The following is a 550731-nucleotide window of genomic DNA, read 5'->3' on the forward strand; positions in this document are numbered from 1 at the left end:
TGTGTCCACTGAAATCTTTGCATGGTTATAAAAATGTTTCTTTTGGTTTAGAAAATGTGAGCTGAATACTACATCATATTGAATATGACCAAAGATGAAAGGAAGCTCCCGTGGAAAATGTAACAGTTAGCTCTTCCTAAAGCTTTCTTATAAATGTCTGTTGATTGAATATGGAAGTTTCTCAGTTTTGAGGCTCTGAAAGATTCAAGTAGATGTGGTAGGAATGGTAGGAAGAGAAGGAGCACACATGATTTACTTAAAGCTTATGATTTTGAGATGCCAGTGTTGGACTGGGGTGTACAAAGTTAAAAATCACACAACACTAGGTTATAGCCCAACAGGTTTAATTGGAAGCACACTAGCTTTCAGAGCGACGCTCCTTCATCAGGTGGCTGTGACAATCACCTGATGAAGGAGCGTCGCTCCGAAAGCTAGTGTGCTTCCAATTAAACCTGTTGGACGATAACCTGGTGTGTGATTTTTCTACTTAAAGCTTAGCATAGTCAGAAATTCAAGGGGAGGAAATAAGCAAGAGAAAATACAATAGGGAGAGTCGAAAGCTGTAAGCAAAAGCAGGCTACAAGTTTATTTTGGATATTGTCCAGGAATATGATAGAGTTACTAGAAAAGATTTCCAGTTATGGGAGATTCTAGTCCTGGATGTACTTGTTGAAAAGTTGTTGTATTTGCTCGGTGACACTTTTGAGTTGGTGCTGAAATAAAGAGCAGTAAACTTACCACCAGCTATCCTCTCTATGAATAACATTCCATTGAAAATACTTTCCTCCATTACTGGTTCAAATCCATGTTTTACAGCAATTGCAAAACTGACTCACTTAAAACGCCTACAAAGGACAATAGACTTTTTAAACGTGAATGATCTTAGGTATGTTGCTGATGGCTGCATAACATCTGTCACTAATGGAGCACTAAACTCCTTATCCTCAAGATAATTCACTTTGCAATTTTATTTTCATCTTTTGATGCCAGAAATTGGTGACGTGTACACATTACAGTACATGAGCAAAGACAAGAGAGGCTGTTTAGTGAAAGGTTTGAGATAAGTTGTATTGCATGGATCAGCAGGTGCACAATCACTTTATCTTGTCCTGTCGGGGTACACAATGAATGATTGTACTAACTAAGAGGATCTGCAGAGCATTTAATCAATGAACTGGACAGCTCTTCACAAATGGCTGAGCAGGCCAACCACTGAGGAATATAAGGTGCACATGCTACTTCTGTGTAGTTTGAGAGCCCCAATCATACACTTGGAATTTACAGATGCTTCATAATGCATGCTTGAACTGAACTAGTTATGAGTGCAAAGGAAATAGAAAACTACATGAATAAAATACACCAACAGGATAATATTCATCTGGATATAAACATGAATATTTTAGTGCTAAACACTTTGCACACAGATGGGACCTGTATGAAATAAAACATGTCAAAGATATCCAATGGGATGACAACTACCTTATTTAGATCATTTCCTGCCATTGACACTTAAACTCATGACCTATTTGTGGCCATTCATCATGCTTGGTTCTGAAACAGACCCAGTGTACCTCTGATTACCCTGAAAGGGTATGGAATCTCAAAGCTTTCAATCATGGGTGATGTTAGCTGTATCAAGTTGTACTATGTAGTAACAACACTAACAGTGCTTACCTCTAACACAAAGCTGCCATCAAGCCAAAAAAGTGCCGTGCCTATTACATAAATGTTAAATGGAGTGTATGAATTTCAGTATCGATGTAATACCATGTGTATCGAGGATATGTCCGAATAACCGAGGAATAGGATGAAACACTATATCCCTTCAGCAGTTCTTAAAAGGAAAGATATTTACCTTATCTAACCAGCCCCATGCTTACAATCCAGGGAGTTACGGCTCTCCAGACCGAGAATACCTCACCTGCTGTACAAGTTCACACCTGCCATCCTAACAACAGTCTACATTCCACCCCATGCAGAAGTAAAGAGTGCTCTGGATTAAATTTATACTCCGACAAAGGCACTTGAAACTGATTACCCTGAGGCCTTACTCGTCATAGCCAATGCCTTCAACCAGGCCAACCTCAAGAAGGTGCTACCAAAATACCACCAACATGTCTCCAATCCCACCACAGGGGCCGAACACCCTTGACCATTGCTCCATAACCATCAAAGATGCCTACCATTCCATACCCCATCTGCACTTCAGAAAATCAGATCACAACGCTGTGTACTTTTTCCTGGCTTACAAGCAGAAGTTGAAACGTGAGGATCCAGTACAGAACGTAGACCAGTGATGGCGTGAGACAGCAGAAAAGCTTCTGTGGGATTGCCTGGAATCAGTGGACTGGTCCACATTCAAATATTTAGGAGGCAAACTGGATGAGTATGCCACCACCATCACTAACTTCATTAGCAAGTGCGTAGTGAACTGCACGCCAAAGAAGTCAATCTATTTGTTCCCCAACTGGATGCCGTGGATGAACCAGGAAATCCATTGCTTGCTGAAGACCAAAAGTACAGACTACTACCCAGTGGCTCTGACCTCCAAAATTATGAAGTGCTTCAGGAGGTTAATCATGGCTCACATCAACTCTAGCCATCCTGCCTGCCTCGATCCCTTGCAATTTGCCAGTGCAATAGACTCATGGTAGATGCCATTTCCCTCATTCTTCACTCATCTCTGGAACATCTGGACAAGTCAGACAACTCAACCCTTTACAAAAAATCCAGATATGCCTCCACAAGGCCACTAGAGAAGCGAAGAGGCAAGACTGGACCAAGTTAGAGACTCAAATAAAGCACACGGACACCCACCACCTTTGGCAAGGCCCACACAACATAACAGGCTACAAAATGGAGAAGGGCAGAGCAGCAGACAAAAGTACATCCCTCACTGATGCAATCAATGTTTTTTACACTCAGTTCAAAGGTCAGTAAAGCAATGTCACCTGCCCCGATAGCTCCTGTACCCACAGTCACTGCTGCAGATATCAGATTGGCCTTCTTGCGAGTGATCCCACGGAATGTGACTGGCCCAGATGGAGACCCCAGCTGTGCATTCCGATCCTGTGCAGACCAGCTGGCGGGAGTATTCACTGACATCATTCTCTTCTCCTTGCTTCAATGTGAAGTCCTTACCTGCTTCAAATGACCTCCATCGTTCCAGTACTAAAGAAAACAGATGCAATGTGCCTCAATGCCCAGTGGCTCTGACCTCCATAACTACAAAGTGCTTCAGGAGGTTAATCATAGCTCACATCAACTCTAGCCACCCAGTCTACCTCAATCCCTTGCAATTTGCCGGTGCAATAGATCCCATGATAGATGCCACTTCCCTCATTCTACACTCATCCCTAGAACATCTGGACAATAAGGATACCTACACCAGGCTTCTGCTTATTGACTGCAGCTCTGCCTTCAACACTATAATTCCAACCAAATTCTGAGACCTGGGCCCCAGCGCTGCCCTCTGCAACTGGATCCTCAACTTCCTGATCCACAGAGTTCAATCAATTAAGATAGGCAATGGCATCTCCTCCATGACAATCCCCAACAATGATACCCTGCAAGGATATGTACTCAGCCCCCTGCTGCACACCCTGTACAATCAAGACCATGTGGTCCAATTTCATCCAAACTCCATCTAAAAGTTTGCTGAAGACACCACCACAATGGTGAGAGAGAATACCAGTAAGGGATAGAATGCTTGGTGACATAGTGGAAAGATAATCTCTCCTTCAGTGTCAGCAAAACTAAAGAAGTGCTTGTTGACTTGAGGAAGCAAGGAGAAGGACACACATCTATCTAAATCAACGAAGCGGAGGTGGAGATGGTCGAGAGCATCACTAAATTCTATAACAGTCTGTTTTACTCCCATTATCAAACGCCTCTGTTTCTCATCCACGTGTCAACAATGCGTCGGCAATCACATTTTCTTGCCCTGCTACATGCACAGTTTTCAAATTGAATGGCTGTAACAACAAGCTACATCTAAACAGTCTGGAATTATTGTCCTTAAATTCCTCCACAAACTTCAATGGGTTATGATCAACGAATATGATTGTCTCAGATACATGACAGGTAACATAAACATTGAAATGTTGTAATGCCAACACCAAGCTCAAAGTCTTCTTCTCAACCATTGAATATTTCTGCTGATGAATGTTCAATTTCCTGGAGAAATACCCCACAGATCTTTTTATCTAGTTATCATCCTTCTGTAACAGCATTGGAACCCACATCACTCGCATCAATAGCCACATTGAATGGCTTTGTGGAATTAGCTGTGGCTCACACAGGGGCAGTGGTTAATACAGCTGTCAGGCTGTCAAATGACTTCTGACAGTCTGTTGACCACTGAATCTTCTTGCCTTTCTTTAGTAATTCCGTGATGAAACAGCCACACTGCCAACATTTGGTGTGAATTTCCAATAAAATCCATTCAATCCCAAATATTGTAGTACTGCTCTTTTTGTTAATGGCATGGGAAATTCCCCAATTTCTTTTGTTTTTCCAATCTGTGGGGCCATTTGTCCGCATCCAATAACTTGGCCCAGGAATGTGACTTGGGTTTTGGCAAATACACATTTAGCCCAGTTTAGCGCCAACCTGCCTCCCGAAGTCGATTGAAGAAGTCTGATAAATATTGCACATGTTCCTTCCATGGATGACTAAAAGATCATCTACATATATATGACACAATTGGGTAAACCGATTGGTCTTTGAAATGTGGCTGGCACATTTTTCATACCAAACTGCATGACTTTAAACTGATACAGTCCATTCGACGTTACAAGAGCTGAAATTGTCTTCATGCTTTCTGATAAATATCTTTCTGCCAGTATCCTTTGAGCAAGTCCAACTGAGAAATGTAAGTTGCTTGTCCCACTTTTCAACACAGTCTTCCAAATGTGAAATCAGATATGCAGCAGTCTTTGTAACTGCATTGACTTTGTGATAGTCCACACATAACCATTGGGTAACATCTGCTTTTGGCACCATTACAATGGGTGAGCTCCAGTCACTGTAATTTACATTGATTAGCCCATCTTGGAGCATGTGTTCAATCTCCTTTGAGCCTGTGCCAACTTTAGACAATGTCCTTATGCTTATAAGGACATTGTTTAATCCAAACTGCATCTCCAATCTCTACATCATGTATAATACAGAGGGTGATGGCGGAGGGTTGTTTTTCAGACTGGAGGCCTGTGACTAGTGGAGTACCACAAGGATCGGTGCTGGGTCCTCTACTTTTTGTCATTTACAAAAATGATTTGGATGCGAGCATAAGAGGTCTAGTTAGTAAGTTTGCAGATGACACCAAAATTGGAGGTGTAGTGGACAATGAACAGGGTTACTCAGATTACAACAGGATCTTGACCAGATGGGTCAATGGGCTTAGAAGTGGCAGAGACAGTTTAATTCAGATAAATGTGAGGTGCTGCATTTTGGGAAAGCAAATCTTAGCAGGACTTATACACTTAATGATAAGGTCCTAGGGAGTGTTGCTGAACAAAGACACCCTGGAGTGCAAGTTCATAGCTCTTTAAAAGTGGAGTCGCAGGTAGATAGGATAGTGAAGAAGGCGTTTGGTATGCTTTCCTTTATTGGCCAGAGTTTTGAGTACAGGAGTTGGGAGGTCATGCTGTGGCTGTACAGAGCATTGGTTAGGTCACTGTTGGAATATTGCATGCAATTCTGATCTCCTTCCTATCGGAAAGATCTTGTGAAACTTGAAAGAGTTCAGAAAAGATTTACCAGGGTGTTGCCAGGGTTGGAGGATTTGAGTTATAGGGAGAGGCTGAACAGGGTGTGGCTGTTTTCCCTGGAGCGACTGAGGGCTGAGGGGTGACCTTATAGAGATCTTCAAAATTATGAGGGGCATGGATCGGGTAAATAGGCAAAGTCCTTTCCCTGGGGTCGGGGAGTCCAGAACTAGAGGACATAGGTTTAGGGTGAGAGGGGAAAGATATAAAAGAGACCTAAGGAGCAATTGTTTCACACAGAGGGTGGTACATGTAAGGAATGAGCTGCCAGAGGATGTGGTGGAGGCTGGTACAATTGCAACATTTAAGAGGCATTTGGATGGGTGTATGAATAGGAAGGGTTTGGAGGGATATGGGCCGGGTGCTGGCAGGTGGGACTAGATTGGGTTGGGATATCTGGTTGGCATGGACGGGTTGGACCGAAGGGTTTGTTTCTACACTGTACATCTCTATGACTCTCTGACTCTAATTAGGTTAGTACTTCTCATCTTAGTTCCACATAACTCCCCATGCGATAGCAATAACTATTTCAGGTTAGTTTGATTTTCTTCTGGAAAGTAACTCAATATTTTATTCCAATTTCTGACAATTCCTCATTGTCCAATTTAATTTGAAAAATGCCTAATTCAGAATCCTCTAAACTTGGTTCTTCACTCCATGTTGTAATCAGTAATACAGTCTCCTTTTATTTTCCTTCCCTGGCAAAATACCTTTTGAGCATATTCACATGACACTCTCTGTGAGTTTTCTTTCTGTCTGGAATCCTTATCAAATTGTTCACCTCACTCAATCTCCTTTCAACTTGATAAGGTCCACTAAACCTTGCTTTTGAAGGTTCACCTATCATTGAAAATAACACTAATATTTTGACTCCGATAGCAAAATTGATGGCTTTGATTTCTTGTCTTCTTCCTGTTTCATTGAATACTATGATACTTTGAAATCCTGTCCAGTCAACTCCCCTGCTCTAGTTAATCATTCCCTAAAATTTGCCACGTAGTCCAAATAAGTTGTCTCTGAATTCTGGGTTACCAATTTCTCCTTAATCAATTTTAGCAGTCCTTTCACTTCATGCCTAAAAACTAATGCAAATCGATTGCATTTGGTCAATTAATTTGGTGCATCTCTGATCGCAAAAAACACAAATGGAATTCCCTTATACCAAATATCTGGATAGTCTTGACTGTAAGCCCTCAACATGGCCTTGAACATCAGATGCCACCTTTTGAGTTCTCCCCACAACTCTGGATTATACTCTGTAGATTTGAATTGATTTATTCCTGAACTATCCATAACTTCCTTGAACAATTTTGATGTGAAGTCTGACTCTTGATCTGATTGTATCTCTGCCAGTTGTCTGTCTCTCGTGAAAGGTTTGACTAACACCTCTCCAACCCTTTCAGCTGTGATATTGCGTAATGGGAAGGCCTCTGGAAATCTAATGGACACATCCATTATTGTTACCAAATCCTGATTCCCACTTCTTGTTTTAGGTAGGCAATCAATGAAGACTCCTGTAAAAGGTTCCTCGAATCTAGGAATAGGTGTTAAATTTGCAGGTTTTATTACTGCCTGTGGTTTTCCAATTACTTGACATGTAGACATGTCTGGCAAAATTCAACTACATCCTTGTGCAGTCCAGGCCAATAAAAATGTTTTTGTATTTTAGCTTCAGTTTTTCTTATCTTTAAATGACTCCTACTGGTAATTCATGCACCACTCACAATATCTCCTTTCTATAACCCACCAGTAATATGACTTGATGAATTTCTCATTTGCTTGAATATGTGATGGTCTCCATTTCCTCATTAAGACATCATTTTTAAGTTAGCAGTATTCTGGGACATATCTAGATTCTTCAACCATGTACGATTTTTGATATAATTGGTTTAACTTCTCATTTTTCTGCTGTAATTCAGTTCATTTATCTGAGCGAAAGATGCCAACTTTGTTGTCCATTGTTCCTGTTTTGTGTCAACCATTTGATCAAACAGTCTCTCTGCTAATTCCACTTCAATTTTCTTATCTGAGCTTTTTGATCTCTCCTGTTTCAACTGATGAGTTTGTGACCTCATTACCATGCAGTCTGGAAAAATCTCAGGATGTGTGGCCTGCAGTAGTTCAGTTTCCTCAGTTTCCACTGGCTTTTCAATCACAATAGGCAGCACTCCTACCTGTGAGTTGAAAATGTGTTGCTGGTTAAAGCGCAGCAGGTCAGGCAGCATCCAAGGAACAGGAAATTCCATGTTTCGGGCATAAGCCCTTCATCAGGAATAATTTTTTTCCTGTTCCTTGGATGCTGCCTGACCTGCCGCGCTTTAACCAGCAACACATTTTCAGCTCTGATCTCCAGCATCTGCAGACCTCACTTTTTACTCCTACCTGTGAACCAACAATATTGCTTGCAAGGACAAATTGTATTCCTGGAGCTGAGAGTTTGTCCAGTACTCCCACCCACCACCACTCCTCCATTATTCACTAGACACTCTAACCTCATTCGACATAATTGAGCACTTCTTGTCGCACTGTGAATTCCCGTTACTAGTACTTTTTCTGGCAATAATCCTTCAGAGGTACATATCTCCTCACCTTTCAACAGCAAAGATTGAGAGGAGTCTGTATCTCTTAACATTGTAACCTCTTTACCTGTTGTTCCTGGTTTATGTGAGTAAACCTTACGTTCATAGGTATATGGTTTAAGAAGATCTGGCACTTTCTCCTTTACCAACCTCTGACCAGCTTGTACATTCTGGTGCAGCTTTCTAGCCTCCATTGTGCTTTCTGTTACCACTCCAACTAAATTCACTGAATTATCCTGTTTTCCTACACAAGGCTTCCCGGTGCTTTTCCTGACCCACCAACACTGTGATTTCATGTGGCCTATTTTATTGCAATGAAAACACCAGGGCTTATTCACTTCTCTTTCTCCTTCAAGAGTTTCCCTTTCACTCTGTGGTAAGTTATCCTTATGATCTTCATTGATTTCTACCTTTCCCGTTCCATCTGAGGATTTCTCTTTTCCCCAATTTCTATCCCTCATGGATTAAAATTGAGTTTGGAAGCCAAACTTTGATTTATGGACCAACTCGTACTCATCAGCCATTTCAGCTGCGAATCTTGCCATTTGAACTCTCTGCTCTTCCACATGAGTTTTCACTACTTCAGGAAATGAATTGTTGAACTCCTCCAAAATAATTACCTCTCAAAGAGTGTCATAGATTTGCTCTATTTTGAATGCCCTTACCCACCTCTCAAAATTACTGTTTGATCCTTTCAAACTCAATGTAGGTTTGACCAGGGTCCGTTGTCTGTAGGCTTCTGGCAGAAGCTCATATGCACTTAAGATGGCTTTCTTCAGCTCATCATATGCCCCAGATACCTCCTCCAGATACCTCCTCACTAGCTCTAGCCACAAGTTTTATTTGGATAAACAAAACCCACATGGTTACTGGCCATTGCATTTATTTAGCCACCTTCTCAAATGAGACGAAAAAGGCTTCTACATCCTTCTCATCAAATGTAGGTGATGCTTGAATATATTTAAGCAGTTTCTCATCAGGCCTTTGGCAACCATTGGTTTGTTCACCCTCACTCTCTTCCTCAGGAAGCTTACCTTCAGCCTTCATCTCCATCGTTTTACACCAGCTATTCTGTCTAAGTGCCAATTTCTGAAGCTCAAACTCCTTCTCTTTCTTCCTTTCCTCTCTTCCCCTCTCTTCTTTCTCTCTTTCTTTCTCTTTTTTTTGCCTGCTAAAACGATTCATTCTTTTTCTCTTTCCTCTGCTTTTAATTGTAATTTAAACAGTTTCATTTCTTTTGGTCTTTCCTTATCTTTTGCCTTTAACTCAAGCTGCTTCATTTTCACTTGTATTTTAGCCATCTAGAAAGATTCTGAAGGCATTTCCACCAAATGTAAATGCTGAGCTTTTGCTGAAATTATCTCTCCCTTTCTCATGGACAAAGGTAACTCCAACTCCAGCTTGATTGCCAATTCAAGCAGCTTTGCCTTATTCACCTTTTGGAAAACCCCCAACGTCACTTCTTCCACCCCCAGAATAAACTCATAGTGACTGAAAAAGCCATTATTGCAACAAGCACTATTTAAACCAACTGAATTCAACACCCAGAACAAAAAGCACGAACACTGCCACTTGCAGCCTTTGAGTCTGACAACCCTAGTCCCAAATCTGAACTAAAGAACACGTCCCACAAAGAGCTCCCAATCTGTTATGGGAGGCCAGACCTTTCAAAACATTTCAAGGAGGTAGCCGAGACCCTAGCTTTTCTTGTTGTTTTGAGCAGTGGATATGCCAGGAGTAATGCAGCTGGTCATAACTCCTTGGTTTTAAACAAAACAGCATTTATTGACAGAGTACCGAATGAAACACAAACAAAAGAGAACAGAATACAGAATAACCTTAACATATCCAAAAATCCAAGAGGCTACCTAAACTTAATGGTGCTGTACCAAATTCCTACATCAATCCCCATAAACACCCCATGGCAAATAAAAGCAAAATCAAACACGGGATCCTACAGGAGAGAGAGATGGCAAAGAGATTCAGCATGGAAAGCCTACTTCCATGTAGCTGCTGCTCTGACCAGCTTAAACTGACAAGCAGCTATCAACAGCCAGGCTGTTAAAACTAAATCAAACCAAACCAGAGTAAAGCTGAGCTGGGAGAACTGGCCACTCCCCTTTTGTTGAACAAGTGTTTGTTTAAAAACTTAAAAGCTTCATCAAGTAGATAAACCCAGACATATTGGAACCTATGCATTTACAACCCCTCTGTAAAAAAAGACCAAAGACCAAACCTTGTTAAAGGAGCGACATCTTACACATAAGTAGCATTCTATCGGGATGCTTCGTGGCTTGGTTTGGCAACTACTCTGCCCAGGACCATAAGAAACTGCAGAAAGTTGTGGACACAGCCCAGAACATCACCCAAGCCATCCATTGACTCCATCCACACTTATTATTGCCACAGAAAGGCAGCCAGCTCATCAAAGACCCATCCCACCTTGGTTATAATCTCTTTCAACCTCTTCCATTAGGCAGAAGATACAAAAACTGGAAACAAAGGATCAGGAACAGCTTTTTCCCAGTTGTTATTAGACTTGTAAATAGACCTCTCAAATTTCAAATCTAATGTTGATCTTGCTTTTTGTGTCCCTTCTTTGCAGCTGGTACTTTGTATTCCTCGCATGATTCAATCATGCTATGATCTTTGTATGGCATGATCTGCCTGTGTGGCACGCAAAACAAAACTTTTCATTGTGCTTAGGTATATATGGCAACAATAAATCAAATCAAATCAAAACATGCCTTCCGATATTAGGTGGGATTCCACAGTTAAACAACACTTGCTAAGTTCTCCTGAATATGAGAAGGGTTTTGCTGACAACAAATGTAAGATGGCCAGTAAGCTTGCAGTATAATGCACTTGCATGGATTGGAAGTTACATATATTAATTAGAATCACCTTGTTCTTTGCAGACAGATGGTGCGTGTACACAGATTTTTATATTTGACACTAACAAAGCAGGAATCAACCAATCTCGAGTTCATTCCTAATGGCAATGCCTCAACCAATCAGAGTAAACCTGCCTACTTTAACATTTAAAGATAGGCAGGAGGCTGGACGAGCACAGCAAACCAGGCAGCATCAGGAGGTGGAGAAGTTGATGTTTCGGGTGTAACCCTTTTTCAGGACTGGGAGTGGGTGTAGGGGGAGCTGCAGTTAAAGGGGGTGAAGGGAGCAGGGTTGGAAGAGAGGCAGGTGAACCTCTGTCTCACCTGAAAAGACTGATTGGGACATTGGATGGAGGTGAGGAGGTTGATGTACCAGCAGGTTTTGCATCTTTTCCGGTTGCAAAGGATGGTCCCTGGGGGTTCAGGGGTTTGGTGGGGAGAGTGGCTCAAACCAAGGACTCTTCCAACCTAGTTTACTGCATCAGGTGCTCCCAATGTGGTCTTCTCTACATCGGGGAGACCAAATGTAAACTTAGGGAACAGTTCACCAAGCATTGCAGCAGGGCCCGCAGGGGCCGACCGAACGTCCATTTTAATTCCCTTTCCCATTTTCTTTCCGACATGACCATCCTTGGCCTCCTCCATTTCCTCAATGAACCAAACCGCAAATTGGAGGAATAACACCTCATCTTCTGCCTGGGTAGCCTACAGCCCTGAGGACTCAACATTAAGTTATCCAATTTCAAATAATCTCCCTTCCCATCCCCCGATATCCTTCCCAGCTCCTCCCCCACCCCACCCTGTCCAATCAACTCCTCCCAGCCACCTACCGGATTCATTTCTGCCACTGACCAACCAGATTGCACCCTCTGCCTATCTCCACCTCTCCCCACTTCACCACCCTGCTTCCACCACCCCCTTTATCTGCAGCTCCTCCACACACCCACCCCGAGTCCTGAAGAAGAGTTGCCTCTGAAACGTCGACTTCTCCACCTCTTGAAGTTGCCTGGCTTGCTGTGTTCTTCCCCCTTCCTGACTGTCTACTTTGGATTCCAGTATCTGTAGTTTTTTTTTGTGTCTAACCAAGTTTAAAATATAAACAACGTTTAGCAGTTAACTATCAGTCACCATTTTATAGATATATTCTTCCAACAATGGGTGGCATGGTGGCACAGTGGTTAGCACTGCTGTCTCACAGCGCCTGAGACCCGGGTTCAATTCCCGACTCAGGCGACTGACTGTGTGGAGTTTGCACGTTCTCCCCGTGTCTGCGTGGGTTTCCTCCGGGTGCTCCGGTTTCCTCCCACAGTCCAAAGATGTGCGGGTCAGGTGAATTGGCCATGCTAAATTGCCCGTAGTGTTAGGTAAGATGTAAATATAGGGGTATGGGTGGGTTGCGCTTCGGCGGGTCGGTGTGGACTTGTTGGGCCGAAGGGCCTGTTTCCACACTGTAAGTAATCTAATCTAAACAATGCTTCTACCAATCATAGTCCTCTTGTCAACCAATCAGTACTCCATTCTCATACAGTATAAAATATTGTTTTTCTTACATTGATATTTCTTGTGAATAGATCTGATGAGTTTTACCAAAATATGTACTTTTTCAGCAATACTACATTATTCTAAGTAATTTGTATGCTACTAGCCACAGAAGAGAAAAAGTGCAGAGAAAAATATAATTTTATAATAAATACATTCAGAGCAGAGGGTGTCAAATACGAAAATGCCTTGAAGATGATTACTGACCATTTGTTAAATATGATTACTTAATACAAACTTGTATCAAGAAGAAGACTAATTTACTTCTGGAATACATGATTAGGTTTAAAAAGCTTGTTTAAATTAAGTATAATTTATTAGCAAGTATACATGTGTAATGTGGTTGTACTTTTTCCCACCACACCTTTCGAAGCATACTGATGTGTTGGGGAAGGCTCAGGGAAGAGGTGCATGGATGAATTTAGATTTTAAAATCCTAAAGGGCTAGCATTACTTTCAGCACTCAGGGAATCAATTAATTCAGATCTTTTTTTTATGCATCAAAGAACTCGTTGCAACTAATGCTCAACTGAAGAGCCAGTCAGAATGTTTAATGGTGCTGGGGCACAGAATAACTAGATGAATAACCACTTAACCAATATAAAGGCATACAGTGAGTCAATCCTAATGTGAGTATGCTATTTGTGTTGGAATTGACTTATTCTGTTTTATGAAAATAAGTCAGATAGCATATGCTTTTCAATAGAAAGGAACAACAAATGTGGGGGATAATTGAATGAATAATGAGGGCAGACAAAGGTTATCCAGAATAAACTGCCTCAACTAAAACAAAATTTATAAAACAAGAGATTAAGAATTACTGAATAGCCTCTTTTTAACATTTGTTCAAAGGATGTGGGTATCAGTGGCTAGGCCAACGTTTCTTGCTCATCTCCAATTGCTCTTGAGAAAGTGGGACTGAACTGCTGACTTGAACTGTTACCGAGTCCATGGGGGTGAGCTACACTCACATAATGTGAGGGAAGACGTTACAGTATTTTGACCAAGAGGCAGTGAAGGAACAGTGATATGGTTCCAAGTCAGGATGGTGAGTGGCTTGGAGGAGACCTTGGAGGCGATGGTGTTTCCATGTATCTGCTGCCCTAGTCCTTCTAAATAATAGAGATCATGGGTTTGGAAATGATGGTGTGTCATTGTGCTTCCGTGGTGAAGGAATCAATTTTCAAGATGAAGGATTGCTGATCATGCAGGTTGTCCAGAATGGTGTTTTGAGTGTTGTTGGAGTGAGGAGTCGAGTCAAGTGAGGAATATTCCACTACACTCCTGACCTGGGCATTGTGGATGGTGGACAGGCATTAGGAAGCCATGAGGTGAGTTACTTTTTGCAGAATTTCTGGTCTCTGACTTGTTTTTGTAGCCATAATATTTATATGGCTGGTCCAATTCAGTTTATGGTCAATGGTTACCTCCCAGGATGTTGATAATGGAAGATTCAGTGACAGTTCTGCCCTTGAACATCAAAGGACAATGATTAGATTCTATCTTGTTGGAGATGGTTATTGCCTGGAACGTCTGTGATGCAAATGTTACTGCCACTTTTCAGCCAAATCTTCCACATCTGACAATCACAAAGGATCCATCCACATCTGACAGAAATTTACCTGTACCTCCACCAATGTCATGTACTGTGTCTGCTGCACCCAATGTGGTCTCCTCTACATCAGGGAGGCAGGATGCCAATGTGCAGACCGTTTCAGAGAACATCTCTGGGACACCTGGTCCAACCAACCCCACTGCCCCATGGCTCCTCCCACTCCGTCAAGGACATGCATCATCAAACCCTTACCACCTGATGCCCAGAGGAAGAACGCCTCATATTTCGCCTTGGGACCCTGCAACGACATGGGATTGACAAAGATTTCAACCGTTTCCTCATTTCCCCTCCCCTGACATTATCCCAGTCCCAAGCCTCTGACCCGTCACTGCCCTCATGACCTGTCCATCGTCTTTCCCACCCATCTGCACCACCCACCTCTTTGACCTATCACCTTCTCCCCCACTTTCATCTACCTATTGCATTCTCAGCTACCTTCCTCCCCATTCCAACCCCCTCCAGCTTATCTCTCAGCCCCTCCAGCCCAAAAGCCTAATTCCTGATGAACGGCTTATGCCCCAAACGTCGATTCTCCTGCTCCTTGGATACTACCTGACCTGCTGTGCATTTCCAGCACCACACTCTCGACCCTGATCTCCAGAATCTGCAGTCCTCACTTTCTCCTGTAAGAAAGAACCATATGATAGTATAATTCAACCACATTTATTTTTAGCTGCATTACCATAAGTTGCCATACTTGATAATGAAAGTTGAGTGTCAGCCATAGTTGATAGAATGCTTGTTTCTGAATTACAAGGTTCCACATTCAAGTCCCACTCCAGGGCTTGAGCACAAAACTCGAGACTGAAAATCCAGCCCACGCTGAGGGAGCTCTGTACTGATGGATGTGCCATCACTAGACTGAGATGTTAAACTGAGTCCTTGTCTGGGTGGTTCAGTGGATGTAAAGTATCCAATTGCACTATTTCAAAGAAGAGCAATCGAGTGGCCAGGGTTAATCTGTAAATTGTAAACAAATTCAATGATTACTGCATTACTGTCATATTGCTGTTTGTCAGAGTCTGTTAGTTTCTTATATCACAACAGTAACTCCACTTCCAAAAGTATTTAATTGCCAATAAAATCCTTTGAGACTTTCAGTGATCGTGAAAAGTTCCACATAATAAATACAAGCCTTCCTTTTTATATTGTTACCACTAAAATCATTATACCACATTTTACTAAAAGCTTAAATTCTTCCACTCATCAAAGCATAAGATGCGATTGCCAGGAATAGAATTTTATTTTTTTTTCACCCAGTATCAAACCAATCTAAGTCAGGGATAGTACAGATCTCTTTTTCTTCTGCTTTAACACTTGGATAAAGCCTCCCAGGATCTCCTACTCTGTCAATGCAGTGTTTTCATTTCTGACACAACAAGCAGCATTGTAACTTCTCAAAGTAAGGCTGTTATTTACATGCTGAACTATAGGCAGCATTGTGCCATGTACTAAAGCCCATCAAAACGATTAGAAATTCCGAAAAGAATTTAGTTTGAAATCCCTGCAGCAGAGAAAACAGAAAAATGAAATTTATCTGCTTAGTTCGTCAGGAAAGGATAAGTTTATCAGGTTTTGTATCTACCGAGAGGAGGATTGTGTGATATGTAGGATTGTGGTGATGGTGGGATAACAATTTTCACTGGCATCCTTGCATTCATCCAGAATGTTTTTCAACTCTACGTAGAACTAATAGCAAATAGGGACAACAATTGCATTGGCCCAGAGCAGCAAGCAAAGAAATAAGGTTAAATTGCACTAGACTTTAATAAACTTGAAGCTTTTGATCTTTAATTGGTCTTCGCGAAGGGAGCATGCTTACAGTGTGACAGTCTTTCAAAAACCATGATCTGCTGAGGAGCTTGAATTAATTACCTTTGTCACAATGGTACTCTTTATCCAGTACTGCCAATACTGCCTCCAAAACTATTTTATCTTTCCTCATTGAGAGTTATAAGGTAGCCAGGAAAGATCTAAAGAGAGAGCTACGAGCAGCAAGAAGGGGACATGCAAAGTCCTTGGTTGGTAGGATTAGGGAAAACCCAAAGGCTTTCTATAGGTATGTCAGGAATAAAAGAATGACTAGGGTAGGAATAGGTCCAGTCAAGGATAGTAGTGGGAAGTTGCGTGTGGAGGCTGAAGAGATTGGGGAGACACTGAATGAATACTTTTCGTCAGTATTCACTCAGGAACAGGACATTGTTGCCGATGTGAATATTGAGTCACAATTAATTAGAATGGATGGCTTTGAGGTATGTAGGGAAGAGGTGTTGGAAATTCTGGAAAGGGTGAAAATAGATAAGTCTCCTGGGCCTGATGGCATTTATCCTAGGATTCTCTGGGAAGCAAGGGAGGAGATTGAAGAGCCATTGGCCTTGATTTTTATGTCCTCGTTGTCTACAGGAATAGTTCCAGAAGACTGGAGGATAGCAAATGTGGTTCCCTTGTTCAAGAAGGGGAGTAGGGATAACCCTAGTAACTATAGGCCCGTGAGTCTCATTTCTGTTGTGGGCAAAGTCTTAGAGAGAATTGTAAAGAATAGGATTTATGAACATCTGGATAGGAATAATGTGATCAAGGATAGTCAGCATGGTTTGTGAAGGGCAGGTCGTGCCTCACAAACCTTATTGAATTCTTTGAGAAGGTGACGAAGGAGGTGGATGAGGTTAAAGCTGTAGATGTGGTGTATATGGATTTTATTAAGGCGTTTGATAAGGTTCCCCATGGTAGGCTACTGCAAAAAATACGGAGGTATGGCATTGAGGGTGAGTTGGAGGTTTGGATTAGGAATTGGCTGGCTGGAAGAAGACAGAGGGTAGTAGTTGATGGTAAAGGTTCATCTTGGAGTGCAGTTACTAGCGGTGTTCCTCAAGGATCTGTTTTGGGACCATTGCTGTTTGTCATTTTTATAAATGACCTGGAGGAGGGGCTAGAAGGTTGGGTGAGCAAGTTTGCGGATGATACGAAAGTCGGTGGAGTTGTTGACAGTGAGGAAGGATGTGGCAGGTTACAGCGGGATATGGATAAGCTGCAGAGCTGGGCAGAAAGGTGGCAAATGGAGTTCAATGTAGGTAAGTGTGAGGTGATTCATTTTGGTAAGAGTAACAAGAAGATGGGGTACTGGGCTAATGGTCAGATACTTGGATGAGCAGAGGGATCTTGGTGTCCATGTACACAGATCTCTGAAAGTTGTCACCCAGGTAAAGAAGGCGTATGGCGTACTGGCTTTTATTGGTAGAGGAATGGAGTTCCGGAGTCTTGAGGTCATTTTGCAGTTGTATAAGACTCTGGTGCAGCTGCATCTGGAGTATTTTGTGCAGTTTTGGTCGCCATACTATAGGAAGGATGTGGAGGCACTGGAACGGGTGCAGAAGAGGTTTACCAGGATGTTGCCTGGTATGGTAGGAAGATCGTATGAGGAAAAGCTGAGGCACTTGGGGCTGTTTTCATTGGAGAAAAGAAGGTTTAGGGGTGAGTTGATAGAGGTGTACAAGATGATTAGGGGTTGAGATAGGGTTGACCATGAGAACCTTTTACCACGTATGGAGTCAGCTATTACGAGGGGGCATAGCTTTAAATTAAGGGGTGGTAGGTATAGGACAGATGTTAGAGGTAGATTCTTTACTCAGCGAGTCGTGAGTTCATGGAATGCCCTGCCAGTAGCAGTGGTGGACTCTCCCTCTTTATGGGCATTTAAACGGGCATTGGATAGACATATGGATGATAGTGGGCTAGTGTAGGTTAGGTGGGCTTGAATCGGCAGGGTGTCCTGAGACCCATGTTTACTGCCATCCAGATTCAGACTGCTGCCATCATAACTCAAGAACTCAGTGCTGAAAGGGAGATGTAGACATTCAGAGCAGTCCAGCAGTCAATTCTCATTGAGGTGCTACCCTCAGAGGATGGTGTTGGCACCATGGAGCACAAAGCTTCTGTCCTCTCTCAGAAATTGTGCAACTATCGCTGCCACCCAGCAGAGGCCTTGCCCTTGTCTGTAACCTAGCCAGGCCACACTGGAAGGTGCAGTCAGAAGCTGTGCCCTCAAGGCCAGGCCTGAAAAACCATCTGCAGTCTCCCTCAGTGAATGTCAAGAGCATTTGACCAGCCAAACTGCAATTGTGGGCTAGCACTGTATGAGAGCACTAGGCCAGGCAAGGCCACCTTTAAAGCAGTAACTTAGGGAATGTACAAGGATGAACAATTTCTTTTTGTTTGGACAATTGATGTGCTTTTGGGTAAAGATGTTTCTTTCCAGCAAAGCTACTGATCCAAATTCCTAACCTCATGAATAATTGAACAGAACTTAAATGTTCAGCAGTCAAGAAGTACTTTCAAAAGGGAAGTAGATAGTTGCTTGAAATAGAATAGCAACTCACATTTCTGCAGTACATTAATTCAGTAAAACATTGCAAAGCGAATTCGGAGATCATTGAAGGATATCCAGAGAGAGTGCAAGGATGAAACTTATACAATTAGGTCCATGCACAGCAACCTCCCCCCTGCCACAGGATACTTTTGATATCCATTGTTATATTCTATAGTAATCTCAGAATAGAAATAGGTCCCATCAAGCTGTTCCACCATTTCTATTGATCATAATACCTTCCTTATATTCTCTCCCTATACATAAGCTACTTACTGGGAAAGTGACTTATTATCTTTCTTTACACCTAGGTCCCAAACACACAAAACAACTTTTTTCTAACAAAAGCATGATCTAAAGGTCAATTGCTACCAAATATCGATTAAATCCTAAAGGAGCAGTGAAAATGTTTGTCAAACTGGTTTTGTTTTCATTTGTTTATATATAAAACAAAGCACAAAAATGCATCACTGTTTCATTTGCTTTAGCATTTATTGTGAAAAGGTGACTCATTGTCTGGCTATTTTCTCTTGTTCCCCAAACTACCACCATCAAATAAAAAGTTATGATGCTCATTTTCATGAACAAAATCCTGAAACTTTAAACAGTTTCAGTATGATAAAGACATGGTGGTGTAGAGAATTTAATCAAGAATAACTAAAACTTGAAATGGAAGAGCACTATAAATATTGGGGTCAACTACAAAAGGAATTTAAATAAATATTATACCTGAGTATATGTGTGAACTGTGAAATATCAGGTTATCAATGAGAAACTATGATATTACAGGAAATCAATAAATCTATGCCTGAGATCAATTGAACATTTATATTAATCCAAGCTTGACAATATGTCCTCAGAATTTATTTGAAAGGTCAGGAATACTATTTCTCTGGTATAGCTGTGCTTGTTCAAATCCTTGGCGTTTTACTGTTAGATTTTCATTTTTCCTGACAGGGAGCATAGTTCGGTTGTGATTACGGAGGTTAAAATTACAATGGGCAAGATTAAGGGTCACTGAATGGATTGTACTATTTCTGGCTCCATATAAGGTCTGCATCAATGATGTACAGTAGTTTTCAGCCAAGCATATGGGAAGCGGCAACTGTAACAGAAATTTATCTTTGTATTTCAGACACTGTGATAAAAAGAAATTAGGAGATTCAGGTGAATAAAAATTCTGAGTCATTTCATTTGCTGAGGTCAATTTAACAGACAGTAATTGTCATATAAATTTGCCTTATTGTTGCATTTCTGCATCTGATATTTGATTACATTGTACAAACTGCTGACGTAGCTTTACACACTACATGTACATTCCCTGTCTTTTGCCTCAGGCAATATTATTGTATAGAGGTTTGATAGAGTCTGAAAGAGTTCATACCTGATAGAGCGCAATAAGTATAAAGCACGATGGTGATGCCAGGAGACCTTGTTTGGACAGCACAGCAGGATTTTGTGAAAGACCAACGCAACACTGGGTCCTTACAGCAATTGTTATAATAATCTAGAGCCTATTATAGCCTGTGAATAGTTCAGAAAAGCAATAAAGTTAACATTGTTTCCTCTACAAAACTCTTCTCATGAGTCTAGATGGTGGCTACCCTTGCACACATTACACCATGTAAAAAACTTAGGGACTCACATATTTAGTGAATACACATTAACACCTACAATTTGACAATTAGCATGGCACTGAAGACTTAATTTATTGGGATTAGTCTTAATGAGGCAAAGATGTTGGTAACCCAGACAACTTCCATGAAAACAACTATTGTTGATTGCTGAGGACAGCACACCCTAAAAAAATCTGAGTGGTCAAAGAATACTTCAAAGAATGACAGAAAATATGTCCGACCCGTTAAGAGATGCTTTCGAACAGAAGAAATCTCCAGTTTAAGGTATTTATCGTAGCTTCAAAAGCACAGGAATCCTCCAGTATATGTGGGAAACCAGTCAACACTCCAAAATAAGAGCCTTTAAAGACAAAAAACTGAATCACATTTGGGAGCCATGACATCAGGAGATCTACTGTTAGGATGATTCGTGATCCATACAGAACATGAAATTGGACAGCCTGGAGAAAACATTCCTAGTGGCATAATAAACTCCAGACTAGATACTAAATCAGAAGCTGAATAAGTCAATGCAATACTGCAAAAATTAACAATATTGCTCACCAAAGAGTATAAAAAAGCAATTGTTACATTTCCAGCTATTTTATTACTGGGCAAATCAGATTCCAGACTGAAATCTGTCTTTATAAACTATAATTTGGGTTAATTTTGTTTTAACAAGATAGCCTCTTGCTGAAACATAAACATGCAATATTGGCACATTTGGTATTAACAATAAAATGAAAGCTTATTAAGTAAAAGAAATTATGAGAAAAATAGAGTAGACCAAACAATTTACACACAACATGCCTTTAAAGATTTTGAAATACATGCCAGAAGTATAATCACATTAATCCCAAAGCAATCCATTGACAGTGTCCAAAAACTGCAGAATACTGGGTCAATGGAAAGATTCTTAGTGGTGTGGATGTGCAGAGGGATCTTGGTGTCAATGTCCATAGATTCCTGAAAGTTGCCACCCAGGTTGATAGTGCTGTTAAGAAGGCATATAGTGTGTTAGGTTTTATTGGTAGAAGGTTTGAGTTCTGGAGCCGTGATGTCATGCTGCAACTGTACAAAACAATAGTGCAGCCTCACTTGGAGTATTTTGTACAGTTCTGGTCGCCCCATTACAGGAAGGATGTGAATGTAAAGGAGAGTTACCAGGATGTTGCCTGGTCTGGAGCGAAATTCTTATGAGGAAAGGCTGAGGGACTTGGGTCTGTTCTAATTGGAGAGAAGAAGTCTAAGAGGAGATTTAATAGAGGCATGCAAGATGATCAGAGGATTAGATAAGGTGGACAGTGAGAGTCTTTTTCCTAGGCTGATGACCTCTGCTTGTATGGGGTTGGGGGTGGGGCATAGCTGCAAATTGAGGGGTGACAGATTTAAGACAGATGTCGGGTGTTTCCTTTCTCCCTGGTGGTGGAAATTGAATAAAGGTTAGTACACCTTGTGTCTCTCACTGTGTCTCACAAAGAAAAAGAAAAAAAAAATTAAGCCAGATGTCAGAGGCAGGATCTTTACATAGAGAGTGGTAAGGGCGTGGAATGCCAATGTAGTTAACTCAGCCACATTTAGGAGCATTTACACAGTCCTTGGATAGGCATATGAATGAAAATGAGATAGTGTAGGATGATGGGCTTAGATTAGTTCACAGGTTGGTGCAACATTGAGGGCTGAAGAGCTTGTTCTGCACTGTATTGTTCTATGTTCTATGTTCCAACACTCTTTGTGCAGGACTTATGACATAGAAATGGGTAGGATTGCAAGTACTGAAGATAACAAAGAATCTTTGTCTCAACAGAATGAACAAGTGGGGGAAAAATGGCAGATAGAAGTTAATGTGTGGAAATGTGGAATCATGCACATTTGGCAGGAAGAAAAAAAGAATTAGAGTCATAGAGAGGTACGGCACGGAAACAGACCTTTCGGTCCAAATTGTCCATGCCGACCAGATATTCCAACCCAATCAAGTTCCACCTGCCAGCACCTGGCCCATATCCCCTTAAACGCTTCCTATTCATGTACCCATCCAGATGCCTTTTAAATGTTGCAATTGCACCAGCCTCCACCACTTCCTCTGGCAGCTCATTCCATACACGTACCATCCTTTGCATGAAAGCCTTGCCCCTTAGGTCTCTTTTATAATTTCCCCCGCTCACCTTAAATCTATGCCCCCTAGTTCTGGACTCCCTCACCCCAGGGAAAAGACTTTATCTATTTATCCTATCTATGCCCCACATGATTTTGTTAACCTCTATAAGGTCACCCCTCAGCCTTCTACACTCTCGGGAAAACAGCCCCAGCCTGTTCAATCTCTGTCTATAGCTCAGATCCTCCAATCCTGGCAACATCCTTGTAAATCTTTTCTGAACCCTTCCAAGTTTCACAATATCCTTCCGATAAGAAGGAGGCCAGAATTGCACGCAATATTCCAACTGTGCCCTAGCCAATGTGAATTTTATTGAAATGGGGAAAAACTTGTGAAATCTGCAGCACAGAGAGACTTTGGGGTACCTGGTGCCTGAATCACAAGTAAATTAGCATTCATGTTCAAAGGGGACTAGAAAAGGCAAATGGAATGTTCACATTTATTTCAAAGGGAATGGAATATACAACTTGGGAGGTCTTGTTCAAACTATATAAGGTACTAGACAGACCACACCTAGAATACTGTGAACAGTTTTGGTGCCTTTATCTAAGGAAAGATGAACTGGCATTGAAGACTTTCCAGTGAAGGCTCACTAGGTTGATGCTGGGTATGGAGGGATTGTCTTATGAGGAGATCTTGAATAGGTGGAGCTTGTACTTGTTAATTTAAAACAGTGAAAGAAACCTAATGAAACATATAAGATTCTTAGAGGTTGTGACGGCCTTAGGTGGGGAGAAGCTGTTTCCCCATGAGGCAAAAGCCCATAGTCTTTGAGTTTTAATCTTGTTACTAGGGTTTTTTTCTCGAAATGATATATGACTACAAAAGTGATTATCTGAGTCTTATGTGGGATATTTACAATGGATGGGTTTCCTAATGTAGTTGTTCAGACAACAGTCCATAATGCAATGATTAGATTACAAACAGTGTGGAAATAGGCCCTTCAGCCCAACAAGCCCACACCGACCCGCAACCCACCCAGATCCATTCACCTAACACTAGGGGCAATTTTAGCACGTCTAATTCACCTAACCTGCACATTTTGGACTGTGGGAAGAAACCGGAGCACCTGAAGAAACCCACACAGACACCGGGAGAATGTGCAAACTCCACACAGTCAGTTGCCTGAGGCGGGAATTGAACCCAAGTCTCTAGCCCTGTGAGGCAGCAGTGCTAATCACTGTGCCACCATGCCATGCAAAAAGTTGTGAATGAATGCTCCAACCACTTCACAGCCAAATTGGACTTGCGTATGATACTTGCAATCAATTGGGTAGGCTGTTTATGGACTTTCTATTGAAGGATTTTGATTTCTATGCAACCCTATTGAATTATAGGTTCACCCCACTCCAATATAGCCTAGCACTATCTTAGTTACTGACGGGCAGAAACTGAAAGAGTCAGATCCCTACCATACCTAACCAACTGGCTTCACTGTAGTATCTTCCTGATTATCAAGCAGTACATTATAAGGAGTAAACCTATTGTGCTCAATATGACTCACATTACAATAAATATGATTGTGTGAGGAATTTGCCAGAGCCAAGAATGGGCAACTAATGTGGATTAGGGATTTAAGCAGAAAAGGTACTATACCTGCAGTGTTATGAACCTCTTTTTGTAGACCAGTGAAGAGGTTGTCTGAAGGAACTGCCAGAACCTCATCCCATTAGGATTGAGCCATCCACAGATTAATGATTAGGGTGAACCAAATGGTATACTTGTCAGCAGAGGAGAAAATTAAGGCTCAGACCATCAAGAAGACATATCAACAGAACTTACTTCTACTCAACAAGTTACAACGATTCTAAGTCCAAATAGATCATGTTCTGAAATAATAGTGAAGTCTTTGATTCCTGAATTTGTAATGTCAAAGATTGAGTGTGAGATTATGGTCACTCTCATGTACACTTGGTCAGGTAAGGGCTTAAATAATGCCCTCACTTGGAAGATATGATTGAGAACACTGTTATGGACTAGGCCAGACCAGTCAAAATATCCTTAAGCAGGCGGCCCAGACCATAACTTTGTAATTTGTTTCAGTAAGTGTACAGTGAAAATTACCCAGATTAAGTTAGTGAGGTTGACTACTAGGTTTAAAACAGATAAAAAATGTATTCACAAAATTACACTCCCTTTTCATTATACAGGTCACTTCTAAAACATGACCACTTTGGCCTGAAGTCTCATCTGTTAACATATAAACAAAAAGGCCTCTCAACACCCTTAAATCTCTGTACCAAACCAGACTAATTGGCACTGAGAGCAGTTTATTATCCCTCTGATAAAACCAAGGACATAGTATCCTTGAGGAAAGGAACAGCTTTTAGAAAAAAGAAACCAGCTTTGTGACAACACATACAGAAAATGTAAGCATCAGAATTATTTTCTGTTTTGCCTGATAGTCTGTAATAAATTACAAATAAAGACACCTCAAGCTTAAATCTCTGTATTAAGAAGTAATGTATCAAATATATTGATTCTGTGTTAGGATTAGGATTAGGGTTTACATGCAGATGTACATCAAACCACTTGGCATGTTAAATATTGTTCTACATGATTATTAATATGGATGAATTTGGCCAAGTATGCATTTCATCTTTTACGGAGAGCGCAAAAGTCCATAGTTTGTGCACAAAGATTTTCTGCTGTATCTTATAAGAAATGATTGATAGCTTTTGTCCTGTTCAAAATGTTCTCTTAGCAGATCTCTGGAGTGAATGGACATCAGAAGCTCTATTAGGTGAACAAAGTTAAAAATCACACAACACCAGGTTATAGGAGAAAGTGAGGACTGCAGATGCTGGAGATCAGAGTCGAGAGTGTGGTGCTGGAAAAGCACAGCAGTTCAGGCAGCATCCGAGGAGCAGGCGAATCGATATTTCGGGCATAATGTTGAGAGTATGGTGCTGAAAAAGCACAGCAGGTTGTGCCGAGAGTGTAGTGCTGGAAAAGCACAGCAGGTCAACTTTCCCCAACCCTCACATTATCCCAGTCCCAAGCCTCCAACTCGGCATCGCCCTCTTGGCGTGTCCAGCACTCTCCCCCCACCATATCACTTTAGATTTAGATTTAGATTACTTACAGTGTGAAAACAGGCCCTTCGGCCCAACAAGTCCACACTGACCCTCCCAAGAGCAACCCACCCAGACCCATTCATTTACCCTTTCACCTAACACAATGGGCAATTTAGCATAGCAAATTCACCTGACCTGCACATCTTTGGACTGTGGGAGGAAACCGGAGCAGCCAAAGGAAACCCATATAGATGCAGGGAGAATGTGTAAACTCCACACAGACAGTTGCCTTCGGTGGGAATTGAACCCTGGTCTCTGGAGCTGTGAGGCAGCAGTGCCACCCACTTTCTCCCTCACCTATCACTTTCCCAGCTCTCTTTCCCCTAACCCCACTCCCTCCCATTTATCTCTCAGCCTCATTCCTAATGAAGGACTTACGCCCAAAACATTAATTCACCTGCTCTGTGGATGCTGCCTGACCTGCTGTGCTTTTCCAGCACTGCACTCTGAACATAAGGTTATAGTTCAACAGGTTTATTTGGAAGTACTAACTTTTGGGACGCTGCTCCTTCACCGGGTGATTATTAATGATATAACCTAGTGTTGTGTGTGATTTTTAACTTTGTATAACCCAGTCTAACACTGGCACCTCCAAATCTATTAGGTGATACTTTAGAAGTTTCTTTAAAGATAAACAGATGAATCTGTGTATCAAAACTTCTCCAAAAGAGCTTTTTGCTCTCAATTTGACTGCAATGCTATACACTGATCCAAATTTAGAATCACAAATTAACAATTGCACAGAAGGATCATTTTGGCCCATTGTACCTTTGCAGTCTTTTTGACAGAATAATCCAGTTGGATCCATTCTCTTGACTCTTCCCCACAGCCCTGCAAACATTTCACCCTCAAGTATTCATCTAAGTTTCTTTAGAAATTCATGATAAATCTATTTCCATATCCATCTTAGCTCGTGCTTCCAAATCACAACTCACTGCACAACGAAATTCGCCAAAGCATCTTCTCCTTTACACCAGCAGACGTTTTACTCATTAATTTATAACAGTGTCCTCTGCTTATGGATCCTTCTATCAGTGGAAACCCTTAATATTTCAATCAAAGTTCTTCACAATTTTGAACACCTTGATTGAATCTTGCTTTAAACCCACTCTGCTAAAGAGAAGCAAATACAGCACTTCTCAAGCCCCCCCTCCCCCCCAAAATTAGATTAGATTCCCTACAGTGTGGAAACAGGCCCTTTGGCTCAATCAGTCCACATTGACCCTCCAAAGAGTAACCCACCCAGGCCCATTTCCTTCTGACTATGCACCCAGTACTATGGGTAATTTAGCATGGCCAATTCACCTGACCTGCACATCTTTGAATTGTGAGAGGAAACTCACACAGACACGGGGAGAATGTGAAAACTTCACACAATCACCCAAGGCTGGAATTGAACCTAGGACACTGGTGCTGTGAGGCTGCAGTGCTAGCCACCGTGTCACCCCATAGTACACTTTAAGTAAACTACCTTTGTGCTCTTTTTGAGGCCTTAAAGCTCTTCCCAAATTGTGCAGAATGGCTAATAATACTGCAGCTAGAGGATAAGTTTTAACGTCTAAAGGTTCAACCCAAATTCCTTGCTTTTATAATCCATGACACTATTTATAAAACATTTAAATAGCTTTATCAAGCTGTGCTGCTATCTTCAAAGAATTCTGTGGAGCGACCCACAGATCTCTCTGTGCCATACCCATTTGAAAACTGTAGCATTTTATCGACATTTTGCTATTTCATTCTTTCTACAAAAATGTGTCACTGCACACTTTATGGCATGCAATGCCACCTGTCATTTATCTTTCTACTTCAACAATATGTTTGCTTCCTTCTTCTGGAAAGTGAGTTTCAGTTCAATTAATTTTTAGAGCAGCGTGTCCTTGAACTTCCTAGATTCAGGAATATGTGTGCTCCAGCTTCTTCTTACAGACACATAAAGATTGACTGCTGCAGACAAATGATGTTTTAAAAATTTTCCACAAACATCATATGAACTCTTTAACAAACTTGAATATTCCATGATTCTTCATCAGAACTGAAGTATGGAGGGGAACAATATTTCTGCTTCAGTTTGGGGTGGAGGGGGTGGGAGTCGTGGGTGTAGGGTGTTGCTGGAGAAAAGATGTCGACAGTTCAGATTAAGTGATCGGAATGTGAGAATGGCAGATCAACAGTGTGTCTCCTGCCAGACTTGAAAGGACAGACAGTCCACCTTGGGTTGGGGGAAGGGGAGAGGACATAACAACAGAATTCAACAAGCTAAAAGATAAGGGAGAAATGGTTCACAATTTGAAGGTATTGAACTCGATATTAAGTGCAGAAGGCTGGAAAGTGCCTCGTCTGAAGATGAGATGTTGTTCCTCTACCAACACTCTGCACTCACCACCTCAACATACCCCCCACACACCAAACTATTGCATATACACTGTCTCCTCCACAATTCACTTCAGCTCTGATGAGGAGTCATCAAAACTCTAAATGTTAGCTTGCTCTATCTCAGTAGATGCTGTCTGACCCATTGTGATCTCTAGCATTGGCTGTTTTCAGTATAGATTCCAGCATCTGCAGTAATTTGCCTCAGCAATTTAGATACTCCATGGTTGAAAAATGACATTCTAAGAATAGGAAGGAAGTTCAAGGCATATTTGAATCATATGCAGCCAATGGAGCATTGTGGGTGTATTTATACCACATAGACTTCACCAGTTCAGAAAGGCAGCTCACCACCACTTTCTCAAGCACAATTTGGGATTGGTAATAAATGCTAGTCCAACCAGCCACACTTACATCCCATTAAAGAAAAAAAGTAAAAAGAATGTTGGTTGCTGGCTGTGTCAAAGACCAGAGGGAGTTAAGGAGATTGAGCAGAAGGGCATCACATTTGCATTCACAGAGGATTCCAATCGCGAATTTGATTAGTACAATTTCAGTATTGGAGCTAGAGTGGAAAGACAACTGAGAGTTATTGGTATGGAGTTATGAGAATTACAGTCACAAATGTGGGGGCACCAACATAATTATGGATAAGCCACAACGTTCTTTTAAAAGCAGAAGAGTCAAAATTATGTGCAGGATTCCAGATGACAATTCACCAAGAATATGTGGAAGTTAAATAATTAGACTCCATTCATTCTGAGATGCTGTTTGGATGAACCTCAGTACCTGATTAGTTTCATTCACAACCACTACACATAGAATATCTTTCAGTGAAGACATGAAACGTCCAAAACCACCTTGTCCTTTACTGACAGCCATATTCTAAAATTTAAAAAAAACTATTTGAATTTAATCTTCCAAATCCACACACAGCCGCACGTTTCTGTGTACACCTGTAATAGCACCCAATTGTCACCCTTCAGTTCATTTCTGAGATCGTTTCAGATCCTTTGGGCTTCTGGCTGTCATCTGTACGCTGCCTATTTATGATATCTCTGGGTAGGAGTAAACATCCCCACTCCCTCCCCAATGTCATTTACGCTACAGGCGAATACTTTCTGGTGATGTGAATAGCCGGTCCGGAAAAGCTTAGCCGCATTTCTGGTCTCCCATTAAAACGGCCCCTCCTCTTCTGCATTTTTGCCAAGCGGCATCTCACTTCCAAAGACGTGAATCTTAACACAGAGAGAGAGAGAGAGAGTGGTGGGTGTGGGGGGGGGGGGGGGGGGGGGGGGGAGAATGGCAGATTGCAAGTGGGGTTGGTTGTATGCGGTTTGTGATGCTGAGTCGCTGTCTGTGTGTGTGTGTGTGTGTGTGATCACTGCAAGTGAATGGCCCTGTCAATTTCTGTCTCTCTGAATGGCCCTGTCAATTTCCCCCTAAACCAGAGGAGAGCGCAGGCGCCTGGACCTGCCCCAAACATCTCAAGGTGTACTCATCGCGTTGAAGATGGCGACAATTTGAGGTTGGAAAGCTGAGGGGGAGTGGTGGTGCTGGTGGTGGTGGGGAGGGAAAAAGAGAGAGAGAGAGAGAGAGGGGTGGGGAAAAGGGAAGAGGCAACAAGGGTCAAGGAACGAAGATGAGACCCAGGAAACGGACAAGGACACCGGCGGAGGAGAGCAGGGGAAAAAAAACACCGATGAACGCTATTTATTCCTAAAGGAGCCGTGCACCTTCTGTCACCAATAGTGGGTGCGCGCTGGTTTTTATTTTAATTTTAATCAGGTAGCCTACAACAGCAGGAAGGTTGGAGGAGGAGGGGGGGATTGTGTATTGGGGGGAGGGGGTGAAGGGAGGGATGCTAGCTGGGCTTGTTTGTTTATTTATTTTTTTTTAAAAATTCAACCAAAATAAAAACAAATCTCCCCTTTTCTGTTTTGTCCAGACGGAGGATGCAAGCTCCTGCAAAATGCCATGGATTATATTTTGACCAGCCGGTGATGGGGGGGCACTTACACCCCTCGTTAGCAACTCTGCACACAGTCAGGCTGCTAAAGTGACATTGGGAACTAGGGGAAATTGGAAAGCCGCCCTTTTCTCCCCCCACCCTTGCCCTCCCCTCCAAAATATGATCAGGGGTGCTTGGATGTGTAATGCCGTCCTGAAAATCTGTTTTGCACCCACAGCAAACGAGAAACCCTGCGTCGACTCACAGAGGGCAGAGAAATGGCAAATGTCTTTAGCGTCTATGTTTCTTTTCGCTGTCCTGTTGTCTGATTATTTTTGCTCTTGCGCTGGAACGAAATTGAGGAGCGGGGAAACAGCGGGCAGGATCTGGAGTGACCCCGCATCGAGGCAGAACTTGGCAACACCACACGACCAGAGCCATCGGCGGGCTCAGTGTGATCTGTCTCTGACCAATTTGACTGACCCCGGTGAGGAGTTGGAAAGAGCCTGTCGGTTAATTCCCAAGGGTCTGGATTCCGCCTGCCTGTGGTCTTACTTCAGTCATCTTCGGCTGTCCTTCTGCAATTCTTATACCATTGCTGATCTTTTGCGGGATTATGTCAACCCGAATGGGTTAAACTGCAGTTTGGATATGCGGATCAGTGATGATGGAGGGGCTATGGCTGTCTGCAGTGAATGCATCAAAGCTTACCAGATGGAAGACCAACATGCTCAGGAAAAATACGAGGAGTTCGAAGCAATGCTACACAAGTACTTGGAATCGGGGTATTCAGTCAAATCTTGTCCGAGCGACTGTATGGTAAGATTAATCTAAATTCCCACTTGGCCATTCGAAAATCCATGCTCAAAGCTCCGGGTTAGAACAGCAGACGCTGAACACCATGTAGTTCAAGGTGATAAGTCTGGGCTTCGTTCTCTTGCAGTGTTGATCTGTGCACAGTCTGTCAGCAGCAAAAAAAGAAATAGAGATGAAGGAACCCTTTCAGTGGAAAAAGTGCCCACAAGGTCGGAAAAAGTCATGGGGATAATGGGTGGGTGGCAGGTGTTTTTTTTTAAAAAGAGAATGGGGGTGGGGCGAGGGGAGAGTTTGAAGACTACTTGGAAACAACAGTCCTCAGTTCCATGGAACCCCGCAGATTGTGGGATCATTCATTATCTCAACACAGGGATGTGGAGCTGGGTGAGGGGACGGAATACTATGTTTAGGACTCAGGAGAAAAGAGAGGGAAATACAAGAGAGCAACGTCTTGGTCTGCAGGCATTGGGTTGCAGGGGAAGGTGAAAAGCTAGACAGGAAAAGTTGGAACTGATTAAAGGATCATTTATCAGATGCCAAGTGAACTATGTGGAAGGTCCTTATTGAAGGATATTCTTGGCAGATGTTTTATGATACTCATCATCATGCCACAACAGGTACTGAACAGTTAGGCTAGCAAATTTGGCACATTTTCTCACAGTCCTTTGGGAAATATGTTTTTAAAAAAGTGTGCATGATGAGAGGATAGGATTTGCATGCCATCACTGTGCCCATCTGATTATTCACAGGTCACAAAGTTGTCAGCATCATGAATTTGGGTTCAAATTAAAGCCAGTAATTAGGCAACAAAAAGTTTATGTTTCTGATTTATTGAAATGCACAGATTATGAGCTGGTTAGATCATGTTACTTTAAAACTTTTTGATTCACTGTGCCAACTACTCTGCCTTGTGATGTTATCTGTGTGAAATATGGATATAATATGCATGGAAATGTTATAATAGAGAACGGTTCTAGAATTCAGTAGAATACCCTTTCCACTTGAGATCAAAGAATATTTTATTTCAAGGCTAAGAACACTGGGAATACATGATTTCCAGATGTCTTTCTGTTTGATAATGATTTCTTTATTAAATAAGCTCCAATAAAATGGTATGTGATAAAAGAGACATATGCCATAAGGTGTAAAGACATGGAGCAAGACTAAGTAGCATAAGGACACCTGGAAGTTAAGGGTAGTATTGCTCCTGGCAAATCAACATACGAAGCTTTCCCCAAAACTTGAAGAGGAAACTTGAATTTCTTATAGTAAATAAGGTTAAAAAATTGCAGACATGTAGATAGCCTTGTTACACTTCTCAGGTTTGTATGAGGTTGACAAACAGTTGGGGTATCGCTCTGGTATGCTTCGCTCTTGTATGCTCACAAACATCACTGAGTCCTTGATGCAACAGCCTCACAGTGCACTCTTAGCCATCTGCTAGTCTGAAGATGAAGTGTGCAAAATAGTACTCGATTTGGATCATAGCACTTCCCATGTGTTTGTTTATTGCTTTGTTATCATATTATTGTGCATTATGTTGGGTTATAAAATTAAGCCTACATTGGAAGGATTTGGGGCTCAGTAATGTTGAATATATCTCTACTAACTTCTCCAATCAGCAAGTTGTGCTTTTGGACTTCTTGACTATAAAAATAAGATAGCATTAAATACATTATCTTCAACTTGTTTTGACATCCTACAGGGAAAGCAGGTGTTAATTCTATATTCTGTAAAGTACAGGATTACACAATGGGAAGTCAGATTTGTAGGCCAAATGGCAATATGTTATGTAAATAAACAGTTGGGAATTGACCTTGATGAGCAAAATCTCATGCAAATATCCTGTCTGTCAGTAGCACTATTTGATAATATGACCCAATATCAGGAGGATTGGTACTTTACTCATTATGAGTTTCAGTCATGCTGTGTGATTAGATTTAGATTATTGATGGGTACTTGTCCTAACTTCTGTTTGAAGATTCATTTGGTGACAAAATGGTGGCCAAAAAGTAAGAAGAAACTTTGGAAAATTTGAAATAAGGTTACTGTGTCAATAAATCTGGGAGGTGTGGGTGGGTGGCATTATAATGCAATGTGTTGGAATACTAGCACATAGTCTCATGAGGTTCAGTTCTCCAGTTTTGAACATTTTTCTGTCTGAGCAGCGCAACTTACAGTCAGGAAAAGTAAGATGCAAATTCTCCCATGAGAGAAGAAGGTTGGACTGGGATGTGCTGTCTGAATGTTACCTGTTGTATCTTCAAGAAGATATTAATGTATGACCCTAAGCAGGCCATTTTCACAATAAGTAGATTTAAAGATTCAAATGTATTAAGCAAATACTAAAAATTGCTTTCAAAAACAAGAAAGAACGTTATAATTTCTACGCATGTGTACACTAAGTTGCTGATGGTCATCATATCTCCTGCTGCAGATTTTGAGCAGAGGCCTTCCCACAGGCACAGCAACAAAATGAGGAAAATCAGTGAGTCCTCCTGGTTCTTTTCATTTCCAAATAATTAGCTACAGTCCATATTGCCATCACGGTTCTAGCAATTGGTTCTGGAATTAGAAGATGTGTGGAAAAGAGAAAAGAAAGGGGGAGATATTTAAATCCGTTGAAATGCCAAAATGTGGCAGCATCCATTGTATGATTGAACATGATTTCCTGCACAACACTGAATTCATAATGTGAGCTACATTGCTTTATGGAGGTGTGAAAGAAGGTCAAGGGAATTTCAGCTGGAGACTCATATTTGTGTCATTGATTCACATTCTCAATAGCCAATTCTGAATTGTACTGACAAAGACTTGGACGAAGATGCTTGCATATTTCTGTGTGTAGCCTGGGGAGATGAGCTAAAAAGAAGTTTACAGTAACTTCCAAGAGGCAAAGTCTTGAGTGATCAAGAATGTTCCAGTTATCAGGATTCATAACTGATGGCGTAAAGTTTAAACGTATTGGCCTTGTCCGCCTCAGGAAAGAAAGGCTGGTTAGATTTCATAATTTTCAATTTTATGAAGGAGATAGGTAAAATTGATCTTGAAACATTTTTCAGCATGGCTGAGAATAGATTTCAGGAATTAAAGTTAAAAGTAGGGAGTTAGAGGGATAAAGGAACCAAGATGAACAGGGAGAATTGGTTCAGGAGTCAATCAGATGGCTTTTAGATTGAACGTATTGGTAAGTATGATACGAAAGGAGATATTGGACATTTAAGGAAGCTTTCAGATTACTCTCTTCATCCCACTGCCTCAAAAGACAGCACCCCTATGAAATAACAACATTTTGAACATATATTTACTGGTAGCTTATCTTATAGATCAACTGTTAGATGCACAAGAAATCTTGCCTCAATAAGTAATTGTGAAGCAATGACGACAGTGCACATGCCTTTTTTTCCTGGATTGTCTTGCTCTACTCCCATCATTGTCTTGAAAGCTTCATTCAGTGCACTGAATGAAGTTGTATTTCATATCTCGTTGAGAACCACTTGTAAGGATCTAGCTATATTGTGTTCTGAGTTTTGCACATAACTCATTACATTCTAGACTTTGCTCCAACTCCCTGACTGAATTTACTCCAACTGCATTTAAGTCGACAGAATGGTCACAGAAGTGGTTAGAGTAAGATTTGGAGCTGAAGAGTAAAAAGTCTGCGTAGGCATTGATATCAATAATCCGTTAAACAGCAGTATGGTCTGGGGTCTATTGCAGGATTTAGAGCCATGGAGAATGCCAGGGAGCAAGTCTGGAACTGAAGGTGGTAGCAACAGGATCTGAAGTCATTGGGTCGTTGAAGAGAATAAGAACAAGACATGCTGGAGAAACCCAGCAGGTCTGTCAGCATCTGTGGAGAGAGAAACAGAGTTAACGTTCTGATTTGTTCTGAAGTGGAATCATACTGGACTCAAAATGTTAACTGTTTCTCTCTTCACAGATGCTGAGTTTCACGAGCATTTTCTGTTTTTTTTTCGGACTTGCAACCTTTGCAGTATTTTGCCTTCAGTTGTAGAGGAGGTGAGAATGGGGAAACTTTTGTAGTGATTATCTGCACAATTTTAAAATTACAGAAAATTTTAATTTTGATATACTATCATCGATTTGGTCACAGAAATGAGAAATTACACCAGATATGTGCTTCTGGAATCAAATTGATGACTGGCAATGGGAGATTATTGGCTGAAAGAATAATTAAAAGGGCAATGGTCTCTGGGATCTGGACTGGGTTTGATTGAAGAGATACTGCAATTATGCATTATTAAAGACACAAACCTATAATCATACAGATAACAAGTCAGTGGATAGATCCCGGAAATCATTTACAGCCTGGAACATAATGACGGGATTTAGATAGGGTTTATAAATAGGCAAATGGCTTCTTGGGAATGACTGGAAACACTAATTTAGTTAAGAGGTTCATACGACGTCTTAGCCTGATTGGCTGATAATTGCCTGATTGATGTGAAAGGCTTGAAGTTTTAATTTTGTGTGTTTTTGCAGTAATTGTTGTTAATTTCTTAAGTGTTTTTATTCAGTTTCAAATCCAGACTTCCCTGTCAGGTTGAATTACCAATCAGTACGTTTAGGTAGCAACAACAGCTATTGAGAGTTTAGTGAGAAATAGTTTTCCATAAATTGACAGGAAATTACATTGTCAATTATCGCTTCATTATTGAAATATATTACAATTAAGGGTCATCTTGGGTTTCACTGGCTGCTGTTATTTTGGAACTGTACTGGAAAATTACATTAATAATCAGATCTGCATCGATTATTAGAAATGATGAATAATATTTTGTACATTGCAACATTTAAATGGCTGAATGCCACACTTGCACACTCCTGGCCCCCTGGAGTAAGACCGACTTACAGAGTGAAAGAATGTAACATCAGATTTTTTTCCAACTGCACCCTTGAAACAATGGTAAAAATAATTTAGTTTATATTTATCCTTAAAACAGACATCTAATAAAATTCTGTTGAGGATAAAAGTGGATATTAACCTCTCACTGTCATGCAAACATGGTCCACCCCCACTTACTGAAACAATGTGCATGTCAGTATCTTTCCAATGCCCTGGTTTCAAGCACATTTAATTTTATCCAAAATTATTCTGCTTGTTTCCCAACTGTCACCAAAGTACTGTTCATTCTCACCTTTATGTTCACGAAACACATTGGTTCCCTGAGGGCAGTTTGCATCCTTGTTTTCAATTCCATTTGTGAACTCACCTCTTTCCTTCCCCTCTTATCTCATGCAATACTCTGGAATATTCCCACCCAAACCTCTCTGCCTTTTTTGCCACAAGTTTCATTCCAACATTTTCAGTATGTTAAAGGCACTACCGAAATGCAAATTGTTGAAGTTATTGATGAATGCATTAAGATTTTACTTTCTTAATGTAATAATCTAAGTAGTTAATAATGGAATAAGATATGAATAGCTTGAACAGTTGTGTACATCACACTTTCGACATTTGTATTACCCATATACCCAACCAAATTTTTATCTCTAATCAGCACTTCAAGTCATTCTGAAAATGTGAAAGGTAGTATGTACTTACAAGTTATTTCATTTTTCTATGTGTATTGTTATACTTTATTCAGTATTATTCAACACAGTGCATATCTAAAATTAGTTGTGGGTAATGCTATTAAATCCCTAATAGTTATGGTGAGCAAGACTGCTTTGACCTATAATGGCTGTGTACAGCACAGTACTATATGTTGCATTCTGAAAAGGTAAATTGTAGTGATTTGATGGCTTGTTAATTAAAATTAAAATTCAATTACATTCAAATTAGTTGAACATTATTGTGATTTAAAAAGGAATAAGATTAGTCAAACATTTTTGTGTTTGTGCATCAGCGTCCTCATATCTAACCCCAAAATTGATTCTTTTCTGATTGAAAAGCGGGATTTCTTTATGTCATGGTTAGAGGGACAGAGAATCATACAGTGACGAAGCAAACCCTTCAGTCCAAACAGTCCATGCTGACCATGTTCCCAAACTAAACTAGTCCCAACAGGCTGCACTTATCCCTCCCACCTTTTCCTATTCGTGAACTTATCCAAATGTTTTTAAACATTGTAACTGTACCTGCATCCACCACTTTCTCTGGCAGTTCATTTCACACATGAACCACTCTCTGTGTAAAAACGTTGCCTCTCATGCCCTTTGCAAATCTTTCCCCTCTCACCTCAAAAATATGCCCTCAAGTTTTGAACACTCCCCACCTGAGGGAAGATAACCTTGTCATTCACTTTACCTATGCCCCTGATGGTTTTATAAACCTTAATAAAGTGACCCCTCAACCTCCCATGCTCCAGTGAAAAACATTCCCAGTTTTTTCAGTCTATTTTTATATATCAAACTCTCCATTCCTGGCAACATCTTGGTAAATCTTTTCTGAATCCTCTCCAAATTAATTATACTCTTCCGTTAACAGGACAACCAGAACTGCACACAGTATTCCATGAGAGGCCTCGTTCAATACAACCTCAATATGTCATCCCAAATCTTATACTTAAAAGTCTGAGCAATGAAGGCAAGCATACTAAATGAATTATATACATGAAACCCTAGGTCTCTCTGTTCTCTAACACTACCCAATGCCCTTCCATTAATTGTATAAGGTTTGTTTTACCAAAACACAATACCTCACATTTATCCAAATTAAATTCCATTTGCCATTCCTTAGCCCATTGACCCAATTGGTCAAGATTTCATTGTGATCTTAGATAGCCTTCTTTGTTGTCCACTACACCACCTATTTTGATGTCATCTGCAAATTTAATAACCGTGCCTCCTATATTCTCATCCAAATCATTTATGTAAGTGACAAATAAAAGTGGACCCAGTACTGATCCCTGTGGAACTGGACCCAGGCATCCAGTCCAAAAAACAACCTTCACCACAACCCTCTGTCTCCTACAATAAAGCCAATTTTGTATCCAATTGGCAAGCTCACCCTGAATCCCTTGTAATCTAACTTTATGAATTAGTGTACCAAGCAAAACCTTGACAAATGCTTTGCTAAAGTCCAAGTAAACAGTGTCTACTCTTCTGCCCTTATCAATCTTTTCTCATTAAAAAAACTCAGTGTAATTTGTGAGATTTTCCTTGCACAAAACTATGCTGACTTTCCCTAATTGTTCTTTGCCTCTCCAAATGCATGTAAATCCTATCTTTCAAAATCACGTCCAACAACTTACCCACTACCGATGTCAGAGTCACAGGTTTCCAGGCTTCTCCTTACAGCCTTTCTTAAACAATGGCACAACATTAGTCACCCTCTAATCCTTTGGAACTTCACCCATGTTAATAGATGATGCAACTATTTCTGCTAGGGGCCCCGCAATTTCCTCCTTAACTTCCCACAGCTTTCTGGGATACAGTTGAGATTTATCTACATTTATGTGTTCTAAGACTTCCATCGCTTTTATAATGCGAACTGTTTTCAAAACATCAATGTTTATTTTCCTGAGGTCTCTAGCCTCCATTTATTTCTCAACAGTAAAAACTGATGCATAGTACTCTTTAACAGGCCTAACTTTCTCTTTAGTTGCTCTCTTCCTCTTAATGTATTTGTAGAATCTTTTTTGATTAACTTTAACCTTATCTGTCAAAGCTGTCTTATATCCTGTCTTTGCCTTCCTGATTCCTTTCTTAAGAATGCCCCTATACTCTTCAAGAGATTCAGTTGATCCCACTGTTCCAGATCCAATATATGATTTTTTTTTTATTCTTGACTAGATCTTCAATCTCTTTATTCATCCATTGTCCCCTAATCGTATCAGCCTTGCCTTTCACTCTAACAGGAACATAATGATTCTGAAATCTCATTATCACACTTCTGAAAACCTCCCACTTGTCGGTCGGTTCCTTTACCTGTGAACAGACTACTCCAATTGACTTTTGAAAGTTCTTGTTTCATAACCTTAAAATTTGCCTGGTTCTAATTATGAACTTTAACTTTCATGGAAGACTTATATTTTTCCACAGCTATTTTAATAATAATTGTATTATGATCACGAGTTCCAAAGGTTTCCCCTACCAACACTTCAGCCCTGCCTTGTTTCCCAAGAGAAGGTCAAGTGTTGCTTCATTTCTAGTAGGAACATTTACATATTGATCAAGAAAACTTTCTTGAACACATCTAACAAATTCTTCACCATCCAAACCTTTAACACTGGCAGTCCCAGTCAATGCTTGGAAAATTAAAATCCCCTACTATTACAACGTTATTATTATTGCATATGTGTGAGATCTCTCTACATAGTTGTTTCTCAATTTCCCTGTGACTACTTGGGTGGGGTGGGGTGGGGAATCTATTGCACAATCCCATCAAGGTGAACATCCCTTTCTTATTTCTAATTTCAACATATGTATTTTCACGACGTGATCCCTCAGAAATATCTTCTCTAATTGCAGTAGTAAAGATTTTCTTAATCAAAAATGCCACTCCCCCTCCTCTCTTGCCTTTCTTCCTGATCTTCCCATAACATCGAAAACCCAGAACATTGAACCGCCATGCCTGTCCTTTCCTCAGCCGAGTTTCTGTAACAGCTAAGACATCCCAGTCCCACGTTCCTGTACATGCCCTGAATTTATCAGCCTTACCTGTAAGACTTCTTGCATTGAAATAAATGCAGTTTAATTCTTCAGAGTTACTTTGTTATCTGACTCGCTCTTGTCTGTCTTTCCTAATTAATTTGCTCTTTTCTGATTGAGGACCATCCTCACGTTTCTTTCTATTTTCCCTGTTACTTCGGAAGCATGCACCATCTCTCCAAAGGTTTACAGGCCCTCAAAATAAAACTAGCAAATCTTTCTGCCAGATTATTGATAATTCTCTAGTTGAGGTGAAATCTATCCTTTTTGAATATGTCTTTTCTGTCCCAGAAGAGATCCCAATGATGCAAGAAACTGAATCCCTGCACATTGCATCTCCTCTCTTCAGCCTTTGATTGATCTCCCCTATCCTTTCATTCCTTCCCTCATTAGAACTTGGCACTGGAAGTAAACTAAAATTGTTCTGTTTCTTCAAGGAGTTTATCTGAGTATTGCTAACTCTGAAGTGCTCTAATTTTAATTGAGGAAAATTCACTCAAGCTAGAAAGGAAGATCTTTCATCCCATTTCTCATTATTTCCCAATCCATCAGTGGGGTAGGCAGATGACTTGGTAGTGGGTTTCTGACAGCATTCTTTATTTTGCCACAAAGAAGTGAACTCGAGTCCATTAAGGAGTGATTTTACTCATCTCTTACTGTGAAAAACTGTGAGTCTTCCTCTGCTTCGAGGATTGCCGTGGACATTTCATAGGAAACTGGAATGTCACTTGCTATACTGTGCCAAAACACAAAACCACGGAGCTTTTATACTAGTTTATTTGTACAATTGGACCTTAAGGGACAAAAAGAAACTGGAATGAAGGAGGATGTTTGAGAAATAAAACAAGGAATAAAGGAAACAGTTTGAAGCATAGTTAGATTGGCAGATGGGCAGACAAGTGGCAGATGAAGTTTAATACAGGGAAATGGAGGTGATGTATTGTGGCAGAAAGAATAGAAGGTAACATACATGTAAAACCACAGTTCTAAAGTATGTGCAGAAGCAGATTGATATGGGATTCATGTGCATCATACTTTGAAGAAGGAAGGATACTTTAAGAATATAATTAGCAAAGCAATTGTGATCTTGTGTCCACACATTGAGGTATTGGGTGCAAAAGCAGGAAATTCATGTCGAACGTTTACAAAGCTCTGGTTAGGTCACAATTAGAGTATTGTATCCCGTTCTGTTTCGCAAACGTTAGAGAGGATTTGAGGATCCTTGAGAGGGTGCAAAAGAGATTTATCAGAGATAAAGGAATTTCAGCCACAAAGTTAGGTTGGAGAAACTGGAGGGCAAGGGAAATTGAGAAATTTGATTGAGGTGAACTAAACTAGGGCAAGTTTTCATGGCAAATAAAAGCTGTTCCCATCAGTTGATGTTGCCAATGTTAGAGGGCACACATGTAAAAGTTTGGATTAGCAATGTGGGGTGAATGTAAGGAGTAATGTTTTTACAGAGTGAATGGTAATGATCTGGAACTTGTTGCCAAAAAGGATGGTGTTAGCAGAGACAATGAATGATTTCAAATGGAAGTTGAATGGTCACTTGATGGGAAAAATCATACAAGGCTTTAATCATGGAGTACAAGAATGGAACCGATTAGATGGCTCAACCAAGATTCAGTGTGGGTGAGAAGGCCTCCTTCTATGTCGTAACATGTCTATAGAACCATAAAATTACTCTCTTTTAAAAATGTATAAATTCTGTGTTTGTAGACATTTCAGGCAGGCCTACAGCCTGAAAATGAAGTCTAAAATGGACACATTAGTAACACTGTCAATATTGGACAAATCCTAGGTGTTAAATTTTCAGTCACAAGTCATATATGTAAAGTTCTGGATGTAAGTTTGCTCGCTGAGCTGGAAGATGTATTTTCAGAAGTTTTGTCACTATACTAAGTAACATCATCAGCGAGTCTCTGGTGATGCACTGGTGATATGACCCACTTTTTATTTATGTGCTTAGGTTTCCTTGGGTTGGTGATGCCAGTTCCTGTACTGATGTCATTTCCTGTTCTTTTTCTCAGGGCGTGGTAAGTGGCATCCAAGTCAATGTGTTTGTTGATAGAGTTCCAGTTGGAATGCCTTGGAATGCCAACAGGAACTCTATCAACAAATACATGGACGTGGATCTCATTTAGCACCCCCGAGAAAGACAACAGGACATGGCATCATCACAGGAAATGTCATCACTACAGGAAATGGCTTCACCAACCCAAGGAAACCTAAGCACATAAATAAAAAGTGGGCCATACCACCAGTGCTTTACTGGAGGCTCACTGTTACCTAGTATGGTGACGAAACATCTGAAAACAAACCTTCCAGCTCAGCAAGCAAAATTACATCCAGAGCCTCAACCTGAGTTACAAATCTACTCAAAACTCATTAAATATATTTAAAGTGTCAAATATGTAAATAAAAACCAAGAAAAGGTGGGCCACAAGTGGTAACTAGCTTGTATCGATGTTCGTTTTCTTTTCTCCTTCTTGATCCTAACTCTTCATCTGCATCCCTTTGTTTTTGTATTACTTTCATTTGCCCTCCTGCCCTGCTGGTTATGATTTTGCTTGGAATAAAGCAGTCATATTGTCTGCAAAACTATTGTAAAATTTGCAGAAGTAAGTAAAGCTCTGTACTAAAAGAATAGGATCTGTGGAAACTATGGAAAAAAACCCTAACATTAATAACATGACTTGTGCTTCTTTGGAGGAAGGGGAAAGAAGAATGCAGGTTTGCGCATCTCCCCTCGAATGTACAGCTCATCTTTAGTTTTATTTATTTTTATCTTATTGTTTCCCTCTGCGTCTTCCAGCACAGGCAACATCCTTCACTTGATGACCATCTGCACTATAAATGTATGTGATTATCTTGCTAAATACCAATTGCAGCTTTTAATAGTCTGGACTCATACTGTCCCTGAGCTTGTCTCCATGGAGCTGGAACAAGTGCTTGCTTGAACCTGTCAACTGGAAGTCCCCCATGTACCTGAAGTTGGTAGATCTGCCATATGGACTCCTCTGAACATCACAGCAGTGCTAGTTTGTACTCCCTCAGGGGAGTAAAGGAACTGAGCTGGGGCAATGATGCACTTTGAAACTCTGGTTGAGTCAAGTAGTGCACTAGGCTCTTCCTTGAATGATCTGTTTGGCAACAGGTTCATGTACTTGTAAATTTGTAGTGAGTTAGACTTGGAACATTAATAGGAGAAAGTGAGGACTGCAGATGCTGGAGATCAGAGCTGAAAATGTGTTGCTGGAAAAGCGCAGCAGGTCAGGCAGCATCCAAGGAGCAGGAGAATTGACGTTTCGGGCATGAGCCCTTTTCAGGAATGAGCCCTGAAGAAAGGGCTGAAGAAGGGCTCATGCCCGAAACTCGATTCTCCTACTCCTTGGATGCTGCCTGACCAGCTGCGCTTTTCCAGCACCACATTTTCAGCTTTGAACATTAATAGAAAGCATTTTTTAGGATGACACTTTTCTTTAATTCATCGTGGGACGTTGGCAGTTGCTCTTGATACCACGATAGGGCAGAAAGGATTTTTATTTCTTTTGATGTACTCTTTAAAAGGAGTGCAGCATTTCTAAATTGATTTATTGATATATTTATAGGGGGGAGGTGCACATTGATTTTCAGTCAGTGGTGTGTGTAGATATTGATTGGAGTATCTTTGTTTGACTGGCAGATGTTCTAATGAGGTATTTTCCCCAAAACCAACCTTTATTTAAAAATCTGAATGAATACCAATGCTTCATCATTCTTAGAAATAAGATCGATGATTGTATTGCATTGCCGGTCTCATGTTTTGCAACAAACGTTTCATCCTTGCTCACCTCTCACCACATTTCAAAGCACTGGCCAACAAATGCCTGTCAATATCATTTGTTTGTAGAACACTAGCCTTTGAATCTGTAACACAGATTCATTAGATTGATGTCAGGAATTACAGAGTTATATTGTGCATCCAACATCCATAATATAGTCATACATACCTTTGAGTATAATACACCGTGGGGCAATCTGAACAAAGTGATGAAAATGTCAAAAGGATTCAATACAGCAGATGGAAGGAAACTTTTCTGATGTGAGACTCAAAATTGAGAGGGCATAGTCTAAAAATGACTGTTGAGCTGTTCAGATGGGAGCTGAAAATATGTTGCAGGAAAAGCGCAGCAGGTCAGGCAGCATCCAAGGAACAGGAAATTCGACGTTTCGGGCATAAGCCCTCCTTCAGGAAACCCGAAACGTCAATTCTCCTGTTCCTTGGATGCTGTGCTTTTCCAGCAACACATTTTCAGCTCTGATCTCCAGCATCTGCAGTCCTCACTTTCTCCTGTTCAGATGGGAATCAGGAAGCACTTTTTACATGAAGGGAAGTTGGGATCAGCAGCCATCTTTTCCAAAAATCTTTTAATTCAGAGACAATTAGACTTTCAAGGCTGAGGTATCAAAGTGTGTGCAGTCCAGTCATGACTGAATGACAGAGCAGAATTGAGGGACTGAATGCTCTTCTCTTGCTTTGTTTGTTCCTACCTTTTGAGACTTCTCACCATTGGTAGACATGATCTATATGGACTTCAGTAAGGCATTCGACAAAGTTCCCCATGAGACACTGGTTAGCAAGGTTAAATTTCATGGAATACAGGGAGAACTAGCCATTTTGGATACAGAACTGGCTCAAAGGTAGAAGATAGAGAGCGGTGATGGAGGGTTGTTTTTCAGACTGGAGGCCTGTGACCAGTGGAGTGCCACAAGGGTTGGTGCTGAGTGCACTACATTTCGTCATTTATATAAATGATTTGGATGTGAACATAGGAGGTATAGTTAGTAAGTTTTCAGATGACACCAAAATTGGAAGTGTAGTGGACAGCGAAGAAAGTTATCTCAGATTATAATGAGTTCTTGATCAGGTGGGCCAATGGGCTGAGGAGTGGTAGATGGAGTTGAATATAGATAAATGTGAGGTGCTGCATTTTGTGAAAGCAAATCTTAACAGGGCTTAATGGTAAGGTCCTAGGGAATGTTGCTGCACAAAGTGACCTTGGAGTGCAGTTTCATAACTCTTTGAAAGTAGAATCACAGATAGATAGGATAGTGAAGAAGGTGTTTGGTATGCTTTCCTTTATTAGTCAGAGTACTGAGTACAGGAGTTGGGAGGTTAAGCTGCAGCTGTACAGGACATTGGTTAGGCCACTGTTGGAATATTGCATGCAATTCTGGTCTCCTTTCTACCGGAAAGATGTTGTGAAACCTGAAAGGGTTCAGAAAAGATTTACAAGGATGTTGTCAAGGTTGGAGGATTTGAGCTATAAGGAGAGGTTGAATAGGCTGGGGCTGTTTTCCCTGGAGCATCGGAGGCTGAGGGGTGACCTTATAGACGTTTATAAAATCATGGATAGGGGAAATAGACAAAGTCTCTTCCCTGGAGTGGGGAGGTCAGATCTAGAGGGCATAGGTTTCGGGTGAGAGGGGAAAGATATAAAAGAAACTTAAGGGGCAGCTTTTTCATGCAGGTGGTGGTGCTTGTGGAGCTGCCAGAGGATGTGGTGGAGGCTAGTACAATTGCAAAACTTAAAAGGCATCTGGATGGGTTTATGAATGGGAAGGGTTTGGAGGGATATGGGCCGGGTGCTGGCAGGTAGGACTAAATTGGGTTAGGATATCTGGTCGGCATGGACGAGTTGGACCAAAGGGTCTGTTTCCGTGCTGTACATCTCCATGACTCTGTGACTCTATCAGTTTGCACTTGGAAAATTATGTGTATTTCTAACTGATTTTGGTCATTGAAGAAAAGAATCTTTCATTTATCTGATGTCTTTCTTGACCTCAAAAGGCATCAAATAGCCAGTTTTTGAAGCACAGTCTCTTTCATAATTTAGAAAACAGACAATTTACAGACTGTAAGGCCTGAGAAACATCAATGTGATAATGAGCAGATCACCTGATTTTTATTGAACATAGAACATATGTTCTTTGAAAACATTAAGGACATTTAAATGGTCCTTGGATAAACATATGGATGATAATGGAATAGTGTAGGTTAAGTGGGCTTTAGACTGGTTTCACGGGTCAGTGCAATACAGGCCCTTCAGCCCTCGGTGTTGTGCTGACCTGTGAAGCCAGTCTAAAGCTCACCTAGACTACACTATCCCATTATCATCATCCATATGTTTATCCAATGACCATTTAAATGCCTTAAAGTAGGTGAGTCCACTACTGTTGCAGGCAGGGCATTCCATGCGCACATTCTACTCTGTGAGTAAAGAAACTGCCTTTGACAACTGTCCTTTATCTATCACCCCTCATTTAAAGCTGTGTCCCCTTGTACTATCCATCACCATCTGAGGAAAAAGGCTCTCACTGTCACCCCATCTAATCCTCTGATCATCTTGTATGCCTCTATTAAGTCACCTCTTAAACTTCTTCTCTCTAACGAAAACAGCCTCAAGCCTCTCAGCCTTTCCCCATAAGCCTTCCCTCCATAACAGGTAACATCTTGGTAAATCTCTTCTGAACCCTTTCCAGTGCTTCCACATCCTTCCTATAATGTGGCACCTGGAATTGTACGCAATATTCCCAAGTGCGGCTGTACTAGAGTTTTGTACAGCTGTAACATGACCTCATGGCTCTGAAACTCAATCCCTCTACCAGTAAAAGCTCACACAACGTATGCCATCTTAACAACCCTATCAAGCTGGGTGGCAACTTTCAGGGATCTTTGCACATGGACACCAAGATCCCTCCGCTCATCCACACTACCAAGAATCTTACCATTAGCCCAGTACTCTGTATTCCAGTTACTCCTTCCAAAGTGAATCACCTCATACTTTTCTGTATTAAACTTCATTTGCCACCTCTCAGCCCAGCACTGTAGCATATCTATCTCCCTCTGTATTCTGCAACATCCTTCCGCAATGTCTACAACTCCACTTTAGTGTCATCCACAAATTTACTAAGCCATCCTTCTACACCCTCATCCAGGTCATTTATAAAAAATGAAAAACAACAGTGGACCCAAAACAGATCCTTGCGGGACACCACTAGTAACTGAACTCCAGGATGAATATTTCCCATCAACCACCACCTTCGTACAGTAGCCAATTTCTGATTCAAACCATTAAATCACCCTCAATCCCATGCCTCCATATTTTCTGCAATAGCCTGCTGTGGCAAACCTTATCAAATGCCTTACTGAAATCCATTTCCACCACATCAACTACTTTACCCTCATCCACATTTGGTCACCTTCTTGAAGAACTCAATAGGTTTTATGAGGCATGACCTACCTTCACAAAACCCTGTTGACTATCTCTAATCAAATTTTTCCTTTCGAAATGATTATAAATCCTATCTCAAAATCTGTTCCAGCACTTTACCCACAACCAAAGTAAGGCTCAGGGATTTATAACTTCCAGGGTTGTATCTACTCCCCTTCTTGAACAAGGGGACAACATTTTCTATCCTCCAGTCTTCTGGCACTATTCTTGTAGACAATGATGACATAAAGATCAAAGCCAAAGACTCTACAATCTCCTCCCTACCTTCCAAGAGAATCCTAGGATAAATTCCCTCCGGCCCAGGGGACTTATCTATTTTCACACTTTGCAGAATTTCTAACACCTTTTCCTTATGAACCTCAATCCTATCTAGTCTAGTAGCCTGTATCTCAGTATTATTCTCAACAATATTGCCTTATTCCTGTGTCAATACTGACAAAAAATATTCATTTAGCACCTTTCCTATCTCTTCAGACTCCATGCACAATTTCCCACTAGTGTCCTTGACTGGCCCTAATCTTTTATTCCTGACATGCCTTTGGAAAGCTTTACCACAGTTGGAAAGTAAACCACGGTTCCCTCACTCAGCCACTTCCTCCCTGCCTGACCGGTACATACTTATCAAGGACACGCAGTAGCTGTTCCTTGAATATGCTCCACATTTCAATTGTGCCCATCCCATGCTGTTTCATTCCCCATCCTATGCATCCTAAATCTTGCCTAATCGCATCACAATTGCCTTTCCCTCAGTTATAACTCTTGCCCTGTGGTATATATCTCTCCCTTTCCATCGCTAAAGTAAACATAACCAAATTGTGGTCACGATTACCAAAGTGCTCACCTACCTACTGATCTAACACCTGACTGGTTTCATTACCCAGTACCAAGTCCAATGTGGCTTTGTGTCTTACGGACCTATCTACATACTGCGTCAGGAAACCCTCCTGCACACATTGGACAAAAACTGACCTGTCTAAAGTACATAAACTATAGCGTTTCCAGTCAATTCTTAGAAAGTTAAAGACCCCATAATAACTACCTGTTACTTTTGCTCCTATCCAGAATCATCTTTGCAATCCTTTTCAGTGATATTGTTCGAGGAATATATCTCAGCTGTGATATTGAGATAACTCACTGCTCTTCTTAAATATAAATGATGTGGGGTTTTTTGTAACCACTTGGGATGCCATATCATGCCTTCATTTAATACCTCACTGGAAAGACAGTATGACATTCAGATTGCAGTGCATTGAAGTGTCAGCTTATGTTATGTGCTTTGATGTCTGAACTGGGGCTTGAATCTGCAACTTTCTGACTCAATGTTGCCAGTGAGCTAAGGCTGACACTATGCATATCCATTTTACATATAATTGCTCATGACAGGTTTCTGCGTCTTTCCAATATTTACCCAAACTCTGCAACTCCCTCCTTTCAATTGTATGAAAGTAGATGATAGGAAAAGGATCAGATTATTTGAAAGAAAGGCTGGCATTTTTGTGGATGTTTCACCTGTCAGGATGTCTCAAAGTACTTTGAAAGCATGAAATAGTTTTTAAGTGTCCTGTCAGCTGTAACGTAAGGAAAGATGCAGCAAAATCCCAGTTAATTTGACTTTTGGTGTTGATTGAGGATTGATTGCTAACTATTGAGGAATCAGACCCTCTGTTCTTTGAAATGATAACACAAGATACCATGGGTCCAACTTAGAGAGGAGACCAGGCCTCAGTTTAGTGCTTGTGGTGCAGTGGTAGTGTCCATACCTCTGGACTAAGGTTCAAGTCCCACCTGTTCTGGAGGTGTGTCATAACATTTATGAACAGCTCGCTCAGTAAACAATGCAGCACTACATTGGTACAGCACTGGAGTAGCAACCTAGATTAACATCACTCTGGGATGTGCCTTGAACCCACAACCTCATGGCACAGAGAAAATAGTGCTCCCAACTGAGCTACAGCTGATGCATCTAATTTAATTTTAAATTAATTTGCACATAAACGTATTAACATATTGTAGTCAGAAATACCAAGAAATATATCTTTTCCCAACAGATCAGTGGCTATGTGGAATTGATTCCCATCAAAAGCAGTTCACACTGGGATAAGTATTTGGAATGGGACTGCAGTCTATAGAGATAAGTACAGACTGAGATTACTGTATGGAACACAATGGTTGCAGTCCTGCTGTGGCCATGGAAATGCCATCTGTGGAAAGCAACAGGACAGGTTGAAGTAATAGAAGTGTAAACAGATACAGTGGAATTTTACTTCACTGTCTTAGAGGAGATCTTGCACAGGAAGTTAATAAAGTGACTTGGGGATGTATTTTGGGTGAGGTATTTAAACTTATCATGGAGAAAAGCAATGAAGTTGGAATTGTGGCCAATATTTATTGGTCCCTAAGCATGTGTACAGCAGCTTGAGATTGGGAAAAGTGATTTGCTCCATAAATTTCATTTGTTCAACATAGCAGACATTTTATTTTAAGAACACTTGCATTTACATAGCACCTGTCACAAGCTTGGGCAACTCAACATCTCACACAAAAAAAAGCAGCATACCTTGTCATTACCACATTGTTGTGGGCTGATTGGCACTGCATTCCAACGTTATTGTAGGGACTACAATTTATAAGTATTTCATTGGTTATACCCTGAGATTGTGAAAAGTGTAACCTAAATGTATGTTTTTTTCTTTATTTGATGGATTGAATCAGTTTGGATAAATGGGGCAAATCAGTTTTCTCAATTCCTTGCTTTTTTGTTGACATACATTTAAAGACTAATAATAATTTATTACTTGACATTTTTATGTCTCAATCAAACATTAAAAAAAGCTGAACTAACATGCAACAATGTGCTAATTCAAAAACAGAACATAATGTGTAATGCTGTGCCTCAAAAATACGCATCAACCTGAGGGCATCTGCATGTTCTCTGTGTTAATAAAATAATAAAGTGATCACAAGTGTTTACATTAGGTTACTAACCACAGCAGGGAAGTTTAACTTTACATTAGAGCAACACTTTGTGAGAATCTGTGCCCATACTGACATCTCAAACCCTGCAGTCTCTTGTTCAAAAATCAAATGTGTGACTGAATATCCAAATTTCCAATCAGTAGCTTGGGCCATTCAATTGGCAGGTCAACAGGTCCATTATATATTCCATGGAACAAGGAGTTATTGCAGCATGAATCTTTCATGGAAATATATCCCGCTAAGACACCCCTGGGGACATCTGCTTCACCAGACATTCTGCAGTGTGCACATGTTTCAGGGAATTGACAGCTGCTATGTTTGTAAGTAGCAAAACACGTTCATAGTTTTTTCGATACAAAGGAGACATCAAGTGAGTAGGACAAGCCACTTTCACCAAATGCTTTTTTTTAATTAAGTACAAAGAATCACGTGATCGAAAAGTGATACCATGACTTCTAAGTATCAACCCCTTGGTTTTGGGCAAAATAAAGAGTTTGTGCTCAGTTATATTCAGGTAATATCTCTCCACCGTGGCTTCACCTTGATTCGTAATGATCATTATTTGGAAACGAACCACTATGCTTCATCATGCGTCAGCCATTTTGTTGCTTTGAAGGATGGTCCTGTGGAGAACCACTGGACACATCACTTCTCTGTCAAGCAGAATTTCATCTTGAACACACTATTCGAAGAATCTGGTTCACTTCAAGTAACTGCTTAAGAGAAGAATAGAATTGATGGCCAGCAAGTGGAACACTTGGTCTTCTGAATATTAGTAGGAGAAAATATCTGTTAATATTGTACTAGATTTGGACAATTTAGTATTTGTGAAGTGTTGTCAATGTAAAAGCTGCCTTGTTGCTAAGGGATATATCGGTGAGAAATAGGATGGGGAGCAGCAGGGAATTGTGATGGGCAACAGAGATAAAAGAGCAAGAACAGGAAGGAAAGCCATTGCAGGTGATCCTTTGGCTATGGTGAGAAGGGTAGAGTGAGCAGTGTTGAAGGAGGATGGTGTGTGTAAGTGTATCAGAACATAGAAATTTTCAGAAAAGCTCAGCAGGTCTGGCAGCATCTGTGAAGAGAAATCGGAAACAAAAACAGAACTTCCTCAGAACTGATGTCTCTGGACTCAAAGCTTGGAATTTGATTTCTCTTCACAGATGCTGCCAGACCTGCTGAGCTTTTCCAACAATCTCTGTTTTTGTTTCTGATTTATACAACATCCACAGTTTTTTCAGCTTTTGATGTAGACAGGATGGCATAATTCAGACTATTTCTTTGCAACTGAGTAGAAAGAAATTGGTTGGCTGCATTAATTCATTTGGCCTTGTGCTTCCATCCAACTGGAGTCTCTGTGTTTATTGGAAGATGGCCTTGAACCCCAAAACAGCCTCCTTTAAAGTAACCCCTACAGCTTCTGCTCATTTATCCTGAGCAGAAATGTAACAGTGAACAACATGTCCATTTTTCTGTTACCAACAGTTTTCCTGTAGATGCATCATTGATTCAGTTGGCAGAGATCTTACTTCCACGTCAAAATAATTTTGTGTTCAAGGCTTGAATGCAAAATCTGTGGCAGTCCTGTGCAGTACTGAAGGAGAGCTGCACTGGAGGAGGTGCTATCTTTTGGATGAGATGTGAAATCAAGATCCCTTCAATCTTCAGTCCTAATCATTATTTCAAAGAGGGGGCAGTGCATTTCTAAAATAAAAATCAAAAGAACTGTGGATGCTGTAAATCAGAAACAAAAATAACACGGCGATTGAGTTTAAGAGCCGTGAAGTTATGCTGCAGCTCTGTCGAGTCCTGGTTAGATCACAATTGGAATATTGTGTTCAGTTCTGGTTGCCTCATTATAGGAAGGATGTGGAAGCTTTAGAGAGGGTGCAGAGGAGATTTATCAGGATGCTGCCTGGATTGGAGGGCATGTCTTATGAAGAAAGGTTGGGGGAGCTAGGGCTTTTCTCAATGGAGTGAAGAAGGGTGAGAGGTGACTTGAAACAGGTATACAAGACGTTGAGAGTGGATAGCCAAAGACTTTTTCCCATGGTGGAAATGTCTATCATGAGGGGGCATAATTTTAAAGTGATTGGAGGGAGATTAAGCGGAGATGTCAGAGGCAGATTCGTTATACAGAGAGTGGTGGGTGTGTGGAATGCATTGCAGGCAGTGGTAGTACAGTCAGGTTCATTAGGGACATTTAAGTGACTCTTGGGTAGGACATGGAAGATAGTACAGTGAAGGGTATGTAGGTTAGTCTGACCTTAGTGGAGGATAAAAGGCCAGAACAACATCGAGGGTTGGAGGGTCTGTAATGTGTTGTACTGTTCTATGTTCTAGAGGTTACAGGAAAAGCTCAGCAGGTCTGGCAGCATCTGCGGAGAGAAATCAAGAATTAACGTTTCGGGTCAAGTGACCCTTCCTCGGAGCAGTTCTGTGGAAACGTTAACCATAACATTAATGCTGCCAGACCTATTGAGCTTTTCCAGCAACCTCTATTTTTGTTAATGGCAGAGCAATTCCACTTGATGCCCAGGCCAATATTAACCCTTAATCAGTGCTCTCAGAGCAAATTATCTGGTTATCATCAGATTACTGTATTTGGAAGATTGCAGTGCACACATTGGTTGTCTCACTTCCTACAAGACAATAGTGACCATACTTCCAAAGTACTTAAGTGGTTGAAAGACACTTTGGGATATCAGGCGGTCACAAAAATACTGGATAAATGTAAGTCTGTCTTTCTTCTGTTGCAAATAACATTTGTCTTTGTTACATTTTGCAACCCTCGAAGCATCTTCTCTGGAAAGCTTTTTTTTCTGTTGCTGCAACCTTGTCAAAAGAAAGGAATAGGATTGTCTGGCAAAATCCATCAGATCGCGTCCGTGTTGCTATGGGCACAGGTGCATGCCTGTCTATTGGGACGGTATCACCTCAGTTTTTGTCTGCTGTTGAGAATTGGGATGAATAGCTTTGAATTCATCGTCTCATTGATTTATTATTTCATGATAGGATCAACATGAGTTGTGATTGCTGAATCAGACGACACTGCCCCTTTTAAATGGCTCTCTTTGCGAAATGTTTGAAGAGCCACAGTGATAAAATTACGTAATGAGAAGTGGCTCTAATATATACTGTCTGACAGGGCAGGAAAGAATTGTAACCACATGTTAAACAGCCTTGCTGGGATGTGTCAGGTAGGAACATAAGAAAAGTCCAGTGCTCTGTCATAAAAATTACTAAACACAAATAGAGCTTGAAAGATTTCAACTGCACAGAAGCATTAGTGATATTTAGTGTCTCTAAACATTGACTATCACATGATGTGACATTTATACAACAGCAGCCCTCACTGGTATAAATATGCTTGTGTGTGCGTTCAACCCACAGTGTAGATCAGTAATACTTTGGTGTACCTAGGGAATCCTCAAATTATACACAGATTTTCACAAATAGAATGCCAATGTTTTCTGTTGCATTTGCAATTTTTATGATATGTTATTTTCACATTGGAGGATGAGAAAATCCAGCCCTTTGTCTTTTCAATATGCATGTCTCATTCTTTGCTCGAAGCTGATTATTACTGTGAATTGAAACCATTACCATCTGATTTTTGTTTGTGCCTTTTTGTGCGATGCTGCCTTGCAGATGAAACTGATGAATATATTCGCAGATTGTACAGGATAGGCAGAAGAGTGATACACTTGAAAGTCTTACCTTTGCTGATCTTGTAAAGTGTATTTGTCTCTCACCATAAGACCATAAGACATAGGAGTGGAAGTAAGGCCACTCGGCCCATCAAGTCCACTCCACCATTCAATCATGGCTGATGGGCATTTCAACTCCACTTACCCGCATTCTCCCCGTAGCCCTTAATTCCTCGAGACAACAAGAATCTATCAATCTCTGCCTTGAAGACATTTAGCATCTCGGCCTCTACTGCACTCTGTGGCAATGAATTCCACAGGCCCACCACTCTCTGGCTGAAGAAATGTCTCCGCATTTCTGTTCTGAATTTACCCCCTCTAATTCTAAGGCTGTGTCCACAGGTCCTAGTCTCCTCGTCTAATGGAAACAATTTCCGAGCGTCCACCCTTTCCAAGCCATGTATTATCTTGTACGTCTCTATTAAGTCTCCCCTTAATCTTCTAAACTCCAATGAATACAATCCCAGGATCCTCAGCCATTCCTCATATTCCAGGGACCTACCATTCCAGGGATCATCCATGTGAATCTCCGCTGGACACGTTCCAGTGCCAGTATGTCCTTCCTGAGGTGTGGGGACCAAAACTGGACACAGTACTCCAAATGGGGCCTAACCAGAGCTTTATAAAGTCTCAGTAGCACATTGCTGCTTTTACATTCCAACCCCCTTGAGATAAGTGACAACATTGCATTCGCTTTCTTAATCACGGACTCAACCTGCATGTTTACCTTTAGAGAATCCTCGACTAGCACTCCCAGATCCCTTTGTACTTTGGCTTTACGAATTTTCTCACCATTTAGAAAGTAGTCTATGCTTTTATTGTTTTTGCCAAAGTGCAAGACCTCGCATTTGCTCACGTTGAATTCCATCAGCCATTTCCTGGACCACTCTCCCAAACTGTCGAGATCCTTCTGTAGCCTCCCCACTTCCTCAGTACTACCTGCCTGTCCACCTAACTTCGTATCATCTGCAAACTTCGCTAGAATGCCCCCAGTCCCTTTATCCAAATCATTAATATATAATGCAAACAGCTGTGGCCTCAGCACTGAACCCTGTGGGACACCACTCGTCACCGGCTGCCATTCTGAAAAAGAACCTTTTATCCCAACTCTCTGCCATCTGTCAGACAGCCAATCCTCAATCCATCCCAGTAGCTCACCTCGAACACCATGGGCCCTCACCTTGCTCAGCAGCCTCCCGTGTGGCACCTTATCAAATGCCTTTTGAAAGTCTAGATAGACCACATCCACTGGGTTTCCCTGGTCTAACCTACTTGTCACCTCTTCAAAGAATTCCAACAGGTTTGTCAGGCATGACCTCCCCTTACTAAATCCATGTTGACTTGTTCTAATCAGACTCTGCTCTTCTAAGAATTTAGAAACCTCATCTTAATGATGGATTATAGAATTTTACCAACAACTGAGGTTAGGCTAATTGGCCTATAATTTTCCATCTTTTGTCTTGATCCTTTCTTGAACAAGGGGGTTACAACAGCAATCTTCCAATCATCCCGGATCTTCCCTGACTCCAGTGATTCTTAAAAGATCTCAACCAATGCCTCCGCTATTTCCTCAGCCACCTCTCTCAGAACTCTAGGGTGTATCCCATCGGGACCAGGAGATTTATCAATTTTAAGACTTTTAAACTTTTCTAGCACTATCTCTTTTGTAATGGCAACCATACTCAACTCAGCCCCCTGACTCCCTTTAATTGTTGGGATATTACTCATGTCTTCCACTGTGAAAACTGACGCAAAGTACTTGTTAAGTTCTCCTGCTATTTCCTTATCTCCCATCATTAGGCTTCCTACATCAGTTTGAAGTGGCCCAATGTCTACTTTTGCCTGTCGTTTGTTTCTTATGTATTGGCCAGTCTTATGGTCTTATAGTCTTATGGTCTTATGGTCTCTCACTCACCTTCTCTCCTGCCCTTCTTTCTACTCCACCTCCACAAATGTCTGTTTCCTCTCCTTTTTCTCTATTTCCTGACATCCTGAAATAAAGGGGCAGTTCACCTGTAGCTTTCAATGTCACTGTTTGTGATATACTTCTCTTTCGTTTCTTTCCTTCTCTTTTGTGTCTTCTCACATCCCCTTTCCTACTCTTCAGTTTTACCACCTAATTCCTGTTTGTTTCCCCATTACTTTCACCTGTCTCTCCCCAAGTCCAGTCAGTCCACACAGAGAGACTGGAGATGCAGGGTACATGGCACAGAGTAAACATACAGATTGAGGAGGAGTTGATCACAGCAATCCTGTTATGGACTGCACTCACCAATTCTGATTGGTGGTATCAAACCAAACCAATGAATGTGTGCAGTTAGAGAATGACCCGATAATTAGTACTCAGATATTATAGGGGAACAGGATAGTTCCTGACAACTGTATCCCTATGACAGTACTTTAGCTTGTTATGTGACTATATTATGTGTGACATGTTAGAGAAGCAAATTCCAGCTCTTAATAGCTGAGGTGCTTGTTATTTATTTATATAATCAATTAATGTTTAATTATTACCTTCATGAGCACTGTCGCATAAGTTCCATTGTTCTATTTTTATTTACCTTGGAGAAGTCTTTCCCACAGTAAGAGGGGCTGTGTTTTATTTAACATCTTAATTTTTTTAATACATATATTTATGCTTATCCACTCACGTGTCAACTGTGCTCTGTTGGTAACACTGTTACCACTGAACCTGGCTATTGTGATTATAAGCACTAATACAGAGACCTAAAGACAAATCTAAGCTGGCACTCCTGGTGCTGTACAGAGAAAATGCTCAACTGTCACTGGAGTGTCATTCAGATGAAATGTTAAACCAAGATCCTGTCTGCCTTCTATGGTAGCTGTTAAAGATCTAAAGGGGATCGCAGTGGGGTGCAGCTGCACATATTCGAAGCTACAAATATTAATATACAGGCCCTTGGCTTTGTAGGCAGAAATAACATGTACACATGATGTCTCTACTTCTAATAAACAAAATAGGTGATGGCCACTTACTTGTTCACTTCACTCTCATTGCAATGCCTTGGTCAATTAGAGTCAAACTGCTTGATCTCAATGTAAACAATTGCAATTAACTGTGGAGAGTGTAATGCTGGAAAAGCATAGCAGGTCAGGCAGCATCCGAGGAGCAGGATAATCGATGTTTCAGACATGAACCCTACATTAGGAAGGCTTCAGGCTTATGCCTGAAACATTGATCCTCCTACTCCTTGGATGCTGCCTGACCTGCTGTGCTTTTCCAGCACCACACTCTTGACTCTGATCTCCAGCATCTGCAGTCCTCAATTTCTCCCTCTGTCAGTTAACTGTCAGTCATCACCTTATTGATGCATTCTCCGTGACAACATGCCTAACTATCAGAGTCCACTTGTCAACAACCAGGACGTTCTTTGCGTGCAGCCTAAAAATGGTGTTTCCTTTAATATTTCTATTCTTGCAAAATGATCTTGAGTGCAAGACAATATACTGAAACAAAATGTGTCTTTTACCATTAGTAATCAATCTCTGTACTACCATTTAACTAAAGGGAAAAGTGTTAGGATGGATACAAAATTGGCTGAGTGTTACAAAACAAAGTAGAGCAGTAAACAGACAGGAGGAAGATATATAGTGAAGTACCACAGAGTCATTTCAACCATTGCTTTTTGTAGCTTAGATTATTGACCTTAACTGTGCCCTGGACACCCAAGTTAGCCAAAAATTGGGGGTATTGTCAATTGTGAAGAGGACTATGGCATAGTTCGAGTGATCAAGGACAGGATAGGAAATATCTGGTGGATAAAATCTGAAGAGATAAATTTTGGTCAGAAGGACAAAGCGAGGCAATATATTAAAAAAAACACAGTTCTAAAGCAGGTGCAGAAACATGGCAGCCATAGGTATCCACGTGTCAATCAATCACATAAGTCTTCAGGCAATTTTTGTGTTGTCTGCAAATGTACTAATCAGACCACCTACATTTTCATCCAAATTACTTACATAAATTACAAATGACAGCGGTTCCATCACTGATCCTTTGCAGAACACCACTGGACACTGACCTCCAATTAGAAAGACAAACCCCCACAACTACCCTCTGTTTTTATGACCAAGCTAATATTTTTAGATTAGATTAGATTACTTACTGTGTGGAAACAGGCCCTTCAGCCCAACAAGTCCACACCGACCCGCCGAAGTGCAACCCACCCATACCCCTACATTTACCCCTTACCTAACACTACAGGCAATTTAGCATGGCCAATTCACCTGACCCGCACATCTTTGGACTGTGGGAGGAAACCTACGCAGACACGGGGAGAACGTGCAAACTCCACACAGTCAGTCGCCTGAGGCGGGAAATGAACCCGGGTCTCAGGCGCTGTGAGGCAGCAGTGCTAACCACTGTGCCACCGTGCCGCCCACTAACATACTAACTCATCATGAATCCCATGTGACTTAATCTTCTGAACTAACCGACCATGAGACCTTTACAGTTGCTTTAGTAAAGGCAATATTAACAACGTCTCCCGCCCTGCCCTCATTAATTATTTCTGTTACTTTTTCAAAATAAACAATCAAAATTGTTAGAGAAGACCCCCTCCCCACATAAAGCTACGCTGACTATATCAAATAAATATATTCTTTTCCAAATGTGAGTAATCGTGTACCTAACAATCTTCTCCAAAAATTTCCCTATGACTCATGATTTCGCTGCTCGCTGGATGCTGCCTGAACTGCTGTGCTCTTCCAGCACCACTGATCCAGAATCTGGTTTCCAGCATCTGCAGTCATTGTTTTTACCATCATGTAAGGCTCACCAGCCTAAAATCCCCTGGATTATCCCTTTTGCCCTTCTTAAACAAAAGAACCAAATTGATGATTCTCCAGCCTTCTGGGACCTCACCTTTGGCTAAAGAAGATACAAGGATCTCTGTCAAGGCCCCAGCAACCTCCTCCCTTGCCCCCCTCAATATCAGAAAGTAAAATACCCCAGGACTTTGGAACTTATCTATCTTTATGTTTTTCAAGACACCCATCACCTCCTCTTCCTTAATATCGACATCCGCGAGAACATCAATATACCCATCCCTAATCCTACCATCATTCATGTCCTTCTACTTTGTTAATTCTGATGCAAATTATTAATTAAGTTCCTCACCCATTTCCCCTAGTCCAAGCTTAAGTTCCCTTCTTTGTCCTTGAATAGACATATCCTCTTGGGCAAAAGCCCTTCATCATTCCTGATGAAGGGCTTTTGCCCGAAACATCGATTTTCCTTCTCAGATACTGCTTGACCTGTTGTACTTTTCCAGCACCACACTCTCCACTCTAACCTTTAGCATCTGCAGTCCTCACTTTCGCCTCGATGTATCCTTTCCCTAGTTACCCCTTTGCTCCATATGTATGTATAAATCACCTTGATTTACTCCTTAATCCTACTTTCCAAGAATATTTCATGGCCACTTTTAGCCCTCCTTATTCCTTGTTTACATTTTTTCTTGTTTCTTTTATATTCCTTTAGAGCCTTGTCCGATTTCACTTTCTTGAAACTTACATATAATTCCTTTCTTGTTTACTAAACTTTCAATATCTCTTGTCGATCAAAGTTCCTAAATCTTGCCATCCTTATCTTTCCTCCTCACAGGAATATACTGGTTCTGAACTCTGATCAACTGGCCGTTAAAAAACTTACCTGTCAGATATGGATTCTCAAACAGCCACCCCCAATCTAATTTCTCCAGTTCCTGCCTAATACTGTTGTACTTAGCCTTCCCCCAATTTACTACTTTCATCCGAAGACCAATGTTCTGCTTATCCATAACTATCTTAAAACATAAGGAATTATGATCACTGTTCCCAAAATGCTCCCCCACTGAAACTTCAATCACATGGCCAGACTCATTTCCCAAATACAAAGTCTGGTATGGTCCCTTCCCAAGTTTGACTATCTATACATTGTTTCAAGAAACCCTCCTGGATGCATGTAACAAATTCTGCACCATCTAAGCCCCTGGCACTGAGGGAGTCCCAGTCAATATTGGGGAAGTTAAAATCACCCACAGCAACAGCCATCTTTCCACTATCTGCTCTATCTCCCATTGGCATTTGTGAGGCTGTCAGTATAAGCCCATATATAGTGACTGCACTTTTCTTATCCCTGAGTTCTATCATACTGCCTCACTGGACAAGCCCTCCAAGATAGCGTCTCTTAGTATAGCTGTGAAATTCTTATTAATAAGTAATGCAACTCCCTGTTAATCTCCCCCAAAGCATCTAAATCCTGGAACATTGAGCAGCCAGTCCTGCCCTTCTCTCAACCAAGTTTCTGTAATGGCTCAATAAATGCAGAACTAAGGGGGAATAACAGAGTTCTCATGTAGATCAACCATAAGAATTTGAATTACAGTGCAAAGCAGGACTGAAGGGCAGAATGGTCTACACCTGTTCCAAGTGTTTCTAAATCCCTGAATTTAAAGTATGAAATTTAAAAAAGTAAGAATTGCAGTGAACTGAAAAAAAAAAGCCTTCTCTTATTTGCTGCCCTTCTGAAGAGCAGAGGCTGAACTGCCTTATTACCAACCACAAAGGAGGTTCTTTTTAGTCCAGCTGCTAATTTGTGTTTTATATTGAAGATTTCCTCAATAGGCTTGCAAATGAACATGCCTGGGGAAGTCATGTGTAATTTCCTCTGCAAACACATTTTATTTTGGAAGGTGCAACAATAGTTTAACTCACTTTAAGGGAAGTCAAAGCCATCAAGCTGAGCAGGATGACAGGTCAATGAGCTAAGTACAGCTCTTTACATATCTGCTGTCACAATCCTCCAGAGCACCTGACTTTACACCTCCTGCTGATTGTACTTGCTTTACACACCAAATAGTTACTAAAATAACTGGAATACCTGGTGTAAATACATCCTGAGGCCATCAAATATGCACAGATCTTTTCTCAGTGGTGTAAAAATGGTATCAGTCACTGCAAAAGAATCCTGCATCATTTGATATTCCTTAAGATGGTAATGTATAACACCTTTCTCATATATCAGCTCTCACTCACATTCAATCAATACTTATCTCTTTTTTTTTGAAAGCGGCCTTTTGATTCAACATTGGGTCATGCAGCACTGCTCGAGACCATTTGGCTCCATGGTGCTGCCTCTTTCAAAGACATTTTCAATGGTTTCCTTTCCCCAGACCTCAGCAATCATTAGCTCTTTACACAAACATATGTTGGGTAGAATAATACCCTTTTGGATAACACATTCCAAATCATAACAGCTTGCTCCAAAAACAAATTCTGCTTAATGCCTTCTCTGATCCTCCTGCCAGTGGAAAGCATTTCATAGAATCCCTACAGTGCGAAAGAAGGCCATTCAGCCTATCAAGTCCACGTTGACCCTCTAAAGAGCATCCCACCCCTGTAATCTACACACCCCTGGTACTATCCACAATTTAGCGTGGCCAATCCACCTAAGCTTCACATCTTTGGACTATAGGAGTAAACCCTTGCAGACATGGGGAGAATGTGCAGACTCCACACCGATAGTTACCTGAAGGTGGAATTGAACCCAAGTTCCCAGTATTATGCAGTAGTGGTACTAACCACCAAGCCACTGCGCTATCCCTTGTCTCATGTGATTAAAAGCATTTATAAGTTTCAATACTTCTATTAAATGATTCCACATTTATCACTCCCTTACTGTCGGACGCACGTGCAAAATAGATGAGAATTTGCTTTTGTGTGTGTCATGCTCCCAGGTCTTATCTGTTTGAATCTACTCGTGCCCTCATTCAAGGTAAGTAAAGCAAATCAAAACAGCTTGAAATAAGAGTTTGCAGAATTTAGTTGTTCAATAGTATATGAATTTTAAAGTTAGCAATTTTAATGCAGGATACCAAAGTGAAAGGTGGACTATATGTGAACGTAGATTTGTAAGTAGTGGTTTAGAGCTACAAGAAATTCCCAGCTTGAAGCAAGATGTGCTGACTAATTCTCACTGAACTGTGCACTTCCTTTCCCGTGCACCCTAACATCATCTTTATGCTTTTAGTGCGACTTGAAAACAGATTATTCCTAAGATGTTGCTGAATTCGGTGAATGTGATTTGGAACAATACTCTCAGAGTTTTGGCTGACCCCTGATCATGCAGGTCTCAACCTTTAAAATTCCCATCCTAATATCTTCTTCCTCTCTGGTCTCCCTGCTACATTTCCTGTTAGTAAGCCCTCTCTAAAAGCTAGCTGCTGAACCCAGTATTTGATCATTCCCACCTAATGTCATCTTCCTTGTTTGATCATGATCTTAGTTTGTGTCACTGTGAAGCTTTTTGTAACCTTTTCTGCACTAAAGGTGCAATGTAATTGCATGTTGTTATAATTCAACAAGAGGTCTTCTCCATTCAGATGTCTCTGTTAATGGATGTTAAGTGTCTGCAGATCTACCCTGGTGTTCAAAGAACTTAAGGGAGCATCCCCAGTATCATTGAACCTTGTGTTTAGTCAGTGTAGACTTGCAGTGTATTAGGTATTTTTCTGTTCACCTTGAACAGCCCTGCATCCATCAGGATCCCTGCCTGATAATAAAGAGCCTGTGCCCAGAAATGTTGGGATGGCACTCTCCATTGGGATTACAATCAAGGCATTAAATACAAAAATCCAAAACATTTCCAGACCAGCTCCAGATCATTTTGATACCGGATGACTGGTGTCTCTCGAAAGCCTGCTGAAGAATATCTGTTTACCACTTTGGCCTTCCAATGGCCCTGTCCCAAATCCTAGGTGGGGAGCTGCGAACATCATGCATCAAGATTCCTGCAATCAGCAGGAGAACACACCCAGTCTTAATGTAGGAATATCAAATGCCGCAATGTTGCTTTGAAGAGACCTTATGTCAAAGGTCTTAAAGGCTTGTCAAATCCATCAGTGAATTGCTCATGCTGATAAACCATAAGCAGTAATATAGGGCGAGGTATCATGTCAATTTCTTTCCAGCATCCAATTCTGAATTGCAACCACCTGTTTTGGTTCCACAACCTTTAGTCACCATTTTTACAGCTATCAATTTCAGGTTTGAAATTTCCAATTGACCTTCGGCCTCAACAATTTTTGGTGGAGACTGATTTTGATTTTCACTATCTTTTGATCTTTGTAATATCGCCCATAAATGGCCTGGCTCTAACTTTAAGGTTGTGCTGCCTGATTCTGGATCCCCCCAACATGGAAAACAGAATCCTTCCATCTATACTATTGATTCCTTTACTTATTTAAACCGCTTCAATTAGAGCATCCTTTGATCTTCATTACACGGGAAAATAGAAGTCTATAGTCAAGTGAGTGCAAGGTCAATACACTGAATTGAATGCTATTAATTCTTCCTTCACTTTATTGACAGTGAGCCAGTGTACTTGGGGGATTCACTGTGGCCTAAAACAGCACTTACACCTACTTTCAGTTGCTAGGGGTAATGCTGATGGCTTACCCAAATAGCTTGAGAATCCTTCCAAACCCATCTCCAAATTGCTGCTGGGATATTGGAAGAGGGGATATGGGCAGAAAGAGTACTCATATCCAACAATCCCATTGTAATTTTACTTTTGTTTTGAAATTTGGGAAAAATCTCTGTCGATCCAAGTTACACTTCAAATCCCAGTGCCTCTGCCTTCATTACTTGAGACCTTTTCTCTCAAGTTAAAGGCAGAGCATTGGATATTGAAATCTGTGTTATATATTAGCAAAACCATTTTCAAATGGGATGTCAGCATGCTGGTTTTGTTACAAAGTGCCAATCTCCTTTTGCTCACATATTTGGTCAGGCTTTGCCATGGTAAGCTGTTTGACATCAATAAATAAAACAGTTGCCAGTGAGTTTTGGACCTACAACTCTACTTGCAAAGCATTTCAGCTTTCTCCTTTCTCGATCTCTTTAATCCCTGTCGGTTAAGTGCTGTTTTGCATTGAAATCCATCAATCAATGTGCCTCAGTGTTGTTGCTGAGGTCTGTAATTATTTCCTGCTACGCTGCACCTTCCTTGTATTCGGCCGTGTGTGTTTGTCCATGCCTGATGTTACTGACAGCTACAACCTAATTTGTCAGGTGTAAAGGTGTTCTTAAATCAGCGTCACTCAGAAGCAGAGTACTGGCATCAACACGTCTCAGTGTTAGCATTCTTGAGACGATTTTCTGTCTCCTCAGACCTGTTGAACTGGAGGCCCTGGATTTCTCCGTTTACCAGCTCAGCATTTGGGCTGTACTGAGACCAATGCTTTGTAAGCAGACCATGTTTGCACGCCAACACAGATTCTAAAGTGTGGCTGCAGCAATGTTTGAAGTGTGCAGCTTAAATATTAATCTGTTGACACGTCAAGCTTGTCACTTCCTTATACTGCAACCACACCAGGAATCAACCAAATGTGCCTCTAAAAGAACTTGACACATTGAATGCTTGTTTTAATGGACGTCTAGCATTGCAAGCAGCAATACGCAATCAAATATCATGCAAAGGACACAGGAAAGTGACGTGCCATTTCTTGCAAAAGTAAAATCCAAAAAGCCATTGAACTCAAAATATTAACTTTCCTTCTCACTCCAGAGATGCTGCCAGACCTGTTGCATTTCTGCAGCACTTTCCTTTTTGCGTTTCAGATTTCCAACGTACACAGTATTTTACTTTTATTTGACATTTCTTAACTATTTTCATTCATTCTTTCTTGTGCATGCCAATTTGTTTTTGCCTCCAGGTACTCTGATCCTTGAGCTTTGTGTCAATTGATAAATATCAAGAACACCTCCCGGCAGTGGGAATCCTCTTCTGGCATAGCTGGAAGGAGGAAAGGAGTGATGGACGAATGCCAAATAGATCAGGCATCAGGACAAATGCTTCTTTACTACCCCTGTTGAACAATATATGCTAATGTTGTGACTTTGACAGATGTATTACTCGTGAGGCCAACTCTTCTCAAGGGAAAATATTCCAACAGAATTTAGATAGATTATTGAAGTATACAAGCACCTGAATCAAAAACAAACCAAACATTATGCGATGGCTTTACCATCCTAATCACGATTTTCATTTCAGCACATTTTGTGTAATCTCTCTTCTTCTGATTTCCCCAATCCCTGTGTTTACCTCCTCCCTTCTGCCCATCACTGAAGGCTGCATTCTCATTGTCTGAGTCGAACACCTTGAAATACTTTCCACAAATCCCCCTGTAACACTTCAAACCTCCACTGCCTCTAACCGATGTTTCAGTTTCCCCCACCTGATACCTCTTTTTTTGGCTTAATATTAATTTTATTTTCCACCTTTCATCTCTGAGAAGCAGCTTGGTATACTTCTCTTCAATAAAGTTGTTATATAAATGCAACATGTTGTTAGCTTGCTTAGAGTGGCACTAAGAGCAAGGAGAAATCAACAATTGTCATTGTCTGATTGGCTGTGACTATTGAAGTACGATTAGTCATTTCTCCAGTCCTGGCAATGTTTGTCAGTGTCTAACTTCTCAGGGTAGGGTCAGCAGAGACAGAAGTAGAGTGATAAGGAGGAATATGCCGCCATGGTATGATGCATGTTCAACCTATTTGCAGGCAAGCTGCATGACAGGATTTGTACTGTTGATTGGAGGCAAGGGTCCTTACAAGTACATTATGTACCACCATGCCAACTGCAGAAACCATCAAACAAGGAGCCTAGTGTGGGACTGTGCCATGACTCAAAATGGTGGCACAGTGGCTCAGTGGTTAGCGTTCTTGCCTCCCAGTGCCAGGGACCCAGGTTCAATTCCAGCCTCGAATGACTGTCTGTGTGGTGTTTGCACATTCTCCCTGTGTCTGCATGAGTTTCCTCCAGGTGCGCCAGTTTCCTCCCACAGCCACAAAGATGTGCAGGCCAGGTGAATTGGCCATGCTAAATTGCTCATAATGTTAGGTGCATGAGTCAAAGGGAAGTGGATCTGGGTGGGTTACTCTTTGGAGGGTCGGTGTGGATTTGTTGGGCCAAAGAACCTGTTTCCACACTGTCGGTAATCTAATCTAATCTAATCAAAACATCTGGATGGGTTCGTGAATAGGAAGAGTTTAGAGGGATATGAGCCTGATGCCGGCAAATAGCACTAGATTAATTTAGGATATCTGGTCAGCATGGACAAATTGGACCGAAGGGTCTGTTTCTTTGCTGTACAACTCAATGACTTACCCACAGACTCTAACCTGTCCAACAAATTATCTTTCCCCTTCCTCCCTTGTCTTCTTCCTATCCCATTCAATTTTACCTGGAGTATAATTTTTTCTCTTGCAACTCTTCAAAGGCTTTTCAAATTGAATAGAATGATTATTCAGAAATGCCTATACCTCATTTAATCTTATGGGGTACAGTGAAAGAATGGGACTAATTGCATATTCTTAGAGAACTATCACAAACTCAACAGACCGAATGGGGTTCATGCACTTTAAGCATTCCGTGCTTTTACCATATGATGATAAGGCAATTTTCATATTTTTCTCTTCCTTTCTCCCTCCAAAACTTTCCAAATTTTTGTTCCTTTGCGATATTCACCTTTGGTTGTACGCATCACTTGAGATTTAGCTTATACACAGCTTCTCTCTTCCCGCCCCAAGGTGTGCCTATAATTTCGGTGAGGATTATTGCCAAATACTCACTGATTTTGGCTGATAACTGGAACAAACAGTGGACGAACATCATGCATTTCATGCTGTTTACTCGGGTTATTGTGATCAGTCGAGAGAATGCCCATGGAAATTATATCCCGCATCAGTACATTCGTCCAGGTTTATTTCCGAAGCTATGCAGATAAGTTAACACAGGCAAAATCAGGTGTAAACAGGTCATTTCCATTTTGCCCTGTCTTAAACCTGGTGACAGTCATTCTGTCAATATTTAATCTTGCTGCAGTTGAACAGGGCTTTGGTGAGGCCACATCTTGAATATTGTATGCAGTTTTGGCCCATTAGTCTGGGGAAGGACATTCTTGTTATTCAGGGATTCTGGATTAGTGGTGCTGGAAGAGCACAGCAGTTCAGGCAGCATCCAGTTGGATGCTGCCTGAACTGCTATGCTCTTCCAGCACCACTAATCCAGAATCTGGTTTCCAGCATCTGCAGTCATTGTTTTTACCTTGTTATTCAGGGAGTCCAGTGAAGGTTCATCAGACTGATTTCTAGAATGGTAGGACTGACATATGAGGAAAGACTGGATTGCTGTACTGTCTGGAATTTAGAAGATTGAGGGGAGAAACATATAAAATTCCGAGGGACTGGACAAGCTAGATCCATGAAGAATGTTTCTGACGTTGGGGGGAGTCCAGAACTAGGGGTCACACTCTAAGAATAAGGGGTAAGCCATTCATGACTGACATAAGGAAGAATTCTTCACTCAGAGAATTGTGAAGCTGTGGAATTCTCTCTCACAGGAAGCCGTTGGGGGCAGTTCATTAGATACACTCAAGAGGGAGCTGGACATGGCCCCTTCAGCTAAAGAAAGCAGGGAGTATGGAGAGGAAGCGGGAATGGGATAATGAGGTTGCACGATCAGCCATGATCACATTGAATGTGATGCAGGCTTGAAGGGCCACCTGTGGGTCGACAGTGTGGTGCTGGAAAAGCACAGCTGGTCAGGCAGCATCCGAGGAGAAGGAGAATCAATGTTTTGAGCATAAGCTCTCCATCAGGAAGGGCTGAATGGTCTATTCCTGCACCTATTTTCTGTATTTCTATTTTTCAATACCAAAAACAAACGAAAATCTAACCTTATTTGATTTTTCCTCCAACAGCTGGATTTTAATTTGGCTAAATATTATATAGAGTTACAAAATAGTTGTAACACAGCAACTACCCATTCTCCCTGAGTGGCTGATGCTATATTCCCACAATCATGACTCAAAAATAACATTCCATCGTAGGACCTGGTGTCAACATTCCAATAAAATAAGATTCCCTAGAATGCAGTGCTAACTGGCCTTAAATTGGTTATTTCTGTCAGATTCATTCTAGCAGGAAAAGCTAAATGTCACTCGGGCACATTGGTAAGCATCCGGAGAGTTGGAGTTAAAGCAAACAATGATGATTTTAATCTTGACTGCCTTAACCTTAAAAGTCAGATGACTGAAGTCCAGAAGGCGAAACATGGCAGATTAACTCTATCCTAACAGGACATGTCTGTATTCAAGAGAAGGAGTCTGAAGCATTCTGTTGAAAGCACGCAATGAGATTTTCTTTCACCCATGCGATGCTGAGCGTTCAGACAAGGAATATCTCCCAGGCTGAGCTAAGATTGGCACTTCAACCTGTGTCAAACTCCAAAATAGGAATTTTTATTTCTGAGGCACATACTACCAAAGGGCTGCACAGTGGTATGCATTAGTTTATTTTCTTCTGGCTTTCATTCCAAGCCTGAGACGTGAAATCCCAGCCATGGGGTGCAGGAGGACAAAGCTGGAGAATCCATAATGTAGTCAGACTGAATTTTTATCCATTTATAAATTCCATTGAGGGATGGGTTTAGCTTTGACCTGGCGCCGTTCAAATCGCGTGTGTTCAACTTCTGGTTTCTGGCTGCAGGTCTTTAAAGGGGTGGCAAAAAGACAAATATAGACGAGCCACCTCGAAATGACACTGCTGACCTGTACAGATGGGCTGGCAGCTAGAACTGTGTGTGGCCAAGAAATCATTTCAAGCAGCACCAGTGCTGGTAAAGGCAAGTTAAATTTGCAAAAAATAATGATTTATCTCTGGAAATCCCTTGTTCATTCATCTTAGGAGGTGGGCTTTGGTCCCTCGAGAGACAGAGTTGTGATATAAATACTGCATCTCTTCGCTTTAGAATTTATGGATCATAAGGCAATTATCTGCAGCAGGATTTTGTGTGGAAGAACTTAGTGATGTTTTCACTGTTTAACAGGAAAGCTCATATCTTTAAAGTTCCTCTTGATTTGGAGAATCTGTTTCTAATCAGGGTATGAGTTTGTTCCTTCTAGATCACAGTGGAGGTTATATATCTATTCACTAATTGGACCTCACTGTGTGCCAATGCTGGTTCTGTACAATACTCAGTGTGGGGAAAGAAAGCAAGAACTTTTGAAGTGTAGTCACAGTTGTAATGCAGGAATCTTGCCAACCAATTTGCACACAGCAAGGTTCCACAAGCAGCACTGTGATAATCGCCAGAAAACCTGTTTCAGTGATGTCATAGAGTCAAAAAGTCATTACAGCACAGAAGGAGGCCATTTGGCCCATCCAGTCCATGCCGGCCACTCTGTAGAGCAATGCAATCAGTCCCTTTTCTCTGCTTTATCTCATAGAGCTGCATGTTTGCTTAACTTATAACCCCATCCTATTTCCTTTCAAAATCAATCACCATTTTTGCTTGCATCGGTCCCGATAAACAGTGAGGTCCAGGTCATTCCCTTCCAAGAATTAGATTAGATTAGATTACTTACAGTGTGGAAACAGGCCCTTCGGCCCAACAAGTCCACACCGACCCGCCGAAGCGCAGCCCACCCATACCCCTACATTTACCCCTTACCTAACACTACGGGCAATTTAGCATGGCCAATTCACCTGACCCACACATCTTTGGATTGTGGGAGGAAACCAGAGCACCCGGAGGAAACCCATGCAGACACGGGGAGAACGTGCAAACTCCACACAGTCAGTCGCCTGAGTCGGAATTGAACCCGGGTCTCAATTGAACCACTGTGCCACTGTGCCGCCCACAAATTGTAGAATAGCTGTAACATCGAAGACCATTTGGCAAGTTGTGTTTGTGCTGGCTTTCTGCAAGAATAATTCAACTTGTTGTATTATGTTTTACAGTCAGTACATCAGTCTATCTTTCAGAGACAAGCTCTGGTATCTTGTTGTATCATAGCATCAGACCTGAGGGTCGGAAGGTCTCATACTCCATTGTACCCCAGAGATCACACATTGCTGGAAGCATGCTCCTCTGTTGAAACTATTCACTTAATATTAACTCAGCAACTTAGGTTTCTGAGAAATATAATGATGGTATGTAATAACTAGCTGCAATAAATGTTGGATTATTTAGTTCCACAATATCCACGCTCAGTTTCTTATGTTATGGGAGATAACATGAGCATTGCCACATGAGGTTAAAAAAAAACTGATGGAAGCAAAAGCAGAACAGAAATACCACCCCTCTGGCTTTGTCCATAGCCCTGATTTTTCTTTTCACTTCATAGGAACAGTAGTAGGCCATTCAACCCTTCAAGCCTGTTTCGCCATTCATTGAGATAATGGCTGAACTGTGGCCTAACTTTATATACTTGGCTGTCGTGCAACTCCGTATGCCTGGGTATTGGCTTGGATAGAGGATTGACTGACTGACAGAAAGCAGAGGGTCGAGATAAATGGGTCTTGCCCTAGATAACCAACTAGTGGGGTGCCACAGGGTTCAGGTCTTGAACCTCAACTATTCACAATCTTTCTAAATGATCTACAAACAGGAACAGAGTGTACTGTAGAAAAAAGTCATGGATAATACGAAAATATGTGGGAAAGCAAGCTGTGATGACAAAATACAGAGTTTACAGAGATGAATATTGATAGGCTAGGAGAATAGACCCGAATCTGGCAGATGGAGTTTAATGTGGATAGATGTGAGGTTATCCATTTTAGGATAGAAAAATAAAAGGGCAAATTATAATTTAAATGGGAAGCAGATTTAAGGTACATCAGTGCAAAGGATCTGGGTGTCCTCGTGCATGAATTGCAGAAACTAAGTGTGCAAGTGTGGCATACAATAACAAAGGCAAATGGAATCCTGGCAATTATTGCAAAAGGACTAGATTATAAAGGTAAACAAGTGTTACAATTATCTAAGACATTGTTGAGAGCATACCTGGAGGACTGTGTCCAGTTTTGATCTCCTTATTTGACGAAGGATGTGGTGGCACTGGAAGCAGTTCAGAGGAGGTTCACAAGGTTGATTCCAGAGATGAAAGGGCTGAGGTATGAGGAGAAGTTGAATGGCTTGGGCTTGTACTTGCTGGAGTCTATGAAATGCTAAAGGGGATTGATAAGGTAGTCATTGAACAGATATTCCCCCCGTGTGGGACAGTATTGAACAAGAGGTCATTGATGTAGACTGAGAGGAGGTAGGTTCAAAATGGAGATGAGGGGAAACAACTTCTCTCAGTTGATTGTGAATCTGTGGAACTCACTGCCACAGAGTACAAAGGAAACAGAATCAATCAGATTCAAGAAATAAATAGGTATGTTTCTGATGAAAAGCAGGATAAAGTGCTATGGGGAGCAGGCAGGAAAGTGGAGCTAAGACCTGGATAAGATCAGTCATGATCATGCTAAATGGCAGAAAGGGCTTGAAGGGATGAATTGCCAATTTCTGTTCCTTATTCCTACATCCTATGCCCATATTCCTTTCAACCTGTGCAAAGCAAACATTTATCTATCTCAGATTTAAAATTAATGGATCCAGCATCCAGGGCTATTTGTGGAAGAGAGTCCAAGCTTCCACCACCCTTCCACTGTAGAAGTGTTTCCTAACATCTCTCCTGGATGGCCTGGCCCTGATTTTGAGATTGTGCCCCTTAGTTTTAAAATCCTCAACCAGCAGAAATAGTTTTATCTTTATCTACTCTTCTTTTCCTGTTAAAATCTTGAAGACTTCGATCAATCATCCCCTAATCTTCTAAATTTGAGAAACAACAGGGCTAATTTTATATAGTCTCTCTTTATAACTTAGCCCCTGAAGTCCAGGTATCATTCTTGTAAACCTATGTTGTACTCCCTCCAAGGTCAATTTATCCTTCCTAAAGTCTGGTGGACAGGTCAGCTTACAGCACAGCGAGTGTGGTCTAACCAGGGTTTTGTATAACTGCAGCATAACTTCGGTATCTTTCTACTTCAGTCCTCCAGATACAAAGGCTAGCATTCTATTCACCCTCTTGACTATTTTCTGCATCTGTTTGTGTCATTTTAAAGATTGGTGCACCTGAACCTCCAAGTTTCTTTGGACATCCATTGTATTGAACTTTATACCATCTAGAAAGTATCCTGATCAATCCCTTTCCAGTCAAAAATGGATAATCTCTCACTTCCTTACACTGTAATTCACTTGTCACAATTTTGTCCATTCACCTGGTCTATAAATGTCTCTTTGTAATTTTGTGCTTTCATCAACACTACCTACAATAATGCCTAAACTTGTGTCATCCTTCTGGATATGTGAATTTCTGTGTTATTATCCAAATTGTTACTAAATAATGTGAAGAACTGAGGCCCCAACACAGATCCCTGTGGGACACCACTAGTCACATTCTGCCAGTTTGAGGATATACCCATTTATCCCTACTTTCTGTCACCTGTCATTCATCCTCGTCCCCAGCCATAAGAATGATTTTCCCTCAATTCCATGGGTTTCTACCTTAATGAATCAGTTCCACTTAAAAAATCCCCATTGAACCTCCCACCACCACCATCTCAAGCAGTCATTTTCAGATCCAATTATTCATGGCATGAAAATTTTAATTTCTCATGGCACCATTGGTTCTTTTGAAAATTCCCTCAAATCTGTGACCTCTGGCTCCCGATCCTTCTGTCAATGGGAACAGCTTCTTCCTGTTTATAATGTCCAGACACATCTCATGGGATGTTACAAGGGCCTGAATGACTTGAGCCTTGGTGGGAAATGTGTAAAAACACCTGAGAAATCGATGAGGCCTATCTTGATGTCAGGAACAACTTGCCGCGACTTTGAGCTACATTCGGGCAAGATTCTCGCTAGGCAGTAGAGAGCTGTCTTTTAAGGAAGGAGGTGATTAGTGCTTGTTTTTGACCTTCGTAACTGCATTTTTTTACCTATTGGACCACCCACCGTGAGCAAACATAGACGTTGAGAATTTTCAACATGAAAGCCAGAGCGGGTACCCAGCGATTTACAGATTGCCGCTTGCTCCAATGGATATACATGTTGGAGACCAGGCAACAGCATCTCAGGGCACACTTCATGGGCACCAGCCACACGTAGCCCATAGTGAAAGTTAGGACTGCAGGTGCTGGAGATTAGAGTGCTGCTGGAAAAGCACAGCAGGTCAGGCAGCATCCGAGGAGAAGGAAAAGTGATGCTTCAGGCAGAAGCCCTTCATCAGGCATTATTGTAGATAGTGTTGATGACAGCATAAAATTACAAAGAGACATTGGCAAACAATACATGCCAGCCTCCAAGAACCCTCATGGCACACCTCTGATCCACTTACAGGATGCATCTGCACTTCAGTGCTGCACCTTGGCATGCACTGGTAACTCTTATTGAAATGCTGCAGCAAGGACACTGTGTGTTCAGGGACATGCACCTGGTTCATGAACTGGACCAGGCTGCATCTCCAGCCTGTTCACTCACTCTCTTCACACTCCCCCACTTTGAGTCTACTAGATGCTCACAGCATTCCAGCCTTGCTTTGTCTTAATATGCCTTACCCCACAGCCAGAGGCTCACAGCACTGCTGTATTGATTGCCAATTAACACAGACACAAAACCAGCAAGCTTAATGTGGTTGTCAACAGTCAAAGGGGATAGCTTTCAGGAGTGTGGAAGGTCTCAGTGCAGTAGTTATGGACAGTTTCTAATACCAATGACTTAAATAAACACAGTCAGCCTTGTGGGTGCTCTGAGTAAGGATGCTCCCCTCTTAAGGCATGAATTTCAGAGGCCCTCTATCCATCATGATTCTTTTTTCATTTCAAAAACATCTCTCTATATATACATATTCATAAATGCAGTTTGGTTCTGTACAATCAGAGATGAAGAAAACACGCAAACACTGGAGTTTGACTTTTCAGACTGTAATTACATGCAGTTGAGGCATCAGGAGGGTCCAAAACTGGATGGACCTCCATTTAACTTCAGCGAGAAGACCTCAGCCAGTGGTCCTTCCTATTGTGCCCACACTTTAATGCCTTCTGGGAGATGATTCTTTCTGTCCTATTTATGGGCTGTTTTTCATTTGGAGTGAGGCAGTAGCAGGTATTTAGGGAGATGAAAGTTAGTGACACAACTGTTACTTTTAATGCAAGTGGGGAGGTGTCCTGAGTGATCGAGTAGGTAGTCGACATTTCCTCTAGATTTTATTCTGCTGCCCTGCAGATCTCCAAGAACTGTGTGCGGCAGTAGTTTCAGACACTGGAGGAGCTTAGCAAGATTAAAGGACATGGTACAGGAGTGAATGTATTGGCATGGATTAAGAATTGGCTAATAAGCAGAGCATAGGAGTAAATAAGTCATTTGCATGGTGCCAGGCTGTGATGTACTGCAAACATTAGTACTACCCTAACTGTTTACAGTGTATGTCAATGTTTTGGATGTGGGGATTAAATGTAATATTTCCACATTTGAAGATATCACAAAGCAAAGTGAAAATGTGTGTTGTGAGGAAAATACAATAAGTTTTCAGAAGGATTCAGATAGGCTTAATGGATAGGTAGGAACATGGCAGAGCAAGTATAATGTGAAAAATTGTGAGGTGGGAAGAACAGATGGACAGAGTATTTCTTAAATGGTGAGAGATTGGAAAGTGTAGACATGAAAAGTATCCTTGTCAATAAGCTACTGAAAGCTAACATGAAGCTGTAGCAATCAGAAAGGTGAATGAAATGTTAGACTTTATTGTAAGAGGACAGGTTTAGTGAAATCTTGCATCAATTGTATAGGAAGTTTGTTACACTACTCCTGGAGAATTATGAGCAATTTTAGTCTTCTTAGTGCAAGAAAGCTATTACAGCATTGAGAGAGGACATCAAAGATTCACTAGTCTTGTTTCTGGGAGAGTGGCAGTGTCTTATTAAGAAAGATTGGGCAAATTGAGCCTTTATTCTCCAGAGTTTCAAAGAATGAGAGGTGTTATTATTGAAACTTACAAAATCCTTAAAGAGATTAATAGAATACATGCAGGCAAGACATTTCTCTTGTTTGTGAAATCTCGAACCTGGGGCACAATGTAAAAAGAGGGGAATCCAATTTAAGATAGAGATGGGGAGAAATCGTCTGACTCAAAGGGAAGTGCAGCTTTGGAATTCTTTATCCCAGAGGGCTGTGGAAGCTTAGTCTTTGACTATATTTAAAGTGGAGTTTGATAAATATTTGATTATCAATGGCATAAAGAGTTTGATCAACCGTGATTGTGTTAAATGGTGGAGTAAACTCGATGAGCTGAATGCACAATGACTGTTCCTCTGTTGCTACCTTCCTCAGGAGACCAAAATTACACACACTATTTGAGTTGTGGTCTTACCAAAGCTCTGTATAACTGAAGTGTAACATCCTTATTTTTATGCTCAATTCCTCTCATTATAAAAGAAAGCATCCGATGAGCCTTCTGGATTATGTGCTGTACTTGACCCTTAACGTTTTGCAACTCATGGAACAGAATGCCGAAATCACGATGCACCTCAGAACTCTGCAGTTATTCTTCATTTAAGCAATACTCTCAAATTTTATTCTTCCTGGCAGAGTGATTCCCCCTCCTCATTGCATTCTATCTAGCAGATTTTGTCGATTCAATCTACCAATCTATATCTGTCTGCAGCATCCTTATGTCTCTGTCACAATCCTACCTAGCGCGTTGTCATCTGCGAATTTAGCTCACCATGCTTCATTCCCCTAATCTAATTCAGGGAAGTAATTTGTAAAAAGCTGAGGCTTGAGCACAGGATGCCACTCATCACATTGTTCCAATCAGCCAAAGGCCCATTTACATGTGCACTCTGTTTTCTGCCAGCCAGCCAATTTTCCAAATATGTTATTTTGTCACCCTTGACACCATGACTTCTATATTCCGCACGAACTGTTTAATGTTACACTTTATCAAGTGCCTTCTGGGAGTCCAAGTATAGCACGTCTACAGGCTACCTTTTATCTACAATAGTTACTACTTCGAGGAACTCCAGTAATTTGGTTAACTGTAATTTTCTTTGACATAACTTTTCCTGATTGCCGAGTTTGCCTAAGAATGCAGCTATAATTTCTTTAATAATCAATTCTCACGGCTTCTCAATGATGGGCATCAAGTTGGACCTATAGTTTCCTACCTCCCTCCCTTCATGAATATCGGCGTTATCTTTGCTTCTTTTTAGTCTGATGAACCCTTTCCTGAATGTAAGGAATTTTGAAAAATTAACACTAATATAGCCACTATCTCATTAACAACCTATTTAGGATGAAATCCATTTAGACTCAAAGATTTGTTATCTTGTTTGCTTAGTATCATATGCCTTGTGATTGTAATGTTTCTTAGTTCTTCTGTCCCTTCGACTCCCTGTTTCTCACCTATTACTTGAACATGGTTTTGCATGGTCTATAATGAAGACAGAAGTAGAACATTTGTTCATTTCCTACAGCATTTTCTTTTTATCGACCAATGTCTTCCCACTCTCTAAAAGACCAGCAATCACAGTATTTACTATTCCTTTTTAAACATCACAGAAACTCTTGCTATTCATTTTCTCATAATCCAAAGTCTTCCTGCTGATTAATTTCTTGCCATTCTCTGTTTTTCTTTATATCCTGAACAACCATCTGATCTGCTACTCTTCTTTGTGCAGTTCTGTATGCTTTTTCCTTAAGTTTGCCAAACTTAGAGTCATAGAGATGTACAGCACGGAAACAGACCCTTCAGTCCAAATCGTCCATGCTGACCAGATATCCCACCCAATCTAGTCCCACCTGCCAGAACCTGGCCCATATCCCTCTAAACCCTTCCTATTCATATGCTCATAAATGTTGCAATTGTACCAGCCTCCTCCACTTTCTCTGGTAGCTCATTCCATACACGTACCACCCTCTGAGTGAAAAGTTGTCGCTAAGTTTCCTTTTATATCTTTCCCCTCTCACCTTAAACCTAAGCCCTCTAGTTCTGGACACCCCCACCCAGGGAAAAGACTTTGTCTATTTATCCTATCCATGCCCCTCATGATTTTATAGACCTCTTTAAAGTCACCCCTCAGCCTCCGACGCTCCAGAGAAAGCAGCCCTAGCCTATTCAACCTCTCCCTATAGCTCAAATCTTCCAACCCTGACAATATCCTTATAAATCTTGTCTGAGCCCTTTTAAGTTTCACAACACCTTTCTGACGGGAAGGAGACCAGAATTGCACACAATATTCCAACAATGGCCTCACCAATGTCCTGTACAGCTGCAACATGACTTCCCAACTCTTGTACTCAATACTCTGACCAATAAAGGAAATCACACCAAACGCCTTCTTCACTATCCTATCTACCTGCAACTCCACTTTCAAGGGGCTATGAACCTGCACTCCAAGGTCTCTTTGTTCAGCAGCACTACCTGGGACCTTACCATTAAATGTGTAAATCCTGCTAAGCTTTGCTTTCCCGAAATGCAGCACCTTGCATTTATATAAATTAAACTCCATCTGCCACTTCTCAGCCCATTGGCCCATCTGATCAAATCCCGTTGTAATCTGAGGTAACCTGTCCACTACGCCTCCAATTTTGGTGTCATCTGCAAACTTTCTAACTGTTCCTCTTATGCTCACGACCAAATCATTTATATAAATGATGAAAAATAGTGGACCCAGCACCGATCCTTGTGGCACTCCACTTGTCATAGGCCTCCAGTCTGAATAACAACCCTGCACCACCACCCTCTGTCTTCTACCTTTGAGCCAGTTCTGTATCCAAATGGCCTGAGGTCTAACCTTGCTCACCAGTCTCTCATGGAGAACTTTGTTGAATGCCTTGCTGAAGTCCATATAGATCACACCTACTGTTCTGACCTCATCAATCCTCTTTGTTACTTCTTCAAAAAAACTCAATCAACTTCTTTAATAAACCACAGATGGTAAACCTTCCACTTGGAGTTTTTATTCATAGTATAAATATATCCATTCTGAAATATCCACATAAATGTCTTCCAATGTGTCTTTATTGATTTATCCCTTAGTCCAAATGTCAGTTTTCTTCAGCTAGTTCAGCTTTTATGCTTTTAATATCAGCACTAATCATCTCTCTTTCAAACTAAATATAAAATCCAGTCATATTGTGGTCACTATTACCAAGGTGTGTTTTACTTTGGGGGTCATTAATTAATTCTCTACACTGCTTGGAGTTAAACCAAACACAATGAAAGATGGTTAGTCTAAGTTAATTATCTTAATATCAGGGTATTGCCAACCATCTTCAGTTGCTTCATCAATGACAATCCCTCTTACATAAAGTATCAGAAGTGACAATTTTGGTTGATGATTACACGTGTCAGATTCTGAAAAGGCAATGTCCATATTGCAGCAGGACCTGGAAGAGATTCATGCTTAGGCTAATAAGTTGCAAGAAGTATTACATTGCAATAATCCAAGACAATGACTATTCCCCAAAATGAGAATATCCAATAATCACCCCTTGGATATTCAAAGGTATTATCATCATTGATTTGTCCACTATCAACATCTGAAAGAAGTATTTTCCATGGTTTTGTTAAAACTATCCAATTTCATAAGCAGGGACAAAAACAAAACATTGACAATGATCATTCCCACTTCCTTCCACCTATCGCATTTCCAACGCCCCTCCCCCAAGTCCCTCCTCCCTACCTTTTATCTTAGTCTGCTGGACACACTTTCCTCATTCCTGAAGAAGGGCTCATGCCTGAAATGTCGAACCTCCTGCTCCTTGGATGCTGCCTGACCTGCTGCGCTTTCCCAGCAACACATTTTCAGCTCTGATCTTCAGCATCTGCAGTCCTCACTTTCTTCTCAATGATCATTCCCCCTCTATATCAGTGGTATCTTACCTGCAGACAGTGCTGACCCTTACCTGCAGACTGTGCCGGGCCTTACCTGCAGACTGTGCCAGCCCTTTCCTGCAGACTGTGCCGGGCCTTACCTGCAGACTGTGCCGGCCCTTAACTGCAGACTGTACTGGCCCTTACCTGCAGACTGCGCCAGGCCTTATCTGCAGACTGTGCCAGGCCTTATCTGCAGACTGCGCCGGCCCTTACCCGCAGACTCTGCCGGCCCTTACCCACAGACTGCGCCGGCCCTTACCCGCAGACTCTGCCGGCCCTTACCTGCAGACTGCGCCGGCCCTTACCCGCAGACTCTGCCGGGCCTTACCTGCAGACCGTGCCAGGCCACATCTGCAGACTGTGCCAGGTATTTTCTGCAGATTGTGTCGAGCCTTACTTGCAGACTGTGCTGGGCCTTACCTGCAGCCTGCGCCAACTTTACCTACAGACTGTGCCGGGCCTCATCTGCACAATGTGTTGGCCTTACTTGCAGACTGTGCCGAATATTATCTGCACACTGTGCCGGCCTTATCTGCAGACTTTGCCGGGCCTTAACTGCAGACTGCGTTGGGCCTTATCTGCAAACCGCACCAAGCCTTCTTTGCAGACCGCGCTGGGCCTTACCTGCAGACTATGCTGGGCCTTACCTGCAGACTGTGCCAAGCCCTGTCTGCAGACTGTGCTGGGCCTTGCTTCCACATTTCGTAAAAGCGTAGGTTTTTATAACAATCAACAATTAAAATATAGTCACCCTGAGATTAACATTAAATGCACAAATGTTATTGAGTCCAAATTTCACTAGCTTCTACTGTGGGATTTGAAGCCTTGTCCTTAGAAACTTACCCTGGGGTTCAGTCATTTGTCCAGTCACATTTCTACTAAACCCATCCCTGCTGAAGAACTTACTCAATGTTCAACCATCAATATGTTCTCACGCACCTCCCAAAAGAGGTGTCACTACGTAGCCACAAAATCCAAGAATTGTTTCTGCATCAAAGGAGGCCACTTCAGTCCATTGTGTCTGTGCTCACTCTTGAAATGAGAATTTCACCCAGTGTCATTTTCCTGCCTTTTCCTCATAACCCTGCACATTATTCCTTTGCAAATAACCATTACAAAATCTTCTGAATGCCTCAATTAACCCTGCACTATCACGTTCTCAGGCAGTACATTTCAGACTCGAACTACTCACTGCATGTAAAAGGTTTTTCTCAGATCACATTTGCTCCTTGTTGGAATTACTTTCAACCTGTGCCCTCTCATTCTTGATTTTTACAGGAGTGAGAACATTTTCTTCCTACTTACTCTGTCCACACCTCTCATGATTTTGAATACTATAATCAAATTTTCTCTTGGCCTTCACCTCTCCAAAGAGAACAGTCTCAGCTTTTCCAATAACTCTACGTAATTCAGCTCTTTATTCTTGAACCTTTTCAGAACAAAGGCGAATGTTTATAATTCTCCAGTCTTCTGGCACTATTCTTGTACCCGAGGAAGACAGTAAAATTATTAACAATCTCTTCCTTTTCCATTCTCACTTCCCTGAGTATCCTCGGTTACGTCGCACCTAGGCCTGGTATGTTAAGACTCTCCTGCAGACAGCCTAGTCAATACCTTTATCAATTTTATGATTTGGAGATGCCGGTGTTGGACTGGGGTGTACAAAGTTAAAAATCACACAACACCAGGTTATAGTCCAACAGGTTTAATTGGAAGCACTAACTTTCGGAACGCCGCTCCTTCATCAGGTGGTTGTGGCGTAAAAGATTGTAAGACGCAGAATTTTTGCTATAAATTCAGTGTCTTACAATCTTATTCTCCACAACCACCTGATGAAGGGGCAGTGCTTCGAAAGTTAGTGCTTTCAAATAAACTTGTTGGATTATAACCTAGTGTTGTGTGATTTTTAACTTTATCAATTTTAGATCTTCTTGTGACTGCATTTGCTCACCTTTCATAATGGCTTGGGTGGTATCTTCTTTAGTAAAGACAACCTCAAAGTATTTGTTTAATACCTTAGTCTCCATCTGTAAATTTCCTTTTCATCCCTAGTTGCCCTCTCCATCCTTTTACTATTTATGTGCCAACCAAAGAATTTGCTTTTCACTATTATGTTAGCTGACAATCTCTTTATGTATTCCCACTTTGTTTCTCTTATTTGTTTTTTCATCTCCTCTCCAAAACTTCCATAATAATTCTGGCACTTAATTGTGTTTTCTATCTGATGTGTCATAAACACACTTTTACTTCTTTATCTTGATCTCTACCTCTTTTGCCATTCTGGGAGCTGAATTTATTTGCCCAACCTTTTCCTTTTCCAATATTATGCCTTGACTGTGTCCAAACTATCTCTCTTTTGAAGGTTGCCCATTGTGCAGCAACCCTTTTCCTTGCCAACATGTGATACCAATTAAATACAGATCCATTATTACCCCGTTGAAGTTGGTTCCTTTCCAATTGGTTTTACTTATTCTGGATTGTTCGTTATCCTTCACCATTGTGACCCCAAACCTAACAATACAGTGACCATTATCTACTGAATGTTCTGCAATTAACTTTTGATTTACTTAACCGTCACTCCTTGAACATAGAGTCATACAGCATGGACCCAGTCCATGTTCAGTCCAACTCATTCATGCCGACCAGGTTTTCCAAAATAAACTAGTTCCTTTTGCCGGCATTTGACCCATATTCGTATTCATGTATCTGTCCAAATGGCTTTTAAATGTTGTAACTGTACCTGCATCTATCATTTCCTTGGGCAGTTGATTCCACTCTCTGTGTGAAAAAGAATCTCTTTTAAATCTTTCCTTTCACCTTAAAACTATGCCTTCTAGTTTTGAATTCCCCAACATCAGGAAAAAAAGCATTTAATTCTCACTCCTGTCTATCCTTTACACCATTTCTATCACAGTTAATGTTTATATAATTAAGATCTCCCATTGTAACAAGTCTACAATCTACTTCTGTGTAATTTCTAACAGTGCACCTCTCTGTAATTCAATGTTGGATGCAAGGTTGGGTTGATGTAGTGCCATACTGCTGCTGATGTTGGAGAAGTCAAGGCCCCTCGCTTTCTCTTCACCCAGATCCATTACTATAATTGGCAGAGATCTTGTCTCCTAGGTAGGCCAGATGTTGTGTGCCCTCCTACCTCTGTATTCAAATCTAGTTGAAGAGCCACAAGTCAGTGCAGTTTCATTCTAATTTTATGAGAGATATGAGGTCAACTTTAATGACAGTGAAAGTTTAGCTGACTTCATGTATCGCTTTGAAATTGGCCGACACTGCTTGTTCATGGCAACCACAGCATGGATGATCAAACTAGTAACTGCTGCCAGGAACTCATAGACCTGGGTTCACATCCTGGGCATCACTTGAAGTGTGGCAGGTAACCATGAGAATTGGTCTTTGATTTTGAGACATTGAATGCCGACAAATATAGAAAGGGCCCATTCGGCCCATTGAGTGTGCACCAACACTCCAAAGAGCACCCCGTCCCCATAACACTGACTGGGTGTTTTTTTTTAACATAGCTAATCACCTAACTTGCACATCTTTGGACTTTGGGAGGAAACTGGAGCACCTGGAGAAAACCCATGCAGATACTGGGAGAGCATGCAAACTCCACACAGACAGTCGCCCGAGAATGATATGGAATCCCGGTCCCCGGCACTGTGAGGTAGCAACGCTAATCACTGTGCCACCATGCCACTCTATGGGCTTGGAACTACAGTACATCTGATAAGATGTTGATTTTCCTGTTCGGGAGTCTGGCTGCTTGTACATTTTTTGCTTTCCTTTCCCACACAGGCCAGCCAGGAACTGAAAAGATAGTGGCGCTTGTTACAGAGGTACATGGATTCTCATAACTTTGGAGGGAGGGACCTCAAATTGAAAATCCAAGTAGAGAGTGGTGTGGCACCTGTTTAAGCTTATTATGGTGTTTGCAAAGACTGAGGACGTTTCAGCATCATTCAAGTAGGATGCAGTTCATAAACTATTGTCCTCCATAAAGAATGAACAGAAAGTGCATCTCATATGATGACATTTGAAGAGTTCAAAGTGAGACGAGTGTGTTTTACGACAGATGCAGTTACCAGTGCATTCCTGCAACGTAATGTCAGGCTATACACCTATGACTGCACATGTCTCCAAGAGGCCATGGAAGTGACCCACCCCCTTTAAGATCTACAACAAACACCTAGTTCAGGTAACCATAGGAAGTGTCTACAACATATGCAAGGGAGCAGGTCTGAATATCTGTTAAGAAGATCACTGAGGCTTTTGCATGACAACAGCTGAGGGCACACGCACCTGAGCTCCTCGAATGCAGCAGAGAGAAAGTGACATATAGTTTGTCAAGGTAGATGGCTTTTCTGAGGACCATTTGCAATCAGGGTCACCTACATTGTTGTAAGAGACCTGGGGAGGTCACACATTTTTAACCAGTTCCTCTGTTCAATTCCCATTCCTGCCTGAATCAATCCTTCTGGTGCCTGGGTTTGAGGGGGCATGGTGATGAGTTGGTGGTCATGAGAAAGAGGGTAGCATGAAGGAGCTGCCGTTCAGAAGTCTCCTGAGTCCTGTACTCATAATCTGTTGCAGTTTCTTCGGGAAAGATGGCAGTAGCTAAGGGTGCGTGATCATTGTTCTCTTGGGATTAAGGAGATGGAGAGATGCTCCATACTGGGAGTTGTGTAGGTGCTTGGTTTTGGGATGTGCAACATGCTGCTGATCTCACCACCACCCATATAAGAAATAAATTACGCCCATCCTTGCTTCAGAAACTTATCCTCAAAGGAGTGAGGGCTTTAGAGGTGGAGTGCATGATATGTTAACTCGCCTTCATGGTATCACATAAAGGAAGGTTGGCAGTTGAGGGAGGTGTGACATGGAAGCAGTGCAGTAGGAGACATGGGTTTTTAAGCCTGTTACTTGTGGATGGGTTTTCTGGGCTTTGGAAGTAGTGGGGAGTGTGGGGGTGTTGAGTAGCTATAACATAAGCCTGTGCAATGAGAGACACCAGAGTCATGTACAAAGATGGAAAGTTGCTGGTACCCATGGTAGGCAAGGAAGAAGAGGAGATTGTGGCAAGCATTGCATTAACCTGCGGTTTTGGTATTGTAGTGTAGGTGGGTGAACTGGTAAGTTCCTCAGTTCCTGAGTAGTTCGGCAATACTTACTCCCAAGATTCGATGCTATTTTCCTTTGATTCCCTCTGGAGGAGGGGTTGAAGGTCAAAATCAGTGAGGATTTGGCTTCATGCCACACACTGCTGCCCTCTGTTCACAGATGGTGTCTACATAGTCATAATTCTGTCCAAGTGTAATCAAAAGATATTGCTGCATTATTCAGTGAAATTATTAGAGTGAAGCAAAAGAGACAACCACTGTTCCTGAACAAGGTGGCTATTATCCACCAATCAGCCATTTAAATTATCTTTCTAAAGGCTGCAAAGAGATTCTCAGGCCTCTTGCCTATTTCAGCCCATTTTACAGAGCTATTATCCTATTGCTACCTCCAATGGGAATTAGTATGAGCAGGACACCCATGTGCAAATACCTCCCAAGGCCATTTATCATTTTCCTTTGAAAGAGGCCCCAGCACCCACAATTCTACAAATTAAGACAACTCTTTCTCTGTTACTTTTTCTTTGATCTAAAATGGCCGTGGAATCTAATCAAACTGTTCCTTGAAAATTCAAACTGTTTTTCTCTCCATCAGCCATTTCAAATGGATCAGTACATTTTCTGACATATTTTTAATACTTTACACATCCTCAGTGGGAGCTCTTGCGACAATGACTACATTAAAACAGGTCAAGCATTAACAGCTAGAAACTGTTGCACAGCATTTGTTTAAGTCATCCTCCAGGCAGCTACGTGCAACATTGGGCTGAACTTTACATGAATTCCAGAACTCCATTATAATCACACCCCACAGTCATCTAATAATCATTAGGCCTGTCATGGCTTGAGATGAGATTCCATTTGACAGGAAGTCCCGTCTCTAATAGTTGCCAACCAACTAAATAGTCAACACCTCTCTTGTCCCAGCAGCACTGCAGGGTGTGAGACTCCAGTGGGTTTCCTGAGAAGAGGATTCAGGAACTCAGAACATGTTGAATCTGGGATCTCACCAAGACCTGGCTAGTAGGACCCAGTGCTGGGCTGGGTGTCTGAGATGGACAGAAAGACCAAAAGATATAGGAGCAGAATTACGCTATTCAGCCCATTGGCCTACTCCGTCATTCAATCATGGCTGACATATTTTTCAGCCCTGATCTCCTGCCTTCTCCCCATAACCTTTGATCCCCTTGCCAATCAACAATCTATCTGTCTCTGCCTTAAATACACTCAATGACTTGGCCTCCCCAGCCGTCTGCAGCAATCAGTTCCACAGATTAATCGCCCTCTGACTGAACAAATTCTTTCTCATCTCAGTTCTAAAGGCCGTCTCTTTACACTGAGTCTGTGCCCTCAGGTCATCATCTTCCCTACTGGTAGAAACACCTACTCCACATTCACTATCCAGGCCTCTCAGTATTCTGTAAGTTTGAATTAGAACCCCCTCATCCTTCTAAACTCGATTCAATACAGACAGAATGCTCGACTGTTCCTCATATGACAAACCCTTCATCCTCAGGATCATTCTTACCAACCTCCTCTGGACCCTGTCCAATGTCAGCATATTATTCCTGTGATATAGAGCTCAAAACAGTTCACAATATTCCAAATGCGGTACTGCCAGCACCTTACCCAGCCTCAGCAGTACATTCCTGATTTTGTATTCTCTCCCTCTTGAAATGAAAACTAACATTGCATTTGCCTTCCTAACTGCCAACTGAACCTTAAGAGAATCCTGAACTAGGTCTCACAAATCCCTTTTCTCCTTCAGATTTCCAAAGCTTTTGCCCATTTAAAACACGACTTTCACCTCTATTCTTCCAACCAAAGTGTATCACCTCACACTTTGCCATGGCAGTGGGGAAGTACCTTCCTTACAGTGGAAATTTGTCCTTCCTTGCTTACCATCGTAGCCCCCAGGGATGCTATAAAATTCAGACCATTGTGTTGGATTCAATCTATAAAGATAGAAATTTGTAACATTGCGTGGAATTAGTGTTGGGACAGTCATTTAAAAAATCACCATTTACAATGGGCTACACCACTGAGAATATTAAGACAGGAGCAGAACTAATTGTCGAGAGTGTGATGCTGGAAAAGCACAGCAAATCAGGCATCCAAGGAGCAGGAGAATTGACGTTTCAGGCCTAAGCCTGAATAAGCCTGAACGACGTTTCCCAGGAATGCTGTCTGACCTGCTGACTCTCTTGGCTCTGATCTCCAGAATCTGCAGTCCTCATTTTCTCCTCGGAGTAGAAATAAACCATTTCGTCCCGTGCAATAATATTACATTTGAGCTTGTACTTCAGTGCGACTTTCTTGCCCTATCCCCTTATCCTTTGATTCTTTCATTGACTAAGAGTCTTCGGTGAAAAAGCTGATAAACATTTTTCATTTGCAATAATAAAATTTTCAAAGTTATTGTGTGCAGTGGCTTAACATGTTGTGTTTATTTCGACCTGAAAAAATGGTAGTGTTTACTTGTTAGCTTACGGCTCAGAGAAAAGGAGACTTGAAGAAAGATGATGAAGAGAAAAGAACAAATTTCCCATTGTCTGATAGTTACAAATCTAGGATCTGTGCCCCATGCTTTGGTGCATGTAGTTTGCAATGTGTCAGCCCCTTACCACCATTTGATTATGATCACACGTGACTATAGATCAGGAAGAAGCCAATAGGTATCATTTAAAAGGTGAAAATGTGTTGCTGGTTAAAGCACAGCAGGTTAGGCAGCATCCAAGGAATAGGAAATTCGACGTTTCGGGCATAAGCCCTTCATCCTGATGAAGGGCTTATGCCCGAAACGTCGAATTTCCTATTCCTTGGATGCTGCCTAACCTGCTGTGCTTTAACCAGCAACACATTTTCAGCCGTGATCTCCAGCATCTGCAGACCTCATTTTTTACCCGATCATTTAAAAGGTAACAAGGAATATGGAAAATCCAGTAATGTTCCATATCGATTCCTGTGAAATATTCCCATAATGGCCATACATACATTTGCTCAGGTTTTCTGGCAGGAAAGGTGATACAAACAAGAATTTACCTTAGTTTAGGGAGAATCAATTCTGTGCATTTTAATGATGTGCTATCTCTATGAAATAGTTCCTTGGTTTTACATTGCAGTAGCAATTGGCAGCACTTCATGGAATCCTCATTGCTGCTAGGTTCGAACTGAAGGAAAACTAAAAATATTTCTAAAGTTTTGGCACAACAGACCCGGTTCAAATAATTTGGATTCAAATAGGATGAATTCTGAAGGTGCCAAAAACAGGGGAATGAAGGATACAGCTTTTTTACTGTTAAAACAAACTTTCAAATTCATTCTGCATTCGACATCTCCTGAAAAGTACCCAATCCTTTGAAGAATTTTATTTCTGCGGGTTACTAGGCACATAAAATAGACTTACATCAAAGCTAGATTTTAAAAAAGAAGCAGATTAATATGTTGTTCGAAACAAAGTTGACAGTAATAACAGTATGGACAGAGATGATCAAATGCTTTGCACAACATGATGGCTCATAAGTAGCTGGGAAAAGGAACATGTCAAACCAGGGATGAGTAATATAGAATAGGATTAGATAGCTGTTTTGAGTTGCACTTAATTTGTTTGAAAGGGAGAAAGAACAGGATTAAAATTGCATTCGCAGACTTCACACAAGTTGCCCTAATTGATCACTTTGCTGAACCAATGGGTAGCCAACAATTAATTTCTAGAACTGAATTCCAGTTTATAGGAAGTGGAGGTTAAATAATAGAGTCATAGAGCTGTGCAACATGGAAACAGACCCTTCAGTCCAACTCATCCATGCCGGTAATGAACATAGATTGTGTATATTTGTTGTCCATTGTTGTGTACAGAAAATTAAACTGTGGTCTGGTCAAGGTGTGTAAAATATGAAAGAAACTATTTCTTCTGATTGGACAAACATGAACAGAGAAAGACAATCTGACAATTAAGGCTGGGCCATGTGTGAGGAAAATCAGGAAACACAAACGGTGGTGGAAATCTGGAATTTCCAGTCCCTAAAGACTGTGATTAAGTAGCATTTTGATTGGGTAATTTTTTTTCCAGATTAAATAACAAGGAATATAGGATGGTAACAAGTCACAGGAGTTGAAGTACAGATTAACTATTGTTTTTGAGACATTAGTTGAATAATTAAGGTCACTAATCCGCAGATGAAGGGTACTAATTAATCAAATATCTCAAGCACATATAAAGAAAGCAAATGAACATATAATAATTTATACATATAAACCTTGAACTATTGGCCAGGAGCTGGGGCAAGAGCTGGAATGTATCATTGAGACTGGGAATGACATTTTAATTTGATAAATTTCTTTTAAAGTTGACACAAGTTAATTTTTGTTGATGTGAGTTAAGAACTCTGCTTCCACATGGGGCAATTACTTGGTTTATTGTTATGGAAAGAGGTAGATGGAGAAATGTATGGGACACTGGGTGTTGATTGGGGAGGAGGCAATGCCTGCAAAATAGATACAACATGAAGGAAAATTAGCATCCTGTTTCCTACTTCACCATCTGGCTTCAGAATGTTAATGAACATGAAGTCACTGAATGGTGGAGCAGATTCTGAGGACAAGCTCCTATTCCTATGAAAGATTTGCATTATGTTGCACTCGGTCTATTAAAAGCATTTCTAAGCACTTCACACATTGTGAATTGTTTTGAAAGGAAGTAGATGTTATTATGTGGGCAAATGTGACAAATATAAACAGAAATAAAATAATGAGTGACTCTGCTTTTGTGGTTATTGTTGGACGGTGAAATATTGTCAGGATGCTGGAACAGCTCCTTGGATTACCTTCTGGTAAGATGGCGATGCAATAGGGTTTCTGAGCCTGGGGCTCATCCGGTCCCTTTGCTGTTCTTTCCTCTCTTTTTTTTTGTCTTCCTTTCTCTTTTTATTTTACTTATTCCTTGAGCTTGGTCGTCTCGACGGCATTGGCAGCAAATTATCCTAGTGCTGACTCAGCTGCAGCAGCACCAGGCGAGTGTGAGTTCCTGGTGGGGTCAGTGTCCAGCACTGATTCATGGAGGCAAGTTAGGCCAATCTGGTACAAAGTCCAGCGAGGACCTGAGGGGTAACATTTTCACGTAGTGGGTGGCGAATGACTGAAACGAGCTGCCAGAGGGAGATTTACATTTAAATATTTAATATTTAAGAGACATTTGGATATGAATGGGAAGAGCTTAGAGGGGAATGGACCAAATGCTGACAAATTGGACTAGATCAAATTGGGATGTCTGGTCGGTGTAGATGAGTTGGACCAAAGTGCCTGTTTCCACACTATATAAGCGTGAGAGTGAGGATGGCAGTGGGGATGAGATGGGTCTGAAAAGCAGTGCCTCTTATTCCAGCAGGGGTGGTATGGTAAAGGGATCTCATGTTGACCAACAGGCCCATGCCCACAGCAGAGCACTTAACAAGGACTGTAAAGTTGAACAGTTTTTCTTTCTTTATTTATTTTTCTGCCCTTATGTCCTATGTTTTGTTTCATTTTTCTGCGTTTTATGATGGTGCAGAGAGTGGTGAAACGATATAATACTTTTGAATGACTTTGTTGCAAAATACATAGGACAATAAATAAATAAATAGATACATCCTAGAATAATGCCGTGAAATCCTAGTATCCATCCGAATGTCTAGCAGGGTAGCTCACCTGACGTTCCTCCCAGCCCTTAATGACTGCACTAGAATATCACCAATGCTGAGTTATGGGACATTGACTAACCTCAGTTCGACTGGAGTAAGGGAAATTAGTCAGGGAATTACTTTTTCTTCACAATCCAATGCCGGGTTTTTAGACTGCACGGGTGTGGCTATTGGAGAAGGAATAACTTTGGCCTCAGCTGTGATGTAGGCAGACTGGAACAGCACTTACTGCACTATACTTCTAGATTCCCAAATGAATAAAATGGTTGCTTAAGCAAAAAATAAAAAAAAAATCAGTGGAACCAGACGATAAATAATAAAAGCTTTTAATTGAAGAAGGGAAGTATTTACAGGGAAAAGTATATATTCCTCATGGGTCTTCTCATTCAACTCAAAAGTTTGAGCTGCATATGAGAAGAGCTACCAATCTGTTCTAATTCACCACTTCAGCTCGTTCCCCTGTAACAGTGATTATAAAGGTGGTACTTAGAACTGAGTTTTTGATATCACTCCCCCACTCTCTGTCTCTGTTTATTATGTTCCCTTTAGAGCAAAGATGTTTAACAACAATTTAATGGAGGAGTTCAAAACTATGAAGGGGATTGACAGATCCAATTGCAAAGAAATTGTATCCTGCATCATTAACCAGAGCATCCAGGTTTAATATAATTGACAATGAAAACTCCAAGGGAAAGAAAAATATTTTACACGATGGTTGTTATGGTCTGGAGCTCACTACCTGGAAAAACTGGTTACAAATCACACAACACCAGGTTAGAGTCCAACAGGTTTAATTGGAAGCACACTAGCTTTCGGAGCACTGCTCCTCTACCAGGTGGTTGTCGCTCCGAAAGCTAGTCTGCTTCCAATTAAACCTGTTGGACTATAACCTAATGTTGTGTGATTTTTAACTTTGTACATTGCAGTCCAACACCGGCATCTCTAAATCATGAAAAACTGGTGAAAGCAGATTCAGTCAGAACGTTCAGGAGAATTAGGTGCATGCATACTTGAAAAGGTAAAAATTTCAGGGTTGTGGATAAGGTACAGTACAAAGAACTGTCCTAGAAGTGAAAGGATGAGTGGCCTCATGTGCTGTAAGGCCGTAAGATTCTGTGTGTTTGCATTAAGACTGTGGGTAAGTGGATGGATCAAAAGGATCTGAAATTATCTGTTTTCTAAGTGTTTCTGAAAGAAGGGAGAGTTGGTAGAGAGCAGAGAAGAATAAGGACAACTGATACCCTATAGAGGAATTAATTTGTGTGTGAGAGAAATGGTGTCCTATTAACAGGTTTGTAGTCATGTTAAAAATGGAACACTACAGAGTATATGCAACAGAGCAGGCTGGATATGTAAATCCTCAAGAACAACAATGTAACCAGGCAACACCAAATGAGAAATATGAATGCATGCAACCCATTGTGAAAGTGCACTTCTTTGTTAATGAGGTCCACCAACCCCAACCATGTTGAACCAATGCATTCTTAATTTTGTTTTAGCAGCAAACAAGACAATCCAATTGTTCTCCCTACGAGCACCACAGATAAATAAAAGGGAGCTTTATACATCCATGAGTAATGAAAAATATTGAGAAAATACATGTGTTAAATCAGATTGGCATGTTAGACTGTCCCTTTATTCTGATATGACAGCAGTGACGACACTTAATTGAAGGCAAAGCACTTCACTTCTGACTGACAATGCCATTAAAGGGCCAGCATCGCTACAGAAAAAATGTTAGCAATATGATTTGTATCTTGTGTATGAATGATAAATCCCATTGAAATACACAATTACATGCAACATCATTGTGACAAATGGGATGGACACCCATTCTTGTTGCTGTTCCTCCTCATATAGAAAATGTTGCCACATAATACACTGCAGTGGCATGAACTCTTTAATTGATTGTCACCAAGACCAAGCTTTTTGACTAGTACCTCTAACAATCAGTGTTGGGAGATTTAAGGGAGTAAAATGATTGCTTCATTCGATTAAAATTATAATAGCCATTTGATTTCTTTAGCTTTGGTTTGTTTAATGTGCTAAATATCACAGAACGCACTAAAGCAAAGAACTTTATTACTAAAAGCCAAAATTTATAAGGAATTACACAGAAACTACAGTAGTGCATTCACGTCAAACAATCTAAATTGGTTTTTATCTTTCATACTAGTTCTGATTTGATATGTCTATATTGCTCTCCTGACTTTTTAACCTCTAGTTTCCTCCTCAACTTGTATAAATTTAAAAATTGACTCCCTCACTCATGCATTCTGCAACATGCCATACCTTTATGTAAAGAGCCTTCTTTGCCTTTCTGACCTAAACCTAGTCAATTCAACTTTCTGCGTATATCCCAATGCTGGCCCTCTCAAGTAACAGCAATAATCTCACAAGGAACTTTCCTGAGTTTCTTCCAAGTAGTGAACATGACTTTGTATGAAATTTGTCCAAAAATGCAGACATGGTGGAATTTCTGCTGATGTGGAAATGTCCAATCTCTTTCTCATTGTTTCATCATTTTGAACATGTCTGTCAAATCACCCCCAATGGCTCACTCAAATGAAAGCTAACTCTATTTTCAAAACTATATTCCTATTTGTACCTATTAATTTCTGGCAACATCCTGTGAATTTGCACCATACCTGTGCAGTGAGACATATCACACCTTTTGATATATATTCAGTATTTTTTCCTAATTTGTCAGGAGCAAGAGATTAGCATTGATGATTATTTATTATCCTTTCTTTCTCTGAATGCCAAAAATGCCGTCAAAATAGTCTCACTTTATAGTGCAAAAGCTGTTTTCTTGAAGGCAAATTATTACCATCTTTATATATCTGCTCTTTTCCAATTTTCTCCTCTCTTGAGGACACTGATTTGTGCTGGATATGGCAAAATATCAGAAGCAATCCCTTCAGCGTGTTATGTATTTGGTTATTTTTTAAATCTTTGAGTTTAGGCAATGCTTTTTTTGGCAGTATATTTGATCAGGAAGACCATTACGGCTGAGCCTAATCCTGTCTTTTCTCAATACAATCAGGCACATTTTTCATTATTACTACAAAGCAATCATAAATGGAGTAGCTTATTTTCTTTGTCTTCTCCGTCACTAGTCCAGGACAACTATGGTAGTGCTGCTTAAATACTCTAGATGTACAGCACTTAGAGTGCGTTGTGTTGGAATCCAACTGGTGTATGGCTAAAGGTTGATACTGAGTCAGGCATTTAGCAATCAAGTCATAGGAACTGTCCAATTTATTTGCTTATTTGTTCTAGCCACATGGCTATTGTAAGAGGATTATAGTGTGTTATCAAAGATAAAAATAGGAAGTTCTGAAAGAAACTCAGCAGATCTGGCAGCATCTTAGTGAGAGAAACAGTTTCTGTTTCAAGTTCAATGTAACTCTTCTTTCCAATCGAAAGCATTTGGAAAATGGTGCTGTTGTAGAAGGGGAGGTGAAATGGCAGAACAGAATGTGAGGGCACCCAGAGCAAAAAATAAAGGTGTTGCTAGTGGTAGTAAAGGAGGAATAGGGATGTGAAATAAGTGCAGTGAAGGAAGTCATCTCAAGCTTAAAAAAATAACTGTTTCTCTCGACACAGATGCTGCCAGACCTGATGAGTTTCTCAAGAAATTGCTGCTTTTATTTCAGATTTCCAACATCTGCTGTACTTTGTTTTGATGTTCGTGCATTGTCATCTCATCGCATCTTGTGACGATTCTGCTCCTTTAACAAGGTTAGGTTGTCCTTGGGGTTTTTTCAGAGGGGTCATAAAGACGGAGGCTCAGTTTTGTCTGCGTTTATCGATGGGAAGAAGTTTTTAAGTTTAAAAAGGATCACTTGTACAATGAAAGGGGAGTGGCTAGTTCTCCCTTGCTCTGGTTTTGTTTGGGTTTGGTTTTGTGCAAGCAATCAGTTTTTGAGGCTGCTGATCAAATAAATAGCTACATGGAAGAAGGTGTTCCATGCTGAATCTCTCTGTCATCTTGCTCTTCCTGGCATTGCTTCTTTAAACTGAGGGGTTTTGGCCAGCTGAATCACTCCTGACATATCCACCCTACACCTGCTCAAAGCAACTAGCAAAGTTAGGGTCTGGGCTGCCTTCTTGAAATGTTTTGAGGGGGTCTGGCCTGGTCCGTAATAACATGGGGCAAAAGAATAACTAGGCAGATATTAATTGTATATCAGTGGCAACGTGCTCATTCTGAGTCAGGAGGTTATAGATTCAAATTCCACTCCAGAATTGGAACCTATAGTCATGGCTAACCTTTCAGTGTAGGAGAAAGTGAGGGCTGCAGATGTTGGCAAGTCAGAGTCAAAGAGTGTGGTGCTGGAAAAGCACAGCAAGTCAAGCAGCATCTGAGGAGCACGAGAATCAACATTTCAGGCATAAGCTCTTCATCTTCCTGATGAAGGGCATATGCCCAAAATATTGACTCTCCTGCTTCTCTGATGTTGGCTAATCTTTGTGTCCTGGGGGTTCTTAATAGAGTAGATGGGGAGTGGATTGTGCCTTGTGAACCTAGAATGAGGGTCAATGGATTAATGTTTAAAAATCGGACAATGAGCATTTAAAACACAGATGAGGTAATTTTTTTTCTCTCTCAGAGGGTTGTGAGAGTTTCGAACGCGGTCCCTGAAAAGATGCTAGGAGCCAGGTCCTTGATAAGCTAGGGTTGAAAGGCTACCACAGGTAATAGAGACATATTCTGGTAGAATCAGACCAGTCATGATCTTATTGAATGGCAGACCAGGCTTGAATGGGCTGAAAGGCCTACTCATGCTCCTTGTTTGATATTCACTTGTCCTATCCTAAGAGAGTGGAGTACTATTCAAAATGCTGAATTTTAAATGAGTTAATGAAACAAGGTCATCTTTCAGGTGGACATTAAGGAAGAGCAGAGAAGCTCTCGATATGATATATACCATTTAGCCGCTTGACTCTGCTCTGTCATTCAGTCAGATCTGTTGTGTTTCTAATTCCACATTCCCATCTACCCCCATAACCCTTTATTCTGCTGCCGAACAAGAATCTAACTATCTCTTCCTTCTTCACAGGTACGTTTTTACCTATATCAGTGCTGTCTGCAAATTTAGCTCACTATGTCTTCGCTCCCCTCATCTAACTCATTGATGTAAACTGTAAACAGCTAATGCCCCAAAACAGACCCCAACTGGAACTCCGCTCATCGTGTCCTGTTGATCAGACAAAGACTTATTGTTGTTAATGTCAGGCAAAGATTTATGCATAATCTCTGCTTTCTATAAGCCAGCCAATTTCCTATCCATATTAATGTGTGAACTTTTACACCATGCATTTTTATTTTGTGCAATAGCCTTTGAGCTGGCACCCTCTCAAATATCCTTGCATTTAACCCACAACCAACATTACTAAATAGATCTTTCCATGGAATGTTTGTATGCCAAGTTTGGCTGTCACATATTTGTTATTGCAAAGTACCTGCACTGAAATAGAATTCAGTTGTTTGAGACATCCAATAATCCTCAAAGTTGCTGCCTAAATGCCATTATTTTCTTTGTTTAATGGTGCTCTCATCATGAAGCCCTTTATGTGGAAACATAGAAACAGAGAAGATAGGAGGAGGCCATTCAGCCCTTTGAGCCTGCTCTGCCATTCATCACGATCATGGCTGATTGTCCAACTTAACAGCCTAAAACTGCTTTCTCCCCATAACCTTTGATCCCATTCGCTCCAAATACTATCTCGAGCTGCCTCCTGAATACATTCAATGTTTTATCATCAACTAATTTCTATGGTAATGGATTCCACAGGCTCACCACGCTTTGAGTGAAGAAATGATTCCTCTTCACTGATTTAATTTGTTTTTAAGTTAAGTAAGATTTGCTACTGATGTTAATCTTTAGGACAATCACTTTATTCTGTCTTTCCCTTCTTTCCCCCGGAACTGAGAGCATCAAATCCAGAGAATCAATCTCATACGCATTTTATCCAAATAGAGCTAAATTTTAATGATCTGCATTGACTTTTTGCAGACAGTCGTCATGAAAATTTTACAAACAGAACATTAAAGCCATTGTTGTGAAGTTTTAACACATGCTGGCATGTTGTTGCAGCCACATGAACCCTGAACTTGACCCAACATGCAGACAGCTGACAAACTCAGCACAAAGTTGATCATTTTGTCTCAAAGCTGTTCCTCATAATTATATCTGGAGTCAGAAATAGATTTGGCTTTCTAGCTGAGATAAAGGAGACAAAGTTCATCTCTACAACATGGTGTCAGCTTCTTTCAATTTGTCGGACACTTTCAATGATGTAAGAGTCCGAGTCACCAAGCTTTGCTGATTAGTTCTGAGGAAGGGTCACTCAGCCTGAAACATCAACTCTGATTCCTCTCCACAGATACTGCCAGATCTGCTAAGCTTTTCCAGCAAATTATGTTTTTGTTTCTGATTTATAGTTCTTTTGGTTTGTACTTGCTGATTAGTGTTTAAAATTTCAGTTTTGTAGTGAAAGCAAATACTAGAATGCCTACTGCAAGAATATTCAACTTTTTTTTTCCCATGACATATTTCCTCAATGGTCTTCAATTAGAGATTATAAAGAGAGTGGCATGTTGACTTGGTTTTAGAGTTATGGAATTGACCTAAAGTTGGCAGATCGTTGTAAAAAGGAATTATCAGCTTCAGAACTGATTAAGTCAACATAGAAAGAATATATTTTTAAAATGCAAATGACTAGTAAAATATAGATTAAGAATTGTACAACTCATAACGTCTTGGTATAACTCCTGTGTGACAGGAGTTGGATGATGGACTGAGTACTTAAGACATAATTGTCAAATATCAGCGAGTGTTCATCAAGTGATACCATGCAGCTACTGGAAGGTTCAGTAGTGGGGACATTGTACTGAAGTTTGTTTGTGGGTTCATTACTGTAAATATCACCTGAATATATGATATACTGAGTGAAATAGTAAGAACTGAAAATTATAAAGTTGATGCATAGAGATTACTGGGGTGTCTTGTGTATTGGGAAAATGGGCAAAATGCCTTTTCCTCAGATACTGGCCAAGGTTCCACTGCAATTAAGATGTAACTGGATATGTGCATGATGTAGAAGGAGACTAAGGTTAGATGAATCAAAGTAGAAGGTAGTTAGCGCATAAACAAGTTAAGTCAAATCCTTTGTTTCAGTGCTTTAATTTCTCTGTAATGAATAAAGAGTCCAGGTAATACAATTAATCCTTTAGCCTTGTACTATGTACTGGAAAGAAAATGGTCTGAGAAAGAATCACTGAACCCAAAACATTAACTCTGATTTCTCTCCACAGATGCTGCCAAACTGCTGAGCCTTTCCAGCAATTTCCGTTTTGTTTCTGATTTACAGCATCCACAGTTCTTTCGGTTTTTATTATGCATAAATAGGTATTTCATTGACAGGATGTGACATGTGGCCTCCCACAGGGCTTTGTGCTGGGATTTCAATCTTTTACAATTTACATCGATGACTTAGATTAGAGAGCAAAGGCATGTTAGCTAAATTCACGGATGACACTGGGATAGGTAAGAAACTACATTGTGAGAAAGACTAAGAATGTTGCAGATAGATATTGGTAGATTGGGCAAAAATCAGGCAGATGGAACACAATGTGGGAAAATGTGAAGTTATTCACTTTGTTAGCAAGAATGAGAAAGCAGAATTTTACTGAGAATAAATGTGAAACTCAGAGATGCAGAGGGATTTAGGTGTTCTCGTGCATGACTCACAAAAAATTAGTATGCAGGGACAACACATAATCAAGAAGGCTAATGGAATGCTGTCCTTTATTACAAGAGGAATTGAAGATGGTACACTAAAATAAGATAACTGCGGATGCTGAAGATCTGAAACCAGAACAGAAAGTGCTGGAGAAACTCAGCAGGGCTGGCAGCACCTGTGGAAAGAAAACAGAGTTCATGTTTTGAATCCAAGGTTCTTATAAAGACTTTGATTTCTCTCCACTGGTGCTGCCAAACCTACCGAGTGGCTCCAGCAATTTCTGTTTTTGTATAGTTGTAAGATGGTATGCTTCTGTTGTACAGGGCATTGGTGAGACCACATCTCCAAGACTGTGTGCAGTTCTTGGTGACCATATTTCAGGAAGGATGGAAGAATAGAGAAGTATAAAACAGGAACATGAGTAGGCCATTTGGTCTTTTGAGCCTGAGCCGCCATTCAATATGATCATGGCTGATCAATCTACTTCATACTCTGTTCCCTCTTTTGGCCCCTACCCTTTGATCCCTTTGTCTATAAAACTATGTCTATCTCTTTCTTGAAAGAATTCAATGTTTTGGCCTCAACTGGTTTCTGTTGCAGAAAATTCCACAGTCTCACCATCTCTCAGTTTGAAAAGGTTTTACATCTCAGTCCTAAAAGGTCTACACCATATCTTTATACTTTGACCCCCTGGTCTGGACTCCCCAGTCATCAGGAATATCCTTTCTAGATTTTTCCTGTCTGGTCCTGTTAGAATTTTATCAGTTTCTATAAGATTCCCCCTCATTCTTCTAAACTCCAGTGGATATAGTCCAAACCAATCCGGTGTTTATTCATTCACCAGTCATACCGTCCCAGGAACTCAGTCTGATAAACCTTTGTTGCACTTCCTGCATGGTCAGAGCATCCTTCCTCAGATGAGGGAACCAAACCTGTGCTCTACACTCCAAGTGTGGTCTCTCCAAGGCTCTGTATAATTGCAATGAGTCATCCCTGCTCCTGTACTTGAATCCTATCATCTGAAGGCCAACACACCGTTTGCCTCCTTGACTGCCTGCTACACCTGTGCTTAAACATATTGAAGGCAGTTCAGAGGAGGTTTACTGGACTTGGTACCTGAAAAATAGTTTGCGTTATGAGGATAGGTTGGAAAGACTATGCCTATTTCCATTGGAGTTAAGATGAGTTTGGGGTAACTTGATTGAAGTGTGCAAGATCCTGGTAAATTGTAACAAGGTGGACACAGGAAAGATATTTATTCTTGTGGATGAGTCCTGAACTAGGGGGCACTGTTTAAAATCAGGGGCCACTCTTTCTAGACAGGGATGGGGAGTTTTGGTTTTCTCTCAGATGGTTGTGTCATTTTGGACCTCTCTGCCCCAGAAGGCAGTGGAGTCAGGGTTTTTCAATATTTTCGAAGGCGGAGATGGCGGCATTCTCATTTGGGTCGAGAGTGTGTTGCTGGAAAAGCACAGCAGGTCAAGCAGCATCCCAGGAGCAGGAGAATCGACATTTCGGGTATGAACCTTTCATCCTGAAGGAGGGCTTCTGCCTAAAATGTCGATTCTCCTGTTCCTTGGATGCTGCCTGACCTGCTGTCTTTTCCAGCACCATACTCAACTCAGATCTCCAACAGCTGCAGTCGTCACTTTCTCCACCTTCTTATCTGGCACAGGAATCAAAGGTTATTGGGGATAGCTGGGATTGTGGTGCCTGAAATGCCAACAGATCAGGCAAGATCTCGCTGAACAGCAGAGCAGATTTGCAAGTCCAAATGGTTTGCTCCTGCCTCAGTTCCAATGCATACATATTGTTTATATGGCTCTTATCTGAAGATGAGGTCAGAACCAGAGAAATAAAGAGCTTTGAGAGGGGAATGTCATTGTTGTGTTGGAGGCAGTTAAAGAGATGGGAATTGTTTAGGACATGGAAGAATTAAAATATGAAATATTGGGGGACCGGGTGACAAAGTAGATCAGCAAAAATGCAGAGGTGAGAGTAGGTCATGAAGCAAGATTGAATTTGGTTGGGAGCGTTTCAGATGGGGTAAAGTTCAAGGAGGGTGGAGGAAGGGAGGCCAGCCTGGAGAATTTTGAAATAGCCAAGTGAATCCTTGTCATTATCTTTTTGGCATACATTGTGTGCACCAAATTATTTCCTTACCATCAGTTAGCAGAAGAATGTAGGCAGAGAAACTGTTGTTTGTTGTGCTGTTTCTCTAGTATAAACAGAGCATTAAGCATGGAGGGTTTGCTGTAGGCCTGCATGCATCTGAGCTTAATGTTGCTAAATTCCTGAACCCTTTCTTTTGATGCCTGGTGCACACATCAAGTGGATGTGGGGCCTCTTAAATGTGTGAATAACTGGCCTGGTGCCTATTAACAGATCCCATTCAGAAATCACTCCGCTCCAATGCAAAGTTAGCTAAACAAATGATTCTGCAGTGGTAAGGGAGCAGGTTCTCATCTGTCTTCAGTGGTAAGGGAGCAGGTTCCCGACTCAGGCGACTGACTGTGTGGAGTTTGCACGTTCTCCCCGTGTCTGCGTGGGTTTCCTCCGGGTGCTCCGGTTTCCTCCCACAGTCCAAAGATGTGCAGGTCAGGTGGATTGGCCATGCTAAATTGCCCATAGTGTTAGGTAAGGGGTAAATGTAGGGGTATGGGTGCGTTGCGTTTCGGCGGGTCGGTGTGGACTTGTTGGGCCGAAGGGCCTGTTTCCACACTGTAATGTAATGTAATCTAGTCTTGCTGGGGTCACAATTACTCCCCTCGAGTAGCCTGGTCCAGTCCAGTTTCCAGCTCCTGGAACTGAAATGCACGCTGCTGTCAGCAAGGCAGGCAGACCAACATTGGTCTCTTTGCTTGGGAGGACTGCATGTGGAGGCGTATTGTAAACTGCTTAAAACCAGCAGGTTTCCTGCACTGTTAAAACTGGAGATGTAGAATGCCATACTGCTAAGCAGTCATCCTCTAATATCATCAATAATTATTTCTGGCCTCAGAAGTCTTTTTAGTGAAATAGCTAATTCTTTCTCACAACAGTATTTTTTTGATGCAGGGCCATGAATTATTAAGATTATCGATGAATTTTTATAATTAGCAAACATCAGAACCTGAGCCAAGTTCTTATCCTGTCGCACTTCTGTCCTGCCCTCTGTCAAATTTTGAACTTGGTGAAAAGTGACGACTTTGCCCATCTGTTGTTTTGCTCTTTGAAGCCTGACTTTATTAGCATCTGAAGGACACTTGCATAGCCAGAAAGAATTACTGGCATAGGTAGGTATTAGTGGGACAAGTCTACGACTTAAATGTTTGGTTTCAGGTTCCTTCGGGTGGCTGTGAAAGACTGTCAATCAAAGGCTGCTGCAGTCAGACTGCTCAAATATCAATGCGATACGTATTTGCACCATCCATAGCTCCAGGGGACTCAGCAACTCCACAGCACCACCCACTCTCATCATTGGTCTAAGGACTCTTCTCACGAGCCAGTCAGGGACTATCTGTTTGCTGCTCTGCTCTTGTTTGGTTTGAGAGGCTATCAATCACAAAGATTTAAGATGCTGCTGTTGCTACTGCTACCGCTGTGTAATGCCAAGTTGACTGAGCATGGTTCAACAGCTATTTGAAGGGCAGTGACTTGGAGGAAGATTTTGTTTTAATCCTGTAAGAGGATCTCCATCAGAAATACCTAAAAGCAATAAATGGCATTGCAGGCTGATTTTTGCATGTGAAAACAAATGTTTATATAAGATCTGTGTCAGATTATTGTACCACAAGTGTGACATGATCTATTATTAATTTTGAGAAGGAACGTTAGTGTTACAATACTAAAATGTCACAGGTGGAGGTATTATATTAAAGGTGACATGTAACAGTTCTTTCTTTTCATTTGGTATTAAGTCACACGTATTAAAGCTATTAAGGTTGCTTATTGAAACTGGTTTGGAAGAGGCAAATTTTCCATGAAAATGCACCTGTCACAAGAATGGATAAATGTAACGCATTAAAACATATCACAAAATCTTGGCCTCCTTCTGAGCTTCAAAGAGATGCAGTTTTCTTTTCAGCCAATCCTTTTAAATTGCTTGCCAGGCATTTGGTGCGATGATGTCACTCATGATTAAAGGTGTGACTGTCTTTTTTAATACCTCTCAAGCCAAATGACACATGGGTGTTTTGACCAATAGCAAAATCATTGAACCTTTGAGTACCAGGTTGAAATCTCAGCAGAGAAAGTGCACTTTATCTGCAGTGAAACAGACAGCAATTCTATTTAAGTGCTCTCACTACTGAGGTCAAACAGGAGAATGTATTTACATATTTATTCAGATGTTTGTATATAGTTCTGAATGAGGGAGTCTTGTAATTGGAACCTGTTTCTGTAAGTCCCCACCTTTCCTCCCCCTTTGCCAGCTGTCTGACTGAGAGTCTCTAGGTCTGTGCTGGAATGGATTTCAAGACCTATGTACAAGATGGGAAAGACATTAAAATAATGCACATTAAACAGGATTTTCCAGTATCGACCATTCTTGCACAATTTGTTTCATGGACATAGGTAATACTTTAAAGTTTTCCCATTCATTGTTTCTGCACGAACTGATATTGTTACCTACATATTCAGTGTTTTTTTTTATTATGGTGTGTGAGTATTGCTTTTTACCCTAACATAACCTCTCTGTAACACAGGCTCTCGAAACTCAACAAGACAATCTTAATGGATGTAGATATAGATATGGGTTAAGGTTTAACTTTGCACAGTTTTGGTCACCGTCATATAGGGAGGAAATTATTAAACTGTTGGGCAAAATGAAAACAATCTCTGAAGGTGATTCCAGGTATTGAATATGTGTTCCTTCGAAAGGTTAATGAAGTTCAGTTCATTTTCTTGAAAAGGAGCATTTGAAATGACCTAATTAAACGCTCTAAAATTAGGCAAATTTGATACAATCTAAGGTGTTGAAGGTTTCAAGTATAGGAAAGCATGTAATTGACACTTGGATTTTCATCTGTTATACGGCCCTGAATTAACTGTTATGGCAGGGACAAATGCAAAGAAATTATGCTGGGAGATCGTAACTGCTGCATCTCCTCTGGAACATAAATATTTCTCTTGTCATCACAGCAAGGGACCCACAGGGCACTTCAGTACCACTCTGCACATGTGAGTGACAGTAGCAGAGAGCAGGAGCTTTGTAACTGATACAATTATCCTGCCTTTGTGTATGGCAGCAGAGATCCCAGGATAAGCCTGATGGTAAGCTGCAGGCAACAAACTTGATTAGCACTGTCATGAGCGACAACTTGAAGAAATGAGCTTTATTTCAAATTTATTCATGGGTTGAGGGCATTGCTGTTGATTGACCTTCCCTACTTGCCCAGACGCCAGTTAAGAGTCAAACACATTGCTGTAATAAGTCACATCTAGGCCAGGCCAGATAAGGATGGGAGATTCCTTCCTTAAAGGGTATTAGTGAACCAGATGAGCATTTCATGACAACCAAAAATGGATTAGTGGTCATCATTAGACTCATAATTCCAGGGTTCTTTTATTGCATTCAAATTCCACCATGGCGAGATTCAAATACAGGTCCCCAGAACGTTACTTGCATCTCTGGATTAACAGTCTAGTGATAATACCACCAGACCATTGTGTCCCCTGAGGTAGTCTCTGTCCTTTGAAGCTTTTCAGCTCCCCTAGAGCTAGTGTAACCTGGTTCAGAGTTGAGAGCGTGATGCTGGAAAAACGAGCAGGTCAGGCAGCATTCGAGGAGCAGGAGGATTGATATTTCGGGGAAGAGCATTTCTGATGAAGGAATCTTGTTCAAAACGTCGATTTTCCTGCTCCTTGGATGCTGCCTGACCTCCTGTGCTTTTCCAGCACTACACTGCCAACTCTGATCTCCAGCATCTGCAGTCCTCACTTTAATCTGATTTGGAGATATTGTTCCACTTCTCGGTGGGTGAGTACCTCTAACAGTACTTTCTGTTCTCTTATTTCTTTCGTTGCACTCTGTACCAGGACTACTGAAAATATCCACCTTTGCTAGCAGCCGGCTTCTTTCTGCTAGCAGAGAGCTCATTTGTATTTTAAATGTTAATGAATAGATGACACTGAGCTACCACACAGTTAGGCTAGGATAGTTCCTCTTCTCCAAAGGCAAACCTGTCCCAGGGGAAATTCAAGGCTAAGTTCAGACTACAAACAAATCAGAGTTCTAATTAGTGTCAGGATGATCAAGAGTGTATATGAAACTAAAATGCACTTCTAGATAGAGAAACATTGATGGCAAAAGTGGTGGGTGGGAGATTATTACAAGCAAATGGTGTTTTTGAGTGTGACAACTGATTGTTGTGCCTAAAGAAAATGATCAAACTATGATGTGTGCCAGAGAATTGTTGAAAGTACCTAGATGTGCTTTGGAGTCTTCTATATGTTAGTTACATAACATCTGTAGCAGAATCAGGTTCTTGTTGAAGCAGATGTCTTGAAATGTATTTACAACACTAACTATTTACATGTGTCTAAAATCACAGATTTACACACATAGACTATTTCTATGCTTACTGATGTTACTGTGCATCATATAGCTGACAGACTAAATGCATGGAACCACACTTTCTCCATGGCACGGGGAGAAGGACATTTAACCATTAAAAAAAATGGTTTGTTATGAAAAGATTGTCTGTAACCAATGACCGTGAGGGAAAATGAATTGCTAACTTATAACTCTACAAAGTAAACTCTTCCCCTTCTTAAATTCCCCTTTCACAAACAGACAGGTACACAAAGACAGAGAAGATAAGGTTATTATGGGTGGATAAAAGAAATAAAAATCAGAAACATAGTTTGACAGCACCAGTCTGGACCATAGGATTTAATGACTTGCTATGTTTCTCTTTTAATTCCTTTCACATTCTTTGCCTTTGACTCAAGATTATTTGCACACCGATGCTTTTTTCATTCACTGGTTGAGAATTCACTGTCTTGAAAGATGGTTTATTTCTCCTTCAATAGTGGCTGTTCTGGTTAGCCATTATCTGACAGAGCTCGTTTCATTAATATTCTTTGGTCATAACCGAATTCATAAGATTGTAGTCTGATATCTTTGGTGTTTCAACTAATAGGTTTGTTACTTCAATGGATCATGAGAAATGCAGATTTATGCATCGTGGCAGGTCAATGTGTGCAGGTCCATCTGCTTCAATGACGTAAAAGGTTTCGGATGTCCATCCTTGGAATTTGTATTGATACTTAAGACAGTTAATGCTAATGCACTGGATGTTAAACCCATTGGAAGCAGTTTGTTTATCTTGTGTGGACTGCACATACTGTGCCAGTTTCCTGAAAAAAATTCATATAAGATGCATAAATGAATGATATCCGCATTGGCACCAATGTTAACCTTGGTAAATAATGCATGTTGTCCGTTCTTTTACAGTTTATCACTTGGATGAGGATGATAGCTTCAGCTTTTCTGATAGCTTCCATGTGGTGTGTTATACTTTTGACTGCAGTCTACAAGTAGTGCCCACTACTTGGAATTTGTTGATAAGCTTGCCTGCAAAGGACAGAAATTGGAAACTTCTTTTGGCATTTTTCCTTCATTGGTCCTTCTTCACAAGCTGCTGTGGAACAGTGTGCTGTTTTTTTTTCACATTTCTCTGGGTGATTTCTTACAGATTTTAGCCTAATGTCCTTTGTGAAACATAGCTTGCAAAGGTCAAAATACTGGCCATTACCTTGCTGGGTGAGATAAACCACACCTGGTACCAAATGTGAGTTCTTCTGACCTTGTTGATGGCGACAGTAGTTGTTCCAGAGTTAAGCACTTCCAGATGCTGCTGACCTGTCACAAATGCTTCTAACTTGAATACTCCTTCAAATACGGCATCAATAGGAAATTCTTCGGGTCGATTTAGACATGCTTATTCTGAAGAATTTGTTGGCTGTAGGCAGATTACCAGGTGCACAAGTCTTTCAGCTATTAGCTTTGGTGAAATCACATTCTTGCATCGTTAAGTCAGCACCTTCCTCCAAATTGTTTGATTGTAAATATGGCATGAAATCATGTATTCTGGCAAGGTGTTAGCCCTGATGGAGGAGCAGCACTCCAAAAGCAAATGTTTTCAAATAAAACCGTTGAACTATAACCTAGTGTGTTGTGATTTTTGACCGTGTCCAACCCAGTCTAACACCGGCACCTCCACATCACATGTCTTCTGAAGTTGACTTGGACTTTATTCTTCTTAATCATTCAATGTCCAAAGTGAGACAAAGTTTGACTACTACTCTTCTTGTCAGCAATCTGCTTATCTCGAAAGTGAATATTGACTCTTTACTTCACAAGTGAACATCTGATGGGTTATCAATGAATTGCCAATCCCTGATGAGCTGTTTAGTTTCCATTTTTGTGTACCTTTATGCTATCAAAAAGGCCAGAATAACCATCAGTATTATGGTGCAGTGCCTCTGTTTTTAGAGTCATAGAGATGTACGGTACGGAAACAGACCCTTCAGTCCAACTCGTCCATGCTGACCCAATCTAGTCCCACCTGCCAACACCTGGTCCATATCCTTCCAAACCCTGCCTATTTATATACCCATTCAGATGCCTTTTAAATGTTGCAATTGTACCAGCCTCCGCCACTTCCTCTGGCAGCTCATTCCATACATGTACCACCATCTGTGTGAAAATGTTGTCCCTTAGGTCTCCTCTCACCCTAAACTTATGCCCTCTAGTTCTGGACTCTCCGACCCCAGGGAAAAAACTTTGTCTGGTTTCTTTTTGTTTGTTGTCAGCTTTTTTTTGCTCTTTTATTTAATATTGCTGTGTCATTAAAAGTTACAGGCCTTTGCCTGAAGGTGGTGATCAAGCCTAAAAGGAAGTAGTTATAATGCCACATTGTTTTGTTTGTTTTTCGAATTTTCATGTTATTTGGAAAATGAAAATCGATTAATTGATGGTTGTATGGACATAAGTAAAAAGTGCTTAATGTAGAAAACCTGTATTTATTATTAATGTTTGTATTTTAATCTACAAGCGTTTTGTTACGTTTGAGCTGTCCTTCAGGTTTTTAAAGTGCTGTTTTGTCGAGATCATAACTATCTTGGACCTTTTGTAAAATGCCATTATTTTTGAAATAGTAAAGAAATGTTAAATACTCATTTTACTTCATTGCAAATTTGTCCACTTTGTTTGGCTGTTGCACTTAGTTTTGATTGTAGTTGTAACTATTACCCTGAACTTGGACATGAATAACAGTTTGGAAAAAGACATTTCATAACTGCCATGTTATTGTCATCTTTAGCATCCACTTACTGTTTCTAACTGTCATGAACTAGCTGTGATGACTAGTGTTTAGTCCCCAGTTGTGGCCACCATTGCTAACAACATGTGATTTTCCAAATGGTAGTCTGCATAACAAGTATCATAGAGATTTAAGTTCTTGTTGAGGTAGATACATTGGTGGAGCTTTATTAATAACACTAACTTCATTGCTGCACTATCACAGCCATATTCTGGGTTCTGTGCTAACTGACATTATTGTACATCACACATACATATAGCTGACAGATGGTACTATACTGATCCCTTGACACAGAATGCATGAACGAAGGCAATGTTTGTGCATGTATACTGGAATGTCACATAGAGTCATGGAGATGTACAGTATGGAAACAGACTCTTCAGTCCAATCAGTCCATGCCAAGCAGATATCTCAGCCCAATCCAGTCCCACCTGCCAGGACCCGGCCCATATCCCTCCAAACCCTTCCTATTCATATACCTATCCAGTTGCCTTTTAAATGTTGCAATTGTACTCCACCACCTCCTCTAGCAGCTCATTCCATACACGTATCACCCTCTGTGTGAACAAGTTGCCCCTTAGGTCTCTTTTATATCTTTCCCCTCTCACCTTAAACCTATGCCCTCTAGTTCTGGACTCGCCTACCCCAGGGAAAAGACTTTGTCTATTTATCCTATCCATGCCCCTCATAATTTTGTAAACCTCTATAAGGTCACCCCTCAGCCTCCAACATTCCAGGGAAAACAGCCCCAGCATGTTCAGTCTCTCCCCATAGCTCAAATCCTCCAACCCTGACAACATCCTTGTAAATCTTTTCTGAATCCTTTCAAGTTTCACAACATCTTTCCAATAGGAAGGAGACCAGAATTGCATGCAATATTCCAACAGTGGCCTAACCAATGTCCTATACAGCCTCAACATGACCTCCCAACTCCTGTACTCAATACTCTGACCAATAAAAGAAAGCATAACAAACGCCTTCTACACTATCCTATCTACCTACGACACCACTTTCAAGGAGCTATGAACCTGCACTCCAAGGTCTCTTTTGTTCAGCAACACTCTTTAGGACAGTACCATTAAGTGTATAAGTCCTGCGAAGATTTGCTTTCCCAAAATGCAGCTCCTCGCATTTATCTGAATTAAACTCCGTCTGCCACTTCTCAGCCCATTGGCTCATCTGATCAAGATCCTGTTGTATTCTGAGGTAACCTTCTTCGCTGTCCACTACACCTCCAATTTTGGTGTCATCTGCAAACTTACTAACTGTACGTCTTACGCCCGCATCCAAATCATTTATATAAATGACAAAAATTAAAGGATCCAGCACCAATCCTTGTGGCACTCCACTGATCACAAGCCTCAAGTCTGAAAAACAACCCTCCACCACCACCCTCTTCTACCTTTGAGCTAGTTCTGTATTCAAATGGCTAGTTCTCCCTGTATTCCATGAGACCTAACCTTGCTAACCAGTCTCCCATGGGGAACCTTGTCGAACGCCTTACTGAAGTCCATATAGATCACATCTACCGCTCTGCCCTCATCAATCCTTTTGTTACTTCCTCGAAAAGCTCAATCAAGTTTATGAGACATGATTTCCCACGCACAAAGCCATGTTGACTATCCCTAATCAGTCCTTGTCTTTTCAAATACATGTACATCCTATCCCTCAGGATTCCCTCCAACAACTTGCCCACCACTGACATCACACTCACTGGTCTACAGTTCCCTGACTTGTCCTTACTATCCTTCTTAAAGAGAGGCAGCACGTTAGCCAACGTCCAGTCTTCCAGCACTTCACCTGTGAATATCGATGATACAAATGCCTCAGTAAGAGGCCCAGCAATCACTTCTCTAGTTTCCCACAGAGTTCTCAGGTACACCTGATCAGGTCCTGGGGATTTATCCACCTTTATGCATTTCAAGACATCCAGCACTTCCTCCTCTGTAATATGGACACTTTGCAAGGTGTCATCATCTATTTCATTACATTCTATATCTTCCATATCCTTTTCCACAGTAAATACTGATGCAAAATATTCATTTAGTATCTCCCCCATTTTCTGTGGCTCCACACAAAGACTGCCTTGCATGTTATGATGTCATGCATTCATCTTAAAGGGGCGGGACTGTCTGGCTTGAAATCCAAACCGTAAAACCTTGTCTGCTTGACACTTCAACTTTTGTACTTATAATTATCTAGTTTTTGTTTAGATTTTCATCAGTGATGTGTAAACATGCTCGGGTACTGACTTGCATTTGCAGCTTATGATTTGCCTCTGCCATGATGATTTCACAATTTCTGTTGGACCATCATAAAAAGATCCTGATCTATATCCATCCAGACAGACGAAGCATTTAGATAGTTACCCTGGCAACAGTTTCGCATGGGGAGCATTGTGTGCTCAAAATCCCCATGAAGCCATTTCATGATGCAGCACTCTTGAGCTTCTCATCCCTTTTAATCAGGTCAATTTATCCCTTTATTTCTCCCAATCCTTATCCTCTCTCTTGAAGGCTGTAATGCAGGGACTAAAGCACCATGGGTTCTTGAAGTTGCCCAATTCACTGTTTTTTAAAATGTAAATGGAGAGTGAATTTTAGACAGGCTGCTCTAACTGTGAAGAACATCACCTATAGACATGGAGCTTTCAACTACAATCAGCCAACAATGACCAGGAAATGTCTCTGTCTAATTTTTTAGCCCCCTTATTAGCCAGAGGGTGGTGAGACATCCCCAATACATCATTGCTGTCAACATATTAAGACAAACCATCTCAGCCCAGGCTGAGAATCAATCCCCCGGATGTGAAGCTTGCTGATGAGCTTTGTCAAACCTGTTTGATTTATTTTTCCCCTTCCAGTCTTTCCTGTGATTATGTCTGTATTTGTATTGGAACTACTCTTTTAAACTGCCAAACAAAAAACTATGCTTTGTTCATTTTGCTGCACATTCTAGCTACCCCTTCTAGTCTGAAAATGTGTTGCTGGAAAAGCGCAGCAGATCAGGCAGCATCCAAGGAACAGGAGAAGCCCTTCTTCAGGAATCACTTACCCCTTCCAGTCTCCCAGCTATTCCTTTCTGCTCTGTATTGAGAGGTTATAGAAGGAAGATTATGTCAGCACCCAATTGTTGTATTCATTGTTTATTTATGCACCAACAGAGGAATGTTAACCTGCACTGAGAGTCTCCTGCTTTCCAGCAAATTTCATGTTTAATCTTATGACGGGAATGAAATAAAAGGAAAATCTGTTAACACTTACTTACACTTTTCTGAAAAATAAAGAACTGCCCTTCCATTCAATAAGGTCACAGCTGATCACCTATGTCAATCACACCTTCTCGCACCATCCCCATGTCCTTCGATTTCCTTAATATGAAACACTGACAATGGATTCTATTGTGTCTTTCCTATTATGGCTGTCAGGCTGACGAGCCTATCATCCTCTGTTTTTGCTCCCTTTCCTTTTTCTGAATAAAGGGGTTATGTTTTGCAATCATGGGGACTTTTGGAATGTAGGGAATGTTATACAAAAGAAAGGGTAAACAGCTTTGGAGAACTGATGATTCGACTGCAAGTATGAAATAAAGAACTCCTATTCATATAACACCCTCCATGCCATCTGAACACCCAAAGTATTTCAGAATTATGAATTGTCATCAATGCAGCCAGCCAGTTTGCACACAGCAAGCTCCAGAAGTAGCAATGAGATAATAACCAAACCATCACTGTTTTGGAGATTTTGGCTGAGAGGTAATTATTATCTGGGGCAAAAACCTGTGTTGTCATGTTGTTGTTTTGCCTTCTGTAAATGGTATGCTGAGCTTGCTCTTTGAGTTGTCAAGTTATCAGAGTGAGACCCTTTTCCTAGTCTGCATGAGTTACATTGATGTGTACACAGAGAGTGGTAAGGGCGTGGAATGCCCTACCTGCTAATGCAGTTAACTCAGCTACATTAGGGAGATTTAAACAATCATTAGATGGATGCTTTTGGGATAGTGCAGGGGGACGAGCTGAGAATAGTTCACAGGTCGGCGCAACATCGAGGGTCGAAGGGCCTGTTCTGCGCTGTATTGTTCTATGTTCTATGTTCTAACTCAGTACTGATTTAGGGATTCCAGCTGGCCTCATTGCTTCAGTTGACAGAGTAAACATGGTGAGGGAGAATTTCCAATCCTGATTAATATCCATTATTCTACATATAGAGTCAAACAATATTGAATCACACCTTTCGGTCCAACTAGTCCACACCAACTGTGTTCCTGGACTAAACTAGTCCCACCTGACTGCATTTGGCCCATATCCCACCAAACCTTACCTATTCATCTACTTATCTAATTGTCTTTTAAACGTTGTAATTGTGCCTGCATTCACCACTTCCTCTGGCTGAACATTCCACACACTAACTACCCTCTCTGTGTAAAAAAGTTACTCCTCATGTCTTTTTTAAAATCTTTCTCCTCTTATCTTGAAAATATGCCACCTAGTTTTAAATTCTCCCACCCTAGGCAAAAGACCTTTGCTCTTCATCTTATCTATGTCTCTCGTGATTTTATAAACCTCCACAACTTCAGTGAAAGGAATCCCAGCCTATCCAGCCTATTTTTATAACTCAACCTCTCCATTCCTGGCCACATTCTGGTAAACTTTTTCTGAACCCTCTCCAGTTTAATAATAGCCTTCCTGTAACAGCGTTACCAGAACGGCACGGTGGCACAGTGGTTAGCACTGCTGTCTCACAGCGCTTGAGACCCGGGTTCAATTCCCGACTCAGGCGACTGACTGTGTGGAGTTTGCACGTTCTCCCCGTGTCTGCGTGGGTTTCCTCCGGGTGCTCCGGTTTCCTCCCACAGTCCAAAGATGTGCGGGTCAGGTGAATTGGCCATCCTAAATTGCCCGTAGTGTTAGGTAATGGGGTAAATGTAGGGGTATGGGTGGGTTTCGCTTCGGCGGGTCGGTGTGGACTTGTTGGGCTGAAGGGCCTGTTTCCACACTGTAAGTAATCTAATCAAAAACTGCGCACAGTACTACAGAAGAGGCATCCTGTACAAACTCAACATGATGTCCCTGTACTCAAAGGTATGAGCAATGAAAGCAAATCTCTGATTTCATCCCGTACACGAGGATTAGAATCCCTACAGTGTGGAAGCGGGCTCTTCAACTCAACAAGCCCACACAGACCCTCCGAAGAGTAACCCACCCAGACTCATTCCCCTACATTTGCCCCTGACTAACACCTCCCGATGGGCAGCTTAGCATGACCAATTGACCTCACTTGCACATCTTTGGACTGTGGGAGGAAACCAGAGCACCCAGAGAAAGCCCATATAGATATGGGGAGAGGGTGCAAATTCCACGCAGTCAGTCACCCGAGGCTGGAATCAAACCTGGGTCCCTGGCGCTGTGAGGCAGCAGAGCTAACCACTCAGCCACCGTGCCACACTAATTCTGCACTATCATATTTGACGTAACTGAAGCCTTTGATTAAATTCTATCCTGTATTCACTGCCACGTTTCCATTAGCTCTTTGCATATTTTCAAGAACCAAAGCAGGTTTCACTTTCACAGAAAAACAGTGAGGTTCGTAGAATGTGGTGTGCCAAACATTGATACAGATTTGCATATATCATCAAAAACACAACTTGACTTGAGGATGGATTGGCAAAGCATCCTACTTTTGCCTAAAAATATTTAACAATGATTCGGTTCACCCATCCCTGACCGCAACTGGGAACTATTATTGTGAATCCTTTTTAGCACCAGTTTAAAAATCTCCCCAGTTGATGGGCTTAATATGAAATCATGTATGGTGTCTGATCTGATCCATAAATGATTTGGAGGAAGGTATAGGTTGCCTCAATAACAAGTTTGCAGGTGACACTAAGATTGGTGGAGTAGCAGACAGTGAAGGGGCCTGTCAGAGACTACAGCAGAATATAGATAGATAGATTGGAGAGTCGGGCAGAGAAGTGGCAGATGGAGTTCAATCCGGACAAATCCAAGGTGATGCATTTTGGAGTGAACTATACAGCAAATGGGAACATCCTGGGGAAAATTGATGTGCAGAGAGATCTGGGTGTTCAGGTCTATTGTTCACTGAAGGTGGCAATGCAGGTCAGTAGAGTGGTCAAGACAGCATACGGCATGCTTTCCTTCATTGGATGGGGTATCGAGTAAAAGAGTTGGCAGGTCATGTTACAGTTGTTATAGGACTTTGGTTTGGCCACATTTGGAATAACGTGTACAGTTCTGGTCGTCACATTAGCAAAAGATTTTGGAGAGGGTGCAGAGGAAGTTCACCAGGATATTGCCTGGTATGGAGGATGTTAGCTATAAGGAAAGCTTGAGTAGACTAGGGTTATTTTCATTGGAAAGAAGGAGGTTGGGGGGATACCTCACTGGGGCCTACAAAATCATGAGAGGTGTAGACAGGGTGGATAGCAAGAAGCTTTTTCCCAGAGTGGAGGACTCACTTACTAGGGGTCACAATTCAAAGTGAGGGTGGAAATGTTTGGAGGAGATTGTGTGGAAAGTTCTTTACGCAGAGGGTGGTGGGTCCTGGAATGTGTTGCCAGCGGAGGTACAAGGGGCGGGAACAATAGCATCATTTGAGATGTATCTGAACAGACACATAAATGGACAGGGAGCAAAGGAATGCAAGTCCTTAGAAAATAGGCAACAGGTTTCGATCGAGGATACGGATCAGTACAGGCTTGGATGGCCAAAGGGCCTGTTCCTGTACTGTAATTTTCTTTGTTCTTTTTGTTCTTTGTTACAATGGGTCGCACTCTTGATTATGGGTTAGGAGGTCTCAGGGGAATGCACCACTCTCACAATGTGAGCACAATGTCCAGTCTAATGATCCACTGCATTATTGAAATTATGTTGTACTAACAGGGCTGAGACTTTAGCAGTTGCCATCTCAACTTCCTCAAGTGAACACAAACACTTCACCTAAACTAGGGGACGTAACGGCCTCGAGGTATCATCGCCAGACTATTAATCTAAGAACTCAGCTAATATTCTGAGGATCCAGGTTCCAATCTTGCCATGGCAGATGGTAGAATTTTAATTCAATTAAAAATTGACAATGAAACCATTATCCAATGTTGGGGAAAAACATCTATCTCTCTAACGTCCTTCAGGGAAGGAAATCTATCATCTCCATCTGGTCTGGCCTACATGTGACTCCAGAGCCACACCAGTGCATGGTTGACTTTCAATTGCCCTCTCAAATAGCCTAGGAAACCACCCAATTATATCAATGGCTATGAAGTCTCAAAGAAATGAAAGTGAATAGATCATGTGGCATCGACCAAGGCATCAGAAAAGACTATAGCAGAAACAGCCCTGTCAAACCTGCAAAATCCTCCTGCCTAACATCTGGGGGAGAGTGCCAATATTGGAAGAGCTGTCACACAGACCTCGAAACGTCGAATTCTCTATTCCTGAGATGCTGCCTAACCTGCTGTGCTTTGACCAGCAACACATTTGCAACACAGACCAATCAGCCTGACAAAGTCATACTCAGGGAATCATACCTGACAGACAATGTCCTGGACACCCCCATCCCTGTCCCACAAGCAGGACAGACCAAACAGAGATGGCAGCACAGTTGTATACAGTCAGAAAGGAATTGTCCTGGTAATCCTCAACATTGACTCTGGACCCCAAAAGGTCTCATGGTTTCAAGTTAAACATGGGCAAGGCAACCTCCTGCTGATTCCCACGTACCATCTCCATCAGCTGAATCAGTACGACTCCATGTTGAACAACACTTGGAAAAAGCACAGAGAGTGACAACGGTGCAAAATTTACTCCAGGTTGGGATTTCAGTGTCCAACACCAAGAGTGGCTCAGCAGCAGCACTACTGATTGAACTGGTCAGGTCCTGAAGGACATAGCTACTAGACAGGATCTGCAGTAGGTGATGAGAGAATCAACAAGAGGGAAAAACATAGTTGACCTCATCCTTACCAATCTGCCAGCTGCAGCTCCATCTGACCGTAGCACTATTAGTAAGAGTGACCATCAGACAGTCCTTGTGGAGACAAAGTCCAACCATAACAGTGAGAATACCATCCATTGTGTGGTGTGGTACTACCTCCATGCTAAATGGGACAGTCTTCAAACAGATCGAACAACTCAAGACATGAGGCATTGTGGGCCATCAACAGCAGCAGAATTATATTCCATCATAATCTGTAAACTCAGGGCCTATGCATATGCCCCACTCAACCATTACCATCAAGCCAGGGGATTAACCCTAGTTCAATGCAGGTGCAGAAGGGCATGGCAAGAGTGGTACCAGGCATGCCTAAAAAATGAGGTGCCAACCTGGTGCGGCCACCAAACAAGATTACTTGCGAGGCAAGCAGCATAAGCAGTGGGTGAAGGTCGGAGCTAAGCAAACCCACGGCCAATGTATCAGCTCTAAGCTCTGCAGTCCTGCTACATTCAATCGTGAATGATGGTGGACAATTAAATGACTCACTGGAGGAGGCTGCTCCACACACATCCCATTCTCAATGATGGAAGAGCCCAACACCTCAGTGCAAAAGATAAAGCTAAAGCACTCAGAGCAATCTACAGGCAGAAGTGCAGAGTGGATGATCCAACTCCAATGGTCTCCAGCATCACAGATGCCAATTCAATTCACTCCCCGTGATATCAAGAAACTGTTGAAGACACTGGATATTGCAAAGACTATGGACCCTGACAACATCCAGCAATGGTACTGAAGACTTGTGCTCCAGAACTTACTACTCCACTAGCCAAACTGTTCCAGTACACTTACATCACTAGTACCTATCCAGCAATGTGGAAAATTGACAGTTGTATGTCTTGTAAATAAAAAGCAGGATAAATCCAACCTGTTCAATAACTGCTCCATCAATCTACTCTTTGTTATCAGTAAAGTCATAGTCAGAGTCGTAGAGCTGTGCGCATGGAAACAGACCCTTTGGTCCAACTCATCCATGTCGACCTGATATCTCAAATTAATCTAGTCCCATTTACCAGCACTTGACCCATATCTGGCTAAACCTATCCTATCCATATACCGATCCAGTTGCCTTTAAAATGTTGTAATTGTACCAGCCTCCACCACTTCATCTAGTAGCCCATTCCATTCATGAACTACAGTCTGCATGAATAAGTTGTCCAAAGGTCCTTTTACAATCATTCCTCTCACCTTAAACCTATGCTCTCTAGTTTTGGACTGCAATACCCCTGGGGAAAAGACCTTGACTATTCACCCAGCCCAGGCCCTTCATGATTGTATAAACCTCTATAAAGTCACCCCTCAGCCTCCAGAGAAAATAGCCCCAGCCTATTCAGCCTCCAACCCTGGCAAGACCACACCTGCAAGTTAACCCTCCAAGTCACTCACCATCCTGACTTGGAAATATATCACTGTTCCTTCACTGTCACTGGGTCAAAATCCTGTAATTCTCCCTCTAATAGCATTGTGGGTCAAGAAGGCAGCTCACCATCATCTTCTCAAGGGCACGGAAGGAGTGGCCAGCCAGTGATGACGACATCTCACAAATAAAAAACATCAAATGCCATTACATTTGCTGGCTAATATTTATCCCTCCAATACCATTACTAAAATGCACCGTGCTTATTATCAGGATGCTATTTATGGAAACTTGCAGTGTGTAACTTGACTGTGTTTCCTACATTGAAATCATGACGACTTTTCAACAGTACTAGGTTGGTCATGATGCATTGTGTGACACTCTCAGGGTGTATAAATGCAAATGCATTCTTTCTCCATAACTTCACAGATTCTTGACTAAGTTCACTCACCAGTTAAAATTAAACTCAAGAAATACATCGAAATCTTTGGATGAGACTTGAAGGGCTAAATGGCCAACTCCAAAGTTAACATTTCCAATTATCCCTGGGCATCCCTCTAATGTTTGCCATGATGTGGAGGTACAGGGGTTGGACTGGGTGGACAAGATCAGATGATGGAGAACACCAAGTTATAGTCCAGCAGATTTATTTGAAATCACAAGTTTACAGAGTGCTGCTCCTTCACCTGATGGCGGAGGACTGTTCTGAAAGCTTTGTATTTCAAATAAACCTGTTGTACTGTAACCTGGTGTTGTCTGACTTCTGAACTTGTGATGTCTCATGAGCCTTTCATGACCTCAACCTGTTCTGTTTAACAGTGTACTACAGTCTACACCTGCTGTCTAGTTACTGGCAAAAACATGTAGACAGCACCTCCCAAATCCATGACCACTTCCATCGAGAAGGACAAGGACAGCAGGTACTTGGGAACACCACCACCTGCAAGTTCCCCTCGAAGCCACTCACCACCCTGTCTTGGAAATATACTGCCGTTGCTTCACAGTCGTTGGATCAAAATCCTGGGATTGCCTCCCTACTGGCACTGTAGGTCAACCCACAGCAAGTGAACTGCAGCAATTAGCTCACCACAACCTTCTTAAGAGCAAATAGGGATGGCCTATCAATGCTGGACAGCAAGTGATGCTCAAGTCCCATAAATGAATAAAAAGTGTAATCACAGTCTCAGCCCTTTTTATCTGTTTGGTACAGTGACTTAAGTCATCCAAATTATTCAAGCTCTCCTATGGAGAATAGGCTATTTCTGAATATTCTGTCAACTATCTCAACTGTAACACTAAACAAGAAGACATAAAAAAGAATTAAAAATGGCAACGGATAAAAAAAAATGCATGCAGTTTGAAAGGGAGTGACAAATCCATACAAAAAGAGTTAGTAAAACAGATAGACTTAAGAATGTGAAGAGCAGTTTACTGAGAGAGAAAAGGTCAAGTCTACAGTTGGAATACAAGAGAAACAAAGGCATAAATATACAAGACCAAAGAACAGGCTCTCTTCAGACTGCAGAGGGCGATACACTTGAGAGAAATAAAACAGAAAATGACTTGAGCATAGGTCAGCTAACAATACCTTGTTTTAGGTGCCACCTATCTGAGCTATTTTATTGCCTGTTGTCAGGCTATGTTCAATATCCAGTTTTAGATATTCTCTCATTTTCTCATTGGGAACATTAGAAACATCCATAGGTACCTTTTGGACCTCACCACAAATATTGCAGCCTGACCAATGATTCCATCCCCTTCCCAGGCTGTTGTCTTGGTCTAAATCAGACATTTTGCAGCCTGTGCCCTGCAACCTAAGAATCAGTGTCTGACCACATGCCATGTCTATTATAGCAAATACCTAACTCTGTGACTTCATCCTTCTCCATCTCACTTAAGATGAAACACTTGTCCATGTTTGTGTCACCGCCACACTCTTGATGTTTTCCAGGTAACTCCCATCCCACAACTTTTATACATTCAGCTCAACCAAAAAGCGTACTGTTTGTCCTTTATACTGGATCAGGTCCTATTTACCTTTCAACTTTGTCCTCACCGACTTAATTGGTTGTTATGTGTCCAATCCGTCAAGTTTAACATTCTTTACAGAATCTTAGAATGACACAGGATAAAGGAAGGGCACCTGGCCCATCATGACAGCTGCTTATCCAATTAACCCCTGTCCCCTGCTCTTTCCTCATGGCCCTTGAAATGCTTATGGAAAAATTTAAATACAGTCGGTTCTGATATAACAGTTTCATTCTCAAGCGATTTCACATTATAAGAAAATCGCGCAATAGCTCCACCATTTAAACTAATGGTGCGGCAATCACACTATAGCCAATACAGGTAAGGAAAGTTGTTATTCTACAAATAATGGTCTAAATTCTTCAATCGCATTAAAACCAGTTAGTGTTGAAGAAGCACATGTTGTAGCACAACTGACTGTACTCACATCTCCCAAACCAATTCCAGCTATGCTCTTCATTGACAAGACTCTAAGCTGAAAATGTGTTGCTGGAAAAGCGCAGCAGGTCAGGCAGCATCCAAGGAACAGGAGATTCGACGTTTCCGGCATAAACCCTTCCTCAGGAATGGCTTCCTGAGGAAGGGCTTATGCCCGAAACGTCGAATCTCCTGTCCCTTGGATGCTGCCTGACCTGCTGCGCTTTTCTAGCAACACATTTTCAGCTCTGATCTCCAGCATCTGCAGACCTCACTTTCTCCCCATTGACAAGACTCTGACTTGCATACACGAAGGTGCCTACCACCTCAAAGGAGACCTCTGTGCTCGGCCAACAATTCACTGTTCTGTTTCCAGAGTCACGCTTTATTCTCCTTGGGCACATGGCTTTGAACCTTGTGTCCATTTAAAGCAACTTTATTTTAAGTCAATTCACACTGGGACTGACCCAGCACAGTTTTCAAATAAAGAGATTTCAATATAACCTGTCTAGACACAGTAGGAACCTATATTTGCAGTTTTAATGGAGGCAAATGCTTTGGTGGAAAGCATCTGTGAATATGAAGCCACTGCTTTACCCTTTCCATCAATTCACAGTTGATGTAAACAGCTTCAACTTTAAAGTCTTTCACCTTGCAACTAGCTGATTTCAAACATCAGGCTGAATGCAATGTTAGATTAGAAGTGTTTCATAGGCAATGCTACCTCTATTGCCCGGGTTGAACAGACTCCCAGCTAAGCTGCTTTGGAGTCTCTTGTGTATTGCAGAAATCCTGCAGTGTGAAAATATAACTAAACTAATCCTACACTAAGCTTCCTGTTTCCATAATTGATGGAATAAATTTTTCATCAATACATGCTCTGCAAGACTGAAACTTGACTTCATACTCAAATTACTTCTCAGCTATATAAACATTTGGTTGGGATATTTTTATAATTTAAATGCTTTTCAGAGGTTGAGAAGGTCATCAAAGGCATCCAATTAAATTCAACAACAGACTGAATTACAGGACATTTCAGCTCTGGGATCAACCTTTCAGCTCAACACAGCTGGTCTCTTTTGGAATGATTTCAATCCCATCTTCCCACTGCATCTCTTCATCCCATGTAAATGCCTTTGGTATCTGAAATGACTGATAACTTATTCCAGATGTCTATTAACTTCTGAAATCAATTACCTGAAAGATTTATCCAGACTGATTTTGTCAATTGCCTTCGTGAATTAAAAGATTTCTAACAGATAGAACTTAGAGTGTTACAGCGCAGTGCACAGTCTTTCGGCCATTGATGTTGCACTGACCTGTGAAACCAATCTGAAGCCCATCTAACCCACACTATTCCATTATCACCAATATGTTTATCCAATGACCATTTAAATGCCTTTAAAATTGGCCTCACAAAAGATCGGAAGCCATCTCTAGCCAATCTCCGTTATTTTCTGAGGTTGAGTCTCCAGCAGATTCTGTAGAGTTGTGCAATGCAAAATGCAAGATCAACAGAGGAAATCAGTAGTTATATTCCTGTCACTGAGAAGCTCCATGTTTGAGTCTCACTCCAGCATTTATAACATGGCTAAACACGTCAATTATGGAAAGTTCCTTCCAGTGTGCTTGTGGAAGGTGGTAAGAGTGGAAAGGTCCTCTGGCTGGCCATGCTTTATAAAGATAGGTGCATGTTAAGCTGTAGGCTCAATGACAGGCAAGTGACTTGTTTCAGAAGAATCCCAATGGGGAAACAGTTCTAAGTTGGTACATCATATGGCACTAGGTGAGAGAAGAGAAAAAGATTATCAAGAAGCCTCCTGTTTTCAGACAAGTACATGTCTGAAATGATACAGGTTTGCATCGCAGAATGATGATGAAAGAAAAATACTGAAAACTTTAAATATAAACATAAAAGAGTGGAAACTCTCAGCCTATCAGACACAGTCTGCAGAGAGAGAAACAGAGTTAAATTATTCCTGTATATTTTGATAACCTTTCATTTTGTTTTTCTCTATACAGAATGACAGACCGAGTGTTTCAAATATTTTCATTTTATATTAAAGAGGGGACCATTCCATCCATCACACCTTTACTCAAATTTGAAAAAGCTTTCCATTTTGTCGTTTTTCCTTAGCTGTGCAAATTATTTGGTTCTCAATGTCCTCTCCATGGGGCATGTGAGAAACCCAATGTAAGATTTCCCCTCATTGCACTTATTCTCCTCATTTCTGGTGGATAGTTAGAGATGGAAATAAAAAGAAAACTCATTTTAAATTGAATATAGGTCATATGTCTCAATTCTTCAAGAAATAAACAAACAAATTGGACCATCTTACATTTAGCTATAAAAACAGGTAAAAGTATTAAAATTGGAGTGAAAGGATGGGGGTAAATGTTGTACTTTGCTAGAGACACCAAAGGCCATTCAGTGCATCATTCTTCACTGAAGTCACTCCCACCCCTGTGCTCACTCTCACAGACAATTACAAGACATCTCATGCACTCTATGGGTCCTTCAAGAGAACTCAAAGTACTCTTGAAGATTAATGCTTCAAGCCAAAGAGAGTTGAGGCTGGAGGAAATGGATGTGAAGGGTCAACTATTAATGGGAGTGTCCATATATTGGAAAGAATTATTTTTAATAAAATATGTCAATATTCACTTAGAAGAATATCAACATCACATTTCTGCATCTACTTCAAACCCTTGCATTCATTGCAGTCCACACCCTAACAATTCTCTGTGATACTAAATGTCCCTGTATCTCCCCTTGAATTCTCTTGTCAATTAACTAACGGCTGTGCCCTCAAGTGACTGACTCTTCTGCTAATGGAAAGCTGTTTCTCCTATTTGCTCAAAAGCTTTCATAATTCTTAATGCCCTCATTAATTCTGCTTTTGGATTGTCTACTCTCAGAAGAACAATCCCTTCTTATAAAATCTCTCTTCAATGTTGCAATCCTTTAGCCCCTGGCATCATTCCAGTAAAGCTCATCGGCCCATCTCAAAGGCCTTGACATCTTTCTGAATATGTAGTGCCACGTGCTGTCCACAGTGTTCCATCTGTAGCTTAGGCAGTGATTAGAATAAAGATTAAATGAAAGATTAGAATAATGTCCCTGCTTTATTTATGCAAAATCAGATTTTGCGACAGGTGATCAGAGTGCTGCAGTGTGAGAATTAATTTAAGAATCCTGCTGAAGAAAGGGTGATGGAAATTGCAACAGTATATCAAGAGAGTCAAAGGTTTAAGAGTAGGTTCTTAGAGAAAGCTATTTTGAAAGAAAAGGTGTAAGTGCTGCAAATCCATTTAAAATGTTAGTGATGTTTGGTTACTGAAGGAAGAAATTTGGGAATGCCTTGTAATAATGGGAAAGCTTATCTGTATTTTATACATATCAGACAAATTACACATAGATCAGATGTTTACATAACCAATAGTGCAACCTCTTCCTATCAGTGCATAAGTAATCCAGATTTTTCTCAGATCTAATTCTTCAGCTGTGTTAAAATAAATAGGTCTATGACAGTACTAAAATGTCCCTGTAATGATTTCTTATAGGTAGCAATTTCTTACGCAAGGTTGAATTAAACTAAGAAACTTGAAATACACAGCAGGGAGAGAGAATCTGAAAAAAAAATTACTATTTTCAGGAGTGAGACAAAACCTTAAAATGTTGCTTTTTATGCCAGATGCAAATTGATTTGTTGTGCATTTCAACAGCTTATGTTCATTTTGGGGGCCACTGAGCTCAGTTGGCTAGATAGAATAACACCAAGGGTGCGAACTTTGTCCTTTTTCTGGCTATAGCAGGCTCCTTTCTTTCCCTTCCCATTGTCAACTTATTGCATAAGCCATAGTTTGGCAATCTTTAAGTAATCAAGGATGCTATATGGAGAAGAAAATATTCATTCTAGGATCCCAAAGTTTGCATGTTCTTTTCACTATTTATGATAAAATGCACAATCTGTCTTAATAGTTTTCTTTCAGTGGAAAACAGATTCCTTGCGTCTCCCTTTGGGACCATTAAAGTAAGGGCCTCCTCGATTTTGCTCATGAGAATGTGACCTTTAACAGTATCTTTAAAAGCTGTGATTGATTTATTGATTATTTCCATGCTGTGCTCAGTGACCGTGTCTTTTTGTTGACAGAGTCACTGATAGGCACTTAGCCAAAGGGTTCCTCTTTAGGATTTTGTCATTAGTTCTGGTGGATTTCTTTTCTATTGTTTTTCATTAAATGAATACTTGGATACATCCTGTGAATATCTGCCTGTGAAGGACAGATTTACAGGAGACATGTGTGAGAAAAAAAAATGTCCTTCTTTTGCTATCTCTTGGGATTCAGACTGACTGGTTTCTATTTGTTTTTGATGGGTTTTGAGCTGGCCGATAATCCAATATGTGATCTGCAGACTCAGCTACTTGGGGGACAGGTAGTGCTGTGTGAATGAGTTGCTTGAAGGTTTGTATACTCCCTCCAATACTTCGACTTTCCCTCGGTGATTCCTAACAGAGTCTTTTAATGTGTTCAGTGCTTCCCCAAACTAACATTCTCCATTTTCAACAGTCACATTCTCAGGGCTCCCATGAATGGGTAGGCATGTTTGATCTCTTTTAGCAATGCTTTGCAGAGTTTCCCCTAAAGCATTTCAGTTGTCCACTGGGAATCTCCTGCCAGCACAGGATGTAGGTACCAGTCAGTGTTGCTGACACAACAATAGGAAAAAGCAGAAGTAACTGGGTTCTAAGTAGCGTACTTGCCTTACGTCTCTGCAGTAGACACACAATTATATGGCCCACTTAGCACTGCTGATTTTGAAATGCTTTGCACCTTGATGCTGGGTTTATCTTTGGAGAGGATGCTGTTGGGTATTTGCCTTTCCTGCCACTGGACTTTGGAAGACCTTGCAAAGGCACAGCTGGTGTTACTCGTTCAGTGCTTTGAGGTGCCAGCTGGAGGGCAACCCAATCTCCAAAACATATAGGAGCGCAGGGATCAGTGTAGCAGATAAACCATGACATTGGTCCTGGGTTTGAGATCCTCAAATTCTCTTTTCCTCTGTCAGCCAAAACCATCTGGTGAATTGAAGTGGTTGTTAGATTTTGTCATTATTTTTGTCTTCATTGAAAAGGTTCCCAAGATATTGGAAAACCATCTATATTTTCCCGCATCTTGCTGTTATCTTATTGAACTGAGCAGGTGTTTTGTTCTTGGATCTGGATAAAACAGGACATTCATTTTCCACTTGTTTAGTGAAAGGTCTATTTGATTATAAGAATAGGAGAAAGAGTTGATATTGACTGGAGCTCAGTTTTTGAGTGAGCGTGCTCACAAGTGATATCTGCATATCTGTGGACTGAAGGGTTAGTCTGTACATGGCTTTGGTTTGATTAAGAGGCCGTGTTGGTTGAATGGTTTCTGTATGTTCTGAAGATTGTTTCCACGTCCATGTGTAACTTGCCGTTGGTGAAGTGCACTACTGCAGTGATCTAAATGGAGAAGAGAGTTAGTGTGATGACATAGCCTTACATGATCCCAGTTTTCACTGGGGTGCAAAGTATTTGCTATTGGGAGTCCGAAGAGCTGCTGGAAATGGGGAGGTGGTGATTTATGAATAGATCCCAGGCTAGGTTTTCTCACTTCTTACAGTTTCAGACAAGATAACACAAACCAAGAAGCTCCCATCAGGAAAGAACCCTTAAACTCATCTAGTTCACTCATGCCCTTTAAAGAAGGAAATCTGCCATATTTACTTGGTTTGGCCCAGACTTAACTCCCCTCTGAAATGACATAGACAGCAAATCCAGTCAATGGCAATTCGGAATGAACAATAAATGCCAGCATTGCTGGCCACGTCTACATCCAATACAAGGATAAATAAAAAGAAACAGCATTTTCTCGTGTTAAGTATCACATTTAAACTGTGATTCTTTTCAATTCAAAACCTTACTATTCTTTAAGTGCATTTATTTACTTAGTTTCAATTTGTTCCTAATCATTGTTGCAAAATTATTGCTTGCAGCCTTCCATCCTGCCCATTACACTTGTGTTGGTTGTCTCCAGATCAGAGATTAGCTTACAAAGTTACTTTTCTTTGATTAAGCCACAGTGAAATGGCATTTACTGTAAGACCCTTCACTACATGTAATTTCAGAGAGAGTGTGTAAGAGACAGAGAGAGAAAGCGATATGAAGATATTTTTATGTCGCATTTTTCATCACAGTAGGACATCTTTAAACAGTGTACCTTACAGTCAGTGAAGCACTTACAAGGTATATTACAAATTTATTAAATGAAGCAGTCAGTTTGTCCACAAGAGACGTTATAAACTGCAATGTTCTAATTTAAGGAGAGACGATATAGTAGCGGTAATGTCACTGAGGCTAGTGTTGCTGTATCCAGAACCCCAGGCTAATGTTCTGGGGATATGAGTTCAAATCCCACAATGGCAGATGGTGAAATTTGAACTTAATATTGAAACTAAAATCTGGACTTAAAAACATTTAACTTACTGTCATTATTAATGACTTTCAATGAAACATAATCTGCTCTCCTTACCTGGTCTGGTCCATATGGGACTCCAGAGCCACTCAGTTCAAGGGCAATAAATGCAGGCTTAGCCAGTGATACTCACATCCAACGAACAATGCAAACTATGTTTTTAGTGAGTTTTAATGTTACAACTTATGGTCAGACTTACCCGCTTCTCTTTGAATAGTACCTTGGGAGCTTTTACATTCAATCAAGAGAACAAAAGGAGCCTGTGTACTCTGTACCTAGATTATATAACCAAGTGACCAGAGTGGGATTTGATCCGCCAAAACTTTCTGATTTCATTGAACTGAAGCATCCATGAAAAAGACAACACGATTACTTCCATACCCACCAGGAAGGAGAGACCAACTAGGTAAACGATTGTTGGAATTACAAGAACATACATCAAAAAAGAAACACACTTCAACAAAATATAACCCAAGGAATATAGCTTCACAATCCAACAAAATGACTCCAAGGAATTCTCATTGAAACTCTGAATGAGTCTGCTCAACACCTCTGAACAATGAGCAGTGCTGTTTGGAGAACTCAGTCATCCAGACCGGCTTTGATGACCAGCTGTTGCAAATCTAGATGAGGAATGCATTGATAGCCCTAAGCTGGAAAGGGGGAGATCAGCCCAAGGTAACTTCTCCTGGCTGTGCTGCTGAAACTGCCAAGTAAGATGGCAGCTCTTTGGGGAGAGCCACAATCTGAAATAAATGGCAGCCTTGGTAGTAAAAATATGGTCTAGGTAACTACTACTTGCTAAAGCAGTACTGCTGCTCACCTCCAGACTGGGTGACAGGACCCATCCTCCCTCAAAATCTGGACACGGCTGTCAGATATGGGAAGGTGCTCAGCTCTGAAGTCAGTTAAAACATAATCAGATGCCCAAGAAATAATGAGAGTTGTCCCAACATATAGACTTACACTCTAAAGACAGAAGAGAACCTTCAAAGTACCACTTCTGTTTCATCTACCCGTCCTTCTTGTTGAATCTCACAGCTGTATTTCAGTTGATGACCAGTTCTAAGGTGCCATACATTCACATCCCTGGAACATGAATTCTGGCTGTCTCGATTACTTTCCAGAGACACAGAAACATAGAACTTAGGATCAGGAGTAGACCATATGATTCTTCAAACTTGTTCCACCCTTCCATGTCATCAAACTTTCTCTGGCTATGGTCTCAGCTCTACTTTTCTATCTGAATCCCATAACCACTGATGCTCTTGTCTGCTAAAAATCTACTTAACTTTGATCATTAATACATTTAAAGATTTAAGCTCCATCGTGACAGCTGGTTGAATTTCGATTCAGCTAATGGAATCTGGAATTCAAAGTTAGATCAGTAATGGTGGCCATCAGTTATCATAAAATCCCACTGAGCTCACTAATGTCCTTTAGTGAAGGAAATCCGCCATTCTTGCCTGGTCTGACCTACATGGCAGTCCTGACCAGGTAAGAATGGTATTGACTCTTAATCTACTTCTGGGCAGCACAGTGGCTCAGTGGTTAGCACTGTTGCCTCACAGCACCAGGACCCAGGTTTGATTCCAGCCTCAGCAACTATCTGTGTAAAATTTGCACACTCTCCTTGTGTCTGTATAGGTTTCCTCCTGGTGCTCCAATTTCCTCACACAGTCCAAAGATGTGCAGGTTATGTGGATTGACCATGCTAAATTGATCATAGTGTCAAAGGATGTGTAGGCTGGATGGATTAGTGATGGAAAATGCAAGGTTACAGGGATAGAGTCATGGGGCTGGATCTGGGTGGGATGCTTTTTGAAGGGTCACTGTGGACTTAATGGGTTGGTGACCTGCTTCCACACTGTAGGAATTCTATGATTCAATGAAATGGGTCTAGCAAGTCATTCATTTCAAGAGCAGTTCGAAAGAGGTTACAAATGCTGGCCCTCTCAGTAATATATCCTGTGAAAGAGAAAACATAAGTACAAGGAACTGATAATTAGAAAAATGAATTCTACATCAAATCAGGTACAGAATGCTGAACATAGAGAGGTAAGGAAAGACTGAATTAGGAGAAGAGAAAAGACAAAAGGAATAAGAAAAACAAAAGTCTATCAATCTGTGACAACAATTAAAATTTGAAGGAATGGTCATCCATAAATTGTGGAAGTTTATGATTCAGTGCTACAGAGGTTTAACATTAGTAATGAATAAACTTGTGTTAATAGGTTGCTTAGGTTGAAATGGAAAACCCTTAATATTTTGTGGTGAACTTAGTCCACATACACAATATCCATACAGGAACTTTACAGCTTTCAGCGCACTTAACTGGGGAGCCAGAGGGCAAGATGCTATTTTTGCATAATTTTCTTAGGTGTAACAGTTTTGGACAGCAATGTCCGGAGTTGTGAGTAGATCAAGCACTTGCTTGGAAGTTGTTTCCTGATCTGTGTATTCATAACTTTCAGCCTTGTCATCAGTTTTACAGTCAATTCTGACTCATGGGATTTGAATATTGTTAGAACTTTGAAAAAAAACCTAAGAATCAACTTGGCATTTTTCTTTACTTGGTCAGATTTGTTTTTGGTTATCACAGAAGACTGGAATTTATTTTCTCTAAAGAAGATTTGTTCGTGCCTGTGTGATTTTGTGCGGCCAGGGAAGTGTAAAGCATTCTATGAGCATCTGAATGCAATGGTCCAAGTTAGCAGTCATAAAATAGCACAACATTCTCTTTTTTTTTGTTGCAGTGAATAACAGGATGGATCATTGGGACTAAATAAAAGGATTACAATTTAATTGAGGGTTTCTTTTCCTCATCAGCTGCCTGATACTTTATCATTGTCGAACCAAAATTTGTTCTCAATTGCGATCAGTGAACTCTGAATTCAAGAAATGCTGCGAGTCTTCATTTGAGGAGCAAACACTACACTACGTTTTTGTGTTAGCAACAGCATGGTGAGAGAGCAAAACATTTGTGGTCTCCCAGTGAAGGCTTGCTACTCAGTCAGAGCTTTACTTCCTTTGTTCAAAGAAAGGAGTGATGATCCATCCCCTGCTGCTTTCATTATTATTCCCTTTGACATATCATTTTAAACCTACTGTGCCCACCAATAATTGCATTATGTGCAGTCCTGGCTCAATATCAAGTAGGTAAAAACAATGACTGCAGATGCTGGAAACCAGATTCTGGATTAGTGGTGCTGGAAGAGCACAGCAGTTCAGGCAGCATCCGAGGAGCAGTAAAATCGACATTTCGGGCAAAAGCCCTTCCTGATGATTTTACTGCTCCTCGGATGCTGCCTGAACTGCTGTGCTCTTCCAGCACCACTAATCCAGAATCAATATCAAGTAGGTTATTGGAGATGAAGGTGGGCACCCACTCTGCCAAACTTGAAACGTACATCATTACAGAGGAAACTAGGTCAGTCATGTAGAAAGGGAAGGGCAGGAAAGAAGACAATGTGCATTCAAAAATGGTGTTACATCTTACGTTGAAATTATTGTAATTGGGAACTGTTTTGAATATTTCGCTGCAAATCTGCAATATTGCCTGTGAAATACGTTTCAGGGTTTCCAAGTGAATCCCGTTATCCTTTATCGCATTCAGTTGGATTGTACTCAGGTTTCATGTTTATGAAACCCATCAGGTTTTATATAAAGTAAAATATTGCTTTATTTAAATAAAATGGTTTCATATGGGAAGACCGAAGCCAGGAATTCACAGTAGTTTAGTTAATGGAGCTGCTGCCTGGTAGGTACCTGCTGGAGTTCAGAAGAGTGAGGGGGGATAATATAGAAATCTATAAAATTCTAACAGGACTAAACAGGGTAAATGCAGGAAAAATGTTCCAGTCGTGGGGAATCCAGAATCAGAGGTCACATTCTAAGTATATGGGATAAACCATTTAGAACTGAAATGACAAGAAACCTCTTCAGCCTGAGAGTGGTGAGCTTGTAGAGTTCACCACCACAGTTGAGGCTAGTACATTGTATGACCTCAAGAAAGAGTTGGATATCTCACTAGGGGCTAAAGAGACCAAATGATATGAAGAAGGAAGCAGGAACAGGCTATTGAATTGGACGGTCAGCAATGTCCATAATTTGTTGGCAGAACAGGCTCGAAAGGCCAAATGGCCTACTCCTCCTTTTTTAAAAAATGTTTCTATGTTTAGCCTATGCACCAGAAGGCTATCACTTCAATCTTTGGTGTCTGCTGAGTTAGGTGATCTCAGCAGGACTGGTTTAGTTGCCCTTATCATCCCAGGATTAAGGTGGGAAAAAAAATCAACCAAGTTTCTCACTCTACAAGTACTGGACATTTAGACGAAGCTGTAATCAGATTTAGCTCCGAGGTGTCCTGTATCTAGTAGTCTACTACATGAGGTTTATACTCACACATGAAGAATGGTCATTTGAGCAAAGTAATACACAACGGCTGGTAACAGCAGGTATCAGTGTCTCTAAAGAGCTGACAACAAAATAAAAGGCCATATGTTTCATTTCCAGTCCTGCCCAGTATTTATAAATGGTTATGGTATATATTCTTCAATAAGTTAAACAGCAAATGAAAGGCCACTGCAGCAGAGAGTGAGATTCAGTGCTGTGCTTCCCAATAATAGAACTGATGGTATATGTACGAAGAAAGGATTTAGGAGCAGAAGTAAACTGTTTGCCCACCTGAGCCTGTCCCGACATTTAATCCAATCATGGCTAATCTGGTTGTGATTCCAATTCCGCTTTCTGATCTTCCGTCCAAAAACTTTGGCTCCTTTGTTTATCAGAAATGGATGATATTGTTTGTGTTCTGCTCTATTTCAGCCAGTCCAAGACTGGTCAAGTGCATAATTTCAAATAATAAAACAATATTTGACCACATTATTTGTAGCAAAGATCCACATCAACAATTTATCTAATGTTGGTGTCTTCTCCACCTTATCCAATTCTAGTTTCTCTTTCCATTTATCTAATTCTGGACTCTCTTTTCATCTTATCTACTGCTGCTACTTTCTCCTTCACTTTATCTAAACTTGCTGTCTGCCTCCACTTTATTTAATACTGCTCTGTTTCTCTAGCTTCTACTTAAGACTGATCAGCACACTTAGAACCTCTCAAACAGTAAGTTAAGATCCTATCCTTATTGTCCATGAAAATCAGAGAAAGACCTCTTTGTGAGCACTCATCTCTGTGAAGTCTCATTTCTATACAACACTGAAAGGACTAGTTTCTCAGTGCATTTGCCAATCATAGTGAAGTTAAGGTTTATTCTTTTTTTTGTTAATTAATTTGCAGTTGAAGTCCCAGGCCCCTCTGCCTCCACTTCCTGTGGGTTACTATAGCAACTTCGTAGAATTTCTGATTGCTGCCAGGCTATTGTAATACAAATGAAGAGGAATCGCAGTGCTGCATTTTGATGATCTATTTAGAATCCCATTGGGAGCAGCTCTGTGCAGTCTGACTGCTGACAAAATCTGACTGTTGACTGGTTGATGTAGCATTTTTATGAAGTCTGAGTCCATATGAAACAAAATCTTCCTTGGCTCTATTTTATGCTGCTTGGCTGACAATATTACTTGGATTGATCTGATTTAATCCCATTCAACAAAAAGCATATTTTAAAAATGCCAACTTGCTTATATGGAGCCGCATGTGTTAAAATTATTTCAGTAATTCCTAAAACTGTTGCCCAGTAGGAGTTAATCAGAGCAGCAAAGTATCAAGTTCAGACGCTTATCCACACTAAGTTAGCTGATCTTAGGCATTGTAGGGCTAAAGTGCTAGAGTTGGCCTTGAGCCATCTTAATTTGGGTTACTATCTATCAACTGACTTTCCAAAACATGAGCACACGTGGATTTGGTGTTCAAATAGGATTGGCTTCGATCCCTCGCTCCCTTGTGCAATGAATACATTGATCAACAATTGTCACTATTTAGAATTAGATTAGTGGCGTTTCCATGGAATCACACAAGTAGAGGAACATTGAAGCTGGTTTGAAGGAAAATTATCTGGAGGAAAAATTCTGAAGGGATATTTTTGAGTGAGCCTCTGAATGCAGACTGTTCACAGATGCTGTAAAGCTCCATCAGTAATCTCGTCTTGAGGCAGCATCCACGGTGGTCATGTAGTCAGGTTAAGGATTGATGTTGTTGTAATTGGATTAGGTGTAGTCATACCTTCATCTGGCAAACCAGCCACGCACAGCAGGACAGGGGATCCCAGGATTAACCAAGAGTAACAGCAGTTTATCTCACCTCTTCATTGACAGCCTGCTTCAGAGTAGTGTTGCATTGAGCAAGTGCTACTTCTTATTGTTTTAAATAGTCACTGAATGAAAAATGGTCCATAGATGGATGCCTGGAATGTAGAAACAGTGGTAGGCGAATGAGTCCTTTGAGCTGGTTACAATAATCTGTGATTAATTGATGTCTCAATTTGATTTACCTGTCTCCAGCTCCTGGACTTCCTGAGCCAAAATCCAGCAACCTCAGTTTTGAAATTTTCAATGAAACAGTTGGATAATCTTTCAAAATTTGAAAAATGCTGCCATCTGTTTACTTCACCTGATTTCTCTTTTCAATTCCCAACAGCGGCACGGTGGTAGTGGTGGCACAGTAGTTAGCACTGCTGCCTCACAGCGCCTGAGACCCGCGTTCAATTCCCGACTCAGGCGACTGACTGTGTGGAGTTTGCACGTTCTCCCCGTGTCTGCGTGGGTTTCCCCCGGGTGCTCCGGTTTCCTCCCACAGTCCAAAGATGTGCGGGTCAGGTGAATTGGCCATGCTAAATTGCCCGTAGTGTTAGGTAAGGGGTAAATGTAGGGGTATGGGTGGGTTGCGCTTCGGCGGGTCGGTGTGGACTTGTTGGGTTGAAGGGCCTGTTTCCACACTGTAAGTAATCTAATCTAATCAGTCAGACTCCAGAGTGTTGAGGTTCTTGAGAGGATTACAGGATTTGATAGTGTAAAGAGGGCAGAATCTTAAAGGGACCTGAGCAAAGTGGCAGAGTCAGGCGAGAAGTCTGGCGAGGCCCAGGTCAATGTTGACAGCCTCTCACCACCATCTTTTACACTTTTCACAAGCGGCATGGTGAGATACTGTCTGGTCAGTGGCAGTTGCTAATTGAGAGATATAATCAATTATTACAATCCTTGTTGACAGCCCAGTGTGTACCTTATTGGTATTAGTTATATTATTGTGGCAAACACACAAACCATCATGAAGACCCACCACAGAAACCAGAGACGGGCCATGGTGAACTCACTGCTTCCTCTGAATGGTCTCCATCTTATCTTCGGCCATGAGCATCACACGCATCCTTCCATCGCGGACACTGACACTTGACTTTCAGGGAGCCATTGCCATCTTCCTGGCATCTCTCCATTGCTTTACCAGTGTGCCCCACAATGTCAGACTTGTCTCCTGTGCACATTGGCACTCAGCTACTTTGGGTAAAGTTACCGCATGTGGGCTGGCACCCATTACGCAGCATAGACCAGGCTATCTGTCCAGGATGTTCCCTTGCTTCCTACATATGTATTTACTGGTGCTGATGTGCATTCCCACAGCATGCCTACCTTGCCACACAGGGGTGCCGACTCCAACCTGCAGCATTGATTGTCTCAGTGTGTTGCATCTCTCAGATACCATCACTGCTGGGGATCTCTCTGAGATATACACTCCTGCGCATACGGAGAGCTGAGCAGTAGGCAGTGTTGAAAGAAGGGAGAGTTGAAGACTTCACAGCAAGTCAATGCTATGTACGCACACTGCTTCCCTGGGCCCACATGAGGTAACTGGTGATGAACATTGACTCTCAACTCATTACTGTCCAAGGAAGGATTTCACAATGATGCATCTAGGCCCTACACAGAGACCTGGATAACAATGACATGAAAAGTTGAAAACAAACATTTATTATCAAAATAAACTAATTACGGAAATGTTGGCTGTGGCTTTGGTAGAATTTCCACCTTCTCATCTGGACTATGCTGCACTGTGTCACCATGTTCTGCAGATGGTGTTGGGGAATCCTGCTCCATTGTAGAGGCCTTTGGCCCTGGAGGTTCATCCAGTTCACCCAGAATTGCCAGGGAAAATTTGACCCTGGTTGGCCTGAACCTTCAAGAATTGGAGGGGTACAGGCAGAATGGCAGTGAAGGACCTGTCTACCCCCTGCAGCCCTCCAAGTGAAAACTGCTGAGGGGACCACGTGTGACTCTTCCTTCAGCTGGGTGCCTCCTGGCATCACCTTGCCTTCTTGTCAGGATGGGGCACCTGGGCTGGGTTCAATAGAACAGAGGATTTCAAGAAAATGGCAATCATCGGGAAAGTGTCACTGATTCAATTGGTGAAGCTGGAAGTTAACAAGCCTACAGTTTTGATGGACTTTAGCCTATGGTCTTAAAAAAAATAGCCAACGTGATAGATGATGCATTGGTTTTAATTTTTAAAATTCTCTAGATTTGGGCAAGTTTGAAAAAAGTGAATATCACTCCATTTTTCAAAATGGGAGGGTAACAGATAATAAGCCACCATGGGTCAGTTAGCTTAACATCTATCATAAAGACTATATTTGAAAAGTTCACAGCAATCAGGCAGAGTTGGCACAGTTTTGTGAAAGAGAATTCACGTTTAACCGATTTATTAGATTCCTTTGAGGAAATAACATGTCCTGTGGATGAAGGGGAGCTAATAAATCTATGGTACTTAGATTTCCAGAAGGCATTTGTTAAGGGATCACATCAAAGGCTATTGTGAAAAATAAAAGCTCTTGATGTAGGATGTAACATATTAACATGGATAGGAAATTGGCTCATTCACAGGAATCAGAGCACAGGCATAAAGGTGTCCTTTTCAGTTTGGCTAGATGTAGCGAGTTGTGTCACTAAGCTCAGTGCTGGAGTTTCAGCTTCTTACAGTTTACACCAATGATTCGGATGAAGGGGTGTTTAATAAATTTACTGATGGTACAAGGGTAGGTAGGAAAGGTCTTGGGAAGCAGGGAAATGTGAAATTGTCTATTTTGGCAGCAAGAATAAAAATGAAGCATCTTATTGAATCCCTATAGTGCTGAAAGTAGTCATTTGGTCCATTGAGTCCACACTGACCCTACGAAAAGCATCCTACCCAGACCCTTACCTTATAAACCCACATTTACCAAAGCTATCTCACCCAGCCGTAGCCAATCTACCTAAGCTGCACATCCTTGGATCATGAGAGGAAACCTACACAGACAGGGGAAGAATGTGCAAGACAGTCACCCAAGACTGGAATCAAACATGGTTCCCTGGCATTGAGAGGCAGCAGTGCTAACCACCGAGCCACTGTGCTGCCCATTTTCTGGTGAGAGATTTCAAAATCCTGAGATGCAGAAGAATCTGGATGTCCTACTGTATGAAATATGATAGATTAATATTATGATTCTACATATATCTATGATCAGGCAAGCATGTACTGTTAAGAGATTTAAACAGTGACATCCTTGTAATATCATGGCAAGTGATATTCTTCTTGAAAATTGTCAACTCCATCTTGAATCGTTACTGCTGAACGTTATAATCCATCAGGAAAGTCATTGTGTCAACCAGCTTGAACCCACGCTGTAGCAATGAATGTGATAGAGTTGTCACATATTTCATTGTTCTATAAATAAATCTTTGTACACTTGCTCTCTATAAGAACCTACTCTTAGTGTTCATGATTTGAGAGCTAACATTGCAGTGAAGCCCAAAGAACACACCAGTTAGTATGCAGACACAATAAGTAATTAAGAAAGCTGATAGAATGTTATCATTTATTGCAAGAGGAATCAAAAACAAAGATAGGAAGGTTATGTAGGAGCAAATTACTGCAAATGCTGGAATTTGTACAGAAAACAATAAATGCTGAAGACACAGTGGGTCAGGCAGAATCCATGGAGAGAGAGCAAGGTAACGTTTTGGGATCAGTTATTCAGGGTATTAGTGAGACCACATCATGCACAGAACTGGTCTCCTTATTTAGGAAGGATGTAAATGCATTTTAGCAGTTCAGAAAAGACTTATCAGTCTCATGTTTGAAATGGGTGGATTGTCTCATGAAGAAAACTTCTGTCTACTAGAGTTAAGAAGAGTAAGATGCAGCTCAGTTGAAGCACATGAGACTCTGAGGTAGATGTGGTAAGGGTATTCTAGGGTTATACAGCACAGGAACAGACCATCTATTTTTATGGAAGAATCTAGGATTAGTGGTTCACTGTTTAAAAATAAGCATTTACCCATTTAAGACAGAGATTAGACAAAACATTTTCTCACAAAGATTTGAACTCTTCTCCTCAAAAAGTGGTGGCAGCAGCGTTCTTGAAAAGTCCATTCCAGATATGAAAAGGATGAAAGGTTTTTTGGGGATTGGTGGGAATGTGGAGTAGTCAGATTGGTCATAATTTATTGAATGGTGAGCAAGTTTGAGGAGGCTGAGTTGCCAACTCCTTTTAATTTGTGCATCCATGTTAAAACATAGAGAACAATATGAATCTCATTTAACCACAGTAGTACTTTTACATCCCATTGGACTAAGGGATTATTGGGCACCGGTGGCTCATCAATTGCTTGGCTACTGTTAGTGGGCAAGTCTCATGCATCAGTCCCTACTGCCATTCACTTAATGTGGGACAATTTTCCTGCCATTGGAAAGCAGAAGTGGGGCTTCCTGTATGATTCTCTGTATCTGCCAACCATCTTGGCCATTCCAAAATGCCTCACAAAATTGCATCAAGGGTAAAATCCTTATCCTTAATTCAGATTGCTCCGTGTTTACCCCCTTCTGCAGCGTTTGCCAGTTTTATGTCTGCACTATTTTTTCAGTTCTCCTTTGGTTCCTTTGTGTTTCCATTTGAACCCCGTCCCATCTGCTGACTTTGAAGATATTCAGCTGCTTTAATCTAGTGAAATGTAATTATTGTCCAAACACAGCTAGGGTCTCACCATTCAAAGGTTTCTCACAAAATATGTCTTACACTCATAGTGACGTAGAGTCATACAGCATGGAAACAGATCCTTTGGTCCCACTCATCCATGCCGACCAAGTACCCGAACTAAACTAATCCTATTTGTTTGCATTTGGCCTGTATCCCTTTAAACCTTTTCTATTCATCTACCTATCCAAGTTTCTTTTAAATATTATTACTGTAGCTGCGTATACCACTTCCTTTGGCAGTTCATCTACATACGAACTACCATCTGTGTGAAAAGGTTTCCCCTCATGTCCCTGTTAAAACTTTCTCCTCTCACATTAAAAATATATCCTCTAGTTCTAAACTCCCCTACCCTTGGGAAAAGACCTTATCTATACTCCTCATGTTTTTATAAACCTCCAAAAGGTCAATCCTCGATCTCTTAAGCTCTCGTGAGAAAAGTCCCAGCTAATCCAGCTTCTTTCGATAATTCAAACCCCCCCAGTCCTGGTAATATCCTGTAACTCTTCTCCAGACCTTCTCCAACTTAAGAATATCCTTCCTACAGCAGGGTGACCAGAACTGTGATTTGTACTCTAAAAGTGGCCTCACCAACATCCCAACCTGATGTCCCAACTCCTCTGTTCAGTGGTTTGAGTAATGAAGGCAAGCCTCCCAACACAATTTGTCCACCTATGATGCAACTTTCAACTATGTACCTGAACCCTTAAGTCTCTCTGTTCAACAACACTCCCCAGGCTTACCATTAACTGTATTGTTCCTGCCCTTGTTCATCTTGCCAAATTGCAACACTTCACATTTATCCAAATACCAATCTTTCATCTACCTATCCTAACCTTCCTGTATCCATGTCTTTCTCTCATGGGCAGTGCACCCATTCTCTGTTCAAGCCATCCGTGTGTCATGTTTAGTTAGTTGTTGCAAATGGTACAGAGAGGAGGAATCATTATAGAAAGAAGAGGGACAGGAAAGAAAGCAAATTAACCTCCCTTTTAGACAGCACGGTTGAGTCTTCAGGTTTACATTCTCTCTCCAGTTGGAGGGTTCCAATATTAGCAAGAAATAAAGTGAGACTATTCCCCATAGAGGTGGAAAGAGAAATCAGTCCAATTGTTCGTCTTTTCTAGCTCACGTGTTGCAGACTCCAGCTGTGCCGTTAACTTCACCATTCAAGTGACTAACAGTGGTGGCTTCAGATGACTGAAAGAGAAATAAAACAAACTGACAATAACAACATAATTTGAATCCCCTACCAACCTTAGCATTGACACGTGAGGTAATTTGCAACCCAGGTTGAATAAGCTTTAAAAGTAATGATTGACAGGTTTTCTTTCTGTCAAAGTATGACTGATGGATCATGTGGACAATGCCACCATTCCCACTGTTCACATCACTGCTGTCGGAATGCCGACTTTGATTGGCCACCCTTGTTATTTCCTTCTAAGTTCAGTATTGACATTTTGCTCTTGGAGTTCAAGATTTAGAATATAGTCACATGACAGGAAGTTGCATGTTTGCCAGCGATCACCCAGTCTTGAGAAACAATTGAAAGAGAAATGTCATAAATCTATTGAAGTCTAAAGTGGTTATTTCTATTTTATAACTGAACCATAACTAGTCTTTGGTCGTACTGAACATGAGTATTGCTGAAAAAGACACAGCTTCATCAAAACTTTTCATCTTGTACTCATCCGGACATCTTACTAGAATATCATTTAAAGAGCAAGACCAGATGTTATACTGTTAGAGAAGAGTGTGTTTATTGGTTGGCAAGATGGCTCTAATTGGTAGAGATGCCACCACACGCAATGCATCCATTGATCCAATAATTGTCCACAGTCAGCCTTTGTTTGAATTTTAAACCGGCAGATTGACAAATTAAGGGGAGGATGAGACAACCATGGTTGACAAGGGAAATCAGGGACAAATTAAGCAAATGAAAAAGCATACGACATGGTGAAGATTGGTGGGAAACCAAAGGATTGGGAAACCTTTCAAAAACCAGCGGAAGATAACTAAAAAAAGCAATAAGATGCAGAGAAGATGAAATATAAATTTTTAGAATTAGAGGAATCGAACCCAGGTCCCTGGTGCTGTAAGGCAGCAGTGCTAACCATGAGCCACCATATCACCCATCTGTAGCACTCTTTGTGCAGAGGGCTGTGGAGGACAAGTCACTGAGTGTATTTAAGACAGAGATAGATAGGTTCTTGATCAGTAAGCAGATCAAGGGTTTATGGGGAGAAGGTAGGAGGATGGGAATCACAACAGCCATGATCAAATGGTGGAGCAGACTCGATGTGCTGAGTGGCCTATTCTCTTTGATAACTAATGATCTTATGGTCTTAAGAATTGATTAGAGCATTACACTGAGAAATGAACCAACAAATGGCTGTCACCTATTTTGTGGAGTTGAAGCAGATGGAATGCATGTCCATGTTTTTCACCATTGCTTCCAACTTCCAGGCACTAGTAGGTGCAACACACTGTGAGCTCAACTGATAACCCTAAATTGGTTGTCAGCATAGGCTTCGCACACTCAAGATTATTTAGCAAATGTTATCCAATTGTAGAATCTCATCCAGTATTGGACATTGTGTTTGAGTTTTACAAGTATGAGCTGTTGTGTATGGTCATTCCTTCATTTATTGTGAACAGCTGAAGAGATATATTGTCTCATGTGATTTGCCAATCCTTGGACATACAGGCTACATCCCTGGCTTGTCACTGACACTGAATTCATATACCACATGACTCATTTGTGCAAGAGACAAAATGACACTTTAGCTTGAAGGCAGCATCTTGTTGGTTGCAAACTGTTGTTTGTACTGTGTAGAATGAAATAGCTCACTTCATCTCTCATTCCAAACGTTTAGAGATCTTACTTACTTTTCCAAGGTAACCTGACATAAACAGGGTATTTTTCAGACTAAGGGTAATGCGTTAGAGCCTTTCATGAATTTGTGCATGATTACCTTAACCCCAGGTTAAAACCCTTGTAAGTGCTAAATTAATAGAGGTTGTCAGGACTTTGCTATGCGTCATTTGGGAAAGTGCACTGATACTTGAGCCCCACTACTCCTGGCATCACCACAAAAGCTAAGGGATTTAGCCAAACTCCACAAAGTTTATTTGCCTGATAAAATCAGGTTATCAGGAAATACTGATCAGATGCCTGTACATAACATGAACTACTGTATATAACAAACAAATAAATTCTTGCCACAGGTAACAATGGCCTATCAACATATAAGAGTCAAAAAGTGTGGCGCTGGAAAAGCACAGCAGGTCCGAGGAACAGGAGAGTTTACATTTCAAGTATAAACTCTCCACTATCAATATATAACTCTATGAGGTGAATCTTCAGCCCCCGTTTAAAATCCTTGCACTCCACAGATAGACACACAAACACACTGGTGTTGTAGATGGAGGAAAACTAACTGGGAAAGCACAGTTCAATAGCACCAGACCACAGGGCTTGATATGATGTTGTATTTACATTTCTGGACTTTCTGTTCTCTAATCTCACTTTCATGATCTTTCAGCTCTTTGAAGACGCAGAGGATTTACACATTAATTGTTCAGTTTCACAGTCACTGGTTAGAAACAACAGCTTTTTGCAAAAGGTGCAGAAGAATAACTGACTGCTTTCAGGCTTGCTTTGTTCAGAGAGGTCGAGTTTCTCCCAGTCTGGCTTTTCATCTGCCTCTGCTTCATTCACATACACCAGCTCTCCAGCTGCCTGGGCACCAATAAGAGAGTTGCTGACAGGTTGCTGACCTCTGTATCTGCAACAATTGTACAATCAATCAGCATCATGTTGCTGACCAAATTTCATTCTGCATTCAGACATGCCATCTTCTCTCACTTCCCACACTACTTACAAAGCAGTAGTGTAAAAACAGTTCCCAATATGCTCAAGTAACTTGGTTATGAAAGAGCAGCCATTCCTTCCTCAGTCCTTGATGTTAAAACTGACCTTTTTCCATTTTAGCCCGCAATCAAAAATAAAGAAAAATACACTGATAGAGAAAAGCAACCAAAGAACTGAGAATGCTTGAAATCAGAAACAAAAACAAAAATTAATGGGAAAACTCAGCAGGTCTGACAGCATCTGTGGAGAGAAAGCATAGTTATTGTTTTGGGTCCTTCTTCAGAAAAATAAACCAATTTTTTTTACATCTAGTAAAATTGACTTGAGTAGCCCTGGGTGAAGCCAATCAGTCAGGAATTGTAATCCTGAGTTTAATACATATTTGTAGCTTCAATTTCATGCAGTTGAATATGTCAATTCAAACTCCTGACTCATACTGGTATAGCTTCTTGAGAGAGGCACTAAAGACAGGCCACACTGCAAGAGTTGCCTCTCACCGTGATTCAGAACAGAAAGAACGAAAATAAATGAATAACCTGTTCAATCAACAGCGTCAAGGTGGCCTCTGTTTGACAATATGCTGTTATGATGAATCAATTGGAACTGCTGAGTGGTATCAATTGTGATATTTACATTGGGCCTCTTGCATCAGCTGACCATCGAACTAGCCCAGTCAAACAGGCTGTTGCAATGAGGGAATAATCTGCCTATCTTGTTCACTAGTAGTTGGCAGCTTCCATTACAAAAAAAAGTTGACCAGATGCCAAGATGAAAGTCTGCCAAGTGTTTTTTTTCCCCCTATTTTATGCTTTAATTTTTGAGCAACACAGTATACAATACAACTGGCTCTGTTGCCAAGTTTAAACGGCTTTTAATCAGTGTGTGGGAGATTTTTATTGCAATATATTGTGGGATCATTGGCACTTGTCAGCTAATGGTTTTGTAGCACTTTGTTTCTTCTTTAATCTGACACCAAAGAGCTTGCATTTATATAGCATCTTACACAGCATTGAGAATTGGATCCCAGCCAATGCATTACATTTCAAATGTAGGAGAATGCAGCAATAAGGTCATCACCAACTACAATCACATGGAAAGCAATGAGATTAATGCCCAATTCATCTCTTTTTGTGTTGTCGGTTCATTGATGATTAACATTGGTTAATATTGGCCTTGGCATGAGAAATTTCCCTTCCTGTTGTTCCATATAGTATTGCAGGATTTTTAGCATCCACCTGAGATGATAGAGTGGGTTTCAGTTGAGCATCTTATTGCAAAAATTGCCACCTCGGACAGTGCAACACTCCCTCACAACTCAACTGAAATCTCAGCCCAGACATGCATAGATATCTTGAAACCACTGCAGAAGCATGTTGGCTGCCAGTGAAACTTTACAACTTTAAACTACCTGCCGATGGGTGATATGTTTTGATTTGATTTTGGCTCTGTCTTCCATAGAGATAGAGACTCTTCCTCATGTAGATGTAGAAAAGAGGAAAGGACAAAGTAAAGGGGAATAGATGTGAACTTCAAATAGAATGCTTTAGATTTTTAAATAAAAGCTAGCTTTTTACTTCCGTCATTCAACCATGGGGTGTCGGCATTGCAGGTAAGGCCAATATTGATTGCCCATCCCAAATTATCCTCGAGAGGGTGGTAGTGAGTCACCTTCTTGAATTGTTCTAGATAGTGTGCTGAAAATAATTTCATTTAGCTATTGCACAAGGAAGAACAGCATAAACCTTCAGCAGGATTGTACATGACTTAGAGGAAATCTTAGAGCTGGGTGCGTTTCCACACGTCTGCTGCCCATGCCTTTCAAGGTGATCGAGGTCATGGGTTTACAAGGTGCAGTTGAAGGATGCTTGGCAAAATGCTGAAGTGTCTCTTGTAGTTGGTAAACACTATTGGCTTTGTGTTGATCGTACAGCAAGTGAATGTTTAATATAGAGAATGTAGTAACCATCAAGCAGGGTCTGTTGTTCTGGATGGTGTTACGTTTCTTGTGTTGCAGTCATCCAGGCAAATGGAAAGAATTCAACCACATTTCTGACAAGCCTTATCGGTGTAGATAATGGGAATACTTTGAAGAATTAGAAGGTGGGTTACAAACCACAAAATATGCAACCTCTGACCTACTTTTGTAACCACAGTGTTTATAATTTTGACGCATTAAATTTTCTGATCAATGTAGCTCTCCACAATGTTGATGGAGAGTGAGTTAATTTGTAAAGACCAAGATCAGCACTTCATCGGAGACTCTCACTGATGTTACCTAGTATGGTTATGAAACGTCTGCAAACAAACCTACAAGCTCAGAGAGCTAACTTACATACTTACCATGACGGTCTATTTTTGTGCTTTTAAAAATTTGTTGACTGAAATGAGAAAAAAACTTGTTTTAAAACCAATGTTTTAAAGGCCTGCTGCCTGTTTTGAATAAGTCGACACTCCATGGCAAGTATTGTATAAACCGCTGCTTAAACAAGCAGGAATTGAAGTTCAGGTTGCTGAAGGTTTCTTTTTCATTCAGTCATGGGACGTAGGTGTTGCTGGCTATGCCAACATTTCTTACCCATCTCTAATTACCCAGAAGACATTTAAGAATCAACCACATTGTTGTGGGTCTGGACTCACACATAGAGCCAAGCAGGAAGGGATAGCAGTTACTTTCCTTAATGCATGTTAGTGAACCAGATGGGTTTTTCCAACAATCAACGATGGGTTCATGGTCATTCTTAGATTTTTAAATGCAGATTTGGTAGGTTGCAATTGCAAGTCCCCAGAACATTACCTGAGTTCATGGATTAATAGTCTAGCAATTGTCTAGCAATAATACCACTAGTTCATCACCTCCCTAAATGCAGCCAGGTGGCAAGAAGAAGTTGAATGGTCTATGGGCCAGTGATGACAAAAGCCTTTTCCCTACCACCTGTGAGTTGTTCTCATGTAACTGAACAGCTTGGAAGTGGGAACAAGATATAGAGAGAAAGGTTTTGATTTCCCCCAGCAGAGCTGCTGTCTCTCTGTTCTCTGCAATCAAAATCCATTTTAAACCTGAAGAAAACCAGCTGTTATTGTAAGCTGTGACTCTTAATTGACAAGTCAGAGGCCTTTTATAAATGAACCTTTTTTTTGTCTCTTGCAAACTGGTGGAAATACCTGGAGAAAGATTTTCGAAAAGGAATGTTTTGATCGACATAAGAATCAAAACCTGCAAATAGGAACCATTGAACTGCCTTTCAATTTTCTTCTACCATGACCTATATTTCCCTGTCTGTAAATGGAAGGACCTGTCTATAAGGGGATTGGAGTTTTAATGAGTTGTTTACATGTTGACTGTTTATAACTATTTATCTGGAGGTACAGTATTATTACTTGTTATAGGTAAAAAATTTTGTTAAGTACAGAAACCTTGCTTTCTATTAATCTGGGTCTGAAAATCAGGTAAATTGGGGAAAGTTGTGTAAATATTTTACAATCTTTAACTTGTGTGATGACTCCAAGAATAGCAGGGTTTTATTTTCAGAACAGTACCCCAGTGAGACATGACAAAAGTCAAAACAGTGTACTTAGATTCTGTTTTGTTTGGAGATGGTCATCATCTGACACTTATGACCCAAATGTTCCCTGCTACGTGTCATCCAAACCCCGTAGCCTTTCCTAGTCTGCTGCATGACACAGAGTGCTTCAGAATGTGAGGATTTGTGAAAGGGACTGAACATTTTACAATCATTATGAAAACCCCCCACTTTTGATGTTACCATGGAAGGAAGGTCACTGATGAAGCGACAGGTGACAGCTGACATTAAAGAATTCCTACAACCAAATTTAGAGGCTTCAATGATTTGTCTCCAAGTACCACAGTCATCTTCCTTTCTGGTAGCTATGACTCCAACAAATAGGGAGCTTTCTTCTGATTAAATTTGTCATCACATGTACCGAGGCACAGTGAAAAGCTTTGTCTTGCGAGCAATACAGGCAGATCAGAGTTAAGTAGCATAGATAGTAAATAATAGGTAAACACCAGCAAAAACAAAAATACAGGTACAGGCGAATGTTCAGTGTGTACGAGTCCATTCAGTATTCTAACAACAGTAGGGAAAAACTGTTACAAAACTGGCTGGTGCATGTGTTCAGACTTCTGTATCTTCTCCACGATGGTAGAGGCTATAGAAAGATATTGCAGCAAGGTGGCACAGTGGTTAGCACTGCTGCCTCACAGTGCCAGAGACCTGGGTTCAATTCCCACCTCAGGCGACTGTGTGTGTGGAGTTTGCACATTCTCCCTGTGACTGTGTAGGTTTCCTCCCACGGTCCAAAAATGTGCAGGCTAGGTGAATTAGCTGTGCTAAATTGCCTGTAGTGTTAGGTGAAGGGATAAATGTGGGTCTGGGTGGGCTGTGCTTTGGCGGATTGGTGTGGACTTGTTGGGCCGAAGGGCCTGTTTTCACACTGTAAGTGATCTAATCTAAATGCTTTTCAACGTAATCTAATCTAAATTTCCAGGGTGGGATGGATCTTTGAGTGTGCTGGTGGCCTTTTTTTGACAGCAGGCCTTGTAGATGGATTTGATATTTGGGAGGTTGGCTTTTGTGATTTCTTGGGCCGAGTTCACCACTCTCTGTAACCGTCTCCGATTTTGAATGGTACAGTTGCCATATTAGGTAGTGATACATCCAGAAAGAATGATTTCAATGGCACGCTTATAAAAGTTGGCAAAGGTATTCCCCATCATGCCAAATTTCCTCAGCTGCCTGAGGAAGAAGGTACATTGTTGGGCCTTTGTAACCAGTGCGTCCACATGAAGAGTCCAAGAAAGTTTGTTGTGGATGACCACTCCCAGGAGCTCATCACTCTCCACTTGTTCCACCTCTGTGCTGTTAATGTGTAGAGGGGGCATGAGTAACATCCTGACGAAAGTCAATAATGAGTTCCTTGGTTTTGCCGGCATTGAGAGCTAGGTTGTTCTCAATGCACCATTTTTCCAGGTCTTCCATCTCCTGTCTGTAGTCTGTTTTGTTGCCATCAGAGATGCAACCAACTATGGTGGTATCATCAACGAAGTTGTAAATGGCATTAGTCTGGTATTTGGCAACGCAGTCATGGGTATATAGTCCATACAGTAGGGGGCTGAATACACACCCCTGAGGGGCTCCAGTGTTGAGTGTTAGTGAGGATGAAATATTGTCCCCAATTTTCACTGATTGTGGCCTGTGGGTCAGGAAACTGAGGATCCAGTTGCAGAGCGTGGGACTTAGTCTGAGATCATTAAGTTTAGTTATCAGTCTCGAGGGGATAATATTGTTGAAAACTGAATGGTAGTCAATGAGTAAGATTCTTACGTAGCTGCTCTTGGTGTCAAGATGTTCCAGGGAGGAGTGATGGGCAAGTGATCTGATGTGGATCTGTAGGTCTGATAGGCAAATTGTAGTGGGTCAAGAGTAGTGGGGAGGCTGGAGTTGATTAATGCCATGACCAGCCTTTCAAAGCTCTTCATGACCATCAAAGTTAGGGCCACTGGGCAATAGTCATTGAGACATGCTGCATGAGCCTTCATAGCATAGGGATGATGTTGGCCCTCTTGAAACAGGCAGTGACATTGGCCTCCTACAGGGAGAGGTTGAAAATGTCCAAGAAGATCTCTGCCAGTTGATTTGTGCATGCTCTGCGTGCACGGTCTGGTACTCCAGCCAGTCCCATCATTTTTCTTTTGATTCATATGAAGGAAAATGTGCCTCTTCACTGGAATTTAAGGCAGTCTTGTCCAAGCCTGGAAAAACAAATTGAGGTGTAGAACACAGCAGTCTTAATGGAACCCAAACTGAACATCAGTCAGCAAGTTATTAGTGCGTGCATGCTACTTGATAGCACTGTCAACAAGATCTTCCATCTCTTTGCTGATGGGATAGTGACTGGCCTGATTGGATTTGTCCTGCTTTTGGTGGACAGGATATAACTGGGCAAAATTCCACATTAGTGGGTACATGCTTATCTTGTAACTGTGCCAGAACAAACCACAACACAAATTTACTCAGAAAGTGGTGAGGGCGTGGAATGCCACATTAGGGAGATTTAAACAATCCTTGAATAAGCACATGGATGAAGATAGGATAGTGAAGGGGGACAAGCTGAGAATAGTTCACAGGTCAGCTCAACATTGAGGGCCGAAGGGTCTGTTCTGCACTGTATTGTTCTATGTTCTATGTTCTATTTTCTATTTTCAGCATGACAGGTGACAGAACTGGTTGCATGTGCTATGGGCTGAATCAGCTATTCTGCACAGTATTAATTTACTGATTCTATGATACAGGATGTTGTCAGTACTTATAGACTTTACAGTGACCAGCTATTCTCCCACTATTCCTCATTAGTACATAGTATGAGTCAAGTTCTCCGATGGCTGAAAATATACCTGTGGTGCTGTCGGGAGGAGATCAAGTTTGATCATCCACCTGGCTCTTCTCACTGTAAACTATTGTGAATATTTCAGTCTTACCTTCTCACCACTGTGTTGGGTTCAATGGGGACATTCATTGAGTCTCCTGCTCTTACTAATTGCCCATGAATAGACATGATACGGCTGCATAGCTTTGACGTGATTAACTGTGGATGACTCGGTTGATAATGTGCTGCTTTTGTTCTTTAGCCTATAGCTGTTCTACCTTCATAAGGTGGAGATTTGTGGGGTGTAGATTCAAGAGACCTCGCCCAAACGGATATCCTTGAGCTGTGAACCTAGAAATCAATATGTCACAAAATTGCTGGCAATGATTGTGGGATATCACAAGCTACATCCCCTATTAGTCACAAATAGTTTACAAATGCACACTTTCATCACTCATCATTGGATAGTTATTATAATTAAATAATAAGCAAAACAACCCACTCAGGTGTAATTGTTTGTGGGTGTGAACAAGACAACACTTCTATCCAGCTATTTTATCATAAAACCATTGAACTCTATGAGGCCATTCAGCCTATTGCACCAGTGCTAGTTTTTTGAAAGAGACATCTAATTGGACTTCAAATAAAACCAAAAGTACTGTGGATACTAGAGATCTGAAATAAAAACAGTACTAGAGAAATTCAACAGTTCTGGCAGCACCTGTGGAGAGAGAAGCAGTAGTGTTCCAAAGAAGTGTCAAATTGGGCTTGAAACATTAACTCAGTTTATTTATCCATAGATGCTGTTGGCCTGGATGAATTTCAGCAGCAAGCTGTTTTTAATCCACTTAGACTTCCTAATTTGGTCTTTCTTTATAGCCTTGTAGGCTATTTTCCTTTTTGAAGGATATATCTAATTTCCCTTCAAAAATTCCAATTAAATTTGTTTCCATCGCCATCTAAAGGAGTGTCTTCCAAATCAGAATAATTTGCTGCATAAAAAAAAATCTCATCCCTTCTAATTCTTTGGCAATTATTTGAGCTATGTATTCTCTGGTTACAGTTTTTTCTTAATTAACCCATTTGTAGCTGCACGATCACCATTGAGGGTTTTGCCGAATCTCTGCCTTAGGAACTGATTGTTCATGGATGTAGGTTTGCTCACTGAGCTGGAAGGTTCATTTTTCAGACGTTTCATCACCATACTAGATAACATCTTCAGTAAGCCTCTGGATGAAGCACTGGTGGTGCTGCCCACTTTCTATTGATGTGTTTGGGTTTCCTTGGGTTAGTGATATCATTTCCTGTGGTGATGTCATTTCCTATGGTGATGCCATTTCCTGTGGTGATGCTATTTTATGGTGATTATTCATGTCTACTTAAACTGACAGGTGACTTCCAGGAAAACTTAGTGGTTTCTGCTTTCACTGCAGGGCTTTTAATGACACTGCATTGGTTTCTGCTAAGATAATCCTACTACCAATCTGGCAGTCTGAATCAAACATATTAAGTTTTCTTGCAGTCTGCCTTTCTGAGGAATGCTGGGCATCTGTTGGGTGCAAATATACCTAACATCTAGTATTCTCAAAGAAAATAGGGTAACAAATAACTTAGAGGAAGGAATAGATCATTTGGCCCTTTCAGTTTGCACTGCTATGCAAGAAGATATGTCTGATTGTGGTCAAATTTCACACCCCTATGATTGTTCTATCGAAAGTCCATGTAAATCTGCCTTGAATAAGTTAATTTTTCTAATCACTTCTGTTTTCTGGGTAAGAGAATTTCACAAATGAAATAAAAGTGGTAAGTGCTGGAGAAATCCAACAGGTCTTTCAGCATTGGTGAAGACAGAAACAGAGATGACATTTCAAGTTCAACACGAATCTTCTTTTGAACTCAAAAGAAGTAGAAAAGTGATCATGATTTTCAAATAAGGGGAGTAAGTGTAAGAGAAGGGAAGGTCATGAAAAGATCAGAGGGCAAAATAGATTAGAGAACAAAAATATCAAATGACAAGGGGAGTGTGATGGTTTGTAGAAAAGAGAAAAGGAATGGAACAGAAGTGTTAATAACAAAACAAAGATCGGCTTTGACTGAAAGTAAAGATACAGATGCTGGAGGACAAAAATTCTTCAAAAGTTAAAGGAGATGATTAGATTAGATTAGATTAGATTAGATTAGAATCCCTACAGTATGGAAACAAGCCCTTCAGCCCAACAAGTCCACACTGACCCTCCGAAGAGTAACCCACCCGGACCCATTCCCCTAGCCTATATTTACACCTGACTAATGCACCTAAAACTATGGGCAATTTAGATGACCAATTCACCTGGCCTGCTCTTCACCAGACCTGAAAGTATTGAACTCAGTGTTGAGTCCAGAAGGCTGTAATGTGCCAAGTGGCAAATGATCTGCTGAGCGTCCAGCTTGTATTGGGATTCATTGGATCATTGAGCAGCAGAGAAATGTGAGCATTAATGAAAGATGGTTTCTTGATTCAAGAAGGTGATGCTTGTGAAGTGAATGGAGGTGTTCGACAAGGCAGTCGTCCAGTCGGCATTTGGTCTCCCCTTTGTAGATGTGACCACATTAAAAGACCATAAAATAAATTGTTGCTTTACCTGGAGGGAGGACACAAACTAATGACTGCCTGAGAGCTAAGGAAACTCAACTCCATTTTAAAAGAAGACCTTTTATTCTTAAACAGTGTCCCATAGTTCTAGTCTCTCTCACAAGGGGAGACATCCTCTCCTAAATTAAATTTGGCAGGTATCTTCAGGAAATGTATTGTGCAACATCATGCCTCAGCTACGCATCATAAGAATATTTCTAGCCTTATCAAGACACAGTTTTCTGGAGTATGTTGTTACTCTTGATGGTAAATATGATGAACATAAAATGTACTTGTATCTACCTTGGCAGGTACAATGGAATCTCCCATTGGGTGCTCCCAAGAGGCAAAAATACATTGAAGGTTCTGCTTGATAGCCTTGTCATTGCCGCCTTAAGAAAACATAATTGTAGTTAAAACCGTTCACCAACAACCAGTAAATAATTTTTTAAAAACTTGAAACGTCAATGACTACATTGGCTATATGAGACACCTGAGTGAAATCCCAATCTTAACCATCTTCCGATATCACCTTCCCCAAGTGCAATTGCAGAGGCAGCTGAATTTACAATGGTTGCCAAGTATTCTCCACTCTGGCTGACTTGCACTATTGTGTCAATCCCTTCCTGGGAGCATTAATCCAAAGAGAATTAGCCTTTAGTTTTAATATTTAATTCCGGGCAACCAAGCAGGGGGTTGGGGGTCATGTTGAGTTGTAGAAACACAGAATATAAGAGCAGTTATAGGCCATTCAATATGATCAAGCCAATCATCCAACTCAGTATCCTGTTCCCACTTTCTCGCCATACCCTTTTGATCTCTTAAGATCTGAGGACGATGTCTATCTCTTTCTTGAAAACATTCACTGTCCAAAGATCCAAAAATGTGCAGGTGAGGTGAATTAGCCTTGTTAAATTGCTGATAGTGTTCAGGGATGTGTAGGTTAGATGTATCAGTCAGGATAAATGTGGAGTAATGGGGAATGGGTTTGGGTGGGATACTCTTCGGAAGGTCAGTGTGGACTTGTTGGGTGAAAGGGCCTGTTTCCTAACAGTGGGCATTCTCAGATGGCAGGGAATTCCAAAGACTCACCACTCCCTGGGCGAAGAAATGTTCCCTCATCCTCATCCTAAATGGCCTACCCTGAATTTTTATTCTGTGACCTCTAGTGCTGAACTCTGATCATTGGAGACCACCCTCCTGCATTTATGCTGTCTAGTCTTTTCGAATTTTATAAGTTTTTCTGCGAGACTCCCTCTCACTCTTTGAAACACCAGTGAACATTGTTCTAACCAAGCTGATGTCTCTTCACGTATCAGTCCTGCCATCCCAGGAATCAGTCTGGTAAATACTAAATAAAAACTGAAAGAACTGCAGATGCTGTAGATCAGAAACAACAACAGGAAGTGCTGGAAAAGCTCAGCAGGTCTGGCAGCAACAATGGAGAGAAATCAAAGTTAATGCTTCTGATCAAGTGACTCTTCCTCAGACCCAAAATGTTAACTCTGATTTCTCTCCACTGATGTTGCCAGAGCTGCATGGCTTTTCCAATAATTTCTGTTTTTGTATCAGTCTGGTAAACCTTTGTTGCACTCCTTTCACAGCTAGAGTATTCTTCCTCAGTGAAAGAGACCAAAACTACGTACAATGTTCCAGATGTGGTCTCACCAAGGCCACACACAACTGCAGCAGGACATACCTGCTCCTTGCTTGAATTCTTTCATTGTGAAAGTCAACAAACCATTTGTCTTCTTCAATGACTGTTGCAGCTGCCTGTGTATTCTCATTATCCCAGGTCTCATTACACATCTCCATTTCCCAATCTGTCACCATTCAGATTATAATCTGCCTTCCCATTTTTGCTACCAAATTGGATAACCTAACACATATCCACATTATACTTCATCTGCCATGCGCACTCGCTGAACCTGTACAAATCATGCTGAAGTATCTCTGCATCCTCCTCGCAGTTCATAGAAGACTCCCACATTTTTTTTTGCCCATTGAATGGCTTATCGGAAAGGGCGAGACTAGAATAAAAGGCCAAATTCAAGAAAAATTCCAATTGAAGATTAAAGAAAGTCTTTTTTTTTGTAGGTACCTAGTGGTTCAATAGGAGGTGCATTTTCACCACTGGGCAATGTACTTTTGGAATCCCAGTTAGATTTGAGTTGGCTCCAGTGTCTGGGGGACTAGGCCAACTTTTCTTTGAACAGCAATAATGACTGGATACCGAAATGGTTCTCACTAACAATAGACTTGAAGTGTAATAATTTACCAAGGTTTCCCCACTGTGGATTATTATCCAGTGCAAGAACAGAAATTGTCTATCCCACCTGATGGGGATAGAATCAGTCTTGCTGGATAGATATTATAGTATAGATTAGAGTGGTGCTGGAAAAACACAGCAGGTCAGGCAGCATCCAAGGCGTAGGGAAATCGACATTTCAGGTAAAAGCCCTTCAGGAATAGAGGCAGGGTGCCTGCAGAGTGGAGACATAAATGAGAGGGGGGTGGGGGTGGGGAGAAAGTAGCATAGAGTACAATAGGTGAATGGGGGTGGGGATGAAGGTGATAGGTCAGAGACGAGGGTGGGAGAAGGTCAGAGAGGAGGGTGGAGTGGATAGGTGGAAAGGAAGATAGGCCGGTAGGACAGGTCATGGGAATGGTGCTGAGCTGGAGGGTTAGATCTGGGGTGAGGTGGGGGAAGGGGATATAAGGAAACTGGTGAAATCCACATTGATGCCAAGGTGTTGAAGTTTTCCGACACTTCATCCCATACCTCCTCCCTCACCTCCATCCAAGGCCCCAAAGGAGCCTTGCACATCCATCAAAGTTTCACCTGCACATCCACCAATGTCATTTATTGTGTCTGTTGCTCCCAATGCGGTCTCCTCTACATTGGGGAGACTGGACACCTCCTAGCAGAGCGCTTTAGGGAACATCTTCGGGACACCCACGCCAATCAATCCCACTGCCCTGTGGCCCAACATTTCATCTGCCCCTCCCACTCTGCCGAGGACATGCAGGTCCTGGGCCTGCTCCACCATCGCTCCCTCAGCACCCGACGCCTGGAGGAATAACGCCTCATCTTCTGCCTTGGAACACTTCAACACCAGGGCATCAATGTGGATTTCACCAGTTTCCTCATTTCCCCTTCCCCCACCTCCCCACAGTTCCAATCTTCCAGCTCAGCGGCGTCCCCATGACCTGTCCTACCTGCCTATCTTCCTTTCCACCTATCCACTCCACCCTCCTCTCTGACCTATCACCTCCATCCCCACCCCCATTCACCTATTGTACTCTATGCTACTTTCTCCCCACCCTCACCCTCCTCTTACTTATCTCTCCACTCTGCAGGCATCCTGCTTGTATTCCTGATGAAGGGCTTTTGCCCGACACGTCGATTTTCCTGCTGCTCTGATGCTGCCTGACCTGCTTTTCCAGCACCACTCTAATCTAGACTCTGGTTTCCAGCATCTGCAGTCCTTGTTTTTACCTAGATATTATAGTATAGTCTATCTGGTTTGCCTTATGGCAGCTTGCTTTAGAAAGAAAATTCTTGACTATTCTCAGCAATCAATCTCTATCAGTTAGTCAATGACAGATTCTGACATAAGCACCTACTGGTAGAGACATCAGAACAAAGTTATCTTTTTCTTTGGCACACTAAACTAATGTCTTAAATTACTTCTAAAGTGTATTGCAAAGTGTTATTTTCTGATTGAAGTCCATTGATTGTATTTCAATAAACCAGAAGTGCTTCTGTTGTCTTCCATTCAATTGCTCGCTGAAATATTGGCCAGGATTTTGTGTGCGGGCAGTAGCTCTTTCCAGGAAAATCACAGACTCTGACTCCACCTGAAAGCCATGATTGGATTTTATGATCTTCGGGCAATCAGTTATGTGCAATCATAGATCTGCCCTGCTAAGGAAAGATGCTCCCAACTTTAAGGGCATTTAACTGGTCATTGGACAATCACGTTTTACTCAAATATTTTAAACATATAGATGAACATGGTAAAAACAATGACTGCAGATGCTGGAAACCAGATTCTGGATTAGTGGTGCTGGAAGAGCACAGCAGCTCAAGCAGCATCCGAGGAGCAGTATAGATGAACATGGAATAGTGTAGGATAGATGGGTTTCACATTGATTCCACAGGTCAGCTCAACATCGAACCCTGTACTGCGCTGTAATGTTCTATGTTCGAGATGTTCAGCATCCCACATCCTCCAGTCATTAAAGGCCCATTAGTTCTTTAGTGTTAGTACCGCCTCTATGAGTGGTGGCCACTGTTGAGACTGCTGCAGTGCCCAGACCAGGCAGAGTGGGGAAGGTCTTGAATTCAGGTAAATGAGGTGAAGGCTTGTCAGGTCCCAGCAAGGGTGAGTGTGTCACTTGAGTTTGTAGAAGGGAAGTCGGGTGGCTCTTTCACCGAGGCAGCCATGGGCACTAGGGACACTTCAGAACTGCTGAGTGGTGAAACCTCCCTCGCATTCCACCTGAGTCTAATAGGAAGTCACCAGGTTTTACTGGGCAGCTTCCCCAAATGCCAAGCTGCCCATCTGCCACCAGCAACATGGGAAAGAGAGCCTTAAATGCAGGCGACTGGCCACTGCAGTGATTGGTTTAATGATAGGCTCTCCCCCAACATACTGTGCCACTGATAAAATTCTCCACGGCAACAGAAAGGTAATAGGCACAGCACCCCTCGTCATCCCACACGATTGTGTGCCCATGTCTCACCCCACTCCAGGGGTTACAGGAACTAAATTTAATTCCCCCTATTTTTTCTGTGTGTTAACATTTGCATAGCTTTGAGCTCCAATGTATACTTGATCCACGAACAATTAATCCAGTGCAGGGAAAAATACCCTCTTTCAGGTTGTTCCAAGGCTCTTTTCCACACCAAACCCATCTGCTGCGAACTGCAACTTCCATCATGCAGAGAAACTGGGTTACGAGCTACAGCTGCACAAAAAGGTGCTAATTAGATTCTGAATGTGAAATTCATGGGACTTCCTTAATCAGTTTAATCTTTCAACAACTTTAATCTGAGCCGAGGTTTCCTGATTAAGAAACCCTCCAGTTTCAAAGGAAGTCTTTCTTGTTGCTGAGTGACCTAAATTCCATTTCTTTAATATCACTGTAATTTGTTATGTGGGTGTTTGATGCTCACCCTAATTGCCCTGGAGAAGCTGATGCTGAGAGGCCTTCTTGAATGCTGAAATCCATGTGGTGCAGGCACACCCATAGTGCTGCCTGAAGGTTCCTGAATTTTGATTCAGTGACAGTGAAGGAACCATGATATTGATCTAAGTCAGGAAGGTTTCTGGCTTGGAGGGGATCTTACAGGGAGTTGTATGCCTATTAAATAAGCACCAATCTCTACTTGTAATTTGCAAAGGATGCTTGTCTTTTTGATATCCTCATTCTTCTCCAGTCTCTTTCATTTGTTGTCTCCTCAGAAGGGAACTAATTTCCTTACCTCCAACCAAAATCTCCATGGAGTCAGTGAAACAATGTTCTTCATAGAGTGAGTAGCTGAGCATTTTTCTTGATGACCCTGAGTGAAATTTACTGGTGCACATGCAGGACATAAGTAACGTGGCAGGTAGTTACAGATCTGTGTTTTAATTCAGGATTCACTTGTTATTGACCAGGCCAGACCCCCTCGAGACATTTTGAGAAAGTAGCCCCGACCCTAACTTTGCTAATTGTTTTAAGCAGGAGGACATCAGCTGGTCAAACCACTTTGTTTTAAAAAGACAGAATTTATTTAAAAGAATACTGAATGAAACACAAACAGTAGAAAACAGAATACCAAATAATTTACCTTTCTGAAAACCTAACAGATTATTCCAACTTAATGATGCTGTCCTAAATACTAGCAACAATCCCCATAAACACCCCTTGGCACAAAAAAAAAATCCAACACAGGTTCTTACAGGTGCGAAGTCAGAGAGAGAATACCAGCCTAGACCTGTTTCTATGGATCTTCACACTACTGAAAAAAAAACCAAGCCAGACAAAAACCGAGCTGGGAGAACTGGCCAAACCTCTTTCATTGTATAAGTGATTTTTTTCAAACTTGAAAGCCTTCTGCCTGAGGCTTTATTATCAAATTGGCCCTAAAACCCTTCAAACCCAGACTTATGACCTCTCTAAAAAAAAAGGACTGCATAACCTTGTTCAAGGAGCAGCTTCATCACACACTGATTACTTAAGCAACAAGATAATTTGTGTCTCACAAAATTCCAACAGGTCCCCAAACCAGTGACTGATTTATAGGACAGTTTCTTTACACGGCCTCCAAACTACTCTTTCGGCAGCTCAGCGTTTATCAGTCCTTGTCGATTTATCAAGATTTGAATCAATCCTATTTCATAAATTATAACTTGATTTGATTTATATTTTATGGGTCATTTAATGCTGTAAATGCACTGATTGGAAATGTGAGGAGAATGTGAGTACTGCAGATCAGAGTCGCAAGTATGTCGCTGGAAAACCACAGCAGGTCAGGCAGCATCTGAGGAGCAAGACAGTCAACGTTTCGGGCATTAGCCCTTCATCAGGAATGTCAGGAATGATTGGAAATGTTGCCTATTTTGGGGTGAAATATCAGTTCTGTGATTAGGGATTCCCTCCTTTCACCTCACTCTGAGATATCAGTATACCTCAAGGATGTGGTCAAATTTTGATCCCTTGTTGTCTGACTAAACAAGCAACTTCCTTTCAAACAGTGAATATTCCTTGTTTTTTGGCCTTGCAATTAGCAAGTAAGACAAGAGGATCCAGCGCAAAATGGGTCCTTGGTACTCCAGGGCACTGCTGACCTACATGCTTGACTTACAAATGGATCATTGAGGAGCAGACCAGTAACTGGACACTGACATTTTTCCCCAGTGTGATAGCTAGAGCTCCCCACAGCTCAATGTTTGCTTCCCTTAAGTGATGTTTATCATGGTGGAGTAAAATTTATCAGTTGGGGTAATCATCATGAGGTTCTTCAGTTTTATCTGACCTGTAGCCTTGGTATTTCATGAGTTCTACAGTTAATATTGAGGACTCCCAGGATGCTACTTCCCTAAACATTGACTACTGGTCTCTCTCCTCACCACCTCAGTTCTAGTAGGACTACCCTAGTGTCGGAAGAACTGGAATGTGCAAGGCAAAACATAATGGTGTAAGAACAGTCGGCCGGTGTTTTGTTTAGCTGGTCTGCAGTACAGGTCCTCTAACATTTTTAATCATCATTAGGAGACCAGTGCAGCATCAACTAGCTTAAAATTCTTAGTATTCTTCCAATTCAGTGGTCAGTCATGTTTTTCTTTCCAATTCACAGCAGTTAGTTGAACCAGGGAGTTTCAGGATTAATTGTCTGGTGGTAAATGAACAGGTTTATTGGATTTAATTTCCCAACATTATGGCAGAATGTGAAGTCCCTACTCCGGGTCACTCGCCTGTACTCGCACACTCAGATCCTCTGAACTTAATATAGAAGTAAAATTTCACCATACTGGCCCATCAAATGCTTCAAGGTCAAGTATGGTTTGGGTCAAAATCCCATCAAGGACTTCAAGGTCATATACAGAATGGATTATACTAAATAAACCTTCTTCAAACCAGCAATCGATAGACACGACCTCTCTGCTAATTTGAGGTCCATTGGTGTTTTAGCATTCAGCGCTGCTGCCATCTGGAAACTTACTTTGTGTGTTTCCCTGGCTACAAGTCTGCCCATTTTTAAAAGCACAGTAATTACTGATAAGGTGATTGAGTTGCTCTGAGCAATAATAATATACCATAAACTTCACAAGTGTATAATTCTTTAAATCAATCTTCACTTCCTGCCAGTATTTTCTGAAACAGTCTCCTTATTTTTTTGTGGTTGAGTTGGAGATGGGGCAGATTTTGATCTTTAGCGCTTGAGCCTAAGGCACCACGTGGGTGTAAGACAAAAGAGAAATGGGATGGGAGGGCTATGTAGATCTCTAAAGTACCCTGCTCAATGATGCTGACTGAATGGTCTATGTTTTACACTACAATTATAGCTAGATTCTTATGTATAACACTAGATTGTCCACGCATTTTCCATTTTCTATTTCAGTTACCAGCACAGTTAGTCCTTTCATTTGGCCATATTGCATCATTTCTACTTCTCCAAATTGTATTAGATGACTTCCCATAATCCCCAGGTCTTCTGGTTAAGAACTATATTTCCATTTATCAAACTTGCTGTCTTGTAGTCCATATAAAAGTGTCCCAATCTCTAAACCAGGATTTTCAGGTTTTAGTCCCACCCCAGGACATGTTAACCACGGAAGGTATGTTCATAATATCATAGAATCTCGACAATGTGAAGCAGGCATTTGGCCCATCAGTCCACACTAACCCACTAAAGAGCATCCCACCCAGACCCATCCTATCACTGTAACGCTGTGTTCCCCATGGCTTATCCACCTAACCTACAAACCTGAACATAACAGGGCAACTTAGCTTGGCCAATCCACCTACACTGCACATCTTTGGACTTTAGGAGGAAACTCAACAGACACAAGGTGAATATGCAAACTTCACCACACCAACCATCTGAAGAGTATCCCACCCAGATCACTCCTGGCTAATCCACTGAACCTGCACATCCCTGGACACAATGGGCAATTTAGCATGGCCAATTTGCCTAACCTGCAAATCTTTGGACTCTGGGAGGAAACCAGAACACCCAGAGGAAACCCATGCAGACATGGAGAATGTGAAAACTCCACACAGACAGCCACTCAAGGTTGGAATCAAACTGGGTTCCTGGTGCCATAAGGCACTGGTACTGACCACTGAGCCACCGTGCAGTGGAGGTAACTCTGGTAGAAAAATATCAATAGGCAAGTCAGCGTTGCTTGTGGAAAACAATTCTCCTTTTTAGCACAAATTATGCATTAGGCATTATCAACTGATTGAATGCACGTGGGAAGACAACACACTCACATCATCTTTATCCTTCTCCAATGTTCTGCTGCTCACCTAATTTAGCATCAGGTAGAGACTTGCCACCTTCCAGTAATTGAACCAAGTGCTCATTCATCACTGGATCACCCACAGACTAACAAAATGATACTCAGCATTAGGGTTAGGATGGGCTTTTGTGGTGCAGTGGAAATGTCATAAAACATAGAATATTACAGTGCAGTACAGGCTTTTTGGCCCTCGATGTTGCGCTGACCTGTTAAACCACTCTGAAGTCTATCTAACCTACATTATTCCATAATCATCCCATGTTTATCCAATGACCACTTAAATGCCTTTGAAGTTGGCAAGTCTCCTGCTGTTGCAGGCAGGGCATTCCACGCCCTTACTACTCTACTAATCTCTGAGTAAAACGTATTTTTAATTCTGAGCCAGGACACCTGGGTTCATAATCCCAATTGTTTTCGAGGTGTATGCAAATATCCCTGATCAGGTTGATGAGAAGATTTGTTTATTAAAATATTCAACATTGGGCCATTACATCAGAGTCTACTGATGCTCTCATATGACACCAGCACATGAAAAATCTCTGGCTGAAAATGAGCAGGAATGGGAATATTGGTTGATTATCATTTTCTAATGGAAGGACAACTGCAGCATCTTCTTTCCCTCACTCATATATATGTAATGCTTTTAATGTTGTTAAATGTCCTAGATATTTCACAAAACAAATGTGATAAAAATTGGAATGCTGAGTCCAACTGCCACCTATTATTGTCAACTCAGTATTGATTGTGGAGAAGTCTAGGGAAATAGATGTCATTTTAATCCTATAGGCCTGTTGGAAAGCAGGCACTTAAAATCACTCTGGCTACTTCCCATCAAGAATTCAGCATTCTACATTTTCACATACTCTTGACATTCTGTTGAAACCTCTTGGAATTTGACTGCTATTAAATCTGGTGGCCTAAGGGGAAGCTAAATGGAGATTTCCCATTAAGGTCATAGAACAAAACAAACAAACAAATAAACATCCCTCATGGAACCTGGAACCTAAAGAAATATTCCTTTAGGCCCCAACTGGATTTCCTGCTCTCTCTGCATGGAAACAGACTCTTAGGTCCAACCCGTCCATGCCGACCAGATATCCCAACCCAATCTAGTCCCACCTGCCAGCACCCGGCCCTTATCCCTCCAAACCCTTCCTATTCATATACCCATCCAAATGCCTTTTAAATGTTGCAATTGTACCAGCCTCCACCACTTCCTCTGGTAGCTCATTCCATACACGTACCACTCTTTGCATGAAAAAGTTACCCCTTAGGTCTCTTTTATATCTTGCCCCTCTCACTCTAAACCTATGCCCTCTAGTTCTGGACTCCTCGATCCCAGGGAAAAGACTTTGTCTATTTACCCTATCCATGCCCCTCATAATTTTGTAAACCTCTATAAGGTCATCCCTCAGTCTCCGACACTCCAGGGAAAACAGCCCCAGACTGTTTAGCCTCTCCCTGTAGCTCAAATTCTCTAACCTTAGCAGCATCCTTGTAAATCTTTTCTGAACCCTTTCAAGTTTCACAACATCCTTCCAATAGGAAGGAGACCAGAATTGCAAGTAATATTCCAACAGTGGCCTAACTAATGTCCTTACAGCCACAACATGACCTCCCAACTCCTGTACTCAGTATTCTGACCAATAAAGGAAAGCATACCAAATGCCTTCTTCACTATCCTATCTACCTGTGACTCCACTTTCAAGGAGCTATGAACCTGCACTCCAAGGTCTCTTTGTTCAGCAAAACTCTTTAGGACCGTACCATTAAGTGTATAAGTCCTGATAAGATTTGCTTTCCCAAAATGCAGCACCTCACATTTATCTGAATTAAACTCCATCTGCCACTTCTCAGCCCATTAGCCCATCTGGTCCAGATCACTTTGTAATCTGAGGTAACCCTCTTAGCTGTCTACTATACCTCCAATTTTGGTGTCATCTGTAAACTTACTAACTGTACCTCTTATGCTCACATCCAAATCATTTATGTAAATGACAAAAAGTAGAGGACTCAGCACTGATCCTTGTGGCACTCCACTAGTCACAGGCCTCAAGTCTGAAAAACAACCACCACCCTCTGTCTTCTACCCCGAGCCAGTTCTGAATCCAAATGGCTAGTTCTCATTGTATTCCGTGAGATCTAACCTTGCTAACCAATCCCCCATGGGGAACGTTGTTGAATGCCTGACTGCACTCCATCTAGATCACATCTACTGCTCTGCCCTCATCAATCCTCTTCGTTACTTCTTCAAAAAACTCAATCAAGTTTGTGAGACATGATTTCCCATGCACAAAGCCGTGTTGACTATCCCAGATCAGTCCTTGCCTTTCGAAATACATGGACATCCTCTCCCTCAGGATTCTCTCCAACAACTTGCCCACCACCAACGTCAGGCTCACTGGTCTATAGTTCCCTGGCTTGTCTTTACCGCCCTTCTTAAACAGTGGCGCTATGTTTGCCAACCTCCAGTCTCCTGGCACCTCACCTGTGACTATTGATGATACAAATATCTCAGCAAGAGGCCCAATAATCACTTCTCTAGCTTCCTAAAGAGAAATGTTTCCCCACTCCATCCTAAATGTCAGGCCCAGGATGTTAGCTCCAGATCAGGAATTTGAATGAGACCCAGTAGTTGTGAACAGGCAGGAAGTTAATTTGCCTGCTGCACCTTCCCCCAGGGAATCCACTGGCACTTAAAAATCCGAATCATATGACTCAATTATACTCTGGGCAATGCATTTATAAAGTGAGCCATTGCGTATGCAGTCAACTCATCATCAGCGAACGCCAGGAGTTAAAGCCTGTCATCAGCAGTGGGGAAAATGCTAAAGTCCACTCTCAAAGACTTAATAGGTGAGAACTTGGAAAACGGGGGCAGAATTAGACACAGTCAGCATGAGGGTACGAACGGGAAATCCTGCTTGACACATCTATTGGAATTCATTGAGGTTTGCCATAACATCACAAGCTAAAGGGCCCATTCCTGTGCTGTACTATTGTACGTTCTATGTGACGTTTGATGAGAGGGAGCCATTGGTTGTGCTTTTTTTGAACTTTCAGAAGATGTTTGACAAAGTCTCACATAACAGATTAATTGTGTAAAATGAAAATACATGGGATTGTTAGTCATGTGTGGAAATGGATAGTAAACTGGTTGGCAAGCAGGAAACAAAGAGCTGGATTAAATGGATCTTTTTTGGATTTTGCAGTTTGCAGAACCTAGCCATTCAGAATATGTTAATGATTTATGTAAGGAAACAATATGTTATCTCCAAATTTGCAGGTGACACAAAGCTGAGTCGGAAATTGAGCTGTGAGGAATATGGAGCTGTGCTCTAGTCTGATTTGGCCATGCTGAGTGGGAGAGAAAATTTTGAGGTTGTACAGGACATTGGTGATGCCTTTTCTGGAGTGCGAAGTACAGATATTATTACATTGAAGAGGGTTTGGAAAAGATTTACCAGAATGTTGCTGGGAACGGAACATTTGAGTTATAAAAATAGGCTGGATAGGCTGGGACTTTATTCACTGGAGACTCTTATCGAGGTTTATAAAATCATGAGGGGTGTAGACAAAAAGAGCAAGGGTCTTTGCCCTGGGGTGGAGGAGTTCAAAACTAGGTGAGAGGAGAAGTTCTAAAAAGAACATGAGGGACAACTATTTTTTACACACTGAGTGATTCACGTGTGGAATGAACTCCAGAGAAAGTGGTGGATGCAGTTACAGTTACAACATTTAAAAAACATTTGGATAAGTATATGAATAGAAAATGTTTGGAGAGGTATAAGCCAACCACAGCCTGGTGGGACGAAGTTTAGTTTGGGAACATGATTGGCATGGACTAGTTGGAGAAAGTGAGGACTGCAGATGCTGGAGATCAGAGCTGAAAAATGTGTTGCTGGAAAAGCACAGCAGGTCAGGCAGCATCCAAGGAGCGGGAGAATCGACGTTTCGGGCCTAAGCCCTAGTTGCACCCAAGGTTCTGTATCAATGCTGTATGACTATATGACTATAACCCTATGGTAGATGCAGCATAATATGGTTAAATGTGAGGTTATAGAACATAGAACAATACAGCGCAGAACAGGCCCTTTGACCTTCAATGTTGTGCTGACCTGTGAACTATTCTCAGCTCGTCCCCCTACACTATCCCATCATCATCCATGTGTTTATCTAAAGATTGTTATCTAATGTAGTTGAGTTGACTACATTAGCAGGTAGAGCATTCCACGCCCTTACCACTCTCTGTTGGAGAATATAGCCCAATTAATCAGAGATTACAAACTAAGAACTGACAAGGATTTATTTAACAAACAGCGATATCGTGGAAGTGACTTGACCCCACTGAAACAGTCACAAACAGGCTGTTCAGAAGGAACCACAGCTTCTTCCCCGAACAGAGAATACAGTGGAGTTTTATACTCTTACAACAATGAAGGGTGAGCTATGAGACAACGGTATGAGTTGTACAACAAAGAGGAATAAAATTCATACATTGAAGAGTTTCAAGTGTCTGGTATCTGACAATGAGTTTCTTAATTGACTCAGGAGATTCTGATCCTTGGCTGGAGTAGGTGTTAATGGGTTTCATACTGGTAGCAAGGTGTTCGTATTGTTGAGCGGGCAAGCAAAGCACTTTTGGTACCTTCGTGTCTGGTATCTTTTGTGAAGGCTTGACTCTAGTGGGAGCAGCTGTGCCCGAGGGACATTAGAGATGCTGGGCTATTGTGAAGTGGGAGGCGCATTATCAGTTAATCTGAAGAGGTATATTCTTTTGGTTTGGACTGAATGAGTCCTGTCCTGAGGTATGTGTGTTGGCTGGGGTGGCTGGTTTGGCCAAATTGAAGCATTATGGGTAGGCTTAGTGGCTAAGTGCAGACATTTTGTGTTGTCAGTTTTGTGGCCATGTCATGGGGAGGCCGGGACCTGTATTTTCTTGCACGTTGTCCAGTTTGGGAGCAAAAACAGTAAGGTGGATTATTATCTTATTGGCTATAAATTGAGAAAGGGAAATGTGCAATGAGACCTGATGTACTCGTACACCAGTCAGTAACATACTTAAGGGGCAACAGGCAGCAAATAATATGTTAGCTTCCACAGTAAGAGGATTCAAGTACAGAAGCAGGGATGTATTGCTGCGATTATACAGGACCTTGATGAGGTCACACCTGTAATACTATTTTTGGTCACCGTATCTGAGGAAGGATGTTCTTGGATTCAATTCCCGCCTCAGGCGACTGTCTGTGTGGAGTTTGCATGTTCTCCCCGTGTCTGCGTGGGTTTCCTCCGGGTGCTCCGGTTTCCTCCCACAGCCCAAAGATGTGCGGGTCAGGTGAATTGGCCATGCTAAATTGCCCTTAGTGTTAGGTAAGGGGTAAATGTAGGGGTATGGGTGGGTTGCGCTTCGGGGGGTCGGTGTGGACTTGTTGGGCCGAAGGGCCTGTTTCCACACTGTAAGTAATCTAATCTAATCTCCTTGTTGTAGAGGGATCTCAGCAACAATTTACTAAACTAATTCCTGGGAAGGCAAGATTTTCATGAGGAGAGGTTGAATCAAGATTATATTTATTGGAATTCAGAAATGTGAGTGGGATCTCTTTAAAATCTATAAAATTCTAACTGGACGAGACAGGGTAAGTGCAGGAAGGATTGCTTCCAATGATGTGGGAGTCCAAGACGAGAGATCACAGTCTAAGGTTATGGAGTACACTATTTAGGACTGAAGAGAAATTTCTTTACATAGAGAATGGTGATCCTGTGGAATTCACTACCATAGAGAGCAGTCGAGGTCAAAACATTGGATAAAAACCCAAAGAACAGTGGATGCTGTAAATCAGAGACAAAAACAGAAATTGCTGGAAGATTTCTAGCAGCATCTGTGGAGAGAAATCAGAGTTAACATTTTGGGTTGAGTGACTCATGCTCAAAACTGTGGTCAAAAACATTGCACGATTCCAAGAAGGAGAAGGACCTAAAGATATGGGAGAAATGGAGGAACAGACTATTAACTTGTATGATCAGCCAGGATCATAATGACTGCTCCATTGGCTTATTCCCAATGTAGGAGCAACTTACTGCTGGTGTTGGAATCTACTGAAAACAAAAAATGCTCGAGATCACAGTGGGTCAGACATCATCCATGAAGAGAAAGCAAGCTAACGTTTCGAGTCGACATGAGTCGTAATCAGAGCTCTGATACCAAGTCATTTAGATTTGAAACGTTAGCCTGCTTTCGCTCCATGGATGATGCCTGACCCATTGTGATCTCAAGCATTATTTTTTGTTTTCAGCCCATTCCTACTCCTATTTTCAGTGATTATATATTTGTATGGATACATGGTGAGAAATAATTTTGGATCTGTGAAGGTTTTCATTGTTAATTTGATTATATTGACTTCATTCTTCATTTGAGAAGCAGAGACCTGAATTTCTCTCTGGGGAAATTTCATCACTAGAAGCAGGTCATATGCTCGAATCCTGCCATGACTCCAGCCCAGTTTCCTTCATCAGCCTAATTAGAAATGACGGGCAACTTTCCAGTGGGATCCCACCACCAAAAGGGAGCCTGCTGTTGCCATGGAGATAAAAGTCGGCAGTGTTGAGCAGAATACCTGTTGTGTCATAAGGAAAGGGGGAGAATGCACTACTAAAGGAGCACAAGAGCGCTGAAGGGATTTTTGTCAAAAATATACATTTGGCTTTCTTCTCCAAAAGAAAATCAGGTTAGCCTTAAGAAATAGATAGGAAGCCAATGGCTCAGTCATTTTCTCTAATCTTCTGATCGCCCATGGTCTCTATTCATTCTCTTCCTTTTGGACCCCTGTGGGACAGGAAAGCAAGTATCTTTGACAGATCTCAACATCCTCATTGTGGCAGGACAATGAAGATGCAATCGGCAGTCTCTGCATTGGAGCAGAGCAATCTCTAGCTCAATATTTCACTCAGCTGGTTATAGGGATATTAGTTTCCCTATAGTATGGAAGCAGGCCATTTGGCCCAACAAGTCCACACTGACCCTCCAAACAGTATCCCACCCAGACCCATTCCCCAACCCTATATTTACCCCTGACTAATGCACCTAACACTATGGCCAATTCACCTGACCTGCACATCTTTGGAATGTGGGAGGAAACTGCACCACCCGGAGGAAACCCACACGGAACGTGCAAACTCCGCACAAACGGTCGCCCGAGGCAGGAATCAAACCTGGGTCCCTGGCACTGTGAGGCAGCAGCGCTAGCCACTGAGCCACCATGCCATTTGTACCTACCCTTACGCCAGGAAGGCCAGATTTTCTAGTTTCAATAGTAGAGAAGAGAGCAGCTTTCTTTTCATGACATTCATTCATATCTCAGTCAATTCCCATTGATATTGGCAATTGCTTTCATTCTTTCTGTGGGAACTCCAGCATATGCCTACAGTACAATTATATGAAATCAAGCTATTGAAAGCATATTACTGGACAATAGAGTCACACACTGTATTATTTGCCTCCACGTTTGGAAGATGTAGTGGATATTTGTCAACATTTGAATGCAGCTGGCGTCTGTTTTGTGTGCAACGCCTGTACATATGCCTTTAATCATTTCAGTCGGCCAGATTTCACCCTGGGTTTTGAGGGAGCAGCTGTTTAATTGTAAAAAGTGTGAGATTAACCAGAAAGCTAATAGAAGCGCTGAGAACAGCCAGCTACATTCAATAAAGAAGCCACAAGAGCTTTAGCCATTAGTTCTGGCTGGTCAAGGCCAGTAGCTGCTTCAGTCAGCACATTGTGACAGCCTCCCACCCCATCTCTTTGCCGTAGCCTGAAAATGGGATTCAGAATGGGCTTATGCTGTTATCACCTTCCGTGGTCCCAAGAAGGTATGTTTGCAGTTAGGTTCAGCAATTGGTTTCAACTTGACCATACCTGAGGAGCAATTTTCCCTGACACTTTCGATGCTAAGGAGCCTCTGTACCCCCTCAACACACTGCCGTCAGCATGAAGTTCAGAGCTGCACTGCTGGTTCAGTGCGTGTTATGATCCAATTAGGGACCATTAATATACAAACAGAAATTTGATCACTTTGTTTCAAGCAATAGAAGTATGCCACAAGATTTTACATCTTTCAAACAAATACAAACTTTATTGCAAATGGAATAAATTAAGCAGCAAATGTGATTAAGTTAACACAGTAGTTCATACCCCCATGTGCTATACATAAACTCTTACACATTTTGATATCTTTAAGTTATTACTTCTATGAGGAAGCCATGTGTATGTCATAGTCCTCTGGAGACTCCTATTATTCTTCTCTAAGTGGTAAAACTTCCATTTACCATTCGGTATCTTGTCTAAGTTACCTTACTATAGGACAATGTGTTGCCACATTGGCAGCCATCTACACCCCCACACTCCACCTTACAGTCTCCTCCTAACCCCACTAGTAAGTGGTAACCCCTCAGTCCCCAGCTGAACACATTGCCTGAGGCCCAGACCAGGTACACTCACCTTCCAAGCTTCTAGTCCCAATGACGATCTGGTTCTCTTCTACATTTAGTCAGTTCTTTGGCGATCCAATTTTCTCAGCCGCAAATGCAGGAGAGGAAACACTGCGATTGTGATCAGAGCAGCATGGCAGATAGAATCTCTAATTGGTGGAACAGCAGCTCACAGATTTTGTGGACACAGACTTTCTCAAATTGGTCACTGAAAGTGCGGTGCTGCCAGATCCTAGGCCCCAACCTGAAGGCAGATGCCCTGACGATTAGTTCTATTTTCTGCCCCTTTCCAAGGTGCTGGGAGCAGCAATGCTCTGGAGATGGGCCACCCTGACACTTTCCAAGTGCATTGTGGGATGGTACGCTCTGTTCCACAGCATTGCTCTTTTGCAATTTCAGAACCCGGCAGAGGATGAGGCGCTCAAGTAACTTGGTTCATTGGAGGAAGAAGGAAGGTAGGAGAATGATGCGGGTGATGAATTTGATGCTGAAAGCAAGTGCCTGTGCCCGGACTCTACAGGCAATCATCGAGTCAGAGAGGTGTACAGCATGGAAACAGACTCTTCAGTCCAACTCATTCGTGCAGACCAGATATCTGAAATTAATCTAGTCCCTTTTTCCAGGTTTTGGCCAACATCCCTCCAAACCTTCTTATTCATAAACACATCCAGATGCCTTTTAAATGTTGTAACTGTATCAGCCTCCACCACTTCCTCTGGCAGCTCATTTCATACACGTACCACCCTCTGCATTAAAAATTGCCCCTTGCGTCCCTTTTAAATCTTTGCCCTCTCACCTTAAACCTATGCTCTCCAGTGTTGGACTCTCCTATCATGGGGAAAAGACCTTGACTTTTCAACTGTTCATGACCCTAATGATTTTTTAGATCTCTATAAGGTCACCCCCTCAGCCTTCGATATTCCAAAAATAGCCCCATCCTATTCGGCCTCTCCCTATAGCTCAAACTTCCCAACTATGGCAAAATCCTTGTAAATCTCTTCTGAACCCTTTCAGGTTTAACAACATCTTTCCTATAGCAGGAAGACCAGAATTGAATGTGGTATTCCAAAAGTAGCCTAACCAATGTTGTACAACTGCAACATAACATCACAACTCCTATCCTCAATACACTGACCATTAAAAGCAAGCATATCAAATGCCTTCTTCACCATCCTGTCTATCTGCGACTCCACTTTCAAGGAACTATGCACTTGCATTCCAAGGTCCCTTTGTACGGTAACACTCCCTTGGATGCTACCATTAAATGTATCAGTCCTGCCCTGGTATGCCTCCAAAGCTGCTACAAAGAGCAATGCCCTAACTTATACAGACGGTGCACAAGGAGAGTTTTCAAGCTTTTTCCTGGAAAGATGCTCTCCCACCCTTTCTTCATTCCCTCTGGAAGGCAGTGTGTGATCACTAGCATTAAAGCAAAGGGCAGCTCTGCTGTGGATCTCAAAACTCTGCTTCTCTTCCTGTTGCTCTGTTACTTGCATCTTACTGCCAGTTGGCTACTCAGTAATGACTGCCATGACTTCTTTAAATTGGACTTGCACGTTTGAATTTTTAATGAAAGATAACTTGATCTGAAACATTGACTTCGCTTTCCCTCCACAGATGCTGCCAGACCAGCTGAGTTTTTCCAGCAATTTCTGCTTTTTGGTTTCAGATTCCCAGCAGTTCTTTTGTCTTATTGCACTTTTGAGATCCCATTTCCAGCCAATACCTGCTGCCGATTGGCTACCCAACCTGCCCTTCAGTCAATTAGCACTCCACCTCCACAACTTGTGACCACATCACCCAGAGTGGGGGTCTGGATCTGGAAAAGAAAACTTAACATCAGCTTGCCTGAGAAAATATTCAGCTCTGAGTTACCCAAAACTGTTAATAAGTGTTGTAGGTGTTTGTTATGACATTAAAACAGTATATCATGACAACATAACTGGACACAACAAAGAAGACAAGATTAGATCATGAGAATGAACTGGCAGGAAATAAAATTCCAAAAAGCTTCTAAAAGGGAAGGGAGTAGCTAAAGCAAACAATGGCCTCTTAGAGTATGAAACTGTGGAATTGATAATTGGAAAAAGTCAGTGGAATCTTCTTATATCAAGGGTTCTGACAACAGGACTTGTCAAGTGCATAACACTTTTGCTTAGAGGCAGATTAGCTTGTTATGTGCAGCCATTCAGCCCATTGAGTCTGCTGTCTCATTTTAGATTGGCAAACTGCAAGAAGTGAAATGCCACAGGGATTACTGCTTGGGCTACAACCACTTATCATATATACTAATGAAGTGGCTGATGGGATTAACTGTATTGAATCTATATTTGCCGATGGTTGTGAAGATAGGAAAGGAAGCAAATTGTGAGATGAAGACAAAGTATCTGCTGAGGGATACAGATAGTTTAGGCTGGGAGGGAAAAAAAATGCCTCCAAAAAAAATGAAAAATATGATGTTATCCAGTTTATTAGGAACAATAGAAAGACAAAATATATTCTTTAAATGGAGAGATGACAGAATGCCGCAGTACTGAGGGACCTGGATGTCTTTTGACTGTGAATCATAAAACATCAGCACACAGGTACAGCAAGTAAGGAAACTGAAACATTAACCTTTACTGCAAAGGCAATGGAGTATACAGCATGGAATTCTTGTTGCAGATGTACAGAGCATTAGTGAGCACATCTCAAGGATTGTATACAGTTTTAGTCGTCCTAGACTTATTTAAGGAGAGATGCATTTGCTATAGCGAAAATTCAAAGAAGATTCAATAGGTTGATTCCTAGGATTACAGGGTTGCCTTATGACAAAAATTTAAGCAGCTTGGGGCTATACTGGAAGGATGAGAGGGAACCTTATGGAAACAAGAAGTAATTTTTTGCTTCACATTTTGGTTGCATTTCTCGAAATTCAACATTAAATAAAACATCATTGGTTATAATATGAAAACCAGATTCACTCAATGTGTAGGCTATACTTACATTCTGCAGGATTGTTTGCATCAGGAAAAAAAAACAGTAAAAATAACGTTTTCTAAGCTGAAATAATCTTTATTCATAAATGAAATAACTTCTGAAATAAAATAAATTTAGAAAAATGGAAGAAATATTCTGACTCCTGCTATTTATTTTTGGCTTGCTACCTCTTCAGCTCCCCAACATACCAGTTTGACACCACGCTCATTCCCCAAGCCCAGGATTCCCATAATTCCCTGAAACAATGCCTTGCCCCTTCTCCAGCTTTCCCACCCTCCGGCTTGCCACCCCTACTCTCTCCTTGCTCCCCAGGTTTCTGCTTCTCTTACTCGCTGCCTCCCTGGCTCCCAAAACCTTCAACTCACTGTTTCTCCCACTCCCCAGCCATCACAATTACCTACGATCATGCTCACCAACCCTCCCAGTAGCTACTCCACCTTCTGTCTCTGTGAGCTGAATGGCTTATTCCCATTCCTGTTTCTCATGTGCTTATCGATCTGGAAAAATGCAATTTACGCTATAAATTGAAAGCAGAAGGGACTACCTTTAACTTCCTTTTGCAGCTTGACAGTTTTGCATTTCTCTTCCAAGGTACAGCTCTGACAACAGGAGCAGCCATGAAAGCTCCCTGATACAAACAGCTATTCTTCTGGCTGACTTCCTGTGTAATTGCCAGTTGTTTGAGATGACTCGGCACTAGACATAATTTACCAGACATAGATTGTGCATAAGTGCAAATTGCCCTTAATTTAAACATAAATTTGAGGCTGCCACAACACACAGTAGGAAATACTACAAGATGGAAAATTGCTGTTAAGTAATTTTTTGTCAAAATTACATGTGACGGTCTTGCTGTGTGCCATTGGCTACTTTCAACCAGCATGTCATTAAGTTTTGTTTTGATTAACGATGTAAATGTTAAGTGATATTTTAATTTCTTTGGGGCCCAATTCTAGCAAGATGCAACTGTTTTATGCATATTCCTCTGTTAGGGGAGAGGTGGAGGACAGGGGTTGGTGCTGCATTCCTGTGATTTCCTCTGGTGTCAACCTCCATAATGGTCAAGGCCTCTTGAGCCTACATCATCATTCAAGATAAACTCTAAATGCCGACACCAAATCCATCTTGCCATCATTGATTTTCCTGGTTTCAACCATTCTCAATTTGAGCTTTAAATGCTCATTGAGTGTAGATTCACAAACCTCTGCGGTAGGGAATTCCACAGATTCACAACCTTCCAAATGAAGAAAATTCTTTGAATCCTAGTTTTAAATGGTTGACTCCTCATCTTGAGATTATAGTTCTTTGACCATGACTCTCTAACAGAGTTAAACAGCTTCTAAACATTTATTTAGCAAGCCTCTGAGAATGTTTAAATAAAATCGCTTGACAATCTTTTAAACTCTAAAGCATATAACATAGGTTAGATGGGCTTCAGATTGGTTTCACAGGGTGGTGCAATATCAAGGGCCGAAGGACCTGTACTGCAGAGTAATGTCCTATGTTCTATGTTTATATAGAGTCAAAGTCATTGAGATGTATAGCATGGAAACAGACCCTTCAATCCAACTCATTCATGCCAACCAGATATCCTAAATTAATCTAGGCTCATTTGTCAAGATTTGGCCTATATCCCTCCAAATCCTTCCTATTCACATATCCATCTCAATGCCTTGTAAATGTTTTAATTGTACCAGTCTCCACCTCTTCATCTGGCAGCTCATTCCATACATGCACTACCTTCTGCATGAAAAAGTTGCTCCTTTTAAATCTTTCTCCTCTCACCCAGAGCCCTCGAGTCCTGGACTCCCCCACCCCAAGTAAAAGACCTTGTCTACTTACCCTATCCATGCTCCTCATGATTTTGTAAGCTTCTATAAGGTCACCCCTCAACTTCCAACACTCATTCTCCTCATCCTGTACCCCTAAGACAGTCCAGTTATTCCTATAATCAATCTAGGCCACCTTGGTTGCAGTCTCTCTAAGACAAGATTTTCTTGGACAGCTAAATCAGAAAGTGTGCTCTCATCAAGGCCCTGTACAATTGCAGTAAACCTTCCTTACTCTCACACACTAAACTCCTCTCAATAAAAAAGAATATACTATTAGTCTTCTGAGATACTATTGTTTATTCACCCCTTAGCTTTATATTAAAAATAGCCACTTTTCCATTCTTATGACCAAAATAGGTAAGTACAAATTTCCCCACATTACACTCCATCTTCCATCTTCTTTCCCAGTGATTAACCTGTCTTTGTCCCTTTCCAGACTCTTTGTGTCCTTCCCACAGCTTTCCTTTCTAATTAGTCTGTGACCATTTGTAAATTTGAATATATTACATTTAGTCACCTTCTCCAAATTGTTGATTTAGATTTGAAATCAATAAGGTCCAACATAATCCTTGCAGTAGCTCAAAGGTTATGTTTTACTAAGCTGAAAATGACATGTTTATTCCGCAATGTAGCTTCTGTTCATTATTCATAGCTCAGCCTAAGCCAATAGTTACTGTAATATTCACGTTCAATAAACAGCATGAGCCTCAACGTTCTTTTGATAACAAATTATGGCTCTCTGCATGGTGGATTCTCATATCCCTATGTGTTCTATCATTTGGGATGAACATTGTCGGCACTGAGGGTTAGGATCTATTTATATTCAGAACAGAATGGGCTTATTTGTGATAGGCAACATGGTTCTGTGCGGGGTAGATTGTGCTTTATCAACTTAATAAAGTTCTTCGAGGAAGTGACCAAATTGATAGATGAAGGAAGGGCTATTGGTGTCATACACATGGACTTTAGTAAGGCGTTTGATAAGGTTCCACATTGTAGACTAATGGAGAAAGTGAAGTCACATGGTGTGCAGGGTGTTCGAGCTAGGAGGATAAAAAACTGGTTGAGCAACAAGAGACAGAGAGTAATAGTTGAAGGGAGTTTCTCGAAATGGAGAAAAGTGACCAGTTGTGTCCCACAGGGGTCAGTGTTGGGACCTCTGTTGTTCGTAATATACATAAATGATCTGGAAGAGGGCACTGTTGGTATAATCAGCAAGTTTGCAGATGATACAAAGATTGGTGGAGTAGCAGAAAGCATAAGGGACTGTCAGAGAATACAGGAGGATATAGATAGACTGGAGAGTTGGTTGAAAAAGTGGCAGATAAACTTCAATCCAGACAAATGTGAGGTGATGCATTTAGGCAAGTCTAATTCTCGAGCGAATTATACGATGAACAGAAGAGCCTTGGGAAAAGTTGATGGGCAGAGAGATCTGGGAGTGCAGGTCCATTGTACCCTGAAGGTGGCTGCACAGGTGGATAGAGTGGTCAAGAAGGCACATAGTATGCTTGCCTTCATTGGACGGGATATTGAGTAGAAGACCTGGCAAGTCATGTTAAAATTGTACAAGACATTGGTTCGGCAACATTTAGAATACTGTGTACAGTTCTAGTCGCCACATTACCAAAAGGATGTGGACGCTTTGGAGAGGGTGCAGAGAAGGTTTACGAGGATGTTGCCTGGTATGGAAGGTGCTAGCTATGAAGAGAGGTTGAGTAGGTTAGGTTTGTTTTCATTAGAAAAAAGGAGATCGAGGGGTCCTGATTGAGGTCTACAAAATCATGAAGGATATCGGTAGGGTGGATAGAGACAAGCTTTTTCCCCAGGGTGAAGGTAATAAGAGGTCACGCGTTCAAGGTGGGAGGTGGAAAGTTTAAGGTGGATACACGTGGCAAATACTTCACACAGAGCGTGGTTGACGTCTGGAACGCATTGCCAGCAGAGGTGGTAGTGGCACGTGGCACAGTGGTTAGCACTGCTGCCTTACAGCGCCAGAGACCCGGGTTCAATTCCTGCCTCAGGTGACTGGCTGTGTGGAGTTTGCACATTCTCCCCGTCTCTGCGTGGGTTTCCTCCGATTTTCTCCACGGTCCAAAAATGTGCAGGTTAGGTGAATTGGACATGCTAAATTGCCCGTAGCGTTAGGTGAAGGGATAAATGTGGGGGAATGGGTCTGGGTGAGTTGCGCTTTGGCGGGTCGGTGTGGACTTGTTGGGCCGAAGGGCCTGGTTCCACACTGTAAGTAATCTAATCTAAGTAAGTAATCTAAGGCAGGCACGGTAGATTCATTTAAGATGCGTCTAGACAGATGCATGATTGGGTGTGGAGCAGAGGGACACAGATGCTTAGGAATTGGGCGATAGGTTTAGACCGTGGATTTGGATTGGCTCAGGCTTGGAGGGCCGAAGGGCCTGTTCCGGGGCTGTACTCCTTCTTTGTTCTTTGTTTTATGTCCCCTTCACCAGCAGGTGTGTGAAAGGACGTGAGGGAGCCCCAGAAAATTTGACAAATGGCTTTCAGGCCTGACGTCTTCACAACTTTACAGTGGGAAAACTGAGGACTAGGGCTGGCTGACCTGTCTCTGCTACAGGCCAATTAATTCCCACTTATGAGCCTTTTTCTGTCTGGTCACAATTATTAAACTTCCAGGAGGCCCTTGCCCAGTGACTTTGTTCAAGCCTCAGGTGGGAGGGTTGCGGCATCTCCGTCACCGACTCCGTTTAACATTGGTACCCCTCAAAACATCTGCACCTGAAGTGCTTGGTCTCCCCGTCCACCACCAGCCTCTCCATGAACAGCTCCACAATGCCCCCACTCAGCTTCAGCTTCCCCTCCCTACACTGAGATCCTTATACTTCCCAGATTTTGGATTCAAGACTCTGGGAACTGCTTGTAATCCCAGTCTCGCCTACTGCAGCTTCTGCCAGTCAATCAAACTGGCCAGCCACTGTCTGAGGCTGGGCTTCCTCGTGAGAGTGGGGCTGCAATCCCATTTCCATCCAAAATGGCTGCAGTACAGTGCAGCCATTATCACCAGTCAGTGGCACATTGTCTTCCCCACATTTCGAGTGACAGGCTCGCAATTCCAAACATCCATAAAACCCCAGGTATGGTTCATTACAAATCTGACCTGTCTCTTTAATGTCAGCATCTTTGTTACTGTTTGGTGAGTTGTCTTGAAGTCAGTGAGAGGTAAATTTCTGTGGATGGCAGCAGCAAGACTGCTTTTGATGTCAGTAACATCTCCAGATTGTCTCAAAAGTTGTAAGGACAGCAGAAAATACACTTTTAGTACACCTTTTAAAACAAATTGCAATTTGTTGGTATTTTATCTGAAGTGTGACACTTGGACTGTCATGCCCGCACTATTTTTAAAGGAGTAAGCTGTAATAGAGTACACAGTTTGATCAATTGTTTTTTTTAAGTGGTCATTAAATGCTGTTCCAAATTATTTGGGCTAAGTTTCATCTCTTATGAAGAGCACTTAGAGTCTATGTCCTGTGATTATTATTCGCTGCATGTTTCCAGGAAAGACTGTGGAGATTAAAATAAACAATTGAATTCATGTGATACTTTTCATGGCCACAAATCTCTTTATATCCAGTACCTTTGAATGGGTGTCCCTGTTATAATTTGGGAAAGACAGCAACCAATTTGAACGCAGCAAACTCTCAGACACAACAGTGTAAGAAGGACCAGATAGTCCACCTTATTGGTTGAGAGATGTTGTCCAGGGAAACAAAAATAACTGTCATGCATGGAGATGTAGGATTTTTATATTTCCTGAAGAAGGGCTCATGCCCGAAACGTCGAATCTCCTGCTCTTTGGATGCTGCCTGACCTGCTGCGCTTTTCCAGCAACACATTTTCAGTAGGATTTTTATATCCAACTAAATCAAGGCTTCTTTTTATACCTCACCTGAAAGATGGCATCTCAGACAGAGCTCTCCTCCCTCAGGACTGAACTGCTGTGTCCAGTGAGAGTTTTGGGTCCAATCCTGGATATGACCTTTGTGCATAATTGTTTAACTCTGAGACAATGGGGCTACCAACTGAGACATGGCCGACACTTATATAAATACGAGTGGCAACTAACCAGTTTTGAAACTGACCATATGGTTCAGTAAGCTGTCAACCATTATGATGCTCATTTTCAGGACTATATAATTTCGAAAATGTAAATGTCAAAATCCCTTTAATCTACTTTTCTCAGTTTTTTATGATGCAGAGTATCAGATTTCAAATACTGCTTTTCAGAATTCTATACTTTAATAACTTTGTACAATTGTGCATTTCATAAGTGCTCCACACAGGATAGCACTGCTTTATTTCCACTGTAGCAAACCTCCTGCTATTTGGTTTAAGCATTTACAGAAACATTCTGCTTTGTATTTTCCTGATTTTAAACAGAACTTTCTGCCTGCGGTGTTATTATTCTGAATTGCTTTCAGGGTCGACTGTAACTCAGGCTTGAATGAAAAGGAATTAAGATATTGCGTGCATACAGCAGTAACACAAATCCTTCTCTGGTGCTCTTTATTCACTAACCTCTTTGAAATCAGTTGACGAATTCAACTCCAAGTTGTTCATTTTGCATCAAGACCTTGAGATGATTTGACCAGGATAGTTTGCAGAAACGTTCACGATATTTGAGGGTGGCATATTGTGAAGTATGTTGATCGGAATGTCTAAGATGTCAAACAGATTCAATCAGGGATACTCCGAGAAGCTATTACATCTGGTGGGATATTCAAGTCCAAAGGGGTGTCATCTGAAACTGAGTTGGGCCATGTTAGGAATAAGACTTCATCAAGGTGCTACAGGTCATGGGTGCATTGGTCAATTAAAGGTTTCAAACCTACACTGATCATTGTATGTTAAGTAAGTGTACCAAGAGGTATGGAGCTAAGGAGGAGGATTAGAGTTGAGGCACTGAGCAGCCAAGGTCTGACAGAATAACTCACTGCTGAATACCATACCTACGTTGCTCAAAGATTTTGAGTTTCGATAGTGCTTATAGATCCAGGGAAGCAGATTTTCCCCACCTACAGGGCCCTCCTGGGTGGCATGGTGTCCTAGTGGTTAACATGGCTGCCTCATAGTGCCAGGGACCCAAGTTCAGTTCCAGTCTTGGGTGAGTGTCTGTGTGGCGTTTTCATGTTGGTCCTGTGTCTGTGTGGGTTTCCTCTAGGTGCTCTGGCTTCTTTCTACAGTCCAAAGATCTGCAGCTTAGATGGATTGGCCATGCTAAATTTCTCCTTGGTGTCCAGGGATGTGCAGGCTGGGTGGATCAGCCATGGGAAAGGTGGGTTACAGGGATAGGGTGGAGGCTAGGTCTGGGTGGGATGCTCTTTGGAGTGTTGGTGTAGATGCAATGGGCCGAATGGCCTTTTTCCATGCTGTAGGGATTCTATAAGAATTCCTTTGACCTAATGTATGAAAGGCCCACAAAGGGATTGCCTCTTTCCTGCTAACACTCCCTAGGACTGACTAGCTTGTCAGCTTAGCACAAGGGTGAGACAATGTCTCCCTTTCTGACCCAGCTGTGCTGTGGCAAAGTTCCTGTTTACTGGCCCCTTCTCAACGATGAGGTTTGGACTGAAGCCCTGGAGTCGAGCTGCAGGAACTCTCACCTTTCCCTCATTTCGGGCAGCGATTGAACTTCACGATAACATCTCAAAAGTACATATTCATACTGATTTCAGAATGCAAGCATGTGTGTCATCAGGAAAGACTTATTTTTATTCTATTTGACTATCCCCAGAATTCAGCTCACCGTTTTATATCTTAAGAATTGAAGTGCCTGCCCAAAAACTGAAAGATAGAGCTGCAATCAGCTGTGATTACCTCACTAGGAAGTCCACTTCAAACGTTCACTGCCTTCTGTGTTGAATGTTGTGGGATCTGTCCATTCATCTTTTCAGTTCTAAGCTTTAAATGGCTTATCTTGTTGATACCCTTGAGAATGTTCAATATCTCAGTAAGAGTCCTGCTCGTCCTGAGAACAAAAACACTCACTTCCTGCAGTTTTTTTTTGTAGCTCAGTTCTGTCATGCCAGGTATTAGGCTTGTTTATTGCTACTTCATACCACGTAGATAGCTTGCACAATCTGTCCCTCAGATGTTATGGTGCATTACAAGGGGAATATGCTCTTTGAACCTGTTTCTCTATGTCCTGTTAATCAGTGTACCATTAAGTATTTATTCCTTTTCCCCAGCCTCCTTTGCACTTGCTGACACTGACTTCCATTTACCATTTCTCAGCCTAGTTTCGCAGTCTATGTAAATTCTAGATAAAATATGTATTTTATGCCACTGTAGAAAAGACGCAGCAAAGTAGCAACTCATTAAGACTCTTTCAACCTCACTTCTCGAAATATATTTAGTCCAGAAACCTAATTTTTTCTTACTTTCAAGCGTAAGGTTTTGTGTTCCAGGTGCAATTCAATTGGTCAAACTGCCAGTTTTGAAGGAAAAAAATACTTTATTCATAAACTATAGTTAAAATACAACAAAGGAAAGAGTAAATTGGAATAATTTGATTATATTGGAAAACTTAACAAAATAATAGATTATTTAACCACCAGACAGTAACTATTCCAATATAGGAATAGTCCATAAATGTGGCCTTGACAAAGGCAAATTCAGAAAAACAGATCGTCTCATATGCAACTCTGGCAGCAGGAAGAGAATGTTGACTCAGTGGTTAGCACTGCTGCCTCACAGTGTCAGGGACCTAGGTTTGATTCCAGCCTCAGGTGACTGTGTGGAGTTTGTACACTCTCCCTGTGTCTGTGCAGGTTTTCTCCGGGTGCTCCGGTTTCCTCCCACAGTCACAAAGATGTGCAGGTTAGGTGAATTGACCATGCTAAATTTGCTCGTAGTGTTCAGGAATGCAGGGATTAGGTGCATCATTCAGGGCAATGTAGAATGATAGGATAGAGGAATGGGTCTGGGTGGGATACTCTTCAGCGGGTCAGTGTGGACTTGTTAGGCCAAACAGCCAGTTTCCACACTAGGAATTCTATGAACTGTAACTTTTAGCTGTTAATTAAACAGCTTCCACTTCTTCAAGACCCCAGCTGCAACTTCTACAGAAAAACTAAAAAAAGCTAAAAACCCTGTTTCAGTGAGAGCTTGATCACACCCATTCAGGCTGCTTAGAGTGATAGTGATGTACAGCATGGGAACAGACCCTGCGGTCCAACCCATCCATGCCGGCCAGCTATCCCAACTTCTATCGTTCCAACTTTTTCCAAAAAACTGTAAGGCTCAATAGCTGTGTGTAGACTGCTCATCATCTCTGTCTTAACGTCTGTCTTCAAAACGAAATACACTTCTTAAAGCCATTGTATCATCAAACCTTCCAAACCTGAGACCTCCTCCACTCAAGGGCAGTAGGTGTACAGGAATACCAGCCGCCCCACTGGCTTCTCTTAAAATGACACTGTCCTGACTTCGAACAACATGGCTGTTTCTTTATGGTTGCTGTGTCAAAAACCCAGAATTCCCTCAGTAAAAGCAATGTGGGTGGCCCTGCACTATGTGGATTATGGAGATTTGAGAAACCTCAGCACCATCTTCTCAAAGATAATTCCAATGCTCGTCGTCACAGAAATTAACTTCAAAAGTATTAATGTACAGCAAATGGTAGGTATCTTTTCCCTCAGATGGGATTTACAAGACTAGGGGGCACGTTGTTAATATGAGAAGACAGATTTTAAAAGGACATGAGGGGTAATTTTTTACACAAAAGGTGGTTCTTGTGTGGAATGAATTTCCTGACGAAGTGGTGGATGTGGGTACAATCGCAACATTTAGGAGACATTTGGATAAGTCCATGATTGAGAAAGATTTGGAGGGATGTGGGCCAGGAGCAAGCATGTGGAACTAGTTTAGTTTGGGATTATGTTCCCCATGGACTGGTTGGACTGTAGAGTCTGTTTCTGTGCTGTATGATTCTATGCATAATGTTGTTCATCTCACCAATTGTTACCCATCTGTTCAACATACCATCACGTTCTGATTCTTTCAGCATCATTTATATAAATCCATTACAACATCTGCACATTGGTTTTGTGCTCTTATATGGAAGCTTGATAGCTGCCAGAAAAGGGTTGTCAAACATGTAGAAGTTGAGCCAAAAATGCTTGAAATATTACAGTAGCTGCAGGAAGAGGTATAGAGTTAGCGTTTCATAGAATCCCCACAGTGTGGAAAAAGCACATCAAGTTCACACCAATCTCCAAGCAGCATCTCACATAGACCAAGCTCCCCCAACCCTATCCCCACAATCTCACATTTATTATAGCTAATCCACCAAACCTGCACGTCCTTGGACATTACAGGGCAATTTTACATGGCCAATCGACCTAACCATCTTTGGACTGTGGGAGGAAACCAGAGGACCCAGAGGAAAACCGCACAAACACGGGGAGAATGTGCAAACTCCACATACTAGATTATAGTGGTGCTGGAAAAGCACAGCAGGTCAGGCAGCATCTAGGGAGCAGGAAAATCGATGTTTTGGGCAAAAGCCCTTCATCAGGAATAGAGGCAGAGTTCCTGCAGAGTGGAGAGATAAATGAGAGGAGGGTGGGGGTGGGGAAAAAGTAGCACAGAGTACGATAGGTGAATGGGGGTGAGGTTAGAGGTGATAGGTCAGAGAGGAGGGTGGAGTGGAAAGGAAGATAGGTAGGACAGGTCATGAGGGCGGTGCTGAGCTGGAAGTTTGGAACTGGGGTGAGCTGGGGGAAGGGGAAATGAGGAAACTGGTGAAGACCACATTGATGTCCTGGGGTTGAAGTATTCCGAGGAGGAGATGAGGTATACTTCCTCCAGGCTTCGGATGGTGAGGGAGCGGCGGTGAACGAGGCCCAGGACCTCCATGTCTTCGGCTGAGTGGGAGGGTGAATTGAAATGTTAAGCCACAGGGTAGTGTGGTTGATTGGTGGGGGTGTCCCAGAGATGTTCCCTAGCGCTCTGCTAGGAGGCATCCAGTCTCCCCAATGTAGGGGAGACCGCATTGGGAACAATGGATACAATAAATGTTATTGGTGGATGTGCAGGTAAAACTTTGATGGATGTGGAAGGCTCCTTTAGGGCCTTGGATGGAGGTGAGGGAGAAGGTGTGGGTGCAGGTTTTGCAATTCCTGCAGTGGCAGGGGAAGGTGCCAGGACAGGAGGGTGGGTTGTAGGGGGGGCGTGGACCTGACCAGGTAGTCACGGAGAGAATGGTCTTTGCGGAAGGCGGAAGGGGGTGGGGAGGGAAATATATCCCTGGTGGTGGGGTCTGTTTGGAGGTGGTGGAAATGTCGGATGATTTGGTTTATGCAAAGGTTGGTGAGGTGGAAGGTGAGCACCAGGGGGGTTCTGTCCTTGTTATGGTTGGAGAGGTGGGGTCTGAGGGTGGAGGTGCGGGATGTGAACGAGATGTGTTGGAGGGCATTTTTAACCATGTGGGAAGGGAAATTGCAGTCTCTAAAGAAGGAAGCCATCTGGTGTGTTCTGTGGTAGAACTGGTCCTCCTGGAGCAGATACGGCAGAGGCGGAGGAATTGGGAATACGGGCTGGAATTTTTGCAGGAGGTAGAGTGGGAAGAGGTGTAATCCAGCTAGCTGTGGGAGTCGATGGGTTTGTAAAAAATGTCGGTGTCAAGTCAGTCATCATTAATGGAGATGGAGAGGTCCAGGAAGGGGAGGAAGGTGTCAGAGATGGTCCAGGTAAGTTTAAGGTCAGGGTGGAATGTGTTGGTGAAGTTGATGAATTGCTCAACCTCCTCGCGGGAGCACAAGGTGGCGCCAATGCAGGTATCAATGTAGCGGAGGAAGAGGTGGGGAGTGGTGCTGGTGTAATTACGGAAGATCAACTGTTCTACGTAGCCAACAAAGAGACAGGCATAGCTGGGGCCCATACGTGTGTCCATGGCTACCCCTTTGGTCAGGAGGAAGTGGGAGGATTCAAAGGAGAAATTGGTAAGGGCGAGGACCAGTTCAGCCAAACAAATGAGAGTGTCACATTCCACATAGCCAATCTCCAAGGTGGGATCGAATCCAGGTCTTTAGTGGAGTGAGATATGTTGGATGGTGAGGTTGTTGATTGTGTTTGAATGTAATTCTGCTGCTAGTGGTGGTCTATAGAGTATTATGAATGCACAGTTATTAGTTGCTAGACTTGTTCGAAGTCTATTCCATTTTGCATGGTCATAGTGCCACACAACAGATGGAAGTACTTCAACATGAAAGCAGGACTTCATTCTTCACAAGGACTAAGTGGTGGTCACTGCTACCAATACTATCATGGACAGATTAATCTGTCACAAGTAGATTAGTAAACCCAAGGTTTTAGATTAGATTAGATTACTTACAGTGTGGAAACAGGCCCTTCGGCCCAACAAGTCCACACCGACCCGCCGAAGCGCAACCCACCCATACCCCTACATTTACCCCTTACCTAACACTACGGGCAATTTAGCATGGCCAATTCACCTGACCCGCACATCTTTGGACTGTGGGAGGAAACCGGAGCACCCGGAGGAAACCCACACAGACACGGGGAGAACGTGCAAACTCCACAAAGTCAGTTGCCTGAGTCGGGAATTGAACCCGGGTTTCAGGCGCTGTGAGGCAGCAATGCTAACCACTGTGCCACCGTGCCGCCCACAAGTCAAGTGTTTTTTTTCCCATTTGTTGGTTCCCTAAACACCTGCCACAGATCCAGTCTAGCAGCTGTTCCCTTTGATCGGTAGTGGTGCTACTCAGCTACTTTTGGTGATTGACATTGAAGTCCCCCACCCAGAGTGCTGTTAAAACCCTCAGTGCTTCTTCCAACTGTTGTTCAACCTGGAGGAATACTGAGTCATAAATCAAGGAGTCCAAAGTTGCGCAAACTAGGTGGATTGGTTGTGCTAAATTACTCTGTAATGTCCAGTGATGTGCAGGCTAGTTGGGGATTAGCCATAGTAAATACAGGGTTACGAGGATAGGGTGAGTAGGTGGGTCTGCAGGATGCTCTTCAAATAGTCAGTACAGATGTCCAGAATGACCTCTTTCCACACCGATGGGATTCTATGACTCTGTAATATGACAGAAGGTGGTAATCAGCACGAGGCTTCCTCATCCATGTTTGACATCATGTTATTAGACTTCACTAGGATCCAGAATCAATGCTGAGAATTCCCAGGGCAATTCCTTTTGATCTGTATACAACTGTTCTCCTATCTAGCTATGGGACAGGGCATGACCAGGGATGGGGATAGTGTTGTCTGATACATTGTCTGGAAGGTCAGGCTGTTGCTTGACTAGTCTGTATGACAGCTACCCCAAGTTCGGTGCAAGTCCAACAATGTTATTAAGGAGGGCTGCATTCACTGCTGTCAATGCTTGGCTGAACCATCCAGCTTAATTTATTGCTTCAGGCTTTGTAGCAGATTGATAGGCCATTTCAGAGGGCAATTATGAGTAAACCACTTTGCTGTGAGTTTGAAAGTCAGCAGGATGGCAGATTGTCTTCCTTAAAGGGCACTGGTGCACCAGGCAAGTTTTTACAACCATCTAGATTTTTGTTTTATTAATGGAGTTCAAATTTCTCTGTCATTTAAACCCATGTTTGGACATTAGCCTGGGAACCAGCAGCACCAGAACAGGGCCGCTATCGCTCCACCACTGTCTCCCTGCTGCAGTGGCACAAGATGAAGCAAGGGACGTTAAAAGATCAAACATGCCCTGAAGACTCGATCAAAGCAAGTACTGAAATTCTTACCGGGCAGATACAAGGAAATGTCTCCAGGGATTTCAGCCATTCTCCTCCTTCCATTTACATTGCGGAGGTGTGGAAGGAGTGCTAGTTTTGCACTCGGTAAAACGTAAAAAGGTAAAAGGCATCTCTGGTTAACCTCTGTGTAGTAAAAGGCTAAGGATATAGCCAGATGATGTGCACATGGATGAAAAGGAAGGAGAACAGCAGGAAAAAATTATGGAGATTCTGTCTCACTGAAATTAAACACTTTGGGTAGCAACCAAAGCCTGTGGGCTTTTGTTGTTGGAGTTTAGATTCGATTTTTAGTCAGAATGTTTTAGATTTAACACACTGTATTCAAATCATGTTCTCAACTGCTTGCAGCCACTGGCATATGGGTTTCTAGGGCAGAGTTCCAGGGGACTGCTACCCATGAGAATTTACAATTGTTACATTAATAATTGCAAACTCTAGCTAATTTGAAACAAGTTTTTACTTCATAAATCTAAAATATTATTGGAAAGCAAGTGACAGGAAGCTTTTCCTCTTTTCACAAACAGATCTTATCCTCAACAGAGACAGAACAGTTCACATGAAACTTTAAGGTAGCTATTTTATGGACACAGAATCAACAAAGCAAGGACCGATGTCAGGACTGGAAGTCCACTTCACAAAAAAAAACAGCAGACAGAAAGATGTAAATCCATTATTTATTCAGTATTTTTTTCAAGATCCCTAAAGGCTACCAAAGCAGGCATCGTGCCCTTTATGTGTGTGCATATATGCTGACAACTGCCTGTTCTAGAATTCATAGATTCTAGGAGACCTCCCTGCAGAGGTGAAAATAAGCTGATCATGCTGAGCTGTAAGTGCATGATGAGCATAAAAGAAAATTTTGTGAAAACAAATCCATACTGTGAAGTCAGAGAGAGCAGAAGATCACTCCTCTCCCTCACCTCATCTCCATGGTTGTTGATCAACCCCCTCCTCTTCCCCACCTCATGCAACTTTCTTACCCTCAATCAGTGAGAAAGGACAGATTATTCATTTATATCAATGGCTTATTTGCTTGCTGTGATTTCACAAGCATTGTAAGTTTGTCCAGTTAATTATAACACCGAATAAATTACACCTCACTGTTTCTCTAACCCTCTCTGTTCACTGCAACTTTGTTCCCCTTGAGTGACACTTTCAAGTTCCCAGGGAAACATTTCCCCTTCTAATGCACAATCTAATTCACAAAGACATTGTAAGTCCTTGATGTATTCATTGTAAAAAGGTAAAATCTATTCCTTTGATTCTGCCGTTCGTGAATGAAGACACTAGAGCATAATTCAGACTGGTACTTCCATGTAATATTGAGCAAGTGTTGCACTATTGGAGGTACAACTTTTCTGACTCAGCGTTATGTGGGAGAAAGTAAGGACTGTAGACACTGGAGATCGGAGTCGAAAAGCACGGTGCTCAAACAACACAGCCGGTCTGGCAGCATCCAAGGAACAGGAGAGTCGACGTTTCGAGCATGATCTCTTCATCAGGAATGAAGCTACTATGTCCAATAGGGAATAGGTCTTCTTCTTGAAGAGTGTTTTGATGTAAGATGTGTGATTTATAAATATTATAATTTCATTAATATCTTTACAGTTTGTTCCGGCATGCTCTCTAGAACACTGCTGCTGTCTATGTTGTCCTGATGAAGAGCTCCTGCTATAACATCGACTCTCCTGCTGCTCGGACGCTGCCTGAATGCCTGTGCTTTTTCAACACCACACTTTTCGACTCAGAATTATATGAAACACCATCTACCCTCTCAATGAAAAGTGAAAAATCCCATGGAGATATGCTCTTAGTCCTGGTCAATATTTACCCCTAGAGCAACATTAACAAAATCCAGATATTTGCTCAATGTTTTGAGGACCTTACTATGTGTCAATTGGGTGCTGCATTTTCTACATAATAATAGTGACTACCCCACAAAATAACCGAACTGGCTATGAAGCGCTTGAAAGTTTCAGAGTTCATGAAAGGTGCCAAGCAAATGCAAATTCTTTTGAATGTTTCTTCATTTTCAAATTGTCTGAAGCACTCTATTCTCAATTCCTTCTGCTACACCTCTGCCACCCCAACCAAAGAAACATGTCCTCTGACTCCCCCATTTCAAAAAAAATTCTTCTTCTCTAACAGCACCAACTTGTTGAGACCCCTGATCCCATCAGCAGCAGTTCACAGTGTTCACAGCTCAGGCTCAATCCTCCTGGGAGTTTCAGATCTATTGCAAGGTCAGGAATTCCCATTTGCAACCTGGAGCCGAGAGGCTTGAACAGCAGCACTCGATAAGTGCTGTGGCCTAGACCAACATCGTCGAAGACTGGCGCAGCTGCAATTTTCGGTCCAGATCCCAAGAGATTGCAAAGCAACTGTTAGATCAGGCGTTTGATAAATTACTCCATGAGGGGATAGGCAGTTTTCAACTGTTTCTAGAATACATATTTGAGCTCCCAGTGTCGCGCAAATTACGCATTTTCAAATGTGGTGCAGCATAGAAATTCAAGCTCTGACTTGTGGCTGACGTAGTTCCCAAAGCCTTGAAACCACACTGCGAAATCAAGGTAACTCAGTCTTAGTTGCTAATTCAGTGTTTGATCTTCATTGGCCCACAGGAAAGAACTCTTCTCAATGCTGGATAATTGCCAACTCCCAATAGCAGAACCATCGGCACTATGAGATATGTACAACTTAAGCAGAACATTGACTTACACGTAATAGGTACAATCTATATAGAGGTTCTGTTGTGCAAAGCTAGGTAGTTCGTAAAGACAGAAAGCTTGACTGCTATTGGTTTAGTGTCACCCATGACACAGTTGTGGCAGTGCTCTCTGAGTTTGAAATTTTGGTTCAAGTCCCATTCCAGCAAACACAAGATTTAGTCTCATGCTAGGTGCAGTATTGAAGAAATGGGAGCAGGAGACAGGTATTCAGTTTCTCAATCTTGGAATCACTGCACTCATCTTTCAAGTGAGATGCATTAACTGAGGCATCATCTGCTGTCCCAGCTCAACGGAAAAACAAAATCCCACTGCACTAATTTGAAGAAGAGTAGGGAGTTAACCCCCTGTCCTGGGCAATCGCTGTAAAAGATGATCATTCTCACATTGCTGCTCGTGGGAGCTTCTTGCGTACGAACTAACAGTGGGTTTCTCACATTGCAGCGGTTGTGCGTATGGGCTATGAAGCACTTTGAAATCTCCTGAGATTGTGAAAAATTCCATGTAATTGCAGGATGCCTTTTTTTGTGGAGACAACTTGATGGCAAGCTCAGGAACTTCAGTGAGAAAAAAAACAATAAAATAAGGGATATAATTCACGAAGAGGGCAGGAGTAGAGGGATCTTTCTACATGGGTGCACAGATCACCAAGGGTGGCAGGACAGCTGGTGGGAGCAATTAATAAAACATAGTATCTTGGGCTAGGCCTAGAGTCCAAGAGCAGTTTAAGATACTTGTTAGACCTCAGCTGCAAGATTGTGCCCAGTACTGGAAGCTTAAGGAAGGACATGAACTTACTGAAGAGATTTACAAGAATGGTTTCAGAGATGAGAAATTTTCTTTATGAGGATAGGTTAACTAGGTTGCCTTGGAGAAAAGAGGTTTAAGAGGAAATTTGATGGAAGTTCTTAAAATCATGAGTAAGCTAGGTAGAGATTTAGTATTCATTCATGGGATGTGGTCAGCACTTATTGCTCATCCCTAGTTGCCCTTGAGGTGGCAGTGATGAGCTGCTTTCTTGAACTGTGCTGCTAAGGCTGGAATTCCAGCATTTTAACCCAGAACACTGAAGGAATGATGTTGTATTTCCAAGTCAGGATAGTGGGTGGGTTCGAGGGGAACTCTCATCTGGTGGTGTTCTTTTTTATTTGCTGCTGCCCTTGTCCACCTAGATAGAAATGGTCATGGAATTGGAAGATGCTGTCTAAGGATCTTTGGTGAATTTCTACAGTGGACCTTGTAGATAGTACTGACCACTGCTGTTGAGTGTTGTGGTGGAGGGATTGGATGAGTGTGGAAGTGGTACCGGTCAAATGTGCTGCTTTGTCCCAGATAATGTCAAGCTGCTTGCCTGTTGTTGGAGCAGCCCTCAACCAGACGAGTGGGGAATATTCTATCACACTCCCAACTTGTGCCTTGCAGGTAGTGGACAGGCTTTGGAGTCAGATGGTGACTGACTGAGGCATTCCTAGCCTCTGACCTGCGGCCATAGCCACAGTATTATTTTGGCTAGTCCAGTTCAGTTGCTGATGAATGAGTAGATAGGAAACAACAGCTTGTAAAAGTATCACGAACAAGACGGCATAAATTTAAAATGATTTGCAAAAGATGCAAGTGTGATGCGAGAAAAATGCTTTTCACAGAAGTAGTAGTATGGGTCTAGAATGCACGATCTGTCAGTGTAATTGAGGCAAATTCAACTGAGGAATTCAAGAGCATATTGAAAGATTGCTTCCATTCAAATAATGTGCAAGGAGATGGCGAAAGGCAGCAGAATGATATTAAGTCACAATGTTCATTTGGAGAGCTGGTGCAGACACAGTAGGCCCACTGGCCTCCTCCTGCACCATGACACTCCTGTGGTCCTCTGATTCTATGATGGCAAACTGAGTGGTGAGTGAGACAAAGGCTCAACATTGAAATGACAGACTAACAACCGATATTTGTGGCTTGAATTCTGATGATTATGTTAAAAGAGTAGAGTCTTCATAGGAAATATTTCACAAACATTTTTTATTTGTGCATTGACTAGAACATCACTTCCACCCATTGAGGCCACACACATGTACAGATTACTGTGAGCCCCTCCTGAGCCCCACCACATTGTTGGGACAGGAAGCAGAGAACAGGAACTCAAGCGTATTACAGAAACATTGCAAGTAGGAACAGTTATACAAGAGAGAGGACAAATAGGTTATGCAGCTTAAAAGAGAGCAGGAGCACAGGCAGAACAGGAACATGGGGAAAACGAAAGCATCTGAAAAGAAGGAGCACAGGGTGAGTGAGAGCACGGGGAGAGTGAGAGCACAGGGATGGTGAGAGCATGGGGAGAGTGAGAGCAGGAGAGAGTAAGAGCATGGGGAGAGTGAGAGAGCATGGGGAGAGTGAGAGCATGGGGAGAGAGAGAGCATGTGGAGAGTGAGAGCACAGGGAGGGTGAGAGGAAGGGAGAGTGAGAGCGCAGGGTTTGTGATAATACGGGGAGAGTGAGAGCACGGGGAGAGTGAATACACGGGGAATGTGAGAGCACCGGGAGAGTGAGAGCACGGGGAGAGTTAGAGCACAGGGTGTGTGAGAGCACGGGGAGAGTGAGAGCATGGGGAGAGCGAGAGCAGGAGAGAGTAAGAGCACGGAGAGAGTGAGAGCAGTGGGAGAGAGAGCATGGGAAGAGTGAGAGCACGGGGTGAGTGAGTGCACGGGGAGAGAGAGAGCATCGGGAGAGCAGGATAGAGTGAGAACACACAGTCAGAGCACGGGGTGTGTGAGAGCACAGGGAACATGAGAGCACGGAGAGAGTGAGAGCACAGGGAGAGTGAGAGCACGGGGGGAGTGAGAGCGTGGGGAGAGTGAGATCACGGGTTGTGTGAGAGCACCAGGAGAGTGAGAGCAGGAGAGAGTGAGAGCACGGGGAGTATGAGAGCACGGGGAGTACGAGAGCACAGGGAGAATGAGAGCACGGGGAGATTGAGAGCACTGGGGGAGTTAGAGCACGGATTGTGTGGGAATACGGGGAGAGTGAAAGCACAGGGTGTGTGAGAGCACGGGGAGAGTGAGAGCACGGAGTGTATGAGAGCATGGGGAGGGTGAGAGCATGGGGAATGTGAGAGCACGGGGAGAGTGAGAGCGCAGGGTGTGTGATAAAATGGGGAGAATGAGAGCACGGGCAGAGTGAGAGCAAGGGGTGTGTGAGAGCAGGGGGAGAACGAGAGGGCAAAGGGTGTGAAACATGTGGAGGGAGAGAGAGCATAGGGAGAGTGAGACCAGGAGAGAGTGAGAGCACGGGGAGAGTCAGAGCAGGAGAGAGTGAGAGCATGGGGAGAGTGAGAGCACGGGGGAGAGTGAGAGCAAGAGGAGAGTGAGAGTGCAGGGTGTGTGATAATATGGGAAGAGTGGGAGCACGGGGAGAGTGAGAGCACGGGGAGAGTGAGAGCACAGGGAGAGAGAGCGTGGGGAGAGTGAGAGCACGGGAGAGTGAGTGCACTGGGAGAGGGAGAGCTTGGGGAGAGTAAGAGCAGGATAGAATGAGAACACGCAGTGTATGAGCGCATGGGGAGAGTCAGAGCGTGGGGTGTGTGAGAGCACGTGGAGAGTGAGAGCACGTGGAGAGTGAGAGCACGGGGAGAGTGAGAGCATGGTGAGAGTGAGAGCACGGGGAGAGTGAGAGCACAGGGAGGGTGAGAGCGTAGGGAGAGTGACAGCAGGGGAGAGTAAGAGCACGGGGAGAGTGAGAGCACGGGGAGAGAGAGAACATCGGGAGAGTGAGAGCAGGATAGAGTGAGAGCACACTGTGTGAGAGCATGGGGAGAGTCAGAGCACGGAGTGTGTGAGAGCACAGGGTGAGCTAGAGCACAGGGAGCGTGAGAGCACTGAGAGAGTGAGAGCAGGGGATAGCGAGAGCACGGGGAGAGTGAGAGCATGGGGAGAGGGAGAGCATGGGGAGAGTGAGACCACGGGTTGTGTGAGAACATGGGGAGACTGAGAGCGTGGGGTGTGTGAGAGCACGGGGAGAGTAAGAGCACAGGGTGTGTGAGAGCATGGGGAGAGCGAGAGAATGGGGAGAGTGAGGGCAGGAGAGAGTGACAGCATGGGGAGAGCGAGAATAGGGCGAGAGTGAGAGCACGAGGGAAGTGAGAGCACGGGATGCCTGAGAGCACTGGGTGAGTCAGGGAAGGGGAGAGTTAGAGCACGGGGAGACTGTGAGCATGGGGAGAGTGAGAGTACAGGGAGAGTGAGAGTACAGGGAGAGTGAGAGCAAGGGGAGGGTGAGAGCATGGAGAGGGTGAGAACACGGGATGTGTGAGAGCATGGGGAGAGTAAGAGCAGGACAGAGTGAGAGCAAGGGGAGACTGTGAGCATGGGGAGAGTGAGAGTATAGGGAGAGTGAGAGTACGGAGAAAGTGAGAGTACGGGGAGAGTGAGAGTACGGGGCGAGTGAGAGTACAGGGAGGGTGAGACCACGGGGCGAGTGAGAGGAAGGGGAGGGTGAGAGCACAGGATGTGTGAGAGCACGGTGTGTGTGACAGCACGGGATGTGTGAGAGCACAGGGAGAGTGAGAGCACAGGGAGAGTGAGAGTACAGGGAGAGTGAGAGTACGGGGAGAGTGAGAGTACGGGGAAAGTGAGAGTACGGGGAGAGTGAGAGCACGGGGAGAGTGAGAGCAAGGGGAGGATGAGAGGACAAGATGTGTGAGAGCACAGTGTGTGTGAGAGCACGGGGAGAGTGAGAGCACGGGGAGAATGAGAGCACGGAGGGTGTGAGTGCATGGGGAGAGTGAGAGAATGAGGGAAGTGAGAGCACGGGGTGCCTGAGAGCACTGGGTGAGTCAGAGCACGGGGAGAGTGAGAGCATGGGGAGAATGAGAGCACGGGGTGTGTGAGAGCACCGGCTGTGTGAGAGCATGGGGAGAGTGAGAGCATGATAGAGTGAGAACACGGGTTGTGTGAGAGAATGGGGAGAGTGAGAGCAGGAGAGAGTAAGAGCAGGACAGAGTGAGAGCACGAGGAGACTGTGAGCATGGGGAGAGTGCGAGCAGGAGAGAGTGAGAGCACGGGGTGTGTGAGACCACAAGAGAGTGAGAGCACAGGATGAATTGGAGCACGGGGGTGTGAGTGCATGGGAGAGTGAGAGCACAGGGAGAGTGAGAGCATGGGGAGACTGAGAGAACGGTCAGGGTGAGAGCACAGGGAGAGTGAGAGCAGGAAAGAGTAAGAGCAGGAGAGTGTGTGAGCACGGGGAGAGTGAGAGCAGGAGAGAGTGAGAGCATGGGGAGAGTGAGAGCAGGAGAGAATGAGACCACAGGGAGAATGAGAGCATGGGCTGTGTGAACGCATGGGGAGAGTGAAAGCACGGGGTGTGAGAAAGCACCGGGAGAGTGAGAGCATGGGGAGAGTAAGAGTAGGAGAGAGTGAGAGCAAGGGGAATGTGAGAGCACGGGGAGACTGTGAGCATGAGGGGAGTGTGAGCAGGAGAGAGTGTGAGCAGGAGAGAGTGAGAGTGCAGGGAGAGTGACAGCATGGGGAGAGAGAGCACGGGGTGAATGAGAACACGGGGAATGTGAGAGCACGGGGAGAGTGAGAGCAGGGGGAGTGTGAGAGCATGGGGTGTGTGAGAGCGCGGGGTGTGTGAGAGCACAGGGAGAGTGAGAGCAGGAGAGAGTGAGAGCACAGGGAGAATGCGAGCATGGGGGGGTGTGAGTGCATAGGGAGAGTGAGAGCATGGGGTTAGTGAGAGCACGGGGATAGAGAGAGCATGGGGAGAGTGAGAGAACGGTCACAGTGAGAGCACGGGGAGAATGAGAGCACGGGGTGTGATAGAGCACGGGGATAGTGAGAGCACGGGCTGTGTAAGAGCACGTGGGGAGTGAGAGCACAGGAAGAGTGAGAGCAGGATAGAGTGAGAACACGGGTTGTGTGAGAGCATGGGGAGAGTGAGAGCAGGAGAGAGAAAGAGCAGGACAGAGTGAGAGCTCGGGGAGAGTGACAGCATAGGGAGAGTGTGAGCAGGAGAGAGTGAGAGTACAGGGAGAGTGAGAACACGGGTTGTGTGAGAGCATGAGAGAGTGAGAGCACAGGGTGAATGAGAGCACGGGAGGTGTGAGTGCATGGGGAGAGTGTGAGCACGGGGAAAGTGAGAGCATGGGCAGAGTGAGAGAACGGTCAGAGTGAGAGCACGGGGAGAATGAGAGCACGGTGAGTGTGAGTGCATGGGGAGAGTGAGAGCACGGGGAGAGTGAGACAGGAGAGAGTGAGAGCAGGATAGAGTGCGAAAACGGGTTGTGTGAGAGCATGGGGAGAGTGAGAGCACGGGGCGAGTTAGAGCACGGGGTGTATGAGAATACGGGGGGAGCGAGAGCACTGGGTGTGTGAGGGCATGGGGAGAGAGTGAGAGCATGGGGAGAGAGTGAGAGCATGGGGAGATCAAGAATAGGGCAAGAGTAAGAGCGCGAGGGGAGTGAGAGCATGGGGTGCCTGAGAGCGCTGGGTGAGTCAGAGTACGGGGGGTGAGAGAGCACAGAGAGAGTGAGCGCACAGGGTGTGTGAGAGCACGGGGAGAGTGAGAGCACAGGGAGTGTGAGTGCATGGGGAGATGAGAGCAGGGGGATAGTGAGAGCACAGGGATAGAGAGCATTGGGAGAGCGAAAGAACGGTCAGAGTAAGATCACAGGGAGAGTGAGAGCACGGGGAGAGTGAGAGCACAGGGTGAGTCAGAGCACGTGGAGAGTGAGAGCAGGAGAGAGTGAGAGCATGGGGAGAGTGAGAGCAAGAGGAGAGTGAGAACAGGATAGAGTGAGAACATGAGTTGTGTGAGAGCATGGGGAGAGTGAAGCATGGGGTGTGAGAGAGCATGGGGAGAGTGAGAGCACAGGCTGTGTGAGAGCACGTGGAGAGTGAGAGCAGGAGAGAGTGAGAGCATGGGGAGAGTGAGAGCACGACGAGAGTGAGAACAGGATAGAGTGAGAACACGAGTTGTGTGAGAGCATGGGGAGAGTGAAGCATGGGGTGTGAGAGAGCACTGGGAGAATGAGAGCACGGGGAGCGTGAGAGCACGGGGAGTGTGAGCAGGAGAGAGTGAGAGCATGGGGTGTGAGAGAGCATGGGGTTTGTGAGAGCACGGGGTGTGTGAGAGCACGAGAGAGTGAGAGCACAGGGTGAATGAGAGCACGGGGGGTATGAGTGCATGGGGATAGTGAGAGCACGGGGATAGTGAGAGCACGGGGAGAGTGAGAGAACGGTCAGGGTGAGAGAACGGGGTGGTGTGAGTGCATGGGGAGAGTGAGAGCACGGGGAGAGTGAGAGCACGGTCTGTGTGAGAGCAAGAGGAGAGAGAGACGTCATGGGGTGTGTGAGAGCACGGGGAGAGAGAGAGCATAGGGAGAGTGAGACGAGGGGAGAGTGTGAGCAGGATAGAGTGAGAGCACGGAGAGGGTGAGAACACGGAGCGAGAGAGAGCACGGGAAGAGTGAGAACATGGGGAATGTGAGAGCACGGGGAGAGTGAGAGCACGGCGTGTGTGAGAGCACGGGGTGAGTGAGAGCAAGGGGTGTGTGAGAGCCCAGGGAGTGTGAGAGCACGGGGTGTGTGAGAGTGCAGGGTGTGTGAGAGCAGGAGAGAATGAGGGCACGGCGAGAGTGAGAGCAGGAGAGAGTGAGAGCACAGGGAGAATGCGAGCATGGGGGGTGTGAGTGCATGGGGAGAGTGAGAGCACGGGGTGTGTGAGAGCACGGGTTGTGTGAGAGCACGGGGAGAGTGAGAGCACGGGGAGAGTGAGAGCGCAGGGTGTGTGAGAGCACAGGGTGTATGAGAGCACGGGGAGTGTGAGAGCACGGGGAGTGTGAGAGCACGGGGTGTGTGAGAGCACGGGTTGTGTGAGAGCACGGGGAGAGTGAGAGCACGGGGAGTGTGAGAGCACGGGGAGAGTGAGAGCGCAGGGTGTGTGAGATCACGGGGAGTGTGAGAGCACGGGGTGTGTGAGAGCACGCAGTGAGAGAGAACGGGTAGAGTGAGAGCACGGGGTGTGTGAGAGCACGGGGAGAGTGAGAGCGCAGGGTGTGTGAGAGCGCAGGGTGTGTGAGAGCACGGGGAGTGTGAGAGCACGGGGAGTGTGAGAGCACGGGGAGTGTGAGAGCACGGGGTGTGTGAGAGCACGGGGTGCGTGAGAGCACGGGGAGAGTGAGACCACGGAGTGTGTGAGAGCACGGGGAGAGTGAGAGCGCAGGGTGTGTGAGATCACGGGGAGTGTGAGAGCACGGGGTGTGTGAGAGCACGGAGTGAGAGAGAACAGGTAGAGTGAGAGCACGGGGTGTGTGAGAGCAGGAGAGAGTGAGAGCACGGCGAGAGTGAGAGCAGGAGAGAATGAGAACACGTTATGTGTGAGAGCACGGGGTGTGTGAGAGCACAGGGAGAGTGAGAGCAGGAGAGAGTGAGAGCACAGGGAGAATGCGAGCATGGTGGGGTGTGAGTGCATAGGGAGAGTGAGAGCACGGGGTTAGTGAGAGCACGGGGATAGAGAGAGCATGGGGAGAGTGAGAGAACGGTCACAGTGAGAGCACGGGGAGAATGAGAGCACGGGGATAGTGAGAGCACGGGCTGTGTAAGAGCACGTGGGGAGTGAGAGCACGGGAAGAGTGAGAGCAGGATAGAGTGAGAACATGGGGTGTGAGAGAGCATGGGGTTTGTGAGAGCACGGGGTGTGTGAGAGCACGAGAGAGTGAGAGCACAGGGTGAATGAGAGCACGGGGGGTATGAGTGCATGGGGATAGTGAGAGCAAGGGGATAGTGAGAGCACGGGGAGAGTGAGAGAACGGTCAGGGTGAGAGAACAGGGTGGTGTGAGTGCATGGGGAGAGTGAGAGCACGGGGAGAGTGAGAGCACGGTCTGTGTGAGAGCAAGAGGAGAGAGAGACGTCATGGGGTGTGTGAGAGCACGGGGCGAGAGAGAGCATAGGGAGAGTAAGACGAGGGGAGAGTGAGAGCACGGTCTTTGTGAGAGCAAGAGGAGAGAGAGACGTCATGGGGTGTGTGAGAGCATAGGGAGAGAGAGAGCATAGGGAGAGTGAGACGAGGGGAGAGTGTGAGCAGGATAGAGTGAGAGCACGGAGAGGGTGAGAACACGGAGCGAGAGAGAGCACGGGAAGAGTGAGAACATGGGGAATGTGAGAGCACGGGGTGAGTGAGAGCACGGCGTGTGTGAGAGCACGGGGTGAGTGAGAGCAAGGGGTGTGTGAGAGCCCAGGGAGTGTGAGAGCACGGGGTGTGTGAGAGTGCAGGGTGTGTGAGAGCAGGAGAGAATGAGGGCACGGCGAGAGTGAGAGCAGGAGAGAGTGAGAGCACAGGGAGAATGCGAGCATGGGGGGTGTGAGTGCATGGGGAGAGTGAGAGCACGGGGTTAGTGAGAGCACGGGGATAGAGAGAGAGTGGGGAGAGCGAGAGAACGGTCACAGTGAGAGCACGGGGAGAGTGATAGCATGGGGAGAATGAGAGCACGGGGTGTGATAGAGCACGGGGAGAGTGAGAGCACGGGCTGTGTGAGAGCACTTCGGGAGTGAGAGCACGGGAAGAGTGAGAGCACAGGGGGTGTGAGTGCATGGGGAGATGAGAGCAGGGGGATAGTGAGAGCACAGGGATAGAGACCTTGGGGAGAGCGAAAGAACGGTCAGAGTAAGATCACAGGGAGAATGAGAGCACGGGGAGAGTGAGAGCACAGGGTGAGTCAGAGCACAGGGAGAGTGAGAGCAGGAGAGAGTGAGAGCATGGGGAGAGTGAGAGCACGAGGAGAGTGAGAACAGGATAGAGTGAGAACCCGAGTTGTGTGAGAGCATGGGGAGAGTGAAGCATGGGGTGTGAGAGAGCACGGGGAGAGTAAGAGCATGGGGTGAGTGAGAGCACGGGGAGAGTGAGAGCACGGGGTGTGTGAGAGCACGGGGAGAGTGAGAGCGCAGGGTGTGTGAGAGCACAGGGTGTGTGAGAGCACGGGGAGTGTGAGAGCACGGGGTGTGTGAGAGCACGGGTTGTGTGAGAGCACGGGGAGAGTGAGAGCACGGGTGTGTGAGAGCACGGGGAGAGTGAGAGCGCAGGGTGTGTGAGATCACGGGGAGTGTGAGAGCACGGGGTGTGTGAGAGCACGCAGTGAGAGAGAACGGGTAGAGTGAGAGCACGGGGTGTGTGAGAGCAGGAGAGAGTGAGAGCACGGGGTGTGTGAGAGCACGGGGAGAGTGAGAGCGCAGGGTGTGTGAGAGCGCAGGGTGTGTGAGAGCACGGGGAGTGTGAGAGCACGGGGAGTGTGAGAGCACGGGGTGTGTGAGAGCACGGGGAGAGTGAGAGCATGGGGTGAGTGAGAGCACGGGGAGAGTGAGAGCACGGGGTGTGTGAGAGCACGGGGAGAGTGAGAGCGCAGAGTGTGTGAGAGCGCAGGGTGTGTGAGAGCACGGGGAGTGTGAGAGCACGGGGAGTGTGAGAGCACGGGGAGTGTGAGAGCACGGGGTGTGTGAGAGCACGGGGTGCGTGAGAGCACGGGGAGTGTGAGACCACGGGGTGTGTGAGAGCACGGGGAGAGTGAGAGCGCAGGGTGTGTGAGATCACGGGGAGTGTGAGAGCACGGGGTGTGTGAGAGCACGGGGTGTGTGAGAGCACGGGGTGTGTGAGAGCACGGAGTGAGAGAGAACGGGTAGAGTGAGAGCACGGGGTGTGTGAGAGCAGGAGAGAGTGAGAGCACGGCGAGAGTGAGAGCAGGAGAGAGTGAGAACACGTTATGTGTGAGAGCACGGGGTGTGTGAGAGCACAGGGAGAGTGAGAGCAGGAGAGAGTGAGAGCACAGGGAGAATGCGAGCATGGTGGGGTGTGAGTGCATAGGGAGAGTGAGAGCACGGGGTTAGTGAGAGCACGGGGATAGAGAGAGCATGGGGAGAGTGAGAGAACGGTCACAGTGAGAGCACGGGGAGAATGAGAGCACGGGGATAGTGAGAGCACGGGCTGTGTAAGAGCACGTGGGGAGTGAGAGCACGGGAAGAGTGAGAACACGGGTTGTGTGAGAGCATGGGGAGAGTGAGAGCAGGAGAGAGAAAGAGCAGGACAGAGTGAGAGCTCGGGGAGAGTGACAGCATAGGGAGAGTGTGAGCAGGAGAGAGTGAGAGTACAGAGAGAGTGAGAACACGGGTTGTGTGAGAGCATGAGAGAGTGAGAGCACAGGGTGAATGAGAGCACGGGAGGTGTGAGTGCATGGGGAGAGTGTGAGCACGGGGAAAGTGAGAGCATGGGCAGAGTGAGAGAACGGTCAGAGTGAGAGCACGGGGAGAATGAGAGCACGGTGAGTGTGAGTGCATGGGGAGAGTGAGAGCACGGGGGGAGTGAGAGCAGGAGAGAGTGAGAGCAGGATAGAGTGCGAAAACGGGTTGTGTGAGAGCATGGGGAGAGTGAGAGCACGGGGCGAGTTAGAGCACGGGGTGTATGAGAATACGGGGGGAGCGAGAGCACTGGGTGTGTGAGGGCATGGGGAGAGAGTGAGAGCATGGGGAGATCAAGAATAGGGCGAGAGTAAGAGCGCGAGGGGAGTGAGAGCATGGGGTGCCTGAGAGCGCTGGGTGAGTCAGAGTACGGGGTGTGAGAGAGCACAGGCAGCGTGAGACCACAGGGAGAGTGAGAGCACAGGGTGTGTGAGAGCACAGGGAGAGTGAGAGCACAGGGAGAGTGAGAGCACAGGGGGTGTGAGTGCATGGGGAGATGAGAGCAGGGGGATAGTGAGAGCCCCGGGGTAGAGAGCATGGGGAGAGCGAAAGAACGGTCAGAGTAAGTTCACAGGGAGAGTGAGAGCACGGGGAGAGTGAGAGCACAGGGTGAGTCAGAGCACGGGGAGAGTGAGAGCAGGAGAGAGTGAGAGCATGGGGAGAGTGAGAGCAAGAGGAGAGTGAGAACAGGATAGAGTGAGAACACGAGTTGTGTGAGAGCATGGGGAGAGTGAAGCACGGGGTGTGAGAGAGCACTGGGAGAATGAGAGCACGGGGAGCATGAGAGCACGGGGAGCGTGAGAGCATGGGGAGTGTGAGCAGGAGAGAGAGAGAGCACGGGGTGTGTGAGAGCACGAGAGAGTGAGAGCACAGGGTGAATGAGAGCACGGGGGATATGAGTGCATGGTAAGAGTGAGAGCACGGGGATAGTGGGAGCACGGGGAGAGTGAGAGAACAGTCAGGGTGAGAGAACGGGGAGGTGTGAGTGCATGGGGAGAGTGAGAGCACGGGGAGAGTGAGAGCACGGGGAGAGTGAGAGCACGGTCTGTGTGAGAGCAAGAGGAGAGAGAGACGTCATGGGGTGTGTGAGAGCACGGGGAGAGAGAGAGCATAGGGAGAGTAAGACGAGGGGAGAGTGAGAGCACGGTCTGTGTGAGAGCAAGAGGAGAGAGAGACGTCATGGGGTATGTGAGAGCATAGGGAGAGAGAGAGCATAGGGAGAGTGAGACGAGGGGAGAGTGTGAGCAGGATAGAGTGAGAGCGCGGAGAGGGTGAGAACACGGAGCGAGAGAGAGCACGGGAAGAGTGAGAACATGGGGAATGTGAGAGCACGGGGAGAGTGAGAGCACGGCGTGTGTGAGAGCATGGGGTGTGTGAGAGCAAGGGGTGTGTAAGAGCCCAGGGAGTGTGAGAGCACGGCGTGTGTGAGAGCACGGGGTGAGTGAGAGCAAGGGGTGTGTGAGAGCCCAGGGAGTGTGAGAGCACGGGGTGTGTAAGAGTGCAGGGTGTGTGAGAGCAGGAGAGAATGAGGGCACGGCGAGAGTGAGAGCAGGAGAGAGTGAGAGCACAGGGAGAATGCGAGCATGGGGGGTGTGAGTGCATGGGGAGAGTGAGAGCACGGGGTTAGTGAGAGCACGGGGATAAAGAGAGAGTGGGAAGAGCGAGAGAACGGTCACAGTGAGAGCACCGGGAGAGTGATAGCATGGGGAGAATGAGAGCACGGGGTGTGATAGAGCACGGGGAGAGTGAGAGCACGGGCTGTGTGAGAGCACTTCGGGAGTGAGAGCACGGGAAGAGTGAGAGCACAGGGGGTGTGAGTGCATGGGGAGATGAGAGCAGGGTGATAGTGAGAGCACAGGGATAGAGAGCATGGGGAGAGCGAAAGAACGGTCAGAGTAAGATCACAGGGAGAGTGAGAGCACGGGGAGAGTGAGAGCACAGGGTGAGTCAGAGCACAGGGAGAGTGAGAGCAGGAGCGAGTGAGAGCATGGGGAGAGTGAGAGCACGACGAGAGTGAGAACAGGATAGAGTGAGAACACGAGTTGTGTGAGAGCATGGGGAGAGTGAAGCACGGGGTGTGAGAGAGCACGGGGAGTGTGAGAGCATGGGGAGAGTGTGAGCAGGAGAGAGTGAGAGCACGGGGTTTGTGAGAGCACGGGGTGTGTGAGAGCATGAGAGAGTGAGAGCACAGGGTGAATGAGAGCACAGGGGTATGAGTGCATGGGGAGAGTGAGAGCACGGGGATAGTGAGAGCACGGGGAGAGTGAGAGAACGGTCAGGGTGAGAGAACGGGGAGGTGTGAGTGCATGGGGAGAGTGAGAGCACGGGGAGAGTGAGAGCACGGTCTGTGTGAGAGCAAGAGGAGAGAGAGACGTCATGGGGTGTGTGAGAGCACGGGGAGAGAGAGAGAGCATAGGGAGAGTGAGACGAGGGGAGAGTGAGAGCACGGTCTGTGTGAGAGCAAGAGGAGAGAGAGACGTCATGGGGTGTGTGAGAGCACTGGGAGAGAGAGAGCATAGGGAGAGTGAGACGAGGGGAGAGTGTGAGCAGGATAGAGTGAGAGCACGGAGAGGGTGAGAACACGGAGCGAGAGAGAGCACGGGAAGAGTGAGAACATGGGGAATGTGAGAGCACGGGGAGAGTGAGAGCACATGGTGTGTGAGAGCACGGCGTGTGTGAGAGCAAGGGGTGTGTGAGAGCATAGGGGGTGTAAGAGCCCAGGGAGTGTGAGAGTACGGGGTGTGTGAGAGTGCAGGGTGTGTGAGAGCAGGAGAGAATGAGAGCACGGCGAGAGTGAGAGCAGGAGAGAGTGAGAGCACAGGGAGAATGCGAGCATGGGGGGTGTGAGTGCATGGGGAGAGTGAGAGCACGGGGTTAGTGAGAGCAAGGGGATAGAGAGACCATGGGGAGAGCGAGAGAACGGTCACAGTGAGAGCACCGGGAGAGTGATAGCATGGGGAGAATGAGAGCACGGGATGTGATAGAGCACAGGGAGAGTGAGAGCACGGGCTGTGTAAGAGCACATGGGGAGTGAGAGCATGGGAAGAGTGAGAGCAGAATAGAGTGAGAACACGGGTTGTGTGAGAGCATGGGGAGAGTGAGAGCAGGAGAGAGAAAGAGCAGGACAGAGTGAGAGCACGGGGAGAGTGATAGCATGGGGAGAATGAGAGCACGGGGTGTGATAGAGCACGGGGAGAGTGAGAGCACGGGCTGTGTGAGAGCACTTCGGGAGTGAGAGCACGGGAAGAGTGAGAGCACAGGGGGTGTGAGTGCATGGGGAGATGAGAGCATGGGGGATAGTGAGAGCACAGGGATAGAGAGCATGGGGAGAGCGAAAGAACGGTCAGAGTAAGTTCACAGGGAGAGTGAGAGCACGGGGAGAGTGAGAGCACAGGGTGAGTCAGAGCACGGGGAGAGTGAGAGCAGGAGAGAGTGAGAGCATGGGGAGAGTGAGAGCAAGAGGAGAGTGAGAACAGGATAGAGTGAGAACACGAGTTGTGTGAGAGCATGGGGAGAGTGAAGCACGGGGTGTGAGAGAGCACTGGGAGAATGAGAGCACGGGGAGCGTGAGAGCACGGGGAGCGTGAGAGCATGGGGAGTGTGAGCAGGAGAGAGAGAGAGCATGGGGTGTGAGAGAGCACGGGGTTTGTGAGAGCACGGGGTGTGTGAGAGCACGAGAGAGTGAGAGCACAGGGTGAATGAGAGCACGGGGGGTATGAGTGCATGGTAAGAGTGAGAGCACGGGGATAGTGGGAGCACGGGGAGAGTGAGAGAACAGTCAGGGTGAGAGAACGGGGAGGTGTGAGTGCATGGGGAGAGTGAGAGCACGGGGAGAGTGAGAGCACGGGGAGAGTGAGAGCACGGTCTGTGTGAGAGCAAGAGGAGAGAGAGACGTCATGGGGTGTGTGAGAGCACGGGGAGAGAGAGAGCATAGGGAGAGTAAGACGAGGGGAGAGTGAGAGCACGGTCTGTGTGAGAGCAAGAGGAGAGAGAGACGTCATGGGGTATGTGAGAGCATAGGGAGAGAGAGAGCATAGGGAGAGTGAGACGAGGGGAGAGTGTGAGCAGGATAGAGTGAGAGCGCGGAGAGGGTGAGAACACGGAGCGAGAGAGAGCACGGGAAGAGTGAGAACATGGGGAATGTGAGAGCACGGGGAGAGTGAGAGCACGGCGTGTGTGAGAGCATGGGGTGTGTGAGAGCAAGGGGTGTGTAAGAGCCCAGGGAGTGTGAGAGCACGGCGTGTGTGAGAGCACGGGGTGAGTGAGAGCAAGGGGTGTGTGAGAGCCCAGGGAGTGTGAGAGCACGGGGTGTGTAAGAGTGCAGGGTGTGTGAGAGCAGGAGAGAATGAGGGCACGGCGAGAGTGAGAGCAGGAGAGAGTGAGAGCACAGGGAGAATGCGAGCATGGGGGTGTGAGTGCATGGGGAGAGTGAGAGCACGGGGTTAGTGAGAGCACGGGGATAGAGAGAGAGTGGGAAGAGCGAGAGAACGGTCACAGTGAGAGCACCGGGAGAGTGATAGCATGGGGAGATTGAGAGCACGGGGTGTGATAGAGCACGGGGAGAGTGAGAGCACGGGCTGTGTGAGAGCACTTCGGGAGTGAGAGCACGGGAAGAGTGAGAGCACAGGGGGTGTGAGTGCATGGGGAGATGAGAGCAGGGTGATAGTGAGAGCACAGGGATAGAGAGCATGGGGAGAGCGAAAGAACGGTCAGAGTAAGATCACAGGGAGAGTGAGAGCACGGGGAGAGTGAGAGCACAGGGTGAGTCAGAGCACAGGGAGAGTGAGAGCAGGAGAGAGTGAGAGCATGGGGAGAGTGAGAGCACGACGAGAGTGAGAACAGGATAGAGTGAGAACACGAGTTGTGTGAGAGCATGGGGAGAGTGAAGCACGGGGTGTGAGAGAGCACGGGGAGTGTGAGAGCATGGGGAGAGTGTGAGCAGGAGAGAGTGAGAGCACGGGGTTTGTGAGAGCACGGGGTGTGTGAGAGCATGAGAGAGTGAGAGCACAGGGTGAATGAGAGCACAGGGGTATGAGTGCATGGGGAGAGTGAGAGCACGGGGATAGTGAGAGCATGGGGAGAGTGAGAGAACGGTCAGGGTGAGAGAACGGGGAGGTGTGAGTGCATGGGGAGAGTGAGAGCATGGGGAGAGTGAGAGCACGGTCTGTGTGAGAGCAAGAGGAGAGAGAGACGTCATGGGGTGTGTGAGAGCACGGGGAGAGAGAGAGAGCATAGGGAGAGTGAGACGAGGGGAGAGTGAGAGCACGGTCTGTGTGAGAGCAAGAGGAGAGAGAGACGTCATGGGGTGTGTGAGAGCACTGGGAGAGAGAGAACATAGGGAGAGTGAGACGAGGGGAGAGTGTGAGCAGGATAGAGTGAGAGCACGGAGAGGGTGAGAACACGGAGCGAGAGAGAGCACGGGAAGAGTGAGAACATGGGGAATGTGAGAGCACGGGGAGAGTGAGAGCACATGGTGTGTGAGAGCACGGCGTGTGTGAGAGCATAGGGAGTGTAAGAGCCCAGGGAGTGTGAGAGCACGGGGTGTGTGAGAGTGCAGGGTGTGTGAGAGCAGGAGAGAATGAGAGCACGGCGAGAGTGAGAGCACAGGGAGAATGTGAGCATGGGGGGTGTGAGTGCATGGGGAGAGTGAGAGCACGGGGTTAGTGAGAGCAAGGGGATAGAGAGACCATGGGGAGAGCGAGAGAACGGTCACAGTGAGAGCACCGGAGGAGTGATAGCATGGGGAGAATGAGAGCACGGGATGTGATAGAGCACAGGGAGAGTGAGAGCACGGGCTGTGTAAGAGCACATGGGGAGTGAGAGCATGGGAAGAGTGAGAGCAGAATAGAGTGAGAACACGGGTTGTGTGAGAGCATGGGGAGAGTGAGAGCAGGAGAGAGAAAGAGCAGGACAGAGTGAGAGCACGGGGAGAGTGATAGCATGGGGAGAATGAGAGCACGGGGTGTGATAGAGCACGGGAAGAGTGAGAGCACAGGGGTGTGAGTGCATGGGGAGATGAGAGCATGGGGGATAGTGAGAGCACAGGGATAGAGAGCATGGGGAGAGCGAAAGAACGGTCAGAGTAAGATCACAGGGAGAGTGAGAGCACGGGGAGAGTGAGAGCACAGGGTGAGTCAGAGCACAGGGAGAGTGAGAGCAGGAGAGAGTGAGAGCATGGGGAGAGTGAGAGCACGACGAGAGTGAGAACAGGGTAGAGTGAGAACACGAGTTGTGTGAGAGCATGGGGAGAGTGAAGCACGGGGTGTGAGAGAGCACGGGGAGAATGAGAGTACGGGGAGCGTGAGAGCACGGGGAGTGTGAGAGCATGGGGAGAGTGTGAGAAGGAGAGAGTGAGAGCACGGGTTTTGTGAGAGCACGGGGTTTGTGAGAGCACGGGGTGTGTGAGAGCATGAGAGAGTGAGAGCACAGGGTGAATGAGAGCACAGGGTGAATGAGAGCACGGAGGTGTGAGTGCATGGGGAGAGTGAGAGCACGGGGATAGTGAGAGCACGAGACAGTGAGAGCACAGGGTGAATGAGAGCACGGTGGGGTATGAGTGCATGGAGAGAGTGAGAGCACGGGGATAGTGAGAGCACGGGGAGAGTGAGAGAACGGTCAGGGTGAGAGAACGGGGAGGTGTGAGTGCATGGGGAGAGTGAGAGCACGGGGAGAGTGAGAGCACGGTCTGTGTGAGAGCAAGAGGAGAGAGAGACGTCATGGGGTGTGTGGGAGCACTGGGAGAGAGAGAGCATAGGGAGAGTGAGACGAGGGGAGAGTGTGAGCAGGATAGAGTGAGAGCACGGAGAGGGTGAGAACACAGAGCGAGAGAGAGCACGGGAAGAGTGAGAACATGGGGAATGTGAGAGCACGGGGAGAGTGAGAGCACGGGGTGTGTGAGAGCACGGGGTGTGTGAGAGCACGGGGTGTGTGAGAGCCCAGGGAGTGTGAGAGCACGGGGTGTGTGAGAGCACGGGGTGTGTGAGAGCACGGGGTGTGTGAGAGCACGGGGTGAGTGAGAGCAAGGGGAGTGTAAGAGCCCAGGGAGTGTGAGAGCACGGGGTGTGTGAGAGTGCAGGGTGTGTGAGAGCAGGAGAGAATGAGAGCACGGTGAGAGTGAGAGCAGGAGAGAGTGAGAGCACAGGGAGAATGCGAGCATGGGGGTTGTGAGTGCATGGGGAGAGTGAGAGCACGGGGTTAGTGAGAGCAAGGGGATAGAGAGACCATGGGGAGAGCGAGAGAACGGTCACAGTGAGAGCACCGGGAGAGTGATAGCATGGGGAGAATGAGAGCACGGGGTGTGATAGAGCACATGGAGAGTGAGAGCACGGGCTGTGTAAGAGCACGTGGGGAGTGAGAGCATGGGAAGAGTGAGAGCAGGATAGAGTGAGAACACGGGTTGTGTGAGAGCATGGGGAGAGTGAGAGCAGGAGAGAGAAAGGGCAGGACAGAGTGAGAGCTCGGGGAGAGTGACAGCATAGGGAGAGTGTGAGCAAGAGAGGGTGAGAGTACGGGGAGAGTGAGAGCACGGGGAGAGTGAGAGCACGGGGAGAGTGAGAACACGGGTTGTGTGAGAGCATGAGAGAGTGAGAGCACAGGGTGAATGAGAGCACAGGGGGTGAGAGTGCATGGGGAGAGTGTGAGCACGGGGAAAGTGAGAGCACGGGGATAATGAGAGCATGGGCAGAGCGAGAGAACGGTCAGAGTGAGAGCACGGGGAGAGTGAGAGCACGGGGTGTGAGTGCATGGGGAGAGTGAGAGCACGGGTAGAGTGAGAGCAAGAGAGAGTGAGAGCAGGATAGAGTGAGAAAACGGGTTGTGTGAGAGCATGGGGAGAGTGAGAGCATGGGGCGATTTAGAGCACGGGTGTATGAGAATACAGGGGGAGCGAGAGCACTGGGTGTGTGAGGGCATGGGGAGAGAGTGAGAGCATGGGGAGAGCAAGAATAGGGCGAGAGTGAGAGCGCAAGGGGAGTGAGAGCACGGGGTGCCTGAGAGCACTGGGTGAGTCAGAGCACAGGGTGTGAGAGAGCACAGGGAGAGTGAGAGCGCGGGGTGTGTGAGAGCACGGGGAGAGTGAGAGCACGGGGGTGTGAGTGCATGGGGAGATGAGAGCAGGGGGATAGTGAGAGCACAGGGATAGAGAGCATGGGGAGAGCGAAAGAACGGTCAGAGTGAGAGCATGGGGAGAGTGAGAGCACAGGGTGAGTCAGAGCATGGGGAGAGTGAGAGCATAGGGAGAATGAGAGCACGGGGAGAGCGAGAGCACAGGCTGTGTGAGAGCATGTGGAGAGTGAGAGCAGGAGAGAGTGAGAGCACGGGGAGTGTGAGAGCATGGGGAGAGTGTGAGCAGGAGAGAGTGAGAGCATGGGGTGTGAGAGAGCATGGGGTGAGTGAGAGCACGGGGAGCGTGAGAGCATGGGGAGTGTGAGAGCATGGGGAGAGTGTGAGCAGGAGAGAGTGAGAGCATGGGGTGTGAGAGAGCACGGGGTTTGTGAGAGCACAGGGTGTGTGAGAGCACGAGAGAGTGTGAGCACAGGGTGAATGAGAGCACGGTGGGGTATGGGTGCATGGGGAGAGTGAGAGCACGGGGATAGTGAGAGCACGGGGAGAGTGAGAGAACGGTCAGGGTGAGAGAACGCGGAGGTGTGAGTGCATGGGGAGAGTGAGAGCACGGGGAGAGTGAGAGCATGGTCTGTATGAGAGCAAGAGGAGAGAGACGTTATGGGGTGTGTGAGAGCACGGGGAGAGAGAGAGCATAGGGAGAGTGAGACGAGGAGAGAGTGAGAGCATGGGGAGAGTGAAAGCAGGATAGAGTGAGAGCACGGGGAGGGTGAGAACACGGAGCGAGAGAGAGCACGGGAAGAGTGAGAACATGGGGAATGTGAGAGCACGGGGAGAGTGAGAGCACGGGCTGTGTGAGAACACGTGGAGAGTGAGAGCAGGAGAGAGTGAGAACACGGCGAGAGTGAGAGCAGGAGAGAGTGAGAGCATGGAGAGAGCGAAAATATGGTGAGAGTGAGAGCACGGGGTGCCTGAGAGCACTGGGTGAGTCAGAGCATGGGGAGAGTGAGAGCATGGGGAGAATGAGAGCACGGGGTGTGTGAGAGCACGAGAGAGTGAGAGCACAGGGTGAATGAGAGCACGGTGGGGTATGAGTGCATGGGGAGAGTGAGAGCACAGGGAGAGTGAGAGCACAGGGAGTGTGAGAGCACAGAGAGAATGAGAGAACGGTCAGGGTGAGAGAACGGGGAGGTGTGAGTGCATGGGGAGAGTGAGGGCATGGGGAGAGTGAAAATAGGGCGAGAGTGAGAGCACGGTCTGTGTGAGAGCCAGAGGAGAGAGAGAAGTCATGGGGTGTGTGAGAGCACGGGGAGAGGGAGTGCACGGGGAGAGTGAGAGCAGGGGCATACTGAGAGCACAGGGATAGAGAGAGCATGGGGAGAGCGAAAGAACGGTCAGAGTGAGAGCACAGGGAGAGTGAGAGCATGGGAAAAATGTGAGCACGCGGTGTGTGAGTGCAAGGGGAGAGTGAGAGCATGGGGAGAGTGAGAGCAGGATAGAGTGAGAACACGGGGTGGGTGAGAACACGGAGCGAGAGAGAGCAAGGGAAGAGTGAGAACATGGGGAATGTGAGAGCACGGGGAGAGGGAGAGCACGGGGAGAGTGAGAGCACGGGTTGTGTGAGAGCAGGAGAGAGTGAGAGCACGGCGCGAGTGAGAGCAGGAGAGAGTGAGAGCATGGAGAGAGCGAAAATAGGGTGAGAGTGAGAGCATGGGGCGCCTGAGAGCACTGGGTGAGTCAGAGCATGGGGAGAGTGAGAGCATGGGGAGAGTGAGAGCAGGGGATACTGAGAGCACAGGGATAGAGAGAGCATGGGGAGAGCGAAAGAACGGTCGGAGTGAGAGCACAGGGAGAGTGAGAGCATGGGGAGAGTGAGAGCACGGGGAGAATGAGACCACGGGGAATGTGAGAGCACGTGGGGAGTGAGAGCACAGGAAGAGTGAGAGCAGGATAGAGTGAGAACAGGGGTTGTGTGAGAGCATGGGGAGAGTGAGAGCAGGAGAGGGAAAGAGCAGGACAGAGTGAGAGCTCGGGGAGAGTGACAGCATAGGGAGAGTGTGAGCAGGAGAGAGTGAGAGTACAGGGAGAGTGAGAGCACGGGGAGAGTGAGAACACGGGTTGTGTGAGAGCATGAGAGAGTGAGAGCACAGGATGAATGAGAGCACGGGGGGTGTGAGTGCATGGGGAGAGTGAGAGCACGGGAAAGTGAGAGCATGGGGAGAGCGAGAGAACGGTCAGAGTGAGAGCACGGGGAGAGTGAGAGCACGGGGAGAATGAGAGCACGGGGGTGTGAGAGCACGGGGAGAGTGAGAGCAGGAGAGAGTGAGAGCAGGAGGAGGGTGAGAGCCACATGGAGAGTGAGAGCATTGGGATAGAGAGAGAGCATGGGGAGAGTGAGAGCAGGATAGAGTGAGAAAACGGGTTGTGTGAGAGCATGGGGAGAGTTAGAGAACGGGGTGAGTTAGAGCACAGGGAGAATGAGAGCAAGGGGTGTGTGAGTGCTTTGGGAGAGTGAGAGCACAGGGAGAGTGAGAGCACGGGGAGAGTGAGTGCACGGGGATAGGGAGAGCACGGGGATAGGGAGAGCACGGGGATAGGGAGAGAACAGGGAGAGTGAGAGAATGGTCAGAGTGAGAGCACGGTGAGCGTGAGAGCACAGGGAGAATGTGAGCACGCGGGGTGTGAGTGCATGGGGATAGTGAGAGCACGTGGAGAGTGAGAGCATGGGGAGAGAGAGAGAGCACAGGGTGTGCGAGAGCACAGGGTGCGTGAGAGAACGGGGAGAGTGAGAGCACGGGGGGAGTGAGAGCACAGGGAGAATGAGAGCATGGGGTGTGTGAGTGCACGGGGAGAGTGAGAGCACGGGGAGAGTGAGACCACGGGGAGAGTGAGAGAACGGTCAGGGTGAGAGCATGGGGAGATTGAGAGTGCGGGGGGTGTGAATGCATGGCGAGAGGAGAGCAGGGGGATAAAGAGATCATGGGGAGAGTGAAAGAACGGTTAGAGTGAGAGCACGGTGAGCGTGAGAGCACAGGGAGAATGTGAGCACGCGGGGTGTGAGTGCATGGGGATAGTGAGAGCACGGGGAGAGTGAGAGCATGGGGAGAGCGAGAGAATGGTCAGAGTGAGAGCACGGGGTGTGTGAGAGCACAGGGAGAATGAGAGCACAGGGGGTGTGATTGCATCGAGCGAGTGAGAGCACGGGGATAGTGAGAGCACGGGGAGAGTGAGAAAACGGTCAGGGTGAGAACACGGGGAGATTGAGAGCACGGGGAGAGTGAGAGAACGGTAAGGGTGAGAGCACGGGGAGATTGAGAGCACGGGGAGAGTGAGAGAACGGTAAGGGTGAGAGCACGGGGAGATTGAGAGCACGGGGAGAGTGAGAGAACGGTAAGGGTGAGAACACGGGGAGATTGAGAGCACGGGGAGAGTGAGAGAACGGTAAGGGTGAGAGCACGGGGAGATTGAGAGCATGGGGGGTGTGAATGCATGGGGAGAGTGAGAGCACAGGAAGTGTGAGAGCACAGGCAGAGTGAGAGCAGGAGAGAGTGAGAGCAGGAGAGAGTGAGAGCAGGAGAGAGTGAGAGCACAGGGAGAGTGAGAGCAGGAGAGAGTGAGAGCAGGAGAGAGTAAGAGCACAGGGAGAGAGAGCAGGAGAGGGTGAGAGCAGGAGAGTGTAAGAGCACGGGGAGGGTGAGAGCACGTGGAGAGTGAGAGCATGGGGAGAGTGAGAGCAGGATAGAGTGAGAACACGCAGTGTGTGAGAGCATGGGGAGAGTCAGTGCACGGGGTATGTGAGAGCACGTGGAGAGTGAGAGCACGAGAGAGTGAGAGCATGGGGAGAGCGAGAGTGAGAGCACGGGGCGAGTTAGAGCACAGGGTGTGTGAGAATACGGGGAGGATGAGAGCACGGAGTGTGTGAGGGCATGGGGAGAGTGAGAGCATGTTATGTGTGAGAGCACAGGGATAATGCGAACATGGGGGGTGTGAGTGCATGGGGAGAGTGAGAGCAGGGGGTTAGTGAGAGCACAGGGATAGAGAGAGCATGGGGAGAGCGAGAGAACAGTCACAGTGAGAGCATGGGGAGAGTGATAGCATGGGGAGAATGAGAGCACGGGGTGTGATAGAGCACGGGGAGAGTGAGAGCACGGGCTCTGTGAGAGCACGTGGAGAGTGAGAGCACGATAGAGTGAGAACACGGATTGTCTGAGAGCATGGGGAGAGTGACAGCATGGGGAGAGTGTGAGCAGGACTGAGTGAGATGAGAGGGAGAGTGAGAGCACGGGGAGATTGAGCGCACGGGGATAGGGAGAGCACGGGGATAGGGAGAGAACAGGGAGAGTGAGAGAATGGTCAGAGTGAGAGCACGGGGAGGTGAGAGCACGTGCAGAGTGAGAGCATGGGGAGAGAGAGAGCACGGGGTGTGCGAGAGCACAGGGTGAGTGAAAGCATGGGGAAAGTAAGAGTAGGAGAGAGTGAGAGCACGGGGAGTGTGAGAGCACGGGGTGCGTGAGAGAACGGGGAGAGTGAGAGCATGGGGAGAGTGAGAGCACGGAGTGTGTGAGAGCGCAGGGTGTGTGAGAGCAGGAGAGAGTGAGAGCACGGCGAGAGTGAGAGCTTGAGGAGAGTGAGAGCACGGGGTGTGATAGAGCACGGGGAGAGTGAGAGCACGGGCTGTGTGAGAGCACGGGGGGAGTGAGAGCACGGGAAGAGTGAGAGCAGGATAGAGTGAGAACACAGGTTGTCTGAGAGAATGGGGAGAGTGACAGCATGGGGAGAGTGTGAGCAGGAGAGAGTGAGAGGAGAGGGAGAGTGAGAGCACGGGGAGAGTGAGAGCACGGGTTGTGTGAGAGCGCGCGAGAGTGAGAGCACAGGGTGAATGAGAGCACGGGGGGGTGTGAGTGCATGGGGAGAGCAAGAGAACGGTCAGAGCAAGAGAACGGTCAGAGTGAGAGCACGGGGAGAATGAGAGCACGGGGAGAGTGAGAGCACGGGGGTGTCAGTGCACGGGGAGAGTGAGAGCACGGGGAGAGTGAGAGCAGGAGTGAATGAGAGCATGGGGAGAGTGAGAGCATGGTGAGAGTGAGAGTACAGGGAGAGATTAGATTAGATTAGATTACTTACAGTGTGGAAACAGGCCCTTCGGCCCAACAAGTCCACACCAACCCGCCGAAGCGCAACCCACCCATACCCCTACATTTACCCCCTTTTACCTAACACTACGGGCAATTTATCCTGGCCAATTCACCTGACCCGCACATCTTTGGACTGTGGGAGGAAACCGGAGCACCCGGAGGAAACCCACGCAGACACGGCGAGAACGTGCAAACTCCACACAGTTAGTCGCCTGAGTCGGGAATTGAACCCGGGTCTCCAGGCGCTGTGAGGCAGCAGTGCTAACCACTGTGCCACCGTGCTGCCCATATGCCAGCGAGAGTGAGAGCATGGGGCGAGTTAGAGCACAGGGTGTGTGAGAATATGGGGAGGATGAGAGCACGGGGTGTGTGAGGGCATGGGGAGAGTGAGAGCACATTATGTGTGAGAGCACAGGGAGAATGTGAGCATGCGGGGTGTGAGTGCATGGGGAGAGTGAGAACATGGGGAGACTGAGAGCACGGGGTTAGTGAGAGCACAGGGATAGAGAGAGCATGGGGAGAGCAAGAGAACGGTCACAGTGAGAGCACGGGGAGAGTGATAGCATGGGGAGAATGAGAGCACAGGGTGTGATAGAGCACGGGAAGAGTGAGAGCATGGGCTCTGTGAGAGCATGTGGAGAGTGAGAGCACGGGAAGTGTAAGAGCAGGATAGAGTGAGAACACGGATTGTCTGAGAGCATGGGGAGAGTGACAGCTTGGGGAGAGTGTGAGCAGGAGAGAGTGAGAGTAGAGGGAGAGTGAGAGCACGGGGAGAGTGAGAGCACGGGGAGAGTGAGTGCACGGGGAGAGTGAGCGCACAGGGATAGGGAGAGCACGGGGATAGGGAGAGAACGGGGAGAGTGAGAGAATGGTCAGAGTGAGAGCACGGGGAGGGTGAGAGCACGTGCAGAGTGAGAGCATGGGGAGAGAGAGAGCACGGGGTGTGCGAGAGCACAGGGTGAGTGAGAGCATTGGGAAAGTAAGAGTACGAGAGAGTGAGAGCACAGGGAGTGTGAGAGCACGGGGTGCATGAGAGAACGGGGAGAGTGAGAGCATGGGGAGAGTGAGAGCATGTGGTGTGTGAGAGCGCAGGGTGTGTGAGAGCAGGAGAGAGTGAGAGCACGACGAGAGTGATAGCATGGGGAGAATGAGGGCACAGGGAGAATGTGAGCATGGGGGGGTGTGAGAGCGCAGGGTGTGTGAGAGCAGGAGAGAGTGAGAGCACGGCGAGAGTGATAGCATGGGGAGAATGAGAGCACGGGGTGTGATAGAGCACAGGGAGAGTGAGAGCACGGGCTGTGTGAGAGCACGTGGGGAGTGAGAGCACGGGAAGAGTGAGAGCAGGATAGAGTGAGAACATGGGTTGTCTGAGGGCATGGGGAGAGTGTGAGCAGGAGAGAGTGAGAGGAGACGGAGAGTGAGAGCACGGGGAGAGTGAGAACACGGGTTGTGTGAGAGCGCGAGAGAGTGAGAGCACAGGGTGAATGAGAGCACGGGGGGTGTGAGTGCATGGGGCGAGTGAGAGCACGGGGAGAGTGAGAGCATGGGGAGAGCGAGAGAATGGTCAGAGCAAGAGAACTGTCAGAGTGAGAGCACGGGGAGAGTGAGAGCACGGGGAGAGTGAGACCACGGGGGTGTGAGTGCATGGGGAGAGTGAGTGCATGGGGAGAGTGAGAGCACGGGGTGAGTGAGATCAGGAGTGGATGAGAGCATGGGGAGAGTGAGAGCAGGAGAGAGTAAGAGCACGGGGAGAGTGAGAGCATGAGGAGGGTGAGAGCACGTGGAGAGTGAGAGCACGGGGCGAGAGAGAGCACGGGGAGAATGAGAACACGGGGCGAGTTAGAGCACGGGGTGTATGAAAATACGGGGGCAGCGAGAGCACTGGGTGTAGGAGGGCATGGGGAGAGAGTGAGAGCATGGGGAGAGTGAGAGCACGGGGAGAGTGAGAGCAGGAGAGAGTGAGACCATGGGGAGAATGAGAGCAGGATAGAGTGAGAAAACGGATTGTGTGAGAGCACGGGGAGAATGAGAACACGGGGAATGTGAGAGCACGGGGAGAGTGAGAGCACAGGGTGTATGAGAATACGGGGGGAGCGAGAGCACTGGGTGTGTGAGGGTATGGGGAGAGAGTGAGAGCATGGGGAGAGCAAGAATACGGCGAGAGTGAGAGCGCGAGGGGAGTGAGAGCACGGGGTGCCTGAGAGCACTGGGTGAGTCAGAGCACAGGGAGAGTGAGAGCACGGGCTGTGTGAGAGCACGGGCTGTGAGAGAGCAAGGGGAGACAGAGACGGCATGGGATGTGTGAGAGCACGGGGAGAGAGAGAGAGCAGGGGGTGAGTGAGTCTAGGACAGATTGAGGGCACGAGGGAAATGAGAGCACAGGGTGCCTGAAAGCACTGGGTGAGTCAGAGCACGGGGAGAGTGAGAGCATAGGGAGAATGAGAGCACGGGGAGAGTGAGAGCACAGGCTGTGTGAGAGCACTTGGAGAGTGAGAGCAGGAGAGAGTGAGAGCATGGGGAGAGTGAGAGCACGAGGAGAGTGAGAACAGGATAGAGTGAGAACACGAGTTGTGTGAGAGCATGGGGAGAGTAAGAGAAGGACAGAGTAAGAGCACGGGGAGACTGTGAGCAAGGGGAGAGTATGAGCAGGAGAGAGTGAGAGGCCAGGGAGAGTGAGAGCACGGGCAGAAACAGAGCACGGGGTGAATGAGAACACGGAGTGTGAGAGAGCACCGGGAGAGTGAGAGCATGGAGAGAGTGAGAGCATGGAGAGAGTGAGAGCATGGGGAGAGTGAGAGCACGGGGTGTTAGAGAGCACTGGGAAAGTGAGAGCACGGGGTGTGTGAGAGCACAGGGAGAGTGAGAGCAGGAGAGAGTGAGAGCACAGGGAGAATGCGAGCATGGGGGGTGTGAGTGCATGGGGAGAGTGAGAGCACGGGGTTAGTGAGAGCACGGGGATAGAGAGAGAATGGGGAGAGCGAGAGAACGGTCACAGTGAGAGCACGGGGAGAGTGATAGCATGGGGAGAATGAGAGCACGGGGTGTGATAGAGCACGGGGAGAGTGAGAGCACGGGCTGTGTGAGAGCACGTGGGGAGTGAGAGCACGGGAAGAGTGAGAGCAGGATAGAGTGAAAACACGGGTTGTGTGAGAGCATGGGGAGAGTGAGAGCAGGAGAGAGAAAGAGCAGGACAGAGTGAGAGCATGGGGAGAGTGACAGCATGGGAGAGTGTGAGCAGGAGAGAGTGAGAGGAGAGGGAGAGTGAGAGCACGGGGAGAGTGAGAGCACAGGGTGAATGAGAGCACGGGGGGTGTGAGTGCATGGGGTGAGTGAGAGCACGGGGAAAGTGAGAGCACGGAGAGAGTGAGAGCAGGAGTGAATGAGAGCCTGTGGAGAGTGAGAGCAGGAGACAGTGAGAGCAAGAGAGAGTGAGAGCACGTGGAGAGTGAGAGCACGGGGCGAGTTAAAGCACGGGGTGTATGAGAATACGGGGGAAGCGAGAGCACTGGGTGTGTGAGGGCATGGGGAGAGAGTGAGAGCATGGGGTGAGTGAAAGCAGGAGTGAATGAGAGCATGGGGAGAGTGAGAGCAGGAGAGAGAAAGAGCAGGACAGAGTGAGAGCATGGGGAGAGTGACAGCATGGGAGAGTGTGAGCAGGAGAGAGTGAGAGGAGAGGGAGAGTGAGAGCACGGGGAGAGTGAGAGCACAGGGTGAATGAGAGCACGGGGGGTGTGAGTGCATGGGGTGAGTGAGAGCACGGGGAAAGTGAGAGCACGGAGAGAGTGAGAGCAGGAGTGAATGAGAGCCTGTGGAGAGTGAGAGCAGGAGACAGTGAGAGCAAGAGAGAGTGAGAGCACGTGGAGAGTGAGAGCACGGGGCGAGTTAAAGCACGGGGTGTATGAGAATACGGGGGAAGCGAGAGCACTGGGTGTGTGAGGGCATGGGGAGAGAGTGAGAGCATGGGGTGAGTGAAAGCAGGAGTGAATGAGAGCATGGGGAGAGTGAGAGCAGGAGAGAGTAAGAGTACGGGGAGAGTGAGAGCATGAGGAGGGTGAGAGCAGGATAGAGTGAGAAAACGGGTTGTGTGAGAGCACGGGGCAAGAGAGAGCATGGGGAGAATGAGAACACGGGGAGAGTGAGAGCAGGAGACAGTGAGAGCAAGAGAGAGTGAGAGCACGTGGAGAGTGAGAGCACAGGGTGTATGAGAATACGGGCGGAGCGAGAACACTGGGTGTGTGAGGGCATGGGGAGAGAGTGAGAGCATGGGGAGAGCAAGAATAGGGCGAGAGTGAGAGCGCGAGGGGAGTGAGAGCATGGGGTGCCTGAGAGCATGGGGAGAGTCAGAGCACGGGGTGTGAGAGAGCACAGGGAGAGTGAGAGCACGGGCGTGTGAGAGCACGGGGAGACAGAGACGGCATGGGATGTGTGAGAGCACGAGGAGAGAGAGAGAGAGCAGAGGGTGAGTGAGTCTAGGAGAGAGTGAGGGCACGAGGGAACTGAGAGCACAGGGTGCCTGAGAGCACTGGGTGAGTCAGAGAACGGGGAGAGTGAGACCATAGGGAGAATGAGAGCAGGGGGAGAGTGAGAGCAGGAGAGAGTGAGAACATGAGTTGTGTGAGAGCATGGGGAGAGTGAGAGCAGGAGAGAGTAAGAGCAGGAGAGAGTAAGAGCACGGGGAGACTGTGAGCAAGGGGAGAGTGTGAGCAGGAGAGAGTGAGAGGGCAGGGAGAGTGAGAGCATGGGGAGAAACAGAGCACGGGGTGAATGAGAACAAGGGGAATGTGAGAGCTCGGGTAGAGTGAGAGCACGGGATGTGAGAGAGCACTGGGAGAGTGAGAGCACTGGGAGAGTGAGAGCACGGGGAGTGTGAGAGCACGGGGAGCATGAGAGCACGGGGAGCATGAGAGCATGGGGAGTGTGAGAGCACGGGGAGAGTGTGAGCAGGTGAGAGTGAGAGCATGGGTGTGAGAGAGCACGGGTTTGTGAGAGCACGAGGTGTGTGAGAGCACGAGTGTGAGAGCACAGGGTGAATGAGAGCACGGTGGGGTATGAGTGCATGGGGAGAGTGAGAGCACGGGGCTAGTGAGAGCACGGGGAGAGTGAAAGAACAGTCAGGGTGAGAGAACGAGGAGATTGAGAGCACGTGGGGTGTGAGTGCAAGGGGAGAGTGAGAGCATGGGGTGTGTGAGAGCACGAGAAAGTGAGAGCACGGGGTGAATGAGAGCACGGTGGGGTATGAGTGCATGGGGAGAGTGAGAGCACGGGGATAGTCAGAGCACGGGGATAGTGATAGCACGGGGAGAGTGAAAGAACAGTCAGGGTGAGAGAACGGGGAGATTGAGAGCACGTGGGGTGTGAGGGCATGGGGAGAGTGAGAGCACGGGGAGAGTGAGAGCACGGGAAGAGTGGGAGCAGGAGAGAGTGAGAGCACAGGGAGAGTGAGAGCACGGGGAGAGTGAGAGGATAGAGTGAGAACCCGAGTTGTGTGAGAGTATGGGGAGAGTGAGAGCACGGGGTGTGAGAGAGCAAGCAGAGGGAGCGACGGCATGGGGTGTGTGAGAGCACGGTGAGAGAGAGAACATGGGGAATGTGAAAGCACGGGGAGAGTGAGGGCACGGGGAGAGTGACAGCATGGGCTCTCTGAGGTCGCGTGGAGAGTGAGAGCAGGAGACAGTGAGAGCACGGCAAGAGTGAGAGCATGGAGAGAGCGAAAATAGGGCGAGAGTGAGAGCACGGGGCACCTGAGAGCACGGGGAGAGTGAGAGCACGGGGTGTGTGAGAGCACGGGGAGAGTGAGAGCACATGGGGTGTGAGTGCATGGGGAGAGTGAGAGCAGGGGGATAGTGAGAGCACAGGGATAGAGAGAGCATGGGGAGAGCGATAGAACGGTCAGAATGAGAGACGTGGTGTGTGAGAGCACAGGGAGAATGAGAGCAAGGGGTGTGTGAGTGCATTGGGAGAGTGAGAGCACGGGGAGAGTGAGAGCACGGGGAGAGTGAGTGCACGGGGAGAGTGAGTGCACGGGGATAGTGAGTGCACGGGGATGGGGAGAGCACGGGGATAGGGAGAGCACGGGGATAGGGAGAGAACAGGGAGAGTGAGAGAATGGTCAGAGTGAGAGCACGGGGAGTGTGAGAGCATGGGGAGTGTGGGAGCATGGGGAGTGTGGGAGCACGGGGAGTGTGAGAGCACGGAGTGCGTGAGAGAACGGGGAGAGTGAGAGCACGGGGCGAGTGAGAGCATGGGGAGAGCGAGAGAACGGTCAGAGTGAGAGCACGTGGTGTGTGAGAGCACAGGGAGAATGAGAGCATGGGGTGTGTGAGTGCATGGGGAGAGTGAGAGCACGGGGAGAGTGAGAGCACGGGACGAGTTAGAGCACGGGGTGTGTGAGAATACGGGGGGAGTGAGAGCACGGGGTGTGTGAGGACATGGGGAGAGAGTGAGAACATGGGGAGAGCGAGAATAGGGCGAGAGTAAGAGCACGAGGGGAGTGAGAGCACGGGGTGCCTGAGAGCACTGGGTGAATCAGAGCACGGGGAGAGTGAGAGCATGAGGAGAGTGAGAGCATGGGGAGAGAGAGAGAGAGAGCACGGGGTGTGCGAGAGCATGGGGTGTGTGAGAGCACGGGGATTGTGAGAGTACGGGGAGTGTGAGAGCATGGGATGCGTGAGAGAACGGGGAGAGTGAGGTCACGGGGTGTGGGAGAGCGCAGGGTGTGTGAGAGCAGGAGAGAGAGTGAGAGCACGGCGAGAGTGAGAGCAGGAGAGAGTGAGAGCAGGAGAGAGTGAGAACACGTTATGTGTGAGAGCAGGAGAGAGTGAGAGCACAGGGAGAATGCGAGCATGCGGGGTGTGAGTACATGGGGAGATTGAGAGCACGGGGTTAGTGAGAGCACGGGGATAGAGAGAGCATGGGGAGAGCGAGAGAATGGTCCCAGTGAGAGCACGGGGAGAGTGATAGCATGGGGAGAATGAGAGCACGGGGTGTGATAGAGCACGGGGAGAGTGAGAGCACAGGCTGTGTGAGAGCACTTGGGGAGTGAGAGCACGGGAAGAGTGAGAGCAGGATAGAGTGAGAACACAGCTTGTCTGAGAGCATCGGGAGAGTGAGAGCAGGAGAGAGAAAGAGCAGGACAGAGTGAGAGCATGGGGAGAGTGACAGCATGGGGAGAGTGTGAGCAGGAGAGAGTGAGAGGAGAGGGAGAGAGAGCACAGGGAGAGTGAGAACACGGGTTGTGTGAGAGCGCGAGAGAGTGAGAGCACGGAGGGTGTGAGTGCACGGGGCGAGTGAGAGCACGGGGCGAGTGAGAGCATGGGGAGAGTGAGAACAGGATAGAGTGAGAAAACGGGTTGTGTGAGAGCATGGGGAGAGTGAGAGCACAGGGCGAGAGAGAGCACGGGGAGAGTGAGAACATGGGGAATGTGAGAGCATGGGGAGAGTGAGAGCATAGGGAGAATGAGAGCACGGGGAGAGTGAGAGCACAGGCTGTGTGAGAGCACGTGGAGGGTGAGAGCATGGTGAGAGTGAGAGCACGAGGAGAGTGAGAACAGGATAGAGTGAGAACACAAGTTGTGTGAGAGCATGGGGAGAGTGAGAGCAGGAGAGAGTAAGAGCAGGACAGAGTAAGAGCACGGGGAGACTCTTAGCAAGGGGAGAGTGTGAGCTGGAGAGAGTGAGAGCACAGGGAGAAACAGAGCACGGGGTGATTGAGAACAGGGGAATGTGAGAGCTCGGGTAGAGTGAGAACACGGGATGTGAGAGAGTACCGGGAGAGTGAGAGTATGGAGAGAATGAGAGCTCGGGTAGAGTGAGAGCATGGGGTGTGTGAGAGCATGGAGAGAGTGAGAACACGGGGAGCGTGAGAGCACGGGGAGTGTGAGAACAGGAAAGAGTGAGAGCACGTGGAGAGTGGGAGCAGGAGAGAGTGAGAGCACGGTGAGAGTGAGAGGATAGAGGGAGAACACGGGTTGTGTGAGAGTATGGGGAGAGTGAGAGCACGGGGAGAAGGAGACCACGGGGAATGTGAAAGCATGGGGACAGTGAGAGCACGGGGCGAGTTAGAGCACGGGGTGTGTGAGAATACGGGGGGAGTGAGAGCACGGGGTGTGTGAGGACATGGGGAGAGAGTGAGAACATGGGGAGAGCGAGAATAGGGCGGGAGTAAGAGCACGAGGGGAGTGAGAGCACGGGGTGCCTGAGAGCACTGGGTGAATCAGAGCACGGGGAGAGTGAGAGCATGAGGAGAGTGAGAGCAGAGGGTGTGAGAGAGCAAACAGAGGGAGCGATGGCATGGGGTGTGTGAGAGCACGGGGAGAGAGAGAGAGCATAGGGAGAGTGAGACGAGGAGAGAGTGAGAGCACGGGGCGAGAGAGAGCACGGGAAGAGTGAGAACATGGGGAATGTGAGGGCACGGGGAGAGTGAGGGCACGGGGAGAGTGAGAGCATGGGGAGAGTGAGAGCACGGCGAGAGTGAGAGCACAGGGGGTGTGAGTGCATGGGGAGAGTGAGAGCACGGGGATAGTGAGAGCACAGGGATAGTGAGAGCACAGGGATAGAGAGAGCATGGGGAGAGCGAAAGAACGGTCAGAGTGAGAGCATGGGGAGAGTGAGAGCATGGGGAGAGTGAGAGCATGGGGAGAGTGAGAGCATGGGGAGAGTGAGAGAACGGTCAGAGTGAGAGCACGGGGAGAGTGAGAGCACAGGGATAGTGAGAGCACGGTGAGAGTGAGAGCATGAGGAGAGCGAGAGAAAGTCAGAGTGAGAGCACGTGGTGTGTGAGAGCACAGGGAGAATGAGAGCATGGGGTGTGTGAGTGCATGGGGAGAGTGAGAGCACGGGGAGAGTGAGAGCACGGGGAGAGTGAGAGAACGGTCAGGGTGAGAGCACGGGGAGATTGAGAGTACGGGGGGTGTGAATGCATGGCGAGAGTGAGAGCACGGGGATAGGGAGAGCACGTGAGAGTGAGAGCAGGAGAGAGTGAGAACACGTTATGTGTGAGAGCACGGGGTGTGTGAGAGCAGGAGAGAGTGAGAGCACAGGGAGAATGCAAGCATGGGGGGTGTGAGTGCATGGGGACAGTGAGAGCACGGGGTTAGTGAGAGCACGGGGATAGAGAGAGCATGGGGAGAGTGAGAGAACGGTCACAGTGAGAGCACGGGGAGAGTGATAGCATGGGGAGAATGAGAGCACGGGGTGTGATAGAGCACGGGCTGTGTGAGAGCACGTGGGGAGTGAGAGCACGGGAAGAGTGAGAGCAGGATAGAGTGAAAACACGGGTTGTGTGAGAGCATGGGGAGAGTGAGAGCAGGAGAGAGAAAGAGCAGGACAGAGTGAGAGCATGGGGAGAGTGACAGCATGGGGAGAGTGTGAGCAGGAGAGAGTGAGAGGAGAGGGAGAGTGAGAGCACAGGGAGAGTGAGAACACGGATTGTGTGAGAGAGTGAGAGTACAGGGTGAATGAGAGCACGGGGAGGTGTGAGAGCACCGGGAGAGTGAGAGCACAGGGAGAGTGAGAACACGGGGAAAGTGAGTGTACGGGGAGAGTGAGAGCAGGAGAGAGTGAGAGCACGGGGCGAGTTAGAGCACGGGGTGTATGAGAATATGGGGGGAGCGAGAGCACTGGGTGTGTGTGGGCATGGGGAGAGAGTGAGATATTGGGTAGAGAGAGAATAGGGCGAGAGTGAGAGCATGAGGGGAGTGAGAGCACGGGGTGCCTGAGAGCAGGAGAGAATGAGAGCACGAGGAGAGTGAGAGCAGGAGAGAGTTAGAGCACAGGGAGAGTGAGAGCATGGGAGAGTGAGAGCACGGGGTGTATGAGAATACGGGGGGAGCGAGAGCACTGGGTGTGTGAGGGCATGGGGAGAGAGTGAGAGCATGGGGAGAGCAAGAATAGGGCAAGAGTGAGAGCATGAGGGGAGTGAGAGCATGGGGTGCCTGAGAGCACTGGGTGAGTTAGAGCACGGGGAGAGTGAGAGCATAGGGAGAATGAGAGCACGGGGTGTGTGAGAGCACTTGGAGAGTGAGAGCAGGAGAGAGTCAGAGCACGGGGAGAGTGCGAGCATGAGGTGAGTGAGAACAGGACAGAGTGAGAACACGAGTTGTGTGAGAGCATGGGGAGAGTGAGAGCAGGAGAGAGTAAGAGCAGGACAGAGTAAGAGCACGGGGAGACTGAGCACGGGGAATGTGAGAACTCGGGTAGAGTGAGAGCACGGGGAGAGTGAGGGCACGGGGAGAGTGAGAGCATGGGGAGAGTGAGAGCACAGGCTCTCACTGCATGTTGCAGTTGTATAAGACTCTGGTGAGGCCTCATCTGGAGTATTGTGTGCAGTTTTGGTCGCCATACTATAGGAAGGATGTGGAAGCTTTAGAACGAGTGCAGAGGAGGTTTACCAGGATGTTGCCTGGAATGGTAGGAAAATCTTATGAGGAAAGGCTGAGGCACTTGGGGCTGTTCTCATTGGAGAAGAGAAGGTTTAGGGGAGATCTGATAGAAGTGTATAAGATGATTAGGGGTTTAGATAGGGTAGATACTAAGAACCTTTTACCGCTAATGGAGTCAGGTGTTACTAGGGGACATAGCTTTAAACTAAGGGGTGGTAGGTATAGGACAGATGTTAGGGGTAGATTCTTCACACAGCGGGATGTGAGTTCATGGAATGCCCTGCCCGTATCAGTGGTGAACTCTCCTTCTTTATGTTCATTTAAGCGGGCATTGGATAGGCATTTGGAAGTTATTGGGCTAGTATAGGTTAGGTAGGACTCGGTCGGCGCAACATCGAGGGCCGAAGGGCCTGTACTGCGCTGTATCCTTCTATGTTCTATGTTCTATGTATCACGTGGAGAGTGAGAGCAGGAGAGAGTGAGAGCATGGAGAGAGCGAAAATAGGGCGAGAGTGAGAGCACGGGGAGAATGAGAGCACATGGGGTGTGTGAGAGCAGGAGAGAGTGAGAGCACGTGGAGAGTGAGAGCAGGAGAGAGTGAGAGCACAGGGAGAATGCGAGCATGGGGGGTGTGAGTGCACGGGGAGAGTGAGAGCACGGGGAGAGTGAGATCATGGGGAGAGCGAGGGAACGGTCAGATTGAGAGCACGGGGTGTGTGAGAGCACGGGGTGTGTGAGAGCACGGGGAGAGTGAGAGCACGGGGAGAGTGAGAGCACGGGGTGTGTGAGAGCGCAGGGTGTGTGAGAGCAGGAGAGAGTGAGAGCACGGCGAGAGTGAGAGCAGGAGAGAGTGAGAACACGTTATGTGTGAGAGCACGGGGTGTGTGAGAGCACAGGGAGAGTGAGAGCAGGAGAGAGTGAGAGCACAGGGAGAATGCGAGCATGGGGGGTGTGAGAGCACGGGGAGAGTGAGAGCACGGGGAGAGTGAGAGCATGGGGAGAGCGAGGGAACGGCCAGAGTGAGAGCACGGGGAGAGTGAGAGCACGTGGAGAGTGAGAGCATGGGGAGGGTGAGAGCACGGGGAGATTGAGAGCACGGGCAGAGTGAGAGCACGGGGAGGGTGAGAGCACGTGGAGAGTGAGAGCACGGGGAGAGTGAGAGCAGGACAGAGTGAGAACACGCAGTGTGTGAGAGCATGGGGAGAGTCAGAGCACGGGGTGTGTGAGAGCACGTGGAGAGTGAGAGTAGGTGAGACTGAGAGCAGGATAGAGTGAGAGTAAGGGGAGGGTGTGAACACTGGGTAAGAGAGAGCACGGGAAGAATGAGAGCACGGGGCGAGTTAGAGCGCGTGGTGTGTGAGAATATGGGGGAGTGAGAGCACGGGGTGTGTGACGGAATTGGGAGAGAGTGGGAGCATGGGGAAAGCGAGAATAGAGCAAGAGTGAGAGCACGAGAGAGTGAGAGCACGAGAGAGTGAGAGCACGAGGTGCCTGAGAGCACTGGGTGAGTCAGAGCACGGGGAGAGTGAGAGCATGAGGAGAGTGAGAGCACGGGGTGTGAGAGCACGGGGACAGTGAGAGCAAGAAGAGAGAGAGAGAGAGACGGCATGGGGTGTGTGAGAGCACAGGGAGGATGAGAGCACGGGGTGTGTGAGGGCATGGGGTGAGAGTGAGAGCATAGGGAGAGCGAGAATAGGGCGAGAGTGAGAGCACGAGGGAAGTGAGAGCACGGGGTGACTGAGAGCACTCGGTGAGTCAGAGCACGGGGAGAGTGAGAGCATGGGGAGAATGAGAGCACGAGGTGTGTGAGAACACGGGGAGAATGAGACCACCGCGAGAGTGAGAGCACGTGGAGAGTGAGAGCACGGGGTGTGTGAGAGCGCAGGGTGTGTGAGAGCAGGAGAGAGTGAGAGCACAGGGCGAGTTAGAGCAGGAGAGAGTGAGAGCATGGAGAGCGCGAAAATAGGGCGAGAGTGAGAGCACAAGGGAAGTGAGAGCATTGGGTGTGTGAGAGCACGGGGTGTGAGTGAGTGGGAAGAGTGAGAGCACGGGAAGAGTGAGAACATGGGGAAAGTGAGAGCACGGGGAGAGTGAGAACACAGGCTGTGTGAGATCACGTGGAGAGTGAGAGCACGGCGAGAGTGAGAGCAGGAGAGAGTGAGAGCATGGGGAGAGTGAAGGCAGGAGAGAGTGAGAGCATGGAGAGAGTGAAAATAGGGCGAGAGTGAGAGCACGAGGGAAGTGAGAGCACGGGCTGCCTGAGAGCACGGGGTGAGTCAGAGCAAGGGGAGAGTGAGAGCATAGGGGGTGTGAGTGCATGGGGAGAGGAGAGCAGGGGGATAATGAGAGCAGAGGGATAGAGAGAGCATGGGGAGAGCAAAAGAACGGTCAGAGTGAGAGCACGGGGATAGTGAGAGCACGGGGAGAGTGAGAGCATGAGGAGAGTGAGAGCATGGGGAGAGCGAGAGAACGGTCAGGGTGAGAGCACGAGGAGATTGAGAACACGGGGGGTGTGAATGCATGGGGAGAGTGAGAGCACGGGGATAGTGAGAGCACAGGGAGAGTGAGAGCACGGCGAGGGTGAGAGCATGGGGAGAATGAGAGCAGGATAGAGTGAGAACACAGTGTGTGAGAGCATGGGGAGAGTCAGAGCACAGGGTGTGTGAAAGCACGTGGTGAGTGAGAGCAGGAGAGAGTGAGAGCATGGGGAGAGTGAGAGCAGGATAGAGTGAGAGTAAGGGGAGGGTGAGAGCACGGGGAGAGTGAGAGCAGGATCGAGTGAGAACAAGTGTTCTTTGAGAGTATGGGCAGAGTGAGAACACGGCGTGAGAGAGAGCACGGGAAGAATGAGAACACAGGGAATGTGAGAGCACGGGGAGAGTGAGAGCACGGGGTGTGTGAGGGCATGGGGAGAGAGTGAGAGCATGGGGAACGCAAGAATAGAGCGAGAGTGAGAGCACGAGGGGAGTGAGAGCACGGGTTGCCTGAGAGCACTGGGTTAGTCAGAGCATGGGGAGAGTGAAAGCAAGAGGAGAGTGAGAGCACGGGGTGTGAGAGAGCAAGGAGAGAGAGAGAGAGAGAGAGAGACGGCATGGGGTGTGTGAGAGCACGGGAGAGTGAGAGCACAGTGAGAGTGAGAGCACGGGGCGAGTTAGAAGACGGGGTGTGTGAGAATACGGGAGGATGAGAGCACGGGGTGTGTGAGGGCATGGGGAGAGAGGGAGAGCATGGGGAGAGCACGAATAGGGCGAGAGTGAGAGCACGAGGGAAGTGAGAGCACGGGGTGCCTGAGAGCACTCGGTGAGTCAGAGCACGGGGAGAGTGAGAGCATGGGGAGAATGAGAGCACAGGGTGTGTGAGAGCACAGGGAGAATGAGAGCACGGGGTGTGTGAGAGCACAGGGCGGGTTAGAGCAGGAGAGAGTGAGAGCATGGGGAGAGTGAGAGCAGGAGAGAGTGAGAGCATGGAGAGAGCGAAAATAGGGCAAGAGTGAGAGCATGAGGGAAGTGAGAGCACGGGGTGCCTGAGAGCACGGGGTGAGTCAGAGCAAGGGGAGAATGAGAGCACGGGGTGTGTGAGAGCACGGAGAGAGTGAGAGCACGGGGAGAATGAGAGCACAGGGTGTGTGAGAGCATGGGGAGAGTGAGAGCACAGGGTGTGTGAGAGCACGGGGAGAGTGAGAGCACGGGGAGAGCGATAGCACGGGGAGAGTGAGAGCACAGGTGGTGTGAGTGCATGGGGATTGTGAGAGAACAGGGATAGAGAGAGCATGGGGAGAGCGAAAGAACGGTCATAGTGAGAGCATGGGGAGAGTGAGAGCATGTGGAGAGTGAGAGCAGGAGAGAGTGAGAGCAGGACAGAATGAGAGCACAGGGAGGGTGAGAGCAGGAGAGAGTGAGAGCAGGACAGAGTGAGAGCACAGAGAGGGTGAGAGCAGGAGAGAGTGAGAGCAGGAAAGGGTGAGAGCACAGGGAGGGTGAGAGCACGGGGTGGGTGAGGGCATGTGGAGAGTGAGAGCATGGGGAGAGTGAGAGTGAGAGCAGGATAGAATGAGAACCTGCAGTGTGTGAGAGCATGGAGAGAGTCAGAGCACAGGACGTGTGAGAGCACGTGGAGAGTGAGAGCAGGATCGAGTGAGAACACGGGTTCTTTGAGAGTATGGGGAGAGTGAGAACACGGGGTGAGTGAGAGGATAGAGTGAGAACATGGGTTGTGTGAGAGTATGGGGAGAATGAGACGACGGGGAATGTGAGAGCACGGGGAGAGTGAGAGCACGGGCTCTCTGAGATCACGTGGAGTGTGAGAGCAGGAGAGAGTGAGAGCATGGAGAGAGCGAAAATAGGGCGAGAATGAGAGCACGGGGAGAGTGAGAGCACGGGGAGAGGAGAGAGCACGATGTGTGTGAGAGCACAGGGAGAGAGTCAGAGCACGGGGAGAGCGAGAGCAGGGGGAGAGTGAGAGCCGGAGAGAGTGAGAGCCAGAGAGAGTGAGAGCACGGGGAGTGTGAGAATACGGGGAGAGTGAGAGCACGGGGTGTGTGAGAGCACGGGGTGTGTGAGAACATGGGGAGAGAGAGAGAGCATGGGGAGAGTGAGAGCACGGGGAGACTGAGAGCACGGTGTGTGAGAGAACACGGGGAGGGAGAAAGCATTGGGAGAGTGAGAGCACGGGGTGTGTGTGAGCACAGGGAGTGAGAGCACAGGGAGAGAGTGCGAGCACGGGGAGTGTGAGAGCACGGGGAGTGTGAGAGCATGGGGTGTGTGAGAACACGGGGAGAGTGAGAGCACCGGAAGGGTGAGAGCACGGGGAGAGAGAGAGCACAGTGGGAGTGTGAGAGCACCGGAAGAGTTAGAGCACGGGGAGAGTGAGAGCACGGGGAGAGTGTGAGCACTGGAGGGTGACAGCACGTGAGGGTGACAGCATGTGGAGGGTGAGACCACGGGGAGAGTGAGCGCACGGGGAGAGTGAGAGCACGCACCGGGAGGGTGAGAGCACGGGGAGAATGAGAGCAGGATACAGTGAGAACACCGGGTGTGTGAGAGCATGGTTAGAGTGAGAACATGGGGTGTGTGTGAGCACGGGAAGAGTGAGAGCACGGGGAGAGAGAGAGCACCGGGAGGGTGACAGCATGTGGAGGGTGAAAGCACGGGGAGAGTGAGAGCATTGGGTGTATGAGAGCACGGGGAGAATGAGAGCACGGCATGTGTGAGATTACGGGGAGAGTGAGAGCATCGGGAGAGGAGAGAGCACGGTGTGTGTGAGAGCACGGGGAGAGAGTGAGAGCATGGGGAGAGCGAGAGCAGGGGGAGAGTGAGAGCACGGGGTGTATGAGAGCATGTGGAGAGTGAGAGCAGAAGACAGTGAGAGCAGGAGAGAGTGAAAGCCGGAGAGAGTGAGAGCAGGGGAGAGTGAGAGCACGGTGATAGTGAGAGCACAGGGAGAGTGAGAGCATGGGGTGTGTGAGAGTGGGGGAGAGAGAGAGGGCATGGGGTGTGTGAGAGCATGGGGTGAGAGAGAGCAGAGGAGAGAGAGAGCATGTGGAGAGTGAGAGCATGTGGGGAGCAGGAACACGGGGACAGCAGAAACGCTGCTATCAGATCTTCTGAATCTTTTATTCAGACAATAAGATGGAGGAGCATATTTAGACCATTCAGCCCATAGAATGTGCTTCACTATTCGATTGTGGCTGAGACATTTCTCACTCCCATTCTCCTGCCTTCTCCCTGTAATCCTTGATGCCCTTATTGATCAAGTACATATCCATTTCTGTCTTAGAGACACTTAATGATTTGGTCTCCACAGCCGTTTGCAGCAATGATTACCATAGATTCCCCACCCTCTGGCTGAAGAAATTCCTCCTCATCTCCGTCCTTAATTGCCATCCATTCACTCTGAGGCTGTGCCCTCTGATCTTTGTCCTCCCAGTGAAAACATCTTCTCTGTGTTCACCAACCAGGCTTCTCAGTATTCTCTATTCAATAAATTGAGTATCTACCTTAATTCTACTTTCTAATGCAATTCGCATATCCTTTAATTTCTTTAGCACTCCCACAACCTATTCATCTCTATTCTGAATTACTTAACAACTAAACAGCCACCACTCTCTGGAGTAGAGAATCCCAATAATTTACAACTCTTTGAATAAAGAAGTTCCTCCTCATTTCCACTATAAATAGTAACTCTAAGGGCTGTGCTCCCTCGTCCTCAACTCCTCAGCCAGGAGGGCTAACATTATGTCAGCATCTACCTTGAAATGCCCTGGTGAAGTTTATGCACTTTGATGAATTTACCTATCGTTTTTCTCAGCGTGGGGTGTATAGGTCTCAGTGAGAAGCCACTATTTACATTTGGTGAATGCCCTATATCGAAGGATGCAAGGCAAGTACTGCAGATAACGTAGGGAAAAGCAAAACCGATCACGATACATGAAGGTGGGAACTGAGCTATAACTGTGAACAGCATCACCTACCAAACAGAAAGCCCCAGTGTGTCGCATTGGAGACCTGAAGAGGATCATTTTCCATTTACTTTTCATTTGTTGTAAATGAGCTGTGTGACTCATAAATAACCCTCATTTTCCCATCTTTTGATTTTCCAAGCTTTCAGTATCAACAGGGGGCCTAGCTTTCTGGTTGTACATGTTTGGGAAATCACAGGCACACAGCCCACAATTTCCTGTCATTAAAATTGACTAGCGGCGGGCCCATTATTTCCCTGTAGTCAAAGCCAATGTATTCAGCTGCAAGCCAGTATCGCAAAACTGTCCCTGTTCCACCAACTCCCTCCCTCTTTGACGGAGCCAACTGAATGTAGCATTGGGAATATCACTGGTCTGTATTGTGGGATGGCAATTGTCATATCACTTCAGAACTATGAGTGACAGGTTTCACACCTAACATATCTCTTAATAATAGTGTGACAGACAGATGGGTTGAATCAAAGCGTTTTCAATGGAAGACACCTTTGGGCAGAAAATGAGCATGTACAATCCTGTTTTTACCATTCAATCTGTTTTGGTCCCACGCGATTAAAATTCTTCATGCTTGTCACATATCTTCTGCAAAATCTACAAATTTGCAAAATATAATTTCACGATCAGACGAAACGTAGCATTAAGTTAAGTAAATGGAAGTCCTTTGACAAATACTTGCAAAGGAAAATTTTGTGGCAATGTAGAGGAACAGTAGGCAAGTGGGTTAATTGGACAGCTTTTTGAAAGGTAGGCTAAATGGCTTTATTCTGAAATATAATGTGCCTTATTACAGAATTTCATATTGTAAGGATTGTTAAAATTCTATTGAAAACTTAAGTAAAGAACTTGCATTAGTTTCCGTCATTAGTACATTTCAAAGCATTACACAGCTATTGAATTACTCATTTTGAAGTATAGGAACTTTGGTTAACTCAGGAGCCAATTTTGTTTCGTAATTAAAGCACAAATTGCTGGAGAAACGCAATGGCTCTGGCAGCATCTACGGATGGAGAAGCAGAGTTAACACTTTGAGTCCAGTATGACTTCTTCAGAACTGAAAAGGGTTGGAATTTTGTTTTATGTTCATTTGTGGGAGGGGGGTATTGCTGATTTGACTGGCACTTGTTGCCAGCCCGTAAAAATCAGCCATATTGCTGCGGGTCTGGAATCATATCAAGCCTGGGAAAGACAGCTGATTTCTGCTCCTAAGAGGCACTAGTGAACCAGACAGGTTTTAACAACCATTGACAATGGTTGTCATTAGACTTACGTTGTTTTTTCCAGCTATGTTTTTCCCCTCACTGAATTCAGATTGTATCATCTGCTGAAGTGGTATTTGAACCTATGTCCCCAGACCATTAGCCCAGAGTGCTGTATCATCAGTCCAGTACATTGACACAATGCCACCATCTCCCCAGAACATGGGATGGATTTAATGCTGTTGACATAGGGAAACAAGACGTGGAGGTGCCGGAGTTGGACTTGGGTGGACAAAGTTAAAAATCACACAACACCTGGTTACAGTCAAGAGTGTGGCGCTGGAAAAGCACAGCAAGTCAGGCAGCATCCAAGGTGCAGGAAAATCGACGTTTCGAGCAAAAGCCCTTCATCAGGAATGAATGACTGTTAGCCAAGATCCTGAATATCACCATACTCTGTTATAGAACAATGGCCGTTACAACACTTCCTCAGATGTTATGTACCCAGCCTTGTGCTCGAGGAGACAATGAACTGTAATGAAGTATCAGCTTTGTTCTAAGTTGGAGCAAGAATGGGCCTCTCATTTTTTTTTCAAAGAACCAATGAAAGCAGCCTAGCTCTGAATAGCAGTAGCCTCATCATCCTCGACTTCTTGATGAAGGGCTTATGCCCGAAACGTCGAATTTCCTATTCCTTGGATGCTACCTAACCTGCTGTGCTTTAAGCAGCAACACATTTTCAACTGTGATCTCCAGCATCTGCAGACCTCAATTTTTATCCTCGACTTCTTGCCAGGTTTCACACTCAGCTTGTTTACTGGTGGCAATACCGCAGGATCAGGAGTAGGCCAGCTCTGTGAGTTAATATCATCACAGCTAATCGCACACTTCAATGCCTTTTACACACATTAACTTCATAATCCTTTAACTCATTGGTAATCAGCAATGCATCAATCTCTACTTTAAACATACTCCAAGACTGAGCTTCCACAGCTCTTTGTGGCAGAGAATTCCAAAGATTCAAAAATCCCCTGAATAAAAAAAAATCTCTCCTTGGTCCTAAACGCCACCCCCCTTGTTTTTAACTTGTACCTTCTGGTTCAAGACTCCACAACAATGGGAAACATCTGCATCCACTTTATACGTATTGTGTAAGTTGTTTCAATAAGATCAATTCTCATTCTACAATGCTGTAGAGGATACAGGTCCAATTTATTGTGTCTCTTCACTGGAATATCCTGCCATCCAGGAACACATCTGGTGAACCTTCATTGCACTCTCCGTGAGGCAATGATATGTTTTCTGATGCCATACTCCAGGCGCAGTTTATCCAGGCTTCTATATAATTGGAGAAATATTTCACTATTCCTGCACTCTTGCGATAACTTTCTAATTGCCTTCCTCAAGTTGCCAATTCCTTCCTGTCCCAGTCAGTCCTTGACTCTTTCAGTGAAAACTGGGTCACTGTTCCTCTCGAGAAACTCCATTCACTCATAAAGATAGCCTGTGCCATCTGTAAACTTATTGTGGAGCAGTGTTGGATGAAGCTGAGTCATTGGAATGGATATTACTCTGCCCATGTTATAATATTCAAAGTTTGGGAGAAGATTTGTAGCTCGGGTGCTCGTTGTTGTGGTTCTGTTCGCCGAGCTGGGAGTTTCTGTTGCAAACGTTTCGTCCCCTTTCTAGGTGACATCACAACAAACACATCAACCTGGACCCTATATACCGGTCACTGCAGCGGACAGCAACTGACAATGGGAAGCAGCAGAGACAAGCCACTATAACTACCGAAGGAAACATGACAGAAGGGCTTCACAGGAGGCTCCCAAGCACTGAGGATGTCACCTAGAAAGGGGACGAAACGTTTGCAACAAAAACAACATGTTATAATATGATTGACACGGGTAGGTGGGCAAGAGTGAGCAGCCTTTGCTTTTAAAAGTGTTTTTGAAATAGTGGGTAGGGTAGGACAGGGGAGGAGTCCCCTTTGTACAAACAGGGTAAAGCTTGTCCAGAAGACAACATCGTCCCTTGCCTTCTACCCCACAAGCATTTTAAACCCAAGTCGAATCCTCCCCCTTAGGATTGCTCCCTGCCCAATTTCTCTGGATTTACATCGCTTCAGGATGTAGAGCTTTGTGAGCCTGCCCTCAGTCTCAGCAGTGCCCAGTCATGAGATTCTCAGGCAGCTTGACAGGATTGATGCTGTAGGAATGTTTCCTCCTGTGCAAGAGAGTCTTGAACTAAAGGGCATAATTTCAAAGTCAGGGACTGTTCGTTTATGACAGACATGAGGAAGAATTTCTTCTCTCAGAAGTTACAATCTGCAGAATTCTTTAGCGTAGAGGGCTCTCAAGGCTGAGTGGTTACATATATTCAAGGTTCAGACAGACAGTAAAAGAATCAAGGGTTATACAGGAAAGGTGGGAGAGTGGAGTTGAGGATTATCAAATCAGCTATGGCACCATTTATGGTTGAGCAGACTCCTACATCTTAAGTTCTCCAGCACCGTTAAGGCAACAAGAGTTACTGGTCAATCTGATCGGTAGATGTGAAGGTGCGAAAGTCTCACAATCATCTTGTTAATGCCACTTGCAGCATAGCATCGCTGGTTTCAGTCACTCACGGTGAGCAGTCCTACACCCCTTTCTCTGGTTAACTGTAATCCATTCCCTTCCTGGCTACATTTTTAACCAGTTACCTGACCCTGAATTGCCACTTTGGCCCTCATCATCAAATCATTTCCTATTCTTTCTCAAGTATTCTGGTATCTAGTTTACCCCCTCATCATCACGCACTCACCCCCATCCACCTGCCAAACTCATCCACCTGCCAAACGCACAATTGCCATCTTCAAAGGCATGAGAATGGTGCTTTAGTCTTCTTCATCATCCTGTACTTGCTGCAGTCTTTAAAACAGTTAATACCACCATCTGACACAGTTTCCCTTTGTTATGCAGCTCAGTGGCATTGTCCTTATGGAGCCCCGGTCTTCGAGATCTGATGTACAGAGTACGTACAGCTTCAATTCCTGCCCTCACATCCTTATCTCGAGAGTCCATGAAGTATCAGCTCTTGATCCCTTCATCTTCATTGGTGTATTGTCCCTTGGTGAGATTGCACAAAAATATTGGGGTCATCTACCATATACATATGGGAGAACTTCAGCACTATCCTACAATCACCTCTCTAACCCATCCAGTGTCTCTGCTGTATGACCTTGAGTCTTGGATGATCTGCAATTTCATCGAGTTGGACTTTCTAAAGAATGAAGCCATGACTTTTCACATCTGCCACAAGCTCCGTACTTTCATCGCTGATTCCATCACCCTTCTAGCCAGTGCCTTGAATTGAAGCAGATTGTTTGCGATCTTAGGATACTGTTCAACTCCAAGTGGCACCTCCTGTTCATATCCTCTTCATCACACAGTTTCTTTTCTTACACCTGTACAATGTTGCCTGACTCCATGTCAACCGCAGCCTACCTGCCACTGAAACCTGTATTCATGCCTTGATCTCCTCTCAATCTGACCATCCCAATGCATTGCCTTCAACGAACTATCTATAGACCCAGATTGGCTGACTATCCCCAATCCATTAAATCTTAAGTTTCATGTTTTCTGTTTAAATTACTTGATAACTTTGCCTCTTGTGTACTAATAGTCAAAAGCCAAGTGTTTTAAGGATTACCTTTAAAGAGAAAAGAGACATGAATGCGGGGGAGAGGTTTAGGAGAAAATTTGAGAGCTTAGAATCTAGGCAAAGTTATAACCACCATTGGTGGAGAGGTTGTTTTTAGTTCAATGATGGGTTGCAACAGTCACTAGCTGGGTCACATCTGTTGTCTATTCTCACTTGTCCTTGAGAAGTTATGGTGAGCTTCATGAGCCATTGTAATCCAAGTGGTGTGACAAAGAAACTTCTAAGTATTTGATGCAGTGTCAGCAAAGGGAAGGTGTTATAATGAGGGTAGCATTGACTTGGAGGAGAGTTTACAGGTAATGGCGTTCCAATGTGTCTCTTGTGCTTTGAGGCGAGAGGGTGTGTCATTTGGAAATTCCTTTGGAAGGAGAACTGGCAAGTTGTTGCTTTGCATCTTGCAGGTGGTACACACTGTCAGGAAGAGAGTGAGAGAAGATAATCTAAATTAATCTAAGTTTGGATAATCTTGATGGAAAGAGACACAAAGAATGAACCCCTCACTGTAAGATTTTGCTTCCCTTAAGTTGCAGTCAGTAGAACATAAAATATGCAATCAGCAAACATTTTAGTGACATTTCAAAGTGACCTAACTAAGAACATTACTTTGCAAGTTTTTGTGTAGTGTGGGAAAATTTTTAACTGCAATTCTTAACTGATGGGAAGTATGCATGTGTTAGGTGAGGGAAGAAATGAGCAAGACCCATCTACACTGCTCAACACCGTCATGCACTTTTATCAACGTACACAATCCCATCTCTCAGGTGGAAAATCTCTGCAAGTTTTCTTAGGTTTTGTTAAAGCTGACGAGACCTTCTGCCTTTGGCTACTGCAGCACAGTTCCTGCTCACCTTGCAGGCGGCCACCAATCACACAGTAATTAGTCTGTTCAGCCAGAGCTTGTCATTAGCTCCTGCATGGAGAAGTAGCAGCAGCTCAGGATTCACTGTCAGAAGGAGCTGATAGTGTTGCCAGAAAACGACCAGAGAAAATCAACACAGAGCAGTGACTGAGCTGGGGGGGAGAAATAGAGTCTGCTAAGCTGTCCCATTTCTGCCAAAAGATTCTGGAAACGGATCCATAATTCATAAAGTTAGATGATTCTAGCTGAGTTACTTTTGTTGGCCGCTGTTGCGATTGTGTGAATAAGTAAAATAAAATGGGTAAGAACACACCTGGTCTTTCCCAATTGTTTTTGAGATGGAGTCAATACAGGGAAGGTGATGCCCATCAATAGTTGCTTCTCAATGGTAATGGCTAGCCTCCTTTATGTTCTTTCGTAGGATGTGGATATCATTCACATCTGTTGTCTATCCCTAACTGTCTTTGTATTGGGTGACTTGCCGGACCAGTTAAATGCCAGCCACATATCTGTGGGCCTGGAGTCACATGTAGGTCAAACCAGCTGAGGGAGGCTGAAGTCCTTTCCTGAAGTATATTAGCAAACTAGGGTGATTGCAACTACAGTCACATGGTAGTATCATGGTCCCTATTGCAATGAGAAGGTTTCAATTCCAGATGTTGAATAATTAAATTTAAAATCTATCAAGTACTATGATAAAATTTGCAGCCATGCCTTCAGATTATTAGCCAGGATCTCTGGATTACTAGGAACAAAGGCTGGAATCTGTATTGAAAGCAGCAAATGCTGAAGATCACAGTGAGTCAGACAGCATCCACGGAGAGAGAGAGAGCAAGATAACGTTTCGAGTCAAGCTGACACAAAGCTCTGATGAAGAGTCATTTAGACTGGAAATGTTAGCTTGCTGCTTGACCCACCGTGATCTCCATCATTTGTCGTTCTCTGGATTAGTGGCGTCATGATGGCTCTCCTCCAGTGGTACATTGGAACTACAGGTTTTTTGACTCAGCTGCAACAAAGAAACAACAATATTTTGTGAAGAACTTAATGTTCCTGGAACATTTTTGTACTTGGCTTTCAAGGTGTTAAAGGCCACAGGGGAGGCAGCTGCTGTCAAAGTAACCTTACAGACTTGTCAATGTAATAGAGGTCTATTGGATGGGCTGGCAACGGAGGGGTCAGTCACTCACTCTTGTGACAGGGATTGCAATGAAGAAAAATTGTTCGCATTTAATAGTTTTCCAATAGTTGCATTTAAATTCCATTTGTTGGCAGTGAATTCCCAATGAGATTTGGGCCATGTCATCAGAACCATTAATGGCTGTTTCTGCATTTCCAGTCTGGTGACATTACATGCCACTGTTGTCCCTTGACAAGAGCTTTCTGTGAGTTAAATCAATGCATTCACTACAACGGTAAATCAGAAAAAAAAAACATTCTGATTGAGAATAAAAGCTCTCCTCTGATACAGTGAGTGCTCCTACCCCTGGACTGAGAGACCCAGGTTCAAGACCCATCTGCTGCAGAGGTGTGTAATGACATCTCTGAACAGGCTGATTGGGAAAAAAAACTAGGTCAAACACTGCCTTTGAAATCTTAAACTCTGCAACTCTGAGAGTGGGCAGATTTATACCAGTCCACCTGATGGATTTTCACACACAGGGCTATCAAAATCTCTTGATTCAAACAGGAATTCAAGAGAGTTTGGAGAAGATTTGTAGCTTAGGTTGTGGCTGAAAATGTGTTGCTGGAAAAGCGCAGCAGGTCAGGCAGCATCCAAGGAACAGGAAATTCGACGTTTCAGGAATTCCTGATGAAGGGCTTATGCCCAAAACGTCGAATTTCTTGTTCCTTGGATGCTGCCTGACCTGCTGCGCTTTTCCAGCAACACGTTTTCAGCTCTGATCTGCAGACCTCACTTTCTCCTCGAAGATTCCAGCTTAGGTTGTGGGTCAGCTTGTAAGTTTGCTCATTGAACAAGGCTGAACAAAGACAAGCACAGGAATTCCTGGAGGCCTGGTATTCAAACCAGAACTCCATTAACAAGCATATCGATTTGGAACCCATTTACCAACCTCTCAGAAACAGAACCGGAAATTATATCACCCACCATAAGAAACCAAGACACATAAATAGCAAGCTGGACAGAACACCAGTGCTTCACTGGAGGTTCACTGATGAGGTTACCTCGCCTGGTGATAAAATGTCTGAGAACAACCCCATCAGCTCCACGAGCAAACTTACAACCCAAAAATTCAAGACTCATGCATGGCAAGATCAGGATGTCTTTGACTGATGATGGCCTTCAGCAAGGTCAAGCTCAGTGGGCATCAAAGGTAAACTCCTCCTGTAGATCCCTCAGTCTGAAACAGATGAAGATGGGTGTGGCTGCCTGGGGTCCATCATCGTCTCAGATGATGCCTGAGGACATCCCTGCAAGAATTCACATATCTTTGACCCTTTGTCTTCAACCTATTCACCACTGACTGTTTACTGACGATTCCACAGTGTTCAGCAACAGTCACAATTCATTCTTTAATGAAGCATACAATGCCAGCCTCCAGCATAAGTTAGATTATCCAAAATTCAGTTTTAGGGGAGATAGTCATATAGAGATAACACCACTAGACTGGTAATCTAGAACTTCAGGCTAATATTCTGGAGACATGGCAGCTGGTAAAATATGAATGCAGTGAAACCCTGGAATGAAACAAAAGCCAGCTAAGTGTTTACCATGTACCCACATGGTATCTGGCTTAGATATGACTTCAGACTCACAACAATGTGATTGTCTCTTAATTGCCTTATGGTCTCACTAACAATATCTGCATTTTATAATTAAGAAGGGAACAAAATTGACAATTGGCATATAAATTGCATGTCATTTAATTGTCGAGTAATACCATCCAGACATGGTCAACATGGACCAGTTTGGGCCAAACTATGCTGTAGAACTGTATGACTCTATGACAAGAAAATGCCCATCACTCTCACCAACCTTGGGCAGCACAGTGGCTCAGTGGTTACCACTGTGGCCTCACAGCACCAGAGATCCAAGTTCAACCCTTGCCTTGGGTTACTGTCTGTGTGGATTTTGGACATGTTCCCGGTGCCTGCATGGGTTTCCTCCGGGTGCTCTGGTTTCATCCCACAAGGCAAAGATGTGCAGGTCAGGTGAATTGGTCTTGCTTAATTTCCCATTGTATTAGGTCCATTAGTCAGGGGTAAATATAGGGTTGGGGAATGGGTCTGGGTGCGTTACTCTTCGGAAAGTTGATGTGGACTTGTTGGGCCAAAGGACCTGTTTCCATACTATAGGGAGTCTAATCTCATCAAAAACCTTCAATGGCACCATGTGGCCTCCATCATTAGCACCTTGAGGCCATCAATTCCCAGAATAGGCTGCCAGAGGAAGTGGTAGAGGCTGGTACAATTGCAATATTTAAAAGGCATCTGGATGGATCTATGAATAGGAAGGGTTTGGGGGGAGATGGGTCAGGTGCTGGCAGGTGGGATGAGATTGGGTTGGGATATTTGGTCGGCATGGACGAGTTGGACCGAAGGGTCTGTTTCCATGGCTGCAAATGTGTTGCTGGTCAAAGCACAGCAGGTTAGGCAGCATCTCAGGAATAGAGAATTCGACGTTTCGAGCATAAGCCCTTACATCTCTCTGACTCTAAAACTTGGAAATGATGGTATTGGTCTGAAATGGAGTTCCATTTTTTATGTATACCAGATGAGCTCAGACTAGTTCCACCGTTCCCAGTTTTGACTGGTTTTGGCAGCTCTTTTGCACAACAGCACCACCAGGAAGTTGGTGCTTGTTGTGAAAACAACACCCGCTGAGTTCCTTTGAATGAGGGCCCAGGGTTTGCTGCTGTGGTTGTACTTGTCATTGGTACAAAAGGCCCGTTTTCAGGAAAGGCCCCATTGCCTGTGTTTGTGCATGTGCTTGGCCTGTTCATTGTGTCTTCTTTGTTTATGAATTCAATCGTTGTTAACTTGATCTAAAAGCTCCACCTCAAAAGATTTGAGTAAATAAAGCCGAAACATTGAAAAGATTTGCAAACCCTAATGTTAGACTAGCTGCAAAGCTTACATGTAATTTGTTGTTTGAAGACATCAAGGATGATGCAAGATCATTGAAACTCAATCAAATTTGAGGTTTGAGTTCTATTTTATAATACCTATCGCCATTTCACGTTAGAGGTTTGCATGGAATCCTTCTGTCTGCTGTCACTCATAGTTAAAGCTGAGAAAGTAAAATTAATCAGTTATAAACTTTATTTGTTGTAGCAAGTAACAAAAAGGAAGTTAGGCATTTAAGTAGCTCCTTTCCTGACCTCACGACATCTAAACGCTGCTGAAGTACTTTTGAAATGTTGTTAATGTAGGAAAAACAGGAGTCAATGAGTGGAAAGTAAACACTCAGAAACAGCAATGAGCAGGTAATCTAGTTTCATTCAGTGATGTTGGTGTAAGGATAAAGGTTGGCAAGGTGATGAGGGGAACTACCCTGTGGTGCCTGATAAAGTGATAAAGGATCTTTCACATCAACCTGAAATAAGAGAGAAGTAATGTGCTCCTACAGGTGAATGCACACACTGGAGACATTGAGTTTGTGAATCTGGCCTCCCTGAGACTTGACTCCCTTGATACCTCACGCAAACTATTAAATCTATTTACACTTACAGCTCAATTCAGCAAACTCCATCATCCGAGGAATGCACAGAGTTTGCCCGGGAGGCCCCGAAGACAATGTAAAGACCCCTCAAAGTAACCGACATTGCAGTCAGTTTGCAGATGTTTTAATTAAAAGTAAACAACTATGTTTCCGTTGGTATTGCACACAATCACGTGAGGAATAAACTTCTCTGTGTACAGTAAAAGATAGAATTTGAGTTAGAAGAAAGATGTTCGAAACTCAGCCCACTGGGCCACCCAGTGGTAAGAGAGTGCCATTACATTGTGGTCGTTGGAATAGGAAAATTGGATTGGTAATGTTGGCAAAATGATCGTTGTGAATGAAAACCACAGAGATAGGAAATAATGCTTATGGGCAGACCATGCATGGCCTGAAATTGTTTTTGAATTATGCATGGGAATGTTGGCACAGTAAAGCCATCCCCTCCTGCCTGGCTGAGTGCAGATCTAACAACATCCAGGAAGCTGCATACTATCCAGGATAAAAGCAACCCACTTTAGTGCTACCACCGTCAATATTTACTCTACCACCAGGGAGGACAAGGGCAGCAAATACATGGCAACACAGTGACCTGCAAGAACCCCCTCCAAAATGCTCACAGTCCTGATTTGGACATTTATTGTCTTTCCTTCAGTATCATGGGGTCAAATTATTGGAATTCCCTGCATGACAGCTACTATGTGAGTCTCTAGCCAAATATGGATTGCATAGCTCACCATTAACTTCTCAAGACAATTAGTGACAGTCTTGTCAGGAATGCCCATATCCCAAGCCTTTTTTATTTTGAATATTATTTACAGTGTAGAATCCCTACGGTGTGGAAGCACGCCATTTGGCCCATCAACTCCACACCACCCCTTTGAAGGGCATCTCACCCAGACCCAACCAAACCCTGTAACTCCACATATCCCATGGCCAATCCACCTAGCCTACGCATCCCTGGACACTATGGGCAATTAAGCATGGCAAATCCACCTAAGCTGCACATCTTTGGACTGTGGGAGGAAACCACGGGGAGAAAATGCAAACTCCACACAGACAGTGGCCTGAGCATACAATCGAACCCAGGTCCCTGAGCACTGTGAGGCAGCAGTGCTAACCACTGAGCCACTGTGCCACCCCAGTGGCCTCTCAGAATCTAACACTTACCATTTCTTTCCCTCAATGGCAGCAAAGTCCATTAAGCTGAATGACTTCTTTCTGTGCACTTGACTTTAGTTGTATGCTGTATGCAAATATATTTTATAATGCATGAGAATATATTCAATCCCATATTCAGATCACTGCAAGGCATGATCATTTCAACTCCCACAACTGCAGCTCTGTCAGGACAGATTCCATCAAATATTCCAGTTGTAGATGCAGAGGGGACAAGAGCCAAACAGGTAGCTCCTGGAAAATCCGTGGAATTTATCAGCTTAAGATGTAATTTGATCAAAGTATTCAAGATGTTAAGATGAGTTACTTAGATAAACTATGATAGCTGTTTGAGACATCTACAGCAAAGGAGCATTGCCAGACTTCTAGCTAGGTCGTTCAGGAGTGAAACCAGGGTGATATTAGTTTAGAACTCTCTGAGCAAGCAATTGATTCTGGATCAGTTGTTCATTTTTAAAAATGAGATTGATGGATCTTTTGTTATCCACTAATGGTAAGGGGATGCGAAGGAAAGTGACATCTGAGGTTAGGTCATAGATTAGCCACTGACTGGGAGAAAAGGCTTGATGAAAAATTCCCATTCATGCTCTTGTGTTCCTAAGAAATCTCTTGAAATTTACAAAAGCTTGAATGGTAAGTCACCAAGAGTCAGATGTTCGATTCGCTGTGTTATCTGCACTTGTCTGTGTAATTCCTTTCTTAATGATTGCTCCAAATTCAAATTTGTTTTTGTTAGTTTTTTTGTTGGTTTATTTCCTTCTTTCCCTGAAAAGATGTTAATTTAACGTCCAGGACGGTTCTTCAGGCAAAAACTGCATTCTTAAATCTTACCTCAGTGTTCATTCACCTTGTGTTTGGTGCAGGCATTGACGTAAGTTCAGGAGTGCAACAAAATTTTCCAGACTGATTCCTGGGATGGCAGACTGACATATGAAGAGAGACTGGATTAGTTAGGATGATATTCTCGGGGCTTTCGGAGAATGAAAGGGGTCTCATCGAAACCTGTAAAATTCTAACAGGGCTGGACAGGTATAATGCAGAAATGATGTTCCAGATGGTGGGGGAATCCAGAAATATGAGTCCCAGTCTAAGAATACACGATAAGTCGTTAGGACATGGATGAGGAAATATTTTCACCCAGAGAATGATGAATCTGTGGAATTCTCTGCAACAGACTCGGATGAGGGCAAAACAATGAATATTTTCAAGGAGTTAGAGATAATTCCTAATCAAAGGGTATGGGGAGAAATGTAGGAACTGGCTATAGATTTGGATGAGCAGACATGTTGATAATTCCTCTTCCTATTTTCTATGTTTCCATGTAACTAATAAGATCAGAATTAGGTCATTTGGACCTTCCAGCCTTCTCCACTATCCAATAAGATCATGATGATTCAATTGTGACATTGACTCCACCTCGCTGCCTTCCCATCAATTCCTCCCTAACCCCTCACACCCCCTTTATGCTTGACATTTTTGCAGGTTAGAAATCTGTCCATCTCAGCCATGCATGTATTCAATGAACCATTCTCCACCTCTCCCTGCAGTGCAGAATTCCAAAGAAGAATAGTCCTCATCATCGCTTTCCTAAATGGAAGATTCCTCATTTTGAAACCTTAATTTTAGCTTCCCCAACAAGGAAGAAAACCTCAGTAAATATCTGGGCAATCTCCCCAACCCAACCCCCCTCACACCTCACCACCTCAGTTTACCTGTTTTTAGGATTATGTGTCATTTTTTAAAACTCCACTAAATACAGGCCAAACGAGTGTAACTTCTCCTCACAAGAGTTCCCAGTAATTAATCCAGTCACCTTTTACCAAACAGCCTTCAATGTAAGGACAGTGAGTAGTGGCAAGGTTAATAATTTATGGAGGAAAGGATATAATACCTGAACTGAATCCTGCCCATGGCCAATGCCCAGCTAAAGACTCAGAACAAAGGCTCCTAAAAGCATTCGGAAATTGGAGCCATTTCTGCTTTTAATGATTTGGAGGAACCGGTGTTGGACTGGGATGGGCAAAGTTAAAAATCACACAACACCAAAGCACTAGCTTTCTCAATAAACCCGTTGGACCATAACCTGGTGTTGTGTGATTTTTAGCTTTGCTTTTAATGAGGTCAAGGTGAATGGTGCTGAGGACATTTGTGATGTCCAAATTGATGCCCCGTTGAAATGAACTATCACAGCAGGTCCTATACATTAAAGCCGAAATCCAAAAGGTGAGCCACAGATCTCATTGTGAGTAACCCAGGATTGATATTTAACCATATGGCCACATCCCGTGGCAAAGCTGTCCATCTGGAAAATATTAAATGGTGCATTCGCTATTATATCTCCAAAGCTACATGAAGGGATTTACTTAAAGTAAAATCAGAGAATAAACATATTGCATTCCGATATGTATTGGTATGATTTCACAAGTAGCACTCCTTGAGGGTGCTGCCCCTCACTGGGAGTGTTGGATGGCAGGAATTGGTGTTCTGGTTCAGTATTAGATTTTCTTATCTGATTCATGCTCCTATGACATGTCTTGGTATATTATACCATGTTGCAGACAATTTATCAGTGCAAGTTGTAAAATATGACATAGTATATTAATGGTATACTGTATCTGGAAGCATTCCACAAGGTATTATAGTCTAGATCTTTCTTATGTTTGGGTGTCATTAGCTGATGTGAAACAATGCAGCTGATATCTTTTTTAAGAAAAGCTTCGCCTAGTTTCTCAGAATGGACAAGTTTCTTCAGCCGAATACATGACCCTTTATCTTAACCCTTACTGAACAAGATGCAGAATTGATGTAGGTCTTTCAGGTACATTGGAGGTTCTTTGACTCTCCTCTGGGCTGTTACACGTGCAATACCTGAGCTCAAATATTCAGTGAAACCAATGTATCCAATCATATATTGGTAAGTGCCAAATTAATGTTTTTGTGTTTAATGAAGTTAATTTATTTAATGTGAAGGATTTACAAAACCGTCGGCTCTCTCCATTTTCATCTATTCTTAGCTCTTGTTTACTGTTTCCATCTCATGTGCAAAATCTGAAAAAGCTCATTTACTTTATCGTATGCTCTTCCTCTGGACCCCACAGAACAGTACCTTGGCCTAAACCTTATGTCTTTGGGAAAGGAAGGGTGAAAGTGTTTTTTAATAAGTAACCTAAACAGAGTGTTCTTTCTCGATGAGTACATCAGTGGTCGACAAAGCTGTGATTGTGAGCAGAGTGATCTAAGCACAGGATAACAGATGGTTGGCACTGTGTAACAAGACACGAATGCAAATAAGCAGCTTTGACAATGTCATAAGCAGTAAGCTGTACGTGTTTGCCAAACACCAACCTCATCCCGACATTGAAGTATTGTCTTACAATGAGTATGGGACATCTGAGGGAAGAAATTCTAACTTGAATCTGGAACTGGCTGTAAGCTGGTTAGTAGGGGACAACAGTTGGGTGAGCAGGACAGGGAAAATTTTAAGGTGGGAACACTTCAACTGGGCTTTTTCCCCTCTATGGGTAAATCATAACCTACAGGGGTTAGGATATTTCTTTCAGCTTCACCCCATCTATCAGGATGCCACAGAACAGGCTGGATGTAGAATCTGAAGAAGCCACAACTTCTTCCACTCAGTGCTGGCAAACTCAAAATTCTCCGAACTGATGGATGCAAAATGGTCTTCCAGGCCCCATAAATCAGACTCAATGAAAAGCAGTGAAGCGGAAACCTTGCCTGTCTCCACTGCCAATTAAAGTATAAAAGTATCATTCTGAAATTCCACTGGCTCTCACTGGGCAGATGGCCATCTAGTACCAATAATTGCATGTTGCTTATGCACTTAAATCCAAATAATCCCAAATCCTAATGTTTTAGGTGGGAGTCATTGCCCTTCTGGCAACTTCACAAACATTGTCTTTATCTCCTTCATTTTTAAGTGAATAATATCTTTTTTTTAAATCAAAAGGAATTTGACTAAGTTCCATATCCTCTTGTGTAGGAGACTTGCTGTGGTTTTAAACATCTTTACTTTTCTCTCGGCTCTTGTTAAACTAACCAGTCCCTCATTGATTTCTCCATGGCAATAAATATGCTTAGTGCTGTTGTATAGCCAAACAGCTTTTATTTTTTATGTCTGTATCCTTTACTCTAGTTCACTCTCTGCTTCCAATATGCAATGTTTTCATGCTGTATTAACCTTGCTCTTGCTGTCCATTATTTCCCTTTTCATCCCTGCCATGAACCTATGAGTTTTCTGATTGATTGTTTTGTGTGAGTGTGTGTGTGTGTGTGTGTGGGAGTGTGTGTGTGTGTGAGAGAGAGAGAAAGAGAGAGAGAGAGAGAGAGAGAGAGAGATTTGGGTATCTCCAGCAAGACCAATTGCTCATTTCACTGTGGGTTTAAGAGTCAGTCAACTGCTGTGGAGCTGGAGAAATATGCAGGCCAAACCAAGTCAGGATGGTACATTTCCTTCCCCAAAGAACATTAGAGAACCAAATGGGTGTTTGCAACTATGAATAATAGTCTCATGGTGACCATGACTGAGACTAGTTTCCAATTCCAGATTTTATTAATTAAATTTTAACTCTTCCAGCTGTAGATTTAGGATTTGAATCCACTTCCCCAGAGTATCAGCCTGAGATTTGGGATTATTACTCCAGTGGTGTCATCACTATGTCACTATTGCCCATATATTGTCCATTACTCATATGAGTGATGATATCATCGCTTAAAGAGGTATATTTTGTCCTGGTTTTTTTCTGAAAAGAGGTTGAAACAGAGGGACTAAGTGGTCTGTTCCCAGCCAATAAAGAAAACAGCTTTTGAGGCCTTGGATTTTTTTTAAAAGTTAGAACAATAGAAGCAGCATGAAGGGGTGGGGTCAAGTTCCCATAGAACTGGGATCTTAGTTTAACTCTCAGTAGCTGTTGAGGTTTGGAAGCTGCTATATATTCTCCCTGCTACAACAAAACACTAAGGTTCTCTCTCACACACAAAGTTTTCTCTTGGTGTTCTTTCATCTAGAGTGGAGAATTGTATGTGAGACTAAATATTTTTTTGAATTTGCCTTTGTCAAGGGAGTGTTTATGGATTGTTGCCATAAGGGAACAGTTGCCGTTTAGTAGTTAAATAATGTATTATTCTGTTCATTTTTCTAGTAGAGCCAAGTTATTCCAATTTTTCTTTGTTTTATTGGTATTTTATAACATAGTGTATGAATAAAGGACGTTTTACTTCAAGACTGATAGTTTGACTATTGAATTGCATCTAGAACACAGCACCTTACATTTACCTTTAAAATAAGAAAAAGTTGGGGAAGAGGTGATCTTCATGATATATTTTATGGGGATTAGTCTGGTCCGCAATATATGGCTTTCCATACCAGTGTTTCTGGTCTGTTTTATTTGACCTTAAAAATGCTCTTCCTTCTCTCACTTACTCCATCCCCCTTTCTCTTGTTCCCCCTTCTGTCCCTTAGCCACTTCATCATATGCATTGCCAAGCTCCCTTTGCCTCACTTTTTCAGATTCCTAGTTGCTGCACTGACAACAAGGAGGTGAAGGTTTTACTGGTACATGTCAGGATGAGTTACGTTGCATCCAGATGTAACTAGTTTGTCTTTGAAACTGACAGGGTGTGACTTGCTGTATAATGAGGCACAAATTAAGTATATGAGAAAGCAATTGGTTCAAGTTGGCAGTGAAATTGCAAAGCAATACTACAGGTGTTCAGTAATATTTTAGAATTGTTGTGAAACAATGGACAAACTGGTTAGAGCAATTGATGCACACGAAAAGAAATATTTCTCGTATGACACTTTTCCTTTCCAATTACTTACTTTCCCCCTCATTGTTAGAGGAGGCCCCTCATGTTGAGGGTACAGTTCCACAACAACCGACAATTGTCAGATTGTCAAATCAGTGGCAGTATGACATTGGCTTCCCCTTCCCTGGCTTTAACCCTGGTACACTGAGATCATTCTCATTATCCTATACTGAGAAGTAGGATTAGTTGCTCTCTGTCATTTTATTTCCTCTTGGTTGGAATATACTGTAACTCAGGAAAAGATAAAGAGACAGGATACTGGTGTTTTCCTGGATGACCACTGCTGGCACCTTGTGGTACTTATCAACTCAACCAGGGATGTTGTACTAGCTGAAGGCTGTTTGAGGTAATTAACTGACACCAATCCTCCTTTGACTTTACTTTATCGTGGGACTGTATAGTGATTAGTGATAGAGGATACATCACTACTGTATGTACATAGGCACTGTTCATAGATACATGTTTGTCGCATGAAAGTGTTATTATCCTACCTGATGGTAATATTGGACAAGTCAGATGATAAAACCTGGTTTCATAGACCATAAGTTTTTTTTTTAACTGCAGAGGTCAGTAACAGAATGTATTCACTGTATGCTATCAATGTGCTTTTAACAAAAGAGCATCATAATATATTACACAAATGAAAACCATAGGGCTTATTACTGTAGACAAAAAATGTTTGAATTCTCCCTCTACAAACATCAAAAAGGAGGATTCATCCCTTTCATTCCAGCAATATAGATGCTTCAACTTCAGTTAAACCTTACCCCCATTTCTAACTCGATATCTAAATCTACATGCTCAGCAATCAGTCAGTGAGGTAGACTCTGAACTACTTGCCTAGTCTTTCTAGACTCCCACACCTGCCATCCACTCACCCTCTGCCTGATCATCCCTGGATGATCCCTGGAATCGTAGGTCTAATATATGAGGATCGGCTGAGGATCCTGGGATTGAATTCATTGGAGTTTAGAAGATTGAGGGGAGACTTAATAGCAACGTACAAGATAATACATGGCTTGGAAAGAGTGGACGCTAGGAAATTGTTTCCATTAGGCAAGGAGACTAGGACCCGTGGACACAGCCTTAGAATTAGAGGGGGTCAATTCAGAACAGAAATGTGGAGACATTTCTTCAGCCAGAGGGTGGTTGGCCTATGGAATTCATTGCCACGCAGTGCAGTGGAGGCCGGGACGCTAAATATCTTCAAGGCAGAGATCGATAGATTCTTGTTGTCTCGAGGAATTAAGGGCTACGGGGAGAATGCTGTTAAGTGAAGTTGAAATGCCCATCAGCCATGATTGAATGGTGGAGTGGACTCGATGGGCCGAATGGCCTTACTTCCACTCCTATGTCTTATGGTCTTATCTTACTGTATAATGTGATCATTTTGTTAAATGTAGCATCCACGTATTTCTGAGCTTCATGGATCCAGCCATTGCTCGACCTCCAAAACCTAGAGCTCAGGTTTTTCCAGCTGGACACATTGCTGCAGATGTGATTGACGAGGCCATATAAAACATCCTTAACTTCCCGCATGACACAGGCTGGGCATTCTGCACAGCTGAGCTATCCTACTATGCCATTAAGTGTTTTAAGACTATTTACTTTCAACTGGAAATGAGAAAGCAGAGAATAAAATTGCTCACTAATCAGCTCCAAAAAATCCAGCTTTGTCTGTAACTGTCATCTTGGGATGTTTTTCTCGCCTGCTCCTGATTGCGTGTCTTGAGTTCTTCCTCTTACATATTCCTCCATGCATTCTCTGTCATGGTGTCCTCCTCTTGGTGCTGCAGACTGCCTGTCTTGGGTCCATCCCTTGTCTGATCCTCTATGTAACCCCTTGCATGGTGTCCACGCCATGCCTGATCCTCTCGTTACTACTGACAACCTGCCTTGGGTCCTTCTCTCTCCTGTTCCTCTAGCTAATATTGCCTAACTTCCTGTTGTAGAGTCCTCATTTTTCCTGCTTTTATAGTGGATGCTGACTGCCTGATTCAGGTTCCTCCTCACACCTACTCCCCTTATCTCATTCTTCCAAAAGCGAGAGTAAAAATCCTTTCTGTATTCATGGACTGTGTGTAACATTAGTAGAATGGGTAAAGCTAAAGTAACATAAAAATTAAACTCTTCATCATCTTAAACAACAGAAGAATCGTTTTGAAATAATGGTGTGTTTATCTAACTATCTATCTATTTATTCTTTTTATATATATAAATATATATATATGTGTGTACATAGCTCCAAGCATCACCTAAGAGCATCCTAAACTGCTTTACAGCCAATTAGGTATTTTTGAAGTGTACTTTATGTGCTAAGGTGTGCAATGCTGTAGTTATGTATAAACCAGATCATTGCATTCTATGAGCTACTGCTCATGATGAAGGCTGCTACTATCCTTTTCAAGTGTAGGAAACTACAGGGCCTGTTTGCTCTAATCTGGTAGAAGACATTACTTCTTCTAATGAAATGAGTCATTTGTAGTTAACAAGATATAGTTTATTCATGTTTGCAACCAGATACAACTTCCATTGGTATGATTGGCACATTAACAAAGACTTTGTGGACAATCAAAAGTTACGTCTCACTTCTTTGAGATTTGAAGCTAATTTGTCCACAGGTCTATATGACATCATCATAGTTGTTGGTGCTTCTGGTACTCTCCAGAATCAGCCTTCACACCCATATACAATAAGAAACAAGGCAGCCAATTTACACACACCAAAGGGCACAGTGGCTCAGTGGTTAGCATTGCTGCCTCACAGCACCAGGGACCCAGGATCGATTCCACCCTTACGCAACCGTGTAGACTTGCACATACTCCCCGTGTCTGTGTGGTTTTCCTCCCACAGTCCAAATATGTGCAGGTTATGTGGATTCACTATGCTAAATTGCCCATAGTGTCCAGGGATCTGCAGGCTAGATAGATTGGCCTTGGGAAATGCACAAGGATTAGGTGGATATGGTGGGATGCTCTCTAAAGGGTCAGTGTGAACTCAATGGGCCAAATGGAGCTGATGAGTGAGCAATTTTATTCTCTGCTTTCTCATTGTAGGGATTCAATGAAATCCCCCACAGGCACCAATGTGATAATAAATAGATGATGTCCATTTTGTATTATGGCAAGAGATATAAATATTGATTAGGACATTAGGAATAATTCCAGTACATATATTTTATATAAATATATCACTTAAAACTTCAATCTAATGCCTCATTAAAAAGTCATGAAACTTCTGATATTGCAGTAGTCTGTGTCTCCTATTTTGGTGTGCCACCCTGCCTGAGATAGGATTTGAACTTACAACCTTCCAACTCAGAGACAAGAATATTGCTAATTGAGCTTCAACTAAGCACAACCTCCCATGTTTCTTCTTGTAGCAACTCATATTTACGCAAAAGAGGAATTGCGTGCACTTTACAGTAAGGATAGAGGAAGTGAGTTGGGAATGTGGAAGCAGTTGGTGGACAATGATCAGAAAGCAAAGGAATTTGTTGCAGAGTGCAAGCAAATTAGGCCAAAGCTACAATCGAAGTGATAGAGCTCTATAAAAGTGACTTACATGTCATTCTGGGAGTTAGTTGACATTGATAACCCAGAGCATGGGAATGTGTATTATGCTGTGCAGGGTGTGAATGGGTCTTGTGGGAGTTATGCCTTGCTTTAGTTTGAATGTTACTGTAATTCCCTATTCACCTATTTACCTGTATCCTAGCCAAGGCTATGCTTTTGCCCAGCACTGAAAAACACAAGTCGATCCTACAAGAAATTACACAGAGTTTTGCACACAGCCCAGTCCATCACACAAACAAGCCTTCTTTCTGTTAACTCCATCAACACTTCCCACTGCCTCGGGAAAGCAGCCAACATCATCAAAGAGCCTGCCATTCCTGGTTATACTCTTTTCCCTATCTTCCATCAGGCAGAAGGTATGAAAGTTTGAAAACACATACCAACAGATTCAAGACCAGCTTCTTCCCTTTTGTTATCAGACTTATGAACAGTCCTCTTATATATTAGAGTTGGCTTTTCTCTGCACTTTCTCTACAGCCGTAACAGTATATTCTACTTTCTGTTCTGTGGTCTTGATATACTTTTATAAGGTATGATTTGTCTAGTTAGCACACAAAACAATTTTCACTGAATCTCAGTACATTTGCAATAACCAAATCAAATCAAAATCCTCTAATTGTTCTACTCTGAATGCTTGCTGCATATGTATAAATAACAGGCAATTCAATTTGAGATGCACGTGCTGCACCTTACATTATCACCAACTGTTCTGATAAAGTGCTATTTAAGATCGAGTGACTTTGTTTTCTAGAGGTGTTGAAACAATGGGTCTTTATGGATAGCATGAGTAATGTCGATTTCTTTGCATTCAATCTGCCCATGTAGCACTGTGATTACACAGCAACTAATATTAAATTTATAAACAACAGACCTTTCTGTTTTTCCATTAAGCATTATTGCCAATCCAAACCTTATACAACTCACTCTCGTTAATGCTGAACATATTGTTTATGCTGTTAATTATGAAAGCTGTCAGTTTTCAGGCTTGCAATATTTGGATATGTATTGCATACTTTCAGATGCTTTTCAAAAATGATCCAACTGTTAGCGAGTCATTAACATGTCCTTTCCGAATCTCTTATCTGGAGTTCATAAGCAAAGATTGGGCATAATGTGGAAAAAGAGGTATGAGAGAGGAGCTGAAGAACGTTACCTTTCAGTTTCAAATTCAGTTGAGCATCTGAGCTGTAAATTTAAACTCAACACCTCACAAAGTTACCTGCCTGGAATTGACAATCCTTTGTGCTTGAAGTAGGCAAGAGAAATTGTATAAAAGAGAGAGCTTGAGTCTGTATTTATAATGCATCGCCAGTTCAGGATGGTTCAGAGTTGCCTGACCTGGACCCTACAAATCAGCATCTCATCAAAGTCATAGAGTCATAGAAATGTACAGCATGGAAACAGACCCTTCGGTCCAACTCATCCACGCCGACCAGATATCCCAACCTGCCAGCACCCGGCCCATATCCCTCCAAACCCTTCCTATTCATATACCCATCCAAATGCCTCTTAAATGTTGCACTTGTACCAGCCTCCACCACATCCTATGGCAGCTCATTCCATACACGCACTACCCTCTGTATGAAAAAGTTGCCCCATAGGTCTCTTTTATATCTTTCCCCTCTCACCCTAAATCTATGCCCTCTAGTTCTGGACTCCCCAACCCCAGGGAAGACTTTGTCTATTTACCCTATCCATTCCCCTCATAATTTTGTAAACATCTATAAGGTCACCCCTCAGCCTCCGACGCTCCAGGGAAAACAGCCCCAACCTATTCAGCCTCTCCAATGCTGGCAACATCCCTGTAAATCTTTTCTGAACCCTTTCAAGTTTCACAACATCTTTCCGATAGTAAGGAAACCAGAATTGCACGCAATTGCATAGACATTTTCAGTTAGCAATTATTAGGAACAAAGATAGAACATTAAGTCCCTCAAAAATCCATGCTACCATTAACTTAGATCAAGGCTAAGTAGACAAGGGTGATGCAGTAAACAAAATATATTTGGGAGTCAAAACATGACACATTCAGAACATATGGAATCAGGGACAAGCTGTGAAGCAGATAGCAAGCCGGTTGCAAAAACAGAAAAGTCGTAAAAAGTAGAAAAAGCAGTCGAGGCTGAAGATAAAAGCAAAATACTGTCGATACTGGAATTATTTTTAAAAATCGGAAATTGCTGGAGAAACTCAGCAGTCCAATGTGATTATTCTCCAGAACTGAATGAGTCAGATCAGACTTAAAACAAAATATATTTTGTTTCTGTTTCTGTTTCTGTCTCCACATATGCCGCCAGACCAGTGTTACAGAAACACTGGTCTTTTCTTATATTAGAGGCTAAATGAAGATACTTAAACTGACTACTGTTAAGAAGTGGTATTTTACAGGAATCAGTAGTGAGAACACTTTTGTTCACCAGGCTTATAAACCATTTGGACTCAAGAATTGGAAACATAATTTCAAAATCTAGGGACAGCACTCAACTAAGGAACTAATTAAGGGGTCTAAAACAAAATGCAGGAAGGCAGGGAGAATACACATGCAGAATATGCATGACAATGAGCCTCACTTTAGATGGATGTGAGGCTGTATATTTAAGTTTAAAGATTAAGGAGTCTGCAGATTCCTTGGAAAAAGCAAACAGGTGTAGAAATATCTAAAACTAGTAATGCAAGTTTGAAGACGATCAAAAATAGCCAATGAAGCACTCTTTATTCTGAGAAAGATGGAGCAGTTGCTGAACTTCTGCAGGGGTGAAACATGAAACGAGAGCATAAAACATAGACAGTACAGCACAGGAATGGGCCTTTTGGCTCACAATGTTATGCCAAACATGATGCCAAATTAAACTAATCCCTTCTGCCTACCCTTCGTCCACATCCCTCCATTTCTTGCATAGTCATATGCTTATCTAAAAGTCCCTTAAATGTCCCTATCGTATCTGCCTCCAGTACCACTCCAACAAAGCGTTTCAGATTCCTACCACTCTCTGTGTAAAAAGCTTGCCCCACATGTCACCTTTGAACATTGCCCTCTCACCTTAGATATATGTCCATTAGTATTAAACATTTCAATTCGAATGAAATGATTCTGATCATCAACCATATCTACGCATCTCACAACTTTATAGACTTCCTTCAAGTCTCCCCTCAGCTACCATCACTCCAGAGAAAACAACCTGAGTTTCTCTAGCCTCTCCTTACAGCTCATACCCTCTAATCCAGGCAGTATCCTAATAAACCACTTCTGCACTCCCTCCAAAGCTTCCACATTCTTCCTGTAGTCTATGTATTTACTAGAAATCTCTTTCATACTTTTGCTAAGTTAGCCAGCCTCTGCCACTGCGACAGTGAGAATGTTATCATTAGCCTTGCAGTAAGAGTGGTTCAGGTGGACTCACCTGATTTCAATCTATTACCATAACTGAAAACTTTGTAGGTGATCATCAAGTGAAAATATGTTCAGTTGATGAAGGGCTTATGCTCGAAACATCGAATTCCCTATTCCTGAGATGCTGCCTGGCCTGCTGTGCTTTGACCAGCAACACATTTTCAGTTGACATAACTGCCATGGTGGAATAGGTTTCTATTGTACAATCTGCCTGGCATTGGTGTTGGTGGTTGCAGGATGAGTGGGTGGAGGTGGAGTGTAGCAGGGACGAGAGAAACTGACATTGAAATAAGCTGTAAGTAAATGGGAAGTGGAGGAATATCGCACAGCTTTGAGGTTACCCACCAACATGTGGAACGAGGTGGTGATAAAGTGTGTCTCGCATTCTGGAAGGCTCGGAAATCCGGTATCTCCTAGGCCCACAAATGAATGAGTGAAGAGGCGTTTTTTTTCCCAGTGTTGTCTGTCATTGAACCTTTTCTAACTTGGTGCAGCCCAGCCAAAAAGACTACAGCAACTTCCCCACTTCAGTTAGATCTGTAGTCAGGACCCACTGACAGCAATCGAGCCCCAGTATGTAAAAAGAAAAAGAAGGACCTTATTAGGTTTGGACAGTTATACCTTCACTGCATGTAGGTGAAGCTCATCGATGATGAGATCCTGCTCTCCTTCTGACAAGTAATCATTAACTTGGGCAATGTAAGCTGCCCACCCGCCCAGCAGAATTCATGACCAGGCTTTAAGACAAGGAAGAATGCTTGATGAGGCAGGAAATGCAGGCTGGGTTTTCAATGCAGGATGGGTGATAGAAGAGGCGACTAGATTTCAATGAAGAGAAGAGGAAAAGAAAATGAGGAAAGAGCAGAAATTTGGTGCAATTCGTTTGAGAGGAGATGCTTGGAATGGCACCTCAGATTGGGAAAATGGATAGCAATGTTATTAACTGAGAGGTAGTTGCAAAGGATACAATGGCAAGAATTGGTTAAGGGAAGAAGGTAGTTAACACTGGGGTTAGTGGCGGGGAGGGCCGTGTACCAGTTCACTAAGATTGGATTGGCAAAGAGTAACTGGTTAAACTGCAAAGGAGAGGGAGAAACACTAGTTTCTACACAAAGCACAAGAGCACCATGCAGAGTTATGACCCATATAATTACAAAAAAGCTCATGGGGGACTGCAAAGAAGGCTTTGAAGGACAATGCTAGAATTGCTAGGTTATAACTAGCAGAAAAGATTTATCAAGCTGGGGTTCTTTTCTCGAGATAAAAAGAAGGCTAAAAAGTATGCTATCATATATCGTTGAAGTTATGAAGGGGTCTGATAGGATGGATTTAGATTAGATTCCCTACAATGTAGAAACAGGCACTTCGGCCCAACAAGTCCACACCGACCCTCTGAAGAGTAACCCACCGAGACCCACCTCCCACTGAATAACGCACCTAACCTATGGGCAACTTAGCATGGCCAATTTACCTGACCTGCGCATCTTTGGATTGTGGGAGGAAACCCACGCAGACATGGAAAGAATGTGTAAACTCCACACAGATGGTCACCTGAGACTGGAATTGAACGTGGGACCCTGGTGCTGTGAGGCAGCACTGCTAGCCACTGAGCCACTGTGTCGCCCCAGTTGTTTCCACTTGTGAGGTGGAATGGTTCAAAAATCTCAGATTATAACAAAAGATGGTCATAAATGTACCAGAGATTCAGGGCAATATTTATGTGCAGTGTTTAGATTGTGGAGCTGTCTACCACAGGGAGTAGTTGAGATGGCACGTTATAGATGCATTTGAATTGAAGTTAGGTAGCCACATAAAGTAGAAAGGAATTGAAGAATATGTACATATAGTTCAGTGGAGAAGGGTGGGAAGAGGCTCACAAGAGCATTAGCACCTCAGAAAGAAGTGACAGGAGTAAGCCCTCAAGCTTTACCCAAGTTATAAAGAAATCATAATTGATCCTCAGCACCATCTCCTTGCCCATGTAACTTTTCCACACTGAGCACCCCTTCAGCAAGAGATCCTTGCCACTGCTGTTGCAGATCAGTCACACTGCACATGGGTCTTAGACTAGATCGCCTCATTTCCAATTCTCACAATCCATACTGACTTTCTTACATTTTACAAACATTTTGCATAGAATTTAGAACCCTAAGACAGACCATTCGCCTCAATTGACCCATCCATCTTTCACAAGAGCCTCCTCTGACTCTTCCTTATTCTAGTCCATCAGCCTATCTTACTATTTCTTCTCCCCTCATGCGCTGATCTAACATAACCTTCAATGCATCTCATATACTCCATGTGGTAGTGAGTTCAGTGTTCTAAAGGTAAAAAGGTTTCCCCCAGTTTCTCTCTTACATGTTGCTGATGGTAATGATAAACACTATTAACAGTGGCAAGGCAAAGATGTCAGCTTTCACTTTTGATGGTCTGGCTGTACAGACACATCCCCATGCTTGAGGGATAGGGGGAAGGGGTGAAGTGTATTGCAAGAGAAGCAAAGTACCTGTGAAACGAATTCCTAACCATGCTCTGAAATCTATTCCGCAATGTAGATGTGTGGGCTTCACAGAAATACTGAAAATAATCAAAACAAAAGACCAATTTTAGCTGATTCACGGGCTAAATGTCAAGGCATCTTAAAAGCAGACTGGATTGTATTACTTTAATGTGGTCAATTGGAGTTGAATAAGCAAACACTTTCTGAGGCAATTATCTCCTTCTCCAGGGTTCATTGGGAAACATTTAGAATATGATTCTCTTTTTACATAATCCCTGTGTATTAAGAGCTTGATGACATATTCCTGACTTGTAGCCGACAATAATGTTTTGTTTATTGAAATAGCACAAGTTGTGCAAGTGGCAAATGTGGTGTAACATGAATTATGTGACCTGGTCAAAGATGCACTCACTTAACAGAAGTAAACGGATGCATTTGTTCTGGTTGGTTATGAATACGAATAGCAGTTGGGTTGTATTGTACCACAAGGTACTCAGTTAGCCTTGCACCTTTACTCTTGTTTTTTTTCTCCTTTAATATAATTTTCGTCTTTTATTTGCATAATGTTATCTTTACTCAAATCAGCTTTGAAACCACACCCACTCAGTGGGTCTGCAGACTGTTTCTAATAGCCACCAGTGCCCCATCTTGGATTTATTGGATGTTTCACATTGATTTTGCTTCATTCCTCCCATTCCTCTCACCCACAATGTCTTCTGTTGGTTTCGCGCTTTGTAACTTTAAGGTTTAGAAATTAATGGAATAAAGATTTTTATTCCCTTTGAGAATTTTCTGAGCGTTAGTGCACTGGGACTCATGGCCAATGTGACATTTACTTTTTCCCCATTGTTCCTGTGGATTTGAACGCATCCAGAACCATGGGGTGAAAGTGAGTGACCTAAATGAAATGCACTTGAGAAAATGCACCTGGTCCCGACCATTATTTATCCACATCATACAAGTTCCATAGTATCACCCCAGAGATTTCATAGTGTAACTCGTTTAGGAAAGAGAAATATCTGGTGAAGCAGTGCTGGGATTAAGTAACATTATTAGGCATTGTAGTTCTTCAGATCCAACTTGTATTTCATCCGACATGGGGAATGCTGGATACTAACACTGCATTAAATGAAACAAGGGAATTTGTTTTATTGAAAAACCTTCCTAATGTTGGAACTCAAATGCTATATTCCAAAATTCTCACACTTGACTGATTTTGGGCAGTGTATTCCCATGCAACATGTCCTCTGGCTGGTATTGAGTTTATAGCAATCAGATTAATTAAACATCACAATGCAGTGTTTCATTTCAAGATCTGTCCCTGATGAGTTATATAGCACTGTATCGCAGTTGCTGTTTCTTTATCTTCATTTTTATTAAAACCATAAATTTAGGTCACGTCTGCTACAATAGAATGGCCTAATTGGCATCAATCATCACACCATTGTACTCTTCTCTATTTACAAGCCAGTCAGACTGTCTTGCAAGAAGATGCTCTTTCAAATGAGCCAATTTAACAAATAAAATCATTTATATTTGGTAAATGATTCTCTTCATCTTCCAATTTAGCGGGACAACAGGATTTCTCAAGAGGTGGCCACGTATCTCTCTTTTCATTGACTGATAAATGATTTAACAGCGCATGCAGTGACTGATCATAGTTTTGTGGTGTTCTGCTCTCTCCAGTTAATGTTTCCATTCACTCACTCCTTCTTTGGAAGGTGCTGATTGGTCTTGTGATCAATAGGCGCGAGGAAATTTCCATCTTTGCTTCCGTCTTATCCGTACAAGGCATGATACTGTTGTTCCCATGACATCTGGCTATGAGAATATGTTGCATCTGAGTCCAATCCATTCTCCCTCCAATATCTAAGCACATACACCTGTCAATATATGACATGCCAAGAGATTAGTCCCTGCAGAGTGAAACAGTTACTTACTTCCATTACCTCTCACGCTAAGCACTTCAAAGGTGCTGTATAGTGGCTTGGCAGAGAATTAATAAAACTTGAGCAAACCAGTTCCAAAGATGGTCAATTCCCTGTAGTGCAAGTCAAGTCTCTTCCTACCACGTCCATACCATCTTTCAAGGTGCCTTGGAAATCATCAGCCATCAGTCGAGACTTGACTATTGCAATGCGCCAAACGATCAGTCACATTCTGCCCGTTGTTAAGTTGAAGCCATCCAATTCTCTGGTCATGTTGCGACTATACAGGACATTAGTTAGCCACTTTTGGAATATGGAATACTGCGTGCAATTCTGGTCTCCTTCCTATGGGAAGGATGTTGTGAAACTTGAAAGAATTCAGAAAGGATTTACCAGGATGTTGCCAGGTTTGGAGGCTTCGAGCTATAGGGAGTGGCTGAACAGGCTGAAGCTGTTTTCCCTAGGCTGGAGCGTCGAAGGCTGAGGGGTGACCTTATAGAGGTTTATAAAATCATGAGGGGCATGGATAAATAGACAAGGAATTTTCCCTGGGTTAGGGGAGTCCAGAACTAGAAAGATTAGGTTTAGAGTGAGAGGGGAAAGATTTAAAAGAGAGCTACGGGGCAACCTTTTCACACAGAGGGTGGTACATGTGAGGAATGGGCTGCCAGAGGAAGTGGTGGAGACTAATGCAATTGCAACATTTAAAAAGCATCTGGATAGGTACATGAATAGGAAGGGTTTGGAGGGATATGGGCTGGGTGCTGGCAGGTGGGATTAGATTGGGATGGTGTACCTGGTTGGCATAGATGAGTTGGACTGAAGGGTCTGTTTCTGTGCTGTATACTCCTATGACTCTGTGTTGTACCTTGCACTGTTCACTCATATTCCCAGTGTTCCACTGATCCACAGTGGCTCCCTGTTAAGAAATGCCTTTATTTTAAAATTCTCAGCCTTGCTTTCAAATCCTTCCATTGCCTTGTTTGATTCCTGAAGAAGGGCTCATGCCCGAAACGTCGATTCTCCTGCTCTTTGGATGCTGCCTGACCTGTTGCGCTTTTCCAGCAACACATTTTCAGCTCTGATCTCCAGCATCTGCAGTCCTCACTTTCTCCTTGTTTGCAGTGTGCCAATCATTCAGCATGTTCTGCATATTTAACAAGCAGAATGCATTGATGGACTACATTTAATGGACGAAAAAACTATGTTCTCTCTGCTGTAGTTAAAAAAGGAAAGACAGTAAAAGAGGGAAAGATAGTAGATGGAAAAGACAGGCAAAGGATTTGAGAGTAAAGAACGTTCCACTGACACTGTTGGATTGTCTGTTCACACTCCTATCTTTGAGCGCGTTTTTTCATGGTTCTTATGGACAATAATTTTTCACTAGCCACAACTCTTGCAATTAAATATTTTATCAACAGTCTTTCTTGTAAAGAGTAATTAGAGCCAACTTGAAATAATCTTTCACCAGCAGTTTGGCTGTTGCAATGATTATTTTGTTAAGTTTACTTCAAAATGCATGTTGTCAGAATCAATATACGTTTCCTCTATCCCTTTAATGGCTCTTGATTTGTTTCATCATGTTTTCCATTTCAATTACAAATGCCATCCATTTCCTCAATTTTGAGACAGGGTCTTGTTGCCGTGGAGATAATTGGCAGGATCATGCTGTTAATTAACATGAAGTGTTTCATTAGAGCCTAGGCCTGGGTTGATCTCCCATCTGTTGATTTGCTCAGCTACGGAGGTTTCAATGTGTTTAATTATATGGCATTCCGCTCCAGTTTGTGTTTTGGTTGCATTCATTCATGGGAATTGGGCAGGCTTGTTTATTCTCCCACATTAATTGAGAGCAAGGTGCATGACTCACACCTATGCGATTATATTCATTTGTGATAGGTTAGGGCAGAGATGATGCACACCACTCTGGCAATTTTAAGCAGTGGCAAGATTTTCAAGAAGGATATTCAGAAGAAACCACCATTGGTTGGCACTAAGTATATATTCAAGCTCTGGGAATAAGCTGTAAGGTAGAGAGGCAGCAAAACAAAACAAATGGTTGCCAAGAGGGATAGTGTTAGCCTGTTATTCAACACCCTGGGATGGACTCAGTCTCATAGTTACTCAAACACGAATGACTTCCCAAATGAATCTCATCCTAGTTTTGCATGACTTTCATGCATCCACATTATTCAGGAAGAGCCAATCTTTGGGGGAGGTCAGCACGCTTATTTGATCACTTTGGAAATTTACGCACAGACTTTGCAAGGAACAGGAGTGTCATATTTCCTGCAGACGTATAGGTCAATTTTAAATAGTTTGAAACTAGTGCCCATCTCTCCAGCAATGGAAATGTGACAATTCCACTCTATTTTTGTGCATGGCAGGTTGAATAAATATTCACAGTCCCATGCAGTTTGAATGAGTTCAGGGAGTATAATAGTGATGGGATTCTCAGAGAGATTAAAAGAAGTAAATAGTAAGTGAAGTGGCAGAAGTCAAGGAGTCATCTATCAAGTCCATCACCAAGACTTACTCACAAATAAGTGGCTCAATGATGATTGGCTTAGATTCTGCCGAAACCATCCCACTCTTCACCTCATTGCATCCTCAATCTGGATGTAGACACACAAGCCAAGTCTCAGATGACATCTCAAGTAGTTGAGGCAGCAGCTAGAATTCCATTCTGTGTATTACTTACTTTTTGTGTGAATACTTATTATCTGACATTAGCTCTGTATTTTTCATATATGAACTTGAAATTGTCCACATGCCACTATCATTTCTGTTCCCTTCATTATTTTTGTATGCCTGTAAAAGGTCATCTCTCAGGCACCTTGTCACATTGTAAATCTCAAGCCTCGACAGTCTTTATTTTTTTCACTCCTCACATCCTGGAAACTAGAAAGAAGCTTCATAGTGCTTTTCCACACTGTCTCCAGGATTGGATTATCTCCTACGTTTCTTAGTAACCAGAAGTAGACATAGTTCTGTTGGCATTGCTGTATTGGTTGGACATACTGAGCATGTTATGCACTCAGACTGTGTTTCTCAGCTTCAAACACAACGATTTCAGTACCATTCATATTGCGCAGAAATGGCCTATTTTTCCTTCATATATTAGCATTTTATAATTGCCAGCATTTTTTATTCATTCACAGAATGTGGGCATCAGTGGCCTAGCCATTTATGGCCATAATTTTCATGGGATTTTTATGAAAATATATTGGTATATATATGATGGCTTAAAAAAATAAATACCCCAGGGATATTTTTAATTTGTTATTTTTGTCATCTCTATGTTACATTTTGACCTTTGCCCATTAGGATGGGCAGTTAAATCTGTCCTTACAATTCTGTGAGATGCTGTTCTATAACTATCAGCTATTAGGTACAAAACATTAAATGTCTCCCTGTCCATCCCTTCATCCATGAACAAAGTCGCTTTGCCCTTTCCCTCCTCCGGTTGTTTGTTTACCATTTTCCATTGTAAAGCTGACAGCATAGGTCTCTACAAGCAGGTTTGGGATGCAGAAACTAAGCTTTAGAAGTTCATCAATTCTATTCTTCCAAACACATGGACAGAAGCAGCGGGCGCTATCATATAGGAACCTACTCTACTTGTTTACTAAAATTGAAAAATAATATGAAAAGTCAAAATCAATGAGCTGAAGAATTAGTACATTAATAGAACAGCAGGGTACTTTCAACAGTCACTCTTTCTTTACAAAATTAGACAGAACTGAAATAGAAGCAAGAGTAGTTATCTTGGCCCCTCAGGGTTGCTCTGCCATTCGGTAAGACCATGACTGAACTGATGGCTTCAATCTCTTTCCTAACCCTGAAATGCTTTCAGCCCAATGTTCATTACTAATCTAATAAAATATTCGGACAGCGCTTCCACCGCCTTTTGAATAAGGGAGTTCCAAACACTCACGCTCAGTGAGAAAAATGATTGCTCTATCTCTGTCTTAAATGGCCACCCCTTTATTCGTAAACAGTGATATCTAGTTCTCAATGCATTGCCCAGAAGAAATATCCATTCTGCGTGCACCCAACCAAAACCCATCATGAGTTTATCATTTCAGTCATCACCTCTTTCTCTTCTTAACTTCAGCTTTTATACATCTAGACTTTCCAAACTCTCCTCAAGACATCTTGTCTATTCCACGTATGTGTCCAGTAAACCTTCTCTGACTTGCCTCATTCTGTTAACGTTGGTAATCATTTGCTATCCCTATATGCTAACCTTTTGAGATTAATGCACTAGGACACACCAGATCTGTCTACATCTCAGAGCTCAACCATCTCTCACCTTTATATAACATACTTGCTTAAATTCTTTTTGCTGAAATATTGCACTCATCTATATATTGAAATGAACAGCTGGTACATTTGGCTTGTTCTTGCATTCATTATGCTTCATGTATCATGATTGAGAGATGCCAAGTTATGTACACATCTTGTACAAATCATATTTTAAACATCCTGCGCATTCACACATTTCCTTCAACTTCCACGTTTATTTCCTATTTCAACACTTCTTGCATCATAGTGTTACAGCTATCTTTTCCTGTCCTGTGTTAATTGACCAGAAGTAAAATCAGTGTTGAGGAGAAGGAATGCACAAATCAAAGGTCAGGGAAATTGCCAGAATAACAGACTGCTAATAATTTAATGCATTGAGCTAATCTTGAGCCAAGAATACCTTGTATTAAAAAAAATGTAAAAAATTAGCCAAACTAATCAAACAAAACTTAATTGAATTTGTAATTGAAATGCCTTGATTCTAATTTAAAATCGTACAGACTTGAAAAAGAAATAACATGAATATTCTGCAAAATATAACAATAAAGTCCACTTTTGTATTTTTGAGTATCTTTAAAATGTTTTCATTTGAAGGTCTCAGTCTTTACCAAGCTCCTGAATATCATCTTAGAATTTTTGATTGTAAACTAGTCAAATTAAAACAAATAGAAGATGCTAACTACATTTATTACTTCAGAAATCAAACGATTGCTAAATAGGATACTGAGTTTTTTCCATGTTAGTTTTTAAGCATAAGAGGATTTTATTTCTGGATCTGTGACTTCAAAGTGAGAGTAGCGTACCTTCCGTTAGAACAAGGTTAAAAATCCCACGACTTGCTAGCTGGCTGAGGAAGGAACAAGGGCTTCAAAAACTTGCAGTTTCAAATAAACCTGTTGGACTATAACCCAGTGTGGTGTGAGGTTTGACTGTATTCTCCCTAATCCAATATCGGCACCTCCACATTCATTGGAATCTTCAAGATGGATTACAATTGAGAACCAGCCTCCTAGATTACTTCCTTTTCAGGATAGAGAGCATTTTGAGGGAGAGGGAGGAGAAAATAGCAAGTGCAACCTTCACTGCAGCTGCACTGAGTATCTTGCTGAACGTGACAGACACAGAAGAGGGTGGGCTGAGCCGAATGTGAGATAAGTTGAAGAAACTGCCTACCATCTTTACATTCCAAACACTATCTGTGACAACATCCTCCAGGAGCCATCGACATACTGCAGATGACTTCAGGCTTCCTGAAATACACCTTTAAGGTTCAGATCACATGTCACATCCATATTGCTCTGAACTCCCATTATGCACTTGTCTCCTGTGGGGTGGTGGGTTGCAGACACTGTGTGGGCCCCTCCTCAATCCGAGCAAACTTCCAATGTCTTTGGCACAGACAAGAGTGAAAAGCACTGTAATTTGAGTACTTATTTTTCCATTTTATTCTTATGCTGGACTTGTACTTATTATTTTTTCAATTTCTTTTCAAATACTTAAGTATCTTGTACCTAAGATGGTGCCATAAGTGGCAATAGTGCAAACGTTTCACTACACTCATTCAAGTACACATGGCAATAAAGCTAACTCTACTTTGAATTTGAATTCTAAATCCATACCAGACACCAGGCAACTGGAAATCTAAGAACAGATTTGGACCCCTCATCAAAGGAAAGATATCCTGGCAGTATCCCGCCAGTATTCATTAAAATTTAAAACAATGAAAGGTGACATTATTGAAACATTGCAAGATTTTATCGAACTTGACAGAGTGGACATGGAAAGGTTAATTTCCTTGTGGGAGAGTCTAGGACCAGTGGGTTTCATCTCAGAGTATGGGGTTACATTTATAAGACAGAGATGAGGTAGAATTTTGTCTCTGAGGGTGGTGAATCTGTTGTATTTTTCAGCACAGAGAACTGTCAAGGCTGCACTATTTTGTAAATTTAAGGCTGAGATAGACAGAATTCAATAAATAAGGAAATGAAGGTTATAGGGAAAAGGCGGAAACTAGAGATGAAGATCATCATAACAGCCATAATGTCATTGAATGGTAGACCTGTCAATGGACTGAATAGTCTACATCTGCTCCTATACCAGCAGAAAGGTAGCTGTTTTAGTCTGTAAAAGTAGCTAGACAGTGAGAGTTTCATTGATCCAAAGTCTCCAGGCTGTGAGAGCTGGAAAGATGTCTTAATATGTTCCAGCAGTTCAAGGAGGAGGGCTAGAAAGCATCAGTGAGTTAGTCTGTAGTTATGTGTTTGTAGGAGAGACAGAGAGAGTCACATCTGGGAAATGTACAAAAAGTCAATTGAGTTAGAAATCTTTAAGTGAAGGTACTTCCCTGGAGTAGAAAGTCTATAAAGGATGTTGAACAGAAATGGTTGACTCATTCTTTCACTGTTTAGGTTAAGATCTTTATAAATTGTCATTTACATGTTGCATTTTATTTTCCTGTTGTGTTATTTTTTAAAATTAGATTGACAGTCTCACGTGAATAAGCTAATTGCTGACCACGACAGTAACCAAACTGCAAACATAAAAATGTCTGATTTAGTGAGCTACATTCCAACCTGGGAATTATTGAGTATCACCATCAGCTGGGATCATAAAAATAGGTCTGCCCACATCTGGGGTGGCATGGTGGCTCAGTGGTTAGCACTGCTGCCTCATCGCACCAGGGTCCCAGGTTTGATTCCAGCCTCGGGTGACTGTCCGTGTGGAGTTTGCACATTCTCTCTGTGTCTGCGTGGGTTTCCTCCCACAGTCCAAAGATGTGCAGGTCAGGTGAATTGGCCATGCTAAATTGCCGGTAGTATTAGGTGCATTAGTCAGAGGGAAATGGGACTGGGTTGGTTACTCTTTGGAGGGACAGTGTAGACTTGCTGGGCCGAAGGGCCTGTTTCCACATTGTAGGGAATCTAATCTAATTAGTGATTAAAACCCTTCCAAGGAACCAACTAAAGTAATTGGATAGCTTTGTATAAAATATCAGAAGATGACTAGTTGTGAATTTTTTAACTTCTTCTGAGGAAAACAAAAATATTATTAATTAGCTAATGTCCGCCTACCATAGTTTGCACAGGAGTACTTGATCTAGATATAATTAGGGTGAAGAGCAGCACTGGGTGAAAACTTTCATTAGATCTCTCTTTTGTAAAGTATTGTAAATGGTGACAGTAGCTGGATTCATTTTATCACACCGCCTGTGCTTGAAGAAGGTGCTGTTATTTTGCAAATCTATTCAAAATCCATTTTGTTTGACATCCTGGGATTTCTTTCCAATTGTTTTAATAGCAATTTGTACATCTACTGACTTTCATGCCCCCAACACTGATCTCCTGGCAATGTTGTAATTCAGGTAGTACCACATGAATCTTGCTAGTTATAAGTCTGTATGTTTAAGGCAAGCAGGCATATCTCACACTGAAGGGTAGAATTTAATGGTTCTCCCCATGGAGATAAGTTTGGAGGGAGAGGGGCTTTGATTGGGCAGGAGTGTGTGGGTTGGGTATCCCTTAGTCTTCCTGCAGTACATCCAGCTTTGGAAACTCAAGGAGGATATTCTTGCCTGTATGCTAATTGAGGCCCTTAAGTGAGAAAAGAAAAAAGTGGGCATTCATTTCTCACGAAAGGGCCTCATCCACAACCTCTGATATTTAATAAACATGTGGGAGTGAGGGGCCCAACATTGAGAATGTGTGATCTATTGAAAGATTTCCTTTGCATTTCTTCTGACTCCTTCCACCACTGAGTTAGCAACCCTAATTTTGCCTGTGCCCCTCATTCTGCCCGTGCCCTTCATTCGGCCCTCACTCACCCATGGCCTTGACCCTTCAGCAAGACCTATCCCCGGGTGTATTACCTCCAGAGCCACAACTACCAGCGGTGCTGCTACCAATGAGACCTGTCAACTTCTGATTGACACCAGCTCCCAATGGTTTAGATTTCCACTGTTGAGGTCCCGAAGCATGGGAAGGCCTGATATTAACCAGTTAATTGCGTGATGTGCACTTATCTCCATCGAGACCAGCAGGTACAGGTCTTCAACCAGTGAGCAAGTTTCTATCACTGAAACTAAATTGAAAGCTGTGAGAGCTGGAACGATGTCTTAACATGTTCCAGCAGTTCGAGGAGGAGGGCTAGAAAGAGTTAATGAGTTAGTCTGTAGTTATGTGTCTGTGGGAGAGACAGAGAGAATCCCACCTGGGATTCAGAGAGAATCAGCCTCTCACGCCTAAACGAAACTAGATATCACACCATAGTCATTGAGTCTTAGAGTCATACAGCATGGAAATAGACCCTTCAGTCCAAACCGTCCATGCTGACCAGATATCCCAACCCCATCTAGTCCCACCTGCTAGCACTTGGCCCATATCCCTCCAAACCCTTCCTATTCATATACCCATCCAGATACCTTTGAAATGCAATTGTACTACCCTCCTCCACTTCTTCTGGCAACTCATTCCATACACATACCACCCTCTGTGTGAAAATGTTGCCCCCTAAGTCTCTTTTATATCATTCCCCTCCCACACTAAACCTATGCCCTCTATTTCTGGATTCCTTGACCCTAGGGAAAAGACTTTGTCTATTTATCCAATCCATGCCCCTCATGATTTTATAAATTTCTATAAGGTCACCCGACGCTCCAGAGAAAACAGCCCCAGCCTGTTCAACCTCTCCCTACAGCTCAAATCCTCCAATGCTGGCAACATCCATGTAAACCTTTTCTGAAACCTTCCAAGCTTCACAATTTCTTTCCGATAGGAAGGAGACCAGAATTGCACGCAGTATTCCAACAGTGGCCTAACCAATGTCCCATACAGCCGCAACATGACCTCCCAACTCCTGTACTCAATACTCTAACCAGTAAAGGAACGCATACCAAACGCCTTCTTCACTATCCTATCTACCTGCAGCTCCACTTTCAAGGAGCTATGAACCTGCACTCCAAGGTCTCTGTTCAGCAACACTCCCTCGGACCTTACCATTAAGAGTATAAGTCCTGCTAAGATTTGCTTTCCCAAAATGCAGCACCTCACATTTATCTAAATTAAACTCGATCTGCCACGTCTCAGCCCATTGGCCCGTCCGATCAAGATCCCGCTGTAATCTGAGGTAACCTTCTTCGCTGTGCACTACATCTTCAATTTTGGTGTCATCTGCAAACTTTCTAACTATACCTCTTATGCTCACATCTCTCAACTCAAATAATAGCTCGAATCTGATATTGTGTTGCAAAGCTGGATATATTGCAAAATGTTGAAAATACAACATCCATTATGGATCAATATAATTCTGATTCAGTACCAAAATGTACAAGATACTTTCATCTTAAATTCAACTTATGTATCTGTTTGGTAATAAATTAATCTATTTATTCTTCTGCAGGAGTGAAGGAACGTATTATTTCCAGGAAGTGATTCACATGTATTTTTCAATGTCTAAGGAAATCCCTCAACAACTTTGTGGATGTTTTTTGTTTAAGATAAGCATCCTGTCAAACTTCCACTCTCAGCATCATCACTTACCAAAATGCTAACCAGCGACCCAGTGTAAACAAAGCTATTGGAGTTCTGCCTGCATTTGATAAATACTTAAATAAAAAGCTGAAGAAATGTGTCAATGATTGCATTTTTAATTACAAATGACATTTCCGAGTTACTGGAGAAGCTCCAGCAACAGGAAAGCAAGGAGCAAATGAGAGAGTAGAAATTCTAATGAATCAATCTTTTAACGGTGGCGCATTGGCTAGCACTGCTGACCCACAGCACTAGTGTCCCAGGTTCGATTCCAGCTCGGGTGACTGTCTGTGTGGAGTTTGCAGTTTCTCCCCGTGTCTGCATGGGTTTCTTCCAGGTGTTCCGGTTTCCTCTCACAGTCCAAAGATGTGCAGGTCAGGTGAATTGGCCATGCTAACTTGCCCATAGTGTTAAGTGCATGCAGGAGATGGGTCTGGGTGGGTTACTCTTCGGAGGGTCGATGTGGACTGGTTGGGCCGAAGGGCCTGTTTCCGCACTGCAGAGAATCTAATCTTAAATTTCCTGCCTGAAGGTAAATCCTTGGCGATGATTTGCTAAACAACAGCAAAGGACCATGATCTTTCCTAGTTTGGAGAAAAGTGGTGGCCTCTCAATATACCTCAGTCAGAACAGGGATCAGACCTTATGCTGTTGGTTCTGCACAATGAACTGTCTAACCAATTGAGCTACCCAGGCTTCAATCAATGCCATAGCTTATTAATGCTAATCACGAGCTTGAAATACTGCCTATTTTTTTTTGCCACTTTAGAGTATGATCACTACATAGTATAGGTACTGCTGTTAATAATAACCTACAATAACCCTGGTGTTTCACAATTAGACCATAAAAGAAATGCAAGAATGTCTAATGTGTGTTGTGACTTGGAAATGTACAGAAATGACAGAGATCAGGCTCTATGTGTGAACAGGATTGTATTATAAAAGATTTTAACATGTCTGCTCCACAGGCTTTTAGCTTGGTTTCATTTTTTTTCTCTCCCCGTAACCATAGCCACAGGTCTGGCCACAAGTGCACAGCTCAGTGAACAGTCAACAGGCACACATAATCGAACATCCAATAGTTGGACATGACAATTTCCATTCTTCATTCACTTTGGGAGCTAGCGTGGTTATTTTCATTTCCAAAAAACACAGCAGCCTTTGACAAAACATGGTATTTCTCAGTCATGCTAAGATGAGTATAGGAGCGAAAGTGAACCATTCAGCCACCTGAACCTGCATTACCATTCTAACCCGGGGCTAACCATCAACATTAACACCATATTCCTATGATCCTCATATCTCTTGATATCATCAGTAACCAGAGAGCAATCAATCTCTGTCTTGATCTTACCAAATGGGCTTTCACATTTCCGACATAACTAGCTCACCTTTTATTCTGAGAGTCTGAGCTCTGATTCCAGATCACACAGCCTTCTGCATCTACTCTGCATCATGTACACTGTGATTTACATAGATATTTTCAATATAGTTTATTATAAGTTTATGGTTTCAGTTTTTGTCTTAGTAACATCTGGCCTTCTGTGTGCCTGAAGTTAGTAATAAACTTGTAAGTATTATTGTAGCTATGTGATTTATTTTAAAATAGTTTTTGAGGCTGGCTTGGGAGCAATGGGGTTTTGGGCACTAGTAATTGATTTTTGATGAATTTAGATTGTTTTACGATCCAGCAAGGTAAATAATGGATCGCAAGGTTTGTTAAAGACTTTTGGAACTTTTATTTTTTTTAAGCTTAACGGGAATATCCACAAGGAAGCTCAGAGGAACAGAAGCATCTTGGGGTATCCCTGAAGGTAGAAAGGCACATTAATATGACAGCAAAGAACACATATAGAACATTGAATTGAACTGAATTGAATTTATTGTCATGTGTACCGAGGCACAGTGAAAAGCTTTGTCTTGTGGACAATACAGGCAGATCACAGAGTTAAGTAACATAGATAGTAAATAATAGGGTAAACAGCAGCAAAAACAAAAACACAGGTACAGGCAAATGTTAAGAGTTTGTGAGTCCATTTAGTATTAGATTAGATTACTTACAGTGTGGAAACAGGCCCCTCGGCCCAACAAGTCCACACCAACACGCAACCCACTCATACCCCTACATTTATCCCTTATCTAATACTATGGGCAATTTAGCATGGCCAATTCACCTGAACTGCACATCTTTGTGATTGTGGGAGGAAACCGGAGCACCCGGAGAAACCCACGCAGACACGGGGAGAATGTGCAAACTCCACACAGTCAGTTGCCTGAGGCGGGAATTGAACCTAGGTCTCTGGTGCTGTGAGGCAGCAGTGCTAACCACTGTGCCACCGTGCCAACCACTGTGCCACCGTGCCACCCTTCTAACAACAGTAGGGTAGAAACTGTTACGAAACCGGCTGGTGTGCGTATTCAGGCTTCTGTACCTTCTCCCCAGTGGTAGAAAACCATTGCCAGGGTGGGATGGATCTTTGAGAATGCTGGCGGCCTTTCCTTGACAGCGGGACTGGTAGATGGATTCTATAGATGGAAGGTTGGCCTTTGTGATTGTCTGGGCTGAGTTCACCACTCTCTGCAACTGTCTTGGATCTTGAATGGTACAGTTACCATACCAGGTAATGATATCTGTGCTATTAATGTGAGTAACATCCCTCCAAAAGTCAATAATGATTTCCTTGGTTTTGCTGGCATCGAGAGCTAGGTTGTTCTCAGTGCACCATTTTTCCAGGTCTTCCACCTCTCGTCTGTTGTCTGTTTTGTCGCTATCTGAGATTCAACTGACTATGGTGGGATCATGAGCAAACTTGTAAATGGCATTAGTCTGGTATTTGGCGATGCAGTAATGGGTATGCCGTGAGTACATTAGGGGACTAAGTATGCACCCCTGGGGGGCTCCAGTGTTGAGTATTAGTGAGGATGAAATATTGTCCGCAATCTTCACTGACTGTGGGTCAGCAAACTGAGGATCTAGTTGCAGAGAGTGGGGCTTAGTCCAAGATCACTAAGTTTGGTAATCAGTCTCGAGGAGATAATAGTGTTGAAGGCTGAACTGTAGCCAATGAGTAGGATTCTTATGGAGCTGTTCTTGGTGTCAAGATGTTCTGGGGTGGAGTGATGGGCAAGTGATATGGCATCTGACGTGGATCTATTGGTCCAAAAGGCAAATTGGAATCGGTCAAGACTAGGCTGGAGTTGATTAATGCCATGACCAGCCTTTCAAAGCACTTCATAACCATCGAAGTTAGGGTCACTGAGCAGTTGTCATTGAGACATGCTGCATGAATGTTCTTAGGCACAGGGATGATTTTGGCCCTCTTGAAATAGGCAGGGACAGTGGCCTACTTCAGGGAGAGGTTGAAGATGTCTAAGAAGACCTCAGCCAGTTGATCTGCACATGTTCTGAGTGCGCGGCCTGGTACTCTGACTGGTCCCATTGCTTTCCTTAGATTCACATGAAGGAAAACTGACCTGACCTCTGATGCAGTGACTATTGGGATAGGTTCATCAGGACTTATCGGAATAGATGTTACCTTTGCACCAAAATTCTGCTCAAAGCGAGCGTAGAAGGCTGTGAGACAATCCAGAAGGGAGGTGTCATTGCCTGCTATCTTGCACTGTCTCTTTTGGAACCTGTGATGTCATTCAGTCCTTGCCATAGTCGCCGGGTGTCTGTCTGGGTCTCTAGTTTGGATTAGTATTGGCCCTTGGCTGTCTTGATGGCTCTGCGAAGGTCCTACTTAGATTCCATACATTTGAGTGGGTGTCCTGATCTAAAGGCCCCACACCTGGTGTTTAGCAGATTCTGTATGTCCTAACCACATTTGTGGTTTGGGCACAACTCGAGTGCTGTGTGTAGTTCTGGTTACCGCACTAGGAAGAATCTAATGGCATTGGAGAGGAATTATTAACATACAGCATTTTAACTATGAAGACAAGCTGGACAGACTTGGGCTGAATTCTTCAGAAGACAGAAGGCAGAAGGGGAGCTTGATAGAGATCTATAAGATTAGGAGGGGAATGGGCAAGTTGCTTATAAAGCATATGTGTGTCTATATATATATGAAATCCTCTTAGTTGTAAGGTTATTAACAAGGGAACATTATTTTAAGGTGAAATGCAGGAGGCTTAGCGGGGACTTGAGAAAAATCATTTCACCCAGATTATGCAATGCACTATCCTGGGAGGGTAGTTGAGGGGCAAAACCTCACAAGCTTTAAAAAATGAACCTTCCAGCTCACTGAGCAAACTTACATCCAGCTTTAAAAATTACTTGGATGAGTATTTGAAATTCATAACTGTCAGGGCCATGGGCTAAGTGCTGAAAAGTGAGATTAGTGTAAATAGATCAGCACAGACTTGATAGGCTGAGCGACCTCGTCTGTGTGTCTGTGACTCTGTGACCCATAACTTAGAGAGAGAGATCTTTAGTTTCAGTCTTACTTTGAGGAAAGGAATTCTGTGAAGGTCTTGGGGACGATGGTTACGTAGACCTGCGCTTCTGAGAGGGGAATGATGTAATGAAGTGGGTTACTTTAATATGAAGAGTTAGTGTTTGTCCCAGACCAAAGTCATTCAGATAATTCCTGATGAGGTTACTTGTAATTGAGGAAATTTAAGACCAGGTGTATAATTGTTCCAGGAAGAAGCTATCTACGGTTTGAGTCTAAAAGTTGAAGTCACAAGTGACATATAGCTCCCAAGGTGTGAGATGCCTGAACACTGCTGTGAGTATTGTTTGAGTGGTATACTATTCCAGGGGTGTGTCCTTAGTACCACGCAAACACTGTTTTTCTTTCTTTTTAATTCATAAAAAGAGTAGTTTGGGAAATGGAATTATACTCTTACTGTGCATTTAAACATTATTGAATTTGTATTATAAGCAGATGGTTTGATTTATTCTATTTTAACTTAATTTCTTTTGTTAATGAATTCTTTTTTTTAAACCTGCAGCATTACATGCTTATGTTTCAGCAAAAGGTCAGTTTGTTAAATCCATAACACATTTTAAAATGATCCATCAAGCCAGATTTCAGACGAGAATCTGTTTTGTCAGGTAATAACACTACCTGGGATCATAACGTCTGTCCATCCCTTCGTGAGGGTTACTCAGCTCAGGTTGAAATTATAGCAATTAAGATAATACTCTTCTAGATAGTGGCTGCCCCTTTAACACAAACACGAAGAACATTTTGTTCCAGCACAGCTTGTACTTCATTGAGCCGCCCAGCACTATCTCTAACTGAAAACCAATTTCTCTTCCTTCCAGCAAGAGTGGGAGGTGTTTCTCTGGATGTTCCCAATGATTCAAATTCCTTTTTTTAGTGTTTGCAATCATGATGTCTCTTAAGCATGAATCTTTTCATTTCTGACTTCAGTTTCTCTCTTTTGTTTGGTGTCTTCAGTTTCAATAGTATTTGAGAGTGCCATGATGTGGACTTTGCAGGATTTCTGATAATGAACTGTCAGCCTTCACCAACACCGCCCCTCTGAATCTGACTTTAACTGCAGGATTGAACACAAGCTCAGATTAATGTGGAAATCCTGAAGTAATGGTCTATCATTGCCTGCATGTCACACTCTGCACTATGGACCCCACTCTCCACAGAGCCACCAACAGGGGATTGAAATGATCTGGCGAGGACTTGTCCTTTTCCCCTCAAATCACCTCATAAAGACATTAAGCTTCCTTGATTGAGCTGTAACTGAGTTTTTAACAGTGATCCAAAAAGCAACTATTGCTATACAGTAGGTCTGAGCCTAAGAAATATTATTTTAAGTCTGTGGGTTATTGTTAAATCTCTTCATTATGATCAATGCTTGATTTTTAAATTTAAAACGTTTTTTAAAACGTGATTCATATTATTTCACCTCCTATCTTAACTCCGTGCCCATGCCCCACGTTTTATTTTGCTCTGTTAAAAGCAATTTGATTATGAGTGCTTTTCTTTTTCTGACTTAGTGTTATATTGTGCTTTAATTGCTACTCAGAAGGATCTTGACATGTTTCAATGTATTAAAGGCACAATATAAATCTGTGTTGTTGGTTGGCTGTCAATGAGGAATCTTTAATGTGATTGGCTGCTTGTATAGCATGATGGCATCACTACAGCTTGAACTACAATCTTAATTAAACAGCAGCACAGTTAAACATTGGGAGAGAGTTTGTGCCACAGAGATCACTAGATCAATCAGCGTGACTTTTCCAAAGCCTCATTGCTGACTGCAAAATCCAGGATAATGTAGGGTTACACACCACATACAGGACTAATGATTACACCTGCTGAAAATGTGTAGCTGGTTAAAGCACAGCAGGTCAGGCAGCATCCAAGGAACAGGAAATTCGACGTTTCGGGCCAGAGCCCTTCATCAGGAATGATGATGAATGAATCCTGATGAAGGGCTCTGGCCCGAAACGTCGAATTTCCTGTTCCTTGGATGCTGCCTGACCTGCTGTGCTTTAACCAGCAATACATTTTCAGCTCTGATCTCCAGCATCTGCAGACCTCACTTTTTACTTAATGATTACACCTGCTGTGCAACCTATGTACCAGATTGCACCATTATTATATATCTAATGCTCCTTGGCACTGATAGTTCCTCAAGTATTATCAACCTGCCAGTATCTTATCAAAGTGGCCCTGTGCAGTGTTTGGAACGAGGTTGGGCAGGTTGGGCATTGAGTATGTGTTCCCTAATTTGGGCAGTTAACCTGGGCCAATCAGGGAGCCCTGACTGAAAGATTTCAACAGGAGTCTCAGGGACTAGCTCTGAGCAGACTGATCAGAGTCCATGCACTAGGCAAAAGTGAAGACTGCAGATGCTGGAAATCAAAGTCTAGATTAGAGTCATGCTGGACAAGCACAGCAGGTCAGACAGCATCCAAGGACACTTGCTTGAAACATCGATTTTCCTACTCCTCAGATGCTGCCTGCCCTGCTGTGCTTTTCCAGCACCACTCTAATCTCGAGTCCATGAACTGTGCATATGTAAATAAATGGTGATTTGGTGATAGGATACCAGATGGAGTTATTTCACTGTGTGCTTTATAAGTGAACTCAGACAGTGACCTGGAAATCTTAACCAACTCATTCAGACAGTAAAATATTTACCATTCAATCCCCACCGTTTACCATTTCGACAGTGCGATTGTTTCATGAATCGATCTGAATAGGGATCCTGTGCTGTTAAAAGGACATGCATTGCATTTTAATAGCATGTTGAGTGAGGTACCTATTTTAGAAGATTCATTCAGGAAAAGCTGGGAAGCATGAAGTTAAGCTTCACCCAAGACATGGAAGGGAAATTCTGGTTCACTGCTGCTTGTGGTTCTATCATGTATCATCCCCTACTCATCCTTTCTGACCATGAAACAGTCCTTGTAACTTTTTTGTGGTACAGCAGGGCAGAGTTCAAACCTTTCCCAAAGACTTCCAGGTGCCTCTTAACCCCTGTTTTGTCCAAGCAGCTAGCCAAAGTAATGTACATAAAGCTCAGCCAGTAAAATTAACAAACAGTGTCAGAAGCAAAGACAAAGGTGCAGTCCTTGACCAAAAAGAAATTGGTCAGTGTGCTGAGAAGATCAATAAATGGTGTTATACTGGTAATATCATTGGGTTCATGCAGATTCTGGTTGATACCCTGTGTATAGATTAGATTAGATTACTTACAGTGTGGAAACAGGCCCTTCGGCCCAACAAGTCCACACTGACCCGCCAAAACGTATACCACCAGACCCATACTCCTGCATTTACCCCTTACCTAACACTACGGACAATTTATCATGGCCAATTCACCTAACCTGCACATTTTTGGACTGTGGGAGGAAACTGGAGCACCCGGAGGAAACCCACACAGACAAGGGGAGAATGTGCAAACTCCACACAGAGAGTCGCCTGAGGTGGGAATTGAACCTGGGTCTCTGGCGCTGTGAGGCAGCAGTGCTTGCCACTGTGCTGCCCACTAGGAGTTCAAATCCTACAATGACAGCTGATAAATTTAATTAACAAGTCCAGGATTAAAAGCTAGTCTCTTTGACGGTGACCATGAAATTATCATTGATTATTGTAAAATCCTATATGTTTCATTAATGTCCTTTAGGGAAGGAAATCTGCCTTCCTTTTACAGTATAGTCTGTGTGTGACTCCACAGCAGTATGGTTGATTCTGAGCTGCTCTCTCTCAAGTGGATGAGCAAGTCACTCAATTCAAGGGCAATTAGGGATGGACGATAAATGCTTAGCAATGCTCACCATCCTATGAAAGGCTAAAGAAAAGACAGACAGGATGTCCTACTCACTTCCTCCCCAGCAAAGCAAACACCCTCCTTGCGATTAGCCTTCCCTTCATAAACAGCTACCCATCTCTCCCGTGAATGAATCCTGTACATTGTACAGGATTGCTCCCACTCTGGCTTGACCCCTTTCTGAGGAAGTGCAGCTCTCCTTGACCTGCAACCTTCTCAGGCCTTCTTCCTACTCAGCTGGAAGTCAAGCTGACATCTGGACAAGAAAGCTATCCATGACAAAACAAGTATGTTGCAGAGTTATCACAAGGTCCAGGGTACCTCTCACTTCCGGATTGCCTCTCACCTCTCTATATTTCCCAACCACTTAAATCCTGGCATGCGAGCAGTTCAGCTTGCGATCCAACCAACGTCAACCAACTTGAACAGAAACTGCTGGAAACAACTCTGCAGGCCTGGCAGCATCTGTGGAGCGCAAGCAAAGTTAATGTTCCAGTGACCCTTCTTCAGAGTTCTTGGATGATGGCATCCAAACTAATATGCAGGTCTGTAAGTGCTATCCTCTGGAGTTTGATGATGGATGGGAAGTGAAATTCAGCACTCAATAAAAACCTGAATGCTAATGCATTCCGGTATTAGCACCAACGCTGAATCTTCACAGCAGTTTGTTTTCACGTGGTCTGATTTATTCATTACACTTTGCAACAAACATCAATCCAAACACTGCACACAAAACACCAGCAGTAAAGTTTCACACTCTGTTACTCCTCTCAGTCAAGCTCTCTCCCAGGCATTTTCATAGCCTGAAACGCTGTTCCTTCTGTATTGAAGTGTTAATGTAAGACTAAAAACAGGTTTCTGAACCAGACTTAACAAATAATAGGTTCTGGAAAATCTGTTGTCTATTCATGCCACAGTAAGTTCTGAAAACCTTTTGATTTACCTTGATACTCTGTGAGACAATGGTCATCCAACATAAGAAATTGATTAGATTGAATAGGTTTTTGTGGCAGTAGATATTTACCAGTGAAGTGAAAGATTTGAGGTGCAAGCATTACTCTGTATTCTGTCAAAAAAAAATGGTTTTTTTGGGTCTTTTTTTCTGTCCTTACATGTTGAAAATTACATTGTAAAAATGTGTTCATGGGATGTGGGTGTCATTGGCAAACCCAGTTTTTATTGCCTGTGTCTAAATAGCTTGAGTGGATGTGAGCCAACTTAGTGAATGATTGTTGCCCACGTAGTGTGGATTGTTCGGAAGGGAGTGCCAGGGCTTTGACCCAGCATAGTGAAGAAACAGTGATTTGTTTACAAGCCAACATGATGTGGGGCTTGGAGAGGAGTTTGCAGTTGATGGTGTTCCCCTGCATCTTCAGTCCTTGACCTTCTAGTTATTTGAGGTCAAATAAGGTATGTTGAAGGAGTCTTTGTGAGTTGGTTCAGTGAATCTTGTAGCTATTACTCACTGCTGCGACTGTGTCCCAGTTGTGGAGAGATTGAATGTTTAAGGTGATGATGGGGTTCTGATCAAGAAGGCTACATTGTCTTGGATGGCACTCCGCTTTTTGGATGTCATAGAGTCATAGAGATGTACAGCATGGAAACAGACCCATTGGTCCGACCTGTCCATGCTGATCAGATATCCCAACCCAATCTAGTCCCACCTGCCAGCATCCGGCCCATATCCCTCCAAACCCTTCCTATTCATATACCCATCCAAATGCCTCTTAAATGTTGGAATTGTACCAGCCTCCACCGCATCCTCTGGCAGCTCATTCCATACACGTACCACTCTCTGCGTGAAAATGTTGCCCCTTAGGTCTCTTTTATATCTTTCTCTTCTCAACCTAAACCTATGCCCTCTAGTTCTGGACTCCCTGACCCCAGGGAAAAGACTTTGTCTATTTATCCTATCCATGCCCCTCATAATTTTGTAAACCTCTATAAGGTCACCCCTCAGCCTCCAACGCTCCATGGAAAACAGCCCCAGCCTGTTCAGCCTCTCCCTATAGCTCAAATCCTCTGACCCTGGCAACATCCTGTTGTTGGATTCGCGCTCATGCAGACAATGGATTATACTCCTAATTCTTCTTTACAAATGATAAAAGGGCTTTGGGGAGTCAGGTATTCATGTCAGTATTCCCAGTTATAGTTGCCTAGTGGTACTGGGCTGTTAATCCAGGCTCCCACATAATGTTCTGGGGGCTTAGGTTCAAATCCTGCAACAGCGGAATTTATGGAATTATAGAACTTGAATTCAATAAATATCTGGAATGAAGAGTCTAATAAAACCTTAATTGATTATCAGAAAATCTGATCTGATTCATTCATGTCCTATAGACAAAGTAACTGCTGTCCTTACTTGGTCTGGCCTACATATTATTCTAGACCCACAGCAATGAAATGGGCAATAAATGCTAGCCCAGCCAGTGATGCCCTCATCCCATGAATGAATAGTAAAAAATAATTTAGAAGGCAAAGATATGGTCCAAGTAATGGTAACCCAAAGGATGGTGATGGGCTGGGTGCACAAAGTTATGAATAAAGGCTGAATGTTTAGAGAAGTCCTATGTAGCAGGTGTGCTGGGTAATGAAAAGGAAAAAGAAAATACAGCAACAAATCAACTACTTAAACTGATGCGGTAACTTCAGCATTAAGAGAAAATCCCGATCATTTACAAATGAAGTGGTCACCTAGCAATCAAGTCGAGATAATGAGAGAGGGCAACATTCCCCTTTTATTAGTTAAGGGAGGAGATTTTGCAAACCCTTTGCAGATTTTCTGAAATAACTCCACAGAGGATCCTGTCACCAACACCCCATAAGACACATGGCAAGTCCTTGATACTAGTCGGGCTTCTTTGGATCCAGCTCTCAGAGTCAAAATGGCTGACACTCGTATTCTTTTCTCCCCCACACTACCACCTAACAGCCACATTGCCATTTGTCGAGAAGGGCCCTGCTTGTTACTGGCCACTCTGGTGTTTCCTTTCTTTCTGATAGTGGAATATAACATGTTGGTTGTGCTTGTTTTTCCCCAACACCCATGTCGTGTATGTGCAGGTATAGGATACAGAGAAGAACAACAAGTGTGTAAATCTTTATTTATATTCCACCACCAGGAAGAAAGGAAACACCCGAGTGGCCAGTGACAAGCAGTGCCCTTCTCAACAAATGGCAATGTTGCGTGATCAAAAAAAAAGTGAAGGGGTGGGGGGCAGGGATTAGATCATAATAGAGTTGGAGGGGGAAATAAAACACTCCACTCCCTGCGGCGCCCACCTCTCCCTGAACAGCACAAGGTGTTGGTGGACACCGTGTGCTACTTCTTAGGGACACGCAGCCTTGAATGTAACCACAGAAGAGGGGCAGGCAATCGGCCCTAACAAGACACTCGTGTTCTTTGTTTGAGCCAGCTTTCAGAGTAAACAGGATGTCGGACACTCCTGTTTCTTTTCGTTCTTCTTTTTTGTCTTTTTTTCTTCTTCCCCACGCTGCTGCCTGGCAGCGGTAGTGCTTATTTTCCCCCCACTCCCATGCTGTGTGTCACAGCTGTGAGACACAGTGAAAGACACAAGGTGCACGAATCTTTATTCAAACTTCCACCACCAGGAAGAAAAGAAACACCCGAGTGGCCAGTGACAAGCAGTGTCCTTCTCAAAGGGCATTGCTGCATGATCAGACAGTGAAAGGCAGGGCAGAGGTTAAATCAAAATAAGGTTGGAGGGGGAAAAAATGCACTCCACTCCCTGCGGTGCCCACCTCTCCTTGAACTACTCCAGAGTGTCGGTGGACACCACGTGCTCCTTCTCTAGAGACACCCGGGCCCTAACGTAACCGCAGAAGAGGGGCAGGCAGTCGGCCCTAATAAGACACTTGTTTTTTTTTTAAAGACACAAGGTGCACAAATCTTTATTCAGTTTCCATCACCAGGAAGAAAAGTAACACCCGAGTGGCCAGTGACAAGCAGTGCCCTTCACATCAAAGGGCAATGCAGTGTGATCAAACAGTGAAGGGTAGGGCAGGACAGAGGTGAAACCAAAATAGAATTGGCGAGGGAAATAATGCACTCCCCTCCCTGTGGCGCCCACCTCTCCCTGAACAACTCCAGGGTGTCGGTGGACACCGCATGCTCCTTCTCCAGGGACACCCGGGCTCTAATGCAACCGCGTAAGAGGGGCAGGCAGTTGGCTCTAACGAGACACTTGTGTGTTTATCAATCAGCCAGGGCTCTCTGATTGGACCGGGTTAACAGCCCCAATCAGGAAACCCATATTTTATGAGGTTCACTTGGCTGACTTTGTTACAATCACCACATTTGTCACTCAGAATGTTTCGGCAGTCTGCTCACTCCAAATCTTCCCTGACTCCATGTGAGCCTTGATTGGTTTGTCTACCCCACTGCCCACCAACTAACCCCCTTCCCCCCCAGCACCCTAACCCCTTGCCAGCCTAATATTTTCCACCCTGACCTATATAGCCATCATCCCCAATAAATCAGTCCTCATTTCCAGGGACTTAGCTGAGGTATGGTCACATTTCCCAGTTGTCACTGATAATTTTTCACATTCTTAAATGTTAACAAACTGAGCCCCTGGAGTGCCTTGCGTATTAGCCTTTGATTAATGATGTTTACTGACGTAAAAAACCTTCAGGCCACAGAAGGATCTGTCTGGTAATATTAGTGTCATTTGAATTCTCACTAACCTCCCACACCCATGTACTGAGTTGAGAGCCAGAGCATCTGAAAAACTGACAAACAGAAAGCGGCTTTTTATACTCATCTGTGCTCCAGTAATTCCTGTGTTCCATGATGGGGACTCGCTGCTTGAGAAAGGAGCAGGGCTCTGAAAGCTTGTGGTTTCAAATAAACCTGTTGGACTATAACCTGTGTTGTGTGATTTTTGACTTGGTCCCGAGTTCTAATAATTGCTGTCGTCCAACTGTTCCTGAATTCTATTTACTCCCTTTGTTCCAGTTACTCCTGTGCTTGGGTTAGTCCTACCTTCCAGTTATCCATGTGATCCAACAAATCCAGAGCTCCAACTCTTCCAAAACTCCACCCGCTCCAATGTGCCATTTATTCTGGACCGTGTTATTCCTATGTTGAACAGCCATCCAGTGCTATGTGGAGCATATAGGAGACTTGTTGTGACCAAGATGATCCCAAGTGCAGGATGGGTCACTGGCTGGACAAGCTGGAACTTCACATTGCAGAACTTGACCAGTGAGTGGAGTCACTGAGGTGCACCAATGAGGCAGAGCCTCCCCTGGGTGACACATTCAGAGAGGTGGTCACCACACAGGCTAACAGCAAGCAGGGAGTGAGTGAACACCAGCCCACTCCAGGAGAACCAGGCAGATACATGCAGATGTCACCAGAAATCTCACTCACAAACCAGTTTTTCTATTATGGATATCAGTGAGGGCAATGGATCCTTGAAGGAGTGCAGCACACAGGATCATGAATGGCCCAACTCTGTAGTAACGAAGATGAACTGCTGAAGAGCAGTCATGATAGGGCATTCTTTAGCTGTGGAACAGTCAGGTGCTTCTGTGACCATTACTGTTAACCCAGGATATTTAATTGCCTTCATAGTGCTAGGATTAGAGATGTCACAGAACAGCTGCAGGGTATTCTACAGGGGGAATGTTGAAATCCAGAACCACATCTAGTGACCATAGGTTGGAAATGGATGTTGTCCTGCAATCAGAATTTCAGAAGCGTAGCAGAAAATTAGAAGCAGGCTCTCCAAAGTAGTAACATTCAGATTACTCCCAGCGCCATGTGTAAGTGAGTGCAGAAAGCAGAAGATAAGGCAGATGAATTCATGGTTGGAAAGATGATGCAAGAGGAAGGGCCTTTTATTTTTAGGACCCTGGAACAGACTTTGGGTGGGGGGTGATGGAGAGCACAGGTATAAACTGGACAGGTTACATCTGAACTGAACCCAGGCTGAGTCCCTTGCAGGCATTTTGCTAATGCTACTGGAAAGATTTGAAACTAACTCAGCAAGGATGTAAGAACCAGGAGAGAATAACAAAAAGTAATTAGGGTGCACAAGATGCAAGGAGAAGCTGATAACATTAAGATAGAGAATAATACACTACCAGGAGAAAATAATGAAGTCTAAATCAGGCTTATACTGTGCGTCTGTGGATACATAGAGTATTGCTAATAAAACTAGGATGTTAAAGGCATAGTTTTCCTTGTGGGATGATGATGTTGTGGTGACAATGGAGATCAGACTTCAAGAAAAGCAGATCTGGATGTTATATATTCTTGATTAGGAAGTGTTCAGAACGGCCAGGAAAGGGGTGATAGAAGAAGGAGGAGTGGTATTTGTTGGTTGGGGCAGCATTGCTGTTTGAGACAGACTGTTTCAAAGAGTTCAAGGAAAGAATCAATTTGGTTTGACCTGAGGAATGAGAAGCTTGCAATCACATTGCTCAGTGTAATATTCAAACCACCAGCTAGTGAGAAATATACAGAGGAATAAACCTGCAAAGAAATCACAGAGAGATGTAAACTTCATGGAGTAGTTACAATAGGAAACTTTAATTAACTGTATATTGACTAAGAGTGTAGGAGATAGTGAGGGACAAATGGTCCTAGATAATGCTCAGAAGAATTTCCTGTAACAATATGTGTCATGTCCAATAGGGAAGGACTCCTGGTAGACCTGGTTCTAATCTGAGTTGAGCCTAATAGATCAAGTGACAGTAGGGGACCGTTTAGAGGATAGTGACCATTGAATCATGAAGCTTAGGATAATTATTGAATATGTTATGAGTCAATCCAAAGTTAAAATAATCAGCTGTGGAGAAGTGATTTCACTGCGGCATGAAGAGAACTGGCCGGATAGAAGGGAGGTGAAAATGCAGGCACAAAAAACAAAGATGGATGATGAGAAAAGACCAGCCGCTAATATGAAAAGGAATCTTAAAGTCTTCTATAAACATTAAACAATAAAAGGGTTGTAAAAGGGGGACAAAGGCCAGCTCGGGACCAATAAGGGGATTTACATTTCGCGACAGGAGGCCTGGCTAAGGTGTTAAATAAATATTTTATATCTATTCTTGCCTTTGAGGCAGATGCTGGCCAAACCATGGTGATAGAGCGGGAAATGCAGTCACCAGGAGGATTTATAATTGAGGAGACAGGCTCATTATTTAAGCTGAAGATTAGTATGGTGCTGATAAAGCACAGCAGATCAGGCAGCATCCAAGGAGCAGGAAAATCAATGTTTTGGGCATAAGCCCTTCATCAGGAATGAGGCTGGAAAACTTGGGGGTGGAGAGATAAATGGGAGGGGATGGGGCCAGGGAAAAGGTAGTTGGGAGTGCAGTAGGTGGATGGAGGAAGGGGTAAAGGTGATAGATCAGAGAGGAAGGCGAAGCAGATAGGTGGGAAGGAAGATTGACAGGTGGGGATAACAAGAAAGGCTTATTATTTACAGTTACAGAGGAGAAAGTGAGGTCTGCAGATGCTGGAGATCAGAGCTGAAAATGTGTTGCTGGAAAAGCGCAGCAGGTCAGGCAGCATCCAAGGAATGGGAAATTTGACGTTTCGGGCATAAGCCCTTCTTCAGGAAGAAAGGCTTATGCCCGAAACATCGAATTTCCTGTTCCTTGGATGCTGCCTGACCTGCTGCGCTTTTCCAGCAACACATTTTCAGCTTACAGTTACAGAGACCAGATGAGATGCATCCAAGAATATTGAAGAAAGTGAAAGTAAAAATTACAGAGCTTTGGTAGTAGACTTCCAATTTTTCCTGGATTTGGAGTGGTGCCAGAGTATCGGATACTTGCAAACAGTATGCTCTTGTTCAGAAAACATTGTAAAATCAACCCAACAGTTACAGACCAGTCAGTTTAACCTTGGTTGACTTGGAAACAATTATTCAGAATAGAATTAAGAGTCTTAAGGAAAAATGTGGATTAATTCAGAAGAATCAGTCATGATTTGTTCAGGGAAAGTTGTGTCTCACTAGCTTGCTGGGGTTTTTGTTTAAAAGAAGTAACAGAGAGGGTTGATGAGGAGGAAGTCTTTTACTGTGGTGATCATGAACTTCCAAAAGATGTTTGATAATGTGCCACACAACAAGCTTGTGAGGAAAGTAATAGGTTGGATATTACATGTGACAGTATGGATACAAAGTTAATTGAGTGATAGGGAACAGACAGTAATAGCAAATGGGCATTTTTCAGGCTGTAAGAATGCATGTGTTGGAATTATTCAGGGGTAAGCTTTGGGTCCTTTGCTTTTAATGATCTAGATCTTACAGTGCAGAAGACAATTTCAAAGTTTGTAAATGAAACTAAATTTGGGAGAATTGTAAACTGTGAGAATATCACAGAACTCAAGAAGACATTGACCAGTTTAGGGAGTGGGCAGATAGGTGGCAGATGAAGTTCAATGTGGAGAAATATGAGGTGATGCACTTTGGTACAAAGAACATAGAGAGCCAAAATAAAGAGCAATATTGTAAAGAGTGTGTAGGAGCAGAGGACCTGTGTGTGTGTGATCGTTGAGAAGTGTGGCACTGGAAAAGCACAGCAGGTCAGGCAGCCTCCGAGGAGCAGGAGAATCAACATTTCGGGCAGAAGCCCTTCAGCAGGAATGGGGTTGGGGGAGGGATGGAAGGTGACTGAGAGGTAAATACAAGGGTGGGGAAGGTATCTGGGAAGGTGATAGGTATTCATGACAGGTATCATCTTCCCAGCTCCTTCAATTCTCCTGCTCCTCAGATACTGCCTGACTTGCTGTGCTTTTCCAGTGCCACACTTTTCATCTCTGATCTCTGGCATCTGCAGTCCTCACTTTCTCCCTGTATACGTACATAAGACATTAAGATGTCAAGAAAGGGAGAGAGAGAACTGTCTATAAATCATTCAGTATTGTAGGCTTCATAAATAGGGACAAGAGCAGGAAGGTTATGATGAACTTGGACACTAGTTCAAGCTCAGGTGGAATATTATATACAGTTCTGAGCAACACGTTGTTAGGAAGAGTGTGAATGCATTGAGAGCATAGAAGAAGTTTAAGAGAATAGATCCAGGGACACGACTTTTATGCCAGGAGAAAAGATTGGAGAAGCTGGGACTATGTCCTTGGAGAGGAGCAAGTTAGTAGACAATTGCAGAAAAGTGGATATGTATGGACAGTTTGGACAGAGAGAAATTGTTTCCCACTCATAAAATGATTGCGAACCAGAGGGCACAGTCTGCAAAAAAGAGCAAATGTCAGATGAGAAGAGCTTTTCTGCATGGTGAGTAGCAAGGATCTGGAATGCACTGTCTGGAAGCGTGGGGGAAACACTCATAGAGTCATAGAGATGTACAGCACGGAAACAGACCCTACGATCCAACCTGTCCATGCCGACCAGATATCCCAACCCAATTTACTCCCACCCACCAGCACCTGGCCCATATCCTTCCAAACCCTTCCTATTTATATACCCATCCAGATGCCTTTTTAATGTTGCAATTGTACTAGCCTCCACCACTTCCTCTGACAGCTCATTCCATACATGTACCACTCTGCGTAAAAATGTCACCCCTCAGGTCTCTTTTATATCTTTCCTCTCTCAGCCTAAACTTATGGCATTTTGTTCCGGACTCTTCCACCCCAGGGAAAAGTCTATTTATCCTATCTATGTACCTCATGATTTTATAAACCTCTATAAGGTCACCCCACAGCCTCTGGCGCTTCAGGGAAAACAGCCCTAGCCTGTTCAGACTCTCCCTATAGCTCAAGTACTCCAACCCTGGCAACATCCTTGTAAATCTTTTCTGAACATTTTCAGTTTCACATCTTTCTGATAGGAAGGAGACCAGAATTGCACGCAATATTCCAAAAGTGGCCTAACCAATGTCCTGAACAGCTGCAACATGACCTCCCACCTCCTATACTCAATACCCTGACCAGTAAAGGAAAACATACCAAACGCCTTCTTCACTATCCTATCTACCTGCGACTCCACTTTCAAGGAGCTATGAACCTGCACTCCAAGGTCTCTTTGTTCAGCAACACTCCCTAGGACCTTCCCATTAAGTGTATAAGTCATGCTAAGATTTGCACCTCCCATTTATTTAAATTAAACTCCATCTGCCACTCAACCCATTGGCCCATCCAATCAAAATCCCATTGTAATCTGAGATAACCTTCTTCGCTGTCCACTTCACATTTAATGGTAAGGTCTGAGGGAGTGTTGCTGGATAAAGAAGAGACCTTGGAGTGCAAGTTCGTAGCTCCTTGAAAGTGGAGTCGCAGGTAGGTAGGATAGTGAAGAAAGAATTTGGTATGCTTGCTATTATTGGTCAGAGTATTGAGTACAGGAGTTGGGAGGTCACGTTGCGGCTGTACAGGACATTGGTTAGGCCACTGTTGGGATATTGCGTGCAATTCTGGTCTCCTTCCTGGCCCTTCTGTGATGGGCGGCACGGTGGTACAGTGGTTAGCACTGCTGCCTCACAGTGCCAGGGACCTGGGTTCAATTCCCGCCTCAGGCGACTGACTGTGTGAAGTTTGCACGTTCTCCCCATGTCTGCGTGGGTTTCCTCCGGGTGCTCCGGTTTCCTCCCACAGTCCAAAGATGTGCGGGTCAGGTGAATTGGCCACGCTAAATTGCCCGTGGTGTTAGGTAAGGGGCATATGTAGGGGTATGGATGGGTTGTGCTTCGGCGGGTCGGTGTGGACTTGTTGGGCCGAAGGGCCTGTTTCCACACTGTAAGTAATCTAATCTAATCCTATCAGAAAGATGTTGCTAAACTTGAAAGAGCTCAGAAAAGATTTACAAGGATGTTGCCAGCATTGGAGGATTGGAGCTATAGGGAGAGGCTGAACAGGCTGTGGCTGTTTTTCCTGGAGCGTCGGAGGCTGAGGGGTGACCTTATCGAGGTTTACAAAATTATGAGGGGCATAGGTAGGATAAATCGTCAAAGTATTTTCTCTGGGGTCAGGGATTCCAGGACTAGAGGGCATAGGCTTAGGGTGAGAGTGGAAAGATATAAAACAGACCTAAGGGGCAACTTTTTCACACTGAGGGTGGTATGTGTATGGAATGAGCTGCCAGAGGACGTGGTGGAGGCTGGTACAATTGCAACATTTAAAAGACATTTGGATGGGTATATGAATAGGAAGGATTTGGAGGGATATGGGCCGGGTGCTGGCAGGTGGGACTAGATTGGGTTGGGATATATCAGCATGGATGAGTTGGACCGAAGGGTCTGTTTCCATGCTGTACATCTCTATGACTATGACTCTATGACCTCCAATTTTGGTATCATCTGAAAACTTATTAACTATACCTCCTATGTTCACATCGAAATCATTTATACCAATGGCGAAAAGTAGTGGACCCAGTTCCAATCCTTGTGGCACTCCACTGGTCACAGGCCTACAGTCTAAAAAACAACCCTCCACCACCACCCGGTCTTCTACCTTTGAGTCAGTTCTATATCCAAATGGCTAATTCTCCCTGTATACCATGAGATCCAGCCTTGCTAACCAGTCTCCCATGGAGAACCTTGTCGAACGCCTTACTGAAGTCTGTATAGATCATGTCCACTGTTCTGCCCTCAATAATCCTCTTTGTTAGTTCTTCAGGAAACTCAATCAAGTTTGTGAGACATGATTTCCCAAGCGCAAAGCCATGTTGACTATCCCTAATTAGTCCTTGCCTTTCCAAATACATGCATATCCTGTCCCTCAGGATTCTCTCCAAAGACTTGCCCACCACCAATGTCTGGCTCACTAGTGTTTACTTCCCAGGCTTGCTTTTACACCCTTCTCAAACAGTGGCACCATGTTAGCCAACCTCGAGTCTTCTGGCACCTCACCTGTGACTATTGATGATACAAATGTCTCAGCAAGGGTCCCAACAAACACTTCAATTCAACTGAGGCATTCAAGAAGGTATTGATGATTATTTAAATAGAAACAATGTGGTGAGAGAAAAGGTATGAGAGTGGCACTGAGTTAAAATGCTGAGGGAGCCAATGGAGACATGATGGGCTGACTGGCTTACTTCTGCATCATAACAATTCTGTGATTGGAAGTGATTGTGTATATAAGCTTCAGTCATCCAGGTTTCCCGTTATTCTTTATCTCAGTCATTCCTGTGTACCAGTAATACAGAGTATCTCAAAGATAATGTTGTTTGTGAACCATAGCGATCATCACATTAGCTGATGATTGGATTGCACAGTACCACATGTCTGTATCCGTATAGAGTTGTACTTTTCCCTTACCTACTCAATAAATTCCATTGAAATTTTAAACTTCTTACATCTTTGTAAATTGCTGGAGGCAGCCCCAGTCTTGGCATTAGCACATTTCCAATACTCCTGTCTGGTCACTGTAACTTTGAGCTTGTCAAATCTTTGTTGGCCCTATTCACAAGTCTTCTTCACCCATTGGTTTACCTGTGCTTGCTAACCTACATTCGTTCTTGGTGGAATAAGGCCATGCTTAATTTTAAGATTCTCCTCCTTTTCAAATCCATGGTCTTGGCCCTCTCATTCTTTGTCATGTCCTGCATTCTACAAACTTACAGGATCTCTGATCACTGCCTCAGTCAAATTATGCCCGAGGACAAATGCTTTGTTTTATTCATGCCATCATTGACATCTGTGCCATAACCTGTAAAATCCCTAAATTCTGCAATTCTAACCATAAATTCTCCACCAATTGAAAAACGTAGCAGTTCTGAAGGAGTTAAGGTTCATGTTGCATTGGCTCCCCCCATTTTATTGTTACACACAGTATGTTGATAGAGACAAGGAGTACTACTCTGGTTTTCAGATGAAGCAGGTATACCTGTATCAGCTCCTGAAGATGCTGGAAATTGTACACAACTGAAAACAGTACCTGTTGCTATAATGCAATAAACCTTCTTGTTATCTATGAGTGACGCCTCTTCTGTAGATACTCTACAGTGTTGCATTCTCAACTGTTAATTACTGGAAAGGCTTGGGGCAAAAAGAGACAAAGAAGTGAATTTCTAGTAGCAGTGAATTTCCTTAAACAACGAGTACCCAGTACCACACACTGGCAAAGGCTACCACAAGCTACCAGCAGTGGTCATCTGTGAAAATGCCACACCTCCTCTGTCTTTATAAATATTCATTAAAACCCACGTTTCCACCTGTTCTCGTGCCTCCTTATGCAGCTCGGTATCATATTCAATGAAACGCCTCAGGCCACGTTACCAAGTTAAAGGTGCTATGTAAATGCGTGTTGCTGCAGATGAATGTACGTCTCCTGTTGCCTCAGGAGAAATGGAGAATGTTTCTCATAAAGGGATTTGACTGGGCTGCTTGTGAAGGAGCCCCAGGAAACATAAATAAAGCCACAGGCAGCTGTGTCTCGCAGTTTTTGCTCCTGGCAGCAGAAAGACTGAGTAGTCGTGCAGCTCACACAGGCCATTAAGGCATTTTCCACACATTGGTGACCTTCTCCAACCAGGGGTTTGGCCCACTGCCAAGTCAAAGTTTTATTTCACAGCTTTTACAATTGTTTCTTAGCAATTCTTACATTTGCCTTGTAACCAGATGCTGTTCAGCTCAAACTTTCAATGATCTGGATGCTCCATTACACGTTAGGCATGGACATGTATGTACAATCTCTTACACGTGCATGTATCACTGTGTTTATAAAGTATTGGGATAGCAGGGGTGCTTCTAACCAGGCAGCTCATAGCAACACTGACAAAAACAAAGGAATAGATCCTTTTCTTAATTAAGGATTTGTATGCCATGAGATTATAAAACATATGAGCAGAAACAAGCCATTCAGCCCATTGAATCTGCTCCACTATTCAATGGGATCACAGCTGGCCTGATCATTCTCAACTCCATTTTCCTGATTCTATGAATGATTAAAATTCTGTCTATCTCAGCTATGAACATATTTAATGACACAGCCTCATAGCCCTCTGCAATAAAGAATTTCACAGATTTGTTACTCTCTGACAGAATAAATTTCTCCTTATATCCATTTTGTAGGAGTTCAAAGAAGGTACAGAAATACTGATTCTACGAAGAACAGTTTAATGCCCTGTTTGATCCAACAAGGATATCGAAGCAAACCAGGTAATATTGGAGACATCTGGCAATCAGGCCTGAGGAGCAAACTTGGATGTACTTAAACAAGCTTTAGCTCCCAAGTTTGACACAATAAATATTCTTATTCCTATTGGGGCAGTAATGCAATCGGACAGATTGGACAGCCGTTAGAGGATCTCTGCTCATTTGTAAATCCATTGCAATCGACAAGTATATTTTATTTCAGATTAACAATTCCACTAAAAATACAAAAATAAATTATCATTTCATAAAACTATCCCTCCTTTCCACTTCTCTTAAACATCCATGAATTTCCTGTGTGTCTGAAGCACCAATGTAGCCGAAAGGAGCAAATGAAATGGATGCTGTGCACAATTTAAGAGACTGTGCTAATTGGACAGCCCATCAGGCATTATGTCACTTAGCAATGACCCCTGGTTATGTGATGGAGCTGAGCCTTTATTACCCTTGTCATTTGTAGCTGATTCAACAATACTGCTGGTTAGCAGTTCACTGGACGCTGAGTGCTGGATCCAGTGACCGACAGTATGCAGAACAAGAATCACTTCACCGAAAATTTACATTTTGAGTTGACAGTTTAAGACCATGGTGAATAAATTGGAAAAGAGCTCATTTGGCAGAAAGAGCTGTGAGCTCCCCTCACAGGCACCGTGCACACTGGAATATTAAAACCAATAGTGTTATGTTTTACATGAAGGAGCATTATTTAAAGCTAAAAGTGCTTGCACATCCCTTGAAGTGTTAAAGAAAAGTGTTTTTGAGGGTGTTGGGTACAACAAATGTGTCATAGTGGAGAGGGAGTCAGGAGTTTAAGGTGGTGTTCAAAAGGGAATGGGATACTTTTTTCCATTTCGAAAGAATAATCCTGTGGTGGGAATGAAAAACAATGGGGAGTTTCATTGCCGGAAAATAAACAGATTTGGATGAAGTAGGGGGTTTGCATTCGAAAAAATCTGAATCCTGACAAATCTGCCTCCAAACTGTCCACTGCCATTTTTAATTGGGATTAGTCGTGGTCCCCAGCAGCCAACCTGCTCCATGAGTTGAGTTGACAAGTTAAATATCCTAACGAGGCTGCATGTCTCATTTTTGGCCATAGTTTCTAATTTAACTTCAGATGAATTCTCACTTTATGGAAACACATCAATGATACGGAGACAAGGAACTAGAGGACCAGCTGTGCTGAGGTAGGATATTCCCGGAAATACATCCATGGAAGTTATTTGGGTGGAAATGAGAAATAAGAAAGGATGATAACCTTATTGGGATTGTATTATAGACCCCCTAATAGTCAGAGGGAAATTGAGAAACAGACTGAGAAGGAGATCTCAGCTATCTGTAAGAATAATAGGGTGGTTTTAACTTTCCAATCATAGACTGGGACTGCCATAGGTTAAGGGTATAGATGAGGAGGAATTTGTTAAGTGTGGACAAAAAATATTTCTGATTCAGTATGTGAATGGACCTACTAGAGAAGATGCAAAACTTGACTGACTCTTGGGAAACAAGGCAGGGTAGGTGGCTGAGGTGTCAGTGGGGGAGCACTTTGGGACCAGCGACCAGAATTCTATTAGATGTAAAATAATAATGGAAACAGATAGACCAGATCTAAAACTTGAAGTTCTAAATTGGAGAAAGGCCAATTTTGATGGTATTCGGCAAGAATTTTTGAAAGCTGATTTGGGGCAGATGTTCGCAGGTAAAGGGACGGCTAGAAAATGGGAAGCCTTCAGAAATGATTTAACGAGAATCCAGAGAAAGTATATTCCTGTTAGGGTGAAAAGAAAGGCTAGGAGAAAGTGAGGACTGCAGATGCTGGAGACCAGAGTTGAAAAATGTAATGCTGGAAAAGCACAGCAGGCCAGGCAGCATACGAGGAGCAGGAGAATCAAAGTTTCTGGCATAAGCCCTTCTTCAGGAATGAGGCTGGTGTGCCAGGTGGGCTTAGATAAAAGGTAGGGGGGGAGGGGATTTGGGGGAGGCGTGCTGGGAATACGATAGGTGGAAGGAGGTGAGGGTGATAGGCTGGAGAGGGGTGGGGGCAGAGAGGTCAGGAAGAAGATTGCAGGTTAGGAAGGTGGTGCTGAGTTCGAGGGATTTGACTGAGACAAGGTGGGGGGAGGGGAAATGAGGAAACTGGAGAAATCTGAGTTCATCCCTTGTGGTTGGAGGGTTCCTAGGCGGAAGATGAGGCGCTCTTCCTCCAGGCGTCCTGTGGTCAGGGTCTGGCGATGGAGGAGGCAAGGACCTGCATGTCCTGGGCGGAGTGGGAGAGGGAGTTAAAGTGTTGAGCCACGGGGCGGTTGGGTTGGTTGGTGCGGGTGTCCCAAAGGTGTTCCCTGAAACGTTCCGCAAGTAGGCGGTCTGTCTCCCCAATGTAGAGGAGACCACTTCGGGTGCAACGGATACAGTAACTGATGTGTATAGAGGTGCAGGTGAATTTGTGATGGATATGGATGGATCCACTGGGGCTTTGGAGGTAGGTGAGGGAGGAGGTGTGAGCGCAAGTTTTGCACTTCTTGCGGTTGCAGGGGAAGGTGCCGGGAATGGAGGTTGGGTTGTGGGGGTGTGGACCTGACGAGGGAGTCGCGGAGGGAGTGATCTCTCCGCAACGCTGATAGGGGTGGGGAGGGAAATATATCCCTGGTAGTGGGGTCTGTTTGGAAAAGGAAAGACTGGTAGGTACAGGGAATGCTGGATGACTAAAGAAATTGAGGGTTTGGTTAAGAAAAAGAAGGAAGCATGTAGAAGGTATAGACAGGATAGATCGAGTGAATCCTTAGAAAAGCATCAAGAAAGTAGAAGTATACTTAAGAGGGAAATTAGGAGGGCAAAAAGGGGACATGAGATAGCTTTGGAAAATAGAATTAAGGAGAATCCAAAACGTTTTTACAAATACTTTAAGGACAAAAGGGTAACTAGGGAGAGAATAGGGCCCCTCAAGGATCAGCAAGGCAGCCTTTGGGTGGAGACACAGAAAATACAGAGACACAGAGTGTTTTGCATCAGTATTTATTGTGGAAAAGGATATGGAAGATATAGAATGTAAAGAAATAGATAGTGACATCTTGCAAAATGTTTATATTACAGAGGAGGAAGTGCTGGATGTCTTGAAAGAGGTAAAGATGGATTAATCCCCAGGACCTGATCAGGTGTACCCGAGAACTCTGTGGGAAGCTAGAGAAGTGATTGCTGGGCCTCTTGCTGAGATATTTGTATCATCGATAGTCACAGGTGAGGTGCCAGAAGACTGGAGGTTGGCAAACGTGGTGCTACTGTTTAAGAAGGGTGGTAAGGACAAGCCAGGCAACTGTAGGCCAGTGAGCCTGATGTCGGTGGAGGGCAAGTTGTTGGAGGGAAGCCTGAGGGATAGGATGTACATGTATTTGGAAAGGCAAGGACTGATTAGGGATAGTCAACATGGCTTTGTGCGTGGGAAATCATGTCTCACAAACTTGATTGGGTTTTTTGAGGAAGTAACAAAGAGGATTGATGAGGGCAGAGCAGTGGATGTGATCTATATGAACTTCAGTAAGGTGTTCAACAAGGCTCCCCATGGGAGACTGATTAGTAAGGTTAGACCTCATGAAATACAGGGAGAACTACCATTTGGATACAGAACTGGCTCAAAGGTAGGAGACAGAGGGTGGTGGTGGAGGGTTGTATTTTAGACTGGAGGTCTGTGACCAGTGGAGTCCCACAAGGATTGGTGCTGGGTCCTCTACTTTTTGTCATTTACATAAATGATTTGGATGCGAGCATAAGAGGTACAGTTAGTAAGTTTGCAGATGACACCAAAATTGGAGGTGTAGTGGACAGTGAAAAGGGTGACCTCAGATTACAACAGGATCTGGACCAGATGGGCCAATGGGTTGAGAAGTAGCAGATGGAGTTTAATTCAGATAAATGCGAGATGCTGCATTTTGGGAAAGCAATTCTTAGCTGGACTTATACACTTAATGGTAAGGTCCTAGGGGGTGTTGCTGAACAAGGCGACCTTGGAGTGCAGGTTCATAGCTCCTTGAAAGTGGAGTCGCAGGTAGATAGAATAGTGAAGAAGGCATTTGATATGCTTTCCTTTATTGGTCACAGTATTGAATACAGGGGTTGGGAGGTCATGTTGTGGCTGTACAAGATATTCGTTAAGTAAAAAATGAGGTCTGCAGATGCTGGAGATCACAGCTGAAAATGTGTTGCTGGTCAAAGCACAGCAGGCCAGGCAGCATCTCAGGAAAAGAGAATTCGACGTTTCGAGCATAAGCCCTTCATCAGGATGAAGGGCTTATGCTCGAAACGTCGAATTCTCTTTTCCTGAGATGCTGCCTGGCCTGCTGTGCTTTGACCAGCAACACATTTTCAGCCAAGATATTCGTTAGGCCACTATTGGAATATTGCATGCAATTCTGGTCTCCTTCCTATTGGAAAGATGTTGTGAAACTTGAAAGTGTTCAGAAAAGATTTACAAGGATGTTGCCAGAGTTGAAGGATTTGAGCTATAGGGAGAGGCTGAACAGGCTGGGGCTGTTTTCCCTGGAGTGTCGGAGGCTAAGGGGTGACCCTATAGAGGTTTACCAAATTATGAGGGGCATGGATAGGGTAAATAGGCAAAATCTTTTTCCCTGGGATCAGGGAATCCAGAACTAGAGGGCATAGGTTTTGGTTGAGAGGGAAAAGATATAAAAGAGACCTGCGGGGCAACATTTTCACACAGAGGATGGTACGCATGTGGAATGAGCTGCCAGAGGGTGTGGTGGAGGCTTGTACAATTGCAACATTTAAGAGGCATTTGGATGGGTATATGAATAGGAAGGGTTTGAAGGGATATGGGCCAGGTGCTGGCAGGTGGTACTAGATTGGGTTGGGATATCTGGTCGGCATGGATGGTTTGGACCAAAGGGGCTGTTTCCATGCTGTACATCTCTATGACTTTATGACTGTATGGCTCTATACTCCCAACTTTGCCTTATAAGTGGTATACAGACATGAGGAGAGTCAGCGAGTGGGTTACTTCCTACAAAATTCCCAAACTCTGACCAGCTCTGTGGCCATAATGTGTATATGGCTATTTCACTTCAGTTTCTCATCAATGGATATGCCCAGTTAGTGGGCAATTCAGCAATGGCAATACTATTGGATGGTGAGTGGAGAAAGTTGCTTTCTCTCGTTGGAAATAGTTATTGCCTGGCAAATTGTGTGCTATAAATGTTATTCTCCATTCGCAGACATTTTAGGTTAGATTAGGTTCTCTCCAGTATGGAAACAAGCCCTTTGGCCCAACAAGTCCACACCGATCCACCGAAGAGTAGCCCATCCATTCCCCATATTCACTCCTGACTATGAGCAATTTAGCATGACCAATTCACCTAACCTGCAAATCTTTGGATTGTCGGAAGAAACCAGAGCACCCGGAGGAAACCCACACAGACACGGGAAGAATGTGCAAACTCCACACAGTCACCCAGGGCAGGAACTGAACCTGGATCCCTCGTGCTGTGTGGCAGCAGCGCTAACCACTCTGCCACCATCCCAGACAGATTTTGCCCAGATGGTGCTATGTATGGCCTGCTTTATACCTGTGAAGTGGTGTCAATGGTGCTGAACACTGTATAATCATCAGTGAACACCTCCTTGAGTTATAAGGAGAGGTTGGATAGGCTGGGACCTTTTTCACTGGAGCATAAGAGGTTGAGAGGTGACCTTACAGAGGTTTATAAAAGCATTAGGGGTATAGATATGGTGAAAGGCCGATATTTTTGTTCCATAGAATGGAAGATTTCAAGACTGGGGGCATATTTTTAAGGTGAAAGGAGAAAGATTTTGAAAAAGACATGAGGCGGAATTTGTGACAGAGTGTGGCTTGTGTGTGACATGAACTTCCAGAGGAAGTGGTAGATGCAGGTACTGATACAACATTTAAAAAGCATTTGGATAAGTACATAACTAGAAATGTTTGGGGGGGGACATGAGCCATGCACAGGCAGTTGGGACTAGTTTAGTTTGGGATTATGATCGGCATGGACTGGTTTGATCGAAGAGTCTGTATCCTTGCTGCATGACCCTATAAATGCTACCTTTAGTGAGCTGGGGTAATTGAGGTCTGGAGTTCTCTTGTGGGACATAGGCATCACTGGCTGAGGCAGCATTTCTTGCCTGTCTCTAGTTGCCCTTGAGAACATGAAGGTGAACGGCCTTCTTGAAGTGCTGCAGTCGATTTGGTGTCAGCAGGGATATGCATGTGTGGAGTTGATCTGAGGGCGTAGGATTAGAAACATCAGTGAGGACGTACGGAGTTGCAAAGAGGGAATAATATTGTTGTTAGGAGGTCAGCAGAGATCAAAATGGAGGTGATGTCCAATTAAGGGCAGGCTAATGTGGCAGCACTTATAGAGTCATAGAGTCATAGAGGTGTACAATATGGAAACAGACCCTTTGGACCAACCCACCCAAGCCGACCAGATATCCCAACCCAGACCCTTTGGACCCACCTGCCAGCAACCCGGCCCAATCCCTCCAAACCTTTCCTATTCATATGCCCATCCAAATGCCTCTTAAATGTTGCAGTTGTACAAGTCTCCACCACTTTCTCTAGCAGCTCATTCCATACACGTATCATCCTCTGTGTGAAAATGTTGCCCCATAGGTCTCTTTTATATCTTGCCCAGGACTGGAAATCTTGTATGCCCTCCAGCCCATCCCATCCCACACTCGTCAGTGCTCAAATCTCCCACTACATCTGAAGCAAAATGTATCGACCAGCCTGATATCCATACGGAGAACCTGTGGTTGATGTTACATGCAACACTATGGGGTTTAAACATCAATTCTTCATTTCGAAAAAGTCCATGCACTATAGGCAAGCCACCATCAACCAACCTCCCCCCGCCCACCCCCCCCCCCCCGCAACCAACCACCCCTCCCTTCCCCCACCCCCATCCTCCACACACACTTACCCCTGCCCACCACATCACTAACTTCTAGTGGGCCAAAAAAATTGGCATTTCCTCCTCCAAGTTCCTGCCCTGAGTTTTCTGGCAAGTAACAAAACCATCACACTAAACTGTAGTATCACAAATGCTTAAAATGATTGCTCAGTAGAGAACTCTCAGTCACTGTCTAAGTCACCATCTCTCTAGATTAGAGTTGCATAGTGTTTGCATTGAGGGGACAGTCAGTACATGTGCTGAACCTCTTGCTGCCCAATAACTTGCAAGTAACAGATGGAAGATAGTTTCTTCCACCCTCTGCTGGACACAGATCTTGGGAAGACAGTTCCCCATGGTGATTATTAGGTAGGTTGCTAGCTTGCACAGAAACTGGTTGTGGTATTGTTGTAAGTGTGGACAGCAAACCAGAGCAAATTCCCAGCTCCTCTTTAAAATAGTGCCAAGAGATGTTCTGCTTCCACCAAAGTGGGCAGAATGTGCCTCTGTCAAATACAGCTACGTTAATGTAACATTCCTTCAGTATTGTGCTGGAGTGTCAGCCCAGCTAATGTGTTTGAGTCTCTGAAACACAGCATGACCCCGCAAACTTCCAACTCAAAGATGAGAATGCAACTGCTTCAACCACAAACCATTAAATTGCTCCTCCTGTTGTTTGTGAATACAGAATGAAATTGTGATGCCATTCATAACTAACGCCTCAGTTTCAGCTCACACTTGAAGCACTGGGACTTGGACAGGTTTGTGAAAAGCATCTGATTAGACTAGATTGGATTCCCTACAGCGTGGAAACAGGCCCTTCGGCCCAACCAGTCCACACCGACCCTCCAAACAGCAACCCAACTAGACACATCCCACTACCCTATATTTACCTAACACAATGGGCAATTTAGTATGGCCAATTCACCTGACCTGCACATCTTTGGACTGTGGGAGGAAACTGGAGCACCCGGAGGAAATAGGGAGAATGTGCAAACTCCGGACAGTCGCTTGGGTGTAGCTGTAACCTGAGTCCGTGCCTAGAGGCCAGGAAAGGAAAGGATATGAGACTGACGGAAAGACTCAGCAAAGTACATCTCAACATGCAATACTTCAAACCTAACTGCTTGAAGGAAATCGACATATGTCCTTGGAATGTAAAGGGTGGAAGCCTCACTGTGGACTAACCAAATCTGATAAGCAAAAAGGTGGGCAAATTGAGAAAATCAATGAGTGTAAATGAGATCTCTAGATCCATGTGTGTGTGTGGAGCGAAAAAAGAAAGAAAATGAGATCCACCAAGTGGTGCTTCACAAAGCCCAGGTTGTTTCTTTTTTAAATAAGTTCAGTGACTTTTGTAACTTACTTAATTCACAGTTCAATTGTAAAAAGAATATACCCTATTATTTTATATGTCTGGGTTATTGAACACTTTTGCTCCTGGTTATGCTGGTCGACTGACTTTCAATTGTGCCAATCTCTGTGGCACAATTGGTCAATGCATTTGGCCATTGACTGAAAGGTTGGTGGTTCGAGACAACCCAGGGATGGAGCGAGCGCTGCATTCACTTCATTGGTTAATTGGGGGCGGCACGGTGGTTTAGTGGTTAGCACTGCTGCTTCCGGGTTAAAGGTCCGCCTCGGGTGATTGACTGTGTGGAGTTTGCACGTTCCCTGCATGGTTTCCTCCGGGTGCTCCGGTTTCCTCCCACAATCCAAAGATGTGCAGGTCAGGTGAATTGGCCATGCTAATCTGCCCATAGCGTTAGGTGCATTAGTCAGGGGTAAAAATGGGGTGGGTGGGTAACTCATCAGAGGGTCGGTGTGGACTTGTTGGGCCGAAGGACCTATTTCCCTACTGCAGGGAATCTAATCATTTAGTAAATGGTCAGTTGATAATTAGAATCTGTTCTTACCAATCAGCTGCATTAGAAATTCAAATACACTTCACTTGTCCATTGGATTGATATACTGTATGGAGCACTTTCAAGGCCAAACTCAAGTTATGCAGAATTAATTAATTTTGGAAATTAGCTTGCAAATTAATTCAACATTGAATTAATTAATTTGTCACTTTAAAGACATGTAAATTAATAAGAAACATTTTAATTGACAAATGTTTACTTGTGAATATATTCATAAATGTAAAATGCATACACATATATAAGAAATAATTTAGGATTGAACTTAAAAATAATTTGCAACATAAAAGCTTCTCTTTTTTCCAAAGTAGTTATTTTATCATTTTCAATTCATCATTTGATCAATAGCTCAGTGGGTTAGTGAGTGTGATATTGATCACAGCTAAATGGCATTTGGATCCTGCAGTTAGATAAATTTTCACTTGGAGCAGGTCTTGGGCAGATGGGGTGTGCATCCTTGCTGTACAATTGAAGTCCTTCTTACTGGGATTGTGCATTCTTTGGGATGGGACTCATCTGGTCGCTGGCACTGGCTACAAGCAGTGTATCAGTCAGATTGTCATTCCAGCTGGTGGAGGAATAGGATAGGAATCCCACTGGAATCAAACCAGAAGTTGTTTCTTAAAGGACAAGTGATGGAGAGAGGCCAATACCTGTCTGCAACAAGAATCATTAGAAAACTTTCTTGGGCCATTTTATGAGTGAAAAGTGAAGCAATCCTTTCAGAAAACCTTCGATTATGCTCGTAAATACCTCAGAAATGCTTGGTTTGGGGAAGAAGGGTCCAACTTTCCTTTTATAGAATCGCTGTTAACATATTAAATTTGCCAGACCATAGGGCTGCTATCTCATGAGGTAGACAACTGGAAGTAGTTTAAAATCAACTAGATGGAAGTGGGTACTGCAGATGCTGGAGATTAGAGTCAAGATTCCTGATGAAGAACCTTTGCCCGAAACATCGAGTTGTCCTGATCCTTGGATGCTGCCTGACCTGCTGTGCTTCTCCAACACCATTTTAATCCTGACCTTGGTATTAGTTTGACCTGACGGTCAGCACATCTCAACAAAGGGAAAGGTTGCTAAGGGGAGTCCTTCAAAGTAACCTCTTTTGGTGCAGGAATTGAACCCATACTGTTATCATTATTCTACATCACAAACCAGCGATCCAGCCAACTGAGCTAGTTAACATACTCTAAATAACTTGCGGCCTAAAACATGATCATGCAAAGTCCATGCCTATTGTAGTGTGAGTGTTTAAGTCTGACTATATGATATGTTACTGAGCCACAACATATATCATAACAGGAAGTCCTGCAGTGTCACATGATCTTGTGGAAAGGTGAAGTCATAGTAGGATTTTTAAAACAAAAACTTAATGCTTTCTTTACCTCAGAAGACTCTGTGAATGTTCTTTAGCAATACAACAAGACCAAGAATACTATTGCAAATGTAAATAGAACAGTTTGTAGACTTCCTCCACCCCATTTCTGCCAGGAGTAAGCTGTCGGAATCAGCTCCATGTTGGCTGTCGAGGAAGCCAAGTACCCAAATTTTCAATGTGTAATCACTATCCAGTGGCCTGTGTTATGAAATGCAAGCTCAGGTGAGGACAGGATCAGGCTTCCATCTTGTTGTCACATGATCAAATAGGCAATCACGTTTTAAAAAATCCTTAAAGAACTGCAGATGCTGTGAATCCGAAATAAAAACAAAATTTGCTGGAAAAGCTCCGCAAGTCTGGCAGTATCTGTGAAGAGAAATCAGAGTTAACGTTTCAGGTTCAGTGACCATTCTGAGGAAGGGTTCCTTGGACTTGAAACATTAATTTTGATTTTTCTTCACAAATGCTGCCAGGCAATAAAGTTACATTTGCAGGACATGCTTTTCTGTCCTTTCAGTATTCTTCAGCATTGTTTTGCTCATGGGGAATGACAGAGCTCTTTTGTTTTCAGTGAAAATGGAACCATTAAACCCACAAGGTGTTCAGGTAGTTTTATGAACTGCCATTTCAAAGACACCAAGATGGTGCCAAAATTTGTATCTACTATAATGGTTAACTTCACTCCTAGAATGTCTACAGTGCAGAAAGAGGCCATTCAGCCTCGTGAGTCTGCACTGACCCATCGAAGAGCAACCTCACTCAGACCCAGTCTCCCACCCTATCCTCATAAACCCCACTTTATCGTGGATAATCCCTCTAGCCTACACATCTCTGGACACTATGGGGCAATTTAGCATAGCCAATCTACCTAAACTGCACATTTTTGGACTGAGGTAGAAAACCGGAGCATTTGGAGGAAACCCATGCAGTTACAGGGGAACGTGCAAACTCCATACAGATAGTTGGCCGAGGATGGAATTGAACCCAGATACCTGGCATTGAGCCACTGTGTGATCCCAAACTGTGTGTCTTCAGATTTTATCCACAATTAGAGTGACAAGACGTATTGAACTTAATGCAGTAAAGAGTAATATTGGAGAAAACAATGGCATTTAAGATGTACAAATATACAAGATTCTATGATTTCCAACCTCAGCTGTCAAAGTGTGATGAAATAATGTTTATTTTCTCGATATCTTCATGGATTGCAGGTGTTCCTGGCAAAGCAGCATTTGTTGTCCATCTCTAAATGCTTTTGAACTGAGGGCTTGCTTATCCATTCCAGAGTCAACCATACTGCAGTCACATGCAGGCTAGACCAAGTAAGGTTATCATGCAGGCTAGGTGGGAATCCATGGTTAAGGGAAAAGGAAGACAGGTCAGAAGTGCTGGTTTGTAAGGTAGCATTACTGAAAGCATATGACAGGGCTGGAGAAACTGGAGAATGGAACTGAGTCTTTACAGGTAGCTTTTATTTGAATGCTCCTCTGCACTGCAAGAATGTATTCAGAGACATGTTTGCAATCTGAATAAAAGCAGCACACAAAGGAAATGTCCCCTCACACACATTTTTTTGAGTTCCACTTCCCCACTGTCATATACAGGATGCACTGAGATTACACCTTGAGCAACATAACCAGATTTTCAGAAGATACAGTTGTTGACCTAAACAAACTATAAGCCCAGTTTATATCAAACCAAACCCTTCTGAATCTGATTGAAGTATAGAGAAATCAATTAATTCAGAATTTGACAGAGAGCTCACCAGAAAGTGGTGATCGTATCTTTATTGCAGCTGACCTCGACTAACCCTGTAAGAACTGTACTTCCTGTAGAGTGTTACTTAAAAATGATGACATCTCCTTGATGGTGATAAAGATCGTAAATCTATCCATTGCCTGGATTACATTAACAGGTTATATAAGCGGTGAACTGATACTGTGCTGTGTCTGACTGTTATGAATTCAAGACAGCGTTGGGATGCAACTCAGCTTGAGTGGCATCATTCTCCCTTACATACCTGCACTACATCTGAAATACTGACTGCTGAGTAAAACAACTCATAAGTTATTGGAGTGGAATAGAAAGAGAAGGTACATGCCTTTGCGAGGATAGCAGTATTCTCAGTGACTCAAGGAACAACCAACCTCGTACATGTGGCTGTAAGGGTCTGATATTTCAATGAGACCTTGCACTGAAGCTACAAAGGATTCCATTGCCTCAGCATACAGTGTGTGATCAAGCACAGAGCATCTTGCTGGTGAATGCCTGGCACCCCCAGAAGAAGTTGTGTTAAATCTTCAGACATGGATACATGTTTCTCTATCCTATCCAGATCCATACAGCGCAGAAACAGGCCCTTCAGCCCACCATGTCTGTGCCAACCAACAAGTATCAAACTGTGCTAATCTCATTTACTTGCACTTGGCCCATAGTCGGCTCTGCCCTGGCATTTTATGTGCTCATCACGATTCTTCTGCAGTGTTGTTCCATATTTCTACTACCCTCTGGGTGAAAAACATTTTCCTGAAATCCCCTGTGAACAACTTATTCCTTACCTTAAACATAAGCTATCTGGTCTTAGACATGTCTGTCATGGGGGAATTATTTTCATGATATTCGCTATCTTTGCCTGTCATAATTTTGTATGCTTCAATCAGATGCCCCCCACAGCCTTCTCTGTCCTCACAAAAACAAACTGAGCCTATCCAGTCTCTCCTCATAACTGAGACTTCATCCCAGGCACAATCCTAATGAATCTCCTCTGCGCTCTGTCCAGTGCAAACATGTCCTGCCTATAATGTCAGGACAAGAATTGCACACACTATTCCATCTGTGGCCGAACCAATGTTTTAAAAAGTTATAACAAGAAATTGCTACTGCTATATTCTATGCTTTGGTGAATGAAGTCAAGTACCCTGCAAGGCTTCTTCACCATTGTATCTACCTGCACTGGTACCTTCAGGAATCTGTGGACTTGGACGTCAAGGTCCCTCAATGCTCCTTATGGACCTACCATTCATGTGTGTACCCTTCCCTTATTAGACTTCTCAAAATGGATCAACTCACATTAATCAGGATTAAATTCCATCTACCATTGTTCTGCCCAATTTACAAGTTGATCAATATCAGACTTTAGCCAAACACCATCCTCCTCGCCATCACAACAATGCCAATATTTGTGTCACCTGAAAATGTAGTAATTATACCTTGTACATTCACATCCAACTTGTTAAGGTAAATAACAAACAGCAAGGGTCTCAGCATCAATCACTGTGGTATTCTGCTGGTCATAGGCTTTCAATGAAGAAAACAACCCTCCAGCAATGCCCTTTGCCCCCTAGTTATAAGTTGAGTTTGGGTCCAGTTTGCCAACGTGCCTTTAATCCCATGTGCTCTTTGGAGCAGCCTTCTATGTGGGACCTTGTCAATAGTCTTAATGAAGTTCGTATAAACCACATCAACTGCACTACCCTCATAAATATAAATAGTCACCTTTTTTTTAAAAAAAGGTAATTGATATATGCAGTAAATAGTTGAGGGTCTACAATACAGCTTACATCAGTTAGACTACCAATGCATGTTTCTACCTCTTTGTGCCCTTTTGCTCAACCAATTTCCCTTCATGGACAAAAGTGTACCTTCAATTCCATGAGCTTCAACATTTGCTAACAATTTGTATCATCACTAGTCACAGATGAGGTGCCAGAAGACAGGAGGTTGGCTAACGCAGTACCACTATTTTAAAAAGGTGAGAAGGACTAGCCAGGGAACTATAGACAATGATCCTGACGTTGGCTGTGGGCAAGTCTTTGGAGGGAATCCTGAGGGACAAGATTTACATGTATTTGGAAAGGCAAGGACTGATTAGGGATAGTCAACATGGCTTTGTGTGTGGGAAATCATGTCTCACAAACTTGATTTGAGATTTTTGAAAAAGGAACAAAGAGGATTGATGAGGGAAGAGTGGTGGACTTCAGTAAGGCACTCAACAATGTTCCCAATGGGAGACTGATTAGCAAGGTTGGAGCTCATGGAATACAGGGAGAACTAGCCGTTTGGATACAGAACTGGCTCAAAGTTAATAGACAGAGGATGGTGGTGGAGGGTTGTTTTTCAGACTAGAGGCCTGTGACCAGGAGAGTGCCACAAGGATCGGTGCTGGGCCCACTACTTTTCGTGATTTATATAAATGATTTGGAAATGAACAGAGGAGGTAGAGTTAATAAGTTTGCAGATGACACCAAAATTGGAAATGCAGTGGACAGCGAAGAAGGTTACTTCAGGTTACAATAGGATGTTAATTAGATGGGTCAATGGGCTGAGCGGTGGCAGATGGAGTTTAATTTAGATAAATGTGAGGTGCTGCATTTTGGGAAAGGAAATCTTAGCAGGGCCTATACACTTAATGGTAAGGTCTGAGGGAGTGTTGCTGAACAAAGAGACCTTGGAGCGCAGGTTCATAGCTCCTTGACAGTAGAATCGCAGATAGATAGGATAGTGAAGAAGGCATTTGGTTTGCTTTCCTTTATTGGTCAGAGTATTGAGTACAGGAGTTGGGAGGTCATGTTGCGGCTGTACAGGACATTGGTTAGGCCACTGTTGGAATATTGTGTGCAGTTTTGGTCTCCTTCCTATTGGAAAGGTTTTGTGAAATTTGAAAGTGTTCAGAAAAGATTTACAAGGATGTTGCCAGGGTTGGAGGATTTGAGGTATAGAGAGAGGCTGGGGTTGTTTTCCCTGGAGCGTCGAAGGCTGAGGGGCGAACTTATAGAGGTTCAAAAGATCATGAGGGGTATTGGCAGGATAAATAAACAAAGTCTTTTCTGTAGGGTGGGGGAATCCAGAACTAGAAGTCATAGGTTTAGGGTGCGAGGGAAAAGATATAAAAGGGACCTAAGGGGCAACTTTTTCACGCAGAGGGTAGTGCGTGTATGGAATGAACTGCCAGAGGAAGTGGTGCAGGCTAGTGCAATTACAACATTTAAAAGGTATCTGGATGGGTATTTGAATAGGAAGGGTTTAGAGGGATATGGGCAAAGTGCTGGCAAATGGGACTAGATTAGGTTGGGATATCTGGTGGGCATGGAAGAGTTGGACCAACGGGTCTGTATCCGTGTTGTACATCTCTCTGGTTCTATGACTCTAATTTCTTGTGAGGCACTTTATCAAATGTCTTTTGCAATGTCACACCAACAATATTTGTATAATTTCCCCTTTCCTCTACTTTAGTGACCACTTCAGAAAATTCACAGAGATTCATCAGGTATGACCTACCCTTTGCAAATTTATATTAACTCTCATCAATCTACAGAAAATGTTCACATTGTTTTTAAAAAAGTTTATTGTTAATTGTAATGTCTATCAATATCTGAACAACAGAAGTTAAGCTAGGGTTAGATGTTGTGCGGTTTTTTCACTTGGCTGAAGAGGCTGGAAATAGGGGACTTAGTCTTAGAATAAGGATTTGAGCATTTCAAACCAAGCTGAGGAGAAATGTCTTCACTTCAAGGTTGTCTGGAGTTCCCTACACAAGAAGTCTGTGAATGCTCACTTAATGAGCATGTTCACAACAGTGATCAATTCATGTCTGGACCTCTGGAAGAAGGTAAGGATTTGGAGATCAAATAGGAAAATAATATTGTGCTCAGCAATCATCGTTGATCTTATTGAATCAAGGAACTTGAGGGACTAGCCTCATATCTTCTCTTATTTCTCATGTTCTTATTTGTAGATTGCATAACTTTCCACATTAGCAATCATGTAGTGAAAGCTCCTAACTAATTTATCTTGCTCAAAATAAGTGGGCGGCACGGTGGCACAGTGGTTAGCACTGCTGCCTCACAGCGCCTGAGACCCGGGTTCAATTCCCGACTCAGGCGACTGACTGTGTGGAGTTTGCACATTCTCCCTGTGTCTGCGTGGGTTTCCTCCGGGTGCTCCAGTTTCCTCCCACAGTCCAAAGATGTGCGGGTCAGGTGAATTGGCCATGCTAAATTGCCCGTAGTGTTAGGTAAGGGGTAAATGTAAGGGTATGGGTGGGTTGCGCTTTGGCGGGTCGGTGTGGACTTGTTGGGCCGAAGGGCCTGTTTCCACACTGTAAGTAATCTAATGTAATCAAAAATGCAGTCTAATTTTTAACCAGGGACAGGACATTGGAAAACCTTTTCTGTTCCCTCTCCAAAGTCTCCACGTCTTTCTGATCATGTAGCGACTAGAACTGTATGCAACATCTATTAAATAATTAGTGTCTCAGATTTTCTACTAATGTAACAGTATTATTAACCTGTAAAATTCCCCCCCCCCCCCCCCCCCAACCCCCTATCAGATCCCTATCTTCCAACAGAGAAACTTGTGAACTGTGTCTCTGACAAGTGCTTGCTTTTTTCACCTTGGTTTCCCCAACTTAATGTACTCACCTCCCTTGATGCATTCCCTTGTGCATGGTCCCCCAAGTAATTTTCTAAATATCTCGGTGTGAATGCTTTTAGACTTGAAAATCAAGCTACTGCCTTCGGAAGAAAGTGGTGAACTGGAAGTTTAAGTAGCCCAGTACTAAGTGCAGTGAACACGTATTAGCATTCCTTTTTAAAAGGGAAGCTAAGAAAGCATATGAAAGAGAGGGGAATAAAAGTTTACCACAGTAAATTTAGTTGAGTCAAAATGGAAGGAAGGTCAAGTGGAGCACAAATAGCAACATGGACGACATGCACCAAGCGGCCTATTTCTGTGATCATGTCCTATGAAATCTGATTTATCTCATCTTTGCAGCTAGGATTGTAGCAACATTCGAACAAGGAGCAAGAGAAGGCCATTCAGCTGATTGAGCCTGCATTGCCATTCATAGGTTATGGTTGATCTGATTGAACTTCAAGTCTGCATTCCCAATTGCCCCTGTTAATCCTTCAACCCCATGCTTAACAGAACTCTATATAACTGTGCCTTAAGGACACTGCTTTCACTATCTTTTCAGCAAGGGTTCTAAAGACTCAAAATCCACTGAGAGAAAGGACTTTGACTAATCTCTGTCATAAATGGGTGACCTCTGATTTTTGAACTATGACTCTTAATTCTAGATTCTCCCACATCCAACCTGGCAAGACCCATCAGGATCTTTGGGCACCCCTTAGTCTTGTAAACTCCTGCAGATACAAGCCAAGCCTATCCAGCCCTTATTGTTAAATCATTTATAAAAGAGAAGTAAAGAGAAAAAAAGATTGGATTGCGAGAGAAGAGAAAGAATGCAAAAAAAAATGAAAATAAATGGGAATTTTAAAAATCTCTTAACAACTGAGTACCCATGTAGGAATGAGATTCCAAATGAGATTCACTTGTTCCCTCTCTGGTTTAGAAAGGTTAAATGACACTGCAGAAATATTGATCTTATCATTGAAAATCTATTTACATCGCTAAATTCCAGATCTAACTTTCTCCAATTAATTTAATTAACAATTAATGTGAAAATGCAGCAAGGAGGTTAAAGGGGAGTCAGCATTTTCACAGCAATAGGAATCATCCAGAAACCTGTAGTAGTCCAGATTCATGAGATACCTCCTCCTTATCACAAGGTGGGGGGTTGGGGGGGGGGAATTTTACAGGTTAATAATACTGTTACATTAGTAGAAAATCTGAGACACTAATTATTTAATAGATGTTGCATACAGTTCTAGTCGCTACATGATCAGAAAGACGTGGAGACTTTGGAGAGGGAACAGAAAAGATTTTCCAAGGTGCTGGTATGGGATGGCGTATTAGCTATGACAACATTGGAAAAGCTTGGTTTGTTTTCATTTAAGGGATTGATAGAGGTTTACAAAATTATGAGAAGCACTGGTAGAATAGATCATTGGAATTGTTTTCCCATTGTAGAAATTGAAATTACTACAGGATATATGATTAGATTAGATTACTTACAGTGTGGAAACTGGACCTTTGGCCCAACAAGTCCACACTGACCTGCCAAAGTGCAACCCATCCAGACCCATTCCCCTACACCGAACACTATGGGCAATTTAGCATGGCCAGTTCACCTAATCTGCACATTTTTGGACTGTGTGAGGAAACCGGAGCACACCCATGCAGATATGGGGAGAATGTGCAAACTCCACACAGTCAGTCACCTGAGGTGGGAATTGAACCCAGGTCTCTGGCGCTGTAGGGCAGCAGTGCTAGCTACCGAGCCACCCACCATGTTTAAGGTAAAAAGAGAAAAGTCTAAAGGAGATGTGAGAGGCAAGATTTTTATACAGAAGGTAGTAAGTGCCTGGATTGTGCTGTCAGAGAAGGTGTTGGAGGCAAGTACAATAGCAACGTTTAAGAGGCATCTTAACAGATACAAAGAAAATAGGGATTTGGACTGCCTAAGAGACAAGAGATTTAGTTTTGAAAGGCATCAAGCATTGGCAGGGTCTTGGTGGGCTGAAGGGCTTGTTCCTTTTCTGTACTGTTCTTTGTTCTGTAAGTTTCTGTTGTGTGAATGAAAAATAAATTATTCAATTTGAATGTTAGGGAACAAGGCAGTTGCAGTTCCACAGAGTGTTAGAATGTCTAAAATGGTAAGTACAAAAGAACTATAATCACAGATTCCTCCAGGCCTATTTTGTACATGATATTGTATGCTTTTCTGAATGCACTTGCACGCCCACAAGAAACCAAGCTCTGCTTGCTTCATGCAATCCACTGAGAATACTCAAAGCCAGCAGAGGGAATTCTCAAACTATCAATACAGGATACATTTAAACCAAAGCCTCCTACTCCACACCCTCCTTCCCCAAATGTTGCTAATTCACTGTGGTGACTTCTGCTTGACAACCACTCATCTCCTAGTGGATGGTGAGAACTGCAGATGCTGGAAATCAGACTCCGAGAGTGTGGTGGCGGAAAGCACAGCAGGTCAGACAGCATACGAGGAGCAGGAGAATTGACATTTCGGGCATAAGCCCTTCATCAGGAATCAGCCCAATCATTCCTAATGAAGGGCTTATGCCTGAAGCCCAAAGCTCCTCAGATGCTGCCTGACCTGCTGTGCTTTTCCAGCACCACACTCTCAACAACTACTCAGTTCCAACTAGGCTGGATTTATAAGAACAGTTATTCAAATACAAGGTAATCTCATGCAAGATTGGAATTGTCCTTTCATAAACATTATATCTATATATTTTTCAGAGGAATCAAGAGATAATGATCAGTGGATTTAATATTTACACTTCCTCAGCCTGGAAATGTTGAGGCTAATTTACATAATTTATACATACATTCCTTTAATGTATTGATTCATAGGATATGGGTGCCACTGGCTGTGCAAGTATTGATTCCCTGTCCTTAGCTGCTCCTGAGAACATGGCAAAGCAGTAAGGTGTATAGTAACAGCCTTACTTCAGTAGGCCTTTCTATCTGACACATTCTGGTTATCATTTTATTTGTCTTACTTGAGGCATCACACTTTCTTATAACCAAACTGTGCATAACTCTATTCAAGCTGATTAGCTAAGCTGCAAATTTGTTCTGAGTGTACAATTTAAAGTTAAATTTACTCCATTTGGCAGGTGGGAAAGAAAACTTCATTAGATTTCAAGTTAATTATTCTTACAAGTTATTCAGATGTACGGTTTGTTTTTGAAGTAGAGAAGGTAGCCATCCCATAAGCTGGCCAAAAAGCTTTTTTATGAAAATATCTCATCATCATCTTATATCTTCTAACAGTCATACTAAACTGGAAGCTGAAAATAAGACTCCCAATAAAATAATTACATGTGGAACAAGACATATTTGACAATAACATAACTGAATTTATATAGAAAGTTATACATCTTGAGTACTTTAATTCAGATTGTATTTGAAATCCAACCACACATGATCAATGTGGATTTCACCAGTTTCCTCATTTCTCCTCACCCCACCTTATCCCTGTCCCAATCTTCCAACTCGGCACCGCCCCCCTGAACAGTCCTACCTGTCCATCTTTCTTCCCACCTATCCACTCCACCCTCCTCTCTGACCTATTACTTTCACCCCCGCCTTCATCTACCTATCACATTCTCAGCTACCTTCCCCCCCAGCCTCACCCCTCTCCCATTTATCTCTCTGCCCCCTTGACCCACAAGCCTCTTTCCTGATGAAGGGCTTATGCCTAAAACGTCGATTCTCCTGCTCCTCAGATGCTGCCTGACCGGCTGTGTTTTTCCAGCACCACACTAAAAGCTCTGAAAGCCTTAGCCTGAGGTAAAATGCTGGAACTATTATTGATTATGGCCCCTCATCCTTCACCCTGTTTTCACTGTAATGAATCTTGCAGTCTGATCATGTGCAAAGTGATTGCTTAAACATTGCCAGTACTGGTTTTTCAGACATTTATGGAATGTGGATCTTGCTTGAAAAATTCGCATTGATTGCCCATCTCTATAACTGAGAAAGGATCACTCGATCTGCAGTATTAACTCTGATTTCTCTCCACTGATGCTAAGCTTTTTCAGCAATTTCTGTTTTTGTCTCTAAGTTACAGCATTGACAATATTTTCATTTTTCTTTCCTATAACTGAATAGCCTAATAGGCCATTTCGGAAGGTGGTCTAAGAGTTAACTTTGTTCTTAGGAAGTCCCTTAGGGTCAATGATGAATGCTTCTGTACAAAAAGCGAAGTCCCGCAGAGATCTGAAATGAAAACATAAAGTGTGGAGAAACTCAATAGGTTTGGCAGCATCTGTAGAGAGAGAAGACTTCTTGAGATGGATATGATTTTCTTTGAAATTGGAAACTTGCTAACATACCATTTCGATGCATTGAGAGATGGTAGATACGTGCAATGCATCATCTGCAGATTGTCGAATGAGTAATAATAGAAGGATCAGGCAAACGATCTCTTTGATGCCTCAGCTTTACCTCTTTGGGTTCCCCATGATGTGCCTCAATGATTTTGGCACGTTGTAGAATGAGCCTCCATTTTAGTTGGTCACAGGACAAAAACAGAGGTGGGATGTTTGATCTCCTCAAGGATGCTTTGAGTACAACCCCCATGTGTTTATGCTGTCTTCCTGGGTCCCTCTTACTGCTACTGAATTCCCAAATGGATCAGTTGCTTTGCAATTCTGGTGACACCCACACAGATAACACATTCTGATGATTTAAGTCAACCATGTTGTTATGGGCCAGTTGGTTAACCAGCATTAGTGAACCAGATGATTTTATTTTTACTATAATCTTTTAGATAATAATTTGATTGTGTGCTTTGTTATTAAATGAATTGCATTTAAATTCATCAGCTGCCATGGTGGGGATTTAAACTCACATCTCCACATCACTAATCCAGGTCTCTGGATTATTAGTCCAGTAATATTAACACTATGTTTTCTTACTCCCACTACAACTAAATGTCAGAATTATTTTCTCCCCAAACAAATAAAGGATGAATTTTAACAGCTTTTGTCAGGCGGAGTTACACATTCAACCTATGATCAGGTATTTATTTTTATTTTAGAGACAGCTTGTGTGCCAGAACCTGCTGTTTATAAACTCTACCGCTTTTGAGTACAGTGGAATATAATTACTTAGTTTGCATAAATGGCTGATAACAATAGACAATCCATTAGTTCTAGGTGAGCAAGGAAAGAGATGTGAGTAAAGGAGTGATTTTGGCACATACGCTTTTTATATTTGTTTATGTTTAAACAACGGAAATAATTATTGTTTTCTGAAAATTATATTTCTCAGCACAAATACATTGTCTCTTTGTTCAGAGCTGAACAAATTATGCGAAAACAAGATGACAAAAAGAAGCCTTTTTTTAAGTTTCACATGAAAGCTATTCTAATGCATGCTCTTTCCAAAAGAGAATAACACTGACAGACAAAGCCACTTGATGTGAACACCTGTTCTCTGTTTAGTTTAAATATAAAAACAGCTGCGGTGGCTTGAGGACATGTTTATTATTATCCGCATTATTTCACTACAGATATGTACCTCAATTGCAGCTGCACATTCTAGCACCCGCTTTGATGCAGCAACTTGTGTTTGTACCAGTACCATTCACTTTAAAACTGCAAAGGGATGTTGTTCTAATAGCTGCAGCAGGAGCGAAGGAATGGCAAGAGGGTCATCTGGATGCTCAGCTATGTTTCATCGTTCAGTGAGATCATAGCGGCTCTGTGATCTAATTGTAATTACCTGCTTTTTCCCCATATCTTTCAATACCTTCACAATTATCCGTCTTGGAGTTTGAACTGACCCCAACATCAACTGTCAATTGCAAAGGACAGTTCTGAACTTCGATCCTTCTTAAATTCATTCCTACAAGGTCTGGCTCTAATTTTTCACCTCTGTTAGTTAGTTCTGGATGCACAAACCAGGAGGCACAACCTTCACATACGTAATCCATACTCCTTAATCAACTCACCCTGTACTATCAAAATTCTAGGAAACTGGATTATGCAATATCACCCTTTGAGGACATGTATAATTTTATTAAACCCTTGCTACATCATTCCAAAGCCACTATATCCTTCCTAGAGACAAAAGAAAAACTGCAGATGCCGAAATCCAAAGTATTCAGGAAGAAAGGTTATATCCGAAATGTTGACACTTCCACCAGCTGATGCTGCCTGGCTTGCTGTGTTATTCCAGCTTCCTGCTTGTCTACTACATCATTCCTAAGCTGTCATACCGAGAACTGGTATTTAGCATCATTGAACTGAACTCTGCAATAATTGAAGAATGACATTTCTTCCATTATATATTTCTCGTGTGGATATTAAAGTCAACATTTCATGAGTAATCCTGATTATGTTTTGTGTGTGGCTATGTTTACTTGAGCCACACTAACTGTGGGAGTATTTCCCCTACACACTGAGTTGCAGTTTCACTGTACAAGTATGAGCTAGCAGCATTAGAATAAATAAGTTGGCTTGACATAAACTAACAAGAAATTTCAAACAACCTTTCTTTTTGATTTGTGCAGACCATAACTAATTGCAGACTTGTGTACTTAGTCTCCATTTCATTTAGCAACTGTTCTGTCTCGAAAGTGCATCTCCCATTCAGTAAATAATGAAGGCCTGCCAAAAGGAAATTTCACCAGATCTGGTTTCCAACTTCCAGCGTGGAGGATTGGTTGTAAAATTTAGCACGACACAGAGAACAAGGTAGGACTGATAAATTTAATTGCCTTTACTTAAATGCAAGAGGCTTAACAGGAAAGGCAGAGGGCGAGCACATTGGGGCCAACGACTGTAACTCTATTAATTTTAAAATAGTGATGGAAAAGGATAGACCTGATCTAAAAGTTGAAGTTCTAACTTGGAAGAAGGCTAATTTTGATGGTATGAGGCAACAACTTTCAAAAGCTGATTGGGGGCAGATAAAGGAATGGCTGGAAAATGGGAAGCCTTTAAAAATGAAATAATGAGAGGCCAGAGACCTTATGTTCCTGTTAGGGTGAAAGGAATGGCTGGTGGGTTTAGGGAATGCTGGATGACGAGAGAAATTGAGGTATTGGTTAAAAAAAGAAAGCATATGTCAGGTATAGACAGGAGAGATCGAATGAATCCTTAGAAGAAGGAAGGGTTTTGAGGGATATGGGCCAAGTGCTGGCAAATGGGACTCGAATAGGTTAGAACATCTGGTTGGTATTGATGAGTTGGACTGAAGGGTCTGTTTCTGTGCTGTATATCTTGATGACTCTAAGAGTATAAAGGTAGTAAAGAGGGAAACCACAAGAGCAAAAAGGGGTCATGAGATAGCTCTGGCAAGTAGAGTGAAGGAGAATCCAAAGGGATTTGATAAAAATATTAAGGACAAAGCAGTAACTAGGGATAGAATAGGGCCCCTCAAAGATCAGCAGGGGAGCCTATGTGCGGAGCCGCAGGAGATGGGTGAGATACTAAATGAGCATTTTCCATCAGTGTTTACTGTGGAGAAGGACATGGAAGATATAGAATGTGGGGAAATGGATGGTGGCATCTTGAAAAACGTCCATAATATAGAGGAGGAAGTGCTGGATGTCTTGAAATGCATAAAAGGGGATAAATCCCCAGGACCTGATCAGGTGCACCCTAGAATTCTGTGAGAAGCTAGATGTTTGCAGATGACACCAAAATTGGATGTGTAGTGCGCAGCGAAGAAGGTTACCTCAGTGATGTTGATCAGATGGGCCAATGGGCTGAGAAGTGGCAGATGGAGTTTAATTTAGATAAATGTGAGGTGCTGCATTTTGGAAAAGCAAATCAAAGCAGGACTTACACACTTAGTGGTCAGGTCCTGAGGAGAGTTGCTGAACAAAGAGACCTTGGAGTGCAGGTTCATAGTTCCCTGAAAGTAGAGTTGCAGGTGGATAGGATAGTGAAGAAGGCGTTTGGTATGCTGTTTGCTGGGTGTCTTGCTGAGATATTTGTATCATTGACAGCCACAGGTGAAGTGCCAGAAGACTGGAGGTTGGCTAACGTGGTACCACTGTTTAAGCAAGGTGGCACGGTAAAGCCAGGAAACTATAGACTGCTGAGCCTGACATCAATGGTGGGCAAGTTGTTGGAGAGAACTTGCTTTCCTTTATTGGTCAGAGCATTGAGTATAAGAATTGAGAGGTCATGTTGCGGCTGTACAGGACATTGGTAAGGCCACTTTTGGAATAGTGCGTGCAGTTCTGGCTTCCTTACTATCGGAAGGATGTTATGAGACTTGAAAGGGTTCAGAAAGAGATTTGCAAGGATGTTGCCAGGGTTGGAGGATTTGAGCTATAGTGAGAGGCTACATTGGCTGGGGCTGTTTTCCCTGGAGCGTTGGAGGCTGAGGTGTAACCTTATAGAGGTTTATAAAATCATGATAAATAGACAATGTCTTTTCCCTGGGGTGGGGGAGTCCTGAACTAGAGGGCATAGTTTTAAGGTGGGAGGGGAAAGATATAAAAGGGACCTAAGGGGCAACCTTTTTCACGCAAAGGGAGGTGCGTGTATGGAATGAGCTGCCAGAGGAAGTGGTGGAGGCTGGTACAATCACAGCATTTAAAAGGCATCTGGATAGGTATATAAATAGGAAGGGCTTAGAGGGATATGGGCCAGGTGTAGGTAAATGGAATTAGATTATTTAGGATATCTGGTTAGCATGGACAAGTTGGACCGAAGGGTCTGTTTCCATGCTGTACAGCTCTATGACTTTCTGCCTCTAAGAAGATGTTTTTTGATTAAACAAAATGAAAAACTATTTGATTGAGATATTTAAGAAAAAAAAATTATCTAACGTGAGGCTCAAAATGATGAGTTGGGAGTAAAGACCCAACTATCAAGCAAATGAATATCCAGACTGTGCAGAACCTCCATGCACTAAGCTCGAATACACTGGATTGAGTCTAAGAATCATAGAATCCCTAAAGTGTGGAAGCAGGCCATTCTGCCCATCAAATCTAAACCAACCGCCTGAAGAGCATCCCACTGAGTCCCAGCCCACTACTCTGTTCCTGTAACCCTGCATATCTCTTGGCTAATCCACCTGTACACAATGTGGAAACTTAGCATAGCCAATCCATCCAAACTGCACATCTTTGGACTGTCAGAAGAAACTGGAGCACCCGGAGGAAACCCACGCAGACACGGGGAGAATGTGCAAACCCCACACAGACAGTCACCCGAAGATGAAATCCAACCCGGCTCCCTGGTGCTAAACAATGTGGACAAGCAGGAGGCTGGAAGAACACAGCAAGCCGGGCAGCATCAGGAGGTGGGAAAGTTAATGTGTTGGGGTGTAATCCTTCTTCAGGTGTAGATGCTAAACACTGAGCCACCATTTCGGCAGCACTCGCATACATTTCATTGAACTTGTGATTGCATCATAGATTAGGAGTTGGGGTGAATTATAGCCAGCAAGTTATGTTTTTTTTAATGTATTTCAGTGGGTCAGACAGTGGAGTTGAAGCCCAAAATTAGCTGTGGTCAGGGTTAATGGCAAAGCAGGTACAACTGGTCGTCTGGCCCACCCCAGCTCCTACTTCTTCTGATCTTGCGACCTATGTAGGGAAGCCGCTGTGGTTTTCTCAAGCAAAGAGGAAGGACAACAAACAGAGATTTGCTACTTTCCCGTCGTAAATACCTCCGCCCTTACTGACTGCTAAAACTTCCGATATGAGCTTGTCATGTTGCAATTACACCCTGTCAACGTTGTAATGATGCAGCACCTGAGTTTTGCATACCCTTGATTCACCATCTGCACAAATCCTTTGCTCAAACCATTGGTTTCCAAGCTGCAGTAGGTTTTCCCATTGTGCTGCAAAATTACAATACAAAATGAAAGTAAGGACAGAACATATAATTTTAAAATAAATCTTTTGTACACATTCAGCTCCGATATTTCATCATCTTTTAACCATGGTTTGCCTGAAGACTGTATTTATTCTTGATTCCCTGCCTATAATGTCATGGATTAAAAAAGGAGTGAGGTGTTCATGATTTCTGGAGATTGCATGGGCCAATTATAAAGGAGCGTGATTATTGTAGGAGGTATAGCATGGCTAAAGAAAGGGCACATCTGCAGTGAATCATGATCTATTTTGCCAAAGTGAATATTAGTGTAATATTTGATACCTCTTTATTTACCATTTCAAGATTTCTGGATCAGCTTTGCTTCAAATTCAATTATTTTTGAATGCCTTGAAAGAGCTGTTGTACTGACCACTGTTTTAGTTTGTCTACAGTACAGATGTGGCGTGTGGTGCCTGAAAAGCACAGCAGGTTAGGCAGCATCTGAGGAGAGGAGAATCAACATTTCGGGCATAAGCCCTTCATCAAAGCTTATGCCTGAAACGTCAATTCTCCTGCTCCTCAGATGCTGTCTAACCTGCTGCGCTTTTCCAGCACCACACGCTCCACTCTGATCTTCAGCATCTGCAGTCCTCACTTGCTCCCACAGCACAGATGTGTCCAATGGAGCAATTTTCTTTTTAAAGCTCCTTTCACCGTTAGTATAAGATGAAAATGGAAGGAGAATTGCCAAAAGAAGTGTGACTACTCAAACTCTTGGGCTGTAGTTTGGTTGAATCTCTTCCAGGCTGGTGATGGTGATGTTGAATAAGATGATGCAAAGATGGACACAACAAGAGGGTAAGGTGATAGAGATGTTAGATATGGTTTCTGACTTATGAGAGAAGAAGGTCATCAAGAGCTTTATAAAATTGGATGAAGAATTTGAATTTAACACATTCAGGAGAGATGGAGTCAGGTGTGATAGGGAGCAGGATTCAGAAAGGGAACAGTAATAAAAAGGATTTGGGACTTAAAAGTCAGCTTGGAATCAAACAAGAAAGAGAGGGCGCATGTTCTTGGCTTCAGCCTCTGTGAACAGTCACGGGTAGGCACATAATCTAGTCTAGAGTAGAGACGTTTTTTGGTTTGAAATTATGTAGATTGCCTTTAAGTCCTACTCATATTAAGTGGTCCATCCCTCACACAATGTTAAATTAACAGTCTAAGAGCAGACCAAGGGTTGTATAGTTTAGATTGGTGGCAGTGAAATGTAAATGCTACATGTGCGTGGGGCAGGTCCTCATTTTCAAAGAGTGTGTCAGTGAGGAGAAACGCAGAAGAAGTGTTTATAAATAAGGAAACGACTGAAGTAATGAATCAACAGCGGAAGGAGCTATCCATTCCAAGGTATGTGCCAAATGTATTGGAACAGGTACGAGTGAACCAAAAACATACAGAGGAGAGGTAGCATTGACAGCTGAAATGAAACTGTAATAGAAGCTGGAGAGGGGGAAGGAGAAAACTAGAGTGTTGCTGATCCAGCTCGCTAGATCCTACCAGCTAATAACAGCAATTGCTTACCAGATATTTATTTGATTGGCAGATTCTTAAGCCTTTTCTTTTTAAAAAATCTACATGGAGAGAAAGGCGGAACTTGCATATGTATTACACCCTTCACATCTTCAAGATATCCCAAAGTACTTACAGTCAATGAAGTATATGTGAAGTGTAGTCACTGTTGTATCATGGTAACCAATTTATGCAGAGCAAAATCTTACAAACTGCAACAATGTAAATGACCAGATAAATTGCTTCAGTGATGTTAATTAGGATATAAATGAAGGTCAGGACATTGCAGAAGAGATGGAAGGAGTATGTTTGATGAGAAGTCTCTCTTCCTTATATTTACTCATAATTGAGATCACCGTTTTATAGTGACTGAGTAACACAAATGTTGTTTTTATTGTACGGATTCCAGGATTTGCAGCAGTGTCTTATGAATCACAATCCATGATTCTTCCTTTTATAACATGACCTGCTGCTTTACAGTGTCTGTATAAATGAAATGTCATTTTTATTGAAAAGAATTAAAGAACTGTGTAGGATTTTTTTTTACCAATGCTTTGATTGGTTGGATTTTGCAATTGTCTAATTCCCTGCAAAATCAAAGGCTTTGAACGTAATTCTTGCTGCCTAATTCTTAAAGCAGGGTCACAACAGAATTTTTACACTGACAGTATGACTGATGGTTTGTAGGAACGCTTCCTGTTTTTGTACAAAGACTATCAAGGTGACTTGACAATGAGATTTGCTGGCTGTGTTGGGACAGCTACGTTCAGTTATCTATTACACACCTCTACTGATACCCTGTACCATTGATTGTCTGACATTAAGATTATATGGAAAATTTGGCAGTTCCATCACATGCACACTGCCTTGAAAATGTGCCAACTCATAATGATCAAAGAAAAGTGAATGTGTTTATATTAAATCTCTTGGGCCATTTTTTTGTGGAGATGCCAACTCAGACAAAGCTTCATGCAATCACTTTAGTCAACTGTATGCTGCTACCCTGCAGTATTTGTTCAAGGCCATGGTGCTAACTGCATTTAACCTCTTCAAGCCCACAGTTATAATCCCAAAAAGGAGATTGCAAAGAGATTTGAACTTCCAGTGACTGACTGAAAAAAATCACGAAGCAAAACTTCACGAGATGTTTATTGTAATAAGCAACCCCAAAGCTATATTGATGAAGCACAGAACGTGCTGCAGAATCTCATCAGGTCTGGCAGAATCCACAGAGAAGAAAATCAGAGTTAACGTTTTCAATCTGATATGACTCTTCTTTTGAACTCCAGTGATAACTCTTGACTGGACCACATTGTACAGTTACATTTGACAAAAAAGACAGAAAACTGTTTTTTTTTCAGCACATACTGGGTAGAATCTTGACATGTGGGGTTTAGAAGTAACATCAGAAATAAACTAACTGTTTGGGTCCCTAAAATGTTCTTGCCTCCCAGCAATCTTGCCAGAGTCAGGAAACAGGGTAGCCAAGGTTACGTTCCATTAAAAACCCATTGAGAGGGGGCAGGGGAGGCAAATTGATGATGATACAGGGACCTTCCTGATGTTGGCACCTGAAACCCAACTCCCAGCATTGACGCTGACAATGATGCCCCCTCTCATACCATCTCAATGAAGCTTCAGGAGTGAGGACAGACCTAACCACAGCCGCAAGAAATCCCACAGAGACATGCTTTACAGAAAAGCAGTGAGCCATCTGTGGCCATTTCTTTTTTTATTCATTTTCCAGTCTTCATGAAGCTTCAGAGAGCACCTCCACTTTGAGACACGCAGTTTTCATACCTGACTTAAGAATATCCCCCTTTTCTACTGGAGCTGTTATCCATAGTTTAAAGGTCCTTAGATTAGGCTTCCTGCACTGGGAATTCCCCACTCCCATCATTGTCTGTTTTGAACAATTAACATTGGCAGTAGCTAAATAGTATAAGTGAGATTGGAACTCAGATTTGATCCCAACAGCAGAAAAGTTTCAAAGCAGCTAAAGTTCCACCATTGTGTTCTACACTAGTTTATTAGATGTAGGTGAGGATTTATACCAGCAATGACTTTCTTGTAACAAGGCATCTATAGGATTAGGGCAACTATATTTTATAGCAAAAAAATCTTATTGCCACATCTGGCTTGCCAACTCTTTTCTGAATCAGTGTTTGAAATGTTTGACACTGCTGGGATTTCACTTAGTGGAACTGTCAATTTGAGTCACACAAGTATACCAGAAATATGCCAAACATAAATTATAAGCATGTAAGAAGCATAGAACCAGAAAGGCCATTCAGCCCGTTAGTTTGTCATATTATGAACTATCTTCTATGTTAGTGACTGTATCCTGACCCATTTGATCACTTGGAGGAGCCATTAACCGAAATCCAGTGCTGCTGGACTTTCAGAATACAACTGAGCAATGTTCATCATGCTCCAATGCACATGGGGAAGACATGGTGCAATGCATTCTCAGAGAAGCTCATTGCAACAGAAAAGACTAACACTCCATGCACTTCATTAAATGTTGGATGTCTTTCTGCAGCAAGAAAGGATTAAGAGTTAAATGGGGGGAACAGATAGAGTGGTTTCTCTCAGGAAGAAAACACCACATTTTTACATCTTTTACAAACTCTATAAGACCATAAGACATAGGAGTGGAAGTAAGGCCATTCGGCCCATCGAGTCCACTCCGCCATTCAATCATGGCTGATGGGCATTTCAACTCCACTTACCAGCATTCTCCCCGTAGCCCTTAATTCCTCGAGACAACAAGAATCTATCGATCTCTGCCTTGAAGACATTTAGCGTCCCGGCCTCCACTGCACTCTGCGGCAATGAATTCCACAGGCACACCACTCTCTGGCTGAAGAAATGTCTCCGCATTTCTGTTCTGAATTGACCCCCTCTAATTGTAAGGCTGTGTCCACGGGTCCTAGTCTCCTCGCCTAACAGAAACAACTTCCTAGCATCCACCCTTTCCAAGCCATGTATTATCTTGTACGTCTCTATTAAGTCTCCCCTTAATCTTCTAAACTCCAATGAATACAATCCCAGGATCCTCAGCCATTCCTCGTATGTTAGACCTACCATTCCAGGGATCATCCGTGTGAATCTCCGCTGGACACGTTCCAGTGCCAGTATGTCCTTCCTGAGGTGTGGGGACCAAAACTGGACACAGTAGTCCAAATGGGGCCTAACCAGAGCTTTATAAAGTCTCAGTAGCACATCTCTGCTTTTATATTCCAACCCTCTTGAGATAAGTGACAATTGTTTGCACTTCTTACTTCCATCCGACCATCTTGATTGAGCTTTTCATGGTGGTAACCTTAGAGTCCCTACAGTATGGAAGCAGGCCTCCAAAGAGTATCCCATCCAGACCTACCTCCTAACCTATCCCTGCATTTCCCACCTCAACTTGCACATCCCAGGACACTACAGGGCAATTTAGCATGGCCAATCTACCTGACCTGCACATCTTTGGAATGTGGGAGAAAACTGGAGCACCTGGAGGAAACCCACGCAGACAAGGGGAGAATGTAAACAGTTGCCTGAGGCTGGAATTGAACCTGGGTCCTTGGCGCTGTGAGGCAGCAGTGCTAAAAACTGAGTCACTGAGCTGCCCTATGCTGATGGGGGCAAGGCATTCAGTGTAAACTACTTGGACTTCAGCAAGACTTTTGAAAAAGTCCCACATGGGACACTGATAACGAAGGTAAGATTCCACAGGATCCCAGGAAATCTGGCTAATTGGATCCACAAATGACTAGCGGTGGGAAGCAGAGAGTAATGTTTGAATGATGTCTTTGTAACTGGAAGCCAGTGTCCAAGTGGATTCCACAAGATCAGTTTTGGAACACATGCGGTTCATACTATATGGAAATGATTTAGACTAGAGGATCTATCAATAAGTTTGCAAATGATATGAAAATTGATGGAGTGGTAAATAGTGAGGAGGATAGCCTTGGATTACTGGAGGGTATCAATAGGTTGGCCAGATGAACTGATCAGTGGCAAATGGAATTCAGTCCAGTTAAGTGTAAGGTGATGCACCTGGGCAGGACAATCAAAGCAAAGAAGTAAATGATGAATGGTAGGATCCTGGGAAGCACTGAGGGTCCGAGGGACCTGGGTGTGAATGTCCACAAGTCCCCTAAACTAGACGGACAGGTGGTTAAGAAACAATATGGTATACTTGCCTTTATTAGCTGAAGCAAAGAGTTTGGAGAGTAGGGAGGTGATGCTGGCACTGTATAAAATGTTGGTTTGGTCACAGCTAGAGTATAGAGTGCAGTTCTAGAGCTCACATTACAGAAGGGATGTGATTGTACTGGAGAAGGTTCAAAGGAAATTTCCCTGCATGTTGCCTGGGCTGGAGAGTTACAGTCATCTTGAACCGGAGTATACAGAGTGGAGACATGATTGAGATGTATAAATTATGAGGGGCAAAGTAGACAGAAAGCAACTTTTTTTTTCCCCTGGATGGAGCGATCAATGACCAGAGGCATAGATTTAAGGTAAGGGATGGGAGGTTTAGAGGCGATGTGAGGAAAACAATTTTCATGTCGAGGGTTGTGGGAATCTGAAACTCACTGCCTGTAAGGGTAGTAGAGGCAGAAAGCCTCATAACATTAAAGACATACTTAGATGTGCACTTGCAAAGTCAAGACAATGGACCAAGTGCTGGCAAATGGAATCAGAATAGTTTGTTGATTATTTTTGATCATTGCAGACTTGATGGGCTGAAGGGTCTTTTTCTGAGTTGTAGCCCTCTTATGACTCTTATGAAAATTCAATTCTGGTCTTCCCATTTTCCCACTCAGCATTACAAAAGCATATTGTGTCCCTAAGAGCGCGAGATTTCATCTTCACACAATTACCAACTTACCCCATTTCCCATTATGGTGAGCAGCTGGCATAAGTTCATTTTTGGCGCGACTTGTCATATGTGTGGGGAGATAATATTGGGCAGCATACTGGGCACGTTAACAATATTCAAATTAAAAAGAAATGCAAGTAAGTTAGGTCCCCGAACTTCTTGCATGACTCATGTTAAATTTTCAATTGCTTGAGGGTTTCCCTTGACACATACTGAGATCACACAGCTACACTTCCGGAAGGTCTTCTCACCAGTGCCACTCACAGGAACAAAGCAGTAATTGGATGCCAATTCATGCTTTTATCATTGATGGCTGCTGGTTGATTTCTGGACATTTGTCCATGTGTAGTATTACACTGGGCAGTACACTTTTGTCTGCGCAGAGGAAACTTACACTGCTCCTACGCTGTTGTTGCTTTGCCTCAGAAACACTAACAACAAAGGGGACCTCGAAAGGGCCACCTCTGGGAGGCTGAATGACCATAGGGTGTTACACGGAAGACAACACAGATCAAAAGAAGTGATAAAAAGGTGACAGAGGAGGGTTCTGTGCAGGAGCTTGTATCCACAGAGATGCCCACATCATGGAGTACTTTGTAAACCTTAACTTTCTCTTCAACAGGAGGCTGCATCTGTTACCTTCTACTAAATGGTCACCTTTAAACCAGAGGAGAGACTACGTTACCAGTGGCTCAACTCTAAACTGAGTCATTCAGTCGTTGCGGAGATCCTGGATTGATTGTTCATTCAGAAAGGGATGTGCATCATTCTCGATGTTATCTGTTGGGAGAGACAACTATTCTTGTAGCCATTTTGCCCCAGATGTTGCCCACGTAGAATACGCCACATTAACCTTTGTTTAGCTTTTCTTGTTGCCAAAGCTAGCATTATCAATCCAATGTACAGGCTGTGCAACAGCACACAATGTGTTGATAGGCTCTTTAAACAATTCTTGAAATTACTTTTCATCACTGAGACCTGAACTTCCTCAATCTTTGCATGTTCTTTTACAGTCTGAGTTTTATTCATTCTGTTAAACATGTGTTTAGATGTACAAATATAAAAGGAGTAATTTTAACATGGCTGCAAGTGTGGGTCTGAGTGTGGATCTGGGATGCAGAATATTCCCCTGATTCTCACTAATTGCATTTTCTTCAGTCTCCTTAATGCTACATTCAGTTGAACACTGTCTTGATATCTAGGATCTTGACTCTCACCTCAACAGAGGAGTTAAGTTCTTTTCTCCTTGTTTAGACAGAGGCTGTATTGAGGCATGCATCTATGTGGCCTTGCTGCCAAAGTGCTAAGGAACTGGAACAGTCAACAACTTGCATTACTTCACTAATGGCTGAGGTTTAGCTGATTTTAAAAACTTGGTCAGATTGGCCTTTATTTTTGAGGACTGAACATATACAAGCAAGTTTTCACAATGTCAGGTGGTTGACCATGGTTATAACTGCACTGAAACAACTAAAGAGTGCGGCCAGTTCTGGAGCACATGTTTTCAGTACTATTGCCAGGTTGATGTCACGGCCTATAGCTTGCTATTAAAACATATCCAGCTGCTTGACTGACCTGCCATCCATACTTTATAAGTCTCTTTCACTATCATCTTCAGCTTTTTGCTTTCTGGATTGGTGTGGACCACGACTGAAAACATTTGTAGCAGCCATAGTTGGTAGCACACATTGACTGATGTCGTCTTTACCAGGGTCACCAAGTATGTGGGTTTTACACTATTGATGCCAATCTGTATGAACAGCTGCTCATGTTTGTGCCTTTCCTTAGCTCTTCACTGGGATAGGACTCATGAACTGCATGGTTGTGGCTACTGAGACACCCATAGGAAAACCCAGGTACATCTACGTGCCACACACAGTCCTGGGGACCCTGATTCCACCCACAGGCAGCTGCCTTTGGGGAGTTTGTTCACTCTCCCTGTGCCTGTGTAGGTTTTCTCTCACAGAGACGAGCAGGTTAGGTGGACTAGCCATGGGAAATGCAGGGGTACAGGGATAGGATAGTGGCTGCATCTGCATGGGATGTTCCTTGGAGAGTTGGTGTGGACTCGATGGGCCAAATGGCCTACTTCTCGGATGCTGCCTGACCCGCTATGTTTTTCCAGCACCTCACTCTCAATCCAAATAGCCTGCTTCCACACTGTAAGGATTCTCGGAGCAAAGGCTCACAGTACATCAAGGACACAGCCACAAGGTTTCTGATCAGCTGCCCTGAGGCTTTATGTCTGTATCTCTTCGTAAACTTGTGGCACAGTTATCAGCTGCTGCTTGACTGGTGGTTGACTATGACTCCCAGAAACTGGACTAACACATTCCAAGAGCTCTGAAATGATAGGCATTTGACCAACAGATGAGTCTGAGAACAAATTATTGGCATCTGGAATATCCACACCGGCAAGGGGATGGATGTGATGTGCTGTAATTTGATTAATGTTTGTTAAGATCGAGGGTTGGACTTGGCACAGAGCCTCTTTAGACAATTCCAGGAAAGGAAAGGGGGAGGGTAAAGCAGAGGAGGATCAGGTGGAATCTGATGCAGGCTATGCCCCATCGGATGTGCAGAATGCCCTCAGAGATGTCTGGAACAGTAATGGGCCTTGGGGAGACCACACCTGGAGAATTGCATGTCATTTTAATCTCCTCATCAGAGGAAGGATGTTCAGGCTACAGAGGAAGTGCAGCAAAGATTTACCAGACTGATATCTGGAATGGCAGGACTAACGTTTGAAAAAGAAAACGCTGAACTAGTTAGGATGATATTCACTGGAGCTTAGAAGAATGAGGAGGGATCTCATAAAAACTGATAAACTCGAGACAGGACTAGAAAAGGTAAACTCAGGAACAATGTTCATGATAGAACATAGAAAGGTACAGCACAGAATAGGCCCTTGGGCCCACGATGTTGTGCCGAGGATTATTCCTAATCTAAAATAAAATACAGTAACCTACGCACCCCTCAATTCACTGAGTCCATGTACATGTTCAGCAGTGTCTTAAATGTCCCTAATGACTCTGCTTCCACCATCACCACTGTCACGCATTCCGTGCATTCACACCTCTCTGTGTAAAGAACCTACCTCTGACGTCTCCTCTATACCTTCCTCCTAATATCTTAAAATTATGACCCCTCGTGCCAGTCAATCCTGCCCTGGGGAAAAGTCTCTGGCTATTGACTCTCTCCATGCCTCTTATTACCTGTATACCTTGATCAGGTCACCTCTCTTCGTCCTTCTCTCCAGAGAGAAAAGTCTGAGCTTTCTTCATAAGACAAGCCCTCCAGTCCAGGCAGCATCCTGGTAAACCTTCTTTGCACCCTCTCCAAAGCCTCCGTATCTTTCCTATAATAGGGCAACCAGAACTGGACACAATATTCCAAGTGTGGTCTCACCAGTGACTTGTAGAGTTGCAGCAAAATCTCGTGGCTCTTAAACTCGATCCCAGTTGAAAGCCTATACACGATCTGCTTTCTTAACAACCCTATCCACTTTGTGGGATCTATGCACATGAATACCAAGACCTCTCTGTCCCTCCACACTGCCAAGAATCCTGTCTTTAATCCTATATTCAGCATTCGAGTTCGACCTTCCAAAATGCATCACTTCACATTTATCCAGGTTGAACTCCATCTGCCATTTGTCATCCCAGCCCTGCATCCTGTCTATGTCATGCTGCAGCTTGAAATAGCCCTCGATACTATCAACGGCACCTCTAACTTTTGTGTCATCAGCAAATTTACTAACCCACCCCTCAACCTCCTCATCCAAGTCATTTGTAAAAACTACGAAGAGCAGAGGCCCAAGAACAGGGCCCTGCAGGACACCACTCACCACTGACCTCCAGGCAGAATACTTTCCATCTACAACCACTCTCTGCCTTCTGTCAGCTGACCAATTCCGAATCCAGATAGCTAAATCTCCCTGTATCCCATACCTCCTGACATTATGAATGAGCCTATCATGCCTTGCTGAAGTCCACATACACCACATCCACTGCTCAACCTTCATCGACCTATCTTGTCACCTCCTCAAAGAACTCAATAAGATTTGTGAGGCATGACCTGTCCCTCACAAAGCCATGCTGACTGATTTTAATCATGCTGTGCTTTTCCAAATAGTCATAAATCTTATCCCTCAGAATTCTTTCCAAAACCTTGCTGACCACAGACGTAAGACTGACAGGTCTGTAATTGCCAGGGATTTCCCTATTCCCCTTCTTAAAAAGAGGAACAACATTTACCTCCCTCCAATCCTTCCGTGGAGAATGAGGAAGCAAAGATCTTCACCAGCGACTTAGCAACCTCCTTTCTTGTTTCCCGGAGCAACCGTGGATAAATCTGGTCTGGCCCTGGGGACTTATGAATCTTAATGTTTGACAAAATTTCCAGTACATCAACTTCATAAATCCTGATCTGTTCGTGCCTGTTTCCCAACTACTCAAAGTTCTCATTCAAAACAAGGTCCCTTTCCTCAATGAAAACCAAAGCAAAAAAACTCATTTGGGGCTTCCGCTATCTGCTCAGATTCCACGCATCAGTTCCCTACATTATCCTGACTTGTCCTACCCTCTCCCTGATCATTCTCTTATTCCTCACATATGAGTAAAATGCCTTTGGGTTCTCCCTATTCCTTACCCCTCCTGGCTCTCCTCAGTCCATTTCTGATCTTCTTTCTAGCAAGCCTGTAATAATGTAAAGCTGTGCTAGATCCTTGTGTCTTCCACCTGACGTAAGTTGCCTTCTTCCTTTTGACAAGATGCACCTCTGTTCTTGTCATCCAAGGTTCCTTAATCTTATCCCTTCTTGCCTGTCTCAGAGAAACACTCGCAACACTCGCAACATTTGCTCCTTAATCAGTCTCCACATGTCTGTTGTGCCCTTTCTGTGGAACAATTGCTCCCAACTCCTGTCTGATAATGTCATAATTTCCTTTTCCCCAAGTAAATATCTTCCCTTGGTAACTGCTCCTTTCCCTCTCCAAGGCAATGGTAATTGTGAGGCAGTTGTGGTCACTGTCACCAAAGTGTTCTCTCACTGACAGAGATCTGACAACTGTCTTGGTTCATTGCCGAGCACCAAATCCAAAATGGCCTCTCCCCTCCTCCTTTCCATACTGAGTAAGGAAACCTTCCTGTACGCATCTGACAAAAACACCTCCGTCCAAACCATCTGCACTAAGGAGGTTCCAGTCAATATTGGGAAAGTTGAAGTCACCCATAATGACAACCATGCTACATCTGCATTTCTCCAAAATCTGCTGGCCTATGAGATCTTCAATCTCCCTACTGCTATTAGGGGGTCTGTAGAAAACCCCCAATGAGGTGGCTGCTCCTTTGCTGTTCCTGACTTCCACCCATACTGACTCAGTCGACAAACTTTCCTCAACAACCTTCATTTCTGTAGCTGTGATGCACTCTCTGATTAACAATGCTACACTTCCACCTCTTTTTCCACCTTCCCTGTTCTTTTTAAACGTTCTAAACCCTGGAACATCTAGCAGCCATTCGCCTCTGTGAAACCCACGTCTCTGTCATGGCCACAACATCATATTCCCAAGTACTAATTCATGCTCTCAGTTCATCACTCTTATTTCTGACACTCCTTACATTAAAGCAGACACACTTTAACCAATCCCTTTGTTTCATCGCGTGAAAAGCCTTCCCAGTAGATTTGCTATATCCTGCCACTGCCCCATCTACAACTACCCCCCCTCTCAGATATGTAGCTCTTGTTCCCACCCCCTTGCCAAACTAGTTCAAACGCTCCCGAACCAATTATTTTTGGTGATTCCTGAGCCATTGGTCATATTCGAAAGATAGAGGCTAGGCCATTTGGGTCTGAGGTGAGGTGAATTATTTTCATCCAGTGAGTGATGATCCTATGGAATTCTCTACCACAGAAAGCAGTCGAGACCAAAACATTGAATGTTTTCAAGTAGGAGATGGATGTCATTCTATCAAAGGGTACGGGGAGAAAGTGGGAACAGGGTACTGAGTTGGATGATCAGCCATGATGATATTGAATGGCAGAGCGGGCTCAAAGGGCCTACTCCTGCTCCTGTTTTAGATATTCTTACGTTTCTTTGTTGCACGATTCATTTTAGTACTGGCAATTGATCTATCCAACAACCTGCTGCTTGTATCAGAGATTACAGTCTGAATGATACCAACAATAAGCAGCCCAGCAATAACCTCCTGTTCCCACCCATCCCGTCACGCCCAGAAAGACCATTTTACAGCCAGCAGCTAAGAGCAGTTTAAGCAGGGAAGCACTGTACCCCAATCAGATTTGTGCAATTCAATCAGAGACTCAGCTAGCGAATAGTGTGCCGCAAAAACATGGGCAAGCTCTTGTGCAGTTGCACACTTCCATCTTCATTTTAACAGCACTTCAGTCTGGTGGAGTCTCGGAAGTGGTGTGGAGGCAGCTTGCTCAGATTTCTGCTCTGATCGCTGACTTGTTCTTGCTGATGTTCTCTGAGCTCCAGTTGGGCTATGAAGTTGTGTGTGAGTACTAATGCATGGATGCTTGTAGGTGCAGCCATTGGGTGAAATGTCGAGGCATTCTGAGCTAAGTCTACTCCCCATACTTCTCTTGCACTGCAGCAGTACCCCCCCCCAGCTAATACTTTGTTGAGGATCAGTGATACAAAGCTCGGATGCAGTTGTCCTGTTTGAGGTGGCTGTTTGTTTTTAACCAGGTGGCTATTGGTGAAAGCCTGTGTTTCCACAGTTAGTGTTGCATGCCATTGGCCGTTCTCTTTCACATAAGTAAACATCATGCCAAAGGTGTGCTCCACCTCGTCCTTGAGATTGACTTGTCCAAGCGCTCTGCAAAGGTGCAGAATGGGGCTGGAACCCCAGACGATATGTTGCAGCGTCTCTCCTGCTGCTAAAGAAGTGTCCTGTTTATCAACACCCTCCCAAGGTACAGCATCTGTGCCCAGCTGAGTCCTGTGCTTTTCAATGCAAATCCTGCCCTGCTGTCCCTGCCTCCGCCATCTGCTCTCGCTCACTTGTGAAGTGAGTCACCAAGTGAAAACTACATTGCTGGTCCCACAAAAGAATGAGTGTCAGAGCTGGTAGATAGTCTCAATGGATCATGTGACGGTGTGCCCTCAGAGGGAGCTCACTCCCTGATGAGTTATCCTCAGTAGCCAACTGGCCTGGTTCATGCAGAGTGAAGGAAGACATGAATGAATACCGCCGAGGTATGAATGCTTCACCATCATTATGGCACATTGTTGCTCATTGTTGATTTTGAGTCCCGTGACTGAGAGTTGCTTGTCATTAGAGTGCCTGGTGCCAGGTACCTATGTGGGTGTAGGCCACCTCTGATGGCCAGGCACACTGAGACTGTCCAGCCCTTTCCCCTCCAAAGCTGTTACTTGCAGAATGGAGCTGAAAAATGTGTTGCTGGAAAAGCGCAGCAGGTCAGGCAGCATCAAAGAAGAATCAACGTTTCGGGCATAAGCCCTTCTTCAGGAACGGGAGGGTGTGACAAGCAGGCTAAGATAAAAGGTAGGGAGGAGGAACTTGGGGGAGGGGCATTGGGAATGCGATAGGTGGAAGGAGGTTAAGGTGAGGGTGATAGGCCGGAGAGGGGATGGGGGCGGAGATGTCAGGAGGAAGATTGCAGGTCAAGAAGGCAGTGCTGAGTCCGAGGGTTGGGACTGAGAAAAGATGGGGGGAGGGGAAATGAGGAGGCTGGAGAAATCTGCATTCATCCCTTGTGGTTGGAGGGTTCCTGAGCGGAAAATGAGACACTCTTCTTCCAGGCACAGTGTTGCCATGGTCTGGCGATGGAGGAGGCCAAGGACCTGCATGTCCTTGGCAGAGTGGGAGGGGGAGTTAAAGTGTTCAGCCACGGGGCGGTTGGGTTGGTTGATGCGGGTGTCCCAGAGGTGTTCTCTGAAACGTTCTGCAAGTAGGCGGCCTGTCTCCCCAATGTATAGGAGGCCACATCGGGTGCAGCGGATACAGTAAATGATGTGTGTGGAGGTGCAGGTGAATTTGTGACGGATATGGAAGGATCCCTTGGGGCCTTGAAGGGAAGTAAGGGGGGAGGTGTGGGCGCAAGTTTTGCATTTCTTGCGGTTGCAGGGGAAGGTGCCGGGAGTGGAGGTTGGGTTGGTGGGTGATGTGGACCTGACGAGGGAGTCGCGGAGGGAGTGGTCTTTCCGGAACGCTGAAAGCGGAAGGGAGGGAAATACATCCCTGGTGGTGGGGTCTGTTTGGAGGTGGCGGAAATGACGACGGATGATACACCTCCCCCCTCACTTCCCTCCAAGCCCCCTCCCACTCCGCCAAGGACATGAGACGCCTGGAGGAAGAGCGCCTCATCTTCCGGTTCAGAACCCTCCAACCCACAAGGGATGAATGCAGATTTCTCAAGTTTCCTCATTTCCCCTCCCCCCACCTTTTCTCAGTCCCAACCCTCGGACTCAGCACCATCTTCTTGAATTGCAATCTTCTTCCTGACCTCTCCGACCCCATCCCCCACTCTGGCCTATCACCCTCACCTTAACCTCCTTCCACCTATTGCATTCCCAACGCCCCTCCCCCAAGTCCCTCCTCCCTACCTTTTATCTTAGCCTGCTTGGCACACCTTCCTCATTCCTGAAGAAGGGCTTATGCCCGAAAAGTCGATTCTCCTGCTCCTTGGATGCTGCCTGACCTGCTGCGCTTTTCCAGCAACACATTTTCAGCTCTGATCTCCAGCATCTGCAGTCCTCACTATCTCCTTGCCGAATGGAGGTCCACCTCTGTTTCTCTTCTTCCCCCTAGTGTTCTATGCTTTCTTCTTCAGTCAAAGAGGAAAAAGACAAGTGAGTAAGTGTAATTACATGTTCAACAAACAGGATGGCGATCTTTTGTTGAGGGTAACTATGAAGGAGGCCCACAGTGTTGTAAAAGGGTGAGTGAGAGTGAAGGATAGATAGATAATGATGTGAGCAAGTATATAGACAGAGGGATGGGTATACTTGCATGCACAGTGGGTGTGTGGAGTAATCTGCTGGAGTTATTAATTCATGGGACATGCTGGTTGTGTCAGAATGTATTGCCCAACCCTAGTTGCCCTTGACAACGTGGTGGTGTGTTACCTTCTTCAGCTGCTATAGTCCCACGTGCTCCAGGTCGACAAGAGTGCCATCAGCGAGGGAGCTCTATGACAATGACCCAGCTGCACTGAAATGCAAGCCATATACTTCCAAGTCAGGATGGTGAGTGGCTTGGAGGGAAAATTGCATTTGGTGGTGCCCCTGTGTACCTGCTGCCTCTGTGCTTTGAGATGGAAGTGGTTATGCTATTTGGAAGGTGTTGTCTGAGGAACTATGGTGGATTTCTCTAAGAGAAGTTTGAGGTTGTAGCAAGGGTGGTTGGGGATACACACATCAAGATGTAGGTAAATATGCCAGTGCTCTTACCTTGCCTGTCCTACTGAGTTCATTGAACCACTTCCTGCAAGAAATAGGATGATGTAGGAGTGCTTTGTCCTCAAATTTCTAGGATAGGTATCAATTCATACAGTAGGAGACCTTGCTGAAGAGGCAATAACTGATTCACTGACACCCAGTTTGAGTTCTTCCAGGGTCACTCAGCTTCTGATGCCATCACAGCCTTGGTTCAAACATGGACAAAAGAGCTGAATTCCAGAGGTGAGTTGAGAGGCACTGCCCTTGACATCAAGGCTATGTTTGACTATCAAGGCTATGTTTGACTATCAAAGCTATAAGAGCATTGGAGGGTAACTGACCTCCTGACCCTCCAAAACCTGTCCACCATTTATGAGCCACAAGTCAGGAGTGTGATGGGACACTGTCCATTTGCCTTGATGGGTGCAACTCCACCAGCATTTAAAAAGCTTGGCACCATCCAGGACAAAGGAGCTCAACCAATTGCTATCACATCCATAAACATTGACTCCCTGCACCCCTGATGTTCAGTAGCAGCAGCATGTAACATCTACAAGATGCTCTGCACTGTAATCAAATGGAATGCAGCAGTTCAAGAAGGCAACTCACCATCATCTCAAGGGCAACTGGACATGGACAACAAATGCTGGCCCAGGCAGCAACACCTACATAGAGCACTTGTGCAACCTCCAAATAAGCCTCTTCCTCCTACTGCTAGGAAATGTACTTTTCTCTAAGTCCGCACACTGAAGAGACACAAAGGAGTTGACTAATTTCCATCCAGAGAAACACTTCTTTCTGTCTACTTCTCATTTTCCAGTCAACTAGCTGGCTTCTGCGTCCCAGATTATATCATGCAGGATGTCATCATGACTGCTGATGTTAATTGAGTGAGAAACTCAGAAATCACAAGTGAATGATTTGACAATGTTAGAAAACGCCCAACAGATGAGTTTCACATATTTTTGGGTTTCCCATGCATTAAGAGCCCACTACTTACAAGTGTTTCTGCTCATCACATCCTGTTTTATAGCTTCAAATATTTTCATTTCCATATGTAAGGATGGATAATGGTGCTTGCTCCCATCTCCTCATATCCATGATTGATTACCCTGCTTTCCTCCTTCTCCCACTAGTTTTTGTATTCTGGCATATGCTCATGAAATTAGCATGGCATTTCAGCGTAAACACTTTTTGGCAAGATCTGCATCGAAGCCGGCAAAAATTTTAGTACAATGTAGCATTTATGCTATTGCAGGAGACTCCTGGTCAGCATGTACATGTACCCAAGTGACAGGTCACTCAGCAATGGGCCATTTTCAGCCTGTCTGCAATAAGGCAGAGTTTGGAACGTTGATATGTTGCCCTCTGCTGGAGTGCAGTGGAACTGGTTGAAAGGATGAGAAAAACACACTGGTTTTATTTCTTGTCTCTTTTGGAAAAGACTAGATCAGATTACTTACAGTGTGGAAACAGGCCCTTCGGCCCAACAAGTCCACACCGACCCTCCAAACAGCAATCCACCCAGATCCATTCCCCTACATTTACCCTTTTACCTAACACTACGGGCAATTTAGCATGGCCAATTCACCTAACCTGCACATTTTTGGGCTGTTGGAGGAAACCGGCGCATCCGGAGGAAACCAGATATGGGGGAGGTGGGGAGTGGGGGGGGTGGTGGTGGGGGAGGTGGGGGAGCGGGGGTTGCTTGTGGGAGAATTTCTTGCTTGTTCATTTCCTCAGTTGTAGGGTTGGGAGAGGAGATTGTGACCCTGGTCCTAACTTTCTAATGGGTGTTTCATTTTTACTTTTCTATTTTCTACCCCCTTTTTTTTGGTCAATGGAATGTGTAGATAAAAAGCATGGACTATGGTGTGCACTGGAATGGCTTTCATTGACATCAGGCAATCAAATATTAAATTACAAATCCTTAACAGAGATGGGTGCAGGAAGCCACTATAATAAAATGGTCAGATCACCCAACACACTACTGAATGCATTTACAAATTTCCCGAAAATTGTAAAAATATATCGTTCCTATTTTCCAATCTCCCATAAATAGTAGCTATTTGGCAGTCAGAAGATCCAGTCTTACTATCCCCTAACACTTCAGTTATCCTCCTCCCAACTCCGCCAAGGACATGCAGGTCCTGGGCCTCCTCCATCGCCACTCCCTCACCACCTGGAGGAAGAACATTTCATCTTCTGCCTTCAGACCCTCCAATCCCACGGCATCAATGTGGATTTCACCAGTTTCCTCATTTCACTCCCCCCAACTTATCCTAGATCCAATCTTCCAGCTTTGCACGGCCCTCATGACCTGTCCATCTTCCTTCTGACCTATTTGCTCCACCCTCCTCTCTGAGTATCAGCATTACCCCACCTCCAATCAATTATCGCACTCTCAGCTACATTCCCCTCAGCCCTCACCCTCCCTCCCATTTATCTCACCACACCTCGGCTCACAGCCTCATTCCTGATAAGGGGCTTTTGCCCGAAACGTCAATTCTTCTGCTCCTCGGATGCTGCCCGACCTGCTGTGTTTTTCTGGCACCACAATCTCGACTCTCACCAAAGGTCAACTGATGTAGGTTCGCCAAAAAAAAAGTCAATGGGGATTGATAAGTCAGACACCCTTCAATAATAGTTCCCTCTTTCCAAATTCAAAGGCTTTCATGATAACTGGAGATGCCACTAAGATCAACACATTCTAAAAATCTAACCAGCTATCTCAGTGCATTCTGAATACTGAGGGCTACTGTTGTGAACATTCTCTGAACAATCTGGATCAAAACTATTTTGAGGAACTAAGCATTCTTCTCCTGTATAAAAACAGTGTACACCTTATACAACAATAGATTAGGAGAAAGTGAGGACTGCAGATGCTGGAGATCAGAGTTGAAAATGTGTTGCTGGAAAAGCGCAGCAAGTCAGGCAGCATCCAAGGAGCAGGAGAATCGACGTTTCGGGCATGAGCCCTTCTTCAGGAATGACGAGAAGAGTTAGTGATCCTCCAGCCACATTGCAGTTTATCTCAGTGTGTCCGTTTGTAACTGGGTATTAGAACACAGGACCCCTTGTTACTGAGCTGCTCAGAATGAACCTCAAAAAGAACCACCGCACCTCTTCCTCATTCCTGAAGAAGGGCTCATGCCCGAAACGTCGACTCCCCTGCTCCTTGGATGCTGCCTGACCTGCTGCGCTTTTCCAGCAACACATTTTCAACAATAGACTGTCTTATACACATGCTACTCAGCAGTTAAGTTGTATTGACAGAAAAGAGGGAAACTTACATTTTTCATACAGAAATATGTGAAATTAAACATTTGTAAAAGCTCATGATTTTACATATTACTATGACCCGGAGTGAAGATTATTTCACTCATGATGACACTTGTCAGATTTTATTTACATTTTATGTCAATCTGATGCACACAGCCCATGGGTCTTTTACACAGAATCCAGCTCCTCAGTGTATTGTTGCAGGAAGAGCTTAAACAATTATCTTTCCCTTTGTGGTAACTGCTCAGTCTTTCGTGTATCCTTCACTGTGTATTCCTGAACCTTGGAACATGGCCATCTGTAATACTCAGTCACAGACAGCTCTTAGCACTGGAAGGTTAGCGTGTTTCAGCAAAATTGAGTTAGTGATCCTCCAGCCACATTGCAGTTTATTTCAATGTGTCTGCTTGTACCTGGGTATTAGAACACAGGACCCCTTGTTACTGAGCTGCTCAGGATGACCCTCAAAAAGAACCACCACAACTCTTCCCAGACCTGCTTTACAAAGGCTCCTGATAAAAAGTGGTAGAAGATGGAGTCTCCCCAACCACTGGCATTACAACAGCAATGCGCAGTGGCACTAATCTTGCCTCTCCCACTGCTACTGCTGACTGTATCCATCTCCACATCCTACATTTGTACTGGTCTGTAAAAAGCCCCTTCACTACACATCCCCCACCTCATTATCTGTTCAATCTTTAATTATTGATGTAGAAATCCTGCCTAACAAGGCATTGATCCAAAACTGGCAATTGCTGACTTGCTTTCCTTAAATGGTCAGAACATTGAGTATAGGAGTTGAGAGGTCACGTTGCGGGTGTACAAGACATTGATTAGATTCCCTACAGTATGAAAAGAAGCCCTTCAGCCCAATCAGTCCACACCTACCCTCCAAAGAGTAACCCACCCGGACCTATTTCCCTCTGACTAACGCATCTAACACTATGGGCAATTTAGCATGGCCAAATCACCGGACCTGTACATCTTTGGACTGTAGGAGGAAACCGGAAGTAAACCCACATAGACACAGAGAGAATGTGCAAACTCCACACAGACAGTTGCCCGAGGTGGGAATCAAACCAAGGTCCCGTGAGGCAGCAGTGCTAACCACTGAGCCACCATGCCACCCTTTTGGAAAGTTTGGCCATTTTTGGAATACTGCGTGCAATATTCTGGTCTCCCTCCTATCAGAAGGATGTTGTGAAAGTTGCAACAGTTCAGAAAAGATTTGCAAGGATGTTGCCAGGGTTGGAGGGTTTGAGTGATAGGGACGGGCTAATAGGCAGGGGCTGTTTTCCCTGGAGCATCGGAGGCTGGGGGGTGACCTTATAAAATCATGATGGGATAGGATAAATAGACAAGGTCCTTTTTCCCTGGGTGGGGAAATCCAGAACTAGAGGGCACAGGTTTAGGTTGAGAGGGGAAAGATATAAAAGGGACCTGAGTGGCAACTTTTTCATGCAGAGGGTGGTACGTGTATGGAATGAGCTCCCAGAGGAAGGGGTGGAGGGTAGTACAACTGCAACATTTAAAAGGCATCTGAATGGGAATATGAATAGGAAGGGTTTAGAGGGATATACTGTTCCCTCCGTGACTACCTGGTCAGGTCCATGCCCCCCTACAACCCACCCTCTCATCCTGGCACTTTCCCCTGCCACCGCAGGAACTGTAAAACCTGCGCCCACACCTCCTCCCTCACCTCTATCCAAGGCCCTGAAGGAGCCTTCCACATCCATCAAAGTTTTACCTGCACATCCACTAATATCATTTATTGTATCCGTTGCTCCCGATGCGGTCTCCTCTACATTGGGGAGACTGGGCACCTCCTAGCAGAGCACTTTAGGGAACATCTCTGGGACACCCGCACCAATCAACCACACCGCCCTGTGGCCCAATATTTCAACTCCCCCTCCCACTCTGCCGAGGACATGGAGATCCTGGGCCTCCTTCACCGCCACTCCCTCACCACTAGACGCCTGGAGGAAGAACGCCTCATCTTCCGTCTCGGAACACTTCAATCCGATGGGCATCAATGTGGACTTCAACAGTTTCCTCATTTCCCCTTCCCCCACCTCACCCTAGTTCCAAACTTCCAGCTCAGCACTGTCCCCATGACTTGTCCGGACTTGTCCTACCTGCCTATCCCCTTTTCCACTATCCACTCCACCCTCTCCTCCCTGATCTATCGGCCTCATCCCCTCCCCCACTCACCAATTGTACTCTATGCTACTTTCTCCCCATCCCCATCCCCACCCTCTTCTAGCTTATCTCTCCACGCTTCAGACTCTCTGCCTTTATTCCTGATGAAGGGCTTTTGCCCGAAACGTCGATTTCGCTGCTCCTTGGATGCTGCCTGAACTGCTGTGTTCTTCCAGCACCACTAATCCGGAATCTGGTTTCCAGCATCTGCAGTCATTGTTTTTACCCCTTAGAGGGATATGGGCCAAGTGCTGGCAAATGGGACTAGATTAGGTTAGGATGTCTGGTCGACATAGATGATTTGGACCGAAGGGTCTGTTTCCATGCTATATATCTCCATGACTCTGTGCGTCTATCAGTGTTTACCCCCTATAGATCAGCTCTTTATGAGCAACCTGTGCACAGCAGCCTCTTCACATCCCCTCCTTTCCAAGCCTTGAGCAGAATGATCAAGGCTGCAACTCTAGTGCAAGTCCTGAGTGAGCACTACTCCCTTTCACTTGAGAATTTAATCTGAGGCCCTCCCACCTGATTGGCATCCCGTGAGCCTTTTTTTAAGAAGAGTAGTAAGTTAACCTCACCAATATTTATTCCCCAATCAGGACCACATTATCTGATTATTACCACTTTACTGTTTATGGAAGTTTCCAATATTGCAACATCGATGACCCTTTATTAACTGTTAACCACTTTGAGACATCATGAAACACACAACATAAATGAATGAAGTGCTCAAAAAATACAAGTCTTTCTTTCTTTTCTCTTTGCAATATGCTGTTCCAGTAATTACAGTTTTGGTCCATCTCCCTGGGGATTTAAGCCTGGTTGTCTGAGAAGTTGAACTGAAATAGGAGGCCTTAAAATATGCCTATTTCAGGATCCTTGCCATTCGCCCATTCAGTTTTCAGAATTCTTTGCTGGTGCATTCAGGCTATCGGTACTAACCCACCTTCCTACCATTGCTTGGTGCCATTGCAGGAGGGTGGCTGGGGGCTACTCAAACTTTGGTCGAGTTGACCTTGTTTTGTTTGATGGTGTACTGCACAGCAGCCAGAGGATTCTGGAAGTTAGAATCCCTACAGAGTGAAAACAGGCCCTTTGGCCCAACAAGTCCACACTATGGGCAGCACGGTGGCACCGTGGTTAGCACTGCTGCCTCACAGCGCCAGAGACCCGGCTTCAATTCCCACCTCAGGCAACTGTCTCTGTGGAGTTTGCACATGCTCCCCTTGTCTGTGTGGGTTTCCTCTGGGTGCTCCAGTTTCCTCCCACAGTCCAAAGATGTGCAGGTTAGGTGGATTGGCCATGCTAAATTCCTATAGTGTTAGTGAATGGGGTAAATGTAGGGGAATGGGTTTGGGTGGGTTGCTCTTCGGAGGGCCGGTGTGAACTTGTTGGGCCGAAGGGCCTGTTTCCACACTGTAAGTAATCTAATCTAAATCTGTAAGTATTCGAATCTAAATCTAATATGATCCTTTGAAGAGTAGCCCACCCAGATCCATTCCCTTATTTCTCTGCATTTCTCCTGAATAGTGCACCTAATACAATGGGCAATTCAGCATGGCCAATCCACGTAACCTGCACATCTTTGGATTGTGGGAGGAAACTGGAGTACCTGGGGGAACACCAGCCTCAGGTTAGGAAAAGCCAAAAAATAAAGGCATTCAACTTGCTTTCTATTTGGAAAACATTGCCCCACTTAACCTTCTCAAAAAAGCTACTAGTTGGCCATGGACTATCTTCTCCAGGACAGACACTAGATTGAATGGTTGGAACACTCCAGACTCCTAATATTGGCCATTTGAAATTAAACTTTATTCAATTGAATGACTTCCCCCATTCTGCTTCGGAAATCTGGTTTCGGAAAGGATTACCTTCTGTTTTATTTCTTATTCTTTTATATCGTTATGTCTTAAGAACATATAACAAAATGCATAAGCAATCTGGTTCAAAGTAACTTACAGTAATGTGGAATAAATTATTGAAGATGTTGGAATCTGTACTAAAAACGAAAAATGCTGGAAATCACAATGGGTCAGGCGGCATCTGTAGTGAGACAACAAGCTGATGTTTCGAGTCTGGATGACTCTTCATCGGTGCCTGAAAAAAACACCAGAGGAGTGGATTTTATTTCAATGTCACTCACTCTTAATTATTTCCATTCCTTTGCGCTTTTCTTTGATTCGTAAAATGCCATAATTCACCTCACTTACATTTTTGTTGTTTTCGTAAAAATTGAAATATTTTATTCATCTCTTGCTGTTAATAAGATCACTGAAAGAAATGCAATAATCACAATTTGCATTTATGTAGCATCATTAGCAAAGTGATTTACAGGAACTGTCAGACTAATATTTGCCGCCAAGCGATATAAGGAGGTATCAGGATAGTAAAACCGAATCTTGGTCAAAGTAATAGGTGCTGAAAACGTGTTGCTGGAAAAGCGCAGCAGGTCAGGCAGCATCCAAGGAGCAGGAGAATCGACATTTCTGGCATGAGCCCTTCTTCAGAAAGCCAAAAGAAGCCTGAAGAAGGGCTCATGACCGAAACGTCAATTCTCCTGCTCCTTGGATGCTGCCTGACCTGCTGCGCTTTTCCAGCAACACGTTTTCAGCTCTGATCTCCAGCATCTGCAGTCCTCACTTTCTCCCAAAGTAATAGGTGGGTCTTTGAGGTGGAAAGAGAGAGAGGTACAGAAGAATTGTTCAAAATTGTAGATATAAGATGCCAGTATTGGAGCACTTTATCGATCTTGTGAGTTGTAGGGATGGAGGAGATTAGAGAGCTGGGGAAGGTTTGAAAACAAAAATAAAAAGAGTTAAACCGAGGCATTTCACAATGCTGGCCAACATAGGTCAGTGAGGACTGGGGCGATGAGTGAACAGAACTTGGTGCAAGTTACCATGTGAACCACAGAACTCTGAATGAGCTCAAATAAGTGCAGCAACATTTACAAACAGTGGGTAAGTGTCACGTGAACAAATATCTGGGGCTGAATTTTACCAAAAATTGGCAAATTGTCAATTTTGGAGAGTTCGATGGAGCATTTCTCTCTCTGAGATCTAGAGAGTTATATCATGCAATTTTCCATTGCTGACTTCATTATGTATGCACCTCATCTCTATGGCATTATTATTGACCATATCTTGCAGTCAGCAGTGGTGGAAGTATTGGCTGCAGCCAAGAGCTTCTGGCTTCATCCTGCTGATACCAATTGTGGGTTGAGAGTGTGGTGCTGGAAAAGCACAGTCAGTCAGGCAGCATCCAAGGAACAGGAGAATCCATGTTTTGGGCATAAGCCCTTCACAGGAATGCTAATCAGGAATACCAATTGTGGACTAATTCAATCACTGCAAGCCAGGACTGCTATACAATATGAAAGGATATGGAAGAAAGGGAAATTGACACCCCACTTTACCCACAGGGTCCTGGTGGCTGGAGTGATGGGCAGACTTCTTTCCTCAGGATCACGAGAGGAGGCCACAGCACCAGACCCTGCCAGGCTGGTCTGAAGTTGCCACCTAGGTCAACGTAGTGACCACTGGCCAGGCAAATGTCCAGCAGTGTAGGAAGGCAAGTGACCTTCTGTGCTTTTCAAATGGTAAGTGCCATCATCTTCTCTTGCCCACAATCTAACTGCGGCACTGAACTCAACAGTTCATGGTCAACTGCTTTCACAAGTGCCAGCAGCAAGTTCTGTCAATGGCTTTCACCAGCCCCTCAGGCTACTAACCTTCTGCACTCCCAGTCACTTGGGCTATCTCACCACCTTTCCCCCACCTACACCAACTCGAATAGCTGCACCAGGAGCTTTCATCTCATACAATTCTTCCCCTTGTCTCATGCAGTGGTTAGCACTGCTGCCTCACAGCACCAGAGTCCCAGGTTCGATTCCAGCCACGAGTGACTGTCTGCGTGGAGTTCGCACATTCTGCCTGTGTTTGCGTGGGCTTCTTCCGGGTGCTACAGTTTCCTCCCACAATCCAAAGATGTGTAGGTTAGGTGAATTGGCCATGCTAAAGTGTCCGTAGTGTTCAGGGTTGTGTAGGTTAGTGCATTCATCGGGGTAAATGTAGAGTAATAAGGTAGGGGAATGGGTATGGGTGGGTTACTCTTTGGAGGATCAGGGTGGACTTGTTGGGCCAAAGGGCCAGTTATGACACAGCAGGGATTCTATGATAATGCAGATATTTGCATTTGACTAGCTCCATGGGTAGCTGTCAGGAGGTCCCAGACACAGCATATGAAGTGGAATTGCAGTGGAGGTTGGCTAACGTGATGCCACTATTTAAGAAAAGTGGTAAGGACACATCAGGGAGCTACAGACCAGAGAGCCTGATGTTGATGGTGGGCAAGTTGTTGGAGAGAATCCTAAGGGACAGGATGTACACATATTTGGAAAGGCAAGGACTGATTAGGGATAGTCAACATGGCTTTGTGCGTGGGAAATCATGTCTCACAAACGTGATTGAGTTTTTTTTGAAGAAGCAACAAAGAGGATTGATGAGGGCAGAGCAGTGGATGTGATCTATATGGACTCCAGTAAGGCGTTCGACAAGGTTCCCCATGGGAGGTTGGTTAGCAAAGTTTGATCTCATGGAATACAGGGAGAACTAGCCATTTGGATACAGAACTATCTCAAAGGTAGAAGACAGAGGGTGGTGGTGGAGGGTTGTCTTTCAGACTGGAAGCCTGTGACCAGTGGAGTACCACAGGATCGGTGCTGGGTCCACTACTTTTCATCATTTACATAAATGATTTGGATATGAACAGAGAAGGTATAGTTAATAAGTTTGCAGATGACACCAAAATTGGAAGAGTAGAGGACAGCGAAGAAGGTAACCTCAGATTACAACATGATGTTGATCACTTGGGTCAATGGGCTGAGAAGTGGCAGATGGAGTTTAATTTAAATAAATGTGAGGTGCTGCATTTTGGAAAAGCAAATCTTAGCAGGACTTATACACTTAATGGTAAGATCCTAGGGAATGTTGCTGAACAAAGAGACCTTGGAGTGCAGCTCAACAGCTCCTTGAAAGTAGAGTCACGGGTAAATAGTATAGTGAAGAAGGAGTTTGGTATGCTTTCCTTTATTGGTCAGAGCATTAAGTATAGGAGCTGAGCGGTCATGTCACAGCTGTACAGGATATTGGTTAGACCACTTTTGGAATATTTTGTACAATTCTGGCCTCCTTCCTATTGGAAAGGTTTTGTGAAATTTGGAAGTGTTCAGAAAAGATTTACAAGGATGTTGACAGGGTTGGAGGATTTGAGCTGTAGGGAGAGACTGGGGCTGGTGTCCCTGGATCATCAAAGGCTGAGGGGTGACCTTATAGAGGTTTATAAAATCATGAAGGTTATGGATAGGATAAATAGACAAAATCTTTTCCCTGGCACAGAGGAGTCCAGAACTAAAGGGCATAGGTTTAGGGTGAGAGGGGAAAGATATAAAAGGGACCTAAGGGACAACCTTTTCATGCAGTGGGTAGTGCGTGTATGGAATGAGCTGCCAGAGGATGTGGTGGAGGCTGGTACAATTGCAACATTTAAAAGGAATCCAAATAGGTAGATGAATAGGAAGGGTTTGGAGGGGTATGGGCTGGGTGCTGGCAAGTGGGACTAGATTAGGTTGGTATATCTGGTTGGCATGGACGAGTTGGACCGAAGGGTCTGTTTCCATGCTGTACATCTTTCTGACTCTATCTACGTTCTGGCCTCAAAAAAGACCGTGAGCCTCCAGTTGCTTGCCTACCCTGTTCCCTGGACCACATCTCTATCTCAGGCTTGCTGCAGTGCTCCAGCAAAGCTCAGCGCAGGTTTTGCGCTTGGGGACCCTGCAGCTCTCTGGACTCAATATCGAGTTCAACAATTATAGGGCCTGAGTGCTCCCATGTCTTAGCCTGCAACCCCACACACCAGACCTTTTCATCACATACCCTGCCATTACACACTACCTATTGTTAGTCACTAACAATGTCCATTAAGAGCTATTCACCCTCCCAGCCAGATCATTATCCACTCCTTTGTCTGTCCAGCTGTTTTTCTCTCTCTCTTTGGGCTCCACCTTCACCTATCATTTACTCCTTAACCCCTCCCTCAACCCTATCTTCTGCATATAAACTGACATTTTCCTGGCTGGCATCAGATCTGAAGAAGGGTCATTGGACCCTAAGGATTAATGCTGAAAATGTATTGCTGGAAAAGCGCAGCAGGTCAGGCAGCATCCAAGGAACAGGAAATTCTACGTTTCGGGTATAAGCCCTTCTTCAGGATTCCTGAAGAAGGGCTTATGCCCGAAACGTCGAATTTCCTGTTCCTTGGATGCTGCCTGACCTGCTGCGCTTTTCCAGCAACACATTTTCAGCTCTGATCTCCAGCATCTGCAGTCCTCACTTTCTTCCCTAAGATTAATTCTGATTTCACTTCAGAAATGCTGCCAGACCTGCTGAGTTTTTCCAGTAACTTCAGTTTTAATTTCTGATTTACAGCATCTGCAGTTCTTTCGCTTTTTACTTAATACTCCAGAAGTGCCTGGCTCCTTTCACCTCCAGTCTGCCGGCAATTTTCAACCATGGGAGCACAAGCCAAGGAGGGTTAGCTGCATCAGGCAGAACGCGCTCAGGATGTCTGGTTCCGCCCACTACAAACGCTGGCTCCCCTATGGCACAGGTTCCCTACCCGGAAAAAGTGAGGACTGCAGATGCTGGAGATCAGAGTCGAGAGTGTGGTGGGGGGAAAAGCACAGTGGGTCAGGCAGCATCCTAGAAGCAGGAGAATCGACGCCTACCTTCGCGAGCCCCCCCCCCCAAAAAAAAATCCACCAAACACACACACACACACACACACACACACACACACACACCTGCAGACCTCGGAACCACACCTGACATGATTGGAAGGAAGGTAAGAGAAAATAGAACCTTTTGAGGGTACATAGGTGGCGCATATAGAACTTCATTGTAAATGCATCACATATTGAAATATATATTCAATTTGCATCAATGGTTGTGCAAGTAACAGTCATTTTAGCTGCAGCCACAAGAATAAAGCTGGAAAGATGAGCACCAATGTGTTTACGGCCACTTGACATTCTGTGCAAAGTGATTGGATGCCAACACGGATCACAGCTTTGGTTTCCGGTTCTGGAAGTCGCTGCCGTACACGGATCTCAGAGGCACACACAGTAGAAAAGAAAATGGAGGGGGAATACTGCTTACACAACATATTGTTCCAGCATAACATTCCTCCATTGTAACCTTAACTCGAACTAAACAACACGGAAAGGACAAACTGCAATTGGGATTAAATGGCAGCAGCATCAAAACATTTAGTCACTGAAGAATGACATCATGCAATTCAGTTCCATCACATGAGGTCCACGTCCTGCCTGTGTTGCTTTAACAATGTTGCTCCATTGTTGAATATGAAAGGTTCTTTCTGAAGAAAGTCTTCATTTTACTACTCAATACAATACCGCGGCTCTCACTGATTATTGCTGTCCATCATGTTACCTTCAGTGCATCCTATGCTGCAGTCCAGCATAAAGTATCCTCAGATGAAATGGCATCCTCTGTATGTACTATATAGCAAGAGAGTCCCCCAACCAAGGCTTGACATACATGAGAACCTGATATGAAGGAGATAGCCTATGGCCCTTGTTGGCCTCAGGGAAGAAAGTGTTACATTGCGGGACATCATGACATTTCTGACCCCAATCTCTCAACAGAGTGTGGTGCCATCGTCTTACTCTCATAGACCCTTTCATGGAAGATCAGCAACTGTGGGTCTCCATATCACAAGGACAACACAGGTAACACATCTCAGTTGCGAGTCAGAGACTCAGTCTCTCAATCCAACTGATCCGTCAAACTTTAATGTTCCATTCTGCCTTGCCTTCCCTGCCAGCTTCATCAGCTTTGATCTTTGAGTTGTTCCCATTCACAATTTTTATCCTCTTTGTATTGCATCATGCTACCTCCAATTCCTCCCCACAACTGACTTTACCAGCATTCCCCATCGCAGCACTGCGAGCTGTCAATAAACCCTCACCCCATCGTGTGGAAGCAGGCTATTTGGCCCATTGAATGCACACCAACCTTCTGAAGAGCAGACCGCCTCAGACGACCCCCACTACCCTACCCTTCACCCTGTCTTTCCCATGGCTTTCCCATAGCTAATCCAGCTAGCCTGTACATCCCTGGACACTGTGGGCAATTTAGTGTGGCCAATCCACCTAACCTGCACAACTTTGAACTGTGAGAGGAATCCAGAGCACCCAGAGGAAGCTCCCATAGACACAGGGAGAATATGCAAACTTCACACAGTCAGTTGCCCGAGGGTGGAATCGAATCTGGTCCCTGGCTCTGTGAGCCACTGTGTCATCCATGCCTCACTCCTTGAATAGACGTCCTGGACTGACCATGGGGCACACCCGACTGACTTGGAATGATGACTCATGTCGAAGCCCTGCACTGAGATCAGTCAATGCCCTTAGCTTACCATGTTAATTCTGCCGGACTTGGTTAGAGACTGAAAAACTTCAGGTGCTGGAATCCAAAAGTAGCGGGCTGGAAGAACACAGGCAGCATCAGCAGGTGGAGAAGTTGATGTTTGGGGTTTGGGTACCCGAAACGTCAACTTTTCCACCTTCTGATGTTACCTGGCTTGCTGTGTTCTTCCAGCCACCTGCCTGTCTAGTTCTGCCTGACTGACAGACCACTTGAACTTGAGGACTACTCCCTTTTTGTAAAATTGGTCATAGGTAAACCTGTCCATTTCAAATTCTAATTTAAAAATTAAGTTGTGCTCCCATACTATCTTTGAGAAAGGGTACTACAGTTCTATAACACATTGTATGAGGAAACCTTTCTGCAAATCTCTCTTGAGTACTCTGCTAGCTATAAGTGTAAGGTTGCGAACTCTTGTCCTTGTCTTCCTGGCTGCTGAGAAAGGATGTCTACCTTTAATTATTCAGCAAAGCTGAATCAAATTACCCCTTAACCTTCTTTAATCGATGAAGTACAATCCTAGTTTGAATCCTATACTTGAATCTTCAGAGCCTTGGGAACAGGCAGGTGAATCTACAGCAGTGCACTCTCAGAGACCAAAATATTGTTTCCAAGATGTAGTGTCCAGAAACTATGTACCATAAAACTGATGTGGTCTAACCATGGTATTGTGTAGATTTTGCAAAATCACTTTATGCTGTAGTCTTCTCAATGAAAAGGTTAATATTTCATTAGCCTTGCTGTGTCTCTGTAGATAAAAATTTTGTCTTTGATGGTTTATTAGTTTTATCATGCCTTGCAGCAGTTGCCCCCCAAAACCTCCGGTCATGAGACATTCTCATCTTTAAACATAAAAGCATTGAGAATTCACATAGATTGTGTTAATTTAACTCTGGGAAAGAAGGTGTGGCATTGCTAGACATCATGGCATGGCATCCTCTAAACATTGCCTCCCTTTTTTACTGTATTAGGACATGGAATTTCTTCATACACAACTTGGCTCTGTTTCCTTATAACTTTCATAACCCCATTTTTATTTCTGCCTGACTTTCAATAAATGAGGCAATGTGTTTCTACTCATAAACTGTTTTATTCCACAGCCACTGTTTCCTTCCTCTATTTTCTACCTTTACTCTAAGTAATACTCGGACTTACTTTGGGATCTCCTTTAAGTTGGAAACTTCGAGACCTCCTGCCATCTCTGTGAACTGTACAGAAAGAAAGTCGTCAGTATCCCAGTCAACTACGAATCTGCTCACGATGCTCCACAGAAAAGGCCAGCTTTACTCTTCTGAAATGAACCAGCCATTCTGATATGGTTTGCAGGTTGAATTATAGAACATAGAACAAAGAACATAGAAAAATACAGCGCAGTACAGGCCCTTTGGCCCTCGATGTTGCGCCGATCCAAGCCCACCTAACCTACACTAGCCCACTTTCCTCCATATGCCTATCCAATGCCCGTTTAAATGCCTATAAAGAGGGAGAGTCCACCACTGTTACTGGCAGGGCATTCCATGAACTCACGACTCGCTGAGTAAAGAATCTACCCCTAACATCTGTCCTATACCTACCACCCCTTAATTTAAAACTATGCCCCCTCGTAATATCTGACTCCATACGTGGAAATAGGTTCTCATGGTCAACCCTATCTAAACCCCTAATCTTCTTGTACACCTCTATCAAGTCACCCCTAAACCTTCTTTTCTCCAATGAAAACAGCCCCAAGTGCCTCAGCCTTTCCTCATACGATCTTCCTACCATACCAGGCAACATCCTGGTAAACCTCCTCTGCACCCGTTCCAGTGCCTCCACATCCTTCCTATAGTATGGCGACCAAAACTGCACACAATACTCCAGATGCAGCCGCACCAGAGAATTATTGACATTAATCCTCAGAAATGAGGAGCAGGCAATCAGGGAAACTATGTTTGTAAAAAAAACTGAACAAGTAAATGAAAAAAATAGAAAATAGGAACAGAAGCAGGCCATTCAGCCTTTTGATCCTCCTCTTCATCCCATTCTCTTTAGCCTAAGAACTACACATAACTCCATCTGAAAACAGTCAATGTTTTGGACTCAATGGCAGAGAATTCCATAGGCTCAACAGTCTTATCACAGGCCTAAATGGTCTACTCTGCATCTTTAGACAGAAACCCCTGGTTCTGAACTCCCTGCTCATTGGGAACATCTGTCCTGTATTCACCCAGTCTAGTTGTGTTATAATTTTATAGGTTTCTGTGAGATCCTCCCTCATTCTTCTAAACTCCAGCGAATGTAGTTGTGAGCAATCCAGTCTCACAGAGTCTTAGAGTCGTAGAGATGTACAGCATAGAAACAGACCCTTTGGTCCAACCCCTCCATACTAACCAGATATCTCAACCCAATCTAGTCCAACTGCCAGCACCCGGCCCACATCCCTCCAAACCCTTCCTATTCATATACCCATCCAAATGCCTCTTAAATGTTGTCAATAATTGCAACCTAGGGTTCACCACTTCCTCTGGAAGCTCATTCCATACACGTACCACTCTCTGCATGAAAAAGTTGCCCCTTAGGTCTCTTTTATATCTTTCCCCTCTCACCCTTAACCTATGCCTTCTAGTTCTGGACTCCCTGACCTCAGGCAAAAGACTTTGCCTATTTACCCTATCCATGCCCCTTGTAATTTTGTAAACCTCGATAAGATCACTCCTCAGCCTCCGACACTACAGGGAAAACAGCCCCAGCCTGTCCAGCCTCTCCCTATAGCTCAATCCTCCAACCCTGACAATATCCTTGTAAATCTTTTCTGAACCCTTTCAAGTTCCACAACACCTTTCCAATAGGAAGAAGACACGCAATATTCCAACAGTGGCCTAACCAATGTCCTGTCTAACTGCAACATGATCTCCCAACTCCTGTACTCAATACTCTGACGAATAAAGGAAAACATACCAAACACCTTCTTCACTAACCTATCTACCTGCAACTCTACTTGTCATACATCAGTCCTGCCATCACAGGAATCGGTTTGGTAAACCTTTATTATACACTCACCATAGCCAGAACATCCATCCTCAGATAAGGAGGCCTAAACTACACTCCATACTCTAGGTGGGGTCTCACCAAGGCCCCGTACAATTGCAGCAAGACATCCCTGCTCCTGTACTCAAATCCTTTCGCCATGAAGGCTAACATACCATGTAGCTTTTTCATTGTCTGCTGGCATCTCCATAGTTACTATCAGTGACGGTGTACAAAGGTATCTCATTGCATGTCCTCCTTTCCCAATCCATCTCCCACTCAGGTGATAATGTATTCCTGTTTCTGCAACTTAGTTAGATTAGATTAGATTACATTAAACCAAAGTGGATAACCTCACATTTATCTATGTTATACTTTATTTGTCCACTCACCCAACTTGTCCAAATCATGCTGAAGCATCGCTGCATCCACCTCACAGTTCACCCTCCCACTCAGCTCTGTGTCATCTGCAAACTTGGAGATATTACATTCAGTTCCCTCATCTACATCACTGATATATATTGTAATCAGCTGGGACCCAAGATCTGATCCTTACGGAATCCCACAAGGCTGCCAGTCAGAATATGACCCATTTATTTCAACTCCTCGTTTCCTACATGCCAGCTAATTCCTATCCATTCAGTACATGACCCTCAATCCCATGCACTTCAACTTTACACACTAATCTCTTTGTAAATATATACCTTCTTAAACAACTTCTGAAGGTCCAAGTATACCACATCCACCGATTCTCCCTTATCAACTCGACTAGTTGCATCTTCAAAAACTTTGAGTCAATTTATCAAGCATAATTTCCTTTTGTAAATCCATGATGACTCTGTCCAAGCCTCTCTCTCTTTTCTCAGTTGGCTGCTTTTGAGTCTTTTATTGTGGAATCTAGCAGTTTCCACACTACTGATGTTAGGTTAACTGGGATATAATTCCTTGTTTTCACTCAGCCTCCTTTTTACAAATAATGAGGTTACATTAGACCATAAGACCATATTACGATTAGATATAGGAGCAGAATTAAGCCATTTGACCCTGTTCTGCCATTCAATCGTGGCTGATATGTTTCTCAACTCCATTTTCCTGCCTTTGATCCCTTATTAATCAAGAAAGTACCTAAAAACTGAAAGAACTGCAGATGCTGCAAATCAGAAACAAAAATAGAAATTGCAGGAAAAGCTCAGCAAATCTTTCATCATCTGTGGAGAGAAATCAGAGTTAAGGTTTCGGATCCAGTGAAACTTCCTCAGAACTGATGGTAGCTAGGGTGGACATTATCTATCTCTACCTTAAATGCACTCAATGACTTGGAAAAAACTGTAAGATGGGGGAGCTGAATTAGGCCACTAGGCCATTCAGCCCATCGTTATCTCCAATCATTAGGAATTGTTCCAGAGTCTATACAATCTTGAAACATAATTGCCAATTCATCCATTATTTTTTTGGGCTACTTCCATAATTCCTCTGCGATGTATATTGTCCAGCCCTGGGAATTTATCAGCTTTTAGTCCCAGTTTCTCCAACACCATTGCCCTACTAATAGTGATTTCCTTCAGTCCTCTCCCAAAGGTGCAATGTCTTTCCTAACATTTGTGAGACATTAATGCCTGCCTCTTTGTGAAGACAAAGGCAAAATATACATTTAATTGGTCTCCCGTCTCTTTGTTCCCCATTGTAATTTTCCTTGTTTCTGATTTGTCTTCATTAATCTTTATTTAAGAACTTTCTTTGGTCACAAATGTTTAAAAAAAGTGATTGGTCTCCATCAATGATTTTTATTTTACATTTGAAATTGATACAGAAACATTCAGTTTTTCTCAATCTTTTTGTTCTCTATGTTAAGATTTTTTACAATGTGAATCAAAGGGTTTTACATAAAATATAAAAAGAAATGAAATGTGCAAATATCTATCCCACTAGCCAATGATCTCACTTAAAGGTGGAACAGATTCAAAAGTCCCGTGCTACTTAAAGAGTACACTTCATCACTTGTTGTAAAATATTAGTCATATGCTCTGATTTATAGAGTATATGATTGTGCCAATACAAAGTTAACAAATGCTCGGTAACTACAGGTCAATGTAAACTAGTGCTCACAAGGATAAATCTCTCCTTACTGATGTCAGATCAAGATAAAGCCCCAAAGTATCATCTGCTCAAAGTGCCATCACTGTCCGTATTTGAAACCAGTACCAACACAAACGCAGAAGGTAATTAAGGATTTCAGAAGCAAACCAGTGAGTTCTGATGATGAAGGTCTGGCGATGGGTGGGACAGCTGATGAAGGAGCATGGGATACCAGCCAGGACAGTATTGCAGTTATTAAATGAATAGTGAAACATTCAGAAGCTCAAAGCAGATTTCTTTTTCAACTCACTGGTCATGAGCATTTGCAAATCTATTTTCAGAATTTTTGTTTAATTTGTTCCTGGGATGTGGGTTATTGCTCATCCATAATTAAGTGCCAATGAACTTTAGCTTCAAATAAATAATGTACCGTTGCATTTCTGTCATCATATCTCTCTTTACCTGTGTCTTTTCGATCAAGTTCATTAAATGTAGAAAATGTGGCCCAAAGCCTGAACTGAAAAAATAAGTGCAATTCAGGGATCCACTCAAGGCAATTTTGAAACCATGCTATTATAACTCCTTGTGTCATGTTCTTTGGAATTAGAAAGCAAATGTAACAGAGTGCTTTTCAATGATTCCCATTGACTTCTCAGCCGAATACCTCTATTTAACAATTCGCTTGAATTAATTTGTGAAGTAAGGTACTCATTTAAATGAGTAGTGACTACTCATTAAATGAAAATTACTTCAAAGGAAATTTTTAAGCAGTGTGGTGTAGTGGGCTCTTAAATATTTTAAGTACCATCAAAAAGCACATTTGTTCTCATTTTTTTTAGTTTTTAATTCAATTCATCTTTATTGAAGTTTAACTGGAGTTTTATTCGTTGCATAAATAGATTATTAAATAGATTCCAGCCTTGAAATGTCCTGTCAATCAACTATTGATAACATTTTTGTTCATCTAAGCTGACACTGACAATATCTTTACACCATCATTACTTCTTCAGCAACAATATTGTTCCACATGGAATGGTATAAACACTAGACAATGTTGCCAGTGTGAAAAGGAAATGGAGGTTCTTCCCAATGAAAATTACGTTCCTCTTAAGGGTGTTTTCTAATTATTTCATAGTCACTTATTATTTTAAGTTAAAGCAGGGTTTCGGTAAAACCCTATATGATTAGGGGAAGTAGGTCAACTGTCAGTGCGAATTGTAATGTTGGAAGTGCTGTGAAGTGATTATAAAAGTTTACAAGCTTAGTGAAACTGTAACTACTTTGTAGCAACACTCAGCATGAAACCTAAAATCTGACTGCATTTTCTCACCCCCCCCCCCCCTCCCCTACCGGGATCAAGGTGGAATTATGTGACATTTGGCACCTTGGCAGTGGCATTGTGACCATCCCCTAAACATTCTTCCCACCTGCCCCTCAGCTATTTAACCACATCCCCACCCCCACCCTGCAAGGGAGTTGTTGTTCAGCCAATGAACTCTGAACTCGATGGGCCAAATGGCTCTACGTCGTATGGTCTTAGAGTCTACTGCTGATTTAAAAGACCTCACCCACCACTGCATTTTGTCTGTGGCAGGGGAACCATCCTTCAGGAAACACGGGTACCCTGTTGGCTGGGCCAGTGTGGGTGACTTTTCTTTGTGGGTCCTGGGCCCATCAAAGACTTGGACCAAGGTTCACACACCTCCCACCACTCCCACACACGTAGTTTCCTCCCCTCCTACTCTGTTGACTCCAGTTCCCAAACTCCTTGCCATAACTGGCCAACCTGCCTTATAAAATTGCCAGACTCATTTCTCAAATTACTGTAGTCCCAGTACTAACAACCACTCAGAGTGGCCCTGCTGAGACAAGGGAGCTGCCAGCCATTTGATTGGCCAGTAGCTCTCAGAGGCAGACTTCCTCTCTCATAAGGGCATATGTCCCACATTCATAAATGGCTTTGAGCCCTCACCTTTGTATAAACAGTTTGTGGAGGGGGGGGGATAATGTTGAGAACACCATACCCCACTTAAAATTAAGTCTGTGAAATATTTATACAGTATCCAATTGAACTACAGTAAATACTGAGCAGTACAATTATAGATTTCTCTGTTCTTTCAAAGTTAGCTTGCATTTGGAGACAATTTTTCACACTTTGTAACGTTAGAAGTGATGGCTGTTCGAGGTATGTCAGTGTTAACTGTGGTGTTGGAAGTGCTTCGAGGTGATGATATTGATGATATATTCACACACGACAAGTTTAGTATTCATATAAAGCTGCAACAACACTTAGCGTGAAATCTTAAGTCTGACAGAAACTGACTTCCAAGCAAAGCTGTGTGAGATTGCATCCTGTCTGATTCCAGAATCAGATCAGATACTGACTCACAATTCAGGATACAGCTCCATGTGGAGGCAATGTGAAAATGTAAAAACAAATTCTGCAATTTGATATAAATGTGAGTTACAGTTACACTCTCTGTCACAGAACATTAAAGTATATTTATTACCTGAAGTGCAATCTTGTCCAACATTATATCAACAATATTATGCAAAAGACATCTTTTAAAGTCATTTTGATGATACATGTCCAGAAGATGTGTGGGGCAAATTGCTAAGTACATCATGTTCTATAAGGTAGTTAACACCTGAGAGGGTGAACTGACATCATGAGATATATTCTGATGTACAGAGCCTAAAGGATATTTGCTGGCAGGAGTGAACAAGATGCATGAGAGGTGTTAATGTACCTTTACCAGTGTTTGCAAGGTATCTGCAAGTTGTTGTTTTAGTGTTTAATCAGTGTAGTCAACAGTAACATATAGTTACTGTTATGTTGAGCCTGATGTCTCCATCTGATCTGAAATGCAACTAGCTAGTAAGTATTATGGAATAAACCCCTTTACTGTTCATCATGATTGAGTCTGTCTCCTGCTGAAGGCTCCATACAGAATGGCTCCCTATGTGGTATTCATATCTTAGCAATGAATCATATGCTTTTACTGATAAGTGCATGTAGCACTGAGTTTTCTGGAGGGATTTTTGAGATGAGAACCTTTGAGATTTCTCAGTCTATTTTACCAAATGCACCACATTAGTTATCGGCCTTATCCAAATGATATCCCTCACATCTGATCCTCACCCCAGCTTACCCAGAATAACTCGCCACTGAGCAGATATCGACTGAGAGGCTGGCATCCTTGACACACATGCTATATTTAAAAGACTGCTGCACATCCAGATGAGCACTGGCATTCCACAGTTGCTCTGCTCATTAACAAACAGAATCTGACCATGTCAAAGAATGAGACCATGGCTTGAGAGATGGTGTAGGAGGGAGGGGGTTCAGATTTGTTGGACATTGGGACCGGTTCTGGGGAAGGTGGGACTATTACTAAAAGGATGGTCTACATCTGAATCAGACAGGAACCAGTGTCATTGGGGGAGTTTTTGCTACTACTGTAGGGGAGGTTTTAAACTAATGTGGCAGGGGGCTGGGAACCAGAAGAGAAAACAAGTAGGCAGTGAGGTGGAGACTGTAAGAATTATGAAGCTAGCATTAATAAAGGGAAGAGTAGGCAGAGAGCAGATGAACGCAAAAAAAAAACTGGTGGCATGAAATGCATCTACTTTAATGCAAGGAGTATAGTGGGTAAGGCAGATAAACTTAGGGCTTGGATTGGTGCCTGGGAGTATGATGTGATTGCAATCACAGAGACGTGGTTGAAGGAAGGGCATGATGATTGGCAGTTAAATCTTCCAGGATATAGACGCTTCAGACAGTTCAGGGAGGGAAGTAAAAGGGGTGTGTGGAGTTGCGTTGCTGGTCAAGGATGATATCACAGCTGTACTAAAGGAGCACACTATGGAGGTCTTGGGTAGTGAGGCATTATGGGTGGAGCTGAGAAATAAGAAGGGTGCAGTTGCATTGTTAGAGCTATATGACAGGCCTCCCAACAGTGAGCATGAGGTAGAAAAACAAATCGGTAAACAGATTATGGAATGATGTAGAGGCAATAGGATAGTGGTGATGGGAGATTTTAATTTTCTCAACATTGACGGGGATACACTTAATGTCAGAGGTCTGGATGGGGTAGAATTTGTAAGAAGCATCCAGGAAGGCTTTCTAGAGCAATATATAAATAGTCCAACGAGGGAAGGGGCCATATTGGAACATGATGAATGTTGAGATTAGAGATAGAAGTTTGATTAGTATGGATCACATTGACAGAAGTAGGGAAGATGTGTTGGGTAGTCGGGAGGTTATTAAGATATACACATTCTCAGGACCGGATGGGATCTATCCCGGGTTGCTGAGGGAGGCGAGAGAGGAAATAGCTGGGGACCTGACAGATATCTTTGTGGCATCCTTAAATACAGGTGAAGTGCCGGAGGACTGGAAGGTTGCTCATGTTGTCCCCCTGTACAAGAAGGGTAGTAGGGATATACTGGGTAACTACAGACCAGTGAGCCTGACATCAGTGTTGGGACAGTTGCTGGAGAACGACTGAAGGATAGGATCTATTTATATTTAGAAATGAATGGGCCTAGTGATAGGCAACATGGTTTTGTGCAGGGGAGATTGTGCCTTACCAACTTAATAGAGTTCTTCAAAGCAGTGACCAAGTTGATAGATGAAGGAAGGGCTGTTGATGTCATATACATGGACTTTAGTAAGGCGTTTGATAAGGTTCCCCATTGTAGACTAATGGAGAAAGCGAAGTCATATGGTGTGCAGGGTGGCTGAGCAACAGGAGACAGAGAGTAGTAGTAGGAGTTTCTCGAAATGGAGAAAGGTGACCAGTGGTGTCCCACAGGGGTCAGTGTTGGGGCCACTGTTGTTTGTAATATACATAAATGATCTGGAAGAGATCAGCAAGTTAGCAGATGACACGAAGATTGGTGGAGTAGCAGAAAGCATTAGGGATTGTCAGAGAATACAGGAGGATATACATAGACTGGAGAGTTGAGCGGAAACATGTCAGATGGATTTCAATCGAGACAAATGTGAGGTGATGCATTTAGGCAAGACTAATTCTCAAGTGATTTATACAATGAACGGAAGAGCCTTGGGAAAAGTTGATGGGCAGAAAGATCTGGGACTGCAAGTCCATTGTACCCTGAAGGTTGCTGCACAAGTGGATAGAATGGTCAAGAAGGCATACAGTATGTTTGCCTTCATTGGACGGGGTATTAATATAAGATCTGACAAGTCAAGTTAACATTGTACAAAGACATTGATTCAGCTGCATTTAAAATACTGTGTACAGTTCTAGTCACCACATTATCAAAAGGATGTGAACACTTTGGAGAGGGTGCAGAGAAGGTTTGCGAGGATATTGCCTGTTATGGAAGGAGCTAGCTAAGAAGAAAGATTGCGTAAGTTAGGTTTATTTTCATAAGAAAAAAGGAGATAGAGGGGGGACCTGATTGAGGCTTACAAAATCATGAAGGGTATACACACAGGGTGGATGGAGACAAGCTTTTTCCCAGGTTGAAAGATTCAAGAATGAGAAGTCATGCTTTCAAGGTGAGAGGTGGAAAGTTTAAGGGGGACACACAAAGTAAGTACTTCACACAGAAGGTCGTGGGCATTTGGAATGCGTTGCCAGTAGAGGTAGTTGAGGCAGGCATGGTAGATTCACTTAAGATGCGTCTGGATAAATGCATGAGTAGGTGGGGAGTAGAGGGATACAGATGCTTAGGAATTGACCGACAGGTTTAGACAGTACATTTGGATCGGCTCAGGCTTGGAGGGCTGAAGGGCCTGTTCCTGGGCTGTAACTTTTCTTTGTTCTTTGAAAAGATGGCACTGCCATTCTCCAACGGAGATCTGGAGGTGCTGATAGGGTTGTTGGCACAAAGGAAGGACATTCTTTTCCTGGATGACTGGAAAAAGAGGTGAAAGCATTATTTCCTGGCAGCGTGGTCCAAGGTCACCACCCAGGTCAGTGCCAACTCAGTGATGAGGAGGAACATCCAAGCCAGGCAGCATCAGAAGATGGAGAAGTCAACGTTTCAAGTATAACCCTTCTTCAGGTCCTGAAGAAGGGTTACACTCAAAATATTGCCTTCTCTACCTCCTGATGCTGCCTAGCTTGCTGTGTTCTTCCAGCCTCCTGCTTGTCTACCTTGGATTCCAGCATCTGCAGTCTTTTTGTCTCTAACTGAAGAGGAACATCCAGCAGTACTGCATGAATATCAATGATTTTCATCTAATGTGCCAGGTTAAGTCTTCTCTCCAACACCTGACACTCGGTCTATCTCTGCTACTGCAGCCACGTCCCACCATGACTCTTGTGCTACCAATCTAATAATCATCTGTGACATCTTCCCACATTCACCCACCCAATCTTCCAGAGCACTAACTATGTTTGGCCTCTGTGCTGCCTACTCACTCCATCCCCACCTTTCCTCCACCTACACCAGCACAAACAGCCCTGCTGCCTGCTTTCACCACTCTCATAGAGTCACAGAGATGTACAGCATAGAAACAGACCCTTCTGTCCAACCTGTCCATGCTGACCAGATATCCTAACCCAATCTAGTCCCACCTGCCAGCACCCGGCCCATATCCCTCCAAACCCTTCCTATTCATATACCCATCCAAATGCCTCTTAAATGTTGCAATTGTACCAGCCTCCACCACTTTCTCTGGCAGCTCATTCCATACACATATCACCCTCTGAATGAAAAAGTTGCCCCATATGTCTCTTTTATATCTTTCCCCTCTCACCCTAAATCTATGCCCTCTAGTTCTGGACTCCCTGTCCCCAGGGAAAAGACTTTGCCTATTTATCCTATCCATGCCCCTCATAATTTTGTAAACCTCTATAAGGTCACCCCCTCAGCCTCCGACCCTCCGGGGAAAACTTTCCTTGTCTCATTCCAGGAAAAGATAGTCCAAAAGAAGGTAGAAAGGGCCTGATGGTTGGACGAGCACCCAACATGAGGTTCCTTAAGCCCCACCGGAGAATACTGGCCTTCACAGATTGGCAGCTGGCACAGAGAGGCAGGTCCAACTCCCTCAGGGTCTGCTGGAGAGGTGCACACATTCGTCACTCCATCGTGCCAGCCTCTGAGCATCAGGAATAGCAGCTTGGCATCACAGGACAGAGAAACTGACATGGCCTCCAGTTGCCCCCTTCCCTACAAGGAGACAGGGTGATGCCAGGAGACACCCAGCTTCAGGAGAAGCAGCACAAAGACTCCTCAGAATCCTCCTATGAGGACACTCCAGAGGTGGCCCGGCCCACCACCTCCACCCTACCAGGCCTCCTACGATCTTTCTAATTTCAAACCAGGTAGGGTTCACCCCTTCTTGAAAGAAGACCTGCAGTATGTTTGGAATGTTGTTTATTTGGATTTTAGTAAAGCCTTTGATAAGGTTCCACACGGTAGACTAATTAGTAAAGTTAGGTCACATGGGATTCAGGGTGAGCTTGCCAATTGGATTAACGACAGGAGGCAGATAGTAATGGTGGAGGGTTTGCTTTTCAGCCTGGAGGCCTGCAACCAGCAGTGCTCCACAGGGATCAGTTCTGGGTCCTCTTTTGTTTGTCATTTATATAAATGATTTGGATGAGAATATCAAGCATTCATTGACTTGGATCCCATTTACCAACCCCTGATAAAAAGAACAGGAAATGGCATCACCACAGGAAATGACATCAGCAACCCAAACACATAAATAAAAAATGAACCATACCACCAGTGCTTCATCCGGAGGCTCACAGATGGTGTTACCTAGCATGGTGATGAAACGTTTGCAAATGAACCTTCCAGCTCAGTGAGCAAACTTACTTCCAGAACCTCAAACTGAGCTAAAAATCTTCTCAAACCTTGACATAAAACATGGTTAGGAAGTTTGTAGGTGACATCAAAATTGGTTTCATAGTAGACAGTGAAGATGATTTCCTAAGATTACAGAAGGATCTTGATCAAATTGGTCAATGGGCTGAAAAAAGGCAGATGGAGTTCAATTGGGATAAATGTGAGATGTTGCGTTTTGGTACAACAAACAAGGGTTGGGCTTGTACAATTAGTGGTAGGGCCTTGGGTAGTGTTGAAGAGCAGAGAGACTTAGGACTTCAAAGTTTGTGTCACATATAGACAGGATGGTTGGATTTGACATGCTTGCCTTCATTGCTCAGTCTTTGAGTGTAGAAGTTGGAACATTATGTTGAGGTTGTACAGGATCGGTGAGGCCTCTTCTGGAATATTGTGTCCAGTTCTGTTTGCCAGTTATAGGAAGGATATTATCAAATTGGAGAGGGTTCAAAAGAGATTTACCAGGATGTTGTGGGTATGGAAGGTTTGAGTTGTAAAGAAAGATTGGATGGACTGGGACTTTTTTCACTGGATGTTGAGAGGTGATGTGATAGAAATGTATAAAATAATAAGAGGTATAGGTAGAGTTGATGGAAGCTGTCTTTTCCTAAGATGGAATTTCAAGACTAACGGATATACTTTTAAGGTAAGAGAGGAGTGAGGTTTAAAAAACACCGAAGAGGCATTTTTTTTTACACAGAGGATGGTTCTGTGTGGGTGGTTTGTGTGTGGAATGAACTTCCTGAGGAAGTGGTGGATGCAGGTACAATTACAGCATTTAAAAGACCATTTGGATGGATACATGAATAGGAAAGGTTTGGAGGGATATGGGCCAGAAGCAGGAAGGTGGCACCAATTTAGTTTGGGATTAAGTTCAGCGTGGACTGATTGGACTAAAGATCTGTACTACTCTATGACTCTTGGTAAGTTGCTGCGGGTATAAAGCCTTCAGGACTTTCTGGTTGTTGTCCTGAGGAACAAAGGTGGAGGAAACAGCCACTCTGCCCTTAGGGCCTGCTGTTCCATTCAATTAGAACACGGCTGATATTTTCCTGCAAGTTCCCTACAAAACTTGATGTCATTCGAACATTTTCAGTGACTGAGCTTCCATTGTTCTCTGAAGTAGAGAATGTCAATGTTTCATCACCATCTGAGTGAAGAAATTCCCCCTCATCTCACTCTTACATCTCCTACTCCTCATTTTAAGATCTTGTCCCTTACATCTTGAGTCACCAGCCAATGGAAGCAACCTATTATTCTTCATCCTGTCATAACCTGAAAGGCATTTTCTGAGTTTCAATGAGATCACTTCTCATTCTTCAAAACTTCATCGAATACAGGCCCAGTTTGCCCAATCCTCACTCATTTGACAATCTTGCTATCCCAAGGATTAATCTGGTAAACCTCTGTTGCCCTTCCATTATGGTAAGTTGATTTTTCATTACATGAGAAGACCAACATTGTACACAATAATCCAGACACCAAGGCTGTATGTAAGTGCAGTGAGACATCTTCACTCCTGTACTCAAATCTTTTTTGAACAAAGGCAAGCGTGCCATTTGCTTTCTGCACCCATATACTTGCTTTTAGTGACTCATCAACAAGGACACCAAGGTCCTTTTGAACATCAGCATGTTCAAGAGGGCTTCTGAAGTATTTTCCCATGTGACTACATCTTGCACATTGTGTGTGCCACTTCTACTGTTATTGGATAGCATTGTTTGAGGTAGTTTACCAACACCAGTCCACCTCTGTCTTGGATATATCTAGCAGCCAGTGGTGAAGAACACACCCCATACTGCATCTACAGAAGAAGCACTGTTTTTTAGAGAAAACATGATTGCAATAAGTAAAAATACATTAGCTCAGGCATAATTAATAGGATCTTAGGGAGCTGGTACAGATGCAAGTATTCCCTCCATAAGGTAGCATTGAATTCTTTGTCTCCACTCGCATACTATGTATGCGATCTGTAGAATGGGTGAAGCCTTTGCAATGAAGGGCTCTGGCCCGAAACGTCGAATTTCCTGTTCCTTGGATGCTGCCTGACCTGCTGTGCTTTAACCAGCAACAAATTTTCAGCAATGTGACCACTAACCCCTTTCAAACTATTACTTTAAACTACAACCTAAAGCAAAATGGTTTCCAGATCTACTCATTTTTGTTGTTTGATTACAGTCTGCAATTTGCTGTTGCATCAGAGGCACGGTCAAGAAAATTCTTCCATTCTTTTCTATTCGTTATTGACAAGGCCAGCACTTGTTCAAACCTCTAATTGCCCTTGCAAATGAATAGCTTGCTAGGCCATTTCTGAGGGCCTTTCAGACTTACCCATATCAATGTGGGTCAAAAGTCACACGTTGTTGGCAGGGGGCAGAGGGAGGTAGGTGGGGAAGACAAGCTAAGGATGATTGCATTAGTAAACCAGATGGGTTTTACAACAGTTGATGGTGGTTGTCATGGTCACTATTACTGAGGTAGGGTTTATATTCCATTTTTATGCAGTGAAACCGACCAGCTGCTCTCTCGAGTAGTATTTGAATTCATGCTGTCCAATCGCCATTCTAGTAATATTAGCTCTGCATTACTATCTCCCCTTTCATACATGCCTGCTGAAGGGGCAACAGGATGTCCTCTGGCCCCAATCCCAGAATTCTTACCATGCTGAAGGAGACCATTTAGCCCATCGTGCCTGCAATGGCACAGATCCATCACAGTCACTTTCACTCCAGACCAGGTGCTGTTTCATTCTTGAGACTATGCTGCTTTTATAAAGTATTTACATATCAACAGCTTGGATAGATCACAGCACACCTCCAGAGCAGGTTAGAAGTGAGCCTGAACCTTTGGCCCAGCGGTAGAGATACTACTATTGCAGTGCCATATCCCTCAATGCCACTGGAGGGTGGTAGTGTCCACACCTCAAAGTCAGGAGGCCTGGATTCAAGTCCACCTTCAGCAGAGTTGGGTCATAACACCTTTGTTAAGGTGATTAAAAATACTTTCTCCCCAATAATAGATACAGACCAAAAAATAAGCATATATATAGAAAATAACTCTAGCGTTTGGATGAGGAGGTAACTGTTTTTCAGAGGTTAGGGAGTTTACTCTTGCAATGCATGTCTCTGTGAATTAGTGCTCAATTGTGTAACAATTGGTACCAGCTGTATCTTTCACCACCTCGCTTTCTGAGTTATAACAAAGAGCATAGGCCAAATTTCAAGCCTTTTTGTTCTACTGTGCACCTGGAAGAAAGCATAGGAATCTTAGCATCTACGTTTTGATTATTTTCTCAATTTAAATATACTGGCTGAACAAGGTTCTCAATAAAACTCAATAGATTATGGAAATACAAAGCAGGAAATGAGGCTTGGGGAATTCCTGAACTTGAAGCTTGTAAATTATGCAACATCAACCAATGGTAATAGAATGTTGGGTGGTACGAATGTAATGGAATTACCAGTCAGCCCACCTAATTCCACAAGGACTCGATTTTGTTGAGATTATTAAACTCCTACTCCTATGGCTCAGAGGCTGATCAGGAAGCCGGAAGTGGCCAGGGTGGGAAGTTAGACACAACCTCCCTTAAGACAACCAGCTTAGAACCTACCTCCAAAAGGGATTAGTGTGATCACAGATCATCGCTCAGAAGGGAAAGCCTCTCCTCAAAGTGCTTGTGAAACCTATGGATCCTGGATGTAGGGAAAAGCTTGAGATAAGCATCAGTGACACTTCCCCCTTAACTGCTGGTCTGTCTCAGTGATGTTACGTCCTGGCTATTAAAAGCCAATCTTCAGCCTCAGCGCAGGCCCGTTTGACCTTCCAGAAGCTTCTAGCAGCATCACCAATTTGACCCGAAGCTGTAATTGAGCCTAATTAGCTGCCTGTGCTGGTCGGAATTTGCCACCAATAAGACCCTTCATTGCATTCTTCCAGAAGGATGGGAGATTAGAAGAGACAATATCCTTGCATGACTGCTTAATAACTGCAAGTGCTATCATTTCACGTTATTCTGAAGCTTTGTTTTGATAACAGAATTAAAATGTTGTTGAATCAAATAACTGTATTCACATCTGTTATCTTTATGACTTCTTCTACATTTTTGAAAGCAAATGGTAACAAAAAAAATCACAGCTCTAACTTTTACAGATGTTGCAATGATAGGAAGCAGCTGTATTTTGGATCACCATTGAATGTTCTGTTTCAAGAATTTCCAGGTTCATCAAAACCATCTGAAGTTTCAACCAGATTGTTCAAAAGATGGTCATGTATATTGGAAAAGTTTTCCTTGGACAATGTAACAGCATAGTCAGCATGCTGAAAAGATTGCTCAGGGGTTCCACATGCCAAGGAGCTACTCAAATTCAAGATTCTCTCATTTTGCTTTGGGTCATATCTCCAAATGCATCTCTACAGGAGGGAAAGTTCACCTGATGTCAGCCAGTGAGATGGCCGGCAGCTCCCCCAACCAAGAGGTGGTCACTGCTGGTACTGCAGCCAGCCAAGCAGAGCAATAATGGTGTCGGGGGCTCAGACTCATCAAGAACACGCAAGCATACCCCTGTGAGGGGAAGGAGGGTAATCCATGTTGAGAACAGGCAGGCGTTATTTCAGCCGGGTGTGCCCGTTCCACCATGGAGAGTCTCCATGAGCCACAGGGTGCATAGTGAGAGGAATCACACCCTTTCCCTCTGAAAACGGCAGCTTTTACTGGGGATGTCCACACGTGACCCTTCCTAAAGCTGGCAGAATAGCAGCAGCAGAAAGCTGAGCTTTCTAAAGCCCTTAATTGTCTATTTTTCACAACCCTGAGTTAATAGCAGGGAGCTGGGAAAGCAATAGGAGCTTCATTCCTTGCCTTCCTTCCTCCATGCCTATATCTAAGACTGAGGAGGAAGTGAGGTCTGCAGATGCTGGAGATCAGAGCTGAAAATGTGTTGCTGGAAAAGGATTCCTGATGAAGGGCTTATGCCCGAAACGTTGAATTTCCTGTTCCTTGGATGCTGCCTGACCTGCTACGCTTTTCCAGCAACACATTTTCAGCTCTATATCTAAGACTGGCCTGCTGTCAAGGGCTGCTTTAAATTCCACACTGTGTGTCCAGGTTGAATCCAGATGGATATAGATGGCTTTCAGGAGAACTTGAATAAAGATCACTGTTCACACACAAATATTTAATGTTTGCTCATTTGCATAATTTTAGTTGCACTAATAAAGACTTTTAGACTGAGTGCCAATAGCAAAGAATGAAATCTTCCTTGAAGCTGCTCTGACTCTTAGCAGGTGCCAACTGAAAAACTTGGAAATCCTTTCCAAGTTACGTGTTGACTCTTGAAAATATTTGGTTCAAATTTTGCATGCTTTGGCAGATATTCTTGAAACATAGAAATCAATAAATTGAATTGAATTGTGTTGTATTTATTGTCACATGTACTGAGGCACAGTGAAAAGCTTTGTCTTGCGAGCAATACAGGCAGATCACAGATTTAAGTCGCATAGATAATAATAGGTAAACAGCGGCAAAAACAAAAATGAAGGTACAGGTGAATGTGAAGATTTTGTTGGTCCATTCAGTATTCTATAACAACAGTGGAGTCGAAACTTTCGAAACCAGCTGGTACCTGTGTTCAGGCTTCTGTACCTTCTCCCCGATGGTAGAGGTTATAGAAAAACATGGCCAGGGTGGGATGGATCTTTGAGAATGGTGGAGGCCTTTCCTTGACAGCAGGTCTGGTAGATGGATTTTAGAGATGGGAGGTTGGCCTTTGTGATTCACCACTCTCTGTAACTGTCTCCAATCTTAAATGGTACAGTTGCCATATCAGGTAGTGATACATCCAGATAGAATGCTCTCGTTGGCACCTAAAAATGTTGGCAAGGGTATTCACCATCATGCCAAATTTCCTCAGCTGCCTGAGGAAGAAGAGATGGTGTTGGTTCTTTATAACCCGTGCATCCAAATGAGAAATCCAAGAAAGCTTGTTATGGATGACCACTCCCAGGAGCTTGACAGTCTCCATTCATTCCACCTCTGTGCTGCTAATGTGTAGGGAGGCATGAATAACATCTCGCTGAAAGTCAACAATGAGTTCCTTGGTTTTGCTGGCATTGAGAGCAACAGATGCCTTCCGTCTGTAGTCTGTTTGGTCGCCATCTGAGATTCGACCGACTATGGTGGTGTCATCAGCGAACTTGGAAATGGCATTAGTCTGGTATTTGGTGACCCATCATGGGTATACAATAAGGCTCCAGGATCACTTCTTTCTTTCCAGTATCCATAGAGCATCCTTTAATTTGTCATAGTATTGCAAAAATATATTAGGAATGAGGAAAAATGACAACTCCAATTTTTAAATAATCATGGAAGGATTTATGCTCCAATTTCATCCTTGTTTAAAATTATCTAATGTGCTGGATAAGCCTTGGGTATTTTCCTTCTGTTTACCAAGTTACTAATCACATATAAGACATTTTCATTTATTATTTATCATTCGCTCGTGGGATGTGGATGTCGCAGGCTGGCCAGCATTTATTGCCCCTCCCTAGTTGCCGGTGAGAAGGTGGTGATGAACTGCAATTTTGTAAGCGCTGCAGGTAGACCCACAATGTCATTAAGAACGGAATGCCAGGATTTTGATTGAATGACATTCAAGGAATGGCAATACATATCCAAGTCAGGGTAGGGAATGGCTTGGAAGGGGAACTTGCAGGAGTTGGTGCTCCTCCGTATCTGCCACCCTTGTCCTGCTAGATGGAACTGATTGTGGGTTTGGAAGGTTGTGTCTAAGGATCTTTAGAATTCTTCAGTGCATCTTGTTGATAGGACACACAGCTGTTACTGAGTGCCAGTGGTGGAGGGAGTGGCTGCTTGTTGATAAGGTGCCACTCAAGCAGATTGCTTTGTCACAGATGGTTTCCAGCTTATTGAGTGTTGTTGGAGCTGCACCATTCAGATATTTGGGGAGTATTTCAACACTCTCTTGTTTTGTGTCTAGTACTTTAGATTAGATTACTTACATGTGGAAACAGGCCTTTGGCCCAACAAGTCCACACCGACACGCAACCCACCCAGACCCCAACATTTACCCCTTCACCTAACACTACGGGCAATTTAGCATGGCCAATTCACCCAACCTACACATTTTTGGATTGTGGGAGGAAACCGGAGCACCCCCATGCAGACACAGGGAGAATGTGCAAACTCCACACAGAGAGTCACCTGAGGCAGGCGCTGTGAAGCTGCAGTGCTAACCACTGTGCCACCATGTCGCTGATAGACAGGTCATGGAGAGTCAAGAGATGTTACTCACTGCACTAGATGTTATTAACCTCTGACCTGCCCCTTGTAACCACTGAGTTTATATGACAAGTCCAGTTAAGTTTCTGGTCAATGTAACCCCCAGGTATATAGATGATGCAAGAGTCAGTGATGGTAACACCATTGAATGTCAAAGGAAGTGGATTGTCTCTTGTTGGAGATGGTCATTACCTAGCATTTGTGTGGCATGAATGTTACTTGCCACTTGTCAGCCCAAGCCTGGATATTACCAAAATCGTGTTGCATTTGGACATGGACTGCTTCAGTTTCTGAGGAGTCATGAATAGGGCTGAACATTGAGCAATCACTGGCAAACATCCCCACTGCTGACCTGACATTGGAGGGAAGGTCATTGATTGAACAGTTGAAGATGTTTGGGCCTAGGACACCAGCCTGAGGAACTTCTGCAGATCACTTGTAAAAGATCACTTGTTATTATTTGCAAGAAGATAGTGGACTAGATAGGGAACCTGATGAAACTAAGCTTATGCCTTTGGCCAGGAAAATTGCAAAGAAACCAAACTTTAAAGAAATCATACAACTTTGCAAAAGAATCAAACTTGTGTTTTGCTGAATAAAGGGCATATTTTGTTGCCAGTTTTCAGTTTTCCACTCATCAGGGCGGCACGGTGGCACAGTGGTTAGCACTGCTGCCTCACAGTGCCAGAGACCTGGGTTCAATTCCCACCTCAGGCAACTGTCTGTGTGGAGTTTGCACATTCTCCCCGTGTCTGCGTGGGTTTCCTTCGGGTGCTCCGGTTTCCTCCCACAGTCCAAAAATGTGCAAGTTAGGTGAATTGGTCATGCTAAATTGCCTGTAGTGTTAGGTATAGGGGAATGGGTCTGGATGAGTTGCTCTTCAGAGGGTCGGTATGGACTTGTTGGGCTGAAGGGCCTGTTTCCACACTGTAAGTAATCTAAGGGACAATTAAAAAAAATGCCAATATAAAAGAGAAAAAAAAGTCCATTTATCCGATGTAAGGGGAGAGTGCTATTTTAATTTACTGATGGGATATGGACATTGTTGTCTGGTCCAGCATTTGTTATTTATCTATTGTTCATTGGTTGGCAAGTCCACTCTCAGAAAGAACCTGCACCCTTAGATCATAGAGCCCCTATTTTGTGGAAACAGGCCATTCAGCCCATCAAGTCCACACTGACCTTCTGAAGAACATCCCACCCAAACCCAGCCCCCTCCCCATACTTTTAACCCTGCACTTCTATATTCCTGAACACCATGGACAATTTCCCATGGCCAATCCACCTAACCTATATATCTTTTGACTGTGGGAGGAAACCGGAGCACCCAGAGGAAACCCGCACTGACGTGGAGAAAATGTGCAAACTCCACACAGACAGCTACCCAAGGGCAGAATCAAACCTGGGTACTTGGCACTGAGGCAGCAGTGCTAACCACTGAGAGTCCATGCTGTCCCTTTTTTTTTAAACAGACATACATCTCCTTTTTCTACTCTACAAAATAAGTAAGTCATCACTGCTTCATTTCTCAAGACAATACCATGACCAATCAGAATCAACCTACCTGAGTACATTTGCCTTAAATGCAATTAAACTTTGGCCGTTGTCAGCCAGTCCTCATTAACTGGTGCATTCTCCTGAGCAACATCTCTGACAGTCAGATTCCAGTTGTCAACCACTCTGTCTCATATAGTATAAATGGTTGTTTTCCTTTTACATTAGTATTTCTTGTGAATTGTCCTGAAGATGAAAAGCCTTGAGAAAATGTGTCTGATTTTAGCAGTACTCAAGTACTAGAATTAAACGTGTTGCCTCGTTCAGAAATATACATTGTAGATTTATTCCTGGAAAGGAGCTTTGAAGTGCTTCAAATACCCATCGCTGACTCCTTATCGTCTCATAAAAGAGAAGGCATTTGGGATGCATATTGTGCAACATTCTGTTCTTGCGGCTGGATTACTGGAAAACCTCCTGTTTCACAGATGTCAGAGGGATTACCATTGGAGCCTTGTTGGCTATACATGTGCTATCAGTGAGCCTCTACGCTTTAAGCAATAACACCACCAATAATAGCTGCTTCTTTCTATTGTCCAATTGTCCCTTTCCACAGAAGTTCAGGAAAGAAAAGCTTCACTCCCCTTTTGTTTGGATTAGTGAATTAAAGTCTGACTGTGCTCCTTGATGGCTGTGACATTTTCTGTTTTACTTTGCTTCTTCCAGGAGATTCCTGCAGATGGGGGTGTTGCGGGAGTGCAGGAAGGGAGTGCTTAGTCATGATGCCCTCATTGTTTAGGGCAAGCTGGATAATTTAGCTGGTCTTTCCCTGCCTGTTTGATATGCCCAGATTTGGCTCCAGAGTGATGAAAAGATTCAACATGATGCCAAATTCCACTGCAACGGCTGAAGGTGGTCCAATATTGCCTACATGCAAGCTGCAGTAGATGACATAGTTGGTGACTATGGAGACATCAAATGAAGTTTTCTTCAGACATCAAATTCTAGAATCATATACATGAAAACAGACCCTTCAGTCCAAGCAGTCCATGTCGAACGCAATTTCAAAGTAAACAAACCACACCAGCCTGCTCCTTTTTCCCCCATCTGATTGAAACCTTCTTCCTGCTTCCAGCGCTGAGCAGTTGAAGTTAATAACTGATAAGGTTCAATGTGTTGCAAAACAAACTCAGCACAAAAGAATGATTGCAGTTATGTGAAGAAAACAATGTGATGGATGCAAACCAGCAAAGCAAAGCAGTCAGTTCCAGTTCTTGTGATTGGGATTCAGTAGCAGGCAGCATGAAAAGGATGGCACTTAAGTTTCACTTCAAACTGCAAAGCTAATAGAATTCTCTGAGATCCAATGGTACCTGTACATAGCAGTAACACAGGATTTGGAACGAAATGGAAGCAGAGTAACTAAATGTGTTTCACACTGTTTGCTCATGTGGATGATACAACACAAATATGGATAATTTGCTGACTGACCTACCTTGTAATTTCTGTGTATTTGAAAAGAGCCTTTGATCTTTGCCTGTGGAATTGCCAATGCACCATCCTACCACCCTACCATGTAATATAATTTGTGAAGGTTTTGCTGAAAGGTCTGATGCATTAATTAGATTAGATTAGATTACTTACAGTGTGGAAACAGGCCCTTCGGCCCAACAAGTTCACACCGACCTGCCGAAGCGCAACCCACCCAGACCCATTCCGTACATTTACCCCTTCATCTAACACTATGGGCAATTTAGCATGGCCAATTCCCTAACCTGCACATTTTTGGATTATGCGAGGAAACCGAGCACCCGGAGGAAACCCACGCAGACACGTGGAGAATGTGCAAACTCCACATAGAAAGTCGCCTGAGGCTAATTCTGAGGACTTACAATACTACTGTCAAATTGCAGAACATTCTGTCAGGTTACAGCCAGAAATTTTTCCCATCCCAGACATTTAATCCCAAAGGGACTAGAAGGAACGCTTATAGTAAACAATCAGCTGCTGAAAACAACTTTTAGCAGCAAGTTCCAACAAGGAACTAGGAGTACAAACTGGTCAAGAAGCATATGTTGACTTGTAAGTGTACAAATTGTTATATTGCTCTAACATCAGGTCTTCTTTGGAGTATCCTTCTTCGTCTGAACACTGGTAGACATGTACTAGGTTAGGACCCACATGTTGCTTTGCTGAAGTATCATAAATCCAGGAATGCAAAAAAATGTCCATCAATCACTCCTTGCAATGTTTGAATACCTTGCTGCGGCCTTTTATGCTTTTTATTTTTGCATTTCACATTGCTGGGCAAGATGAACACATGTTGTGCACAGACATTCCTAACATCATGAAGACCCTGACATCTGGTGACACTGATTTGCAGATGAGCTACCTTACCATCCAGGTGTTGACTTCTGTTAATGATATTGATCTAACAGCATCCCTCTCTATCCAGTTTTCTGATGCCACCAGGGAATAAATTATAAAGAAGAAGAAAAATCCTGCATTTTGTCTTTTGCTCACTCAAACCACTAATTTCAATTTGCTATCCAAGACAGGGTTGTTGGATTTGTTTAGTTCTTCTGCCTCGCTGTCAGAATGAAATGATTGAACCAATCATACACATTCCAGGCTTTGAGTATGTGGAGCTGCAATGGATATGTCACAGTAAGAGCATTAATGTTACCTTTACTGCCTGGAATAGGTTTGCTTTGCATGTAAAGAGATGTGTGCTCTCTTCCCCTCAGAATATCTATCCCAATTGATTATAGCAGTAGCAAACTTACTGTGAATTTTAAAATAAAGATTGTTTATTCTCAAAATATTAACCCGAATTAAATGTGATGTCTCACTCACTGTTTCTCACTCAAATTTTCACAAACATACACAGACTTGTTGCAGGTAAAGGCTACAAAGGTAATTAATCTGTTGCAAATTATAGTTAAGTCAGCCACTGGCTTATGATCACTGGTCCAACATGACAGGTCAGTTTCTTGAATGAAGTTGTTGCTTTAGTGGAAGTGAGGGTCTTGTGTGTCTTGTGAAGGCTGTGAGATTGCCTGTAGCCAACTTTCGAGCCGGTTGGGTCTCAGGTGAAAATGAAATTTGAGAGAGTCCTTCTTTCCATTGAACCTGTTGAAGGAACTGAGAGCATTGTTGCTACATTTGCAGATGACATAAAGATAGGTGGAGGGGTAGGTAGTGTTGGGAAGGGGGGAGCTGCAGAAGGATTTGGACAGGCTAGGACGGAGGGCAAAGAAGTGGCAGGTGGAATACTAATGTGGGAATGTGTGAAATTATGCACTTTTGTCGGAAGAATAGAGGTTTATATTATTTTCTAAATGGGGAAAGGCTTCAGAAATCTGAAACACAAAGTGACTTGGGAGTCCTAGTTCAGGATTCTCTTAAAGTTAACATGTAGATTTAGTTGGCAGTTAAGAAGGCATATGCAACATTAGCATTCATTTCAAGATGGCTAGAATACAAGAGCAGAGATGTATAGCTGAAGTTGTATAAGATTCAGGTAAGAATGGAATATTATCAGCAGTTTTGGGCTCTGTACCCAAGGAAGAATGTGTTGCCTTGGAAGTGATCCAGAGGACTTTTACAAGAATGATCCAGCTGATGAAGAGCTTATCACTTGAGGACCAGTTGAGGACTGTGGGTCTATACTCAATGTAGTTCAGAAGGATAAGGGGGGATCTGACTGAAACTTACAGAATACTGAAAGGGAAAAGTGAGGATTGCAGACGCTGGAGATCAGAGTCCAGAGTGGGGTGCTGAAAACGCACAGCAGGTCAGGCAGCATCCAAGGAGCAGGCGAAATGACGTTTCAGGCAAGATCCTTTCATCAGGATCCTGATGAAGGGCTCTTACCCGAAACATCGCTTCTCCTGCTCCTCAGATGCTGCTTGACCTGCTGTGCTTTTCCAGCATCCCACTCTCGACTCAGAATACTGAAAGGCCTGAGTACAATGGACATAGAGAATATGTTTCCATTAGTAGGAGAGATAGGGTCCAAAATCACAGCCTCAAAGTGAAGGGATGACCCTTTAGAACTGAGATAGGGATGAATTTCTTCAACCAAAGGGTGGTTAATTTGTGGAACTGATTGCTGCAGGAGGCTGTGGAAATCAGGTCTTTGAGTGTTTTAAAACAAAGATTGACTGGTTCTTGATTAATAAGGATATGAAGGATCATGGGGAGACGACAGGAGAATGGGATTAAGAAACATATCAGCAATGATTGAATAGCAGAGCAGACCTGATGGGCTATATGGCCAAATTCTGTTTTTATATCTTATGTTCTTATGGTCTTATAATATAATAATCTCATGATTTTAAGGTACTTGGTTGCCTTGATTCATTGGATCTGGTTTAATGGATTCGGTGAAACTGTCTGCAAACAGCTTCCAGCTGATTTTAAAGCAGACAACAACATGGCTTCCTCACGACGTTACCTTGATAAGTGCAATGTTCTTTTCCAAAATCAAAAGGAATAGTGTTAATGGTGATTCCCAAATCCTGTTTAACACCTTCGAGATTGACCCAGTCTCAGCTGGAAGGCGATAACTATTATACAAGGCAAGGTTAATAGTACCTGTTCACTTCTGCCTGCCACAGATTTTAGTGTTGGAGTGAATTACTGCAGATGCTGGCATCTGTACTGAAATCAAAACAAGCTGGAAATCACAATGGGTCAGGCAACATCCATTAATGTTTGGATGATTTTGAATATTCACATTTAGTTTGGTACTTGCTTGACACTTAAGATATCTGTCACTCAAATGTCTTGAGCCACATGTTTTGCAATGACCATTTTAATTGTCTGTTGTGTCCTGTTTTAAAAGGATTGACCACAAATGCAGAATGTGCAATTCTGAAGAAGGGTCACTGAACCTGAAACACTAACACTGATTTCTCTTCACAGATGTTGCCAGACCTGCTGAGATTTTCCAGCAATTTCTGTTTTTGTTTCATTATATACTGGGGCATGATACATGTCAAAGTAAACTCCTAGTTCTCCTTTCTAAACTTAGACAGTGTCTGGAATCCATGCTAGGTTTATTCCTGCTGCTCTGGGGAATGAAAGAGTGTTATATCATACACAAGCAACATCATAACATTTTTGTGATCCAAATCACATTTGAATGCCATGTCTGCAAGCACATTCAATATTATTAGCTCAGTAGACATTTATGATCAAGGTTTGAAAGCTTTTGGCTGCATGGAGACTGGTTTATAAGAATCTTGATGACAGACGGATTGCATTTCAATGTCTGAAAGGATCTGCGATCCCATTTAAATGCCTGAATATCCACAAGGGTAGTATTACTGACAGGAGGAAAGAAAGTTGAGGTTTTGATTTTTCAAGGTGCTGACCACTTGGTGCCTGTTAGATTGCCCTATTCACCCACCAAGTGGCCTTAAGTCCTGCAGAAACATTGGAAGGAGACCAATGTCGAAAGAGAGTTACATTATTGGTAATAATGCATTGAAGCATTGAGTATGTTCTGGGTGCATGCAAGAGTCTCTCATGTTTATTTTGCTTTAATATGGAGTATTGTGACTGGCTGAATAGCCACGGCAGTATGAAGTAGGCTTCATCTTATTGACCTGATCCTCTAAATTGTTGCAGCAAGGTGGGCTGCCAAAGATGGTTGTGTCTGAGCTATCCTTCAATCAACTCAATGCTCCTCCATGGAATTCTGTCCCTCTCAGGGTATTCCTCTAGCCAACCCCTTTTTGAATTTATAATTGCCATAGACCTCGGGAATGAGGGCCATACCTCAAAAAAAGAGGTCACTTTAGCACGTTCCAGTTTCTAGCGATATTTCAAAAACTTTGGCAGAACTGCATGTTCGGCAGGAATGACACAGAGACCTACATTCTCAATTCTGAGATCGTGTGAAACCTAACTGTAACCCACTGAATAGGAGGTCACTTTTCAAGAGTGGCCTCAACGGAAAGCTCTTAAATAATGATAACGCATGTGTATACTGTCACCCTTCCAAAGGTTCTGAGGTTTCCTTAAATATCAGCTTTCAAATATGCATAATCTTTTTTTTCTTACCACATCAGTTGATTTTTCTTAAAATGGTGTACTCATGCCGTTGTGGAGAGTGGGGCAGCTTTGATGGATAAGCCATTGTGTCCAGGTTACAATTCAATGTCATCCATGGACAGGTGCAATACCCTGTATAGCAGCTGGTTCTGAGCAAAGTCAACTGAGAGCAGGAACCCTTTCCCCAAAATGTCCTCCATGGGCTGGAATACAAGGCCTTCAGAAAGATGGAGGGGGCATGTTTGGGACATGCAGAATTTTGTGTTTATCTGGCAATGTATTAAAGATCAAAGAACATAGGCAATATAGCAATAATATAAATATGAAAAATCCCTTAATTGTTCAAACACAGTGATGAAGCAGAATAATGCTACTGTGAACATGTGAGACATACACAGCTTTAAAATGCAATTGGCTGTGCTGTTATTGTCAAGGCTGTTCAAAGGACTATTTTAAATGATTATTTTTGTTCATTTGTTTGTTGATGGTGTTATGACATGGGGTAAACACCCCCTGGTAATTTAAACCAGCAACACAGAAAAGATTCACACCGTGCTGTAATCTGTTAAAATTCAAGAGGCAAATAGCTATCCCAGAGGTCACTATTTAATATAAAAATTAACAACATCATTATTTAAGTCCAATAGAGAATATTTAAACCAACATCTATTTCCAACTCCTTTCTCTTAAACCTATCTTTTACCTCCCACTCTATAATACTAGTCTGCTAAAATATCCAGATTAAGATTTACAAACAAAATTCAACTTTCAAAGCCAGTCAGCTATCAAATCTTCTCTTTGTATCTTCCTCTGCAGATTTTCCTCTGTCGTCTTTTTGATGTTGTGCTGCACAAACTCCTTATAATCAGGTACCTCTCAGACAGCTGTTCTGTTGGCAGTCTGCACTTGTTGGTCTCGGCAGTTCTCCCCCAACTGTTCAAAATGTCTGGTTTTATACCCCAAAACAACAGATCATTTCATTGGTTTTAATATTATCAAAATATTAAATTCAACTTTGATTGGATTCTCGTGTCTTGGGGAATAATTTAAACTGATTGGGTAAATTTGAATTTTTTTTGGCTTCATGGCAACCCAGATGTTGCTGCTAGCTGTTTTGACCAAGTGTTACATCATTACTTTGTTCCTGACTCTCTGTGTTTTACCCTTGCTAGCTTTTCAACTCTCTTAAAGTACAGTACCTCTACACCTTCATAACGATAACTCTGTTGTAAGGCATGTTTTTATATGTATTTTAATGCCAATAATTTTAGAATTTTTATTCAAGCTAGTGGCATGTGGGTTTTGAAGGGGTTTGATGATTAACTCATATTTTTGTAGCCATGGTGAACTATTTAAAAACACAGTTGGAGCGAGATACTTCCTGAAGATTAATGAGGTTTTTTTTTAATTAGGTGAGTATTAAGAGCAAAATGAATAAATAGTGATGTGCATTTGGTTTCTGTTTAGGTAGTTTGAGATTGGTTTTTCCAATGGAGGTGTATCAGGCTTTGGTTAGATCACAGCTGGAGTACTGTGCACAGTTCTGGTCACTACAATACAGGATGGATGTGATTGGACTGGAGGAGAGATACAGAGGAGATTCCCTAAGATATTGCCTGGGATGGAATGTTTTGGCATTGACGAGATGATGGACAAACTCTGGTTGTTTTGTTTAGAGCAGAGAAGGCTGATGGGGGACCAGATTGAGATGTATAAGATTATAAGAGGCATGGACAAGGTGGATAAAAAGCAACTCATCCCCTTAGCTGAAGCTTCATAACAAGGAAGCATAATTTTAAAGGGAAAGGCAGGAGATGTAGGAGGGATCTGAAAATTAGTTTCACACCCAGAGAATGGTGGGAATCTGGAATGTGCTGCCTTGTATGGTTATTGAGGCAGGACACCCCACAACCTTTGAAAAGTACTTGGATGAGCATTTGAAATGTCATGACATGCAAAGCTATGGACCAAAATGTTGGAAGATAGGCCTAATGGAGATTTAGAGTAATTTTCTTGTTGATGCAGACTTGATGGGCTGAATAGCCTTTTATGGACTGTAGGATTCTCTGAAGGGATTGTTTGAAGCTAAAAAAAATTAAGTTCAGGTGTTTGAAGGCACCGGGAAGATAATCAAGTGGCTCAGTGGTTGACAGGAAGGTTTTTGTTCTGTAGTGTGGAATTCTTGTCTGTCTTGTATAGAAATAGGGAAATGCTGGAGAATCTAATAGGTGAATTTAGGGAGAAAATTCAAGTAGGAACATGGGAACCTTTCAGCTCCTCAAGCCTTCAATTAGATTATGATTAACATTTACTTAAATTTCATATCTCTTAAAAGTGTTATTGAATAAAAATCTATCAATCTCAGTGTTGGAAATTTAATTTGACTCAGTATCTAATCTCCTAAAAGAGCAAGTTTTAGATTTCCACAACCATTTTATGTGAAAAATTGCTTCTTGATTTCATTTCCAAATGACCTAGTTCTTATTTTAAGATTATACCCATTTAGAAAATTGTCCTGTCAATGAATTATGATAAGTTAAATTGAACAGGAGAGCCTATTGTAATATATATATGTTAGAGAAAATTGTCAATCCTGCTACCCTCTGCTGAAGCTGTCACTATTATCCTCTTTTGGCTGTTATTTTATTCATTCGTGGCATTTGGGTGTCTCTGGCTTAGCCTGCATTTATTGCCCACCCCTAAATGCTCTGGAAAAGATGTGGGTAATCTGCCTTCTTGAACCACTGCCATCTGTGAGGTATGGGTATCACCCAAGGCACTGTTAGGAAGGGAGCACTAGAATTTTGACCCAGCCACAAGGAAGGAATGGGCAATATAGTTGTAAGGCAGGGCGGTGTATTGCTTGGATGGAAACTTGAAAGTAGTGACATTGCCATGTATCTGCTGCCTTCGGTCTTCTCGGTGATAGAGGTCATGGGTTTATAATTTTTGATTAGAGTGTCAATAGTAATGTGTGTGCAACAACACACGCCTTAGTGGTTCTTGGGTGTGGTAAAAGGTGCTTGGTGGCAGTGCAATTTTGCAAAAGGGATTAATCCTGATGGAGCAAGATACTGTGTTCAACAGTTGAGGAATGTTTGTTTATGCAAGAAGCAAAATAACACAACTTTGCAAACATGGAGTTCAGACTGCCTGTACATTTATTAATCCAACCCTATTGTCCTGTCAGGTTAATTGTCTTTGGAAAATTGTTGCAAAATTGTCACCAGCTCTTATTTTAAAAACAAATTTTGAAAATGAATAAAACTAGAATCGTACAAATTAGAAAATTTGCATTTAAAGCTCTGAAGAGATAAAAAAAACACATTATAACATTTATTTGTATATCTACCCTGAAAAAAATTCTGGAATAAATTCATGACTCAACACCGAAGTTATTCTAAACTATTACAGATGTCCTGAGAAGAGATGGGCAGCCAGGCACAATACTTAAGGCCCCTATAAGGGGCTATTTAGATGGTCTAATGCCATAAATAAAGGCCAACAGATAGCCTCTACAGGCAGCAGTCTAGGATCTACCAGAATGAAAGGACCTATCCCCCAAAGTATTGGAGTTGAGGGAGTGACAGTAGGAAAGGCAATGTCAACAACTCCAGGAAGTGATCAGGAAGAGAGACCTGTCCGCTTGGTATCTCTGATAATTGTTTTAGAGTTACATTTCCTGCGATCCTTCTATGATTGATTGATTTATTTATTGTCACATTTAACATTGTACAGTGAAAAGCTTTGTTTACAAGCAGTACAGGCGGATCATAGTAAGTAAGGATATACAGAACAAAAGATTTGGACGGAGGCATACAGGTAACATTGCACAGGACGTACAAGAGAGATCAACATCAACAAGATCAGCATTATCTGAGTCTAGAGGGCCCTTTGAATAGTCTAATAATTGCTGGAAAGAAGCTGTCCCTAGATCTATTGGTGTGTATATCTTTTGCCTGATGAAAGATGTTGCAGGAGATCATTACCGAAGTGCGAAGGATCTTTGATAATGTTGGCAGCATTTCTGTGGCAGACAACCATGTGAATGGAGTTCATGGATGGAAGATTGGCTTCCATAATGCCCTGGGCTGTGCACACCACTCTCTGTGGTTTCCTATGATCCTGGACAGAGCGGGTTCCATACCATTTGATGCACCTTCTCGAATCCTGCCATACTTTAGGAATGCTCAACTCTCCTGATGGAATGGCAGAAGTTTTGTGCCGACTGATTGGACCAGGAACTCCAGGAATGTGTCTGTCATCCCTCATTAGATGGCAATCTTGGAGACAGCCAATGAGGGTTCCACCTTCAAAAATATTCATGTTCCCATCATGCTTTTGGTGAGTAGCAGATTGGGAACTCCATTTGATCCAGAGTTACAAAGTCTACAGGAAAATTGTGCACCTCACATTTGCCCAATGTTGCCAATGCTGAGAATAAGCATTTCGATGAGACTGTAGCCAGTTTCTACAAACTGTACTCTCTTATGAGTCCGACAACTTTGGAATTGGAGTTATTTCCTAATTACCATAGGGAAACAAAAGCAACAAGCTAGAATTTTTGATGGAAGACGGGTGGGGGCATGTCGTATTCATTAATATCTGATTTTCCAGCTCTCCACATGACATTACATTTTTAACAATGCTTCAAAACACTTACACAGAAGAATGTTGAATAGACGCCAGCCAGCAGAAATAAGAAATTAAAAAGAAAAGCTTGGAAACCAAAGATACAGATAAAAATAAGAAGGTTTGAGGATGTCTTTGAAAGAAAATTTGAAAGTGGCTAGTTAAAAAGTTGCCAGAAAGCAAAAGTGAGAACATTGGTCTCAATGGATGGATTAGAGGGAATATTAAATAAGAAGAAATGATAAAATAGGGAGATTAAAGTCTCATGGGACAAACAAGGGCCAAATGAAAATTGGGGCAGGGATCTGAAAGTAAATTCAAAAGAATTTGGGAGTCTAAAGATATTCAAAGTGATAATGTTGGGAATGTGAGCCCACTTTTCTCAGATTTGAAGTTAACAAGCCAAACTTTAGTTTTTGACTTCCAGAAATCCTTATGCAATGCTACAGTGTCAGGTATATTGACCATTGTCGACACTGTTCCATCATATTTTGGCTTCAGACTGGAAGAGTAGATGGATTCATCTTGATCCAACTGGTCAGTTTCTTGCTGCCAAAAATGATTGTATGGAAACACCAATGAATCATAGGGAGTGAAATGATAAATTGAAGCAAATTAAGCAGGTCTTACCTTTTTTGTCCCTGGTTGTTCAGCTCACACAGCTGCAGTGCAAAGGAGGATGCCAAACTATATCAAAGCGTGCATGGTTGTGCAGCTCTTCAAGTGTGAATGTGGAGAAAAGCATCCAACTGCGAGTACAGCACATCAGTTCATTTTTTATTATCTCATTTGATTGATGTGTGGACTGTGCAGAGTCGAAATGCAGCATCTCAGCTTCAAAGAGTACACATGTTAGATTCATTATGACTTTCAAATTCTTCTGAAATTTATGTGCTAAACATGCATTATTCTCTTTTTTGAATCCAAAGTTAATTCCTCCTTTTCCCATCCTGATTATGACCTGCAATTCCAAACCGTTCAGCAGTCCTTTGACACCTCTTCCACACTACTATTCTCAATCTGTTTACAAATGCAGTGGTGTGTCAGCAGGCTGACTGACTGCGGGAGTTATCACAGCCAAGTCATTAGCTGGCCACACCAAGCAATTAGGAATGGAAACCATACTTGATCTTATGATCATTTGGACTGGGAGTGGCAGGGGGACATTGAAATCTGAGTAGCAACATCCCAGCTGTGCTCAGTTTAAGATTGGCTCAGCACAGACTGTGATTTTGTTCTTCCTTTGTTTCTGCCAGGAAACTGGTCTGTTCAAAAGTGCATGGACAGTTGCACCATCAACTGGATGTAGCCATTTTCCTGTGCTTGAAGGTCTATTCTTGTAATTCTTTTGTAGATATGAAAAAAAGGACACCTTTTACCAATTTTTAGTTTGGTACTGATCCTTTCAATTTCGTCGCAAAATGAAGGGAATCTAAAAATCAAATGATTACAAATTTAAATCCCTAGCATGACTCAATCCACATAATATAAAGATTTGTTCAGTTGTCCCCAAGATTATCAATTTGAGAAATGCACCGATACATAATTCAATCAGGAACCTTGTTGTGTGACTGACTGAGTTATGGGCGTGAAACAAATAGCCTGTTCTTCAAAGCGTTTCTAGGCAGTGAAGAACAGCAATTTTTCAAAGATTTTTGGGTTGATATCAACTTTCAGAAGTAGATCAGGTCAGGTTGGTGAGGTTTCAACAGAGAAGGCAAATATTTATTATCCTTCTTTCAAACTGATGCAATTTGGTAAAAGCTAAAGTTTAAAATGTGACTTAATATTGTGACCCTGCACACTTTCTGACATGAGAAAAGATCAATCCTGTGGAGGTACAGGACAGATTCAGCAGCCAAAGGAAGTTTTAGTAAATTGTTTCTGCAGCTGTCTCCACATTCCAAGGAAAGAAATTTAAGATGATTCAGTTATGCAATAGCATAAAGAGTTGAGATTGGAGTGACATTTCTCTGGAATAAAGTACCTGTGTAAGAGTAATCTTGGGGACAATGTGACACTTTGTTTTGCTGTTTGTAATAAGAACCTTCTAACTATCGTCTATATGTAGCTTTTTCTTTCTTTTGCATTATATACTTTTGCTGTGTTGTCAAAGAACATCTGCAGCCTCATGCGAATATATTTCATTGACTAACCACCATGATAACTAATGATAAAAATCAATTCTATGATCTATCAAATCACGTTTCATTCTGGGACTGGATTTGTCCAGTATTACCATCAACTGGGATCATAGCAATTGATAGCACAAGGATAGAGAATAGTAAGTTAAATGAGAAAGTAATAATGGACCAGATTTTCTGAGGAATGACAAGCTTACACAGAGTAACCAGGGAACTACCTCTCTAAGAAGCAAAAAGACGGACTCATTTATTAAAAACCAAGAGGCAGTGAACACCCTCTGGGGAAAGCACTTTGAGGACCTCCTCAACTAAAATGAAATCTTCCAACACAAGTAGTCTTGGCACTATCCTGCAATACACTGTACATTGCCATCTCAAAGCATTTCCAACCCAACTCCAATGCACCAGTGGAACCTTTGGTTGCTTGAGGAATGGAATGTTTGAAATCACAAACCTCACACCTTGCTTGAAGCTCATGGTTTTAACAGATACCATGATTCCAATTCCCCCCCCCATATGCATCAGACACATAAACCATGGAAAGTAGACACCTCAAATCCTTGGAGTGCTTTCACCAATAAATTCACTAGTTGAATAGGTACCAATATGAAGATCCTCACCCAGGATAATATCCCCAGTGTCAAGATACTGGTTATGCATGACCCAGCGGTGATGGGTGGGCCATATTGCCTACATGGCCAACAAAACACTCCTGAAACAAGTGTTCCACTCCATGCTCCACAATGAGAAGTAATCACTCAGAGGGCAGTGGAGCTGTTACACTCCAAAAGGCTCCCTAAATAAATGGAACATCCCACCTACATGTGGGAATCACTTGCCCTTAAATGTGCAAACTGGCACCAGCTACTTTGAGCATCACTGAGTAGAACACATGGAGGCCAGGCAGAAGCAGCAGAAAGAGTGTGCCAAATCCAGAGATCACCTACATAGGTCCCACCCCTTTGCATCCTCAAACACCACCTGCCCCATCTGTGGTAGAGGCTGCAGTTCCAGGATGGGGTAATACAGGAGCTGCTGACTCAGTGACTCAGTGGCTCATGCAACAATTAAAAGCCATTTAGACATGTGAACAGGAAATGTTCAGAGGGATATGGGCCAAACACTGGCAAATGGGACTAGTTTAGTTCAGGATACCTGGTTGGCATGGACAAATTAGACTGAAGGGTCTGTTTTCATGCTGTATGACTCTCCTTAAGTGGAAACAAGTCATCCTGATCTCGAGGGACTGCCAAAAATGATCTCAAATAGGTTTACTTAACAGATCAAATGGTCATTTGTAGTGGCAGAGAAACGTATGAACACAATGTTAGTCCAGCATGCTGCTGCATGGACTCCTCATGTAAGTCATATGGTCTCATCTGACTCCTGAGCTCATTAACATTTTCAGCTCTTAAACCAACACAATCCTTAAAGCTATCCTTTCCATGGATTGCCATCCTGTTGTGGTGGAGATGCTAGAGTGTTCTGTTGCTCCTGAGAGCAAAACTGTCAGGGGTTCTCAAATCCTGGCAGACCCACCCATGATGGTAAGGTTGGAGGGGAGGAACCAGACAAGAGCAGTCCAAAACAAGCCCTCGACAATGATTCAGAGGACACCCATGTGAAAACCAGGGTTGGGGGTGTGGGAAAGGAGGGGTGGATGCCTGTCCCTTAAGCCTAAACCAGACGAAGGCCTTTGACAGGATATCACATGCATACATGTGGGACATGCCGTCCATAATTAGGCTTTGGGGAGGGAATCTTCAATTGGATCTGACTGCTGTATTTTTACCATAGTCTCAATCAATGGGTGGGAATCAGAAAGCTTCCTGAGTCAATCTGGAATCAGGCAGGGCTGCCCACTCTCTCCTGCTTTGTCTATGTGTTGTATAGATGCATTTGCTGAGTCCATCAGGAGTGATGTGAGCCTGAGAGGAGTGACTATTCCTGGCAGCAGGAACCTACAGGTTAAGGCCTGTCTGTACATGGATGACATCGCTGTTTTCTGCTCAGATCCGCTATCAGGGCACAGACTCATGAGCACTAGCCGTGGGAGCCAAAGTAAATCGAAGCCAAAGCAAGGCCATGTTCTTTGGGAACTGGGCCGACCAATCCTTTATTCCCTTCACCATCAGGATGGATTACCAGGATGTGATGGGAATATAGTTCAGCCAGACTGGGGCATACACAAAATCTTGAGTGGGGTGCATTACCAAAATGAAGCAGAAACTGAATTTCTGGGAGCACCGCTTCCTCTCCATTGCGGGTAAAAACCTGGTCATCAGGTGTGAAGCATGGTCTCTTTTGTAAGTGGCATAAGTCTGGTTCATTCCCCCCAAACAATGCTGTTTCAGTCACCTGAGCCATATTCTACTTCATCTGGAAGCCTCAGGTAGACTGGGTCTGCAGGGACTCCATGTACAAAACCCTGGATAAGGTGGGGAAGAACATACCCAACATCACCTTCATCCTGATGGCTACCTTTGTGTGTAGCTCTATCAACTTGTGCATAGATCTTCAATGCATAGCTACCAAATGTCACTATGTACTGAGATTCTACCTGTCCCCGGTATTGTGAAGGATAGGCCTGGCCTCGCTGTTGCAGAACACTCCAAGTAGCTGGACCCTTCCATATCACCTGTTCTTCATTGAGAAATTTGCAAAGAGACTCACTTTTGACCACAATGCATCAGGTAGGTCAGCACATAGCACCCTTGAGACCCTGTGGGAAAAGAAGAGGGTGGATCTTATTGTGTGCTTCCCTGAGCAGACTATCGAAGTCATTTGGCAGAATGTCTCATAACCAGAACCTTCCAACAAGCATCAAGACATCACTTGTCTGGTGGTGAGAAGGGCACTCTCTGTGAGATGCTTCATATACCCCCGCATGGTCTGCGCCATCGCACGCTGTCCTCGAAAGGGCCTTACAAAGAAAGCCTGGAGGAAAATGCAGTGGTTTGTGTCGAAGTTCGTCATGAGCAGCTTCATAATGTGGGACTCCATGCTCCAGGGTCTGTTCCCTGGGACCAACACCAAGACAAACAATGACTGTATATGGAGGACCATCAACTCAGTGAAAGACAATCTTTGATCTACCCAAAGCTTGCAGGTCTTCCAGAGCAAGGAGTTGACCCCGACCGAGTATTGCAGAGTGGCACATTCCAAGGTCTAGGACTACATGCTGAGGGACATCCTAAAGCTTGGAGCAGCTTTGAGTGTTGCACTCAAAGTGTTGTAGAGTGGCACACTACAAGGTCCAGGATTATGTGCTGAGGGACGCACTAAAGCTTGGGGCAGCTGCTGCCTAGGCGCAGTGGGGAAAGAGCACTGTCTGAGGTCTTCCAGCGAATGGAGTCTGTTCAGTTATTGGACCCTTCTAATGTCTCAATGTATTTAAATATAATCTTGTGTGTTTCAGAGATGCCTTTAGTTTGTTGGGACAGAGCCAAACTCAACTGTTGTTTGTTTACTTGATATGCTACTGTACAGAACAGAACTGTGAGTGTCTGTATAGATTCTAAGATATTTTTAATGAATAATGTATGTTGTTGAAATAGAAAATTGAGGTGTAGCGGATGTCAGACATCTGTTGCTGGAATGTGTCTTTGTAAAGGAAGTCTGGAGAGAGATGCAATGGTTTTCATTGAGTTTCATCCCAAGCAACTTTGTGCTTTATGGTCTGTTCTCCGGGACACATACTGAGACAAACATCAACTGTGCCTGAAGGACCATGAACTCAGTGAAAATGCTCTTGGGGCCGGCCAAAACTTTTTCATTTTCCAGCGCAAAGAGTTGACATTGACCAAGAATTGCAGACTAGGACATTCCAAAGTCCAGGACTACACGCTGAGCGATGCACTAAAGCTTGGAACAGCTGTCACCAAGGAACAGTAGGGAAAGACCACTATCTGAAGCCTTTTTGCCAAAATAAAATGAGGGTCTGTTACCCTCCCCTCATAGCTTAAATGGGAATGTAAATGGTTTCCTTTTATGTTTAGAAAATCCCTTTTCTGTTGCGACTGGCTTGAAGCTGTAATGGAGAATATCAAAATTCCACTGTATTTTCTGCAAAGTCAGGAATGAACTGATCAGTACTCGTATTTACTTACAGATAATTTATGCATAAATTATATTTCTGAAGTAAAACAATCAACAATTAAAATGGTGGAGAAGGCCTGCAGGAGTAGGAAGATCCCCGGTGATTAATTATTTAGATTAGATTCCCTACAGTAAGGAAACAAGCCATTCGGCCCAACAAGCCCACACTGACCCTCCGAAGAGTAACCCACCTAGACCCATTCCCCTACCCTATATTCATCCCTGACTAATGCACCAAGCACTCTGGGCAATTTAGCTTGGCCAATTCACCTGACCTGCACATCTTTGGACTGTGGGAGGAAAACAGAGCACCCGGAGGAAACGCACGCAGACACTGGGAGAATGTGCAAACTCCACACAGACTGCTGCCCGAGGCGGAAATCGAATCTGGGTCCCTAGCACTGTGAGGCAGCAGTGCTAACCACTGAGCCACCATTACGTCCCCAGTCATCAAACTTTCCTGGTCACTGGACCTAGACCTACCTTCTGTCATGGACAATGTGTGTGTTGATGTGTAGCAGTATTCTCACATTGAACGATGTCTTACACAAGGTGTCTACCTTGATGATAATTAAAGCAATAAGACAGTATGCCTTTTCTTCAGAGATAAAATTAGGCATGGAACTTATTTAATGCTATATATAAATTATTGCAAAACTAATTATAGAGAACATAAAACAGTACAGCATAGAACAGTCCCTTCAGCGCAGTGTTGTGCCAAACAAGATACCAAATCAAACTAATCCCTTCTATCTGCCCTTGGTCCATATCTCCTCATTCCTTTCATATTTATATGCTTCTCTAAACGTCCCTTAAATGCCTCTATCATATCTGCCTCCACAACTACCCCTAGCAGTGCAATCCAGACTCCTACCACTTTCCGTGTAAAAAAAATGTGCCCCCACATCTCCTTTGAACTTTCCCCCTCACCTTAAATGCATGCCCCTCAGTATTAGACATTTCAACTCTGGGAAAAAGATTCTGACAGTCAATTCTATCTACGCATCTCATAATTTTAGAGACTTTTATCAAGTTTCCCTCAGCCTCCATTGCTCCAGAGAAAATAACCCATGTTTTACCAACCTTTTCTTATAGCTCATACCCTCTAATGCAAGCAGCATCCTGGTAAACCTCATCTGTACCCTCTCCAATGTAATGTGGCGACCAAAATTGAATGATAGACACCATAGTGTGGATGAACCGAAGTCTCATAAAGCTGCAAAATGACATCCTGACTCTTGCACTAAATGCCCCAACCAATAAAGGCAAGCATATCATATGCCTTTGTTATGAAGGTGTAGAAGTGTACTGTACCTTTAAGAGAGTTGAAGGACTTAGAGAAACACACAGAATACTGGAGAATGTACAATGCAATGTTTGGTTCTGAACAGCTAGCACTGGCTGGGTTGCCTAGAGGCAAAAACAAATTCAAATTCAGCCAATCAGTTTAAATTATACTCTGAAATAAACCAATCTCCAATCAAGTTTGAATTTAGGATATTGACAATATGAAAAACCAATGAAACGATCCGATGCTTTGGGATGTAAGACTGGGGAAAATTGAACAGATGGGAGGAGAACTGCCAAGATAACAACATATGCAGACTGCCCAGAGAATTGCTCTCTTAAATGTACCTTTATGTATCAACGACCTGTGAAACAGAAACCCCTAAGAAGTAGAAAATCTACAGAAGAAGATTCAAAAGGAAGATTCGACAACTGCCTGGTTTTGAACTTTGAATTTTGGTAAATCATAATTGGGGGTTTTATCAGACTAGTATTATAGAAGGGAAGGTAAGTGATAGGTATTGTACAAGAAGTTGTAATTAGTTATTAGTTAATTCTCTGCTTTACTTTAAGAATTTTAAAAAAAATTTAAATAGTTCTTGGCCTCTCGAATTTGCACACATGACAGCATGGGTGAATCTCTTCTGTGCTGCAGGTTTAAATTAGCAGGGTGGGTTTAACCTTGAATTGTAACACCTTCTTCACCAGCCTATTCACTTGCCTGGCCACTTTCAGGGAATTATGGACCTGAACCCCAAGATCTCTCTGTACATCAATGCTGTTCAGGGTCCTGCCATTAACTGTATAATTTTCCTTATCATTTGGTCTCCCAAAATGCAGTAATGAGGTTCTTCAATGAAATAATAAAGCATATAGATGTGGGCAGTGTGTATGATATTGTGCATAGGTACTTTGAAAAAGTGTCTCAAAAAACTCATCAAAAAAAATCACATGGAATTAAAGAAACTGTAGCAGTGTGACAATGAAATCAGCTCAGGTTTAAAGTTTAGTGAGGAAGAATTCTTTTCCAGTGTGGAGGAGTGCACGATGGTGTTCTCAAAGATCAGTATAAGGACCACTGCCCCTTCAGATGCATATAAATGAATTAATGTGCGAATAGATTTTTGTGTTGGAGCATAATGACAATGTTCTCAGATGGCATGAAGCTTGGAAATGTGAAAAGTGAGAGTGATAGTAACAGACATACTAAAGAGTCTGTTTCTGTTATAACGTCATCGAGATGTACAGCACAGAAACAGATCCTTCGGTCCAACTCGTCCATGCCAGCCAGATATGCAAACCAAATCTAGTCCCACTTGCCAACACCCAGCCCATATCCCTCCAAACTCTTCCTGTTCATATATCATCTAGATGCCTTTTAAATGTTGCAATTGTACTAGCCTCCACCACTTCCTCTGGTAGCTCATTCCATACATGTACCACCCTCTGTGTGAAAACGTTGTCCCTTTCCACATTCACCCTAAGCCTATGCCCTCTAGGTCTGGACTCCCCCACCCCAGGGAATAGACTTTGTCTATTTATCCTATTTAAGCCCCTCATGATTTTATAAACCCATATAAGGTCACCCTTCAGCCTTCGATGCTCCAGGGAAAACAACCCTGGCCTCTCCCTATAGCTCAAATCCTCCAACCCTGGCAACATCCTTGTATATCTTTTCTGAAACCTTTCAAGTTTCACAATATCCTTCTGATAGGCACGAGATCAGAATTGCATGCAATATTCCAAAAGTGGCTTAACCAATGTCCTATACAGCTGCAACATAACCTCCCAACTCCTGTACTCAATACTCTGACCAATAAAGGAAAGTATACCAAATGCCTTCTTCACTGTCTATCGACCTGCGACTCCACTTTCAAGGAGCAATGAACCTGCACTCCAAGGTCTCTTTGTTCAGCAACATTCCCTAGGACCTTACTATTAAGCGCATCAGTCTGCTAAGACTTGTTTTCCCAAACTGCAGCAACTCGCATTTATCTAAATTAAATTCCATCTGCCACTTCTCAGTCCATTGGCCCATCTGATCAAGATCCCAATGTAATCTGAGGTAACCTTCTTTGCTGTCCACTACACCTCCAATTTTGGTGTCATCTGCAAACTTACTAACTATACTCCTAATGCTCACATCCAAATCATTTATATAAATGATGATAAGTAGTGAACCCAGCACCAATCCTTGTGGCACTCCACTGGTCACAGGCCTCCAGTCTGAAAGGCAACCCTCCACCACCACCCTCTGTCTTTTACCTTTGAGCAAATTCTGTATCCAAATGTCTAATTCTCCCTGTATTCCATGAGATCTAACCTTGTCAACCAGTCTCCCATGGGGAACCTTGTTGAATGCCTTACTGAAGTCCCATATAGATCACATCCAACCCTCTGCCCTCATCAATCCTCTTTGTTACTTCTTCAAAAAATTCAATCAAGTTTGTGAGGCATGATTTCCCACACACAAAGCCATGTTCACTATCCCTAATCAATCCTTGCCTTTCCAAATACGTGTACATCCTGTCCTTCAGGATTTTCTCCAACAACTTGCCCACCACCAATGTCAAGCTCACCGGTCTATAGTTCCCTGGCCTTTTCTTAATATCTTTCTTAAACAGTGGCACCATGTTAGCCAACCTCCAGTCTTCCGGCACCTCACCTGTGACTATCGATAATACAAATATCTCAGTATGAGGCCCAGCAATCACTTCCCCAGCTACCCACAGAGTTCTAGGGTACACCTGATCAGGTCCTGGGGATTTATCCACGTTTATGTGTTTCAAGACATCCAGCACTTCCTCCTCTGTACTATGGAGATTATTCAAGATGTCAGTATCTATTTCCCTACATTCTATATCTTCCATGTCCTTTTCATCAGTAAACACTGATGCAAAATACTCATTTAATATCTCCCCCATCTCCTACGGCTCCACACAAAGGCTGCCTTGCTGTTCTTTAATGGGCCCTATTTTCTCTATAGTTACCCTTTTGTCCTTAATGTATTTGTAAAAACTCTTTGACTTCTCCTTAACTCTATTTGCCAAAGCTATCTCATGTCCCCTTTTTGCCCTCCTGATTTCTTTCTTAAGTATACTCCTACTGCCTTTATACTCTTCTCAGGGTTAATTCAATCTATCCTGTCTAAACCTTACATATGCTTCCTTCTTTTTCCTAACCAACCCATCAATTTCTTTCATCATCCAGCATTGCCTACACCTATCAGCCTTTCCTTTCATCCTAACAGAAATATACGCTCTCCGGACACTTGTTATCCCATTTTCTGAAGGCTTCCCATTTTGTAGCTGTCCCTTTACCTGCGAACATCTGCCCCCAGTCAACTTTTGAAAGTTCTTAGAGAAAGTGAGGACTGCAGATGCTGGAGATCAGAGCTGAAAAAAGTGTTGCTGGAAAAGCGCAGCAGGTCAGGCAGCATCCAAGGAGCAGGAGATTTGACGTTTCCTGAAGAAGGGCTTATGCCCGAAACGTCGATTCTCCTGCTCATTGGATGCTGCCTGACCTGCTGCGCTTTTCCAGCAACATATTTTCAGTTTTGAAAGTTCTTGCCCAATACCGTCAAAATTAGCCTTCCTCCAATTTAGAACTTCAACTTTTAGATTCTGTGCTGTCCGACCCTATGATATAGGCTGGGGAAGCGCATGTTAGAAGAAATTTAACCAAAAAATGTGAAATGACTTTATTTTGTTCAGAAAAAATGGCAGACTAAATTACAAAAGGCTCACAGAGGAACTTAAAATCATGAGAAAATTTTAATAGAGTAGACGTCGAGATAATTCTTTTCTCATTGCGAGGAAGAACAGGCCTTCTTAGCTTAGTAGGCAGCGTGTCAGTCTCATAACCTGAAGGTCCTGAGTTCAATCCTCAGAGAAGGCAAGTCCATGACCTTTGCCACCTTACGCATTATCTTTCTTTGGGCAGCATGGTGGCACAGTGGTTAGCACTGCTGCCTCACAGCGCCAGAGACCCGGGTTCAATTCCTACCTCAGGCGACTCTGTGTGGTGTTTGCACATTCTCCCCATGTCTGCGTAGGTTTCCTCCGGGTGCTCCGATTTCCTCCCACAATCCAAAAATGTGTAGGTTAGGTGAATTGGCCGTGCTAAATTGCCCGTAGTGTTAGGTGAAGGGGTAAATGTAGGAGTATGGGTCTGGGTGGTATGCGGGTCGGTGTGGACTTGTTGGGCCGAAGGGCCTGTTTCCATACTGTAAGTAATCTAATCTAAAAAAAAACACATTTTTGAAGTCCATCAATAAAAGATGGCCACTAAGAAGGAATAGGAAATTCAGAAGATACTTCTTAACGCAAAGAGTAGTGCAAATGTGGGACTCACTACCTACACTGGTTGAATAATGTAAATGTGGTCCAGGAGAAACTGGACGGACATACAAAGGCGAAGAGATACTGGGTAACAATAACATATTTAGCTGAGGAAAAATGCGAAGAGGTTGAAGTGAAGTGTAAAAATCACTCGCTGAGCAGAATGGAATGTCTCTATATCACTTATCCTGTGTAATCCCATGCTAACTAAGTGGTGGAATTTTAAAGAGAGTTACGAAACAGAGAGAAACTGGTGGGTCTTTAATTGCCTCCTCCTGCCTAAATTCGTTGTTTGCATTTACAGTCATAAGAATCATAGAGATATACAGCACGGAAACAGACTCTTCGGTTCAACTCTTCCATGCTGACCAGATATCCTAAATAAATTTAGTACCATTTGAATTGCAAAATTTAGGATTTTACATGTCTATGCTTAAAAGTCTAAATATTTATCGTAGCCACAACAGACGCTGCCCTAACAACAAAGATTGAAACAAGACTTTCCAGGTGCAAATCCATAGTCTTGCAAGACTAATGGATGCCACCACAAGATCATTGGACTATCCATCTGGATCTCACAATGATGCAACTTTCCAGAGATCTAGACTTTACACTTGGCTGTTCTCAATTTGTATGTTTGTTGGTCTCTTATTGTTTGTCATTATTACAGTTTCCATAACTTCAATACCCAGAGCTATCTTTTGAGTAGTTTGTGTACAAGTGGATAGCTGTACCCTGATCTAGCTTTTGTTTCTCAATGTTTCTCTGTGTTGTGGCTTTATAGGATCTGGGCTCACTGCACACTTTGGATACTTCTGTTGGTAACCAGGTTTTTAGGTAGAATGTATGAATCAGAACATCTGAACATCTCTCCTGTGCACAGATTAAGCAGTTCTGCCACACCTGTATCATTTCAATGCCCTCCTGTTTCTGAAAAATAGCAGACAGCTCATTTGATCCTCAGTTTCATCTTCTGGTAGTGAAATTGTACCCATACCAATGACACTTTAAATGACTTAAAATTTGGTGTTGCTCAAACAGTTCAAGTTTTCAGATTTTCAAAAGCACTCTGATATTCTTTTGTCCAGTCAGATTTTGTGTTCTTTTCTAATAATTTTGTGTAAGGAGCCATTGTAGTTCTGAAAGATCAGAACGACTCCCAACAATATTGCTGGCATGGTGGAATTATTAATTATTTAATTGTTCTAATACTTTTATTTCACTCCTTACTTCTTTCACTACACTTTTCTCCTGACTATCTTCCCTGTCAAAATATTTATTTACTATATTAACATAATACATTGACTGTGTTTTCTCTCTGAAACTAAAAACAAAGGCTTGAAGCATAGTATCTGAATCTCAATTTATATTTTTTTCTATAATCTATTTAAATGGTCCTCTCGTTTTGTGCCTCCTCATTTGAAAATGGCTGAACATTTTGGACTTATTGGGAATATTCCTAATGACAATCAATAAGAAGAGAATATTTTTGATCTCATTCATGAGGACATTTTTGACAGTAAGTTCTCATCATCGTCTTTAATGTTTGATAACATCTTTCCATTGTACCTTTAGAATATGGATAATAAGAGAGAGCGTTAAAGTGCTTTATTTCTTTAACCTTTGTGACTTTATCTTTGAATATTAATCTGATTGTACTTCTTTGAGTAACCCATATCTTGTAAACAATTGAGCAAACTTTTTCCATCCCATTTTGCATTATCTTTTCTATAAGGCCCTATTTCAGGAGCTGTTGTTTACACATCAGTAACTGTCAAAAAGTACTGAATCATCATTCTGGTTTTAAGTAGGGGCGTTCAAATCTACTGTTTCCAGCTAATCCATTATGATCCTGATAAAAGGCTGTTTGAAAGCTAGAATTGAGATTAAAGACACACATTTCATTGATGTTAAGGATTCCCCACTAGCTGACAGATATGATCTGCTGGCAAAATGTGATCACATCTTTATTAAATTGTTTCAATATTTTATCCTATGTTTTCCTGATACTTTGGTGACATACCACTGAAATTTTGCGTGACATTCATTTTCTTTTTACATTACTGAGATGGATCTACCACATCATTAGCTGGCACTTGAGGTCATCTTTGTTTCCTCATTAACACTTTGCCTTTCAAATACTAAGTAATGGTTCTGATTCAATTTCTGAGTAGGCCATTTGATAAAACTCTCGCAATACAATGTGCATTTGTTGCATTTCTATTAACCGATATGGGCGAAACATGTCAGCTCATTACCTTTACCTTCATGCTTTTCATTTCCATATTCAAAAATATAATACAGAATCTGACTTTCCAAGTAATTTCCCTTTTTAATAGAATCCTCCTCTTCCTGTCTAATTTTCTATGGCCTATATAGGCCTCTCTGGAAGATCAACACTATCATTAGCTAGCAACATTGATTGACTCGCTCCAGTGTCTCTCAGTCTCTTCATTGGTTTATCTCCTCGATGAGAAGCATAAGGAAATGCATGTCTTTTTGAAATAAAATATTCAAAATCTCCGGTGGTCTGATTATTGATGAAGACAATCTAGGAGGAATTTTCTTGACTCTTTGCAGTCATCGCCCCCTTCTCATTAGATCTTAATTACACATGTTCTCTTTTTACTACAGCTGCAGTTTTCACACCTATTTACTATCTTGATGTCCTATTTTCTGACAGTTCCTTAGATGTGCCAACTACTACAATTGGCCTCATATCTAATTTTCAGCAATTGTTTTTGGGATAGACTTATGGCAATGGCAGCATATTATTTTCTTTATATTGTGATGTCAATATAATGGATCCCGCAAAGGCCTTAAATTTGTTATGATTCTTGGGTGAGGAGGGATGAACTGGTTTCCCTTCTGTATTCATCTCACCACCCCCCATACCTCATTTAGTTACACCAAGGTTATCTAAAAAGCAAAAGATCCCTTCCTTAGGGGCGTCTCGTAGATATTCTCAGCTATAATCTTGATAGCACCTTCTAGCCCAGTCGTATTAAATCTCCAGACTAGCGCGCGCACACACACACACCAATGATTCAGTTGTATTTGAATCCCTTCTCTTGTGTATCCCTGGCAAGAGAAAACACAAACATAATTTTAGCCCAGACTTCACAAAGCCTCGAGATATAACTCACAGAATGTGACTCAGGTTTTGCATTGTCTCTCTTCTGTGAAAATTCCATCTGACACGCTTTCTGGTGCAACATTCCATGACCTCTCTTGAGGCTAGCAGTAATCTACACAATAATTTTCCTGACACGTACCTAGCTCTCATATAAGTAATATAGTGTATAAATTTGAGTGCTAGTATGATCACAGTTATTTAGACCATACTCCAAAAAGACTTGTACATCTAATCAAACAGTATGTTCATTCAGGTGTTCACAACAAACAAGGTATTGACCATACTCAACCAGTGGGCCCTTGTAAATTTGCAAGAGTTAAACATTCTGTATGATTCTGCAATTGGACAGCATTGGCTATATAATCCTCCATGGGTGAGAAATTATACTGACCAGCCTCCCCACCCCTTCCACTGTTCCCTGCCACCAACCAGATTCATTCCTCCCATTGACCAACCAGGCTGTACCCTCTACCCGTCTTCATCTATCTGCACATCACCACCCTGCAACCCCCCCCACCCCCTTTGTCTGCAGCTTCCCCCACACCCACCAACAGTCCAGAAGAAGGTTACACCGAAAACATTGACTTCTCCGCCTCCTGATGCTGCTTGGCTTGTTGTATTCTTCCAGCTTCATGCCTGTCTACTTTGGATTCCAGCATCTACAGTTTTTTTGTTTCTAAAGAATTTCGGGTTGTCAGTTACATTCACAGAGTTGTGCATTTGCACAGATTGGAAGCTCCATATATTAAACACAGGTCCCTGTTCTTTGCAGACAGAAAGAACATATGTCATTACTGCATATTTTCAACTCAAATCATTTCTCAGAACAATGCCCTGACCATTTGGTGGCTCCTTGGTTTCAAATGTAATAAAGCCTGGCTGTTAATTGTCAATCAGCATTAATGAGTGCATTCTGCCAATCAGAATCTAATTATTAAAGAATCAGTGCTCTCCTCTCATATAGAAAAAACGTTAGTTCCCCACTTGAATTTGTATTATTGAGTGCAAGATGAAAAGCTTAGATAGAGTATGTCTATTTTCAGGAATACCCAAATCAACTGACCACTTAGAATTATAGCATCCCTATAGTGTGGAAGCAGGCCATTTGGCCCATTGAGTCCACACAAACCTTCCGAAGACTATCCCACCCAGACTAACCCCCTACCCTAGCCCTGTAATCCTGTATTTCCCATGGCTAATCCATGCACATACTGGAAACTATAGGCCATTTAGTCTGGCCAATCCATCTGCCCTCATGTTTATGGAATTTTTAATTACTTTAAGTATCTTTCAATTTCATCCTCAGTAAATTTAGAACTGATCATAGATTGTTCATGAAATCAGAACTGTCCTTGGGATCAGGATCATTCTCTGAACTAGTGGTGTGCCACAAGGATCTGTTTTGGGACCGCTGCTGTTTGTCATTTTTATAAATGACTTGGATGCAGACATAGGTGGATGGATTAGTAAGTTTGCAGATGATACTAAAGTTGGTAAAGTAGTGGACAGTGTGGAAGAATGTTGCAGGTTACAGGAAGACTTGGATAAACTGCAGAATTGGGCTGCAGAGAGGTGGCAAATGGAGTTCAATATGGAGAAATGTGAGGTGATTCACTTTTGGAAGAATAACAGGAAGGCAGAATAATGGGTCATATGGAAAGGTTCTTGCTGTGTGGATGTGCACAGTGATCTTGGAGTCCATGTATATAGATCCCTGAAAGTTGCCGCCCAAGTTACTAGTGCTATTAAGAAGGCATACGATGTGTTATGTTTATTGGTAGAGGGATTAAGTTCCAGAGCAGCGATATCATGCAACTATACAAAACGCTAGTCTGGCCTCATTTGGAATACTGTGTACAGTTTTGGTCGCCCCATTACAGGAAGGATGTGGAAGCATTGGAAAAGGTGAGGAGGAGATTTACCAGGATGTTGCCTGGTCTGGAGGGAAGGTCATATGAGGAAAGGTTGAGAGATATGGGTCTGTTCTCATTGGAAAGAAGGCGGCTAAGAGGGGATTTGATAGAGACATCCAAGATGATCAGAGGGTTAGATAGGGTAGACAGTCTTTTTCCTAGGATGATGATGTCAGCTTGTACGAGGGGGCATAGCTACAAATTGAAGGGTGATAGAATTAAGACAGATGTCAGAAGCAGGGTCTTTACTCAGAGAGTGGTAAGGGCATAGAATGCCCTACCTGCCAATGTAGTTAACTCAAAAACATTAGTGTGATTTAAACAATCCTTGGATAAGCACATGAATGATGATGGGATAGTGTAGGGGGATGAGCTTAGATTAGTTCACAGGTCGGTGCAACAAAAAGGGCTGAAGGGCCTGTTCTGTGCTGTGCTGTTGTATGTTCTGCAAACGACACCTCTTCTTTCTTCCTGAATGTAAGCTCTTTCTCTCTCTACCTTCTTTCCCTCTCTATCTTTTTTCTCTCTCTTCCTCTTTCTTCCTTCTTTCTCCCTCTCTCATTCTTTTTCTTCCTTCTTCCTCTTTTGCAGTTTCTCTTCTTTCCCTCTCTCTCTCTCTTTGAGGTTCAAGCTGTTAACTTCCACTTTCTTTTCCATTATTTCTGTTTTTCTTCTTATTTCCAATTTATACTTTCTTATTTTTAATTCAATTTCCATTCTTTCTCATGGATTTTTATTGCTTTTCTCCTTCCAATATTGTAACTCTTAACTTTCCTCTTTTTCCTTCAGTTCAAGCCTTTTCATTTTCTTCCTTTTACCTCTAAATCATGCTATTATTTATTTCTAACCGAATCTTAGCTAAGTATAGCTATGACATTTCAATTGAGATCTCACTCCATCTAATTATAAATGTTGGGTCATCCCTATGAGATCCTGCTTTTATTTTTATATTGTGCTGATTTTCAATAAAGATTTCAAATAATCCACTGTTATGTCTTTATTCCAAAAAGAATTTAACAACATTTCAAGCCATATTCACAATTCAACTTGTGTAATAAATGTCAGCACAAAACTCCTGTTTAATGTCCTCAACTATTTCTTTGAAAGAGACACAGGTCCCTTTTCAAGCCACTCAATTCAAATCCGAGGTGAACCCCTAATTTGTGATCATAGCTAATAGATGACCAGAGTCATAGAGATGTACAGCACTGAAACAGACCCTTCAATCCAACCCATCTATGGCAACCCAAATTTCCTAACCTAATCTAATCCCATTTGCCAGCATTTGGTCCATATCCCCCTAAACCCTTACTATTCATATACCCATCACAGTTGCCTTTTAAATGTTATAATTGTACCAGCCTCCACCACTTCTTCCGGCAGTTCATTCCATATATGCACCATTCTTTCTATGAAAATGTTGCCCCTTAGGTCCCTTTTAAATCTTTCTCCTCTCACCTTAAATCTATGCCCTCTCGTTGTGGAATCCCCCACCCCAGGGAAAAGACCTTGTCTATTTTCCCTACTGATGTCCCTCATGATTTTATAAACCTCTATAAGTTCATCCCTCAGCCTCCAATGCTCCAGGGAAAACAGCCCCAGCCTCTTTGGCTTCTCCCTATATCTCAAACCCTCCAATCCTGACAACATCCTTGTAAGTCATTTCTGAACTCTTTCAAGTTCAAAACATCCTTTCCATAGGAGGGAGACCAGAATTGCTCATAGCCTTCCAAAAGTGGTCTAACCAATGTTAACTAAAATGTAACCTCTCAGCTCCTGTACTCAATGCTCTGACCAACAAAGGAAAGTAGACCAAATGCCTTCTTCACTATTCTATCTACCTGCGACTCCACTTTCAAGTAACTATGAACCTGCAATCTAAGGTCTTTTTCCTCAGCAACACTCCCAAGGACCTTACCATTAAGTGTATATGTCCTGCCCTGATTTGCCTTTCCAGAATGCAGCACTTCACGTTTATGTAAGTTAAACTCTGTCTGCCACTCCTCAGCCCATTGGCCCATCTGATCAAGATCCCGTTATACTCTGAAGTAACTTTCTTTGCTGTCCACTACACCTCCAATTTTGATGTCATCTACAAACTTACTAACTATACCTCTTTTATTTACATCCAAATCATTTAGAAATGATGAAAAGCAGTGGGCCCAGCACCAATCCTTGTGGCAAATCATTGGTCACAGGCCTCCAGTCTGAAGTATAACTCTCCACCACCACCCTCTGTCTTCTACATTCGAACCAGTTCTGTGTCCAAATGGTTAGTTCTCTCTGTGTTCCATGTGCTCTAATTCTTTGCTCACCAGTTTACCATGAGGAATCCTGTCGAATGCCTTACTGAAGTCTATATGGACCACATCCACTGCTCTGCCCTCATCAATCCTCTTTATTATTTCCTCAAAAATCTCAATCAAGTTATTGAAACATGATATCCCGTGCACAAAGCCATGTTGAGTATCCCTAATGTGTCCTTTCTGATCTAAATAAATGTAAAGCCTGTCCTTCAGGATTCTCTCCAACATAAGGTAGAAGACAGAGGGTGGTGGTGGAGAGTTGTTTTTCAGACTGGAGGCCTGTGACCAGTGGTTTGCCACAAGGATTGGTGCTGGATCCTCTACTTTTCATCATTTATATAAATGATTTGGATGTGAGCATAAGAGGTCCAGTTAGTAAGTTTGCAGATGACACAAAAATTGGAGGTGTAGTGGACAGCGAAGAAGGTTACCTCAGATTACAACAGGATCTTGACCAGATGAGCCAATAGGCTGAGAAGTGGCAGATGGAGTTTAATTCAGATAAATGTGAGGTGCTACATTTTGGGAAAGCAAATCTTAGCAGGACTTGTACACTTAATGATAAGGTCCTCGGGAGTGTTGCTGAACAAAGAGACCTTAGAGTACAGGTTCATAGCTCTTTGAAAGTGAAGTCACAGATAGATTCAGAAGGTTCAGAAAAGGTTTACAAGGTTGTTGCGAGGGCTGGAGGATTTGAGCTATCGGGAGAAGCTGAACAGGCTGGGGCTGTTTTCCCTGGAGCATCAGAGGCTGAGGGGTGATCTTATAGAGATTCATAAAATCATGAGGGGCATGGATAGGATAAATAGACAAAGTCTTTTCCCTGGGGTGGAGGAGTCCAGAACTAGAGGGCATAGGTTTAGGGTGAGAGGGGAAAGATATAAAAGAGACCTAAGGGGCAAGTTTTCATGAAGAGGGTGGTATATATATGGAATGAGTTGCCAGAGGAAGTGTTGGAGGCTGGTACAATTACATCATTTAAAACTCATTTGGATGGGTATATGAATAGGAAGGGTTTGGAGGGATACGGGCTGGGTGCTGGAAGGTGGAAGTAGATTGGTATGGGATAACTGGTCAGCATGGACAAGTTGGACAGAAGGGTCTGTCTCTGTACTGTACATCTCTAAAACTCTGAAAAAAACTTGCCTACCACTGATGTCAGGCTCACCTGTCTATAGTTCCTTGGTTTTTCCTGATCACCTTGTTTAAATGGTGGCACCATGTTAGCCAACATCCATTCTTCCAGCACCTCACCTGTTCCTATCAATGATACAAATATATTGGCACGGAGCCCAGCAATCACATCCCGAGCTTCTCAGAGCTCTAGGATACACCTGATCACATCCTAGGAATTTATTCACTTTTAGGTGTTTTAAGACATCCAGCACCTCCTCCTCCTCTGTAGTGTAGACATTTTTCAAGATGTCATCATGTATTTCTTCACATTCTATATCTTCCATGACCTTCTTCACAGTAAAGATTGATGCAAAAATACTTATTTAGTATCTTCCCCATCTCCTGCGTTTTCCACACAAAGGCCGCCTTGTTGATCTTTGAGGGGCCCTATTCTCTCCCTCATTCTCCTTTTGTCCTTAATGTATTTGGTAAAACCCTTTGGATTCTTCTTAACCCTATTTGCCAAAGCTATCTCATGTTGCCGTTTTGCCCTCCTGATTTCCCTACTCTACTGGACAAGTCAGAGCCCAAAGTTAAGTCTGACTTGACAGTTTTTTATTCCTTGTTTAGTTTGTTAATGTGTTGGATTTCACTGAGTCTGATCCACTTCAGCCTGCACATCTTCGTTAAAAACAAAAATTCCTTACTCAAAAGAGGAAATAAAACAAAGCTACCTAAATATATATGATGATTGAATTTATCTCAAAATACACAGCAAAGATTTAGCTTGTTTCCCAACACAATCTGCTACAAAGAATCAAGTCCAGACAATTTATGCCTTTATCTCAATATTTTAGGGTTCTACTTATATCACATCTGATCAGCTTCCTGTCTTGGATTGTAGACACAATTAAATGAATCTGTTCCAAATTTGCCAACACTTTTGAACTTTTCACAAACCTGAGAGCCAATACTTCCTCCATTCTGATAACCTGCAGATTTCGCTGTCTTAAAAGTTTCATAAACTAACTCTTGCTGCTGAGCTAACATGTCTCCTGGTTAAAAACTAACCTGGTATTTAAAGTCACCACTGGTATCTTCTGAATGGATTTTTTTAAAAAAAGAACTTGCTCATCATCAATTTTTCAGAACTAAAATCAAACCGCATGATCTGACGTGATTACTCTACCTGTCTTAAACCCAACAATATCAATATCTTTCCATTAACACCAGAGGTGTCCTTCTGACAAATAAACTGGATTGAGTCACAGTTCTAGAAGGACTCTCTGACTTTGCTTTCTGAAGTAAGTTTTGCATTGAAGTAACTAGGACCCATTTGTCTTGATTTTGAAATACAAATTCCAAAAATGATATCAATATATTCAAATTTTACATCTTTGTTCACAATAGTTACTGCTACTTGAAACCGTGAGGCAACGGCCTAGTGGTATTTTCACTGAACTATTAATCCAGAGACCAAGGTAATGTTCTGGACACTGCATTCAAACCTTGCTATGACTGACAGGGGATTTTGAATTCAGTTTTTAAAAGAGCTGAAATTACAGTCCAATGATGACCATGAAACCATTGTTGATTCACAGAAAATCCTATCTGGTTCATCATGTTTTCATTTGGTCTGGCCAACATGTGACCCAAGAGCCACAGCTAATGTGGTAGACTCTTACATGCTGTCCAGGAAATTAGAGATGGTCAATAAATGTTGGCCTAGCCAATAACATCCACATCCTGTGAATGAATAAATAAGAAAAATCTAGTAGTTTTTGCATTAATTTTTAGATTTGGTCATCTGTTCAATGTTTCCATTTTAGCACCAGGTTCATAGCAATTGTTGTTATTGTAGCCATCTACTAATATTTAAGTTGTTGTAGTCTATATGTGCATTTGTTTGTGGTTTGCCTCCAGTCATAGTTTGTAATTGGGTTCCACACTGAATTGCTTATTAAACAACAATGTATGGAATCATGTGATAATGAATGCCAGGGCATTCAGAGTGTTTTATGGTCTGTGTTTGAATAATTGGATTGTGCTTGTGATTGACCTTTGAATCAAAATGCAATTTGTTTGCAATCTTGCTCCCCCCTAGCTCTTCCCAACATACACTGACTTCCAGGATTATCTTCTGCCTTGAGTCATTATACTGAAGTATAAAAGATTCTGCTAATAGACCTTGTGTGAGTGTTTAAAACATATGTTGATGGTTCTAAAATATAAGGAAAATGGAAGTCTTGTTGAAACTATTAAAGACACTAGTAAGGTCACACCTGGAATAATGTAAACACTTATCTAAGGAAAGATATACTGGCAATGGAGGCAGTGCAGAGAAAGCTCACTAATTTGATTCTGGGTCTGGTGGGCTTTTCCAACAAGGACAGATTGAATAAGTTGGACACATATTCACTGGAGTTTAGAAGAATTATTTAAACATATAATATTCTTAGGAGTCTTGAAAGGGTTGATGAGGAAAGCCTGTCTCTTGTACTGAGTATCACAATGTTTTTTTTTCTCATTTATTGGTTTGGAGCTGTGAGCGCAAGCTAAGAATTGAAGTTTGAACTTTGAGCAGCAGCTTGTTTAAAAGACAAGAGAACAAAAACAGATGTTAATGCTAGGAAATGGCCTGGAAACTTAATTACTGATCTAAAGATACAATAGACAAATTGGCACTGTGCTATTGTTGTACTCGAGCCTGGTAGCTGACTGGATGTTGAATCGGTCTCTCAAACAGAGCTGGATCTAACTGGGTTTGGCAGGAGGAAGTGAATTTTAGTGACTTCCAGACTTAACACTGCTTGATTTTCTTTCTCTCTTGAAAGTTTCCCTTCAGTTATTGAGTTGTTGAATATTCTAAGAAAATAATCCCAGACTGTAAGAAGTAAGGAATGTTTCTAAAAGTCTGGTGAAACTGCATTAACCAATGACTTCAGAATTGAAGTGAAGTATACAGTTCTAGTTGCCTGTGAGTAACTCATTGTCTAAGGATTTCATGAAGCCCTGGTATCAACTGTTCAAAACTAACTATTAAACTGGCAAATTATGATTATTTTCCTTTATACTTCATCATAGGTATTAATTATTTTATCAGTGTTCTGCTACAGTTACATTATTAGGAGTAAATTATTAATTTTTGTTTAAGTTATAAACATGGTGTCCAAGATTAGTTACTCCTCAAATCTGTTTATGAACAATCTGACAGTTTGGAGGGTCATTGTATGTCTTAATTTCACTGTATTGCAAATCCAGTGATAGTGAGGCTGCTTTGATTTGGCTTGCTACCTGTGTCACAACACTTCCCTAATGGAACCAGAAAGCAAAGCATCAAAATAAGGGGTCATACAATTTCTTCTCTCAGAAGGTAGTGAATCTGTGAAATCCACTACTGTCATGGGCTAACATGGCTGGGTGCTTAAGTGTATTCAAGGTTATGACAGACAGATCTGTAATCAGTAAGAGAATTACAGGCCCTGGACATATGTCAGGAAAGTGGAGTTTAAGATTATTAGATTAACCATGCTGTCAGTGAATGTTAGAGCATTCTCAATGGACTGAATGGCCTATTTTTCCTATATTCAACAGTCTTATGGTCTCCTGTCATACAGCTGAGATGTCTTTCCTTCAGGACTCTCTTAACAACAAGAAATTGCTGGAAATATTCGGTATTCGTGCTGCTGGAAGTTTAAAAATCTAAGGTCTTCTTTGTCTTGGAGAGTTGGCATGCATCATACAACTTCAAATTTGCCTGGGTCAGGGCAAATCGAATAATCTGAAAATGAGAATAAATAATGTTAACCTGATTCATAATCACCTGGCAATTCTTGTTGTTCAAGACAGTTCGTTCACAATGATCTGCGGCCGTTAGTGTGTGAAGTTTGGTTGTGCTCTGCTTTGGTTTTGCTCATTTTTGCAATATCATTGACAGTACACATCCAGGAATATTGCCTGTAATTCTGTCCTTATACTTCTGGAATAGGTTCTGAAAAACAGAAGAAATAAAGGATAGTATGTGGAAATAATACATTCCAACTTCAGATTCCTTTTCCATGTGAATTGACCAAGAACCATGCTTGACATTCAGATTTCAAAAGAATTTCACACCTGTGAATTTGTCATTCAGTTCTTCTAAAACTGACATTTTGTGTGGGCATCTCATCAGAGGACAATTTAAATGTGTTGGGTTCAAACATACCCTGATTATGACACCTTTCTTCAGCATACACATAATGGGACTGCACAAGTCTCTGTACTGATATAGAGTACTGGTAATAGCATGCCACTGTGGAACATCCCACTCAAGTTTAAGCTTGGCATGTACAGGAACACTGCCACCTCTCGGGAGGGTCAATTGACAGAATTGGATCTTCTCTGAAATGTAATATAATATCATCTTTGACATTTCCTACAGTGTCAAATCTGTCTGCATAAATTTGTTTATATCCTAGACTGAATCAATGCAAGCATTTTTGTTCTCTCTTGCAGCAGTTGTTATCTTGATGAGTTCATCAATGTTCACAGTGTTGAATTCTGTGCACTCTTGCAGTGCTGCTGTCACTGGTCCATTTATATCCACCAAGCAGATATTAACCAGGGCCATTGGATTACTAGCCCAGTAACATTACCACCAGGTGTTGCCTCTTCCAGTTTGCTTTTGTATCCTACTTACTATGTCTATGCTGGTAAATGTTCCCTTTGTTTGCCTATGTTGTTAACCAGTGAAATTTATTATATTCTTTCTGCCAAGTTTCAGCAATGTCTTGCCCTTTCTTTTTTGTAAGTATTCTTTTTGGACATTTTTGATGACAGTTGAATTTATTATCAGCCCCATTGTCTTCTCAGATTGCTCAGTCTCTGAGAATTCACAGTCCTTGTTCTTGTCACAGCATCAACTAGAGTCATAGAGATGTACAGCATGGAAACAGACCCTTCGGTCCTACTCGTCCATGCCGAGCAGATACTCCAACCCAATCTAGTCCCACCTGCCAGCACCCGGCCCATATCCCTCCAAACCCTTCCTATTCATATACCCATCCAAATGCCTCTTAAATGTTGCAACTGTACCAGCCTCCATCACTTCCTCTGGTAGCTAATTCCATATATTTACCATTCTCTGTGTGAACAAGTTGCCCCGTAGGTCTCTTTTATACCTTTCCCCTCTCACCTTAAACCTATGCCCTCTAGTTCTGGACTCCCTGACCCCAGGGAAAAGACTTTGCCTATTTACCCTATCCGTGCTCCTCATAATTTTATAAACCTCTGTAAAGTCACCCCTCAGCCTCCGAGGATCCAGGGAAAACAGCCCCAGCCTGTTCAGCCTCTCCCTGTAGCTCAAATCCTCCAACCCTGGCAACCTCCTTTAAATCTTTTCTGAACCCTTTCAAGTTTCATGACATCTTTCCAATAGGAAGGAGACCAGAACTGCACGCAGTATTCCAACAGTGGCCTACCCAATGTCCTGTACAGCTGCAACATGACCTCCCAAATCCTGTACTCAATACTCTGACCAATAAAGGAAAGCATACCAAACGCCTTCTACACTATCCTATCTACCTGCGACTCCACTTTCAAGGAGCTATGAACCTGCACTTCAAGGTCTCTTTGTTCAGAAACAATCCCTAGGACCTTACCATTAAGTGTATAAGTCCTGCTAAGATTTGCTTTCCCAAAGTGCAGCATGCCACATTTATCTGAATTAAATTCCATCTGCCAATTCTCAGCCCATTGGCCCATCTGGTCAAGATCCTGTTGTAATCTGTGGTAACCCTCTTCGCTGTCCACTACACCTCTAATTTTGGTGCCATCTGCAAACTTACTAACTGGACCTCTTATGCTCGCATCCAATTCATTTATGTAAATGACAAAAAGTAGAGGATCCTGCACCGATCCTTGTGGCACTCCACTGGTCACAGGCCTCCAGTCTGAAAAACAACCCTCCACCACCACCCTCTGTCTTCTACCTTTGAGCCAGTTATATATCCAAATGGCTAGTTTTCCCTGTGTTCTGTGAGATCCAACCTTGCTAAACAGGCTCCCATGGGGAACATTGTCAAACGCCTTACTGAAGTCCATATAGATCACATCTACCGCTCTGCCCTCATCAATCCTCTTTGTTACTTCCTCAAAAAACTCAATTCAATTTGTGAGACATGATTTCCCACACATAAACCCATGTTGACTATCCCTAATCAGTATTTGCCTTTCCAAATACATGTACATCCTGTCCTTCAGGATCTTCTCCAACAACTTGCCCACCACCAAGGTCAGGTTCACTGGTCTATAGTTCCCTGGCTTGTTCTTACTACCCTTCTTAAACAGTGGCACCACATTAGCTAACCTCCAGTCTTCCAGCACCTCACCTGTGACTACTGATGATACAAATATGTCAGCACAAAGCCCAGCAATCACTTCTCTAGCTTCCCACAGAGTTCTCAGGTACACCTGATCAGGTCCTGGGGTTTTATCCACCTTTAACCATTTCAAGACACCCAGCACTTCCTCCTCTGTAATCTGGACATTTTGCAAGATGTCACTATCTATTTCCCTACAGTCTATATCTTCCATAACCTTTTCCATAGTAAATACTGATGCAAAATATTCATTTAGTATCCCCCCATTTTCTGTGGCTCCACACAAAGGCAACCTTGCTGATCTTTGAGGGGCCCTATCCTCTCCCTAGTTACCCTTTTGTCTTTAATGTATTTGTAAACATTCTTTGGATTCTCCTTAATTCTATTTGCCAAAGCTATCTCATGTCCCCTTTTTGCCCTCCTGATTTCTCTTTTAAGTATACCCTGACTGCCTTTATACTCTTCTAAGAATTCACTCGATCTATCCTGTCTATATCTTACATATGCTTCCTACTTTTTCTTAACCAAACCCTCAATTTCTTTAGTCATCCAGCATTGTCTGTACCTACCAGCCTTTCCTTTCACCCGAACAGGAATATACTCTCTCTGGATTCTCGTTATCTCACTTCTGAAGGCTTCCCATTTTCCAGCTGTCCCTTTACTTGTGAACATCTGCCTCCAATCAGCTTTCGAAAGTTCTTGCCTAATACCATCAAAATTGGCCTTTCTCCAATTTAGCACTTCAACTTTAGATCTGGTCTATCCTTTTCCATCATTATTTTAAATCTAATAGAATTATGGTCGCTGGCTCCAAAGTGCTCCCCCACTGACACCTCAGTCACCTGCCCTGTCTTATTTCCCAAGAGTACGTCAAGTTTTGCACCTTCTCTAATAGGTACATCCACATATTGAATTAGAAAATTGTCTCGTACACACTTAAAAAATTCCTCTCCATCTAAACCCTTAACACTATGGCAGTCCCAGTTGATGTTTGGAAAGTTAAAATCCCCTACTATAACCACCCCATTATTCATACAGATAGCTGAGATCACCTTACAAGTTTGTTTCTCAATTTCCCTCTGACTATTAGAGGTCAATAATACAATCCCAATAAGGTTATCATCCCTTTCTTATTTCTCAGCTCCATCCAAATAACTTCCCTGGATGTATTTCCGGGAATATTCTCCCTCAGCACAGCTATAATGCTATCCCTTATCAAAAATGCCTCTCCCACTCCTCTCTTGCCTCCCTTCCTATCTTTTCTTCTACTGATCAAATTGATTATTGTAGCCTTTGCCTGGAAGAATTTGGCTCTCAGTGGTGAATTTCTAAAGTTCACTTTTGCATGACACTGATTCTCCAGCAATTCCTATTCTTTAGCAAGATTTATCTGGTCATCTAAGAGAAGTCAGAAGAATTTACTCTGCTACTCTTTGTTTTCAATGACTATCCTTATTTTTACAAATTTTATTTTCGATTCTGCAGTGATTAAATCTAAATAACGTAGTTCCATCTTTTGTTTAAAAACAACCTGATGTCAGCTAGGATATCTGCGGCCTTCCAATTCATGGTAGGGAATTTGGGAGTCAATTTGCTGATATTCCATCTTTTGCACATGTGACAATGTGTAAATGATCTTTGGTAGCAAGGCTGTAAGACCAGTCCATGAAAGAAACATGAATGCTTTTTAACAAAATCCCAGTGCTTTTATTGGCTATGGCTCAAACTTTTCTGTTTTGCATGCATTTCTTCTTGCATTGAAATAGCACCCAAGGCTGTTTTGACAGCTCTGCCATTCTACAATCCAATTTAGAATCAACTCACCACCCAGTCAGATCACTAATCTGTCCCAATTACAAATAAAGTACTCAGATTAGCTATCACATTGTGTGTAGTGATCTTTTGTTCTCCCAGAGTCTGCTTAGATACTTCATGACTGCTGTCCACGTCACATGGTATCTTCCTAGTCCTTGCTTAATTAACATACATAGCTCTTAAAATAATAAAACAGTTAGAACACGAGAGTCTTAGTTCAATTGATCTAGCAACATCATTCTTGAAAAAACGATTGCAATTTTTCATCAAAGTCTTTCCTGCTACCAATTGCAACCAACTTAGCCATAAGAACACAAAAATGTATATAACCTCACTTGGTTCATTCTCATTCTGGTGATAAGATACTTAGCAAAACCTTGCATCAGGGTTCTTTCTTATTTTGAACATTTTTTTTTCCTCAGTGATGGCCTTAAAGGTCAATGTCGAATTATGTGTAGTTATTCTACATATTTATAGCCTAATTAAAAATGGTAGCAAACAGGCTCCAGCCACGAACTCAGTGGCTTATCCAGATCTCTAGTCATTAATACATACCTAACATAAAAAGATTTATTGTTACAATCATTACATTGGCGGAAGACAAGCAGTAGCAATTACTTAGTTCCAAACTTACCTAATAGGACCAAGGAAATCTCAGGAGGGAACACAAAACTAATGGATGGAGAATTGTATATTGTGATTTGATAAGATGCAACACAAATTCACTGGTTATGTCAGTAAGCCATGATGATGATGATGCAAATGTGGTTGCAAAGAGATAAAGACAGGTTAGGTGTGTGAGCAAGAAAGTGGCAGAGGGAGTATAATGTGGGCGAACATGAACTTATCCTCTTTGGTAGCAAGAACAGAAAAACGTCGCACTAAAAAGCTAGTTTGTTTATGCATTCATACAGGTTACAGAAATAAGGAAGAGTGTCAGAGCTGGAAATTGTTATACAATTAAGGAAGCCTTGCCGTAAATACACAGGTCCTAGATGAGATCACACCAAGAACATTTCATTCTCTCAAGAAAGATGTGTTTACCTTACAGAGGTTACAACGAATGTTCACAAAGTTGATTGATCGAATGGGAAGGTATCCAAAGAAGGAAAGATTGGATTAAATTCCCTGGATTTAAAATGGATTAAAATTCCCTGGAAAGAGATATTATTGAAATTTTCAAAATTCTTTGAAGGCTTGATTCTGAAAGGTTGATTTTCCTGGCTGGAGGATCAGATATTTACAACTGACATGACAAGAAATATCTTCACTTAGACAGCTCTGATGTTAGAATTGTTTGCCCAGAGAGCTGTGAATATCCAGTTGTTTGGTATATTCGAGACAGAAATTGATTGATTTTTGATCACAAAGGAAATTTGAAGGTCATTGGATAAAGGGCAGGAAGATATGGTTTTAATAGATCAGGCCTGTGTAACACTGTCACATAGGAGGTCCTTTTTGAGTTTCTCTCACTCGACAGGCTACTGAGAAATTCCAGAAAGGTAAGTTTTGGGACAGCAGTATGAGTTTCAGGGGGAGAAAGTAATTCCAATCAGTATATCAGGAATTTCCATCAGTATTTAGTAAAAATAACAATTAAAATGCGAATGTAGGACTTGGCTTCAAGTAACACTGACTTTCATTCATGTTACAACACAGCAGTAAAACCCTCTGCTAATTAAACCAAACCCACAGAAAAGCTCAGCTCACCTTGAAATCTGTTAAGGTATGAGTGACAGAGAACTACCCTAATTCCACTATTTAAAGAAGAAATAACAATTTTATTCTCTAATTCCAAAAGTGAACATTAAACAACAACTATTTACAGCTGTAAGCCTCCTTCTTCTTAAAGGTTTGTTACCTACCTCCCACTCTATAATAACATACTGATCCAATAAAGCACCTATTAAATTTGCAGCAACTCAATTCTCAAAAGCAGACAGCAGCTGTCATCTCCAGAGTTGACCTTCCTCTGTTTGTAGATTCCCCTGGGTCATCTTCCGTCATCTGTTGCTAAGATATTTCATGTGAAGAAGGCCCCTTTAACAGAGTGTGGTGAATAGCAGTCTTTCAATGGTAGTTGATGCTCTTGCTGGCTAACTGTCCAAAATGCCTGCTTTTGATACCCCAACCATTGGGTCATCTCATTCATTTGATATTGCCAAAACAGTAAAATTCAAATTTTTGATTGAGTTTTAGTATCTTGGGGCATAATTTAAACTGATTGGATCACTTTGAACTGCTGTGAAAACACTCAGGCATCTAGGTTATAGCCAAATGTTACATCTTTAAATTGTCCCATACACTTTGTTCCTGCTAGTCTGTCACATGACAGGTGCCTGCCAGCTTTCACTCTCTCTTAAAGGTACAGTACCTTCCTTCAACTTTATAACATTCACCTCTGGTGATATGCGCTCTGGAATAGCTTCAACAGGGTTTGTACAATACTGGGGTTTGGAAGCAGGTTATCCTTTAGCCTGGCTATTCTCTCCCAGCCTACTATGTGCAAAGGTTGTTGAGGAGGCAATGGGTAAGTGTGGGTGTGTGTACGTCTCTCACTCTCTCTCACGCCACACACACACATACACACACACACACACACACACACACACACCTGCACATTCACAAGGGCACACACAAATTTCTCCACATTGTTTCACCTCTTTGCCCTCTGCCTCCCACGCGTGTTCTCCAACCTCACAACTCTTCCCCTCCCTCAGATTCTCTCTCCATCTCTCACATTCTTTCTCTCCCTTTCCCTGCCTTGTACTTTCTCTCCCTAGGGTTCATTTCCCGCCTCAGGCGATTCTCTGTGTGGAGTTTGCACATTCCCCCCATGTCTGCGTGGGTTTCCTCCCGGTGCTCCGGTTTCGTCCCACAATCCAAAAATGTGCAGGTTAAGTGAATTGGCCATGCTAAATTGCCGGTAGTGTTAAGTGTAGGGGAATGGGTCTGGGTGGGTTGTGCTACGGCGGGTCGGTGTGGACATATTGGGCCGAAGGGCCTGTTTCCACACTATAAGTAATCTAATCTGCTGCAAATCTTCATTTAGTCTCCTTCGTTTACTCCTCCTCCTTTTTGTCCCCTTTTGAAGACTCCTGTTCCCTCACTCTCTCTGTTGCCCTTTCTCCCTCCCTTACTCCTTCACTCTCTTCCTCCCCTAGGACTATAAGACATAGGTGCAGAAATTAGGCCATCTGGCTCATCAAGTCTGCTCCACCATTCAGTCATGGCTGATAGGTTTTTCAAACCCAGTTTCCTGCTTCCAATAAAACCATAAGACCATCACTCTCCCTGGTTCAGTCACATAAATGGACACCTGCTACAACGCCAGGTAATTGGAAACCCCTGCCCACCACTGGAATTCCTGATGAAGGGTTCTGGCCTGAAACGTCGAATTTCCTGTTCCTTGGATGCTGCCTAACCTGCTGTGCTTTAACCAGCAACACGTTTTCAGCTCTGATCTCCAGCATCTGCAGACCTCACTTTTTACTGGAATCCTGTTGCCAGGGTAGGAGGAGCTGGTGAGGACATAGCCGTATCTTCCACTGGACTGACCTGAGGACTCTGTATCCATTCCACACATCGATTCAATAGATGTCCCATTCTGTGCAGTCTCTCTTCACCCCAGTTTCCAATCACTCTGTGAATGCCTCAGCCTGAATGAGGCAATCTGCTCTCTGTGCAATTAATTAATTCATTATGATATTAATTACAAAACTGGTCAGCAACAAATGCGGGAGGGAAGCAGCATCTGATTGGGAGAATGGAGTTCCTTGTGGAACCTTCAAGTTCTATTTCCTACATTTGGAACCCCAGAGGCAACATTCTGGTGAGTTGCATGTTAACTTGAGGCCACCAGCCTGTGATAAACGATCATCACAAAAATAGAAATTGCTGGAAAAGATCGGCGGGTGTGACAGCATCAGTGGAGAGAAATCAGAGTTAACCCTCTGAGGAAGGGTCACTCGACCCGAAGTGTTAATTCTGATTTCTCTTCACAGATGCTGTCAGACCTGCTAAGCTTTTCCAGCAATTTCTATTTTGCCTCTGATTTACAGCATCTGCAGTCCTTTTGGGTTTTATGTGATAAATAATCATATTGAAAAGCAGTGTCAGCTCAAAGAGCTTTTATGACCTACTCCTGCTCCTATTTAGGATTGCCAAATGTAATTAAATATATTCCTGGAGATTTCATTGTTCACCTGCCCTCACCCTCCAGATATGTGTCGGCCAACACATCTTTTGATGCACTGCCTTCTGAAAGAAATTGGAAAGCAAAAAGATTAATTGCCCATTTGGAACTTGCTTGAATCTCAGCCAAACAAACCTTTTATTTTGCTTGGTAAAGAGAAAAAGACAGAAGAACGGGGTGAATTGCACTCAGTGTAGCTGAGCTCAGTCATGGACAAGGGAGAGCTTCCTTCCTTCTGCTCCTCCTCATTGGAAAATTGCTCCCATTTGCCCAGTTCCTCAATGTCTAGCTCATCAATTACCTCATTGATGAGGCAAGAGCCATAGACATTGCTTTCTTGCACTTTAGTGAAGCCTTTGACAAGGTACCACATTTTTTTTTTGATTAGATTAGATTACTTACAGTGTGGAAACAGGCCCTTCGGCCCAACAAGTCCACACCAACCCGCCGGAGCGCAACCCACCCATACCCCTACATTTACCCCTTACCTAACACTACGGGCAATTTCCCATGGCCAATTCACCTGACCCCCACATCTTTGGACTGTGGGAGGAAACCGGAGCACCCGGAGGAAACCCACGCAGACACGGGGAGAACGTGCAAACTCCACAGTCAGTCGCCTGAGGCGGGAATTGAACCCGGGTCTCTGGCGCTGTGAGGCAGCAGTGCTAACCACTGTGCCACCGTGCTGCCCACATGGTAAACAATAACTAAAGTTAGAATCATAAGCTGGTCAATTGGTTCCAAAATTGGCTTAACAGCAGGAGACAAAGAGTGATGATGGAGGATTGCTTTTTGACCTGGAGCTTTTTTTTTGTCTAACTTTGAGTTGTGCCTTGTGTTATGGAGGGACTTCTGCCATTAGGCCTACTGTTCTTATCAAAATCACCTCATTAATGATTCCCCTCCCCCACCTGAACTCTCATCCCCAATGACACTCAGCAAATTCGATTCTAGCCTCATCTTAAACCACATGGTGTTTGCAGCACAAATTGCCACTCAATGGGTATCCACCAAAAGGACTGGCATCCCTTGTACCTATGTCAACTTTAAAAGGCCACTGTCCACCCAGACAAGTGCTGACAATCTGACAATGCCCCTAACGATCATTACCAAGGCACAGCACCAACAGAGTCACACTGCCCACAGCACAAAGCTGGCAAGGCTGATACTCCATTCCATTCTCACATCTGCATCAATGTCTAACTGTGCACACATTACCTGCTAATTGCTTCAGAATGTCAGAATATCCTCAAAGTCAGTGCTACCCCTGTTCTGAATGCTCACAATACTGCTACAGCTTGCCATTGTCCAGGAGGGGAACATCACAAATGTGCGAGCAATTGGACAAATACAAACTGAAGCATTTACAGAAGGCAAAAGGGAACACAAACAAAGCCAGTCGAGGCTTAAATCTGCCCTGACGATACAAACTAGATTTCAGCATCATGACCAATGACTACTTTATACGATGGGCTGCTGCAAAGATGCTGTCAATAGTTGGAAGCTGCTTGTAGCATCCAATGTAGCTGAGCTCAGACACGGACAAAGGAAAGCTTCCTTTCTTCTGCTCCTCCTCATTGGAAAATTGCTCCCATTTGCCCAGTTCCTCAGTGGCTAGCTCATCAATTACCTCATTGATGAGGCAAGAGCCACAGACATTGTTACTTGGACTTTAGTAAAGCTTTTCACAAGGTACCACATGGTAGACCAATAAGTAAAGTTAGAATCATAAGCTGGCCTATTGGATACAAAATTGGCTTAACAGCAGGAGATAAAGAGTGATGGTGGAGGGTTGTTTTTTGAACTGGAGGCCTGAGACTAGCAGTGTTCCACAGTGATTGGTGCTGAGACCTCTTTTCTTTCTCATATATATAAATGATTTGGATGAGAATATAGAAAGCATGGTTAGTAAGTTTGTGGGAGACACCAAGAGTGCGTGATATAGTGGAAAGTAAAGAAGGTTATCTAAGATTACAAAGAGATCTTGTTCAATTGGATCAATGGGCTGAAGAATGACAAGTAGATTTTAATTTGGATAAATGCAAGGTATTACATTTTAGTAAAACAAACAAAGTCAAGACTTATTAAAATAAAAATAGTGCCTTGGGTAGTGTTTTGAGAGACCTAGAGGTTCAGGTACATAATTCTTTGAACTCTATACCACATATAGATAGGGTGGTGAAGAAGCCTTTTAGCATGCACGCCTTCATTGCTCAGACCTTTGAATGTCGGAGTTGGGACGTTATGTTGAGATTGTACAGGCTGTTGGTGAGGCATCTTTTGGAATACTGTGTCCAGTTCTGGTCTCCCTCTCACAGAACGATATTATTAAGCTGGAGACAGTTCAGAAAAGATTCACCAGGATGTTGCTGAGAATGGAGCATTTGAGTTACGAGGAGAGACTGGATAGACTGGGAGTTTTTTTTTCACAAGAATATAGGAGGTTGAGAGGTGACATTTGTTATGGACCAGGCCGGATGCCCTCAAAACATTTCAAGAAAGTAGCCCAGACCCTAACTTTGTTGTTTTAAGCAGGTGTAACATAGATATTCCAGGAGTGATGCAGCTTGCCCAAACACGTAGTTTTAGACAAAACAGAATTTATTTGCAAGATTACCAAATGAAATGCAAACAAAAGTAAACAGAATATAGAATAACGTAACCCATCCGAAAACCCAACAGATTATCCCAACTTGATGAGGCTGTTCCAATTTCCTGCAACAATTCCCATAAAGACCCCTTGGCAAAAAAGGAAAAGTCAAACACTGGGTCTTACAAGAGAGAGGGAGATGGCAGAGAGATTCAGCATGGAATACCTTCTTCTATGTCACTGTTTCTTTGACCAGCTGCCTCAAAATTGACTGGCTGTGAAAATCAAACCAAAACCAAACTAGAGAAAAGCTGAGCTGGGAGAACTGGCCACTCCTCTTCCATTGCACAAGTGTTTTTTCTTAAACTCAAAAGCTTCTTTGAGTCAATCAACCAAGACAAAATGGAGCCTCTGTCTTTACAACCCCTCTGACAAAACCCAAGAACAACCTAACCTTGTTAAAGGAGCAGCATTGTCACACATTACAAATGTCTATAAAATTATGAGGAATATAAATAAGGTGAATAGCAAGTGTCTTCTCTCTGGAGTGGGGGATTTCAAGATGAGGTGACATATCTTTAAGGGAGAGGAGAAAGATTTAAAAAAGACATGTGGGGGATTTTGTTTTTACGCAGGGAGTGAACTTCCAGAGGGAGTGATGGATATGGACACAGTTACAATGTTTAAAAGACATTTTGATAAGTACATGAATAAGAAATGCTTCAAGGGTTATGGGCCAAAAGCAGGCAGGTGGGGCTAGTTTACTTGGGGATTATGGATTGTATGGACTGGTTGGACCGAAGGGTCTGTTTCCCAATTGTATGACTCTATGACTCTATGACAAAAAGGACATGAGATGCTCCTGAAGCAGGCCAAGTCTAGAGCTCTGAAGGAAAGCAGCAGGTGACATTGTTGAAAGTAAGTATTGTTGAAGAGTGAGTTGTGAGAGGGATGCGTAGGGCCAGTGAGTAATGAATTGTATAAAGCGTCCATCTCCCATTGATTTCTTTCCTTTCATTGTTCACCTTATCAAGTTTTCTGATTTGTGTCAGCACACAGTTTTTCCTTCCAGAGAAAAATATAACCAAGGTACTGTATGTTTATTCCGTTTGTTACAGATTAAGTTGTTAGTCACAACAAACCTATTCCTATTCGTTCAGTAATTTAAGGATTAACATAGCAGCTCTTTGTGAGTGAATTATGGTGGAATGATGCAACAGGTTGGATCACACTGTGAGTCAGCGCAGCCTGAAAAGATTTAATGTTGCACTTACTTCATCTAAAACATTACAGCTTCCATTATTTTGCTTTCTGCCACAAAGGCCTGGAGTGGGATACAACCTGGTGATTTATGCCGCGTAGCAGCTCCATATGTGTCACTGACATGAGCCCAACTTATGTCTTCACACAGCTGTGCTCTGAAATGATCACTTCATTTTGTCACATTTGGAGAGTGGTTTGTTGAGATGCCCTTAATGGAAAGTTGAAGTTGGAGTGGTGAATTTAATCCGAGTAATCCTCATTGACATTTGGCTTAGTCTGAATTGGCTGCTCACAGCTGGAGCATTCTATTCAAGGGCAAGCTGATCTTTAGATCCCATGTCCTTCCCTTCACAAAGAAAATAGCAACTCAATCCACTTCAGCACCATCTACTGCCCTTCCAATCTTTTGCTTTTTAAGTTCACCTCCTAACTTAATCTTTGGTGAAATTTCACTCACACATGTTATATGTCCGATCCCACAAGATGTCCTGTTCTCCATGAGCAAATATATTGGCCCCCTGTGACCCAAGCACTCAGGTATAAAATTCCCTTCCTCATGTCCACAGCCTCATCACTACATCTGTCATATCGCACCCTTGACCCTGCAGCATACACCACCCCTGACTAGTCCATCCAATCATAGACATCTTGTTCTCAGGTTACTGCCTCTTGCATATCATCCACTCTTATGACAGTGCTCTTGCTGATTGTATGTTCAATTATCTAGACCTCATGTTATGCAATTTCATTCATAAACCCCACCCCCCCCTCCACTTTCCTCTCCTCCTTTACAGCCACCTGTCCATCATAGAGTCATAGAGATGTATGGAAACAGACCCTTCAGTCCAACATGTGCATGCCAACCAGATATCCCAACCCAATAAAGTCCCACATGCCAGCACCCAGCCCATATCCCCATTAACCCTTCCTATTCTTATACCCATCCAAATTCCTTTTAACTGTTGCAATTGTATCAGCCTCCACTTCCTCTGGCAGCTCATTCCACACACGTACCACCCTCTGTGTGAAAAAGTTGCCCCTTAGGTCTCTTTTATACCTTTCCCCTCTCATCCTAATCCAATGCCCTCTAGTTCTGGATTTCTCCACCCCAGGGAAAAGAGTGGGTCCGCTACTTGGATGACACCTTTGTCATCACAAAGCGAAACACGATAGAAGAGACAGTTAACATCATCAACAACACCCTCACAAGCATAAAGTTCACCAAGGAGGAAGAAACCGACAACAGACTCGCATTCCTGGACGTCACAGGTGAAAAGAACGAACAACGGAGAACTACAAACCTGCGTATACAGAAAACCGACAAACACTGACCAAATACTTAACTACACCAGCAACCATCCCAACACACACAAACAAAGCTGTATCAGAACACTATTCCAACGAACCACCACACATTGCAGCACAGACGAACTTCGGAAAACAGAAGAGAACCACCTATACAACGTATTCAAGAAGAACGGATACTCAAAAAAAAATACAATCCGCAGATTCCTCAAGAACAAACCATGACAAGCAGACCAAACACAGCCAGAAACCCTAACCACCTTACCATACATCAAAGAAGTTTCAGAAATGACAGCCAGACTACTAAGACCCCTCGGAATCCTAGTAGCACACAAACCCATCACCACACAAACAAAAACTAACAAACTTAAAAGACCCAGTACAACCCATGGACAAAACCAACATCGTCTACAAAATTCCATGCAAGGACTGCCACAAACAGAAAGAAAGTTAGCCACCAGGATACATGAACACCAGCTAGCCACAAAAAGACACGAGCCTCTCTCCCTTGTAGCCCTACACATGAAGGAAAAAAAAATACCATTTCGACTGGGACAATACATCTGTCCTGGGACAGGCTAAGCAAAGACATGCCAGAGAATTCCTAGAGGCCTGGCACTCCAACCACAACACCATAAACAAACACATAGATCTAGATACCATCTATCAACCCCTCAGAAAATGAACAGGAAATGACATCACCACAAACCCCAGGAACCCCATCCAGGACAAACATATAAATAGAAAGCAGGAGACAACAGCTTCACTTCATTTGGAGGTCGCCACTGATGATGTTACCTAGCCAGATAATGAAACGTCTGGATATCAAACCTACAGCTCAGCGAGCAAACCTACATCCTAAGACTTGGTCTATTTATCCTATCCATGCTCCTCATAATTTTGTAAACCTCTATAAGGTCACCCCTCAGCCTCTGACACTCCAAGGAAAACAGCCCCAGCCTGTTCAGCCCCTCCCTATAGCTCAAATCCTCCAGCTCTGGCCACATCCTTGTAAATTTTTTCTGACCCCTTTCACGTTTCACAACATCTTTCTGGTAGGAAGGAGACCAGAATTGCACACAATATTCCAACAGTGGTCTAGCCAGTGTCCTGCACAGTCGCTACATGACCTCCCAACCCCTGTACTCAATACTCTGACCAATAAAGGAAAGCACACCAAACGCCTTCTTCACTATCCTATCTACCTGCGACTCCTCTTTCAATGGGCTATAAACCAGCACTCCAAGGTCTCTTTGTTCAGCAACACTCCCTAAGACCTTACCATTAAGTCTATGAGTCCTGCTAAGATTTGCTTTCCCAAAATGCAACACCTCACATTTATCTGAATTAAACTCCATCTGCCACTTCTTAGCCCATTGGCCCATCTCATCAAGATCCTGTTGTAATCTGAGGTAACGTTCTACGCTGTCCATTGCACCTCCAATTTTGATGTCATCAGCAAACTTACTAACTATACCTGTTCTGCTCATATTCAAATAATTTATATAAATGACGAAAAGTAGTGAACGCAGCACCAATTCTTGTGGCACTCCACTGGTCACAGGCCTCAAACCCTCCACCACCACCCTCTATCTTCTACCTTTGAGCCAGTTCTATATCCAAATGGCTAGTTCTCCCTGTATTCCGTGAGATCTAACCTTGCTAACCTGTCTCCCATGGGGAACCTTGTCGCACGCCTTACTGAAGTCCATATAGATCACATCCACCGCTTTGCCCTCATCAATCCTCTTTGTTACTTCTTCAAAAAACTCAATCAAGTTTGTGAGACATGATTTTCCTTTTTTATCTACTCATGGAATTGGGTGTCACTGACAAAACCAATATCCCAAGTTGTATTGAGAATTTGATGGTAAACTAACTGAATTTTTGAAGCATGGTAGTTTGTCTGATTTAGGGAGGCTCACAGGATTTTGACTCCGCAATAAGAATGAACAATTATATATTTGCATAGAATTGGAAAATTGAATGTGATGAATGTGATGATGGGAAATTTATATATTATGTTTTGGATTTGGCTTTCAAAGCAGAGGCAGGTGGGTATGGGTCAGTTTTGCAAAGGAAGGTGCTATTTTAAACAGGTCAGAAAGTAATATGTGATGTAAGTGCATCAGCGTAGAACGTAGAATAATACAGCACCGGAACAGGCCCTTCAGCCCAACATGTCTATGCCGACCCTGATGCCATAAAAAACTAATCCCCTAAGCCTACACATGATGCACATCCCTCTATTCCCTGCTTGTTCATATGTCTGTCCAAATGCCTCTTAAACATTGCTATTATATCTGCTTATACTACCTACACTGGCAACACATTCCAGGTACCTACTAATCTCTGTGTCAAAAAAAGCTTGCCTCAGCACATTGGCGCAGTGGTTGGCACTGCTGCCTCATAGTGCCAGAGACCTGGGTTCAATTCCTGCCTCAGGTGACTGAGTGTGTGGAATTTGTACATTCTCTCTGTGTCTGCGTGGGTTTCCTCCCACAGTCGAAAAATGTGCAGGTTAGGTGAATTGGCCATGCTAAATTGCCTGCAGTGTTAGGTGTAGGGGAATGGGTCTGGGTGGGTTGTGCATCAGTGTGGACTTGTTGGGCTGAAGGGCCTGTTTCCACACTGTAAGTAATCATACCTCATTTAAATTTTTCCTCTCTCACTTTAAACCTGTGTCCCCTAATGTTTGACATTTCCACCCTGGGAAAAAGTCTTGACGAACCCCATATTCCATACTTCCCATAACTGTATATATTTCTAGCAGGTCTTCCTTCAGCCACCATCACTCTAGTGAAATCAATCCACATTTGTCCAACCTTTCCTTATAGCTAATGCTCTCCAATCCAGACAACATCCTGGTAAACATCTCCAAAGCCTCCATGTCTTTCCCATGGTGTGGTGTTCAGAACTGTGCATAATACTCCAAAAGAGATTTCAATAAATTCTTGTACAGCTCCAACATGACTTGTTAACTTTTATATCATAGTCCCAACCGATTAAGGGAAACATGCCATATGCCTTCTTTATCAGCTTATTTACTTGTGTTGCCACTTTCATGGAACTATGGATTTGCACACCAAGAACCCTCGGTAAATCAATACTCCTAAGGGTTTTGCCCTTTACTGTTTACATTCCTCTTGCATTTGACCTCCCAAAATGCATCACTTCACACTTATCTGTTATTTCCCTACTCAACTTTCCAACCGTCTACATTCTGCTGTATCTTTCGACAACCTTGGAGAAAGTGACGACTGCAGATGTTGGAGATCAGAGCTGAAAAATGTGTTGCTGGAAAAGCGCAGCAAGTCAGGCAGAAGAGCTTATGCCCGAAATGTTGATTCTCCTGCTCCTTTGATGCTGCCTGACCTGTTGCACTTTTCCAGCAACACATTTTTCAGCTTTTGACAACCTTCCCCACTATCCACAACTTCACCAATTTTCATGTCATTTGCAAACTTACTAATCAGATCACTGACATTTTCATCCAAATCATTTATATATATTACAAACAACACAGGTCCCATCACTAATTATTGCTGTGGCATTGGTTACAGACCTCCAGTCGGAAAAACACCCCTCCACAACTACCGTCTATCTCCTAAGACCAAGCCAATTTTGTAACCAATTTATCAACTTACCATGGATCCCATGTGACTTCAACTTCTAGACTAGCCCACAATGAGGGACCTTATCAAATGTTTTAGTAAAGTTCATTTAGAGAACATCAAATACCCCACCCTGATCAATTATCTTCATCACTTCCACAAACAGCTCAATCAAGTTTATGACATGAGACCTCCTCCTCACAAAGCCATGCTGATTATCGCTAATATGTCCAAGCTTTTACATATGTGAATAAATCCTGTCCCAAAGGCTTTTCTTCAATAATTTCCCTCCCACTGATGCAAGACTCTCCGGCCTATAATTTCCTGGATTATCCCTGTTGCCCTTTTTAAACAAAGGAACAATATTGGCTATTCTCGAGTTTCCTGAAACGCTGTCTGTGACTAACGATGATACAAAGATCTCTGTCAAGACCCTGGCAATCTCCTCCCTTCAGGCCCTGGAAACTTATCTACCTTAATTTTAACTACTTAATCTACCATAACACCACTTCCTCCTCAATATCAAAATGCCCCAGAATATCAACAATCCCCTCCTTAATCTTATTATCATCCATGTCCTTCCCCTTGGTGAATACTGATGTGAAGTGCTCATTAAGTATCTCACCCACTTCGTCTGGATCCACACATAAATTCCTTCCTTTGCCCTTCAGTGGACCCTTTCTTTCCCTAGATACCCTATTGTTCCTAATATATTTTGAAATGTGTTGGAATTCTCCTTCATCCTGCTTGCCAAGGACTTTTTGTGGCCCCATATATCCCTCCTAATTTCTTGTTTAAGCCCTTTTCTGCTTCCTTTATGTTCCTTAAGGGTCTTGTATGATTTCAGTTTCCTAAACTTTACATATAATTCCTTTCTCTTTTTCTTGTTACCTAAATGAGGAGGCAATGGCCTGGTGCTATTATGGTTAGAATTATTAATCCTGAAACTCAGCTAACATTCTGGGTTCGGATTCTGCCATGGCAGATGGTGGAATTCAACTTCAATAAAGAATTTTGAGTCAAGCATCTAATGACCATGAAGCCATTGTTGATTGTCAGAAAAAAACATCTGGTTCATTAATGTCCTCTAGGGAAGGAAATTTGCCATCCTTACCTGGTCTGGCTTGCAGTTGACTCCAGCTCCACAGCCATGTGGTTTGACTCTTATCTGCCTTTTAGGCCATTAGGGATTGGCAATAAATGCTGACCTAGACTGAAATGCCCACATTCAGTGAATGAATTTAAAAAAAAACTTTCAGTTTCTCTTGTCATCCAAGGTTCCTGAATCTTGCCATCCTTATCTTTCATCCTCACCGGAACTTGCTAATCCTGAACTCTGATCAACTGGCATTTAAAAGATTCTCACATGTCAGATGTGGACAAATCTAATTTTTCCCATTCCTGCTTAATACTATTGTAATTAGCATTCCCCAATTTAGCACTTTCACCCGGGGACCAGTCTTATCTATATCCATAATTATCTTAAAACTTGCAGGATTATGATCAGTGTTCTCAAAATGCTTCCCCACTGAAACTTTGACCATCTTGACCAGGCTCATTCCCCAATAAAAGGTCTAGTAGGGCAGCACGGTGGCACAGTGGTTAGCAGGGCTGCCTCACAGCACCAGAGCCTTGGGTTTGATTCCAGCCTTGGGTGACTGCCTGTGTGGAGTTTGCACATTCTCCCCGTGCCAGCGTGGGTTTCTTCCAGGTGCTCTGGTTTCCTCCCACAGTCCAAAGATGTACAGGTTATATGAATTGGCCATGGTAAATTGCCATAGTATTAGGTGCATTAATCAGTGGGAAATGGGTCTGGGTGGGTTACTGTTCAGAGGGTTGGTGTGGACTTGTTGGGCCAAATGGTCTGTTTCCATACTGTAGGGAATCTAATCATAGTACAGCCCCTTCCCTAATTGGAATATCTGTATATTGTTTCAAGAAATCCTTCTGGATACACATGACACATTCTGGCCCATATTAAGGGGATCCAAGTCAACATTGTGGAAAATAAAATCACCCAGAAATAACAATCTGTTTTTACATCATTCCCTGATCTACTTACATACCTGTAGCTCTATCTCCTGCAGGCTATTGGGAGACCTATAATATAACCCCATCATGATTTACATTTCTTATTTCTGAGTTCTACCCACTGGATGAGCCATCCAAGATGTCCTTTCTTAGTATAGCTATGATATTCACCCTAATCAATAATTCAACTCTCTGCCGCCCCACCCACCCCCCACCCCACCCCCTCGCTGGCCCTGTTGGGAAACAGATTGAAATATAGTTTTGATGTTTGGGTTAAGATCTTTGTTATTGTCATCTATATTGTTTTATTTGTTTATTTCTTCTTTTGTGTTATAAACATATTCTATTGTCATTTATATTGTTTTATATGTTTATTTCTTCTTTTGTGTTATAAACATATTCTATTGTTAAAGATCACCTCATTAACTATGTTTCAGTGACTAACCTCCACATTAACCAACTGCAAAAAAACATTAAGACATATGATCTGGCATTGTTTCACTCTCGGATCTGAATTGTCCAATTGCTATCAGCTGTGATCATAACAACAGATGGAGGACATTTAGCCGTTTGGTGGCTGTGCTGGCTGTCTCAGTAAGTAATTCGGCTTTTACCAGCTCACCAACTTTTCCTTTGGCCCTACAAATCTTTTCACTTTAGATGATGATTGATTTCACTTTTGAAAGCTACAATCGGGTCTAATTCCACCACACACTCAGGCAGTGTAAAATAGATCCTACCCACTCATTACGCAAAAAAGGTTTTTCTTCAGCACACTCCTGGTTCTTTAAATCAATGTCCTCTGGGTCCAGTCATTTAATCTCATGGAAGCAGTCCTTCTCCTTTACTCTGTCCACATCCCACATCATTTGAACCCTTTCATCATATCTTTCTCAACTTTCTCTAAGGATATCAGTTTCAGCTTCACTAATCGATCCATGTAATCAAACCTCTCATTGCAGAGCCATTCTTAAAAATATTTTTTGCATCCTCTCTAATGCTGTCCCAAAACAGGACACAATATTTAGTTGAGGCCCACCTGAAACATATTTGCTTTTGTACTGTATGCCTTAGATTTTCCCAGTTACAGATCCCAAATGGCATTGGGAAATGGAACACATGAGAGAATTTACACACGAGGCAGATGCAAATTCAGGAGATCTTATTTTTACTGGAGTGAGGGTCTTATCCTTTAGTATGTGTTATGAATTTTTAATGGAGGCATAAAAGCTCATGATGGAAGATAAAGACCACAGAACTGGCAAACTGTCAAGTTACTTCAGCCCATAACTTTTACATTTTTAAATAAAAGAATAATTGATAAAAGATTTGGCATTAGCAGTTTCAGTTGCTATTTGTCGATACAATCTTAAATACTATCATTAAAACATTGTGACAACTTTACTGATGCATAACTGATTCGTATACATTCACAGCTTGATTATCAGCTTAAAGAGGTCATTAAAGGATTATTTGTCTCTGATATAAGATTATGAATGAAAATGTTTGTTTTTAAGATTAGCTAGTTAAACATTTAAATGTACTTACCAGGCTTTTATGGATGAGAGGATTTTAAAAAATATAGTGAAGCCATAACGGGTCCCAAAATCCAGAGACACGTAAGCTTCCAACCTTTTGGATGTGTTTTAGTGATGCGAACTGCTGCTCCAGTTGCAAAACACAGAATTTAAACTCTTCAGATGGAAACACTTCCTGTATATGTGAATGGGCAAAAGTTGGGAAGTGTGTCAAGTTGCCACATGGAATGAAATTGGTATTCCATGGAACAGAAATGCTGTGCCTCTGTTTATTTGACTCAGCTGTGGAAGGTCTTTGCTGAAAGTCTCCAGAGATTGGTGCAGCAGACATTATCGGGTTTACTGGGTGTGCCTTTTTGTGCCCAATGCCTCAATCAATGTCTGATACTCCAATTAGTTTTATTCTTATTAGATATAATTTAGTAGACTTCCAGACCTTTTCTCAGGTGTTTAAGAGTCACCCACATTGTGGAGTTAGGTGTTAGCCAAATTGAGTCTGGACAATAGATTTCTTTCCTGAAGGACACGAGTGAATCAACTGGGTTTTCGAATAATTTGATCAGTTCATGGCAGTCATTATGGATACTTTATTTTTTGCAAATTTGTCTCATTAACTGAATTTAAAAACACCTTCTTATTATTTCTTTCAGCTCAGAGTTGACTCTTTTATTGCTCTTTAATTTTGCCAAGGACTTTGTAAATGCAAGTTGTTTCTACTGTTTGATTTATATCTGCAGACAAAAGTTGCTTGCATTGCTTTGAAGCACAATAAGTTCCTAATGCAAATCTTTTGAGAATGTATCCATGTCAAACTGTATAAGAACATTATTTTTAAGAACATGGAAAAACCATTACATTTAAAATGCCAATTCTTTCTTGATGGATGAAGACCAATTACCTATCACCTCCATTTACTTTCAGAAATGTTATTAATTGCTTTTTTAGTAGCTGCCCCAAACATTTATGCCACAAGTTTACTGCCCCTTGGGTAAAAATAAAAATGAAGAACTTGGCTTTCCCATTTTCCTTCAAACTAGCCCATTTGAAGTTGTATTCTTTGATAGTTGAATGCCGTGTGACGGTAATAAATTTGCTTAGATCAACCTCACCAATTTGCTTCATAATCTCCAGAGCTTTCTCAAGTCATCCTAAAATTGTTTTTCCAAAAGAAAGATCCAATATTCTAACTGCATAAATTGACTCTTAATAGCATAACTTCTCTTAGCTCCTCAGAATTTTACTCCCAGAAAGACAATAAAAATCTTTCTATGGTTAGATCACCAGAAGTGGACACGCTATCACCACTTTCTTTTTATAATGCTTCTAGATTTCAGTTGTTCTCATGGAAATTACAATATGGAAACAGGTCATTTGGTTTATCTGTTCCACATCAATGAATATCCTTCATGCCAGTAAAAAGACCTATCGCTATGACCTATCCTGTAAACATTCATCCCATTGTCTCTGACATTTACCCTCATCTACCCATCTAACCTTGAAAATTGTCGAGGATTTTACCTGAGTTACTAAACCAAGAAGTGATTTCCATAGCCTCACAAATCTCCATGTAAAGTGTCTCCTTTCCTTTCTCACCATTAATGTGCCCACTTCAGAAATTTGGACACCAAATCCAAATTTGGACACTTGAGTGCAATATTGAAGGTGCTGTGTTTGAGTTGAAGCATGAAACCAATCTATCTTCTCTCATTTACGTTAAAAAAAAATACAGCACTGTAACTATTCCAGGTGACAAAACACTTCAGAGAAACAGAGAGACTGGCAAAGAAAGACGAGTATCCCTGATCATAAAAGATGATACATGGAAATTGGTGAAAAAAGACTTGGCTGCAGAAGATCAGAAGAAGCAGGATGAGAATGGATGGAAACCAGGAAGAGCAAGAGTCCTAAAACACCAGCAGGAACAATTTGTAGGACTGCTAGCAATATTTATAACATTGGACAGAGATTACATAAGAAATTATTGGAACTTGTGACAAAGCAATGTGGCAGTTGTGGGGCACTTAAACTTCAAAAAAATTGGAACAATCAAGTCAGCAAGAGTGCGGTAGAAGATGAGTTTGTGGAATGTTTATGTGAATGTGTCTTGGAGATATATGTTATGGAATCAAACAAGGATAAAGCAATGTCGAGAGTGGTGCTGGAAAAGCACAGCAGGTCAGGCAGCATCCGAGGAGTGGGAGAATCAACGTTTCGGGCATAAGCCCTTCATCAGGAATGGGGCTAAGAGATAAATGGGAAGGGATGTGGGGTTAGGGGGAAGGTAGCTGGGAAAGCGATAAGTGGATAAAGGTGAGGGAGAAGGTGATAGGTCAGAGGTGGAAATGAAAGACGGGTCCGGAGAGCGGTGCCGAGTTGGAGGCTTGGGACTGGGATAATGTGGGCGAGGGGAAATGAGGAAGCTGTTGAAATCCACATTTATGCTATGTGGTTGCAGGGTCCCAAGGCAGAATATGAAGCGTTCCTCCTCCAAGCGTCAGGTAATAACGGTTTGGCGGTGGAGAGGCCCAGGACCTGCATGTCCTTGATGAAGTAGGAGGGGGAGTTGAAGTGTTCACCTATGGGGCGGTGAGGTTGGTGGGTGTCGGTGTCCTAGAGATGTTTTTTGAAATGATCCACAAGAAGGCGTCCAGTCTTCCTGATGTAGTGGAGACCACACCGGGTGCAATGGATGAAGGAGATGACATTGGTAGAAGTAGCTGCAAATGTGTTGCTGGTCAAAGCACAGCAGGCCAGGCAGCATCTCAGGAATAGAGAATTCGACGTTTCGAGCATAAGCCCTTCATCAGGAAACTAGAAGTAGATCTAGTATTGTGTAATAAAGCAGGGTTAATTAGTAATGTCATAGTAAAAGATCTTCTGTGGAATAGTGACCATAATGACATTAAATTACATGGTAAGTTTGAAAGTGATGTGTGACAAATGCAAACCCCAATCTTAAACCAAACAAAGTCAATTACATAATTATGAGAGGAAGCCTAAGGTTAGTTAAGCGTACAGGCTAAAAGGGATGGCTGTTCATGAAGAATTTGATTCTTTTTTTTAAAAAGTTTAAAATATCCAAAAAATGTACATTCTATTACTAAAACAAAAAATCAAGAAGAAAGACTAATCTTTACAACTGACTCAGGAAGTTAAAGATAGCATTAGATTTTAATAGTTTTAAAATGCATTAAGAAGTCCAACTGTTTCAGCAATCAGCAAAGGGCTACCAGCAAGTTGTTAAAAAGGAAAAATGTGGAATATGACAGCAAATCAGCCAGAAATAGAAAACCAGATTTTTAGAGCTTTTCATAAGTAAATAAAAAGAAAGAGTGTAACGAAAGCAAACTTTGGCCACTTAGAAACAGAGTAAAAAGTGAGGACTGCAGATGCTGGAGATCAGAGCTGAAAATGTGTTACTGGTTAAAGCACAGCAGGTCAGGCAGCATCCAAGGAACAGGAAATTCAACGTTTCAGGCACAAGCCCTTCACAGGGACAGGAGAAGTCATTGTAGGAAATAATGAAATGGCAGAGAAATTGCACAAATAAGTTGTGTTTGTCTTTGCAGGAGACGAGGCATATTTCATTCCAGAAATAGATGTTACCAAAGGAGCTAAAACGAGTTACAGGATTGTATCAACAGAGAAAAAGTATCAAAAACTTAAAGGGCTAAAATTTGACAAATTTGGGAGACATGGTGGCTCAATGGTTAGCACTGCTGCCTCACAGCGCCAGGGACCTGGGTTCGATTCCAGCCTCGGGCGACTGTCTGTGTGGCGTTTGCACATTTTCCCCATGTCAGCGTGGGTTTCCTCCTTGTGCTCCCGTTTTCTCCCACAATCCAAAGATGTGCAGACCAGGTGAACTGACCAAGCCAAATTGCCCCATAGTGTCAGGGATGTGTAGGTTAGGAGCATAAGTCAGCAGTAATTGTAGAGGACCGGGTTTGGGTGGGTTACTCTCCGGAGGGTTGGTGTGGACATTTTGAGCCGAAGTGTCTATTTCCACACTGTAGGGAATCTAATCTAACCTCAGAACCTGATGGCCTATACCCTAAGGTTTCAAAAGAGAAAGCTGCAGAGCTAAAAGGATTGCTGGATATTATTTATCGAATTTTCTTAGACTCAAGAAAGGTACCAATGGATTGGAAGTTGGCAAATGTTATGCCATTTCCTAAGAATGAAAGGAATAGAGGAAATAAGGATATACAGGCCAGTTAACCTAACATTGTTGAGAGAATGCTGGGAAGGAAGGAAGTCTTCGCAATACACTTAGAGAAGCGTGATATAACTTTTCAGAAAGCATTCAATAAGATACCACAGGGAGGTTAATGGGCAAGATGGAGAACCATGGAGTTGGGGATAATGTTTTCACAGGGACAGAAAAGTGGTCAATGGACAGGAAGTGAGATGTTTGGTGGCCAGTGAATGGGGTGTTACAATGGTCATGCTGAGGCCTCAGCCATTTACTAATGACTTAAATGAAAAGATACAGAGCAGTGTATCTAAATGTTCTGTTGATTGAGCAGGGTGGAATGAGCTGTGTGGAGAGTGCAAGAAAGCTGTGAAGACATATGGACAGGTTAGGTGGAAGATGGATTATAGTGTAGGAGGTTTGAAGTTTGGTCATAATGATCAAAAGATAGGCTATTGTTTGAAAGGTATGAAACTTGAAAGTGTTGGTATTCAAAGAGATTTGAGAGTGGTCTTGCGGGGTTTACAGAGATATGGATTAAGGGACAGCTATTGTCAGACTTCTTATATACTGAAGTTGAACTTTCTCGGCACCTTCTCTGCAGCAAAAACACTACATACTTCATTCTGTTCCATTAACCTGAAGTACTTATTTACAGAATAGTGAGCCTGGTGAGCACACAAAACAATATTTTTCACTGTATTTCAATACAGGTGACAATAGTAAAATCAAAATCAAAATGAAAATCAAAAAGCAATACAGTTATCATGTGACACATCAATTTCTTATCTTTTGAACTTATAGTATGAATAATAGTAAGGTAACATAACTCTTTTTTCTCTACTTCTCTGTTTTGTATCTAAGATTTGTATCTAAGATGGTGTAATGTAGGGTGACATTGTAATCTCTTCACTGTACTCCTGTACTTATGTTCTTGAGTACACACGACAATAAGCCTAATTATAATTCTATACTTTACTGCAGTGCACAAATGTTGAATTCTTGTTGCAGTTGTGTGGGGTTTTGTTTGATGTGCTGCCTGCAGTTTTATTCAGAAATTATATACTTGTACTCATTAAATGAAGTACCATTTCTCCAGGTCACAGGCATCAGATTCCGTCCAGGTTTCCTCACAGGAGGGGTAAAACATTTCCAAGTTCCTGGATAATTGAATGAAACTTGTTTGCAGCTTCATCACTCTGATCTTATTTGCTGGGATTGCTCCAGCCACTTTTGCCTATTTTCAGTTGTCAATATTTTTCACTTTGTCTCCCTATTTAAAGAGCTGTTATCAGCAGAATTCTCCCTGCTAGACAGATAAGATTATGTTTGACTTCAGTGGTATCCTGGAGGTTTCTTCCAAATGGGAAACTGTTTGCTATAAAGAGACATTTGTTTAATTTGTTGAAATAGAAGCCAATAACAATTAAAACCAAGCAAGCTGTAAAGTAACATTTTTCTCAAGCTCTGAGTGTTTAGTTGAAATAACTCTTCCCACTCTAAATCTATTTTTAACTGTTAGGTCAGGTTCTATTTGCTTCTCCGAACTGCAAATCATCTTAAAGGTGCCAACAGGCTTCAGTTAAAAACTTCAACACCTTCTTGGAGTTTGGTTTGTTTGTCATTCCTTGCACACAAAGGATTTAATTCCAGCACTGGTTCAGGCAGTGGGTATTTTCAGGCATCTATGCTGTAGTCCCTTATACATAGAGGGTCTCCAAAGGAACATTTGAGCATGTTGTAAAATGTACCAAGATGAGTTTTTCAAATCTTTGTACAAGCCTAGGTTGGTTACATGATTCCATGAGAGCACACAGGATGGTGCAGCTGTAGTGCTGTCAGCTCTGTCCTTCACAGGTTCCCACTTCCCAGCGGGGTGTGCCAGTACATGACTACTCATAGCTATGTTACAGCTTACCTTAGAGGCTCCTCTCCATATCCACTAAAGAGGATTTCTACAGTGCAGGTCATGCTGAGCCTTCAGGTTTCAGTAGAACTGTGTGTGCTCAGCTTTCAGAAACTTTCTTATTTCAAAAATATACTTCATTCTTTTTCAAAAAAATCTCCAAAGTCACTAAAACAGTTAGGTTGTGTGCAGTAGCTTCTGAAGGAAACAAACCAACATTGGAGTTTGACTGTATCCAACGAAGCTGAAAATGTGTTGCTGGTTAAAGCACAGCAGGTCAGGCAGCATCCAAGGAACAGGAAATTCGACGTTTCGGGCACAAGCCCTTCATCAGGAATCCTCTGTATCCAACGAAACAAACCAAAGAAATATCTTACTTGTATGAGATTGTGTGTGTGTGTATATATATATATATATATATATATATAGAGAGAGAGAGAGAGAGAGAGAGATAGATAGATAGATAGATAGATAGATAGATATTTTTCAGGCACTGGGTGTGTCAGATAAGTGAATAGATACTCATTTAACTTCAGCAGAAAGACCTCAGACTGTGGTCTTTCCCCACTGAGCCTTGGCAGTGGCTGCACTGAGCTCTTTTTAGTCCCTCAGCGTGTAGTCCTTGACCTTGGAATACGCATAGAGCTTTGAGCTGCCTCTTGCCCTAAGGTCTGGAATTCACTCCCAAAACCTCACCAGGTCACTATCTCTCTCTCCCTTTCAGATGCTTTGACTAAGCTTTTAGTCATGTGTTCTAGTACCTGCTTAGGGGATGAATCTGGCTCTGTCCTATAACTGAAACACTTCTTATTATATTCTGTGTGCTACATAAATTCACATTGTTGCTAGTTTGTAAAACATGTTGTGGAAGAGTGCAGAAACGACAAGCGATTTATAATTATTTATACACCAGCATGCTCCGAGGACATTGCTCCTAATGAGTCACAAGATATAAAGAAAACTTAATGCCAGAAGTGTGACAACTGAAGTGTGAGAAATGCAAGTGACACAGGAAGTAGCGCGACAGGAAAGACTTTTAACATGGATATAGATTGATGTATAATAAGCAATGTTTGTTTTTAACTCACAACAAAATTGTTGCTGGTTTTTAAAACTTACTATAAATTATGAAGTTTTAAAAATGTATTCTTTAATGGGAGATATTCCTCACCAGTAAGGGAAGCATTCGATACCCATCCTTAATTCAGAGGTCACACGCAAGACACCAAATTTCCTTCCCTAAAGTATGTTAGGGAATGAAATGAGTTTTTACAGCAATCAATGATGGCTTCATGATTACCAATTGTCAAGAGTAGTTTTACTTTCCCAAATTTTATTGAATATCGTCCAGCTACAATGTGGAATTTGAACTCATTCCCCCAGAGTATTAGCTCAGGCTTTCTGGATTACTCGCCTGGCGACATTACCTCCACTACTTACACTCTCCCTTCAGCTGCTGACTTCCAGAGGCTTGGGAAATCCAGTCAATGTTCATCCTGTGAAGTGGATTAAAGCTGTGGTTGCTGGCTAACCTTTAAAAGGTTAATTAGCCAACTTTCTTTCGGGGTGTGTGTTATGACCAGATCTATGTCCCACTTACATTAAAGCTAGATGTCGGATTGTCAATGGCTTGTGGTTGGGTTTGAGATGTTTGAAGTTTGCACCTAACCTTAACCTATCCATTTCTGGGGGATTAAAATTCACTTTAAAAGCAGCAATCCCAAAGGAACAGTTCACAGTGTAGCAAGTTACTCTCAATGTTTTTATTTTTCACTTGCTTGGTCTTATGTTCCATTGCTATTATGTTTAACTCAGTAAACCAGTCCAGTGCACTTTAAAGGAGGTTTAACAGGCAATAATTGACAATGAAACAAAGTAGGAAACATTATAGGGCAGCACTGTGGCTCAGTGGTTAGCATAACCGCCTCACAGTGCTAGGGAACAGGGTTTGATTCCAGCCTCGGGCAACAGTTGTGTGGAATTTGCACACTCTCCCCATGTCTGCACAGGTTTCCTCCAAATAGGCTGATAGCTTCCCACAATCCAAAGCTGTGTAGGTTAGGTGAATTAACCATGGAAATGCATGACTCCAGGGATTGGATATGCAGGTGGGGGTAGGTCTGGGTGGGATGCTGTTTGGAGAGTTGGGGTGAACTCAATGGGCTGAATGGCCTGTTCCATACTGTAGCGATTCTATCATTCTACAGTAGCACTGGAACCAGACATAACACGTGGAAACTGCTGAGGTAGCAGCATCTGTGGAGAGCAAAGCAAAGTTAGCACATCAACTTGAATATGAATCTTTTTCAGAACTGAAGGAAGGGATAAACGTGAGGGGCTTTATCCCATTCAATGGGGGAAGATAAAGAAATGGCAAATGGAAATGTCTGGAGATGAGGAGGTGAGGTTAAATGACAAAGATTGTTATGGAACATAGACTGCAGCAGTTCAAGAAGGCTGCTCAAAACCACCTCCTCAGTCGCAATTGTAGATGACTAATAAATGTTGCTTTAGTCAGCAACACTCGCATCTGTGGAATAGTAAAATAATAGAACCTGAGGGAATGAGAATGATAGTTGCAATGATACAAAACAAGTGTCCAGAGTAAATGTGAATGACAGGATAATGAACAGACCAGAACATGGTCAAAAATCAGAATGAAAATGAAGGACAAAGTTCATGTCCTGAGGTTGTTGAGCTCAATGTTGAGTCCAGAGGAAGTCGCTCCTCCTATTAAATTTATGTTGGGTTTCACTGGAACATTACAATAGGATTCGGTTTAGGTATATTGTACTGACCTGGGACAGAAACCTATTGGGGAGCTAGGTGATGAATTAAAATGGCAAGAGACTGGAGTGCAATATGCTTGCAGACTCTGCAGATTCATTCTGCAAAGTGATTACCAAGTCAGTGTCTAGTTTCCCTAATGTAGAGGAGACATCATCGTCAGAAACAAATAGTGAATTAAAGTGAAAGAAGTGCAATTAAGACTATTTGGAGCTTTGGACGAAGGAGGAAGTATAAGGACAGATGCTATGCCTCCTGCTATTGCATAGGATGGTCTATGGGAAAGGACAAAGGTGCTTTCAGTAATTGAGGAGTAGACCAGGCTGTTATGAATGGAATGGCCTGTTCAGAGTACTGATGGGAGGGGAAAGGGGAGATGTGTTTGCTGTGGCTGGAGGAGGTGAGAATGGTGGAAGATGTTCCTTTTAAAGCAGACACTGGTGGGGTGGAAGATAGAAACAAGAGACAGGAGAAACCTGTTCATGGTTCTGGGAGGGAGGGCAAGTCATGAGGGAAAATGTGCAGGAAATGGTCTGATGGAGTTAAAGGCTCCAGTGGAGGGAATTCTTCAACTTCTCTGCTGAAAACGGCAGTGGCAGAATATTGAGGCCAGTTTTGGTTATTTTTAACCAACTGGTTCTGACCAGTTAGGAAACATTTTTGGAGCTGGTGAGACCTGAACTCAAATCTTTGCTGCCACTGCACCGTTAAGGCCTGGGAGAAATCTTGGTCAATGCAAAAGGAAGAAGCACTGTTGTGGAGGATTGTATTGCCAGATCAGATAGGATGAAGACTCTGCAGATGTTGCTGAGTGTTTCTAACTCTTTGCAGATTTGCAGCAGCTGCAGTATTTTGCTTGCAATTTCAGCTATAAACAGCACCAGGAGAGAGCTGGGGAAGCTGAAGGGTTTGGAAAGGGGTTTCCAGGACTTGGGACATGTGGGTGCTGAAAGCACTGTCACCAACAACGGAGGCAAATTAACTGGTTTAGTGCATTACAGACTTTAATGTGAGGAACACAGAACTTCAGCAAGATTCTAAGTCAACAGGATTTTACAGAGATGGAGAAGAGCAAGTTCATGCAGGGATTTGAACAGACAGTGAAAATTTTCAAACTGAGACAATGATGGATCACATGAACATTTGTGAACAAGCACAGGTTGAGAATGAAATGACCGATGGACGAAGGTGAAAGAAGATAAGAAACGAGATGCTGTGTAGGCTGATTCAATTTATAGTTTGGACTACCTGTAAGCAAAATTGTGCCTTTTGCATACATTGGGCACAATCTTCCATGCCAGGTGAAGATGGGTTCTGCAGCTCTTCACATGTTTTATTGGTGAGACTGGCATCTAATACCTATTGGGCATTTAAGAGTCAACCACATTGCTGTGAGTCTGGGGTCACATGTAGGCCAGATGTCCTTATGGTAAAGAGAAATCTCTCGCAGGTTAATGATGTTTGTTTTACGATGAATCACAATATTTATGGGGAAAGTGTTTTTTGGACTGAAATCCTGGAGCTGCCACAATACAGGAAATAGTTTCTGCTTCAAAAACTCTAGAGCAAGAAGTTCATGAATCTGTGTGGGGTCCTTCCCATGAGAGTAAGTGGTCTCCTTGACAAATTTGTACCAGTCGGCGGTGGCACTGATAAAAACTGGCATATTCACCTTGGGAAGGATTAAAACAGGCACTTCTCCATGCCAGTAGTTACTGCAACCTCAAAACTCCAAGTGCTGGTGAGACCTTGAAAGACAGACCACGGTCCCTTTAATTCGAAATCCTTCCTTGGACAGAAGAGCCTATCATCTGGGGAAGGAGTGAGAACAATACTGCTCAGAGAACGAAGCCTTGGCAAAGTTCACTTGTTAGAAAATCAACCTCTTGATCAGAAAATTATCCTGCCATTCCAACATTAAGTCAATGAACAAGATTCTGGTGGACAAGGTGAGTTTTCTCTCGGTCTCTCATGGAACGATTCAGGGAACATCTCTGGTCCGTAAGCAACAAATAACCCTACCTTCCTGTGGCCATCCATTTCAACACCCTGATCCCACTCCTCCCAATATTCATCCTGGGCCTCCTCCACCACCTAAACAAGCCTACCACAAACTGGAGGAAGAACACCTCATCTTCTGCCTTAGAGGCCGACAATCACATGGTCTCAACATTGAATTCACCGGTTTTCAAATCTTTTCGCCACCTTTCCCATCCCAGATCCAACCCTCCTACTTGGATCTGCCCTCTTGACTGACCTATCTGTCCATCTTCTTTCCCATCTATCTGCTCCACCCTACTTTTGCCCACCTATCGCCATCCCACCTACCTTTCCCCTAGCCCATCTCCCACCCCTATTTATCTTTCAGCCCCTAGCCCCTCCCCAGTCCTGATGAAAGGTTAAGCCCGAAACATCAACTCTCTTGCTCCTCAGATGCTGCCTGACCTGCTGTGCTTTTTTCCAGCACCATGCTTTGTTGACACTGACATCTCCAGCATCTGCAATCCTCACTATCTCACAGTCTAAAGTGTACAAGTCACTGCATATGGCACCGTCTTAGGTATAAAGGTCCCTAGGTACAGCTTTCTCGGTTACAGTTCTTGGAAAAATAGGGAGGCAAACAAGTCCAGCATTGCAGATTTTAGGAATAAATTACAAATTGGAATGCCATGTCTCCAGACCACGCCTGGCTTTGCCTCAGGATTCACCAGGTCAAGAGATCACTCTGATATCACGTCTAGACATTACATCCACACCAAGGCCACGCCTTGCCAAGAGACCACCACGCTGGGCTGCAGGGAGTTCGCCATGCCAGGCCGAGAGACTACCACACATGGCTGCTGGGAGATCACCATGCCAGGCCGAGAGGATGTCATGTTGGACTGAGATGACTCCATGCCAGGCCAGGAAGCCACTAAAACCGGACCTGTGCTGAGGCCAGGAGTTGTGGGAGAGCAGGTCACAAGGATGGGACAGAAAATCTAGAACCTGTGGATAACTCACACAGCACTATTAGCATAGAGGATAGATATGGCTGTCACCTTGATCGATTGTAGAGTTTACGATCTAACCCAGCATGCAGATTGACTCCTTCCATATCTACAGGGAAGGCAATGGTCAGAAATATGCAGAAGCTAAAGCAAACAGAGCGGAAGATGGCCATAGGTTTCCTACCAGGAATGCACCCAGCCATACCCATCGCTGAAAATCTTCAGAGAAAGCCACAACTTTCTTTCTCCTATATGGTGGCACAATCTTTCAGATAAGAATCAACACACTCGCAACACACATTGTGACCAAAGGGAACACCACATGAAACACCTGTTTTCATCATTAAATTTCTCACAATTGCACTTTAGTTTATTAATGAGACTTGGTGCTTATCATTTTGAAGTTACTCCTAATGGGTGAACTATAGTACAGGTTCATAATGATGGCTGCACCAATGCACGAAGAATACTGCTTTTGGGCATTCAAAATTCAAGAGAATTAGTTGAAATGAAGGATTTCCTGAGTTTACTGCTCCTGATATCTCCTGACATTCAGCTTCTTTATTCTATGCCCCAGCTTCCCCTTACACTGCTGCATTACCGTAATCCAAGTTAGACAGTGTAAATCTACTTCACAGAAGGCAATTAAGAGTCAAAAAGCAATATAATCCAAGTGAAATGATTTTTAATTTAGTGAAATGGCTTAGTTCAGCTTCCATTTTTGGACTTATTAAAATAACATAATATTTTTCAAGGATCTGCCTAGCCTCTTCCCTCATTCAATACTACTCCCTAGAATACACAAAATTTTAATTTCCAAACTAGCTAAAAAAGACTTTTTTGATCATTAACTTATTTATCTTCATGGAGCTTGATCTGTACAGTCAATTGCTGTATTTCCTATTTTACAAGTGACTACATGCCAATGTACTCCATTGATTGCAAAGAAGTTTAGGACAGACTTAGATCATAGAAGGGGCTATATAAATTCGGGTCCTTGGTCTCTTTCTAGCTATGCAAAACACTGCCATAATGAAACCCTGGTTCTGCACCTGATCCCCAGGATTGATTCCATTAAATCAGGTAAGTCTCACTGGGCCTTCATCCTGAAATAAATCATCTACCTGAAAATAAAATTTCATTAAGACTAAATCTTTCAATCTCAGGAACACAAACTGGCACAATGTGATGACTATTTGATCTTCCTCCTTTCCATCCTTGGGCTAGTGAAAGCACTTAGATAATGCACGAGCTATCTGTGTTTATTATTTTTCTATGTTGCCCCTAGTCACTGATGCCTGTGGGCTAACTACTGCATAGCCTCTTAAATCCAAGCCTCAAAACCACAGTCTACTCTCTGCTATTTCATTTAAGCTAGTGGCCGACAATGTACGGGCTTCTTGTGACAAATTTGGCAAACATACAAATCTTGCATTAAATACTTTTCTTTCTTCCTAGTAAAAGAGAATCTTATAAAAGGCCCTTCAGCAAAGTCAGATAGAGTGATACATCATAGAAACAGACTCTTCAGTCCAACTAGTCCACACCGACCATTTTCCAAACTAAACCAGTCCCAATTGCCTCTGTATGGCCTATATTCCTCCAAACCTTTCTTATTCATCTTCTTATTCAAATGTCTTTTAAATGTTGTAACTGTACCCACATTTATTACTTCATCTGGCAGTTCATTCCACACATGAAACACTCTGTGTAAGAATATTGCCCCTCATGTCCTTTCAAAAACTTCTCCTCTCACCTTAAAGATATGCCCCATAGTTTTGAACTCTTCCACCCTGGGGAAAAGACCCTTGCTATTCACTTTATCTATACTTCTCATAATTTTATGAACCTCTATAAGGTTACCCTTCAACCTCCTGTTCTCCAGTGACAAAAGTCTCAGCCTATTTTTATAACTCAAACCCTCCATTCCCAGCAATGTGCTGGTAAATCTTTTCTGAACCCTTCATATAACAAGGTGAGCAGGACTGCACACAGTACTCCAGAGGAAACTTCATCAACTTCCTATACAGCCTCAACATGATGTCCCAACTCCTATACTCAAAGGTCTGAAGCAATGGTCTGATGGAGAGGATCATCTTGATTGCACATATCCGAACACATTATTGTACTGGCATTTCTGCTGCTCATGTCAGAGAAAATCTTCAAATGAACAGTACCAACACCTCGGTTATCTTTCTCCTCTGTTTCTTGAACCAACTCTCTTGGGCTCTAAGCTAACAGTTGTGGCCTCTTTATTGTGAAACCTGGCTGTGGCTGTAGATAGCAACAAACCCATTCTAATTACGGTCTCCCCAGCAGTTCGATCATACACTGAAGTGATGCTACAACATTATTATTGTTGACCTATTGACTGGGGCATTGGCAAGTACAGCATGATATTTTAAACTGTTTAAGGAATACTTTCAAACTGCTCATGAATTTTAGCAACAAAATAGGCATGAATAACAAAGTGATGTTTTCTGCTGTAAAATCCCAAATGATACACATTGTTCACTTCAGTGGGCAGCACGGTGGCACAGTGGTTAGCACTGCTGCCTCACAGCGCCAGGGACCTGGGTTCAATTCCCGCCTCAGGCGACTGACTGTGTGGAGTTTGCACATTCTCCCCGTGTCTGCGTGGGTTTCCTCCGGGTGCTCCGGTTTCCTCCCACAGTCCAAAGATGTGGGGGTCAGGTGAATTGGCCATGCTAAATTGCCCGTAGTGTTAGGTAAGGGGTATATGTAGGGGTATGGGTGGGTTGCGCTTCGGCGGGTCGGTGTGGACTTGTTGGGCCGAAGGGCCTGTTTCCACACTGTAAGTAATTTAAGTAAGTAATCTAAGTAAACCAGAAGGTTGTCTACTTTGTTCTGGTAATTGAAGCAGGTTAATGATTAGATGAAAACAGCAGCTGCACTGTTTTAGTTTTTGGCTGGAGGTATGTAAACATTTTCATGCAGTTGTGATCACCATTGTATGCTTGCTATTTAACTGAGAATGGTACTTGACAAATTAATTTATACTTCAGTGCTTTTGTCACATATTACATGTAATTCAATGAATGCATACATCAAAAAGCAATGCCATTTTAGAAAGGATGTGAAAGCATTGGAAAGGATGCAGGGAAAAAACACGGGGCTGGAGAGAAGGAAGCTTGGTTATCTGAACAAATCGGTAAAGTTGAGAGAAGAGAGAATTATAAGGAGATTTGATTGAGGTGATCAAAATCATGAGAGATCTCGACAAAGTTGATGGAGAGAGACTGTTCCCAATGGTGGAAGGGTCAAGAACCAGAAGACACCAATTTAAAGTCAATGACAAAAAGGGGAAATAGCGACATGAGGAAAACAAATTCACTCGGTGAGCCGTTAAGAAATGGAATCAATGTCGAAGAGTCTGGTAGAAGCCATTTCAATTGAAATTAATCTGAAAAAAATCTGTTCAAGCGTTGTTGGGGGAAGAAATGGTTGAGTTTGCCTAGTTGGGCTAAGTTAGTCTTGCAGAGAGCCAGCACAGACAAAATTGTCTCCCTCAGTGCTGATTCTATTAAATTGGAGCCACTTACTGTTCCTAGAAAAGCTCTCTCAAGAAACCTCACTCGATCCAGAAACAGGTTAGTTCCCATGAAATCAGAAAGCTACTGATGATTGGCAGTAAACATTGAGATAATCTTGGTCATAGGACCATCTTGGATATCCTCTACTGACCACACTATTTAGTGTCCTGCCCGACTGGTTGGCAAACACTGCTACAACAAGTTCAGTCCCTTGATGCAGAAATTGACACATACATAGGGACAGCAGCTATTACCATTGGCCAAGTTATGAAACATACATGGACTATCATTCGGCTGATGCTTAAGATTAAACCTAAATAGTCTACCTTCTCAATCCCTTCTTGCATGGTTGTGCAATGTGGGTTACTTGCAACTATCAAGAAAAGAAGCTTAAAACAATTTCCATTTTTTCTGTCTGCAGCACATTCCAGGTGCACCTTCCCAAAGGCAGAGCCCCTAGGTCCTCGCTCAACAATCAGATTTGGCTTTGTGACCTCCAGTATGTGTGTGGGAAAGAAGATGGTTGCCAGTTATATCAGCAGAGGGTCACTAGCTGTCAACAGAAACAGTTGACAACCACCTCCTGTAGCATGGTATACACCACCAAGATGGCCAATGGTTGAAGTTACTTGATAATAGTCACCAAAGCTGAAAACAATATCCCATAATGATACTTAGGACAGGACTTGCATCTCAAGGATTGGACTCTTCAGCTGCCAGAAAAGGCACTCCATATGAAGACAGCCCATCCAAATTGTATTTGTTTATTATGTGTCTATTATCTTGTATTGATGAAAGAAAGCTGGAGGTAAAAACTGAGTGTTTAGTGAACTGTTTGCAAATTGAATTCACACAATTCTCCAGTCTGCCCCAGCAAACATTTTTGGAAGCAGCAAACAAACCCCTTGTGATCTCCATGAAGGGAGGTGATGGTACCATGTGGTATTTATCCAGTCTTAATCCTGCTTTTACATCTTGCCATGCTCATTAGGTTTTAAGTACATATTGTAAGATCCATGGCCTCAAATACATCTGGTAAAGCAATAAACAATGCAAGATATAAAGAATGTGCCAACCATTACAACGGGAATGCTCATTCAAAAATCACATAAACTCTGCGAAGGTCAGACGCATAAAACATACAATGGGAGATTTTGGTTTGCCTGCTGCCCAGTCCCACTGACAGATCAGGCAATGGGCAGACAATAAAAATCTTCCACCCATGGACTGCCTAGTTCAAAGTTTGAGTCTTCACGCACTGGGTGAGGAGCGATTCAGCCGAAAACAACCTTGCTTCTATACGTGTCCCAGTTCAGGACATTTATACAACTGTTCAATAATATGAGAAGACACCCATTGGTACTTGATGTAAGGCAACCTCATGAGCAGTTTCCAAGGGGCTCACAGGATCTACTCCAGAAATGGCACACATACGTTTTCTAAGTGATGTTTACAGGGTCAAGATTTTGTCTTGCCGCATTTCCTTTTGTCCATCCACCCAGCATACTTTGGCTTCCCCATCTGTTTTCAATGCATTGTTCTGGCTTCGCTTCAACCTTGAGACTGGTTCCATTGGTACTGATAGATTCATGCTATTATGCTCCCTGCCAGCTGTCCACCAGATTTACACTGGAGTTAAAAATTGCCTTCCGTAATATCTGGATTATGGTGGATGAGGTCCAGTCACTGGGAACTGATGGGAGGCACTGAAAATGTAAAATGATTAATGTCTCCACAAAGAAGAGAGAGAGAGAAAACGAAAGGGGGAAAAAAAGCAAAGTTAGAGCAAGTGCATGCCACTGGACTCTCCTTAATGTCGGGGCTGCACTGTGGGAATAGGAAGAACCTCTCTCTCTCTAGGTCATGGCTCAGAAAATCTAAAATAAGAGAATAAGATGCTTTAATAAGATGGATTCTTCCATCAACACAAAAAAAATAAACATTTTATTTATCACATTGCGTTTCAGATTTGTGATCCAATGCCAATCAATTACTCTTACTGGAAATGATTATCAAAAACATTTGGAAACTTATTTTTGGAAACCACTAAAATGTCAGCTTAGAAAACAAGTGAGTCTGTCAGGTCACAACTGTGTCAGAGGAACTGGAATACTTTACTGGGCTTAGATGTAATGCCAGATAGTGAAATTGGATCAGAACTTGGAGACAACGGGAAAATACGGACATGGGTGAATCCTGCATCGGACTTATTGATAGTTTAATGGATTGACCTTGTTTATCCATTACAAATACTTATAACTGAAATGTATTGATTTGTCCAGATGCCAGAATATTTAAAAATGTGTCTTTTTTCTTTCTTTCTCTAACCTCTAACCCCAACCCAAATCTCCCCTCCCTTGTTTCTTTAGGCAGTCTACAAAGCGTGGCTGTGCTCGGAATATTTCAAAGCCACACAGCTGCTGTGTCCTCGCAGGATTCCTTGTAAGCAATACTGCCTGGAAGTCCAGGCCCGGTGTCCATTTATTCTACCAGACAATGAAGACCTAATCTATGGCGGGTTGCCAAGCTTCATCTGCACAGGTACAGATCCATCATTGGTAAAAACAATATGACTCTAGCTCTATGTTTACAAAATACTCAAAGGCATTCTCCAGCGCTTCTTCCACCATCTCTAATCCCTTGCTGCATTTAGACAGTGAATAACCGATTCAGTCACTGCTGAGCTTGATCCCGTAACTCACCCAACACTCAAAGACACTAAATAGCTATAAGCTGTGGATGCTGGAAATGTGAAACACAATCAGACAACATTGGAAGCATATCAGTCGCCAACTCTTGGGGAAAAGAAAGACTTGCATGGACATAATGACTTTTACAGCCACCCCAAAGCCAATGAGAATACAGCAGCCAATAACTTACAGCACACTCCTGCGAACAGCATAGGATAACAATCTGAGAACTGTTTTTTGCAATGTTGTTTTAGGGATAAGTATTGGCCAGGACAATATAAAGGAATTAAGTGTCAGCACATGTGTAACAGTGATGATACATATGATGCAATATAGCTGTAGGGGCCCTAATTATGTAGAGACATCCATAAGTAGGCAGAAGCTTTATCTGTGTGTAGGAAAATCTGTATCTGTACAACGCTCTCAATGGAGAGTTTTGAGGATAGCATGTTGGACTCAAGAAACAGTATTTAAGGCCAAAGCTAGTTAGACCCCATTCACACAGTGAAAAAGATACTGAGCTAACAGCACTTATGCAAATACTTATGCATTGGATCCTTTATGTTGAGAAAATTTCAGTATTTCCTCTCAGAATTCAATAGCATTAGCATCGCTGCATCCTTGTCATCACCTTGCCATTGACCAGAAATTGAGCTGGACCAGCCATGTACACAGCGACCAGATCAGAGGCTTGGAATTCTGTGGTAAGTGTTCGCCTTCTGACTCTCAACCCCTGCCCATCATCCACACAGCACTGGTCAGGAGTTTTATGAAATATTCTCTACTTACCTGCAGCAACGCTCAAGAGACTCAGCTCAGGACAAATCAGCTAACTTGATTTAATAGCCACCTTAGCCATTCATTCCCTGCAACACTGATGCAGTGACAGCCGTCTGCACTATTCACAGGATTCACTGTAATTTAACTCACCAGGGTTCCTTTGACAGCACCTTCCAAACCATAACTTCTACAATTTACAATGACAAATTAGTGATGGATGGGAATTCAACAAACTGCAAGTTCCCTTCCAAACCACACTCGATCTTGACTTGAAACCAACTTCGTTTAATGTGACTTGATCAAACACATCACACTCCCTCATTAATCTAATTACTGGAGTTACCTAAAAGACCAAAAGACGTAAGAGCAGAAGTGGGCCATTCAGCCCATTGAGTCTGCTCTAACATTCAATTAGATCATGCCTTTACCCCATTATCCTTTATTCCCCGACAGATCAAAAAATCTGTCCCAGCCTTAACAACCCAGCCTCAACATCCTTTTGTGGAAAAGAATTCCACAGTTTCTCTACTTAAAACCTAAAGAGCTACGAATGCAGTAAATCAGAAACAAAGACTGAAGTTGCTGAGAAAGTTCAGCAGGTTTAGCAGCATCTGTGAAGAGAAATCAGAGTTAACATTTCAGATCCAGTGACACAAGGGTCACTGGACCTGAAACATTAACTCTGATTCCCCTTCACAGGTACTGCCAAAGCTTTTCCAGCAACATCTGGTTTTGTCCACAGATTCACTATCTTCTGAGAGTGGAAATTCCTTCTTATTTATCTTAAATTTGTGACCCCCTTTATGGTCTCTGGTCCTAGACTCTCGCACAAAGGAAATAATCTCTTTCTGCATCTACGCGGTAAGTCCTTAAGAATCATCTATGTTTCAAAAAGGTTGTCTCTTATTCTTCTATATTCCAACAAGAACAGGCCCAACCTACCTAACCTTACTTCATAAGACTCAGGATGAGTGTGGTGAATTTTCTCTCGACTGTGGGCAATGCCAGTAATTTTCTCAGGTTCAAGCACCCAAAACTGTTCATGTATTCCAACCATAGTCTGATTACTGCCTTGTGTAGTTTTAGCAAAATCTCCTGATATTTATGCTTCAATCTCTTTGAAGTGAAGGCCAACATTTCATTTGTCATCCCTATTACCTCTTGAATTTGGATGCTAGCTTTTTCTGATTCATGCACAAGGATTCTCAAATCTTTCTGTTCTGTAGTTTTCTGCAGTCTTTCTCCATTTGAATAATATTCAGCTCCTCCATTCTTTCTGTCAAAGTGCACTGCCTCATATTTCCCCACATTACATCGCATTAGGCAAGTGTTTGCTCATTTGTTGAACCTGTCAATATCGCTGCACAGATTCCTCCAAGAGTGCTCCCAACCAAGTCATGGTCTTAGAACAAAGAACAAAGAAAATTTACAGCCCAAGAGGGTGTGGAGTTGTGGGACATGGAGGAAGTGGAGATAACCAACAACCAGGTGTCAGCAGCAGGCAGCAAAGGGCTATGGGAGTGTGAGGGGGTGGGAAAATGGAGCTGGGAGTTGACAGGCAGCAGAGGGGGGAGTTGGGAGTTGACAAATGGGGGGAAGGGAGGAGGGGGTTTTGGGGTACAGGTACAGCAGCAAAACCCAATGCCTGGGTGCAACCTCTGTCAGGGCCACTTCCCCAGTAAAGCAGCAGGTGGAGATGCCATTGTAGTGAAGGTGGAGCAAGTATGGCAAAGGGTGCACAGCCATGGAGACCCATTGGCAGATACCATTAGTGAGAAGGAAATACCACTTCACCAACCCCAGCCCCATTCCCATTTCTGTCTCCCCAACTCCTTGTCCCTTAATCCCTGATCTCCAGCTCTCTCTTTTCCATCCTTCTCTCATCCCCATCTCTCTCTCAAATCTATTCCCTCCATCCCTAGCCCCTCATTCCCAGCCGAATCTAATAACATCAGCAGCACCTGTAGACATTTACTGCAGCCTTTTGTGGCCAGCTGAAATAATTGGCTGCATATGCACAGAAAAGCAATTCTAAAGTTTTGGGTAATCATAATAATGACCATTTTAGTGCCTTGAATGAGATCCCAATATCTCTCTTACTTTGGTTTTGGACATAACCCTTTAAGGGTTCTAGACTGAGCAGATCTTCCTTCATTATTTCTCCTTTGCAAGGCCAAGAGTGCTAATGTAAGAATTCTGTCATTATTGATTAGATTCCCTACAGTGTGGAAACAGGCCCTTTGGCCCAACAGGTCCACACTGACCCTCCAAAAAGCAACCCGCCCAGATCCATTCCTCTACACCAAACACTACAGGCAATTTAGCATGGCCAACTCACCTAAACTGCACATCTTTGGACTATGGGAAGAAATCAGAGCACCCGGAGGAAACCCACGCAGACACGAGCAGAATCTGCAAACTCCACACAGACAGTTGCCCGAGGCGGAAATTGAACCCTGGTCCTTGGTGCTGTGAGGCAGCAGTGCTAACCACTGAGCCACTGTGCCGCCCCAAATCTATGCTGAAAGAGCTGATGTGAACTCAAAACTATTCTGTGAGGAGATACCCTTGTGCCATTTTCTGAAATGAGTCTGAGGAATGCAAAAATGCCTCATTTCATTTGTTTGTTTCCTCTGTGTGCCCATTTATAATGGGGCCATGTCTGTTATCTTTTGCATCTATTTCCTGTTATTTCATCTGCCTGCTACCTTTTCTTCCCCTTGCCCAATGGACAGGGTACATTGGTTGGCAAACTGTTAAGCCTCTGGGCCCATGCCATAAACTATGTAACCTATTCCCAGGAGCCCTGGAGGTTTTTGCTGACTTAGTTCAGTTCAGTCCATGTGGTGGCAGGCCCATTCTCTGTGGAATGGAGAAAAGCAGCCAATACTGTCATTCCTATTGCATACCCAATGATTCCTACAGGAAAGTGCATTCACTGAAGACATGGTTGGTTCAACGACGATGCTTCCCATGACCAAGTAACTTGTTTGCACTCATTGTGACATCTCCTTAAAGAAGGGTTAAGGTAGCAGAGGAAGTTCCTCTCATGCACCATCAGAAGGGAAAATGTTGGAATATATTCTTTGATACCAGGTAGCAAGTCCAAGAGATAATTCTGGGATGCAATCAGCAAGCACTAGATGAGGGCAAGAATGGTCTCAGTAGCTACTTTCTTCATCTTTTTGTCTGTTGTCCCGAGCTAAATATGAATGAAGATGATATGCTTTGAAGAGAATCGAAAAGGTGCCATATAAATGCCCTAACTGTTTCCTAACTGGCCACTGTTTGCACTTAAGAAGAATGTGAGTATCTGTAGTTTGTAGCTTAACTGATTGCATTGTCACTGGTTATGTGAGGGAGACACATATCTTTAAAGTTTATCATCTGACACCAACATAGAATACATTACATGGCTCTTAGAGAGAACGAATGATGTGTTTGCCAGAATGATTCCCACCTTTTGTAGTTGGTAGGTACAATAGGATCTGGGCTATCTCATCACCTCCAAAATGTTTAGAATTTAGTAAGTTTCCTTCGGAATTTTGCTGAGGTTTTCTTTTTATTACAATGTCCCCTAGAAGCTGACTGCTGTAATTTCACTCGAGATGTTTTCTAATCAACCTATCCAGAGATGTTATTACACACTTGAACACAAGCCTCCTGCCCCAACAGGTAGGGGGAGCTACCACTGCGCCACAAGAGGCCCCGAATTATGTTGAATTTGATTATTTTAGATTAGTCGAATGCATAGCCGTTATGCTATAAATTCTTTTGCTCTCAATTCTGTGTCTTATGGTCCTGCTTCACAACCACCCGATGAAGAAGCAGCGCTTTGAAAGCTAGTGCTTCCAAGTAAACCTGTTGGGCTATAACCTGATGTTGTGTGACTTTTAACTTTGTCCACCCCAGTCCAATACCAGCTCCTCCAAATCATGCGTAGCCCAGTTCAGCCTGACCCATTCCCCACTGCATTCACCCCCCCCCCCCCCACCCAAACAAATTCCCATCCATTGAATATTCCAGCTCCGCCATCATTCACACAAATGTCCATAATATCTTATGGCATATCCCTGACTGCAGAAATTTAAATGCAATCTGATCGCTGCAGGTCAGCAGATGAAACTTCCACAGGTTTTAGCTACAGCCATGGCGCATATAAGGGCATATTTAGTTCAGGGACAGAAGTTGAGAATATGCTGCGAATATTTATTCCTTCTATTTGTACCTTTTTTTTTGAACTGGATTTGTACTGGATTGATGAAATGCTGTAGAGTAGCTGCTTGTAAAAAGTTTATTTGGTGATGTTTAACATTGAATAAAGTAGTACCACTGGTGCAAAGTTTCAATACCGTAGGCTACTTTTAGCTTTTACAATTGTTAGAATCTTGTCAGCTGTTTTCAATCATTAAAAGCCACAGTTTGTGCTGGTGAGGTATGCCATGCACAGTTTGAGTACCATGTGCAGAGTCCAACATTCCTCAACCTTATAATGCTGTGGAGAGACATTGAAAACATGACTATCATTAGCAGGGCTGTGAAAATAAGCCAATACTATATCTTTTACTGAAACATGAAAGCAATAGCTTTAGTGATACACTCTTTCTCTATGTAATTCCTTCCTCTGCTTTGCCATCTCTCAGTTGCTTTGCAACCTATCTACATAAGGGATTGGCATCTGCTTCATGAGACCTATTTCTCCTGCTTTCTCCCACTGTCTTCCAAGAGAAAGCATGAGAACCCTCGTTCAATACAGATTACTATTAGAAACCGGACAGAGAGAGATCAGGCCTGATGATGTATTAATTGCTATAGCCGCAAACAGCAAAGTAATGCATGAAGGTTAAATTTGTGAGTCAGTGCTCTGATTTGGAATCTTGAGTGTTTCATGTGTAGAATGCTGAATCAGGGTTATAATGTTTCAGGTTTCAGTCATAAATCAGCAGAATTAGGGAAAGAGGAATTCACACCAAAATGGTTCAATCACTTTTGAATAGCATCATAATGCAATGGGAATGCTCGTAACATATGAATAAATTACACTGCTTCCCATCTTTTGAAAAGTTGTATTTTGCTAAACTAACCTATTTTACGTAGAACTGGAAAACAATCCAATCTTTGAGAATAGGCACACTTGACAAAACGACAATGGAATTGTTTTCTTCTTCAGTTCATACCTATGAATTGAGCCAACCAACTAGTTTATGAAGTCTTTCTGACCTCACAACTTGTGGTTTAAATTCATTACTTGCAAGAAGATTTTGTTTCTTTCTTTCAGACAATCACTTTACTTGCTTTCCTTCAATCCATTTTTATGATTTTGTGGGTTATGATCTCAGCGAGTTTATGAACAGCCTACGTTTTTTGGTTAGTTTTCTTTTTCTAACTAGCTTTCATGTTGTACAAGTCATCCTTCATCTCTTGGTTCAATTCCAGTTGCAATCTTTTGATTTCCATTTCATGAAGTCCATCTTCACTTTTTGAAATAGTTGACTTACCCATGACTGGTGTAAAGCAGTTTTGGCAGCTCACCTCTACAATTTTGACAGTACATCTGCTAATCAATCATTCTCAATCACTATTCTGACCAGACTAATACACAAAACGTCTGGCTTTGAATTGCATGCTAACAATTCCCGTGTGTTCTATATTACATTCTGCCAGAAACTTGGTTCTTCAAAACAAGATACTGCCACTCTGTAATCTTCCAGTACCCTCATCCAATTAGATAAGCTCTTCTCATGTCAAATCTCAGTGTCTCTGTGTCAGAATCCTGGAACCGCTTCTCTAATCGCATTGTGATCTATCTACAGCACATGGACAGTTCAAGAAGGTAGCTCAACACCATCTTCTCCAGGGCAGTTGGGGTAGGCAATGATACCCACAAACATGAATAAAAAACCTTTTTCTTCATTACTTTCTGTGAATGAAGGATACTGCTGTAGCTGCCTGCATTATTTTATCTATACTAGGCTTCTTTTATGGGATATATGGAATGCTGCTTGTTCCAATCTTACAGACAAACCCCCTCAAAAAGCTCTTTTTCGTTACCTTAGTGACTATTGGTTTCTCTTCCTTCTTCCAACATGAGTTTAAAAATGTTATCCATCAGTCTTTTTTTTAGTCCATCTCTGACTCTTCCCTTCCCTTAACTTCTCTGTCTCAATACTGGGGATAGGCTAACAACCAATATTGACTACAAACTCATGGACTCCCATTGCAATCTTAACTATACCACTTTACAATAATTTCCAGTAACTCCACTCCATTCTCCCTGTTTCTCTTTTCTGTTTCATCCTTTTAGACAATCCAAATTTCTATACCAGTGTTTCTGATTTGTCTTCCTTTGACCTCAACCAAGATTTCCCTCCCACAGGCTGAATTCCATCATGTACAGCACCTGCGAGGAGAAAACAGAGTTAATGTTTCAAGCTCAGAGACCCTTCTTCAGAACAGTAGGGTCTTTTCTGAAGAAGAGTCTCTGGATTCATAACATTAACTCTGCATTCTTTCCACAGATGATACCAGACTTGCTGAGTTGCTTCACCATTTCTGTTTCCTCGCTTGTTTCAGACCTCCAGCATCCCCAGCTCTTTGTTCTTGTACTTTCATGTACTTCCTCACTCATCATTTTCCAATCCTCTCTCAAATATGATAGGGCTCCCCCAACCTCACCAGTCCCCACTGCCCTAGGTTCCATGGATCATACTCCAGCATGTGCATCATTTCCAGTATGATGCATAGAACATAGAAAAGTACAGCACAGAACAGGCCTTTTGGTCCACGATGTTGTGCCGAGAATTAATCCCAATGTCAAAAAAAACCTACGCACCCCTCAATCCACTGCTGTCCATGTGCATGTCCAGCATTTGCTTAAATGTCCCTAATGACACTACTTCCACCACCACCGCTGGCAACGCATTCCATGCATTCACAACTCTCTGCATAAAGAACCTTCCTCTGATGCCCCCTTGAAACCTTTCTCCTAATATCTTAAGGCTATGACCCTACGTGCCCATCAATTCTGTCCTGGGGAAAAGTGTCTGGCTATTGACTCTATCCATGCCTCTCATTACCTTGTATACCTCAATCAGGTCACCTCCCTTCCTCCTCTCCAGAGAGAAAAGTCCAAGCTGAGTCAACCTCTCTTCTTAAGGTAAGCCCTCCAATCTAGTCAGCGTCCTGGTAAACCTTCTTTGTACCATCTCCAAAGCCTCTGTATCTTTCCTATAGTAGGGCGACCAGAACTGGACACAATATTCCAAGTGTGGTCTCACCAAGAACTTGTAGAACTGTAGTAAAACCTCACGGCTCTTAAACTCAATCCCCTTGTTAATGAAAGCCAAAATACCATATGCTTTCTTAACAACTTATCCACTTGGGTGGCAACTTTGAGGGATCTATGCACTTGAACACCAAGATCCCTCTGTTCTTCCACAGTGCCAAGAATCCTGTCTTTAATCCTGCATTCAGCATTTGAGTTTGACCTTCCAAAATGCATCACTTCGCATTTATCCAGGTTTAACTCCATCTGCCATTTCTCAGCTCAGCTCTGCATTCTGTCTATGTCACGCTGCAGCCTGCAATAGCCCTCGATACTATCAACGGCACCTCCAACCTTTGTGTCATCTGCAAATTTACTAACCCACCCCTCAACCTCCTCATCCAGGTCATTTATAAAAGCTACAAAGAGCAGAGGCCCAAAAACAGAGCCCTGCAGGACCCCACTCAACACTGACCTCAAGGCAGAATACTTGCCATCTACAACCACTCTTTGCCTTCTTTCAGCCAACCAATTCTGAATCCAGATAGCTAAATCTCCCTATATCCCATACTTCCTGACTTTATGAATGACCCTACTATGGAGAACCTTTTGAATGCCTTGCTGAAGTCCACATACACCACATCCACTGCTCAATCTTCGTTAAACTATCTTGTCACCTCCTCAAAGATTTCAAAAAGATTTATGAGGCATGACCTGCCCCTCACAAAGCCATGCTGACTGCCTTTAATCACACTATGCTTTTCCAATTAGTCATAAATCCTATCCCTCAGAATTCTTTGAAAAATTTGCTGACCACAGACATAAGACTGACTGGTCTGTAATTGCCAGGGATTTCCCTATTCCCTTTCTTGAAAAGAGGAACAACATTCAACTCCTTCCAATCCTCTGGTACGACCCCCATGGAGATTGAGGAAGCAAAGATCTTTGCCAGCGGCTTAGCAATCTCCTTTCTCGATTCCTGGAGCAGCCTAGGATAAATCTGGTCTGGCCCTGGGGACTTATCAATCTTAATGTTTGCCAAAATTTCTAGTACATCAACTTCATCAATCTTAATGTGTTCAAGCCTGTTTCCCAGCTCTTCAAAGTTCTCATTCACAATAAGGTCCTTTCCTTAGTGAAAATCAAAGCAAAAAACTCATTTAGGGCTTTCCCTATCTGCTCAGATTCCACGTACATGCTCCCTATGCTATCTCTGGTCCGCTGTCCCTTCTCCCTAGATCATTCTCTTATTCCTCACATGTAAGTAAAATGCCTTTTGGTTCTCCCTAATCCTTCTTGCCAAGCCTTTTTCATGCCCACTACAGGCTCTCTTCAGTCCATTTCTGAGCTCCTTTCCAGCAAGCCTGTAATTCTTTAAAGCTGTGCTAGATCCTTGCTTCCTCCACCTTCTTTCTTTTGATGAGAAGCTCCTCTGTTCTCATCATCCCAGGTTCCTTAATCTTACCCCTGCTTACCTGTCTCAGAGGGGCAAATTTGTGCATCACTCACAACAACTGCTTCTTAAACAGTCTCCACATGTCTGCTGTGCCCTTTCTGTGGAACAATTGCTCCCAGTATGTACTTCCCAACTCCTGTCTGATAGCATCATAATTTCCTTTTCCGAATTAAATATCTTCCCTTGGTAACTGCTCCTTTCCCTCTCCAAGGCTATGGTAAATGTGAGGCAGTTGTGGTCACTGTCACCAAAGTGTTCACCCACCGCGAGACCTGACACTTGTCCTAGTTCATTGCTGAGCACCAAATCCAAAATGGCCTCTCCCCTCATCGGTCTATCTACATACTGAGTAAGGAGACCTTCCTGAATACACCTGACAAAATGGGCTCCATCCAAACCATCTGCACTGAGGAGGTTCCAGTCGATATTGGGAAAGTTGAAATCTCCCATAACAATAACCTGCTACATCTGCATTTTTCCAAATTCTGCCAGCCTATGAGTTCTTCAATCTCTCTACTGCTTTTAGGGGGTCTGTAGGAAACCCGCAATGAGGTGGCTGCTCCCTTGCTGTTCCTAACTTCCATCCATACTGACTCAGTAGACAAACCCTCCTCAACAACCTTTGTTTCTGTTGCTGCGATGCACTCTCTGATTAGCAATGCTACACCCCCTCCTTTTTCCATCCTCCGTGTTCTTTTTAAATGTTCTAAACCTTGGAACATCTAGCAACCATTCCTGCTCCTTGTGAAACCCACGTTTCCGTCATGGCCACAACATCATAGCCCCAAGTACCATACCACTACCAAATACTCTTTTGCCTCCTCTTCCCTTTCAGGACTCTAAAGGGCATGTTCATCCTATGACACCATTTTCCATTCCTCAAAGAGTCCTCAAGTTTCTGAGAGTGCCTATTCATGTGAGCGTAGGAGATGCAGCAATTGCCCTTTTAAGTCTTCCCTTCTCAATGTCCAGAAATATTACATTTTACATTGAATGATGAATATTCTCCTTTTAAATTAAAGTCATCCATACATGCATATACTCAACATCAAGTATGTAAGTGACCAAAGTACCACAGACGCTAAAAATTTGAAACAAAAACAGAAAGTTCTGGAAACATTCAGCAGGTCAGGAAACATCAAAGAAGAGAGAAACAGGTTCAATACTTAAGGGCCATGATCTGCAGTTACTATGACAAAGGGTCATGGACTGCTGTTTCCCTCTGCGCAGATACTGCCAGATGTGCTGAGAATTTCCAATACTTCTTGTTTCAATTTGGGGAAAAAAAAACTTTTGCCAGCCCTCCAAAAAGCAATCCGACTTCTTGTGAACCCAGCAACAGCTGCCTCAGATCTGGTTTGGCAGCTTTCCCAACATGAAATGTGAATCCCAGAAATATAGTTAAGGTATGAAGTAAACAGAAGCAACTTGATGAGCGAAATAAATCAAAACAATAAATGAACAATTTAAAAGAAATAGTAATTGCTAAAAAAAATGACCGTTACAAAACAAGCAGCACGGCTAAATAATATATTCTTTTTTGCCTTTCACTTAAGATGCAGAGCTGGCGAGAGACAGAAAAGATTTCAAATCCTGGACACTGACCAGGAAATGGGAAGGGAACCTGGGTTAAGTTAAGGAGTGGATTTAATTAACACTGACCTCATATTTGTCTCTGGTGCCGTATGAGGACCCTGGGTCTGTAATTGATAGAGATTAGAAGGATGACGGGGAGTCTGATTGAAACGTACGAAATATTGAGAGGGGTGGACAGAGTGGACATGGAGGAGATGTTTCCAATCATAGGAGAGACAAGGACCTGAGGGCACAGCCTCAGAGTGAAGTGATAACCCTTTTAGAATTGAGATGCGAATCAATTTCTTCAGACAGAGGGTGGTGACTCTGTGGAGCTCATTGCCACAGAAGGCCATGGAGGCCAAATCATTAAGTGTACTAAGAAAGATAGGTTCTGGATTAGTAAATGGATCTAGGGTTACAGGAGAAGGCGGGAGAATGTAGACAGGTTGAGAAACGTATCAGCCATGATCGAATAGTGGAGCAGACTAATGGGCTAAATGGTTGAAATTCTGCTCCTATACCTTATGGTCTAAAGTAAGCTAAATCTTTGTAAATAATTTGTATAAGTGAAAAAGCAACATTTTTCTTTTAATTTTTGTCTCTAACATTGAAGTCTAAAGATTCTACACATTTTTAGAAATTCATCTGATTTTTCTCCCCTTCCGCTGTTTCAAGCTGACCAGTTGTTTTTAATGTGAATCCTCCAAAGGATTGAGCAAATCTAATTAGCGTCTTGAAGATTTTTTTGAGGATGGGGAGAAGGTGTTGCGACTCCTGACCTGGTCACATTGAGATGGAGAATGTTTATAGACCACTTCATGTGAAGTTCTTGTAGCTTTTGCCCAAGGCAACTACGGAACAGAATTCGCTTCATCTGTGCTCTTTGTGGAGTCTGCATACAGCAAGGGCAACTGGCCAAGGCCAGTGGGGGACAGCATCGAGCAACAGAACACTTTACTGGTGTACGGCCAGTTAGGATGCTATGGCCAGGAGCTCTGTTGGAGAAAATGACCTTGTTTCGGAGTCCACATGTTCAGTATAGCCTATTGATGTGTTATAACATCTGCTATCTGCACAAGTCACAAGGCTGCTGGTGGACCATAACCTCTGAAACGAAGCCCAGGGCCACGGACCTCCTAAGAATATGCAGCACTCGTCCATTGACTCAGAGTGTGAGAGACGGTTGGTACTGCCCATTGATAAGTGCTGTCTGCAGCAACCCTCCCAACATTGCGACTGCTCCTAAAATTTACTTGTGCCTCTTGCGATTTAGTGCCTTGTGTTCGCTGATCGCAATTTGGTCTCCTGTACACCACACAGACCAAACGCAGACTGAGGCAATTGCTTTGTGTTACACCTTTGCTCAGACCCCAAGCTTAACCCTGAGTTTCCTGTCACTTGTTCTTTCAGTAACCTTGCTGTCACCTTGGCCTGTTATAATGTTCCAATGATGCTCAACAAGGAACAGAAATTCCTCTTTTAACTGAGTACTTCACAGTTTTCCAGGCTCAATACTGAGTTCAACAATTTTACATCAAAACCCCTGCCTCCGTGTTGTCTTGTTTCATTCTGTATGTGTTCACTTTGTATTTACATTGCTCCTCCCCAGCCATTCACACCCTATTTGAGCACATCTTTTGTTTCATCTATTGCCGCAAAACCTTTTGTTATTTAATCTCTCCTGCCCTCCACCTAATACCGATTTTCCCTTTCACTCTCTCCAGCCCCTCCATGCCCCTGTCATTCGGCTGCTCAAAACCAATTACTTTTCTGTCTTTTCTCATTCCTGTGGAAGGGTCAGCATTGGTCTGGAATTTTAAATCTGTCACCATCACTGCAGACACCACCTGACCTTCCAAATGATCACAGCACTCACTGTTTTTACCTCAAATTACCAATAGCTGCAGTATTTTATAATCTGATAGTTGCAGCAGTTTGCAATATCCCATAGTGTGCTATTAGTGCAGTGAAAATGAGTTTTTTCAAGAGATTTAGTCCATGTCAATTGCAAAAGTTCAAAACTAACAGGCATTTGGCATTGCTGTCATAATTTTCTTTTATTTTATATATATTTTATATGACCCCTCTTCTACTCAACCATTACTTTGATGAGTGAGCATTAATATAAACCTCTGAAAACATGTCCATCCTCTGTTTGGGGTGCCACGGTGGCTTAGTGCCCCCTCAGCACCAGGGACCCAATATCAATTCAATCCCTGGATGACAATCTGTGTGGAGTTTGCGCATTCTCCCCGTGTCTGTGTGGGTTTCCTCCTGCTCCCCGCCACAGTCCAAAGATGTGCTGGTGAGGTGGATTAGCCATGCCACGTTGCCCATAGTGTCCAGGGATGTGTGGGCTAGGTGGGCAGGGTTACAGGGATATGGTAGAGGGATGGTGGGTCTGGGTGGAATGCTCTTTGGAGGGTCAGTATGGACTCAATGGGTCAAACGGCCTGCTTCCACACTGCCAGTATTCTATGTTTCTGTGTAACTACAGTCCTTTGTGACCATTATGACATCACAGGCTGATGATAAATGTTGCTAAGGAATCACCTCATCAAATGAAGATACTTTGTAGTAAAACTTTCTTTTCCTCACTTGACAGTAGGGGTTTATGTTGAGTTCTGGCTTTCTTCCTTGCTCGTCCTATATTCCTGATGAAGGGCTTATGCTCGAAACGTCGAATTCTCTATTCCTGAGATGCTGCCTAACCTGCTGTGCTTTGACCAGCAACACATTTGCAGCTGTGATCTCCAGCATCTGCAGACCTCATTTTTTACTCGTCCTATATTACTCCAATCAAATCTCCACACTTAACGGATGAGGTAGAGCATTGAGTGTCAGTGGGGTCATTTGTATTGGGGGATGGTGTATTATAACACAGTCCTTGTCCTGAGTTGATTTCTACTCATGACATGTTTTTCGACAGATCCAGCATGGAACTTCCACTGTCTAACATGAAGCGCTGCCCCTAATTATAGAAGTTCAGCTACTGCTTCTCTTGAGGAGACAGTGTTGTCATGGTAATGTTACTGAACTGACAATCAAAAGGCTCAGGTAGCTCAGTGGTTAGCACTGCTACCTCACAGCATCAGGGACCCAAGTTTGATTCCAGCCTCAGGTGATTGTGTGAAGTTTGTACGTTTCACCCATGTCTGCGTGGGTTTCCTTTGGGTGGTCCAGTTTCCTCCCACAATCCAAAGATGTGCAGGTTAGGCGAATTGGCATTGCTAAATGGCCCAGTGTTCAGGGATTTGTAGGTTAGGTGCATTAGTCAGGGGTAATATAGGGTAGGGGAATGGGTCTGGGTGGGTTACACTTTGGAGGGTCATTGTGGACTTGTTGGACCAAAGAGCCTGTTTCCACACTGTAGGGGAATCTACGATTAATGTCGTGTGGACATGGATTTTGAATCTCACCACAGCATTTGAATTCAATGAACAATTCTGTGAAATACTCTGAGTTATACTTAATGATGGTGACCATGACAGCTATGATTGATTGCTGTAAAAAAAAATCATCTGGTCCACTAACATATATTCAGGAACAAAATCTGTCATCCTGACCTAGTCTCACCTACACATGTCTCCTGACCCAGAGTAAAGTATTTGATTTTTAATTGCATTTTGAAATGTCCCAGAAAACTATTCAGTTCAAAGTTGTTTAGGGATTGTCAACAAATGCTGGCTTTGCCAATTATGCCTATGTCACATGACAGAATCTTTTTAAATATTGCATGAAAGGGGATCACATTTAAAACATCAACAAAGCAGGCTGTTTCAGTGGGACAGCACTGAAAACATATTTTTCAAATCCTATTCGAGACCCTTTATTGGCAGTCTCCGCTTTCAAAACTGGGTTAATTGTGTGCATGTGTTCTCACTCTACTTCAATAGTATCTAACTGTACTAACATTCTGATGGAAAGAAATAACTGATGCAGTTTTAACAATGCTCTTCATTGCCATAGAACGCAAGTGGAGCAAATCAAGATTTGGATTGCGTTGCAAAATTCGAATAAGATCAGAATTTTCTTTAAATTGGAACAGAAAACAAATTAACTCTGTGCTTCTCTTAATTTTTTTTCTCAGCATTTTGTGAAAGCCTCAGCTGACTTGGAAGATGCCATTTTTTTTAAGTACATATGAGCATAATGAGTACATGTCAAACTAAATGTGCAGAAAAAACTGACAAACAGCTTCCTAAGGTCCTGATAGTTATGCCTGAACAAAACCAATTGTTTTTATTGCCATCTTAGAATAAACCTGCCTCTTCTGGTCCTATGCTGTGGTAGTGTATTCCTCTGCCACTGGTCACTAGACAGTTCTGATGAAAATGAGGACTGCAGATGCTGGAGACTAGAGTCGAGAGTGTGGAACTGGAAAAGCACTGCAGGTTAGGCAGCATTTGTGGAGCAGGAAAATCAACGTTTCAGGCAAAGTTCCTGATGAAGGGCGTTTGCCCAAAGCGTCGATTTTCCTGCTCCTTGGATGCTGCCTGACCTGTTGTGCTTTTCCAGCTCCACACTCTCGACACTAGACAGATCCTGGGCATGCAAAGACAAAGGAGGACTGAAAGCAGTGAACTACCTCAAACAAACACTCCCCAGTATCACAGAAGGACAGAGATGGCAAATACCACAAGATGCCAGCAGTGGTCACCTGGAAAACTAGCGGTAGCCGAATGACGTTTTGACCCAATCACAAAGAGAGAAGATTCAGAAGGCCCAGAGAAAAAGTGTAAACCATGCTACTTTACCACTTTAAAAGCATGACCACTTTGTAAAGACACACACTATCATAGAATCCCTATCATGTGGAAGCAGGCTATTTGGCCCATCAAATCCACACCGCCTGCCTGAACATAGCCCCCTACCTCTATAACCCTGCATTCCCCACAGTTAATCCACCTAGCCTGCACATTCCTGGACATAACTAACAATTTCCCATGGCCGATCCATCTAATCTACACATCTTTCAGTCTGTGGGAGGAAACCGGAGCACCCAGAGGAAACCCACACACAGGGAAAATGTACAAACTCCACACAGTCAGTAACCTGAGAGCCAACATTGAACCCAGATCCCTGGTGCTGTGTGATAGCAGTGCTAACCACTGAGCCACCGTGCCACCTGGGATCAGCAATCAGCAGCTCAAAGACTATTTCCCACAGAGGGACCACTGAAGCAGAGGAAGCAGCAAAAAGCCAAATGCCGTACTCCAAAGGCAAAACTTCATGTAGAAGCTGGTAAGAAGCATGAGTGTGAGCTAGGGAACAAGAGAAAAGGCAGCCATAGTGAAGGATTCGGAGGCTTTAACAAAGGAAGCTCTAAAGGACAACTGAAGGGTCCAGGAAGTAAAGTTAGAGATCTCGAAATGAAAATAAAAGTAATAATGTTAAGAGAAAGAGTGTAAGGACCTGAAAGGAAAGGCAAAGGAGTGCAAAAGTGAGTTCTCACCTATTATAATTGACTTCACCACCATTAACATTAGGCTTCATGATGCAAGGCCTCAGAGAAAATCCCTCAACATAACTTCCAACAGGCCTACACAATCAACATAACTTCCAACAGGCCTACACAATCAAGAAGGCCTTCAGAATTTATTTAATTTGTAAAGAAGCAAATTTGAAGAACTCTAACAAAACATCAAACAGAAGAAAAACGTCGGGAAACATTATAGGTTTCAATGGACTGGGACTCAGTAATAAAGCTGAAAATGTGTTGCTGGAAAAGCGCAGCAGGTCAGGCAGCATCCAATGAACAGGAAATTCGATGTTTCGGGCACAAGCCCTTCCTGATGAAGGGCTTATGCCCGAAGCATCGAATTTCCTGTTCCTTGGATGCTGCCTGACCTGCTGCGCTTTTCCAGCAACACATTTTCAGCTCTGATCTCCAGCATCTGCAGTCCTCACTTTCACCACTCAGTAATAAAGCCCTAGTTTGGGCACAAAGGTGGCAGACCAATGGTTTTATCTTTAAAAAACTTTGAGAAGAAAGTGAGTGGTGTTTTAGACTATAAAAGGTTGGAAAATGTCCATTTTGTGAAGGAAGAAGTGGGAAAATTCTTCCTTGACTCCAGAAAGTGGGAAGTCCTAGAGAAGAATCCAATAGCTAGCATCATGACCAATAAAAAGGCACAAAAAACCCCAAATAATCATTAAGAGACTCTGGTTAACAATATTGGCATAAAGTATCACAAGTACACAAATTTGAAAGGTTGAAAAGAATCAATCACTGCAGAACATCTACTTAATGCAATTATTTAAGAATTTAAAACAGTAGCAAAGCAATGCAGACATTTATAAAATGGCTAGCGAAATGTTTGGCAGAGTCTAGCAAACTCTAGAACCATTGCAGTTTAAGTAGCATTGATGAATACAAGAACACAAGCTGTTGATTTAAAACAGTACTGAGAGATTGCAGATTTATAATATCTTTACAGTAAGCATGGAGATCCAAGCGTACATACATGCCAACTTACGAGTTAAGAGCTGAAGAGGGGCCCACAGCCCTGGAGCCTACTCTTCGTTCAGAGTTCCAAAGATACCTGACTGTCTGTGACAAAAGAATTGTCCTTAACTGTGCATTAAATGGGTGACCACTTATTCTGAAACAGGGACTCTACTTCTAAATTCTCCCATAAGAGGGTACATCATTACCACATGTATCCAATCAAGACCCCCCGGAACTTCTTATTCTTCAATTGAATTACTTTTCTAAACTCTAGCAATGACACCAACCCTGTGGGTTCAATTCCTGAGATTGCTACAAAGGACTCTCCTTCTCAACCTCTTCCCTCACACAAGGCCTGGTGACCCTCAGGTTGCACTGCTACCAGTTATCTCTCCCAAATGAGAGAGCAGCCCTATGATCTGATAACACTATGGTGATTTTACCTTTATAAGGCAGCCCACTCATTCCAGGTATTAATCTAGTAAATCTTTTCTAAACTGCTTCCATTGTACTTGTAGATATTTTCTAGAAAACCCTCTAGAAAAAGTTGGACTTGAACCCAGACTTCCTAACTCAGAGGTAGGGACATTGCCACTGCACTACAGTAGCCATCTTTCAGTGATTTTGCAATTCATCCTTCAGTAAAGAGTCCAATAATGTAATCAATATTCCAGATATAGTTTCATCGAATATCTGTATGATTGAAGGATAGTCTGCCTACATTTGTATTTAAATCTTCTTGCAATAAGCAGTGATATTATATTAGGTTTGCTAATTACCTGCTTTACCTCCATAGTAGCCATTTGCAATTCATGCACCAGGACATCTATGTCCTCATGCACCTCATAGCTTCTACAATCTCTTACCAACTTGATTATACATTTTTTCATTCTTGCTGTCAAAATGTGCAATTTACATTTTCCTACATGATACTCTGTTTGTCAGATCAATTTTTCTTTGCACCTTCTATGTAGCTGTGACAACATATTTCTACATTCTGTTCTATTACCCTGATGTAATTATGTTAGTATGTAAGAGATGTGGTTGATTGACTTGTCTGGTGAGCACGCAAAACAGTACTTTTCACTGTATCTCTGCACATGTGACAATAATAAATCTCTACAGTGTGGAAGCAGGACATGCAGCCCATCAAATCCACATCAAAGAGCATCCCAACCAGACCCACCCTCCCTTCCCCAAGCCTGCAACGCTTCATTTCCCATGGCCAATCCACCTAACCCATAGAGCTTTGGACTTTGGGAGAAAACTAAGCACCCAAAGGAAACCCACACAGACATGGAGAGAATATGTCAACTCGGCACAGACAGTCACCAGAGTGTGGAATTGAAACCAGGTCCCTGGTGGGAGGCTGTACTGCAAATTTAGCTCCTACATTCTTGATCCTTCATCAGCCATTTATATAAATGGTGAACAGTTAGAGACACAAGCTCTAATCCATATAGCACATTACTTATTACAACTTGCCAACCAATAAAAGATTCACATATGTTTACACTATTTCCTGATTTCCAGACAATCCTCGTTCAATGCCATTATGTTACACCCCACACTATGAAACTTTTATTTTTCCGCAATGAACTTTGATGTGACACCTAATCAAATCTATTCTGGAAATTCAAGTACATTACATCCACTAGTTCACCTTTATGCACAGCACGTTACTTCCCCAAAGAACTTCGATAAATTAGTTAGAAATGAGATTCCAATTTTGAAAAAAACTTATTGACTCTGCCTGATTACCCTGAACTTTTCTAAGTGCGCTGCCATAACTTCTTTAATAATAGCTTGAACATTTTCCATATGACTGATGACAAACCAACTAGCCTGTAGTTTCCTGGTTTCTGTTTCTCCACTGTGAGAGTAAAAGAGTTAACTTCAATATTTTACAATTCAATGGAACCTTCCCCAAATCCAGGAAGTTTTGGAAAATTAAAACCAATACATTAACTATTTCATCAGACAATTCTTTGAAGATCTCGAGGTGATACTCATCAGAGCAGGAACTTGTCAACTACAATTCTAATTATTTACTCAATGCTGTAACGCGTATTTTGTTAATGTGAATTCGCTGTAATGCTATTGCCAAATTGGGGACACTGTTTCTGAAGTGCAAACTTTTAAACTGTGTTAGCTGTAACATGATTACATCATCAACACTTTAAGCGCCGTTTCTAAGCTCGATTTTTCTACAATGCGAGGTTGCATAAGAATGCAACCATCACTTTATAGAAGAAGTGGCATGGTGCTCAGTGGTTAGCACTGTTGCCTTGCAGCACCAGGGTCCCAGGTTCAATCCCGACCTTGGGCGGCTGTGTGTGGAGTTTGCACATTCTCCCCGTGTCTGCACGGGTGTGCTCTGGTTTCCTCCCACAGTCCGAAGATGTGCAGGTCAGGTGAATTGGTCTGCTAAATTGCCCATAGGTTAGGTGTGTTAGTCAGAGGGGAAATGGATCTAGGTGGGTTACTCTTCAGAGGGTCGGTGTGAACTTGTTGTGCCGAAGGGCCTGTTTCCACACTGTAGGGAATCTAATCTCGTCTAAATTCAAATGCTTGTACTTCTGAGATGATTGTAATGTTCCTGAGTACCTCCATCCCTTCTATTTGATGTTTCACAGCTATATCTGGGATGTTATCTGTATTCTCAAGAGTGAAAGCTGATGTTCTAATCCCGTGTTGTTGCACCATATCAGCTCGAGTATAGCCTGCTGTCTAGGGGCTAGCTCCAGAATTTGTTGTTCTTAGAAACTATCTGGAATGCATTCTGTGAACTCTTCAACTAGACTAACTTTGCCCATCAAATCCAACATTACTGTTACCTTACTGCTCTGACAAGTTCTCATTCTTAATTCCTTTATACTCAATCCTATCTTCCAGCTACTCCTAGGGGGTCTGCACATGACTCCAGAAGTGCTTCTTGCTCTTATCATTTATCAGCTCCACCAAAGCCACTTCTACATCCTGATTTCCTAAACTAAGGCCTCTCTATTGAGCGTATATCATTTAACCTTTTCCTAGCTTCCTGTGCTTATACGATTAACCTGCACATTGAGAAGAAATGGAAAAGGATATCACACATCCTAATAGATTCAAGGTCAGAGGACTGTTTCAGAACTGAAAAATGTGTTGCTGGAAAAGCGCAGCAGGTCAGGCAGTATCCAAGGAGCAGGAGAATCGACGTTTCGGGCATAAGCCCTTCTTCAGGAAAGGGCTGAAGAAGGGCTTATGCCCGAAACGTCGATTCTCCTGCTCCTTGGATGCTGCCTGACCTGCTGCGCTTTTCCAGCAACACATTTTTCAGCTGTGATCTCCAGCATCTGCAGTCCTCACTTTCTCCTCCAGACTGTTTCAGAACCCAAGTTCGTACTTTAGAGAGGTCACAAATCTTAAGGTGCAGCATTGTCTCAAAATTAATCACTAATATTAATATTGGTGCATGTTAATTCACTATTATATTCAATATTCAGTGGGTCCAATTGTGGACGATATGATTAACAGACAAAATATCAAAGACTTTTCAAAATGTCCTGAAGGCTTATAATATGCTTCACTTTAAGAGCAAATAAACTTACTGAACAAATAAGATTTAACAGAAAAGTTCCACTTCCAGGAGAATTCATAAACAATTTTGATAATGAATTCTATAAATAGGAGAAAAACTGACAATTGAGTTTAGAATCAGCATTTGTAAAAGACAGAATTGTTGTTTCATTTCTTCATGAAACTTTGTTGGAATACTTACAGTCCAAGGACAATTTAACTTTGGAAAAATCTATTCAAATTGTGCTGGAAATAGAAATCAGAAAAACTCAGAGACAGATCCTGAGAGGAGAAGACTCACTTTAAATGGTATGGTGACTCTAAAGAAGAACGTGACATGCCTGGAACAGAGAATGAGCCAAATACCTTCTGCTAAAAAAACAGTATCAGCCCAGTGAAATAGCAAGGGCTCATGGGCTGATACACGGTCCAGCCATCACTAAGGAATGCTACATTTGCAAAACTGTGGGTCCCTTCCAGATGATGTGCAGAAATAAGACATAGTGCAAGAACAAAGAAAGTAATAGTGCTAGCACATGTAAAGGAGTCTACACAAAACAGCACACACTTCTTTTTAAAGAAATGCTTGCATTTTACAAGATACTTCCATTGGAAAAGATACCAGAATCATTCTTAGGAGAACCAGCTAATCAAGTCAGAAGAGACAGAATTTATCTATCTTACTGAACATTCTGTTGATTTGATACTTGATACAGGAGCACATTTTACAGTTCTATCAGACCAGTTACCATCACTGACGAAGCAGAAGGTATAGCCTGGAGAAATAAATATACATGGCACAGCTGGAGTGACTGTCAGAAATATTATAATGTTATATGTTAGACTACAATGCAAAGCAAATTAGGGCATTGAAAATCTGCACACTGTACTCAATTAACCAATTTCACTTTTGAGTCTATATGTCTCGAGCTCAGCTTCGTGAGAAGACTCATCGAGTCATAGAGATATACAGCATGAAAATAAACCCTTTGGTCCTACTCATCCATGCTGATCAGATATCCTACCCTAATCTAGTCCCATTTGCTAGCACTTGGCCCATATCCCGCTAAACCCTTCCTATTCATATACCCATCCAGATGCTTTTTAAGTGCTGTAATTAATTGTACCAGTCTCCATCACTTCCTCTGGCAGCTCATTCCATAGACACAACACGCTCTGCATGCCAAAGTTTCCCCTTAGGGCTCTTTTATATCTTTATCCTCTCACCCAAAACCTATGCCCTCTAGTTCTGAATTCACACACCCAAGGGAAAAAAAAATTGTCTATTCACCCTATCCATGCCTCTCATGATTTTATACATCTCTATAAAATCACCCCTCAGCCTCTGATTCCCCAGGGAAAACAGCCTCAGCCTATTCAGCCTCTCCCTATAGCTCAGATCCTCCAACCTGGCAACATCCTTTTAAATCTTTTCTGAACCCTTTCATATTTCATAACATCCTTCTGATAGAAAGGAGACCAGAACTGCACACAACATTCCAAATGTCCTGTACAGGTGCAACGTGACCTCCCAACTCCTATACTCAATGCTTTGACCAATAAAGGAAAGCATACCAAACGCCGTCTTCACTATCCAACTACCTTCAAGGTGACATTCTCCTTGAAAACAGCTGGTCCAGAAATACTGGTCCAGGAGCAAACTGGATTTGACCAACCAGTCAAGACACAACCACTAGAAATTTCATTGGACATCCTAGATTCATTGCAGAACCCAAACAGAAGAAACAGCCCAATGACGTCACTCGCGTTAGTGTTAGAGAGCTGTTTAATTCCTGATGAAGGGCTTTTGCTCGAAATGTCGATTTTCCTGCTCCTCGGATGCTGCCTGACCTGCTGTGCCTTTCCAGCACTGCTCTAATCTTGACTCAGCTGTTTAACATTGCCAGCACAGAGGAAGTCACAGACTTCACAGAACTGGTGGAAACTTCCAATTTTCTGTCTCATAAACAGAACAGCCAATGACAGTGACAGAAATAGAGCGAAGCCAACAGCAATATACAATAACAAATCAGAGAATCTAAAAAATGTACTTTATCAATGAGCAGCAGAAGACATCTAGCCTGATCAATAACTCAAGGGAAATAAGCTGCACAAGCCTCTGTGTGAGCCACACTACCCTCCAGATATCAAGGATATGGACAACATTAAGAAATGAAACTGCTGGTCTACAGGATACTGCAAAAAAGAAAAATCATGTTCCATTTCGAAAATGATTCTCTGACCTAGAAAACCAGGATGCTGAAAGGAAGTCTTGATTTCAATAGAGCAGCTGGCTTTCTGGAAGAAAATTCAGGAGATTATAGGACCTTAAGATAAGGTAATGGGCAAATAAAATTTATCTGAAGTATGACATCCTCTGGGAAGGATATCTGATACTTGAACAATCCTCCAGCATAGAAATTAACCATAGATCCAAACTAATGCAAATGATGCTGAAGTAAGTGGCATAACATATTTCCAAATTTGAAGAAGCTGTTGTCTAAGAATAGTGTGGAACATCAAGACTACTTGCATTTCTGAAACTAGAGACTTGGAGTGAGATGGGAAATGTGCACAATAGCTATATACACAGTTTTACAATATGTCAACTGTGGGGATAACAGTAGTTGGTGGAGAGATGCTCTATACGGTGGAGATTTGAAGCGTTTAATTTTCACATTAGTTCTAACCCTTCTACTTATGTCTCATGCAGTCTGTGGGTGGAGATGAGGAGTTTGACTCACGTTTGGAGAGACCATCTAAATATCAATGTCAGCTTCTTGTCGTCCTAGTAATTATGCCTAACCTGATGTGATTATAATTATTGTTATCATGAAATAAACAATCTTATTATTTCAGAATAGTGCCTCTTTTGCAGATACTCTATGACAGTGTATTCTTACTGATACACTTTGTGATATTCTATATGTTAGCACATAACAATATATAACATAAAATGTTGGATTCTTGTTGAGAAATTTTAGCAGCAAAAATTATTTACACTGCTACAATACCACAGGGCTACACACAGGTTTTGTGCTGTCTGATGTTACTGTACCCTTCAGACACACATCTGACTGACTGAACACGTTACTCTGACCCTAGAACAGTGAGATGGACTGAAGGCAAGATGGATGCATTTGTACTGGAATGTCACATATTCGGATGATACACAACCATCTGAAAAGTGTATGTCTTTCTGGTGTAGGATCTACACCATAACACAACATCTCACCCCTTCCCTTTAAAGAACGGGAACCCTTTTTAATGAAAAATACCTAAAAAGGTGAATTGATCTAATTTGAGGTGACATTTTGATGATGCACAATGCAGCCAGATCTAGTTCTTATGCAGTTACAGGAGTTCCTCGCTATTTGTAAGATGTACTTTTCAGAAGAAGAAGTCTGATGATAGCAACAGAATAAAAAAACAGCGATTTATTTGTTACAAGAATTAATGATGAATTTTCAGCAAGACACCAAAATAATGACGTGGGAAACAGCTAAATAAGGACATATTTGTGAATATCAAAGCAATGGGGAGTGTATACCCATGGGTTATAACTTGGTCGTGTAGCTTCAGTTTGCTGTGGGCTATCTGTTGTGACTGATGGATGTGTGTCATTCGTCATTGATGTGCAGCCACTCTCTTGTTGATAACCTCCGTATCTAAGTGATTATCTTGTGGGACCGGTGATTGATGATACAAAATTTGAATATGTCTTTTATTTCTTCACAGCATTTAACCATTGCTTGTTACAATGTCATATACAGGCTGAACAAAATGACTTTCAATAAACCCTGTGTTCATATGAAAATCTTGAACTTGTATACCTTTTCCTGTTAAAGTTGGGATAACTCCATATTAGTTGATCACATTCTTGTATCATTTCCCCATTTCTTACCAAAATGCTTCATATTCATGTGGCTGGGTGGTGAGATTATGTGCAGGAGGAACACTTTGGATTGGTCACTGACACAGAAAACCTCTCAATGAGAGTAAACCATTGCCTGGATGAAAAGTGCATAGATTTAACATAACTATCCAAAACTCATGGCTGATGATGTTTAACTAAGGATAACAAGGAAAAGAAATATTATGCTGAACATCCCATTTCCCATATACCTTGGAAGGATGCATTAATGTGCTGTGGTTTATAGTCAGACACAATTTGTTGAGATCCACCACATATCCTGAACGTAGCACTCCATATGTCACCAGCAATTACACTATTGGTATCTTTGATTTGTCATGCAAAAGGGAATTTGGTCACATAGTCAGGCCTAGAATGTAATCGTGATCATGAACAGGGAAGATATCATTGCAATATTACTCCATTGGTTCAGAAGGAATTCCATGTTCAGGGGTAAATTCTCTTGATTGCTGATGTTGATAGAATTAATACGTTTCACAAAACTTGATCGGTTGATCAATAATCTTACTGATGCTTGGACAATATATGGATTTATGTATCAACATTTGGGGTGGTTTCACCCTTGTGACCTGTATGCATATGGTCCAGCACAATTTGACATAGAGCTTGTAGAATTATGCCTTGTTTAACTTTAAAGGTTATATCCTTAGAAAGACCTAATTTGTCTCTAACCAAAAAAGAACATACTAGTTCAGGTACCACTTGGATGTGTTCATGCCACTGAATGATAATGATCTTTGGCAGCTGCTGCAGCTAGTCTTCATGTATGTAGCTTGCTGAATTTGTTCTGCTTGGCTGTGACCAACAAGTGTGAGATCAGTCTGGAATCTTTGGAATTGCAACAGATAGGGTTGTCACCAGTGGTTTATCATGATATGTAAGTCTGTGCATACTGGTGGACCATTGACCGAACACCTTGACATAACATCTTACTCCTTTTGCTTTTTCTCTGGAAAACATTTAAAAAGGTGAATCAATTTAATTTGAAGTAACACTTTGATGGATGTAAAATACAGTCAGATCTAACTGGTTACAGTCATAGAGAATCATATAGCATAAATCAGACTCTTCAGTCCAACTTGTCCATGCCAAACATAGTCCCAAACTAAATTAGTCCCACATGCCTGCTCTTGGCTCCTTTCCTATTCCCTGGCTCCTTTCCTATTCACGTCCTTATCCAAGTATCTTTTAAACATTGTAACTGTGCCTACATCTACTATTTCCTCAGCAAGTCCATTCCACACGCAAACTATTGTCCAACTTCTCTTGAAGCCTCCTTGTACTTCCTCACAACTCACATTCCATTTAGTTTTATATCATCAGCATATATAGGTCCATTTGTTTCAATGATGTGACAGGTTTCATGTGTCTATCCCAAGGCTCTGTATTGACAGTTAAGGTAGATATTGTCAATGTGTGGGATGCTGGACCAGTTATAAGTAGTTAGCTTATCTTGTGTGGACTGCACCACTTTGTGTCATTTGTTGACGACATCCCATATAAGATATATAAGGGGATGATATTTTCCTGGTGTCAGTGTCATGGTTGGCATACAGTGCATATTGTCCATTCCCTTCAGGATAGATCACTTGGGTGGAGGCAAAGGCTTAAAGTTTTCGAATGGCATTTATGTGGTGTGTGTCACGTTTACCACATGTGCTGTCTGACTGGGGACTGCAAGCAATGTTGCATCTCAGGTGCATGGCCATGGAGTTTTGCACCTGCCAGAAGGCTGTGCATGCACTGATTGGATTGTTCATGTATGGCCTCCACTGGTAGAAGCTTGTGGCACACGGACCTTGAAGGCTTCACCGAGTGATTGGATTTCCTATAAACTTTAGCCTAATGTTCTGTTGTTTGCATGTGTTTGCTGTACAATGAGTTGGTAGATGAGGCCAACTGAGCTACACTAAGCTGTCTGCCTGCTCCAATTGTGATAACTTTGCATCCTTTTTCCAATGCAGTCTCAGTAATATTTGTTTGTCCAGATGTGCTTTTCTGAAGGATTTTGCATGTGTAGATGCAATGATTAATTCTGTAAATGTTTCAGCTGAATTAGCTTCTGCAAGAAGGCGTCAACATCTGCCAATTAATTGGTTAGTTGTTACAGATAACCATTGTCAGTATGACATGAAATTAAGCACAGTGGTTAGCACTGCTGCCTCACAGCGCTAGAGACTCGGGTTCAATTCCCGACTCAGGCGACTGACTGTGTGGAGTTTGCACATTCTCCCCGTGTCTGCGTGGGTTTCCTCCGGGTGCTCCGGTTTCCTCCCACAGTCCAAAGATGTGCAGGTCAGGTGGATTGGCCATGCTAAATTGTCCATAGTGTTGGGTAAAGGGGTAAATGTAGGGGAATGGGTGGGTTGCGCTTCGGCGGGTCGGTGTGGACTTGTTGGGCCGAAGGGCCTGTTTCCACACTGTAAGTAATCTAATCTAATCTAAGTCTGGGTGTCCTGAATAAAAACTGAAAGAACTGCGTATGTTATAATTCAGAAACAAAAATTGAAGTTGCTGAAAAAACTCAGCAGGTATGGCAGCATTTCTAAAGAGAAATCAGAGGTAACATTTCGGGTCCAGTTCTGAGGCAAGGTCACTGAACCTGGTACATAAATCTGATTTCCTTTCACAGATGCTGCCGGACTTGCTGAGCTTTTCCAGCAACTTCTGTTTTTGTTCCTGTGTGTCCTGAAATTGACTCAAACTTTAAATTGATTTTCCAAAATCTGAACATGTAGATCAGGATCTGTTCAATCATTGTCAGAAATGCCAAAGGATTTTATTCTTCTTAGCTATTTGGTGCCCAACATGAGAAGATGTTTCACTGTCATTCTGTGTCAGCTATTTGCTGCTCTACAAAATAAATAGTAATTATTCAGTTGAACAATTGGATTTCAGACAGAATGCCATTGGATTTGCAGTCCATGGTGAGATTTTTGCTCTATGTCTTTCTTTTGGGTAGTTTTACATTCTTTAGAAATCGCAAGCACAAACCAAAATAGCAGAATTGACTGTTGGCTGGGCACAATAAAGGTTTTTTTTAAGAAAAATGGACTTGAAAGGTTAACATTGCTTTCTTCCCACAGATGCAGCCAGAGCTGTTGGGTTTCACCAGCAATTTCTGTTTTTTTTTGTTTCAGATTTCCAGAATCTGCAGCTTTTTGTTTTATTTTAATGTTATTTTAGGGTCTTGGTGTATTTTGGTCAAGGAGCATTTTCTGAGATCAATGCTGTCCTTTAGCATTGTAAACTGTTATTTTTATATGGCATCCTTGGTCTCTTAAATGATGTTTAGTTTTAAAGAGAGAGGGATGAGTAGACAGTCAAAAAGTGTGGTGCTGGAAAAGCACAGCCAGTCAAGCAGCATTTGAGGAGCAGGAGAATTAACGTTTCGAGTATAAGCTCTTCATCAGGAATGTGTCGTATTCTCGAAAATCTCTCCAAAAAAACCTCGATGAAACTCATACAGCCAAAAAAAATAAGGTTAAACCCTCAAGAGTTTATGTTAAAAACATCCACTCTCCTGTTCCTCAGATGCTGCCTGACCAGCTGTGTTTTTCCAGCACTATACCCTTTGACTCTGATGTCCAGCAACTGCAGTCCTCACTTTCTTCCACGGATGAATAGAGAACCTACTGGACCTTAGTACAGGTTTATAACCTTAAAGTTTGGTCATAGTGCTTTAGTTTTACTTGTAGTTGTAACTTCAGCTCGGTACTCAGACATATTGACATGGATGGGAACCTCAGGGAGCGTTATCAGAGTCCTGCTGGCATGAACGCGTCTTCCAGAACAAGAGGCAAGTATGTACCTCCCTTGCACCATCATGTTACGAGGTTCTCCAGAATCAGCTATGCTCTTTTCCAATTCTTTGACATCGTCTGGATGAATATCCATAATGCAGCAAGGCAGCTTCAGAATGTCAGTCTGGGTATACATTTTAAATATGGCCAGGAATGCTGGTCTTTTCCTGGATATTCTTCCATGAACGGTGTATGGTAAAATGGGGCTACAGTCAGGCCAAAGGGATGCCATGGGGGTGGGTTATGTAGGAGACGATGGGTGTTTGGTGAGATAAAGCGAGGAGATCTTGTTAGGCCTCATGCTGAAAAACCCTCCAAAAAAATCTCGACAAAATTACCAAAAGGATGTGCGCACTTTGGAGAGGGTGCAGAGAAGAATTACAAGGATGTTGCCTGGTATGGAAGGTGCTGGCTATGAAGAGAGGTTGAGTAGGTTAGGTTTATTTTCATTAGAAAAAAGGAGATTGAGGGGGGACCTGATTGAGGTTTACAAAATCATGAAGGGTATAGACAGGGTGGATAGAGACAAGCTTTTTCCCAGGGTGAAGGATTCAATAACGAGAGGTCATGCTTTCAAGGTGAGAGGTGGAAAATTTAAGGGGGATATATGCAGCAAGTACTTCACACAGAGGGTGGTGGGCGTTTGGAACAAGTTGCCAGCAGAGGTAGTAAAGGCAGGCACAGTAAATTCATTTAAGATGCATCTGGACAGCTTCATGAGTAGGTGGGGAGTAGAGGAATACAGATCGGCTCAAGTTTGGAGTACTGAAGGGCCTGTTCCTGGGCTGTAAATTTTCTTTGTTCTTTGTTCTTTGAAACTAACACAGCCAAAAAAAGTAAGGTTAAGAGCTCAATCTGTCGTACAAGGAGAGTTTGTAGAAGTTGTCAGCTCCAGGGATGCCACTCTCTGAGCTCCAGAAACTGGATATATTGGAGAATGATCTCTAATTAGTTGACAGCTTGCTTGCCTATGAGCCGGTTTTAAGTCTCACACTAGGTCTTGAATGCATAACTCCAAGTTCATCATCCAATGGATGTGATGTGTAGCTGAAGGTAAATCATTTGAATGAATTGTTACATCAAAACCCCTGTCAGCACAGATCCCACATAAAAGATCCCATGGCATCAGTTTGAAGACAAATAAGTGAGCATTTCTTGCTCACTATTTTTCCTTCAAGCGATATGATGAGCAAATTACCAAGTCATTTTAAACATTGCTGTTTTTGGGAGCTTCCTGTGTTTAAACCCCTTGAGTGGGGAAAGGTCCAATTTTATAGAAAATGGCCAGTGGTATGCTGTCATTTAAAAAGGGAGGGACACAGAAAGCAAGAACCTATATGCAAGCTAGCTTAACATCTGTCATAAGGAGAAGTATTGAAAGCTATTATTAAAGAAGGTATAGCAAGGCACTTAAGTATGTTCAAGCTACTCCAGCAGTGTCAACGTGATATTGTGGGAAAGAAATCATGATTGACTAATCTATCGGAGTTCTCCATGAAGATAATATATACTGTTCATGAAGAGGAACAGTACAGTAAGTAGATTTCCCAAAGGCCTTTCATAAAGAGTGACGTGAAAGTATATTGCCAAAAATAAAAACTCATAATGTAGGGATGGCATAGTGGCAAAGATCGAGGAGCAGCTGGCAGGAAGCAGAGGGAAGAAATCAATGACCTCTTTTAAGTTGACAAGATGTGACAAGTGGAATGTCACAGACATAGGTGCTGGGACATCAATTGTTCATGATATATACAAATGACTTGGATGAAAAGACCAAAGGTGGGTTTGCTGACTTTGCTAAGAACACCTGAAGACCATAAGAACAAAAGATTCAGAAGCAGAATTAGACCATTCAGCCCATCAGGTCTGCTCCACCATTCAATCATAGCTGATATGTTTCTCCACACCACTCTCCCACCTTCTCCGCATAACCCTTGATCCCCTTATTAGTCCTTAATCTATCTAACTCTGTTTTAAATACACTCAATGACTTGGTCTCCACAGCATCCTCTGGAAAATAATTCCACAGATTTACCATTCTCTGGCTGAAGAAATTCCTCCTTATCTCAGTTCAAAGGGTCACCCCTTCCTCCTGAGGCTGTGCCCTCGGGTCCTAGTCTCTCCTACTAATGGGCTTACCCCTACATCTAGAAGAACAAAGGCAGCAGAGAGATGGGAACACTACCACCTTCAAATTCCCCTCCAAGTCACTCACCATTCTGATTTGGGAATATGTCACAGTTCCTTCACTGTATTAGGTAAAGGTCCTGGCATTCCCTCCCTAAAGGTTGTGTGGCTCTATCTACAGCACATGGACTGCAGTGGTTCAAGTTGGCAACTTATTATCACCTTCTCAAGAGCAACTGGGTAATAAATACTGGCCGACCAGCGACAATCACATCCCATGAGTGAATAAAACAAGACACACAGTAGGCCATTTAGGATTGAGAAAAAAAAGAGAAATTTCTTCACCCAAACAGTGGCGAGCCTGTGGAATTCTCTGCCACAGAAAGCAGTTGAGGTCAAACCATTGAATGTTTTCAAGAAGGATTAGATATAATTCTTAGGACGAAAGGAATCAAAGCCCAGTTTGTGGGTTTCCTGGTTGTATGTTGTATTGTGCTTAAGGAATGCAGAACCTCACCAACATTGTAAATCAGTTATGTTTACCATTTCCTGCATTGCACATAATACAGAAATTATTCTACAACTTAAGCCTATTTTTATACCAATCCTGCTAATGATAATTTGCATCAAAAAGTCTTAAATATTTTTCATCCTTTTTTGTGAAAAAAAAGCAATACTGTGTGAACATAAGTACATAAGAAATAGAAACAGGAGAGAGATATTCAACTGCTCACCCTATCCCAACATCCAACACGATTATGGCTGATTGAATTGAATTGAATTGTATTTATTGTCACATGTGCTGAGGCACAATGAAAAGCTTGTCCTGCATGCAATACAGACAAATCACATTGTTAAGTAGCATAGATAAGTGAATAATAGGTAAACAGCAGCAAAAACAAAAGCATAGATACAGGCAAATGCTAAGAGTTTCTGAGTCCATTAGGTGTTCTGACACCAGTGAGGTAGAAACTGTTACGAAACCAGTTGGTGCCTGAATTCAGGCTTCTGTATCTTCTCCCTGATGGTGGAGGTTGTAGAAAAACATTGGCCAGTGCGGGATGGATCTTTGAGAATGCTGGCGGCCTTTTCTTGACAGTGGGCCTGGTAGATGGAATCTATAGATGGGAGGTTGTCCTTTGTGATTGTCCGGGCAGAGTTCACCACTCTCTGTAACCATCTCTGATCTCGAATGGTACAGTTGCCGTACCAGACAGAATGCTCTCACTGGCACACCTATAAAAGTTGGCAAGGGTATTCACCATCATGCCAAATTTCCTCAGCTGCCTGAGGAAGAAGATACATTGTTGGGCCTTTGTAACCAGTGCATCCACGTGAAAAGTCCAAGAAAGCTTGTTATGGATGACCACTCCCAGGAGCTTGACACTGCCCATTCGTTCCACCTCTGTGCTGTTAATGTGTAGGGGGCATGAGTAACATCCCACCGAAAGTCAATAATGAGTTTCTTGGTTTTGTCGGCATTGAGAGCTAGGTTGTTCTCAGTGCACCATTTCTCCAGGTCTTCCATCTCTTGTCTGTAGCCTGTTTCATTGCCATCTGAGATTCGACCGACTATGGTGGTATCACACCCTGGTAAATGGCATAAGTCTGGTATTTGGCGACAGAGTCATGGGTATACCGCGAGTACAGTAGGGGGCTGAGTATGCACCCCTGGGGGGCTCCAGTGTTGAGTGCTAGTGAGGATGAAATATTGTCCCCAATCTTCACTGATTGTGACCTGTGGGTCAGGAAACTGAGGATCCAGTAGCAGAGAGTAGGGCTTAGTCTGAGATCACTAAGTTTAGTAATTAGTCTCAGTGATCTGTCCCAGGCCTCAACTCTTCATTTATGCCAGCTCCTCATAGCCCTCAATTCCTCAGCTTATCAAAAATCTATCGTCCTCTTTAAATACTCACAGTGATCTAATCTCCACAACTCTCTAGAGTACAGAATTCCAGGCGCTCACTACCTTCTCAGTGAAAAGATTCTTTCACATCTCAGTTGTAAGTGCTTATTTCATGAAGTCATATGTAGCACTACGTAAGGATGGCAGATTTCCTTTCTTATATATGAGTTGAGTGAGCCAGATAGGTTTTTACAAAACAAATGACCATGGTAAAATCAAACTGCAGGTGCTGAAATTCTGAAATAAAAACATACATACAGGAGAAACTTTGAAGGTCCGACAGCATTTGTGGAGAGAAAGCAGAGTTAACATTTCATGTTCAGTGACCCTTCTTCAGATAATGGTTTTGTGAACATCATGGAGATTGTTAACTTTTTTTTTAACTATAAGTTTACCAGCTGTCATGGTGGGGTTTCAAAGCATTACCTGGGTTGTTGAATTATGAGTCCAGTGACAATATCATTGCACCATCCCATTCACTTGTACATATGAACTTTATCATATGATGATCATTATTAGATCATTGTTTAAACACCATTAAGCTGTTCATTAGCATTGGTAGTCCATTCTTGTCTGAATTTAATTATAAAAAGCAAATTCATGAAAAAAAAGACTTGTTCACACGAAGATTCAGGGCACAGAATGAAAATGGAGGGAGAAGAATAGATGTATTTCTCACAATTGCATAATTATTCACAATGTTCAATGTCCCTTTCATTTCTGCATTCATCTTCCTGGCCGACTCACCCAAAGTAGCAGTGATCTGCCACCAAAAGTAAATAACATAGAACTTAGGAGCAAGAGTAGGCCATTCAGTCCTTCAAATCTGCTCTGCCGTTCAGTAAGAAATATCCGTGGTTGTCACCTCAATTCAACTTTCACGTCTGCTCATGTAGAATCCTTGAGAGTCTCATCGATCAACGATTTATCTAACTCAGCCTGGAATAAATTTGATGATCCTGCCAGACTATTGCCTGGAGAATTCTTCAGATGAACAACCTTCTGAGAAAAAAAAAAATTCTCTTCCTTTCCATTGTAAAAGGGAACCCTCTTGTTCTTAACTGCATCCCATAATTCAAGTGATTCAATTAGATATACCCCTGGGATACATCTCCATCCAATTGCAGTATTTCCTTCCCTTTCCTTTTACTTGTTGCAGGCACAAACCCACAGCCCACTAATTTCATAATGCTTTTGTAAAAGCAACAGAAATCAGTTCCATGTATTTATTCTGGCACCAAGTTGAAGGGAAACTGTATATAGTCAAACAATCATTTTCAGCACTCTTGCATAATTTGTTTTACGTAAACAGATTTAAACTAGCTTTTCTAGTTTTCATGTAACAAATCTCACACTAGTTCTTAAACTATTAACAGCTGTGTTTATGCAAGGGTACCCTGCCTTATTTTTAATGAATTGAAGATGGTATATATGATTAGATTGAGACAACAACCTTACTGGGGAAAAAGGCAAGTTGAAATTTTATTTGTTTTTATTTCAAAGTTGGATTTTGGCTGCTGCCTCCCCACTCCTCACATTACTTGAAGATGTTTATAATCATTGTTCTCCCTTCAACATGAGGGAGCCATGAACACCCAGTAGATACAAATTTTGCCTTTTGTTTACATTTAGCCCAAGGAATCTGTCCTGCCGTTTTAGTTAGACATTCCATTTCCCCTTGAGCAATGTGAACTTTGGCGAGGTGAGTGGTAAAATGGGACGAGACGTTGACAAGTCCCATCTCGATTTTGAGACCATCTTTTGTGTTTTTCTCAGCTGGCATATGAGGCTCTCAATGGCAACAGCAACTTCCTGATTGGCGTTTGTTCCTGCTTATCAAACTCTTTGTTAACTACCCAACCCTTACCGTACAAATCAGACGCCAAGAAGACTTGACATGGACCAGAATGGGTTCTTGGTGGGCTCAACTCACCACTTGGTCCAGAGACCTCTGTGTCGGACACCAGATACCAACATCTACCAACTCAATAAATAAAACAAAGAACTACAGATGCTGCAGATCTGGAACAAACAGAAACTGAAATTGCTGGAGAAACTCAGCAGGTCTGGCGATGTCTGATTTGGCTCCACAGATATTGCTGAGTTTCTGTAGAAATTTCTGTTTTTGTTTGTCTCAGGCATGCTTCAAAGCCACAAGCCTTACACATCCCACATTCATGGACATTGGCATACAACATTTAGCAGCCTCTATGAACCCTCATTGGCATGTATCTGATCCACTTACAGGACAGTTGTGCACTATGGCATTGTACTTTGAGCTGCACTGGGAACTATCATTTTAATGCTGCAGCAGGGACAGCTTTGTTTATGGACATGCACTCGGCTCATAGACTGAACCACGCTACATCTCCAGACTTTCTGCTTGCCATCATCACGCTCCCTCATTCTGACCCTTCCTGAAAGCGTTCCAATCTTGCATTACCTTGCCTTTACCTTTCTGTACATTGGCCCCTCAGCCAGAGATACTAGGTTTGTGTTACTTCTGTCTTGTTTTGCTGGTTAGCACAGATGCAAAGCCAGCAAGCTTGTCATGGCGTGGTAGTGGTTATCTACATGAGTATCCCAGTTTTGCTTGTCTCTTTGTGGGTTTTGTGGAATATTCCTTGTTCCAGTCCTACTCGGGGCCCTCCAAGTGAGTGAGTACATGCAGAGGATGTACAGGTTTAGTAGTGACGCAAGCTGGGGTGGATGAGTGTGAATGGAAAAGTTGCTGCATTCATTAGTAAAAGTGGTGGAATACGGGTCTTGGTGGGATGTGGGTCCATTAGCAGTGATAGAGTGCTTACAAGGTGTCAGAGAGAAGGTAGTAGCACTTAGGTTGGTGAAGTGAAGAAGGACATTGACCCTCTTCCTACATTGCTGGGCATTTCTCCAGATGCTTTAACCTGGGTGATAATCTCGGGCAAGGTTGGCATGGTCTGGTGTCATGGCCTCCACTATGGTCTTGGGGGGAACTATTCCATCCATCAGGACCTCCTAGGCCATTTCCATGAAACCGGGTACTGATTTCTGCTTCTTTGCTGTACCTGAGTAAACATCAGGACTGTGTAGGGCAGCTCTGGACTGACTGTGCTTGTCAGGGTGCACAATAGGCTATTTAATATGGCACCAACACCATGGAGGCCAGTCATTTCCAGGATCTCCAGTGAGTGGCATGTTGCTACAGGAACAGAGCATGGTAAGATAGGGTGGACATGATACTCACCATTACTGCTAAACACCAGTTAATGCAGCAAAGAAAACTTGTTCCATGTTGTCGCGTGAATTACTCCACCAAACTTGAGGTAACGTGCAATTAACCAAAAAAACATAAGAATCATCTCTCTGTTTTCTCCCCACAGCCAATAACATTTTTTTCCCCTTTTAAAATACATTAATTGATTTTACAAATCTGGCTTCTTGGGCTATGTGCTGAATATTTTCACTCTGCTGTGTGAATAAGTATTTTCTGAACTTGCTTCTTCGAGTGAAACACAGATTCTCAGAGTAGATCACAACTTCCTCAGCTATCAATTTATTTCTGGCAATTGTGTTTCTTTCAGGTGAAACAGTGATCAGCGAAGGTCCAGAAATTAGGCTACTCTGTGTTCACAGGTCGTTTAAAATAATGAGACTGTGTTCACCTTTGACCCAGCAATCTGTTGACTGTTTGCATTCGCAGTGAAAATAAATCTCAAGCTGGAAATGATGAAGGAAGAAGAAAAGAGATCATTTCTGCATATCTGCATGGAAAGAGATTATAGTTTCTCTCACATGGCATCTATTGTTTCTTAAATTATGCACTAAGATTTGTCTCATCCCAGGAAACTTATTTGACCTAATGATCACTCTTTCTGTTAAGACCTGGCTGACATCAGTGTTAAATTCTGCTAAATCTGCATCAAGTTAGTCACCTTTCCAGATTCCTTTATTCTCTGCCTTTTTACAAACCTCCATGAGATCCATTCCATTCCAGGGTGAAGAGTAAAGTTTTGTTTCTTCCATTACTGCAATGTGATTTCATGGCTGTAATGTGTCAGAACGTTTAAATGATGGTTATTAATCATCAGTTGTCATTCACGCTCAGCATTCTAGCTTCTGAGTGATAAGGTTGCAAGCTCAAGTCCTACCACAGACAAGAACTGTAGTCTAGTCAGATGGAGATGTTGTCACACAGGTAAGATGTTAAACTGGAACTCTATCATGCTCCTACTCCAATCAATGCATAAGATCCAAAGACACCACAAGAAGTTGATTAGAGGCATCTTCCTGCATGTTAACATTCAACCAAAACTGACACCAAATTACTGCTATTGGTCGGTTATGTACTAAAGTTGGTTGCTGCTTTTTGTTCGAATAGGCATTGAACTTCAACTAGTGTAACCTGTTCGTGTGTAATTCATTCACGGGATGTGGGCTTTGCTGGTTAGGCCAGATTTATTGCCAATCCTTAGGGCATTAAGAGTCAACCACATTGCTGAGAGTCTGGAATCATATGTAGGCCAGACCAGGTAAGGTAGCAGTTTCTGTCCCAAAAGGACATTAGTGAGCCAGAGCTTTTATGAGTTATCTCTTTAAACCACCTGAACTTTGTTCTTAGGGTTCACTTTTGAGTGTTCTGAACTTTGGCCCCAAACCTGGTAAGATTTCTGCCCTCTAGTAGCTTCTGGTCTATCTGTTATGCAATCAACAGATGTTCATAATAATTCTGCCTGTCTGTTATTGTATCAATCTGTGAACATTCTGCAATTTCAGTACACGCACATGCCATTCACTGGGGAACTAACTTGCATATGCTTCAACTAAATGTATATACAATATGTAGTTGAGATTAGAATAGATCTAAATAAGCCAGTGTTCCATCTGTGTGATATTAACTCATCATTTTGTTTGACATTGACCACAACTCACTAGAGATTCCTTTCATTGCTGTGAAGCTTCAATGCATTTATATATCGAATGATGCATTTCAGTCAGTGGCACGATATCCTATTAGTGAAATATTCCTTTCGGACAATTGAACAAAACTGTTAGTGAGTCTTCTTTCTATCAACCACAGCAACAATATTTATTAATTTTTTTTGTTTTTCCTCGCATTATTTACCCATTCCCTGGGTTTTCCCAAGAAATGACATTCCCTAGAAAAGACAGAGAGAAACTAAGTATTGAAAAGAGTGTCTCAAGTGTCCTCTCCTTCAACTCATGATAATTCTTCAGGGCTAATCTCTCCTTACACATTTTCTTTTTAATCTGACGTATTTGAAGGATTCTTTGACCACCGCACTTTGTCTTTCTAGCCATGCTATTCTCATGATTCCTCATTGTGTCCCTTGTCAATTTCATGGCATTCCTTAGTCTAGCTTTATAGATCTTTCTCATTCCTCCTGAACATTTAACTGTCCTCCACACTGCCTCTTTCCCTATAATTCCTTACATTGGTCCTACTCTTTTATACCTGACCTATTTTAAGAGGTTTTTTTTATTGCATTTTAAAAGCTAACCCTTTGAAACTGTTCCAGTTTCCTTCAACAATCTTTTCTTTCCAGCATCTCCTCTATTTTACTATTTCCATGCATTCAAACTCCTACCTTAGCATGCTTCAATGCTCTTAAATTGGCTCTGTCTTGCCTTCAATATTCATATCTACCTTCCATATTAGAAAGATTATCAATGAATTCAAAATTTCCCCTTACTTGTTGTTTCCTTTTTGGTCTGTGCTTGGTTAGCTGATGAGAGAAAGTGAAGACTGCAGATGCTGGAGATCAGAATCGGAAAGTGTTGTGGCAAGTCAGGCAGCATCCGAGGAGCAAGAGAGTCGATATTTCAGGCATAAGCCTCTCATCAGGAATGTGCTGTCCAGTGACAAACTTTTCGACTTTGGTTAGCTGATCTCATACAAGATATTGAAATGGCTTTTTACAACTGGTAATGGTGTCCATTGTTTAGAAAGACAAAGACTCTGTCAAAAGTGCCATCTACTGGTCCAGTTGATGTATTATCCAAGTGAACATCTGCGCTTGAGGCAGAAGGCCTGGTTTCAAATCCCACCTGCCTCGGAGTATTGTCATTATATGTCTGAACAGGTTGATTAAAATAGGGCTGTTGTGGTCAGGGTAGTGTTCCTACCTCTGTTCCAGCTTCTCAAGTTTAAGTCCCACTTGCTGCGGAGGTATGTAATAACATCTCTAAACAGACATTCTATGCAATAATTTCTACGATGATTTAATGTCCTGGTGGTTCAGGTCTGAAAATTCTTTGTACCCCATGACAGGGCAATATGACATGGATCCAGGGGATCAGGTACATAATTCTTTAAAATTTGCTTCCTATCTAGACAGGACAGTTAAAAAGGCATTTAGCACATTTGCCTTCACTGCTCAATCTTTTGAGTATAGCAGTTAGCAGGTCATGCTGAGGTTGTACAGGACATTGGTGAGGCCTCTCTGATATTCTGTGTCCAGTTATGGTATCCCTGTTATGGGAAATATATTATTAATCTGGAGAGGGTTCAGAAGAGATTTACCAGGATGTTGCTGGATATGGAAGGTTTGAGTTATAAAGAAAGGTGGATAGGCTGGGACGTTTTTTCACTAGAGTGTAGGAGGCTGAGAGGTGACCTATAGAAGTTTACAAAATCTTGAGGGGTATAAATAAGGTTAATTCTTGGTGTCTTTTCTCTTGGATGGGAGAGTTCAAAACGAGAGGACACATTTTTAGGCTGAGAGGAGAGAGATTTTAAAAAGGCATATAGGACAAATTTTTTACACCAAAAGTAATTTGCGTGTGGAATGAACTTCCTAAGGAAGTGTTGATGTGGGCACAATTATAATATTTAAAAGACATTTGGATAAGTACATGAATAGGAAGGGTTTAGAGGGATGTGTGCCAGAAGCAGGCAGGTGGGACTAGTTTAGTTTAGGATTACACACTGGTTGGACGAAAGGGGCTGTTTTCTCTTTGACTCTATAATATTGAAAGACGACATATTCAAAGTGTGGTACAGCTAACTAGAACTCGCCTGAACCCAACGTGCCGCTATTGCAATGACCTCACCCAGCTTTGGGGCCAAAAGGCCAATCACTGCTGCAATAGTGGCCATCAGCTTTGGATGCTTTCTCAGTGCCAGGCAAAATTACCCAGATGGCCCCAGGGCTGGCGATCGGCAGCAGTTGCCTGGAGAACCTTTTTGCAAAGCAAGGACCCTGTATTATTTGAACCTTCTTGGCTTTGCCCCTTTCAGGCCTGAGGTATCTGGGTACAAGGGGTGACTAAAATGACTTTGGTCAACGTTCAAACAAGTGAGAAAATTGGAGGAAAGATTTATTGTGCCTCTACACTCTTTCTAATTGACTTCTTTTCTCTTTATGTAACAGGGCTACTAGAAAACCATTTAACCAATGCAGAGCCAGAATGCTGTGATGTCAGATGGAACACCTGTGATCTATCCTGGGACAAAGGTTATAATATATCTACCAAATCCATGGACTCCATGTTGCATCATAAGTCTTCACTGCCTGTCTCAGCAGCATCTCGACTGTGCAACAGCAGACTTAAGCTGTGTGTTTTAGTATTAATTCTTCTACACACTGTGGTGACATTTACTGGTTTTCAGAACAATAGCAGAGTTGGCATGGAGACAATGAGCGCACTGGACGACAGTTCCTCAAGCGAAGAGTAGAAAAAGATGTCTTCTTATTTTCTTTTTTTTTCAACAGTTCGTACAGGGCCATGGTACCGAGCAGCAAAGAAGCTCAAAGGGTTTTCAGAAGACCATCCAAATGAAGAGCTGGGCTGCAGGCAGCCATGCATAACGGTGTGCAGTAAGGCTAAGGAAACAATAATCTGGCCATGGCAGGTCCAGAAATGCTTATCTGCTCTGATAAGGATAGATGGTTTAAAATGTTACTCTACAGAGTCAGGCTACTGATACAACAAGGGTAAAAATAATTTGGTAAAAAGCATAGCTGTCTCTGGGACAGATACTAGAAATAGACAGTTACTGTAAATTCCATCTGTTCCACATGCAACTAGAAAGGTTTCAGATGTATAAACGCACTGAACAATCACAGGATGTTTTCTTTTGTCTTTTCAGTTTGTAGTCAAGCTAATCTCTAACACAGTAGACTTCATTGAATTCTTTGTGGTGTCTATTCCTATGAACATGACTTAGTTGTCCCAGGGACAGATAGCAATAATCCTGTGCTTGAACAAAGTACATTTTGCCTGTATCAGAGAGTCGGATAGGTGTCTAAATCCCTCAATAGTTTACTTGCCCAAGCAACCCTGGTAATGTTTCTCCTCATATCAAACCAGTACTGGTCTGTCATCTTAATGTTAAACAACTAGTTAAAATTTGTTACCCATTATTGTGAGGAACACCAGCAAAAGTGACTGTGAACATCTCAGTTGCAGGATAGGTAGGCACTTGTTCTAAACAGAATGATTGGACATTCAATGGACCAAAAACTTAATGCACCCTCCTGCTTACCAATGTATATGCAATGTGCTTCCTCGATTCCCAGCAGGCTACTTGGCATGGTTATTGTGGCTACCTAACTCAAATATAAACCATCTGCTAGATGGTCTAGGAATGAAACAGTTAATGGTAGCCTAGGAGTCAGCTTATAATCCTATCACTACTGATATGAGTATTATGAGAGAAATAGGGTTGGTAGAGGGAGAAGGTGGGAAGCTATGGTACAATGTTTTTAAAAATCAGATGTTTGGGTCCCTTTTACAGTGGCCAAAGTGGTAGATATATGTGTCCTATCTACTGCTCGTTAGAACCTAATGCTAATACGTGGATTTTTTGAGTTAGTGCAGGTTGGATACCTAGCCATTAAATGTGGAGATTTAAAATTCCTATGAGTATGTCTTACAGCATGCATCACCAGGTGCATTGCATAGCAAAAAGCAACTCAGCAGCAGCCTAGTGAAACACTCAAAAACAAATAAACACTTTTATAAACAAAAATAATCATTGACAATAAGGGCAAAAACTTAAAGAAGATTTTATAATAACACTTTCAGTTAACTGTCCTTTATAGTCATGTATTTGATTCTTAACCTGAGTATCCATTCTGCTGTCACCTGTTACCTTTATGAAACTCTTAAATTTGAGTGCCAACATTACAGGAGTTTAAATAGATCTTTCAATTGTTAAGAGTACAGATAAAGGCCATAGCTCTTTGTGCAGGACACCACCAAAGTTAAAAAAAAGAGTAGGAGCAAAATTATAAATGTCACTAGCCATCAGTGGATTTTGTGCTCTCGAGCTAGTACATCAGACCGATATAGTGCTGTCAGTTGACACCTGTTGATTGGCGACCGTTATAACAACCTCAGCCCAGTTTTTAGAATGTGTGGGCCTACAGCAAAAAATTGCACATCAATTGTCAATCTCACTCATCGAGCTCTCAAGGATGTTTGGTGCAGAAAATGAATTGCTACCCTGAAAATTCGACCAAGTTAAGAGTTACCTGATGTGAGGGTAGCAGACACACGCTGGATGCCAAAATAGGAAATTGCCTCCTCCCTCACCTTAAAAAGTAGAGAATTTCTTCCAGAAAAGTAGTTTATTTTCCCATCTGAGTTTGATGTCATTCCCATTTAAAAGCATTCATATTAGTTACCACAACCAAGTGCAGATCAGTTACCATTGAAATAGATTCCAAGTGAACTCTAGAATTAAATATCTTGCAATGATAGAATTATGTTATTGCATTATTTGGGAGGTGCAGATTCAATGTTCTCTTCCCTCCAATCAAAACAAAGAAAGGATCTGTCAAAACAAGTCAGTTTATATAATTGTGTTTAGGATGTAAACCATTTAATTTTCTTTTGCCATTAACACTGTAAATGGAAGCAGAGACTGGGACTATATTCTTAGTAATGATCTTCTTGGGAATGGGCTTGTGATTAGAAGCTATGAGAAATATTATTGTTTCCATGGCATGGAATTAACTCATGTGCCTTGTTTTGGGAGGGCCCTTTCATGCCACTAGATTGGCACCTAAACCTAACTGGATGAGGTCAGGAGAAATACATACACTCACGTTGGACACCATTGTGTTGTCAATTTTACTGGATTGGCATAAGGGTGAAGAAATTGGGCTTCAGTTACATAGTGAATCATTTAACATGAGAAATGCCTTATTTCACTGTTGAAGATTACTTCTATCTTTCTTATTTGGTCTCTTCTTATCCATTTGTTTCTGGTCCTTCTGTTATTTGTTTCTCTCTGCTTGAATCTTTCACCACATCCCTATCATCCTGAATGGTTCTCTGCCTTCTTACTTTCCTGCCCAGTTTTGAATCACTAATGAATCAGCCCATACAACCTCCCCCTCTCATGTCTGTCTGTCACATATCATTGACTCCTAATGAGCTGTACCTTCTATTCTGGTTCTCCCCTCTCTTCAACGGTGAATGCCTTTTAGAAGTTCACATCTCCAAAACTCTTTCCATTCCACTCAACGTGACCAGCATCATCCCTTGGGCTCTGGCAGTAGTTCAATAATCTTTCTCCCTGCCACCCCATTAATGTCTGTGAACACATAAAAATGGCTCTTGTTGTGCACAATCTTATTGTAGTTGACTGCATTGACATCTTGGCTTGAACTGAAACTTGACCAATGGGAAACATCACCATGTGCTTACCAAAACAACTCCACTCTACCATCACATGATTTATTTACTGGTATCCACAAGACCCAAACCATAATTGTGGTAGTTGAACTCTTACCATTACATCTTATCTTGATATTGTTTTTACTCCTCCAGTATTTTGTTCTACTTCAAACTCTTTACTTTTACAATCCTTCCCTTCTCCTTTAAAATCATCCAAACTTATCATTTGTCCATTGTCTCTTCAGACCAAGGTCCTCATTGAGATATCCATCTTCCTTGGCTTTCCAAGTCCCCACACTGAGCACTTAGCATTTATCCCAGCATCACTTGCCCTCTCTACTGCAATGGTCAGACAATGTTCCCTAACTTAGCCCTTCTTGTAGACTCAGCAGCCATACAAGCCAATCCATGTTGTTGCCATCATCTGTAACTTGTCATTTCTACAGCACTTCATGTTATCCAGCCAGGTCAAATGATGGATGAAAACCTAAACCAGTTGTGCACTATGTAAGTACATTCATCAGCCTTGGAGGATAGCAGTCACAGGGAGAATGATGAGAGAGAATAAAACTTTGAAGGACAGGGACGATTTTTGAAACAAATTGCTTTACGAGTTCTCTGGATAGGGTCATCGCTCACAAAGGCCAATGATTATTGCAGCTCTCCACTTGCCCCACGGAGATGGTGGTGTGCCACCTTTTGAGCTACCATGAGTTCCAGGATTGTGAAACAGTGAAGATGAAGGTAAATGGCGTAAAGAAAATTAGCAGCTGAAAGAGCAATTTGAATGGGCACTGAGAATTTGAAAAGGGCATTATATATGACTTGGGAGAGAACTTTTCCAAACAAAGATTTGGAAGCAAACGGGTTCAGAGATTAGGAGACTCAGGGTGATGATGCTTCAAAGGAAGTGGCTATTCATGAGGCCTTTTGAATCGTGATTGAGGACCTATCATATCCAGCACTACACAACAATGAAATGGCCCTAGCCATAGAGTCAAGTATAATCCATGACTGGAACAATGCTCAACTATTCATCTTCGACTTCTTTTCATTCGCGAACACAGTTAATTACTCACTCTTTTGCATGCACTAACTCCTCCCAGCTGAATGGCACTGTTACTGCTAATGTTGGTTTTTATTACAATATTTGGATGAAGTTTGAAATCCTACACTGGATTTAAAAATAAGTAAATAGACAAGATCAAAAACAGTCGTTATTTAATTAAAGTCACAGCAAATATCAAAGTTCTACTCACACACACACACACACAGAGTCTTGAAATGCCTGTTTCCTCTGCACATGTGGAACAGGGGTTTCAACACCTGATAGGAATGACTGCCTTGTGATTAATTAAGCCTCTGATTATGGTCCAAAGTATTAAAAATGTCTGCACACGATCTTCCTGGTTCAGACTCCAGTTAACACACTCTACTAACAGCAACTAAATGAACAGGAGTAAATAAGTCATTGTTCATGATTTCTCATACTTTAAAAGCTATGCTCAGTATTTCACTAATAATTTACTGATTGAAGTTGAATGACTGGAATGCATTTAAACTTTGAAACTCAATGGGAGACTTTTTATAGGCTTTGCCAAGTCTTCCTCCACACTGTCTGATAACTTTACACAAAGTGAATGAATACCTCTCTGGAGAGGTGAACACCACTGGGGAAAAGGAGATGGTTGGTCATCAGGATCCTGTTAGGGATGCTGCTTATGCAGTGGTAGGAAGGGGTGAAAGAGCAGAGGCTTTGAGTAGTATCATCAACTGCTGAAGGAAAGTGAGGCAGGAGGGTGAAGAGGATCCTAGATTTATGGTGACAGACTGCATGCTGCACAATCCAGTAATGATAACAAACCAGCCATTATTGTCACCAACAACAAAACTGAAGCGGTTCATGTCCATAAGCATCAGGACCTGGAAAATATTCCTGTTTGGTCTGATACGTGACAAGGAGCATTTGCACTCCACAATTGCCAAACAATGGACATCTTTCACTACAAAGAATGTAATCATCACTCTTTGACATTCAATGGCATTACCCTTCATGAATACCCTGCCATCAACATCTGGGGTGAGGGCAGTAGTGGTTACCATAAGCCAGAACCTTCAGTGGACCGGCCATATAAATACATTAGTTATAAAAGCAGGTCAGAGGCTGGGGAGTTCTGTGGCAAGTAACTCACTTCCTAACTCCTTAAAGTCAATCCACCATTTACAAGACACAAGTCAGGAATGTAATGGAACACTCCTTACTTACTTGGTTGAGAGTGGCTCATACAATATAAAACACAGACTAGTTGATCGGCATCCCATCCCTCATTGTAAAGATACAGTCCCTCCATAACTGAAGCACAGTGTGTACCTGACACAGGACACGCTGTAAAAACTCACCAAGGCTCCTTCCAGACTGCATTCCAAACTCAAGATATCTACCACCCAGGAGAAGGTTAGCAGGTACATGGGAGCTCCAGCACCCTTCAAGCCAAACACCATCCTAACTTACAAAGATATCGCTGTTCTTTCATTGTACTGGGTCAAAAATGTGGAACACCCTCCTTAAGAACACTGTAGGTGTATCTGCGCCAGATCAGCTATAACTAGAAGCTCACCATCACCATGGTAAGGGCAGTAAGATGTGACAACAAATCCTGACCTTGCCGGTGCCATCCACATCTCATGACTGCCTGTCACTTGTAGGAAGCATCAATGAGCCATGTTACAAACTTAACTGATTACTTTAAATTGGTCATAGTGTAGCAATTAGCACATTCTATTATTCAGCAAGTGCTGCCCGATCACTTGGTGTATTTATTTGAGTTTTGCCAGCGGGGTTTGTTTGAGTGCAGTCTGTTGCTAACAACTGGAGAAACATCAATCGATCAGCGAGTCAATGAGACTTGCAATCTATGCATCTGACATCATACAGGCATTGAGTTCAGAAATGAGATATTTCAACTGTGAGGGAGGTTGTGAAGCTCCTTTATGCTCACTAGAAGTGACATGCATTCACAGACAGAGAAAACAAAAGGAATATGTCTCAGCCTATGCCTTTACTGAAATTGCCAGGAATATGAGGAGCCTAATGTTTCCCATTGCTTTATTAATGCCTTGCCTTGATCAATCAGAGTTGACCTGGCAAACTACCAGCACCCCTTTCTCCACAGTACAAATTGCTGTGATGATTTGAAATTTGTGCATTCTTGCGTTTGTCCTCATGAGTACAAGACAAAAGGCTTCGGCAACACGTGTCTCTTTTCAGCAATCTTCAAAGAAATAAATAAAAGCTGTGAGACATGTTTGAGGTGTGTAAGGTGTGTGAGTATCAGTGTGCAGTTGAGTGATGTTTTAGGGTTCTGACATTGGTGCTACAGTAACTGAGAAGTGTGATTGGCATCATAGCTTGACTACTCATGTTAAACCATTGCACTTTTCACAGCTCTGGATGCCCTCCTTAATTGTCTTCCCACACCTATACAATATAAGCTGCTTTATGCATGCCAGCCACAACTCATTCATCACCTTGCCCCTCACCTTCCTGAGTAAAAGATGTGTTATCTTCACTATACCTACTCCATCATGACCTCTAATGCCGTGTCTGAGAATCTATGAATCCTCTGTCTCAGGCCCTGAGGTATCCTGAAATACATCAGCCAACACACTCCACAACTTTGCAGTAAGTGTGAGGATGGGGAAGGCTATACAAATCACACCAGGAAAATTGACAACGGCCAATGCTTGAGTGGTAAATATGTGAGTGTGTTGCCCCCAAGTATGGTTAAATTATAACATCTGGCTATTAGACACCAATTTGCAGGCCAGAATCAGATATTTCAGCAGGAAAAGCTCTCACTTATCAGAGGTTGTAGACAGTGTTGGAGGCTGAGGGGTAACCTGATAGGAATATATAACATTATGAAAGGCATAGATAGGGTGGGTAGTCGGACTCTTTTTCCCACGGTGGAAATGCCAAATACTAGGGGGCATATGTTTAAGGTGAGAGGGCGAGAGTTTGAAGGAGATGTGTGAGGCAAGTTTTTGCACAGAGGCTGGTAGGTCCCTGGAATGCACTGCAGGGGAATTGATAGAAGCAAATGCAACAGCATTGTTTAAAAGGCATAAGGACAGACATGTGAACAGGCAGGGAATAGAGGTATGTAGACCATGTGCAGGCAAATGGGAATAGTTAATACTGGCATCATGGTCAGAACAGACAAAGTGGGCCGAAAGGTCTGTTCCTGTACTATACTGTTCAATGTTATATGTTCTATCACCTGTTATTCAAAATAATGACCCAGTGTTTCTAAACTGTGCTAAATCTCAGACTTGCTAAATCCATAAGCCTTTACTCACTTTTAGTGCTAGTTCCTACCAAGATTCTTCTCCAAGTCTGCTAAATATTATAATCTCATAGTTATACTAAACATGATGGTGTTTGAGTTATTGAGGTACTCAAGTGGACTGGGTTTCCAACTGGGGCTAATAAAACAACTTTAAATGAACACAACCTTCATACAGAAGCCAAAATGCAGTCTTTCAATTTAGGATTTGTAGCATACAGGAATAAGCATTAATTGTGTAAAATAGTTTCCTTTACTGTTTCTCATCTCTGACATTCTCTTGCCAATCGAAAAATCTCCAGAAATTGTTTATTTTCCTGCTCCTACCAGTACCCACACGCACCAACCCCACCACTGCCATCACCATCTTCAGATTTCTCCTAAACTCTGTCCGTCCTTTGCTCATTCTTCTTGGGTGCAGTTTGCTCCTTAGCAATCTGATCCACAAATACGGGCTCTCCTTACACCCCATCTTGACTTCGAATTCCTAGTGTCTTGACTCCTTCCCAGAACCTCAACATAATCAACGGATTGAACAACACATTACAGGCAACAGTATGCTCCAGCTAAATATTAGGAAGAAAGCCATTGTGTTCAACCCCACATCCTCCTCGCCATAATCTCACAACTTTCCCTTTGATTCCATCCCACTGCTACCAATGGAAATAAACTGTTCATAACCTCTGTACCCTCATTTCTGAGCTACATTCTTGACCACGTGGTCAGAAAGAGGCAGATAGGTTTTCTCATCAACTAAGAGGTCAAGGGTTTAGGGATCTGCAAGTAAACTGAGGTTAAAGCCACAATCAGATGATGATATAAAATGGCAGACCAGGTTTGATGGACCAAATAGCTCATTCTTCCCTTCTCTTTATACTGATCTTGCCGATTAGAACTTGCATATAACCATCAATTCCCACCTCAATATGAGCTCACTTGTTGCATCAAGTCTTTGTGAACTCCACATGTGAGTATTCAGCATTCTTTTCTATTCCATGCCGTCTTCCCTCTGTACCATATCCAAGCTTACAGTGGTTTTGTCATCCTGTAATAAGTCCTGTTCACCTTCACATCATTGTCCTATTGTGGCTTTTGATCTTCTAACATTTCAGAATTAAAGTTCACATGTTCACATCTAAATCCATTCATGGCCTCACTTCTCACCATCTCTGTGAACTCTATGAGGCCTAAAACCTCTCCAGAAACTCCTGACCTACACCAGACTTCTCTGACCCTCATAACTCTGCCTTTTTATACACTCAGGTCCCTCCAGAACACAATGCAGGGCCATGTTTCCTCACTCCTGGAAGCATCTGGCTCCTTCTGGATCTTTAACTCTGTCCTTAAGATTGATTTCTCAATCTCATTTTCTTGTCACCCCTCCCCAATATCTCCTTCACTACTGTGCATTCTTTTTCACTCTTTCTGCTCCAGTGAACTGTCCTGCTGTATTAAAAGCACTCCTTATATGCAGGTTGTTGTCGTACGTGAAACTATTGTCACAAGTTGTTATCAAGGGTGCTTCACTATTTAAAGGAATAACATATTCACTGCCTGATTATAACCTGGATCAGCTTCCTTCAGTTCTGTCAATTCTCTTTTCTACCACTAGGGGGAACAATTTTTAGTCTGTCGGCATTGTTATGTCAATATTATCGCTGACCTTCAAATAATTCTCTCATTTTGCAGAGTTTATGCAGAAGCACATTTGGATACATTGACCAGTTTTTAATTACAAATCCATGACCCAGCTGAGGAAATTTAATGAAGTATTAGCTTGATCAGCACCTTTTCATCTCTGGGGCCCTTGGTTTGAATCCAGTTCATAAATACGAGCATACAAATTAGGAAACCCTTGAACCTGCTTTGTCAATCAATGAGGTTATAGCTGATGTATTTCTGTTCCAAATTCCACATTCCTAAATTTCCCATTCACCGCCGCCCCCCCACCACTAATAGCTTTTCATTCCTTTGCCTGAAAATATTCTACCTAATCTTGCCTTAAAAATATTTCACGACTTCACCGCTTTCTGAGCCTGAGAGTTCCAGAGAAGCATTTTCTTGTTACCCCTGTCTTTAGAAGCCCTAGTTTTAATGCAGATCTTCCTCATTCTGAATTTCCCTCACCGAATCCTCCCAACATTCCAGTTATCGAGACAATTCAGGATCATATTCATTTCAACCAAGTCGCCCCCTCATTCTTCCACACTTCAGCAGAACAAATCCAGCCTGGCCAATATATCATCATATGACAACCTGCTCATTCCAGATATCAATCTGGTCAACATTCCCTGAACACGCAATGACATCCTTCCTTAAATAAGCGGTGCAGTTAAAGCATAACATCCTTAACTTTATGTTCAATTCTTCTCATCACAAAAGATTTTCAACACATCCATTGTCCCTGTTTGCTGGCTTCAAGGATCCCCTCAGTTTGAATAATCCTCCGGCAATTCTTACTGTAGTAAGGTCATTTCACTTCTGGTTCCTCTGTGGACTGGTGAAAGCAAATGATAATAATTGAGTCTAAGTTATCCATCCCATTTATAAAGACCAGAAATGATGTATAGAAAAAATTAAGAGATTTGTACTGATACTCTGCCAGTGTTGGAGTTGATGTGCATCTCTGGGGCTAAGTGAAGGAAATTTTCCCTTGCATCTGGTCATGCTGTTCCTTGCAAAAGCAGAAGTATTCCTTTCGTCAGGCAATGCTTGTGCACTGATGAGCACGAAAATAAATTACCCAAAGACAAACTAATGAATGTGCAATGAGGGACATAAAGGGCATTTTTTTATGCAGGAATTGCCAAATATATCGAAGCAGTGAATGAAAATGGACAGTGTACAACTTTTATTCTGACAGATCTCCCTTAGTTTACCTTATCCCCGAGAACTAATCACCAAAATAAATTCAAAAATAGTAATTAATGTGCACCACCTCAACCCTTCCACACCCCCACCCCAAGCAATTCATGGGAAAATTCCATGCACACATCAACTTGTAATAGTATCCTATTACTACTTGATAGCAATCCAGGGATGGGTGTATGTAGAGAAGTATCTGTAGACAATGATGCTTTGACATTTTAAATCTGAATCCTTTTTATGTATTTTCCATGACTTGAAGGTAGGGATAAGCATTCGATGATCTCCACGCCTCACCACACAAGATAATTCTTCTTAGGTTCTTTTCTACCTCCCCATTTGAAGCTTCATTCCATTATAAGTGCAGTCAGAAGTTCATTGTTTTAAAGAAAAATCAAAGAAGATATTTTCGAAATGTAGCACTTTATTTTTCTTTCTGTCCTTGACAGCTGGGAGATTGTTGTAGGAAGGAGGGAGGGAAGGAACAAGCAGAAGGAGGAGGGGGAGTGCACAATGTTGGCACTGCGGGTACATGCCCTGCCCAGAGTGGAGCTGAGCGAAAGGGACCAGGAAGATCCCAGACGCAATCCCTATCCTGTTGGGAGTGGTAGATGTATCGACCAGGGAGCTTACCAATGTGATTTATTCCTCAGTGTGTGATTTCAAATCCATGGTTTTGTGATTTCATTACTGTAAAAGATTGTTTCTGGGATAGAGATGGAATGGTCCTTTAAGGAGTGCGTTTGCAGTTCTGCACCATGTCCAGATATACACAATAAGAATTTCTATTTTCTTCGGAGTGTACCATAAATAAAGGCATGTTCAACATGGTTTAAGTGTTGCTCTCCTTTTTCTCCTGCTGGGATATCATTTTCACTCAAAAGCCAATGGCAATGATGTTTGTTATTGGAAAGGCAGTAAAGTTCTTTCATTCTTTAATGGTCAATAGACTCAGATTTCTCTGGTCAGAATAAATCACAGATACAATGTGAAAGGGAGCAATGCAAAGCTGGAAGAAAACCCTGACAATTCCCAATATGTACCTTGGTTAATTGATGTCAGCAAGCTGAGGCAGGGGTGCAATAATTTTGCCAAAGGTCACTGGGCTAAGCAAAGAAGCATTTTTTAAATTTCTGACTGCTACATTGTGACTTCTGCTGGAAACCATGTGTTCGTTACTGAGAGTGCCTGTGACATCCAGCCACCATCCTTTCACTAGCTGCCAGCACTTACTGTGATGAATGGTTATCTGCGTAAAGGGCCTAGAGGGCTGCCAATAGCAATGGAACTATACCTCACATCCATTAGTGCCTTCAGGAAAACAGAAATTTAGTGGAAGAGAAAAGAAGCAGGTCAAGACGTCATTCTTGCTGTTTTCCCACCCCATAAAAGTTAAGTGACTGGTGGGTTTGGCAACATCACAAAGTCAGCTGGAGTGAACCCAATGCTGTCATTTTGCCCAATGGTTTATTCATTTAAGACTGTAGAAATCTTCATAATTGGGAGAAACAAGCCATCAAACTGGAACACAAAGTTCAGGAAAGGTAATTTTTTTTCGTTGCAAACTCAAACCGCTGTGTTCTTTTTACTTACCCACTTAAAGCGTAGTCAATGTCAGAAAGCATCTGGCAAAAGTATTAAGGGATGGTATTTGATCAGGACTGTAGTTTAAGGCTATTCTGAACCTTTAATCATTTAAAGATTGGCAACAGAGGTAAGATTGTTGTGAGCTTTTCTTTCCATTCAAGGAGTTGAAGGAAGAGATGAGACGGGGTTTAAGAGAATCTCCTGGAATGACTTGTCTCTTTGTTCCCAAATCGTTTGCTGTGGACACCTCTCAGGATTTGGCCTTGGCCCTTTGCTATTTCCCATTGACGTACTGCTTTTGGGTATGTTATCCAAATGCACAGTGTCAGTTTCCACACATACATTGATGATGTTCAACTGTACCACATCACAGTGGACTCCGACATTAAATATAGCACCAAGGTTGCAAAGTATTAATGGCTATCAGACTGAAGACTGTGACTTTGTTCTTCCCAATATTTTATTTTAGAACACTTCTATTGTCCACAGTAGCACAGTGGTTAGCATTGCAGCTTCACAGTGCCAGAGACCTGGGTTCAATTCCCGCCTCAGGCAACTGTCTGTGTGGAGTTTACACATTCACCCTGTGTCTGTATGGGTTTCCTCCCACAGTCCAACGATGTGCAGGTTAGGTGAATTGGCCATGCTAAATTGCCCGTAGTGTTAGTTGAAGGGGTTAATGTAAGGGAACGGGTCTGGGTGGGTTATCCTTTGGAGGGTCAGTGTGGACTTGTTGGGCCAAAGGGCCTGTTTCCACACTGTAGGGAATCTAATCATAATTTACAGAAGAAAAACAAAATGAAAAACTTGAAAGAAAGAGTTCAGGGACAAAGTAATATTGCAAATATTACTAGAGAAGAAGAAAGGATAATTGAGGAAAATAGAAGCGTAATTTGAGGTGAGGAAGAAGAAATGAGCAAAAGATAAATTTGAAGATACAGTGCTGCAGAGAGCATCTGTTTCAATCATTGATTTACATCAGATGCTCATGGCCAAACTGGGTAGATTTCCAACATTACAACAGTGGCTTCACCTCAAAAAGTAATTAATGGACAGTAAAAGGCTCCTGAGGTTATGAGAAGTGCTACATAAATGTCAGCATTCTTTTCTGGTGAATGCTAATTTAAGCTTGGATACAATTTTTTTCAGATTGTGTTGAGAACTAACACGAACTTTAGTGTAGTCTTTCTTAATGACAACAAAGTTTTGAAAACAGCTTCAGCTTGTGACCATTAAGCTTTTTGTCGAACTAAATGTTTCTTCATCGTTTGACGCTCTAGAAATATAAGAGAAAACTTTCCATTAGTGAATGTACAATCCAGTACCAAATTGTGCATGGATTTGTGATTAAAAGAAGAAGTCTCCAGATTAATCCTTTTCACTGCATCTGTTTGTTTGCATGTCTCTTTGGAAGAATCCTCTTATTTGAATTTAGATTAATTATTGGTGATTCATAAGATCATGGGAGATTGGACAGGGTATGTAGTCATGTTGTGAGTTGCTCTACATAACTCTTTTCAAGGTGTTAAAAGTCTTTCATCCATTATAATTTTTTTGAAGAAGTAGTCTTGGGATGTAAGCATCACTGGCAAAGTCAGGATTTATTGCACATCCCTAATTACCCTTGATCAGGAGATAGTGAGCTGAGTGGATTACTACACAATTTCACATTAAGTCATAGAGCATGGAAGCACAACCTTCGGTCCAACTTGTCCATGCTAACCAGATATCCTAAATTAATCTAGTCTCATTTGCCAGCATTTGGCCCATATCCCTCTAAAACCTTTCTATTCAAATACCCATCCAGATGCCTTTTAAATGCTGTAATTGTTCCAGCCTTCACCATATCCTCTGGCAGCTCATTCCATACACACACCACCCTCTATGTGAAAAAAGTTGCCCCTTAGGTCCCTTTTAAATCTTTCCTTTATCATCTTAAACTTATGCCCTCTAGTTTTTTACTTCACTACTCGAGAGAAAAGCATGGTATCTAAGAGGCAATCACATTGCAATGGATCTGGAGTCATTTGGAGGCCACATCGGGTTAGAGTGGCAGATAGATTTTTAACATCATCCTCATAGTTTCATTGTCATTATTAATGACAGTGATATTTTATTTCACATTTATTTGTTACTTGCATTTCCAAATCATGCATTTAAATGAGGAGGCAGTAGACTAGTGGCATTATTGCTGAACTATTAATCCAGAGACTCGGGTCATGCTCTGGAATCCTCAATTCAAATCCCACCATGGCGGCTAGTGGATTTTGAATTCATTAAAATCTGGATTTAAGAGTCTAATGATGGCCATGAAGCCATTGTTTATTCTCAGACAAAGTACCCATCTGGTTATCCTATGCCCTTTAAGGAAGGAAACTGCCAACTTTAGCTAATCTGGCTGACAAGTGACTCCTGACCCACAGCAATATGATTGACACTTAAATCATCAGTGGGCAGTTGGAATGGGCAAAGCTGGCCTCACCAGAGATGTTATCATAATGTGAATGAATAAAACAAAATCCCCAAGCTGCAATTTGAACTGTCTCTGGAGCACTCATCCAGCCCTATGACTTTAAGTTAACAACGCCACTGTGCCACGATTCCCATTTGGGTACTTTTGCTATAGAGGGAAGGTTTATCAGACTGATTTCTGAGATGGTAGGATTAATGTATGCAGAGAGGTTGAATTTGTTTGTACTGTATTTGCTGAAGTTCAGAAGATTGCGGGGAGATCTCATAGAAACCTGTAAAGTTCCAACAGGACTAGAGAGAGTAAATGCAGAGAGAATGTTCCTGATGACAGGGCAGTTCATACACAGGGGTCACAATCCAAGAACATGGGTTAAACCGTTTGGTACTGAGATGAGAACAAATGTTTCCATACAGAGAATGGTGAGTCTGTGAAATTCACTACCACAGAAGACAGCCAAGATTAAAACATTGTTTTTTTTCAAGGAGGAGTTGGCTATAGAGCACGTGGAACTAAACTGATTAAAGGATTTGGAGCAAAAGCAGGACAACTTGGCTGATCAGCCACAATCTTAATGAATAGCAAAGCAGACTGGAAGGACCAAATGACCTACTTCTGCTCCTATTTTCAATATTTCTACACTGAACTGACATTTGCTGGAAGTGATTAACATGAGGATGGTGATGCAATCCCGTGTAAAGATGCTTCGGTGTTTGTGCCTGTCTTGAGTAGATTGCAGGGAGAAAGTGAGGACTGTAGATGCTGGAGATCAGAGCTTAAAAATGTGTTGCTGGAAAAGCACAGCAGGTCAGGCAGCATCAAAGGAACAGGAGAAACTGAAGAAGGGCTTATGCCCGAAACATTGATTCTCCTGTTCCTTTGAGTAGATTGCAGAAAAGCGAGAGGTTTCTCCTGCACCTCCTTCTTGAGGAACCTTATATTACAGTTAGGAGGAAAACAGCAATGTAATGCAATAAGCAATGCAAATACTGTTGTTCATTCCAAGTAGTTTATACAAATACCAGTTCTGAGTAATCCAAGATGGAGGACAGGAAAAAGTCGGTGTCTGTAAGAGCTGCTCCTTTTTTGAGGTGTTTTATGTGTTGGAAGTGATTTCCTTGAATTCCAGGAACAGCAATTACTGTTTTATATGCTTCTGCATTGTTTTGGAACTTTGGGAAAAATAGATCGAAACTGGCACTTTTAAAAGGAGGAAGACAGACAAAAGTCATCAATCGTGGTCAGTGAGGTAGAGAGAGAAAGAAACCTGCACTGCTCACCGGCACAGTGAATTTGCTCATTTACTGCCTTTGCTGTTTGAGTTCATGTATCTCTGGACATCAGAGTGCATCTAGGAAAAATTAGCAAACAGCAAATTTCACAGCTGATGTTGGAGGAACCAGTGTGGGTGGGCTCACAGCACAGGAACAGATAAGTACATATCTTTTACATGTAATCTTGCTGTGAGTGTACAGTAGTGAGTAGTGTGGGTTCTTTCTTGATTTTATGTTTTATTGAGTTCTGTCTCTTGACTAAATTTTAAAAATATAAACTGTAAGTACTAAGTTAGCCTGGAGCACTGTTTCTTTTAGGGCAATAAGATGGTGCTACTTTCTGGGTCTGTCAATTGTGAAGGAGCAAAGATGGCCTTTACTAGAGTGATGTGTTCTTCCTGTCAGATGTGGAAATTTATGGAAAGTTTCCATGTTACTGATGATTATGTCTGCAAGAAGTATCTTTAGTTGCAAATCTTATCAGATCGCATGGATCAGTTGCAATGGCAGTTAGAGGCAATGAAGAATTTACAAAAACTAGCTGGTGTGATGGATGGCAGTTATAGGAAGGGAAAGAAGCTGCAAATACAGTCAGGTAGATGGGTTAACTCCAAGAAAGGTAGTAGGGGTGGGCAGGTCACGCAGGAGTCTCCTGTGGCTATGCTCATCTCAAACATGTATGCTGTTTTGGAAAATGTAGCGGGTGATGGATTCTTAGGGGAATGTAGCAAGCACAGCCAAGTTTCTGGTATTGGGACTGGCTCTACTGTAATGAAGCGTATGTCAGATTCCAAGCAATCGATTGTGTTAGGGGACTGTCTAGTCCAAGGCATAGACAGACTTTTCTGTGGCTGGCAGCGAAAAATCAGAATTGGTTCCCTGGTGCCAGGATCAAGGATATCTCGGAACAGGTGCAGAATGTTCTCAAGGAGGAGAGGGCCCAGCGGGAGGTCATTGTGCACTTTGGAACTAACAACGTAGGAAGGGAAAAGGATGAGATTCTGAAGGGAGAATACAGCAAATTAGGCAAGAATTTATAAAGGAAGTCCTCGGGGTAGAAATATTGGGATTACTCCTGGTGCTTGGAGCTAGTGAGGGCAGGAATATGAGGATAGAGCAGATGACTGAGTGGATGAGGAGCTGGTGCAGGAGAGAATGGTTCACATTTTTGGATCATTGGAATCTCTTCTGGGGTGGAAGTGACCTGTCCAAGAAGGATGGATTGCACCTGAACTGGAAGGGGACAGGGAGATTTGCTAGAGCTGCTCAAGTGGATATAAACTAGTATGGTGGGAGTGTGGGACCCAGGCAGATAGTGAGGAAAGTGATCAATCTGAAAGTGGCACATTTAGGAAAGAGAATGAGTCAAACAGTCAGGGCAGGCAGGAACAAAGCAGAGAACAATGTAGGACTGATAAATCAAACTCCATTTATTTCAATGCAAGAAACTTAACAGGAAAGGCAGATGAACTCAGGGCATGGTCAGGAACATGGGACTGCGATATCATAGCAATTACAGAAACATGGCTCAGGGATGGGCAGGACTGGCAGCTTAATTTTCCAGGATACAAATGCTATAGGAAAGATAGAAAGGGGAGCAAGAAAGGAGGGGGCCTGGCACTTTTGATAAGGGATAGAACTATGGCTATACTTAGGATATTCCTGGGAATATATCCGGGGAGGTTATTTGGGTGGAACTGAGAGATAAGAAAGGGATGATCATCTTGTTATGGTTGTATTATAGATCCCTTAATAGTCAATAGGAAATTGAGAAACAAATTTGTTAGGAGATTTCAGTTATCTATAAGAATAATAGGGTGGTTGTCAGAGATTTTAATTTTCCAAATGTAGACAGGGATTGCCATAGTGTTAAGGGTTTAGATGGAGAGGAACTTGTTAAGTGTGTATAAAAAAATTTTCTGATTCATTATGTGGATGTACCTACTAGAGAAGGTGCAAAACTTGACCAACTCTTGGGAAATAAGGCAGGGCAGGTGACTGAGGTGTCAGTGGGGGAGCACTTTGGGGCCAGTGAGCAGAATTCTATTCATTTTTAAAAAGTGGTGGAAAAGGATAGGCTGGATTTAAAATTTGACATTCTAAATTGGAGAAAAGCCAATTTTGATGGTATTTGGCAAGAACTTTCAAAAGCTGATTGGGGACAAATGTTCAAAGGTAAAGGGACGACTGGCAAATGGGAAAGCTTAAAAAATGAGACAACAAGAGTCCAGAGACAGTCTATTCCTGTTAGGTTGAAAGGAAAGGCTGCTAGGTATAGGGAATGCTGGATGATTTGAGAAATTAAGGTTTTGGTTTAGAAAAAGAAGGAAGTATATGTCAGGTACAGCCAGGATAGATCGAGTGAATCCTTTGAAGAGTATAAAAACAGTAGGAATAAACTTAAGAGGGAAGTCAGGAGGCAAAAAAAGGAAACATGATATAGCTTTAGCAAATAGGATGAAGAAGAATCCAAAGGGATTTTATAACTATATTAAAGGCAAAAAGGTAACTAGAGATAGAATAGTGCCCCTCAAAGATCAGCAAGGCAGCCTATGCGTGAAGCCACAGGAGATGGGGAAGATACTTGATGAGTATTTTGCACCAGTGTTTATTGTAGCGAAGAACATGGAAGATATAAAATGTAGTGAAATACATGGTGATATCTTGAAAAATGCCCATATTACAGAGGAGGAGGTGCTGGATATCTTGAAACACGTAAAAGTGGATAAATCCCCAAGACCTGATCTCTGTGAAGCTAGGGAAGTGATTGCTGGGCCCCTTGCTGAGATAATTTGATCATTAATAGTCACAGGTGAGGTGCTGGAGGACTGGAGGTTGACTAACATGGTGGCCCTACTTAAGAAAGATGGCAAGGAAAAGCCAGGGAACTATAGACCGGTGAGCCTGACCTCAGTGGTGGACAAATTCTTGGAGGGAATTCTGAGGGACAGGATTAACACGTATTTGGAAAGGCAAGGACTGATTAGGGATAGTCAGCATGGCTTTGTGCATGGGAAATCATGTCTCACGAACTTGATTGGGTTTTTTGAAGAAGTAACAAAAAGGATTGATGAGGACAGTGCAGCGGACGTGATCTACATGGACTTCAGTAAGGTGTTTGACAAGGTTCCCCATGAGAGACTGGTTAGCAAGGTTCGATCTCATGGCATACAGGGAGAACTAGCTATTTGGATACAGAACTGGATCAAAGGTAAAAAGCAGAGGATAGTGGTGGAGGGTTGTTTTTCAGACTGGAGGCCTGTGACCAGTGGTTTGCTACAAGGATTGGTGCTGGGCCCACTGTTTCTCATCAGTTATATAAATGACTTGGATGTGAACAAATGAGGTACAGTTAGTAAGTTTGCAGATGACACCAAAATTAGAGGTGTAGTAGATGGTGAAGAAGGATACCTTCAATGGGAGGTTGTTAAGATGAGCCAATGGGCTGAGGAATGGCAGATGGAGTTTAATTTAGATAAACGTGGAAAAGCAAATCAGAGCAGGACTTGTGCACTTAATGGTAAATTCCTGGGGAGTGTTGATGAACAAAGAGACCTTGGAGTGTAGATTCATAGTTTCTTGAAAATAGAGTCGCAGGATAGGATAGTGAAGAAGGCATTTGGTATGCTTTTCTTTGTTGGTCAGAGTATTAAACATAGGTGTTAGGAATTCATGTTGCAGCTGTACAAGCCTTTGGTTAGACAACATTTGGAATATTGCATGCAGTTCTGGTTTCCTTCATATTGGAAGGATCTTGTGAAACTTGAAAGGGCTCAGAAGAGATTTACAAGGATGCTGTCAAGGTTGGAGTATTTGAGCTATAGGGAGAGGCTGAATAGTCTGGGGCTGTTTTCCCTGGACCGTCGGAGGCTGAGGAGTGACCTTATAGAGATCTATAAAATCATGAGGGACATTAATAGGATAAATAGACAAAGTTTTTTCCTCGAGATGAGGAAGTCCAGAACGAGAGGGTTATAGGTTTAGGGTGAAAGGAAAAAATTTAAAAGGACCCTAAGGGGCAACTTTTTAATGCAAAGGGTGTTGCGTGAATGGAATGAGCTGCCAGAGGAAGTGGTGGAGGCTCGTCCAATTACAACATTTTAAAGGCATCTTGATGGGTGTCTGAATAGGAAGGGATATGGGGTAAATGCTGGCAAATGTGACTAGATTAGGTTAGGATATCTGGTCAACATGGATGAATTGGACTGAAGGGTGTGTTTCCGTGCTGCACATCTCCATGATTCAAAGACTTCCTATCTGCTGTTCATTTGATAAGATCTTAACAATAACCAAATAATGTCAAACCTGATGGGCCCAATCACTTGGAAAATGAATTGTGTCTGATGACAAGCGATTGGAGCAACACCAATTTATAATCTAAAGCAGGTTAAATCATCCAAGGAAGATACATGCCCAGTGCTTGTGGTAGTTTTTGTTGTCCTAGTAACTCAGAACTTTGCTGGGTCCCAAAGGAACAGACATTACAGAAGCTAGAGTTGTTGTAATGCAGCTTTGGGTTACATCATCCTTACTGCTTCAACTAGCTGGATAGGCTGAAGGAAGATCTCTAACAACAATAGTTATATATATGCAGCACCTTTAATGGATTAAAACACCTAAAGGTGCTTCACCAGTGTTAAAAACCACACAACAAAATCATTGTCCAGACAGTCTAAAGCTTGGCTTAAAGGGTGAGTTTCAAACAGCAGTTTAAAAGAAGGAAGTGAGGTGGACCTGTGGACAGGTGAAGTAATGATATTTCAAAGCTTAGGGCCTTGACAGGTGAAGGCTTGTCCACCACTGGTTGAGTGGTTAAAATTGGAACTGGCTAAGAGCCCTGAATTGGAGGACCACAGATACCTTGGAAGGTTGGGACTGAAGGGACAGGGAGAGTTTGAAAACAGGGCAAAACGTTTAACACTGCTTGACTGGGAGCCAATGCAAGTCAGCAAGCAATGGGCTCTGTGTGAATAATCAGAATAATTTGGGCTACTGCAACTCAAACTTTCCAGACATAGTCTAATTCTACTAAATACAGTTGAAGTTTATAACGGAATTTCCAAAGGTGTAAAGAAGGTGGAATGTAAACTTTCCAAGTTAAGCAGGTGCCTTTGGCAGCTGAAAGTGGCCATTCTTCTTGCAGGTACAGCAAATATGTCTGAGCTCTCATAGATTATATCCAAAGTACCATTCCAAGAATGTAGAAATTGTTCACTCTCACAATAATATATTTTTTCTCAGAGGCACCCAGGGTTCATGGTTAAAAAGTCTCTACTTGCCCAAGCAATTCCAAATCCTGCCAAATTCCATATTTGAGGGATGGGTTAGTGAGGGGCACTAAGACACAATTCTAGTAATTGCCGGGATACAGTGTTTTACTGCACTGATTACTTATCTACCTCATCCAATTTGCCCCTAGATATGCAAATACTCTGCTCATGGTCAATTGTGTTATTCAGCACAGTTAGAATATGCCTGATGTCACTTTGGACAATGCCTGGACTTCCCAGGACACGACAGAGTAATTCAGCATGGCCAGTCTAGCTAACCTGCACATCCGTGGACAGTGAAAGGAAACTAGATTGCCTGGTAGACACCCACACAGACATGGGAGAATGCGTATACTCCATGTAGACAGCCACTCAAGGCTGGAATTGAATCCAGGTCCCTCTTGCTTGAGGCGGCAGTGCTAACTACTGAGTCACTGCATTGCCCTTAATTCTCCTGAGGTCTACTTTGGTTGGTCCAGTGGAACCTGTGCCTGTTGAGGACAGGCTTCAATTACATTGTAAAGACAGCGCCCTCTGAATCACACTGTACTGTCCCTCCTCAGTGGAGTGAGCATCTCTATTGTAGGCATTTGTCCGTAAGTGACCCTCTCTACATTTAAGTGACACTATCTCTGCGATTTGTTAAACAACAACACAACTCATTTGGAAAATGTCCAGACTTGCCACATTTTGAGCCATATGGAATTTCTATTTTGTGTATGCATACTAATTGTTGCATAAGTAGTTACTGTACTTCAGTACAGTATTTGGACAAGTATATCCAGTGTTCAGTGAAAGTAACTTCAGACTTGCTGTGTGCCACTAAATAGGTAGGTGCATACAAGACCAAGGCCTTTCTGTAACAATGCAACCTCTTCAACAGACATACCTGTTCGATTTAAGCATCGACGCATAGATGCTTATGTGGTGAAAGTGAGGACTGCAGATGCTGGAGATCAATCAAGATTAGAGTAGTGCTGGAAACGCACAGCAGGTCAGGCAGCATCCGAGGAGCAGGGAAATCAATGTTTTGGGCCTGATGAAGGGCTTTTGCCCGAAATGTCAATTTTCCTGCTCTTCGGATGCTGCCTGACCTGCTGTGCTTTTCCAGCACCACTCTAATCTTGACATAGATGCTTATCTTGAAGAGACTCACTGCTCCAAAATCAGCTCTCACTTTCCTATTCAGTTGCATTCATCTTAGTGGAAACTTAAACCTTGGTTCATGGTGTGAACATTTAATGCAAATAGGCTAAGTTGTCTCTCCCCAGGGATGTTCAATGGTTTACTCCAGTGATGCAATGTAATCACTGAATATAAATATGAAGTGGGGATTCCTACAGCAGAAGTTGTAGGAATTTAAACACGAACTTTGAATAAACAAAGACAAATGGTTGTCCCTAAACTTCTTTTGAAACAGAATCAATAATAGAATCAAGCAAGTCTTATGGCATTGGAGGAGGTTATTTGACCCATCACTGGCTCTTCAAGTGAGCATCTTAACCTCATGTCAACCCTTGGTTTTCCTGCATACCCTTGCTGAATATTTGTACACAAATAATTGTCTAATGCCTGAATGCCTTAACTGAATCTGCCTCCACCACATCCTCTCATGCTATTACTAATTGCTGAGTGAAAAAGCTTTTTTCTTATACCACCCTTACTCCTGTTGCAAATCCCTTTAAATCAAATGATTTTGCTCTTGTTTTTCTCACTAGCGGGGATAGTTTTCTCCCTAGCCTCTCCAAGCTGCTCATGATTTTGAAAACTGCTAGCAGAGCTCCTCTAAGACCTTTTTGCAAGAACAGTCCCATCTTCCTCAATAAGGCCTCATTATTGAAATTTCTCATCCTTGCAACCATTCTTGTATACAACCTCTGTACTCTTTACAACACGTTCACATCTTTCTTTTAATGTGAGAGTCAGAACTCTACACAGTCTTCCAGCTGAGGTCTAATAAATGTTTTGTGTAACTTCAACATCTCCTCCTCGCTGTTGTACCCTATGCTTCTATTGATAAAACCAAGGATACTGAAAGCTTTCTTTGCTGCTTTAGTAATTATAATTTATAATTTCATTTATACCTGCAGCCTAGCAAATTACACAGCATGACAGCTTTCTGACCTTCTCAATGTTAAATAGAGATTAACAATGAATGCTGACCTTGCCAATGATGCTCACATTTTATGAATTTGACTTTTTTATGCGTGAATTTGCAATGGAATGATTCAACATGATCAACTTGCTTCTTTGAAAACTTTATACATAAATTTGAGTCATGGTTGCATAATTCACAGAAAAGTTTGCTTCAAGGTACGCATGACAGACCTCCAATACAATTAAACTACAGAGGAATGGAGGAGGAATGGGATATACATGCAAGATTAGAATCATACAATCCCTGCAGTGTGAAAGCAGACTATCGGGCCTATTGAGTCTACATTGACTGTTTGAGCAGCATCCTACCCAGACCCACCCCTCATGGCTAATCCCTGGACACTATTGGCAATTTAGCATGGCCAGTCCACCTAACCTGCACAGCTTTGGACTGTGGGAGAAAACCCAGAAGAAACCCACTCAGGCATTGGGAGAATATGCAAACTCCACACAACACAATCACCTGAGGGTGAAATCAAATCCAGATCCCTGGTGTGTGAGGCAGCAGTGCTAACCACTGAGCCACCATGCCACCCCCATTTGTTGTGAGACTGGGAACAGTGTTGACTAGAATCTTGCAGGTGCTATTCCTTGGATTCCAGCTGCTTCCAATCGACAGAAACGAACCGCATCTCAAATTGTGAGGTTGTTAATTATGGTGACTATATTGAGGAAGCCACAGCACCAGAGGCAACAAATGTAGTTTTAGATTTGCCAAAGAATTTGTATCAGCCACAGGATTTGAGAGACAAGCAGCAAATGAATATACAACTGTGAAAGCAGTAGAAAGTTATGCTGGTAACAGTTACAGGAGAGGAGGATCATGGGAGGTGTAAATGCAGTATTAGACTAGTTAGGCAGCATAGTTTGTTTCTGGAATGTGCTCTCAATGTCAAGTTAATACTGAGAAATGTAAATTTTTCCACATTAGTTTATAACTGTAGCTCATAAGTAAAGAATGACATTTTGGGGTCAGATTTGAAAGTGTTCAGAAACATTATTGATGCCAATTTTAATACCAATGAGATGTTTTGAAAGTGAAGCAGTGTGGAAAGATTGGTTCGACTAGAAATTTGAAGAGTAAGGTGAAAATGGGAACAGAAAAGTGTTTTCAAATAAAATTTAAAAGAATGACATCAGTTAAAGGGATGGTTCACAATGGACAGACAAAAGCACTGCTCACCTTTTGAGACAGACCTGGGATTTTCTATTGTGTCTTGGCTTAGTCTGCTATCTAATTCTGCTTCATATTCCTCTCAAAATAAAAGCTTTTTATGTTTCTGTATTCTTGGACAGAATGTTACCAATCAAATATGTGCAGGTTGACCTGTAGCATCCACAAATGTAGAGGTTAGGTGGATTAGCAATGGAGAATGCAGTGTTACACTGCAAGGATAGGGCGGGTCTGGGTAGGATGTTCTTCGAAAGAATCAGTGAGGAATTGATGGGCCAAATGGCCTACATCTACACAATAGGGATTCTACATATTGAGTCTGCTATCCTGTTGGGCGGATTCAATTTCAGCTCAAGAAAGCCCAGCTGGAAGAAGCTGTTTGGGACATCAGTCATGATCTTTCCAGAACCAGCCAATTAGGAAGTTGTTTCCACTAGCTCTGTCCTGTGAATAACATAGATAGAAGCAGGAGGCACAATGACAAATGCCTCAGCAAAGTCCATTCGCCAGCTCCAACGGTGAGGTGGGTCATGCTGAGGCAGGCAGGAGACAATGAAGGAATCGTAACATGAAAGCATTCTGTGTGGCATTATGAAAAAATGAATATTGGATATGGCCTTCAGCTGTTTGGTCATCATTGCAGAAGAGGATTGATCTTGGCAGCTCCATTCTAAGGCAATACAGAGGAGGTTGCCAATATCGCCCTGAGCTACAGTGGGAAGCCATCAGTTTAAGTGACAGGTTCTGGTCTCAGGGTTTGTCACTGGGCGTAGGAATGCAGTTAGGAAGATCCATTCACCAGTTCCAAGGCTCTGCTGAGACCAAAGCTGGAATATTGTGTGCAGTTTTAAACTTCTTGTTTAAGGAAGGGCATCCTAGTGGCACTCTGAAGGTTCCCTAAGTTTGGGAGATAGATGTGTCTTGTAATGAAAGACACAATATATTGGAATGATGTTCTTTGAAGCTTAGTAGAATGAAGGAAAATCTGTAGATGGGGCAGTAATATGCCAGGCCAAGATGTCTCGGAAAACTACTAGAAATGCACAAAGCTCACAATCTTTCTCCAAACATAGATAACAGAGAAAAAGAGTGACTGCAGAATCAAAGGCTCATCCAGACAGTCAACTGAGGAGATGGCCAGAGGAACAGTCAATTAAGCAAAATTAAAGAAACATATAATATCATGAAGAGGAATATGGCTCGCTTTGGTATGGGGGAATGCTATAACTATGTTTTCAGACTAATCCTGCACTCTTCCCTCCTACGTCTATTATTTCTTCTAGTCCAACCAACATCTGTGATATATTTCTGCTCAAATTCTGGCCCCTTGAAACTCTTGATTTTTATTTGCTTGACTTCAGCCGGCTAAGCCCTAAGCTCTGGAATTCCATTCTTAAACCTGGCTTTTTTCAAAATTCATATTTATGTGTTGTGGGTGTCACTGGCTGGGCCAGTATTTATTGCCCATCCTTCGTTGCCTTTGAGAAGTTGAAGATAACCCACCTTCTTGAATTGTTGTGATCTACCTGCTGTGCATTGACCCACAATGTCATTACGGAGAGAATTCCAAGAATTTGACTCAGCAACAGTGAAGAAACGATAAATTATTTTCAAAGTTAAGTTGGGTGAGTGCCATGGTGGGAAACTTGAAGATGGTGGTATTCCCATGTATCCACTGCTGTTGCCATTCTGGACAGAAGTGGTCATGGGTTTGGAAGATGCTGTCGGAGGATCTTTGGTGAATTTCTTCAATACATCCTGTAGATACAATGCACACCTGCTACAGAGCATCAGTGATGGAGAGGGTTTTCACTCTATCCCTTTCAAAGCTATTGGATGAAGCTTCAAGTCAATATCTCCTGATGTAGATCAGTGTCAAATTTTGTTTGATAAGGCAGTTTAATTATGTTAAATGTATGATGAAAATATAAGTTCTTCTTGTTCAGTGGAATTACGTACCACAAGATAATGGGCACAGTGGAAAACCAAATGGGTGGCACTTTATCTTCATTGGGAGGGAAGAGTGTTTCTCAGGATGAGCCAGTAATGAAACTACTTTGAAAGAATCAGTGGCATCCAGAGATTCTCTAAGTATCCTCTCGCTCTCACTGATAGTCACCTTCTTTCCCATACTAACTTTGGTTATCTACATCTTTCCAAATAGTTAGGAGAAGGATCTGAAGTTATGAGGTTAGAAATAATACTTTTTTCACCTAAATGGTGATATGGATCTGAACTACCTGTTGGGATGGTAGGGGCAGAAACCTTCAACACATTTAAAAATATTTGCTTATGCACTGAGGTGTCTTAAACAAGGTGATCAGAAACTGTTTTAGATTAGCTGGATATCTCTGGCTGAGAGACAATAGATTGAATGCCTTCCTTTGGTACATTAGATGATTTATGTTTGTTTATCCCACAGGGGTTGACCATTTATCAGAGCTAAGTTGTGGAGCATGCTGCATGTGTCTGAATGGAAACATTCACGTTGGACTGTATAGCAGAAAGGAACTCATTATTACTTACCTCCAGTGGGTTTCAGGAGAGCGTTGAAGAAAAGGTGTATTTTATCCTTTGGCTTTGAAAGAGTTTGGGCAGTTTACAATGATATAATATATTGTATTATGGGTGTTGTGTTAAACATCCTGCAGATCTGGTGGTACGGTCCAATGTGAGCTGTGTTGAATGCTTTGGGATGCCATTCATGACCAGTTTACACTTGAGGTCGTCTGCTGCTATCAAGTGAGTCTTAGTGAGAAGAGGATCTTGCCCTAAACGCAATGTAATTTATTGCATGTTAGTGATCAGGTGCTAGGAGATTGTGGCCTAGTGATATTTTCAGGAGACTATAATCCAGAGATCCAAGTAATGACTTGGAGACCGAGATTTGAATCCCGCCAGGACAGATGGTGTAATTTATATTCAATAAAATCTTCAATCAATGCTGATCATAAGATCGTTGTTAGTTGTTGGGAAAACATCTATCACTTTGGTCTCTCATGTCCTTTAGGGAGGGAAACAACCATTCTTACCTGGTCTGGCTGACATGTGACTCCAGATCTACAGCAACTGATCTCTAAGCAATTGATGCTGGCTTAGCCAGTGGTGCCCACATCCAGTGTATGAATAAACGTAAACTACATCAAGAAAGTGAGATGGAGCTGAACACTGTGTCCCCACCAGGTATGTTTTGACCAGAAGAGCATGTAATATTGGTGGGTGGCCAGCCTACCACCTTTACACCTGCCCTTGAGCTCACTCCATAATACAGAGGGTGATGGTGCTAAATTCAGCCGTCAACCACCATGTGTAGATAAATAATTAAGCATCAATGGACTTTCTTGATAATTCAATTGAATTGAATATGATAGTGCCCATGCCATAATATATTTGTTCTTTTTAGCGGTTAAAATGGCTGAAAGGAAGGAGGGCATTGTTGTTGAAGGGTGCCCCTTTTCCATTGGGGTGGGGAGAGGTACCTTCTGAGAAAATGAGAAGATAGTGAATCCCTTCCTTCTTTCCTATATGACCTTAGACCCAACACCCCAATTCCCTGCAGACACCTTCTGAATAGTGCCAAACCTCCTTCTACCCAAAACTCCCAGATTTACCTGACTCTGGGCATCCATCAAGCCTGCTGTGTGAGTAATGCCAGCAGTCCTGGAGCATTATGGAGCATTGGCACGACTAGAACTGCTGCTCAGTTAGATTGAGAATCCCCATGGAACCAAGAGAGCACTGTGTGGATGTTTACAGGACAGACTTCTTCCAGGTAGGTTGACTAATTGCAAACATTTTTTTCTGGCAGAGCAGCCAGCTACTCCCATATAATTTTCTGCCAAGAGATTGTAACCTGTTCTGTCTCATCCCTCTCGTTCCATCTGTTTTCATTCCAGCTGTACTGGTTTCTGAGGTCCATGCGTGCCAGCAACTTTCAGAACCAGAAGGCAATACTGCGATTAGCGTGCCAACACTAATCGCCATGTGTGGAACCTTGGAGCATCTGCTTGCCATGGCAAGGGAACATTACTTATTCTCACCCAAGGCCATAAATAATTGTTAGATTGATTGGAACTTAGTCCAGTCTGCAACAATAACCCTTTCAAAACCTTATTACCTCTTGCAACAAGTTGGACATTGACAGAGAAATATCCTTTGCTACTGATGGCGACCATTGTGCCAATGAAGAATCTTTGCACAACCATATGGGTCCCATCGATGGCCCCTTGAATTTTAAGAAATCTTTCTGCTCAGATAAGTTCCCCTGCTGTCACATGTTGATATCTGTTATCTACGGTGAAGGTGGTGTGTTCGTCTATGTGGGAAAATAAAGTATTAGCTGTATACAGAAATGGTCTGCAGGCTTAGAGTTTATATATTGCCAAAGCAGCCTGAAAGGAGCCCTGAGCAAAAATAATCTCAGTATGTTGAAGGACTGTCTGCAACTGGAAGTACAACAATGCACAACATGTCCTGCAACATGCAACTCAGCAAATGAGTAGCTTTTTTGGAAGTAACATCTCCCAACATAATGCTCCTGCATAATGCACAGATAAAATCAATCAACAGGGTCTATGGGTGCTGCCTGACCTGCTGTGCTTTAACCAGCAACACATGTTCAGTTCTATAGATAATGAGACCACTATGGATTACAGATGAAAGTGTGCAGTCTTATGTGCCTACATTCTCTTCTGCTGCTCCTGCTATATTCTTGTATGCCAGCCAGATAGAGGGAGTGCTTTAATGAGCACAATAAAAATTTCTATGGTGACACAATCAGGATGAATCAACATGGGCTTTCTCTGTATTCCTTATTGTTGATATAGTAATTTTACAATTAGAGAACAATGGCATTTTTCAGAGGTTTTACATGCTCATTTCCACTGCTGTAGGATCTAAATAGCACAAAAATTGCCAACAACAAAAGGCTGAGTCGCAAATATTTCCCAGTCCAAGTTATCAATAACATTAATACAGAGGTAAACTATTGTGGATGCTGTAAATCTGAAAACGCAAACTGCTGAAAATATCTAGCATGTTTGGGAGCATCTGAGGAATCAAAAGAGAGTTAGCAATGGAATTTTCCCATTTTCATTTAGGGTTTTGTTGAGTGTGATTCATGGCACCCAGTCCATCATAGCTTGGAATGAGTTTCCTCACAAAATCCTCTACCTTTCGCCATATTTATTCTGCAAGCAGACTCTCTTGGTACTTTTTGCGTGGATTCATGTAACAGAGTGAGAGAATTGTTCACCACAGCCAGCATCCTTTCGGGTTCACACTGCTGACACCATACTTAAAACCCAACAATTAATGCACATCACCTCAGCTGGTGAAAAGCAGGAACTGGCCTTCACACTGTTGAACTGCACCATTCTTCCCAAGGATGGGACCCAGGAAACCAAGTTATCTTTTAGCTTTGCAGGCAGGCACCTGGAGTTGGCAGTGAAGGAGACCTGAGGAGGGCTGTTCTTTTTCTTGTATTCCACCAAAAGACGCTGTGCCGCTACACACAGCCACAAATAAGGATCTAGGTCAGGATTGTGCCCCGGAATAAGTGGAGTACAAAGTAGTGCAGGACAATAGTCTATGAAAGTCTATGCTCTGCATGCCATTGCTACCTCTCATTGACTGGGCCACCACTCACTCCAACCCTGCTACTGCAAATGGTTCTCACCAAAGCTCATGGACTCACTATTGCCAGCACTCTCCCTGCCCTCAACCTACCAAACTACTAACGCTTCCTGCTCTCTGTTCTTCTTGCTTCCACACTGGGGACACCTCACCACCTCTCCTGTTCCTGCACCAGCACGAATCTCTTTTGCATCACACTTCATGGAAACATAGAAAATAGGAGCAGGACTAGGTCAGTCAACCCATTGAGCCTGCTCCACCATTTTGGTATGATCATGTATATTCCTCTTTTGCTTCATTGCTAGAAGGATTGGCCCATCAATAGCCTGAGAGGGTGAAGACTGGCAGGATTCATTTTATTTTATCCTTTATTACAAAGGTTATAAAACAGGGGGTCCTTGTTGAAACTGTGCAAAGTGTTAGTCAATCCATACCTGGAACAGTTTTTCTCCCCGATCTCAGGGAGGAAACACTGGCATTAGAGGCAGTGCAGAGAAGGTTCTCTGTGTTGCTCCTGCATACGAGGGATTGTTTATGGGAGGAGGTTGAGTAGATTGAGCTTCTACATTCACTGGCATTTCGAAGGAGTAGTGATCTTATTAAGCATACAAGATTCTTGGGAGCTTGACTAAGAGGTTGCTTTCCCTTTTTAGAAAGGTTAGGACCGGAGGGCATAATCTCAGCATAAGGAGTTACCCATTTAAGACAGAGATGAAGATGAATTTCTTCTCTCTGAGGATAGTGTATCTCCAGAATGTTTACTGTAGAGGGCAGCAGAAGCTGGGTTACAGCTTATCCAAAGCCAAGATGGGTAGATTTTTAATCAGTGGGGATTCAAAGATTATGGGAAAAGACTGGAGAGTGGAATTGCTGATTATGGTGGAGCAGGCCCAATGAGCTGAATGGCCTAGTTCATTTCCTCTGCCTTAGTGGGCAGTACAGTGACTCAGTGGTTAGCACTACTGCCTCACAGTGCCAGGGTCCCGGGTTTGATTCCCACCTTGGGTGACTGTCTGTGTGAAGTTTGTACATTCTCCCTGTCTCTGCATGGGTTTCCTCCAGGTGCTCTGGTTTCCTCCTCCAGTCCAAAGATGCGTAGATTAGGTAGATTGGCCATGGTAAATTGCCATATCAGGAGTAAATGTGGGGGAATGGGTCTGGGTGGGTTACACTTCGGTGGGTCAGGATGGATTTGTTGGGCCGAAGGGTCTGTTTCCATACTGTTGGAAATCTGGTCTTATTGCAGGAGAGCAGGGCTGTTCATGTGGAGATGGAGAGACATCAATGGTAAACCCACCCATTATGTATCATTGTGATGTGCTGCACTAGTCTCCCATTAATGTCAGCGTCAATTCAATTCTTAATCTAAATAAGCTTCAATCCTATTTCACATTTTCTGCATCTCTTCAGCAGGAATTCAGAGCATCAGCAAGCCTCAGTCAAGAAGATACCAATGTGGAGACCCTCAGCTCCACTCCCATTTCGAGGGTGAAGCCACTTAACACTCACAGGATACACTGGCAAGAACTTCACCTGCACCCACCACCCATTCAGAGACTTTTCCTTCAGTGAATGCTCTTCCCAGTTTGGATGCAGGAGCACCATCTACTGAGCACATCATTGACACTGCTCTGCAAGTGGGACAAGGAAGGAATACCCCAGGTCTCTGGCACTGAGAGGACTGCCAGAGATTAGGTACCTGCTCAGCCCAGGCAGGAGACAATCCCAGAGTCACAGCCATTAATTACTTCATTAAAATGGACAAAATAGCGCAGGAAGAGCTAGCAGGTTTGACAAAGGCAGTTGGTAAGGTGGATCAAAGAATGGCAGAGGCAACTAATGTGATCGGTGCCATGTTGGCTCTGCTACGCATGTGTCTTATTTTAATTAGAGATGGAGTAATAGAGTCCTACAGCATGGAGACCAGCTCTTTGGCCCAAACTTGTCCACGCTCACGAAAATGTTCATCCATGCTATACCCATCTCGCTGCACTTGGCCCATATCCTTCTAATTCGGGAGCGTGGTGCTGGAAAAGCACCGTAAATCAGGCAACATCTGAGGAGCAGGAGAATCGACGTTTCGGGAAAAATCCTTTATCAGGAAGGGCTGATGGAGGGCTGTTGCCCAAAACATCGATTCTCCTGCTCCTCGGATGCTGCCTGACCTGCTGTGCTTTTCCAACACCAAACTTTCAACTCTGATCTCCAGCATCTGCAGTCCTCACTTTCTCCATATCTTTCTAATCCTTTCCTATCCATGTATTTGTCCAAATGCCTTTTAAATGTTGTTAACGTACCCACTTCAACCACTTCCGCTGGCAGCTCATTCCATATATGTACCACCTTCTGTGTAAAAACATTGCCCCTTAGGTTCCCTTTTTTTTCCCTCAACCTTAAACTGATAGGCTTTATTTCTCGATTCCCCAACCCTGGGAAAAAGACTGAGTGTATTCACCCTATCCATGCCTCTATAACACTCCCCCCCCTCAGTCTCCTATGCTCTAAGGAAAAAAGTACTAGATTGTCCAACCTCTGCCTATAACTCAGGCCCTGATTCCTGATGAAGGGCTTTTGCCCGAAACATTGATTTTCCTGCTCCTCAGATGCTGCCTGAACTGCTGTGCTTTTCCAGTATCACACTGATCTAGAAACTGGTTTCCAGCATCTCCAGCCTTTGTTTTTACCTTTAACTCAGGCCACTGAGTCCTGGCAACATCCTTGTGAACTTCTTCTGCACTCTTTTCAGTTTCATAACATCCTTTCTACAGCAAGGTGACCACAACTGAACAAGTGCAGCCTCACCACCTTCCTGTATAACTGCAACATAACTTCCCAACTTCTAGACTCTGTGCCCTAACTGATGAAGGCCAGTGTGCCAAAAACCTTCTTCACTGCCCTGTCTACCTGTGACTCCACTTTTAGAGAACTGTGGGCATGAACGCCAAGATCCCTCTGTTCCACTACATTCCTTAAGGCCCTACTATTCACCATAAAACTCCTACCTTGATTTGATTTTCCAAAATGCAAGACCTCACACTTATCCATATTAATCTCCAGTTACCATTCTTGGCTCACTTCCCCAGCTGATCAAGGTCCTGGCTGTAATTTCTGATAACCTTCTTCACTGTCCACGGTAAAACCTATTTTAGTGTCATCAGCAAACTTACTAGTCACGCCTTGTACATTCTCATGCATATCATTGATAGAGATACCAAACAGCAATGGGCCCAGCACCGACCCCTGAGACACTCCACTAGTCACAGGTCTCCAGTCTGACAAACATCCTTCTACTATTGCCCTCTGCTTCCTACCATCAAGCCAATTTTGTATCCAATTTGCCAGCTCGTCCTGGATTCCATGCGATCTAACCTTCTAGAGCAGCTTACCATGTGTTACCTTATCAAAATCCTTACTGAATTCTGTATAGACTATGTCTACCACTCTGCCCTCGCCAACCGTCCAGTCACTTCATCAAATTTGCGAGACATGATCTTCCATTCATAAAGCCATGCTGATTAATTCTAATCAAACCCTGTCTTTCCAAATGTATGTATATCTTATCCTCAGATTCTTCTCAAGTAACTTACCCACCACAAATGTTGAGCTTACTGGTCTATAGTTCCCAGGTTTTTCTTTGCAGCCCTTCTTAAATAATTGCACAAATTTGCGAACCTCCAGTCTTCCGGGACCTTACTCCTGGTTAACAACGATGCAAAAATATCAGCCAGGGCCCCTGCAATTTCTTCTCTAGCCTCTTCCAGTGTTCTTGGATATATTTGGTCAGGACCAGAAGATTTATCCATCTTCATAATACTAATACATCCAACATCTCTTCTCCTGTGAAATGGACTGTCCCCAAGATATCATGATTCACTTCCCCAAGTTTCCAAGTCTTCATGCCTTGCTCCACAGTAAATGCAGAGGAGAAATATTCATTGAGACCTTGCCCACCTACTGCGGTTCTACACATATATGTCCACTTTGGTCCTTGAGGGGCCCTATTCTCTCTCTAGTTATTCTTTTTCCTTTAATATACTTAAAGAACCTCTTCAGATTCACCCTAACCTTCTCAGTCAAGGCTATCTCATTCCCCCTTTTCACCCTCCTGATTTCCTTTATCAGTAAACTCCAGTTTTCCCTGTATACCTCCAGGGATTCCCTTGATCCCATCTGTCTGTATCTGAGCCATGCCTACTTTTTTCTGGTCAAAGCCTCAATATCTCTTGTTCTCCAGGGTTCCCTATTCTTGCCAACCTTGTCTTTCACCCTCAGAGGAACATATAGACCTTGAACTTTCGCTATCTCACTTTTAAAGATCTCCCACTTGCCAGAGGTCCCTTTGCCTGCAAACAAGCTACTCTAATCAATCCTTGCAAGCTCCTGTCTAATTCCATCAAAATTCACCTTACCCGAGTTTAGAACTGGAATTTGTGGACCGGTTTTGTCCCTCTCCATAACTATTTTAAAATTAATAGAACTATGGTCACCTGTCCCAAAGTGGTTCCCCACTGTCACCTCATTCAAGGATGAAGGCATCGCTGGCTAGGCCAGCGTTTATTGCCCATCCTAATTTCCCAGAGGGTAGTTAAGAATCTTCCACATTACTGTGGATATGGAGTCAGATGTCGGCCAGACCAGATAAGGAATGGTAGTTTCCTTCCCTAAAGGACATGAGTGAACCAGATGGGTTTTTCGAACAATCAACAACAGATTTATGGTCATTATTAGACTCTTAGTTCCACATTTTCATTGAATTCAAATTCAACCATCTTTCATGGCAGGATTTGAATCCCCAGAACACTACTCGGGTCCCTTGATTTGTGGTTAATCAATAATACCACTGGGTCATCGCATCTCCAAACTGACTGCCTCCATGGAGAGGTTGGCAACTGCCATGACAAACAAGGTCCAGCACTCTCAGATTCTGCCTCTCGACATGCTCATAAACTGACAGCCCATCACTGTCACCAAAGTGCTCAGCATCAATGCGTGGGCAAGAGGAGAATGAGGAACCTTGATGTTATTCCAGGTACCTCTGGACTTATGGAGTCAGGGTGTTGCCAGAAACCACTCACGTGGAAGATTTTCCTCAGGATTGTCCAGATGTGACTGACCTCTTGACCTCCCCCATTGCCTGTGATCACAAAGCCTGCGGAAGGTCAAACTGAGGAGGATGAGCCTGCATCTGGATAGCAGTGGTAGGCTTGGGTGCTCTGAGCTGCCCGTTCCTTTTTTGTTTCCAATTTTCATTTCATTGCTTTCAGACAGAAGCTACTCAGAATTATGCCATTTACACTTCCTCGAGTCACATCTTCTGTTTCTTTACAGTTCCCATTTCCACTGCCTTTAGCCATGAACCACGAAGGGAATATGTTTTCCCAACACGGACTGCTGCAGCCTAGGGCCATCTGCACATGTGCGGTTTCGCATGTATGCACAAACGAATTCTGTGATAATTCAACAGATTGAATCCTGTTTCTTTAACTGTGCCACAGATGCTAGAAACACTGCCATGCAATACATAACCAACCAATCAATTCCAGATGGTGACTTCTTTCTCCTGAATTATATTTCGCATTTGACAATTGGTGGGACTGCAATGAATAAATTGCAATGAGAAATTGTATGTCACCTGAAATTTCCAGAGACGGTTATAGTAAGGTAACTATTTTGTAGTAAAATCAAAGTTTTACTGCAATATTTCCAGTGTGTGCCAATCAAACTAAGCATTTCACGAAGCGATTTCACTGGTAAAACTCAGGATGAATCCGTGTGCAGCAACCTACTGTACCAGCCACAGAAATATTGCAATTGTGATAAGTGATATAAGTGCAGTGCTCCATCTAGCGGACATGTTGGCAACAAACACAGCCGCTCTATGAAACTTGCAGTCATTTAATTTCTCCTGCCCTCCATCCCGACAGACTTTATCTTCCAACCCAACCCTCTTTCACTTACTTGAAGCTAATATATCTCTAGCTGTTTCCACTTCTGATGAAAGGCTGCTAATCTGACATGTTAACTCCGTTCCTCCATCTACAAATGCTGCCAGATCTGATTTGGAGATGCCAGTGTTGGACAGGAGTGTACAAAGTTTAAAATCACACCACACCAGGTTATAGTCCAACAGGTTTAATTGGAAGCACTAGCTTTCAGAGCACTGCTCCTTCATCAGGTGGTTGTGGAGTACTCAATTGTAAGACACAGAATTTATAGCAAGAATTTACAGTGTGATGTAACTGGAATTATACATTGAAAAATACCTTGATTGTTTGTTGAGTCTTTCATCTGTTCGAATACCATGATAGTTTCACTTCTTTCATATGCAAATCACAAAACTTATTTTTAAAAGTTGCATTCTCAGGTTAACTGTAACAATTGGTGTCAGCTAGATAGTATGTTGAAGGTGTTAGCCCCCCTGTGTTCTCTGTCTGTGCCATAATGTTTAGACTGATTCTCATCTAAAAAGTGAGATAACAGAGTCTTCCATAAATTCATGCAGTTTTTGAGCAAAGTACAATGTAACTCTGCAAGTACAAATTCACCCCACAAACACATATGTGTGTGTGTGTAGTGTGTGTGTGTGTGTATGTGTGCGTGTGTGTGAGATAGGTCGGTTCCGTACCCATAGGGAGGGCCTCAAATGGGACCTTGGATTCATGTCACATTGCACTATACACACACACAGGCACTCCTGCACACACACACAGAGGCACTTCTATACACACGGACACACATATAGACAGACATGCATACAGACACTCACACATACCCTTACAGACACACATACTCCCACACTCATACATGCATCCTCTCAGAGACTTAGACCACTCCACACTCACACACACACGCATATACAATCTCTCACAGACACTCACAACTCCCCACACCAACACACACACACACCTACAAACACAAACACTCCCACACTCCCACATGCACCGCTTCACAGACTTAAGGCACTCTACACTCACACACACAGACATATAAACTCTCTCTTACACTCACAACCCCTCAACCCAGACAGACAGACAGACACACACACACACACATGCACACATATACATATACATTTGTGGAGTGAATTTGTATTTGCAGAGTTACATTGTACTTTGCTCAAAAACTACATGAATTCATGTAAGACTCTGTCAAGATGAGAATCAGTCTAAACATTATGGCACAGACAGAGAACACAGGGGGCTAACACCTTCAACATACTATCTAGTTGACACCAATTGCTACAGTTAACCTGAGAATACAACTTTTTTTTAAAAAAGTTTTGTGATTTACATATGAAAGATGTGAAACTATCATGGTATTCGAACAGATGAAAGACTCAACAAACAATCAAGGTACTTTTCAATGTATAATTCCAGTTACATTACACTGTAAACTTTTGCTATAAATTCTGTGTCTTACAATTGTGTCCTCCACAACCACCTGATGAAGGAGCGGTGCTCCGAAAGCTAATGCTTCCAATTAAACCTGTTGGACTATGACCTGGTGTGTGATTTTTAACTTTGCCAGATCTGCCAAGTCTTTCAGAATTTTCTTTTCAGACTATCAGTAGAATTGACATTTATAAGCACCATTACCTTGACTGGTCATATCTTAGCAACAGAAAATGCTATGCAGTTCATTGTAAACTAAGGCACAATGATGGAAAATGTGAAGCATGACTTCAGTTTATTATTCAATAATTCTTCCCAGAAAGTGGGCGAGCACTTCATGCACCCAATGTTGCTTCCAGCGGAAAATTTCATGAATGCAATAATGATTGAGAAGCCAGCAGAACATATCCCCAACAGATTTCATACCATTAATAACATTCAGCAATGGAAGAGTGGAAAATATAGGTCAGTCTGCAGAAGGAGATGGTTTTACTCCCATATGGCTTGTTCTCATTCTCTGTACTTTCTTATATTCTTAACCAAAGTAAAATAAAACTTGCAATAACAAAACAGAATGTGTAACTATATTGGAAAAATCAATAATTTCTACAAGTGCCCTTTTAGAGTTAAAGCTACCTTTTAGCATTTAGGTGGTGTAGCAGTTGACAGTAAAGATGATTAACCCAAAGCAGATATCAACCAAATTTATATAAAATTAAACATAATTTACAGTGCGGGTTCAGACCATATGACGTAATATGTCTGTCATAGTATGCACCACTCAAATCTCCAGGTTTCCTCTTGTCCAATCACCGAGCTGAAAGAGGAAATGTTATAAGTTGAGTCATATTGATGGCATTGCTCCCCAGTCAGGACAACGTGCAATTTAAGCCTAAAATTATTGAAGTAACAAGATGCAGTTGCAATTGTGGACTCAATAGAATCAAGGGTCAAGAGAACGATGTAATTGCCGGGGGAGTATAAGGCATGTGCCTGCTTTGTAAGTGCGTATTATATTTATGTATATGTGACTGGGAAATGATTGGAAGCTATATACATGGTCACCCATGACTAAAATATACAAAAGGCCATGATAATAAGGCATAAGTCGATTAATTATCTGGTATGACCATTTATGACCAATCGAAGCTGCCTTTCGACCAGGGGAATAAATGCCATCCATTTCCAGGAAGTTAAGTTGTACCAGGAATGGTTACCAGCTCAGGAAGCAACAACTAATTAAGGGCTACCAAATGGCCAGAGAACAGAGGGAGACTCCTGGCATCAGACCAGGGTTCGAACACTCCAAATATTTTCAAACCGCATTTTTCCCGCACCTTGGCACCCGCTCCACCCCACAACTCCCCATCCAATTCCAATGATGAAAAGTGACTGCACCCCATCCTGTGGAGAATTAAATCCCCATGAACATCACCACTACTAAAGCTAACCTGGTAGCCATGGCCACTTTCACAGTATTAGTTGTGCTGATAAACTCCTCCATTTTGAGATAGCCCTTTTCCTCTTTATATTACTTGTAATAACCATTTGCAGCTCCTTCGCCAATGGAGTGCCCAATACAGATCTCTCAGTATCAGGACTCGCTTTTAGGCCAATTCTTTATTCCAGAATTCTGTTGAATTCAAATTTTACCATCTGTCATAGTGGGATTTGAACTCATGTCACTAGAGCATTAAACTAGGGTTCAACATTACTAGTCCAGGAAAAATAAGTTGCCATCTCCCCTGAGACAACCTTGGATAGCTGATCAGGTGGAAAAGTCTTTTATTGTTGGAATTATTTCTTTAAAGTTAACTGGGGTTTTCTGTCCACTTCCCCACACAGAAAGCGATAGGGATTGGGAGAGAGAGGGAGATGGAGAGTGATGGCCGCTGACTGAGTGTTTTCACTCTTTCCTGTTTTTGGCATTTACAGCTTTTTAACACTTTGTAGCCCAACCAGAGTACTGTTGCCCGGCTGAATTCTGGTTACTTGAAAGATTCGTGATACTGTTCAGTCTCAACATCCCATTCTTTTTGCTTCCACCAAAAAGTTCTTCCTCTCCCCTCACTATCTGAATTCTATAGGGTCCACTGATTCTGCGAAACTGATTCATTCCTCCTTCACTCCTTACACTTCTTCACTCCTCCATCATTTGGAGATGCCGGTGTTGGACTGAGGTGGAACAAAGTTAAAAATCACATAATACTAGGTTATAGTCCAACAGGTTTATTTGGAAGCACTAGCTTTCGGAGCACTGCTCCTTCATCAGGTGGTTGACCACCTGATAAAGAGGAAGCTCCTTGAAAGCTAGTGCTTCCAAATAAACCTGTTGGACTATAACGTGGTGTTGTGTGATCTTTAACTTACTCCACCATGGTACTTTCCCATGCAACCACACAAGGTGTAACAGTTATCCATTCACTTGCATTTTACACTTGCATTCATTTCAATCTATTCCTACCATATTTGCAGCTCACAATGTTGGTTTCTTTGACAATATCAAACACAGATTGGGTGACTGCTTTGTGGAACACCTCCATTCGGTACACTGACTCTGATCTCACTGTTATTCCAACAGAAGCAAGTAAACCTCTTTATTTCAGCTTGTGGTTCCAAACTTTCCCCTCTATTGTTTTGACATTTTGACTAGTTCTCTAAAACTAGTACTTCTTTCTTGCCTTCTTTGCTTCTGATTTTTTTTCTGATTTCCTGTCTGCGAGGACTGTTTTGTATAACTCTTTCAATGGCATATCTGTTTGTTGTAAATCCGGTAAGGAAGATGGGGTAAACGTATCAACCTCATTCTTTTCGACATAGTCCTTTTTAGTTAAGTTTTTTTTAAAATTGTAACTACTAACTGCTTCTAAGATTCCTTTTCTTCCTATCTAAATCTATGGGACTAAGATCTAGTCAGGAAACAATGCAGCATGGTCCTATAGTAAGATTTCAGTTTATTTTGCCTCCACTCATTGCTTCACCATTCTCATGTTCTTGAGCTGAACAGGTCATTTCCTCAAATAAAGTTAACTCTTCGATAGAAATTTGTTTTACTACTCCCAGTAGAATTTCTCCATTTACCAAGTTACCTCATAACTCAACTCTATACAACAAAATTGGTTTGCAAACTCCATGGACATCTCAAATTAATATTTCCTCCTTCATTAACCCCTGTGGAGGGCAAACTGTATCATCAGCTAACACATCAGTGACCGACTTACTCTCATATCTCCCATTATTTTTATTGGCCTACCCCTCCGATTTGAAGTGAAAAGAGATCACAGTCTGATTTTCCTTGTCCATCTCCAAAAAAAAATATTTTTCTTGACGTCTTGAGCCATCTCTCCCTTTTTGGTACATTCTTATGAAGCATTTGTATTTTACTGTTTCCATTTCTGAGGAGAAGCTGTTCACCAAGATCCACTTCAAGCCAACCAACTCAACCTGTCAGAAACAACCATGGAATACTTTCTCAACATGTTGCGTGGAAAATTGGATGACTTTTTTTTAGATTAGTTTCCCTACAGTATGGAAGCAGGCCCTTTGGCCCACACTGTCCCTCCGAAGAGTTACCCACCCAGACCCATTCTCCTACCCTATATTCACCCCTGACTAATGCACCTAACACTATGGGCAATTTAGCACAGTCAATTCACCTGACCTGCACATCTTTGGATTGTGGGAGGAAATTGGAGCACTTGGAGGAAACCCGCACAGACGCTGGGAGAATATGCAAACTCCACACAGACTGTTGCCCGAGGCAGGAATTGAACCTGGGTAACTGGTGCTGTGAAGCAGCGATACTAACCACTGAGCCACCGTACCACCCCTGGTTTCTGGACAAACAGAGACAAAATATTATTTAAAAAATAAAAATGGATTTTCCAGGTATGTAACAACTGCCCCACGCCATTTCCGTTGAAGAGATTTACAAGGCCATGGATGCCAGAATTCTTGGCATCATGAAGATGGATATCAAATTAGGTAATTCAGTGAGTTAATTGTAACTGGTGTCAGCGAATCATACTGTGCAGAAGAGACCCTTTAACCCATCAAATCTCTACTGTCAAAGCCATGCTAAATCTACACTAGCCCCACCTTCCAGCACTAGATCAAAACTCCTTAATGTTAGAACATTTCAAGTTCTCCTTCAAGCACCTGATAAATGTCATGATGGTACCTGCCTCAACTGTCTTCCCAGGAACTGCATTCCAGACTCCCATCACTGTCTAGGTAATTAAAATGTTTTCTCAAATCCCTACAAACCACTTGCTTTTCACCTTAAAATCATTTCATCTGGTTATTGATGAGACATTAATCATACCCCTCCCAACTTTCATGCACCAATCATCTTTGGTCCAATCACTTCAGATCCAACATGTAATGTTGACAAAGGAACCTTCAAAATACATCACAAAAGTTGAATTAGCATGGACTCCAAAGGATCAAAGAATAGACCAAACTTCCCTTCACTCACTGGATAGTGTCTTTCTTTTTAAAATTGATAGTGCCATTTGTCAATGCAGGAAAAAACATTTCCAACAACTCCTCAACTGTGAAACCACACTGACAGCTGATACAAGTTAGGCTATTCTCCATACCCAGTTCATGCATGGACCACCATCAAAGAGAGTCACAACAAGCGATCAAACATGGGAAAGCTTGCAAACTTGACAGACTCCATGCACTCATCCTGTGGATGTGGGAGGGAAAGAACAGGCCACACCGTCACCTCCATGACTTCTGAACTGTGACAATTGTAACAACAAGGGGGATAAAGCATGGTCCAGAATCTATCAAGATATCTCCTGTTGTCCTGACAAAGTTGGAGGGTTTGAGCTATAAGGAGAGGTTGAATAGGCTTGGATTGTTTTTCTGGAGCATCAGAGGCTGAAGGGTGACCCTATAGAGGTTTATAAAATCATGAGGAGCATGGATAGGGTAAATAGGCAAAGTCTCTTCTGTGGGGTGGGGGAGTCCAAAACTTGAGGGCATAGATTTAGGGGAAGGGGAAAGATATAGAAGAGGCCTAAGAGACAACATTTTCATGCAGAGGGTGTTCGTGCATGGAATGAGCTGTCAGATGTAGTGGTGGAGGCTGGTACAATTTCATCATTTAAAAGGCATTTGGACGGGTATGTGAATAGGAAGGCTTTGGAAGGATATGGGCTGGGTGCTGGCAGGATGGTCTAGATTGGGTTGGGATATCTGGTCGGCATGGACCAGTTGGACCGAAGGGTCTGTTTCCATGCTGTGCATCTCTATGACTCTATGACTCTAAATACCTGCATCCTATATCTAAGGAAAAGCTGTCAGATAAAATATGGTTTTAAACCTTCCAGAGAAACATCTGACCTGGTATTTTTTGCTGAAGAGCTCCAAGAAAAATGTTGGAATAAGAACAGGAATGCAATATTGGTTCATTGACCTGACCAAACTGTTGAAATGTCACTGGACTGCTTATCCAGAAGCCCTGACTAACACTTTTGGGATGTGGGTCAAATTCTCATTTCTTCCAGTTCACAAAGAGACAGCAGCAGCTGCATAAACAACAAACAATGCTTGAAGAAGGGGCACAGCTTTCTCTCCACAGATGCTGCCAGCCCTGCTAAGTTTCTCCAACAATTTCTGTTTTTGTTTCAGATTACCAGCCTCTACAGTCCTTTTTTTTTAGTGGTTGCATAATGCGGATCAATGTGAGGTTATGTATCTTGTAACAGAATGGAAAGGCTGATTATTACCTCAATGGCACTAGACTGGGAAAGGGGAAGGAGCAACCAGACCTGGGTATCCTTGTAACTAGTCACTGGAAGTAAACAGGCAAATGCAGCAGGCAGTGAACAAGGTAAATGGTCTGATATACGTCATAGTGCGAGAATTTGAGTACTGGAGGGATGTCTTGCACTGAGCTTTGGCAAAACCACATCTGAAGCATTGTGTGCAGTTTTCATCTCCTTATCTAAGGAAGGCTGTTCTGGATCTGAAGGGATTGCAATGAAGATTTGCTGGACTGATTCCTGAGAAGGCAGGACAGATATATGAAGAGAAATTGGAATGGTTAGGACTACAGTCATTGTAATTCAGAAGAATGAGGTGGGGATTCATTAAAAATTCTAAAGTTCTAATAGGATAAGATGGATGCTCCTGATAAGTCCAGAACCAAGGGTCACAAGCTAAGGATATTGGGAAGGCCATTTAAGACTGAGATGAGGATAAATATCTTCAGCCAGAGGGTGGTGAATCTGTGAGAGTCTCCACCATGGAAAGTGGGTGAGGCCATAATTTTCAAAGATGTTTGGGCGAAACAGATCAAATGATATAGGGCCAAAGCAGGAACAAGGTACTGATTAGGATGGTCAACACTGATCATATTGAATGGCAGAGGAGAATCTAAAGATTGAATGGCCTATTCCGCCTCCTTTTTCTTTTGCTTCTATGTTTCTATATCACCACAATTCTGTACTACAGTGAGACCTGGAATGTGTATCAGTGACATGTAAGAGCATGAGAGAAATTCCACCAGCAATGCCTTCACCCCATTCTCTGGATTCAACAGGACGATGATTGGTCATTCGTGAAGGCAGGTCTCTAAACATGCAGGTAAAACTCCTGCAAAAATCCACAGAAATAGTCTGGACACTGTCTGAATGGCATCCTTCCTGCCAAGTTCTGCCTTTCACAAATCGTAAATGGTCAGCATTTCATGGGAGGGCAAAGTAAGTGCTCCAAAATCACTCAGGAGCCCTCGCTAAAGAATGACAACATTGACAATGATGGGAGGAGATTGATACCAATCAATAAAAATGGCAGCAATTTGACAATTAAGATGCAGGCTGCTTTGCATCCAAATGCCATAATGATGAGGCAGAGCAGTGGCAGATAAATAAAGGAATGAAGCCTATGTTCAAATGGAAGATTCTTCTAAATATGAGTAACCCTGATAGAACAAGCAGTCATCTCATGCGCCAAAGCCAGACGTTTTAAAGTCACCATTTTGAATAACAAGCCAGAAATGGCCAACCTTCATTGTTTTCTAAGAACCAGGACAGAAAACCCTTCAGAGCTTTTAATTTGAAACATGGCTTATTTCTTGTTACTCTGTTGGCAGTCTATGTGTATATTCATTTCTAGGATTCATTCTTTCTTTTGTTTGTGTATGCTTGTGTGTTTGCAGGAGTGAATATTTCTTTTGCATTTATGAATTTAACAAAGAGTCTGGAAATAAGAGTTTAATGATAACCAGGAAACCATTGTCGATCATTAAGAAAAACCCATCTGGTTCAATTATGAGCTTCAGGAAAGGAAATCTGCCATCCTTACATGGTCTGGTCTACATGTGACTCCAGATCCACAGCAATGTAGTTGACTCTCAACTACCCTCTGGACAATCAGGGATGGCGGATAAATGCTGGCCTACCCATTGATGGCTACATCCCATGAGTGGATATATTAAAGAAATCTTGATTCTTGGTAACATCACACACGTTCACTTTGAGTCAGCTGAAGCCATCACATGAATTGTTAACGTGGACACCAAACTAGAACTGATCCACCAGTCATACAAATAAATAACCTGTATTCAGCAGAGCCCTAGATAAATCTGAATGAAGATAAGTGCTATCTTTTGCTGTACTTACTTGTCTTCTATTGATGGCTTACTCTAAACTGTGGAATGAGTATTATTTAAGTTTGAATTTCTGGTTTTTGACTTTATAATCAGAGGTTTTTCAGTTTACATGAAGTTATTTCTATAATCAAGATAATTTATTTTAAAACAGACTTGGAGATCTGGATTTATTGTGAATGTGTTTTGAATGGATATTGAGGCGAAAGTGAGGACTGCAGATGCTGGAGATTAGAGTCTTTGATTAGCATGGTACTGGAAATGCACAGCAGGTCAGGCAGCACCCGAGGAGCAGGTAAATTGACATTTCGGACAAAAGACTTTCATCAGGAATGAGGAATTTTCCTTCTCCTAATGGATATTTGTTTGCCTTTGATTGTTTTGAAATCCAACAAGACATAATGATGGTGCTTCAACATTTGTTAGAGAATTCCTTAACTTTTTTTAAGCTTAAGGGAGACAACCATAGTTTAGAAGGGAGATTTTTGGTTTAATTCTGACTTTGAATGAGGCAGTACAAAGTGCTTGGAATAGGATACCTGTGTATATCGGTGCTCCTGAGAAGGGAAGGTCATACAGTGAACTAGGGTATCTTAGAGGGATGATTTGATGTTGGACTGGGGTGTACCAAGTTAAAAATCACACAACACCAGGTTATAGTCCAACAGGTTTAATTGGAAGCACACTAGCTTTCGGAGCAACGCTCCTTCATCAGGTGGTAGTGGAGGGCTCAATCCTAACACATAGAATTTACAGCAAAAATTTACAGTGTGATGTAACTGAAATTATACATTGAAAAAATGATTGTGTTAAGCCTTTCATCTGTTAGAATACAGGAAGGCATATGGTATGCTTGCCTTCATTGGATGGGGTATTGAGTATAAGAGTTGGCAGGTCATGTTAGAATTGTACAGGACATTGGTTCGGACACATTTAGAATACTGTGTACAGTTCTGATCGCCACATTACCAAAAGGATGTGGACACTTTGGAGAGGGTGCAGAGAAGGTTCACAAGGATGTTGCCTGCTATGGAAGGTGCTAGCTATGAAGAGAGGTTGAGTAGATTAGGTTTGTTTTCATTAGAAAAAAGTGGATTGAGGAGGGACTTGATTGAGGTTTACAAAATCATGAAAGGTATGGACAGGATGGATAGAGACAAGCTTTTTCCCAGGGTGAAGAATTCAATAGCGAGAGGTCATGCTTTCAAGGTGAGAGGTGAAAAGTTTAAGGGGGATACACGCGGCAAGTACTTTACACAGAGGGTGGTGGGTGTCTGAAACACGTTACCAGCAGAGGTGGTAGAGTCAGGCATGGTAGATTCATTTAAGATGCGTCTGGACAGATGCATGAGTAGATGGGGAGCAGAGAGAGACAGATGCTTAGGAATTTGGCGACAGGTTTAGACAGTAGATTTGGATCAGCTCAGGCTTGGAGGACTGAAGGGCCTGTTCCTTGGCTGTAAATTTTCTTTGTTCTTTGTTCTTTGGATGTGAGCATAAGAGGTATAGTTAGTAAATTTGCAGATGACACCAAAATTGGAGGTGCAGTGGACAGCGAAGAAGGTTACCTCAGATTACAATGGGATCTTGATCAGATGGGCTGAGAAATGGCAGATGGAGTTTCATTTAGATTAATGTGACGTGCTGCAGTTTGGGAAAGCAAATCTTAGCAGGACTTATACACTTAATGGTAAGGTGTTAGGAAGTGTTGCTGAACAAAGAGACCGGGGTGCAGGTTCATAGTTCCTTGAAAGCGGAGTCGTAGGTAGACAGGATAGTGAAGAAGGCATTTGGTATGCTTTCCTTTATTAGTCAGAGTATTGAGTACAAGAGTTGGGAGGTCATGTTGTGGCTGTACAGGGCATTGGTTAGGCCACTGTAGGAATACTGCGTGCAATTCTGGTCTCCTTCCTACCAGAAAGATGTTGTGAAACTTGAAAGTGTTCAGAAAAGATTTACAAAGATGTTGCCAGGGTTGAAGGATTTGAGCTTTAAAGAGAGGTTGAATAGGTTAGGGCTATTTTCCCTGGAACATCGGAGGCTTATAGAGGTTTATAAAATCATGAGGGGCGTGGATAGGATAAATAGACAAAGTCTTTTCCCAGGGGTGGGTGAGTCCAGAACTAGAGGGCATAGGTTTTGGTGAGTGGGGAAAGATATAAAAGAGACCTAAAGGGCAACTTTTTCATTCAGAGAATGGCAATCGTATGGAATGAGCTACCAGAGGAAGTGGTGGAGGCTGGTACAATTGCAACATTTGAAAGGCATCTGGATGGGTATTTGAATAGGAAGGGTTTGGAGGGATATGGGCCAGGTGCTGGCAGGTGGGACTAGATTGGGTTGGGATATCTGGGGCATGGACAAGTTGGACTGAAGGGTTTGTTTCCATGCTGTACATCTCTAGGACACTATGACTTTATGAGTGGCACCAACACAATGGGAGAAGAATGTCAGAAGTCAATATTCCAACTATCTTTCATTTAGTTCTCATGGGTTGACTTTGACAGGGCTACATAAATGAGAGTGTGGTGCTGGAAAAGCACAGCAGGTCAGGCAGCAACGGAGGAGCAGGTGGATCGACGTTTCAGCCATAAGCCCCCTGATGAAGGGCTACATAAATGGTCTGTTTCTAGTTTAAACCTTCCAAAGTGGGTTATATTTTTGGTGCAACTAACTGGTCAAACAGCTGAATTACTTGAATGGTGCAACATTGGGCAGTTCAGGAAAATAGATAATGAATTGCAGAAGGAACTGGACCAAATCAGCAAGTGGGCAACAGAATGAGAGATTAAATAGAGAGTGGAGAAATAGAGAGTGGTGCAGAACAGAGACAGGAGACTTAATAAATGGTTCTGCATAAATTTGAGAAAGCGCTGAATGCGAAGTATTGAAGTGGAAAGCATGTCCAATAATATTTAGGTAGATAATTCCAAGGAGTTTGACACTGGGAACTTAGATCTTTCGGTGCATATAGAATTCCTTTGGCTGATCTTGTGCTACAAAGTGTGGTGAGTTCTTCAGAGCAAAATAGATCAGTGGACTATTTAGCACTGGCAGCTCTTCAAGGGTCTTTAGTAGCTTGTGAAACCACTGAAGGAGTGAGCATTAAGAGGCAAACAAGAGGAGAATTTTGACAGAAAACTGTGTGTGTGTGTGTGTGTGTGTGTGTGTGTGTGTGTGTCTGTGTGTGTGTCTGTGTGTGTCTGTGTGTGTGACATAAGGTGGATGTGACACACTGTATGGTCCTCTGCCTTGAGTCTGGGAACAGGTGAGGAAGAAACTTGCTGAACTGTCCAAGTTCTTGCAGTAAGTATGCTAACATGTGGCTTCATTTTACAATGCGAACTTTTAGTACTCCTTAGCAATTCTTCACATCCTAATTGACACACCATCCCAGAGGAGAATGCTCTAACATTGCCAACTGTTCTGTTGTTCTTTTTATAAGTTTTTACTGAGGCATTTAAACTTTCCACAATAGTCACGCAAGTCTGGAGTTGTCAATCAGGTGAAATCCTGCATATACACAGCAATACTCACACCTCTTCAAAACGAAGTGGACTGCACCAGTCATAGAATTCTTTTGTTAGTCTATGTTGAATATTGTATGCTCCCTCAAGGGTTCAGGAGCACCATTGATAGGGAGCTAATTAGTTGATGAGCAAGAGCTAACATGCTGCATTAAAGATTTATGTTTCAGTATTCTCCAAGTCCCAGTTTGATTTTCTTCTTGCCAATTAAGTCTACTAAATCTTGAGATCATCCCTTCCTCAGCCTTCCAACTGGCCCCAAGAGATGTATTGGAGTAGATTGCTGAATGTAATTGGAATTGTTGGAAACTGAGTACTTTTAATGATTTGGAGATGCCGGTGTTGGACTGGGGTGTGCAAAGTTAAAAATCACACAACACCAGGTTATAGTCCAACAGGTTTAATTGGAAGCACACTAGCTTTCGGAGCGACGCTCCTTCATCAGGTGATTGTGGAGGGCTCGATCGTAACACAGAATTTATAGCAAAAGTTTGCGATGTGATGTAACTGAAATTATACATTAAAAAATTGATTGTCTGTTAAGGCTTTCATCTGTTAGAATACAGTGATAGTTTCACTTCTTTCATGTGTAAATCACAAAACCGTTTTTTTTAAAGTTGCATTCTCAGGTTAGCTGTTAACAATGGTAATAGCTAGACAATAGCCACCTGTGTTCTCTGTCTATGACCTGATGTTTAGATTGATTCTAATCTAAAAAGTGAGATAACCGTGCTTTACATAAATTCATGCAGTTTTTGAGCTCAGAGTTCTATATGAGTGTATGCAGTTTTTGAGCAAAGTGCAATGTAACTCTGCAAGTACAAATTCACCCCACAAAATATATGTGTGCATGTGGATCTTTGTCTGTCTGTGTGTGTGTGTCTGTCTGGGGTGGGGGTTGTGAGTGTGATTTCATTGTGAGTATCATTTCAGTTACATCACACTGCAAATTTTTGCTATAAATTCTGTGTTATGATCGATCCCTCCACAATCACCTGATGAAGGAGCGTCGCTCCGAAAGCTAGTGTGCTTCCAATTAAACCTGTTGGACTATAACCTGGTGTTGTGTGATTTTTAACTGTGTACTTTTAACACATGGATCTTGACTTGTAACCTGGTGTAATTTGATACCCAAAGGAAACATTTCCATTCAAAGCTATGCTTGACCTCAAGGCATTGTCAATGGGAATGCCATTATTCGTAAATCATAGAATCCCTACACTATGGAAGCAGGCCATTTGGCCCATCAACTCAACACTGACTCTCCAAAGAGCATCTCACCCACACCCACCCCACCACCCCATCCTCACAATCCTGCATTTCCCATAGCTAATCTCGCTAACCCGCACATTATGGACAATTTAGGCTAGCCAATCTACCTAACCTGGAAACTGGAGCACTCAGAAGAAATCCACACAGAAATAGGGGAAATGTGCAAATTCCACACAGACCAAGGCTGTAATCAAACCCAGGTCCCCAGCACTGTGATGCAGCAGTGCTAACCACTGAGCCACCATACCATCGTGATGGTTTAATATGGCCATATACATGCTGGTCATGAAGTACTGTACAATTCTTCAAATGCAGGGGGTGGTTGGTAGATTTTCAAATGATTCTAAGTGCTCCTGATGGACTGCCAGATTGTATGCATTGTGAGGAATGAATTGGAAGATCTGGCCTTGAATCAGTTCTTCAGTTGGCCTTCTGTACAGCAGGTTACAGGTTCCAAATTTTAGCTACACGTATATCTCCTGCCAACTAATATATCTTTGACCTGACAAACTGATGTCCTCCAAATTAAATATGCAATTGTTTTGAACTATAAATGTTGATGATATAGACTCCTGTACAGTGTCAGGTTCTTTTTAGAACCTAGGGCTTTTATGCCTCCTGGTAACATTTGCAAATACTGTACCTCAAAAATACTCAATTTTCTGTAAAGATAGGATACATTGAGGTCTGAAAAGGTGCTACATAAATGCAGGTCTTTCAGTCCGGTTTTTAATGGATCAGAGGAAAAAGATATTTTAAAAGGATTGTGGTAAGTGATTTGTTGAAACAGCTTACATTGCCAGGGTATGTTTATACCATATCTGTAAATGGTAGAATCAGTACAGATGTAAAGAAGGAGAAGCAACACATGGCAGCATTCATGATGCAGCAGGAAGTCACAGAAATGAATCCATCCACTGCTTGATACACAAACCACCAACAGCCTTTTCTTAGATACAGTGGAGGATCATAACTTAGATTATCTCACTCCAGTCTGAATGTGCTGCCTATTTAATCAAGCAGGTGGAAATGGGGCATGGAGACACCAGTTCTGAAATTGTGAATGCGCTCCAGACTATTGCTGTCAATTCTCTGAACATCAGGAAAGACAGTTGACACTCATGGTTGCAACCCAAGTATATACTGAAGACTTTGCTGTGGTATCAGCTGGAGGCATGGATCTGTGTCGAAGTGTGAATAGATGTTTTCTGGAACACTGAGACATAGTAGTGTCATTACAGTCCTTTGATGACTCCATCGTGCTGGAGAGAATGGTTCAGCCTGTCTCCAATGTAGGCAGATTCTGAATTGACTTTAAGAAATGTGAATAGAATTGTACGGACAATATTTTAAGCACAGCATTTTCTCAGAAATAAAAAGACTGGACAATTAATGAGATGATGCGAAAGCTTTACCAGCTCCTAAGGAAGAAGAGGGGTCAGTGTAAATTTTACTTAAAAATATATTTTGCTGCTATCGAGTCATAGTGATGTACATCACAGAAACAGACCCTTCAGTCCAACTCGTCCATGCCGACTAGATATCCTAAACTAATTTAATCCCATTTGCCAGCACCTTCCTATTCATATACTCATCCAGATACCTTTTAAATGCTGTAACACCAGTCTCCAACACTCCCTCTGGCAGCTCGTTCCATACACTCAGCACCCTTTGTGTAAAACATTGCCCCTTAGGTCCCTTTTAAACTTTTCCCTTCTCACCAAAAACCTATGCCGTCTGGTTTTCGGCTAAAAGACTTCCACTTACTTCTTTCATTTTTCCGAAAGAAAAACAGCTAAAGTAGCTCCAGAGACAATGCATTATTTTGCAGTTTCAAAAAAACCCTACAATGAGGAAGCAGGCCATTTGGACCATTGAGTCCACACTGACCTCTGCAGAGCATCCCACTCCCATTATCATCCCCTTGCAATCTTGCATTTCCCATGGCTAATCCAGCTAGCCTGCACACTATAGCATGGCCAATTCACCTGACCTGCACATCTTTGGACTGTGGGAAGTAACTGGAGCACCCAGAGGAAACCCACACAGACACGGGGAGAATGTGCAAACTCCACACTGACAGCCACCCGAGGGTGAAATCAAACCCGGGCCCCTGGCGCTGTGAGACAGCAGTGCTGACTACTAAGGCACCGTATTGTTGGTTGCTATTGTTGTGGTGATAAAGCCAGTGAAATATTCAATTCATTCAACTGAAAAGTCCTTCCATCAACACCATGAATGATGCAGTTTTGACAATGTGCCCTGTATACAGAATGCAGTGCACCCATTCGTTTGGCAGGGACAGTCCAAAATCAGTGACTGCCACCATATTGAAGGACAGCAGTGGCATCAGCTCCAAGCTGTCCCTGTTCAGTTCACACACCATCCTGATTTGGATATCTATTGTCATTCCTTCATCACCACTGAATGAAAATCCTGGAATGCCTGAAATAATGACACTGTGGGAGCACCATAACTGTGCAGGCTGCTGCGGTTCAAGAAGACGTTTTACTGTCAGCATCTCAAAGGCATCTAACAATGTGCATTAAATAACATCTTCAGCTGCCCTGCCCCCCACTCTGCCTCCTTCCAACGTACTGGGAATGTCATTTGTTTAAAGTGGTGTTGCGCAGAATAAAATGCCAAGGGTGGAATGTGTGATGAGATAATCTGTTTCTGATAATACCACTTGAAGAAGGAGTCGGACCAAGATCACAGAGAAGGATTGCCTGCTCCCCTCATGTTTGAATGATTTATACAGATTTTGCAAAAACATTTTGTGTTGTGGCTTAAAGGAACTCAAGCTTACGCTGACAGGGTCAGGTCGTACATAACAAAACCAGCGATAAATGGAATCCTGGAATCCCATCCATTCCAATACTGTTCTAAGCACCTCCATAGACTTTAAAAATTCTTCAATTACTAAAACAAGACAAAAATGGTGGAAAAAGTCATCAGTCCAGATGTCATTTATGGAGACAGAAACAAGTTGAGCAGAGAAGTTAGGAAGTTATGTGTCAGTTATACAGGACATTGGTGAGGCTGCACTTGGAGTATTGTGTTCAGTTTTGGTCATCTTGCTATAAGAAGGATGTTTTTAAACTGGAAAGGGTGCAAAAGAAATCTAAAAAGATGTAGCCTGGACTCAATGGTCTGAGTTATAGGGAGTGGTTAGACAAGCTAGGACTTTTTTCTTTCGAGCATAGAAGGCTAAGAGGCGACATAGAGACGTATAAAATCATAAAAGGCATGGATAGGGTGAATGCACTCAGTCCTTTTCCCAGGGTTGGGGAATTGAGGACTAGAGGGCATCAGTTTAAAGTTAGAGGTAAAGAATAAAGGGGACTCTGAGGGGCAACTTTTTTACTCAGAGGATGATATGCCTGTGGAATGAGGTGCCAGTGGAAGTTGTTGAGGCTGGTACATTAACAACATTTAAAAGGCATTTGGACAAATACATAGGCCAAGTGCATGGATAGATATGTTGGTCAGCATGGATCAGTTGGGGCCAAAGGGCCTGTCTCCGTGATGAAGGACTCGATGACTCTAAGTTAATGCTTCATAGGAGAAGTTTCTGTGTTAGTATTTTCTCTTTTTAATTTGGATTCCCAGTGTCAGAACATATTGGTGCCATTCCCAAGTCAGATTTTGTTTCATGTCTTTGTTTTCCATCATGTATCTCTTCAAGGGAGAATTCCATTTCTTTTCCCACTGAGTTAGAGTCAAGACAATGGACCTAGTTGGTGTCGAACATAAGTTAACTGACTTCTCTCACCCGAGACACTGGAGAAAAATCAAGTGAAGGGGACATTAGATGAATTGAAGCACTCATTATACAGATCACAAAGGTGAAAAGTCAAAGCAGATCCTAGTTGAATGCAACTCACAAAATTGTCTGGCATGCTAATGGAAACGTCACACTACTGAATTAATTATACCAAATCATTTCACAATAAAGTAGTAACTACATGAAAAATGGATCACCTAAAAATAACACAACTCTCTATTGAAATTCTGGTGTGTATCAGGTTAGTCATTTAATTTGCAAATATGTTGTGGTTCTGTTTGCGAGCTGGGAGTTTTTGTTGCAAACATTTCGTCCCCTTTCTAGGTGACATCCTCAGTGCTTGGGAGCCTCCTGTGAAGCACTTCTGTGCTGATTCCTCCTGCATTTATAGTGGTAAATGCCGGAGGAATCAGCACAGAAGCGCTTCACAGGAGGCTCCCAAGCACTGAGGATGTCACCTAGAAAGGGGACAAAACATTTGCAACAAAATCTCCCAGCTCGGTGAACAGAACCACAACAACGAGCACCCGAGCTACAAATCTTCTCACAAACTTTGAATTTGCAAATATATTACATACTGGTAATCAAAAGACATCAATCACTGAAACACTGAACTAAACACAGACGTCGATCATTTCTACACTGAATCAAACACAGACATCACTGAAACACTAATCCAAACATTGTCATCAATCACTGAAACACTAACCAAACCAAAGGCAACAATCACTGAAACACTGAAGCAAACATAGACATCACTGAAACACTGATCCAAACATTGACATCGATCACTTAAATACTGACCAAACCAAAGACAACAATCACTGAAATGCTGACCCAAACATAGAGGTCAATCACTGAAACACTGAACCAAACACAGACATCAATCACTGAATCATTGACCCAAACACAGACATCAATCACTGAATCATTGACCCAAACACAGACATCACTGAAACATTGATCCAAACATTGACACTGATCACAAAAACACTGACCAAATGAAAGACAACAATCACTGACACACTGACCCAAACACTGTCATCAATCACTGAAACACTGATTTAAACTCCGGGATCATTGAAACACTGATCCAAACACAAACATCAATCACTGAAACACTGACTGAACCATTGACATCGATCACTGAAACACTGGCACAAACACAGACAACAACCACTGAAACACTGACCCAAACACAGACAACAACCACTGAAACACTGACCTAAATGCTGACATCAATCACTCAAACACTGACCCAAATAAAAGGCAACAATCACTCAAACACTGACGCAAGCACAAGCATCAATGACTGAAACACTGACCCAAACTCAGATATCACTAAATCACTCACCAAATACAAACATCAATTACAGACACACTGATCCAAACATTGACATCAATCACTGAAACACTGACCCAAACACTGACATCAGTCACTGAAACACTGACCCAAATACAGACATCAGCCACTGAAACACTAACCCAAACACTGGCAACACCCAATGTAACACTGACTGAAACACAGACATCATTCAGTGAAACACTGACCCATACATTGACATCGATTACAAATAGTGACAAAATGAAAGACATCAATCACTGAAACACTGACGTAAAAACAGCCATCAATCACTGAAACACTGACCCATAGACATCACTGAAAATCTGACCTAAACACAGTCATCAATCAATGAAGCACTGATTTAACCATAGATATCATTTTAAGCACTGACTTAAACACAAACATGAGTCACTGAAGCACTGACCTAAACACAGTCATCAATCACTGAAACACTGACCCAAACACTGCCATCAATCACTGAAACACTGATACAAACACTGACATCACTTGAAGCACTGACCTAACACAGACATCAGTCACTGAAACATTGAACAAACCATTAACATCAATCACTGAAACACTGATCCAAACACCGACATCACTGACACACTGATTGAAAAACACACATTAATATCGGAAACACTAACCCAAACACAGGTATCACTTGAAGCACTGACCAAACACGGACATCAATCACTGAAACACTGATCCACACACAGACATTAATCACTGAAACATTGATACAAACACAGACACCACTTGAAGCACTGACCTAACACAGTTATCAGTCATTGCAACACTGACCCAACCATTGACAGCAATCACTGAAACACTGACCCAAACACTGACATCACCGACACACTGGTCCAAAAACAGACATCAGTCACTGAAACACTGACCCAAACACAGATATCATTTGAAGCACTGACCAAACACAGACATCAATCACAGAAACACTGAGCCAAACACAGACATCAGTCACTGAAACAATGACCTAAACACAGACATCACTGAAAAAACAAACTAAACACAGTCATCAATCAATGTAGCACTGACACAAACACAGACATCACATGAAGCACTGATCGAAACACAAGCATCATTTATTTAAATACTGAACCAAACACTGTCATTTGTCACTGAAGCACTGACCCATACACTGACAGCACTGAAACACTGACCCAAACACAGTCATCCATCAATGAAGCACTGACCTAAACACAGATTTCACTTGAAGCACTGACTTAAACACAAACATCAGTCCCTGAAATACTGACCCAAACACTGTCATCAATCACTGAAACACTGGCACAAACATAGACATCACTTGAAGCACTGACCTAACACAGACATCAGTCACTGAAACATTGACCCAACCATTAACATCAATCACTGAAACACTAATCCAAACACTGACATCACTGACACACTGATTGAAAAACATACATTAATATCGGAAACACTAACCCAAACACAGGTATCCCTTGAAGCACTGACCAAACACGGACATCGATCACTGAAACACTGATCCACACACAGACATTAATCACAGAAACACTCAGACAAACATAGATATCAATCACTGAAACATGGATTGAAACACAGACATCAATCATTGAAATATTGACCTTAACACAGACATCAATCACAGAAACACCAATCCATAAATAGCCTTGCATAACTGAAGCACTGACCCAAACACTGACATCAATCACTGAAAAACTAACCCAAATACAGACATCAGTCACTGAAACACTGACACAAACACAAACACCAATCACTGAAACACAGAGCTAAACACTGACATCAATTTAACACTGACGCAAACACAGTCATCACTCAATGAAGCACTGACCTTAACATAGATATCACTTGAAGCACTGACTTAAACACAAACATCAATCACTGAAACACTGACGCAAATACAGACATCAATCACTGAAACATTGACCCATACATTGACATCGATCACAAATACACTGACAAAATGAAAGACATCAATCACAGAAACACTGAGTGAAAAACAGACATCAATCACTAAAACACTGGTCCAAACACTGACATTAATTACTGAAACACAATTTCCAAAAACAGACATCAATCACTGAAACACTGACCAAACACAGACATTAATCACAGAAACACTGAGCCAAACATAATCATCAATCACTGAAACACTGAGTGAAACACAGACATCAATCTTTGAAACATTGACCTAAACACAAACATCAGTCACAGAAAAACTGACCCAAAATAGTCTTGCCTAATTGAAGCACTGACCCAAACACTGACATCAATGACTGAAACACTAACCCAAACACTGACATCACTGAAACACTGGGACAAACACAGACATCAATCACTGATACAACGACCCAAACACTGACATCAATCACTGGAACACTGACCTAAATACAGACATCAATCACTGAAACACTGACCCATACATTGACATCGATCACAAATACACTGAAAAAATGAAAGTCATCAATCACTGAAACAGTTACCCAAAATGAGTCATCAATCACTGAAACACTGACTCAAATACTGTCATCAATCACTGAAACACTGTTCCAAATACAGTCATCAACCATGGAAACACTGATCTAAACACAGACATCAATCACTGAAACACTGACCTAAATAGAGTCATCAACCTCTCAAAATCTGACCCAAACACTGACATCAATCAATGAAACACTGATCCAAACACAAACATCAATCACTCAATCACTGACACGAACTTTGACATCAACCACTAAAACACTGACCCAAACACTGACATCACTGAAACACTGACCCAAATATAGACATCAATCACTGAAACACTGGCACAAACACAGACATCAATCACAGATACAATCACCCAAACACTGACATCAATAACTGAGAGACTGACCCAAATAGAGTCATCAACCACTGAAACACTGACCCAAACACTGACATCAATCACTGGAACACTGACCTAAATACAGACATCAATCCTGAAAAACTGACGCAAACACAGACATCAATCACTGAAACATTAACCCATACATTGATATCAATGACAAAAACACTGACAAAATGAACGACATCAAGCACTGAAACACTGACCGAAACACTGACATCAATCACTGAAACGCTTACCCAAACAAAGACATCAATCACTGAAACACTGTCCCAAATACAGTCATAAACCACTGAAGCACTGATCCACAGGAACACTGAAACACTGACACAAACACAGACATCACTCAATGAAACACTGACCCAAACATAGACATCAATTACTGAAATATTGACCCAAACACAGACATCAGTCACTGAAACACTGACCTAAACACAGACATCAATCACTGAAACACTGATGCCAAAACTGACATCAATCACTGAAGCACTGACCCAAAACCAGACATAAATGACTGAAATATTGACCCAAACATAGACATCAGTCACTGAAACACTGACCTAAACACAGACATCAATCCTCGAATCACTGACACAAACATGGACATTAATCACTAAAATACTGACGCAAACACAAAAATTAATCACTGAAATATTGACAAAAAAAACAAATGTCAATCAATAAATCACTGATCCAAAAACAGATATCACAGAAACACTGATCTAAACATTGACATCGATCACAGAAACATTGACCCAAACATTGACATCAAAACTGAAACACTGACTAAACACAAACATCAATGACACAGTGATGCAAACACAGACATCAATCACTGAAACATTAATCTAAACACAGACATCAATCACTGAAACACTGACCCAAACTCAAACATCACAGAAAAACTGACCAAAAACAGTATTGCATAACTGAAGCACTGACCCAAACACTGACATCAATCACTGAAACACTCACCCAATTACAGACATCAATCACAGAAACACTGAACCAATCATTGATATCAACCACTGAGACACTGACCCATACACTGACCAAACCAAAGACAACAATCATTGAACCACTGATCTAAACAGACTCATTACCGAAACACTGATCCAACCACAAATATTAATCACTCAATCACTGACAAGAAATTTGACATCAATCACTGAAACACTAACCCAAACACAGACATCAATCACTGAAACACTGACCCAAACACAGACATTAATCACAGAAACATTGAGCCAAACATAGACATCAATCATTGAAACACTGAGTGAATAACAGACATCAATCATTGAAATATTGACCTAAACACAGACATCAGTCACAGAAAAACTGACCAAAAACAGTCTTGCATAGCTGAATCACTGAGCCAAACACAGACATCAGTCACTGAAACACTGACCCTAACTCAGACATCACTGAAACAGAGACCCAAACACAGACATCAATACTGAAACACAGACACGAACACTGACATCAAGCTCTGTAACACTGACCTAAATACAAACATCAATCACTGAAACTCAGATCCAACCACTGACATCAATCTCTGAAACACTGACCCAAATACTGACATCAATCACTGAAACACAGAACTGAACACTGTCATGAATCATTGAAAAACTGACCCAAAAACAGACATCATTCACTGAAACAATGGCCCAAAACAGACATCAATCACTGAAACACTTATCCAAATATAGACATCCGTCATTGAATCATTGTCCCAAACACAGACATCAATCAATAAAGCACTGACCCAAACATAGATGTCAATCACTGAAGTGCTGAACCATATGTAGACATTACTGAAACAATGACCCAAACATAGACATCACTGAAACTCTGACCCAAACACAGACATCACTCAGTGAAACTCTGACCCAAACACAGACATCACTCACTGAAACTCTGACCCAAACACAGATATCAATCAATGAAGCACTGACCCAAGCAAAGATGTCAATCACTGAATCGCTAAACCAAACACAGATATTACTGAAATACTGACCCAAACACAGACATCAATCACTGAAACACTGACCCAGACACTGACATCAACCACTAAAATACTGACCCAATCACTGACATCAATCACTGAAACACTGACCCAACTACAGACATCAATCACTGAAACACTGACCCAAATATTGATATCAATCACTGAAACACTGCTTAGGCACCAGCTGGAGTATTGTGTGCAATTGTGATCACTGCACTATGTGAAGGATTTGCTTGCAGTGGAGAGGATGCAGAGGAGATTCACCAAGATGTCACCCAATCTGGAGCGGTTTACCTTTAAAAAGGGGTTGTATAAGTGCATGTTGTTTTCGTTGGAGCAAAGAAGGCTGAGGTGGACCTGATTAAGCAATATAAGACTATGAGAGGCATGAACAGGATGGATAGAAAGCAGTGCTCTCATTGTTGAAGAGTCAATAACAAGGGAATTGAATTTAAGGTGAAAGGCTCGATGTTTAGAGGGAAATTAAGCAAACCTTTTTTTACACAGAGGGTTATGGGAATGTTGAGTGCAGTATCTGAGAGAATAGTTGAGGCAGGAAACCTCACAACCTTTGAAAAGTACTTGGATGGGCACGTGAAATATGATAACATTCAAGATTATGGACCAAATGCAGGGAAGTTGGATTAATGTAGATTTAGAGTAGATTATGTCAATGCAGACTCAATATGCTGAAGTGCCTCTTCTATACTTTGGAATCTATGAGCAGCCCTATGAGGTGTTGACCTGGTCAAGCTGTAACACGGGACTACCTGTACAATAAGTCAAATGACACAATCAACATGTATAGAAAACTAAGATCTGATCTAAGGTCTGTCATCCTGCCACATTAGAACATAGAACATAGAACAAAACAGCACACAGCAGGCACTTCAGTCCTCAATGTTGCACCGACCTGTGAACTAATCTAAGCCCATCCCCCTACACTATCCCATCATCATCCATGTGCTTATCCAAGGACTGTTTAAATGCCCCTAATATGGCTGAGTTAACTACATTGGCAGGCAGGGCATTCAATATCCTCACCACTCTCTGAGTAAAAACCTGCCTCTGACGTCTGTCTTAAAGCCATCACCCCTCAATTCGAAGCTATGCCCCCTCGTACAAACAGATGTCGTCATCCTAGGGAAAAGACTTTCACTGCCTATCCTATCTAATCCTCTGATCATCTTGTGTGTCTCTATCAAGTCCCCTCTAAGCCTTTTTCTCTCCAATGAGAACAGACCCAAGTCTCTCAGCCTTTCCTCATAAGACTTTCGCTCCAAACTAGGTGACATCCTGATAAATCTCCTCTGCACCTTTTCCAATGCTTCCACATCCTTCCTGTAATGGGGCGACCAGAACTGTACACAGTATTCCAAATGAGGCCGCACTAGCATTTTGTATAGTTGGAGCATGACATCACAACTCCAGAACTTAATCACTCCACCAATGAAACCTAACACACTGTATGCCTTCTCAACAGCACTGTCAACCTGGGTAGCAACTTTCAGGGATCTATGTACATGGACTCCAAGATCCTTCTGCACATCCACACTACCAAGAATCTTCCCATTGACCCAGTATTCTGCCTTCCTGTTATTTTTCCCAAAATGAATCACCTCACATTTCTCTGCACTGAACTCCATTTTCCACCCTTCAGTCCAATTCTGCAGTTTATCCAAGTCTCCCGGCAACCTGCAACATTCTTCCACACTGTCCACCACTCTACCAACTTTAGTATCATCTGCAAACTTACTAACCCATCCACCTTTGCCTGTGTCCAAGTCGTTTATAAAAATGACAAATAGCAATGGTTCCAAAACAGATCCTTGTGGCACACTACTGGTAATTGGACTGCAGGCTGAATATTTTCCATCAACCACCACTTACTGCCTTCTTACAAAAAGCAGGTTTCTAATTCAAACTGCAAAATCATCTTCAATGCCATACTTCCATATTTTCTCCAATAGACTACCATGCGGGACCTTATCAAAGACTTTACTGAAGTCCATGTACATCACGTTAACTGCCCTACTCTCGTCCACATGCTTGATCACTGTCTCAAAACATTCAGTGATTTTTGACGAATCCATGTTGACTATTTCCAATAAAATTTTTGTGTGCTAGATGATTTTAAATCCCATCTCTTATAATCCTTTCCAAAAGTTTTCTTACAACAGACATAAAGCTCACTGGTCTATAATTACCTGGGTCATCTCTACTGCCCTTCTTGACCAAGGGCACATTTGCAATCCTCCACTCCTCTGATACTAAACCTGTGGACAATGATGACTCAAAGATCAAGGTTAAAGGCTCCGCAATCTCCTCCCTAGCTTCCCAGAGAATTCTTGGAAGAATCCCATCTGGCCCAGGGACTAATTTACTTTCACTCCTTCTAGAGTTTACAACACCTCTTCCTTACTAACCTCAATCCTTTCAAGTCTAATAGCCCATATCTCAGTCTTCTCCCCTACAATATTCTCCTTTTCCTGAGTGAAAATAGATGAGAAATATTTATTTAGCACCATTCTGATCTCCACAGCGTCCACACACAACTTCCCACTTCTGTCTTTGACAGGCCGTATTCCCACCCTATTCATCCTTTTATTCCTCACATACCTATAGAAAGCTTTAGGGTTCTCTTTTATTCTATCTGCTAAAGACTGCTCATGTCCCCTCCTTGCTCTTCTTAATTCTTTCTTTAAATCCTTCCTAGCTACTATATATCTCTCCATTGCCTCATCTGAACCAACTCGCCTCAAGATCACTTATGCCTCCCTCTTCTGCTTAACAAGAGACACAATTTCTCTCATAAACCGCAGTTCCCTTACCTTATCACTTCTTCCTTGACTGACAGGGACATACCTATCAAAGACACGCAATATCTATTCCTTAAACCAGCTCCACATTTCGATTGTCCCCATCCCCTGCATTTTGCTGCCCATTCTATGCCTCCTAAGTCTTGCCTAATCGCATTACAATTGCCCTTCCCCCATCTATAACACTTGCCCTGTGGCATGTACCTATCCTTTTCCATCCCTAAATTAAATATAACTGAATTATGACCATTCTCTCCAAAGTTCTCGTCTATCACTAAATCAAACACCTGGCCTGGTTCATTACCAAGTACCAGATCCAATATGGCCTCCTCTCTTGTAGGGCCCTTCAATCTGTGTCAGGAAACCCTTCTGCACACATTAGACAAAAACTGATCCATCCAACGTACTAGAATTATAGCATTTTCAGTCAATGTTGGGGAAGTCAGAGTCTCCCATAAAGACCACCCTGTTCCTTTCACTCCTGCCCAGATTCCTGTCCTCCACATTACTGGAACTTTGCAGAGGCCTATAAAGAACTCCCAGCAGTGAGACCTCTCCTCTCCTGTTTCTAACCTCAGCCCATACCATCTCAGTAGACAAGTCCTTGTCAAAAGTTCTTTCAGCCATCGTTATACTGTCCTTGACTAACAAAGCCATGCCTCCCCCTCTTTTACCGCCTTCCCTGATCTTAATGAAAGATTTAAATCCTGGCACCTACAACTTCCATTCCTGACCTTGCTCTATCCATGTCTCCAAAATGGCCACAATATCGAAGTCCCAGGTACCTATCCATGCAGCAAGCTCACTTACTTTATTCCAGATATCCCTGGTGTTGAAGTAGACACACTTCAAACCAGCTTGCTGTCTTCCAGCACATTCCTGTGACGGTGAAATCCTGTCCATGTCTTCCCTTCTCTCATCCTCCTGTGCACTGGAACTACAACACAGGCTCCCAACCCACTACTGAGCAAGTTTAAACCCACCCGAACAGCACTAGCAAATTTCCCACCCAGAATATTAGTACAGTTTGGTTCAAATGAAGATCATCCTGTTTGTGGAGGTCCCACCTTCCCCAGAATGAGTCCCTAAAATCCATAAATCTGAAACCCTTCCTCCTGGACCATCCCTACAGCCACGCGTTCAGCTGATATCTCTCCCTGTTCTTTGCCTCATTAGCATGTGACATGGGTAACAATCCAGAGGTAACAACTCTGTTTGTTCTACCTCTCAGCCTCCACCCGAGCTCCCTGAAATCCTGCCTTACATCCCTATCCCTCTTTCTACCAATGTCGTTGGTACCTATCTGGACCACAACTTGGGGTTGGTCACCCTCTCCCTTCAGGACCCCAAAGACACGATCCGAGACATCTCGAACCCTGGCACCTGGGAGGCAACGTACCAACTGTGAGTCTCTTTCGATCTGACCCTCTAACTGATCCACAACAATCTTTCTTGGACTCTTCATGTGAATGCACTGGTTATAAAGGCCCAACAATGTCTCTTCTTCCTCAGGCAGCTGAGGAAATCTGGCATGATGGCGAATACCCTTGCCAACTTTTATAGGTCTGCCATCGAGAGCATTCTGTCTGGGTGTATCACTACCTGGTTTGGCAACTGTACTATTCAAGATCAGAAATGGTTAGAGAGAGTGGTGAACTCGACCCAGACAATCACAAAGGCCAATCTCCCATCTATAGAATCCAACTACCAGGCCCACTGTCAAGGAAAGGCTGCCAGCATTCTCAAAGGTCCTTCCCACCCTGGAAATGTTTTTCTCCAACCTCTTCCTACGGGGTGAAGGTGCAGAAGCCTGAACACACACACACCAGCCGGTTTCAAAACAGTTTCTATCCTAATGTTGTTAGAATACTGAATGGACTCTGAAACTCTGAACATTCACCTATACCTGTGTTTTTGTTTTTGCTGCTGTTTACCTATTGTATACTTATCTATGCTACGTAACTATGCGATCTGCCTGTATTGCTCGCAAGACAAAGTTTTTCACTGTGCCTCGGTACACATGATAATAAATTCAGTTCAATTCAACTTTTGAGTCCCCGATGACTAACACTCTCCTCCTTTCCCCTCTTCCATTCTGTGCAACAGAGACAGACTCTGTTCTAGAGACCTGCAGCCCAGTGCATTCTCCTGGCAAGTCATTCACCCCCCCCCCCCCCCCCCCCCAATAGTATCCAAAATGGTATACTTGATTTTGAGGGGAACAACTACATGGGATCCCTGCATTGACTGTTTCTCCCCCCTTCTAACAGTAACCCAGCTTTCTTTGTGCCTAGGTGTAACTACATCCCTGTAACTCTTCTGTATCACAAACTTTGCCTCCCGAATGATCCGAAGTTCATCCAGCTCCCACTCCAGGTCCCTAATGCGGTCTTGGAGGAGCAAGAGTTGGCTGCACTTGCTGCAGATGGACTTGGATTGGACACTAATGGTGTCCCTCACCTCAAACATCATGCAGGAGGAACATCCCTCTCCCTGCACTGCCATTCCTACTAGTCCCCTTATCAGAAAATAAAAAAAAGAGAAGCTTACCTGATGTGTCCCTGGTGTATAAAGTTAGAGGAGGTGGATGGGTGTCATGAATGTGATGTGCCTATACTGTATAGATTTCAGAGCTTTATCAAATCAATTCATCAACATCTCCCCCAAAACAGTTAAGATGGTTCATAAATGCTGATTTAATAAAACCGTTAAATGCCCATTTAATGAAATCCACATCCAATCATGAAATAAAACAAAATTCCTATTTTAAATGGGAGACTATTTATAACTGTGCCCCTTAATTCTAGTCTTCCCCTTAAGGGAAATTATCACAGCTGAAGGGTTTACCCTTCCCAACACTGGGGGCTTGCTGTAGCAATGGGCCAGACAATTAACATGCATCAGTGCCCTGTGGGGACAGCTACCAACATGACCACCAAGATTGTCAGAGAAGTCTGGCATGTCTGGAAGATGAGCATCCAATTGTATTGGAATCCTAGCCCTCCCCCAGTTGGCAAAGAATACCTTCATCATTTATAACAAAAATAATGAAGGAAATAAACTTCTTTTATTCTTTTTATGTCTCTTCCTTTCCCCTTGCCAATTTCTTCCCTCTGTACTGACAGTGCTGAACACCACTCTGAAACAAGTCAACAAAATGTCAGCCACCGTCCAGTATCATATCCCAGCAGCTATTCACCCCATATGTTTCCTTGATGAGAAATTGTATTCAGTAAGACACTGACATTTCACCTCTGGAATTGAGTTTCAAATTGGTCCCATGAGACAGTTCATAAAAAATCCTCACTGTCAGCTATTTAGAATCCTTTTGAAGTTAAGTTGAAGGTTTTACTTCAGTCCCCAGTGAATGTAGAACTACAGCATTAAAACAAACCTATAATTTTTTTATTATTTGGCATTGATTTAGCAGCCTCATATATAGAATCAGTAGGAACAATAGTTGTAGGAAATGAAATTCAGAAGCTTCTGGAACCCCACAGATGTCTGACACAATGTACAAACCTCAGGAATCCCAACACTGAATGAAAATACTGCAGGAATGCAAATTGCTGTTTCCTGACTTTCCATTCATTAAAGTTATGTTGGATATTTCCTTTGAAACATCCAGAGAATGTGACAATAAAAAAAAATCCAACACTATGTGGGTCACTTAATAGCCTTTCAAAGCATCCCCATTAGTACCTTCACCAAAATTCAACAGCACTTTAACTGTAAAAGTGATAAACTCAGGTGCATGCAAGTAATGGTTTGTGAAAAATAAGACGTGTTTCATTAGTCCCCTATGTCAATTGATTGACTTGGAATTATACGACCTACAGTGAGCCCCCTCAAATCCTCCAAATCTGGCAGCAAGCGAGATGGCCCATCTTATTTGTCTAGCAGCGAGGCACTAACAATTCAAAACCAACTCTGCTGGAAGAGGTATGCTTTTCTTGCATTTGAAACTAGACTTAGGAAGTAAGATCTGTACTTGAAACTGGCACACAGTGGGAAACTTCACGGTGGACTGTGAGACATTTTATATATGATCACAAAAACTTCGCTGAGAAGTTCAAACATCTCCTCCAACACGGGGGAATGTTCAGCTTGTGATTGAACAAAATGGAAAATAGTCACTGGGACAGGCAATGAGAACATCGGAAGGCTTCATTGAGAATGGGCAGAGTCTCAGTCAAGCTGAGGGAGGGAGCACACAAACCTTCAAACAACAGACCGAACCCATTCTTCAAGCACGCCTAACTCACATTTGATAGAGGCTGCAGACTATGCTTTGGACCAGAACTCACTGAAGGACAGTGGAAGCAATTTGTCATCTATCCTGAAGAAATGCCAAAGAGGAAAGCCTGACAGGAAGCTGAACACTTGTCTGCTGCACCATTTGTGCTTCTCTGTTTCTTCTTAGTATCTGTGTATTATTTACCAGAAAACGCCAAGATAATGATCATTCTGCAAAGGGAAGCAATTGCCTAATGGTATTATTGCTGGACTCTTAACCCAGAGACCAGGTAATTTTCCAGGGATGAAAATGTGTTGCTGGAAAAGCGCAGCAGGTCAGGCAGCATCCAAAGAGCAAGAGAATCGATGTTTCGGGCATGTGCCCTTCTTCAGGAATGAGGAAAGTGAAGAAGGGCTGATTCCTGAAGAAGGGCTCATGCCCGAAACGTCGATTCTCCTGCTCTTTGGATGCTGCCTGACCTGCTGCGCTTTTCCAGCAACACATTTTCAGCTCTGATCTCCAGCATCTGCAGTCCTCACTTTCTCCTTTCACACCAATATAGTCTTACATTAGTGAGACCACCTACTTATATCTCCATAACATTGCAGTCACCATATTGTCTTCAATCAAGTTCTGCTGAAACCTTGATTCATATCCTGAGATAACACCCTGTAAAACCACAACCACTGCCACCCTGAAAATACATGGGAACCACCGCCTGCAAGTTTCTCTCCAAGCTATTCACCGTCCTGACTTGGAAATATATCGCTGTTGCTGCATTGTCACTGGGTCAAAATCCTGGAACTCTCTCCTTAACATCAGTGTGGGTGTATATACAGTGCATGGACGGCAGAGGCAACTCATCACCAATTTTCCAGGGCAACTAGGGATGGACATTAAATGTTGGTCTAGCTATTGAAGCCCAGATCCCATGAATAAATAAAAATAAAGTGGAAATCCCTAGTAGGTGGAGTTATCCATTTTCTTTAAACTCAGGACCCAGAACATTATAGGCTGCCTTCCTACATGCTAGCAAAGAAACTTGGCTTTAAACATTTTTGAGCTAGAGGGAAATGGAAACAGTATCAACGTCGCCATGCTTATGATTTTAAATGAAAATTTTATTGTTGTTTAAATGCAATTACCCAGAATGAATTGACCAGTGCAGAATAACAGCAATAACTTAGATATATTTAACAACTTTAACAGTATAAAATATTCTAAAATGTTTTGCAGGAGCATTATGAAGGAAGCTACAGAATATTAAAACAGGATCTTCAGTCAGTTTTCAACCGACTCATCTCTTATTTTTCTAAACATTAGTGCATACATACCTCATGTATCCCATCTTTTCCCATAAGTCAATCCACCCATTCTAAGTAGTGACCAAGTCAATCTTCCCTGGTCTGATTCTAGTGCATCTACATCCTTTCTCAAGAAAAGAGGTCGATTCAATACACATCACTCCAGGTATGCTAGTACCAATGTCCTGTATAACTGAAGCATATCCTCCCATGTTTTGCATTTAATTCCCCTCACAATAAATAATGACATTCTATTAGCTTTCCTAATTGAAAACGACAACAGAACTTACTGAAAAAACTCAGCAGGTCTGGCAGCATCTGTAGAGAAAATATTTTTCAGGTCCAATGACTCTTCTTCAAGACCCGTTCAGAGCTGCCAGACTTTTGAGTTTTTCCAGTAATTTCTGATGTTGTTTCTGGTTTGCAGCATCCGCAGTTGTTTTGTTTTATTTTTAGCTTTTGTAATTACTTGCTTTACCTGCATACTAACTGCTTGTGATTCATGCACTAGGACACCCAGTTCCTTTTTGCATCTTCGAGTTCTGCAACTTCTCACCACTTAGATGATTCTTTTTATTCTTCCTGGCAAAATAGATAATTTACATTTTCCTAATATTATACTCCGTTTGCCACATCTTTTCCCTCTCACTTAACCTATCTATATCCCTTTAAAGCTTCCTTTTCACAACTTACTTTTCTACCTATCTCTGTGTCATCAGTAAACCATGCCTTTGGTCCCTTCATCAAAATCATTTTGATAAATTGTAAACAGTTGAGGCCTCATTTGTGTCGAGAATGTGTTGCTGGAAAAGCACAGCAGGTCAGGCAGCATCCAAGGAGCAGGACAATCGATATTTCGGGCAAAAGCCCTTCACTAGGAATGCGCTTCACTTCTGATGAAAGGCTTCTGCCCAAAATGTCGATTCTCCTGCTCCTTGGATGCTGCCTGACCTGCTGTGCTTTTCCAGCACCACCCTCTCCTCTGATCTCCAGCATCTGCAGTCCTCACTTTCTCCTAGGCCTCATTTGTGGCAAATTCCCATTATATCTTACAACCAAAAAAAGACCCATTTATGTCTATTCTGTTTCCTGCTCTTCAGCCAAACTTCTATCCATGCCAATATGTTACCCTGACACAACTAACTTTTATTTTCTGTATTGACCTTCGATGTGGCACATACCAAATGTCTTATGGAAGTCTAAGTGCAGTACATTGATCAGCTTCCCTGCAGATGTTACATCGTTCAAAACCTCAAGTAAATTGGTGAAGCTTGTCTCCTTCCTACAACACCATTCTGCCCTATTACCTTGAATGTTGTGAAGAACCCTTCCATGACATCTTTAAGAATAGCTTTTAATACCTCCCCTATGTCAGGTATTAAGTTAACTAGCCTAGAGTTTACTGCTTTCTTTCTCTTTGCTTTTAAATAAAGTTATTGATTTGATTTCCAATTGAACGGAGCTTCACTAAATCTAGGAACCTGTGGAAACTTTAAACCAGTACAGCAGTTCGCTCGCTTGTCGATTCTTTTAAGAGTTGAAAAGTGTGGCACTGGAAAAGCACAGCAGTTCAGGCAGCATCTGAGGAGCAGGAGAGTCAGTGTTTCAGGCATATGTTCTTCAGCAGGAATATTGAAGGGCTTATGTCCAATACGTTGACTGTCCAGTTCCTCGGATGCTGCCTGACCTGCTGTGCTTTTCCAGCACCACATTTTCCAGCTCTGATCTCCACCAACTGCAGTCCTCACTTTCTCGCAGTTTTTTTTAAGACTCCAGAATGACATCAGTCGGGACCCAGGCACTTACCAGCCCACTGTTCCAATTAATTGCTCAGCACCACTCTCCTGCTATTTGTAGTTTTGTTGAGCTCCTCTTTTCCTTCCTTTTTTTGATTTCCAGTTGCTTTTGGGTGCTATTTGCATTCTCTATACTAAAGATTGATGCAAAGCACCTGTTCAATTCATTTGCCATTTCCATTTATGAGGATAGACTGTCCACCAATATCCATTCTGAGTCCAATTCTCATGGTTAACTTGTCTGGATCTCTTCATAGTCTGCTTCCTGCAAGAACCTACTCTCTTCTCCCAATCTCTCCATCTCATCTGTTCTGGTGATTCTGCCTTCCACTGGACTGCCTCCAGCATGATCTCTTTTTTCATCAATGAGGACTACCCCATTGGAGTTGGCAGGACCTTCAGCCATGTCCAACCCATCTTTCACAGTTCTGCTCTCACCCATTCCCCTCCTTCCCAGAATCATGCTAGGGTTCCTCTTTTCCTTACTTTCCACCCCACTAGTCTCTGCATTCAAATGATTATCCTCACCATTTCTACCATTGACTGCTGCACATGTTACCCAGTATACAACATTTGTGCAACATTAGTTGTACAGAACAACTCTCTGAGGACTTGCCACATTTCAGTCTTGAATCTCAGGAGAGCTAAACTGAGAGGTTTTCCATCATTTCTGATGTATCAGTGCAGATAATCTATAAACGATCTGAGAGCATGACTACTGAAAAGAGAAAACTGTGTGGAATGAGTTGCCAGAGGGAGTGGTGGAAGCTGGAACAATTATAACATTTAAAAGACATCTGGATGGGTATATGAATATGAAGGGTTTAGAGAGATATGGGTCAAATGCTGGCAAATGGGGCAAAATTAATTTGGAATACCTGATCAGTATGGACGAGTTGGACTGAAGAGTCTTTTTATGTGCTGTACAGTTCTATGAGTAAAAAATGAGGTCTGCAGATGCTGGAGATCACAGCTGCAAATGTGTTGCTGGTTAAAGCACAGCAGGCCAGGCAGCATCTCAGGAATAGAGAATTCGACGTTTCGAGCATAAGCCCTTCATCAGGAATGAATGACTCAATGACTGTTGACAGCAGAACATAACCCTTGCTAATTAAATACCCTTTGATGATTTCAGGATTTCCCAAAACACTTTACAGTCAATCAGATGGAATGCAATAAATTTTTTTGGGCCCCTTGTCATATGAGAAGTTCAATAGATTGGTATGCATTTATTGGAATATTGAAGATTGAAAGATGGCCTTACTGAAACATAGAAAAGAGGACTTGAAAGAGTAAATATAGAAACATTTTTCTTTTTGTGAGAGAATCTAGACTGAGAGGACATAATTTCAGAACAAGGGATCATACATTTAAGACACAGAT

At 42.9% G+C, this 550731-nt stretch overlaps 1 protein-coding gene across 1 annotated transcript; it reads left to right on the plus strand.

Annotated features, from left to right (window-relative positions):
- Positions 1 to 30107: 30107 nt before the first annotated feature.
- LOC132820298 (NALCN channel auxiliary factor 1-like) lies at positions 30108 to 479617 on the plus strand. Its single transcript, XM_060832321.1, has 3 exons — positions 30108 to 30746; positions 438762 to 438933; positions 479313 to 479617. The coding sequence occupies exons 1-3, from the start codon at positions 30108 to 30110 to the stop codon at positions 479615 to 479617; spliced, it is 1116 nt and encodes a 371-aa protein (XP_060688304.1).
- The last annotated feature ends 71114 nt before the right edge of the window (positions 479618 to 550731 follow it).

Source organism: Hemiscyllium ocellatum, chromosome 11, assembly GCF_020745735.1.
Source record: "Hemiscyllium ocellatum isolate sHemOce1 chromosome 11, sHemOce1.pat.X.cur, whole genome shotgun sequence".
Lineage (NCBI taxonomy): Eukaryota > Metazoa > Chordata > Chondrichthyes > Orectolobiformes > Hemiscylliidae > Hemiscyllium > Hemiscyllium ocellatum.

Excerpts from the sequence above, each read along its gene's own strand:
- LOC132820298 (XM_060832321.1), top strand. The coding sequence starts at position 30,108 with ATGATCAGGGGTGCTTGGATGTGTAATGCCGTCCTGAAAATCTGTTTT. Across the intron at positions 30,747-438,761 it reads CTTGTCCGAGCGACTGTATG|GCAGTCTACAAAGCGTGGCT; the intron begins GTAAGATTAATC and ends TTGTTTCTTTAG. Across the intron at positions 438,934-479,312 it reads GCCAAGCTTCATCTGCACAG|GGCTACTAGAAAACCATTTA; the intron begins GTACAGATCCAT and ends TTTATGTAACAG.